The following is a 576,716-nucleotide window of genomic DNA, read 5'->3' as shown; positions in this document are numbered from 1 at the left end:
ATTCTTTCTAAATATTTTCTTTATTCTCCTATTACTACTGTTTTAATAGTAAAACTGGGTCATGTCTTTCAAATGACCCCAATTCTTCTTTTATGCCCTGAGCAAACCAGGTTCCTAGAGACAGCATGGTCTCAGCCTAAGTTGCTTCTTCTTAGCCTTTGGGTTTGCACAATTTCATTGACTGGTTTGTTATCTCGACTTACAAAGTTGGCATGTTCTCTTTATATTAAGGTACTCATTCACTTGCACTTGATTACTAATAAAGTGTCCCCTACTTTTGTAGGAAATGCAACAGTTTGAATTTTGGAAACCCAAAGCTATGGTCAGAGGTTAGGTGATTTACTTTCTGATAGCTAACTTGAGACCACATGAAAAAGCATAAGAAATAATGAATTAAGTAAAAATTTTAAGTTTCTTTGCTGAGAGTTTTAAAAAGCATTTCATATATTAATATGTAGTGAGATTTTCTAAATCCATTTGCTTATATAACTTGTTTTTAAGGTACACTTTGTGGGACCTGCTTTTCCTGAAACATACTTTGGAAATACTGCCACAGGTGTAAAATCTTGAGAAGAAGGTCTAGTTTCCCACATAAAGTCAGTAAGAGTGGGTTTCTGTTCAATGGCAACAGCAAACCCAAAATCCTTGGGAAAAATCCTTCATTGTGTCAACCACAATAATAATTTATGTAGTAAGTTCAATACTCTCATCTATAAAAAGAGAAATTTAATTACTAAAACTCTAAAGTTTCTTCTGTGTTTAGATTTTTTGATAAGTTTAATATTGTGATGAAAGAGGAAATGCTTTTAAAAAAACTATTATAAGATGATCAAATTTAAGAAAAAGTGAATCATTTGTATAATAAAATTTTGACCAAAAAAAAAAGAATTGATAATATCAACTCCAATACAAACTAAAATTATATTAATTTAAAACAAAATTATTTACTTTTTATATTTGAAATTAGATGTGCTTTCATGCTTTCTATTTATTTATTAAGTTTAATCACTTGGGAGACTAAATTATATGGGTCATTATATTTTTTCTTTTCTAAACTTTTTCTGAAATGAGTGTAAAAGTGAATGAAGGTAAATAAATCTATAAAAACACTGAGAGCAAAAGGGGAGCCTCAGAACAAGTGATTTTTGATCAATTTCTTGAAGATACGAAGAGATAGGTCTGTTTTGAAAGAAAGCAGTAGCTGAAAATATGCTAAGGAAAGGCTGCAGTAAGGTGGAAAACACTGATTCTTCTCAGTGAAAACAAAGGATTTCCAACCCAAAGTCAGAAAATATAAAATGTAAAAGAAACTTTTTTCACAAGTGTAAATAAACGATTAATATCACCAGATATTTGAAGAAAATCAAATACGATATAAAAAGACAGATACACTCAATAAGTGAACCTAAGAGAAATAAATTATTGAAAGGCAAGTAGAAAACTTTTCAAAAATATAATTAATTGTGCTCGCTTTGGCAGCACATATACAAAAATATAATTAATATTTTCAAACATCTTTGAAAATAATGAGTTTATAAAATAAAGGATTTTATTTTTTAAAGTGAACATCAGAGATTTCTAGTCAAGATGATGGAGTAGGTAAATGCTGTGCTTGCCTCCTCTCATGACCACAACTAAACTTCAGAACAACCATCATTGAGAATCACCTGCAGTCTAGCTGAACAGAAGCCCTACAACTAAGGACATACAGAAGAAGACGCATCAAACTAGTAGGAGGGGTAGAGGTGCAGAACAGGCTGCTCCCACACCCATGTGTGACCTTTAAAAATTGGGAGGGACAGCTCTACTGCAGAGGTCTCCCCCAGAAGGGCAAGGGGTCCTAGCCCCACAAGGGGTTCCCCAGCCCAGTGTTTGATTGCAGGGAGAGAAGTCCCCCCAACTTCTGGCTGTGAAAACTGGCAGAGACTGTAGCTGGGTGAGACAGAGAACAGCTAAACTCCCAGGCACTCCTTTTAAAAGGTCCACACTTACTTGCTGATGAACTCGCTCACTCTGAGCTACAGTGCTGAGACAGCAGTTCAAAAGGCACCAGGGAATATGCAGAGAAACTGAACTGAATGGCTTTAGGGAAAGAGCTGGAGGGGCAACTTTCTCCCAGACAGAAGTGCTGGCAGAATCCATTGTTTCTTTGTTGAGCCATCCCCCCTCCTGATGTGCAGACACAGGATATCTGAGTTTCCATCAACCTGGCTAACACCTTTCATCAGCCCGGCCCTGGTGATTCCCTGATGCCCTGCCTCACCCAAAGTTTAGGTCCACCCAAAACACTTCCAGTGGCTTTTCCATACAAATGGCCTGTCTTAACTTACGATGAGGACTTTCATAAAACCTCTCAAAGTTTTACAAAACCCAAAGAAGCAGCATCTGGCCTAGGCATGTCCCATACCTTTTGTTAAGCAGCTATTGATGCAGCACTAGTGGCAGCCAGCCTCTGTAAATAGGTTGGTCTCTTGAGGCACCTACAAGCTAGGCACAAGAGGAAAATATCTGCGGATTGCTTTTTGGTTCATGCCAGGTGACCCCTGGCAGGGCAAATCTGTGGTTGAACTTGGCCTGCAACAGAGCGTTTCCCAAGAACCATTCCAGTACTGGCACATTCAGTGGCCAGCTTTAGACTGAGTAGGAGAGTCACCTGGCCACCTCCAAGGATGTCACACCCAAAGGGCACACCAGGCAGGCACCAGAGTCCAGCTAAAGTGCATCCTACTCTGTTGCATTAGCCCCTGCACAACAGCTCCCCCACTGCTGTCACAGCCAGTCCACACAATCAATCAGCTTGAGGGTCAATCTCTCCCACTGACATACAAACAGCAACCAAGGCTCAGTTACAACAGGTGGGCACACATAACCCACACAAGAGACACATCTGGAGTACCCAGCTCAGATGCCCTGGGAAACTGCTCCACTGGGCCCCACAGAACACCTATTACTAAGACCATTCTACTGAGACTGAGAGATATAGCAGATCTGCCTAATACATAGAAACAAACACAGGGAGGTAGCCAAAATGGGGAGACAAAGATACATGTCCCAAATGAAAGAACAGAATAAAACTCCAGAAAAAGAACTAAACAAAATGGAGATAAGCAATCTAACAGATGCAGAATTCAAAACATTGGTTACAAGGATGCTCAGTAACCTCAGGGAGAACTTCAACAAAGAGATAGGAAACATAAAAATGGAAATAGAAAACATAAAAAAAAGGTCAGAAATGAAGAATACAATAACTGAAATAAAGAATACATTAGAAGTAATCAACAGTAGATTTGATGAAGCAGAGGATCAAATCAGCAATTTTGAGCATAAGGTTATAGAAACCACTGAATCAAACAGCAAAAACAAAACATAAAAAGAATCTAAAAAAAGGAAGATAGCTTAAGGGGCCTCTGGGACATCAAACATAACCATATTTGCATCATAGAGATACTAGAAGGAGAGGTTAGAGAGCAAGGGAGTGAAGACCTATCTGAACAAATATTGAGAAAAACTTCCCTAACCTGGCAAAGGAAACAGACAAAGAAGTCCAGGATTCACAGAGAATCTCAAACAATATGAACCCAAAGAGGCCCACATCGTAATTAAAATGCCAAAAGTTAAAGACAAAGAGAGAATCTTAAAAGCAGCAAGAGAAAAGCAATTAGTTACCTACAAGAGAGCTCCCATAAGACTGTCAGCTGATTTCTCAACAGAACTTTGCAGGCAAAAAGGGATTGGAACAAAATATTCAAAGGGATGAAAAACAAGGACCTGCAACCAAGACTAATCTACCCAGCAAAGCTATCATTTAAAATTGAAAAACAGTAAAGAGCTTCTCAAACAAAAGAAAGCTAAAGGAGTTCATCATCACCAAGTCAGTATTACAAGAAATGTTAAAGGGATTTCTTTAAGAAGAAGAAGAAAAGACAACAAATATAAATAATAAAAAGACAATAATTATATATTTATTAACAATTACTTTTAAAGTAAATGGATCAAATCCTCTAATCAAAAGACAGGATGGTTGAATGGATAAGAAAACAAGACCCACATATATGCTGCCTATAAGAGACTCACTTCAGATCAAAAGACACACACAAACTAAAAGTAAAGGGATAGAAAAAGATATTTCATGAAAATGGAAACAAAACAAAAAGAAAAAACCTGGGATAGCAATATCTATACCGGACAAAATAGTCTTTAAAACAAAGAGACAAAATGGACCCAATAATCTCACTAATGAGTGTTTATCTGAAGAAACCCAAAATGTTACTTTGAGGGGACATGTGCATCCAAATGTTCATTGCAGCATTGTTCACAAAGGCCAAGATGTGGAGCAAGCCTGGGTGTCTGTCAATGGACAAATGGATAAAGAGTAAGTGGTACATATATACAGTGGAATATTGCTCAGCCAGGGAAGGGAATGGGTTCTTGCCGTCTGTAGTGTCATGAATGGACCTGGAAGGTGTTGTGCTAAGTGGAGTATGTCAGACAGAGAAAGACAAATGCAATGTGATTTTGCTTATATGTGGAATCTACAGAACGAAATAAACAAACAAATAAAACAGAAACACACTTATAGATACAGAGAACATTTTGATGGTTGCCAGATGGGATGGAGGTTTGGGTGGTGGGTGAAAAAAGAAAAGGGATTAAAAAAGTAAAAATTTTTTACACAGTAGCCGTGAGTATATAGGGTATAGCATAAGGGATATAATCAGTGATATTGTAATAACTATGTGTGGTGTCAGATGTGTACTAGATTTATTGGGGTGATAGATGTAGTGGAGCTGTGGTGCAGATTGAAAAAGGTAAGGGAAAAAAAAGTACAAATTGGTGGTTACAAATAGTCATGGGGGGGTGGCCGGTTAGCTCAGTTGGTTAGAGCGTGGTGCTGATAACACCAAGGTGCCGGTTCGATCCCGGCATGGGCCACTGTGAGCTGTGCCCTCCTTAAAAAAGAACAAAAAACACACAAATAGTCATGGGGATGTAAAGTAAAGCATAGTGAATATAGTCAATAATACAGTAATAACTATACATGGTGCCAGATGGATACTAGACTAGTCAGGGAGACCACTTCTTAAATTACATAAGTGTTTAACAATTTTACAGTAACCTTGAAATTGATATAACATAATGTTGAATGTTAAAAATGTGCATCAGACAATAAGAAAGAACTAGTGAAGGAGTGACGTCATAGGAATGGCGGCAGCGGGGCACACTTTCTGAGTTCTCCTCCGGATCTTATTACAAACGGGACCTATAACCCATCAAAGAACTCTTTGCTCATCACACAGAACAGCTAAGAGACTCGTGGATTACTTGAAGCTAAGGATTACTTGAAGGTGCACTAATTGGGCGAGCAGGGGAAGGAAGGAAGGAAGGGAGCGGAGTGAAAATGCGCGGGTGGCGGCGGTGGCTAAATCCCAGCCCGCGGCGGAGTCTCAGCCAGCGGTGGCGAAAACCGCGGTGGCACCCGCAGTTCCAGGCACCCACGGGATCCCAGGGCAGAACGGAGAGCACAGAGACCAGGAGGTGGGCTCTTTCCCTGCATCCCACGGCTGATTTCTCCCGCCGGGAGGGCGGCTAGTGGGCCCTAGGGCAGACAAAGAACACAGGCTCCATACCTGGGCCCCTCCCCCACCCCGCTCTTCCAATCCTGCCCCCACCCTTCCAGAGACTTAAACTGGCCCCTGAACTGAGGAGTAGAGTCAGATTACAGAGGAGCCGTAGTAGTGCTCAGGCATGGGAAGCCTGACAGGCAGCCCTGATCCAGGGAGGAGACTGGGAAGAGTGTGATTTTGGGCTGGGCTAGGAGAGAAGAGACTCCTCCACCCCCAGCCACCACCTTTACTGGACTGCAGGAAGAGTGTGACACGCAGCTGGGCTGGGAGAGAGAAGACCCCTCCATCCCCAGCCCCCACCCTTTCTGGCCTGCCTAGGGCGGGGAAAGTGCAACTGCAGAGACACTCCCAGGGATCAGCAGTAAGGCAGATGCAGCTCTGGGCTTTCAGCAGCTCAGAAATCTCCCGCCCTCACCCCCCCCCCATATACACACACACTGAAGAAGTGCCCTAAGACTCAGGAGTAGTGGACACAGGGCTGGTGGGGCTACTCTCAGTGTGCATATGTGCAGGCAAGGGCAGAAACTGCACTGACTTTGTAAAAACTATCATCCAGACCCCTCAGGCCCACGCATTTAAATCTACAGTCCCAAAGTCACTCTGGGCACCAGGTGACAGGCTCTGCCTGCGCAATAAGCAGGGGGCTCTTTGGTACAGCAGAGGACAACCTGGACATTACTTGGTGGGCTTAAGCCAAGACTGTCACTGCTTTTTGTTTTGCTTTGTTTTGTTTTGCTTTGCTTCGTCTTTATATCTTTGATATCTTTGCCTGTGTCCAGTGGGGGTTATCGGGTGTTTTTACATGTGAATGTATTTGATTTTTTTCTTTGTTGTTGTTGTTGCTGTTGTGCTTGGTGATTTGCTTTGTTCTGAAACTGCCCTACCAGGGCCCAACTTAAGAGGCACAAGATTCAACATATCCAGAGGCCAACTCCAGACCAAACGAGAGTACTACCAGGTTTGACCTACAAGTCACACACACAGAGGGAATTCTTTGCAGGCACTAAAGCCCATAGAGGCCAAACCACATTTAAGTGGTCAACCCTCACGCAGCAGAACGCCCTGTGGGGGGACAGAGTCAAGTCTCACAACGAGTCAACCCAGGAGTTAACCCCACCTACTCACAAGCAAAAAGCAATTAAAGATCTTCTTGAACAGGACAATATACACAACACAAGAGTCACCTTTGGAGCACACGCAGAGGAGAAGAACAACGTAGTGCAAGTCAAATATAAAGGACACATACTACATAAGATAGCCTAGCAAGAACTAAGAACTCTAGGGGATCTACCTAATACATCAAAACAAACACAGAGAATCAGCCAGAATGGGGAAACAAAGATACACGTCCCAAATAAAAGAACAGAAGAAACCTCCACAACTGGAACCAAATGAAGCAGAGGTAACCAACCGTTCAAAGACAGAGTTCAGAACACTAGTGATAAGAATGTTTAAGGAGCTTAGAGATGACATAAAGAAGGATGTAGAAATCATAACGAACAACCAGTTAGAACTAAAGAACACAATTACCGAAATTAAGAACTCACTTGAAGGAATTAACAGCAGATTAGATGAAGCAGAGGATCAAATCAGCGACTTAGAAGACAAGGTAGCAGAGATCACCCAAACGGAACAACAGAAAGAAAAAAGAATAAAAAACAATGAGGATGGCTTAAGAGACCTCTTGGATAACATCAAGCGCAACAACATGCGCATCATAGAAATACCAGAAGGTGAAGAGAGGAAGCAAGGGATTGAGAACATATTTGAAGTAATAATGTCCAAAAACTTCCCCAACCTGACGAAGGAAACCAACATACAAGCCCAGGAAGTGCAGAGTTCCAACCAGGATAAACCCAAACAGGTCCACACCAAGACACATTATGGTTAAAATGGCAAAAGTTAAAGACAAAGAGAGAATCCTAAAAGCAGCAAGAGAAAGACAGAGGGTTACATACAAGGGAACTCCCATAAGACTACCAAATGATTTTTCTACAGAAACATTGAAGGCCAGGAGGGAGTGGCAGGAGATACTCAAAGTGATGGAAAACAAAGGCCTACAACCTAGATTGCTTTATTCAGCAAGGCTATCATTTAAAGTTGATGGAGAGATAAAGAGCTTTCCAGAAAAAATTAGCTAAAGGAATTTATTACCACCACGCCAGCATTGCAAGAAATATTAAAAGGACTTCTGTAAATAGAAGAAAGATCAAAACAACCTAACTACAAATTTAAAAATGGCAATAACTATGTACCTATCAACAATCACTTTAAATATAAAGGGATTAAATGCTCCAATCAAAAGACACATAGGGTGGCTGAGTGGATAAGAAAGCAAGACCCTTGTATATGCTGTATACAAGAGACTCACCTCAGAACAAAAGACACACACAGGCTGAAAGTGAAGGGTTGGAGTAAGATATTTCATGCAAATGGAAACGACAAAAAAGCTGGAATTGCAATACTTATATCTGACAAAATAGACTTTAAAATGAAGAACATATTAAAAGATAAAGATGGGCACTATATAATAATAAAGGGATCGATCCGACAAGAGGACATAACCCTAGTAAACATCTATGCACCCAACATAGGAGCACCTAAATATATAAAACAGGTACTGACTAACATAAAGACAGAGATCAACAGTAACACTATCATAGTAGGGAACTTCAACACACCTCTGACAACAAGGGACAGGTCTTCCAGACAGAAAATCAATATGGAAACAACAGCCTTAAATGATACATTGGACCACTTGAATCTAATCGATATTTTCAGAACATTTCACCCCAATGCTGCAAAATACACGTTTTTCCTAAGCGCACATGGAACATTTTCCAAGATAGACCATATGTTAGGCCACAAAACAAGGCTTGATAAATTTAAGAAAATTGAAATCATACCAATTATCTTCTCTGATCACAATGCTATGAAATTAGAAATTAACTACAGGAAAAAAACTGGAAGACACACCAATTCATGGAGGCTGAATAACTTATTACTATATAATGAATGGGTCAAGCAGGAGATCAAGGAAGAAATCAAAAGAAATCTTGAGACAAATGAAAATGAAAACACGACGACCCAAAATCTATGAGATGCCGTGAAAGCAGTCCTAAGAGGGAAATTCATAGCTTTGCAGGCCTACCTAAAGAAAGAAGAAACATCAGTAATCAACAGTTTATCTTCACACTTAAGGGATCTGGAAAAAGAACAGCAAAATAAGCCCAAAGGGAGCACAAGGAAGGAGATAATAAAGATCAGAGCAGAAATAAATGAAATAGAAACCAGAAAAACAATACAAAAGATCAATGAATCCAAGAGTTGGTTCTTAGAGAAGATAAACAAAATCAACAAACCTTTAGCCAGACTCATTAAAAAAAAAGAGAGAGAGGACCCAAATTAATAAAATCAGAAATGAAAGAGGAGAAGTGACAACGGACACTGCAGAAATACAAAAAGTTTTAAGAAGTTACTATGAGCAACTATATGCCAACAAATTTGACAATCTGGAAGAAATGGACAATTTTCTAGAGGCGTACAACCTTCCAAGGCTAACTCAAGAAGAAACAGAAAACCTGAAAAGAATGATTACCACCACGGAAATTGAATCAGTAATCAACAATCTCCCAACAAACAGAAGTCCTGGACCAGATGGCTTTATAGGTGAATTTTACAAAATGTTCAAAAAAGATTTATTACCTATTCTCCTCAAGCTCTTCCAAAAAATCCAGAAGGAGGGAAGACTCCCAAACACTTTTTACGAAGCCACTATCACCCTGATCCCAAAATCAGACAAAGACACCACAAAAAAAGAAAACTACAGGCCGATGTCTCTAATGAACATAGATGCAAAAATCCTCAACAAAATATTAGCGAACAGAATTCAGCAATACATTAAAAAGATCATACACCATGATCAAGTGGGATTCATCCCTGGTATGCGAGGGTGGTTCAACATCCGCAAATCAATTAATGTGATACACCACATTAACAAAATGAAAAATAAAAATCACATGATCATATCAATAGATGCAGAAAAAGCATTTGATAAAATCCAACAGCCATTTATGATAAAAACCCTTAAGAAAGTGGGAATAGAGGGATCATATCTCAACACAATAAAGGCCATATATGACAAACCCACAGCTAACATCATACTCAATGGGGAAAAGCTAAAACCATTCCCCCTAAGATCAGGAACAAGGCAAGTTTGCCCACTATCTCCGCTTCTATTCAACACAGTGCTGGAAGTTCTAGCCACAGCAATCAGACAAGAAAAAGAAATAAAAGGCATCCAAATTGGTAAGGAGGAAGTAAAATTATCATTATATGCAGATGATATGATACTATATATAGAGAACCCTAAAAACTCCACCAAGAAACTATTAGAGTGATAGATGAATTTAGTAAAGTAGCAGGATACAAAATTAATATTCAGAAATCAGTTGCATTTGTATATACCAATAATAAAACATCAGAAAGAGAAATTAAAAACACAATCCCATTTACAATCGCTCCAAAGACTATAAAATACCTGGGAATAAATTTAACCAAAGAAGTAAAAGATCTGTACTCAGAAAATTATAAGACACTGAAGAAAGGAATGAAGGAAGATATAAATAGATGGAAACACATATCATGTTCATGGATAGGAAGAATTAATATAGTTAAAATGTCCATACTGCCTAAGGCAATATACATATTCAACGCAATTCCTATCAAACTACCAACGACGTTTTTCACAGAAATAGAACATATAATCCTAAAATTTATATGGGACCATAAAAGACCCCGAATAGCCAAGGCAATCTTGAGAAATAAGAACAAAGTGGGAGGTATAACGATACCTGACTTCAAATTATACTACAAGGCTACAGTAATCAAAACAGCATAGTACTGGCATAAAAACAGACACATAGATCAATGGAACAGAATAGAGAGTCCAGAAATAAATCCATGCCTATATGGCCATTTAATCTATGACAATGGAAGCAAGAATGTACGATGGGGTAAAGACAGTCTATTCAATAAATGGTGCTGGGAAACCTGGACAGACACATGGAAAAAAATGAAGCTGGACCACCTCCTTACACCATATGCAAAAATAAATTCAAAATGGCTTAAAGACTTAAATGTAAGATCTGAAACCATAAAATACCTGGAAGAAAATATAGGAAGAAACTTCACAGACATTACCCGGAGTAAGATTTTTACTGATATATCCCACGCGCGAGGGAAGTAAGAGAAAAAATAAACATGTGGGATTATATCAAACTAAAAAGTTTTTTCACAGCCAAGGAAACCATCAATAAAACAAAAAGGGATCCTACTGAATGGGAAAAAATATTTGCCAATGATATATCTGATAAGGGATTAATATCATAAATCTATGAAAAACTCACTCAACTCCAAAAAAACAAACGACCCAATTAAAAAATGGGCAGAGGACTTGAAGAGACATTTTTCTAAAAAGGACATAAGGATGGCAAACAGACATATGAAGAAATACTCAACCTCACTAACCATCAGAGAAATGCAAATAAAAACCATAATGAGATACCAATTCACCCCAGTCACAATGGCTATCATCAATAAATCAACAAACAACAAGTGCTGGCGCAGATGTGGAGAAAAGGGAACGCTTGTGCACTGTTGGTGGGATTGCAGATTGGTGCAGCCACTATGGAAAACAGTATGGAGGTATCTAAAAAATCTGAAAATGGAACTACCCTATGATCCAGTAATTCTACTCCTATGTATCTATCCGGAGAAATCCAAAACTCCAATTCAAAAATCTTTATGCACTCCTATGTTTATTGCAGCACTATACACAATAGCTAAGACATGGAAACAACTGAAATGCCCATTGGTAGATGACTGGATTAAGAAACTGTGGTACATTTATACAATGGAGTATTACGCAGCCATAAAAAAAAGAAAGAAATCTTACCATTTGCAACAACATGGATGGACCCAGAGAACATTATGTTAACTGAAATAAGTCAGACAGAGAAAGATAAGTACCATATGATCTCACTTATATGCGGAATCTAAAGAAAAGAATAAGTGAATGAACTAATCAGAAACAGTTTTGGAGACAAAGAGGAAAAACTGAGGGTTGCTAGATGGGCGGGGGGGTTGGGGGTAAGGGGGAAGGTGAGGGAATTAGAAAACAATCAGTAACCACAAGATGGCCACGGGGTTTGAAAATTAATCTGGGGAACGTAATTTAGTGGTTACCAGAGGGTAAGGGGCTTGGGGGGTGGGAGATGAGGGTAAGGGGGATCAAATATATGGTGATGGAAGGAGAACTGACTCTGGGTGGTGAACACACAATGTAATTTATAGATGATGTGATACAGAATTGCACACCTGAAATCTATGTAATTTTACTAACAATTGTCACCCCGATAAATTTAAAAAAAAAAAGAAAGAATTAGTGAAAATAAAAACATGATCTCTTTCCTCAAAAAAAAAAAACCCAAAACACTCACACACAATGAAATTGAAGCTTTATAAATTAAATTCAAAGGAGCAGCCTGAAACTAGAACAAAAATATCAGAAACAGAAAATATAATAGAGAAAATAAGAAACATTAGGGATAAACTGAAAAGTTTAACAACTATCAGTAGGATCTCTGGAAAAGAAAACAGAATCGAGGAAGTGAGGACAAGATTTCCCAAAGATTAAGAAAAAGGTTAGTCTTCAAACTGAAAGCACATCCCATTCATAGACACATATAGACTCAGAGCAAGGATGAAAAAATATCCTAAAATTTTCAGAAGGAGGTGTGTATTAATGTTTATTTACAAATGAACAGTGATTAGAATTGTAGAGTACTGATGAGAAATGCTAGATGGAAATAGAGCAATGTTTCAAATTCTGAGGGACATAATTTTGAACCTAAAATTCTATGCCTGGAACCAGTCTCAGTTTTTTTGTTTTTTTGTTTTGTTTTGTTTTTTCTATACATCTTTTCTTAAAGTGTTACTGAGGATGTATTTTGGAAAATGAAACTAGGATCTAAAGAAGAAAAGGTATGAGATTCAAAAAACAGTGGAACTAAGCCATAAGTGAAATTTTAAAAAATTTCAGAGTGAAAGCTCTTCAACCAGTCAAAACTGGAAATGAAGCCTAAGTTTCTGAAAGAGTCACTTCAAGAAGAAAGCAAATTCCTCTCAACCAGTGATTAAGAAGTTGGGAAATTGAAACAGTATGCCAAAAGATTATTTTTAACAAGTAACCATTCATTGACAAGGACTGCTTTGTCATCAGTACAGCAATGATCTGAGTGCACACACACACACACACACACACACACACACACACACACTTCTGAAAATAGCAAGGGAATGTACAAAACGGCTCTGGGGAATCAGTGTTAGGAAGATTAATTTTCAAGTTTTATAATATCCTATCTTGATCCATTTGAGCTGCTGTAATGAAATACCACACACTGAGTTGTTCATAAAAAAACAGAATTTTATTTCTCAAAGCTGGAAGTCCAAGATCAAGGTACCAGTATATTCACATTCTTGTAAAGGCCCCCTTCCTGGTTCAAAGCTGGTGCCTCTTGATGCGTCCATCCTCACATAGTGGAAGAGAGAAGGGGACACTCTAGAGCCTTTAATAAGGCACTAATCTCATCCATGAGCTCTGTACTCATAACCTGAGCACCTCCAAAAATCCATCTCCTTATACCATTATATTGGGAGGCGGGTTAGGATTCCAACATATGAATTCATGGGACACAAATATTCAGACCATAGCATATCCTGTAATAAATATAAAACCTGAAGGTTTAAAAATGGATTCAAGTGTAGAAAAAATAAAATGGCATGATAGCCCACAAGAGCAGCAAGTAGAAAGGAAAGCTAATAAGAATTAACATGTCAGCACATGGGAAAGCAGTTAATATTTGTTGAGTAATTATGGCTTATTTTTAGTCACTTCATAAACTGTTTTCAGTCATTATCAGTTTACTCCTCACAATAATATTATGAGGTGCTTATGATCATCCCAATTTTACTTATGAAGAGATTAAATAACAAGTCCCAGGTCACAAAAATGTAAATAACAGAATCCGCCTTCTCACACAGGCCTGTTTAATATTATTATCAAGACTGGGTTTTCTATTCTTCATTCTAACTTCATGAGGAACATATAAACTTAATTTAGCAGATGAGAGATACCAATTATGACTTAGGAAGTTCACAAAGTCATCTCAGACACTTCTCTAAAGACATGAAGCCTCATAGTTGGCTCATGCTGGGATATCCTCAGGAGAAAGAATATTTCCCTTCCATTGGACACAATAATAAAAGGTCATCCAAAATATCCATATACCTCAAGAAAAACTTCACAATGTGATAAAGAAAATTATGAAGATTGTAAACAAGAACATGCTAAATCTTGCCTGAATACTAGATCAAGTAGACATCTCAAAAAGCTTTACAAAAAGGAAAACTTAGGAAAAAGTAGAGAAAGACAAGCAAATAAACCAATTTTTAAATAAATAAATGATTTAATAAACATTTCTCCAAAGATGATATACAAACGGTCAATAGCCCATGAAAAGATGTTCACAATCACAAGTTATTAGGGAAATGCAAATCAAACCATAATGACAATGGTAATTCAACACTCACTAGGATGGCTATAACAAAAAAAAACAGACAATAATAAGTGTTCACAAGTATATAGAGAAATAGGAACTCTCTTACATTGCTGGTAGGAGTGTAAAATGTTGAATGTACTCTGGAAAAAAAAATGTATCAGTTCCTAAAAAATAAAAACTAAAAATGTTATATATATATATATATATATATATATATATATATATATATATGTATATATATATATATATATATATATATATTTACCATATGACCTAGCAATTCCATTTTAAGATATATACCAAAATGAAAAGAAATATGAGGTCAGGCAGGCAATTAAGTTTATGAACTTGTTGCAATGATGTTGCTAACCATTTTGATATCGAATTATTCATTATGAATTTGTACCAACTGGACAAACAGTTAACCAAGTTTACTACTTGGAAGTGCTGAAAAGGCTACGTGAAAAAGTTAGATGACCTGAACTTTTCGCCAATAATCCATGGCTCTTGCATCACAACAATGCATCAGCTCACATGGCACTGTCTGTGAGGAAGTTTTTAGCCAGTAAACAACTAACTCTATTGGCACACCCTCCCTACTCACCTGATCTGACCCCCGATAATTTCTTTCTTTACCTGAAGATAAACGAAATATTGAAAGGAAGACATTTGGATGACATTCAAGACATTCACGGGTAATAAAATGACAGCTCTGACGGCCACTCCAGAAAAAGTTCCAAAATTGCTTTGAAGGATAGACTAGGTGCTGGTGTCAGTGCATCGCTTTCCAAGGGGAGTACTTTGAAAGTGACCGTAGTGATATTCAGCAATGAGGTATGTAGCACTTTTTCTAGGATCGGTTCTTGAACTTAATTGTCAGACCTCATTTCTCTACACAGAAACTTACATATAAATATTCAAAGTAGCATTATTGATAATAGTCAAAAAGTCAAAATACCTCAAATACCCATCAACTGATGAATGGATAAACAATGTGGTGTAGACATACAATAGAATATTATTTAGTAATAAAAATAAATGAACTACAGATGCATGTTACAACATGGATGAAACTTCATAATATTATGCTAAGTGAAAGAAGTCAGACACAAGACACAATATATTGTATGATTGCATTTACATGAAATGTCCAGAATGTTGCCTATTATATATATATACATACACATATATATATATATACCCATTATATATATATTATACCCATTATATATTTTATATGTGTGTGTATATGTATATGTATATATATATATATATATATATATATATATATATATATATATATATAATACCCAGTAACCATTTATGATAAAACTCAAGAATTGGAGGGGAACTTCCTTAACCTGATGAAGAATATTTAAAAAAACAAAAACAAAACAAAACGAAACAAAAACTTGCAGCTAGCATAATACTTAATGGTAAGAACATTGATTCTTTCCCACTAAGATTAGAAACAAAGCCAAAATATCCTTTTTCACCACTCCTTTTCACCATTATACTGGAAGTTTTAGCTAATGCATTAAGAATATAAAGGCATACTGATTGGGAATAAATAAAATTGTCTTTGTTCACAAACGACATGATTGTCTTTTTAGAATATTTAAAAGGATCGACAAAAAGCTCCCAAAACTAAGTGAGTATAGCAAGGTTGCAGGACTCAAGGTTAATGTATAAAAGTCAATCACTTTACTATACACCAGCAATGAACAAATAGAATTTGAAATAAAAACACAATACTATTTACATTAGCATCCCAAAAATGAAATACAAAACAAACAAACAAACAAAAACACCCACAGCAAACATACTCAATGATGAAAATCTAAAAGCATTTTCCTTAAGATCAGGAACAAGATAAGGATGTCCATTTTCACCACTTTTATTCAACATAGTACTGGAAGTTCTGGCCACAAAAATCAAACAAGAAAAAGAAATAAAATACATCCAAATTAGAAAGGAAGAAGTAAAACTGTCATTATTTGTAGAAGACATACTATATACACAGAACCGTAGAGTACAACAAAATACTACTAAAATTGACAAATGAATTCAGTAAGGTAGCCAGATACAAAAATTAATATTCAGAAATCAGTTGTATTTTTATGCACCAATAACAAAGCATCAGAAAGGGAAATTAAGAAAATAATCCTATTTACAATTACATCAAAAAATACCAGAGAATAAATTTAACCAAGGAAGTAAAGACCTGTACTTGGAAAATCATAAGACACTGAAGAAAGAAATTGAAGAAGATACAAATAAATGGAAGCATATACCTTGTCTATGGATAGAAAGAATTAACATCATTAAAATATCCATAATACCCAAAACAATCTACAGATTTAATGCAATCTTTATCAAAATATCAATGGTGTTTTTCACAGAACTAGATAATTCTAAAATTTATCGGAACCACAAAAGACCCCGAAAAGCCACAGCAATCTTGAGAAAGAAGAACAAAGTTGGAGTTATCACGCTCCAGGTATCAAACTGTACTACAATGTTATAGTAATAAAAAACAGACACATAGGTCTATATGTGAACAGAATAGAGAGCCTAGAAGTAAATTCATGTCTATGTGGTCAATTAATCCATGACAAAGGAGGCAAGAATACACAATGGGTAAAGACAACCTCTTCAATAAATGCTGTTGGGAAAACTAAACAGACACATGCAAAAACAATGAAACTAGACCACTTTTTTACACCATAAACAATAAACTCAAAATGAATTAAAGATTTAAATGTAAGTTCCAAAACCATAAAACTCATAGAAGGAAACATAGATAGTAAACTCTTCGATATCACTCTTAGCAATGTTTTATTTAGTTACGTCTCCTCAGTCAAGGAAAAAAAAAATGAACAAATGGGACTATATCAGACTATAAAGTTTTTGCATAGCAAAAGAAACCATCAACAAAACAAAAAACAACAACCTACTGAGTAAAAGATATTGGCCAATGATACACGATACAAGGGGTTAATAGCCAAAACATATTTTGAAAACTCATACAAAACATATTTTGGTGAAAACTCAACACCAAAAAAACAAACAATTCAATTAAAGAATGGGCAGAGGACCTAAATAGACATCTCTCCAAAGAGGACATCCAGCTAGCCAATAGACGTGTGAAAAGATGCTCAATATTATTAATCATCACGCAAATGCAAATTAAAACCAAAATCAGATACCACCTCACTCCTGTCAAAATGGCTATCATCAATAAATCAGCAAACAAGTGCTGGCGTGGATGTGGAGAAAAGGGAAACCTTGTGCACTGTTGGTGGGATTGCACAATGGTGCAGTCACTATGGAAAACAGTATGGAGGTTCCTCAAATAATTAAATATAGAACAACCTTATGACCCACCAATTCTACTTCTGGGTATTTATCTGAAGAAGTCCAAAATACTAATTAGAAAAGATACATGAACCCCTACGTTCATTGCAACATTATTTACTATAGGCAAGATATGAAAGCAACCTAAGTGTCCATCGATAAACAGTTTGACAAAGAAGAAGTGGTACGTATAAACAATATAATATTACTTGACCATAAATAAGAATGAAATCTTCCCATTTGCAACTACTTTGATGCACCTAGAGGATATTATACTAAGTGAAATAAGTCAGGCAGAGAAAAACTGAGAAAAACACCACATGATTTCAGTTATATGTGGAATCTGAGAAACAAAATAAACGAACAAACAAAACAGAAACAAACTCATAGATACACAGAACAAATTGGTGGCTGCCAGATGGGAAAGGGGTGGGGGTAGAGAATGAATGAAAAGCGTGAAAAGTATTAAGAAGTACAAATTGCCAGTTATAAAGATAGTCATGAGGATATAAAGTACAGTATAGGGAAATGATCAATAATATTATTGTATTATAATGACTACATATAATGTCAGTGGGTGCTAGACTTATTGGGGGGTCACCTCATGAGACATATAAATGTCTCATATAAATGTTGTGCTATACACCCAAAACTGATATAATGTTGAATGTCAAATATAATAGAAAAAATTTTTCTTTAATTTGAAAGGTAATGAAAAGATAAACCACAGGCTAGTAAAAAATATTTGCAAAAGACACATCTGACAAAATGCTGTTATCCGAACTACACAAAGAACTCCTAAAACTGAACCTTAAGAAAACAAACAAGCTAATTTAAAAGCCAAAGACATTAACAGATACCTCCCCAAAGAAAATACACAGATGGCAAAAAAGCGTGTGAAGAGATGCTCCACACCATATGTCATCCGAGAAACGCAAGTTAAAACAACACTGAGATACCACTGCACACCTATTAGAATGGCTGAAATCCAGAACGATGCCAGCACCAAATAATGGTGTCAACGTGGAGCAACAGGGACTCTCCCTCACTGGGGGGGGCATGAGGAATGGTGCAGCTGGTTGGGAGACAGTTCAGCGAGTTCATAAAAATGTGAACATCTCTTACTGTGATCCAGCAATAACTCTCCTTGGTGTTTACCCAAAGAAGTTAAAAACTATGTCCACCAAAAAACTTGCACACAGATACTTATGGCAGCTTTATAATTGCCAAAACTTGGAAGACAGCAAAATATCCTTCAGTAGGTGAATGGATAAGTGAACTTTGGTACATCCACACAATTCAACACTAAAAAGAAACGAACTATCAAGCCATGAAAAGATATGGAGGAAACTTAAATGCATATTACCAAGTAAAAGAAGCCAATCTGAAAATGCTATGTACTGTAATGGTTCCAATTACCTAACATTCTGGAAAAGGCAAAACTATGGAAACTCTAAAAAGATCAGTGGTCACCACGAATTGAGAGGAGAGAAGGATGAGTAGGTGGAGCACTGAGGAAATTTAGGGCAGTGAGACTACTTGTATAATACCATAGTGAAAGATACATTATACATTTGCCCAAACCCATCTAATGTATGATACCATGAGGAACCTTAATGCCAACTATGGATTTTAGTGATTATGATGTGTCAGTGTAGGTCCATCAGTTGTAACAAAAGTACCTTCTGACGGGGATGGTGAGAGTGGGGAGGTTGTGCATGTGGTGGGACATGGTACATGCAACATCTCTGTCCTTCCTTTCAATTTTGCTGTAAACCTAAAACTTCTCTAAAAATTAGTTGATTTAAAAAAAGAAAAAGAAGAAAAAGAAGAACCATTTTATACATCTATGAAATTCTTTTTCCCCAAGAGGTGAAAGAGGCCAGAAACATGGGTAAGTCTAAGCACAGTGAGAGGACAAATGGCGTACAATATGTTATTAAGGAAAGTAAGGCTATTTTGAAGATGTCCCAAATATTTAGAACCTCCCAAAGAGATTATTATGATTTCCCATAAAATATTTCCTTTGCCCCTTTTTGTGAAACAAAATATTGGGCAGTGTAGACTATCAAACTGAAGTTCAATAATTCTTGCTCTCTCTTCCTCCTCACTTTGCCCAAAATTTTCCCAGCAGAATTAAGGTTACTAATTACAAGGATTAAAAAGAAAAAAAAAGAATAGACTTTCTTTTCTATGGTAAGCCTGAAAATAATATAATGCAGAATAGCAAAAAGCCACAGGATGCCTGAGAACTCTAAAAGTATCTACATGCAGACTTTTCAGTAAAACGAAAAATATCACACTGTAGGTAATACGATTAAAGGAAATATTTTCTCCACACTCTCTCACCTCCAACAAAAACAAAACTCCCACAAGAACACATTCAAGACAAATTTTAAGTGGTTGGAAAATCAGTTGTTCAAGTTTTTATGAAGAAGAAGTCATTGCTATATTATTTTATTAAAATTATGAGATGATAAGCAATTGTTAGCTTAGTGAACATTTAAGTAGCGTAGTTTACCAAAGCATGTCACCACAGGGCAGTTTTATGTGTGCAGCACAGCTGGAAGTAAAAATGCACACAAAAGAGAAGAAACAAACCACTGTGTTATTAAGCTGAGACAGTAGAGTAGCGATGAAACCAGTCTGGATTGCTTTCCTTTTCCACATAAAGATACCATTTGGTTGAGTAAACAGTGCATTCTTGCATTTAAATAAACTTAATTTTAAACAGCAGAAGGAGGAGGGGAAATGAAACCAAACATAAAACAAAACCAGTCATCATTAAGAAAGGGAATTCAAACCAAATTTTTATTTTAATTAAGACAACATCCACAAATAGAAATCTGGGAAGGGTGTTGATGCAAGAAACAAAACATTTTTTTCAATTTCATTAATCAATTTTGGTGGGACGATGCAGCAAGTGAATCTTTTACTGCTTGCCGGATGTGGTTCCTTACAGAACGCCTGAAAACAATGTGTGCTTCCCATCTCTCTAACTCAACTAGAACCCAGGAGATTACAAAAACAAATGCCACATTCGTTGGAGGCTAAGCAAACTCCTTTGAAGTATCTTCTGCCATATGAAACGCACCTCTGTTCACTTCTGCAAAGGGAGCATAGGAAGATTATAGAAAGAACTCCTTTGAGGAGGGAGAGACTTCCTTGCATATTTTAGAAATCCACGACTGCCTCCAGAAACAGCCATTACCCTTTCTTGCCTAAGTCTCGGCTTCTTCTCAAACTTTGGGTGAAAGGCAAAGCTTCTGCAACATGTTCTAATTATTGGATTAACATTGTTCACTCAATCTTTGTTGACTCATCACCTTCTTTAGTACAGCATACCAGTACTAACCAGAGCAAACTGCCATAATCTTCCTTTTTTACCTTATGGAAATGTAACTTTCAGAAGCAAGAGAGTAAGGGATAAACAGGAAATGTGACCAACTTGAAACTGGGAGGTGAAGGGCTTCCAAGGAGAGGGCTAAGATCTTCATGGCAGCCCCAATCCCTACAGCAAAGAAAGGCTACTCTTGATCCAAGAAAAGCAATGATCAGATTTCTCTTCTTTATCTTTGGCTGCAGGTATTTCTTTGCAGCTTTGAGGAGTGGGTAGAGCAAAAAGTGATGGCTCTAAGAGGTAGAGATTTTTCTAGCTACAGAAAACCAGGGCCTAAAGAACAGATAGAGTTTTGAATGATTTATTTTTGGAAACATAGACTTAATGATTCCCTCCTCACTCTCCATCTGCCTTTCTCTTTTGCCTATCTAACAGTAAAAGAGGGAGGGAACCTAAAGATTTCTCAAATTAACTAATGTGTTTTATGTTAACTAATTGGTTTTAAATAATACAGAAATAGTAGTGAATTCAGTAATTTAAACAAACCTTCTTGTGAAAAATTATTAGAAAAGCAGTTCAGAATACCAGAAAATAATTATAAAAGCAGTTCAGCATATATTTGAAAGCATTACATGGCTAACAAGATAGTGAAGAACTACCATGCCAGGATATGAGAGAGGATAAAGACCCAGGAAGGTAAACTCAGCATTTGGAAGCATTTTTCCCTGGGGGAATTTGCTGAAAATGGAGAGAATGATGTAAAGGCTAAGTAGTATTTTTAGTAGCTTTACAAAATTAACAAAACAGAGATTGAAATCAAGGGCTCTGCAAAATTAGATGGCCCTGGAATACTCATCAAAGAGTAGATCCTAGAATTAAGAATCAATTTAAATAGTAATGTTCTTGCAAAGGATTTAGCTCACCTTTGAATAATCATTGGATTAAGGTGATCCCATCTTCCTGAAGTTTCAGGCTACCTAGAGTGATGGTGGCAGAGACAAACATAACTTCTCTTGGGGGAAGGATAATCTCATTCTAGGCTTCAAATTATTTCTATAAACTATTTTGAAACGACATTGTCCAACACAGTTAAAAGTAACAAAGCATACAAATATACAAGATATCATTTAAAAAGGGCAGCAGAAAAAAATATGTAGGTGATAGAAATAGATTTTGTATGCTGGAAATACACAAACTAAATTTTAAAATACTGCTCCGTACTAAAGTACAGCAATCAACACATTCCAATTTGTCTGAGACTTTTCCAGTTTTGGAACTGAAAATCCTATATCCCAAGAAACTCTTCATTCCTAGCAAACCACAAAGGTTTGTCACCCTAGAAAAGACAATATTGAGAATTTCAGCAAAGAACTGAAAACGGAAAAAAAAAAAAAAAGTATACTCTTCAAATGAAAAATACAATAACTGATATTAAGAACTCAATAAATGGGATTAGTAGCACAGTAGACACATGTGAAGAGAGAAATAGTAAATTAAAGTTAGGTTAGGAGAAAATATCTAAAAAGAAAGCTACATCCAAAAGGAAGACAAAAGGAACAGAAATACAAAAGGGAGGGTAAGAAATGTATAGAACAGAGAAAAGGCCTAAAATACATGTCTTTTGAGTTCCAAAAGAAGAGGAGAGAGAAAGTGGGTCAAAATCAATATTTTAAAAGATAATGACTGAAAGTACTTCATAACTGATGAAAGATATCAAGCCATAAATTCAAAAAACGCCATGAACCACAAACTATAAGCAGGATGAAATCTCTGGTCCATCATAGTACAAGTGCTGAAAACTAAGGAAAAGAGAAAGTTTTAAAGTTGTCAGGGGAAAATAAGCAATGAATTACTGTTCATAGTGACACATTGGCTGACATCTAACTTCTAAACAGAAACGATGAGATTCAGAAAACAATGGAAATACATCCATGAGGTAATTTAATAGACTGATTTCCAGAGCTTCCATAGGAAAATATCGGATACCTAAATCTGAACCTCTTAACAAATCCTTAAAAAACTATACAGTACAACAAAGAAAGCAAATTAAGCCACCAGTAGCTATGCCTAGAGCATGACTAAGAGAAAAGAATATTACAAACATAAAATTCCAGGTGAATGAGAAAAAATATTTCAAAACCACCACAACTAGCTCCAGTTCACATGCTGGAGCAGCATCACAGGAAACCTAAAAAATTAATAAAACAGGAAAGTGCAACATGATGTTAACAGTGATGACTAAGGATTAAATAACATACTCTATCCTCCAAATGAATTCAACCCAGAATGGAGAAATATTTAGATTAGGTCTGAGACCTAGCCTGACACGTCGGCTATTAAAAAAAAAAGAAAAAGAGGAAAGAGTGCAGGACCAGAGGTTGGGGTCTCAGTAAGGTAGTGCTTCTGGGGAAGAAGGGGCTGCTATGGAAGTAATGATAGTATTTTGTAGTCTTGGTTGTCATGGGAAAAAAGGAATTACAACCAGTAAAATTTAAGGGCCTACAAAAATTTCTCAAATTCAGAAAGTACAACTTCTCTCTCTGCCTCCACAAAGAAAAGAGAACCAACATTTTAAACACTGCACTTTATTATACTAAAAGAAAACAGTGCTCTTGAACCAAGAAATTAATTAAGCCATCCAAACCCTTATCTCTTACAATTATTTGTCCTGAAAAACATAAGACATTTCAAAATGAACAGAAAACAGCAAATAACATCTACACAAGCTAATAATAGGAGAAAACAAAAGTTAAGAATCAAAATTTCAGCTGATGAAAATTCTCACCGTAAAATACAATACTCCAAACTGAAATAAACATCTATAACCAAGAATTTCACATATATATGAGAAAGATCTAATGGGAAAATTTTAAAAATGAAAAGCAAAAGGACATAAAAATAGAACAATGTGAAACAAGATTGACAACATAAGAAGAAAAAAACTTTTAAATAGACAAAATCCTCTGGAAAATGAAAGTATAATTAGAAGACATCAAAGGGAGAATAGATTCAATTGAAAATTTAATAATGGGAATTGAGGAGAGGAATGTAAACAACCAAGAAAAAAATAATAAAATAAAATCAGAGGTAAATAGGTTTAGATTTAAAAAAATGGATATATATAGACAAGCAAAGAAGATTTAGAATATATATAATTGGAGTCCAGGAAAATGGTGGGGGTAGGGAGGTGGAGGGGAATAAAAGAAAATGAAAACAATAAAACTGAATAAAATTTAAAATATAATGAATAACATTTCCAGAAATAAAATCATCTGAATCTACATATTAAAAGAGCTTACCATGTAACTGGAAAAATTGATCTTGAATGGTTCATTCCAACATATACCACAATAAAATTATCAGACTTGAAAGAGAGAAGTGTTTCTATATCTGTAGTCAAAAGACCAAGTCACATAGGAAAGACATACAGGTTAGCAACAGAAATATACAAGGCAGGACAGCAGTAGTGCAAAATTGTTCAGAAGCTTGAGGAAAAGAAGTGTGAATAAATATTTATACACAGCAAAGCTCTTCTTGAAATACCAAGGCTATTTTATACAAGCACAATATCAGGAGATATTGTACTGACAAGTCATTCCTTAGGAAGCTAGTAGAGGATCAGCTTTATATAATCAAGAGAGAATCAGACAAACATCAGCCAAAGGGCTCTTGGTGACAATGATTACATTTAATTATAGATCTAACTGAAACAAAAGTGGGGACAAAGAAGGAAAGATAGTAGGTAAATATTAAACACTATGACAAAGTAGGAACAACTAACATAAATGGAAAGGGAGAAAAAAAGAAAAGTCGAAAAATCTGATTTACTATTACATAGAAAATATGTGAGAGTCACAGAATATCTTTTTTGTTTTGTTTTGTTTTTTGTTTATTTTTTTTAAATTTATTGGGGTGACAATTGTTAGTGAAATTACATAGATTTCTGGTGTACAATTCTGTATTACATCATCTATAAATCCCATTGTGTGTTCACCACCCAGAGTCAGTTCTCCTTCCATCACCATATATTTGATCCCCCTTACCCTCATCTCCCACCCCCACCCCTCTTGCCCTCTGGTAACCACTAAACTATTGTCTGTGTCTGTGAGTCTTTGTTTCTCATTTGTTTGTCTTGTTCTTTTGTTGTTTTTGGTTTATATACCACATATCAGTGAAATCATATGGTTTTCTGCATTTTCTGTATGACTTATTTCGCTTAGCATTATACTCTCAAGATCCATCCATGTAGTCACAAATGTTCCTATACCATCTTTTCTTAATGCCAAATAGTATTCCATTGTGTATATATACCACATCTTCTTTATCCATTCATCCATCGAAGGACATTTTGGTTGTTTCCATGTCTTGGCCACCGTAAACAAAGCTGCAATGAACATTGGAGCACACGTGTCTTTATGGATAAATATTCTCAGATTTTTTGGGTAGATGCCCAGGAGAGGGATTGCTGGGTCATATGGTAATTCTATTCGTAATTTTTTGAGGAACCTCCACACTGACTTCCATAACGGCTGCACCAGTCTGCATTCCCACCAACAGTGTATGAGGGTTCCTTTTTCTCCACAGCCTCTCCAACATTTGTTACTATTTGTCTTGTTGATGATAGCCATTCTGACTGGGGTGAGGTGATATCTCATTGTGGTTTTTATTTGCATTTCTCTGATGGTTAGTGATGTTGAGCATTTTTTCATATGTCTATTTGCCATTTGTATGTCCTCTTTGGAGAAATGTCTCTTCAGGTCCTCTGCCCATTTTTCAATTGGGTTGTTTGTTTTTCTGTTGTTGAGTTTCATGAGTTCCTTGTATATTTTGGATATTAGCCCCTTATCAGAGGCACTATTTGAAAAAATCTTCTCCCATTCAGTTGGTTGCCTCTTTATTTTGTCGATGGTTTCTTTTGCTGTGCAGAAGCTTTAAGTTTCATATAGTCCCATTCGTTTATTTTAGCTTTTACTTCCATTGCCTTTGGAGTCAAATACAGAATATCTTTTAAAATAAATAAACTAGATAGTACAAGCCTAAATAAGGAAAAATAAGTACTAAGGACAATATTTAATGTAATAGTAATAAACAATAGAAAAATGCCAACTCTCCTAAATATCAAAAGGAAGTATAAAATGGAGCAAAGAAAACAGATCCTAGAAGAAATCATAGACAATAATCTCTTTTTATTTTATTTTATTTATTTATATTTTTTATCGTTAGTTTCAGGTGTACAAAACAAAAAGTGATTAGACAGTTATTAGACCTCACAAAGTGTTAACCCCCATAGTGTATTATCCATCTGACACTGTACATACTTATTACAATATTATTGACTGTATTCCCCATGCTGTACTTTATATCCCATGACCATTTTTTTAAAAATTATGGTTGACATTCAATATTATTTTATATTAGTTTCAGGTGTGCTGCATAGTGGTTATTTATATAATTTATGAAGTGATACCCCCAGTAAGTCTAGTACCCACTTAGCACCATGTATAGTTTTTACAATATTATTGACTATATTACCCATACTATACTTTACATCCCCATGTCTATTATGTGACTACCAATTTGTACTTCTTAATCCCTTCACCTGTCTCACTCAGCCCCCCCGATGACTCTCCCATCGACTGTCAGTTTGTTTCTATATCTATGAGTCTGTTTCTGTTTCGTTTGTTCATTTATTTTGTTCTTTAGATTCCACATATAAGTAAGATCATATGGTATTTGCCTTTCTCAGTCTGACTTATTTCACTTAGCATAATACCCTCTAGGTCCATCCATGTTTTTGCAAATGGTAAGATCTTATTCTTTTTTTATGGCAGAGTAAGACTCCATTGTGTATATATATATACCACCATTCTTTATCCAATTGTCTATTTGATGGGTATTTCAGTTGTTTCCTGACCTTGGCTATTGTGAATAACACTGCAGTAAACAAATGGGTGCTTATATCTTTTTGAATTAGTGTTTTGTGTTTCTTTGGATAAATACCCAGGAGTAGAATTGCTGGATCATAAGGTAGTTCTATTTTTAATTTTTTGAGGAACCTCCATGCTATTTTCCATAGTGGCTGCACCAATTTGCAATCACACCAACAGTGCACAAATGTTCCCTTTACTCCGCATCCTTGCCAACACTTGTTGTTTGTTGATTTATTGATGATGGACATTCTGACAGGTGTGCGCTGATATATGATTGTGGTCTGATGATTAGTGACATTGATCATCTTTTCACATGACTATTGGACATCTCTGTGTCCTCTCTGCAGAAATGTCTATTCAGTTCCTCTGCCCATTTTTTAATTGGATTGTTTGTATTTTTGGTGTTGAGTTGTATAAGTTTTTTATACATGTTGGATAGTAACCCCTTATTAGATGTATCATTAGTAAATATCTTCTCCCATTCTGTAGGATGTCTTTTCATTTTGTTGAGGGTTTCCTTTGCTGTGCAAAAACTTTTTATTTGATGTAGTCCCATTTGTTTATTTTTTCTTTTGTTTCCCTTGACATCAGTCTTAGCAATATCTTTTTGCATATGTCATCTTGGGCAAGGGAAACAAAAGCAACAATAAACAAATGTGACTACGTAAAATGAAAAAGTTTTTGCACAACAAAAGAAGACATCAACAAAATGAAAAGACAACCTACTAAATGGGAGAAGATATTAAAAAATAATATATCTGATAAGTGGTTAATTTCCAAAATATGTAAAGAACTCATACAACTCAACATCAAAACAAACAAACAAATGAACAATCTGATTTAAAAATGGGCAAAGACTATCAATAGACATTTCTCCAAAAAAGACATAAAGATGGCATATTGACATGAAGATGCTCAACATCACTAATCATCAGGATAATGATTTATCCTGATCTGTCACAATGGCTATTATTAAAACAAAAAAACAAAAAAATAAAAACAGCTAATAACAAATGCTGGTGAGGATGTGGAGAAAAGGCAACTTTTGTACACTGCTGGTGGGATTGAAACTGGTGCAGCCACAATGGAAAACAGTATGGATGGAGCTTTCTCAATAATTTAAAAATCGAGCTATCAAACTAAAAAGCTTCTGCACAGCAAAAGAAACCATCAATAAAATAATAAAATAAAGGCAACCTACCAAATGGGAGAAGATTTTTGCAAACAATGCCTCTGATAATGGGCTAATATCCAAAATATACAAGGAACTCATACAACTCAACAAAAAACAAACAAACAATCCAATTAAAAAATTGGCAGAGGACCTGAAGAGACATTTCTCCAAAAAGGACATACAAATGGCCAATAGACATATGAAAAAATGCTCAACATCACTAATCATCAGAGAAATGCAAATAAAAACCACAATGAGATATCATCTCACACTAGTTAGAATGGCTATCATCAACAAGACAAATAATAACAAATGTCAGAGAGCCTGTGGAGAAAAAGGAACATTCACACACTGTTGGTGGAAAAGCTGATTGGTGCGGCTGCTATGGAAGGCAGTGTGGAGGTCTCTCAAAAAATTAAGAATAGAATTACCATATAACCCAGCAATCCCTCTCCTGGGTATCTACCCAACAAATCTGAAAACATTTATCCGTAAAGACATATGTGCTCCGATGTTCATTGCAGCTTTATTTATGGTGGCCAAGACATGGAAACAACCAAAGTGTCCTTCAATAGATGATTGGATAAAGAAGATGTGGTATATATACACAATTGAATACTATTCTGCCATAAGAAAAGGTGAAATAGTACCATTTGCAACAGCATGGGTGGATCTTGAAATTATTAAGCTAAATGAAATAAGTCAGACAGAAAAAGTTGAGAACCATATGATTTTACTGTTATGTGGTATATAAAACTGAAAACAACAAAGGAACAAGACAACCAAATGAAGAAAGAAAAACTCATAGACACAGACAATAGTGTAGTGATTATCAGAGGGTAAGAGGGGAGGGGGTCTTAGATGAGGGTCAATGGGGTCAAATATACGGTGATGGAAAGAGAACTGACTCTGGGTGGTGAACACACAATATGACATATAGATGATGTATTACAGAATTGTACACCTGAAACCTATGTAACGTTACTAACAATTGTCACCCCCAATAAACTTTAATTTAAAAAGAATAAAAAAGTAAAATAAAAATACAACTAATGACCCAGCAATTCCACTTCTGGGCATTTATCCAAAGAAATTGAAAACACTAATTCAAACAGATCTATGCACCTCTGTGTTTATTACAGAATTATATACAATAGCCAAGATATGGAAGCAACCCAGGTGTCCATGAACCGAAGAATGGATAATGAAGATGTGGCCCATATACACAGTGGACTATTACTCGACCATAAGAAAGAATGAAATCTTGACATTTGTGACACATGGATCAACCTGGAGGGTATTACGTTAACTGAAATAAGTCAGAGAAAGACATACACTCTATGGTTTCACTTATAGGTAGAATCTGAAGGACCAAACAAAGCCAAACAAAAGAGAAACGGACTCATAGATACAGAGAAAAAACTGAAGGCTTCCAGAGGGGAAGGGAGTGGGGAGGTGGGCAGAAAAAGTCAAGATGATTAACAGGTACAAATTCCACTTATAATGTCACAGGGATGTAATATACAGAATAGAGAATATAGTCAATAATATTGCAATTAATTTGTACAGTGTTACTAGATTTGTGGTACTTCACAAGGTATATAGATGTTTAATCACTATGTCATACACCTGAAACTAATACAATATTGCATATCAACTATACTTTAATCAAAAGGAAATAAAACAGCACATGTAACATTGACAATTTATTTTATAATAAAAGTGTGAAAAGGAAATGTTATATATGCTTTTGATGTGATAAAATTCAAGTAGTACATAGGGAATATGAAAACATGAATATCTCTCACTAGAGAAAACCACAGGTAATGTCTCCTGCATATCTTTATGAAGATTTTCTCTAGAAATAGAAAGGTAGAGATGGATATATATATATATATATATATATAGAGAGAGAGAGAGAGAGAGAGAGAGAGAGAGAGAGAGAGAAAGGAGGGGAGGCTGAGTAGGGATATATGATTGATAGATGATAAATGATAAATAGAATAGGTGAGAGACATAGAAGGATCAATAGATAAATAGTATAGATGGTTTGTAATTAGATGATAGATAGATAGATAAGAGAGATAGAGGGATAGAGAGATACAGAGAGATAAATATACTAAAGAAATAACATAAAAAAAGAAACATACTGTGTTCACACTGTTCAGCATCATACCTATTTCACTGAGTTAAGCATCTTGGAGGTTATTCCATATAAGCACATATGTGGGGACAGAGCCAGGAGAGCAGTTTCCAGGCTCTAGGCCTCACGTGGAAAGGTGCTAGCTCAGGTAGTAAATGGCCATCAACTGATTGGATGGCCATCAGCTAGTTGGCCGTCAGCTGTAACCAGTGAGCCATTGGCCACTAATATAACTGCTGTGGCTACGCTAGCAGAAAAATGGGGGCTAGCAAGTAGATGGTGGCTGAGCCAGCAAGAGGGGATTATGGTTAGCACAGTGGATTGCAGCTAGCAAGTGAGGTGGGTTGGCAGAGAGAAGTGGACGGCAGTTGCGGATTGTGTGGCTCTTACTTCCTGTGTCTCCAACCCAGACGTCAGTGAGAATATAGTGGTATGGCTCCCCCATCTATGGCTCTGTGGGTGTTCCTTTTTGGCCTCACCATATTCTGTGTTCTTGTGTGGGGAGCGGGAGCTGAGACCCTGCAAGCCGCCCGCGTGACAACATATAAATACACCATTTTAATGACAATATTATAACTGTATAAATGTACCATAATTCTTCACCCAGTCATTATTGATGGGGGTTTACATTGTTTCCAATTATTTGCCAATACAAATAATTTTGTAATGACCATCTTTATATGTGTTGCACTGATATATGAAAATATGTGTAAGTTTCTCCAAGAGACATTGATATGTCATAGGGTATGTTTATAGCTACTGATCTCCAAATCCATTTACATTCCACCAACAGCATGAGAGAACATGCTTACTAACTCTCACCAACACTCTGTATTACTGAATGTTTAGATCTTTGCAACTGATTATGTTAAAATCGGCCTCTAGTTTAAACTTATACTTCTTTTGTTAAAGGAAAGTTTGCACATCTTTTCACATCTTTACAAATGTTGCCATTTATTTTTCTAGTTCTTTTTCTGTGAACTGTTCATCCCTAGCCTTTGCCCCTTTTATTTAGAATAGATAATGCATTTTGTTTTTAGTTCAGAAGTCAAAAGTTACAAAGATACAATAAAATTTCCCTTCTGTCACTTGTCTCCCCACTCACTACAGAATGTTCCTCTCTCATAAGCAACTAATCCTATTAGTTTCATATGTACTTTCCAAAGAAATTCTATGTGTAAGAATGTGTGTATGTATGCGCATGTGTGTTTTCCTTTTTTCCCCAAATGGTAATTCACTATACACATTTTTTTGTACTTAATCCAAAGATTTCCAAAGACTTTTTATGCTGTCCTGAATCCTAGATGACCAAGTAGAGGCATGCAATAGGCACAATAATTCGTACCATCCAGATACAACAAGGGAGGCTTAAAAATGGATGGCAGGAAGAAACCAACGGAAAGAGGTCTGTTTCTAAGTGTTTTTCATAGGCTTTATCCTGAAGCTATTTCTTCCCACCAGAAACCACAGGGATAATGGCCCCTTTCAATGTGCTGCGAAAAGCTACCAGCAAATGTACAGGAGTGACCTGAGCATTCGAGGAAAAGCACAGCACAGATGTGGGAGGAAGGATGGTCAGTCTGAGGCCAGATAGGTGCGAGTTTGGCTATCATAGTCAGCTTGTCAGCACAATGGAAGCAGAATTCTGACCCCTGAAGGCAGGGTCAGACCCCCATCATTCCTCATCCCCACCCCCCGCCTGTGCTGCGTGATACACTTCAGAACTGCAGAGGCCTGGAGGGGCCAGGGCAGCTGCAGCCATCAGAGAAGCACAAAACATCCTGGAAGAGTGGGACAGGATTTGGCATGGCAACAATGCAGAGCAGCGTGAGATTCCAGAACCAATAGCATGAGTCAGGGGGGCTTAGGCCCACACCAGTATCTCAACTGAGATGTGGCCACGAGACACTGTGATTACAGAGTAGGTGTTGATGATTCAACAAGATTTTACCTGCACTCTACATATTGTAATTAGCTGTCTGCAAGGTTCAATTAATTAGGAGGTTGATTTTTATGTACTTCATCCATATGATTGTTTGATTCTGCTCAACTTAGTTCCTTTTCTTGTTTTTCAATAGTCCTAATCAAAGAACTTTATCACTTGTTAGAGAACTGAAATCCTTAATCTAATTATCCAAACTGACCATCCAGTTGTGCTGTGGCTACCTTCTTCGAGCTCCCTTTACTTCAGTTCACTCATCCATTCTTTATACATTGATCAGTACTAAGTACCTCTTATGTTCCAGGCAGTGATAGGAGCTGAGATCATGACAAGTGAAGTAGGCATTCCCTACCCTCCAGGATTCTGATATGTTATAGGTAAGAGACAGATAATTAAAGCAAATCATTAAAATTCAGTACCAAAAGTTCTGCAATAAAAATATTAACCAAGTGCTTTAGAAGTACAGAAGAATGTGTCACCATTTCTGCCTGAAATTGTCAGGAAAAGAGTTCCAGAGGATATGAAATATGAGCTAGGATTTTAAAGAGGATTTATAGGAGTTTCCTAGACAGAGAAGTGGAGGAAGGAATTCCTGGCTGGGAGAACAATGCTTATAAATGTAGAGTCATATCTGGGGATAGCATCTCCAGGGAAGGCTTGGAAGTTTATTGTAGTTGATGCAAAGGTGCATGGTGAGAGAAGAAGGTTCAGGAAAAGAGGTAAGTAAGGCCCAAATTGCTAAAGCATCTGGGAAAATCAGCCCAGATGGATTTGAATAAGAGGAACCAAATATCCCCCTAGGAAAGTAACACAAACCACAGAGAACACTGAGGGCCACAAGTGATGCAGACACTTGGGATGTACTGTCCTGCTAGGACCTGCCTGGGATGGGATTTTCCAAGTCATCACATTCTATACATCACTGCTGAGCAGGAATTACCCCTCCCATCCTTACTCTGCACCAGTGGCTCTCAACTGAAGGGGGATGGGGGCAAAATGTCACAACGGGGGATGCTACAGTCATCTAGTTCGTAGACCCCAGGGATAACATCCTACCATGCACAGGATAGCCCCCACAACAGAATTATCCAGTCCAAATATCAATCATGCAAACATTGAGAAACCTGCCCTACATGTAATAGAAATATTTTACTCACATATGGATCTCACATTAGAGAAACTACTGCCTAATTGCTACATCTATTTTTAAATCTAAAAAGTTTAGCATAATCATTTATATCAGTTTAAGTATTTCTTCCTCAGTCATCCTATCTTTTGACTCCCAACTTCCACCTTTAACTTCCCCATCTACCCTTTATTTGCCAACTACCTGCTTCCATAATTCAATATCCTCTCTTAAGTCCTTGGTACCATGCACTTTTACAAACATAATAATACCTTTCATTTATATTGTCTTCACAGTGTTCAGCATGTTCTCACATGCCTTTTGTAATTTGATCTGAACAGATATTTCTCCAAAGAAGATATACAGATAACTAACAAGGACAGGAAAAAACACTCAACACCATTAGTCATAAGAGATTAATCAAAACCACAAGAAGATACTGCTCTACACCCACTAGGAAGGCTATAATCCAAAAAGAGAAAAGAGAAAAATAACAAGCATTGGCAAGGAAATGGAGAAATTGGAGCCCTCATACATTGCTGATAGGAACATAAAATGGTTCAGCCATTGTATTAGTCAGTTCAGGCTCCTAAAACAAAATACTATAGATTGTGTGGCTTAAGCAAAAGACATTTATTTCCCACAGTTCTGAAATCTGAACAGTCCAAGGTCAAGATGGATTTGATTCCTCATAGAACCAACTTCCTGGCTTGCAGACAGACACCTTCTTGCTGTGTCCTCATGGTAGAGAGAGAGGTCTGCCTTCCTCTTCTTACAAGGATACTAATCCCATCCTGGGAGTCCACCCTCATGACCTTATATAAACCCAGTTACCTTTCAAAGGCCCCAATTTCAAATACCATCACATTGGGGATTAAGACTTCAACACATAAATTGTGGACAGACACACCACAACAGCTACTGTGGAAAACAGTTTGGCAAGTCTTCAAAGTGATAAAGAGTAAACATACGGTCCAGCAATTCCACTCCTACTTATATGTCCAAAAGAAATGAATACATGTATCAACATGGAAACTGTATAAAAATATTCACAATATCCAAAAAGTGGAAACAAACCAAGTATCCATCCACTGATAAATGTATATAAAATGGAGCATATCAAAACAATAGAATATGATTTGGCAATAAAAAGAAATAAAGTACTGACACATGCTACAACATGAATGAACTATGAAAACGTTACGGTAATTCAAAGAAGTAGGGCAAACGGCCACAAATTGTATGATCCCATTTGTATAAAACATCCAGAATAGGCAAATCTATAGAGACAGAGAACAAACAGATCAGTAGTTGCCTCAAGCTACTGGGATTTGAGGGAAATGGGGAGTGACGCTATTAGGCATATGGGGCTTCTTTTGGGGGTGGTGAAACATTGATTCTAAAAAAATCTAGATCTAAAATTGATTCTAAAATCAATTGTGGTGACATTTGCACATCTCTGTGAATATACTAAATACCATTGAATTGTATACTTTAAAGGAATAAATTGCATGATATGTGGATTATATCTTAATAAAGCTGCTAAAAAATAAAAAAAGGATCCTGATGATATTCCCAAGTTTCAGCCCAGCCCTTAGGATTTGTGAGACATTGATTATGCTGATAATTAGGTTACCTTTTTTTGTACCCTGGCACAATTAGATCTTCAATATTTGGTACTGAAAGTATAAGCTAGAATTGCATTGCATGATGAGAATGGATTTTTTTCACATCAAGAGAAAACAGTAAATATTAGAGTTTGGTCTGTACTTGAGCACATACTAACTCAGCCTTTATCCCCAGCTTTTGGTTTTCCCTGTTTACCCCAGAGAGTTGCTGTGATGTGCCAGTGAGATATTATATATGAGAGCTTTTTGTAAACAGAGAAATAGTCCCCCTGCTTGATATCACCTAGGTCCCAGGCCTCTTAATTTTGAGAATTAATTTTTCCCACATATGTTAATAGCAGGCAAAGAATACTTTCATTTTATAGGTCAGATACGCATTCTTTGGTAGATAAGTTGACATGGTCTGTTAAAGCTATACCTTAAGAATTCAAATACAAGATAAGAGCCCACTAACTTTATAAGAACTAATAAAGCTTCACACCTGAACATACTAGTTTAGAGATCCTAGTTGTGAAGAAGTTAGACGTGGATTGCATGTGACCGCACTTATATTCAAAAGCTCCTGCTCTGGCAAGACTATCAGAGATAATTGGCCACTGGTCTTCCCAGTGCCTCAGTGTTCTAATGGGACAATCTGGGCCCATCACTCTGTTGCCTGAAGGTCTTCGGGCCTCTTCTGTTTCTTTAGGATAAATGTAGCACACAAACTTCCACAAACTTCATGGTGTGGCACATACAAGACTCTTCACATTTGGCTCAGCAATCAGGCCCTTCAGCCCAGTGCAGGTACGCCTGTCTCCTATACTCTATCATGCTGACTTACTGACTGACCGTATTCCTTCACACCACCATGCTTCTACATAAGTTCTGACCTCTACCTTGAGTCATACCCGGGACTGAAGCCTCTCATTTGTGAAGACCATTCAAGTGGTCATGTTCTCATGTAAACTTTCCCTAATTTCCTCATTTGGCCTTATTCATCCTTTCTTTTGCTTTTCATTGAAGTATAATTAACACATAACATTTTATCAGTTTCAGGTGTACAACATAGTGGTTTGATATTGGTATATATTGTGAAACGATCACCACAATAAGTCTAGTTAACATCCATCACCATGCAGTTACAATTTTTTTCTTGCATTGAGAAATTTTAACATCTACTCTCCTGGCAACTTTCAAATATGCAATACAATATTATTAGCTATAATTACTATGCTATATATTATATCCCCAAAGCTTAATTATTTTATAACTGGATGTTTGTATCTTTTGACCCCCTTCATCTATTTCACTCACCTCCGAACTACTGGCTCTGGCAACAACCAATCTGTTGTCTTTATCTATGAGCTCACTTTTTATTTTTTAGATTCGAAATATAAGTAAGATCATACAGTATTTATCTTTCTGTCTGACTTATTTCACATAGAATAATGCCCTCAAGTTCGATCCCTGTTCTTGCCATTGGCAAGATTTCCTTCTTTATATGGCTAATATTTCATTGTATATATACACAATTTTTTTATTCATTTATTTATCAGTGAACACTTAGGTTCTTTTCGTATCATGACTATTGAAAATAAGGCTACAAAGGACATGGGGATTTCCAGTCAAGGTGGTGGAGTAGGTAAATACTGCTTACCTATCCCCACAAACACATCAAAATTACAACTAAACTACAGAATTATCAAGGAGAATCACCTGATGTCTAGCTGAACAGAAGTTCTACAACTTCAGACATGCAGAAGAATCCACCTCAAGACTGATAGGAGGAGCAAAGACACAGAACAGCCTGGGCCCATATCGCCATGTGAACATTAAAAATCGGGAGGGATATCTTGGCTGCTGAGGTCCCTGTGGAGGAGCGAGATGTCCCAGCCCCATATCAGGCTCCACAGCCTAGGTTTCCACTACCAGGAAGCAAGGTCCCAAAACTTTGGGCTGTGAAAACCCGTGGAGATTGTGCCTGAGTGAGACAAAGGGCAGCTGAAGTTCCAGGTGCTCCTCTTAAAAGCCCTGCACACAGACTTGCTCATGGACAGACTCAGTCTTTCTGTCTTTCTGAGCTCCAGAGCTGGGGCAGCAGCTCAAAAGCCACCAGGGACATAAGGGAGGGAAGTGAAGTGTCTGGATTTAGGGTGAGGGTTGGAGGGGTAGCTTTCTCCGAGATGGAGGAGACAGCAGAAGCCATTGTTTCTTTGTTGAGCTCTTCCCACTCCCAGCTTGAAGATACAGGCAGTCAGTTTCCATCAACCTAGGTAACACTGTTCATTTGCCCTGCCTGGAGATTCTGAGACCCCTCACCAAACATGCCAGCCCACCCAAGCCACTTCCAGTGGCTTTTCCATAAAAAAAGCCTGCCTTGACTCATGCTGCAGACTTTCCTAAAATCTCTCAAAGGTACACAAAACCCAAACAAGCAGCATTTGGCCTTGTCCCATACAACTGGCTGAGCATTCCTAAACCCAGCATCAGTGACAGCTGGCCTTTGGTTACTGCTTGACCTCTCAAGGCATGTCCAAGCACAACATGGGTGGCAGCCATCTATGGATTGCTTTGTGTCTCATGCCAAGTGGCCCACAGCAGGGTACAGGCTTCAGTTGAACTTGGGCTGCCTGGGTCCCTTCCCAGGAGGCCCCAGGGCTTGCAAGCAGAGTGGCCAGCTTCCAACCAAGCTGGAGCATCACCTGGCCATCTCCAAGGATGACACACCCAAAGGGCACACTGGGAAGGCACCAAAGCCCTGCTAAAGTGAATCCTGTTTCATAGGATCAACCCCTACACAACAGCTCCTTACTGTTGTCACAGCCACTCCTCATAAGCAATCAACCTAAGAGCTAATCCCTTTCATTAATGTGCAAACAGCAACCAAGGCTCAACTACCACAGGAGGGCACACACAACCCACACAAGGGACAGACATGGCGCACCTAGCTAAGTGACCAGAGGGACTGTGTCACTGGACCCCACAGGACACCTACTATATAAGTCCACCCTACTAAAACTGGGACACATAGCAGCTCTACCTCATACCTAGAAACAAACACAGGGAGGCAGTCAAACTGGGGAGACAAAGAAACATTACCAAATGGAAGAACACAACAAAGCTCCAGAAAAAGAACTAAACAAAATGGAGACAAGCAAACTACCAGATGCAGAGTTCAAAACACTTGTTATAAAGATGCTCAATGATCTCAGGAAGCATTTTAACAAAGATATAGGAAACATAAAAATGGAGATAGAAAACATAAAAAAGAAACAGTCAGAAATAAAGAATCCAATAACTGAAATTAAGAATACATTAGATGACAAACAAATGAAGAAACAAAACCCATAGACACCGACAATAGTTTAGTGTACACCAGAGTGTACACTAAATAGTTTACACCAGAGTGTAAGGGGGAAAAGGGTTGGTAGATGAGGGTAAAAGGGATCAAATATATAGTAATTGAAGGAGAACTGACTTTGGGTGGTGAACACAAAATGTGATGCTATATAGATGATGTATTACAGAATTGTACACCTGAAACCTATGTAACTTTACTAACAATTGTCACCTCTATAAACTTTAATTAAAAAAAATTACAAACTATAAAAAAATACATTAGAGGGAATCAATAGTAGATTAGATGAAGCAGAAGATCGAATCAGCAATTTAGAAGATAAGGTAGTAGAAAACACCCAAACAGAACAGAAAAAAAAAAGAAAGAAAGAAATAATAATCCAAAAATATGAGGATAGTTTCAGGGGCCTCTGGGACATCAAGTGTACCAACATTTACATCATTACGGTACCAGAAGGAAAAGAGAGTATGGTATTGAAAACTTATTTGAAGAAATAATGATGAAAAATTTCCCTAACCTGGCAAATAAAATAGACAAACAAGTTCAGGATTCACAGAAAGTCCCAAACAAGATGAACCCAAAGAGGCCACACCAAAACATATCATAATTAAAATGCTAAAAGTTGGACAAAGAAAGAATCTTAAAAGCAGCAAGAGTGAAGCAGTTAGTTATCTACAAGGGAGCTCTCATAAGACTGTCAGCTGATTTCTCAACAGAAACTTTGCAAGCCAGAGGTATTGGCACAAAATATTCAAAGTGATAAATAGCAAGCTCCTGCAACCAAGATTATTCTATTCAGCAAAGCTTCATTTAGAATCAAAGGACAGATAAAGAGCTTCCCAGACAAGAAAAGACTAAAGGAGTTTATCACTACCAATCCAGTATTACAAGTGTCCTTAAAGGGACTTCTTTAAAATGGAAAGAAAAAAATCAAAATGTAAACAATAAAATGGCAATAGCTACATATTTACCAACAATTGTTTTAAATGTAGATGGATTAAATACTCCAATCAAAAGACAGAGGCAGGCTGAATGGATATGAAAATAAGACCCATATATACGCTGCCTACAAGAGATCCACCTCAGATCAAAAGTCATACACAGACTGAAAGTAAAGGGATCAAAAAAGTCATTTCATGAAAATGGAAATGGAAAAAATAAAAGCTGAGGTAGCAGTACTTATACCAGCAAAATAGACTTTAAAACAAAGGCTATAACAAGAGACAAAGAAGGATCTAGTAATCCCACTTCTGGGTATTTACCCAAAGCGCTACTTCAAGGGGATATGTGCATCCATATGTTCTTGCAACATTATTTACAATAGCCAAGATAGGAAGGCAATCTGGGTGTCCCCAAATGGATGAATGTATAGAGAGGATGTGGTACATATATTCAATGAATATTACTCAGCCATAAAAAAGAATGAAATCATGCTATATGCAGCAACATGGATGGATCTAGAAGGTACTGTGCTGAGTGCAGTAAATTAGACAGAGAAAGACAAATATCATATGATTGCACTTATAAGTGGAATCTAAAGAACAGAATAAACAAACAAAACAGAAACGAACTCATAGGTACAGAGAACAATTTGATGATTGCCAGATGGGAGAGGGGGTGGGAGTGGGGGAAGAAGGAGGTTAAGATGTACAAATTGGTTGTTACAAAGTAGTCACAGGGATGTAAGGTATGGCATAAAGAATACAGTCAATAATATTGTAATATTGATGTATGATGTCAGATGGGTACTAGATTTATCAGGGTGATAGGATAAAAAAGGTGAATGGATTAAGAAATACAAATTTGTAGTTACAGAATAGTCATGGGAATTTAATGTAATGCATAGATAATGTAGTCAACAACATGTTTATAACTATCTATAGATACTAGATTAGTCAGGGGGATCATTTCTTAAGTTATATAAGTGTCTAACCACTGTGCTGTACACCTGAAATTAATGTAAAATAATACTGAATATCAAATGTAAGTGAAAAATTTTAAATGTGGGGGAAAAGGTGAAGGAGAATGAGAAGTTCAAATCTCCAGGTATAAAACAAATAAATGATGGGGATGTTATGTACAGCATAGAGAATATAGTCAATAATATTGCGATAGCATGGTATGGTGTCAGAAAGTTACTGGATTTATCATGGTGATCACTTCTTTAAGTATATAAATGTTGAATAACTATGGTGTACACCTGAAACTAATATAATATTAGCTATATTTATTAAATTTTTTTTAAAAGATAAATTTAAAAGACCAGAAAAAAAAAAAAGAAAGGAAAAGAACATGGGGGTGCATATATATTTTTGATTTAGTGTTTTTGTTTTCTTCAGATAAATACTCAGAAGTGGGATTTCTAGGTAATATAGTAGCTCTATTTTTAACTTTAGAAAGAAAATTTTATACTGTTTTCCATAGTGGCTGCATCAATTTATGTTCCTACTGAAAGAGCACAAAGCTTCTCTTTTCTCCACATCCTTGCCAACACTTTTTGTTTCTTGTCTTTTTGATAATAGCCTTTCTAACAGGTGGGAGGTGACAGATCATTGTGGTTTTAATTTGCATTTCCCTGATGATTAGATACATTGAGCAACTTTTCGTATGTCTATTGGCCATCTGTCTGTCCTCTTTGGAGAAATGTCTATTCATATCATCTGCCCTTTTTAAAATCAGATTGTTTGTTTTTATGCTATTAAGTTGTATGAATTCTTTATATATTTTGGATATTAATCCTTTATCATATGTATGTATTGCAAATCCTTTATCCCATTTGTTATGTTGCCTTTTCATTCTGTTGATGGTTTCCTTTGCTGCACAGAGCTGTTTAGTTTCATGTTGTCCCACTTGTTGATTTTTGCTTTAGTTGCCTTTGCTTTTCTTGTCAAATCCAAAAACTCATCACCAAGACCAATGTAAATGAGCTTACCACCTAAGTTTTCTTCTAGGAGTTTTATGGTTTCGGGTCTTATATTCATGTCCTTGATCTATTTTGAGTTAAGTTTAGTGTGCGGTGTCCAATAGTGGTACAGTTTCATTCTTTGGCAGGGGTCTGTCCAGTTTTCCCAACACTATTTATTGAAAAGTCTGTCTTTTCCCCATTGTATGTTCTTGGTTCCTTTGTCATAAATTAATTGACCATATATGTGTGGGCTTATTTCTGGGCTCTCTGTTCCATACCATTACTCTAAGTGTCTATTTTCATGCCAATTCTATGTTGTTTTCATGACTATAGCTTTTAAATATAGTCTGCAATCAGGAAGTGTAATGCTTCTAGTTTTGTTCTTATTTCTCAAGTTTGCATTGGCTATTTGGCATCTTTTGTGGTTCCATACAAATTATAGGATTATGTGTTATATTTCTGTGAAAAATGCCATTAGAATTTTGATAAGGATTGCATTGCATCCTTAGATTGTTTTGGGTAGTATGGATATTTTAACTATTAATCCTTTCAATCCATCAGCATGAAATATATTTCCATTTATTTGTGTCTTCTTCAATTTCATCAGTGTTTTACAGTTTTCAGTGTACAGGTCTTTTAGCTCCTTGGTTACATTTATTTCCAGGTATTTTATTTTTTTGATGCTATTATAATGAGATTGTTTTCTTAATTTCTATCTCAGTTTGTTATTAGTGTATAGAAACAGAACAGACTTTTGTATATTGATTTTGTATCCTGCAATTTTATTGAATTTGTTTATTAGTTCTAACAGTTTTTTGGTCGAGAGTCATCCTTTCTCCTAAGCTCTCATCGTTAGCTGTGCAAGTCTCCACTTACACATATATCATATTGTACGGCCATTGTGCAAGACGACAAAACCTTCTAGATAGTAAAATTATGTTTCTATATCTCTTTCACCAGGGCCTGAACAAGGCTGTCATGGACAAATGCCAGCGTCCATGTCTAGGGCTGGAGTTTCGTCAGACGGGTAGTTCCCAAGCCAGTAGGCATCCATATGATAAACCAGTGACCATTGCAAATGGTTGTTGTACAAGCAATACTGGTCATTAAGTATTTTGAATGTCATCCAAGGCATTGGTTACCTGAATCAGCCTGGAGTAGGAAAATATATGTCCTTAGACTTTGTAAAGTTTCGAAAAAGAAGTTAAAGCATTAGAAATTTAAAAATAAATAATAATTTTAAAAAAGGGTAATGTCATGAGCCAAATAGGGACAAGAATAAAACCCAAACCAAAGTAAGGGAAAGCCCCAAAGTAACAAGATCTAAGTAGCCGGAACGTGGTGGGGGAAAGATGTGGGCTCTGCATTCCCACTTCCAGTCTTAACATTCTCCTTAATTGCTTTGGTCAACCTCTGGTTCCCATTTTTCAAATTAGTAAGATGACAATTTAAAAACCTACTTTTCAGATTTTCTTGAAGAACTGGAGGAATAAACTCTTCTGTAATAAGGCAATAAAACCATATTAGGACATGTTCACATGTGGTCCTGGAACATTTCAAAGAACACAGTAACTAGCTATTAATCAGTAAAAATTCACTATTAATCATTACCTGATTATATCTCTATCTTGTGCGTAGTTCTCATATTCTTTTCAGGGTGCATTATCATTCATTCGCTTTCAGTCTCTCTCTCCTATTAGGCTATGGGTTACTTGCGAGCAGGAACTTTATCCCAGTGCCTGCCTACCCCAAAGGAGGCTTTCTATAAGGATTAGATGGATGAAATAAGTGAATTTATTGGATGGACCTTAGGTGAAATCAAGATGAAACAGCTTAAATAAAGTTGCAGAGGCAGAACAATATAGGCAGATTTACAATTATAATACATTTTGCATACCCAGAATGCTATGGAAGGAATCTATACTCTGCTTTTAGCTGAATCTTGAAGGATGAGTAGAAAAAAGCCAGGTAAACAAGATGTGGAAAGGAATTCCAGGTAGAGGGAATGGGATGGTGGCATGAAAATATGAACAAATGCAAGCAGACAGTTTTGTGCATTTGGGGCCGTTAGAGGGACAGAGTTTGAGGTCAGGACCGAGGCCTCAAATGTTTCTTAGGACTTCAGACTTCAACTTCGGGTAAGAGAAAGCTGGTAATGGGGTTTAGGCAGGAAAGTAGGTGATTGCATTGCCATGAAAGGAAGACCAGTATGGAACATGAATCAAAGAAATCCTGATGGAAGAAGGGAGACCAGTTTGGAGGCTTTTGAAATATTCTTGAGAGATGATGAAGACCTGAAAAAAGCCAGAAGAGTGGGAATAAAGGTAAGGCTGACTGGAAAGTCCTCCAAGGTGATTTGCTAAAGCAGGGTTCTTTTTACAAGCACTGATCTTTGCCAATGACAAGGAAGTAAAATATTAAGAGAATTAAATATTAAAATATGAAATTAATTAAAAATTTTCCTAATTTATTAAGACTATCTCTTCTGAGTACTTGACATTGGTGTTGCTCTGACTGAGATGTAATTTACATACAGTAACATGCACCCTTTCTAGTGAACAGTTCCATCAATTTCAGCTGATGAACACAGAGTATATAACCACCACCACAGTCAGCACAAAGCACAGTTCCATCACCTTAAAGAAATTCCCTCAAAGTCTTCTGTGGTCAACTCTTCTCCCCACTCCCAGACCCTCCAATCTTGTTTTCTGTCCCTATAGTTTTGCTTTTTCTAGAATGTCATATAAATGGAATCATGCAGTATGTGACTTTTGAATCTGTTCTTCCACTTATCACAGTGTATTTGACATGCATCTATGCTGCTGCATGTATAAATAGTTTGATCTTTTTTATTGCTGAGTCATCCATTGTACAGATACACAATTGTTTGTGTATTCATTTACCTGTTTAAAGACATTTGGTTGACTTCTAGTTTGGGGCTATTATGAATAAAGATGTTATAAATACATATGTACCACTTATCTGCAGGGAATACTTCCAAGACCCCACTGGATGTGTGAAAGCACAGATGACACCAAACCATATATATGCTACATTTTTCTTACATACGCATACCTATGATAAAGTTCAGTTAAGTCAGGCACAGTCAGAGATTAACAACAACTAGTAATGCTATGTGATATAATAATGTTATATAATATACTACAATGTTATGGGAATGTGGTCTCTCTCTCTCGCTCTCTTTCTCAAAATATCTTATTGTACTGCACTCACGATATCTGAAAGGGCTGCTAAGTGAATAACAAGTGGGGAATATACACAGTGTGGATACGCTGGACAAAGGGATGACTCATGTTCCAAGCAGGATGGAGCAGGATGGCACAAGATTTCATCACACTACTCAGAATAGCATGCAATTTAAAACTTATAAATTGTTTATTTCTGGAAGTTTCCATTTAATTTTTTTGACCACAGTTGACCATAGGTAACTGAAATCATGGAAAGCAAAACCAAGGATAAGGGATGACTACCATATAGGTTTTTATGTGACTGTAAGTTTTCATTTCTCTTGGGTAAGTAACTAGGAATGGATTTGCTGGAAGATATGGTTAAGTATACATTTAACTTTATAAGAAACTATCAACACATTGTCCAGAGTGGCTGCAGCATTTTGCACCCCTGTAGCCATGCATAGGAGTTCCAGTTGCCCCTGATCCCCTTCAGGGTTTCATGTTGTCAGTATGAGTTTTTTTTTATTTGAGGTTGTAGTTGTTGTTGTTGTCTGTATCCACCCTAATAAGTATATTCTAATAACTCATTGTGATTTATTTTGCATTCTCTAGTGCTAATGATATTGAGCATCTTTTCATGTGTTAAATTGCCATTCATATACTTTCTTCAGTGAAGTTTCTACTTAAACCTCTGCTCATTTTTTTAATTGGGCTTATTGTTTTTTCATTATTGAGTTTTGAGAGTTCTTTATATATTCTGCATACAAGGCCTGTGTCAGATATGCTTTGCAAATATATACCCCCTGTCTATGGCTTATTTTTCATTCTCTTAATAGTGCCCTTCAGAGACCTGAAGTGTTTAATCTTTATGGAGACCAAGTGATTTTTTTTTCTTTTATGGATTATGGTCTGGGTATCATATCTAAGAAATCTTTGCCCAACCCAAGATTACAAAGATTTTGTCCTATGTTTTATTCTTCATGTTTTATAGTTTTAGATTTTATATTTAAGCTTATGATCCATTCTAAGTTAATTCTGGTGCCTGATAGTAGGTTTTTAACTACAGCCTAGAAAATGGTAGTTTGTATTCCTAGTCCTAGTAATTTTGCCTAAAAGCTAAGGAAGGAAGTTCCTTCTCTTCAAACTTTCTGCAAGCAGATCAAAAGTAAAGAAAAAACATTTGGTTAGATCCCAGATCACCTGCAGATACACTTAATAGAATTCTAAAACATAAAATATGCTGGAGGTATTCTATCACCAAAGCTGAAACTCTTTCCCTTTTCACTAAAATCAGAAACCCAGCCAGTCTGATTCATGTATGCTAATTATGATCTATTTGTGCAGAAAGATGTGTACCTATATAAAAAATAATAAAATTTAGTAATGGAAAAAAATTAAACAATAAATTATTGAGTTTCCTAAGCATTTCCTTGTTTATCTATATAAATCATCAGTAATTCTACCTTTATCATTATAGCTTATTTTTTATGATTCTTATAAAAATATCCTTGTACAATACTATGCTCAAGATGACTGCTTACATGGTGTTGGAAGGAGAACTGACTCTGGGTGATAAGCACACACTATGACATGTAGATGATGTATTACAGAATTGTACGCTTGAAACCTATGTAATTTTACTACCATTGTCACTCAAATAAATGTAATTTAAACAAAATAAAAACTGACTAACCATTGTCACGCCAATAAACTTTAATTAAAAAAAAAAAGTTTTAAAAAAAGATGATTCTTCAGTTTCTGTTGTTTTAATATCCAACTTAAGAGTTATAGTCTAGTGGCAAATTTATCTTTTGGATGTTCCCCATACTATTCCCTGATAAGTTATTGGGAATTGCATTAAATTGAATTAAAAGAATTAACTTTTCCCACAAAAATCTAATGCGATCTGCTCTTTTGACCCTAAGATCTTAGCCCTGGTGATAAATTAATTAAGATGGCTGCCGGTTGGTTTTATAACCAAAATGGTTTATGTTTTGAGAAATAATTTTCACCATTTAAATTAGGTAACAAAGCAGATCCATGATGGTCTTCTTTGCATGGGTTAATTATAATATCTGAGGTGGGATTTTGTTTTATTTTGTTTTGTTTAATAAGATAGAACCAAGTGTTTCCAATTAGATGAGATGACATTTGAATCTCAGGCTAAAGTGATGTGTTTTATATTTGGACCAGTATTTAGAGTTGAGGACTATCTAAACCGTGTGGCTGAATTAATTGGGCTGGTCATTGCAAACGCTTTTAATTAGCATTATGATTAATGCTAATTAATGGTAGACTAAGAGCCAGACTAAGGGGCAGGCCAAGAGGCCGCTAGGTTTCCAGCCCAAAAGGGATAGAAAAGCACTGGAAATTAATAGAAATGGGGAAACCTTGTATTGTAAAGTTCTCAGAGAGAAAATTGTATGTCATTGGAAGAACTCTGATGGGCCATTTAAAGGGTGTGGTGGGGCTGAAGGTCCTGATGGGGGGGTCAAAAGGTCCAGTGACAACCTGAGTCTGTAAACTGTCCTCTAAGGTGGGGAGTGGGGCAGTTCATCTTTTTTCCTGGGAGTTGTATGCACATAGATCCTTGGTCCTTCTTGACACTCCCTTCCAGCTACTCAGCCTGTGCCAATACCCAGATTTTAAATATCACATTAAGATCCCCAAAATTATTAGCCTGTGTGGAGGTCTTCATATTGCCAGCTTTGCCTTGACCTTGAAGTAGTAGATAACACTGCTGACACCTTAATCCAAATAGTTGAAGGACTTCAAGAGAGGTTTAGTTAAAAACAGACAGTATGCCTTTCAAATTTGGTGTTCAAGTTAAGCTCGCCCCTTGAGCTACAGCCCTTTAGGCATTGATTAAGAGTAAAGTTGCACCTGGAATCAAAGGATGAAGTTGTTGGTTGATTGGTGGATTGGTTTGTTGGTTGGTTGATTTAAGGGCTGTGTTACAGTCTGACTACCTTTAAGAGGTAGGTGTGGATGCCATTCAGAGAGGTGTTGGATTCTCCACCCATTATCTAAGAGATCAATTGGAATGAAGGAGGAACTCCTCATCCCCTCCTTTAAACTATTGCTAAGAAGCTACTTGTGTCCCCCAGCTCTGGGGATGTAGGTAGAAGTTGGCATTACCCCATTTCAGAGAATGGACAATAGTGTCTGAAAATGTGAAGCCGAGCTGGTTGTGGATGACATTGCCTGAGGGTCTCTGCTGAACATAATGCCCTACTCCCCAGAGACTCCACAAGCCCCTAAAGGAAGGAAGAGCTGGTCTGCTTCTCCCCTTGCCACACCACCCCAGCAGCACCTAAGGGAAAATGACTCCGTGAGAGGAAATAAATGTCTAAAAAGGGCAGTTGAGACAGCTGAGGAGTGGGGGCTCACAGATCTGCCCAGTGCAGGTGTTTACTGAAATAATTCAGTATTAGCTTCAGTATTTGGAGTTTATATTAGTTTCAAATCTCCATTACACAGTATTTCCTTATTGTGGTAGAAAATTTGAAATGCTTTTTTTTATTTTAGGTTGGCGGAATTTCCTAGAAGAACTTACAGAAATATACATGACAATGTTAAGAATGACTTTGACCCAAGCTGTTTGATTAGAGTGTAATCATTCTCAGAAGTAGAAGTCAGCTTGTATTTATAGTCCATATTTCTTTTAATTCTATGAAGAAATGTAAACCACGTACGCATATTGTATTCAAATGAATCATTCCAAATAACAAGAATCTGAAAGTGTTGCCAACTACTGGGCATCTAAACCTCTGTGGGCTGCCAAGAAGAGCAGCTACTGCAGCCATTAATGTGGCTTCAGCAGATCACACAGTCTCTGGGGTTTTCTCTGGGGTCCCAGTCATAAAGCAGTGCAGTGACATTTTCTACTACTACCTTCCACCCCTCCAAAACACTCACACACACACATATACTCACACACACAGACTGAATAATGAAAGATAAATAAAATGTTGTGGAGTCATTGGGAATGAAAGGTACTAAAGGCACATAAAGGGACGTTAGTGAACCCACCTCCCACCCTTCACACTCAAGCAGGTAAGAACTGAGCATCTATTACTATCAGATAACATTGTCCTGGGCAGGAGCCAGGACGCCCAAGACTCTTTTGCTATAACGCCATTAAATGCATGAGAATCAAAAGAAGGTAATTTCCCAGCTCTAACCAGCCCTTCATTACAGCCAGCTCTGGGGATCATTAGCCTCTTGCTCAGAATTACTTGGTTTCCTTACATCCCCCGTACGTTACATCTTGGCCATGACTACCCTCCAGGAAGCACAGAACTCCTACCAGCCCCTCCTCCATCCCTGAGAGATCTATTTCTGAGTTTCTTTGCTTGTCTAGAACAGCTATGATTTACTTGTCTTTTTCAACTATTCATCCCAGTGCCAATTATTAGAGGATAGCCTTCTGCTTCCAAACACACATGCTAACAGGCATAAATCTGTAATCAGTTTGGAAGTGACTAAAAAGAAAAAGATATTTAATTTGCTGCAGTAGTGAAGAGGCAGAAGACAGAGAGGACTGGGGGAAGGCATCTGGCCAGCTGTTCAGAGACTCACAGGAACCGCGGTGTAATGAGGTCCACACGTTCCAGAGCTGGGCCTCAGGAGTGAGGGATGAAAGTGCATTTTGTCAGCTTTTCCATGGGGTGGAAAAGAACTCATCCTAACCTAAGTCACACACAAAAAAAGTTTGTAAAAGCCAGAATTTCTGCTAATTAATTTTACAGGGTAAGGGGGAACACCCAAAGTAGACCCATGTGTTTCAGTCAGCTATCAGTAGGTTATCCTCTGAAGAAAATCCTCATAGGATGACAATTAAGAGAAGGGGACACTGCAGTGTGCCTCCAACAGCAGCACCAGTAGCTTTGGGACACTTGGTAGCCTCTCTGGGGAGATAGCCCAGGATCTCTGCTTTAACAAATCTCCCAGGGGTGCTTTTTTGCCTGCTGGTTTAGCGGCATGGATGTTGAACAAGAGCTTGTGGAGAGGATCCATTCATCCAACAAACATTAGGGAGCCGTCCTCTGTGGAAATGCAGAGGAAAGAAGGGAAGTCCTTTTCCTAAAGAAACTCACGAGCTTATTCAGAGACAGATTGTGTAGAGATTCTTAGTGCAACAGAGGGCGGTATGCTAGGGCTATGCTTATGCTTCTGTTACAACACCTGAAAAGAAAATTCACACTGAGCTAAAAGTTTAAAATAATAATTCCCATGGGGGTGGGAGACAACACCTAAAAGACTTTTAATGGAAGAACATGAATTAGCTAGTTAGGTAAGATGGAAGAGGTGTTTATCATAAAGGAAAATTGGGAGCAACTAGTTAAGTCATTCAAATTGAAATTTGAAATCTTCTAAAAAAAAAAAACAACTATGGACCCTCCTGACTTTAAACAGAATCTGAAGCAGAAGCCCAATATGTAAAGATATGTAAAGCAGCTACAAGGTTGCACCGTCTGTACTACAAGCAGGGGATCCTTAGCCCATTTCTCACAGCCCTTTTGCCGGAACTCCGGACAACCTGAGGTTAGGTGGCAGCGTGCAAATACTTGTAAAAGAACAACATGGTGCACTACAGAAAACTCTGCCTGGCATAGTATTAAGTGAAAGAAGAGGATTACAATCCTGGCACCCTCTTTCCAGGGAAGGCTCACATCCCTAGGCCCAGTGAGTGGTCACAGGGCAGGTGCTGGTTGGGCAGGGAGACAATCAGGTCAGATGGGCCCACAATGCCAGGCACTAGAGGAACAAATGGGGCAGGCCAGGCCCAGGTCCCGTGCTGCAACTGTCTCACTTTGCTGCCACTTTTCATCATGGAACTCGAAGGAGTCTGAGAATTCTGTTTTTGACTCTGGACTTCCAGATTGTTTTGAAGGTGTCAAGGTAGGAGGGGAGGACATGTTTTATTTAACAGTTTCTTGGCCTAACTTCTCACTTTCGAATATTGAGAAGCATGGCATGTGGGCCTCTATTTGTACTCTTGTTGCCAGTCCTGCAAATATTACAGGTGAATTGTTTTTCTTAATTTGGAAGTGCCACCTCATGTTTTCTTTTGGGTTATATTTGTTGAACAAATATTTGTTTAACCTTTTATTTTAAACTTTTTATGTAATTATTACATTTTAGGTGTGTCTTTTAGAAACAGCATATAGTTCAATTTTGTCTTTAACCTAAACTGACAATTTTTTTTTTTTATCTTATTCGGGGAATCTATGTATTTATTTTTATTGTCATAGCCAATGATTGTCCTTGTTATCTTCTTTTGTACTTTCTATTTCTTTTGATTACTTGCTTTCCCCCCTTCTTTTCTTTGTTTTGCTGTATGTTTATTTATCTTCCCCAAAGGTTTGAAAGGTATACATTCTGTTTCAATTCTATTTCATGTTATCTTTAAGTTTAAAAAAAATTCTCTATCAAATTAAAAAAACGAAACACTTAAAACTAATGTAATGTTATATGTCAATTACATCTCAATGAAAAATTTTTAATTAAAAAAATTTAAAAAACAAAAAGCTATTTTTGACACCCCATTGCTGGAAGAAGAAAACTATTCCAGTTTTACTTCCTTCACTTCCCATTCCTTGTTAATATAAAATGAGATTTTCAAACCAGATTGTTATTAATTTTTTTTCATTTTCCAGAGTCCTTTTCAGAAAAAAAATTTAAAGATTTTTATTAAAAATATAGCTAACATACATTATATCAGTATCAGTTTCAGGTATACACCATAGTTGTTCAACATTTATATACCCAAAGAAGTGATCACCATGATAAGTCCAGCAACAATGTGACACCATCCCACACTATCACAATATTATTGACTATATTCCCTTATCTGTACATTACATCCTCATGACTTATTTGTTTTATACCTGGAAATTTGAACCTCTTATTTCCCTTCACTTGTCCCCCCCTTTTCAATTACAGTTGACATTCAATATTATTTTATATTAATGTCAGGTGTACAGCATAGTGGTTAGACATTTATATAATTTAAGAAGTGATTACCTGACTAGTCTAGTACCCACTTGGCACTAATCACAGTTATTACCATACTATTGACTATATTCCCTGTGCTTTACTTTATATCCTCATGACTATTTTGTAACTACCATTTGTACTTCTTAATCCCTTCACCTTTTATACCCTGCCCTCAACCCCCTCCCATCTATCACCCTGATAAATCTAGTACCCATCTGACGCCATACATCGTTATTACAATGTTATTGACTATATTCCTTATGCTATACCTTACATCCCCATGACTACTTTATAACAACCAATTTGTACTTCTTAATCTCTTCCCCTTTTTCACCTATTCCCTGAAGCCCCCTCCCATCTGGCAACCATCAAAATATTCTCTGTATTCATGAGTCTGTTTCTGTCTTGTTTGTTTATTTTGTTCTTTAGATTTGGATGGCTTTTAACCTTTGCCATTTTAATTATAATGTGTCTTGGTGGAGGTCTGTTCCCTGTTCATCTTGTTTGGGACTCTCTGCACTTCCTGGATTTGTATGGCTATTTCCTTTCCCAGGTTAGGAAAGTTTTCAGTCATTATTTCTTCAAATAGTTTCCCAATTCCTTGCTTTGTGTCTTCTCCTTCTGGTGCTCCTGTGATGTGACTGCTGTTATGCTTCACATCACCCCAGATGTCTCTTAAACTATTCTCCTTTTTCTGAGTTCTTTTTTCCTTTAGCTGTTCTGATTGGGTTTTTCTGCTACCTTGTCTTCCATATCACTAATTTGATGCCCTGCTTCATCTAGTGTGCTGGTGATTCCTCCTAGTGCATTCTTCATTTCAGTTATTGTATTCCTCACTTCTGACTCGTTCATTTTTATGGTTTCTATGCCTTCTTCTTCTTCTTTTTTTTTTCAATGCTTGCTATTTCTTTATTGAAGTTATCATAAGTTCCTTGAAAATCCTTATAACCAGTGTTTTGAACTCTGTCTCTGGTAAGTTGCTTGTCTCCATTTCATTTAGTTCTGTTTCTGGAGTTTTCTCCTGTTCTTTCATTTGGGAAGTATTTCTTTGTTTCCTCACTTTAGCTGCCTCTCTGTGTTTGTTTCTGTGTATTAGGTAGATCTGCTACATCTCCCAGTCTTGCCAGGTGGCCTTATGCAGTAGATGCCCCGTGGGGCCCTGGCACAGTCTCCCTGGTCACCTGAGGCAGGTGCTCCAGGAGTGTCCCTTGTGTGGGTTGTGCGTGTCCTCCTGTTATAGTTGAGCCTTGATTGCTATTGACACATCAGTGGGTGGAATTTACCCTCAGGCTGACTGGCTGTGGGGTTTGGCCATGTCTCAACTTATGGGCTGCTCTTGGGGGTGTGGGGTTGCTTACCACATGGAGCAGGATTCACCTTAGTGGGCTCTGGTGCCTGTTGAGTTTGCTCTTTAAGTGTGCCACTGTGGAGCTAATTGGGTTGTGCTCTTCTGTGATCTGAAGACAACCTCCAAGTATGTTCATTCTGGGGCCTCTTGGGAGGGACTCTGGTGCAGGCCCAGATCACCCACTGCCTGTGAATGGCCAGGAACTACCAGGTAGTAACTCCAAAGCCATCCACAGTTAGTCGCTGACTGTGCTGGACCTGGAGGCATGTGGGAAAGTAGATGGAGGCATGTAGGAAAGGCCACACTACGAACCAAGGATGGCTGCCACCAGTACCAGGTCTGGGGTAGCTCTGCAAAAAGCCAGGATACATGGAAGCCTGCTGCTACCTGCCAGCTCCCATAAGGTTCTGCCATTGACAAAGCCTTCCGTGGTACAGACCTGGGTGTGGTGGGGTCTTAGGGCGTCACCTGGGTTGAGCAAGCAGAGCTCACCAGACCAATTCAGAATCAGATTTGGAGTAGGACTCAACACAGGAAAGATGGTGCCCACCTGGTGACTGTACAGGAAGAGGAGCCCCACACAGGGAAAATGGAGACTATCTTCCAACTTCTGCTCCAGAGTCATACACTTCTGTGTGACTTTCCTGCACCTCATATTTCCAACCTGCCCAAGTTACCTGGAGCCCAGGGTGAGTGCCTGCAGGCAAGTCTGTGTGGGTAGTTTAAGAGGACACCTTCGTTTACTGCAGCCTTCTGTCCCACCCTGATGGTCAGAATGCTCACTGTTTTTCACAGCCAGATGTTATGGGGGCTCTTCTTCCTGGCACCAGTACTCCAGGATGGGGAGACTGGTGTGGGGCTGGGGATCCCTGGCTCCTCTGTGGGAACCTCTGTGGCCAAAATATGCCTCCCAAGTTTTATCCACCACACGAAGGTTTGAGGCCAGCCCGTTTCACATCTCCATCCCTCCTACCAGTCTCAATATGGCTTCTTCTTTATATCCTCAGTTATAACTTCTGTTCAGCGAGACTTCAAATGGTTCCCAGGTTGACTGTTCTATAATTTAGTTGTAATTTTGATGTGTTCATGGGATGAGGCAAGAACAGTGTTTATCGACTCCACCATCTTGGATCTCCCTTTTCTAAGGTCATTTTTAATGTTAAGACTTGGTAAGTCAAAACAGGAGCTTGAATGTGCCAGGTTGGTACTTAAAAATAATTGTCTTGGTTCAAGTTTTTTCATTCTCCCAGTTCTTTCAGTTTATAAACTCTGGCCCTGCTGCCTCCTCTGATGGCCCCTGCGCTTTGTTTTCCACATGCGGCCTCTGCAATAAGAGCATGTAAATCCAGAAATTATTTTTGATATTAGAATTAGATTCTCTAATAATATTTATTGTTTCTACCAAACTGCAATCCTTGAGATCTTAATTTGATTACCTTTTCAGTAAGGAGAGCATATTTCAAGTAGTTTTCAATTGCAATTTAGTTAACTATAGATTCACATATAAGAAATAATACAGAAAGATCCCACATACACTTTATTCAATTTCCTCCAATGTCTTGCAAAATTCTAGTACATATTATAACCAGGATATTGACATTGATACAATCTACAGATTTTATTTAAATCCCCTCTGCTTTATTTGTATTCACTCATTTGTGTTTGTTTATGTGTTCATCTCTATATAATTTTATCACGTGTGTAAATTCATGTATCCACCATCACAGTCAAGACACAGAACAGTTCCATCACCACAAGGATCCCTCATGCTGCCCTTTATAAGACACCCACTTCCCTCTTTTACCCCTCTAACCCTACCCAGTCCCTAACCCCTGACAGCAAATAATCTGTTCTCCATTTCCCACTTTCTTTGTTTTCCTTTTTATTTGAAAATGTTATACAAATAAAATTATACATGTTACTTTGGGAATTAGCTTTTTTCACTTGGAGTAATTCTTTAGAGACTCATCCAAGTTATTGTATGTATCAGTAGTTTTTCCTTTTTATTGCTGAATAGTATTCCATGAGATAGATGTACCCCAGCTGAACCATTCATCTTTTGAAAGATATCTGGCTGGTTCCACTTTGGGACTATTACAAATCAGATTTCTATGAACATTCTTGTACAGGTTTTATATGAAAATAAGTTTTCATTTCTCTGAGATTAATGCCAGGAATGCAATTGCTATGTCATATGGTAATTGCATGTTTAGTTTTATAAGAAACTGCCAAATTATTTTCTGGAGTGGCTCTGTCACTTTACTCAAGCAATTTAAAAAAGGAAAATATGAATTTTTATTTTCAGGGCTCATATTATCTCAGAATATCTCGCTGATGTCTTCACAGATATGATAAAGTGGCTGCAAAAATATACTTGTTTCACAATAGTCTTTCCTTAAAATTCTATAAACTTTGTTCCAACACCTTCTAATAATCTATGTTTTAGAGAAATCTGTGTCCAGCTCAATTTTTGTTGCTTTGCAGGTTACCAGTTCATCTTGTTTGGTTACTCTATATGAGGCTTTCTTCTTCGCTTTAAAAACAAAAAAATCACAATGTATGTAAGAAATGGTCTCTTTTCAACAATGTCACGTGAAATATTGTATTTTCTATCTCTATTTTTTTAGCTCACAAAAAAAAAAAATCCTCGATTATGTTTTTGATCATTGAGTCTGTTATTCTGAGCACTACCATTCTTTGTATGTCATACTTATCTACCCTTTCATCATTTCCTCATATTTGTTTTTTCTTTTTGCATTTTAAGAGAGCAACTCAAGTTTCTCTTTTGCACTAGTGATTCATTTTCCACAGAGTCAATTCAACTTTTGAGCACTTTCACCTGAATTTAAATCCTACTATCTAATTTTCATTCTACTTCAAACTTTCCATATTACATGTAACTTCTTTTCACCTTATTCTATTGTCTTAACCTCAGCAAATCTTCTCATTAAAACTCTCTGCACCTGCTTCAAGGAGTCATAACTTCTCACATTAAGTTGAAGTTATTGATAATGTGTCTTTTATTTTAGTTCTTATAATAAATCATTTTAAAAGGCATTTTCCTCTGAATTTTCAGAGTGATATTGCCTTCCCTTGTATTGCAGTATTTTTAATTTTTTTCTAATTGAAGTAAAATTCACACGATACAAAATTCACCATTTTACCTATTTTAAAGTGTATAATTCAATGGCATTTGGGACATTCACAGTGTTGTACAATCATCACCCAGTCTAGTCCCAGAACATTTTCATCACTGTAAAAGGAAACCCTGCACTCATGAAGTAATCACTTCCCAGTCCCTCACACTTCCTAGTCCCTGATACCACTAATTTGTCTTCTACCACTCTGGATGTGCTTACTCTGGATATTTCATATAAATGGCACCATAAAATATGTCGCTTTTTTTGTATCTGGCTTCTCTCAGTTAGCATAATGTTTTGTAATATTTTTTAATGTTAAATTTTCATTTTTACCATTATTGTTACTCACATAGATTAATCTGACCTCCATGTTTGTCAACAAATGACTGAGCTGAGTTGCTGCCCTGGTTCAGTGGACCCTTGAACAATGCAGGAGTTAGAGGCACCAACCCTCAGTGCAGAGAAAACCCATGTATAACTTTTAATTCCCCAGAACCTTTACTAATAGCCTACTGTTGGCCAGAATCCTTACTGAGAACATAAAGCAAATTAATACATAATTTATATGTTATATGTATTATATACTGTATTCTTACAATAAAGTAACGTAGGGAAAAATATTAAGAACATTGTAAGGAAGAGAACATACATTTACAGTATTTATTGAAAATACATCCACATATGTATGGACCCACACAGTTCAAATCCATGTTGTTCAAGGGTCAACTATATTTGCTTGATAGATGGGATAAGCTCCTTCCCCGTTCTGTGGCAGGATAGAACATAGATGTGCCAAGATCTCATCCCAATCTCCAGTGCTTCCTGGCTTTTATGCAGTGTAATTATGCTGGAATCAGACTGAATAATTTCTCACCTCCACTGGCTAACTGAAAAAACCTAAATTATTTTCAGAAAAAGTTGTTTCTTTGACCAGTTTTAATAAATGTTTTACAATGAGAACTTTGAAAATTGGCTCCTTCTGGAAAGTTATGGAGCAAAAAGAGACGTTTTGAAAATAACAAGAATTCTGTATTGGAGATACTTTATGTAGTTGGAAGGCAGAATAGCACAGTGCTTAAGAACTGAAGTTCAGAAATTTGTCAGCCTGGGTTGAATGTTGCTCTGTCACTTACAGGTAGACCACAGACAAGCTTCTTAATTGCTCTGTACCTCAGTGGAGAAAAATAATAATACTTCATCTCACACTGTCATTTGGGATTAAATGAGTTATTATGTGTAGGACATATCTGCTTATAGGGGAAAAATAGGCTAATGAATGTTAAATTAGAAAACACCAGGTTGATAATTATTAAATTTAGACATACATTTCCAATCAAATCATGAGACAAATTATTATTCAAGTCCCATATTTTCTGTCATGATTTTTTCAGATTTCTTTTGCTTTTAGTGTTCAACATAAGAAAGAAGAGGGTAGCAACTTGTGATTTCTTTTTTTTTAAAGTTAGTACTTGATCTCCCTTTCTCTAGTTTCAGAAATATCCTGTCCAATATCACCTGTGCTTTCTGGCAACTCATAATAAGTACACTGCACTTGAGGCTAGGATACCACCATGCTTAATGTAGGTGAATCAGACAAATGTGTTTTCAGTCAGGATTTATTTCTGCCTGGTTCAACTCTGCCCATCTTCTGGGAGTAAACAGGGAACAGTTATATTACCCTCTGGAGGGGTAAAAATTTTAGGTTCCCCAAATACAGCCTAAGAGAAGAGCTACTCTTCTAAACAATCCATTCCTAAAGTATTTTTCAGCTCTACCATTCTATGAATCAAAGTAAATTTTTAAAAAATTATTTTCCTTTTTAGCAATAGTCCTCAACTTCTATCATTGCAGGAAAGGGCATATTGTAGACATTTATTTATTCCCAAGTTTTGACACAGCCACATTTGGGCAAGGACTTGGGCATATATTTTTTTTAAAGAAAAATCATTTTTCCAGGAGAATAGTTGACAGTACTTGGAAACCTGAGGCCTTTAAAAAAGATCTATGTATTGGGAAACACAGCAGGGGAGATAGATTCAGAAGATCCACATTGTAAAGAATAGGAGATAAAAAGGTCATGGAGGCCTTTGGGTTTTATGCGTTAGGAAGGAGTCACTAACCCAGCTTACTAGATAAAAGACTTTCATTGCCTTCAAGAAAAGTGACTGGGAAGGGATGTTTCTGCCTATTTGGGGTTTTCAGAGCTAAAAATAGCAAAGATGTTCAAAATGTTGTATGTAAGAGACAAGTACTGTACAATGATTGTGTCCTGGTCAATGATCATAGCCCATTTACAGCCTAGTGGACTGACAAGTCTTGTCTCTGATTTTAAAAATGGTCTCTGAGCTTGCATGTGCCTTAATTACTCTCTACATAAAACTACCTAATTCAGAAAATTAATATAGATGGTCAAATAATACATTTACCCTTCACTCCAAAAGAATCCAACAATTTGGACACAATTTACATGGGAAAGACCACTGAATACAGAGCCCTAGAATCAGATCTAGCTTTGTTATTCATGGGAATTTGCTTTTTCCATATTATGTAACCTCTCAAAGTCCTTGTTTCCTCAATGGTTGGCACACCAACCATCATCAATGAGTATTATTAATACTTAACTATATGAATGAATAAATAAAGTGCAATTATTAGCTCTGCCTACTTATTAGGATTTTGGTAAGGAGTATTTGAAAAAAGATGGGTCAAAATGTTTATAAATTGAAGAGTATCAAAATAAGTAAGGTATTATTATTATTCAAATCAATAATAATAATAATAATAATAATAATAATAATAATAATTTAAAACTGATAAAATATGTAAGCCAAAAAAAGACCTTTTTTCGGTGCAACCAAAACAATGCTTCCAAATGAAAGCATTGATTTCCCATATTATATTCATAGAAGAATCAGTTTGTAAAATTATGACTTAACTTAAAATTCAAACACACTTCCAATATGTTTTAAATCATAATAGTTCTTGAAGATTTTCAGTCAAGATGGTAAAGTAGGTAAACATTGTGCTTGATTTCTTTCACAAACACACAAAATTACTAATTACATAACTAATTTACAGAACAACCATCATTGAAAATTGTCTGAAGTTTAGCTGACCAAAAGTCCTGCAACTAAGGACATACAGAAGAAACCACCTCGAGACTGGTAGGAGGGGTGGAAACACAGAACAGGAAACACAGGGTGTAGGACCATTAAAAATTGGGAGGGATATCTTGACTGCAGAGGTCCCTCCAGAGGAGCGAGGTGCCCCGGCCCCACACCAAGCCAAGGGTTCCAGAACAAAAACCCCCATGACTTCTGGCTGTGAAAACCAGCAGAAATTGTGGCTGGGTAAAACGAAGGGTGACTGGAGTCCCAGACAACTCTCTTAAAGGGCCAGTGTGCAGACTTACTCACTGATGGATTCACTTACTCTGATCTCCAGTACTAGACAGGAGCTCGAAAAGCACCAGGGACATACAGGGAGAAACTGAGTTTACTGGCTACAGGGCAAGGGCTAGAGGGGCAGCTTTCTCCTGGACAGAAATGCTGGCAGAATCCATTGTTCCTTTGTTGAGCCCTCCCTACTCCCAGCATGCAGACAGAGACAGCTGCCATATCTGGGTCTTCATCAATGTGGCCAACACCATTCATCTGCCCAGTCCTGGTGATTACCTGAGATCCTGCCCCACCCAACTTCCAGGCCCATCCCAGCCACTTTCAGTGGCTTTTCCATATAAATGGCCTATCTTGGTTCATGCTGTGGACTTTCGTAAAATCTCTCAAGAGTTCACAAACCCCAAACAAGCAGCATCTGGCTTCAGTGTGTCCCATACCTCCGGCTGAGTAGCCCCAAGCTTGGCACTAGCAGCAGCTAGCCTCAGTTCATGGTTTGGACTCTCCAAGCCTAGTATGGGTGGCAGCCATCTGTAGATTGCTTTGTGGCCCTGGGCTGAACTTGGCCATTGGCAGAGCCCATCCCAGGAGGCCTCAGCATTGGCACAATGAGTGGCCATATTCAGACCCAGCCAGAACATCACCTGGTTGTCTTTCAGGACAACACAATCAAGGGGCAGACTAGGCAGGTACCAGGGCCCTGCTAAAGTGAATCTTGCTCTGTAGGGCCAGCCCCTATACAACAGCTCCTCCACTATAGTCACAGCCAGTCCTCACAGCCTGAGGGTCAAACCCTCCCACTGAGGTGTAAACAGCAACTAAGGCTCAACTACAATAGGAGAGCACACACAACACACAAGGGACACACCTAGAGCACCCAGCTCAAGTGACAAGGGAGACCATGTTACTTGGCCCCACAGGACAGGTATTATATAGGACTACTCTACTAAGACCCAGAGACATAGAAGCCTTACCTAATACATAGAAACAAAGACAGGAAGCCAAGTAAAATGAGAAGACAAAGAAACAAGTCCCAAATAAAAGAACAGAACAAAACTCCAGGAAAAAAAACTGAACAAAATGGAGACAAGCAATCTAATAGACACAGAGTTCAAAACACTGGTTATAAGGATGCTCAATGACCTCAGGGAGAATGTCAACAAAGAGATAAAAAACATAAAAATGGAGATAGAAATCATAAAAAAGAACCAGTCAGAAACTAAGAATACAATAACTGAAATGAAGAATACATTAGAGGCAATCGATAGTAGATTAAATAAAACAGAGGACTGATCAGAGATTTAGAACATAAAGTAACAGAAAACACCCAATCAGAACAGCAAAAAGAAAAAGAATCCAAAGAATTGACAATACTTTCAGGGGCCTCTGGTACAACATAAAGCATACCAATATTCACATCATAGGGGTACCACGAGGAGAAGAGAAAGAGCTAGGAATTGAAAACCTATTGAAGAAATAATGACAGAAAATTTCCTTAACGTGGCAGAGGAAATGGATATTCAAGCCAAGGAAGTACAGAGAGTCCCAAACAAGATGAACCCAAACAGGCCCATACCAAGACATATCATAATTAAAGTGCCAAATGTTAGAGACAAAGAGAGAAATCTTAAAAAGCAGTTTCCAATGAGGGAGCTCCATAAGACTGCCAGCTGATTTTTGAACAGAAACTTTGCAGGCCAGAAGGGATTAGCATGAAATATAATGAAAAGCAAGGACCTACAACCAAGATTACTCTACCCAGCAAAGCTATCATTTAGAATCAAAGGACAGATAAAGAGCTTCCTGGACAAGAAAAAGCTAAAGGATTTTATCACCACTAAACCAGTATTATAAGAAATGTTAAAGGAAGAAGAAGAAGGAGGAGGAGGAAGATGAGGAAAAGGAGGAAGAAGAGGAGAAGGAACCTATCAAAAATATGAATAAAATGGCATAATAATATGGCAATAACTATGTATCTATCAACAATTACTTTAAATGTAAATGGATTAAATGCTCCAATCAAAAGAAACAAGGTGACTGAAAGGATAAGAAAACAAGACCCTTACATATGTTGCCTATAAGAGACTCACTTCAGATTGAAAGACACACAGACTGAAAGTAAAAGAATGGAAAAAGATAGTTCATGAAAATGGAAAAAATCTGGGGTAGCAATACTTATATAGACAAAGTAAAACAAAGGCTATGTAACAAGAGATAAAGAAGGACCCAGTAATCCCATTCCTGGGTATTTATCTGAAGAAACCCAAAACTCTTTTTCGAAGAGATATGTGCATTCATATTTTCATTGCAGCATTATTTACAATAGCCAAGACATGGAGGCAACTGGGGTATCCACCGATGGATAAGTGCATAAAGAAGAGGTAGTACATATATACAATGGAATATTACTCAACCATAAAAAAGAATAAAATCTTGCCATCTGCAGCAGCATGGATGGACCTAGAGGGAATTGTGCTGAGTGAAGTAAGTCAAACAGAGAAAGACAAATGTCATATGATTTTACTTGTATATGGAATCTAGAGAACAGGATAAATACACAAACAAAACAAAAACAAGCTCATAGAAACTGGAAGCATTTTGATGGTTGCCAGATTGGGGGATTGCAGGATGGGTGAATGGGGGGATTAAGAGGTACAATTTGGTAGTTACAAAATAGTCGTGGGGATGTAGATTATAGTCAGTATTATTGTAATAACTGTGTATGGTGTCAGATGGATACTGGATTTATCTGAATGATCACTTTGTAAGTTATATAAATGTCTAATCGATGTGTTGCATACCTGAAACTAATATAATACTGTATGTCAACTATAATTGAAAAATTAAAAAAATGTTTTTAATGCAGAAAATTAAAAAAAAAAAATGTTCATGTTCCCAGGGAAAAAAGGAGAAACAATATGCACGCAATTGCCAAATTGCTTCCTAAAGGAATAAAGAATAAAGTAACCTGCCTATATCTATGTTACATCTAGATTGCAAAATATACATTTCATCCCACAGTGCTCAATTCCTGATTGTAAAACATAATAGCCATTAGGTGACTAGTTTATATTTGCCATAGATGGGAGCCTTTTACCGTTTAGTTTGAGGATACTTGTGAAAGTATACCCCATTCATTCCGCTTTGTAGAAGATAAGGCCGGGGTGCATGTACACGAGGATGTGATGGGGGCATGCTGAGCACATAGGGCCTCATATGTGAATCACAGACTAAGCAGAGGCAACAGCGCTCAGCATCCCTCACATCTCCACATCTATGAACAGGCACTGCTGGGCTTTGCTTCTCAAGTCTTCTGACTGCCTTAGCACTCCCAAATTGTGGACAATTCGCTTTAGATCCAATTTTTGCTTTCCAGATGCTTCCTTGATGCTTCGGGTCTTCACAGGCCCCCAAACCCACCCCTCACCCTTTTCCTTCACAAAACAGTTATACCTACTCAGACTTAGCTACTCTTACACAGAGTCCTGGCTCAGAGAACAAACTCTTCAGTCTAAAACAAGCCCTTGGTCTCTGGCTTTCTTAGCATAAAAGGTCTGAAAACCAGAATCATGTGGATGGTAAGTCTTGGGTAGAATAAGTAAGACAAAGGAGTTAGAGGAGGTGAGAATACTTCAGGCCAATGGAGAACTCAAGGAGACTGGAGAACTCTTTACCAAAGTTTATATGTTTGAGCACTTACTCTGAGATGAACACAGCAGGAGTTGCAAAAATTCAAGGGGCAAATGACTAATAAGAATATGAAAAAATTGTCAACATCACTAATCATTAGGGAAATGAAAATCAAAACCACAATGAGATATCATTTCACACCCATCGCAATGCCTATCATTAAAAAACAAAAAAACAAAACAAACAAATAAACAAATATCAGAAAACAACAAGTGTTGGCAAGAATGTGGAGAAATTGGAACCCTGTGTACTGTTGGTGCAGCAGCTATGGAAATAATATAGTGGTTCCTCAAATAATTAAATATAGAATTACCATATGACCCAGAAATTCTACTTCTGGGTATATATCCAAAAGAATTGATAGTAGGGTCTGAAAAAGATATTTTCACCAGGTGGAAGCAACCCTAGAGGCCACCAATGGATGAATGGATAAAGAAAAAGTGGTATGTACATATAATGAAATATTATTCAACCTGAAAAAGGAAGGAAATTCTGATACATGCTACAATGTGGATAAACCTTGAGAATGTTATGCTAAGTGAACTAAGCCCCTCACAAAGAGACAGATACTGTATGATTCCACCTATCTGAGGTACTTAGAATAGTCAAAATCATACAGGCAAAATAAAATGGTGGTTGCCAGGGGTTAGGAGTGGAGGCAATCAGGAGTTGATTAATGGGTACAGAATTTCAGCTTTGCAAGATGAAAACGTTCTGGAGATTGGTTGCCCAACAATATGAATGTATTTGACACTACTGAACTGTACACTTAAAAATGATAAATAACTGCTGATAACATGTATTGTACATGGGGGCAGCCAGTTGGCTCAGTTGGTTAGAGCGTGGTGCTCTTAACAAGATTGCCAGTTTGATCCCCACATGGGCCACTGTGAGCTGTGCCCTCCACAACTAGATTGAAACAACTACTTGACTTGGAGCTGATGGGTCCTGGAAAAACACACTTAAATAAGTAAAAGTTTTATACAAAAAAAAACTTAAAAAGAAAAAACAAAAAACATGTATCGTATATGGAATATACACCTGGCTTTATGAGACATATTTCAAATGCTATGACAGGAAAGCAGCTGGAAATACAAATGTCTGCTTTTCTTCTCTTCCTTGTATAGCTCCCACAGAACTTGAATGAGAAGGAAGTCAGTTGAAGCATAGAGAGAAAGAGTCAGTGTTTAGTTTTTCTGCTTCCAAAATAAGCTCTTGATCCCAGATCAGAAACAATAACTTTGAGAGCCAAAGTTTTTGATATGCAAGAGTAAAGTTTTTAAAAGAAGAAAAGGCTATTAAGAAGCAAAAAAGAGAAAGCCTTAGAGGAAGGAGGGCAGAGCACTCGTGCCAGAACAAGGGGTTGAAAAGAGGATGGAGGAAGACCAGACTCCCACGCTCCACCGCCACCCCCAAGGCTGACAGAGTAGATGCAGTTCAAGCAGACTCAGGCTGGAACATTCTACCACAGGAGTAGAAGGGGACCAGGAAGGGGACAAGGCATGCAGGCCAGCAGAGGCCCACAGACCATCAGGATCCAGCAGCAGTGAGAGTGGAAAGCTGGTGAGAGCCCTGCACTGAGGGCGGCCAGCAGCTGGCGGTGGGATGGGCCTGCCCACTTCCGGTGGGGGGCTGTTCCTGAGCCCCATTCCCCTGGCTTCATTTAACAGCCCCTTTTCAGTAAGGGTACAGGGTAGCCCTTCAAAGACTGCCCTACCGCTTCACCATTGCGTGACTTTGAGCAAGTTACTTGAACGATGGGTCTTAACTCAGAAGCAGAATTGATAAGAACTCTTGTGCCAGTGCCTCACACAAGGGTCGTTGTCAGGAAAAACCTGTAACAAGGGACAGAAGGAGAGGAAGGAAGGAAGATAGCTTTGGGGAAATGGGCAAAGATGTGGGTGCAATTGAAGGACAGCCTTGAGAGATTTCATCTCTCACAGGAGAGGAATTTAGAAGTGTATGATAAAGGAAGTGGCAGTGAGGCAGGATTTAGTAAACACCGAATAGCTTAGAAGTTACCAGAATAAAACAATGATATGAGTCTTCCTAGGAAGTATGCATTGTGTGCCAGGAATACCTACAACTAAACTGATCCTGGTGAAACTGCAGAATTTGAAACATTAAAAAAAAAAAAAAAAAATTAAAAACTAACAAAGACCAAAGACTCGAAAAAAAAAAAGAAAAAAAGAAAGAAAGAAAGAGAGAGAGAGAGAGAGAGAGAGAGAGAGAGAGAGAGAGAGAAAGAAAGAGAGAGAGAAAGAAAGAAAGATAGCACTTATGGAGACAGCAGGGTGAGAACACAAGCAACATCTGAGGCCAAAAGTCTAGGAAGTAATATCTTTAAAGTGCTGAGAAGGAAGAGGAGGAGGAGGAGGAGAGAAACCTATTGACCTAGAACTCTACACTTCACTAAACTATTATTCAAGAGTGAGAACAAAATAAACCCATTTCAGTCATTAAAATTAAAATTCAGTTGTTAAAAGTTGAAACAGAATACTAACAATGGACCCTCACTAAAAGAAGTACAAAAGGATGAAATTTAGCAAGAAAAAAATAGAAAGGAAAGAGTGTGATGTAAGAAGCAATGATAGTAACAGTTAAAATACAGTGGTAAACTTAATTATCCACCAAATACAACTGCACTATGAATAAGACCCAATTGTTGTATTAATCAAAAAGGTAGAACTAAAAGTCAGGATGATAATAATATTAAAGACCAGAGGAAGGAATTTGAAAAAGTTATACTATGTTAAAATACTTGGTTTTCTTTAGGAGGAATATATAGATACTAAATTATTTTATATTTTATTAAAATATAAAGTTAAATGTTTATGGTAAAAATTAAAGAGAACTACTAAAAAATAGAAATACAATCTATAAGTGAAATTAGAAGAGTGAGAAAAGTGAACAAATTTCATTAATCACAAAAAGGAGTTAAAGAAAGAAGCAAGGGCAAAAAAACATGACTAGAAAGCACAAAAAACGATGGCAGAAATAAGTATGACTATATCAAGAATTATCGTGAATATAAATGAATTGAACTCCGTCAAATCACACACTATTCAGCTGGATTGGAAAAACAAAAACAAGCTCCAGATATATGTTTCTGTGTTGCTTACGTGCAACACACTAAAAACAAATTAACAAACAAGAATCTAAAATTAATATGTTAAAACATATACTAGGAAGTCAGATGGGTACTAGACTTATTGGAATGTGCACTTTGTAAGGTATATAAATGTCTAATCACTATGTTGTACACCTGAAACTAATATAGTATTTTCTGTCAACTCTAACTGAAAAACAAATTTAAAAAAAGACATACCAGGAAAATACATACCAAAAGAAGACTAGTGAAAAAATATTTGTACTGGTATTAGACAAATAGAATTAAGATGAGAAACTCTGAGATAAAGAAACATACTACAAAACAATAAAAGAAACAATTCTCCAAGAACCAATAATCAGGAAACTCAATGCACCTAAAACACATCTCTAAGTATATGAAAAAGTGTGTGTTTTTGTTCTTTTGGCTTTTCAAAGAATCATAAATATCTTGGTGACTTTTTAAATTCCTGTCGCTACCCGTATACCGCAGATGCTGTAGAATTTCTGGTAGTAGGATTAGAGTAATTTTTGTCCCATGTGTCAGTATAATTTTCTGCTGTAAACATACCACCAGTACCATCAACAACAAATAATTGAATAAAGTTACTTACAAAAGGTTACTTTAATTCACCTAACAAGAAATCTGGAGATTAAAATTTCTGGAATTGGTTAATCCAGCAGCTCAAAACAAGTCAGGGACCTGCATCAGTTTCATTCTGATTATCTTGGTTTTCTCCTCATGGTCACAAGATGTACTGCTGAAGCTTCCAGCTTTATTTCCTGACTCACAGAAGTCCAAAAGCAGAAAAGAAAGCAGGAAAGGTCATGTCTCAGAAGGCAATTAGCAGACTTCCCAGTATGTCCACTGGCAAGCCATGGCTATCCCTAAACCCATTACTGGCAAACAACAATGGGTTACTATGAATACCAGTTATGGTTCAAATCCTGGGGCCAGGGAAGGACTCACTTCTCTGAGAACATTCACACCTGATACCCCAACAAATCAGTTCTTTTGGCAAGGAAGTCAAGGTCATGACGGTTGGGAAGGCATCTGAAATTGTATGCTGGCCCGAGAAAAGCCTGTATTGTAGGCATGTCCTTTGCTTTTTTCTTGCTGTCTTAAGGAAGCAGGTTAATAGGATCATAATATCCTATGATCATAATATCATATGTTATGATAATATCATAATAATAAGATCATAGCATCCTATTAATTTTCCCATTCTCCTTAACATTCTAAATCTCCTAGGCATAAACATAAATAAATATAGAATATAAAAATATATAACATGAATAACTTAAAAGTCATGTTAGAAATGATTCTTCAAAAGTCTTGGGGAATGGATCAAGCAAGCAAATGGTATTTGGGCTAATAAATAAGGATTTTTGTCCATGCTAAGTTTGTTTAAATTAATTAATAAAAATGATATGATACATTGGCATTATTTATACTAGTGCCATATAGTAACTCTTAAATACTCAGAACCATTGATAGATTCTGCCTTAAAAATTGTAACTCACTCAATGACCAGTTAGAAAACAAAGATTGTACCTAAAGATGCCATATCAACCCAGAATACAGCTCACTTTTCAATTCACTCAAATCTCTATCTTCAAAGGATCCTTGGTCAAAAATCCTTTCTTGGCTCCTCATCATTTCAAACACACAGTCCAAACCTCTCAGCAGGGTGCATATGACGGGGCACTGCCCTGTCCCCTAGTTTGTGGCTTACTGAACAAGAACACCTAATATGACTACATAAAATTCATCATGTGGCTTATTAATATTTACTGTTTATTTCTTGGCTAACTCCCCCGCCCCCATGGAGCTTCAGGAGTCAGGACTTTCTTTTGTTATTCCTGAATCTCCAGTGCCTAGAATACTGGTCTGGTATACAGCAAGCACTCCATCGGTAGTTGAGAATGGATGAATGGATAATACGCTGTAGCCATCTCGGATACCTTGCATTGGACACCTGCTTGGTGCACCAGACTGAATACAGTAAATAGCAACACCAACTACCCAGCTTCTCAAGCCAAAAGGGCAGGATTTATCCTTCATTCCACACTTTCCTTCTTTGCCTGCACCCTTTCTATAAGAAAGTCCTGTTGTTTCTACCTGCAAATGTATCCTGAATCTATTCTTTGGTCTCTATTTTCACTTCCATCTCACTCTGGTGCAAGTGGACATCATCTTCCATCGAGATACCCTTTTTGCTCTTCTTGCTTTCATTCTAGTCCTTTGCTCCCATTCTCCACATGGTAGTTAAACCTTTAAAATGTAAATTAGGCAGAGATCGCCCGGGTTTTTTATTAATTACAAAATAAAGGAAGGGAATATTCTTACCACCTTCATTATCAAAACTAGGGCTTCTGGGAGGGAATTCCTTCCCGTTCATTCTTGGGAATTTTTTCCGCTTTCCCATTCCCAGATCCTGAGAAAAGTTGGTCGGGAAATCTGGAAAATCTGATCCTTGAACCCAGTAATACCCACAATGGGAAATAAATGTACTACTCACAATGTATCTCTTAGACATTTTTCCTATTTATCCCTATCTAATCGCTATCTAAAGTTACATTGTGTTACAATGTTACACGCCACCAGACATGCACATGTGACACCAGAATCAGATATCACATGACCAGCTAATTTTAGCTCTTGTAAATCGAGCACATTTGATCATAGAGAACAGAAAACAGTTTGTATTTACACAGAGAAATATTTATTTTCACAACCCAAAATTTGACTACAAAGTCATCTATCTTCAGGTGAACTAACTAAGGAAATCTAAGGTAGTTTACCTTAATATGACCTTGTAGTCAAATCCTGGGTTGTGAAAATAAATATTTCTCTGTGTAAATACAAACTGTTTTCTGTTCTCCACAATGAATTGTTTCCACAAAGTGACGGCCGATGCTACCCACCACATTTGATCAGTTTGTTTGCGGCTTACGATTGTGATGTATGTGAGGGTTCTTGGCTCTCTCAGCTACTGTGTGGGTGAGTCAGTCTACTTAAAAACAACTCACACTGCTAATATTTTATTACAATATTACAATAATTTCCAATCTCATATCATAATGTTTTGTGGCACCTTTTAGCTATAAATATTCGCTGCACAATATAGGTCTTTCTTAATTTTTTCTTAATGCTTTTAAAGGAAATAAAATTTGAATTGGTTACATGTAGAAATAGAGATCTTGTGTGTCTCACAAAGTACTTGAGCAACGTTAGTTGTCTATGTGAGATGGAAGAGGATGAATCTTTTGCCTTGTCAAGTAAGAATGAAATTGCATGATTGGCAAAGTCATTAATGGAAAGACTTTTTAAAGGAACATTTAGAGCAGAAGAAGTTCCAAGAAATAAAGGATGCCCTTACAGAGAGTTCTGTCATTAAATCAGAATCTGATCTGAAGTGTGAATTGACTAAAGCAATATCAATTTTGACATCACAGCCTAGCCCTATGCATGCAGACAAAATATTTGCTTCTCTAAGGAAGGAAATGAGCTTATGTGAAGCAACTCATTCTCTCACTCCCAACTTGAAGATGCTTTTGGACGAACTCATAACAATTCAACCAACGTCTACAGAAAATGAAAGGTATTTTTTCACATCAAGTATATTTGTTACAAAGTAAAGATCACGATTGTCTGATTGGGGAATTAATGCTCTGTTTCTTAAAGTTTCATTTTAAAAATGACAAATAAAAGCTATTTGAAGTATTTTTTTAAATTTTCAAACAAATAATATTTGCTTTTGTCTTATATTAATGTTCAATTTAATAAATAAAATATTTAAATGAGGTTGGGAATGTTAATACATTGTGTGATATATGTAAAATCTCACTGTACACTATAAGGTTTGGTTAAAGTTTGTATTAATTACATTGTTTATAGTTTGAGAAAACCTGAAATATAACAGAAACCTAGCCAAAATGATAACGTAGTGACCTCTTGTCATGCCAGGCGAGCTGCGGGGTCTCAGCTCCCGCTCCCCACATAAGAACGCAGGCTGTGGCTAGGCCAAAAAGGAACACCCACGGAGCCATAGGTAGGGGAGCCATACCACTATACTCTCGCTGGTGGCTGGGTTGGAGACACAGGAAACAGGAGCCACATGATCCGCAACCCACTGTCCACTTGTCTCTGCCAACCGACCTCACTTGCTAGCTGCAATCCGCTCTTGCTGGCTCAGCCACCATCTACTTGCTAGCCCCCATTTTTCTGCTAGCGTAGCCACGGCAGTTATATTAGTGGCCAATGGCTCACTGGTTACAGCTGACGGCCAACTAGCCACAGCTGATGGCCATCCAATCACAGTTGATGGCCATTTACTACCTGAGCCAGCATCTTTCCACCTGAGGCCGAGAGCTTGGACACGGCACTCCTGGCTCTGTCCTCACAGTTTCATATACTACTTTTTAAAAAATAAAGTACAATATGTATAGGAGCAATGGAAACTTCAACAGATACGATAATGTGGAAAAACAACTTGGTCCTGCTAGTGGAATTATTTGCAGAAAACATGAAACGGTAGGCAAATGTTCATTGCATATGTCATTCTTCACACTGTAGAAATTATAATATTCTTTAGAGATTTTTTTGCCCAGGTGATTCACTATAAAATTGAAATCTGTGATTCTCTACTCTTATCCCAGGGCCTATGATGAGCTTCCTGATAAATACTTTTGTTTAAAGGATACAGGCATTTTGGGTCAGCATTTGCTCATGATAAATGTCCTGGTTACTTTGTATGTATACAGAGCCAACCCAATCCTGAAAAGCTACAGTAGCACAGGCACACATCACCATACATACTAAGCTGCCCTGCCTAAATATGGAACAAAGTGATGAATAAAAGCTATGGACCAACAAATTATTTAACAAAAAATCAAATTCTTGTTTGTTGAATCCATGCTATTTTGAGTGAAAAGCCAGGGGAAATACTTATGAATCAATGATTTAGATCTTAATGCCTTCCTCTGTCAGAGATCTTGGACTAGAGGAAAAGGCAGGATCATCCATGTTTTATCTCAACCTTTCACCACTTGTATGAGGGGCCACAGATAGTTTTCTGTCCTACAGAAATTTGTACAAATGCAAACAGTATTCTTATACAGTGTTGAGAAATAATATATAATACAATATAGAATGAGTTTACTATGTGTCAGGCCCTGACTAGTGTTTTGCATAAGTTATATCATTTGATCTTAACAACCCAAGAATAAATTACAATTGTTATCATCTTTGTTTTACAGATTAGAAAACTGCAGCTTAGAGCTTGAGTCTAACTAGGACTAACCAAATTTTTAACTATTTCTCTATAACATATCACTTAAACATACAAAGATATGGTTCTAAATCCTAAAGATAGTGTTACAGTTATTTACAAATAGATGTTTACATTTGTAGAATGTCAGAATGCAATAGGCCCATAAATTGCCTTCTTTATTCCACAGACACAAAAATAGTAGCATTTATTTATAAGAAAAATGTCACAATGGTTAAAGTTTAGATTAAACTGAAATTTTCAAAACACGCTACAAACAACAAAAAGATTATTTTAGCTATGATGACGGACACGTTGAGGATTATGTCACTACTTGGGGAAGGTGTAACATTAACAGATGACCAAAATGGTGGGTGACTAAGATGTCTCCCACTGGGCCCAGAGATGTAGTGCATAAAACAGTAAACAACAAACTGATTCAGAGAGGCTCTGCTGCATTCTGAATAATGAGATAGACCAAAACAACAAGCACAATGTACCAATCAGAAAGGAGAGTTATAATAACATCTTGAGCATATGAAGAAACAAAGAAGACATTCTAATACAATTTGAAGGTAAGACAAATAACTTATGAAAGGCAATGGATTCTGGATTCAAAATCACCATCAGGGTATGAAAAAAAAAGGGATCCATGCATGCTAAGAGGATTAGACAGATGTACGAGGTAAGACAATTACATTCGCAAACTCATTCTAGAAAAGGTGCTAAGTATCTCATTGCTGAATATCACTACGGTCACCTTCGAAGTACTCCCCTTGGGAAGCTATGCACTGATGCCAGTGCCTAGTTCACCCTTCAAAGCAATTTTGGAACTCTTTTTCTAGAATGGCCATCAGAGCTGTTGTTGTATTACCCTCAATGTCCTGAATGTCATCAAAATATTTTCCTTTCAATATTTCCTTTATCTTTGGGTAAAGAAAGAAGTCATTGGGGGCCAGATCAGGTGAGTAAGGAGGGTGTTCCAATACAGTTATTTGTTTACTGGCTAAAAACTCCCTCAAAGATAGTGCCGTGTGAACTGGTGCATTGTCATGATGCAAGAGCCATGAATTGTTGGCGAAAACTTCAGGTCATCTAACTTTTTCATGCAGCCTTCTCAACACTTGCAAATAGTAGTAAACTCGGTTAACTGTTTGTCCTTGAATAATCCTGCTATCAAAAAAGGTTAACAACATCGTTGCAACAAGTTTGCAAACTTAATTGTCAGACCTTGTATATATACATATTATCAACAATTAACACATTATCAAGAAAGAAAAGAAAAAATTGAATTTGCAAGTACAATGACCAGAGCTAAATATAAGCAAAGAGTGCTGAAAACGCTGAAGTCATGCAGGTGACAGTATGGGTATAATGTTCAAATCATGATATGAAATAGTGGCACCTGGATACCATATCTGTTTATATTCATTCAGCCATTAACTTGAGTGTGCATAATACAAAGAGTTGTATAAGACAGTCATAGTCTCTGACCTTATGGAGCTCTCCACATGTTAATCAAATAATGATTAGTTTAGTTATATTATAAAATCAAGGATATAAAGAAAAATTACAGGATGCCAAAGACAAAGACATCACAAGATGTCTTTGTATTCCTCATGAATACAGACTAAAATTCTAACAAAATATTAACAAGCCAATTCTAGCAACATATAGACAGAACTGTATACCATGACCAAGTGGGTTTTAATCTCAGTAATATAAGGTTGGCTTAATGTCCAAAAGCAATGGGTATAATACACCATAATAATACCATCAATGACAAAAAACAACAGAATCTTCTCAATAGATATCTAGAAAACATTTGACAAACCCAACATCAATTCATGATAAAACAAACAGAAACACTCAACAGCTAATAAAAGGGAACTTCGTAAATCTGATAAAGAGAATCCATGAAACGCCCATATCTAACATCATTCTTAATGGTAAAAGACTGAATGCCTTTTTGCTAATATCAGAGGCCTGCTTTTGCCACTTCTATTCAACATTGATTTAACCAGTGCAATAAGGGTAGTGGGGCGGGGGCAGGGGGGGTGGATGAAAGAAAAAGAGAAGGAGTTAAAGACATACAGATTGAAGAAGAAATACTGCCTTTAAATTGAAATCAATCCTTACCAAATTCTACAGGCATTTTTACAGAAATTGACAAGTTATTTCTAAAAGTTATATGAAAAGCTAAGAACCTAGAACAATTTGGGGGAGGAAGAGAACAAATTTGAAGGTCTTATACTTCAAAATTTACTATAAAGCCAGTAATCAAAATCAAGACAGTATTGATGCCAGGAATAGATCAATGGAATAGACTTGAGATTCCAGAAATATATCCTTATATTTATGATCCTTTGGTACTCAATAAAAGTGCCAAGACACTTCCAAAGGGAAAGGGTAGTCTTGTCAAAAATCAGTGCTGCAGGAATGAAATATCCGTATACACAATGATGGAGTTGGACCCTCACTGCACACTATGCATAAACATTAACCCAATGGAATGGATTATAAACCTAAATCTCAGTGAGAAAATCATAGAACTTCTAGGAGAAATATTATGACAAAATCATTTAGATCTTGGGATGGACCAAGAGTACTTAGGACACCAAAACATGATCCATAAAAGAAAAAAGCTGATAAATTGGATTTCATCAAAATTCAAAACTTTTGTACTCCAACAGATAGCAAAGACAAGGTGAGAAAGATTGGGAGAAAATATTTGCAAATTATGTATCTCATAAGTAGTATCTAGAATACATATATAAAGAACTCATAACTCATTAAAAAGATAAAAAAATTCCATAAAATAGGCAGATGATTTTAATAGACATTTAAAGGCATGCAAAGGGATGATAAGCACATGAAACGATGCTCACAGTCACTGGCCATCAGGAAAACACAAATTAAAACCACAACAGGATACCACTACACACTATTTAAAAAGACAGACAATGTCAAGTGTTGGTGAGAATACACCCCTGAAATTTCACTTCTAGAAATATTCCCAAAATAAATAGAAACATATGTCCACATAAAGACATGTACATGAATGTTCATAGCTACAGTATTCATCTTAGCCCAAAATTGGAAACAAGCCACATGTCCACCAACTGATGAATGGATAAACAAAATGTGGGGCATCCATGCAATGAAATACTACTCAGCAATGAAAAAATAAACATACTACAATATGGATGAAGCTCAAAAACATTAACTTTAGTAAATGAGTCCAGACATAAAACAGTACATATTGTATAATTCTATTTATGTGAAATGCCACCAAAAGACAAATTTAATTAGAAATCAGATTAGTGATACCTAAAGCTGAAGGTAAAAAAAGGGACTGACTACAAAAAGGCATGAGAGATTTTTTATTTTTGACATGATGAAAATGTTTTACAATGATATTGCAGTGATGGTTGTATGACTCTAAATTTACTAAAATTTATTGAATACTGTTTCTATAATGGATAAATTTTGTGGTACACAAATTATAGCTCAATAAAAGTGTTTAAAAAATAATAAGGCTAAAAGTGCCATGAAAAAGTGACTAAAATAGACAGTGTCAGGGAAGCTTTTTAAAGGGAAAGATACTTAATTTTTGTTCTGAGAGAAGATGAAGGTTTTGCTGTGTAATGCAGCAGTGGGGTTAAGGGAGAATAGAAATCAGGGGAAGAGCATGAATGACATTCCAGCCAGAAAGAATCACATGTACAAAGATCTTGGATGCTGGAGGGAGATTGGAGACTGTGAGAAACACAAAGGATGTTAGTGTAGATGGAATATAGTAAAGGAGGAAGGTATCATGAGATGAGTGTGGATCCATCCTTTAGGTTTTCACTGTATGCAAATTTTTCAGATTTTATTTTTAGACCAACAAGAAATCATTAAAAGATTTTAAACAAAACAATAATGTGATCACATCTGGATTTTTAAAAAAAAATTAGCCTTGTTATCATAGATCAAGGGTCAGCCAACTTTTTCTGTAAAGAGTCAGATAATAAATGTTTTAGATTTTGTGACCACAGGATCTTTGTCCAACTCTTAGTGCTGTCTTTGTGGCACAAAAGCTACCATAGACAAAGTGTCAACAAATGAGTTTGGCTGTGTTCCAATAAAATTCATTTACAAAAATAAGCAGTGGACAGGATTTGGCCCTCGGGCTATAATTTGGCAATCCCTGCTACAGATGGAAAATGGTTTTGAGAGAAAGGCAAATCTGGAGTTAAGGAAAGCAAGATAGAAGGCAAGTGAAAAAATATAGTTGAAGTTATGCAACATTTGTCTCTCTGGTTTATTTCACTTGGCATAATTCCCTCCAGTTTTGTCCATGTTGTTGCAAATAACAGGATTTAGTTTTTTTTAAGGCTAAATAATATTTCACAATATATTTATAGTAACAGAATGGTGGTTAAGTAGAATGTGATTGCCAGTGGCTAGGGGAAGGGTGTCATGGGAAGTTATTGTTTAATGTGTACAGAGTTTAAGTTTTGCAAGGTGAAAAGAGTTCTAAGATGGATGGTGGTGATGACTATACAAAAATATGAGTATATTTAATACCACTGAATGGTACACTTAAAAATGGTTAAGACGGGACTTATCTGTGTTCATCAGAACTCTCTTACGTGGATTCTTCTCAAGATGATGGCAGGTTAGGCAAATGCTATGCCTGCTGCATCCCAGGATCATACCAAAATTGCAAATAAATTATAGGACAATCAACCTCAAGAATTATCTGAACACTCGCTGAACAGAACCCCTATAACTAAGGATATAAAGAAGAGGCCACATCAAGACTAGTAGGAGGGGCAGAGACACGAAACTGACTGACTCCAAACCCACAGAGAGAGGCTGAACACTAGAGAGCTTACCTCGGTGTTAGAGGCCACCCCTGAAGATGGATGGGACCCCCAGCACCATGCCAGGCTCCCAGCCCAGGGGTCCTGTGTCAGGAAGAGGAGTTCCCACAGCATCTGGCAGTGAAAATCAGTGAGGACTCTGTCTTCCCTTCCTAGTGGGATGGAAGGTGGCTGGAAACACAGACACCCTCTTGTAGAGCCAGTACATGGACTCGCTCACTGGTGGGCACTCACCTGGTCTCTGGCAGAGGCAGTGGCACTTCGGGAGGCCCAGGGAAATGCAGAGAAAGGACTGAACTGAACGCCTTTGGCACAGGAACTGGAGGGACGGGAGCCATGTTGACCCTGTGTGGACCCTGTACATGTGTGGCTTGGGTCGGGGTTGGGGAGAACACCATATTTTCAGGACTAAGCCCTCCCCCAAAGGGCCAAGTCTGGAACCATAATGGTCTGGTGGAATGCACCCACGCTCACTGCCTTGGTGACACCCTGGGTCCCCACCTTCCAAGCAGCTGGTGCTATGTTGCCCTAGAAACTCTTGACTGCTAACCTTGCCCCACGGGCTGTGGATTAAAGTAGGTGGAGGGCCTGTGGCACCCAGGAAACGTTTACTGGAGGGCATTAAGACAAGACCTATGCCACAGTGTAGACAGGAGGTGGCATAGCAGGCCTGAGATGGGCAGTAGCTGGCCTTAGTGCTCTCAGGGTGTTTTTGTGGAGTGGTTCTGGGCCCAGCACCAGTGCAATGTGGAGGCCAAGAATGCTCTGAATTTGTAGAAACCACCTACCAAACGCTTAGTTCCCTGAAACCCTACCTGCCCACCTGGAGCTGCATTGCCAGAGGCACTCTAATTGCCTGGGTTGCTGGCCCTATCCCCACAAGCCACTGAGGAGGTTTTTTGTTTGTTTGTTTGTTTGTTTGTGTTTTATAGCAGCAGACAACCCGCAATGGCCCAGGGAGATTTTGGTGGTGGATAGTGACCCAAAAACTGTACCACAGCCACTTGGGGGCAACTCTTGGGAATTTGTGATCCTGAGGTGGTGGCAGGCTGCAGTGCTTTCGAGGTGCTGGACAACGTGGTAACAGGCTGGGCACTGCAGTAAGAACTGAATCTGCATTAACTTTGTAAAAACCACCGATCACATCTCATGGCTGCGTCACCAAGGGCACTCACAACACTGAATCAACCAGACCAGCATACACACATAAAGAGCCTCTTTCAATGGCTGGGCCCTGCAGACAGCCGGCAGGTGACAATAGCCCTAGAGGGCCCTGGGCCTTTTGTTAAGCTGCCTCATGTACACTTTTGGTGGAAAGCCAGCCTCAGTTCACAGCGAGGCCACCCACACATGTCTCCAGGTCCAGCACAGGCAGGGGCCAACCACATATAGCTTCGAGGCTCCTACCAGGTAGTCTTGGGCCAGTCACAGGCAAGGTTGAAATTGCCCTGCATGGGAGCTCCACCCAAGAGACACCAGAAACAGCATACTCAGAGGCCACTTCAGATCACACCAGAGCACTACCTGGTTAGCCCCACAAACGGCACACCCAAAGGGGCTTCTCAACAGACACAAGAGCCCGCAGAGGCAAAGCCTCCTCTGAGGGGTCAGCACCGTACAGCAGCTTATACACTGTGGGTATAGCCAATGCTCATAGCTAGTCAGTCTGGGAGTCGATCCCACCCACTGATGCACCAAAAACAATCAAGGCTCAACTACAATAGGAGAACACACACAACATACAAGGGACACTTCTGGAACACACACACAAGAAATTAGGGAGACTGTGCCATTGGACTACACATACACAGGACACATACTACATAAGGCCACCCAGCAAAGACTGAGAGACACAGGAGATCTATCTAACACATACAAACAAACACAGCAGCAGCCAGAATGAGGAAACGAACAAACAAACAAACAATGTCCCAAATAAAAGAACAGGAGAAACCTCTAGAAATGGACTAAATGAAATGCAGGCAACCAACCTACAAGAAACAGAGTTTAAAACAATGATTATAAGAATGGTTAAGGGTAAATGGGATCAAATATAGTGATAGGAGAACTGACTCTAGGCGGTGAACACACAATGTGATATATAGATGATATATTACAGAATTGTACACCTGAAACCTATGTCACTTTACTAACAATTGTCATCCCAATAAACTTTAATTAAAAAAAAAAATAACACTTAAGGAACTTGGTGAGAATTTCAGCAAAAAAGATAGCATGCATAAAGAAGGACAGAGAAACGATAAAAAAGAACCAGTCAGAAATAAAGAACACAATAACTGAAATGAAGAATATACTACAAAAAATCAATAGTAGATTAGATGAAGCAGAGGATCTAATCAGCAATTTAGAAGACAAGGTGGCTTAAAACCCCCAATCACAACAAAAAAAAAAGAAAAAAGAAAAAAAATGAATATAGTTTAAGAGACCTGTGGGACAACATCAAGCGTAACAACAGTCACATCATAGGAGTACCGAAAGGAGAAGAGAGGGAGAAAGGGATCAAGAACATTTTTGAAGAAATAATGACAGAAAACTTCCCTAATCTGGTAAAGGAAATAGACATACAAGTCCAGGAAGTACAGAGAGTTCCAACCAAGATGAACCCAAACAGGCCCAAACCAAAACACATCATAGCTAAAATGGCAAAGATTAAAGACAAAGAGAGAATCCTGAAAGCAGCAAGAGAAAAATAACTAGTTACTCACAAGGGAGCTCCCATGATACTATCAGCTGATTTTTTACAGAAACTTTCCAGGCCAGATGGGAGTAGCAGGAAATATTCAAAGTGAGGGCCTACAATCAAGACTGCTCTACCCAGCAAGGCTATCATTTAAAATTAGAGTAGAGATAAAAAGCCTCCCAGATTAGAAAACACTAAAAGAATTCATTACCACCCAGCCAGTATTACAGGAAATGGTAAAAGGACTTCTTTATTCAGAAGAAAGGAGAAAACAAACTAACAAAGACTAAAAATACAAATAATAAAATGGCAATAACAAATAATAAAAATCAATAATCATTTTAAATGTAAATGGATAAAATGCTCCAATCCAAAGGAATAGGGCAGCTGAGTGGATAAGAAAACAACACCCATGTATATGCTGTCTACAGGAAGCCCACCTACTATCGAAAGATACATACAGACTGAAGGGATAGAAAAAGATATTTCACACAAATGTAAATGAGGAAAAGACTGGGGTAGCAATACTTATATCAGACAAAATAGACTTTAAAACAAATACTATAATAAAATACAAAGGACATTACATTATAATAAAGGAATCAATCCAACAAGAGGACATAACCCTAGTAAACATCTACTGTGTTTCCCCGAAAATAAGACCTAGCTAGACAATCAGCTCTAATGCGTCTTTTGGAGCAAAAATTAATATAAGATCCAGTATTGTATTGTATTATATTATATTATGTTATATTATACCTGGTCTTATATTATAGTAGAATAAGACCGTGTCTTATATTAATTTTTGCTCCAAAAGATGCATTAGAGCTGATTGTCCAGCTAGGTCTTATTTTCGGGGAAACACAGTATGTACCCAATATATGAGTACCTAAATATATACAAGTGCAGAAAATATATACACATTTTAAGAAAGGAAAAAACTATTAAAGTTGTAATACTCAATATATACCAATAACAAAATATGAATACAAGTCACTTTTGACTTCTGCAATTACAAGAGGTGCTCAAAATGCTTACCATCAGCGTCCAGACACTTCTGATTATGGCGAACTACTGCTTGAACAAGATTGATCAAAGTGTCCACTTGTATTCATTTTTCTGGCACCCCCAGTATTCACAGACATAAAGGCAGAGATCAACAGTAACACAATCATAGTAGGTGACTTGAACACCCTACTGACACTAATGGACAGATCTTCCAGGCAGAAAATCAACATGGAAAGAGTGGCTTTAAATTGCGCACTAGACCAGATGGATTTAATTGACATTTTTAGAGCATTTCATCCCAAAGCAGTAGAATATACATTCTATTCAAGTGCACATGGAACATTTTCAAAGATAACCACACGTTAGGTCACAAAACAAGTCTGAATAAATCTAAGAAACTGAAATCATATCAAGTGTCTTTTCTGACCACAGTGCTATTAAACTAAAAATCAATTACAATAAAAAAAACCTGAAAAACACTCAAATACATGGAGGCTGAATAACATGTCACTAAATAGCGAGTGGATCAACAATGAGATCAGGGAAGAAATCAAAAGAAACCTTGAGACAAATGAAAATGAAACCACAATGAACCAAAATCTATGGGATGTGGTGAAAGCAGTCCTAAGAGGAAAATTCATAGCAACGCAGGCCTACCTAAAGAAATAAGATGTCAACTACAACTAAATATATAAGTGTACATAGTCACGGGATGCTGAGTATAACGTAGGGAAGATAGTCGATGGCATTGTAACAGCTATATAAGATGTCAGAGGGGTAGTAGCTTGGGGAGGGGGTTATGAGGGGTTTAAATGTCTAACTATTACAATGTTTTTTTACACCTGAAACTAATAAAAAAATAAACTAAAAAAAAGAAAGAAACAAGAAAAATCTCAAGTCAACAGTTCATCTTTACGTCTAAGGGAACTGGAAAAAGAACAGTAAAATAAGCCCAAAGCGAGGAAAAAGAAGGAAGTAACAAAGATCTGAGCAGAAATAAACAAAATAGAGACCAAAAAAAACCCACAAAAAACAAAAGATCAATGAAACTAAGAGCTGGTTTTTGAAAAAGATAAACAAAATTGACAAACCTTTAACCAGACTCATCAAGAAAAAAAAGAGAGAGGACCCAAATAAATAAAGTCAGAACTTAAAGAGAAGACCCCAAGATGCCACAGAAATACAAAGGATCATCCAAGAATACTATAAAGGACTATATGCCACCAAATTCAATAACCTAGAAGAAATGGACAAATTCTTAGAAATATATAACCTTCCTATACTGAATCACAAAAAACTGGAAAATCTAAATAGAATGATCAACAGTAAGAAAATTGAAAGTCATTTAAATCCTCCCAAAAGCAAAAGTCCAGGACCAGATGGCTTCACTAGTGAATTCTACCAAACATTCAAAGAGGATCTAATACCTGTCCTACTCAAACGATTCCAAAAAATTGAAGAAGAGACAATACTCCCTAACTTATTTTATGAGGTCAACATTACCATGATACCAAAACCTGGTAAGGATAACACAAAAAAAGAAAACTACAGACCAATATCTTTGATGAATACAGATGCAAAAATCCCAAACAAAATTCTAGCAAATCGAACACAGCAATGCATTAAAAAGATTATTCATCACAACCAAGTGGGGATTATCCCAGGGGCACAAGGATGGTTTAACATATGCAAATCCATCAACGTGATACGTCCCATAAACAAGATAAAGGACAAAAATCATATGATTATATCAATAGATGCAGAAAAAGATTTTGACAAGACACAACAACTATTTGTGATTAAAACACTTAATAAAGTGGATATAAAAGGAAAATACCTCAACATAATAAAGACCATATATGACAAACCCTCAACTAATATCATAATTAATGGTGAAAAACTGAAAGTTTTTGCTCTATGATCAGGAACAGGACAGGGATGCCTCCTCTCACCACTGTCACTCAACATGGTATTGGAAGTCCTCGCCAGAGCATTAGGCAAGAGAAAGAAATAAAAGGCATCCAAATTAGGAATAAAGGAGTTAAATTGTCACTTTTTGCAGATGATATAATTCTTTATACAGAAAATGCTAGACTCCACCAAAAAACTATTAGAAACAATAAACAAATACAATAAAGTTGCAGGATACAAAATCAATATACAAAAATCCACTGCGCTCCTATATACTGATGATGAAATTTCACGAAAAGAAATGAAAAAACAAAACCAAAAACAATTCCTTTTGCAATTGCAAACAAACAAACAAAACAACAATAAAATACCTAGGAATACATTTAACAAAGGATGTGAAATATGAAGGACCTATATGCTGAAAACTATAAGACATTATTAAAAGAAATTGAAAAAGACACAAAGAAATGGAAAGATATTCTGTGTTTGTGGATTGGAAAAATCAACATAGTTAAAATGGCCAATTTACCCAAAGCAATATACAGACTTTAATGCAATCCCCATCAATGGCACTTATTAAAGAAATAGAGCAAATAAATCATCAAGTTTGTATGAATCACAAAAAAAGACCCAAATAGCCAAAGCAATCCTAAGAAAAAAACACAAAACGAGGCTGGAGGTATCACACTCCTTGGCTTCAGTTTATACTACAAAACAACAATAATCAAAATAGCATGATATTGGCAGAAAATCAGACAAACAGACCAGTGGAATTGAAGTGAAAACCCAGAAATAAACCCATATATATATAGGCAGATAATTTCCAACTAAGGAGTCAAAATATACAATGGAGAAGGGAAATCCTCTTCAATAAATAGTGCTGGAAAAATTGAAAAGCCAGGTGCAAAAGAATGAAACTAGACTGTCACCATATATCAAAGTTAACTCAAAATGGATCATAGACCTAAACATAAGACCTGAAGCAATAAATTGCATAGAAGAAAATATAGGTACTAAACTTACGGACCTTGGGTTCAGAGAGGATTTTATGAATTTGACCTCAAAGCCAAGAAAAGTAAAAGCAAAAATAAATGAATGGGACTACTTATATCAAACTAAAAAGCTTCTGCACAGCAAAAGAAACCATCAACAAAACAAAGAGGCAACCAACCAAGCAGAAAATATTTGTAAACAAAACCTCCAATAAGCGACTAATATCCAAAATATATAAGGAACTCATACAATTCAACAAGAAAACAAACAATCCAATTAAAAAATGGGCGAAGGACCTGAACAGACACTTCTCCCAAGGCCAGCAGATATATGAAAAAATGTTCAACTTCATTAGCTGGTAGGGAAATGCAAATCAAAACCACAATGAGATATCTCCTCACACCTATTAGAATGGCTATCATCAACGAGACAAATAATAACAAGTGTTGGATTTCATTACTTTGGAAATCCATTCTCATTTCCATCTTTGTCAATCAAAAAAAGAGCTTTTAGATATTTTAAAATAATTCCAACTCTTGTACAGTTTTGAATGGTTGTAAAGCAAAATGTTTTAAATGTTCTGTCTGTGAACAAGTTTCTTATTGATGATGAGTATGAAGAATTTGAAGAAATGAACATGAAAAAACTCTTAAGCGGAGCTCCTTGTAGACAAACTGAAGCATAAAACCTGCTATAAAAAAGCAAGCTCAAGTTTTTCACCAAAAATATTGAAAAGGCGTTACTTAGAACATTTATATACATATTACATTGTCTTTAATACTTTTTATTTCTTGTCATAATTGTATTATAAAGTCTTTTTTTTCCATCAAACATCATATACATGCACCCAGGTCCTATCCAGCTACTCCCATTGCCACTTTCCATATGAACCACAATAAGTTGAGAGTGTCTCTCTGCATTTTGCTCTATGTGACGAGTGTTTATTTTTTGATGCTTTTATTTCATAGGTATGGCCCCATTCAATTATACTAGATAACTTGCAGTTACTTTTGCACACCATATATGCTCTCTTGCTGTTTTCTCTGTGGAGTGGTTAAGAGGCTCTGGAACCAAAATGCCTGGTTTGAATCCCAACTTTGCCATTTATTAGCTGTGAGAGACTGAGTCAGTAACCTAACCTCTCTATCATGTAAAAAGGGCATCATAATAGTGACCACCTCATAATTGAGGCACTACACATAAACATCTAAGAATGATGCCGGGCATATAGTAAGCACCCCAACAACGCAGCTGTTTTTGTTTTTTTCCTACCTCTGCCCCTCTTTCTTCTTCCTTTGCCTAGCTCAGTCTTATCACCTCCATTTCCACGTCATTTCCTCTGACTAACCTTCCCTGTCCGCCATAGACCAGGATAGCAGATTCTCATAGGAGCTCCTGGAGCCCATAGTGTCACCTCTGTCGTGGCACATATCTCAGGGCTTGTAGTTTTATGTTCTTGTCTGTTGCCCAGCCCCCCTCACTAGAGCAGGAACTGTTGCATTAGCTCATAAATTGCCAGTGCCTGCCATGCTGGCTGGCACTCAGTAACCAGTCAGTGGATGAACACTCAAATGGAGATAGTATCCCCCTTTTTCCAGTTGCCCTTGTGTGACTTTGTGTCTTCTTCAAAGTTGTCCCTGGGTCAGAGGAAGGCTTAGAGCACTTTAGGGTTAGCCAGGCATTGGGCTTTACAATGGTAGGAGGTTCTCATGACAGGTGGAATATTTGTCGTGAGATTGCTCCTCCTACTTGAGGTCAGCCAGTTTGGGCCCTGAGCCGAGGCCTGAGTAAGGGCAGCAAGAGCTGGACCACACCTCTCACATGGTGATGACTCCCGACTGATAGCTGCAGAAGGTCCTGGGCTCCGACTGGTCAGCAAATTGAAGTCCATCGACCTTGACGCAATCTGAGTTTGTCAAAGCTCTAATTCTTGCCTTAATGAATTACACAAACCACATATCTGTTGTTTCTACATTTGGACTTGTGGAGATGTCAGGTTTTGGTCGTGATTTGTTGTTATTGTTTTTGTTTTTCTTTTAAGAAGTAAAAATAGCAACGGGAAAAGAAGTTGTCCATATGACAGAGAAAATTGATTACCCAACCATCATAGCTGGGTTTTGTGTGAGCCTTCACAAACTTCAGTGCCACAGGGCTATTTGGAAAGGGAAGAAGGAAAGACAGTAAAAGGAAAAAACCCTAACTTTTCTAAAGTAAAAAATGTATGTATGTGCATGAGTGTGTGGTGGGGTAGAAAGAAAAAAAAGCAGGAAAGGGAACTGACACTTATTTAACATCTACTGTGCTGAGGCCCCACATGGCCAGGCTCTCTAGGTGTCACTCACTTGGTCCTCACAACCACCCTAACAAATCAATGGTACTGCCCGCATTTACAGATGGTCAAAGACGCAGACAACTTAAGTAACAACTAAAAAGAACATTTTGTTACGCCAGAAAAGTATGAAAACTATATAAAATTCAATGCCACTGTTCATAGTAGATTTCCCGGAGCACAGCCCCATTCATTCTTTTGCTGTTGTCTGGGCTGCTTTTGTGCTGCAACTGTAGAGGTGAGTAGTTGCACAAACTGTGTGGTCCACAAAGTCTAAAATGTTTACCCTCTGGTCTTTTACCAAAAAGGTTTGCCAGTCCCTGTACTAAGGGAATGATTTTGAAACTCTGTGGTTGCTTAGGAAAGTTTATTAAGAAGGAGAAAAAAGAATCATTTTGTCCCCTAACATAGTCTCCTAAATTCTAAGAAGGATAACAAAATTATGAAATAGATATCAAATTAACATAAATTACAATACAAATATTGATGATAAAGTAACTTTTCCATGTCCTTTATGTATATTTTCACTCTTTTCTTATCAGTATTTACATGTTCAATTTGCAGGGTTTTGCCAAGGAAGAACTTAGCAGAAAGGGAAGATGGAGACACAGTCCTGGCCTCTGCTTCTGGCTAAATTAAGCAAATCACTTAATCATCTTTGATTTAAATTTCCTTATCTCCAAATTGTTGGCTGGACAACATAATCCCTAAGGTCCCTTACAGTAATAAAATTATAGGCCTCTATGACTCAGAACATAATTTTAAATGTTAAGTGATCGCTGAGGTTTATAGCAGTTATGGCTTTGCATTTATGGTAGATTGGTGGCCATATTTATGATTTATTTTACTTCAAATCCTTAGTCAGTATCTCAGCTCCTAATTATGGCACTACCCCTGTAGGAAAATATGAGCTATTTTATAATGATTTGCTTCTCAAGATGTCCAGGGATGCATTGAGGGAAAAACTGTAGAAACTTTTACAGTTGTATAGTTTATTACCAATTTGAGATTTGGGGGAGTCTTTAGAAAAAGATTTAAAAATACATGGGTATGAGGTTTAGATGGGCATCTCTTGTGTTTTTTTGGTTAAAGAATGTACTTCTAGTAATCACCAATAAAAAGATTGAATGCCGTTTTCTAATGTTCCATCCTTTGACTCCTTTAGCTCCAGACGCTGAAACAAGCATGCATGGTGTTTGTCAGTTGTGCGTATTTCTTCAGAACTCTGGGGCTATTTTGATTGGCAGATCAGACAGGAAGACTAGAAGCATAATTGTAATTCTACCTAGGGCAAGGTCAGTATTGTCTGCATTTCCACTGTGTCGCTCACTTCCTTCGGACGGAGCTGGGGCTGTAGAACAGTCTGTAAGAGAAACTCCTCCTACAGAAGCCTGCCCAGAGCTGGGGCTGCAGACCATAGCATGCTTTGTGGATCTTCCCTGGGGAAACAACTGAGCCAGGGCCCTGGGGGGAAGTGTCGGAAGTGTTTGGTAGCCCCTGTGCAATACACTGTCAGTGATTTCTAATCTCTCATACTTTGGATTTCACATCAAACTACCATAAACTTAAGTACTGGATCATGTACAGCAAACTTAAATGGAAGCAGAATAAAATGCAGAAACCCGGAGATGGGCCAAAAAGAAATGGGATGTTTTGTAGTCTTTTTTTCTATAGCATTGTTTGCTTTGTTTCCCTGAGATATGAGGATGTTTGCAGCTGGGTGAAACTTATGGCCTCTAGATACATTAGACAATGACTGTACACTGTCATGGTTAGAAGTTCTTAATCAAGAGGTAGTCTGGAAACTCACACTGATTAGTCCATCTCAGTGCTGGGTGATCTTGGCTGCAAGCTAGAATTACCCCTACCCCATGTAGCTGGGGGCTTGAGGAAGGACATCACATTTTAGTTCAGTGGTTGCGTGGAGGGCAGTTTAAAATGTTCATCCTCTCCCCTCTACCAACCACCTCTAAACACCTTAGCAATGCCCCCCCCAAAACAAAACATTAGCAACCGCATCTACCCCCAAACTGAAATGTCAGACATTATGCCTGCCACTGTATAACTAGCTTAATGCAATTAGTCCAAAGTTATGGTTTGAATAATTTTAGACTAAATTAATGAAAACATTAACATATAAGCCACTGGCCCAAGAAATCAACAGCTCAAATTCCCAAACGAATCTTTATGTTAACACTTCAAGTCCAAACTTTTATTTGTTTGTTTTTACAATTATATGTCTTGCATAGACCAAATTCTAGGTGATAAGAGGTCTGACAATTAAGTTCGTGAACTTGTTGCAATGATGTTGCTAATCTTTTTTGATATCAGAGGGAATATTCATTATGAATTTGTACCAAATAGACAAACAGTTAACCAAGTTTACTATTTGGAAGTGCTGAAAAGGCTGCATGAAAAAGTTAGATGAAAACGACCTGAACTTTTCACCGACAATTCATAGCTCTTGCATCACAACAATGCACTAGCTCACATGGCACTGCCTCTGAGGGAATTTTTAGCCACTAAACAAATAACTGTACTGGAACACCCTCCCTACTCACCTGACCTGGCCCTCAATAACTTCTTTCTTTACCTTAAGATAAAGGAAATATTGAAAGGAAGACATTTTGATGACATTCAGGACATCAAGACGATGACAGCTCTGATGGCCATTCCAGAAAAAGAGTTCCAAAATTGCTCTGAAGTGTGGACTAGGGGCTGGCGTCAGTGCATAGCTTCCCAAGGGGAGTACTTCGAAGGTGACCATAGTGATATTCAGCAATGAGGTAGGTAGCACTTTTTCTAGGATGAGTTCGCGAACTTAATTGTCTGACCTCATATACCTGGTCAAGACTACAGGGACCTCAAAAATGGCACATGCTTTGTTTTAAAAAAGGGAAGGAGGGGAGGTATGGTTCAAGGACAGGAGATGTTACCTGTAACATTTTAGCTTCATTGCTACCGACTCAAAATCTCCCTTATAGTAATTTGTCCCTACTCTCTTACCGCCCAATGTCTACCGGCTTCAATTCCACACTTCCCTAAAATCGCTTTCCAAAAGCACCAATAGTTTCCACTATTTCATTGAGAGTCAAAGCTGACCCCTTATTATGATCTGTAATGTCATATAGTCTAACCTCTTGATGCTTAAAGTGGGACCTGAAGACAAACAGCATCACATCACCTGGGACTCATTAGAAACTGAGGATCTCAGGTCCCACTCCAGGCTCCCGAAGCAGACGGTACAGGGCCCGAGAACTGAGATGCACATTAAGTCTGAGAGGCACCGTGTGAGCTTTTGCCTTCCTCACCGTCTCCTCAGCATCTAGAACAGTGCATGGCACATATTACATGCTCAATAAATGTTTATTCAGGAAACCAAAACGCCAAATTTCAGAGCCACTTTGTAATCCTCACCTTGTTTAACCTCCTTTAGCTCTCTGAACAGTGACCACCCCTCATAAGTCTTCAATAATACTTCTTTCCTACTGCTCCAGCCTCACCTGCTCCATCTGATTTGGTGGATCACTATTATTAGTCTATCATTTAAGTGTTGTCATTGCCCAGGGTTGTGTCATATTGTCTTCTTCAGGTCTATATGCTTTTCTTGGTGAACCCATCTTTTCTCAGTTTTCACTAATATGTATTCAGGATTCCCAAGTCTTTATCTCCAGCCCAAACCTGAAACAACTCCATGTTTATATATCTAGTATTCTAAGAATATTTCTAACTCCATACCATAATGACTTCAAACTTGAAGTATCAAAATGGTACATGTTCTTCCTGCCCTGTTCTCACAAGTCCCCTCGCCCTACCAGCACATGTTCTTTAATTCTGTACTCTATGTTAGGCTGGTGCCATCATCTTATCACTGGTGTGAGAAAGTGGGAATTACCCTACACTTTCCTTTCCCCCCTATAAGTCAAACCAATTACAAGTTCTAATTCCTACATCTGGATTTACTGGATTTATCCCAGTGGGATTTTTGAAATGAATCTGAGGTAGTCATTCCCTCGCCAGGGTCTGAAGCCATAAGTTGTACATTTTCTTCCCATCTGAGGTCATACGTTTTAATGTGGTTGGAGAAACATAGTTCCCAGCAAGTCATTCTAGCCAAGATCTGGAGAAATCTAGACATAGTGTCTCAACAGAGATGCTCTAAAGGTTGTCTGCCTCTTTCTTCCTGGAACTCGCTCTTATATTAGCCTCCATTGACGTTTCCTTTTTGACTTAAATCATTGGATTTCCGTGACCTGCCAATAAAGAAAGACCCATGAACTTCAGCTACCTGAGAGGCCACAGCAGGAAATACCATGTTCAAAGGCCTGTGACTACAAATTGGCTTGCTTGGGGGATTCTGGCACATAACAGTCGGGGTGCATGTAAGCCCATTTTCAGAAAGTGTCAGGGACGTCACAAACTTTTGCCAGATAGTCCCAGCAGAAAGGATATTGTCCCATTTAAAAAAGAAAAATTAAACATATCCAATAAATCTTTAACTCCCAAAGACTAAAAACATATCAACTGTTGAAGATAACTTTGGCTTGTGGGGCTTCATAAAGATATTATTTAGAGAGGCGAACATAACATTGAGGTTTCCCTTGGGTGCCAGAGCCACAGGTAAGTCCAGTGTGTTTCATCATATGTACAGTCTTCTCTCTTAAAGTCAATATGGTTCGATGATAAGTTTCAGTCATTCCTCTTTGCCTTTTAGGAGACCACAGGCAGTGTTCAAGAGACAGACTTTTCCTGTAATTGTTAATAAATACATAAAAATACAATCAATCAATCTTTTACATGTGAGTTGATTCCCTCTAGACAATTCCTCTGCATAGAGATAAGTTGGGAAAACCAGTGTTTGGGACCAGGAGTTGGGTTTGGTTGCAGCCTATGAACATGCCAGGGGGTGGGCTGATATCTACGTCTGGCAGCATGTCTGTCCAGTCCCCTACTAGGAGAAATGGATGTGGTGTAGCCCCTCCACCCCAGGCACAACTGGACACAGGGAACCCAGCGATCAGGTTTTTAGAGTCACCCATCATGTCTTTGAATAGGCAACTATAGAATGATACAAGGTGGAAATTGTGGGGGAAAAGCAGAGAGAAAGCGGAGGGGGCCAGCTTCAGGAGATGTGGCATTTAAGACTTTCCTCCAGTGGGAACCTGCCCGATGGGATTCCACCCAAGTTTGAGTTGAGTGCTCCTTCCAGGTCTCTGTGACCTTCATGCCACACCAGCCCTCCAATTCTGTTTGTGTAAAATAATACCCAGCCTCATTTCCTTATGGTCTATCTCCCCTCATGGTACCCAATCTGTCTATCTTATTTATCTAACAAATGTTTATTGAAATCCTACTCTAAAACTACTCTAAGTATCTTTAAAATAAGGGGGAAAGAAATCAAGTTGAGTGTCTATGTACCATGCAGGGAATAAATATTATGTTATTTAATTCTCTAAATAGTTTTATAAAGTAGGCCTTCGGATTCCACTTTACCTATGAAGAAATTGAGTAGCTTGCCCAAAAACACATGGCCAAGAAGGAGCAGAACTTAGATTTATGGTGGTTCTTTGAGCCCAGGCTTTGTCACCAACACAAAACTAGATTTTAAGGGTGAGATAGCTTCCATACTGGCTTGATAGCAAGGGATGGACTACTTTCCTTCTGTTACTTCCATAACCGGGATATTGTGGCAATGAGCTGAGCACAGGAAAGCCCAGGCCACCATAAACCAGCCGACCCTTTTATGAAGGCTCCTGGAAGTAAGCGGGGGCCGAGGGCTGTCATTCTGGGGCATGAATCATTTCCCTTGGGAAACATAGGTGTCTGTGCCCATTCCTGCCCCAGAGCATGCTATAACTGACAATACAAAATAATTTTTTAAAAAAAGTTAGTTTCTAAAAACTAAAACCTTGTCTTGAATAGAAGCTCTATTGTGAAAGGTGCCTTGTCCAGGCTGAATGCCCTCTCTTTGGGTTTGAGAAATATGCAGGAATTTAATTACTGCCCAAGTCTTTCTTATTTGGGCAAGCTTGAATGGGTTCTTCATGGCTGGGCTCCTTCTTTGGGAGACTTTAACCTTGATGGCTATCTACCCAGCACCTTTCCAATCAACACTGTGATTATTTAACATTTAAAAAATGAAAGGTGTTTTATTCTGGCTTTCTGATGCAGCCATCTGATAAGGCCAGGATCTGGATAATCCAGGCTAACTAACCACTTTTTGCCTTAATTGCCTGGCCCATAAGAGGATAATTTACTCAATTCTCCACTTCATTTTGCATGTGTAGATGAAATCCGATTGCAGTTGCTCAGGCACTGTTAATGCAAGTTAACAAGCAACTGAGACTCTGCAATGTGTTGGTGTTTCAGGCTCAACTTTGATTCTCCTTAGAGCCTTCGTGTGTATGGTTGTTGGTGTGCCTCATTGAAATGTGCTGTACAGACAGACACCACATGTGACCTTGTGTATTTATGCTCTAAAGCATAGCTAATATTGGTGGAGCTTAAGAAGTGGGCAGAAGGAGTATTTTCTATTTGGTGTTTCAAATGGTAAATTAGTGGAGCAAAGGTTTCTCTAGATGGTATCTTGGGAACTGAAGCAGCATACAGAATCAGTGCTTTCAAATATCATATGAAACTTTAAGGAAAGAAAAAGAAATGCATTGTGTGTTTCTTAATTCATGTAGAAGTAAAATTATACACTAAGCATATTCTGACACTTCATTATAATAACATGCCTTTTAAACAAGGTTCTCAAAACCCTTTTTAGCATTACCTAAAACTGTGGGATTGATTTCCCATATCAGGTGGAATATAAGCTAAAGCCAACACTTACCTTCTGGCCTGGAATCTGGCAAGCCCTGCATACCTCTGAGCCTTCAGCCAGGTTACTTCCTTTGCCTTCCTCTGCCTGGACCACACTGTCAGCCTCACCACTGCTCTTCATCCTGGATCTCAGCCTCAATCACCTCCTCAGACAGGGCCCCCATGATTACCGTATTTACGGTAGGTGTCTACCCTGAAATCTGCCACATACTGGCCTACTCTTTTCCTCTATAGTGCTCACCACAGTGTGTGTGTATGTGTGTGTGTGTGTGTGTGTGTGTGTGTGTGTGTATGTGTATGTTCATGTTGTTTTCCTTTCTAGATTCTAAGCTCTCTGAGGGCAAGGAATGTGACTCTTCGTTCACTGCCATACGCTCAAGGGCTTGTGCAGCCTGTCACATATCACATGCTCAATGCATGTTTGTTGAATGAGTAAATGATTGAATGGAGAATCAATCTAACGTCCCGCAGGTGTACGCAGTCTGAACAAGAAAGGATACCCCATCTCTTTACAGAGCTTTGCCTGCACACAGTCATCCTGCAAGCCACACTTGTTGATAGGTTTGTATAAAGAAAAACCTAGAGTAGCTAAGGGTCGGGTGCTTTGGATCTTTGTTGTTTCTAAATGATGTGCCCGTAAATGACTTCTGAATGATTGTGGGCATGGAAAAGTAGCAAATTATCTGGAATTGGCAGGTTGTTTCTTGGGGGGAAGAAATTTTTCTCCAAAGAGCTCTTTGTGAGTAATAGAGACTTGGAATAGTTTTTTGACTTTATATAGTTCAGTAGAACACTATTCAAAAAAGAGTCATATTTTTATAGGTGAGGTAGAATGGAGACTTAAACTCCGACACCTTAAGGGTCTTCGTGAAAAGGCTGTGACATAACATGGGTCTCAGTGGGAATGAAAAATAGAAGGGAGAGGAGATTTGCTTTTCTTGGCATCTCCTAATCCAGTCAGAAGGCTCATCCCTTTATATACACCATCTCATTTCCTTCTCACAAAAACTCTGTGAGATGGTGTCACGCGGAGTGGCATGCAGAGTCTCTGGTCCCGCTCCCCACATAAGAACGCAGGGTATGGTGAAGCCAAAAAGGGAACACCCACGGAGCCATAGGTAAGGGAGTTATACCACTATTCTCGCTGGCAGCTGGGTTGGAGACACAAGATCTACACTATCTGCAACCCGCTGTGCTAACTGCAGTCTGCTCTTGCAGGCTCAGCCACCATCTTCTTGCCAGCCCCCATTTGCTGCTAGCGTAGCCACAGCAGTTATAGTAGTGGCCAATGGCTCACTGGCTACAGCTGACGGCCAACTAGCCACAGCTCATGGCCATCCAATCACAGCTGATGGCCATTTACTACCTGAGCCAGCACCTTTCCATGTGAGGCCGAGAACCTGGAAACTGCACTCCTGGCTCTGTCCCCCCAGATGGGTATCATTATACTCACACATCGCATAACAACATTTCAGTCAATGATGGGTCACATATACAATGGTGGTCCCATGAGATTCCAATGGAGCTGAAAAATTCCTATCACCTTAGCTGTATGTCATAGTGTGACATTACATGCTTCTGTACACATATGTGCAGTACATAATGTTTGATAATGATAAAAAATGATTATCTTACTTGTTTATGTATATACCATACTATCCTTTTTATCATTATTTTAGAGTACACTCTTTCTACTTATTAAAAAAAAAAAGGTTTCTGTAAAACAGTATGTGTTACGTCTACAGCAACCTTATACATGCAGTGTTTACCACGTCTCTTAATGGCATTATTTCTCTTGTGCTTGATTTAATCTTGTGTTGTTTTATTCATCATGGCCTCTAGAAAATCCACTGCTGATGTTGCCAGTAAGAGTCCATGTCAAATGACTGACCTGGAAACAATATTAAAAGTGATTAAGGACTCTGAAGGGGGGAAACCAGTGATGGTTATGCTCACTAGTCATGCATGTCTCATTGCACTGCACTACGATCTTGAAGAATGAGAATAAAGTGACAGAAGCTAAAAAAACTGATTGTGGAGGAAAATTAGTCCCTAGAGCAAATATTCAACATGGACAAAAACTTTCTATTCTGGAAATGGATGCCCGAAAGGATTTTCATCCATAAAGAGAGCAAGCCAATGCCAGGTTTTAAGGCTTGTAAGGACAGGATGACAGTGTTGTTTGGGGGCAATGTCACAGGCTACAAATTGTAACCCTTTGTGATTTGGTACAATGAAAACCCCAGGGCCTTCAAATGTATTAATAAACACACACTTCCAGTGTCCTGAAGGAGCAACAAGAAGTCATGAATCACCCAGCTCCTCTTCCAAGATGCCCTCCTGAATTGCTATGCCAGCGAAATGGAGAAGTACTATTTGGAGAATAACATACCTTTCAAGACTTTGCTTATTGTTGCTTATCCTCCTCTTATTGGTGATCTTCATCCTGATATCAAAGTGGTGTTTCTCCCTCTAACACCACCTCTTTGATCCAATTGATGGATCAAGGAGTTAGTAATTCTTAAGGGCCTACTACCTGAGGGGGACCTTTGACCAGGCCGTCGCTGCAACTTAGGAGACACTGAGAAGACACTGAGGCAATTCTGGAAGGATTACAACCTCTGTGACTGCGTCAGGAGTCTTGCTTGGGCTTGGAGTGATGTCACTAAGGAGTGTATGAATGGCATGTGGAAGAAGATACTCAAGAGGTTCGTCCATGAATTCAAAGGATTTGCTGTTAAAGAACAGGCAGTTTCAAAAATCCACAAGGCTGTGGTAGAGATGTAAAACAACTTGAACCTGGGTGTGGATGAGGATAACACTGAAGAGCTTCTAGAAGTTGTTCCAGAGGGACTGACTAATGAGGAGGTGTTAGAACTAGAACAGGAACACATAGCTGAAGAAGAGGCAAAAGAAAAGGACACTGCAGGAGAAGAAAAAGAAGATCCAAGAAAATTCACAGTGAATCATTTAGCAGAAACTTGTGCAGACTTCAAGCTCCTTAAAAAGTTTGACAACATGGACCGAACACCAAAAATTTTTCATTAATCAAGAGAAATGTTCCTGGTGTATTATCTGCTTACAAGCAAATCTATAATGAAAAACAAACAAAACAAACAAGAAAACCACCATGGACTTACTTCTGAAAAGAGTGACACCGCCTCAAGAAGAGCCTCCATAGGTCCTTCAGGAGGTGCTCTAAAAGAAGGCATTGTTATTGTTAAGAGATGACAGGTCCATGCATGTTATTGACCCTGAGACTTTCCTATGGGACAGGATATGGAGGTGGAGACAGTGATATTAGTGATCCTGACCCTGTGGAGGCTTAGGCTAGTATGGTTAATATCAGTTTTTCACAACAAAAAAATTTAAAAATTTAAAAATAAAATAAGACAAAATTTAAATAGAATAAAGGTTAAAGAATAAGAATATATAGAAAGAAAATATTTTTGCACAGCTGTACAATGTACTTGTGTTTTAAGCTCAGTGATATTACAAAAGACTCAAAAGTTAAAAAGTTTTAAAAGTTTATACAGTAAAAAAGTTATAGTAAGCTAAGGTTAATTTGTTACTGAAGACAAATATTTATAAACTTAGTGTAGCTTAAATGTGCATTGCTTATAAAGTCTACAGTCATGTAGTCATGTCCTAGCCTTCATATCCACTCCCCGCTCACTCACCCAGTGCAACTTCCAGTCCTGTAAGTTCCATTCACGTGGAGTTCCCTATACATACAGGTGTATCATATTTTATTGTTTATACCATATTTTTACGGTACCTTTTCTACATTTAGATACATGAATACCTACAGTATTCAGTACAGTAACATGTTGTACAGCCTTGTAGCCTAGGAGCAATAGGCTGCACCATACAGCCTAGGTGTGTAGTCGGCTGTACCATCTAGGTGTGTGTGAGTGCACTCTGTGATGTTTGCACAATGATGAAATTGACTAACGATGCATTTCTCAGAAACCATCACTGCCATTAAGTGATACATAACTTATTTCCAATTTATAGATGAACAAACTGAGTGAACTGGCAAAGTTACAAAGACAGTAATGGTGGAGGAATGGTTTAAAATCAGATCTGGTCTGTCTTGTATACTTCTGATTAATATGAAAACCCCAAGGAAGTGTGAATCTTAGTCATTATTAAAAAATGCTATACATTATAGGTAGACATATATATATATATATATATATATATATATATATATATATATAGAGAGAGAGAGAGAGAGAGAGAGAGAGAGAGAGAGAAACACTTACCTTTCACCATCTCTGTGTAACTTGTGTTTCACTCTTCAGTGATGGTGGACCCTGGAAGGGCCATGAAAGGGGTGTTACAATAACAAAGGTATAAAAATGATCACTAGCTCTGAGCTCTCAGAGAGAATGTGGCCCAGAGCTCCTATGTCTTTCCCTTCTCCCACTAAGGCTCTCTGAGCCCCCATATTGTCTCTGGTGTTTATTAGCATCCACCTACAGCCACCATAAGCGCTGTTCTACCAGTCCTGATGCCCCTGGTGAGGCTGGACACTGAACAGGAGATGAGCAGAGTAAATTAAAAACTGCAGGGATTACGTCATAAAAATGGCGCCGTGAGGTAGCCTCTTGAAATCTCCCCTCGAATTTACAACAAATTGAACAACCATAATTCCACAAAGGACTCCCTGCACAGCAGACAGGCAAGACTAAGAGACACACAACTGAAATCATCTAAACGTGGGCAAATTGGCGAGCGGGGGGCAGGGGGAGGAAGGAAGTGGGAAGTACGGAGACACGGACAGCACAGGTGCAGGAGCAGACCAGAGCTTGGAGCTCAGAGCACCCTGCATTCTGAGCTACCAGAGCTGCGGTAGAGGGAAGAATTTGGACTGCTAGCGCTCCGTTTATGGCCCACAGTCCCTCCTGAGGGGTCAGCATATAAACGGCTGAACACAATGCTCAGGCGGAGACCTGGGAGCAAACACTGACGGCGGAAGGCTGAAAACAGTGGTTTAAGCCCTCACTGCTGAGCAGAGGATGAAAGGCATAGGCACTGAGCCTAGCTGCCCTCTCTCCACCCTCCCAGAGTTTGCTCCACCCCCACCTGCCCACTGCTAGAAGTGGAAAGGTACCAATGTCAGATCAAAAGAACAGAATATTTGCAGTCCTAAGAACTGCAGCCCACAGCCACTAACTCGCAGTCCAACTAGTTCCAGCAAAGGGGAAGGAACCTTGGGTGCAGGGCGGGCTGTGCTGGTGGACACTGCCATTGCTTAGAGCCACCTCTCACAACTCATCCAGCTCCTGTCCCCACCTATCTGGGTGGATTCCTACAGGGATTAACAGAGTTGCTGGAACTTCAGAAGCTCTCCACATCCCCCCAAGGAGGCGGTGCCCTGTGAGCCAGGCAAACTGTTCACATAAGAGAAGCCCATCTTCAAGGGAATTCCCCCATTGTGTGAGAAGCTGGAAAAGTTCAGAGAAAATATAACACTACAGCGTGAGAGAGAATAAAAGGCTTCAGTCAGAGAGAAAATAAAACATTCTACTAATACCTACTGGAAAACAAAAGAAAGACCTTTTCCTATCAACCTGTTGAAGAACCCACTCCTGTAGATGCCTAGGAAGAGAAATAATAATTAATTAATTGCCATGAATAACCAAGGTAACAAGACAGCTCAGAAAGAAAATGAAATGTCCCCAGAAAATGAAGTTAAAGACATGGAAATGTGTGACTTAAATGATAGAGAATTCAAGACTGCAGTTCTGAAAAAACTCAACAAGATGCAAGAAAACACAGACAGGCAGTTTAATGAACTCAGAAACACAATCAAAGAACAACATGAGCATTTTACCAAAGAGATTGAAATTTTAAAACAGAACCAAATAGAATTTCTGGAGATTAAGAACTCAATAGAAGAAATTAAGACTGAAACAGCCAGCTTAGGAAGTAGAGTTGACCAGATGAAGGAAAAAATCAGTGACATTGAAGATAGAAACCTGGAAATGACACGGATGGAAGAAGAAAGAGACTTGAGACTTAAAAGCAACGAAAGAACTCTACAAGAACTTTCTGACTCCATCAGAAAGAATAATGGGCATACCAGAAGGAGAAGAAAGAGAGAAGGGAACAGAGAGTATATTCAAACAAATAGTCGATGAGAACTTTCCAAAGTTGTGGAAAGAATTGGATCCTCGAATCCAAAAAGCAAATGGAACACCTAATTACCTCAACCCCAACAGGCCTTCTCCAAGGCACATTGTATTGAAGCTGTCAAAAATCAACGACAAAGAAAGAATCCTCAAGGCAGCCAGGGAAAAGAAGATGGTAACCTACAAAGGAAAGCCCATTAGATTATTGTCAGATTTCTCAGCAGAAACTCTACAAGCCAGGAGGAAGTGGAACCAAGTATTCAAACTATTGAAAGAGAGAAATTATGAGCCAAGAATAATATACCCAGCAAAGATATCCTTTAGATATGAAGGAGGAATAAAGACCTCCCAGACATACAGAAGCTGAGGGAATTTTCATACACATGACCTGCACTACAAGAAATACTGAAGGAGGCTATTTGACCTGAAACAAAAGCAAAAGAATACAAAACCATGAAAAGTATTACGAACAGACAGAGACAGGAAATGGCAACTATACACTTAAACATAACATACAGGGTAAAGAAAGAGGAAAAAAAATAAAAGAACTTTAAAAAAAGAGATAAAAGACAGCTTGATACTGCAGCACAGAAATCAACTCACAACATAAATAAGCATAATTTGTGACAACAAAAACATAAAAGGGGAGAGACTAAAGGTCTGAACCAGCACAAGGGAATGGAGAAAGTAAGCATATTGAAGAAAATAGAATATTCTAAATATGAAACTTTCTTTTACATAATCTTAGTGGTAACCATTTAAAAAAAATCCAGAACTGAAATATACAATATAAGAAAAGAAGAAATAGAGGGAAAAATCATAGAATACCACCATACTGAAATAATAGACAGCAACAAAAAAGGCAAAGAAATAATGGAGACACCATCCTACCAGAAAACCAGAGATAGAACGATAGGAAATTCTCATATGTCAATAATCACCCTAAATGTAAATGGACTGAACTCACGAATAAAAAGGTACAGAGTAGCAGATTAGATTAAAAAAAAAAAAAAACTAAACCTAACAATATGCTGCCAAGAAACACATCTCAGCTACAAGGAATAATATAGACTCAAAGTGAAAGGGTGGAAACTGACACTCCAAGGAAATGGTATTCAGAGAAAAGCAGTTATAACCATACTAATATCAGATGAAACAGAATTCAGGATAAAAAAGTAACAAGAGACAAAGATGGACGTTTCACAATGATAAAGCGGAATATACAACAAGAAGACATAACAGTCATCAGTATTTATGCCCCCAATAAGGGAGCACTAAAATATACCATGTTTCCCCGAAAATATGACCTAACCAGAAAATAAGCCCTAGCATGATTTTTCAGAACGACATCCCCTGAACATAAACCCTAATGCCTCTTTTGGAGCAAACCTTAATTTAAAACCCAGTCTTATTTTCGGGGAAACACAGTACTAAGCAACTACTAACTGAACTAAAGGGAGAAATTGACCAAAACTCAATTATAGTAGGCGACTTAAATACATTATTGATACCTATGGACAGATCATCCAAACAGAAAATAAATAAATAGCAGCCCTAAATGACACATTAGATGAAATGGACGTAATTGACATTTATAGAGCACTTCACCCTAGAACATCAGACTATACATTCTTTTCTAGTATACATGGAACATTCTCAAGGATAGACCATATATTGGGACATAAAACTAGCCTCAGCAAATTTAAGAAGATTGAAATCATCCCAAGCATATTCTCTGATCACAAGTCTTTGAAATAGGATATCAACTGCAAAAAAAAAAAGAAAAAAAAAAAGGCAGGAGAAGCCACAAATATGTGCAGATTGAACAACATACTTTTAAAAAATAACTGGGTCAAAGAAGAAATAAGACGAGAGATCAAACGATACATAGAAACAAATGACAATGAAAATACATCCTACCAAAATTTTGGGGATGCAGCAAAAGCAGTTTTAAGAGGGAAATTCATATCATTACAGGCCTATCTCAAGAAAGAAGAAAAATCCCAGATAAATAACCTCACGTTACACGTTAAAGAACTAGAAAATGAAGAAGAAATGAAACCCAAAGTCAGCAGAAGAAAGGAAATAATAATAATCACAGCAGAACTAAATAAAATAGAGAACAAACAGACAACAAAAAAATTAATTGCAACAAAGAGCTGGTTCTTTGAAAAGATTAATAAAATTGGCAAACCCTTGGCAAGACTCACTAAGATAACAAGAGAAAAGACAGAAATAAACAAAATCAGAAATGAAAGAGGGGAAGTTACCACAGATGTGACAGAAATACAAAGGATCATCCAAGAATAGTATGAAGGACTATATACCACCAAATTCAATAACCTAGAAGAAATGGACAAGTTCTTAAAAACATATAGCCTTCCTAGGCTGAATCACGAGGAACTGGAAAATCTAAATAGATCGATCACCAATAAGGAAATTGAATCAGTCATTCGAAACCTTCCCAAAAGCAAAAGTCTGGGACCAGCTGGCTTCACTAGTGAATTCTACCAAACATTCAAAGAAGATGTAATACCTGTCCTACTCAAAGTTTTCCAAAAAACTGAAGAAGAGACAATACTCCCTAACTCATTTTATGAGGCCAACGTTACCTTGATACCAAAACCTGGTAAGGATAACACAAAAAAAGAAAACTACAGACCAATATCTCTGATGAATACAGATGCAAAAATCCTAAACAAAATTCTAGCAAATCGAATGCAACAGTGCATTAAAAAGATAATACATCATGACCAAGTGAGGTTCATCCCAAGGGCACAAGGATGGTTCAACATTGGCAAATCCATCAATGTGATACATCACATAAACAAAATACAGGACAAAAATCATGAGCATATCAATAGATGCCGAAAAAGCATTTGATAAGCTACAACATTCATTTATGATTAAAACATTTAATAAAATGGGTTTAGAAGGAAAATACCTCAACATAATAAAGGCCATATATGACAAACCCTCATATATACCCTCATATGACAAATTCTGCACGTGGAAAGCCAAGTGCAAAAGAATGAAACTGGACTGGTATATATCACCGTGTACTTAAATTAACTCAAAATGGATCAAAGACCTAAACATAAGACTTGAAACAATAAAATGTATAGAAGAAAACATAGGTACTAAATTTATGGACCTTGGGTTCAAAGAGCATTTTATGAATTTGACCCCGAAGGCAGGGGAAGTTAAAATAAATGAATGGGACTATATCAAACTAAAAAGCTTCTGCACAGCAAAAGAAACCATCGACAAAATAAAGAGTCAACCAACTGAATGGGAGAAGATTTGTTGCAAACAATGCCTCTGATAAGGGAGTAATATCCAAAATATATAAGGAACTCATACAACTCAACAACAACAACAAAAAACAATCCAATTAATAAATGGGCAGAGGACCTGAATAGGTATTTCTCCAAAGACATACAAATGGCCAATAGACATATGAAAAAATGTTGAACATCACTAATCATCAGAGAAATGCAAATAAAAACCACAATGAGATAGGCAGTTAGACTGGCTGTCATCCACAAGACAAATAGTAACAACTTTTGGAGGAAAAAAAGAAACCCATGCACTGTTGGTGGGAATGCAGACTGGTGCAGCCCCTATGGAAGGCAGTGTGTCATTCCTGAAAAAATTAAGAATAGAATTATCATATGACCCAGTAATCCTTCTCCTGGGTATCTACCCAACAAATCTGAAAACATTTATCCGTAAACTTATATGTGCTCCAATGTTCACTGTAGCTTTATTTATGGTGGCCAAGACATGGAAACAACCAAAGTGTCCTTTGATAGATGATTGGATAAAGAAGTTGTGGTATATATATACAATGGAATACTATTCGGTGGTAAGAACAGATGAAATAGTACCATTGGTGATAACATGGATGGATCTTGAGATTATTATGCTAAGTGGAATAAGTCAGAAAAAGTCAAGAACCATATAATTTCACTGATGTGTGGTGTATAAAACTGAAAACAACTAAAGAACAAGACAAAGAAATGAAGAAACAAAACCTCATAGACACAGACAATAGTTTAGTGGTTACCAGAGGGTGAGGGGGGAGAGGGTAGTAGATGAGGGTAAGGGGATCAAATATATGGTGATGGAAGAACTGACACTGCGTGGTGAGCACACTGTGTAATATGTAGATGATTACAGAATTGTACACCTGAAACCTATGCAACTTTACTAACAATTGTCACCCCAGTAAAGTTTAATACAAAAATGCAGTGGGGACATGGGCAGGGATGAATGGAGGAGAGGAATTCTAGTGGGAAATGGAGCTTTTGCTCTGATGTGTTTGATATCAGATCTCCTCCTTTCCACCGTTTATGAAAAGACTCAGTAAAACCTACAGTGATGTGAATGGATTATTTAGGGTAAAAACAGCAAATTCAAAGGTTTTTAGGAGTTCGACAAGTTATGTAAATGATGTAGAAGTATAAGGCCATGACATGAGGAGTGGTAGAGACTGTGGCACAATGAAGAGTCCAGGGCAAAATTTATGCATGCATATCCAACAATATGCATCAGCAGACAACGTTTGTCCCTTAGGCCACTGTGTGTTCCTTTAGCTTTAAGGAAACTCAAAGAAGAGCTGAGCATGTCTGCCAGGTGGGTGGGAGAGAATCACAAAGACACAGAGTGGAGCAGATCCTGGGCAAAGAGAGATGGAAGAGGAAAGTGAAACCAGAGTGTCATATGAGTAAGCTCCCAGAAAAGGAAGGTGAGACCTCAAGAAACAGACTGTGGTCACTAAACTGCTTTGTTTGAGACACACAGAGAAACATCTTATTTTTGAAAGAGAGTGATGGAGAAAATCACCCCTGGACTACCCAGATCATCAGGAAAATCTGCGAAGCTCATCCCATTGCCACTGTGGTGGGTTTCTTGTGGAGCGGGCAAAGGTCTATGTACAGTATGTGGGGTGACGTCATGCAGCATCCACAGGAGCTCTGAACTTTGCAGAAATTCAGTGGGAGGGTTTTAGGTCTTCCCAACTTGTGGGATTGGCTGAGGTCCAAGCCAATTACAGCTACATCTCCAAGGTGAATAGCACCATAGCCAACATCTGGGTTACATTTATGATCCCAATGTTCCAGGAAGAGGGAAGAATGAGTTATGCGGGTGCTGAGTGAGAGACCCTTGGAAGGGCACCTGTGTGATGAACTTAAAAGCATTCTCCTCGCTGGCAACCAGCCAGTCAGCATGGGGAAGCTCAGGCCCAGCCCCTGCTCCACTGCAGGGAGTATGTCCTTCCCAGGCCATTTGGTGGCTGGGGATCTGCCTGCATCCCCCGGACTTTCCCTATATGCACACTGGCTAGTGGGTGCAGTGCACGCAGAACCAAGATGCCCAGGAAATGAGAGAGAGCAGCAGGAAACGTAAATGTGTCTAGAGTTGCCCTTAGCAACTCAAACCAGTGGCAGTGTAGGAATCAGAGGGAATCCAGAAGACAGCATTTTAGGAGAACAGGAGGTCATTGTAGGGAGATGGGGTGAGGGAGAGAGAGTGATGAGTTGGGTGACCCTGGGGTTTGGAACCTTGATTTTTGCTCTATCTCCTTTGTCAAGTTTCCTCTCTCTCGGTACTCACAGCAGTGAGATAACTCATAGTCAGGGCTGCCTGGCTTGGAGGGAGTTCGGCCTTCTCCAGCTGCTCCCACTCAGGGGTCAGGTCAGTTGAGGAAACATGCAGGAATGCAAGAAACCTTATTTTTGTTTTGGACGATAGTTCTCAAATGCAGCCCATACCATATTTCAATTCCCACCGTTTTTCAAAATGATGAGAATCCTTAGGGAACGACTGTCTTAACTGGCACCTACAAACTTCTGAAAGACATACATACACAGAGATGCTAAGGGTCCTAGTTTCAGCACTAATCTGCGTTCTCTGCTGTAATTCAGAAACATTTGAAATGTTGAGCAAGCTGGTTATGAAGTCTGCAAGGAATCTATGTATTTGCATGTCAGACTAAGGAGGCTCCTGGGAAATGCCTCACCATAAGTGCAAAGAGCATGCAGCAGAAAGGCTTACTCCAGTAGCAACCATTCTGTTAGGGCTGGTAGAGAACATTTGAATCCTTATAAGTGTTCACTACGTTAAGCTTGCAAGTTTGGGAACAATAGAGGATGGGTATCAATTCTTGAGTAAAGAAGCTCCTCAACTAATCAGCTATCTCCAGATGGAAAACTAGTAAGACACCTACACATAAGAAATGTGACTTGTAGGATGCACAAGTGATCTCAAATGGATTGAAGGCACCACCTCCCAAAAGATAACCCCATGATGGGAAAACAAAGCAAAGGTGACAGTCCTGCATTTACAGGAGGGAAGCAGCACAAAAGAGGAAGAAAACGGTGGCTATCATGTTTGGCTCTATAGAAGACTTGTTAATCGTGCACCTGCCAAGCAACTCTCCCTCTTGTCTGGTCAAGAGGAATATAGCATCCCCTAGGACGGGTAACGTTGCAAACAAATAACGCTGATTATGCAAAATGTAGCTGCTTCTGGCCACCTTCCTTGGTTGCATAAAGAAAGTTTGTCTGAAGTGTGAATGAAACGCAGCTGGAAGGTGGAAACTCAGCAGGCATTTGTTTGAGCCCCTGGATCCTGCCTTGCCTGCAGTCTGCCTATACACTTCTGGACTTCTCAGTCAGCAAAACACTCCTCCTCCCCCCTTTAAATTTAACTTGAGCCAATTTGAGTTGGAATTTTGTCATTTGCAGCTGGGAGTTTATCGGTACACATGAAATATCCCCTTGGGATTTTGCAATAATTAGTTGGGGGCTATTGTGCAGGGAGATGGAAGAGCTGCCGTGGTAAGTGAAGGCAAGAACGGTCATTATGTATAGCACACACAACCGGGCAAAAAAGTGCAGAGGAGCATGGGAAGTTTATTCTCAGCCCCATCCTTTGTCCTCTCAATTGCAGATCCTTCATTCTCCTTGTCTCTTTCAGTGTTGAATTGTTCAGGGTTGAATTGTGTCTCTACTCTCCCCCCAAAAAAGACATGCTGAAGTTCTAACTCCTGATTTAGAAACAGGGTTGTTGCTGACATACCTAGTTAAGATGAGGCCCTACTGGAGTAGACTGGGCTTCTAGGCCAATGTGACTGGTGCCCCTAGGAAGAGGAGAGACAAACGAAGAGAGAATGACTGTTTCCCAAGCTCAGTGACGATAGTTGCATAAGTTGGAGGGAAGTGGCTACCAGACACGAAACACCAAGGATTGACAGAAGTTAGGAAGAGGCAGGATCTTCCCCTAAAGGTTTCAGAGGGTGCGTGGTCCTGCTGAGACCTTGATTTTGGACTACTAGACTCCAGAACTGTGGGACAATAGATTTCTGTTGTTTTAAGCCACCTAGTTTGTGGCAGCCGTAGGAAATACAAATATCTTCACGTTTCTGACTTCATTCAATTTGGTGCCCCAAAAAAAAAAAATATCTGTCTTATAAGCTTAATCATTTTGAGGACTCATTATATAAAAATTTCCTAGGAGATTTGCATTTGAAAAGAGAACTGATGAGAGAGAGCAATAAATGACTCTATAATGGTGGAATTTTAGACATGGAGAAAGGGCAATCTCAGAGCCTTGTAGGTCTGTAAGTGCCCGTTTATCATTACAAGAGAGGTTCCAATATTGAGTTTCAGGGTGCCTTTTGGATTTTTAGAGATGTCTCAGGAGACCGCCACCCAACTGCAACCAGAGTAGTTCTCTTTTATGTTTTGGGGTTTCCATGTAAGATTTCATTTGGAAAAAGAGTTCTTGTGTCAAAATAGATTGAAAGTCATTGCATTATGTCACTATTTAACTCACACTAAGGCAAACCATATTTTTTGCCTTTGCCATTTCTGCAAAATGTACCCACTTACATACATGTTTACCACCAAAGCAGAGAGCTGTTAGTTCCCGCCAAGAATCTAAGGTGAGGAAATAGGGACACACAGCAGACACCACCATTATTCCTCTTTTGTTTTTAGCTATTCTGATGGACATATGGGGAAAGATTAGCTGCTTTTTCTTTACTCGTCTTTTTAAAACTGAGAAGCAAGATCTTCATGATCCAAAATCTGCTAGAAGACTGTTTTAAGTAAAAGTCAAAATATCGAGTTTATTCAAGTTGTTGATTTATTGGCTGTCTTTCTTTTTATTTATTTTTTGCCATTGGGTGAACAGAGGAGGCTATCAGGATGTATTCTTTGTATTCAGGTGACTGAGGCAGAAGCAGTACTTGAATACAAAAAAAAAAAAATTGTGACTGATGTTGGAGTTTACATAGGAAAGAGGGGCTTGCAATTCCCTGCAACTGCAAAAGTATAATTCTTACATATTTGTGTCTCTTTGTACTTTCACATGCATTATCTTATTGGAAACTCATATAAATCCTGGGAGGTATGTGGCCTGGTTTTCCTATTACCATCCCACAGATGGGATCTGAGCCTGTGGAGACTCACAGAATCCTTCAGGGCCTGAGATCAGTTAGTGAGGGGAAGCTGGGACAGCCACCCTTGTATCCTGAGACACTTGCTCTGTGCAGTAAGTGGTGGGTTTCCCTTCTTTCCTTCCTTCCTGCCTGCCTGCGTTTTAAGAGGGGTGAGGTAGAGAGAGGGAGAGAGAGAGGGAGAGAGAGAGAGAGAGAGAGAGACACGTCTTAAAATAAGTGCCTAAAAAAGACCTTCAGGCCTACTTTATCTCCACAACTTCTACCATGAATGCTTAAGTCAGAGGCGGCTTTTGTAGAGTCTTTAGAAAAGCAACAAGTCCCAGGAAACAAACAGTGAATACCATCATCAATTCCGTTAAAAAATTCTCCAGTTAAGCATTTGAATCTCAAAATGCTCTTCAAATCATAATAGCTAGTCATTCATCCACCCACTCTCTTCCTCAGTCAAGACACTCAGCGAGTCAACACAAGTGCACCCTGAGCTCCCAGGCGCTGCTGGCTGCGGACTGGTGGGTAGAGGCTCAGTTTACTTCAGGAGAATGAATTTTGGAATGTCACAGGGTTGTTTTCTTTCGTTCGTTTCCTTCCTTTGTTCCTCCTAATTTTTTTAAGTTCCAGGTCCAGGATGGGTACATTGAAAGGGAACAGATGTAGGCTGGCTGACTGAGGAAGGAGGGAAAATAATTTTTACTAGTATGGGCCACTGAAAATAAATCAGGGACAGAGACACTTTGTAGCTCAGGGAAAAGCACCACGTAGGAGTCCAGGCTCCAAGCCCGGGGTCTTTGTTTTTGTGTCCTTTATAAAGTGGCCCTTGGGGACAGCAGGCTGTGTAGTGGGAGTTCCCACTTCCCAGAATTGGCCCCAAGGGCAGATGAGACCGGCGGAGAGGAAAACCCTGAGCTTCCAAAAGCATCCTCTGGCGAGAGGGAGTTTCAGGGTTGGGTTATATGGTACAAGTAGAGGGGGAGCCAATGAGGGGTGTGCTCAGAGAGGCCTTAAAAGAAAAATGGGACCCAAACTGTGAGCGAGAGAAAAGGGAGCCGAGAGGCGGGGTGGGAGGCGATGCGCGCGGGCAGGATGCAGCCCCCGCGCGCGGGGAGCTGGGGTAGGGGCCGGCGAGGGCGTCCCAGCGGGGCTGCGAGAGCAAGCGGGGAGGGCAGCAGTGACATCACGCCCGGGCCCCCTTCCCTTCGCCGGGTGGGTGGGGCCTCGGCGCGCGGAGCGGGCGCGGGGTCAAGGAGGGGGAAGAGGAGGAGCAGGCATGAATGTGTCTGCGTGAGGACCCGAGAGAGGCGGAGGAGGTGGAGGAGGCGGAGGGGGGAGGGAGCGCGCGCGTGGCTCCCGGCGCCCCGGCTACCCCCAGTCCCCTACCTCGGCCCGCGCCGCGCCGCCTCCTGTGCAGCACCGCCCGCATCGCAGCTGGGACCCGCTCCGGGCACGGCGACCCGGCGCGGCCTGGAAGGAGCGAGAAAGCAAAAGTAAGGCAAGCTGTACTCCAAGTTTTCCCAACTTCGCCCCCTGCGGCGGCAGGCGTCCAGCTGCTCGGCGCGTCCCCACGGCGCTAGAGAGTGGCAGAAAGAAAAGGGACCGGGCGGGGGCGGGGGCGGAGGAAGAGAGCGCGCGGGTGAGGGGAGAGTCCGGCAACATCTGTTAAAACTTGGGGGAGGAGGAGCGCGGGCAGGAGGAGGAGGAAGAGGAGAGGAGGGAAAGAGGGAGCGCGAGGGAGGGACGCGTAGAACCGAGGGACAACTTTTCCACCGCGTGAGTAGCGCGGGCTGCGCTGGGCCGGGGTGGGGGGCTCTTCCACCCGCGCGGGTCTCCAGGCCGGGATGGGACCTTCTTCCAGAAAGTCGATTGGATGCCAGGAGGGGCTTACGGTGGGGGCTTTCTTTCTTTCTCTTTCCCCTCCCTCCCGCGGGTGAACCAAATCAGAACTGTCACTCAGGGCCTGTGAGTCAGAAGGGATCGGATTACAAGATCCCTGAAACCGATGCCGGAGCTGCACGAGCGGGCGGGAGCGGGCAGGGGCAGCGCCACCGGCGCGCTCGCACACTCGCCGTCGCGCATACTCGCCTCCCCGACTCGCCCTCCCTACGCGCCCCGCGGCCGCCCGCGCCGCACCATGCCCACGGCCGGCGCTCCTCGCGCCCAGCCCCTCCGATCGCCGTAGTCCGAGCCGCCTGCGTGTCGCGGAGCCGGGAGCCACCCGCCCGCATCCCAGACGTGGGTCTATGGGAAGTTTGGGGACTTGACAGCCGCCGCTGCCGCAGGTACGTCCCACCCAAAGTTCTTTGTTTCGTTGGCCGCGCGTCGGGCAGCCTGCTCCTGCGGTCGTGCGGGCGCCTCCAGGTCGAGAGGGGTTCCCCGATAGGGGGAACCGGAGAAAGTGAAAATGGCTGTCAAAAGCGCCCAGATTTAGAGAGCAACCCCGTAAGGCGTCAGATCAAGGCTTTCATTCGCTTACTCCTTGAAGCTCCCTTTCCAAGTGTCTGCCCCCTCGGCCATCGGGAGACGGGCTGGAAAATTGCACATCCTGGATGGGGACGAAGTTTGCAGCAGCGACGACGGCGCCCCTCGTACCCACTCCCCACCCAAAGGGTGAAGAGGAGCTAGGTTAGGTTAGACCTCTAAAGCTCGGGCGTCTGCCTGCGCACTGTTGCGTCCTCCTTCGGTTCCCCGCGCGGCGTACTGCGGGCGGGTCCGCGCGGGGTTCGCGGCTGCGGGGTTTCCTCTAGCTTGAGCTTCCCTTCGGAGGGCGGGGGAGCGGTGTGCGCCCAGGGACAGGCGCGCCTCCGCCGTAATAGAGGAAAAGTGAAAGTCGTACCATCTGTGTATGATTTGGAATTCTTTCATTTCTTTTTCTTTCCAGGGACAGCACACACACACACACACACACAAAGACATAACAGAAAACAAAAGAAATAAAAGCGTTAGAAGCTGCAGGGAGTGAATGCGGGAGTGTGGGTAACCGTGGCCCCTGCAATAATAATTTAAGAGGCCGAATTTTCACAGAGCAGAACTGTGTATGAATCACTCTGCAGGGGACAGTTACTTTGAGTTGCCGAGGGAAAATGGGAGGGAGGAGGTCGAGAGGGAGTAAATATTTACCCCAAAGTTGGAGACTTTGTGAAACGACTTTTAAGCAGATTGCCAGAGGCCAAAGCACCACTGCACACCCGGGCCTTTTATCCTTCCCAGAACTTTGTGCTCCTGTCCCTGATTGCACCTCCTTCAGGAGTTGCCACCCCTAGAGAGGCTGGACCCAGGCTTCCCTTGCTGACCCCGTGTAGAAAGAGGCTTAAGGAGGCAGCCACCTCGCACTCTTCTGCCCCCACTTCTCATGTCCCTGATGTGCGGTGCCGAAGAGATTCTGGCCTTGGGTGCAGTGCTCGTGGCCCACTGCCAGTTTATATGTACATGTATTTATGTAAAACATTTTCTCCCAGCTCCTTGCCAGCTGTTCCACATTTTCCAGCTGCCATTTCAGTTTGAAATGATGGACTGTCCGCATCTCCCAAGTAAAAGAGCCCTGTAGTCAGAGGTGTGGGGCCACAAAAAATAATTTTTCCTCCCATCTTCTGAGTTCTAGCTGGGCTAATAAATTAACATGAGAGAGATCAACAGGGAAGAGTGTCCAAAATTTATCACGGATGTTCATGCCGGGGTGCCATCAGAATATGAGGCCTGAGGATACATTGGGCTTTGAGGTTTCTATGCCATTCTGGACAAAGGAGAGGGAAGCAGGGGTCTGGGATTTCAAAGGGAACGTGGGCAGTTTACAGGTAGATGAGAAAGAGCAAACATGTGGTAAACAAACTCTTGCTGGGCCACCCAGAAACAATAGGACATAGAGAGAAGTCCAACAAACAGGCTTGGCTAGATTTCTCCCTCTCTGCCACATTGAGTTTAGAATCTGACGCTAAGGTGATGCTCCTATCCTTTAAGCAGGTTTTTCTGTCTGAATTCCTTTAGGCAGGCAAGGGGAGGGTTCTTTCTGAATCTTTTGTTTCGTAATAAATTACCATTAAAAGTCAATATCCCCAAAGGCGTATTTTGGGGTGGGAAAAATTTGGTCCCCCTCAAAGGTATGGAGGGCAGGCCGTTGTGCAAAGTCATGGGCAGGGCCATTAGTCTGACTGATAGTAGTTCTGAAAAAAAACACTTCTGCTCTCCTTTTCCTTTCCTCCTCCCCCCCAATTCTTTCCAGAGCACTTTTCTGGAAATTCACAATAAGTCGGCTTTTCCCCCCACATGTGATTTTGTACAGAATTTGGATGAGTCCTTTTTTTCTTGAAGATCCCTGAAATATGTGTATGCTGCTAGAAATAAATTAACTTTTAAAAAGAGTTTGAGTGTGTTGGGCATGGCTGGTGGGGTCGCCTCTGCCTTGGGCAGCTGAAATGATTTCATTTCAGTCTATTTAAGGTAGGAACTATTCATTCTTCCCGTTTTACGCTTTTTGTGTTGTTTGATGTCTTAGCGTATTATAGACTGAAATCTTCAAGAATTGGCCTAAAGTATTAATTTTGACTATTTATGTAATTGCTCTGTAATTTGAATAGGTGCCTTATTGATTGATTCTGGTAATTATTTCATTTAGGTTTTAAATTAAAAATTAATAATAGTCTGACAGTTTCTTAATTACATGTGTCAAGATTATTTTGAAGGAGGAAAATGCTATGTTTTAAAGTAGTGAAATATCCTCAAAATCTCCTCATTTTTCGAAAGCATAACAGTATTTCAGTTGAATATATTAAGGCAGTGGTGATAGGTCTTAACAATGTAAACTGTGTGAAGTATCTAAAGAATTTGTTTATGTTAGGAAATACTGGTCTTAACCTGGTACATAAACACTTTGGCCAGTTATAGTCAGACCTAAAACAAACATGAAATAACATTTAAATTAGTTGTAATAGCCAGCATACTTATAGAGAGAAGAGAATTTATTTTATGCTAAAAGCTATTTAATTAGAAACTCCCTGCCTAAGGGCAGATCCTTTCAAGATATGTAATTCTTAAAGTTAGCCTAGGGAAGCTTTGGTTTCGGATGCTTGAATGAGTCCAACTTGAGAGGTGTCTTATGAAGTACTTTAAAAGGTATAGATTATGTTATAATTAATAGGTTAGTAGGTCCAACTCGATGTCTACCTTTAACGTGTTTGTATTTCTTGATTGAACCCTGCTATCAACACGTTTTATTGTATGTCTGATTTGCAGAAAACTACACACACAAATGAGAAAATGAGTACTGATGAAAAATGGCTCTGTTGAGTTATTTCATTACTTATTTAATAAAAGAGTCATTAATTTATCATTTGATGCCCAAGCCTAAAGTTGAACTTTCCTTTGTTTCTAGGCTAGTTCTCTTAATTACCTGCATGCTATGCTGTAAGGGTTTCAGACTTCTGTGCATTGCTGGTTAGAAGTCCTTCCTTCTTTGTAAGCTATCCTGCTCACTGAGATTCTCCTTCCGCCCTTTTTTGAGGATAGGGTTTGGGGATATATGAAAGGAAACAATTTAATGATCATTGTTCCATGTAGTCACTTATATGGACAGAAATGTACTAGGAAAAAGCAGTCTTGAAGGAAAAGTGAATCAGTGAGTCATGAAATCCTCAAGAAAACCTTGGTAATGGAATGTTAATGCTGTTAGACTATAGTAGATTACCTTAAAAGTCAGACTTTTCTTCTTTATGCAATTGTTGTAAATCCCCAGCTAAAGAATTCTTTGAAGGAGGTTTTAGTTTTGCTGGCATTCATATCCTATAGTCGGTCTGATTTGTTTTGGAAGGTTCAAGAAATTTTCTGCCAATGTCTATCATGAGAGGCAATTAAAATGCTGAAGTGACTATAGAGAGAAAGTGTGTGTATTTAATTTGTTAAGCAAAAGATCCCACTCTAATAGTGACTTCAGGTTGTCTTTTCATTAAAGTGTCTGAGAAGATGCTACCCTTCACTTCATGTTGTCATTTTTCTAGATGAAAATTGATTTGTTCTAGTTTCAAAGCAAATGAAGGGAGACAGAATAAACAACAACAGGGCAGGGGTAGTGCTGAAAACTTTTTCAAGTACTTTCAGTGTATTTTTCATCTTTACTTTTATTTGATGGGCCTGTGAAATAGAGCTGTAGACCAGCGAAGACTTTAAATGAAATTTCACACTTTGATGATTTTTTTAAACTTTGATATATTGACAGCAAAAGGAGCTGCAAAGCTTTTATATAACTTGAGCAGTAACGCCAAGCAGCAGTCAAACGTCTCTATGCATTTGTGTTTAACTGCAGAAGAAAAACATGTCCATGGGCAGCAGAGGTTCTTATCAGCCCCCTAATCCCAGATCCCAGCAAACCTTGAGGGCATGCCTCAGATCTTGCTGAAATCACTGTAGACTCTCACAGTTTGCAGATTAAATATGCTATGTGTTCCTGGCTCCAACAACAGTTTTATGAGCTCACTAAACTTCCTGTTTTAAGATCCTTTTCTTAAGTTTTTAGGAGCTGCTAAAGGCAATGCTGTCTGGAATATTTGTTAATTTAGAGACACTTGAGATATTTCATTCTCTTTAAAAATTGCCAAAATTATTTTTAAATCGAAGGGCTAATTACACGGGGATGAGGAAGGGGAACTGTTTGAAAGAAATTAGATGTTGAATGTGTTTGTAAATGAATGTCATTGCAGACTTTACATGGTTTCTCAATTGTTTTAAGGCACTTTTCCTCTTGCTAGCCCCTTAAAATTAGAGTTTTTCCACTTGTAATTCTAAATGCACCATATTTTAGTGCCACATTTCTTAGCTACTCATGACCACTTTTAGGTTTTCTTTTCTTTTTTTTTTTTTTTTAAATGTGAAAGTGTTTTTTGTTCTGTGTGTGTATATTTCAACTGGACAAAATGTCCCAGAAAATCTATGGCTCTCTAAAGAAAGTGGATGAACAAGCCATTACACAGTTAATAAGGTGGCATTGGAACATTTCAGCCCCCTCCTGAAAGGCCGTATTGTATTGAGCTCCACATCTGCATCTGTCATATCTACACTTGTGTCCTCATATATGGTGCTTTTTTTGCATAAGAGTCATAATTAAAAAAGAAAATACTTACATCATTGCCCAAAAGCATGTCATATAATTCCCAAGAGAACGGGAGCCAATTTTGTGCTTAAAGGTTATTCAATGAATGAAATTGTGAAAGCCCATTTGTCAAAGTACTGCATGGTTTCTGCTAGTTTTCAAGCCCCAAATTCATTGTCTGCCCAGCCCAGCCATTAGTCATCAGTGTATTAGTGCTGCCTTCAGGCCTTGTGGCCCAGCACTTCTTCACACTATTACAGCTTTGAAAGTGTACTCTGTCGACTCGCAGAATTACTGCTCTGATTTCCGCTTGGCTGGGTCTGAGGTAAGTCCCCTCCCTACCTTTTAGCCCACTGTAATCCTTGCTTTCTTTTCAAGCTCCTTTCTAGAGATTTAGGGGAAAACTTTCTTAAGGGCCCAGTTGGCATCACACTGTGGTTTTGTTGTGGCATGCACGGTCCACACAAATCCTACCTGCAGTAAACTGGATTCATTGCTGGCCCCAAACAGCTAGTGGTTCTTTACTTTTATTGGAGGGGAGGGTGCCTCTGTGTGTGTGTGTGTGTGTGTGTGTGTGTGAGAGAGAGAGAGAGAGAGAGAGAGAGAGAGAGAGAGAGAGAGAGAGGAGTATGTTTTAAACATAAGCATTTTATTGTATATTTGAGTAATTTTTATGTCACTAAATTTAATATTGGGAGTTATGAGTGGTTTTATTTAAATCTCTGTCTATTGGAATACCTCCACAATGCAGTGTGACATCTTATTTGCTTATTTCCAGGTGGAAATTTTTAGCTTTACCTACTTTGACTTTTTTTGAAGATTGCATAAAATACCTAACAATATTCCAGAGTGCTTTACACGATAAACTATTGACTTTTACAAAAAGAGATGGAAAACTCAGATGAACAATAACTCTCAAATTGCAGTAATGAAGGAATGAGGCATTTAACCCTATTATTGATTTCATTTTGTGATATTTTTAAAAAGAATAATTCAGTCTCCAGAAAGTTATCTGTGTGTAGAGAGACCTCAGTCAGCAGCTTAGGAATGAAACCTTAATGAACTAAGATGTATGGAAGCCTGAAAGGAGTGGCCAGAAGAGTGTACATCTGCTGTTTTGAACTGTGGCTGTTCACATGGAATTGCACACCAGAGCAGTTCATTGGCAGGGTGTCCAGTTGGGTATCTTTTGCACTGGCAGTTTTGTACAGGATGCGGAGAGGGCTGAAAAATAAGATAACTGAAAAATTCTGTCTGTGAATAAGCAGAGTTTATAGGCTAAGTGGACTGGAAGTAATGTTATACTGAATAAGCCTTAGTTAAAAATTCTTAAATTTTGAAAAATTTGCTTTTTAAATTGCAACTGAGATTCAAGAATCACAAGTTTAAAAATCGGGAGAATCAAGTACGATAAGCAATACTTCACAAAATAATACGTGAAATATCTTTGGCTTATTTTTAGCTGATTTTAACACCCAGCAGGTATTGGTCTAATATTTGTGATGGTTTAAAAGTAAATTACTGTTCATAGAACACGTACTGTACCTCCTTAAGCTTGATTGCATAGACAGATGTGATTCTAGGAACCAAAAGTTATGTAAGTTCTGAAGAATAATTTTTTAAATTTAGGTTTGTTTTTTTCTTCTGAAAATGTATGAAAACTTAATTCCTGTAAACCTCAGTGAAAGGAGACAAGGGACACCTTTGATCATGATGCTTTTGTGATTTTTGTGGGTTTAAGTGAAATATAGTTTACATGAGCTTAACTGATCTGTCGATTGATAACTGACTTACAGATTCCATTTCTGTCTGAAGATTGTCTCCAGCAAACCCTCTGAAAGTGGGGATGCCAGCTTGCTCCACATTCTTGCTCATTCCTTAAGGGCACCTGCTATGCAGGGGGCTTGCTGCAGAGCCTCACTCACCAAAGTACACTGGACTGGTGTTTTCCAGTTTAGCAAAACTCAGAAATGGTAATGGCTATTAAATAAAGACCTGTACTCCCTTCAAATGTTTCTCTTAAAGTACAACTGGCAGCAGAGAACATCAGAGTAGCTGATGATCTTTTTTAAATACACAGCAGAAAAGTAAAAGTGGCACACAAAATGTCATTTGTGATTTTAACTGTAAGAGCAGTGATTACTTCATGTCAAATAAGCTTTTCAGTGGTTGAAGTTCGATATATGTGTTTCTTAAAAGTTTTGATGCAGTTAATTTACTAAAACCAAATTCACTTAATCTTTGGCCAGGAATTTTTTTTTTTTCTCCCTCGGAGTAATTCCATTTGAGGATGTCTGTCATGAATACTGCTTATCTGAGATTAGAGCTTCAGAAATGTAGGAAAGATTGAAAACAATAGGCTCCCAAAGACAATTTATGGCAACTTGACCAGATAGCTGCTTTCTTATTTGCAAGTAAGGCTTTAGGCTTTTCTGATTATGGGGGGAAAATCATATGTATAGGTAAAACAATCGTACATTTAAAAATACTATAGTTAAAAATTCATGAAGATTTCATTAAGAACTTACGAAGTTGAGCTAGTTTTCTCAGAGAAAAGCAAGGCAATGTGGATAGGGAAGGGAGAGGAAGCCTTAGAAATCTTGGGAACTGTTGGTGTGTCACAGACGTTATGTATATCTAATTGATTTTAAGTTCAGAAAGATATTTTGAGCACAAGGAAACATCAACCACACTACAAATCTCTAAGAGGTTTACTATACTGCATGGTTATAGGAAATCCACTAAATGTTTTAAATTCCCTTAATTTTGCTCATTGAAAATCAGACTACTTCTCATTCCCAGAATTGATCAAAAGTTAAAATTACCATTAGGTTTGAGCTTTTTGATTTTTAAAAAATTTCTCTTCCAAAATGATTCATTTTCTTTAGGAAGAGAGTTTCAATGATACAGAAAGGTATAACTAATAGGGATTTTACCTAAATCCCTAAATCAAGAGTAGCATCTTGAAGTAGCAGCTAATATGCTAGTAATAAAGTATGAGAGAAATGTCGCTCTTCAGTGATACACGGAAGGCTCCTCAGAAATCCTTACACAGGCTGGTACATTTTGGATTTTTAAAACATTAACACATTAGGGAGATCATTAAGCTTATAAACATACAGGCAAGTGTAAGTAAATGTAATTTCTTTGGAGGAAAGCCTTATTCCACTTGAGCAATGGTTCCCTAAGCTTCAGAGAGTAATTTCTTTCTTAAGGCCTAGTCACTGCTATTAAAAGCTCTGGGTTGCCTACTGGAATGCCCTCTTTGGCAGTAGCTGTTTTAACCTATCAGAAACTGATCAAGTTACCACTAATCAGGCTTTTAACTTAGTTGTTTTAAATCTTTAAACACATTAAGAAAAATCAAAGAATTATTGCCCAAGTTCAGGCAACTTAAAAATAAACCAACTGGATTAGGGAAATAAATTAAGTAGTCTGCTGTTCACAAAGGATGCATTATCGGTTTATAACTGTTTCATTTCATCTTAGAGAGTCTTTTTATTCAAGTCAAACATTTTAAATGTTTTAAGTACTGGTTCTTTCCCTTAAAATGTTTTAAGCAGGATCCTGCTTTCATGTGGATCCTAGGTTTCACTACAGAGACAGATCTACAAGGGGAAAGACTGATTTGCACGTTTCCAGAATTGTGATTTTTCGTGCTCTCTATTTACTACATAAAGCCGCATGGTTAAGGTTGAACTTTGGAACTCCACTGAGGGCCTCCCTCCCTGAAAGACAGTGTCTGTGCCTCACCCACTCAACACCTGAATCTACTTAGAGCAGCTTATGAAGAAAGTATTTGGGGACCAGGTTAATGGACGATGAGTTACAAGTTTTGTGAGCCAAACACACCCCTTGGTTTCCTGAAGACTTCAGGTGTTCCTAATGTTTCATTGTAGTCCGATACACAGGGGTGTTGCATTGCAAAGAACCTGGAAAGTTGTACCTCCGGATTCAGCTGATAAAACCGCAGTGCGAATGAAAGCCGGGCTGCCACCGACAACTGTCTGCTGGAAATGCTGCCGGGCCCTAATTAGAATATCCCCGTGGAGCTGGTAACCGGCGTGATGAAAGTGATAAGGGGCGCTGCTTTCGCCAGAGGCCCTGCGGGGCTCCGATTGTGCTGCCGGGTTTTGCACTCTGGAAGACACTGCGGGAATGCGGATGGGAGCGGGGCTGGAAGCGCCCCCGCGGCTCCGACACCCCGTGGTTTCAGAGGAACCGGACTCGTGCTCGCTCCGGCGCGGGTCGCGGGCGGGAGCTGCCGCCCCGGCCTGTCCGCAGCTGGGAAAGGAGCAGGGACGCGGCGGCGCGGCTTTTCCAGACGGCGGGCTGGGACCCAGCTCGACCGCGACGCCCAGAGCCGGAGGGGGCAGGCCGCTGGGGCGGGGCGGTGTTTAGGGTGTGAAGACGCGGACCCTGGAACCTGAGGGAAGGCACGTGCCAGGGGCCCGGCGTGGATGGACAGGCTAGCGATCTCAGATTAAACAACCCAGCCACACAGCCTAGCAGAAACCGCGTTTCCAATTAACTTTGCAAAGATAAAAGTTTTCGTTTGGGTTTTTTCATTGCATCACTGGGGGCGACTCTAAGGAGAGGGCCACGTGAGGCTTTTTGTGTGAAAGTGCTGTTTCCAATGTAGGTCCACCCAAGAATTCTCGAATTTGGTAAATGTTGCTCCTTTTGTTGACTTTCAAGTGAGGGCGCGCGCTATAGCATCACCGGGTCAGTGTCTCCAGGAAGCTATCACTGCCTCCTTTTGCAGGAGGTTGGAGCAAGGTCAGATTTATAATTTAGACAGAAAGGACCCACCTGCAGGCAGGTTGCTAATAGGAGAGGGATTAGGTTTAAAATAGGGTCTGGAATTCATTGTGCCATGGGTTTAGGCCCTGGGGAAATTGCAAAAGGTTCAGGGACAGTTGGGGGGTGGAGGAGAGAAGCCATGACTGCTTTCAGGAAGGAATAATCTTTACCCTTCCGGTTACCTGTTAGACTAGGCTTTAGCAGGCATACACTATTAGCCCAGTTTTCCATGGTTGCCTGTTTTTTTTTCCCCTCTCTCTCTTATACTCAAGCTGCTGGAGACTCAAGCATCAACTACAGTTGTTTTTTTTTTTTTCCATAAGCATAAAAAGTTAAGGGGTATGCTAGCATATCTTGCACGTAATGTTGCAGTGGTGAAAGGGACTGAAGAAGTGTGGAGTTGTAAGAAAAGGAAACATGGTGGAGAAAAAGTCTCATTTCATTCACATGTAAAAACCTGGTGTTTTCCTCAGAAATATCTTTGAAGTGAAGCAAAATCTAAAAGTTTTCCTTGATAGTTATGTTCTAAATAAATTGTACTTTATTGTTTAGGAAATCTCAGGTTTTAGAAGTAGTACTATGTAGTACTATGGGCTACTGTCCCAATTATGTATGTTTTAGGCTTCCATCAGGAGTTTTTACTGGTCACTTCTATACCTCAGGCTTTTTTGTATCAACTCAGGACTGAGTTTCACAACTTGGCTTAATATTCTGTGAAGAAACCATCACCACACCTAGCAGCAGACTCTTTTTTGCTCACTAACTCTTGGTACATAGTGTTGATGAGGTGTGAGAGTCTAGAATGTTAAAACTTCTCCTTTGTAACTGACAGGGACAAAGTTGTGTTTTTATCAGTAAAATAAGCTGATATAATTTATAGGGATATACAGGAAGCAGATGTCTGCCTTGGCAAGTTGCCATTTTTATAGCCCTGTTCCAAGCACAAGCCACACTTTTAAATAATTAGTTACTTACTAATGAGATCCAAAAATAAGTTGTCAAAATAGGAGAAGAAGGTAGACTCTTGAGTGACCAAGGACGTATTTTTTAAAAATCCATTTCAAATGGGGGGGTGAGCGTACAACCATTAATTAGTGCGTTAGTGCAATTTCAGTCAGTGCCTGGGGCTTTGCCTCTTTTAATGTGAGCCTCTCACTGTGGTGATGAGTATTTGGAGAGTATGTTGCTTTGTTAAAATGAAGCCCTTTGCTTGGGGGAAAAGCCAACAACTCCACAAAAACTAGTTTGTCAAGGAACTTGGGTGACTTGTCTCCTTACTACTGTTCATTAGCTCTGTCTGCTAAGGAAGAGATGGACTTCTTACCAGGAATCCCATCTCTTCCTGTGTTTTTCTGGTCCATTGGCTTGCTTTAACTTAGTAAATTCCATTCAAATTCAACCAATAAAACTATGTGTTTTGAGGGAAACAATTATAGTAAATGCCTGTTTATCCAAAATGGTTGCAAATGGAGTGTTTTAATTAAATATTCCTATTAATTCTTTTGTTTTTATGTGATTTGCCAGCTTTCAAAGAAACATTGGATATAAAAGATATGTAGCTAGACCAGTGGTGATTAAGATTCAAGACATTATAGAACCATCTGGGTCATGGGCTCCTCGCTGGATCGGTTATTTACTCAGTACACATTCTTAGGGGTATGAGGTGCTGAGAAGACAGCCAAGGGCTTGTCCTCCAGGAGCTTCTGTCTGGAGACGGGATGGACTTTCAGCAAAGATTCCAGACATGATGGGTGCTGGGCTCATGCAGACTCTTGGAATTCAGTTGGGGTGCAGTTCATTAGTTCACCCAGTCAGCCAAGACTTAAGTGGGTACCTAGTCCACTGGGTTCATAGCAGTGAATAGAAACATGCAGAACCGGTGTCTACAAGCTTTAGTGAGCCTGGTAATCACTAGTGCTGGTTACAGTACAGGTTCCCTGGTGCCACCCTCCATCAGGGCTTGGACCCAGAGATCTGATGTTTCACAGGCACTGTAGCCGACTCATTCCGATGGCTCTTGTACCACTTAGAAACAACTCTGTACGTGGGGACAAATTGTTCTTGTGGAATACTATAAAGATGATATTTCAATCAATTTTGGAGGAGCGTTCAGAAAAATTAAAGAGTCATTCTGAGACTGAGATTGTTAGAGCTAGAAGGGGTTGCTGAACATTTTTCTGTCAAGGGTTCTCTATATGGATCCATGGAAAAGCTTGGAGGGCCCGTGTCCCCTCGAAAATTAAATGTACACTTTTGTGTTTAAGGATATTTTTTTGGGGAGAGGATCCATAACTCCATAACTTTTGACATATTCTTAAAGAGGACTGTACCCCTTCCCCCCAAGGTTAAGTCCTGCTGTGTACTTCTGTCATGTGACAGATGAGAAAGCTGAGGCATTGAGGTGCTTCTTGTTTTCGTTTTTATTCCAGAAAAGCTGGTCTTAAATAACTTGTGCATTTTACAGTGAATGACACTGGATCATCAAGGAAAAGAAATGGGAGTTGGTGGAAAAGCTGGTTATAGTGACACATGGCCTCTGGGTCTTAAGCTTTTCTATTTACTTGAATTCCAGATTTTTTTGTACAAGAAAGAAAGAATTTGCAGCTCCCTTGCAAAGTTGAGTTAAGGATGACTAAAAATATTTTATCTGGTATTTTAACTCTTCTACTCATTTTATTTCACTAATCTTTGTTTTGATTGAACACGGTGGTGGTGTCTGCTAAATGTAGAAAAGAAACAGACGACTTGACTGAAGAAATGCTCGCTGTGAGTGTTGCAATCTAGATAGCTTGAAGAAAACATTCCAGAGAGGGTACTTGTCATCCTTTCTTCTATTCTTTGTAGGTGTAGATCATGACTGCAAAAAAAGAACATGAACCAAATTGAGTGAAAATTGATGAATGATGAGTTAGGGCAATTATCACATGAATGAAGCCAGTGAAAGACTGACTAACTGAATTTGCCCTTAGCTCAGTTTTAATATTTCTTTAGTGGTTCCAGTTCTTGCTGTTGGCAGTCTTTTGACTTTTTCTGTGGGATCAAGAGTGTGTTGTTTTATTACCTTTGTTTTAAAAATGTAACTCAAATGACTTGAAATGGTCTTATGTTTTAAGAAAGCTTAAAGATTATGGTTTAGCTGAATGAATTAGGATTAAGAGGCATATTGCAATTCAGATATCTTAAGTGAGGGGAAGCAGAAATCGCTGGCTTCTTGGCCAGAATTATCCTCTGATTCAGAACTTTGTACGGGGCTTGGATTTGAGAAATTGTTGTGTGCCCTTTAAAACATCTCATTAATTAAAAAAAATTCCCCTGCTTGGAAAGTTGTCCTAATGCCTCTTCCTATAAAGTTGGCCACCTGAAGACACATTTTGTAGATGTGGCTTGAAAGAGTAATGGGAGTGACACTTGGGTGTCACTCTATAAACAGCTGAAAATTGAGATATTTAGACTATTTAATAACAAATGCCCAGTAGTAATTAGGAAAGGATCTTGCCCTCTGTTCTCCTTTTGCACATGCAGAGAGAACTTGACTGTTTTGTTAATAGAACTTTGAGGCATTTTTGCAAGAAAACATGTAGGGAAGTCTCTTCCAGATTTTGAATTTGCTAAAGCTATAGGCACCTCCTCAGGTGACAGGTGAAGTGGGCTTTTGAGTGGCATTTTTTTGCACCCTTACTTGAAGTTGATGATTTGCTGTTTTTTAATGTAGGTGTTCCTGGTAGCAGAGAGTTGAATGAGAAGTAATGCGAAGCCATCATGGAGGCCCAGTCCCACAGCTCCACGACCACTGAGAAGAAAAAAGTTGAGAATTCTGTAGTGAAATGCTCTACTCGAACAGATGTCAGCGAGAAAGCCGTGGCCTCGAGCACCACTTCCAATGGTGAGCCGCAACGGGGACCAGCAGCCAAGTCCACAGTCATTTTTATGTTCTCTGCATTCCTTGTGAATTGAGCATTTGCACCTGGACCAGTGTTTGCTCTATGAGAGGCTAAAGAAAGCAAATGGGTGTGGAGAGTGGGGGGTGCAGGATAGGCAGGCTTTCGTGATGTCTATTTTGGCACCAAAATGACACGTTTTCTTCCAAATTTTCTAATTTGAGATGTAAGGGTGATAGGTTATTTATTATGTAAAGTTCTGTTTTGGCAAATCCTTTTGATTAGCCTGGCAGGAGTCCAGGATACTTTGCCTTTCACGTGGAAAAGGTACACTGGTAGAAATAATTAGTTATTAGTTATTACAAAGGACACAAAAGTTGCTTTGTCAAAATTAGTGACAGGCTCCCTCCACCCCCAACTCTAAGTGGTCCACTTTAAAGGATTTTAGAAGTTGTTAATGGTTGAGCCTCACGGTAACACCACTATCTGAGGTTTTGCTCTTGGCTTATAAAAGCTTACCTAATTGTGTTCAGAGATAACATAGAGCCACTGTTTCTATATGGTATATTAATATTTTAAGTCAAGTGTTGAGAGGTATTTCAGTTCAGGCATGGAGCACTGAAAATGAATTCCAGAGCCCCTTCTGGAAACAACAGGCTGAAGAGATGGGTGGTACCCTTCACGTCCTTCCCTGCTTCCCTACTCCCGTAGGCCCGTTAACTGCCGTTGCTGTTTGTAGAATCCATAGCCACCCTGGCTTCCCTGAGTTGCGTCCCACTTCTCCACACCCCTGGCTGGCCATCTGCCTGCTCTTAGACACAGCACATCTGGGCACACTTGATTGGCATAGGCCAACATGCTGCCCTACTTGTGGGCTTATATCTTATTTATTCCAAGAAAGATTTTACTAGGCTGATGACAATTTTGTACATACCATTGGAGAGTCAGAATCTGCTTTGGACGGTAACCGCAGCCCAGAACCTGAGAGTAAGGGCAGAAATCTAGTAAAACAGTTGCACCTTCCTGTCCTGACTGTAGCACTGTCTGAGCTGGCGCTCTGAGGAGCCTGCCCTGCCCGCCCTGCTCCTCCTGCTCGTCCTCAGCTATGGTGAGGTGCCCTCCTCACTGGATGTCAGCAGTGGGCATTGCTGGCTTGACTGGCCGAGGGGCTGGTGTTAAACCTGCTGGCTAGTGAGTCCCATTTTGGATTGATCCTTAGGGAGATATGTCTGTGTTAAAATAATGAACTTACTTTACGTAGGTGTGAAAACGTGTCTGTATTTTTTCCTTTGTTTGTGGTGTTTCAAGTCAGGACTGGAGCCTGTTGTAATTGAACCCCATATTTGCATTCCTCCACTGTGGTTATAGAAGGCATCATTTCTCCTTTTAAAAAAAAAAAATCATGTGACCCTTGTTTATTTTTCCAGGAGTTTGAAAAAATTAGACCAATTTGTTATTTCAGAAGTAGAAACAGTCCAAACAGTGTTGGTTATCTGGTAATTTCAATATCAATTTTGTAGGAATAAGCACTTTCTGTGTATTATGCTTAATGAAACATCAACTTTTGGTATCTTGATAGCTTGCGTGTGCGAGTGTGTGTGAAGACGGATGAGAACAAGTGTGAGTGGGTGGCAGGTGGTGCTGCGCTGTGGGAGCCTCTGCATGTGTCCTTCCTGTCAGCAGGGTGTCAGGGGTCAGTACTCTGGGAGGTGATGCTTTTGCCCCCGCCCCCACAGACCCGTGCTGGGGAGGGTTCCTGGCAGCTGCAGTGGTCTTCCACCGCTCTCTGACCAGTAGTTGCTCTTGTGGACCCGTTTAGGCTGACTAGGAACCGAAATAACCTAAGCAGTCCCGTGGCGGCCAGCGAACCCCTCAAGCACGTTAGCCTTAGAAGGAGCAGCATGATGGACAAAGCTAGTCCTATAGTCTGAAATGACCACAGAACTGATTCCTAAACCAAACTCCACTGGCTCCCCACTCTTCTCAGCCTGTGCCCTCCTAAGTGGGTGGAAAAACCCATCCCTTTGGGGGCAAAGGCTCTTGAGCCAGGTTTGCAGGGCACATGCATGAATGATTGCTGTCCTAGAAATCTTGGGTACTCTAGCCATTTTTCCAGTGTACCTCTTTCATCTAAGGAATGTACTGCTTTTCATTTTGGGATAAAATAAAGACCCAACCAAATGAAATAAAAATGGAAGTGGTGTTTTTAAACATGATTGCAACCCTACTGGAAAATTCCAGGAAAACCAGCAAACGAATTGACAGGAAAAGTAAAACAAAGGAATATAAACCTCTTTCTTGGTGATTGCTTTACCTAAGCAGTGCTGGTAACTGTAATGCCTTTGAAACAGTCCTCTCTGTAGCTTTCATGTAACTACGGTAGTTCAGAGTCTCTTTACAGCTCCAGCATCACGGTCAGGGGATGGGATGGCCCACCTCGTCTTTGTTCTGCAAGCTCCTACCTGGTTACACACACTCCTCTTCACAGAGCTCGTCTGTGGCCCATCTGGGTTTCAGAGCTCATGGGTCGGGGCTCAAAGGTTGGTACACTGTGTGCTGGCTGATGGCTGCCACTGCTGTGGTCCATCTATCTGTTATGTCTCTGTCTCCCTTTTTCTCATTTCTACAAACATTTGAGAAGTGCTTGGACACCTACACTGAGGCTCTTCACCAAAAGGAAATTAAAATCATTTGGAACCTACAGTCAGTAGTACTGGTTGCTACTCTTTCTTTCCAGGGGACTCTAGGCCTCCTTTACAGAGCTCTGAAATTCAGGGATTTGTAAATGAACAATTGAAAATGAGTTCAGCACCAAGAACCAAATGGATGTAATATAGACATTATCTCTCCCATCCAAAATTTCATGGTTAAAATAAAACAAAAAAAAGTTTTGTTACTGGCACTGTGTTGGGTTGACTTAATTATCTTTTCCAGCCATGATATGCTGCAGTTTGTTCCTGACGTTGAGCCTTCCAGCCAAACCCTGCACATTCCACTGCGTGTCCTTACAGATCTGTTTCCTTGCTTTTCTCAGCTGAGTATCTACTCCTAGAATAACATTCATATAGAGTTTTGTCTAAACACACATACACACAACCAAAATGTATTGTTCCAAAATCTTGAACAGCCTTTTAAGTAAGCATTTGCCTCTTCACACTGAAATTTAAAATAACACAAATGAAAAACTGTTCTAAACCTTGTATGGCAAAAAAGACAAGGCAAATTAGATTTTTGTAATGTTTAAGAACCTATACCAACATAGAAAGCATTCTGTACTCAGCAACCACAATGTGTGTTTCTTGTGCCATCGTTAGGTTTTAAGCTTTAGTGTTACTTATTAAGCATAAATGACAAAAGACAAGACATTTAGTTTTCTGAATGTCTAAGTGTGATTGTGATTATTTTGGAATCTAATGTGTCTTCCACGGATAAAGTGTACACTCAGATATTAAGTGTCATTTTTTTACTTAAGAATCTGTAAATCTGGTAGTATGCTAATATTGTAAGTAAAACGCCTTAATCTGTTTCTGGTACAAATTTTTAAGCTACATGTTGTGCATTGTAAATAATAAAAGTTTTTAAATCTAGATCTTCCAACATTCTCATCCTATAAAATTTCCTTCGATGACTTGCAAATACTGACTTTTCAGTTTGAAGAGTTTTGTTTCATTTTTTGGCCTATGAATTTAAAAAAAAAATTTTTTTTTTAAGGAGAAATCTGATATTTCTTATTAACCTACTACTCTGCTTTAAAAAAGAAAGGAACTAATGATAAATGTATGTAGGCCATGGCCTTGGGATCTTGTAGCGTGTCTAACAATTACTGGGAACATACCTTAAAGTGGTAACAAGCTGAAATGATTATGCTAATGGTGATGCGGTAGTATTCAGAGTTGATGGATTAATATCAGAGAGGAGGTTCCCTGATCACTTTGATCTTTCAAAAAGAAGGGCTTAAAAAACTCTGCTTAAAAAACATTCTTTGAGGTTTTTAAGTGGAAAGTGGTATATATGGATGGTCTGCAAATACGTAAGGAGACACTTTTTCGTCCTTGAACTTTTGGTTACTTCTTGCCTTGCGATTTGTCTTTAAACTGTCCAGTATGTAGGTGTTAATTGTGATATCTGTTGGTCTCCTGGCTGGCTGTAAGATGGCCCCGTTGGTGCAGTTCACACAATATAGGCAGTAGGTTGTGAGTTTTTGGTTTCTTGTCCCTTTAGATCAGGGGTGTCCAAACTTTTTTCAACGTTTTTCACCAAGGGCCATATGTAGTAAAATACACAAACAGCCGAGCCACTAACTCAAGGTGAAGTACGTATTGCCTCACCTGGTTTATTTAAATAAACTAAATATATTTTTGGAATTTGCTGCGGGCCAATTAACAATGGATTGCGGACCGCAGTTGACCCGCGGGCTGCAGTTTGGACACCCCTGCTTTAGATGTTCAACAGCTTTTTTCTTGGCCGTATCTCATTTCCTGGCACGTGACAGTTGGATGAAAAGGCCTGTCAGATAAAATAGATTTACATTGTAGGATGGTGATTAGCAGCACCCATAGGATTTGGGACCTGAAAGTTTGGGTTGAGTTCTAGCAACACGAAGTGTGGGCAGATTAGCTTCTCACAGTCTGTTTCTTCATCTGTTTACCAAGATAATAACTAGACCCACTTTGCAGGATCTCTGGGGGGATGAAGTGGGGCCATGCCTGTATCATTCCAAAGGCACTGCACATAATAAGAGCTCCGCAAATGTCAGCCACTGTCATTAAAACAAATCGTGTGGATGAGTACATGTTACGAATCCAAACAAAAGGGTTATGTTTTCTTGAAAATACACATAGGTTTTGCAATTAAAGGAAAAATGTTTGGCAAAAGTAATTTTTAATTTGTAGAACTCTGTGTGAAAAATAGTTCAAGATGTTTCACAAATCTCAAATGTGGCCAAGTTTGTACATCTTAAGGAAGCATGAATCAAAAAAAACTTTTCCGTACCTACCTTCGGAATGCCTTCTTAAGCCAGAAAATAAGGAAGATAATTTTGAGAGAATTTATTTTGATTTCTTTAACCTTGGAAACTAATGTTGATTGTATGTCTTAGCAATAGAATCAGCATATGCATGTCCTTTGATTCTTTTTATGGGGTGAACTGTTTCCTTTCAGGTCAGTGATGCCCATTTATAGGGTGGTTTGTGCTGTATTAGAATTAGATTTTATTCTTTTTGAAAGAGATTTCATGTTTTTAAACGAATTAACTAATGATGAGTAATCTGATTGTCCTAAGAAGCCTGGCTCTCCTGAGCTCCTAACTCATGTGTCCCTGAACCCTGGCAACTTCTGTATTCTGACTTTGGCGGAGTATATCGCCTTTCCTGCGGTTACCCAGGCTTGAAACCGCACTGTCACCTTTGACCCCTCCCTTATGCTTCCAATGTACAAACCAGTTTTGAGGTCCTAGTAAATTTTCCTCTGTAATTATTCACCCACGTATCCCTTTAGGCCAGGCTACTACACTGTAGTATTTAAAACCTCACTACCTCATGCCTCGACGACTAAAGCAACTTCTGTCCAGTCACCTTGCCTTTGGTCTGTCCTCTTGCTTATGGGACTTGCTGCTGCCAAATTAATCTTTTTAGTGTTCTGCTTATGCCACACCTCTACTCTAGAACTTTCAGTGATTCCAAGCTCCTTATAGAAAAAGGTCAGAGTCCTTTGCTTAATATTTAGATAGCTTCCAAAATCTGACCCCAGTCTGACTGTCCAGTTTGATATGCTACCACCATACAGTCCCGTCCATAACCCGTGCATTAGCTAAGTTGAAGGGCTCTTTGTCTTCATTTATATTCCTGCATAGAAGAAGTGTTTTTCCTATCATCAGTGCATGTTTAAGGTATTCTCAAATGTGACTATTTCCTTAGTCTCTTTTTCTCCATGTAATCTTGTGTCCTTTTCGAAATTACCTAATACCACTTGAACTTTTTTGTATTTCATTTTTGTTATATTAATTAATAGACTATTTTAGATCTACAGAAAAATTGAACAGAAAGTAGAGTTCCTAATACTCCTCTCTCCAACCGTATGGTTTTCCCTATTATGTTTTGCATTAGTTTGTGTTAGTGCAGTATGTTCATTCCAGTTGAACTAACATTGATACACTGTTACTGACTTAAGTTCATAGTTTTCATTAGGGTTCACGCCTTTGTTGTAAATGCCGTGGATTTGATAGATGTGTAATGTCATGTAGCTACCTTTGCATTATCATATAGAATAGTTTCACTGTCTTAATTGTTCATCCCTCTCTCTCCCATAATACTTAATTTTTACATTTTAGTTAGTACTTTTTGAGTGTAGCACCTGGTCTGTCTTTCACCCACACCCCTCCTGCCCTCCATTCCATGTTTTGTGCTGAGAGGGCCTCAGCAGATACTGAGTAAGCCTGTACAGTGCGCAGGTCTGCCAGAAGCTGACTCGGCCCAGGGCCAGGGACACGTGCAGCACAGCAGTAGTGTTGATACCAATGTTTGAACCCTAGCTCTACCACTCAATTGCTGTGTGGTCTTGGGCTAACTACTTAACATCTCTGAGGCTGGTACAGTGAGTACCCAAACGTTAGCTATTATTAGTAATAGTAATAACCTCTACTGGATATAATTTGGCAGGATTTAATTCACTGATATGGTTAATCTCCTTTCAGTACAACATCATTTTTAATAATCTATGGACAGTTAAGCTGTATCTGATTGAGAGAAGTGGAGGGGTTGGCTAACAGAAAATCCTTAAAATGTGGTGGTCATCACAATGTAGTTTAAGAGGCAAGTAGTTAACAGGAGCTGGGATTAGGAAACAGTACCTCAAACCACTGGTCCTGAAATTGCCACCAGTTTGGATTTAACAGTTCAGATGCTGTAAGGGTGTACTTTTCTTTCACAAATACTCATTGAAGTTTCGGGATGAAATCGGTACTCCTGTGTGCTAATGCGCTTCCCTGAGGGCTCCTTTTTTCTCTTGTATATAGCTATTGGATTTCTCCTCTAAAAGAACACTTCTTGGGTGCTCAGAGAAATCTGGAATAAATATCAACCCCATCTTGCCATAGTTTCCCAAACTTGGGCGTAAAAAGAAGCCAGAGCATGATGTGTTCTGCTTGTGGAAAGTCTCTGAGTCGCCCTTGATTGCTTGTGATCATGTGATACGAGTATTTCACATTTCCAGAAACACACTGGTCAGGCTCAGAAATAGCAACTGAAGTGGGAAAGCTTGGGGGCAAAACGGTGCTTGTGGGAGGACAGTCTCCCTCTGGGGAGGTAGGTAGCTGCTGGCCTACTGTCCTGCACCACTTTGAGCCCACAGGTGGAGGGAGGGCTTACTTTTCCAGGTAGTTCCCACCTGGAATGCCAGGCTCAGCACTGGCAACCATGAGGGTCACAGGCATAGAAGGAGGTGGAGTGACAGTGAAAGCAAAAACCTTCTTGTTATCTTGTTTACATGGAAACCTTTCCAAATATATCAGCTGTAATTTTTATTTATTTAAAAAAAGTTACGTACAACATAATTCACTCTTTTTGGTGTACAGTTCTATGAGTTTTGACAGATCCATAAAGTCATGTAAGTACCACTACAGTCACAGTAGTTCCAGCACCCCCAAAATTTCAACAAATACTTATTTTTTTTAAACTCAATGTAGTAATACATACAGTATGAGTCACCAGGAATAATAGACAGCATTCGGACTGCAGTATCTGTTTGACATTATGTTTATTTTTTGTGTTTTTTTAAATCCATGGTTTTTTAGGCCCCATTTTTTCTTCCTATTTAAATAGTTTTTGTTGAAATGGTGGTAGGACAAAAATGTACTTGAAAACTGCCCAGAAGTATATAACTTAATGTCTCTGCCAGTCTGAGTCTTCTTTGTGTGTCCAATCAAGGTATTGTTTCCATTTAGTCCAATTTAAAATGGCATTTTATACTTAAAACTACGGGGCAGCCATATTAATGAGGACTTTTGTTGTTTTGCTACTATGGATTAATTGCACAAGAAGGTTAGAATCAGAACATTTAATGCAGCTCTAACCTAGAGGAAAAATACCAAAGGCTTTAAGTCTCCCTTTCTTTCTTTGTTTCTTTCTCTCTCATTCTCTCTCTCTCTCTCTCTCTCTCTCTCTCTCTCTCTCTCTCTCTCTCTCTCTCTCTCTCCCCCTTTCCCTCCCCCTCCATCTCCCCTTTCCCCCTTTACTTTTATAGATAGGACTTCATCTTAGGTAGGAGAAATTTTTATATAAATGTTATCCCTAGTCTGACTTAGGCTGCTGTTCTTCCTTTCTCGCTTTTCCCCCTTTCTATGACTCTTCTCTCGTCTCAGTTTCTTTTTTCTTCCCCCCACCCCCCTTAATGGTAGAAAGTTGAGTTCCATCCCAATTATTAAATCTTAGGAGACCATTCCCACATGGTTCCGTAAATGGTAGCTTCATCCCGCGTTCTTTCATCTCTTCCCCTGCTCTCTGGCTTGACAGTTGAAAAGGTCTGACTGTGCCACACAATGGTTTGATTGGTTTCTCTGGGGGAGACTTTCCCTGCCTCATCATTCGCCAGGCAGGTGGACCACAAAGTCTCTTGATTCTTTTGTTGCCTCTCAAAGTCCGAGGTCTTTGACTGAATAAATCCGCCGTCATGGGATAATTTGCTAAAAGGAGACTGAAAGATGTGAGAGAAAAGCCTGCGACTTGGGTGCTGCATTAATGAAATAAGGGGGCCTTGGAGTTTGCAATTGAAAAATCACCAGGAATGCAATGGGTGGAGCTGGGGTCTTTTATTTCCCATAATAAACTTTTAGTTCTATCATTTAAAGCATGTGCATCCCTTTGCTCCTGGCTGGCCCGAGTGTGTTTGCATTTGTACCAGTGTTTAAGGGGACAGCCCTGTCTAGCTGAAACCGTTTGGGCCGATGTGTCTAGTTAGTCATTAGATTATTACTAGTGGATGGAAAGAATTCCATATGACAGGACTAAGGTTGAGTTAACACAAGACGAAAAGTAATTTACAGATAGGCTGTCCCTAGCCATCTTTGTAGCCCCTGATAAGGTTTCATTTCAGAATGGATAGGCGACATTTCCACTTACGGGCCCATTCTGCGACACCTGTGATAACAGCTTCTGGATCCTAATTGAAATTGGTTTCAAAATGGATTTTCACTTTTCTCTGTCTGTGGAAAATATTGAATGGACTCAGAGCTGCCACAGAGAACCCCGGACCTTGGAAAATGGAGCGGGAAGCTAGGATCATCTTTCATAACAGTGTCAATGATATGACAGTTTTGTTATCTGTCTTATTAATGAAATCATTGATCACCCTATGAGGAAGATAATAAACTATGTTCCACCAGTGTTCACGAAGCTCATTTAGATTCGTATTACAAATAAGGAGGGGAAAAACCCTAAACACCTAAAGTAATAAAGGTCAATTAAAACTTTTCATTCCCAAAGTGACCATTTCAGATCAGAACATTATGAGTAATTAGCAGTCTAAGTATTTTGAAATTAACGAAGCCAACATTATATTCAATGTTGGCTTTTCTTTTTGGCCAATGAAAAGTAACTAGCATTTTTAGTAAAGTCTCATCAAGTGAAATTCAGAAGTAGAGGGGGAAGTTCTGAACTGCTTAAGTGCTTTGTAATAGGGAGAATGGGATAAAAATACCCACAGAGCCTGTCCTCCCCGTGCTGAAGGGATTGGGGCTTGTCCTGGGATGGTGGTTAAGGGAGACCAAACTGAAAGAAAAGTAGCATATTGTCTGTTCCTCTCTTAAAGTGCTCTGGGAATCCTAGTAAGACCGGAACTGGGTTTGGATTTAACGAGGTGGCTCTTTGTTTGGTGTTGGGCTGCTGTGGAATGTGCTCTCTGTCCCTCTCCAAGGAGGCAAAGAGATGCTGATGACTTCTCATGTTTCATGGTGAATTGTATTCCTAGGTGTTTCTCCATTCTCAGTGCCAGCAAGGATCAATCCAGTCCCATCTGAGCTTGAAAGAGGAGCTGTGATCAAAGGCTCTAATGATGTCACTGATCTCTTGATCTCTGGTGATTGATTAGGAACAGAAGTTCTGGAGAATTCTGCCTTTCCTTGTAATTTCAAATTCATTAATGTCTACCATTAGGGTAGCTAGCTAGCTCTTAATCCACAAAATTACAAAAATGAATGATACGGAAAATGTATTTTTCTTCTGGATCTGTCTATGTGTATTTTTAAGTTTATTGGAACCATTCCTGCATTTTATAAGCAACTCTCCCCTTTAAGTATACTGCAAAGAAATGGAATTCTGCACATAACCTGGGTTAAGTATTTTGGAATTCTACATAGAAATTGGGATAATATTCAGCAGTGAAAACATTTACATTGTTTCCAAGGCAGTTTAGTCATATACAGGTAATTATGCATTAGGTAATTATTAAATATATTTAAATGTTGTATTACCTTGGAAATTTAGGATTTTAAAAATCGTTCTATGGAACTACTTAATATTTTCCCCTTGCCATTCAAAAATAAAAACAAATGCATTCTATACCAAGAGGTAACAAATCTTACAACTGGGGAAGATGCAACTTGAAATAAAAAAAGCAAAAGAGAGAAAGACCTCTCTTTCTGGAAACGCTCTTGACTGCACCGTAACTGTTGGCTTACATCCACCTAGAGTAGGGATTGATTGCAAAAGCACTGGAAAAAATTCTGTTTTGGAAGGCACTGCAGCCCAAGAAAGAAAAGTTGAATGGAAAATGGAGAATGTAAATTATTATTAAAGTTACTGTTACCTTCCATGGTTTGCTGTTGGTTGTCAAGGATTATTGCTTCATGCTTGCTTATAGCTAATTCCTTTCACAGAAAACTTCATTTTGAGAACTGCCCTCTGAGTAGGACTGATAAATTGGTTTATAGTCTAGGGTATCTGAAGGGAAGAGATCATGCAAATGAACCTTTGAGAGAAGATGGTGAGGCAATTATGAATACTCAGCTTTAATGGATGTCAAAGATGCCCCTTTCACAGAATATTTTTGTTCTACTGGCAGTGATAAGAAAAATAATCCCAGACCTTTGCCTATAACCAAAAGAGAACTTCCAGAAAGAATAGAACAATGGCATGGTTAAAATAATGGAACTTCTAGCAAGGTAAACATTTTCTGGTAAAATATGAATCTAATATTCAGTTGAAAGTTTCTTCCAAGCATTTAAAAACTAGAAAACACACAGTGGCCCTTTTTACATTGTTTAAATCAAATCTGTCTTTAAAAACTAATGTTTTTAGGCTTGTTTTCAAATGCTGGCAAGTTTCAGAGCAGTAGAAAAGTTCCTTTCCTATAAATGTTGACAGCAGTTCCGGTGGAGGCTAACAATGTTTTATAAATAGCGTTTACTTAGCAAAAACCATATGTATGCCTAGTGAAATAACCTCACATTTATTTATGTTTTGATTTATAGAAAACATGTGCCCCTTGACAAAGCCTTTGGGCTCTTTTCCGCAATTAAAAGGAATCATTCTTGGAAAAAATAGCTACCATCTTAATGAGAAACTTTTTCACAAAAATTCAAAGTACTATTTTTTGATCAGTTTTGCACAAATTGAGATTGTTTTTATCCACCAGTTTGACCCAAAAAACTTGGTGAATTGAAAAATAAAAGTGCTTATAAACACACACACACACACACAGGCACCAGCATGTGTGTGTGTGTGTGTGTGTGTGTGTGTGTGTGTGTTTATGTGTGTATATATAGAAAATTTGGGAATCCAGTGCTTAAAAAGCCTGGGTAGTACAGCAGTGGCAATGTACAGTTCTGCAGCAGGACAGTTTCTGTTGTTGCTTGTGACTGGTGTTGGTGTAGCCTGAGTTAGTACGACTCCTGTTTGGTTTGCTTTGGTGATTTTTAGACTGAAGAGGGTAGCGACAGTGTCCTATGTGTACCTGTTGCTAGGCCTTCATCTGACTTTCTGAAAAGTATCTATACCTTGATTCTCTTTCCAGCAACAACAGATGATAAAGAGAGTGATAAGGTGGGTTGCAAATCTCTATCTTTCTTTTCTTTTTTTTTTGGAAGAAAAAGACTATAATTTAGTTTAAAAATAAGTGCCTTTTGTTTATCACTCTTTGAAAAAGTTTAGGGTTGGAGCGAGTCGTTGAAAAGAAAAAATCCTTTCTTAACTTGAAGAAAGAAGGTATTATATTAACTGGAACCAGGCTGCACAATATTGTTTTCTCACTATTTTAGACTAGATCAGGGGTCTTCGCACTGCTGGTGTATGGATTGGGGCAGGGAGGAAGTCGGTGTTTAAATACAGAGACTTCATAATACATGAGTAAATTAATGATACAAGTACAAATCTTACATGTGCTAATATAATTCTGTACTTTGTTTTAATTTAGGGGAGTGCTTTTCATTTTTAAATATAAGATTATATGTGCTTTTAAAAAGACAGTTAAAAACAAAAAATAGTTAAATTTTTATAGAAAATATTTCTCATGACGGTGATGACAATTTTCCAAGCCCTGGGAGAGCCTAGCTCCTCCCTCCATGCAGTCAGGAACAAATACCAACTAAAAAAATTAAAAAAAATTTTTTTTCAATTACAGTTGACATTCAATATATTACTTTCAGGTGTGCAGCATAGTGGTTAGACATTTATATATCTCATGAAGTGATCCCCCCCAACAAGTCAAGTGCCCACCTGGCACTATACATAGTTATTGCCATATTGGCTATATTCCCTATACTGGACATCCCCAGACTATTTTGTAACTATCAATTTGTACTTCCTAATCCCCTCACCTTTTTTCACCATGTCCCCCAATAGGTAGGTTTACAGTTAGGTTTTGGAGCTCTTTCTTTAGGATGATTAGAGTTGCTCTTTGAAGGAATGATCATCCATGAGAAGAGAGTCTCTCAGTGACTAGGCACCATGGGCCTGAGTCTTTCTCATATAAAATGTGATGTGGGAACCACAGTTGGGACTTTATAGAGGCTGCATGTTAAAGATGCCAAAGATTCTGCTTGCACATCACTTTATCTCTTTAAATGAGGAACTTGGGTTGATTTAAAGAGCTCTTCCCCTCAAAAACTCTCTATGACATCACTTTAAGTTCCCCAGGAATTTCGAGGAACGTAAAATGACAGGAAGGATGTCAGGTAAATGAGAGGAGCTTGAAAGGAATGAGTTAATATAATCTAAGTTTAGAGCGGGAGATCCACAATTCTCTTTAATCTGTATAAATCACATGTATATATGTATCTTGAGTTAAAAACCACTGAGGATTTTGTTGAGGCCAAAACGTGTTCTCAGGTTAAGTCATAACCATCTCAGCTGTTTTGAAGGGCAGTCTGTAGTTATCAATTTCAGGTGCAAGTCCAGGAAGATTTTTGCCCAGTTTTGACTGAATTGCTGATAATTACAGGTAGTTGCCACAAAAGCAATAGACCCACTGAAATCTGAGATGTGTGTGTCCTTGATTTAGACCCAGTGGCACCCATTACCCACAGTCGGTGTTTGGCACTGCTAGGAACATTTTGACATTTTTGTCACTAACTCTTCCCAGACCATGGCCCTCTTTTAAACCTCTAGAATATCCTCATAGAGTGTTCTGCATAGTTTTCTGTTTGGCATCTGGTTTGATGTAGTTACATTTCATCATAGCTTCACTGAGAGCTTTCACAAATTTCTTTGATGCTAATTTAGTTGCTTTAAACTTTTTGGAGTGGAAAAAAGAAACAAAACCAAGAGTACAATAAACTTTGATTACCAGGTTCCTAAACACTGAACCTCTCAACCCATATTTGTCATGACTTGTTGACAATGACTTTATAGGCGGAACGTGGGGAGCCTGGTTACTGTTGTTCTTCAGATATAGCCGAGGGAAGGGTGCAGAGCCAGAGGGCAGGAGACCCTTGTGGACTTGGATGTACACTGCACTTCTCCGGATACCTCGAGAAGAGGCTGTACCTTTTAAGGAAGATGAGATTGTTCATGATACAGACATTTTAAAAACAATGCATTTGGAAAGCGTTTCAGTGAAAATGGAACCTAAAGGAGTACAAGGAATGAAGGGCACCTGTCACTTAACGCACCTCTAGGCAGCCTGCTCCCCGTAGCCTGAGACTTTAGAACTACCCACATCGTCTCAGCTTTCCTCTCTTTTAAGCTTTCGTTTTGTTTAATTTATAAAGAAGGAATACCGGCTCATTGGGAAATTCAGAAATGATACAAATTTAACATGTCCTGGAATCTTACTACCCAGAGATAACCTTGTTAACATTTTGGTGTATTTTCAATCGCTTTCTCTCTCTTTTCTTTATTTTATTTTATTTTTCGTTATGTATCAATTATATTTCAAAAGAGAGAGACAGACAGACACAGGAGAACTAAATATAATGTGGTATCCTGCATGGGATTCACTTTTTACCACTTGATGTGGAATCCACTTGATTTCTGTCACCCATGTAGCACTGCATGGTTTAATGCAGTAGCCACTGGCAAAGAGTGACTGTTGAGCCCTTGAAATGTAGCCACTCCAACTTCAGACGTGCTTGTAGGGCGGTGACAGGTGGCAGGACAGAAAGGCAAGCTCCACACAGCGTGCTCCACAAGGGGTGTGGCTCTTTGGCCACTGCCTTCTGTGGGCGGGGCCCCAGCTGTCCATCATGTGTCACCTTCTCCTCCTTGGAGTCTTTTGCACGCTGCTGGAAGCCGCTTTTCTCTTCCATGGCATGTACTACATGTTCACATAACCATATGCTGGGGGTATATTCCATGTTGTGTACTACTCTTATCCAATTTTAATAGTGATGTAATTTATTTAGCCAGTCCTCTATCATTGGACATTTATGTTTTTCTTATGTTTTTTCTAATTGTAAATAAGAATGTGATGAAAATCCTAAAACAAATCCCTGTGCTTTGGAGAAATCTTAACAAATTAGTCCAAGAAATGTAGCATTACATATATATTTCCATCAGCTGTTAATGAGTGTCATTTTCAGAGACACTTGTCAACATTAGTGAAATATTTTAAAAGAAAATATGATAGGTGAAAACGTCACATCTTTAAAAATTTTTTTTAACTGAAGTATAATACACAGATAGTAAAGAGCACTTAGCATATGTGACCAGCTTGATGAATCTTCCCAAAGTGAACACATCATGTACATAGCAGTGGGATCAAGAGAAAAACACTAGCAGCCTCTGGCAGGGTCCTCTCCTGCCCTGGACAGTTGCTCCTCCTGTTCGAAGGGCTTGCTCTGTTTATCCATCTTGCTGCTGCTGATGGAGGGGGGCATTTGGGTGTTAGGAGCATGAGCTATTAGGAACCTGTCTTTTGGTGGACCTGTGTACACATTTCTCTTAGTACAAACCAAGGAGTGAAATGACTGCATCATGGGCAATACTGCGTAATAGTTTTCCCAGGTGGTCGTGCAGATTTGCTCCTCATTCTTGCCAACACTAGGTATTTTCTGTACTTTTCATTTTAGCCCTTCTGTTGGCTGTGCAATGGTATTTAATTCTGGTTTTAATTTGCCCCTGATAACTAAGGGGGTTAAGCATCCTTTAGGTATTTCTTGGTCATTGGATATACTCCTCTAGGAAGTGTCTGTTGAAGTCTTCTTCTGTTTTAAAGTTGTAGTTCTTTGGGGGTACACGATTGTTTATTATTCTATCACTGATTTGAATTGATACCTGTGATACTGTGATTTATAGGAAATACATATTTAGTCATTCAGATGAGAAAAATACATTTCTCACATATATTTGGTCTTCTTCCACAATACCTGGCTCAGGGCTTACCAAACCCTTGGAATTTCCTAAGTGTTGAGAGGTAAAGGTATTTTGTTATGTTAATGAGGTGACTTTTGGAAAGCACCAAAGGATGGGGGCTGGTTGCCAAGCGAGCCAATCATGTGATTAAAGGGTGGGACCTTTCAGTCCCGTCCCAGACCTCCAGGCTGGGGAGGGTAGTGTTGGCTGGAGGTTGAATCAGCCCATGGCCAACGATTTAACCAGTCAGACCTCTATCAGTCAGACCTCCATAAAACCTAGCAGGATGGGGCTAGAGACTTTCAGGTTGGTGAACATGTGGAAGTCGCCTGGAGAGGGCTTGGAAGCTCTGCCCCCTTTCTCTATACCGTATCCTAAGCATCTCTTCCATCTGACTGTTCCTGAGTTACATCTTTTTACAATAAACTGGGGATCTAGTAAGTGAAATGTTTTTCTGAGTTTTATGAACCACTCGAGCAGATTAATGAACGCGAGGAGGGGACCCTGGGAACCTCTAGTACAGGTAACAATCCGGACTTGCCCCTGGGGTCTGAGGAGGGGCCAGGGCAGCGGGGGCAGTCTTACCCCTTAACTTGTGTAGTAAAAGGACAAAAACAAGGGTGGATGCAGTCAGTTTCAGCAATAGTGGTTGCCTCTGGGGAGAGTGGAAAGGGAATAGGATGGGAGAGGGTTCAAATGTACCTGTACAACCTTATTAATAGAGAAATACGCCAAAATTGAATGGGTTAAGTCTGGGTAGTGTGTATCTAGCTTTTGTTATTCTCTGAAATATATCGTGATTAAAAGATGCCCCTTTAGAATTTTGTTAGGAATTGTATTCAGCTAGCTTATCCAGGCTGTATTGTAATTATATTGGCTGTAAGAAACAGTCTTAGTTGTTTCCTGCCATATTCTCACAAGGTTACTCTCTTCCTAAAGGTACATCAAAGCACATACAAATGCACACTTGACTTGGTGTCCATGTTCTGCATTCATCTTCAGAAGTGCTTTTTGGTTTTTTAAAAAAATCTGTCACTTATAAGAAAATATGTGGGAAATAACAGTTGGGAAGACCTAACAGGTGTCTGCTTTATTTTCACCTTTTATACTTTAACATGTTCTGGAAGCAATTTAGTTTTTCTTTGTCTCATCTGTCTTGAATTGAAAGTTTCAGGTACATCGATAAGTACGTGGGTTAATGTAACATTGCTTGTGTTCTCTCGGGAAAGATATTCTGCTTCAGCTTCTCTGCATCAGGCTGCGTGTTTATCAAGTTCCTGCAGCTGCCCTCCAGATTCTGGGATAGTGGAATCTGTTACATGGTGGCTTTCTCTGCTGAAATCAATCAAAATGCCAGGGTTGAGGCTCTTTGTTATTTGTTTATTTGTTTATTGTTGTTGTGGGGAGACCACTGGTAGCAATGGAAACGGTCAAATGAATCTTGATGCTCTTGTTTTTGGCCTTAGTTACCTTAACTTTGGGCTACCCTTTGTTAACTAATGATGTGGAAGTGCTGGATTTAAGTTGATTCTGGTCTTGGCCAAATCAAAGGGTGATCTGAGAAGGATATGGTCTTGGTTCTGTGTGTGACATGTTGCTATGATGTCTGCCTATGAAGCTGAACTCATAAAGAGAAGAGAATCACAAACATCTTTAAGCACCCCAAGTAGCAGAATCTATATCTCTTTGAAGATAGCAGTGTTTCCATCAAAGGTGTAATTCCATTAGTTTCTTAAGCCTCAACTTCATACAATTGAAAACATGCCCACAACCTGCTGCCTAAAGCTTTTGGAAATAATTGAGAGACACTTGTTTATTCTTCAAATTTCAGACCATCCAGCATTTTGTTGGTCTTTTGTCTGGGGAGATCCACATTCACCAGAGCCATGTTGATGAGTACAGAAAATTTGCCAGCCTACAGAGAAATTCGAACTTCCTCCTTCTCCCCGCCACCCCAGGAGTGTCTCTGGGAAATCATGCATACAATAGAACGTTTCATGTCTAGACCCTGCCCAGGGGATTTCTGTCTAATAAGAACCTTTTTTCTTAAGCATACGCAAATGGAACAAAGCTCAGGAATAGAGTAGGGACAGAATGCAGGAAAAGAAAATGTAGGAAATCCTGGATCATTGTGTTTTGCCAGCTCTTCTGTATCCAAGTCTGTGCCATTCGACGTGTAAAGTCCTTTTTTACTGATGTGCTGCTCATAGGCAACAAAGACTGCTGACGCTCTGCTCAGTGCCAGACATTCCGTCTAATTCTGGAGAGGAATACACATGGGGGCTGCTCCCAAGGTACTTACAAGTGGACGAGTAGGCAACCAAATCACAGTATGCTTATTAGGTGCAGCGTAAATGATAACCTACAGAGCATGGAGGCAAGTCTCTTGGAAGATGTAGTAACATTTGAGTTAGATCTTTGAAATGTGAATGTTTAAGGCCTGGGGGACAGGAAAGGCGGGGGGAGAAGATGATCTAGGAGAAAGGCATTCCAGGTAGAGGGAGCAGCAGAAACAGACGTGGATGTAGGGAGATTCTTGGTGATTTGGGGAAATGATACCAATCAATGTAGGTGGCTTATGGGATAGGCATGGGTTGGGAATAGGGGCAGTTGTGATCGAAAATGTGACTGGAAAGGCATACGTATTGAGACCATATGGTGGAGGCCTGTGAATGCAAAGCTGGAGTTGGGGCTTCATCCTTAAGGTGAGTGGGAAGAGGGTAGTGACAGGCTCTCCTCCTTGGCCAGTGGGAAGGATGGTTTGGAGTGGGGGGAATGGAGGTGGGAGTGTTGGCAGAGCTGAGAGGGAGTGCTGTTAGGATGGGATGCCTGATCCTGATGGAAGGTGGAAGGTGGCGAAGGAGGAGATCGAGGGTGTAAAGGCAGTGACAGGCAGGCCGTGATGGCTTTGCAGGTTCCCTGCATCCAGTGTTTCTCAAGCTAGCCTGCAGGGTGGCCAAGCTCTGGCCTGGCCATGGGGCTAGTAGTTCAAGCTCCCCAGGAAATTCTGTGTGCATTGTGAATCTGTGCTCTTGGTGACGAGGGTCAATAACATGTAGAAAGGGACTCCCTGTCCAGGAAGGGACAAAGGAAGGAAGGGGGTCTCCTGGGTGAGTACCTAGATAAAAAGTAGAGGGGGAGGGGGAAACGAAGACATTCTCCTCCCACCTACCTCTGTTTTCTCAGTGAAGTTGTAAAGGATGCTATGGAAGTAGCAGGAGTGGTTTTAAGAATGGCACATTTTTTGTGAGGGAAGGGAAAGGTTCTGAGTACACAAGTAGGATTGTGCAGTAACACCAGGCCCATCCGTTTGCTGCAGCTTCTTGCAGAGCAGAGAGAACAGGTGGCTGACATAGGGGAGGGGCTGGCAGCCAGGGATCTGGGGGCCACATGCATGCTCCCGGCTGCTCTCTGACCCTGTCACCTGGTGACAGGCGTGTGTTTCAGGAGGGTTCGCACACTTCACTCGTTTATTTGTCCAAAACAACAGTTCTGGAAGCAGCTCTTGCAGAGATGAGACCCGTGACCTTGCCATGGGCATGCTAACCTACTTCACTAGCTGATCATTGACATAAATGAGTAAAATCAGTATGACTGCTGCTCCGATACAGATTGCTTATAGTAGAATTGCTGTCTTCTGTGGTTTTAGAATCCAGAGGGATGCTTGGCAAGACTGCGCAGTACACTGCTTTTTTGAGTTGTGTGTGTGTGTGTGTGTGTGTGTGTGTGTGTGTGTGGAGAGAGAGAGAGAGAGAGAGAGAGAGAGAGAGAGAGAGAGAGAGAGAGAGAATGAATTTCAGGAGAGGTCAGAGTTTGGGGAGAACACTGGCCAAAGATGGGACAGTGCCTCTATCTTTGGAATATTGTTGTAATCTGATTTATTGTAAGTTTTAAATATTAAATTTTTTTAAAAAAGTACTGTTTTCTCTCTCTCTCTCTGTGTGTGTGTGTGTGTGTGTGTGTGTCTACTTTGACCTCTTAAATTCTTTTATATGGAAAGCATATAATTTTTTTGTTTGTGTATTACTTAGCATTTCTTAAATGGCATCGTTAGGATTTGAATTTATCTCAGTCTAGAAAGACATTGGAGAAATACCACGAGCTGAGTTTCATACACAGGCTCTCGCACACTCGCACTCTCACACACTCATCTTCCTTCCATCCCTAGCTGACATTCCTTTAAAGGCCTGGTATCTGGAGCCTGGCAGGAGACAAGCCAGGGGGACACTAACCATGGAACACAAGGCTGGGGGCGGGGAGTAGGGATCTAACTTCCTGCTGCCTGTCTTGGCAATTGGAGGAGATCTGAGCCCCTGGGGTCCCATTAGGTAGCTCGGGGTATGGAAGTGATGAAGGACGCAGCAACTTAGGGTAGAAAATGGACAAAGACTGGACCAGGAAAACAAAATAGTGCTTTCCCCTGGTAGCTGCCCATTCTAGAGAAAGCAAATTATATTCATTGGAAAACCCATGGTTATGTATGTGTAGAACATCAGATCAGCGTGTAGGGAGCTTGGAGGGAGGAGGCAAGGGTGGTGTGAACTGCAGGCTGTGCCTCCAGAGCTCCATGGGAAGGCTCGGGAGTGCTGGCAGACCTGTAGCACCCCGGCACCCTCAGCGCTGCACGATGACATGACCTGTCCACAGACCGGCCTGGCAAGTTCATTGTTTCTAGTTCTCTCCCTTGTGTTAATGAGGATGGAGTGACAGCTTGGAGGATTTTGATATGAGGACAAATACACATGTGAAATCCTAGAAATTGCTTTCTGAAAAATAGTTTAAGAGGTACCATGTGTCTCCGAAAATAAGACTTAGCCAGGCAATCAGGTCTAATGTGTCTTTTGGAGCAAAAATTGATATAAGACCTGGTATTATATTATATTATATTATATTCCCGTTCTTATAGTGAAATAAGACCCGGTCTTATATTAATTTTTGATCCAAAAGATACATTAGAGCTGATTATCCGGTTAGGTCTTATTTTCAAGGAAACACGGTACATGAAGACGACTGTCTTTGTTTTCTTTGACCAGATCAGGTTCAGTGGTTTTGAATTCAGAAAGCTTGGCTGTCTTACTAACCCAAGTAAAGAACCTTGAAAGTCTGGGAAAGGAGGGTGGGAGCTGAAGGAAAGAGCCACTGTACTCTGGGGGATGTGCTCCCAACCTGTGCCTTACAATCTCCCTCTGCTGCCGTGACCAGAATGGTTGGTGCAAAAGTAATTGCGGTTTAAAAAGTTAAAAATAATTGCAAAAACCACAATTACTTTTGCACCAACCTGATATGTCAAGTCTTTCAGAGTCATTCACCGTGCTCCTGCTGAGCTCTCACTCCATTTACTACAAACTGCAGCCTGCCGGCACTGAATGAGGTCATCTGTGCTAAACATCCATATTATAGATAAGGAAACTGAGGCTCGGAGATGGGGTTTTCTAAGGTCCTGTAGCTGCGCAGAAGCCGGACTGCCCAGGCTCCTGCTCTCCTCACTCTTGGCCTCCTCCCACTCAGAGTGCGTGGGTAAGAATGGGACCACAGAAGTGCTGGTGTTACATTTTTCTGTCATGAATCAAAGATCATTTACAGCTGTTTCAGTATGTGAGAAACGATTATTTCTGTTGGGTAAAGTCCAGTTGCCAACCACTATGAAGTTCCCATCATATACATAAATCTATCTGTCTATAAAAGTTGTATGTATAAGTGTATAGACAGATAGCAGTTGTATAAATGCCTCAGAATGTTTTCTTGTATTAGCACATGTATACCTGTGTTTCCCCTCTAAAACCCGTGTACTTTTTGCGATTATGGAAAACTGAGGCATATGATTCTATCTCAACACAACAAACTGAAAAATGACTACTATGAAATGCAAATGACAGTATCTGGAAACACTTTCTAACGGACTGAAAACAGTGTAAGGTGGTCATAACATGTCGTTGCTGGTGACCAAGCCTTGGGTCTTGGAATGAGGAACTTCACCTGTCTTGTGGCTATGACAATAGCAGTTTCTACCTCATGGATTGATTCTGTCAATTGTCTAGCAAGTTTTGGACACTTACTATATATTCATTAATGTTAGTTAATTCAAAAATGCTCATTGTTGTCTTTCAAATCCTAGAGTTTGTGGAAAAGGGAGCTGGTCCTTCTGTCCTCCCAGGAATGATTCTTCAGACAAGTTCATCTTGAGCTAATCCAGATATAAATGTTGATTTTTTTTTTTTCCTGAAAAGTTTCTACTGAAGGAGATTCTTTATCTCGAGACTTGCCCACAATGCCCAAGAAGTCACGGGAGAGCCAGAACAAGACTCACAACCGGAATGGCCAGACCAGTGAGTCCAGTATGAGATGCGTTCTTTTAGACACAAAAAATAGTTCTTGCCATCTTTATATTAACCTTAAAGAATGCACCAGTCCATCAGCATCTCTTTTTATATCCACCGCATCTCCTTAATGGAGTAAATTATTTTTAGAAAACAAATGCAACTAATAATTTTTAATTGCCTAGACATTTTGAGAAACAAATTTTGTGGGTAAAAAGATATGGTTTGTGAAATGCCGACTTAAAATCTTTGGGGAACAAAGCTTCTTGGGATGTAGCTGATGTTCAGTTAGGGGAGGTTTTCCAATCCATCCAATCCATTCTGTTCCCTGTGTTCTAAGTTGGCAGACCTCCCTGAGGAGGCAGGAGGGTGCTGAAATGATAGCCCATCAGCTGTACAAACCTGGGCCTTGCTGGGGGTGGGCATTGCACAGCTGGTGTCTGCTTCCCTGACTGAGAAATGCCTAGGTGCCCCAGGAACCTCTGCCCATGTCACACGGCCTCTCCCTGTCTCCCAGGTAAGATAAGGAGTCAGAGCCCCATCAAGATGAAATGGGGAACCAATGCACCACTTATAAGATGTGTGAAAATTGGTCATTGGAGAGCAGTTTTAATGAGTATGGCTGCATGTCTTAGGTTCATCGCTGTTATTATTGCTAGCATTAAAAGACGTTGGTCTGTCCCCTCCCCTCCCTCTTTGTTTTTGCCAGAGGAATATTTTTCTTAGTGGTTAAGAGCACTAACATACAGATACCTGCCACCCCCCACCCCACAAGGTGGAGGAGTCTTTACAGAACCATCACCTCCTAGAGGTGGGAAGTCTCGTAGGTCTTGGTGTCCATCCCTTCTTTAATGTACAAATCTGTTGGTAAGAGCCCTGATGATGCTGCCACAGCCACTGCTCAGAAGGAACAAAGGCCTTTGCCAGGTCGCCCATTGCATTTCACAATCCTCATTATCAGAACAGTCCTTATGTGGGGCAAAGATTGACCTTCCGATGACTGTAGCACTGGGACCCCACCCCCACTGCCTCCAGAGGAGCACTTCAGTCATGGATATGGGAAGCACGACTGATCCACACGAGGCAGTGCTAATTCTCCTTCCACATACTTGCAAATATTCGAAGACTAAGGCCCCCAGGACTTCTTTCTTCCCTCTTTTCTTTTACTTTGCTTTTTATCTGGGGTGGGTCTGAGTGTTCACTGACCGTCCCCCTGAGCCTGGGAATGCATCTCAGGATGAAAGCACAGCAGGGCAATGCCTCTCCCGTGGTCATGAGGTTGCAGTGGGATCGGCAGCCAGCTTCCACAGCTGACCCAGTCCTTGTGAGGTAAACCGCCTCCCTCGGTTTCTTTCACATCTCCCGCTCAGTCATATCTCTGCCACTCTGTCCTGAAAATGATTTGAGCAGGTTTTTTTGGCCCTAAGTATAGGCCTCTGTATTTACCCTTAATTATGTTTCTTCTTCATCTCAGCCCGTCGTCACAGGATGATGAGATGTGGCTCCTGCCCTGAAAGTGCTCACCGTATTGTTGAGTTACAGGGTCAGGTCCAAGACACACACACACACACACACACATACAGAGTCTTTTATCCACCTTCTGCTTTTAAGTGACAGCTACCACACAGAAAAAGTCATGGGAAGTTGTTGTGACTATGGAAACAAAACTGAATGAGATGTGAGGGGGAGAAGCATGGGGGGCCTCGCCTGCGCTGGCTGGGCCCGTGACCCTCTTGACAGTGGAGACAGTGGACTTGAAGGGAGGAGAGCAGTAGTTGTCTGCCTGCAGTCTACCCATGTGTCCTGAGGAAAATAAATTCTAATGCCCTTCTCATGTGCTTTCTGTAAACTTATTAGAACTAGATACCTTGCCTGTTGCCTCTTATTTACCTTGCATACTAATGTCTGTGTATCAACAATGGAAAATTTTCATCTGCTCCCAAGCAGGCTAGTGGCCTGAAAATCATTTTCAGAAATTTTAGAAATGTTAGTAAGCCAGCTTTGTGGTGAGTAGCGAAAACCACATCTAACATTTGGATCAAGCTGTACATTTTTAGAGTTGTGACACCTCTTGCATGTCTCACTGACTGTTTTCTAACTGTTCTCGTATTTGCAATATATTCTTGTGTTTTTGGTTATTGCCTGACTGCTTTATAGATGCCATTTGTTGTCTCCAATCATAGTGAATTTAGGGGAAAAATGCTTTGTCATTCTAGTTGGCAATGAGATTGTCCCCAGTCTTTTTCTTAGTTAAACAACAGCAACAAAAAGAAACTTTCTGAAAGAAGAATTTTAACCTATACCTTTTTGATACACCATTTATTGTTTCATCTGATGATTTCTGAACTATAATGGTTTAAGGTTTTCTCTGCAGAAGAGTGTGTGTGTGTGTGATATTTCAGGGGGTCTCAGAGATCCTAGAGGGATATACTGAGTTTTAAAGATTTAGATATTAAATGAGTCCCTGAGGGAAGCTCCACAGTCTTTATGTCTTTAAAAGAGGCCACAGCCATTTGCCTAGAAGGTCTTGATGCCAGGTCTTGCCGAACCACCGTGAAATGAGGTAGAGGATCTTGGGAGGACAAACAAAACGTGTCCTGGCCTGTGAGTGCAGTAATGCAGTCCTCCCACTTCCCCAAGTCTGCATCCCAGGAGGGCCCCGCAGCTGTGGTCTCAGGGCAGCACCTCAGAGGGTAACGGAGCGGGAAGCGATTCAGCCGCGTGAGCTTGGTCCTGACCTGTGCGCAGCGACTGCCTCCGCTTCTGGCCTTCCAGCCTCAGCTTCCTGCTGTCCTCTCCGGGCCTCCCTCCCCATCCTTGCCCGCACTCCCTACCGCATTTCGCTTTATTTTTTCTTCAAAGAATTCATTGCTCTATGAAGTTATTCTCCTATTTTATGTGTGTGTGTTTACTTTCTGCACCAGGATCTGAGAACCTCTCCCGCCCTCTTCACCCTGTACCTCTATTTTGGAACAGGGGCCAACGCAGTGTGGGGCACAAAACGTGTGTGGGATCAATGAAACGTGTAGGTCTGAAAATGACTTTCAGCCGCACTTTCAATACCACAGAGGTATTTATTTGACCATTGGATACCCTTGAGCGTATGGCTTCAAGGCTATCCAACGGTCAAATAAATACCTCTGCTCTCTAGTGAGCCACTAGAGTTTAGGGGAAGCTTCACTCCTTTTACAGGATGTTGTTCTACACATGATCTTCAGGTTATGATGAGTTCTGTTTTAATTTGTAGAGTAGATGTTTGTGTCATATATTTGGGAATCTACACTTGTATTTACCAAAATTGCCCTGCTCCCACCTGCAGCCTGTCTTTTACCATCTTGACCGGTTTCCTTAGAAATGTCAATGTGGAACGAGAGCCTTCTGTAAATGGGATGAACCTTCAGGGGTGCTCACAGTTCTGTAACACCCGGTCAGACAGTTGTTTCAGTTCAGAAAGTGAGGGCAGGTGCTTGCTTCCATGGCTGGGATAGTGGAACCTGTGATTGCCGCGAGACCTGTGAATAGTGAACTGTCCTCTTACTGATCGGGATGTCGACGTGGTCAGTCTAGATGTGGCCCATGGCTCACATCCTCTGTGTGCTCAGTAGTCTCCCCTGCTCTAGCAGCGCGGCATTTGTTTTTGCTTTAAAGTTCTATAATGAAGAGTAACTTAGTGGGTGTCTGAGCAGATGGCTTCAAGGCCATCCAATGGTCAAATAAATATCTCTGCTCTCTAGAGAGCCACTAGTTTCAACTTTGGTTGTCCGAGTTACTGGAGGATTAAAATAAGAAAAGGGCTTCCAGTGTAAGATCCCTGTATCCTCTAGAAGGGAATCTGCTTCACTTGGCTTCACCTTCCTTTGGTGCCTGTGAGGTACAGCCTATTGATTGGCATTACTGCATTAGATTAAGCCCAAGAATGCAGTAATTGTTACTTAATTTAGTCATTCGGCCACATACACATTGGATAGCTGCTGGTAGTGTGTGAAGACAGTTTTCCTAGGGATCCTAGGGAAAGTTAACTAAACTCTGTGACATTAAGAGGGACATGTATGGTAGAGATCTGTCCTGGGTAAAGGTGGGTTTACTAGCTAGACAGACTTAGATGTGAGTTCAGAATCTGCCATTAGTAGCCGGAGCTAGTAAACCGGAAGATAGGCACTTTCTGGACCTCAGTTTCCTTATTTGTAAAATGGAGACAATAATACTTTTCGGGGGTTATTGTGTGAGGAGTGATAGAATGATGTGCATGACATACCTGCATAATTGTCAATTCCACGGTCAGATCCCTTCTGTTGGAAAATGTCTCTCTCTGGCTTCATTCCAATTTTGTCCCATTAATACATAGATGTTTTGACGGGCAACATATGAGGTCAGACAATTAAGTTTGCGAACTCATCCCTAGAGAAAGTGCTGCATACCCCATTGCTGAATATCACTACAGTCACCTTCGAAGTACTTCCCTTGGGAAGCTATGCACCAATGTCAGTGCCTAGTCCACCCTTCAAAGCAATTTTGGAACTCTTTTTTCTGGAATGGCCATCAGAACTGTCATCGTATTACCCTTGATGTCCTGAATGCCATCAAAATGTCCTCCTTTCAATATTTCCTTTATCTTCGGGTAAAGAAAGAAGTCATTGGGGGCCAGATCAGGTGAGTAGGGAGGGTGTTCCAATACAGTTATTTATTTACAGGCTAAAAACTCCCTCACGGACAGTGCCGTGTGAGCTGGTGTACTGTCGTGATGCACCAGGTATGACTTGTTGGCGAAAAGTTCAGTTCGTTTTCATCTTTTTCATGCAGCTTTTTCAGCACTTCCAAACAGTAAACTTGGTTAACTGTGTGTTTAGTTGGAACGAATTCATAATGAATATTACTTCTGATATCAAAAAAGGTTAGCAACGTCATTGCAACAAGTTTGCAAACTTCATTGTCAGACCTGGTAGATTTCTTTCTTTTCTTCACTTTTCTTTTTTTCCCCCTTCTATTTTTTTCTCTCTGATTAGAAAGGCCCACCATTCTCTGGCATCTCTAATGAGACATGAAACCACCTAGAAGATGATCTGTTGTCAAGTTTACCAGCAGAGTTTTCAGAGAAAAATAGGAATCTTTGTTGGAATCAATATTGTCTTCATCAGGTTACTAGTGGGAGCTAAGATGAAACTATAGTGACAATGGAGCTGACCTCTTTAAAATTTAAATCAAGCCTTTAATGATTTTAAAAAAATGAATACTGGCCAATGTTTTTGTGTAATACACTTTTTGGTGGTCGTCTCATTTAAACATAATTTTTTTTAAAAAAAGATCTTTCTTGGCAGGTACATCTTCTATAATGAAATGTTGATCAAGATTCTTTTATAGGAAAATAAAATATTTGGCTTCTTGTATATCTGCCTTTCCCTCCACATTTTTTGAAGCTGTCTTTTAACACTGTTGAGAAATGTTAGTTAAAATTGGAAGAGATGACCCATAACTATGTTTCTTTACCAGTTCTTGCTAAGAAAGGTTTACAGTGTATCTACATTTAGGTGTAAGTACTTTTAAAAAATATTTCCATTATTTTTTTAGGTTGAGGAAAATGTCTTCAGTCATAATTAAATGAATGGAGCCAGTATTTTTTTCTGAAACATTTGGGGATCTGCCTTATTTATATGTGTGTTATTTGATATTGGTAAGGATGAGGGGCCATTCCTGCTTTTCCAACCATTAATTTTTCTTTAATCTTGTTTAGCTTACTGTAGATACTCCACCTGTACAACCTGGCAATAAAATCATGTTTGAAAATCAAAATGGAAATAAATTCAATTATTATATTCCAACTAGAGCCAAGACACATAGAAAATTACAAAATGACATATTGTGTTTGTTCAGTTGGCCATGTCCTGGAGGACGAAGACAGAAAACCCGATTTATTGACTGCCTACTAATCTATCCATCTACCCATTTATCCGTCCATTAATTTCTTCAGTAAATATTTTTCAAAAACGTCCTGTGAGCAAGCACTGTGTTAAGTACTGATGGATGAAAAATAATTTCTGCTCTCAGGGAATGTCGAGTTGGTATACAAATTGGTGGTGGCTTAGACTGCACTGGTGGGAGTGGGACCAGAGAAGTGGAATGCATTAGGGCCATACTAGGTTGAACTGGCAGGTTCCATAGGACCGTGAGGATGAAGGAGGGAGAGTCAAGGATGCTCCCTAGGGCTCTAGCTTGGGCTTCTTGGTTAAATGGTGGTGCTACCCACTGAGACAGGAACAGGAGCAGGTCTGGAGACTATCATGGCCTCAGTTTGACAGGTCTCATTTGAGGGCATCCAAGTGATTGGAACATTAGAAAAGAGGTCTAGGTTGGCAAGGTGGATTGTAAGTGGGAAGACATGAGGTCACAGAAGCAAAGCCGGAAGGAATGAACGTATGCCTGAACACCATGGGCTAACAGTGCGTATCTCCTAGAAGAAGAAATTCAGTCTTTCTAAAGGAGCTTGGCAAAATGAGAAAGGATGTGTGGATCTTTCTAGAATGTAAACTGTAAAGTTTGGGCCTAGCTTTTCAAATTATAAATATTTGAGTCTTGTTTCTTTTTATTGTTTCCTAAGTTTGTTACCTTCATTTTGATGTTGTACAGGCAAGAAACAATGTGCCTATGATGAGGCTGATCAATATTGGAACAAAGAGAGTAAATGTGAGGTGGAAGGCTCTTCTGAAAATTGTTTGCTGTGCAGAATTGATACTGGCTGGGAATAGGGCAAGGGATTGTCTTTCATGCATTTTTAAAGCATAAAAATCAATTTTAGGGTCATGGGCAAAAAATGTAAAAAATACCCACAGGAAAGATAAACAGTGACTTATTTGTTATTTTTGTATTTCTGGTGAGGGAGGGAGGGAGTAAATCTTTTGGGGACGGGGGATCGGAGGCTCTAGCTATATCTGTTTTATGTCCTTAAAACTACCTGAAGCAAATATGGGAAAATGTTAACATTGTTTAAGTCTGGGTTGTGTGTAATGTCAACTGATGGTGGTTGGTGCCAACAGGAATCCCCAATTTGGGGTGTGATGAAGAAGGAAACTTGAATTAGTTCAAACAGCTCAATTGTGATACAAGCCTGGCTGTGAGAGCAGCTCAATAGTGTTACAGCTCAATTATGAGACCACTAGGATGTGAAACAGCAAGGCTGTGAGGAGACCCTGGAGCGAGGGGGCCTTGGGGCTGGGCTCTGCTCAGGTTGGCTTGCTCTGTTCTTATGACCTGTGCACTAATCTGCTCTGCCTGTCCTTCTCCTCTCTGGTCTGCTGAGACATGTTTCATGTTTCAGCTTCAGCCAGGGAAACAGTCTTCAGTGGAAAGGGAAAGTGACCTCTGCCAGCCAGGCAGGAGCTTGCTTATGTAGAGAGAAGTCCCTGGCCCCTGATTGGTCAGTCCTTATGCAAATGAGGAGTCCAAATCCTTGACTTTTGATTGGTTCAAAAGGCACTGTTCTGATTGGTCAGAATGGAGCCACTCTGATTGGTCGGCAAAAATGTGGTTAGGGATATGGCTGTGCAGGTCCTATTGGATGGAGATCTTCAGCCCTATTGATTGAAGAAGGATTCCAGGACCTCCTTTATAAGGGCTGGCACAGATGGCAGGAACACAGTGCAGGCAGGCAGTTCAGGACAGGCTTCTTTCTGAAGTGCAGTTTGTATGAGAGGCGCCTACGGTATGTAGAAACAGAGGCTAGGCTCTTTTTTTGTTGTTTTGTTTTGTTTTTTAATTTGAGCTCATTTAGCCATCCAGGAGCCCTTTTTAGTAGGTATCTTCTTTCTCAGGGTACACTGTAACATGGATAACTATCATATCATTTTTAGTATTTTTCTGTACATTGGGAATATCTCATAATCAGAAGTTTTAAGAAAGAAACAAAAAAGGAATGTTGCATGTGTTGACTGCTTATTTAGTTTAGCTCTAGAGGAATCCACGGAAACCAGACAGGTAATAATAACTAGTAATAAACTAATAGTAAAGAAATCTTTACAAATAAATAACAATAATAACACAGCCATTCAAACACATGTCTATGTTCAGAAACGTGGGCTTTGGTGGAACAGAGCCCAGCAAATTCATTCTATGTGGGGTCTTTTAACTCATCTTTTGCTACCAATAGAATTCCTGAGTAATTGGAGTTAGGAGTTTTTTATATATAGTTGGAGTTACTGATCAAAGGTGTCTCCAAATGAGGGCAGGATGGCGCTCACCGAGGTTCGCAGGCAGGAGAAAAGGGTGAGCAGCGCTGTGGGTCCAGGAGATAGCTGCTTCCTCCAAAGATTAAAAAAAAACACAACCTTTTAAATGGGCTCATTGTTTATAAGAACAGCTCCTTAATGGAAAAACAAAAAGGCAAGAGGTCTGTAGCATGCTCTCTGCTTTCCTGTGTTGGCCTCACTGTTTATTTGATTTATCAAGTCTAGCTCTGCTCTGTGACCTTCCTTTAGCTATTTCTCTAGAGTATCCATTTACTTTATTTAGAAACATAATATTTAAAAAAGCTGGAGCTGAGTCAAAAAATCATCACCTTTTTGATGTGACCGGTTCACCATGGTTTGAAACCCTAAACTTGCCTTGCACCATAAAGCTGACTTGCAGTCTTTGAATCAACAAGTCTTTCTGGGCCCTGCTCATGCTCCCAGAGGGTGGTCCTCACAGGCTTGGGGGACGGGGGGATGGTGTGGAATGGGGACTGCCGGTCCCCTCATCCCCAGGTCGCTTTACACTCCATTGGAGAACACAGAGCAGAGAATTTGATGATACATGGTAGAGGGGCAGATTGCAAAAGGCCTAGCTGAAGGTGGTGCTTGGATTGTGGGGGGAGGCCCGGTGAGGGCTGGCCCTGGAGTGGGACTGAAAGCTTTGCCTTGTGTGGTTACATGAAGGGATGGTAGGGAATAAAACGTATCCCATCCCCTTGTATTTTAATACAGCTGTGGAATTATTCCTGAGCCTTGCTTTTCCAGATGAGACATTCTGAATGTGTGGTATGCGATGTTTTTAAGACTTTTTTTTAATTTAAAGATAATTTTTAAATTAGGTTTTTTCACATTTGTCATAACTCCTTCTCCTTGTTCTTTTTTAACTTTTCATGATTAAGATTCTAACTATAAAGTTTGAGGATCAATGAGTAGATATCAAACAATTTCATCACTTTCATACTTTAGCTGTTTAAAATTTTAGCATATTTTCTTTTGAATGGTTACATATCTGTTGTTACTAGATTTTGTGGATTGTTTTTTACATTATTTATCTTTCTTAAAACTTTGGGTCCACTAAGGGTGTACACAGAACTCTTAGGAAATTGCTTCTAGGAACGAGATGCTGCATGGACCCAAGCCTGGAGATGTCAATGATTGGCATCTTAAAGGACAGTTTAATCACTGGTATTAAAATTTTTTGGCTGGATATTCACTTCTCTTCTAGGGGATTTTTAGAGTCATGTTATTAAACTTTACCTCCCCCAAGGAAAGCACAACATCAACAAAAGTAATACTATCTCTGTAGATTGTGATTGGAATTACATTAAATCTATTTATAATTTTGGGGCTAATTGACATTTTTATAAAGTACAATTTGCCTATTGTGAAATATGGTACATCTCTATTCAAATAGGGTTTTCTTTGTGATTGTCGGAAAGTTTTTATTTGTTAACATCTTCATGTGGGTTGCATGTGTTTCTTGCTGTGTTTATTCTTCACATTTTTGCTTAATTTAGTGTGCCTTTTCAGTTTAATTGGGGGCAGAGGTGGAATGGAAGTGGACATGGGGACTTGGCATACAGCTGGCCTGGTTCTTATACTGGCTCTATCATTTGCTACTAGTGTGACTTTGGGCAAGATTCAAATCCTTCTGAGTACCTGCTTTCTCACCTATAAAATGTGGATAATAATACTCTACTTTTTAGGCCTGTTGTGAAAATTAAGAAAGCTAAGGCAGTAAGGGCTTAACACTATTTCTGGCAGTTAATACGTGTTCAAAAATATTATCTATTTCTATTAATAATTGCTGGTAAATGGAAAAACTATTGATTTCTGGATACTTATTTTCAATTGTATGACTATACTAAATATCTTATTTGTTCTAATAAGTTTTCTATTACATCTTTGCTTTTTAGGTTAGACTATAATACTATGTGCCAGCAATAATATTTCTTTCCTTTTCAATTGCTGTATACTTGATTTTTTTTTTAAATTTCCGTTTTTATATCACATTGAACTGTCTTCAACTTCCTGGATAATAGTGATTAATACTGATGATAACCATATTCCTTGTTACTTTAATATTACTATTATTATTTTTATCATGATGAAGTATCTTCCTAGTTTGAGTTGGTACTTTTTTTTAATTAAAAATGTGTGTTGATTTTTATTGTGTACCTTTTCATAATTTTTTGTTTTTATGATCTATAATTTTCTCCTTTGATCTATTGATCTTTATGTATTTTCTCATATTTCTTTTTTATTTAAATTCAGGTTATTTAAACTAAAAAACAAAAAACCAGCTCATCCATTTCTCCCTCCCTCCTACCTACTGCTTCTGGCAACCACCAGTCTGTTTTCTATATGTATGACATTTGTTTGTTTGTTTATTTTTAGATTCCACATATAAGAGAGATCACATGTGATATTTAACTTTCTCTGAGTTATTTCATTTAGCCTAATGCTCTAGAGGTCCATCCATGTTATTACAAATGACAAGATTTCATTCTTTCTCATGGCTGAATAATATTCCGTTATATATATATGCCACAATTTCTTTCTCCATTCATGTGTAGATGGACACTTAGGTTGCTTCCATATCTAGGCTATTGTAAATACAGTGGTACCTCAGTTTTTGAATGTCTCTGTTGACGAACATTTTGGTTTACGAGCGCTGTAAATTTTATGGATTTGTGGTATCATTAGATAGTAAAATTCATGCTAAACTTGCAGTTTTAGGGGTTGATTTTAAAGGTCTGGAACAGATTAATCCATTTTGCATTACTTTCTATGGGTAAAAACCGTGCCTCAGTTTCGAACTTTTTAGAACTTGAATGGTCTTCCGGAACGGATTATGTTAGAAAACCGAGGTACCACTATAATGCTGCAATGAACATAGGGGTGCATATATTTTTTTCAAGTTAAATAACTTTTAAATAACGTTTTCTTTGGATAAATACCCAGAAGTGGAATTGCGAAATCATATGGTAGTTACATTTTTAACTTTTTTGAGAAACCTCCACACTGTTTTCCATAGTGGCTGCACCAGTTTAAAATCCCACCAACAGTGTACAATGGTTCCCTTTTTTTCTACAACCTCACCAATACTTATTATCTCTTGTCTTTTTGATGATGGCCATTCTAACAGGTGTGAGGTGGCATCTCATTGTGGTTTTGATTTGCATTTCCCTGGTGATTAGTGATGTTGAGCACCTTTGCATGTACCTGTTGGCCCTCATTATGTCCTCTTCAGAAAAATGTTTAGATCCTCAACATTTTTTAAATTGGATTGTTTGTTTTTTTGCTATTGAGTTGTATGAATTTTTTATCTATTTAAGATATTTATCCTTTATCAGGTACAAGTATATGTTTCACAAATATTTTCTCTCATTTGGTAGGTTACCCTTTCATTTTGTTGATGATTTTTTGTTGTGTGCTTTTTGCTGCGTAGAAGTCTTTTTAGCTTTTTAGAAACTTGATGTAGTTTGTTGATTGTAGTTTACTTGTTTATTTTGCTTTTGTTGCTTTTGCTTTTGGGTGTCAGATTGAAAGAATCATTGCCAAGATCTATGTCATAGAGCTTACCACCTGTGTTTTCTCTTAGGAGTTTTATGATTTCAGGTCTTACGTTCAAGTCTTTAATCCACTTTGAGTTAATTTTTGTGTATGGTTTAAGATAGGGGTCAAGTTTCACTCTTTTGCATGTGACTGTCTACATACAAAATTTCCCATCACCATTTATTGAAGAGACTGTCTTTTCTCCATTGTATATGTTTGGCTGTTTTGTCATAAGTGAATTAACCATATATGTATGGTTTACTTTTGGGCTATTTTGTACCATTGATGTATATGCCTCTTTTCATGCCAATACCATAAGGTTTTAATTATTATACTTTTGTAATATTGGTTGAAATCAGGGAGCATGATGCCTCCAGCTTTGTTCTTTTTTCTCAAGATTGCATTGGCTATTCAGGGTTTTTTGTGGTTCCGTACAAAGTTTAGTATTATTGTTCTGGAATTTTGATAGGGATTACATTGACTGTGTATATTATTTTGAGTAGTATGGACATTTTTAGCAATATTCTTCAATCCATAGCATGAAAGATCTTTCCATTTATTTGTGTCTTCAATTTCTTTCGTTAAAGTGTTGTAGTTTTCAGTATATCTCATAACATATCTGATTATGTTTTCTGGTATAAAAGCTATTTGATATGAGAGTTTTGATGTGATTTGATATGCTAAGTTGTATTTAGGATCTTAGTAGTTTTGTTTTCTCTTTTCATAACTAGTTCTAATTTAGTTTTTCTTTTTTGTCCTCAAATACTAGATTTTGGCATTCAGATTGCATTAGTTTTTCACATGAATTGGAACTTTTTTCCAAATTTCTTCATGTAGAAAATTTCTTGTAATATGAAATCATCTGTTCTTTGGAAGTTTGAATAAACTCACACATAAAACTACCAGGGTCTAGGTCTGGAGTCTTGACTGGAAATAATATTGAGTGGCTTTTCAGTTTTTTCCATTGTTATTGGATCTTTTTTATTTTCCACCTATTAAGTCAACTTTGTTCACTTATATTTAATCAAGATTTTAAAATTTAATTGTAGGGTGGACGGGTGGCTCATTTGATTAGAGTGCGAGGGCAACGGGGACGCAAGTTCGATTCCCACATGAGCCAGCAAGCTGCGCTCTCCGAAACTAGAATGAAGTCAGTGAGCTGCCGCTCAGCTCCCGCGTGGCCAGATGGCTCAGTTGGTTGGAGCGCGGGCTCTCAACCACAAGGTTGCCAGTTCGACTTCTCGACTGCCGCAAGAGGTGGTGCCCCCTGCAACTAAGATTGAACACAGCATCTTGAGCTGAGCTGCCGCTGAGCTCCCTGATGGCTCAGTTGGTTAGAACGCATCCTCGCAACCACAAGGTTGCCAGTTCGACTCCCGCAAGGGATGCTCGCCTGCCCCCTCTGTAACTAGCAAAAACAACTAGACCTGGAGCTGAGCTGTACCCTCCACAACTAAGATTCAAAGGACAACAACTTGACTTGGAAAAGTCCTGGAAGTACACACTGTTCCCACTAAAGTCCTGTTTCCCTTCCCCAATAAAATCTTTAAAAAAAAAATTAATTGTATAGAATTTTAGCAGCTTCATTTAAAAAAAACAAACAAAAAACAAAATCTCTTCATTATCTCCGTTTATATCCGCTTCTCAGGTTGTGTTTGTACTTTCTATCCTCTTAATCTTATATAGACTTGCCAGTGGTGGTTTAATTTATTGTGGCCCTTGCTGTGGAATGTATTTATAAATTCTAATTATTTTAATTTGCCAGTTTATAAAAATTTTTTGCTATTATCGTTATTTTCACTTGGTCTTGCTTTTTTTTCCTCAACTTCTAAAACTTTGGCATATGAGTTGGATCCATATATTGGATTTTATATCATGCTACCAATTTTGTTAACTGCATAAAATGACTTGGTAATATTATTTGCAAATGTAAATGCATTGTTTAATTGTCCCTAGAGATTTGCAAGACGTGAATTTGTGTGTGTGTGTGTGTGTGTCAGGCACACATGTGTATCCCTTGATCATGAATATTCATTATAGGATGTACCTGAATCTATCGGGATGTAAGATAATTTGGTATTACAGCTTTGGAAAAGACTTTAAGAGTAGGTTGATTTAAGCTATTGCTTCTTTATAATCTAAGAAAGGAAATGGTTCATCCTGTTATTACTAATCAGCAGGGAGGAAGAGATACTCCTGTTATCCTTGCTGATTTACTCCAGGACTCTAAGGTTTTGGTAAGAATATTCTCACTTTTGTGTCCTCAGGTCTTAATTGGCTGTTTTTGAACCTGTTTCCTCTTCTTTTAGTCTTCAAAGCCATTGGAGTACAAAGTGGGTGTTCTTAGTAATATTTTACATGCTTGAAAAAGATATGTGTTAGATTATCTGAACTTCTATATTTTATTTTCTCCACTGATTTATTTTTGGCTGGTTGCAGCTTTTCCTGATTACATTTTTAAAATGGAGAACAGAAAACAACCTTTACTTTTAGAAGAGTATGATTGTTAACCTTAGTGGTTTTATGTCTCTTTCCATTTTCTTCTTACACAGATTGACATTTCACACCGTCTGTCTCTTGTATGAATATTTAGGATTTCTATACATTACTATTCTCTCTTGGTTGGTGATCAGTCTGCTTTAAGTTTTTTCCTTTCAACTATTCCGTTGGTTGATTGGACCAAATTTATTTTATAAATTCTTTATTGTTGTTCATTTAGAGATGTGTTTTTTTTTGTTTGTTTGTTTGTTTTTTTTACTATTAGCAGTGCTGTGGTGGTTATTCTTATACTAATTTTTTGTTCCTATCTGATTATTTTTATAAATTTCTTAAAGTAGAATTGCTGGATCACAGATACTCACATTTTAAGGCTTTGATACATATTCTGAAAGGGTAAACCAATTTACCCTTTTACCAGCAGTGTGTGTATTGATATTCTTAATCCTTGGCAATGGAGTAGATGAAAAGCTAGACCTTTCTCCCTAGGCAAGTTTCTCAGTTGCCCTAACAAATGATCACAGACTAGATGGTGAAACAACAGAAATTTATTCTCTTCCAGTTCTGGAGGCCAGTATCTGAAATCAGGGTGTTGGCAGGGCCATGCTCCCTCTGAAGGCTGTGGGGAGGATCCTTCCTGCCTGTTCCATCTTCCTGGTGGTGGCTGGCCATTGTTGGTGTTCCTTGGCTTGTAGACACAGTCACGTCACCTCTCGCTCATTTCACGTGGTTCTCCCCTCTGTGTGTGTGTGTGCGCGCGTGCGCTGGCCTTCTTAGGAGGACACCGCTCACTAGATAAGGCCCACCTAAGTCCAGCATGGCCTTACCTCACGTAACTGATTATATCTGCAGAGACCTATTTGCAAATAAGGTCGTATTCTGAGGTTTTGGACAGACATGAATTTTGGGGTGACACTGTTCAATCCAGGAGAGTTGTTTGCTTTTCATTTTTATTGTTGTTATTCAGTTAAAAGAAAGTCATGTAAATCTGATTAGAAATGTAGAAATCCTAAGCAGCAGCCCTAGGAATGGCTCACTGTGTAATATTCCCCATGCTCTGTTGGCATCATCTCCAGGGACAGACTTGATAAGCATGTTTGCTTTCATTTTCCTTATTAATACAGATACTAAATAGTCATGTGCTACCTCTTAAACTTCACCCTAATATCTTAGAAAATAAAATGTAGGTTTACTTAGATATGAGGCAAATAGCTTTCCTTATAATTTATTGCTGATACTGTCCCTAATGATAACCTTTAATGCTACTTAGTCATTTTTATTCTGGATAGCACAGTACAAAGAGAGTTAAAAATTCTCTTTAGCTGTTCTTTCGTTTAATCCCAAAATGGAGATGTCATGCAAGTGAGGTGTGGTAGTTTTTAAAAGCCCAGCTGGTTTAGAACCAGAAGTCAGGTCTGTTGGGACTAACTGAAATTCAGGTGCTTAGATCTAGGATAGATTAGTTTTAGAGATGGTGTCCTCTCGGTTTATTAATCCGCGTAGATTTCCTTACGGTGACTGCTGTGGTGCTTCCTCACGGCCGACCATGCTGAGGACTTCGATTTTACGTCCCACAGCACTGCAGGTCACACAGACAGGCCAGGTGGTGTCCCCGAGTAAAGCGGTTGTGATTGTCTCACTGCAGTTTCCTCTGGATGGTCATGTGGTTTTCAACTTTCTCCCTTCTGTGCCGTCTTTCTGCACATGGCATTGCCTTGGGAATGGCAGAGGACATTTAAAGGTCTTTTAATCAGTAATATCAAGAGCTTCATTGTCTTTCCTATAAATCTTTCTTGAGTATTTAAGAAATACTCACGTGAGTTGTGTCCACATGTTGGCCCTGTGCTGGCCACCAGGGATGCTGAGCAAGATGGAAGGGGCAGATTCCAAGGAACCCAAACTTTGGTTGGGCAACAGAATACCCCCAAATCCTGTTATAATACAATGCCGCCAGTATTATAGTTGAGATAGCATAGTGTTACTGGGAGACAAAAGAGAGAACGATCAATTATTTCATGGGAGTGGTGGTGTCAGAGAAAGTGGGTGAGAGGAGCTAAGATGTGAGTTTTTTGTTTCAAATACTTGCTTCTGTGGCATAAAGCAGTGGTTTATAAGGAAGCTATTTGGTTCTGATGTGCCGAGTCACATTTTAAGGTGGAATTTCATACCTGGGATTGCTGATGATATGCTTGGGCTTGTTTGATTATTTGCTTAACGCATGGTGACAGTGAAGCTAAATTCTCAGTCCCTGCTCCAATTAGGCTTCGTCTACACTCCAGGCATCAGCAGCTGTTACTGAAACAGCTGTCATGGTCCAGAGAGGAGCCAGGCTCAGTGCACCCCGACCAGAGGGGCACAGGTCAAGCCCTTGCTCTCCGGGAGGCTGTATTTGTGAGATGGTCAACTCAAGAGAGCAGATCCTGAATTGTGCCACCATGGTGTTTTATTCTTTAACCACAGCCTTTCGTCCCAGCACTGACTGCCCCCTTGCCGACTGGAGGGCCCACAACTTGGTGAAGAACACCACCCACATGGGCCCCGCAGCAGCACATCTGTACTGCTCAGCATCGCGCAAGGGACGCTGGAGCACATTTGGGTGGTTCCAGAATGGCATGCATAAAGCATTTGGATGTTTGTACTTTCCTAGTGCTGCAGAACAGAAGCTCATGTGTAACATCTGAGAACTGCACAGAAAATGTCTCTGAGCCTCCTGCCATAATCACTGGAAAAATATCGCTTTGAATGTGGGGTTCAGTCTACCACTTTAAAGGCCTCTGAGCATGTTTTTGAATCCTCTCTGAATGGCTGCCAGGAAAGGATGCAGGAGAGCATAAATGAGTGATGGGGAATGAGAAGCAGCCAGGGGGAAGGAAGCAGTCTTTTACATTACTCCCCTTGAGTCTGAGAAAAAAAAAAAAAAACATGGCTGAATGACAGCTAGAATGCCACTTGTAGATCTGAATCTGTGTGGATTCTGATGGCCCCAGGAGGACATGGTCTGAAATGTCTCCAGGGTCATCAGCACCACAGCAAGGGGTGCCCTGAGTCCCGGGCATCATAGTCATGACAGTACAGGCAGAAGGTGGGACCCAGTGGCACGGGACAGGTGCCCGGTGTGCAGACCGCCACAGCCTGCGTACCTGCATACCTGGGTGGGTGGGAACCAGTGTCTGTCCACCTTAACAGCAGAGTATACGCTGCAGCTTGCATTTCCTGGGAGGCAGCTTTGAGATGGAGTTTGTGTGCAGGGTGTTTGTTGGAGTGCCCTTGAAATGGGCACCTGTGGAGGGTGGGGAAGGAGCAAGAGCGGGTGCAGGGAGATGTGGAGATGTAGTGCAGGCCCAACACCAGCTTCAGCCAACCCCAGCAGGGAGCTCTGCACCTGGTATGGACGGTAAACAAGGATGCAAGGAACTAGTCATAAAACACTTAAAACAGGACTAGCACGCGGGAAGTGCACTCTCCTGAAAAGTGCCCTCTTACTTGCAAATCCCCAAGTAACTCCCGTAATACATAGAATAACATCTAAATCCCTTGCCTTGACCCCTTCTCATTCTGCTCCTTGTCCTTATCACGCCGTCTCTATTCTGGAACACACCATACCCGGTCCCCTCCAGGGCCTTGGTTCTGCCATCCCCTCAGGAGAACAGTGTTGAGGAAGGTTTGGCTCTTTTGGTAAAGAGCATAACTTTATAGAGATTCCTTTTTTAAAAAAAAAAAGTTTTGGAGACTGTGTGGAGGAGAGTTTAGGCAGAAAAAGAAGAAAGGAAAAGTAATGCTTGGTTATGTTCTCATTGCCATTTTTTTCTCTAAAACTGTGCTGTCCAACATGGTAGCCACCAGCCATATTTGGTATTTTATATTTGCATTTAAACAAATTAAAATAGAATAAAATGAAGTACTCAGGTCCTCAGTCACATTAGCCGTAGTTGAAGTGCTTAAGATCCACGTGTGGCTCCTGGCCACCACAGTGGACAGAGCAGATGTGGGACACTCTCATCATCAGAAAGGTCTGCTGGACAGTGCTGCTTTTACCCTTAGACTCGAAGATCGACCTGGAATCTTGGAATCACACTGTAAATTGTGGGCCCCGGGAGCCTAGGAGAGAAGAATTTTTACAGAGGAACTTACAGATCAGACTAAACATGAACAAGGTGCCGCCCCACCCACAAGGACCACTCTGAAGTCCTGGATCTGAAGATAAGCGTCTGATTTTTCTGGCCCAGTCAACAGAAAGAATACCAGTTCCTGGGAAGTTGGGTATGTGGCTGAGTTTTCTAGCTAGTTAGTGCTTGCTTTTTTTTTTTTTATGACGATATGGAGGGCCCTTTCCCTTTTACCGGTAGATTCCAGCCTGGGCCATTCATTATCTGTCTGGAAAATAGGTACAATAATCCCTGGGGGCGGGGCGGGGAGTGGTGGTGGCCCTGTGGCTCAGCTGGTTGGAGCGCTGTGCTCCTAACGCCGAGGTCACCAGTTCGATTCCCACATGGGCCAGTGAACTGTGCCCTCTACAGCTAAGATTGTGAACAATGACTCTCCCTGGAGCTGGGCTGCTGTGTGCTGCCGTGCGCTGCCAGGAGCGGCCGGCAGCCGGTGAGAGCTGCCATGAGCTGCTGTGAGCAGCTGACCAACAACTGGCGACCGACTGCCTCAGCTGGGGGGAGAGCAAGTCTCATTATACCAGCATGGGCCAGGGAGCTGTGTCCTACAACTAGACTGAGAGACAACGGCTGGAACTGGAGGAGGGGGGGAGGCGGAAGCGGAAGAAGGGGAAGAAAAAAATCTCAGGGGATGTAGTGTGGGTTAATGGATGTTTTTATTCCATTTTAAAATTACAGGTGAAAGATACATAGTTATCCTAAAAGAGCTATACAAACTAGAAACAGACTATGGTGTCTTAGAGTCACTTGAAATTTCAGTCATGTTAGTTGCATCGCATTTGGACCTCCCTTTTGTTAGGTAGTAATAATCTTAGTATAGACAAGAAGTTATACTCTAACATTATCTTTTCTAGATTATAGGAGTCTTCAAACTATAGAGTCAAGGTGAAATCCAGCCCACTGCTGTTTGTATAAATAAAGTTTTATTGGAACACAGCTATGCCCATTGGTTTGTTGTCTATGGCTGCCTTAGCTCTTATTGCAGAGTTGCAGAGTTGCAACAGAATGCTCTGTAAAACTGAAAGTATTTATTCTCTGGCTCTTTGAAGAAAAGTTTGCCAGTCCCTGGTCCAGATAATGGACAAATAATTGCTGTACTTTCCCAGTTCAGAAATATCTGTGCAGGCCCAGGTTTGCAAAAGGCTTTTAGAGTAGGCATGAATCTCCCTATGTTTCTTAAATTTGTTAAGGCTGTATAATTCTGAGCTGAGATTTGGCTGTAGAACTCTGAGCTTAGATTCTTTCAAACTGGTTTTCACTTCTTGTACCCAAACAAACCACCCCATATTCCAAGGAGAACTGTATATTAAGAAGGAAGCCAGTGAGTTTTTAAGAAGGATACAGATCTCACATTTGAGCATCATTGATATATTTCAGTCCTTGGCATATTGGTTATGTGTTATCAATAGGTGAACTAAATCGTACCAGACCCATATAAAATAATGGGTCTTTACTTATTATAAGCTCATCTTTTAACATCCCTTGTTTGCAATTTAAGATAACCATTCCTGAGAAATAGACTGCCTGTTAGAATGAAAAAGCATTATTCCACTAATGATACTTAATTTTTATTTAGTAGACACATCATACATTTTTGAGCCTCAAAGGTATAATGTAACTTCCTGGGGATATACTCCCCTAGTTCTTTCACTTTCTCATTCTTTCTTGGAAGACAATTCCATATCATCTACTCATCTCTCCAATAGCTCTTTCTTCTTCCTCATTTCTCAACTGATAACCTTAACATTTCTACCTATACACTGAAACATTGAAGCCAACACAGGAGAACTTTCACCAGCTCATACAGTCACATTTCCTCACCTCCCCTGAGCTGTGCCCAGGCTGTCTCTACTGTCCCTCTCTTATCACAGATGATATGTAAAGCCACTTCCTCCAGATGTCCCCTGGGTCCTATGCCCCTCACCTTCTCCAGTTGTTACTCCCACAGCCCTCTTTCCTTTCTAAGTCATCTATTTTGTTTTTCTGCTGGGCTGCTCTTATCAGTATATAAATACCCATCCTCTTAAAAGAAACAAACAAGCTCTACCTAGCCCCACCAATTGCTACCCTGTTTTTCGCAGCAAATCTTCAAAGAGTTGTTTGTGTTCACTGTCTCCATCTTCTCTTCAGCCATTCCCTTTTGCACTCAGTCTGGCCTTTTCTCTGATCTCTCGCTCATGGACACTGTTTTGTCAAGGCCATCAGTGACCCCACGTGGGTAAATCCAATGGTCACTTTTCAGTACTCATCACACTTAGCCTGTGAGCATCTCTGTGTGCCCTGTACACTTGGCATCCAGCTCGTCTCTCTGCCTGCTTTCTGTTTTCTGTCCACTGTTTGTCCATCTCCTTTGCTGGCTTCTCCTTTTTGTTCTCTAACCTTTTGATGTTAGGGTGCCCCAGCGTCCAGTCCTGGCTCCTCCTCTCTATGCTTGTGCCTTTGATGAGAGCAACCAGTCTTACGAATTGAAATGCCATTGATTTCTTGATTTACTCATAACTTCCAGATTTGTCCTTCCAGCCCAGACCACTCTCTCTAAAACTCCAGACTCATATTCAACTAACTACCTATTAGACATTTCTGTTGCAGTGTGTGATAGACATCCTAAACATAGCATTGAAGGTTGTAGCAGATTTCCAACGCCTCTAACCTGCTCGTCCCCACCTTTCCCATCTGCAGTTGATGGCAAGGCCATCCTTCCACTTGTGCCTTCAGAAACCCCCTGCTCCCCTTCTTCCTCGGAGCCGTCTTCAGCTCCTTCTTACACTGCACCAGTAGCTGCCTGCCTCCTGCCTCCCTCTTTGCTTCCCTACAAGTCTCTGTGAACACAGGAGCCTTTAAAAATGTAAATTAGATGGTGTCACTCTTCTCCGAACTCAGCATTTCCTTTGGAGCACATCCTTCACAAGGGCCCCCCAGGCCCTGCGGCCTCTCCCCTCATCCTAGCTCTCACTTCCAGCCTTGAGGGCCTCTGGGCTGTTTCCTAAACACTGGAAAGGTCCTACCTTGGGGCTTTGTGCTCTAGCTGCTCCTCCTTCCTCCACAGCTGTTCCCTAACTCCTTATCTCCTTGCATTCTGAGCTCCATTGTTCGTGTTTCAGTGGGGCCCACCAGGGTCACATCACTGCCTCCTGGCTGCCCACCCCATTGCCTGATTCTAGGTACATCACCCTGCTTCGTATTTTTCTATAGCTCTGGATACCGTGTAACAAATGTTGCCTGTTTCTTCTGCTAAACTCTGAGCGCCCAATGATGGGGATTCATGTCTGTTTTGTTGACTGATACTGCCCAAGCACCTGGAACAGGGTTTAGTCACTGGATTCTAGTACATAGTAGGAGCTGAATACGTGTGTGTTGAATGAAGGGGTCCTGATTCCACCTGATGGAGCCCATCTGTGTACTGCTAACGCAACCGCTCTCCTCTCTTCTTCAGAATGGACACGAGCTCCTTGGACATGAAAGGCCAGGACTTTGGGTTCTGTTGCACCTTAGGTGCTAAGAGCAGGCTATCTTTCCAAAGACACGTATTCCATTGTGGTCAGTGCTATTAGCTACCAGAGGGACTGTCACACGTGACTGCGGAATTAGGCATCTGTGTCTGTGTCTGGTGGCCTGCCTTTGGCTCTCACTGATGCAGCCAACAGACTGCCTACTGTAAACCTGGGTCCTGGCAGAAGCTGCACATGTGAAACATAGAGTTAATTTTTAAAACTGTCAGAGCTTTGGGTGATACACCTTTTTGTCCTGTCTTTTCCTGGAACTTTCTGTTCCAAAGGAGAGAAGTTGCGTGGGTGGCTTCTGGTCCGCTGTGACATTCCCATGCTGTGTATAGCCAGCATCCTCTCAGCTGGGACACAACTGGGCCCGTTGTCCTTCGGCCTAGAGGCAGGGCATCTCCTGTAGCCACGTGATTTCTTAACCGTGCAGCCCCTGAAGTCTGTTTTAGCGCTGATTTGACTGTTCGGTTCTGCCGGTAGACTCTGAGCGCTGTGAGGGCGGAGTGCTGTTGTGTCTGCCTGGGTTCACCATCCAGCCCATGTCACACGGGGTGGGTTGATGAAGGTGTATGGGATTGGGGACGACACTGCCTAAAGCAGAGCCTCATTAGAAGTTATGCATCAAGCAGATGAAAACAGTCCGGAGATGGATATGGTGATGGTTATAAAACGAGAGGAATGTCCTAATACCACCAAACTGTACCCTGAAAGGTGGTTAGGACAGTACATTTTGTTATGTGTATTTTACCACAATGAAAATTTGGGGAAAGAAAGTTATGTATTAGCCCTGGCATACGACACTCCAGCATCGTCCTACTGGACAAGCCAAGACCAGTAGGCACAAAGATTTCCACTGAGGTGACTGTGCTCATGTCGGCTTTGTGCTATTAAAAATATCCCTTATTTGTCTCTGCGGATCTGTCTGTGTTTGTAAATTTGATTCACTCTGCAGCTTGTCTTTGGTCCCTTATTTCTTGGATAAACTGCTTATTAATGATCACACTTCCATCATATGTAACATTTTCAACTTCTATATTTTGAAGCCATAGGAAAATAGAATTAGAGCAAACGCTTGGGTCCTGGAGTCTGATTGGGTTCACGCCCAGGGCTGCTGTGTCCTCCCTGTGTTCTTTGCCTTTTTGTCCTTCCATTTCCTCACCTGCAGACTGGTGGTGACAGTGGACCCAGCCTCGTTTCTCCCTTGTTTGGCCTCTCAGGTTCACTGCCCTTGGCTTCCAAAGGGCCATCATGAAGAAATCTTTCTCTTTGTTTGAAGTCTCAGTTGTCTTTCTGTTGTTTGTGCTTTGAATGTTCAGACCTCTGCGCTCACTGCTCCCCCTGCATCTGTCCCTTTGCCCAGAGCTGGCACCTCTGGATTGTTTCCCATTATTCAGTTTGGGGATCCCCTGAGGCCTCCACTGACCTGGTCACCCCCACCAGAGTATGGACTCTTTAACAGTGGCCTGTAAGCTTACAGAGGGAAGGACAGAAGCTGTCCCATCGGCACCTGGTGCCATGCCCCGTGTGACACAGTGGGTGCTCGGTAAGTAGGTGAATCAGAGCAGTGAAAGCATAAATGAAAGTGTCCCCTTCTTGGCCCCGTGAGAAGTTCATTTAGGACGAGTCTGGCTCCTTATGTTGGTGTGTGTTTTCAGTTGGATAGCTTGGCCGTTGTCTTGAAATGTGGGGAAAGGTTTCACAGGTGCCCAGGGATGGGCCAGAGCCTGGCCTGCTGTCCCAGCTGCCTCTGGCAGTGAGGCCCAGAGCAGGCAGCAGGGCGCAGTCAGTCGTCCTCCTGCGTCTGAGTCCACAGGACATCGGCACCGTGAGTTGGCGATTTGGGAAGTAGAGGAATTCATTGCTGAGTTAAGTTCTGGACCTTTTCTTTTTCTCAGTAGCTTGGGGCTGAAGAAGCAGGTGTCCTAGGCACGTGGACGGTGAGTATGCTGACTGTCCCTGCCAGGTTCAGAGTAGGGCAGGGAGTCTGGTCCTGTATAGTCAGTGGCCTTCCATTTCCATGAATTACGTCTTCTGTTTCTTCTGATTGAACGAGGACATTCTGGCTGAGCTGGGCCAAGTACTTGGAAAGAGAGAGAGAAGGAGAGAGAGAGAGGGAGGGTGGGAAGAGAGAACCATCAAATATGTACATATGTGTCTGTGAGGGGTGGGGGTGGAAAAGGGACGCTCAGACCCCGTGGACTGGACTCGATCCTGGGTAGGAGCAGAGGAGAAGGTTTAGAAATCCAAGCTGACAGACAGATCTGTTTTCATGAAGGAGTTTGTGTGAGCCATGGGCCCAAGCAGGGTTTGTCAGGACCTAGAGGCCAAGCAGTGCACAAAATGGGGAGGGAGTTCTCTGGACCTCTGCTGGGAACCAGCTCCCTCTGGCACCTGATGAATCTTTGAGGATATTTTTGGTCAGCACTGGCATGCTGTAATGAGGTTTGAGTAAATGTGAAATCTAGTTGAAATAGGGTTTCATGATGGGCTAGCTATAGCATCCGTCCCCTACTTAGTCACCGTGTCTGATTTGAATAATCTTGCTGGGCAGCCTGTGTCACCCTCGCCGTCCATCATGCTGTGTGTGACTTGGAGCTCAGTGGACACCTTCAGAGCTGCCGCAGGTGAGAGGGTGGTTCTGGGCCTGCCCTGTCCAGGGTGGAGTGCGTGTGCTGTGGGACTCAGCCCTGGTCCTCCTCCGCCCTATTGGGCGACCTCGCGGAACTCTCCTGCGCTCTCTTAGCTTTGATTTTCTCATTGGCAACAAAGGAGTGATAAGATGGTGATGAAGGTTTGAGGAGATCAGAGATGTGAAGTGTCTGAACAGCCTGACCTTCACAGCTGTCAGTGGTGTTTGTATTATCATTCGTTTCAGTATGCAGCAGTTTGCTTTTCTGTATAAACTGTATAACATAACTCGTTTCTTGCCCACCAAAATTTTATGAGGGAACCTGCTGTTACCTGCACTTGTCACAGTGGAGAAACTGAGGCCTAAAGCGGTCACGTTTGTTTGCTGAGCTCCCCCAGCTGGACCGAGGTGTGGAGGGGAGCTTTTCGGGGGGATTGGTCCCGGGGGTTGTATTCATGCTAGCATCACTGGAAGTGGCAGCACTTAGAAATCTGTGTCGCTTGGTTGGTTACAGACACAACATACAGGTAGACATAGTGGTGCATATGGGGTGTGGTTTGATCAGCTGGTTTCAAGGTCTCTCTAGGAACTTAAAAAAATTGCACAGGGTGCAACTATAAGGCAAGAGGCTGAATTCATAAAACCAGGCAGGAAAGATGACCCGACATCTGCACAGACAGTCTGTATATCCGCAGGAGGTGGGGGTCTCCTGAGCACACGCCCACAGAGCACGCCTCCTGTGCCCCTTCATCCTCACAGCAAGCCCCCTGCACTCCTACGGGTCACACTTGAGGAAGCAGCATGGGGAGTTCAGGGACTTGCGTGCTGAGTGCAGTGAGGGGCCAGGACTTGAACCCTGGCAGCCAGACTCCACGCCCGCCCTGTCACCTTCTGTGCAGCCCTGGGCGGGCGACTGATGAACACAGTTCATCAAAAACGAACTGTGAACCGACAGATGAAAGAAGAGGTCTGTGAAACATGTGAGGTTCTTTTGTGAACCAAAATGTACTTCAGTTGTTTTCTCTGTGTGTCAGCAAAGAGCCACCATGAACTCCCAGGTCGTCTGGCAGAGGCTGATTTATGGGGATTTACTCAACTCTACCAGCTGGTTAACAACACGGAGCTTTTAACATTTCAAGGGGAGGAAATGAATAAACAGGCGTTCTGGGTGAAGCCCGCCAAGACCTTGGGATTGGCTGAAAGCTGAATTCCGTTGCAAGACGTTTTGACATAGAGTGCAGACATCTCTAGACCACATTCGGAACCAGAGTTCCCAATAAACAAGAGTCAGGAAATCAAATTTGAGGGTCAGGCCCCCATTTCTCACAGATAAGAGTTGTTAAATCTTTATTTGTATTATTGGAGGTGGGGGGTATTATTTCCATCTGTATTACCTGGTCAGATGGAAAAGAAAAACTAGTCGTCCAGATATTAGCAAATAATGGACATCCTTAATTGATTTAAATTTGATAAATTGTCATCTGAAATGTTTGAACAATTAGAATGTTTATACTTTCTATTACATTGTAACTTAATGCCTCATGCATATTTGCGAACCTTTTATCCCACAGAATACATGAAACCATACTATATTTAATTTTTTTTTTTTTTTAGTCAAATATCAGTAATCTGCCTACATTGCCTTTTTGTCATTTGGAATTAGTGTAAAATTAGAATATTTTTGTAGAATTAACACAGTAGGCCAAGATTTCTATAATCCCTCAACAAAAGCTATGTGGGAGTGGTCAAGTGTGTGTCCAGTGTTGAATGACCAAAAACATAAAATGGTAAGAACTGAAATGGACAAGCACTGCTCTGATTCTCAGGTTCTATAACGTCCACTTTCTTCCTCGTCTCCACTGGGTCACTTCCACATGGCATGAACACAGACTCTTCCTGAGTGCCACTGGCTGTATTTTGGTTGACACTGTTCCTGAGGAATTCCCTGAGGATCTCTCTGCTTTGGGGCTCAGTAATTCAGAAGACCCTCTGCTCCTGAGAGGAGCCTTGTTTGCAGTGCTCTCATCAGTCTTCTGGTATGTCCAATGAGGAAAGTGAAGAACAGGAAAATACCGGGGGAAAATGGTGGGAAACTATAGTATTTATTTCCTTCTAAATTAGAATAAGTGGACAGCTTTCCACAAAAGCGAAAATCAATTGCAAACTCATTATCCAGCACTGTGGAGGATACTCATGCTGCTAAATTTATTGTAGAGATAGAAAAAGTAATATTAATGCAATTTTAAAAATCCCTTTTCAGAAATTAGAGCCAGACGTGTGTCTTAGAAGGAAGTAACTTAAAGTTGCGTGGGATGTGAGGGAAGATTAGAAGAGAAAAGGTCTCAGCATGTGTTAAGCTTTGCAGCTGATTCCTTTAGAACAGTTCTTGTCTGGGCACCTCTCTGCCCAGGGGAGCTCGCAGCTTGGCCAACCTGGCCTGGTGCTCTCGAAGGCTCCATCTCTCTAGGTGAGCCAAGCGCCAAGCATTTCATGAGCACCTACAGGCCTCTGCCTGCGGCAGGATGCAGAAGAAAATAGAACCCTTGTCACGACAGCTGACTTTGGGGAAAAATGGTGGCTGGCAGTGGGGTACCATCCAGAGGGCCAGGTGCTGCCGGGCGCGGTGGGCTGGATGGCAGGACTCCTTGGTCAGTCGTCTTGACTGTCTGTGTCACTCTGATTGCAGGTCCTTAGCCATGGGATTTTGAATAAGATGCTTTCTTTATCTTCTGAGCCTGTTTCCGCTGCTCTACGACGTTCACAGGGTTGCTGCAGAGTGATAGTAGACAGAAGGTGAAGGGAAGTCTCTTGGAAGAGCCTTGTTAAATAGTGAGTGATGGGTTGTGTTAACTCGACTCACAGTGAACTCCTAGTCCCGCTGCTCTAAGCTCTCCCCGTTTCCCCGGGCAGCATGGTGGAGGCCCAGGGCAGGGAGGCAGGACGTCTTGGCACTGGCCGTCCCCACTGCTGCTCAAGCCACTGAGCCACACAACCTCTGGGATGGACTTCAGGCAACGGAGGAGGCCCCAAGAATTCGTACAGCCCCTACCTTTACCTGGGTGTGGGATAATGTTCACACTCATTCATCCATTTGGCCCATTAAATATTTACACTTTTTCATCTTACCATCTAATTCTGCTGGTTGATGGAAATGACATTCGCCCAAACCCTGCAGCTCGGAGGATGACCCATGGTGGCCATCCATGATTGTTGTTGATCTCTGCCGTGGGCCGGTGCAGGGGTGTGGGCGCGGTGCAGACAGGAAACCCAGAATCTCCTGCTCTGTTCCAAACCCACAGTGGGGATCTAGCTGAAATGAGGTGTTTGAACTTGACAGCATATGTGAATCCTGCAGACTGTGCCCGACCCCCGGTGTGGACAGTCAGTGTGACGGTACACTCTGTTCAGCTTTTGTAGGTAAAAAAGACATCCCCCTCCAAAAAAAAGCACTATTGAGATGTAAGAAAGAATTCCCAGGAGAAACAGATAAAAACAGATCATGTCATTGTTGAGTCCTTTATTTCCGCTGTATCTTCAACTCCCTGATGGGTAACCCGTGGCACATGTTTCCTGAGGTGAGAAGGGGACCCCTTGGGAACGCAGGTGCTGAGTGTTGGCCTGTCCTTGGATACTGTGAACCTGAGTGGGCGGAGGGGCTCCAGGTCCCAGGCACGGCCACCGCTTTCCCATGCTGTTCTCTGTCACCACACTACTGTGGCCTGTGTCATTTGATTATGGTTTTCTAATAACAAAAACAAGACTCAGTCAATGTAGAAAACTTGAGAAATATTGAAAAACATAGCAGTAGAAAATAAAAACCACTCTTATTTCACTATTCATGTTTAGGTGCAAGTGAACATGTTTAGTACATTTTCTTTCTAGCCTTTTTCTACATGTGTGCATTATTTACATTGCCTTAACATAGTGACATGGGAGTTGGAAATTCTCCTTTTTAATTCATTCCTTACGTATTTAGACTCATCACATCCTTCTCAGTTCTCTTCATAGGAAAGGATTTTTAAAGTCTTGAAGTTTTCACTTAGGAGGAAGGCAAAAATGTGCCATTTAGTGAAACCCGTGACACAGTACTTATGTGAGAGAAAAGGCCATGAAATCACATCTCATCCAGATTTCTGAAGAGTCTTTGAAACTCCTGCAATCAAGGCTGCTTTTGAATCTGTCATGTGTGAGGAGCTCAGGTGCAAAGCAGGACACAGGACAGTGCCAACACAGTGCCCAGGGCCGCGGGTCAGAGGCATGGGAGGCGGTGTGGGCTTGCAGGGAAGACAGGGCCGTTTTACAGAGCTGTAGAGTTGAGCACAGAATGATTAATAAGTAGCTGCATGCTGAGTCACCTGGGTTCCTGCTGTAGGGAGGAGAAAAAAAGAACCCTCACAGGTTACATTTTGTCTGGAGAATCAGGGTTAAACTGGGCATGAGCTCACAGTGTCTCATACTTCTTTCTCAGAAAAAAAATAAATGCTAAGCAAATACTTGATTGTGGCAATTGTGGTGACAGTTCTGGCATCTCTTTTATTTACCATTAACTCATATTTCAGAAAGACCAAGAGCTTTCTTAAAGAGTCAATACGTTCTATGTGAGAACTATACTATTTAAGTGTGAAACAGCTCTGAAAAGACGCATTTATTTCAAAATTAAACATTCTTTTAAGACTTTGTTTTTTACTTTTAGAAAAACAGTAGAAAATGCAGCAAATAAGAGAGGATAAAATACACTCATAATCGACTTCCCAGAAATCCACTGCTGCTAACTTTTTGGTATATGTATATGCTTCCTGCCCTTTCTCCCATCCCAACCCTTCCCTTTTCTCTGCTTTGTGAACATTATTCATCTCCTATTGTTGGTCATTTAGGAGGAATAGTTGTAAGTGATGCTTCACTGAACATCCTTGTAGCTAAGTCTTCGCACGGAACCTAAAGGACTCCTTTGGGTACATGCCTAGCAAGGGGAGTGTTGTGTCAACTAGTACATACATTTAAGATTTGTCACACAGGTCACCAAGCTGGTGTACAGATTTGTGAGTATACGAATGTACTGCTTTACCCTGCTGATAATATTATATTCTTCTTTACTCAAACTTTGCTGCCAGTACTTCCTAATTTGGTATCAAGACCAAAACAAAAAACAAACAAAAAAAAACCCAGCATCACATTTCAATTTTCACTTCTTTCATTATATAATGAAGTAAAATACTAGTTTTCATGTTCTTCTTGCACATTTAAATTTCTTCTCCAATTAATTGTCTATTCATACTCTCCACCCCCCATTTTGGGAGTTCTTTTTGTTATAGAGTATTATATATTGCAGATATTTGAATGGATTTCTATTAAGCAACCTCAGATATACAGCTGTAAGTTTTGTATTTAAGAAAGATTATAGCACTTGTGCATAGAAACATAAGAGACAAATCTGAAGAAGTGGACATTTAGGAATAGTCTGGGAGATTTTAGCACTGACACTTATGGCATTTTACTGAAGGAAATATACATGCAGAAAAGTACACAGATCACAGATTGCACACTTAGATAAATTTCATAAACCAGACGTATTTGTGAAGTCAGCACCACGCTCCAGAAACAGGCCATCACTACTAGCACGTTTGAACTCCCCGCTCACTGACTTCTACCAGCATAGATAAGTTGTGGCGGTTTATGCACTTTATCAGTTTGTTCCCTTTTGTGTCTGGCTTCTTCTCTTGTGTTCTCCATTCTGTTTACAAGGTTTGTGCACATTTTGTCCTGGCTGTGAGATATTCCATTGTAGGAATACTCATACGATTTATGAGTCCTTCCTGCTCATGATGGACTTCCTGCTTGTAATTTCAAATTTTGGGTTGCAAATAGTGCTGCTATCAATATTCTAGTACGTTTTTTCGCTACCTCTGGTGTGGGGAATAGAGCTGACGTTTTAAGAAACTTAACATGTGCCCGCATCCTTTTCTGACATGTCCACTTACATCTCTGGAGCAGAGTGAAGAGCAAGGACCTGCAGTGTAGTGGTTGTGCTGCGTCTTTCCTCGGTGTTATTGCTGTAAGGATGAGAGTGATGAAGTTCCCCTGACAAAGGACTGAATACGGATTGACATTGTCTATGATGACTGTTGGCTGCAGGCGGGGCTGGCATCTTCACAGGAAGAATTGCATTTTACGTCCGATTTTCTTTCAGTTCTTGACTTATTCTAGTAAATTGAAGGTTCAAATTGTCTTAAGAAGAAAGAGTTTATTAACTTATTGGTCTTACAGGCAACATTCTTAGGTTTACTAGTTTAATGAAAACCACATCTTTGGGGTAAGAAATTGGATTAAGGCCATGTGAGTGCATACGCTGACGCTGAGAGATGTACCAACCTGGATCACACTGCTGTGTGATCTTTTGGTAGAATTAAATAAAAGGCATTAAAAAAATTTATAGCTGCCTTTTACCAGCTTTATGTCTGATTTTTTTTTTTTTCTGTCTCTAGATTTTTTGGCTGACATGAGTTTTGAAGTTCTGCTACATTCACTTATCAGCCTGTGGCAAATGCAGTCCTCACCAGTGAATATGAAAGGCTGAGAGTTAAAAAAAAATCCATGTGCAACATAAAAATGCCCAGCCCTTATAAAGAGTTGGCAGGGTTACCATTCTCTCTCTTTCTTCCTCTATATGTGTAGGGAAAAGGCTAAATTCTAAAATTTTTATTCTTTAATCCATCAAGTGTGTATACATCTACTTAAAAGTAATTCAAAACACATCTAAACTGACAATTCGTTGTATCAAGGAGGGCCAGATATTTGCTGGTACATTTCCAGTTTTATGGGTATCTCTGTAAACTTACTTTGTACTTTTCTCATATACATGGGCTAAATATTAATCTCTACAGCAACTCCCAAGAGGTGAGTACTGAACACATGAAAAATCTCAAACTGCTGAACAGACGACACATTGATGCTGGGAGAGAGGAAGTCTGTGGTGTAGTGGTTCCTACCCATTTTCTTGCCCTTTGTCTGTTTGCTTATTCTCCTTCTCACTGCTTTGGTGTCCTTAATGTTTTATCTGCCATTACAGGACACTGGCCTTAAGTTGATGAATAGCAGGATAATGTTCTTAATTGATAATCTGGCAACAGTAAACGAGGGCTTAAAGAATCAGAACTCACCTCTTACAAAATGCTGCCATAAGTGACTTCCCTCTGTCCCTTGTTTGGAACTGTACTTTCATTTCTGGCATGTTGTTTCTTGGGGCTCCATTGCCAGGGCCCACACAGAACCCCCGTGTCCTTTTCTCTGGGGCTTGATTCTGATCAGGAAGGTGCTGCTGCGGCCGATGCTGCTGAACCTGGAGACGGCGGCGGCAGGACACTGGCCTTGGCACTGCCAGACGGCACCTGACAGTGCCACCCCGTTCCTTCACTTATTTATTCATCCACAGGAAATTCTTGGTGCCTGGAGTATGCTAGGAGAGAAGAGAGACCACAGCTGACAGGATCCATGGCTGGAGGAATGCAAGCCAACAGCTAGCCCAGAACAGTGAGAAAGGCTCTTGCAGGCCGAGTGGGGCTGCGCAGCCTTAGAGGATGGGAAAGAAGGGGCTGAAGTGGTTCCTGTCACCCAGAGCTTTTAGTCAGGCGAGGCAGCCTGGGGTTGTTCTCATAGGTACCCAGTCTTTGTGGAAGATTTGTGAGCAGAGAAGTGAAATGTGCTTCTAGAAAATTTTTAGGCAATGGAATGAGGAACACCAGAACTTTTAATTTTGCTTCAGTTTCAGTACTCCATGAAGTTTGCTTTTGCACTCTTAAAATAGCGATTTTAGGATTCACAAGGTATCTATTTCCCAGTGTTTTGTATTTTCCTCTGTGGTGTGAAGCTTCTATGCAAGACGGTTCTGCATTTCTGATTGGATTTTTCAGAATGTTACCATGCTCAGTGATTTTACAGAATCTGCTTGTTTACTTTTAAGGGGCTTTTTAGGTGTTCATATTACCAAACTGAAGTCTGTGTGCCTGATGCTTTGAAAGGATGAAACTCAAAAGGTCAGAGTTTGGAGCAAGGAAAGGTTTATTGATAGAGAAGGCGCCAAGTGGGAAGATGGGAGACCTAATGGAACCTCAGCTCCATCTTGATCGCAGGACTAGATTAAGGGTTTTCAAGGGGTTAGGGGAACAGCTATGCAGAAATAACGGTGGGGCGAGTTTTAATTGGAGGACCTTGAACTTGGCTATTCATGATAAAGGGGCATCAGCACCAGATCTTCCTGGACAACGGACCCTTGGCTTCTAAAAGGGATCTGGTGTTCATTCAGGTTCTAGTTATGTCCTGGTCCTTTGGTTTTGTGTGTGTGTTGGGGCAGGGAGGACGAGACTTTGGCTCCGGGTGCAGCTGGAGATCAAAGTTCTCTCCTCTGCGTGATCCTGCTACATGACTTGTCGTTTTGGTCTGTTGTCTCTGAAAAGCAACTCGGTATCTCCTTAAACAAGATGGGACCTTTTTTTTGGGCTGGTTCTGCAATTACATTCCTTTCTGTGGTCAGCCCAGCAGAGCACAAAAGAAGTTCAGGACTTGATATCACCAGCAGCTAGTTTTCAATGAGAGAAAACCAAGGCATGGCACATGTGGGGAAAGAGACCCCCAAATGCACCAGCGTCATATTTTGATTTAATGACATGATAAATGGTGTGACACATTTATATCTTCATGACCTGATCAGTGAAACTAAGCTAATCTGTGACTTTTTTCTTCTCTTTCAGTGTTCTTATGGAAAAATCGCTCCATATTGGGCTTCAGGAATATATATTTTTTGAGGGAGATATTTTAAAAAGCAATTAAATAATAGTCCTTCTAGCTCCTATGAAAACGCTGATGCTTTTGCAAATTATTTTGACTCTTACAACCTTCAAATAGGAAAGTAGCAAGACAGTTCACAATAGATAAGGAAGTATTTTACTAAAACTTTTGGGGGTTTCTGTAGTTTCTGTTGTAGGGTTACTCTAAGGCCGACAATTTTCAGCAGATTTGGTACACCTGCCAAGGAGTGCAATCTATTGAATAGGTTTTAATTCCTTCATCATTTCATTATTTCTTTCTTTTGTACTAATAGAGCTGTTCCTAGAATGGAGAGTTTCATTACATAAAAACTAAACCTCTTTTCAGATTCCTTAATGGATTGAAACGTGGGAGTATAACTATATTAAAACACCACCTTTCAAAATTTACCCTTGTAGTGCAGGGGTATGTACAGCATTGTTTTGGTGATTATTTTCCTGCTTATGGTATTAAATTAAAATTTATGGTTTTCCACATTTTCCACACACTTTGAATTTTTTATCTGATAACGAATTTCAAGTTTATCCTGATAGAGCTACGACAAAGGTAAACAAATCATTAAAGGACTTGTTATACTCAAAATTTGGAGCCATTTAAAGTTAAAAGGTAGAAAGACAGGTACACCAAAGGTCACTGGGATTGAGTGGGTGGAAGATTGTTGAAGCATCAGTGCTGAGAAGAGACCATTAAAATGGCCAAATGACAGTTCTTGGAAACATTGCAGACAACTTTAAGAGTTAAGTGCAAGCCACACAGGTCAGAGAGAACTGGGGCCAAAGGTCTCAGGATCTGCTCAGTGGTTATGATCTGTAAGAAGAGTGCTGGTGTATTGGATGGAGGCCGTGATGGGTATAACAAAGACACCTGGAGGAAAGGGAATGAGAGGGATAGCTGTGGCATAAGTGCGGTGCTGATGGGTGAGCGTTCGTTCCCTTTCTGGTGCTGGGAGGCGATGAGCACTCCTCAGTGTGGAGCACAGAGGGGGAGCAGGATGAAAGGAAGGCAGGTGCAGAGAGAGAAATGCCTGTCTCGGTTTTATTCTGAGTAATTTTTGAGGCCCTTGGCCAGGAAGACAGTGACCTGAATATTACAGAAAGAGGTTAGGATTGCAAAGAATCAGTGGTCCAATGGAAGATCCGTAATTTGTAAATACTGTTGTTATTTGACAGGAAAAGACAGGGTGTGTGGTACAGATTTGAAGATTAGTTTGAAAATAGAAAAGAGTGTTTACTTTATTCTCGGACCACTCCTCTCCAGGAGTCCAGAGCAAATAACGAAAAGGAAGGAAGACAAATAAGGATGAGCTTCCTTCACACAACTGCTTTACTCTGCTGAATGAACTGTGAAATGCTTTCCTTTTCTAGAGAGGGAGGAGGAGTTACTCTTTTGCTATCTGGACGATACTACGATTTTTCCCTCTACAAATTATAGAAGACTACAGAGACCCAGTAGAATTAATAAAATTGTCACGCATTATACAATTGCCTGGCTCATGTGTTTCGGTTATTGTCTTCTCCAACTCTTTTTGGGGGCTTTAGTAGACCTGGACCAAGCAATGAGATGAGGATGGAAGAATTTTAATATCTGAATGGCTTGACAGTAAACTTAAATTTTCTGCCAAGAAATAGGAATTTCCACTTGTGCCAGCAAGATGTGAATTAAAGATGAAAGAAAAGTTCAAAAACAAACAAACAGAACACATACAGACGCCCTGAAACCAAAGGTGCAAGGTTTGGGAGCATCTGAGTAGTTACTGCACTGCGCTGTGGATGCGAATGTATCCCCACGGGGCTGGCTGGGGGTTGGTCAGCCTCACTGTAAACCTGAATTGGAGGACACTCACCAAAGACTTTCCCAAACCGAATCTTGTCCATACCTCCTCTAAGAAGATCTGTCTGGTCTGGGCTCCTCTATTCAACACCTGGAGAAGAGCTCTTTCCTTCTCCCGACTGGACTTGACTGTCCACCTGGTCCCCTGCACCAACCCTGTGGGCCATGCTTTTCTTCTCAGGTAGTTTTTTGTCTGAAGAGATTACAGTTCTAAGGGCCATTTTGTTTTGACTCAGAAGGTCGGGTAAGGTGCTGGGACACACAGAGACTCTGACATGGATGCTTCTGGGTGAACCAAGTGTGGAGAATGGCTGACTGGGCCAGTTTGTAGTCTGTGTTGATTCGGCCAGCCCCCTGCACCCAGTTTTTCACACAAGTTGCAGAAGTACTCTCTTGGGACCCTGGCTGCATTTGGTCAGGAGATTCCTAGTTTGTTGGGAACAGGAAGTCCCAAAACTTTCTTCTTTCATGTGCCTCCTCCATCCCTGCTAACAGCAATAAGTACATGCCGGTCTTGTTCATCGTGTCTCAAGAACACATCATCTGGGACTCTGTCTGGCTCAACAGACGGCACTTTGCCTCGTACTTTAAAGAAGGTGCATTGAATAGCTTGTGGTGTGGGAAATGGCCTCTGTCACCTTCAACTTCCAGAGAGCAAGTGGCACTTTTGACATAAATGTGTACTTGTTTCTTTTGCGACTGTTCTTAAACAAACAACCCGGACACCTGCAAACATAGTATTTAAAATGTATTATTTATCCCAGTGCTTAGCACATTCATGGAGGAAATGGTCAGGAAACATTTTCTACCTTTAGTTTTATGAGGAAAGTCAAAAATCCTTCTTTCTCCACTGTATGAATTGTCAAGTTTTGAATCATAGGGAACTAGTTTGATCCCCAACGTACTGACTTAAAACTTTGGAAAGTTCATTTCTCTAAGCCTGTTTCCTTTATCCGCAAAGTGAGGTGATTTCAGTATCCACTGCATAGTTGTCTGAAGGTTTATAAGCATCAAGGCAAAGTACTTTGAAAGTAGTTCTGCCTTATTTTTGGAATATATGTCCCAGGTATGCTTTATCATTTCACTAATGGGTGTTCTTTGCATGTTCTGAGATGGGTAAGGCGGGATGGCACACTTTTTGTGTAAGCATTTACAGCTAGTAAATATTTTAGGATTTGCGTGGGCCGTTTGGTCTCTGTCACTACTACTCAGCTCTGCTCTTGGAGTGTGAAAGCAGCCACAGACATTATGAAAATGAATGAGCCTGGCTGTGTTCCAATAAAACTGTATTTATGGACACTGAAATTTGAATTTCATATATTTTTCATATATCATGAAATATTATTATTTTGATTATTTATTTTTTTTTTTAGCGTTTAAAAATGTAAAATCCATTCTTAGCTCACAGGGTCTACAAAAGCAGGCAGTGGGTGTAGGTTGCCAACAGTCACCCTAAGAGAATTTGCTTGATCTTTTTTATAGTAAATACTGTTTATGGAGAAACATAAAATGGTTTTCTTGGGAAGATTCAAGTGTCTCAAGTCATTGTAGGAAGCTAAGTAGAGAGCAGATTGATATTTTCAGTGCGTATTTCAAGTAGCTGTACTTGTCTGGGAAATGCTGATTATGAGACTGAGCCGAGAAACATCAAAGAAGTGGGTGAAAGAGATGACCAGTTGGAATGATAGGTCATTAACTTGGATCCTTTTTCTGGTTGTGAAACAGTGATTTTTCTCTCCTCAGCTCTGTAGCCCGGTTCTTGCTGAAGGTGTACACTGATTTGTTCCCTTAGTAGTTTCAGAGCACTTTTCTGTACCACCTTCTGTTTTCCTAGGATATCTATGAGAACATGCGTGAAGCGGATGGGTGATATCTCATTTTACACAAGGGGAAGCAGTAGCCCAGAGAAAGTCTGATTTGCCTAAGGTTCAACCGGGGTAGTTACAGGATCAGGCCTGGAAACTCAGCTCCCCAATTCTGGGCCCAGGCCACTTGCCCTTCAGCATCCTGCTTTGTGTTATTATCAAAGAGATAAATAAGGAGGAGATTACTGGTGGTACCTGGCATCCATAAATGCCATAGTTTATACAGATCCTTTTTATGTACTATTTCATTTAACCCTCAGAAAATCCTGTCAAGAGGGCAAGTGTTTTTGTCCCCCTGTTATGTGAGTCCACTGATAACGTGATACAGCGTACATTAGTCCTGGTCACATACCCATTAAGTGCCAGAGGCGAGTCTGAGACCTAGGTTTTCAAACTCCTTTTATTATACCATGCTGCCTTGTTATACGACATGGAGGTGATGTCATTAATACCCAAACATTAAAAAATAAATTGAAAAAGAAATAACATCCTGCCCCGTTCCAGCCCCTGGCAGTGATTTTAAGTGGAAGTTTGTGTTATGAGAATTTTTGCTTTCAAAATGCTGCGTATACCTCCTGTAAAAGGTTGAACTAAATGATTTTATTTTTGGTAAGTGGCCCATGTAAGTTTATTATTTATTTATTCTGGTTCTTTTTGCTTCAGCTCCTTTAGCTAAATGCAGCACTGCTGTGTTTTTATTGCTTACCCCATCATTAAAAGAAATTGAAAAGACGCTTGTTAGTTTTAATATTACATGGATGGAAATATATCTGGCACTTTTAGGAGCATTTACAATTCCTAATAGTGCATTATAAGAAGTGGTCTGGTTTTATTCTTGATTAAAAAAAGAAAAAAAAAAACTTTCTTAAATTTGCTAAAATTTGCTAATCATCTTTTGTTGGGGAGAAGGCTTCTGCGTAGGACAGTGATGGTTTTCTTGGCTCCTTCACATTCCTTTCCAGCCTGTGGGGTGGGCATATGTCTTTCATCTGTTGGTAAATAACCAGCTTATTTACGTGGAAGTCCAGCTTCTCCCCCTTCCTCTGAAACCAAATGCTTTTGTAACTGTTGGACATACCATCCTTTTCAGTAAACTATGTACAGCTGTAACTGTTGGAAATATTGTTAAGGTAAACACAAACCAAAACTTAAACTGTGTCTTGCCTCTAAGCCAGAAACAATCCCCCAGAAGATAGTGTTCAGTAGCCTTTGCAAAATGGCTCTTCAGAACCTGCAAGTGCTATGAAAGACAACAGGTTGTGGAAGGGCTTGGGGGAGTGGGAAGAAAGACGCCGACAAGAAAATAGTTCAGAGGAGGTGTCATTTGCACTGTAAGGTCCTAAATGTGTCCAAGATCCAAACTTGGTGATAACACCAATTATAGCGTAATTAAGAAATTCAGACAAGTTTCTAAACTAAGTTTCATAACTTGGGATTGAAGTTTACAATGGAGTTCGTTTGCACTCTGAAGTATCCTTTCCCTATATCCTTTATAGGAAGAGGGAAAATAATTTTAACAGTGAAGATAATCTTTATGTATATGGAAAAAAGCAGCCAGCAAATCGGTGTTCCATGTGCTTTCTGGCACTTAACAGGAGACGCTTTTCAGGAGTCACTAGAGAAAGTCATGCCTATCTGGCCACCTACGGGAAATATGACTTGAAGTTGGTTGCTTAAACTTGTGAAGCCTTGGGATATTTACCTGGATAACTGGGGTGATGACAATACGGACCTGATATACCAGCCTGTGAGCGTTCCGTGGGGTGAAAGCACCTGGAACCTGCTACACATTGCCTGGCAATTTAGTTCAGAAAGTGCTCAAAACATGTGCGCAACAGCTATGGTAGTTGCGGGACTTAGCCATGTAGTTTATCTCTTACACAATAGGAGGTGCTCTGGCTAAAACTGAGTTACCAAGTTTTGTGGGGAGGGAGGTTAAGAAGTGCTTGTTTGGAAGGCATTTGTGTATAGATACAAAATCATTAAAATAATCATATTATTTTTAAAAAGCAAGTTCGTTGAAATTTCCTTAAAGCCCAATATTAATGTAAGGTATTATTAATATATGTAAAAATCGCCTATCAGGCACTTATACTTTTTTTTTTTAAACTTTTGTTTACTTTAAGTGTGTTTTTCCAGGACTCATGAGCTCCAAGTCAAGTAGTTGTTTCAGTCTATTTGTGGAGGGCGCAGCTCACAGTGGCCCATGTGGGGATTGAACTGGCAGCCTTGTTGTGAAGAGCACCGTGCTCTAACCAACTGAGCTAACCGGCTGCCCTGGCACTTATACTTTTAAGTGGTAGAATAAACAGTTTAAAACCAAACTTCAGGAGATAAATTTGTGGGATAATTTTTCAATTTATGTGTACTTAATTTAGACTTTTCTGGGGAGTTATTGTAAAGATCACACTTAGGAAAGAATTAAAAATATAAGTAAAGAAAATCAGCTATTTCTGCAATCTAAAATGATTAGCAAATATAGAAACAAAGAAAAATAATCCACAGGAAGATCTTCATGCTGTTTTGGTACATTTCCTTAAAAGTATTTTTACTTAGGAATTCTGTATAGAAATAATTATTTCTCTTATATAGAAATAATTCTGTATAGAAATATTTCTCTTCTCATCTTTCCTTCCTCCAAAAATTTGGATCCTTAAAAAATTAGAAGGTGTAGCAGTCTAATGGGTAAGTGAGGTACTCTGGATTCTAATCCAGGCTCTGCCACTTTCTAGCAATGTTTTCTTGGACAAATATGCCTCACTTTTTGTACCTGTATAATGGGGATCACAGTCATACTTCCTCATAGGATTAGCATGTAGGGCCTTAGAACGGTACCTGCACTCAGTAAATTGCTTTCCTGTGTTCGTTAAAATTCTTGAGTGCACTACATTTAATGACAGAATATTTTATCATCATAAGATAATGGACATTTATTTTGCTGACTTGTTTTCCTTCTTATAAATAATACTGTGGTGAACATTCTTGAATATAAATCAATATCCTTGCAACTTTTTTTTCTTTAGGAAACATCTTGGGAGGGGAATCATTTGATGCACCTAGCCATTACGGAAATATTTTGATAGTGCGAGAAAGTGACTATCTCTCCGTATCTTCCCTAATACTCAATATGACTGCTTTTGTTTTTATTTATTTGTTGATTGATTGATTTTAAAGATTTTATTGGGGAAGGGGAACAGAACTTTATTGGGGAACAGTGTTTACTTCCAGGACTTTTCCAAGTCAAGTTGTTGTCCTTTGAATCTTAGTGGAGAGTGCAGCTCAGCTTCAGTCGCTGTTGTTAGTTGCAGGGGATGCAGCCCACCATCCCTTGTGGGAGTTGAACCCACAACCTTGTGGTTGAGAGCCTGCGCTCCAACCAACTGAGCCATCTGGCACTGGCCCATGTGGGGATCGAACCGGCAGTCTTTGGCATTAGGGACACGGAGCTCCAACTGCCTGAGCCACTGGGCCAGCCCCAATATTACTGCTTTTACAATTTTACTGTAATGTTCCTACAGGCTTTATATTGAAAATGTGTGTGTCCCTTTGGGGTGGTAGTTGGCCTCCAGTGTGGCCACATCCAGTCTCTGCTAGCGGTTTTGTACAGTCCACTAATGGTTCTTTACATTTTTTAAAATGTGATGTGAAAATTATATGAAATGCAAGTTGTAGTGTCCATAAATAAAGATTTATTGGAACACATCCATACTTACTGGTGTATGTCTTGCCCATGGCTGCTTTTCATCCTCCACAGCACAGCTGGGTGGTTGTGTTTTAGGGCACCGACCAAAATTCAAATTCAAATTTATTTTATATTTTTGTCACTGAGTAGGGAGGTGTGATAGCCAAATATTTAAGTGTGGGCTTTAGCGTCCATCTGCCTTGGCTTCTGGGCTCTGCCGGTGAACCAGCCGTGTGACATGGGTAAGTAAGCTAGTTTCTCTGTGCCAAAGTTTTCTCGTCTGGGAAATGAGCATAATGACAGTACCTTTCTGATCAAGTGACAGTGAAGAGTAAGGGATATAGTGAAGCCCTTCCTATCTCATAGTAACTGAATGTTAGCTGTCATTAATTGGTACATTGTTAATAGATTTGAGTTGGCAGGCATTTGAAAAAAAGATTGGCAGGAAAATGAGTGAGATTAAAATCACCTGTATTTTAGAAAGGTAGATGAATTTGGTCTGTTTGTTTCCTGAATTGCTTTTACTGGGATTTCTGAAAAATAAAAATACATCCCTTGGTGTTGGGTCATTAGGTTCTCCTGACTGTGCCTGGAAAGCTGGAACAAGGCCGGGAGAAAGTTGTAGCTGTGTCCAGGTCCCCAGTCTCACTGCAGGGGAAGGTGGGTGGGATTTCTGCCCTGCCCAGCTGGCAGGAGGAAAGGAGAGCATCTGGAGTAGGAAGCATCCTGTCTTGGCTGTGACCATGAAGGTGGGCTTTGGGAGAGGGGAGGTTTTGTGGCCCTTCCCGTTCCTCATAGACAGTATCTGAGACACTACCTGAAGTTGCTGACTTTTGTGGCTAAGTAACTAGAAGAAAACTGCCTAGGCCATCTCATGCCTTACCTGTGGTAAAATTGTGACGAATCAAAATGTGTGGCCATTTGCATTTCTCACATGCGCATTTCATAAGTCAAAGTGGGCATTGGTTGGAGGGGTCTTCTGTTGTAGGAACCTGACCTGTGAGCACCTGGCCTTGCCGAAAGCTGACTTAGCAGAGGTGAGCGCTGCTCTCCATCCTGGATCTTGTCGTGGTGGGATGGAGCCTCCAGCTCATTAGGTACAGTAATGGTGCTCTCTTGATATTTAAGTGTAATCTCCAGGAGGGTCTCATTTCTTCAACGGAATAAGCATGGTCTTTAAAATTTTGTTAAAAATATAATACTGCCATATGCTCGGGTTTCCTCATTACACAGTTTTCTAAAAACAAAAGTCATGCAACATAAACACACCAGATGAAGCCAGTTAAGTTTGTGTTCACTATGGCAATTTAAAAAATAGTAGAAAGGTAAGGAAATGGGACTTTGATATTGGGGCAGGTGCAAACCTGGGAACCACCTTTCGAAAGTGCTGCCAGAAGATGCTGTTACGGAGACTTCTGCCTTCAGGTAGAATAAGAGCAGGTCGGCTCTGAGTGTTCCCACTGGGCAGGCTGGGGAAGGTCTCCAGGCAGCTTCCAGCAGAGGGTGCACGGGGCAGCAGCAGCCTGGACACCCCGGCCCGGCCCTGTGAACATTCATTGTCTCAGACTGTTGCCTGTGGTTCTCACTGCGGAATCCTAACTGCTCAGGTCTTATGTGCAAAGTTAGGGGAGAGACTCTTCTTTCTTACAAAAGACTGAAACTGAGTTCTCAAAGAAATCTCTAATACCTAAATGTTTATGAGGCTGTGACTCACAGATAGGCATAAGTGCTCTATTAAGCAGAAGGGGAAAATTTGGCTCTCCTGAGAATTTATTGTACTGCCTTTGATGTCACTAATTAACTTACTCTGTGTAAGCAGCGACTAGTAACTAATAGCAGGCTAATAGAAGCTTCATGGCATTTTAGAATTCCTAATTCAAGGAAGGGTCTTCCCAAGCTCACAGAAAGTAAGTGTGATCTCCTCCGCCCTTTTACAGGAGAGCCTGCAGGGGCCCTCAGGGTCCTGTTTCAGCCTGTCCTTTCTCTTCCCAAGTGCAGGTGGGACTTGGCTAGTGTGTTCTGTCTCGAATTTTGAAGTTGGTTAGTACAGTTGGGTTTGTGCTTGGACTTCACTTGGGTAATGTTTAACCACACAGCAGCTCTTTACAGTCTTGGATGTAGGGTGGGGGTGGACAGACCTCCCATGTGTGCGGGATCAGAGGCGCAGGGAAAGTAACTGGAAACTCTGTAGGCCACAGGGCATGTCTGGTGAGACCTCAGAGCTGATAATGTATCAGCTGCTGATTTTGCAGATGGGCAAGGAATGGAGCCCTCAGTGCATCATCTTTTAGAAAAGGCAGGAGGCTATTTGCCCTGTATACCGTCATGGCTCTCTGCTACAGTGTGTGTGTGTGGGGGGGTGGGAGGCACAGTCTTTTTAGGTTTTGCATTTTAGTGTATCTAAATTCTTATCTTGCTGTCTCTGCCTAATCTCTTCTGTCCCAGGGAACCCATTTTGAAGTTGAATTGAGCTCTGTAAACTGAGTAGTGGTGTGAGGTGAGAAATTAGCCTTGGGTGGAGAACTCACCTGCTCTTTGGAGTAAATAGTTTCTGGTGAAGGGCCAGTGGGATGTTGTTCTGTCTCGAAAATAGTGTTTTGTTCTTTGGCAAAAAGAACTCTAGAAATGTTAAAACAATTAAGATACTCATAGGACTCTGGTGGAGGGCATTTTCTCTTTCTATGCTTTCACCTTGGGTCCTCCTTGTTGATGAAAGGAGGAAGACAGACCTACCCTGTCATCTTGGAGTGAGGGTTGCCACTTGAATGTCTCCAAAGCTCCAGGCCCTGATGCAGCCTTCTCGGGTTGCAGGCCCCTCAGCGAGGTTTCAAGGTTGCAGACCAAGCCAATGCTCTTTCCTCATCCATCTGGGCTACTCCCTCTGTCATCAGTCATTGTCACTGGGAGCTGTCTGTATAGCTGCCCAAGGGCCACGTCTGACCCCAGGGCATTGGAAATGTGCTGAGAGAAGGCATTGTGTGTTTGCTCCCTTTGGAACCAAGCTCTAGACATTCTAGGGAGCAGTGCCTCTGCTTTGGGCTAAGTGCACTTTAGATGGACAGAGGCAAGATTCTGCTGCTGAAAACCACAGGAACTCTGTGCCCCTTTCCCAGCATAATTCTACAATGTGTATGAATATTCTTTTTTTTGGAAAGGCAATTCTTTTTTGGGGAAGGGGAACAGGACTTTATTGGGGAACAGTGTGTACTTCCAGGACTTTCCCCTCCCCTCCCAAGTCAAGTTGTTGTCCTTTCAATCTTAGTTGTGGAGGGTGCAGCTCAGCTCCAGGTCCAGTTGCCATTGTTAGTTGTAGGGGGTGCAGCCCACCATCCCTTGCGGGACTCGAGGAATTGAACCGGCAACGTTGTGGTTGAGAGCCCGCTGGCCCATGTGGGAATCGAACCGGCAGCCTTCGATGTTAGGAGCATGGAGCTCTAACCGCCTGAGCCACCGGGTCAGCCCCTGTATGAACATTCTTAACCTCTTCTCTTTTTCATTTCTGATCCCTCTTTGGTCGAAATCATGGGGAGAATTCTGAAACAGGGAGGTGAGGACTTGGGTTCCATTGGTTCTTCAAAGAACATCAAAATGTAAATAAAGAAATAAACGCTGACAAGATGCAACAAATGCATAATAGAAACAAATGAAATAATGCTCTTTCCAAACACAGTGAGGCAACTTCCTGGGAGGAAAGCAGAAAACGATGTTCCGTGTCTTGCTCAGAAAAGGATGGTGGGCCCCAGGCTTGTGGGAGCACATTCACAGTACACAGCAGCCACTGGCTGAGCCTAAGCATGCCACGGAGCGGGGTGCAGCCCTGGGTGTAGTGTGTGTCTTTGTGCCTGTGTGGATAGGATGTGCTGTGGCACGGAGACCGTGAGGTTGGAAGTCTCACCATAGATTTGTCATTTGGGCCTCCTAGGTGCTTTCCAGGAGTGATACGTTGCCAAAACTTAATGAGAAAGCATCAGGGTTTTGAAAATGTGCATAAAAATGTAATTACTTTTTTCTTTTATTGGTGGTAGTGGTGGTGGAGACTGGGAGTGCAGACAACCTCAGGTGTCATCCCCAAACCTGCCCAGGAACAGACCTCTGGTCCAGTTCACAGGGTGTGGGCTTCCGTGAGGCAAGGATGGGTTCTTCTTGCATTCCTTACCTTGCCTGAGATGGGCTCCTTGTTTCTGATCTGGAAACTGGACCTAACACCTGGTCCTGCTGCAGCCGTGGGTTGTTGTGAGGGTGTGAGATTATATAAAGGGTAAAGTGTTCCATGGCAGAAAAGAACTGTTTCTTAAGGAAGGGGCGACGTGTGCTGGTGAGGGCTCATGGGAGTGACCTACATGTCGCTGTAGCCTCCACCCCATGTTTTAATCTGTATGCGGAAGGTTTTACATCATCCATCCAGTGTGGAAATGGTGAGGTTCCACAAACTCAGACCTTCTTAAACAGGAAAATGCTGTTTTCCTGTTAGAATCCCATTCGACTAGAAATCTGAGTACCCAGTCCCTGCCTCCCTCCACATTTTGTTGCTTCCTCCCCACCCCCATCCGCCCTTCATTTTGGCTCACCGAAATCTGAGTGCCACTTTTCTGGGAAAGCCTGATATTCTGACTTCAGTTTTGTAATTTAATGATGGAGAGTTTCCTTAGTAAACCAAATTTAGAGTCCTAGAATGCTTATCTTATATCCAGACCTTGAACATAAAAGGCATTTTATACCCACAATTGTTCATTTAATGAGCAATTGCAGAGTGCAGGCCGGTTAAGGGATTGAGCTATATGCACTATTATTGCAAGAAGTATTCCGAAATACCAGAAATAGGACGTAAGCTCTGATCAGGGAGACTGCGAGCACAATTACCTTCTTTTCAAATCCTTCTGTGACACTGCGGGAGGAAAAAGGACTTTGAAACTTGAAAGGAAAAAGCTTGCTTTCAACCTCAAAAGCTAGGAGGAAAGGGCTCTGAAATTTGCTCAGAATTCCCAATTCACCATTAGCCTGTTTCTTCCTTTAGCCTCAAGGCATTCTCCGCTTTTTGAAAAGATGTTAAGAAATTCAGTCACAATAGAGAGCCTAGTTTTGAACATGTTTCCCTCGGTCCATTGAGGTCTGGGCTCCAGCCTTTGTGTGGGGTGAATTGAGCTGAGCGGCTAGCTGGTTGGAGAGAGGTGAATGAGGAGTCGCTGTGCAGTCGCAAATTCTGGCAAAGAAAGACGCTCCCCCTTTATCTTACAATATGCACTCCTGTACAACCCTGCTAGTGGCAATATGTGGAGTTGAGCCTGTTCTTGAGTCAATACAGAGTACTTGGTTTATAGCAACTCTTGTTAAGTTTGTCTTGTAATTGAAGCTGCTGTTGACCTTGCTTGGGGACCATTTGTAAAACCGTTTATTTAGCATAAACTGAAATAATAAACCCTCCTTCTCTCGGGCCGATTGTGATAGGGTGACATTAGTTTGATTTAATGATTAGCTGCCTGACCCTTCTCCTGGAGAGAGCTGCTTGAATGGAGAGAGTTCACTCGGAAGCACTCAGAAAGAATACTAATGAGCTTGTTAAATTTAGCATGGCTCCAACCACTTTTAATTTCTCTAATGGGAGCAGCACTGCCTGGGAGAGGGAGAGGGAGGCAGGGAGACACCGAGAACATTCCCAGAGTGTCTGCTGCACAGCTAGAGAAAGCCCTCCAAGGGAAGTTTGCAGAAAGTAGCTAGCCAGAGGCTGGGGACTGAGTTGTGAGTATTGTCTGTTCTCTTACACTCTGTCTTCTAGTACATCTAGGGGGAAGAGAGGTGTAATGGTGATAAAATGGGATTTAAGGGAGCAGCTTAAAATCGATGTTAATTTTAAAAAAGGTTGACACTTGTACCGTGAGCTCTTAATCAGCTAATTTTGTTAGGGTGACAGGCAGGGGTTGTTCCTCGTTAGTGATGCGGTGCAGGGTTTTATTTTTATATTGGAAGGGTCGTCTGAAACTTTTATCTCGAGACTTAGGCGTAAAAGCACTTGTTTGCTGGGTTGCGGTGAGAAAAATCGGGAGTTTGTGAGCAATGCACAGGAGTGTGTGTTCCAGTGCTGCTTCACACAACAGGGTTACTTTCTTTCCACCTTTGTTGTGAACGGTCTTTGTTGTGAAGTGTTTGCAGTGAAGTGGCTTCTGAGTTCTTGGAGTTGACAGCACTTGGAATGTCCTGCGCGGTTCAGGTTGCCTTTGGATGAGTTGGGAAAATCGGGGATAGTTTCTGAAAGTGATGCTTGGGCAGCTCTCTGTTGGGGGCAGGAATTCCTTAACTTCCACTCGAGCACAGATATACAGAGGAAGGAGGTACAAAGTGGGATGATGGTGACACTGTTTGAAATGATATTTTTCCTGAAACTTTTTAGTGAACTGAATGTTTCAGTGTGATCCCTGAGCTTGCTTGCAGCTGTTTAACTTAGAGAAGCTCGAGAAGCACGAACAGTCGCCTTGTGTTTGGCTGTTCAACTCTATTGGCAGATGCTCCTGGAGCAGTGGGCCGTTTGCTTACATTTTTGCAGCCGACTTCTGTTGTTGCCATGGTGGACAGTGTGTTTCTGTCAATAATTTGGCCTGGCGTAGCCTGTCTGCACTGACTCTCAAACTTTATTGAACAACTCGGCTCAACTGAACAAGATTAGACAGCTTTCGTCTTTTGGCTTGCTGAAGTGGTTGCTAAATTTATAAGAGCAGGCAGGAATATTGCTTGGAAGGTTTCCCTTCCACTGTAGAGAACATGCTTTCAAGCCCCGTGGCTGTTTGTATTCTGGAGCATGTGTACAGTCAAGTTTTCATCTGAATGCCCATCAGAAGCAACCAGTGCGACAGGTAAACTTCATGAAATATTTGTCTGCTGGAATGTTTTGGAGAAGGAGGGAAGGTAAAAAGGTGGTAGCCTCGACTATTGTAAAAGTTAGTCTGATGAAAGTTTCCAATGAAAAGTCTTGCCTGCATTTTACTTTACTAAGGGAATTGGTTACTTTTTTCTGTAATAAGTATTTGAACTTTGCTTATTTCTTTTTATAACTTTAATATTCACACATGTTGGGTTAACTCTCATTAAGAAAATAATAAAAAAGGTTCAGTAGTTGTGGAAAATAATCATTTAGCTAAAAAAACACCCCTATTTCTAACCCCTTCCCCCCACTACTTCCTTCTCCCAGGAGGCTGGGTGGAGGCTGCAGGACTCTGGCCACACCATGCCAATTCATCAGTTGTTCCTGAGGTTGGATTCAGATGCTCAGCATAAAGGCATGGCTTCTGAAAGAAACTCACGCGGTTTAGCTACATATGTGGTTTTAAGAGAAGAAGACTTAATTTCGTCTAGGAAGATTAAGTCAAGGGAATCCTGTTTTAAACCTGGAAGAGATTAGTAGACCTTGGTTATTCATCTTTCCCATGGAATGCTAATTATGAGTCACAGGCCCTCTCGGTAAGGGCTTTTTAGCTTTCCAAATGAAGGTCCATTATACAGAACCCGCATCTCAGTGCTACAAGTTCAGGTTGAAATTTGAAATAAAGGTTTTTATACAGGTACAACTTAGTAGAAAATATGACTTTGGCCATTTGTAGGTTATAGGGATTTTATAACACTAAGAGTTTTTGTGTTTTTGACACCCTTTTGCCTTAACATAATTGCAAGCCCTTATTCTATAGCCTGCAACTTCAATGCTAATGAAATACAAGTGTGGACTAGTGCATAAAAGGATTAGTCAGAAGGAAAAATAAAAGCGCAGGATTTTTTTTTAGTAGTTTTCAAATTAGCAAAAGCATGGCTTGGTTGCTTTTGTAAAGATCAATGTGTGAAAAATGTGGGATTACACCAGGTTTTTTGTTTGTTTGTTTTTTTCTTTTTTTACTAGTTACTTGATAGATTAAACTCATAATTTATTTCATAGTGAATCCCATATTTACAAAGTTCGGGGTGAGGATCTGCACAAAACAATGTTAAAGGAATGTTTCCCAGTTACTCGTAGTAGTCAGCAATTTCACGGTGAAGACCAACACATATCTATCTCATGGTTTATACTGCTTTGCAAGTGATTTGCTAGGCTGAAAAAAATGTATTGCTTATTTCTTCAAGTTCCAGACATCGGCAGAAAGATTACTGGCTTTAGGTAGTCAAGTCATTAGTAAACACAAAGCAGTAGTCATTAGTTTGTATTTTCAGGCTTGTCTGTGTTCAGAGCTATACTTATTCTTCCTTCTGAATTGGTACAAACAGCTATGAAACTGCTAAAGTATACTTTTTCTGTTTTTTAGGGGCTCTTACCCAGACATACCTGTTTTATGGAATACTTTGAAGCTTGTATATTGAGATAAGATGTGTTCAAAATCTGTCCATATAAAATGTACAATATTGTTATTTATACCCAAATATAGTTTTTCTTTCTTTTTTTTTTCTGATCAGGAGTGGGAGACAGTTTTCAAATTAGATGTCTAAGCAGTGCCTGAACAATTTTGTTTTCATCAGGACTTATCTTCCCGAGGACAGTCTGTTGGTTAAATGCGGAGCTGGTTTGGAGTATGTGTATGATTCTAAGATGAATTGGTTCACTTGTGGGTTCAGATAGCCTGTATGGTTTAATTTTATGCATTGTTTCTTTGATCTGCTGTTATAGAAAGGTCATGCAGTCACATTTGCAGAGAACCATAATGGATGGATGGAAAGTTCTTACAGATTAAAGGGAGCTCCAGTATTAGGGAGCTAGAATATCAAATGTATGTAGAATTTCATCGGGCTGTTTCTTACATGTTTGAAGCAATGTCTAGATCCCACCAGAGCATGTGCACATACCAGCATGACTGATACCTTCCTCACCCCAGAGCCAGCTTACACTTGAACTTTCAGCCTCACTCTTCTTTCCTCCTAGTTCTCGCCTGTATTCTGTGGGCTGAAGCAGAAGTGTCTTGTGAGGGGCCCTGGAGGTTTCCATGATTGGCACCTGTGTAACCATTGGGTGTTCTGTCCCATCTCTGGTTTTGTTAAATCTCTCATTGGGTTACAAATCTGACTTAAAAACACTAAAACACGAGAACTTCTGGGTCACTTTCTAACAGGTCATCCTCCTCTGAGGAGCAGAGGCCCTCTGTCCCCAGCATCACCCAGAGCCTCTGTAGGTGTTCAAGCTCCCGTTTCCTGAGAGGCCTCAGGCAGATGAGGGAAGCTGTGGACACCACAGCCCTAGGCTGGCAAAACATCCAGCTTTAGTGGGACCTGTGGGGACTCTGGAAAGTCCCTGAGGAAGAGACTCATTGGCAGATTCAGCTGTAAGCTGGTGATGGCAATTTGCTGACCCCTACCTCTCAGTTTAACAGGCTCATTTCTGGCTCCCCTTCATCCTTACATTTGTATTTTGCCCCTCGTTCATAGGCAGTTTTGTCTGAAGAACATCCCATCAAGGTGCCGCTTTCAAAGTAGCCAAGAATGAGAAATTGGCTTATTTTGGGGAGGGAGATGTAAGTGATGACTATTTTTGAACTGCTCCTTAAAGTTGTCACAGAGCTTTTATGTTTCTTCTTTCTTCAGAGGATGAAAGTCCTGGACAGACCTATCACCGAGAGAGAAGAAACGCAGTCACCATGCAGCCACAGAGTGCTCAGGGGCTTGGCAAGATCAGTGAGGAGCCTTCCACATCGAGTGACGAGAGGGCCTCGCTGATCAAGAAGGAGATCCATGGGTCCCTGCCGCACCTGGCCGAGCCCTCGGTGCCATACCGCGGGGCTGTGTTCACTATGGACCCCAGGAACGGTTACATGGAACCTCACTACCGTAAGTGGGTCCCTCCCCACGGTGCATGACACCTGCTTTCAAGCCCTGGGAGGCTGTGTGCACACTTAATGAACTATTTTGCTTGCATTGATTCACACAAACATTTAACTTATGGTCCACTTTTCTTGTTACTTCTTCCATGTCTTGTCCATTTTTCTTTTTAGGGAGAGCTATTTCCTTAACAGCCCTAAGTAACTACAGGCCTCAGTGCAGCGGTACCATCTGTGGCTCATCCACTGTAGCCCTTTCCTGGGAACGGGAACCAGATAGTCTTCACCCAACTGGATGCTGCAGGGGGAGAATTGGTTGATGGCAGTAACTACAGTAGGCTGCACTAGCTGAAGTCTTTTAACAGAAGCAACTCTCATTTTAATGATTTTTTTGCTGAATTGTTGAGAAGGAACAAACTTCTTTCAACGAATCAGTGCTAAATTCCTTCACAGGAAAGATTTTCTACGTGCTCTTTCTTCTCTCACTAGCACACCAGCAACATTGGGAGCTCCTTTTCGAGCATTGATAAAGTTTAAGAAATCATTTAAGATTCTGAACACAGATATGTAATGATTTTCTCCAAAGGCGGAATATAAAGAAAAATATATGTGTTGAATTTATTTTTGGCCTGTTTCTAGTTAGAAAATGTAACTTGATTGTGGACTAATGAAGTTCGTATTGAGGTGCCAAAGCTGGCGGCTCTTGATTACAGATTTATCACCTTGCCAGGATACGGATTTGCCATTTAACCTTCCTGGCTCCAGTTCCACATGAGCCGTGGAGCTCCAGAGTGGGGGGCTTTCTCTTGTTTCCCTTTTCCCACATCATTCAGAAGTTTTAGTGTTTTAAGGCAAAAGGTCATTAGCCAGATGACTGATTAGTGAAGACAGCTGATTAGTGCATATTTTCTTGCTCAAGAAAGTGCCCAGGATAAAAGCTAATTCCATCCCTTCATTAGTTGGCTTGCAGCAGAGGGGGATGGTCCCTCATCAGGGTGCAGATCAAAGGACCTCACGCTACCCAAAATCTCAGCACCCCTCCCCCTTACTCCCGCCCCCCCCCACACACACATACACACACGCACACAAGATTATATTGTTGGTGAAGATGGAAGATCCATTATTTTTTTCACTGGAGAGACTTTTTTTAAAGTGGTCAAAGCGTGGAGGAAAAGGTTTTATGGATTCTTAAAAAGTCTTCTGTTTTCAACTTCTCTGTTTAAAAAGTGCTATCTCTTCCTATAGCTGCGGTTGTCATTTTTACAGATACGGAAATGAGGTATAATTGCATGTTCCTTTCCTTCCCTCATTAAAGGTTTATTTTATTTTTCTTTTATTTTAGGAATGAGAATTTAAAATAGTGTTCATATGGTTTTTCTCTGAGCGCATTCCATTTTCTACATTGTCTTTTTATTTATGGGTCTTTATTAGACATCATACATGTAGAAAATGTGAGGAAATCTACATACTTTTTACCTATATTAATTTTCTCTGATAGTATGCTTACTTAAAAAAAAAAAACATCAAGTCTAGATTATTATACATAAACTCCTGGTGTTGTTTTTGGCCTTATGTATGAACAAATCTTTTCCCATCATCTATTTATGTTTTGTCTTCTATTCCAGATGCCCACTAATTAGTGAGGTATTTAATTGGTCAAGACAGCTGACCAGTACTTCTTTTTTGGCTGATGGAAGTAGGCAGATGACCGTTAACTTTCTCTCTGTGCCATTCAAATTGCAGCTTGCACTTGGTCCATTCGTTCTAATGGTTTGCCCGTTGAGTCCTCTCCCTGTCACTTGAGGGGCCGGGGGCTGTCTGTGCAGCTGGGACCCTCGTCACCTCTCAGTGGTCAGCGTGTGTGACCCAAATCCTGGGCCTCCAGTGGATTAACTAGCACTGGCCCTAGAGAGCTCTTAGGAGGGCTTGAGACCATTCATTGTCACTATTTAGAGGACATAGCACCAATAGGTTGGTTATTCTTCAGCTTTTCCCATGGTATTGTTGAAATCACTATTAAAATTACATGATAATTTACAAGCTGTGTAAGGTGTCAGTAACCAGATGGCACGTACTCTTTTACCCACTATACAAATGTGCTCCCTAAATTGGTCAAAATAGATGGTATCATTACATGTGTAAGAGGGACAGGCACAGGCAGTGCTAGAAGTTATGCAGATGACTTAGCACTCAGGGGATGTAGATTTAAGTTCCAGCCCTGCCACCTACTGGCAGTGTGACCTTGGCCAAGTGTGCTGGCCCCTCTAGGAATCATTTCCTAACTGTGTAAGAGGGTGATTGATATGTGGCTGCCTGCCTCATGGTGTTCTCGAGAGAATTAAGTGAGACCATGTATTTAGTAAAATCTCTGGCTCATGGCGAGTGGCTGAGAAATATTATGTCCCATCTTCTTCCTCTGCCCCCCTCCTCTTCATCTTCCTACCTCCTCCTCTTCCTTCTGTTCCATAGTCACCACTGTCACCATCACCATCATCACCATCATCACCACCATCACCATCTCCATCACCATCATCACCATCTGTGTATGTGATAAGTTCATTCTCCAAACCAAGTTACTTTTGTTAGTGTTGCAGTTGTGTTTGGTGTAGGGTAGACTGGCTTTTCTCTGCCTGACCCGCTCACCTGCCTCCCTGAGGTCAGCATCTCCTATACACACAGATTAGAGATGGAATGGCTTATAAACCCTGGAATGGGTGGAATGGTGTGGTCAGAACTGTGCCCCGTGGCCTTCAGAACATATTCCTTTCTCACGGAACCTCAGTGGATTGATTATACCGTGTTTCCCCGAAAATAAGACCTAGCCAGACCATCAGCTCTAATGCGTTTTTTGGAGCAAAAATTAATATAAGACCTTGTCTTATATTGTATAAGACCTGGTCTTATGTTATAGTAAAATAAGACTGGGTTTTATATTAATTTTTGCTCCAAAAGATGCATTAGAGCTGTGGTCTGGCTAGGTCTTATTTTCGGGGAAACACAGTATTAGGTTGGTGCAAAAGTAATTGCTGTTTTTGCCTTTATTTTTAACCTTTTAATTACACTTGCACCAACCTAATATAATTTTTTCCTATTTTGTAAGTAATGAAATTTTAAAGCTTTTAAATGAGTTTGAGAAGTTTCAACATTTTAAATTCTTGGCAGAAAGTGTTTTATGTAACATACATTCTTAATACGTGCCGAAAATGAAAGGCACAATATTTATTCATATTAAATAATTTAAAGATGTCCTGAACTAAGTCTCAAAGAGTCAGATAGGATATGACTTTACTTTTTCTGGAACCCTGTTGGATTATTTAATCTTCTACCAGTATAAAGAGTATTTTTTAGGTACTTTTATAATAAAATCTTTGTGCCTTATCTGGATTGAATTATCCAAGTAAACCTAATAACTGATGCTGAAGTTGACATCGTCTAAGAATTTTTTAGTGTATGAGAAAAATACCCTCTTAAAAATGAGGGTAAAAGTTTGATCACGTTTCTTTACCTTGTCTCAGTATTGCAGCATTGTCAGTAACACAAGTTCATTGCAAACGTTCAGTGTCTCAAGGTTCAGAACACCTTTTTAAGGCCACTGCCTTTTTCTTTGAGTCGTACACCATCTCCTTCAGGCTGTGAGACTGAAGACTCTTTTAACCCAATGTAGCTGGGCATCTGTGCACTCACAATAATTCCCTGGTTTCTCTGTGGTTGGAAAATGCAGACTTTCCAAAATGCATAATTTGTGCTTCTATATATACTAACTTTGTATTTCTAACGTGTGGGTAGTTTTCCTGTAACACCGGAAAATGGAAAATCGTTTTCTCCCCCCTCAGAAGGACATCTGTAAAACTTTTATTGCACAAGACTTTATTATACTTGGGTATGCAGTGTTGCATCTTCACAAATTACACTTAGGCAGGATTCAAAGTATTTTAGGTTTTGTGGGTTGGTTTGACTTAGGAAAAAAAAAAGAAAAGAAAAAAGAAAACCCATGGATAGTGGGCACTTCAAACATTTGCAACATATGTTTGGAATAAAATCCTCTTGGGGGCCTTGGGGGTTGTTCCCTCCTGAAGGGCTCTGTGAATGGGCTGTATATCAAGGCTGGGAGCGGACGTTCGGTCTGCAAGGCTCAGACGCCGGGTGGTGCTGACAGGCTCACTGCTGCAGGATCACTAGCACTTGATAATTGGGGAGAGTCTGGGAGGGGCCGGATTTGAGGGACCTGACCTGCTTGTACTGGCATCAGGATAAGGACCCCCATCTCCTGCCCAAAGATTTCTCAGCAGTTTTATTCTGCTCCTGTTCCATCTGTAGCCAGATATTGCAAAGCACCATCCCCCCTTTGCTTTCACTGACTGCTGTGCATTTATTGTTTTATAAACTTGCAAGGCACATGACATAATAGTTAAAGCATTCCTGCACCCTGGGCGACACTTAACTTTTATTCTCTTCCCTGTTACAGAAAACATGTGTTTCATTGTCTTCTGTCTTAGTCTTACTGTGACGAGGCCAATTTTCTAACTGTCCTTGCAGGGGTCTTTGTGGGGAGTTTCTTGGATTCACTAGTCGTGTCCTACAGGTTCCCTGCTGGTTTTCTTAAAGGGGGGAAGAAAGATGCCCCCTTTTTCTAAAATTTCAGGGCTCTTTCAGTTTTATAGTTGTGTGAAGAGTGCTTTCCCTCTGCCCCCAGCTGCTCCCAAGTAGGAATTCCTCATGGAAAATATGATTCATTCTTCCATGCAAACTCTGTGATTGAACACATACCACCGGTATTCTCCTTTATGTTTTCCAGCTCAGATGACAGAACTATTTGTTGCTAATTAGCAAAACCTGAGGAATAAGCTTAAAGAAAAGAAACTGAATTTTAATTGCTTGCATTTATTTTCTGTGGAAAGCTGGAGTACTGAGCCCACTTGCACCCTTATGTGCTTAAAAAAAATGCATGTAAGATTTTTTTCTACCTGTTTTTATATTAGGTGACTTTCTACTGTCCTTAGAAATACATCTTCTAAGTGAGTAGAAGAGGAGATGTGTGTTTTACATATTTAATAGGTACACCTGCTCACATTTCTTTTGCTATTGGACTGTCATCTGGAGGCTGAGAGACAGAAATGCCTGTAAGGCACAGTGAACAGTTTGGTGTTGACCAGAATGCAAAGGCATGAGAGTTTCCTGAACACACAGCTCCATTCCCATGCAGGCTGTCTGCCTCTTGGAGAACATCTGAGCCCATCCGGAGTGCTTTGGTTTTTCCCTTGAATATTAGGCTGTTTAACCAGAAAGAATGATGTTGGGTCATACTGTCTCTAGGGGCTGTGTTAGGTAGCTTACTTCCTTGGTTGTTCATCTTGACTTGTCAGGGGAACTGGAGTGAGAAGATGCAAAGAAGTCTATGCACCTTTGCAAAACGGTGATATGTGAGCTTAAGAATAGCTTTCCTGCTTATTCTTGTCTTTCTCTCAGAAATTCCATATAACGACCCAAGGTTTCTTTCAACAGCCCTGAGGTAATGTTTGAAGTCTGGGAACAGTGAGCCACTTCCATCCATAGATTTTTAAAGAGCTACATTGCAAGGTAACGCTGCAGAAAGCAGTCAAAGTTTAGGGGTAATTGTTAGGGTTCCAACTGGCTTTCACCAAGGAATGTTGGCGACTCTTACGCTGATGTGACTGTGATCCTGCAGATTGATTTTGGGAGGCGGCGAGTGAAACTGGGAACCAAGAGCGAGAAAAGCACTGTAGCATTTGAGAAAAATTAGTTACTGATTTTATCCATTGAATTTTGGGGACATATTTATTAGAGGGGACCAGAAAGAAGCCTGAAAGCCACTCAGTAGAGGAATAGAAAGAAGAGGCTAAGGGAGACCGTTTTCTAGAGAAAGCTCCGTTGGCTCGTTGATGCAGTGGCTCAGCCGTCGCGTCCACTGCTGCCCAGCACAGCCCTCCCTCAGGCAGTCAGGCTGCCCGCTCGTAGCTGCCGCTCATGCCAGACAGTTCTTTGCTTTCCTCCTCCTTTTCAAGACTTACTTTTCTTCAAGCCCTATCTAAACACCACTGCCTTTGAAAGTCTTCTTTACATTCCATCTTACAAGGATATTTTCCTACCTGACACAAAGTACGTATGTAATTCTCACCTCTAAACACATCACAGCTGTGTCCTTTGGTTGTCTATGCATGTTGGTCTTTAGAATTGTTAAAGAAAAAAATACAGGCCCAAAGTGGCATCACTGGTACTAAAATCCCATGATACCAAACCTAGAGTTAATACCTAAACTAATTGCAGTTTTAACATCTCCCAGAAACATAATCTTCTTAATCAGCCAGTCTGGAAGTTTCTGGTAAAGCACCAGTAAGGTAAACTGCATGATGGAAACCCTTCCTCTTCTCTTCCACAAAGAAAAGCTGTTGTGGCCCCAAAATTACCATTTCTTTTGCTAATAGCTCCCTTGCTTCACCCGTCTTCCTATGAAATCCTTCCATTTTGTACAACTCCTGGCAGCACCTTTCTAGTTTCTAGGTGGGATGCTGTCCGATTCATGACTTGTTAATAAAGCCGATTAGATCTTCACATTTACTCAGTTGAATTTTGTTTCTAACAGAACAGTGTGGTAGTTCAGGGGTAGCATTGAGCCCTTATATCCACCAGGATTCTGAGGGCTGGCCTGGGGGCCCTTGACTGCTGCCATAGGGCAGAGACGGGCCCACTGTTCCGTGGGCCAGAGAAGTTTGTCTGGAGCCTACCAGTGGAGGTGCTACTTGGCATCTTGAAGAAACAGATGTTTTTGCCTCCATTTGACAATTTAAGTCCTTATATGCAGCCTCTGATCCAAATGTAGTCACCCAGTCTTTTCTAAAAATAGGCAGGGTTGAAAATATTTATGACACACTTATACATTATAAATTGTACATTTCAAAACATCCAACATATTTGCTTCTGGGCCATATAGCACATTTAACACTGCTGGAGTTCTTACTCTGGAATGAGTCAGTACTTTACTTTTAGGCGTGGGTGAGTACCCCAATTTTCAGTCCCATGGGGACCACACAGGGGAGCAGACTCTGCATGTTTTTATGCCCCTCTAAAATCGAACGGGTAGATATTTTTTCCTGTAGTTAAGGTGATCATGGTATTTCTTTCCCCTTTCCTAAATTTCAGTGATCTGTCCTATCTTCAGTAACCTAGGCAGTTGGTGATTTTGGTAACACCTTTTCAAGTTGTTATTGCCCAAGCATGGTGTAAGCCATGTCATTGGGAGACTCCACTGACAAATCGATTTGGGATCATGAATCCAGTTGTTTAAATATTCCATTCAGTTCTTTTCCTTTTCCAGTTTGACACCCATCCAATCAATACAAGTGGCAGTTTTCTTTAGTTGTTTTGTTTCCCTCCCTCCATCCCTCCTTCCTTTCCTCTCCCATTTTTCCTTCCTTCCTTCTTCTCTTCCTCTCTCTTCTTTCCTTCCTTCCTAGGATAAAGCATGAGGAACAGGGCAACTCCTGCCATTTCATAGCCATCTGCTAACAGCTTTCCATTCCATTTTGTAACAGAGGCAACATTATACATTACCCCTGGCTCCTCCTCCTTTTTCTTGTATAATTAAAGAATGTTACCTTTGATGTCTCTGGAAAGCTGCATCTCCTGTCTTGCTTTAGCTTTCTTGATATTGTACCTATAAATTTTTGCTGTATCGTCATACTTCTTAGTGAAAGGGCTGCATTTTCTCTCTTTGTGCCTTTCACATTTTAGCATTTTATTGCTTTGTCCTTCCTCTTTCTGAGAGTTTGGATTCTTGTAGCACTATTTGAAAAGTATCCGGTTTCCTCAACCCTTGTAGCTTTTCCATGCGGGTCCCTACTTTGGGACTCTCTTGCAATGGATTGATCTTATCTTCCTAATGTCTTTCTTCCTTTTGGGGAGTCTAGGCTTTTCATTAACCTCAGTTTTTGATGAGTTTCTTTATCTTAGAACAAAATGAGGAAAAATCTGGATTCATTCAGCCATTCATCTGGCAGTCATTGTTAGTTGAGCTTGTGCTTAATCACTGAGTGTCTCCGAAGTGCTCACCAGTGTTGGACAGAAAGAGCAAGCTTCCTGGTTCCAGGGCTGAGGGCTGAGGGGACATTGAGATGAGTAAATAAGCCCATGCAAAAAGTCCGCCCCAAAGGACGTTTCAGCAGACATGGAAGCAGAGTCCTTTGGGAGCATGTAATACATGCACTTGACCCAGACTTAATGAGTCCAGAAGTCTTACTGGAGGACTCAGTGACACCCGAACTACCCTCCCTGGCAAAGAGTAGAGAGGAGTGTTTGCAAATGCAGAGACCTAACACCTGTGAGTACCTGAGAGGTCTCTGATCGGAGGGTGGAGCTCAGGGAAGGGCGTAAGTAACACAACACAGGATACTTTTCAGAGTGCAGAGCAGCGCATATGTCATGGGAAGCTGGTATCTTCTGCAGGAATCCAGGGCGATCCCTGAGACTTGTATCATAGCTTTTGAAAACTTGAACTATGTTTCCCGTCACTGACCCAGAGCATACTTGTTGCTGACTTTATTCACCTCCTCCGGGTTTGCTCGTGTGGAGTCCCGCCCCACAGCCCCTGCCAACCTCTGTGTTGGCTGCCCTTCCCCTGTTTCCCCCTGAAGACAACAAAATCCATTTCTACTTGTTCTCTGTCTCCTGAGCCTTTTCTGTATGAGATAATCCTGGTAGTCACAATATCTTGATCTCGAAATGCAAATCCCAAACATTGGGAAAAAGATGGGGCTTAATTTCCAGTGAATTAAGAGTGTTCTGTATCAAGATACATTTTAACTCCAAAATAGAATACTCACAATTAAAAAGCAAAACCCTTGAGTTTTATTTTATAGGAAAACTCTCAAATACGCTAACACCAGTTCAGCTAGAGAAATTGTGTAAAGGGCCCACAGCAAGGTTAGGGATGGGGGCCAGAAATAACAAAGTGAAATTCAGCTGGGAAATCCAGGAGCTGATAGGGCTGGGGAAAATGAGAACAAAGACTTCCAGTGGTGGGATAAGCCTGCAATCTGCCTGTGCAGAAAGACTCGTAGGGGAGACGGTGGGACCCCCAGGAGGAGACAGAACAGGAGCCATGTCCTCTCTGTAGGGGGCTGCACAGCTAATCAGCGGACATTGTGCAGGTCGGAGGAGGCCTGCTTTGGGAGGAGGGGTGTTTGGTAGTCCGTCGAGGGGGACCCAGATCTACAACCTGATTGTGCTTGTGACTTGTGAGGGGGTCAAAGGAGGCACCTGTTTCGTAGGTTAGAGAGGAGGAGAGACGTGCATGGGCGCTGGGAAACAGACACCACCTCTTCTTCAGTTTGCTTTCATGGAATATACCTGCTTTCAAGCAAGATTTCAAGTTTTCTCTCCCCCACCCCATTCCTGCTTTCCCCCTTTATGTCTTTACGTAAGGAATGTCAAAGAATACCACTGCCCCATGACGTCTCTCCCACCCCCATCTGTGGTTGCACGAATTTCACACTGGGCTCTGTGGTCGCAGCTTGGTTCCATGAATCTGACCATGTAGGTTGGATGAAATGTGCATTCCTTCCACATTTTTAAACATATTTTGTGTCCATCACATCCCACAAAGTGATGCTACAGAGAGACAGTTGAGCAGTGTGGGGTGCCTGAGTGCCTCTGGTGTACCAGCCCCTCTGCTCACAGCCCTGGTGTGACATAGTCCAAGCCGTTGTCCATTGGGTACACGATGCATAGTATGCATTCTCATTTCAAAAATACCGTGTGTTTTTTGAGGGCCTGCTATGTGTGCATCACTGTCTAGGTCCTCGGGTTGGCAGTTGCCAAAACTAATCCAGTCCTTGTTGCTCGTGGAGCCGACATTTCAGCTGGAGGACACACAGCAGACACCTGGGCAGAGATGTCAACAAGACTCAAACAGCTGATACTCTGAGCCCACTAGAACAGGCAGTGTGTTAGGGAGAGCCTCAGGTGTAGTGATGGATCTTAGAATGGGCGGGTATGGCAGGGCAGGTCTTGCTAAGAGGTGTCTTTATAGCTGAGACACAAAAGACAAAAAGGAGCCGGCCATGGGAGGATGTAAGGGGAGAGCATTCCACTTCATGAGTGGAATTTGGGGATTTGCTGTGTCTGTGCCAGGAGCAGAGAGAAGGCTACTTTGGTGGCTGCTGAGGGAGAGGACAGCTAGGGGAGATGAGGTTGGGAGTGCCTGTGGGTGATGGACAGCCAGTGGAGGGAGTGACGCGAGTTGCTTTTTATTTGAGGAATATAACTCTGGGTGGTTTGTGGGTGTCATGCAGGGTGTCATGCGGCGTCTCAGCTCCCGCTCCCCACATAAGAATGCAGGACATGGTGAGGCCAAAAAGGAACACCCACAGAGCCATAGATAGGGGAGTCATACCGCTATATTCTCGCTGGTGGCTGGGTTGGAGACACAGGAAGCAGGAGCCACACGATCCGCAACCTGCCGTCCACTTCTCTGCCAACCAACCTCACTTGCTAACTGCAATCCGCTGTGCTAACTGCAATCCTTGCTTGCTGGCTCAGCCACCATCTTCTTGCTAGCCCCCATTTTCTGCTAGCATAGCCACGGCAGTTATATTAGTGGCCAATGGCTCACTGGTTACAGCTGACGGCCAACTAGCCACAGCTGATGGCCATGCAATCACAGTTGATGGCCATTTACTACTCGAGTGAACACCTTTCCATGTGAGGCTGAGAGCCTGGAAACTGCACTCCTGGATCTGTCCCCACAGTGGGGGCCGTAACGAGGGGCAGAAGGCAGAAATTAGGGTGGTGACTCAGTAGGCTGTTGCAGTAGCCCAGTCGGGAGGGAAATGGTTCCTGTCTCAGAAATTACAGCCAGCAGAAGCAAGGCCTCTCTGTCCTTAGCTGGACTTGTCCTCGCCGCAACAGGAAAATCAGCCCAATTTGGCCTCCACCCATGACTACCTCCACATACTATGACACTGGTTTTGCTTATGAATTCATTAAATCTGTACAACATCCTTATGGGAGGTTGTCATGATTTTCCCCGCTGACAGATGAGGAAGCTGAGGTCCAGTAAGGCTAAGGGAGTTGTCCATTTTATGTAGTTCAGAAGTCGCTGAGCTAAGGTTTGAAGCCACACGTTTTGACTCCAGAGCTCAAATTCTTACTCTGTGCCCAAGGCTGCTCAGTCTTCATAATGGCACTCCACGTGTGCAGCAGGGCCGAGGGCCTGGCCAGGTGGGCAGGGGTTTGGACTCAGCCCCATTAGGGGGAGATTGGGAACTTGGCTGGACTGGGTGGTGCTGTTGCCAGGGGTGACAGCACAGGCTTGGAGGGCTCTTGGGAGGCCAGGCTGATGGTCGCTCAGGTCTCCAGACCAGCATGGAGGTCTCGGGTGCTCCGTGCGACCCCTGCAGTCATGGTGCTCCCGGCATAGCTACGTGGGACCGAAGAAGAAATTATTTCTCAGTGGGTATTCCCCTAAAGAATTGGAAGTTCCCGATAACTTAATTACCAGAAGGCCTACAGGTCCTCTCTGTGCCCTTCTGTTTTGGGGAGATAAGTGTGTGAGGAGACAGTGACACAACACTAGTCAGTGAAGCATTTGCCAGGTGCTGGTGCTAGACGAAGGACCCTTCCCATGATCTCATTTAGTTTTTGCACAAACCCACTCTCACCTGAATTAACTGGACTCACAGTGCCACTCTTGAGTCCCGTCTCCACAGCCCAGGGTTTGGGAGCAAGTGAGGGAGGACCCCTGTGTACTGCTCTCCTACTTGTCTTGTTAAACTGCCCCCTCCTCTGCCCCAGTTTTCCCCCTACCTGCAGTGGCTTTGGGGACAGAGGCTGTCTGTTTGGATCAAAGATCGATTCAATGGGTGAACTCTCCATTCTGACCAGCAGCCTGTGTAAGTACAGAGCTTTCACCATAATAATACAGTATCTGAATCCACCTACGCCTTGTCTGGGACAGTGATCCTCAGCTGTCCCTCCGTGTGACACACAGGGCAGCAGACCACCCTGCCCCACCCAGGGGAAAAAATGGCAGGGAAAGAGCACCCCCTTATTTATAAGCATACTTGGAAGGTTTATGAGAGAGGGGGAGGGAGGGAGAACACGGACATAGGCCTTTTGGCACAAGGGCTTCGTGGTGTCTCACTGCTATGAGGAGTTCCCAGTCTCTAAGCTCTGGTGTCTCATAAACTGAAAGAATCTTGGGGAGAAGCAGTTAGGCATGGTAAAAGAATGATTTATGAGGAAAAAATGAAAAGGACTGGACATGAGTAACGGACAGTGCCAGCTAAAGAGACACACGGCAATCCTCAATGGATAACTGAAGGAGGTAGACACTAAGGAGGGACAAGACTGAGGAAAATGTGTGAAGACAGGCAAGGATAAGACAGGGCGACTCTTCTCTCAGGGGCTTGCAGCTACGACTCGTGTTTGCTGTAAAGGCGAATGCGAGCTCCCAGACCCGTCTGCATCACGTGTGTCAGGAAGCTTGATCTCACCCGAGCTGGATCTGGATCTGGAGATAAAAGATGCAGGTTGTAACAAAGCTCCCAATGTATTAGCTGATTTTTATTTAAAAATATAGCTGACATACAGTTTCAGATGTACCCCCTAGTTATTCAACATTTATATACCTAAAGAAGTGATCACTATTAAGTCCAGCAAACATCTGACACCATACCATGCTATCACAATATTATTGACTATATTCTCTATGCTGTACATTACATCAGGTGTACAGCATAGTGGTTAGACATTTATGTAATTTAAGAAATGATCCCCTTGAGTAGTCTAGTACCCACCTGGCACCATACATAGTTATTGCCATATTATTGACTATATTCCCTATGCTTTACTTTACATCCCCATGACTACTGTGTAACAACCAATTTGTATTTCTTGATCCCTTCACCTTTTTCACCCAGCTCCCTAAACCCCCTTCCATCTACCACCCCCCCAAAAATCTAGTATCCATCTGACATTATAGTTGTTACAATATTATTGATTATATTCCTTATGCTATACCCTACATCCCCATGACTACTGTGTCGCAACAAATTTGTACTTCTTAATCCCTTCCCCTTTTCCACTCATCCCTAAGCTCCCTCTGATCTGGCTACCATCAATGTTCTCTGTGTCTATGAGTGTGTTTCTGTTTTGTTTATTTGTTTTGTTCTTTAGATTTCATATGTAAGCGAAATCACATTGCATCTGTCTTTCTCTGTCTGACATATTCCACTCAGCACAACACCGTCTAGGTCCATCCATCCATTCTGCCACAGATAGCAAGAACCCATTCCCTTTCATGGCTGAGCAATATTCCATTGTATATGTACCACCTCCTCTTTATCCATTCATTCATTGAGGGATGGACGCCCTGGCTAACTCCACATTTGGCTACTGTAAATAATGCTGCCAGGAATATGGATTCACACATCCCCTAGAAGTAGCGTTTTAGGTTTCTTCAGATAAATACCCAGAAGTGGAATTACTGGGTACTTCTTTGTCTCTCATTGTAGTATATGGTTTAAAATCTATTTTGTCGGGTATAAGTATTGCTACCTCCGCTGTTTTTTTGTTTATTTTTTGTTGTTGTTTTTTGTTTGTTTCCATTTTCATGAAATATCTTTTCCCCATCTCTTCACTTTCAGTCTGTGTGTATCTTTGAATCTGGAGTGAGTCTCTTGTAGGCAGCATATGTAAGGGTGTTGTTTTCTTATCCATTCAGTTGCTCTATGTTTTTGATCAAAGCATTTAATCCATTTACATGGAAAAGTAATTGTTGATAGATATGTTATTGCCATTTTATTATTCATTTTTTTTTTTCCTTTTTTTTTTTTTCTTTTGTCTTAAAAAAGTCCCTCAAACATTCGTTGTAATACTGATTTGGTGGTGATGAACTCCTTTAGCTTTTTCTTGTCTGGGAAGCTCTTTATCTGTCCTTCGATTCATAATCATAGCCTTGATGGGTAATTTTGGTTGTAGGTTGTTACTTTTCATCACTTTGAACATTTTGTGCCAGTCCTTTCTGGTCTGCAAAGTTTCTGTTGAGAAATCAGCTGACAATCTTATGGGAGCTCCCTTTTAAGTTACTAGTTGCCTTTCTCTTGTGGCTTTTAGGATTCTCTCTTTGTCTTTAACCTTTGCCATTTTAATTGTAATGTGTCTTGGTGTGGGCCTGTTTGCAGGGTTCATCTTATTTGGGACTCTCTGCACTTCCTGGACTTGTATGTCTATTTTCTTTGCCAGGTTAGGAAAGTTTTCAGTCATTGTATCTTCAAATATGTTCTCAATCCCTTGCTCTCTCTCTTTTCCTTCTGGTATGCCTATGATGCAAATTTTGTTAATCTTGATGTTGTCCCGGAGGTATCTTAAACTACCTCAATTTTTAAAATTATTTTTTTCTTTTGATGTTCTGATTGGGTGTTTTTTGTTACTTGGTCTTTCAAATCACTGATTCGATCGTGTGTTTCATCCAGTCTGCTAGTGATTCCTTCTAGTGCATTCTTCATTTCAGTTATTGTATTCTTTACTTCTGACTGGTCCTTTTTTTGTGGTTTCTGTGTCTTTTTATATACTTGCTATCTCTTTGTTGAAGTTCTCACTAAATTCCTTGAGCATCCTTACAAGCATTGTTTTGAACTTTGTCTCTGGTAGGTTGCTTGTCTCCATTTCATTTAGTTGTGTTTCTGGAGTTTTCTCCAGTTTTATTTGGGACGTATTTCTTTATTTCCTCATTTTGGTTGCCCGTCTGTGTTTGTTTCTATGTATTAGGTAGATCTGCTATGTCTCCCAATCTTGGCCAGGTGGCCTTATGTAATAAGATGTCCTGTGAGGCTCAGTGGCACAGTCCCTGGTCATCTGAGCTGGATGCTCCAGGAGAGTCTCTGGTGTGGGTTGTGTGCGCCCTCCTGTTATAGTTGAGTCTTAGTTGCTATTGACATGTCACTGGGTGGGATTGACCATCAGGCTGGCTGGCTGTGGGGTTTGGCCACATCCACATCTTATGGGCTGCTGTGAGGTGGGGAGCGGCAGGGGAGGGGCTTCCCACATGGAGCGGTATTCACCTTAGTGGGCTCTGGTGCCTGTTGAGACCGCCCTTTGGGTGTGCCATGTATGGGGCTAATTGGGTGGTGCTCTGCTGTGGTCTGAAGCCAACCTGCAAGTATGTTGGTTCTGGGGCCTCTAGGGAGGGGCTTTGGAGCTGACCCAGGTCACCCACTGCCTGGGACCAGTCAGGGCCTGCCAGATAGGACTGCAAAGTGATCCATACTTGGTTGCTGCCTGTGCTGGAGCTGGAGGCACATGGGAGAGACCCTGCTGTGAACTGAGGACATCTGCCACCAATACCAAGTCTGGGGTAGCTCTGCAAAAACCCAGTACACACCAAGGCCTGTGGCCGGTTGCTGGCTGTATAAGGTTCAGCCCCTGATAAAGCCTCATGCAGTATGGAGTTGGCTGTGGGGGATCTCAGTAAATCACCTGATGGAGCAAGCAGAGATCACCAGGCCAGTTCAGATTCAGATTTGTTTATGGGCGTGGGGGAGGGCTCAACACAGGAAAGATGGTGCCCGCCTGCCAGCTGTGCAGGAGAAGCACTCCACACAGGGGAATTGTGACTATCTTCCAGCCCTTGCATTGAAGCCACGCACCTCTGTTTGTACTGCCCACCCCATATTTCTCTGACGCCCCCCCCGAGTCACAGTCCCCTCTTGGAGCCCAGGGTGAGTGTCTGCAGGCCAGTCTGTGTGAGAGACTTAAGAGAATATCTGGGTTTCCTATAGCCTTTTGTTCCACCCAGATTGTTGGAACCCCCACTGCTTTTCACGGGCAGAACTTGTGGGAGCTCCTCTTCCTGGCACCAGTACTCCAGGCTGGGGAATCTGGTGTGGGGCTGGCGTCCCTTGCTCTTCTGTGGAAAACCTCTGTGGCCAAGATATCTCTCCCAATTTTCATCTGCCACACAGGTTTGGGGCCAGCCCATTTCACCACTCCACCCCTTCTACCAGTCTCGACATGGCTTCTTATTTATATCCTTAGTTATAAAACTTCTGTTCAGCTAGACTTCGGATTTTTCTCCAGATTGATTGTTCTATCAGTTAGTTGTAATTTTGATGTGTTCATGGGATGAGGCAAGCACAGCGTTTATCTATTTTGCCATCTTGGATTTCTGGTTCCAATCCAATATGGAGAATTTTAAGAGTGACTACAGATCCCCTGAGATATTTATAACTATAGTAGTAGTCCAAAAGTTGTGGAAAATTGTTACAAGGCCTTTAGAGAGGGCAGGAGAATGACTTCTTAGATATGTTTATTTATTTTCTGATATTGACTTAGTGCCACACACAGGAGAAACACAAAGTATGACCCTGGCTCTTGATTTTATATTTTGGGGAGACACTGCATGAAACAACACATGAAAACAATTAAGAAACCTATCAACAAATATGATATAGCAGGATGAAAGGCACAAACTGAGTCTGGGAGGGTGATTTCTGCTTCCAAGGGAGCTTTATACTAGAGCTTTGACTTCATGGCAAATTGAAATCCAGTATGAAATGTCTCCTAATTAGCATTTTTCTTCTTCCTTCCAAATATCAAATTTATGGACCCTAAGAAATTCACATAACACATACTCCGATGCTGCATTTTCTTCCTGCTTGATCCGTTCCAGCTGTTACTAAGTTTCATGTCTGACTTTCATTAATTTATGAGGAGTTCTGCACTGAAGTCTGAAATGTTCCCCTGAATTTTAGACTTTTGGGGGGCAGATTTCACCTTAGTTGATGATGAGCCTTGGTGATATTTCAGGCAAGCAAGTGAGTTTATTGTTCCCTGGTAAGTTTTCCAGGGCCCTCCAGTGATGTGTGCTTGCACATGGTGTCCTGGCCCCAGGGGGCTGCACAGTTAGGCTTGGGTAATGCTGGCTTTACTGCATGCCCCCCCGCCCCCCCCACACACACACCCTGCCAATTGATCCAACCTCAGCACCCTCAGCATATCTCAATCTGGCATTTAGTTCCTGCCCTTAAAGTCTAACAAATAGGTTTTCTGCGATTTTACAGGCCTGCCCCCCGATCTAGGGCAGGTAAAAGTTTTGGCATTTCGACCATGGAGCCTACCAAAAATGTGCTTTTTTTCTGTCTGTTGATGGCTCACAGTAACAAGGAACTGAGTATAGGGCATGAAACATTCAGGTGCAGTGTCTGGTCATTCAAACTAGATTTTCCTTAAGCTTGAGTCATGTTTGTGCTTGGTCATTGGGACTTAGTACTTCATATTGGTAGCCACGTGTTCTTCTGTCCGGGAGGGAGTGCAGGACGGAAATAGCCCAGTGAAGAAGGATGGAGGCGAGTGGTCAGTACTTGGGACTGCCTGCCCCTCAAGGAATCGCTTTGGAGACCTGCCTTAGGTGTTCTTTTTGGAAATCTATTTCCACGGGACATTCTAAACTAAATTCTCTCTTGGTGACAGTGTAGTGTTGTTCCTTCGATGCCTTCACCTGCTATCAATCCTTAGAATGGGCCTGGCTCTGAGGCGTGCATCTGTTCTGCTATTTCTGTGCTTTCCATTCTGAGGATTAAGATTCCAATTAGAAGTTCTGGTCAACAGAGCCTGATGTTAGAGCTGCGATTGGCCCCTCTCTTGAGAAGAGTTGAGATCCTGCAGGATGGTGTGTGGAAGTGTGAGCCCTCTTGTCATGTGTCCCCCTCCTCCACCCCTACACACACACACACACACACACACACACACACACACACACACACAGTGCATGGATGGGAACTCTGGAGTGAGGAGAGGGCGTGGATCCCAACTGGCTGAGAAGCTCTGCAGGCTGTGTTGTGTGATTAAGTTTTGGAGTTAATGAACTTGCAGGCATCGGCAATGCTAACGATTGTGTACATCATATCGTTACTTGTCCTTATTTAGCTAATAATATCTGAGACCAAGGGAAAATGTTTATTTCAGAGCTCTCACTTTGTTTGGATGCCAACATAGTTCTGCAGAGAACCCAGGTAGAAATGGAAACATTCTGGGGAGCTGGAGCTGTGTTCTTTTTCCTCTATAGTCCGATGGCATCATGTTTTAAGTGTTATTTGTATTGTATTTTAAAAGAATTCAATTATTTAAAGTAAATATTTCTAAAAGTTTTTTTTTTTTAGAAATTAATATTGAAGGTGGCCTTTTTGTGTTCTGAAACTGTAGGAGAGGTTTAGGCATTGGGGATAACGGTAGGGTATGGTGACGTGCAGAGAATTAAAGCACTTGATTCTCAGTAGAGTGATAAGTGAACATTCTTGTATTCTTTTAGAGCTCATTTTATTTCCACATTGTTTAGCATCTTTTCCCAGTCTCCGTTAAATGCTTTACAAAATCATCCTGTTAATTTTGGCTCTTCTGTGTCAAGTGATGCTAGGTTTAGTTGAACGATGAGAGCTGATGTTCTCAGGATGCCAAAATGGAATAAAACCTGTGAAGCTGTGTGCCTCCAATCCACAGAAGTTTTAAAAGGATCTTACTAGGATTCCACCCCAGAGTGATCTTCTAAACTGGGAAAGCTGAGGTAGGTACAAGCAGAGTTCCTCCTTGAAACTGGTTTGTAAAAACTAAACAGGAAAAGCAGATTTGTAAAAGTTGAAGTTTTCTTATATATATGGTGATTATTTGATTACTCTGGTATTCATTTGTTATTTTCCCTAGAAAAGATCCAGAAAGAAAGCTTGACGTTTTCTTTATAATTTAACAGTGTGTTTGATTTTTATTAAAATTATATTTCTAACACATGCTCATTTCAACAATTCATGAGGTGCACTGAGTTAGGATGGAAAGCTAAAGTCGTCCCATTCTTCCTGCTCCAGCCCCAGTCCCAAGGACAATTTACACTATATCTGTTTTAGTTTTCTTTGGTAGAAAGACCAGAATGTGCTTATACTTTTGTTTCCTGACATACGAACACTAGATACTTTTATTCAGTACAGTTTATTGACTCTCCAGTATGAGAGTTAACCTTTAATTTTCTAACACTGTGCCTCCTCTTCTTTCATTTTGTCATTATATTAATAAAGAAGATCTTAAACCTCGATAACTTTTGATTTTCCAGCTCAAAACATGAGGCTATTAGGCCACCCTCCCCACTCCATCTTCTGGAGCCAGGTTTTTCTATTCCAGTGTCAGAGTTGTTAGTGTCTCCGTGGTGTATTATGATCAGCACATTTGCTGTATTTCTCTTCAGAGGCTGACTTTAAAAGTGAAAAAATGAATAAAGCATCTTCAGCCTTTATGATTGGCTGAATCATAAATGGCTGAATCATAAATGGATCATAAATGGAAATTCTCGGTACTGGAAGCAGAGTATTAGGATCACACTTCTTTGAAGGTCCAGTGTTCAAATTCCTAAGTCACTGACTATCATGGGTCTTGCATTAAGAACAAGTGATGTATCTCTTCTTACCCTCTCTTAATTGCTTACACACATATTGTATTACATTTTTGTAGTTGCTTTAGCTTTTCCTCTCTTATTTGCCTCAATATCCTTACATTCCCCCCGCCTTCCTAACCATATCTTTTGCGCTTGTGGGAGAGCACCCATCTCGCAAGCAGTCTGGACCAGGTGTGTCAGGGCCTCCTTTCACAATCATCCAGGTTGGAACTACTATTTCCAGGGTCTTAACCAGCTTTGTCATTCTTAGTTTATCCTTTTATTTTATTGGAGTACATCAAGTAATTTCCCAACAATGGAGGGTACTTTTTCTGAGTTCTTACCTGTGTGAAGATATCTTTATTTTGCCCTTGTTTTTGTTTGATAGTTTAGCTTGAACTCTAACTTAAAAAAGTCACCCCCCCCAACCCCGAAGGCATTGCTGCATTTTCTGTTAACAACCAAAGTTGTAGATGAGAAGTCTGATGCCTCTTTGATTTGTATTCCTTCGTAGGTGGTTTCTTTTTCCTCTCTGGAAACTGTTGGGATCTTTTTACACTTAGTAGTCTGAAAGCATGTCCCCAGATGTAGGTATTTTTTAAATTTAATTTTATTTTCATTCATTTTGCTTATCACTTGGTGGACCATTCCAATCTGAAGATGCATTTGTTATCTCTGGGGATGAGTTGTGCTCTTATATTGTAGGTCATTTTATCCATCCTGTTTTGTTTTCTCTGTTCCTTCTTCCTTGGACTGGTTAGTTGAATGTTAGGCCTCCCGGGTTATTTCTCTGTGTCTCTCATCTTTTCTCTTGTATTCTCTATCTGTTTGCTTCTGGTTCTGTGTTCTGGGAAATTGAATTCATTTTTCAGTGCTTTTACTGATACTTTAATTTCGGCAATCATGGTTCTAATTTTCAATTTGATTCTCTTATGGCTCCCTTAGTGTCTTGGTCTTGCCTTTTGTACGTAATACAGTGGACCTTGAACAATGCAGGTGTTAGGGATGCCGATCCCCGAAAATTCATGTATAACTTTTGACTCCCCCAAAACTCCACTACAAGTAGTCCACTGTTGACTGGAAGCCTTACCGATAACATACACAATTCACACACGTTTTGTGTGTTATATGTATTATGTACTGTATTCTTACAATAAAATAAGCTGGAGAAAAGAAAATGTATTAAAATCATAAGGAAGAGAAAATATATTTACAGTATTTATTGAAAAAAAAATCCGCATATGAGTGGACCCTCGCATTTCAAACCCCTGTTGTTCCGGGGTCAACTGTACTCTCGGAACCCTCCAAAAGTTTCCTCAGGGCTAGTTTTTTTCTTGTTTATTTTGGTCATTCTCGTTTATGCCCTTCTGTTTCCTCCTGACCCTAGTGTTCCAGGGTGTCTGTTTATGTGAAAGCCTTGGAGAAGGAGGCTGCCCTGGGTTTCCTGTGCTCAGGCGTACGTAAGGAGGCCCGCTTGCCTTAGAGTGGGCATCCTAACATGCGTCTACGGCAGGATTTCCACTAGGGAAGGATGACAGGCCCTTCACGTGCCAGGGCGAGGAGGGCTTGATTCTGGGCAGCAATGAGAACCCGTGTGGCTGAGGCGCTGACCACTGGAGGTGAGAGCTGGTGTGGCTCTCATGTGGCTGCATGTGAGTGAGAGACCTGGGATAGGGAGAAGGACCCCAAATCCCTGCTGGATTCCCTTTTCTGGGGCAGAGGGATGTCAGGGCATGACTGGCACAGATGTCTCGTGTAAGTATCGTGTAAATATAGCCCAGGGCGTCTGGGGTGGACTGGTTGTCCGCTCTTTCTTTGCCCCTTAAATAATAGACTAGGCTGCTGCTTTTCCATGTCTCAGTTACAATTCCGGTCTTAGCCACTGTGCATCTTGCGGAAGTTGGTTACATTTTTTATTCTCATTTTATTTATTTCATTGACTGTCTTAAGAGTATGATAGGCTTTGGAGCCAGATGGCCTGGGTTCAAATCCTGATTCTGTCATTTCTAACCATGTAATCATGGGGAAATTCCTTAGTGTTTCTGAGCCTCTGCTTTCTCATCTCTCCAATGGGATAATAGCACCTGCTACAGAGGCTTGTTTTGAGGATTGAATTATTTAATATAAATAAACCTCTTAGAAGTAACTTGCACAAAGTGAAGCACTCAGTACATTTTATTACTGGTTGGTATTTTTATCATTATTACATCTACTTCCATCTTTTTATTTCAGAGAGGTCTTCAAAAGGATGAGTGAGACATGTGTTGGTCCAGCCTGCAGTCTTAACCTAAAAATGACAATTTAAATATTTTTTCATTTTTGGTATATTGTGAAAAGACCTAGAGTTAGTTAAACTTAGGATCCAGTCTCAGCTCGGTCACCTTCTGACCTTGAGCAAGCGCTGACCTCTGGCTTCCTCATCTTTCAAATGGGGACAGTCATTGTGACTTCCCATGTTAACAGGAGCGGAGTGAGAGGATGTTAGAACACCGAGAAGGCAGCTTCCCTTCTGTGGACAGTCCACCTCTCAGGTGTTTCCACCACTCTGACACTTTGCCTCTCATCCGGAAGGGAGACGCTTACGTCCAAAGAGAGTGTGACTCACAGACTGTCCTTCACACGTTTAGAATCTCTTTTGATGTGCCTAAATAGTTCTTTATAATTTTCTTTACTTTTAGCTTTGAGAATGTATTTTATTCTCTTTATGTTAGTACAAATTTGAGAAGCTTGAAAATAATGAAATTTAACCCTAAGAACTGGGAAAAGCCTGACCTGGATTAAAACTAGGTATGGTAATTGGGTCATATTTTATGGAATAATGTACAAAGATTGTGTAGCTTCCCAAAGGCAACTACCAGTGCAGCCACAAAGTCTTTTGAAAGACCTGCTCCTTCCCACTGGAGGGGATAGTCATTTGTGTCCGGAGAAAAGTTTCCCCTGGTTTGTTTTTTCACTCAAGTAGACTTTTTAAAAAGGCAACTAATATGGTGGTTCAGTAGAAATTTAAATTAAATAATTCAACACTGGCTAATGTCATAACAAACGATTAAAACGGATGACATTCTCAAATTATGTCTTAAAAATTGAGTGCCCATTTACTACACACTTGCTGCATAGGAAAGTTTTCTTGTAAAATCTATATATGTGTTCCTGCATATGTGTCTGTTTTCTTTAGTTTTACTTTTTTTCATATTAGGTATATTTTAAGGAAATTGGCTAATAAACTATAGTTTATTTTTTAATGTCCATTTTAATGTCACTGCACTGTTAAAAAATCACAAACTTGGAGAAATGTATAATATTGTATAAAACATGTCTTGTTTTTAAATTGGAAAAGTTATTTTCAACCTGCCCCAAGTATTATTAGGGTTTAAAGATTTTAGGTTGGCGCTAAATAAACTGTTCCATTGTAGAAACTGGCCGTGTTTAAGAGATGGATGCACATGTGCTGCGTAGATGGTACCACAGTCTGCAAACAGTTTTACAAGTCAGATCTCATTGAGAAGAAGGAGGGAGGTGAGGAGATTTATGAGCTGTAAATACACTCTGCTCACCTCACATGGAGTAAATGTCAGTGTGTTCCTTTTTAAATCAGGCATCCCTGAAGGATTTGTAATGGGCTGTAGTGTCAGGGAGAAACGTCCTGGCCCGGCTTGGACGGAGAGCATGAGGTAGTTTGTGCTGGGAGTCGGGAGCAGTGATCCACCTCCTGCAGGGCCCCTGGGGCTCAGGTTGAAACGGCTCCTCACTGCAAGGGCTGCCTGCAGCCAAGAGCCGTGTCAGAAGTGGGAGGATAGGCCGTCCATCAGAGAACAGGGCCTGGTGGTTGAAAGCTGCTGAAAGACTGAAAAGCTGAAAATCCACACTGAAAGCTGGACTAGGCTCAGACTTGCTGAGGCCACACTGGGTGTGGGGTGTGGGGAGTGGAAGGAGGTGTGGTTCCACACGGGCTGGCTCTGGATCCGTCCTCAGCATTGTGATTTTCTGTGGGACCCTCATTCTTCCGGGGCCGGAGGCAGCCCCCTAAGCCAGAACCAGGAAGGCCACAGCTTCCCAGCCATGCAGGTTCCCAGCCCTTTTCCTTTTCTGAATGAATGGGTTTGGGAGTCCAGACTGGAACTCAGACCCCCCAAAAAAGGCTGTGGTAGTTACAGAACTGTGGGCTTATTTCTTTTGAGGTATATACTTTTCTGAAGTGTTTAAATATTATACAGACAGACTTAAGACTATGATATACTATAGGCTAGGGAGGTTATATGCCTAGCAAAATACTGTATAGATAATTTTGTTTCACTTTTCTCTTTGGCTACCAGGAAACTCAGATTTTAATTTGTTGCTCAGATAGTCTAACTCTGTTGGTTCTATGGCCTGCATTTTTTATTTAACTTTCTCTAGGTGACTATCTGGACTGCTCCCTGACTGGATTTTTATTGTATTAGCATTTTCTACCTTTTCACATGAATTCTTTAATGCTGCCTGAAATCTTTAGTGAGATGAGGCAAAGTATTAAAATAATATCACTCTTAATCAGTATTAATCAGTCAGTAAGGAATGTTAGGCTTTCACCAAATGTGAGGAATAGTCACAGAAGTGAGTATTATTAAAGCAATATGTGGAGACGGACTTGTGTGACAGCATAAGTAGGTTGTTGAGAAATCTTGTATTGAATGAATTTGGATCTTAGTGGTGTTCCCTCCCCTTAAATGGCAGACCTTTTCAGAGAAACACAGACACTGTCCTTCCTCCCAGTATGATTTGGAAATGTCAGATACTGCTAGCCTTTGAGAAAGGCCCCAGAGGGAACTAGTTCACTTTTTAAACTTTCCTCATCTGCAGTACATGTATGTGTTTAATATTTCTTTTTCCTATCTTTTTTTTTCCAGTCCTTTTATAAAAGGTTTCAGGACATTTGTTTGTTGCCATCCATTTTCATATCCCAATGTTCAGTGACTTGGTAAGCATGTTTGAATATTTTAGAATCGGTTTTCCTCCTGTTAAAATGACAGTATTAATCACGTTCTGTAGGACCATTCCTGTGTTTTTAAGTTATCATAGATATGCAGCTTTCAGATCTTGGATCCAGTGCTATCGAACCCCATGGTAAAGCTCCTTCGCATAAATGCACTCAAATTATACTCTCAAAAATAAGAGGCTTGTCTCCTGAGGATGGCTCCACATTACTAGCGGAGGCGGATTATAATCCTTAACATTGTTTTTCTTTGCTTTCAAATGGCTGGGGACAGTGAGTCAGGAGTGAGACTCCCTTTGTCTAACGTCGTGTGCGTGGCAGGGGACGAATGTAGCAGGGTGGAAAATGAAGAAAGACATAAAAGGATCTCAGCTCAAGGAGGTCAGATCCATCAGCTCTAGGAGGTCAGATCCATCAGAGGCATAGCGTTGCCTTCAAAGATGCCTGGGACAGATGGCAGTTTAAGAGAGTCATAGCGGCTGAGCCCGCTGGAGCTGAGATCAGGGACTCCTGCAGCAGCCTGCTCTCTGGTGCCCACTGGCTTTGATTTAACCTTTGCGAGCCACGCTTTGAGGAGCAGGGGAGTGCCTTCCTCTGCAATGGCTGCTGTTGTTCAGTCTTTTAAGGTATCATCACAGTGCTCCTTGAGGATTAATCCTCTTTCGGCTATACATGGCATGGTTTGGTCCAGAGGCTCAGTCAGACCATGGGCCACTTCTCCAAGGCACTGCGGCAGCCCCTTGCTTCCTCTCATCCCTCTCCAAGTTACTGATACTTAAGCGGCAAATCATCAGCGCCCTTTGCTTCCCTTTCTGGTGATGGCTGAGTTTCTGTCTTGCTCCAGAGGCAGTGACCCTGCAGCACTAAATTGTCAGCTCTGTTACTTATCCACCCTGCTACTTGGAGGTTTTTAGTATGTATATTTTTTGTTCTACGCCCTGTCAATTCTCTCTTTAGAAAGAAAGAATGGTGCTGCTGGGTTGGTGAGTGCTTCTGACACATTGCCCTTAAAAACACAAGTTTGTAAGGAAGATTCCACAGGTGTACCAAGGAAGACATCCATTTGCATAAATTGTATATTTTTGGAGCGCTTAATTTAAAAAATAGATTTTTTAATGAACAATCTTAAACTTTATTAGATTTCCTGTTAGAAAAAGAGAAGCAGCAGGTTTTACTTCTGCCTTGTTACACACACACACACACACACACACACACACACACACACACACAATAGCAGCAGGAACAACTAAACAAAACTATCTCCTGAATTTCAGAAATAAACTTTGTCCTGAAACTTTGAACTTTTGGTGGAACAAAGCCTTTCATAGACCATCAAGTGGCACTTGAAGGGGGCGGGTGGGGAACTTTGAGGCATGGGTTTGAAGGGGAGCGAGTGTGATGCAGCTTGAGGACGGGGACAGTTCTGGGAATTAGCAGTGAGACCTGTGGCTTCTCACCCTTTAGTCAGTGGCTCAGGGTAACTTTCACTGGCAGTGACTGAAAAGTCATTAACATCCCATAACTGCCTTTATGTAGCTTCTCTGGTGTCACTCTGGTTCTTCACAAGAGGGGCACTGGGACTGAAACAAGTGCCATACTGGACATGGCTCCCAGAGGAAGTGTCGTCCACGTGTTAATTGTGCGCAGGCCAAACTCTTTGCAAATTTGAAATAATCTTTAAAATAGCAACAAAAGCAAGCTAAGCCCTAGCAGTCAATTTAGTGGAAGAAGAAGATGTCATCATAGGAACCACTGGACAGCACAGGGATAAGTGTGGGCTTTAAGCTTTAAACTTCTGCAAGGGATTGTTTTGTTGTGTGCTTACACTGATTGAAATTGACCCAGTTATCAAAAGGAAAATCACCCCCAAAGTACTGTTTTTGGAGGGTAACTTTCTTCCCCCACAAGTGAGTATTTAGCGGAAGGTGAAACATAAAAGAGGTGCTGTGGGAGTTACACAGAGCATGATGACTCGTGGGCCTCAGGGGCCTTGCCTCTGAGGGTGACTCTTCAAACCGTAGCATCAGAACTAACCGTATGGTGTCTCCTTAGCCAGGGAGAGTCCTGGGCTTCACCGCACACCTCCTGAATTAGAATTTCTGGGAACTGAGTTTGGGATCCTGTGTTTGTAACAAGTTTTAGTACAATATAGTGTGAGAACCACTGCTTTCAGGGTTAAAGGTCAGGTGTTACTCTCAATTTTTTAAAATTCCCAATTGGTAAACACTTAGATTGTTTTTGTCCTAAAAAGATCCTGTCAATGTACTCACCTGGCTGTTATACATTATATTCCTACTTGAATTACACTTTATTGTTAATAGTTGCTTAAATATAAATTTGAATACTTAATTAAATCCATTTAGTTTCTTTACGTGAATATCTTTACAGGAGGTCAGATACCAAGTTATTTAATGCTATGGAGAATTGTTCTCTATTGTTTCTTACGTAATGTGCCTAAACTGAATTATCAACATGCAGCAAGGATAATTTGTACAATTAGGTGTTATATATCTGAATTTCTCTTTGGGCAATAGAAATATACACCTTTGTATGCATTTGAATGCATACATATTTGGATGTGTGTCATCAACAAAATCACAGACCTTCCTAAATATGAAAATACTGCCCTAAATACTGAATTTATGCATTATTTTTCTTTCCTTTTTTGGTCAAGACTTTGCATTTGTTTTAAAGTAAGGTTTTAATTCTGAGATTATCAGATTCAGAATGTAGAAACGTTGATTGAATTTGATTTTATCCAGAAATGGGAAAATAGGCATGGCTGGTGAAAAAAAGGGACCCCCATCAAAGTAGAAGCTGTTATTAAAGAGCTGATGAATGTATACTCCAGACATTCGTATTTAAAATAAATGCCATAATGGTCTTCCCCATTGATTTTCCTTGATATGAATGCTAACGTTTTGTTAGTTTGTAATAAACACTACGAAACAGTAGAGGTGTAAAAGTAGATAAGAAGTTTGGAGTAGTACAAGTTGAGTATTTGGTATCCAGATTTATCCTTTTGCTTATTTTGCTTGAGAGGTCTTACTTGTTCTAGTAAAAATAGTCCCCATTCAGTCGTTTTTTCTCCCTGCTACATGCTTCTAGTAAAGGAAAGACGGGTGGAAAGATGGGCACTGATGATGTGGTGGCTTGGAGGGAAATCAGGAAGAACAGGATTCAACTCTCAGCCGTTTCCTTGCTGAGATGTCCGTATAGGTCACCTAACACCTCAGTTTCCCTACTGAGGCCAAGCACCTACTTCAGAGGCCATCCTGAGGGGTGGGCAGGTCTGCGAGACCTTGCTGGGATGAAGCGCCTACCGTTCCTAAACAATCGAGGTTTGTGCGTGATGACTGCAGTTGACACTGCTGTGTGGTGTTCTTGAAAGTTGCCAATGAGAGTAAACCCTAAAAGTTCAGAAGGAAAACAAAATGTTTGTAACTCTAGGAGGACATGGATGTTACCTGACTGTGGTAATCATTTCACAGTATATGTGTGTGAAGTCATTAGGAAGCTCTCCTTAAGCTTACACAGAACCATGTGTCACTTATAGATCAGTAAAGCTGAAAAAATAAACAACGAATAAAAGAATACTGCAGGCACAGAGCAGGTTAGCTTCCTGCTACAAGAGTGTCACTTTTGGCCAGTTTGTTCATATATGCAGACCTCATTGTTCTTCGTTAATAAAAATCATAGGAAATCTGATTTTATGTGACCAGGAGGTAATAGTTTTATGATTGGAAAGCATTTGTAAAAGCCAGAACTTTTTCTGTACAATATTTTAAGTTAAAAACAAAAAGACACTATTTGATTTTCTTGCCTGGCTTACTTTTATCTCATAGCATTTTCATTCGCTGCTCATGATGGTCACCAATTCCTTGTCTTCATGTCATGACATTGGAGAAAACCTCTGTGCTCAGCTTTAGGGATACAGGTCCCGGTGTGCAGGAAATAGCCACGTCAGGGGCAGTCATAGCTGCCCTCTGTCACCAGCCTCACCCACCAGCCACATGATGCCACTGCTTGGGACCTTTTTATTTTAAGACCTAGGACTTATTAATTATAAATGCTCAAATTCAGAAAACCCAAGTTGCCCTGCTTAGTTTGCAGCCTCCAGGGAACAAAGAGGTATCCGCCTACCTCTCTTCTTATGTTCTGATTTGACTTTAATGATTAGGGTTTTAAAAGGGCCACAGCTATCAAGAAGCCATGGTAGAATATTAAATAAAATTGCAAGTAATAAAAAAAGAAAAATAAATAAAATGAAAGGGCCACAACTAGTGTTCAGTGAGTGCCTACTGCAGGCAGGTGCTGCCCAGGTGGTCACGCCCCCCTCCCGGTGGGTGGCTGTTGGTAAAGGAGGAGGAAGTGGGGATGTGAGGAGAGCACAGCCCTTAGAAGAGCAAACATGGAAGCCTTAAGCTCTCACCGCGAGATCGGTGCTCCCATCCACATTCTCCCAGTGGAAGGGAAGGTGGGAGGGGTCTTGGCGATCTTAGATGGAGGCAGTGTGAGCACCGTGTGTGTGAGTGGGTGGTGAGAGTAACAGCCACTGGCACTGCATTTCTGTGTGTGGAAAGAGGAAAAACGTGCAATCTGGTTGTCATTATTTGCTGTATTTTTGTACCTCCTGCCTTTACAGCTCTGCATCTGTGCCCACCTACCTGTTTTAGACCAGTGGTTCTCAAAGTGTGGTCTCTGGGACCAGCAGCGTCTGCATCTCGAGGTAATTTGTTAAATGCAGATTCTGGGGCCCCATTTTAACAGGCCCCCTGGGTGATGCTGATGCAGCTAAAGTTCGAGAACCACTGTGTTGAGAGTATCTCGTGGAATGATGTGGGTCCAACATGAGAATGGGGACCCTGAAGCAGGGCAAGAGCTGTGATCAAAGTTGGGAGAGGGAATATGTGTCACCTGTCTGGTTGCTTCTGACATTCTCTCACTGCCAAACCAAAACCCAGAGTAACTGCTGGCAGGGAAGTTCACAGATGGGGAGCCAGTGAACATGGTATCTCTTTCTCTGTTGTTTGTTGAAGTCTCTCCCATATTAGTCTATGACATTCTGAGCTGACGTTTTATATCTTTTGAACATGTGCTTGTTTAGCACTCAGGTTTGCAGGTTGCAATGCAAGAACAATAACAGAAATTCCATACAAGAAAATGGTAATTGTTGATCCTCCAGTAACGGATTCATGAAACCTTATGAATTGAAAAAGAAAGCCAATATTTACAAGATGAAAGCAGAACAGCAGATCTAGAGACTGTTTATGTTTGAACTCCAACTTAAGTAAAGGGTGATAGCCACTGAGCCTGTGTGTCCAGTTTCAGCTTCTTCCTTACTTTCTTTGAAATACTGTTTTGGCCTCTTAATTTAAAGAAATGAAAAAAGCCCAACACTTTATTTCTCTACAAGGCATCAAGGAGAGAGAGTAATAAACAGTACCTTGCTGATATATTTTAATAAATACTGGTTTACTGCATGCCGCAACAGAGAGCAAACACATGCAATTACTTGCAAATTTCTCCAGTGTTTGTGCTTATAAATCTCTGCCTAAACCTTCCCAGCTGGGAGCTCAGTTAGTCTTTCTGCTGTGGAACAGGGCTTTGTTCTCCTGTTCAGCCGCAGCGCAGCGCAGTCTGGAATAATTCAGAAACGTATTAGAGAGATTGCTGCTCCCAAAAGGCATCAGGAAATAACCTTCACTCCCAGCCTAGGGAAATCAGCCCAATCAGAGGTCAGGCAGATTTCTCGATTAAACAAAGAACTAACTGTGCACAAATTGCACCTTAACAATTTGTAGGGGTCTACCTCAGAAAATGTCTTACAGATGGAAAGCTGATATTTTTTCATCGGGGCAGTGGGGTTGCTATAGTCAAAATGTCACCAGCATTTTCGCACTGCTCCACAATTAGCATCCCCCCCCAAATTAAATTTAATGTTGCATTCATAAGCAGTCCTGAGCTTCGGACACACGGCCCTGGGTTGTCAAATGTGGATCACAACGACTCCTTGTGTCTGTAGAGGGCTCAGGGTGTGTGCACACGTGTGTGAGTGTGTCTTGTGTGTCCGTGAGTGTGTGTGGATGACTCAGTTCATCTGGAACACATCCCAGGAGCTTTGGACTGTCAAGTTCAATTTTAGCAAATTTCCTATTGGGACCAAAAAGGAGGAGAAAGTTACCGCACTTAATGTGACTTTACGTGCTCCTGGTCAAAATATTCAGAAATCAAAATCAGGTCTTGTGTTGCTGTGGGACGTTGTACAGAGTGGGTCTTTTTGGAAAGATTTAGTAGATTTCTGCTGATTGTAAGAGATGCTCAGGCCAAACCACCCCCTTAGGACTTTTTTAGAGAGATGTCTGTGTATTAGGATGGGAAATCGGGGTATACTGGAAGTTGTGTGGGTTCAATATCCATCCTATTTGCAGTCCTTTGTGCCTTAATGCAGCGAAGGGACCCACGTTTAGCTAAAAACACATAGGCACTCCTAAGCCATGTGCTCATGGCAAGAACTTCCCCGAACCCTGTCCTTAATTTCGGAAGAGGGCACACGCTAGGTCAGGCCTGGTAACCTCATGTGCGCCCTGATGAGAGAGAGCCCCACGTCCTTAGCCCAGCGGAACCACCAAGAGCACTAGTCAGCCTGGTTCACCTGGTGCAGTGTTGAGTTCTGTTTTTGTGAAAAGAAACTATACAGCCCCACCGAGACCATGGAAACACTTGAGATTCCTCTTGTGAATCGAAAAGCAGTCTGAGAGAAGCACTGCAAATTTAGACTCTTCCTGATTTAAAAATGGTTTCCTCAAATATTCTTTTTGGTTTTCTTTTGTTTACATAGAAATGCAGTCATTGGACAGATTCACCAACAAGGTCCCTTTTTTCCCTAATAAATGTCTGAAGGAAAGACTCCTCCACAGATGGAAGACCTGGGTTCCAGCACAAGCCACTGGCAAGTGGCTGCTGGTCTGTCCCTTGTCCCAGAGAGAAGCTGATAGCAGCCCCGCTGTCCCCGGGGCTGTGGGGTGTTGATATGAGAGGGCAGGTGGATGTGAAAGGAGTTACACGTTGCTTCCGTCTGTTAGTCTTCCTTTCAGACTCTCGGGACGCTTTGGGAGTGCTGGTTTCACAGTTTTTATCTCAAAGCAGTGTTCAGTTTGGTTTAGAGCCATGTCTGTGCCACTTGCTGTAGTCCTATAGGGGAGCTTGTGACTGTCAGTCCATGCTTACAGTATCAAGTGAGCACGTGAAAGTGGTGGGAACTTCGCTGTGGACCTCTGACGTGCTGGGACCAGTGGGTCAGCTGGCGGAGTAGCTGTGGTGAAGGCTCGCGTACATTTAAGACTGGGTGGAATTAGAAGGCCCATTTTTAGTCACGGCTTTGTCAGTTCCTGACCCTGTGGCCTGGGACGATCGATTGGTTTCCTCTAAACTTCAGGTTCATCACCTGGAAATTGGGAGGAAGTGTACTGACCCCCAGGTCTGTTGTGCGGAGTCAAGTGCGATGACACATAAAAAAGCTCTTCACCCATGGGCTCCATGCCTCAACACTATGGGCAGTGAAAGCTATTTTGGAGCTAACTTATACATGAAAAAACTAAAAGAAAAAAGAAAAAAAGTGAGAAGAACGTTTGAATGCATTTCATAAAAACATTAAACTTTAGAGGGAATGAGAGTATTTGCAAAACTGAGGTTGGTATTTTGAGCTTCTGTTTAAAAATAAAATCCCCATATTAAAGCCAAGATCATCTTATATGTGAGGTGTTTCATGTTTAGCAGGGCTTCTTGATAGCTCTTGCCTGTAAAACGCACTGCAGTGTGGACCGGCCGGGGTGCTGCTATCAGAGGGGGCGTTTCATGAACTGTGGGGTCCTACCATGGAAACAGGCTGTCTGTCGGGTGGCATCTCCCGGCCATGCCATCTCAGTGGCATATGGGATGGGAAAATTCAAACCTGGTTTTCTTTTCAAATGACATTTTCTTGTCTGCTGGATCTACATTCATCACTTTAATCTAAACTCTACTGTAAATTAATATGTATGGGCTGTGCGATCACACACTTTACCAGAAGTCCTTTCATGTGACTGGCACCTCCAGCCGCAAACATCATTTGTTGCATTCACCAAGAAAAGCAGGCATCAGACAAGTCAGAACTCTTCTCTGTGACGAGTCCTGGTCTTTTTAAAGCAAGGGTTTCAGATGTCGCCCCTCCTGAACCCGTATCATTGAGTTCGATTGTACCCCGCAGATGGAACAGTGGGAAAGCTTCCCTACTTGGAATGATCAGTTTCCCATTTTTTCTTGAAACCGAGTTGCAACCATTAGTGTCTAAGGGGCTTGTTCTCAAAATGTTACTAAAAGGTCCTCAGTGCTACAACGTGTAAAACCACCTGTCAGAGAGCTGACAGTGTTACGAATAAAGGGCTCAGCCATACAAGGGTGCAGCTAGGTGCTGGGAGTGAAAACATTGCTTAACAAGGCCCTCCTGGAATCAGGAGGCCGGCCTTGGCTGTCCTCTCTCCTTCTGTGCTAGCTGCCTTTCTTCCTCTCTCTTCTCCCTCGTGTCCTCCCGACCACCATATTGAGTGAAATCTGAGCATTCCATGTCCCTGGCCACACTAATTTTTACATGCCAACCCCCCAAATTAGTACTGGATGAAAGACCTCAGAATCCCAACAAAATAGGGGACTCCGGTTGGTCGGTTGAGCATCACCCACAATCAAAAAAGTGCATCTGTTGTATTGAAGCCTTTCCCCACCCCTAGAGGACAAACACTTTCCAGTTCACAGTGACATCTGTCTGTGGATGGCCTAACACCCGTCAGAGTGAGCCCCTGAGTGACTTTGTAGACCTGCGAGAATTGCTCTACGTTACTAAGGTGGAAGCGACTTCCAATGGCACCCTCAGTATTGTGAGATCATGAGCTGAACTCTTACTACATTATGGGATGTTGGAAGGGATGTAGCTTTAACTGTGTTTATGGACTCCAATAGTGTTTTGACATGTTTTGTGTTGATATTCCCGAAAACATGTGGTAAGATGGTCTCCATAATAGACCAGAAACCTAATTCGCTCTGGAGAAGGCTTTGGCCAGTCGGGTAGCGTACGGCCTTCCTTCCCATTCAAGAGCTCTATGTGGCATTTTGAAAATTGTTCACATAATAATAAAAGCAAATGGGTAAATGTTATAAATTGGTTAAAAAAGGTCCTCACATATTTAGAAAGGGAATAGAAAAACTTCAGTTTAAGTCAGTTCTTTGCAAAGCTAAAACCTGGGCCCAATCTTCTGGGTATTGATGAAGATGTTCAATATATTTATTTATTCATCTAGTTTCAAATGCTCGGAATTTCTTACTGTAAGTGTGGCTTACAAGTTGTTCATCTTGTACCTCCCCTGTTTGCTCCATGCATTTTTACCAACACCCACGTTAGATCACACTGTATTGATCCCTGTAAGCTCCTGTGTTACTTCTTAACAAAGTATTAGAGGTTTTAACTGAGCAATTAAATCAGGGAATATACGTGAGGGTGGGTCACACAGAAATAGCTCGTCTCGTTCGAATCTGAGTTTTTCTTACATTGACGTGTGTGGGACCTGCTGGTTTCCATTAAGGCAGGTTTTTCAGAAATATGTGTTAATGGAAAGGGTTTTTTTCTTTAAAAAAGTTTTTCTTTTAAGTTAAATTTATTGGGGTAACCTTGGTTAATATGGAAAGGATTTTTGATGTTTGCACCTTGTTGCTTTAGAAAGATTTCAAAACAACTTTTGACAGTGCTTTATTCCTCAGAATTTTTGAGGGAAAACCCAAAACAGCCCACAACAATCTTTATTTGAGACCTATGTTTAATATAGTCCTGGGTAGGTGTGACAGATGTTAGTACGTGCCACCTACCCAAAATTGTATGATGTGCAATGAAAATAAAAACCTCTCATGTCCTTCCCACGCTCAAGTGCAATAGGAAATAATGTAGGGCATAATACTTCTAACATAAAACTTTGACGACCATGGTCTAGATGGCATCAGTTGAGGGAAGAACTCTTTTTTCTCTCACCCAAGCAACTGAACCCGTAACCGGCCACACGTCCGCCGTTTGTGAGGTGGGCTTCCTGGGGCACTCGTAGGGAGCTGGGCACAGAACGTCCTCATCACACGTGCTCAGTGGTAGTAGGAGGCCTTCATGTACCGTTCCCGTTCCTTGAGCCATCAGCGCCTTGAGGAAAAAGAGAGATGATTTATGTAGCATTCTGTTTGGAGGAATGAAAATGCAAGGTAGTTTGAAGTTGGCAAAATGTAGGAAAATGATTTGGGGCCCATTTGAGAAAAGTAGCTTGCAATTTTTATCTTAAGCACTTTCCCCCCTTCTGTATTTCCTCATTGTTGAAAATCCTTTGTTGTTGTTTTCTTAATCGTGCCTCTGCCCAGCATACACCCACGTGAGCACATGTGCACCCACAGACTTCTGGAAGAGTGATACTGTCCAGTTCAGGGCCTCTGGCTCAAACAGGACGGCAGCGTTCTTGGGCCTTCACTTCACAGTACAGATGTGTCCCCAAAAGATGGCCCAGGGACCTTCTTCTTCCTCAGACCTCTTTGCCCTAACGACCAACTCAATCCGAAACGCATGCTTGGACTTGAGAAAGTACTTCTGTACTTATTACTCATCACACTGCATGACTGTCATGCCTCTGGCTCCATGTTTTACTGGCTATGTCTTCTCTCCTGGCCAGGCTGGGATGAATGAGCTCAGTTTCTTCACCTGTGCAATGGGGATGACAATAGTACCTTCTTCATAGGGTTAACATGTTCTAGCCCACAGGCTCTCTGGCATTCAAGAAACGTCAAGCATCATCATTATTCCTAATTATTATTAGCTGAAAGAATTCTCTCTATTATTAGCTGGTTGGAAATCTCAGGTCATATAACCTTACAAAGCTAACTAGGTCATGAGATTTGACCCTCAACAACTGAGGTTCCCTGGGTAGCTTCCTTGCCTGTGACAAGATGGGCAGTTTCCTTGTGCTCAGACATACATAATGAGGCATAATCATTTGGAGAAAAAAGACTTGGTTTCCAGAAAAGGTTCATGATACCATCATAGACCCCAGATGAGGCACCAGTCATGCTGAAAGGAATAGGGTAATGTTTCTCCAGCCAGTGTCTGTGGTGTCATCAGCATCTGGAACCCCTTCTCTACAGGCTCTGCTGTCATGCGTTGTGGCTTCACTGCCCCCTGATCCCCGCTGCTCTCCAAGGCAGGCACACTCGAGCAGCTCCGCAGTGCCATGCTGGGCATCTTCCCACCCCCTTCCGGTGCCCATGAGCTGCCCATAGTGGCTCGTCTCCATGGAGCCTTCCAGTATACCCACTTTGCCCATAATGCTGTGGTCACACCGTACACTGTGCTCAATGCTGAAACCTGGCCACCTGCTGCCTCTGTTCTTCCTGGACTAAAGAGTGAGCTGACAAAAGAGCGGGGCTAGGGCAGCTGGCCCAGTGGACACTAGAGGTGCTCTAGCACTCTCTTTCTTCTTGCTGGGTCTCGTGCACCTGACATTGACTATTCCAGACATTTTCTGCTCTTCCCACCTCTCCCTTAGAAAAACAAAGTTTTTTAAAGTTAACACTTCCATCCTATTCTTGGTGTTCAGTTCATGTTTTCCCTATTGGAACTGTCTTTGGGCTTTCTATCTCCAGTCTGTCCTTCTGTTGCTGCCTCATTGATCTTCCCTAAGTGCCCCATGGAGCATGTTACCCTCCTGCTTCACAGCTGTGCTCTCCACTGACAGATCATCCCAATCCTTGATCTGGTCTGTGACTGCCTGCCACTCGCACCTGTGCAAACCCTCTGCCTTAAGCAGACTGTTCAGCTTGTAAGCCTCCCTTCCCCATTTCGGCATGCCCTCTGATCCTCATGCTGCCCCTGGATGCCTTGCCCTGGTTGGGCCACAATCCAGTCTTGCTTCCTCCTAGAGCCTTTCCTGCAAAGCGTAATTAGGAGAATAGTTGATGGATCATGCACCACCATACTTATTATTTATTCCCACCAACTATGAGGTAAGTCCTCTATAATCTTTAATAGTCCTTTTCCATGCAGCTTGCAGGCTGGTGCCATCTGTTCTGTGTTGAGCTCACCCCCACACCCTCATGCTTACCGCCAAATCTGAATCTGATTTGCCTGGTGAGCTCCGCTGCTCTACCCTGCTGACTCACCCAACTCCATACCACAGGAGGCTTTATCAGTGGCTGAATCTTACAGGAGCCGGCAACTGGCAGTAGACCTCTTGGTGTCCTGGCTTTCTGTGGAGCTACTCCAAGTGCGGTACTGGTGGCAGCCATCCTTGGTTCACAGCATGGCCTCTCCCACATGCCTCCAGGTCCAGCACAGGCAGTGAACAACCATGGATCACGTTATAGCTCCTACCAGGTTGTCCCCAACCGCTCACAGGCAGTGGGTGACCTGGATCGGCACCAGAGCCCCTCCCAAGAGGCCCCAGAACCAACATACTTGCAGGTTGGCTTCAGGCCACAGCAGAGCACAACCCAATTGGCCCCACACATGGCACACCCAAAGGGTGGTCTCAACAGGCACCACAATCCCACTAAGGTGAATCCTGCTCCATGTAGTAAGCCTCCCTCCCCTGCACAGCAGCCTGTAAGCTGTGGATGTGGCCAAACCCCACAGCCAGTCAGCCTGAGGGTCAGTCCCACCCACTAACATGCCAACAGCAATCAAGGCTCAACTATAACAGGAGGGACACACCAACCCACACAAGGGTCACTCCTGGAGCATCCAGCTCAGGTGACCAGGGAGACTATGCCACTGGCACTCACAGGGCACCTACTGCATAAAGCCATCCAACAAGAGATATAGTAGATTTATCTAACACGTAAACAAACAGAGAGGCAGCCAAAATGAAGAAACAAAGAAATATGTCCCAAATGAAAGAACAGGAGAAAACTCCAGAAAAAGAACTAAACAAAATGGAGGCAAGCAACTTACTAGAGACAGAGTTTAAAACACTGGTTATAAGGATGCTCAAGGAACTTGGAACTTCAAGAAAGAGATAGTAAGCATAGAAAAAGGACATAGAAACCACAAAAAAGAACCAGTCAGAAGTGAAGAATATAATAACTGAAATGAATATACTAGAAGGAATCATCAGCAGACTAGATGAAGCAGAGGATCGAATCAGTGATTTGGAAGATGAGGTAGCAGAAAACACCCAATCGGAACAGCAAAAGGAAAAAGAATTCAAAACAATTAGGATAGTTTAGGAGACCTCTTGAACAATATCAAGCATAACAACATTCACATCATAGGGGTACCAGAGGAGAAGAGAGAGAGAGCAAGGGATTGAGAACCTAGTTGAAGAAATAATGACTGAAAACTTCCCTAACTTGGTGAAGGAAATGGATATTCAAGCCCAGAAGCACAGAGAGTCTCAGAGAAGATGAATTCAAACAGGCCCACATCAAGACCGTCATAATTAAAGTAGCAAAAGTTAGAGACAGAGAGAATCCTGAAAGCAGCAAGAGAACGGCAACTAGTAACTTAAAAGGGAGCTCCTATAAGATTGTCAGCTGATTTCTCAACAGAAACTTTGCTGGCCAGAAGGGATTGGCACAAAATGTTCAACGTAATGAAAAGCAAGAATCTATAACCAAAGTTACTCTACTCAGCAAGACTATCGTTGAGAATCAAAGGAAAGATAAAGAGCTTCCCAGACAAGAAAAAGCTAAAGGAGTTCATCACCATCAAACCAGTATTACAAAGAATGTTAAAGGGACTACTTTACGATGAAAATATCTATTATGAACAATACAATGGCAATAGTTACATATCTATCAATTACTTTCAGTGTAAATGGATTAAATACTTCGATCAAAAACATAGGGTGGCTGAATGGATAAGAAAACAAAATCCTTACATATGCTGCCTTACAAGAGACTCACTTCAGATTGAAAGACACACACAGACTGAAAGTGAAGGGGTGGAAAAAGTTATTTCATAAAAATGGGGGAAAAAAAAAACAACCCAAATCTCTGGGGTAGCAATACTTACACCAGACAAAGTAGACTTTAAAACAAAGGCTATAACAAGAGACAAAGAAAGACCTAGTCAATCCCACTTCAGAGTATTCATCTGAAGAAACCCAAACGCTACTTCAAGGGGATGTGTGCATCCATATGTTCATGGCAGCGTTGTTTACAATGGCCAACATGTGGAGGCAGCCTGGGTGTCCATCGATGGATGAATGGATAAGGAGGAGATGGTACATACAGAGGGTGCCAAATAAATGTATACACATTTTTAAAAAGGAAAAAACTACTAACATTGTAATAATAAATACCGATAACAAAAGATGAATTAATAAAAGTCACCTTTGACTTCTGCAGTTACAGGAGATGCTGAAAGTAGTTACCATCAGTGTCCAGACACTTCTGATTACGACAAACTACTGCTTGAGCAACATTGACCAAAGTGTCCACTTGTACATATTTTTTTGCCTCCCCCGGTATATATAGTGGAATATCGCTTGGCCAGGGAAGGGAGCGGGTTCTTGCCATCTGCAGCGGCATGGATGGACCTGGAGGGTGTTGTGCTGAGTGGAGTATGTCAGACACAGAAAGACAGATGCAATGTGATTTCACTTGTATGTGGAATCTAAAGAAAATAAACAAAACAGAAATAAACTCAGCTACAAAGAACATTTCTTTGGTTGCCTGATGGGAGCGAGTTGAGGGGGTAGGCGAAAAATCGGAAGGGTTAAGAAGTACAAACTGGTTGTTACAAAGTTATCATGGAGATGTCAGGTATAGCACGAGAAATATAGTCAATAATATTGTAATGACTATATATGGTGTCACATGGGACTAGATTTATCGGGGTGATAGATGGGGGTGGTTGGGGAGCAGGTGAAAAAGGTGAAGGGATTAAGCAGTACAAATTGGTAGTTACAAAATAGTCATGGGGATGTAAAGCATAGGGAATATAGCCAATATTATGGTAATAACTGTGTATAGTGCCAGGTGGGTACTAGATAGGGGAATCACTTCTTAAATTATATAACTGTCTAACCACTATGTTGTGCACTGAAATTAATATAAAATAATATTGAATGTCAACTGTAATTGAAAAAAGGGGGGGACAAGTGAAGGGGAATAAGAGGTTCAAATTTCCAGGTATCAAACAAGTCATGGGGATGTGATGTACAGCGTGGGGAATATTCAGTACTGTTGCGATAAAATGGGATGGTGTCAGACGTTTGCTGGCCTTCGGTGATCACTTCTGTAGGTATATAAATGGTGAATAACAATGGTGTACAGCTGAAACTAATATAATACTGTATGTTAGCTGTATTTTTAATAAAAAATCTTTAAAAAAAAATAGCCCTTTCCCTACTGTGACTAAGGGTAATTCTAGAGGAAAAGAGAGGCTTGGAGGAAATAACATCGCTTTCAGAAGTTTGCATAATTAGCGGTGGAGCTGAGATTCGAACCCAGGTCTGAGTGGTTTCCAAAGCTTGTGTTGGTCTCGACCTCGCCATCCCCACTTCCCCCCAGGCTCACTTGCCTCCAGCCAGAGCTGGGATCCGTCTTAGGAGGCAAACGCCCTGGGTATCCTGATGCCCCCTGGATAAGCATTCATTGGGTGCGCTGATGTCACTCTTTAGGATCGAATTTGTTAAAAGAAGCAAAGCTTGTCTGCGCTATTATTTATTCTCTTAATTGCAAACAACCTCTCTTCTCTCCATCACCTGCAGCTGGTAAATGGCGTACTTATCTTTAACTAAAAATGTTTTAATTATAGTTTTAATATATTTTAAGATAATTGGCAACACTAGTATTTACAGAGCTGATGGTTGGTTTCGTGTGTTTTGTAGATAGCATGTTTGACATGAGTGTGTTCTGGGTGACCTGCTTTACTCTGGCTTTCTCTTCCCACCCTGGGCTCTGCCTTCATTGGAATCCTCACAATTATTAGTTACGTAATGAATTATTTGTGTGGTGAATTAATTCTGTGTGCCTCATTCTCCATGTCTGTGCTGCTGAGGCTGTGGCATGAGCACCCGGCACAGTGCCCACCCGGCACACAGTAGGTATTCAACATTTGTTGAAGTTTGAATAAATGAATGGATGTATGCATGAGTGGGAACGCACTTTTATTCAATTGTCCTATGCAGGGTTTGCAGAAAAGTTGGTTGTAAGAGAAGTTGTTTTTTCTATTGAATTACGTTATAAAACTGAAAACTTATTCATGTGGAGAAACTTCCAGTAAACTTTGGAAATGTTTGAAGAAAATTAAGACAGAGGTTGGTTCCTCCTTCTGTTACTTTTTGTGAGATTCTTCCATTGGAATTTTATATTTTCTTGGCAATATCTGTAGCTGCCTTCAGGCATCAATTATGATTCTTGCTCTAATAAAACAAGGTCGTATATAAGACATGCATATTCCTCACATTTAATTTCATTAAACAGGAAAGTAATAATACTTGGTTTCCTCTAATAGTTTCCAAAATAGGAATAGCCAGTATTCTGTAACAACATGTTCTTAATTTATTGTTTTTTTGGTCAGTGTTCCTTCATGTCAAGGTAAAGTTAAATTTCTTTTTAAAGTGGAAAAGCTGTTCATAATTACTGCTGTTAATTCTGCTAAGTTTTTTTAAAAAATTAAAGTTTATTGGGGTGACAACTGTTAGTAAAATTACATAGATTTCAGGTGTACAATTCTGTATTACATCATCTATAAATCCCATTGTGTGTTCACCACCCAGAGTCAGTTCTCCTTCCATCACCATATATTTGATCCCTCTTACCCTCATCTACCACCCCCCACCCCCCTTACCCTCTGGTAACCACTAAACTACTGTCTGTGTCTCTGAGTGCTAACTTTAGAACAGTGTTTCTTTTCTCCAAGAAACCATCTAAGTCCAGGATATGGGGTTTGCATCTTTATTGCAAGGCATCTCTTCATCCTATTTGTGGATTCCTCATTGTTCCGAAACCTCTTACCAGCAGCGTTAGTTAGCTCAGTCCCCTGGGTGACACAGGCCCCTCTGGGTGAAGTCCACTTCCACTCAGCTGTGTTTTGTCCATTATTTTCACTGTCAGCTTTTCACAAAGCTCAACTGGAAAACTCCAGGGCCCCGTTGGTTTTTCTGTAGTTATCTCAGTTCCTGATTTCGTGGCTTAACTACAGTACAGTGTGCTGTTATTCATTCCAGTCTCTAGGCCACTTTACTCTTCTGGCTCTCTGGTGCATAGCAGCCCAAACATCAGCTGTGTCCCTGGGGTTTGTGTGCCCCTTAAATTTCCTGAGGTTCCAGACTTCCAGAACTTCTACTTTCCAAGGCATGGGATTGCCTGTCCACAGAAGTAGGGCTGTTGCTCAGCGGCTCTCAGCTGCTCTGCAGTTACTATGACGAACCACTGATGTGCTCACGGACACATCTGTCTGTGCTTTTGTCGGAGGAGTGGAATTATTTTAGGTGCTTTTAAATTAGCTTGGTGCTTTTATTTAGCTTGGAAAAGAAAAGATTTGTGGGCCCAAGATCAGGGGTCTTCAGATACTTAGAGAGCCATCACAAGGATAATCCACTGCCCCGAATGTGGGTGGTTTCAGAGTACTGATGGGTGAAAGCTGGAGGAAGGCGGCCTTACCAGCACAGAGGGGCAGAGTTCTTACACTAGTGGTGGGTGGGCAGCCAATGGCTTCTTGAGACACTGGGATGGGTGACGGGCACTGGGTGAGGGAATCTTGTAAGGCAGGATTGCAGTAGATACATAGATAACTCTCAAGGTACCTTCTAGCTCTGAAATTCCATGGTTTTATTACACTAAGTAAGTTAATCACTTTAGGATAGTTTCTCTTTTCTCGTGGAACAGGGATTGTGGATTTTTTTTTGTGTGGTTAAAATTAAAAAAAAAGTCTTATTATGGACCATTTCTTATCCCTTGCTTTGAAATGGTCACACTTTTAGTCAAGTTGTGTTTGGACACTGTAGAGGGAGTCAGAGCCTCTGAGTACAGTTGTGCAGGCAGTTCCCCACACAAAGGACCTGGCTACGAAGCTGAGGTTGAGCAGGCACTCTGCTTACCAAGCTAGGCACCTATCCAGAGGAATGGTCCATCTTTCTAGTTTGCAAAAAGATAGCATCAGGTCTCCAAGCTGAGTGCCAGAGGGGTTGGGTCTGCCCCCAGAAGGCCTGGTTCTCTAACACGTGTGAAGACACAGCCTGTACGGCTGCTCATGACTCTGGAGGGAGGTGTGACTTTTCATTCTTAGCTCACCAGTATCAGCAAAGTTAAGCCTAGACACACCTGTGATTTTTGTCAGTGGGCTGTACTAAGTACAGTGCTGACCGTTGCACCAGTAGTGAGAAATTCCATGAAGCATCCAGATAATTTTGCCAGCCCACCAAGCATTCAGGTTCTTGGCAGCATCTGAACGGTTTGCCGCATTTTTCACTTTTCATCTGGTTCTTTGGTCTTGTGTGGCCATAGCCCTGTGCATTCTACTTCTGAGCCCAGGAATTATAATATTTTTGACTCTTCTGTTTATCATCAACCTGTAGGGACAAAAAACTGGTCGAAAACCCGCTGAGGATTTATGAATCCTCAGGCATGTGAAACTTCCTTGGATTCTCAGACTTTCTCTAACCGAACTTGTGAGTGCGTGTAATGAGGAAGAACATTCCAGAATTCAGTGCACTGTAGGCAAGACTGGTTATTTAAAAAAAAAAATAATAACAACAACAACACGCAAAATGAAAACAAAACACCCCTGGGGTTGCTAACACAGAGGAGCATTTCTTTGACCACGTCCAGAGGTGCCATGTGTCCCCAGAGGCCAGTTCCTTCAGCACTTCCACACCCTCAGCACTTGTTATTGTTCCTCCCTCCTCTGGAATGTGCAGGAAGTGAATGCTTCACACCCACCCATTCACAAAAACCCCAGAAGAGAGCCACCATCCCCCCTCTGTTTCCCCTGCCAGCACCTGCTCTGTTCCTGACCCCTCTGCTTCCCCACCCCACCCCAATGCTGGCCTCAGGCTGCAAGGAGTGAGGGGTTCGGCCTTTGCTTGGCCTGCAGCCTCAGCCACTTGTGGCTGTGTGACTGTCGCTGTGTGACCTATTTCTTATGCCACACACACACAGTGTCCTGACTGCAATACTCTGTTCCTGCATGAGCTCACTCATGACTTAGTGCCGTTGCTTTTCAGTTATCCTGATGCTTCTGTGTTTCGTTTCTCAGGGACGCCTTACTATTTCTTAATTACTACAAATCAGTACTTCCAGATTTTTGGCAGTACAGTTAAAAAAAAAAAATACTGTGGGAGAGACCAACACAGGTGCCAGATCCTTACTTGTCCAAATAAGGATATGAGGGCCAGAGTGATTTGGGAAGCTGGAGACGTAAAACAATAACAAAAACATCATCTGCTGTTGCCATCAGTTCTAAACAAACAGACAACTTTTACTCCAGAAGATCAGAAGAACACATTATTGAGCAGAAAATTCTCTTTTAAAAAGTAACTTTAGCTATGTGGAACCTTCATCACTTTTATTCTGATTATTCTCATTTAGCTTCTGTTCATGTGTTCAACATGAATTATTTCCGACCAGTATTTGGAGGCAATTGCTGCAAAGGATTCTAAAAGAATGAGCTCTTCCTTTCAGCAGCAAAACAAACATAGAGCAGCCCACCTTACCTGGGCAGGAAGACATGTGATGGATGCCTTGGCCAGGGTCTGTCCCTGCTCATGTGGCCATGAAAGCAGAAGCACTGGAGTCCTGTTTTTTTCCCAGCCCTCAGCTAACCTGAACCCTGGTCACTACCCCCTAGCTGCTGACCCTAACCTTCTAGCCCTAAAACCTGTGGTGACTGGGGGTCCTATTGCTCTGCTGAGGTGGTTTCCATGGTAGCAGCTCAGGGAACACTGAGAGATTTAGGGACACTGTGCATCTGGGGATTTTTGCCAGAGCAGGTCAGGATGGGAGTGGGTCCTGAGGGCTTAGGGGCAAACAGCCCAGTTTGGAGTGTCCGCCCCCAGATCCTCCCTCTGCGTTGTTCTCTGTCAGAGAAGGCGCAGATAGCATTTACTGTTAGCAGCATGGACGTTGCAGGCCATAGGAAGAGGGTGCTTGCTTGCTGAACAGTGAGGCCAGCCTGTGGATTGTGGAACACACTAGAACTGCTGGGAAACGGGGGCCAAAAAACACATGCTTCCGCCTGCTTTCTCAGCTGCTCCCACCCCAGCCTCATTTGGCTGTGAAACAATTTAGTCTGTTTGGCTGGAAACCAAATGTAAAAAGGATAAGAGAAATCTTTAGGGACTAAAAGGAAGGCTCCAAGGTTAGGTATGAACTGAGAAATTTGATTTCCTGGTGGGGCGGCTGGGCCCCTCGGATGAATGAGCTGGTGCCCCTTGGGCGTCAACTCACACCTTGCTCATTAAAGTGGCTCTCCTGTGAGAACCCAGAGCTCGTGGCCAGGGCAGTGCTCAGATGTGATGAGGCAGAGCTTCCTCTTGGCTTGAGCAAAATTCATTTGCAGTCAGCAGATGTGTATTGAGAGCTGGCCACTGCCGGCCAGCACTGGGCTGGGCTGGCCAGGCCTGTGTGGAAGGGTTCCAGCTCGCAAATTCTGCTGTTTGCTTTGCATGGTGAAGAGGAATGAAGGAATGCTGCTGTTTCATTCAGACATACATTTCCTGAAAAGATTTTCTATCATCTGTAATTTACTTAAGTACAAATTATCTGCTTTTCAATCTCTTCCTATTTTCCTTTTCCTTCCCCATTGCCTCCCCACCCCCCCACCCCCCCCAGTTTTCTTCCTGTGCCTTCCCGCTTCTCACTTTTCTCTCTTTTTGCCAATACATTTTTTTTCCTGTGGAGTTTTGTTTCCATGTATACGTTTTATATTTATTTGAAACAAAATTTGTGCTTCTCAGAACCAAGATTCTTTCTGAAAAATAATTTGGGGGATAAAGTTGTAATCCAGTTCCATATGTAGATATAAAATATGGAGCAGAAAAAGAAACAACCATTTTGAGCCTGATTGTCAGTCTGCATAAAGGCCAATTCAGGTTGCCTTCCTGAATTTGTCCATCTGAATTCAGGGTGCATCAAGTAGCAGAAACATGCCAGATGAGGAGTTCAAAACACAGAATTTCAGGCCTTTTCTTATAAGGGCACTAATCCTATTCATGAGGACTCCACTCTCCTAACCAAGTTGCGTCCCAAAAGCTCTGCCTTCTAACACCATCACACTGCGATTAGGCTTCCATCATAGGAATGGTGTGGGGGGACGACACAAACGCTCCATCCATAGCACGGGCAGTGCCTCACAACTTTAACTATTCCCCGGAATCCATTCATCTGTAAATGTAAGGAATCCAGGAATTTTAACCTCAGAAGTAGGTATTTATTAAACGATGGTTTCATAATCTCACACCATTACATGTGGTAATCTCGGGTGGTTTGTTAATTCGGTAAATATTTGTAAATGCCTATTATATGCTAGATTTCCTACTGGGTTTATGGGATTCACAGGTTAGTATGACATTATTTTTCCACTCTGTCTTTTTTACCCATTGCAAAAATGGAAAGTAGGAAGTGCTAGAGCTGACTGTGAATAAAATGGGACAGTAGGGACGTCAGGGCAAGCTTCATAGAACAAGGGGACATTTTAGTTGGGTATTAAAGGATGTTGGATATTGAGTATCTGTAGGTTAAGATTTATTGGTACATTATTGCCTTTTCTAAAGTCAGTCTTTGGTTTGGATACAAAATTGACTGTCAAAGAAGTACAAGATTTCACCGAGTAGTCTGTCACCACTGCAGCATCATCACTATTATCTGTTTATTAACTTTGCTACTATTTATGGTTAATAGTATGCATTATCAAATTGTGGTGCTTTTATTTCTTCTTTTTTGTGTGTGCATCTTTTCATGGGTCATTTTATCTCTGAAGGGGCAGATTTATGATCTCAGCCTGGCTCCTGCGTAACCTTGGACAAGTTATTTAACCTCTTTGGGGTTCAGTGTCTGAAGTTGGAAAACTAGGATTCAAATATCCACTTCACTGGAGTGCTAAAGGAATGTGAAGGGACAATGTATGTAGAGCAGTTAGCGCAGGGCTTGGCCAGTGCAAGGCTGCTGAAAACGGGGGGTCACAGGGAAGGTCTCCATTTATCTGGGTTCCACTGAGCTACTATCAGAAGTTGGAGCAAAGCCACAGTTTTTAGCTCCTAGCCTTGCTTCCTTTCTGATAGGGTACATTTGACCTTTGAATCATTTCACTAGATAAATTGGAAATTAGGTAAGTGTAGCTGTTTTTGGCATTGTGTGGTTTTACAGATACGTCCACACATTTTTTATTCTCCTGCCTCAAAAAGTGGGGTTTATTAATTTATCTTCCCTTAAGTAGGGGCTGGACTTAATGACAGGTCTAGTGAATAACGTATTGCAGAAGTGATGGGTGTCACTTCCAAAATTAGGTTTTGAAAGGATTGCAGCCTCCATCATGGTGGCTTTCTTGCTGTCTCTTGGATCCATCACACTGGGGGAAGACAGCTGCTCTATGTTGAGGTCACTCGTGCAGCCTGTGACTTGCCAGCAGCTCTCCTAGGAGTCAGGCCTTCAGATGGTCACCGTCCTGGCTGACAGCTTGACTGCATCCTCATGAGAACCCTGAGCCTGGACCACCCAGCTAGGCTGCTCCCATATTCCTGATGCACAGAAATCGTGAGATGATAAGTGTGTTGTGTTAAGCTGGTAAATGTGAGGTAAGTTGTTACGCAGCAATGGATAGCTAATGAGGGTCTAATCTGCAGAATGGAGTTGGAAGCCTTTTGATCTTTGAGTTTGATCTACATTGTAATCTGCCTCAGTTGAGCCTCCCTGCACTGGTATGCTTGGTCGCTGAGACAGCACCCGGGGTACCTGTATTCAGGTGGTTTTAGGATTAAGTTTTCAAAAGACCCTGCTCAACTCTGGGGCAAGCCAGGCAGGATTGCTATTTACCTGCAGTTAATATCTCCGTTTTCAAACCTTCGATAATTCACTTCCTAAGCAGAAACATTTAGAATCGTAAATAACCTAATCCTAGGCCTAGAAAGAGAATTTGGGGTGGCCTGCCCCGGACCCTGCCTTCAGCAGGTGAGGTGTCCTGATGGGGCTCTGAAGTGACTCACCCCCACCTGCTGCCCTAGTGGGTGGCTGCCTATTTGCTTTCCTTCTCGTGTCAGTCAGGATCATTTGATGACAAGCCACGGAAACTGGTTCCGGTTCTAGCACCAGCAGGAGTTGCTGGGATGATGTTAGCAACTCAGAACTCTCCGAAAGTCTAACGAAGCAGGTTGCTGCAGAGGCCGGGAGTGGTAGGACCAGCTCTCAAGAGGGATAGTCTCTTCTGGAGAAATGAACGCCAGCCTGTTCTCCTTTTTCCCAAGACTCAGTTTCCCAGGAGAGACCTCAGCTGTTAGAGCCCGGTGCCCTGCTGTCCCAGACGGGGAAGCTCATGGCTTTTTGCATTACCTTCCTACAAAGCCTCAATACAGTACAAAAGGCATAGTTCCCCAGGAAGTCAGAGTTCTTTGGGAAGAAGCAATGGATGTTTTATAGCCAAAGCAATGGCAGAGGCTGACTGCACGTGCTTTTCTCTTCTCATATGTAATAAATATTCACCACACTGCTGCCTTACAGAACAGCAAGCAGGCTTCTCTCCAGATGTTCTTGCTGCACTGTAGCCCTCCTGTAACAAGATTGCAGCATTTCCTAGGGCTCCCAGAACAAAGTACCCCCGGCTTGAAACAACACAAGTTCATTGTTCCACAGTTCTGGAGGCTTGGGTCTGAAATCAAGGTGTGTTCCCTCCAAACCTTCAGGGAGGATTCTCCTTGCCTCTTCCAGCTTCCAGTGGCCGGCGGTGTTCCGTGGCTGTGGCAGCCTCTCTCCAGTCTCTGTCTTCCCATGGCTCTCTTCCTGTGTGTATCTGTGTCATAATCTCCTCTCCTTAGAAGGACACTAGTCCTGTTGATTGAGGGCGCACCCTAATGACCTCATCAAACCTGATTACTTCCACAGACCGTGTCCACATAAGATCACATTTACACAGACCAGGGCTTAGAGCTTCAACATATCTTTTCGGGAGACACAGTTCAACCCACATCACCAGCTGACTCATTCCATGCATATTCCATGCACAGAAAGGGCATATGCTGTTGGCTTTGCACAACCATCAAGGGCCTTTAGTTGTGGTTTGGCTGCACTGGACAGCTCCCACAGCCTGGCTCTTCGCTTCGTGAGAACATACTGGGGTCCCCTGGTTTTGCTTGACTTGGCGTGCTCCCCACTCACTTGCTCTGAGAAAGCTGCCTATGCCGAGGCTGCATGGATAGCATGGGAAGACGACACAGGCTTTAAACACATAATCCAGCGGTGTCCAGACTTTTTTCAACGTTTTTCACCAAGGGCCATATGCGGTAAAATACACAAACAGCCGGGCCACTCACTCGAGGTGAAGCACGTATTGCCTCCCCTGGTTTATTTAAGTAAACTAAATATATTTTTGGAATTTGCTGCAGGCCGCAGTTTGGACACCCCTGTCATAATCGAATGAGAAGTTTTTCATTACTGAGACATGTTGATGCTGGTTAGAAGGGAAGAAAACAGATTAGCACTAAAGGGATATCATGCGTGTGGAGAGGAAGTATTCTGGCATGAGCATGCTTTTCACAGACGATTCTAGGATGTCAGACTCTGTTTTGAAAATGCATTTTGTTTTACATTTTAAAGTATTGTGTTTATTGTAGGAAAATGTGAGTTACAGAGGAAAACAAACCTAGTAAATAACATTGTTACTACTAACTTAAAAAACTAGTCAGTTTGCTCTGTTTTCTGTATTGATTTATTAAGTCATTGATTGGTTGTTAGATTGATTTTCTGTTGTAAAACAACATGGGAAATGGCATTGAATTCAAAGGAAGTAATCATTCAAAGTTAGCATCACGGTGCAAAGGAAACCTTGGCCTGCATTTGTATTTCCTACTCCTCATTTTTGGCATTTAGCTCATTGAACATGAACCTACTATTGATACAGCAGCTGGCTTCTGTAACAGTGGCCCGTGACGTGAGCTCCCTGTGAAGGTGCCATGGAGGTGGAGAAGGCTGAGTCTGGGGCAGAGCATTCCCGGCCTCCTCAGGTGCTGCTCCTGACATCACCACTGTCTCCTGGGCAGGAGCGTGGGAGCCCTCTGCCCCTGAAGAGGGGCTGCAGCACGTCTTTTGGTGCATGTCCCACTATAGGGCCCCGGGACCATCCACAGATGTCACCCCTCTATCCACCCAGCCTTAGGTGTTCCAGCCTCAAAGCACGTCACGTGAGTGAGTGGGGATGGGGCTGACACGTGTGACCCGCGCTCTCTGCAGCGGAAGAAAGAGAGTCGTGTGCTGTCCTCCTCTTGGCGTGGTATCAATTTTGGTTCCTCTTGGAGTCGCTGAGCAGTCAGACCCATTAGGGAATTAGACATTAAACATTTTTGAGTAAAAAACACTGTTAGAAACAGGGCTTTATCATATTCCAAATGATAGGATGGAAGCCACTGCAGATGAGTCAGCGCTTCCCAGTATTTACAGCACTTTGATACACATGATCGAGTCTTTATCTGGACTCCTGGAAAGAGCTGTGGTGGGTGCGGCAGGATTTATACTTCAGAAAGGGGATGTTCTGAGGATGGGGTGACGGGTGCAGGTTGTGGGGGGCTTCCGCAGGGCTCTCGCTGCGCACTGCAGTAGTGTGCCTGAAGTGGGAATGGACCAACTTCCCGCTGTGGAGGGGAGGAAACAGGGACTCAGAAATCTCAAGAGGGAGGGCTCCATTCCGTAAGTGGCTCAAACGGGCTAAAACCTAGAGCTTCATTTTCCTTTAGTGTGGATCTCTCTTTGATACATTGCACAGAGACAGAGAGAAGGGGGGGAAATGAATTTTTTTTTTGTCTACACATGTGAATTGTTAAGCTGCTTTCTGATGGACATTTAGCATACTTCTTCATTTCTCTGTGGACAGTCCCAGAATGCAGTGTGAAACAAATACGCTCTAGAGCCCTGCATTCTGGGTTTCGATCCTTACACAGGAGCTGTGAGACTTTGGGCCTCTTGCTTACCCTTTCTGAGCACAAATCTCCTTGTCTCTGAAGGGAAGATAATACCATATGCCTCCTGCGAACGTTGTGAGAATTGAATAAGGTCAATAAAGTCCTCAGGAATGGGCTAGGCACTCAGATAATTTCCTTTCCTTGGATGTCCAGTACAGAACATACCGTGCGTCTGTTCTACAGGGTTCCACTAGGGATGTCCTGGGGGCCAAGGCAGGAGCAGAACTGAGACCTTTACACCTTTACACGAAGGATGTTATGGAAAGGAACTTAGGTCCATAAACACAAGTTCTGTGCAATCATGCCATGACTTCAGGATGGAGAAAATGACATCATTTTTTAAAAGTTACTTCTTTCTAATCTGCCTGTAGGCCGAAGGCTTGGGAGGGATGTTTTGTTAAAATTTAGGTCAGTGATGTGTCAGAATGGAGATGCTGGCCATTTCCTTGGACATGGAAGCCCGGGCAGGTGGACCTGTGCCCCTGACTGTGGAGGGGAAGCAGGGCTGCCTGTGCCCAGGCGTGAGTGTGCTCTGGGCCTCACCTGCCTCTCTCTCCAGCAGCGCCTCCTCCTTACAGAGCCTGGGCCAGGGTCATGGGGCTAGAGCGTCTGGGTCTGCTGCCTTCGTCTTTAATGTCTGTCATCTTTCACCCCCTGCCTCTCCACCTTCCAAGGGGAGTAACCGACTCTAATAGGGTGGCTGTGACAGATGCTGTGGGAATTCTGAGTTTGGGATAATGAGCTGTCATATGTCATTTCACTTAAACACAATAATACAAATATTTTGATCAAACATTTTCTCCAGCTGTTGAGTGAAAGCAGTAAAAGCAGCAGGGAGAGGCCGCGAATTCACTGTTCTTTACCCTCTAAAAGCTGCTGCCTGTTAACTCCTTCTGTCTCTGGCTGTCTCCCTTCCTGCTCTTTCTCCTGGGTCCTCTGATTTCCCATAGCATGTCCAGGGCTGTAAATAAATAGTCTGAATTCAGGGCCGTGAAGGGGGTGAAATTGACCACAGCTTTTATTAAACTCTGTTGGCCTTAGAGCAGCTGCAGCTGCTGCCACCTTGTTGAACTGCCTGGCCTGACCACTGCGGCCACTCCTCCAGTGCCCCAGGGGTGTCTGCCCCTCTCCCTGGGTACACTCCTGGGCCTAAGGATTCTGGGCTCACTTTAACTTTTTGGGGCACCTGGTACTAGGTCCTTCCACCTGGGTGGAATCTGAGTTGATGGTGGCTCTCCGTTGTTGATTTCTCTGTCCTGTTTGACCTGCACTGCTCTGACCTGGCTCCTGCAGTCTCTGCCTTCTTTCTGTGTAGGCAGAGAGGGAGGTGGTCCCACAGCGAGTATGTCTGGGGTGAAAGGAGGTGCAGACCTGGGTTAGAGGTCTGGAAGAAGCCTGGAGCGCAAGCTCCTGGCTGACTTAAGCGTTGTTCTCCATTGGGAAGGAAGGAGGAACATGACCATTCTGAGGTCATCCTTCAAGCTGAATCTGTTAGAGGTGGGGACTGATCAGGTCCTTCCCTTAAGTAACACTCTTTAAATCACCCCTTCCTTTTCTCTCCCAGCCCCCTGGTTTCAGGGGAAAGAATGGGTGGGCTAAGCTGCCTTGTGTTCTGGGTTTTGGGCAACCGGAGCCATCAGTGTTCTCCCCTGACTGTCTCCCAGCCCCTGCTCTGACTGGTGTCATCCTCTCCCCTTCAAACGTGCTCAGAGGCCGCACGTCCATAAGTAACGTGAAAACACGCAGGCACTTCCTCCCTGACCTGGTACCTTCCCTGGCTGCCGCCTGCCTTCTGCCCTCTTTCTCTGCAGTCAGATTCCTGAGGGTGGGACGTTTCTTGGTCTTCACCCCCCAGCTGCCCCCGCCCCACCGCGGGCAGTGCATGTTCCCTGTAGCTGTCTCAGGGGGGCTGGGGGGGGGCACCTGCAGCCTGGCTGCTGTAAGCCTGGAGCCACCTCCCCCATCATTCCCTGCTGGTTCCCTGGGTCTCTGATGTTTCCTCCCCACACAGGTTTGCTTTGTTCTCTTGCCCTTTACTGTTGGCCTCCCTCCAGGTGTCCTCTTGTCATTAGGCCCCTCCCCCGGCCGATTTCACTCACTCTGATGGCATCCTCAACTGGTGCCCTGTCGCCATCGCTGGCCAGACTTGGCTCTGGAATTCCTGACCTGGATCTCCCAGGAGTCTGGATGCCGTGCTCTCCAACCCCAGCGACCAGACTGCACCCATTCGCTGCCCACTCCCTCGTCCTGGGGCCCTGCTGCCTGTCTTTCCTCTGAGTCCCCACGACTAGGTGTGGCGAACACGGTGCCCCTATCAGGAGAGACCTAGCAGTCAGCCTAACCTCTCTTTCTCTTCTCACCCACATCCTTTCACCCTTCTTCGCTCAGTTGCTCTCTCAGCCATTCATTTCCATTCCCTCTGCCCTGCCTTGTTTTTCTTGAACCTTTACAGCTCTTCCTCCCCACCTAATTTCATCCCTTTCTGACTTGTTTTCCCCAAATAATATTTCCAGAATGTGTGCTGATCATTTCAGCCTCTCGTGTACAATCCTCCCAGCTTTTCTGCCGCTTGGCTCTAGCAGTACTTAAAATGCAGGGCTCCGGACCAGCACCCAGACTCGCCTGGAACTTGTTAGTAACGCAGATTAGTGCCCCCGCCTCCCGCTTGCTGAGCTGGAGACTGAAGGCCGGCCCGGCAGTTCCTTCCGCGAGCCCTCCGGTGATAGGGCACTGTGAGGGCTGAGGACCCCTGCGCTGAGGACCCCTGCGCTGAGGCCGTCCTGGGTCCTGAGGTGTCGTCACCACACACAGCCTGCTGCCTCACTCCCTCTGCCTGCAGGTTTTCTCCCCAAGCTCCCCTCATCTTTCTGAACACAGCTTTTCCACAAAGCAGGAGGTTTCTCTGACTTGCTTTCCTCCCTCCCTGAGTGTCATCTTTTCCGTAGGATTCTTGAGCTGGTGGTCTTGTGAGTGGCTGTGTGATCCGTGGGTCCCTTTGCTCTTCTTGGGCAGGACTGCCTGTTAGGTGCCCCCTTGTCTAAGGGCACTCACGGTGCCTGGGACCCAGCAGTGCTGGTGAGGTTTGTACCGAGAACTGATTTTTACTTATGTATTTATCAACAAGTTACTGATTCCTGAGGTGTATGACTGCTGCAGCCCGGGAAATAATTCCTTGTTCTAATTATTCCAGCTAAAATGGAAAGATCAGGGTAGTTGAAGAGGTAAGAGCAAATTGTGTACCAACAAAGCAATTATTTGCAGGGCAGTGGAAGGGCCGTAGTAACATTGTAAGAAGTACTATGACACTGTCTAGGACTTCTGTCCACGCCAGGACACCTGCCTCTTGGACTCCATCTCTCCACGTCTCCTACTTTATGTCTCACTTTGTCCTTTCTGATCCCTTAACAGGATAATGCAGAACTGAAGTAAGTTTTTGGTGGTGTTTCTCTGCATCGAAGAGGGCCGTTATATCTTTGGCTCTCGATTGTGAGCTTGTTTGGTAACATGGCCCTTTAATGATTTTATGTATGTATGCATGTATGTGTGCATTTCTTTCTTTATTTAATTTATTTTTTACCCCCTTGAGCGAGGACCACTGGTTTTGGATAGGAAAACAGAGACTTTATTCCTGGGGAACAAATATTTGTCTTAAATCTCTCACACGTGAGTGTCCCTTACCTTTAAGATTCTGCGTTATCGTGGTTTCTCCTTTTGTACATTTATCACATCAGCACTTAATGACTCTTCATGACAGTATTAAACTTCTTGGGTGATTTATAGTTTTAATAGAGAATTGTATAATTGATTGTAGTTGGCATTTGAGGTTTACCAACTTCCTAAGAGCCGTGAGTACTAGAATTGCTTAATCTGACCCCGTCCATCACAACCACAATGTGGGTGAAACCCCAAACTCAGGTCTAGGAGGGACGCCTGCCCAGACCCTGTTTGTTTGATGTGACTGTTGTTTGATGTGCATGTGGGGTGGGGCAGTGGCGGTGGGTATATGTGTTCTTAAGTAAAAAGAGGGGATCCTATCTGTGATTGAAATGGGAGCCCCAAACGGGTTCCGATGCCCTGATGCGTACACCTGTGACGTGAGGTCCTGAGATATGTAGCAGGGAGGAAGCTGGTGGCAGGCGCAGGGCAGCTGTCTCCGTCTGCAAAGGGCTTCTGGGGCCATGCCTTGTGGCTCATGGCTGAGCAGGCAGGATTTGCCCGTTCTCCCACAGATGGTTTCAGGCTTTAGTGGGCCACTGACACGCCTGCCCAGGGTCTCCCAGCTGCTGGAGAAGCACCGATGGACCTGCTCATGATCTGTCCCCCAGTTTTCTCAGTGCGCCCCAAGTCTTTTGTGGGAAAGGCTTGCTTGACTCCTGCTCCTGGGCTGGAATCCTAAGAACACACCACAGGCTTTGCCTGTTGGGACCTTGCCATTCGTCTGTGCACTCACTTGCTGCCCCAACCCAGGCATAAGTTGCAGCCGTTGCTAAAGTGAATATTATTTCAATGAGATGTTACTTCGTTATTTTATACTGTGGTAGCTGTTCACTTTGGTGTTTACCCGATGACTTTATTGACTTGCGTTTCTAGAAAAATGGTGCGCCCTTCCCCTCTGCTTTCTCCAGAGCGCCCCGTAGATAATGCTCTGGGCCCACAGCCCCTGGGCAGATAATCTCTTCGGGGTTATCTGTTAATTACCAGTGAATGTGTGAAGTGTTCGTGAAAAGGCTTTTGAAGTGATTCCCTGAGCTGCTACCCAGGCTTGAGCGCCAGGCCCTGTTTCCGGGCAGAGGGTTTCGCAGCCCTGCTTGGTTCCCCTCAAGTGCTAGTATTCTCCTGCTAAATTGTTTGCCTTTCTAATGAAGTGAACTGTTTGTTTGACTCTGCAAGGAAGGTATTTAACCAGGCACTAAAGTAAACGTTGGAGACATTCAAATAAGCCATGCAGATCTGCTTTGTGAAGGGAAGGGAAACTCTTTGGCCTCCTCACCTCTGGGAAGAGTCGTTAAAGCACTGTTTAAATAATAAACGGAGCCCAGTGAGCGGATATTGCCGGGCCGGTCGGGGTCTTTTGTGCTAGCCGGGCGGGCCTGGGAATTCCTCTGCCGGTACTGGGAGCAGAGCTGCTCTCGCCTCACAGTTAGTAATTGTGATTTATTTATGTGTGAAGGAACTTCTGCTTCATTCAGTCTTGATTAAAACACTCCAATTAGCCTTCAGGATGGCTGGCGGATGGGAGGGCAGTGATTTTGTTAGCAATGGAGAGGGCAGGCCAGGGAAGTAGCATAGGGTTCAGCTTGTGTCCTTCTTGGCCAAGCACGCTGTGGCCCCATCTGCCAGTTGGGGCCCCGTCTGGGAGCTGTCAGAGGTGCTGGGGGTGACTGGACCTGAGGGTGTACAGAGGGCCTTCTGAGGGCGGGCCTGGGTTGCAAGGCCGAGCAGCTGGCCCACTGCAGCTTCTGGGGCTGTGCAGGCCAGCCCATCTGGGCCTGAGGCCAGGCTTTGTCATTCCTGCCTGAGTGTCTTTGACTTGTCTTCTGATCCTTGTTTTCTCATTTGTGAAACTGGGATAGTAATTCCTACATCACTGAGTTTTCACATAGTGTAAATAAAAAGTACATGAAAAGTATGTGGGGTGATCCTTGGCACAGAGTCAGTGCTCAGTAACTGGTGGCTGTTTATTGTTGGAATGTATCTGCGGCTGTAATTTTTTCCCTCTCCTGATGGTTGAACTGATGACCACGTGTGGCTAATCTGGGATTCGGAGGACAGAGCTTTGCTGCTGCGTAACTTACTCGGAAACAAAGTGGAGGGCCCTCCATGGGCCTCACGATCAGCAAAGGGAAAACATGGGCTGACAGTCACATGATCTATGAAGCTAAAGATACTCAGGTGAAGAAGTTGACTATTGTCAACGTAAGAAACGCCCAAACCTGTAGAGAATTTTTATGAGCTTATTTGAGCCAAATGGACAACATATGCTGGGGAGGAAGGTTTCAGATGCTCAGGAGAATGGCAGTTCTGCAGCTGATTTTCTACATTAGAGTCAAAGGAGGAGACGTAAAGAAGGTGCATGAAATCCATTGGTTGTAGATTAAGGAGGTGGGAGAAAGTAAAGCGGGAAAGTCTTGTATTGGATAAAAGGCCAAATGGAGAGACACAGACTTCTTTTACATTGGTGGGCAGAGGATAGTTCAATAATTAATCTTTACAGCACATAGAGATGGTATATGGGGAACAAAATGACAGTGAGGGGTTATGTGGTCTCCTGCTCTGGTGCTGGGTAGGTTATGCCTTTGAGGGACAGGAAAAAAAAATGACTGACATTTCAAAGGTATGTTATCCTAGATGAATAAGAACAATGGACAGGGCTCACTTAAGGTAAGGACTGACCTTGGCTAGGGAACCTGTCGGCCTGGGACATGGCTACCCATCATGACCTGCCCAGGTAGGAATCTGTGATCAGACCATCCTGTGTGGTTACTGTCAGTCACTGAGCCTGTGGGGCCTGCCACGTGGACCCCGTGCTTGTCATTGTCAGCTTTATTGCATAGCCCCTTTTTCGTTCTCACATCGATGTTAACTTGGCTGTTGGTACTGAAGGAGAAACACTTAGAATTATCAGTGTCCCCTTAAGTATGAGTACCTTAAACTTATGAACCGACTTCACCTATGATACTTCGTCCCTTGGTCTCATTGGCCTTAAAAAAGTCACATTAGGATAATAGTCGTTGCTATTGGTTTCTCTGTATTCTTTCTGATATTGGTTTCTCTGTAATCTTTCCGGTATGGTTTAAAATGGAGAGCATTCTCAGCTGCACAGTGGAGCAGGTGGTTGCTGTGGGAAGGGTGCAACTGCAGCCAAGCTCTGTGAGCCTGCCGTGTGCATTTCTCAGTGATTACATGTCAGCCTCCGCCTGACTGTGGAGAAGGGCAGGCTGAGTAGGCAGGATGGGTTTCTGAGGTTTCGTGCTGAGAGGGTTATACATTCTGTGCAGCTACTACGTGGTGGCTCCCAGGTGATCAGTATATCACCATCAGTCACTAAATCCCTGCTTTGTTCTAAATACCGGACTGCCAAAAAAAAAAAAAATGTGCATGTTTTAAGAGATGTGATCTATGCATTACTTTTTGAAGTCGAGTTGAATTACGGTAGCAATGTGTAGTATGACGTTCGCTCAAAAGATGGCGTTAATCAAATGACTGCTAGCGTCACCATGTGATAGGCAGGACAGTCAAAGAAAATGGCGGAAGCACGGTGGTTGTTCGAGGAGCTCAACACCATTTTGTAGTGGTATTTGAAATTCAAGAATATTCTCCTGACTTAACACTCCTTGACTTCTACCTATGGGGGACCTTAATGGATGTGGTGTACCACAGAAAACCGGCAATACTGGTGGTATTTCGGAAAGAAAGTGAAACGGCATGCGCAGCAGTACAAGTGGACACTTGGGTCAGCATTGCTCAAGCAGTAGTTCGCTGTAATCAGAAGTGTCTGGACGCTGATGGTAACCACTCTGAGCACCTCTTGTAATTGCAGAAGTCAAATGTGACTTGTATTCATCTTTTGTTATCAGTATATATTATTCCAATTTTAATACTGTTTTTTCCTTTCTTAAGATGTGTGAACATTTTTTTGGCACCCTCTGTACGTTGAGGCTCATATTATCACTTTCTGAATCTTTATTGATTCTCGCAAACAGCAAAGTGTGAGAAGCAGCCTTGGTCCCTAGAAATATGTCCAGACTCCATTCTCTAACACATGGACGCTTGTTGACAGAGTGCCGGATGGGGCCATCCCTGTGAGCGTGTGCCCACTATTACCCGGAACATGCACCCCCGTGTATGGAGGCCGTAGTTCCTAGGACTGTAGGTGGGCCCAGATGGACCGGGTGTAGATATGCACTCCAGAAGTAGATTATGTTCTCTGTCCTCAGCCCTGTGGGAGTGAAGGGACATCATTGAGTTTACACACCTACCAAGTGTAGTTTATAAGGACTGGGTCCCGTACAGTTGGTCTGGAAACTCGGGTCACTTTGGGGAGAAGGAGGAGAGGACCCCGGTGGCAATCACATTGAAATCAGGTAGAGCCTGGGCCTCTTTGACCAGGTGAGGAGCTACTGAGTGCTGAGGGAAGGTCTTGGGAAGAGCCGGCCAGTTAGGCTCCCCTCTGAGGCAGCGTGTTTGTTCATCAAAGGTCACTGCAGAGGTTGCAGGTAGCATGTTTCCCTGAAAATAAGACCTAACCGGACAATCAGCTCTAATGCGTTTTTTGGAGCAAAAATTAATATAAGACCCAGTATTATATTGTATTGTATTATATTGTATTATATTATTTTATACTATACTATACTATACTATATTATATTATATTGTATCCGGTCTTATAGTAAAATAAGACTGGGTCTTATATTAATTTTTGCTCCAAAAGACGCATTACAGCTGATTGTCTGGTTAGGTCTTATTTTCAGGGAAACGTGGTAGGATGGAAGCAGAAGGGCAGAGGCAGTCCCGGGGGCAGCAGGGTAGTGGGCGCGTGGCTCAGGCAGCAGACCAAAGCTCCTCAGTGAACACAGCCTGGAAACTGTTGGCCTCTCCAGGAAGAAGTGTCTCCAACCGTGCCCAGAGGGATAGGCTAGGTTTGTTGACACCCCAAAATCTGTCATTCCTCTTAGACCTGAAGGAGAATGCTGGCAATTTGAGTTCCTCTTGGATATTTCTGAGCAGTTTAGCTCTCTGGGCTGTAAGAAACATGTATGGCAAGAGGCAATGAGTGGCCTCTGTTTTCCGTGGGCAGAGTGGGTTGTTGTGCCATGAAGCGTGGGGGCCCAAAGCAAGGTGCCATTTGCCTGCAGTAGAGTTCAGACACCCAAGGGCATTACCAGGAGAGCAGTGGTTTAAGGGCAGCACTAAGAGATCATCTGAAAGTTCTTCAGCATTATAAAAGGAATTAGGCTAAGAATCAAGCTCGGATGTGAAACAGAAGTCAGAAGAGATGGTGGCAAAGGGAGGGGTCGCCGATAAGAGAGGAGTCATAAGTGTGAGTGTGGGGACAGAGCCCCAGAGAGCAGTTTCCAGGCTGTCGGCCTCATGTGAGGGAGTGCTGGCTCAGGTGTTGGATAACCATCAGCTGCGGCTGGTCGGCCATCGGCTGTGGCCGTTTAGCCAATTGGCCACTGATATAACTGCCGTGGCTGCGTTGGTTGGTCTGTCGGTGGGTTGGCAGGCAGAGAAGCGGACAGCAGGTTGCAGGTCATGTGGATCCAGCCTCCAGTGAGACTATAGTGGTGTGACTCCCCTACCTATGGCTCCATGGCTGTTCTTTTTTGGCCTAGACACATCCTGCGTTCTTATGTGGGGAGCGGGACTAGAGACCCTGCATGCCACCCTGCATGACAGTGAGCTTTGCAGAACGGAGTCTGGGATAGTTGTGGACCACCTGTGGGCAGCTTGGGGCTTTTTATCTACACAGTGAAGAACATGTGGGAAGCAGCAGGATGGATGACGGGCTCGAGAGGGCACTCCCTCTGTCAGGCTTCCAGCTTGGGTCTGTGCATGGACCACGAGGGAGGGCGGTGGTCAGGGAAGCCGAATGACCCTGATGGGGGCTGTCAGGTGGGATAGCAGGTGGGCCCCACACCCCAGTGTGGGTGCAGAGAGCTTAGTTGTGATATCATGACAACCTTAAATAAGTTTTTTTTCTCTTTGAATTTAATCTTTTCTGGGTCCATGCTATCAGTGTAATAATTTGATAAACTCAATTCTATTGATGAACCAGAAGAAGTCTCAGGCAGAGAGAGTTTCCCTACTTTGATCATTTCAGTCATGATTGGTGGGGATGCCATCGGTGCAAATGCCACAACTGGCCGGTAGGGTAATGTCCCTTAAGCAGGAAGGTATTTCCCTTACGTGATGCCGTTTGGCGTACACTCACATAACCAACGTCTTTGGGGGCGTGTGTAAAGTGTGTGTCTAGTAGCCAATGTGGGATTGCAGAGAAGAAAGAACTGTAAGAAAAATGGGGAACATTTAGGTACTTGCATTCCCATGGCCAAGAAATGTGAAGATTTTTTTCCCCCCTTAACAATGGTAGACCCGTTCCTTTCTCTCTGATTTTCTTGCTCATCCTTGTAAGGGAATCACTTAGTATGCTTTATTATCTCACAATAACGGTGAGAGAGCCACTGGAAATAAACTCTGTGCTTAAAAGCTTTGTGTTCCTGTTTCATGATGCTGCCTAGAAAGTAAGAATTCGGAGTTTAGGGGGCAGGAGACCTCCTAGGGTGCCCCTGTCATTTCTGTCATGCAATTTTAAACTTTTGACCTCCAGCCTTTTATGTCAAAGAGCTCTTTCTACATGGGTCCTCGCAGCCTGCTCAAGGTATCCCGAATTCACTGGAACCACCCCCATTGCCTCGGTGGGAAAGGACTTCAGTGTTTTGGAAAAGGCCCAGTTGTGGGGAGGTTATTGCTGAGGGCCCACCATTGTCTACCCTGCCTTAGGGGAGGCGGGGCTGGGGTGGTGACTTCACATGCCCACATGAGGTGACTCGCCAGCCAGCAGGCAGCAGGCAGCCATGCAGGGCTGGAACATGAACCTCAGAGCTAGTTCGGCCCAGTAGGCAGGCTTCTGCTAGGAGTTGCCCCTGTGCGTGCTCTGAACGTGGGAGCACCTGGAAACCTGTGCAGGGAGGATTCTGCACAGTAGGTGGGGCCTGCCTTTGGGGTTGCTGGTTTGGCCTGTTGTTGGAGGCCTGTTAGGGAAATGGAAGGTCTGCAGTGCCCAGGAGGGAGGCTGACCTGGTCCATGGCTGCCGTTGCATATTCTGTTTCCTTTTTTGGCATTCCTCCCTCCTTCCCCCTTTCTCTAAGAAACAGTGATTGAATACTTACTGGGTGTTTTGGGGGGTAAGTGAGCCCCTCTGCCCTTGTGCCCCAGGTCGTGTGAGAGGGAAAGAAGAGAACTCTGACCTGACCGTGTGCTGGGGTAGGGGCTTGTCGCCATGTTGCCTGGCATGGGAGTGGCAGATGGTGACCACTTCCCCTTCATGTGTGTTTACAGCTCAGTACAGATGCTACTCGATTTATGATGGGGTTGTACCCTGATAAACCCATGTAAGTTGAAAATACCTTGTTTACCCAAAAATAAGACCGGGTCTTATGTTAAGTTTCTCCAAAAGACGCATTAGGGTTTATGTTCAGGGGATGTCATCCTGAAAAATCATGCTAGGGCTTATTTTCCAGTTAGGTCTTATTTTCAGGGAAACACAGTATCATTCAGTTGAAAATGCATTTAATACACTTAACCTAATGAACATTGTAGCTTAGCCTAGCCAGTTTCTACTGACTGTGTATCACTTCTGCACCACCAAAAGTCAAAAAATCCTAAGTTGAACCATCTTAAGTTAAGTGTGAGGGAAAGTGCCTGAGTAGGAACACGAGGGCTCCCAGGGAAGTTAGTGTCTAGTGAGAGGGGACATGGTGAGGACGCAGTGTGGGTACAAATAGAGTTCCACAGGTTGCCTGTGGTGGTCCCATGTAATCTGAATGACGGAGAAGGGAGGAAGGAGCAGGCATTTCCCTGGGGTCTCAGAGTACCTTGACTGATGGGGTGCCATTTGCATGAGGCTTGAAGACAGAGTTATACTTGGCTAACAGGGACTTGTTTTTCACCGAGGGGATGGCATCAGCCAGAACAGGGAATGGCTGCCTACGGGAGCACTGCCTTTTGGATGGCCTTTCCCTGGATGCAGCGAGGTTGCTGGGGGCCGTGAATGCCACAGTGAAATGCTGAGCTGGACTGGGAAGGCCGCCCTGGGCCACTGCAGGTTTGGGGAGCAGGGAGGGACACAATCCAGTGTAGGTTCTAGGGGCGTAAGTCTGGAGAATACAGTTTAGATAAAAGATGATAAAAAAAAAAAACACCTACACTCTGACAGTGTCATGATAAGAAATAGTCTAAGAGCACTGGCTTTGAAAGGGAAAGAACACCAGCTCTGCCATTCACTCCGCGTTTCCTTAGACTAGGCCGTTACCCACTCCCTTGTCTGGAAGAATGGTCATACTCTTCACACTTGCCCCCAGGGTCATAGGAAGAAATAAAGAAGTGTATGCAGGTTCATTGCAGTGTCTGACGTGGGTTAAAGTATTTAGTGAACTGTACAGCAGCTCCCCCCACCCCTTATCTGAGGTTGCTCTTTCTTTGCTTTCAGTTATCCATAGGTGCAAAATATTAAATGGAAAATTTCCAAAATGAACACTTGGTAAGTTCTAAGTTGTGTGCTGTTCTTGAGTATTGTGATGAAATCTCATGCCATCGGGCTGCATCCAGCCAGGGAACCATTGGTGAACCGTTCTTTCCCCCTGCGTGTGTATAATACAGTAAGGTATTTTGAGAGAGAGACCACGTGTACCTCACATTTAGTATAATGTTATAATTGTCCTGTTTTAGTATTACGTCCTGTTGTTTATAACTTAGCGTTATTGGTACGTATAGGAGAAAACACAGCATACTGTGTATAGGGTTTGGAACTGTTTGTGGTTTCAGGTGTCCACTGGGGGTCTTGGAATGCTCCCCAGAGGACGGGGGCTACTGTAGTTATCCTCATGATTGTGTTTTTAATGTTCGTATTAATTACTATTAGTGGGGCAAACCTTGGAAGACTTTAGTTGTTAACAGCAGCTAGAAATGGGTAGATAGTGGAGATGATGGAGGAGAGGCAATAACCTACTCTCCGGCTGATTTTGAGGGGGGTGAGCATGTGCCTCATTCATTTCTTGCTGGCTACAAAGGTGCGCAGCTGACCAGCACATGCTAAGGTCACCGCTGCTGTTCCAGGGCCTTCAGTTACCTCCCAGGTGTACTCGGAGGAGTGGCAGCACTCTGCTGGGGAGCTCTGAGGACCGAGGTGAGCACCCTGAGGCTCTGAGCCTCAGCCCAGTCGGCCTGGCTTTGTGTTCCTGCTGCAGAAGCAGGATTGCGGTCCGGTGGGGCTCCCCGTGATGCTCCTGGAACTCTACCCCCTGACAGAGTGCCACCTCCAGGGTGCCCTGAGAGGGAAGCCAACTCGTAACACAACACCTTGTTTATGCGAGTTTGGATAGGTCTTTTAGCTTTTCTGAGCAGATAATGGAATTTTCCCTTCTTAAGTTCTCAGGATTGTCATAATATAGGAAATAAAGAGAAACAAGACTTAGGGGAATACTAATAAAACTTAGGAAATGATGATTTTAGTGTTGTCAAGAGGATCATGAGGTAATTAATGTGCATGAGTTTTAGAAAATGTAAAGCTTTGTGTTCCTTTGCTTTCACACCTCACTACCTGTGTCTGCTATTTTTGCAACATTGGAAAAGAACATAGAAACTCTTTTTTGAGTAGGTTTATTTTGGATAGGATATAACTTCTAGACCTCATCTTTATTAGTTAATGGTTAGTGTATTAACTAAACCAGGCATCTTAATTCACTGTGTCACCAAGGCCTCTGTACTTCCATCTGAAATACCAGACACTTTTCCTGGAAACATTTCATCCTCTGCTTTCATTTCATCAGCATTAAGGAAACAAATGTGTAGTTTTGGAACTATGAATTTGGTTTTTGAATTGTGCTGTACAAAAATATGGTCATTGATATAAGAATTTGTTACTAATAACTAACTTCCAAGCTTACTTATTGTCACTGAAAATACACCATTAGCATATTGAAAAGTAAATGGACTTGTCACTTTTAAAGGTAGTGATTCCTCATATGTTTTCATGTGATTTCCCTTGGAGAGTTCTTATTTCTTTTTGTTACCTTTCCCTCTATTGATTTTTTTTGTCTCTTATCCTGGCAGGAAAGCTAGAAACAACAAAAATGTCATGGATGCATATATTTGGGATCATAAGCAAACTACATTCCAGAGACTGGGAGAAAGGATCTCATGGTCGCCAGTGGGGAGATGGGGTCTGCCTCTGCCCCTGGGAATGCCAGGTTATAATTTTTAGCTGAGAAGCAGAGAAGGGACCAAAAAGCGGAGCATCAATTATTTGTTCACTGCCCAGGACACATTGGAGGTGGTAAAGACGGAAATTTGTTCTGTCCATACTTTCAGAGGGCTATTTGTCATTTTCTTGTGGAAACACAGTTATGTTTGTTAAGGAGGATGGCGTGGATGAATGGTGGTATGACCAGACTATGGTTTGGGTAGCTTTGTGTTTCAAATATGAATTAAACGAGTTGAATTTGCCTATACGCTTACACAGAAGAAATGACAACAAGATCAGGCCTTGAGCAGTGGGGAATGCTGTGGAAACTTGTACAAGAGGCTCAGGAATGTTGGGCAGTTGCCAGAAGCACACAATTGTTGGGCTTCTGAAATAGCATTGTTTTTTGTTGTTAATTAGCTTTCCATGTAACTTTGTTTATTTTTTATTTAAGTTATAAGGAAACTAAAATTAACTAGATTCTTCATCAATTTCAACCACCGTCATTCTTTTTTAGGATTTATTTGGGATATGTTTTGCTAAAATCACAAGATAAGTATCCCTTTTGTGAATAATTACTATATGGATACTTCTACTATAAAGATATTTTTAGGTCACACAAGTTGGCATATAAATATTTTACATGTATAGTGTTATTACTCAAAAACTACATATTCATAAAGAAAAAAATTGATGTGTGATTTTTCTGAAATGTATAAAGGTCAGAGAATCACTTTATTATGATACACTAGGACAGGGCTTGTCAAACTGTGTTTCCAAAGGCCATACAGTAAATGCGCCGGGCTCTGGGGGCCACATGCCAGCTCTGCTGGTGTCGTATGAGAGCGAGCACAGGCAACGTGTGGAGAAAGGAGCACATCTGTGTTCCAATAAAATTATTCGCAAAAAGTGACCTGAGCACAGTAGTTTGCAGAGTTCTCGCATAACACATGTCCAAGTTAAGGCTCCTGCCATGGTGTAAAGTGATGAATGATATGTACACACACACACACACACACACACACACACACACACACACGGTCCGAGTTCTGACAATTAAGTTTGTGAGCTTGCCATCGTGCACTTACATTGGCAGCACTGTACAAACAGCTCGGGAAGGTTTCATAACCTTGGCTTATCAGTGTCTCACAGCTGTGTTTGTGCCGCCGTGTGGCGGCGTCTTGCTGAGTGGCGTTCATTATTGTTGTTGTGTGTTTTTGTGTGCTGTCGCAAGAATGCCTGAGCTTGAATTAGAGCAATGAACAAACATTAAATTTCTTGTTAAACTTGGCAAGAGTGGAAGTGAAATCAGGAACATGGCAGTCCAAGTTTATGGGGATAATGCCATGAAGAAAATGGCAGTGTACAAATGGATTAAATGTTTTTCTGAGGGGAGAGAATGATTCCCTGATGAAGAGAGGTCAGGGCAGCCAGTAACTGGCAAAAACATTGCAAAAATTAGTCGAATTGTGTGTCAAAATCATCGGCTGACTGTGAGAAGCATAGCAGATCAAGTAAACATTGATAGAGAAACAGGAAAATCTTAACTGAAAATCTTGGCATGAGAAAGGTGTGTGCTAAATTGGTCCTGAAGGAGCTTACAGATGAACAAAAGCAAAGGAGAGTCGATGTTTGCCAAGACCTTACCTTTTGGAGAGGCAAGATGTTTTGGGCCCTGTTATCACTGGTGATGAAACATGCGTGTACCAATACGACCCTGAAACAAAGCGTCAAAGTGCACAATGGAAGTCAGACAATTCTCCACGACCAAAAAAGTTCTCTCAGTCCAAATCAAGAGTCAAAATGATGTTGCTAACTTTTTTGGATATCAGAGGGATTATTCATCATGAATTTGTACCAACTGGACAGTTAACCAAGTTTACTATTTGGAAGTGCTGAAAAGGCTGCGTGAAAAAGACCAAAACGGTCTGGACTTTTCACCAACAATTCATGGCTCTTGCATCACAACAATGCACCAGCTCACATAACACTGTCCGTGAGGGAGTTTTTAGCCAGTAAACAAATAACTGTATTGGAACACCCTCCCTACTCACCTGATCTGGCCCCCAATGACTTCTGTCTTTACCTGAAGGTAAAGGATATACTAAAAGGAAGACATTTTGATGACATTCAGGACATCAAGGGTAATATAATTGATAGCTCTGATGGCCAGTCCAGAAAAAGAGTTCCAAAATTGCTCTGAAGGGTGGACTAGGCACTGGCATCAGTGCATAGCTTCCCAAGGGGAGAGCTTCGAAGGTGACAGAAGTGGGATTCAGTAGTGAGGTCTGTAGCACTTTTTCTAGGATGAGTTCGCTAACTGAATTGTCTGACCTCATATCAGTAAGATTTCTAAAGTTCACTAACTAGAACTACAGTTTCATAATGCTTGTACCGCATTACAGAGGGTCATATGAATAAGATGATCCATGCTAATGACTTGGGAGACATTTCCAACTCCACACACACAACATACCTGTAAGACCAGAAGGAAGATTCCTGATGCTCCATGGGGTGATTCCACTGTGACATCCACCAAGTCCGTAGCTGGTCCCTGTGAGGTGCCAGTCCTCAGATTCTGCTCGGAGCAGAGTAGGAAGGTCACGGATTGCCCCGTTACTGTAGACACTCCTGGTCAGGCATCCTGGGGTGTCCTCACAGGGGTTGGATCAGCTCTTTTCTTGTCCACAGCACATCTGTAGGCAGGATGTCTGAGCGAGGTAGTCTGTGTAGGTGTTGGGGGTCAGTCGACATGGTTACATCTCCCTTAGGCACCTGAACCCTGGAAAAGGCCTTGTAGGTGCCAAGGTGATGACAAGATACCAAGGCAGGAAGAGGCTGGGGTACCTCTCCCCCTGTCCCTGGATGGTGACAGTGCCCCCGCCCCCCTCTCTCTCTCTTTCTCTTTCTTTCTGTCTCTCCCTCCCTCTCTTTCCCTCTCCCCCTTTTCTCCCACTTGAGACCTCATTTGATAGGTGCCGGATAATTCTTTTGGTTTGAACATAGTGGATGTCGCCCACATTGGGGTTTTCATAATGTTTCTAGTGATGAGAAACATGTGCGTGAATGGGAGGAGGCTGGACATTCTTACGGGCAGGGCTGACCCTAATGACAGGAAAAATAATCTCTAATTCTGGTCTAGACTAAATTCCAAAGTCAATGGATGGACGATATCAGTATTTAAATAAGCCAGGAGAGCCTGTGCGCTAGACAGTTTACTCTCGTGGGTTCTCCTGTGCACTTTCCTGTGCACTTTCAGGCCACTCAGGTATCACTCGGCGAATTACTCCTTTACTGACTTAGATCTCTCTTTTTTAATCTACCATTTTTGTATGTAAATTTCAGACCTTAAAACATGGTTTCCCAGAATGGCATCCAAGAGATTTTATAGCCTGAGGAACTAAAACTATTTCTTGAGAGAATTATGCAACTGAAGATAAATCTCAAGTGTCTTTTCTCTGGCTACAGGTTATGATCAACCAAAGCTGTTGAGAAGAAACCTGAAAATCTCATTCCTAATGAAACCCTTAACGCACAGCATGATAGCAGCCAGCATGAAATCGAATACTGACAAGTGTACCCAGCACAAAGATTTTTACTATGCATTTCAATTTAAACATGTGTGAAGCCAATTATGTATTTATCAGGTTTAGACTTTCCTGCTCAAGCCTTGGATAATACGCACTCTTCAAATCTCAGCTTAGTATAGACGATTGGTCCAGCAGTCAAAGCTCTCGCAGGTCTGTAATAAATCATCTTTGCGACCATAAGCATGAACAGTTGACTGGTTACCACTGTTCCACAGACTCACCCCACCTGGTAGTTTTAATTCCCTCAGTACAATTGATTCCCCCAGTCCTGCACATTATTCTCCCGTCTTCCATTTAGCCCGTTAGTTTGCTGACAGTAGAGTACACAGCACTTAGCAGCTGGTTTGTGGAACCATCAGTCAGGAAATTGTATGATAAATAGGAGGTAGCCAGGTTTAGTGGCACTTCCTTCTGCTTCAGCAGTTTTAGCCTGAGTTTGGAAAAGTCATCATGTGGTGTTTTGTCAAGGGCCAGAACAGGAGATGGCTGCGGTGCAGTGACTTATTACACATACACTTGAATTATGATGCTCCACAGCTGCGCTGCTCATGTGTAAATAATAAACCGTGAGGTGGATGATTACGGTGGCTGCTACGACAGGGGCCTGTTCTTGTCATATGGGCTTTTTTGGACAGCTTCTTGGGCCCAGGATGGAATATGTGGCTGGGCTTCCACATACAAATGACAAGCCAGCATGCAAGGAAGCAGTCAACATTTGAGGGTTAGGGCTTTTTCTTTTTCTTCTCTTGTTTTTAGCAATGGTGAGGATGCATGCCACGTGATGCCACGTATCACTAACGGGCATACTCTTTCTGGTTTTCACTCTGCGTTTATATTGTTAAGCTGATGTCAGGCATGACTTTAATTGGAAGAGGTGTTCATTGCATTTTCTCAGAAAGTGGTTTAGAAGCATGATTTCCACTGACACAAGGTCTAATTGTTCAGGTAGACTTCATCAGTCTAGAACAAGTTATTTTAAACTAAATCAAGAGGGAAACAAATAGAAACAGTAAAATACTTAAATGAAAACCAGATGTCTTTGGTAAAATCAGATCATATCCTTAATTTTTGTTCTTTATTTAACCTAATTCCAGAATGCAGAATTTATAAATTGCCTTGGGACATAAATAAACACTGCAAACAATGTTACAAGATGCATCACAAACTTTCACTCAGAATTAACTTTGAAACTCACGAAACACGCTCAACAGTGAGAAATGACTGTAGTAATTGTGTTTTATATTTTCCTCTTCTCACATATTTTTGCAGTGCTTGGTCGTTGTCATTCATTCTGAAAGAAGGAGAGAGGGTGAGAGAGACAGTGAATTAAAATCATGTTAGAATAATTTCTTAAGAATGAGAAGATGACAGTGCCTTTTTTAATGTCCATGGTAATGTTGTAGGTTTTTCTTGGGGAAGAGAGTTTTCCAATGCTTGGGTATATTCCTTTGATTTTGAAGGATTAACTGGTTGGTCTTCACCCATTTGCACATAATCGCTGCAACTTAATTATGAATACCCATATAAGAGATAATGACTGCTAGTTCCTGGATCTATGAGGCATACCTTGAATGTGGAATGAGTTCACACGTTTTGAGTCCTGTGTGTTTGAAAAATGTGTATGTGCTTCGTCATAATTCATAAGTGTACCCACATAGAGAAAATCAGATAGTTATCTGGTGGAGAGAATTCAATCATGCAGAACACAGCCAAGAGCCAAGAAGTAAAAATATCTTCCGACTCTGACATAGTTGTCACAACTTACCTCAAGATGGCTACATAAACTGGCACATAGGTAAAGCCTTTGGGAGGTGGGTCGGATTTTATGAATGCTTAATTTACACACAATAGTAGGTTATTTCTCTGATTTCCAAGAGCAGAGAACATGTGTTAACTTTGAAGGCTGCTGGAAGCGAGCACATTTGCATCAGCAGCGACTGCTGAAAGGAGAGGAAGAGAAAGAAGTCGTGTCTGATGGCCATCCACCTGACCCAGAACTTGAATCCGACTCATTTGTGCCTGTTCCCAAATTTAAACTCAGGAAACATTCAGTGAGTTCAGTATGTGTCAGACTTTCAAACTAATGAAAAAAGATTATTTCACTTAATTTCATATTATTTTAATAAGGGTGAATAATTTTGATCAAAAATGGTTAAGGAGGAGATTTTGGCTCTGCAAGATTACTGTTCTGACAACAGTGCTGGATAAACTTTCAAACCTGGCACAGCAGCTATCCAGATTTCCATTACAAAAGCCCAACTCCGACATCCTTGAACATTAAGCCCTAAGTGGTGCACTCAAAATATAACTGACTTTTTTCATATGGACTCAATAAAATGTATAAAGTGGGATAAACGATCAGATAGTCAATATAGCCCTCACCTGTTGAATTCCAGCATTGTTGTCATGATATCACAGCGACAATGGTGGGACAATACCAAGATGGTTTCTTTTCTCCCTTTGGACCACCCTTTCCCTGCTTTATCTTACAACAGGCACAAAATACCTTGATAACTGACATTTTCAGTACAATAATTTTTTTCTAGCCACAGAAGTTTTCTAGGTTCTAAATCTGGTGGAATGGCAGCAGCTTTGAATAATTCCTTGGTCCTGTCAATGCTATGTTAATAGTTTTTCACTCTTATTTTGTTTTCTCATGACCATACTATCAGATTCTCAAAGGAAGGGCAAAATTCAGAACAAGAGAAGTAAAATACAATTTTTTTGAAAGTTTAAAAAGATGCTTGTTGAAGAAGATTTAGAAAGAAGAAATGTTTAGCAAGGAACATGGAAACCATCTGAATTCACCACATACACACAAAATAGTCCTCCACTGGGACTTGGGGACTATGGGTATCCCCTTGTCTGTGTTTGGTGCAGTCCACCCTTGACACCCCTCAAAAGGCCCTGTGTCACTTTTCCAGCCATTGCTGAGAACCTGTTCTCAGGCCTCATTTGGAAATCGCCTGTACCTCCTGCTACCCTCAGGCCTAGCAAACCTCCAGACTTGTAGAAATGACTGGAAGCCTCTGGAGGCATGTTCGTATACACTTCAGTTCCTGAGAGTGTTGCCAGTTCGTGGGCAATGGCAGCACCATGGCCACATGCAGGTGCCACCGTATGTGGGAGGAGCCACTGAAGGATAAGTTCGGCCTGTATGCCATAATACCAGGGTCATAGCCTTGGAGGCACACCTCCAGGTTTTAAACTCCTTTATTTTTCTTCTTGAAACTTGGAAAAACTTTAATGCCAGTTGCAAAATATCATCCATGCTCCTAGTGATAAAAATGTAGCAAAACTCTCTTCAGTTTTTGCAATGAATCACTATTAAAGAAAAAGTATTTCCAGATTTGTCAGAGATAATCAGCGTCTGTGTACAAGTAAGTGGGGTGGGGTAGAGGAGCTACTTTAAGTAAGTGTGCACATGGAACCCAGGGGAGGAGGGTGAACACCAGCCTGAACAGAACAGGAGGGGTGGCTGGCCTGGAGCCAAGGCGAATGTCAGGGCTGCAGGGCAGAAACCTCGGGTTGCCCCAGACCTCCCCGTCAGTCTCAGGGGTCAGCGTAAGCTCGTCTCTTGCCGCCAGGCTATGTGACTTTCTCCTGCCAAACTATAGATATGCTGCCTTTGTGTTGGGACTCTGGAGGTGTCACCCAGGCTGAGAAGAAGGGGAGCATGCATTTAAAAAAAGTATTTGTTGTATGTGGTGTGTGAGTGTGCACGGTATGTGTTGTGTGTGGTATGTGTCGTGTGTATGCACATGCGTGCGTGCCACAGATTCTATTTTGGTGCAAAAGTACTTGCGGTTTAAAAGGTTAACAATACTGATTGCAAAAACTGCACTTTACTTTTGCACCAACCTAATAGCAGGGACTTTAGAAAGGACTCCTTTCCTTAAATGCATCAAGAGTGTGTGAGAAATGAAACTAGTATTTATATTGCATCCTGGTCTAAAATTCACTTGACAGTGTAAATTTTGAAGAAAAACGAGTGCCTTATAATCTGTTCCCCTTGTTTTTTTTTTTTTTTTAATTTTATTGAGGAATATTGGGGAACAGTGTGTTTCTCCAGGGCCCATCAGCGCCAAGTCGTTGTCCTTCAATCTAGTTGTGGAGGGCGCAGCTCAACTACAAATCCAGTTGCCGTTTTCAATCTTTAGTTGAGGGGGGTGCAGCCCACCATTCCATGTGGGAATTGAACCGACAAGCTTGTTGTTGAGAGCTCGCGCTCTAACCAGCTGAGCCATCCGGCCGCCCCAACTGCAGCTCAGCTGCAGCTGGTTGTCTTCTAGTTGTGAAGGGCGCAGCTCACTGGCCCATGTGGGAATGGAACCGGCAACCCTGTTCAGAGCTCGCGCTCTAACCAACTGAGCCATCAGCCTCCTTCCCCTTGGTCTTCTGGCTCAGCCCTTCTGCTCTGGCTGGCCTTTCTCCCAGGGTAGGAATAGGTGTTGTTCTTCGCTGCTTTCCTGTGGGTTTTGGGTGGCACTCACAGGCCCTACTTTCTCGAGTTGACTCAGTCACCTCTGCAGTACCTCACACAGCCTCTAGCTGAGCTTTAAAGAGTTCCTCCAGAAGTCCTTCCAGTAGGCTGGGCATAGCTCATGAAGACAGTACAGAAATGTGGCTGCATGAACTGGAATTCTGTCTGTAAGTGTTCCTTTTATACAGGTTGGACTTGCTCTCTTTTTCAGACCCTCCTCACCTCTTTCCTGCGTTCCATCCTCCTGTGCCAATTGACGCAAGACACCATGAGGGGCGTTACCATTATGACCCGTCTCCAATTCCTCCATTGCATGTGTAAGTATTAAAACTTTACCCAGTAATGAAACAGAACAAAATACCGGCTGTTACTGTCTCAGAACTTTTTGTTAGAGCACGGCTATTGGCGTTGAAGACGTGATAGAAATATAAGGTTTACTTTTGAAATACAACAAGCCTGCCTAGACTCAGGGACGCAAACCCTTAATGCTTCCTGTAGAATGCCAGTCACACTGGGTGGCTGGCAAGTATTTCCTGTATATTTTGCGTACGTGTGTTCTGTGTGTACTGACTTAAAAAAGTAAAGGCCTAATGGAAGGTTACCACTCAGAATATGTATTTGGCTGAGAATGGGTGTGAAGTTTTTCTTGCTAAAATTTCTGTTAGGTGAACTTCCTGTCCCAGGTATCACAATGAATCGTAATGAATTTCTGTGGCAACTTTTCATGCCCCTGTGGTGTGTACACCAACAGGCATTTGATTGATGGGAACGTCACCCAAACAAAATGGCAGATGTGACTGAGCACAGGGGTTACAGGAGATAAAAGGAAAGAATGGTGGTGATAACATACATTAGAAAAGGGAGAAGAAAATCTCGGGAAAATAAATACTGTCTTACTTGGTTTGGGGGAAAAGGAATAGTAGACTTGCACACTAAAAAAAAATTCTTTTTGTAGTACTGTCCAGAAAACTGTCATGTACTATAATATCTGGAGCCACTCTCTGGAGGGGCTGCCCCTTACAAATGGCCTTCAGATATAGATATAGAGTTTATGTATATAGATAAATAAATGAATAAAATACACTTTGTCATATGCAGTAGTCACCCTTCATTCTGAGACAGTAAAGTTAGAAAACCACAAATAATACTTTGAAGAATAATGCTGGTTGTTTAGATGGTAGATTGCATCTCCATGGCTATTAGTTACAGCTGTGTAATTACATATATGCCGAGGAAAAATGAAGTTGTTTTAAAAAAAGTCCTCTTCTGTGAACAGAATTAATTGATATTAACAACCCTAACTACATGCCCAAGTGCACGTATAATATTTTACCAACAGTTTTTTGGATCCATCTCCCATTACTAAATTGTAATTTCAGAGCAGATTTGCCTGGAGGTAAGTAATAAATCTGTGTTGCAGACTTCTGTAAGCATTAACGGAAAAGGGGGTATTTATAGAGAAAGAATACAGAAACTTGTGACTTATTTTTTGACTTTTCACTGGAACACAGGTATTTCCAGGGTTCTAAAGCCTGCTCATAATACACTCAAATAAAACCAAGAGGCCAATTTAAAATACCCTATACAAAGGGAAGGAAATTCCAAATTCAGGCTGAAACCTGCCATATAATTCACCGGGTTATACAGAGGTTTTGCATGGCTGATTCTCCCAGACTCTACAGTCTCTGCAGTGCTATAGTAATTTAAATGAGATTCTCTGTGGAATTTCAGAGTTCTTCACTCTTTCAAAATCATGTTATAGAGAAATTTCAAAACATAAGTTTATGTGATAGAATGAACTGGTTCCTCTGGATTCATTATAGTTTGCCTTGTAATTAAATTCAAATATGAATTTATCAGTTAAAAATCCAAAGTCCTGCTTCTTTGGCAGAATGTGACAGCAAGCCCTCATAAATCCACACTGTGTGTCCTGTGTCCTATTGCTATGCCTATAGTATTAGCTCACGGGTGATAAAAACACTGCAAGACAATTTAGGTCGAGTGTCAAGAATCCTGGGGGTGGGGGTTGCATTTCAGACCTCACTGGTGAGCTGGGATTTTAATAATTCCTGCTTTTTCAGTCACACTTAAAATACTTCAGCAATTGACTAAATTGTCCTCCAGCTGCCTAAATGTATAGTTATATAAGATTCTTAATGCAAAGCTAGTAGATAATGCTGAGTTTCAAAAGAGAAGTTCTGGAAAGTTCTGAAAGGGAAATGTCATCACTGTGGGCACAGTGTGGTGAGCACGTGGATCCGTGGCCTCCTGGAATTAATTGCTAGTCATCGAGGGGTCCTGGGTGGAGACCTTGAGTTTATGAAGGAGGCTCTGAGAAACTATCTGATGCCACCCCTCTGAGCCTTTATAACTTGACATTCTCTGCGTTGACCTCAGTGACCTTCTGGCCCTGCCTGGCAAACGCTCAGTTAAACTCCTCACCCTCAAGACCTCACCTCCCTGTGTCTCAGAGGCTGTCCTCATAGCGCCTGTGTGCTTTTATTGTAGTGTGCATTCTCTCGTCTGCTGATTGACTGCTCAATGGTCACTGCTCCTGCGAGTCTGGCAGCCAGTGCCCAGCTCTCGGCCAGACACTTGGTAAAAGATGCTCAGGAGACACCCAGGTTGTCCAGTCTAAGACATGGACAAGCGCTGCAGAGCTTGAGCCCTCCCCTGGTTTGCACTCACCTGTGCTGGGAACTCTGGTTGTATTGATTTCACTCGTGGAAATGAAGTTACCTGCCTTTTCCAACTGAGTTCCATGAAATGTTCATGTGAGCACTCTTTTTTTTTTTTTCTTTTTTTTTTTGTTTTTAAGTTTTCTTTAAATATTTCTTTGCGGGGGGGACACTACACCTCTACTCAATTAAGAGCAATATTTTTAACAGTACAGAGGTCTTTTATTTTTTCACACGTATCATGCTGTGAATTCATAGGGAATGGGTCCCAGCAGCTCAGGCTCCTTCCCATTGGTTCTCACACAGCGCGCTTCTCTGGGTGGGGCAGGCTGGTGCTTCAGTGAACCCAGGGACCTTTCTCTTTGGCTTCCTTCTTTTTTTGACCGTTTTCCTTCACCCATTTCAGGAAGCTATCTCAGCTCTTAGAGTGGTTAATATGCTCAATACATACATTAATTCTCTTGGCAAGAATCTTGCCCTTAACTTGTTTGTTTACAATAATGCCAGCCGCATGCTGGGTGACACTGTAGACCCTTCTAGTTTTGCTGTGGTGACATTTGTGGGGCATTCCTTTTTGAACAGTGCCCGTTCCCTTGTTGTCTACAATGTCACCTGTGGCCACAGGAACAACTCCATGTTTTCTAAAAGGCCGAGAGAACAGCGGAGGCCTCTCCTCTCTCCCTTAGTGTTGGTCATTTTAGGGAATTACTGCAAGATGGAGGTCCTGGCTGAACAAAAGTCATGTGAGCACTCTTAAAAGCAGGGAATGTTACCAAATCCAAGTTTGCTGCTCCAAGTTTCAAAAGGACGAAACTCAAAAGGTCAGAGTTTGGAGTAAGGAAAGGTTTATTGATTGAGAAGGCGCCAAGCGGGAAGATGGGAGACCTAATGGAGCCTCAGCTCCATCTTGATCACAGGACTAGATTAAGGGTTTTCAAGGGGTTAGGGGAACAGCTATACAGAAGTGCTCGTGGGGTGAGTTTTAATTGGAGGACCTTGAACTTGGCTATTCATGATAAAGGGGCATCAGCACCGGATCTTCCTGGACAACGGATCCTTGGCTTCTGAAAGGGATCTGGTGTTCGTTCAGGTTCTGGTTATGTCCTGGTCCTCTGGCTCAGTCTGTGCGTGCGTGCGTGCGTGTGATGGGGGTGTGGTGGGGGCACTTTGATTCCAGTGTAGCTGAAGGTCAAATTCTCTCCTCTGTGCATCCTTTGGCTTCACGTCTTGTGGTTTTGGTCTGTTGTCTCTGAAAAGCAACTCTGTATCTCCTAAACAGGATAGGAGCTTTTGAGCTGGTTCTGCGGTTACAGGAGCTGTGAGCAAATGCTGAGAGTTAGCATTTGAGGCACTTGGGGTTATGACAAATCCTGAGCTTTCTGTCCTGGCCTGGCTCAGTCATGAATTCCGGGGTTGCTTTTGTATCTTCTGAGTGCCATGAGTAGATGTCTGTGATTACCTTAGGAGTGGAGGTAATCTAGGCAGATGTGGCTTGGTTACTGAAATCTTAAAAGCATGTCTTTGCTGAGGGGTAAAGCAGTGATCTGGAAAAATGAAATAATTTCATCTAGAACTTGAATTCCAAAAGGCTTGCTATATAATTGTATTATGGACAATGAGATCAAGAGAGCTTACAGAGTTTTTAAGATATTTTTAATCATAAGAAGACAAAATTTGGGGGCATTCTCATTATTTTGTACACGTAATTTTTCTTCTGGTGCCAACTTTAAAAATGTGTAAGTCTCAAACAGGATTTGTGCTGATGATGGCAATACTCACAGATCTCTGTTTAGAAGGATGGCAGGCGTGATAATTATGCTATCACATCCTATCATTAAAGACTCCATTGAAAGGGGTTTATAAATTGCTCCTAGTTTTAGATAAACCACCCTATATTAAGGCATCAATGATATGGTACAGAATTAAATTAAAATCTCATAAAATGAAATATGTTCAGTATTAGCTGTTTGACACTTAATTTGCCTCTGAATGAGTCGAGGAAATCACAAATTAACCTGCCTTTGTTTTTCCAACCATGGCTTATTAGGTGTTAGAACAACTGCAATTACAGCCTAATAATAGCCACCAAGCCTTATAAATATGTACGGAAATATGTCAGTGTGTGTTAAAGAGCCCAGTGTGCTAAATGGAATGCCTTTGGCTTCCCCTGCTCTCTCTCATAGTGTCCCCACAGTGTATGGCTAGGCAGTGTAGATCAGAGTGTAGAATCCGAGATAGTTTCAAATACAGTACTGGCAATTTTTGTTAGAATTTATTAGTATTTTCTTTCTTAAATACAAATCATGAATTTAGATTCAGAACTTATAAGTGGGACACGGAGTATCATTTTTCTCCTCAGCTGTCACTAAAGATTGTCATGTAAAATGTACAATTCCTGCATTGTGTTTATTTAACTCAAGCCGTTTGAATATTAAAAAACACTGGATCTGAGGAACTTTCCCTTTTTTTCTGAAAGTTATTCTTCACTGAATTCACCAGGACTTATTCCTCATAGATAATTGGAGTGTTTCTCTTGCTCTCTCAAATCATTTGCTTTGACCACACATTCCATGTTTTATTAAGCCATATAGAAAAAAATACAATGTTTTAGAAAAAATATCAGTGACTCCATTTTATTATATTAATGAGATTATTCGGAGTATTGATGACAAAAACTGAATCTATATTCACATAGTCAAAGCAGTAACTTTGTGTGAATATTTTCACTTCTTGGTCCTCTGTCTGTTTCATGCCTTGCGTTGTTTACCCCAGGACTGTTCCTTGTGCAAACCCAGGAGGCATTATTGTATTCTGTGGGAATATAATAGAGGCGAAAAACGACTACTTGTTTTACAATTTTACTTGGAAACTTAGATAGTTGGAATATTACATCCCCCTCCCCCAGAATACAGTTGTATTTTCAGGTGACTACTCTCACATTACGCAAGAAAGTATTCTTTTGCTTGCATTTTGAGTGTGTGTGTTTTTTTTTTAATTTAGTGTTAGAACTCATTTAAGCCGTCTTCCTTTTAAAAAACCAGACCTAATATATTTGTGGAAACCCTAAAATAAAGTTTTAAATTCCACATTCATTCTGGATTTTTACTTGGGGAAAAATATCTTTTACACACAACTTTTTTAAGCCCAAGTTTTCTCGTGTATGGACCAATATGAATTGAATTTTAGACTGTCCAGTTTCTTCATGTGAGCTCTGCAATTCATTTTCTGAAGCAGCGGACGTAGTTACCAATCCGTTGCAGTAACTTAGGCCCATAGGTCTTGCCAGTTGAGCTGAGAGCTGCCCTGTTTTGTGCCATGGATGTGAACAGTAGTGTACCCCAAGCTGCATCCCAGGCCAGCACTTTAATTCATTTTAGAAAACCAGCTTCATCTTTTCTCTCTTAGGAGAATGAGCACTCACGTACCGTTCTACTCAGCAGCTCTTTTTTCTTAGTTGAGTCAATGTGGCTGTTTCCAAGGCCGCCTGATTCACTGAAATTATTCCACCTAAGTAAGAAGAGCTGTTCTTCTCGCTAAAAGTGGTTCACTTCCTGGCACCTGGGGAGAGGATGCAGTACAGGGTAGATCATTAATATTAGCTGTGAAATAGAATGCACTGGAAGTAGTAAGGATTCACCCCCATGATTATGACTGCCTTTTAGAAATGAGAGCAGGGAGATGACTGGTAAGTTTGGAGTATGAATAAATACATTTTTTTTCCCCAGAGAGTGAAAAAGCTCGAAGAAAAGATGTATCATTATGGTAAAAGCTTAGAGAAAGAGGAAGTAGAAGACCAGAGGTACTACCACTCAGTCGCTCCTCCCCCGCTCCCTGAACTCCACGTGTTGCATGTACTAGGTACTGTGATTATTGGGAGCTCATGTAATAGCTATTCAAAAGTAGCCTTCAGTCTAGCCACCTACTTAAACCTTTGTGATGGGCCCAAAACACGTAATAGTGATTTCATTGTTTTAATTCCCAGAGAAGCCTCCAGTAAAATGCAGAAATGAGGAAAACCTTGTATTAGTATTTGGGGCATAACTAGTTTGGAATATTTTAATAGTACAATTTAAAACTAACAAAGGAAAGTTCTTTATTCCCCTAGTGTTTGCACTCTACCATAAACAGTATTAAGACTAGTAAAGTGTAATGACATATCAGATTACATCAAATACTGTAGCTAACATTGTGTAATAATCCCCTCTCCCCAAAAAAGAAAGAATGAGCTAGATTTTAATTACATCTCCTGAAGCCAAAGACTGTGTATTTCTTTGCTTTTGCTAGGTCAAGACCATGACTTTCACATAGTAGCTCTTAAATAATTATTTTCAGTGATGGTAATGACTTGTTTCTTAGGGTACTGCAGGACAAATGTCATCATCTTTTGTTTTGTTTGTTTACTTTTGTTAGAATGTGTCACCTCATGCCAACAAAGCTGTTGCACTTAAGACTCAAAATCACAAGCTTGATTACCACTTAAGATTATATTAAAAGTACCTATTGCAATGTCAGATGCCAAATATTAAATCCGTTACTGGTTGTGAAGCAGGTTACCATTTAATGTACATGGCTGCTTCCCAGGCCCCTCACATGGAAATAAAATTAATGAAATTAGCAATCTTAAGTAGACAACCTAAGAAGAATAGCAAAATTTTATAGATAAGAGAAAAAACAAAAATGAATAGACAACTCCCATGGAAAAAAATTAATAATGACCATAGCTGTAACGTGACATGTTTGAGTACTACTTCCTATAGGCTAGGCACACTTTAGAGACTTTATATAATTAGCTCATATCATAGAGCAACCCTGTGATGAAGTTATTGTGACTGGCCTCATTTTAAGAATATGGAAATCCTGACACACACAACCACACAGCGTAGGAGTAGGTCATGCCACTATTTTAACTCAGGCATCAGACGCTATACCCCTTGCTCTTAACTTCCACGTTCCATACATGAAAATGAACACTGCACACCTTGCTGCTCTAGTTTCTACTTCCTGGATGAGAACAAAGAATTCTAATAACACCCTATGAGAAGTGTCCTGTGTTTGTGGCTGTCATTGTCTTTTGCAAATTTCCAAGGTAGGGATATGGCCATGGAGAAGAGCTGGAAAAAGCCTTTGACCTGATAAGTCTTTCTGTAGCCAAGCAGTCAGACTTACATCAGTGTTTGCTGCTGTGGAACTTGTGACACCAAACAATCAGACAATTTACATATACAGCTACAGGGAATGATTTGATAATTGTGATTCATCAGCTTGGTAGAACATTGAACAATACTTAACAATCACATTTGAGAAGACCGTATTGAAACATGGGTGAATGAACATCAGTGGTCACAGCAGTTTACCCAGTAAGCCGTGTTGGCATAGTTCACAGAGTGCATCTGCCTGGAACCTTCTTCCCGCACACAGCCATGGCTTGCTTGCTCCCTCACTCACTTCTTGCATTTCTCTGCACAGGTATCTCCTTACCTGAGACGTCTTTTATGAAGAACTATCTAATGAACAGGAGTTGGCAAACTTAGCCTTAGGAGTGAAATCTGGCCCATGGCTTGATTTTGCAATAAAGTTTTATTGGAACACAGTGACCCATGGCAGCTTTAGCAATCCAGGGCAAAGTTAAGTTGCTGACACAGGGAGAATATGACCCATCAGAGCCTAAACTGTGAAGTTTGCCAGCCCCTGATCAAAGGTAGCACCCCCTTTCGAGTCTACTCTTTTGCCCTTTCCTTGCTTTATTTTTCTTTCTTTTTTTTAAAGCAATTGTCATACACCGTATTTCCTACTTTCAGGTTTTCTTACTGTGATTCCCAACATTTTTCATTGCAATATCAATTCAAAAAAGAACACGTCTTATTTTCATTATTGTTTCTTGTAATAAACTGAAAAAATGTAAAGCCTGCCTAATTTTAAGAAGTACCTTAGATTACTTACATACATTAGTTCATTGTGCAAGTGTGAAAATGTGGGTGAGTTACAATTCCTAAACTTCAGAAATTTTAATGAGCTGGTGACATGAATCCTGATCAACCATTACTTTATTTTGCTTTAACAAACAAGCATGAAACAAATGAATTGTACCCACTCTGTCTTGCAGTATTTCTAATGGCTGAAGGAAGTATTGAATTTTGGTCACCAGTTGCAGAGAAAGCAGGCCCTAATTAGAGTGTGTATGCAGAGTCCCAGTGCAGCTTCAAGAATACAGTTCCCGTGTTGTTTGCGTTGCTCTTGGCAGTCAGGCCGGAGCAGACACGCACTGACATATTCACGGGCCCTGGCCCAGAGGCTGCGCGATGGAGCCCACTGTTAAACCTGTTGGGGGCCTGGGGGGTTCTGAGCTGGAGTGGGCTTTTCTCTTTGAGTACAGTGCTTCTACTCACATTAAGCCTGGCTTCAAAGAAAACAGAAATTTACTGTCATCATTTTACTTATTTTTCAAAATATATGTTTGAAAAAAAATTGAACTTTAACATATTTGTCCCAAAGGGAAGACGTTTTTGGGTTAGTGTATGTGGTGACTACCGCCCAAACCAAAGCGGCCTGCCGCTCTTCCTCTGTGGCCCGCTCTCTCACTTAGGTAACAGAGCCTGCTTTTTCCACCTAAACAAAGACATGCCATTTCCTATAGCTGCACTGTGCTGAGTTCATTTTAGACCTTTCCCCAGGGGAACAAAGGCCAGGGACACAGGGGCTGCCTGTCATTCATTCCTTTCTGTTATTGTTGCATCCCCACCCCTGCCCACAGTGAAATTCATACATCAAAAAATAAAATGCCAGCAGATTTGTTTCCAGGAAACTGCTTGCTAACTTTCTGAATCCTAAGTAGCAAATTAGCTAGATTTTTGCATCTTTGGTGATCCAAGCAAACCAAGCATACTAAAAGGTAATAGCAGGACAAAGGCAAGTGTTGAAATTCGTTCTTTCAGTATTGAGGTAGGGATGTTTTTGCAGAACATTCAACGATAAGTATATTGAAAAGAAATATGAAAAAATTCCTTTTTTGGGGGGGGGAAGGGGAACAGGATTTTATTGGGGATCGGTGTGTACTTCCAGGATTTTTCCAAGCCAAGTTGTTGTCCTTTCAATCTTAGTTGTGGAGGGCACAGCTCTGCTCCAGGTCCGGTTGTTAGTTGCAGGGGGCACAGTCCATCATTCCTTGCGGGAGTCAAGGAGTCGAACACACAACCTTGTGGTTGAGAGCCCGCGCTCCAACCAACTGAGCCATCTGGCCACCCAGGAGCTGAGCGGCAGCTTATTGACTTCATTCTAGTTGCGGAGGGCGCAGCTCGCTGGCCCATGTGGGAATCGAACCAGCAGCCCCTTTGCCCAGAGTTCGCGCTCTAACCAACTGAGCTACCTGTCCGCCCTGAAAAAAAAATTCTCGACCATTTTTAGTTGTGATATGATCTTTATAAAAGATATATCAGAATAGCAGTGAGCATCAGTATATTGCAGTTGGGTAAAATTTAACAAGTTAAATGGCTTATGGGTCCCACGTTTACCTCATCGAGTGTTAACCTAGCTGAACTGCTGACATTGCATCAGTTTTTGTAACTCCGGATATACACTGCACCTCTGCCTCTCCTCTCTTTCTACACACACACACACACACACACTAGGGAGAAAAGAATGCAGAGAGCAAAGTAAAAAGTGGCAGGAACTGCTTTAAGTCATGCGGTGCAATACCAGTCAAGAAAAAAATAAGAGTCTGACCTAAAGCTCTAGATTTTCTAAAATCCAATCACCTAGTATTCTGAGCCATCCCTCATCTCACATGTTTATAAGTTATAGATATTTAAAACTTTCTCATACGGCCACAGGGAGATTACAGATTCACTAAAAAGCACTCAGTTGGGACTATTATAGGGAATAAGAAGCTTAGCTTCCATCCAAAAATCTAAACTAATAACCAAAATGAACGTATGTACAGTTGCAATTGAAAGCATTCTTTTAAAGGTTTATCTGTGAGGGTCCCTCAGCACTAAGTACCTGTGAATTGTTCCCAGAGAGACTATGCTCCCCAGACCCCATCATCCCCCCGGGACCCCATCACCCCCAGGTAGTAAGAACTCTGCCTGTGGGCAGTTATGTCAATTCAGTGCATTAAGTGATCCCTGGGACCTGACAAGGTCAATGTGCGTCTCCTACTACCTGGGATTGAGTTAGGCATTAGCCACCAACACTCTTTAAGTACATTCAAATAGTATCCAAATATTGCCCAGTGCCTTAGAAGTGAACAGTATCCCTATTACACGGGAGGTGGGGAGAGAGAGGCGCTGGCAGTTAAATAATCTGCCTCATTTGCAAAACAAATCGCCAAACCCTGTTGCTTGAATATGATTTACATTTTTAAGAAAGCATCCAGCATTCAAGCATTCTCAATTTACTAAAGGCTTCTTACCTCTATTCAAAGTAATCTCCGGCTCCCCAATAAAACAAAATCCCTGTATTCCTAGTCTGCATTGCTTTCAACCTAAACAATGCACGCTAGTGAAAGTTTTCAGAAACATGTTCACAATTGTAAATCGATAGCAAAGGCAAACAGATCTTTAAAGGGGACTCTGATTTTAAAAGGTTTTTCATGACTGACCCGGTGGCTCAGGCGGTTGGAGCTCCATGCTCCTAACACCAAAGGCTGCCAGTTCAATCCCCACATGGGCCAGTGGGCTCTCAACCACAAGGTTGCTGGTTCAATTCCTCGACTCCTGCAAGGTATGGTGGGCTCCACCCCGTGCAACTAAGATTGAACACGGCACCCTGAGCTGAGCTGCTGTTGAACTCCCGGATGGCTCAGTTGGTTGGAGCGCGTCCTCTCAATCATAAGGTTGCCAGTTCGACTCCCGCAAGGGATGGTGGGCTGTGCCCCCTGCAACTAGCAACGGCAACTGGACCTGGAGCTGAACTGCGCCCTCCACAACTAAGACTGATAGAACAACAGCTTGACTTGGAAAAATTCCTGGAAGTACACACTGTTCCCCAATAAAGTCCTGTTCCTCTTCCCCAATAAAATCTTTGGAAAAAAAAAGTCAGAAAATTTAAATTTAAAAAAAAATAAAAGGTTTTTCGTATCATAGTTGCCTGGGATGTAACAGATTAATATTAAAATTATACTGCATTATATAAATGTTTATATCACCTAACATGTTGGATTTACTTACTTAAAGTAACTATTTTATGTATCTTCATTATTTACAACACACACACACACACACACACACACACACACACAGACACAGGCACAGACACCACTTACTTCTGTCCATTTTCCTTGTAGTAATCTCATCCTGTCCTTGGGATTAGTCAGTAAAAGTCTGCATGGACTTAATGGAAATAGCCCAGAGGGGGAAAGAAGGTCAGCCTCACGTATTGTAATCTTGTTTTAACAATCACAATATGGTCACTTCAGACTTTGGATTTCAGGATTGCAAGATACATGCAGTTACTAGATTACAAGAAGAGTACGGGTCAAGATTCTACTGGACACGGAGTTGGGAAGTGGAGGTGGAAAGCAGAGGTCTACCCTGCAAGAGGCTGCACTAAGCCCTGCTGAGGAATTCTCCTGGTTGAGAGTGTCATTCGCTGTTTGTGAGAGAATTTTCAAAGTGTGCCCTTGAGCATATATGCTTCTCTCTCTTCCTTCTCTCGAATGTGGATAGCAGGCTGTGTGCATGTGACTTGGTGGTTGGTTCCTGCACTTACAAGTCCTGCCAGGGGTCTGAAGCACACTCAGAAGATACATTGCAACATATTTAATTTGGGTTAGCTTCCCCACCTTTCCCATTTCCTGACCCAGGCAGATATAGGACTTTTTCGTTATTTTGGTTTTGTTTGTTGTTTTCTGTTTGTTGTTTGGAAGGAGGTATATAGAAGTTGAATTGGAAGGAATGAGAAGTAGAGAACTCCTTGATCCCCCCGCGGGTGTATGGAAGGAAACACCCTTCTTGATCAGTTTGCTTTGTCTGTCAGGGTGTCCTTTGATGAAGCCGTAGGCTGAGGCCCCCACTGGTCTCCAAGTTTTTAAGTTTTAGAAAAGGCTACTGGTCATTCTTTTTCTTTGTTTATTTTGCTTTCTCCCATCAGGTTCCCTGGCCTTCCTCTGACAACGCTTTCTGCATGAATTACATTCCTCAGAGCCAAAAGCTACAAATTCTTCCAGTGCTTTTGATTCCTGCTCCTGTGATTAGTGCAGAGCTCCAGCCGACCATGGGTCTCTGCCGTTCTGTAACCTCATTAGTGAGAGGCTAGTGCTTCATTCCAGGTTAATAACAGCTGCTGTTGAATCATCACTAGTTTTAAAATCATTCAATGTGAATAGGCTATGGAAGGAGGGGAGTTCAAGTTAGACTCGTGCCAACTCAGTAACATAAATTGTCCTGGGCAGGGTAGGAGGAGAGCCCATTAGCTCCACTTAAGTTAAATTTACATTCGGAAGGAATTTCATATTCATTTGCACAAAATACATTTCCATTTATGTAGAAATAACGTACAACAATAATGAAAATTATTCAGATATCTTAATCATAGCCATCACATTTTGTTGTACGTTTATGTTATTTTGTGAAGTATGGTTTATGACTGAGACAGAGATCAACAATTTCAAACTTAGAAATTCTGTGTTTTTAATTTCTAATCATAAAGATTAAACATTTGGTTCTTTAGTGAATTATGCCTTCACTACAGGTATTGGTAAAACATTGTGAGACCACTAGAAAAAACTCAGTTGTTTTAAGAGCAGAAGTCAGTAAGGGATCTGTTCACCTGTTTCTACCCATTTTTTATGCATGAAAATCTTGACTAACAAGCAGGTGAGGTGCGCTGTGTGTACCTAAGTGGAAGCCTGCATTTATCCATAGTGTGCCTGGAAGTAGTTTTGACATGGAACTCCCCAAAAGGACCAAAAAGTTTATCAGAAACTATTGAACACATAACCTGTGGTGAAAATTAGGTGCAGTGTAAATACCTATTTATACATGGAAGGTTTTCCTTGAAGAACTAGGTAAGGCCCCAGGCAGTGTGGCCAGCGCATGGTTCTGGTTGCTTGAGGATCCTCCTGTTTTCTTGCTTGGGCCTGATTTGAATTGGGCTCTTGGCATCTGAGCTTTGTGAACCCTGGAATCTATGTACTGGGGGCACAGACTTTCTGTGGGAGTCTCTCACCACTGTTCTCTTTGGCAAGTAAATGCATTCAGTCTGTGGGATGAAGGTTCTTCTTTACATAGGGAGGATTTATCTGGAAGATGGGAGCTAAACCTCTTTTGGCCAGAGGAGGCACTTTCTCCTTGAGTGGGCTCTAAACACAGATCCCCCAGTGAGCTGAAGCACAGCTGCCATGATACGTGCAGTGTGACACATTCCACGTCCTGGGAGGAGACTGGACTCCCACTTTGCACGATAATCACCTCTGAGCACAGCCCCTCCCCACCCGAGATCGTGTTGGTTACGTTAGCCAACGATAATACTTTTTCCCCAGGTTTCAAAGTGTCATTGCAGAAAATTCATGCATAACTCTATTGGCACATGGCTTCCTCTTTTTAAAGCCTCTTTATAAGCTGGTTTCGCAATAAATGTGAGCCTCAGTCAGGTTCCAGTCTCAGGTCTGCCACAAATTAACTGAATCCCACACTTTCTCTGGCTTTTTCAGGCCTCTTTGTTTTTATCTGTGAAAGGAAGTAGTCGGATTAAATGATCTGTAAGAGCCCTTCTTAACATCTCACAGTTACGGGAAGTTTAGGTTTGTTCTTGTTTTTGCTTTATGTATGGATACTTAGGAGTCTGTGAAAACACTGTGGCTCTAATACATACATGCCGACATGCCATTTTTTTCTTCTGTCCTTATATGAAGATCTGCTGAGAGAATCTTGCCCACACACTGGTCATACCTTCCTCATTCTTCCTCGTCCTCCCCAAATGACGCTTTGCACATCCCTCCTTTGCCACCAGCGCATGGAGCCACCGGGGCACTCACCACTGGTGCCATTTGAATGTCCTTCCCATAGGTTCCCTTTGGAGTGTAAAGATAACTGGAAAACCATGCCATGTGCTCTAGTCACAGCATCAGTAATGTTCACATGTAATATTTAAGCACATATGCAAATATTTATATTTGATTTCAGGTAGTTTTCCTTTGTATTTCTAATCATAGACTGGGTTTTAATACAGCTCAGGTATTTACTGTCAGGTGACTTAACTCTGTTCAAGCCCATTTCATTATGCAATTCCATTTTATATCAAGAATTCAAAGAAGGAGCATATAGATAACACTTAACACAATGTGTCATTGCATAGATATTTGATAAATGGCAGAATTACCTAATACGTGTTTATTATATTACCATATTTAAGTCAATCTATTTTAAGTTGTACATCCTTTTTTCACCCTTTAACATCTCTGAAATTGGAATGTATCTTATAATCTGTAGTGTTTTATGATAGCTGTTGGTGAAGTGGCAGTCAGGAAGTTTCACGTATCTCTTAATAAAATTATTTTGCCCGTACTTTCCTTTTTGTGCAAGTAGTACAGTGATATATGATGAAACCTATGTCTGAATAAGTCTAAAGAGTTTTTTGGAATAAGTATAAAGTAAAAATTTAAAGTCATAAGGAAGTATTGTCATTCTTAGTAGTCCCTAAAATAACGGTCCATCTTTAGATCAATAGCATTGTAGCTTTGTGAAATGCAGTGTGTTATCATATGTACTGTAGGTATGTAATCAGCAAAAAACATGTTTTACTGACAAGTTTTATTCCCCCAAGAATGCAGCCAATTTTTCTTAAATATTATAATAATGGACCTAGTTGCAGGACTATAATGATAAAATGCAAAGAGAATGTTTTTTCAAAATGCTATTAATGCTTAAATCATAAAAAATGGAGAAGGAGGGCAACTTCAGCCTGGAACAGTGTAAAGGAGGGAAGCATGTGTTGCATTGGGTTGTGTTGGTGTTTTTGTGCAGATGTATAGCACAGGCTCTCAGGGTAAGACTGCATGATTAATGGTGTTTATTCTTGACAGAAGCCTCCTTTATTTATCTGCAATATAGTTTAGTGATTTTATCAAGCACCTGAATGAAAAATATTCAGTCATACCAATATTGCAGTGTAAATTGAGTAGAGTCACTTTTTATTATATCTTTCCTCCTTATCATCTGCACAGTAATTTTCTAGCAGAGGTTTGATATGGAAAGGCTGGATTTAGCTGTACTTGACACAAAGCCTCTTCAATTTCCCCTAAAAGTTCAGGCTGCTCTTAGAAGTGCGTGTGTGTGTGTGTGTGCGCGCGCGCGCGTGTGTTTGTAATATATAAGTCCTCTCTCTTATCCAAGCAATTTCAGATTTGAAAGAATAAAGGTAAAATGCACAAACCTGGATGGGAGAAGTGTCATTAATATAAAAACATGTAATAGCTGTGAATTCACTGGTAAAGGCTTCTTTAGCACTTGAGCTGTGGCTCAGTACTGGGCCTTTTGCACGGCTACATAGCCCCACTTTCTTCTAAACAATTGTCATCCAAATGCAATCAGCATAAAGCCAGACCTTTTCCTTTCTCCTGGAGTAATATCAAAGTTGGCGTCCAGATGGACCAGAGGGGACATCAGTCACTGTGATGATGGCAGTGTCACACAAGAAAGAGGGAGAAAGGAAAGAAAAAGATCTTATTTGTAAGATACTCAAGTAAGGTGTTGCTAAATTTTAAACAAAACTTTATTCAAGTAACAAACTTCATAATATTGTCAAAAGGAATCAATGTTGGACAGGGACAAATGGTTGGAATCACAGAATACATTGGATTTTAGGACCAAAAGGGGCTTTTAACCTGGTGGGTGAAATGGAGATCATCTTGTCCAAATCCTCACATTTTACAGATGAGAAAAGTAAAGCCCCAAAAAGTGTTTCCGTCAAGTCTGTGATCCTCTGTGCAGGCTGTCCAAGGGTCCTGTGCACAGGTAACTCTGGGATATCATTGACACATTTCCTGGCTGTGAAATCGGTCCTCACGCCTCCATCAGAAGCCCTGCTTTCACTGTGGGGGTGGGAACACAGTAGGAGACTATGGCTCCTTCTCAGTTAGTTATCTAACTGTTATTAGACAATTAATAATAGTTCCTTGGTGGGCATCCCTATCATCACTTAAAAAAACAGGGTCACTTAAAGAATGAGAGAAAGTATGAGTCAGATACTCGTGTATCTTGCCAAGGATCAAAAGAAGCAACCCAGAAAACACTCCAGTCAGTAGTTAATAGTAATAATAATAATTATGAGGATTATGATGATAATGGTAATAGAGAAAAAGTCCACACCAGCTCCTGGAAGACAAGCCTAAGCTCAACATGCCAGATTGCTATTGACAAAGGATTTCTTCTAGTTGGTTCTTGAAGTCATGTTTACAAAATATAAACTAAAACAGAAGTCTTATACTCCCCCTGGCTCAGAATTCCAGATGCACCCTGTCTTTGGCATAAATATCCTTCATACCACCTGCAAGAGGACTCAACATGAAGCAAGGATAAATTGTTGGAACCCAACTTCCTCTTTGTAGTCAATTATTTCCACCCAGTATCTGAAGCTCCCTCCTGGAAGACTTCTCACTTAAATAACAGATACTGTCTCGGGGCTCTCAAGATTTTAAAATAACTGTTTACCTTAAATTCTTAAGATTTCCAGGTAAATGATACAAGCACAGGCTTGTTTAGTTACTTAAATCAGCAGTTCTGATCGAATCTCTTGTATGTACTTCAGGTCCCCATTCTTTACACCTGGTTGACATCATGGTTCAAATGCAGGAGTTCCTACCACAGGACGTCATGGCTGATAGGATTCTGCCTTACTAAGAAAACGTAACATCTGGACGAGCAAACGCCACATGTCCCAGGCATTTTCTAGATACTTAGTTCACGGGATTTTCTCATTTGCTGAGTTATTCGATACTGTTGTGTTTGAGTGTCTTTCTATTTTGCTGTGCGTTTTCTTTTTGGAAAAGGTCATTACTTGGTTAGTTTGAGTGCTGCTTTTGGGATGGAATTGGTCATTCATCAAACTTCGAAAAATTGGATTTATTAGAATGAGTGGAAAATTGGTGGGAATGTCAGAGAAATCAGACTGAAATTTTTGCCCCCCTCCATGTTTTTCTTTTCTCTTAATAATGAAGTTCTGAACTCAAACTACGGAATAACTATGCCCTTGGATTTAGTTTTAGAAAAAAAATCCCAGTCATCTTACTAAGGTCAAGTAAAGTTACTAGTGCGTTTACTTTATTAGCAGTGGTCGGGCAGAGTGCTCCTAGATGACACCAAAGGTGTCAAATAGCCGAACTCAGCCGTGTGGGGTCCTGAGGAAGTGCATGCACAAGGAGTTGGCAACAGCAAGGTGACTTTGGCCTTAACCAGCCCAGAGCTTTAGTAATAGTAGCAGTAGGAAGGAGTGAGTTGGTCGAAGGGACCAGCAGTTACTGAGAACTTACTGTGTGGCATGGATGAGGCCGAAGGCTCTAGGTTTACTTTCTTGTCAAAAATTAAATAGTACAGCACTGCTGCTTTTCCTTATAGGTCCAACTATCCTTGAAGCAAAGCAGACTTAAAGATCGAGTTTGCCCAACACCACATCTAGGTCTGAGATCTTGCGGCTCTGATGTGTAGGACAGCTGATTAAATGCACACTCCTGGCCACAGGGAGACGTGGAGGAAGAGCGTGAGACAGGAAAGCACCTGGTCCCCTGGGCCTGGCTGGGTGGGCCCGCCAGCAGGAGAAAGAGGCACACAGGAAACAGGGAACAGCCTACTGTCTCAGAGAAGGAAGGGAGACAAGGACAGTGTCTGTCTGCTTTGCTACCACAGACCAGTTGGGAGGCTCTCTGGAAAACGGGATCCCCTCAAAATTGTCCCAGAGGCCGACCACTGAAGGTAGCTGTCCATCCATCCAAGTACACGGCATAGGTTAGGGAAAGATCAGCAACCGGACTGAATTCCTCCCCCAGGAACCACAGTTGTTTTCTCATCATGGTGGTCTCTCTGTGGACTTTGTAAAGGAAGACACAACATTCTGGGGGTGCCAAAAAATGTACACATTTTAAGAGATGGGATCTATGTATTACTTTTCAAAATTGAATTGAGTTAGGTAGCAGTGTGTAGGATGACGTTCAGTCAAAAGATGGCATTAATCAAATGAATGCTAGCGTCATTCATTGTATTACAATTTTAATACAGTTTTCTCCTTCCTTAAAATGTATATACATTTTTTTGGCAACCTCTGTATTATTTCTTCTAATAATAGTCTTTATGATTATATTAGTTATGTAATATATCAATATATAATGCATATTATATACTAAAATACATAATGATGTGTATATTAATTATACTAATAATTAATTTTAAAAATTACCTAGCACATTTCTTTTACTGGTTTTATTTTTATCAAAAACTCTATAGTAATTGGGGAAGAAGAAGAAAAAGATGATTTCTCTTAATTGTTACACTTTGCAAAAAGTAGGGTACCTTTGTATGCAATATTTGGATTCCATTTGGACAACAACAGAGGCTGCGAAAAATCATTTTAAGTATACTCTGCACTTATGGAACTAAAATATTCAAAACTGATGACAGATTATTTAAGAACTGGTTTGTCAGCTGCCATTTGGATCAAGGATACTCCACTGATGTCTTCTCCACTGATGTCTCTCTCTGCCTTGTTTCTAACGTGTTAGAGACACACAGCGGACTTCTTTATACAAGGGTCAGTCGGTGCAGCAAGAAGACACATGCTATGAGATGGGGTCATTTAGCTACAAGTGCTTATTTGAATAACACTCACTCTTATACATTCCTTTTACATGGATGCCTTTCACTACATTTGACATTAAACTTAGAGAGCAGAGACCAAATGATCCTCATGTGTTATGTTTCTTGCAATCCCCCTATGTGCTGAAATCATAATGGATTCTTATCAAATGGATTTTCGATAAAAATGTATGTCCAATGACTGTATCACTGAAATATTCATCTTAGTTATACATGTACTTTTTAAAAATTGAAATACAACATGGTGTAATAAATTTGTAAAAGGCCTAAGTCAATCAAAAATACATGGGAAATATTATTTAGCTACAAAGATGAGGAAAATGTGATTTGAAACCGAACCATCTTATCAGTTAGGGTCCTGGCAGTTTAATAGAGTGGATATTTACAGAGGTGTGAACAAGGTTAAAGGCCTAAAAAGTGATCTGAAATCTCCCAAGAATAGCAAATGTTGGAAGAGGTTACTACTTCTAACTCGAAGGTGCAAACAAACTGAGGGAAAACTGAGCAAGTGAGGCTGAAGTCCAGGACCAGGAGTCACACTTCTGGACAGGTAGCTATGGAAGGAGGAATGCCACCAGCAGAACACTAGCTAAGAAGAGGAAGTGACTGGAACTAATACCCTGACTTCCCTTCTCCGCCAGCTCCCGCCCATATCTCTCATTAGAAGAATCCAGAGGAAAAGTGAACCACCTGACTCAGATCCTAAAGACCAGCCTTCCTGGGCATGCAGTGGTTCTGGGGTGAAGGGTGGCAAGGGGAAAGTAACTGTCACAGTCCTCTGTACATTTCAGGGTCACTGTTGATTCCGGAGCAGGGGTTACTGGAAGCTCACCTTGAGTAGAGGAAAAGATGAAGTCTGAGATTGTGCAAATTTCTGACAGTGTCTAGTGTATTAGCTGTGGACATTTTAGTTATTTGTTTCCTTCACTGTATGGAAAGCAAAATTTTTATTAAAAATTTTAGATTATTAAAACTGTACTTATTGAATAATTAAATAGTTAAAAATACATTATTAGGGATAACTCCCCTTTGTTCTCTGTTCGACCACTGCTTGAGTATGAAGAGTGTCTACTTGTTATAGAAAGAACAAAATCAAACAAAAAAATAATTTGTTATGTAAAAAAACAAAATTTCGGTCTTCTGGTAGTTGGAGCCCTCATGCAAAGATGCGAGGGTATGTGTACATTTCCAGTGTTCCAAGAAACATGAAAGCAAATTGTAATAATCCAGCATACAAACTTGTTTAATGCTCTCATATTGGGTTATGCAAGTGATTAAATACTGTGATTTTAATCTTGGCATTTTAGTAACCGAATAAGATAGATGAAAAGGCAGTAACAAATTAGATTATTTAATCATATTTTATTCTAAGAAGTTATTCTCTGCAGTATGTTTTTATTTTTAAGTTGATCATAGGATAATGTTTAAAATGCTCTAATAAGAATCCCCTACTCTTCATTGTAATCTATTTTCATGACCTTTAAAAAAATTAATCTGAAGTCAAATTATCTCCACAAACAAAGACAGAATTGTACATTCCTTTATTGTCTCTTGGGAGAAAATCAAAATAATTCCCACCTTCTTTCTTGTCTGAAACTGTACTTCATTTAGCCATTGGGCAGTATGGAAACAAGTGACAGCCACTGTTAAGGCTTCATGGCCTTGGAAGACAAATGGGTAAAGACAATAGAAGGGTCGTCGTCCCTTAGTGGGCGTGCCGTGCCCTGCGTGCCTGAACCAAGACGCAGAGGCAGTGGAACAGCAGTGCTTCCATGGCATTGTGCCCTGACAGCCCAGCACCTCTGGTCCCCAGACTGCAGTTTGTGTGACATAGTTTAAAGTGTCATAGTCAGTTCTGTGCCCTGGCTACAACGTAGAGGCCTGGAATCTCTGTACTTGGGGCTGTTCTAAGTTTCAGTGTTCTTCCCAGAATGCTTGTTTCTTGTTTTGTTTTTTCTCCATGGTTTGTGCTCTCTCTCCTTCAGCAACCTCATCCAGCTCCAGAACAGAGAAAAGGGAAAGCTACAGGCAGAGAAAGTCAAGGGAGGCCACCAGCAGGCTTCAAGTAAATGTTTCTGTGTGTACCTACTAAAAATAGAAACCAAGAAAGGGACACCTCTCATGTTTTCCTGGTGCTACTGTAATCCTCAAATGCAGACTTTTAGCCAGCTTGGCAAATATTTACCAGGTCAAGTGTGTGAAATAATACATGTCATTTATATGGAAAATTTTGTCGCTGCGTTCCCCACACCTCCCACCTCCTCCTTGTTCAGTAGAATTCACTCCTCTGGTCATAATCTTGAATGGCTCTTGTGCACAGTAGTGAACACCTATCTGTTATTAAATTTAAGAAACTTGACCTCCTCACTCAAATTTGCTTTCCAGTAGACAAAAAAATAACTGATAAGTGACCTAGCTACCAGGGATTTGGAAATGGCTCTGTTAGGTAATGTTAAAAGCTTTATTGAAAAACTATATGTATACAGAGGGTGCCAAAAAAATGTATACACATTTTTAGAAAGGAAAAAGCTGATTAAAATTGTAATACAATGAATGATGCTAATAATGATTTGATTAACGCCATGTGTTTTTGTTGTTGTTGTTTTCTTTTAATTAATGCCATGTTTTGAGTGAACGTCATACATTGCTACCGTAATTCAATTCAACTTTGAAAAGTAATACATAAATGACATCTATTAAAATGTATACATTTTTTTGGGCACGCCTAGTATTTGTATCTATGTCAGGTTATGCTGGAGCCATTGGAGTTCAAGGTTGGGTGCTTAGCTTTGGTCGTTTAGAAACTCAGGTTTTTGGTCAGGCTTTAGCACTAGGGAAGTGTCATGTTAGCCCAACTCACAAGAGTCTGATGTGGAAACAAAATTAATCAGTGATCAACTTACAGTGAGGAACTGAGCAGCAAGGACACTGGAACACCGTCTCCAAAAGTCTTGCTATGTGGACATCTGTTTGCTGAGTTTAGAGTTACACACACACACACACACACACACACACACACACACACACACAGTGTTGTGGTGTCGTCTGACAACCCCCAAGAACATCAGCAGCCACCACTGTTTATTGAGTGCTCAGTGAAGGTCAGTGACGGCAACCCTGGGAGGGAGCTATTACTGTTCCATTTTGTGTGTAAGGGAACTCCACTTAGTGACAGAGTCAGTGAAGCTTGGATTCAAATCCAGTTCCTTCAGATGTCTTGTATCTAATTACTGAGTTCCTGTTTACCACTGCCTCCTGTGGTTTGATGATTTTACTAAATAAGGGAGGTCCTGGGAAACCCAATATCAGGTAGGGGAGCAAAGCATAAGATTTGCTTTGAAAAGAGGGTTCCAGTATTTCAGTGTTTGAAAATCACACTTATGTGTGCTGTATGTACCTTCCCTAACATGCGTGTACATATGTATTTTTTTGTGTGTGTGTATATGTCAGTGTATATGTCTGTATTGTACATGTGTACTGATTAGGAGGGGAATATATTAGCATAGTAGTATATGATGTATATAAAAATATAGACAGAGCATTATTAGGTACCAGGCTCCATACATGAGAGTCTCCTTCTATTCACTTGCCACAACCTCAGTGAGGTTTGGACTATAAGGACAAGGAGAGGGTGGGTATGGCAGCTGAGGTCGCAGAGCTGCCACCGCACTGGTTCCCTGCAGAAACCCAGCGCTTCATGGTCCCACTGCTGTGGTGGACTGACTGACCTGTCTCCAGAATACCCAGTGACCCCTCACTGGAAAACCTGTATTAAATGTTTTCCTATTCATGTCCTGGGGATGGCTGGCCTTTGAACTAATGGTTCCTTTCTTTAGGGCAGGTGACTAATTTACTACTGCTTTCTTACTTGCATCTCTGTGGGAAGGCATGTCCCCCTACCTAGGTGACAGCTAGATAACCCAGTATGTCCTCAGCATCATCGCTCTGGAAGTGACATGTGTGATGATGACATTCCCAGAGTGGGTGAAGTTTCCTGACTTCTTGTCGGGGAGGAATCAACCCTCTTCTCGGTGGTGTTTCTTACTGGAGTTCCCACTAGGGAAGGTGTGACCAGGTCTTGGTTCCTTGCCATGGCCGCGCTTTTAATAGTTGTCCTCAGTGTTCTTGTGGGAGCAGGTCAAATGAAAATAAAGACCTGGGTGCAGACATCAGACTGCCACAGGCTTTTGAAAAGAGAAAGTGCCACTGTCTCTGGCTTCCTTGCTCCTTTGGGACTGGTGACTGCCTAAGCCCCACCTCTGTCTTTTTCACGTTGTTCTAGATGCTGATTTTTCCCCCATGTATGAGCCTCAAAATGGAATCTAGGCCTCTAAGAATATTCTTACTACCCTTCTCAATTCTGGAATTTCAGAAAAATAACACGTTTCACTTTTTGTCTAAACTGAAAAGACAAGAAAAGCCATTGCCTTTACTGATCCCAACTTCATATTATTCGGACCCCATTTGTCGCGGATCACAAAAGCTTGTCCAGGAGGTATCAGCTCAGGCTTTCTTGAAATGTCTACTTTTCCACATTTCTGCTGCACTGGTCTCTCATGGTAAATCTACAAATAAGTTTATACTTTGTAGTTATTTTTTGAACCAGGTTGGAAGGTTGATTTTCCTTTCTGGTAGAAAATGAATTAGTGAACTGGAGTATCCTGGTGCTCTAAAGTGGAGCGTTTCTAATTGGGGCTTATAATTCAACCAGTAACACAGAGCTCACTTGTTTTGTAGTAAAGAGCTAAAACAGGATAGAGTAATAGGTTATACTGATTTCTATTTAAGTATAAGTAATTTTACTCATTTCTGAGTGGGTATGGAAAGCCTCAAGTTGTTCTGAAAAGAAATAGCTATTTTCTGGTGGTGAGCTCTTACTCTTCCCACATGTAAATTTAGAAAACTGGATTTTGTTTTACTTCACCAAAAGTGGCACCTGAATAACAAAAAGCCTCTTTTTAATTTTTTTTAGTTAAAATGTAAAAATAAGGAGCTAGTGAGAAAATCCACTCCCCTCCCCATATTTCAACCCCTTTTATTTTCTACTGAGAAGTGAATATGGGTAAAGCCTTTAATTTTCTCTTTTATGTTCATTATCTGATCTTTGGTTTAATTTATTTCAGCGCCTGTGCTGAGCCCTTGGTAGAGCTGGCTTCTTCCAAGATTGTGTGCTGGCGGGTGACGGGGCCATAGCCTGGCAGCCAGAACGCACTTGCTTCGGGAGGCGTGCTGAGGAAATGTCTCCCGTCCCTTTCATTTCGCTCTTAAAGCAGTGGTGAAAGAGAATTGCCATTCTCAGTAGATCTGTCTCTATCTCAGCTTCTCCTTTTTATGGCCATTCCCTCCGTGAATGAGAAAATGGAGAGCACTTCAAGTGTTTAGCCTGTCATGGCCAGTTCACTGGATTACCCACACAAAACATTTTCTATTAGCGAAGGAACGAGGCTGGGAGGGGCGTTGCACAGACTGCCATTCTAGAAATGCTTGTCTTCGGGGCCTTCAGGAGTGGCTGTGGGGAAGGAGCCCCATGATGGTGTCAGGGTGTGGTGCCAGCAAGGTATGTGTGAGAATTTACTTCCATCGGGCAAAAGCCTACATTCTACCTTAGCTCTCTATATAACCAAGGCTTGGGCGTGATCAAAAACACGTTGTTTTCCAACTTTCTAATCCCAGGAGTACTTAATTACTGACTGGTCACTGAACGTGGCTAATCAGGATGCCATGTGAAAATGGAGTGTGAGAGGAAGCTGGCACTCAATACTGCCTTCCAGAGAGGAGTTACCTTCAACACAGCGAAACCCAGATCTCTAAAACAAGTCTCACTCCCCCTGCAAGACCCTTAGCCATGAAGCTCGAGTATGGGTATATAGCATGTCTGACTGCACATTTCTCATACACTTTTGCACTTAGCTTTCTTATTTGTGGGTAACTGCCATGTGCATACACCATACTCAGACTTCCAGACCCGGCACATTTGCTTTTCTTTTTCTTTTTCTCTCCCTCCTCTCTGTCTTTCGTTTCTGTCTCTGTCTTGAATGCAACACCATGATGGTGAGTTAAATTTTCAATAGTGAAATTAATGTTCAGGTCAAATGGAAAATATAATCTCAGCAATTACTTGAATTTCAGATGCCTGTTGTTTAGAATTTATTATGAGGAAAGCCAAAGGCAAACCTTTATTTTCCTATATTCCGAGTGCCATGAAATTTCTCAAAGGTCAAATGTTTCAGCCCAAATAATTGTATAGTAGTGTTCTACCTTCATTATATCACCATGATTTTAAGATAATAGTACTGGAAATGTAAATGCCTGATTTTTTTCCCCCCAAGACACCTTGAATTCTTGTTTTCTTTCACAGATAGCCTCTGCCTATGGAGATACTTATTTCATGCATCCCTCTGTATCTGGCTTTCTTTTCACCTAGGCCTTCTGCCTTATCTAGTAGCCCGACGTACTCGGACCTGCCCTTCATTCGGATCTCCCCACACCGGAACCCTGCTGCAGCTTCCGACTCCCCCTTCAGCCCTCCGCACCCCTACATCAACCCTTACATGGACTACATCCGGTCCCTGCACAGCAGCCCATCCCTGTCCATGATCTCCGCGGCCCGGGGGCTGAGCCCCACAGATGGTAAGTGTCATACCAGCGCATTCTGCTTCCACATCCCATGCCGCAGCCCCTGCCCTTGCCTCACCTGGGTGTGGTATTGGATAGCTCGGGTGTTTACTGAGTGTTTCCTATGTGCCAAACACTGTGCTGAATGCTTTAGCACTTGCTTCCGTTACAACGTGAGGACACCTCCATGAGGGCGGGTCTGTTACCAGTGCAGATAGCAGTGTGCAGAGGCGCCGGTAGCCGGCAGCCTGGTCCATTGGCTGCTGAGTGGCAGGAATGGAACTCATAGCCAGGTTTCAGTGACTGTAAAGTCCCTGCTCTCATCCACTGCTCTGTTCTGCAGCTCCATGTGTGTTTAGACGGGCCCTGGAGCCGATCATGCAATGTGCGTGTAGAATGGTGTGTTTTGCTCACTGTCCGGGGTTCACTTTTATGTTCTGCATTTATACAGATGTGAGCAGTGCTTCTCAAACTCCAGTGTGCATATGGATCTCCTGGGATGGTGATAAAATGCAATTCTGTGTGGGGTGGGTCCAGGTGGAGCCTGAGCTTCGGCACTCTGAAAAGCTCCCAAATGATGTCAGCGGTGCTGGTCCTTGGACCAGGCTGAATAGATCTTAGAGAGCGTGATGGCTTGGACCTGCTGTTGCCTATGCCCTCTAGCCTTGATCTTGCCAGACAAAAACTGGAAGAGAGACGTGGTGGGAAAAGAAACGAACTTTGACTTAAATTCTGTAATGCCTGATTCTTATGTTAGGCTCTCAGGGATCTAATTTTGGTTGATTCTGTTATCCTTCCAATTACTTTCTCATGACTCTTTTTAATCAGTGTTGTATATTATGCAATTGACAAGTTTTAAACCATTCCTTTCATTCAGTAAGGGCATTTCCCATCACATGCACATGCGTGCAAACAGACTTTCCCACAGTTGCTGGAACCCGAATTCAGAGTTGCAGAAGCCTTACTGATTGCACAGGATGGGTTATGAGTTCTCTGCAGCAGGTCTCAAATCACTGGCTGGTGCTTGTTTCAGAGCACAGGGAAACACAGTGCACTGCCTCTCACTGAGCGGTATTTGATGACATGGCACTGTCCCCATTCCCCATTCTTTTGGTTTTATTGAGATATAATTGACATAAGCACTGTATAAGTTTAAGTTGTAAGGCATATATTGTGAAATAATTACCACAATAAGTTTAGTTAGCATCTATGACATAAAAAGGTAAAAGAAAAAAAGAATTTTTTTCCCTTGTGATGAGAACTTTTAGGATTTATTCTCTTAGCAAATTTCAGATATACCATTTAACAATGTTAACTAGATTTATTATGTTGTACATTACATCCCTAGTACTTATATATCTTATAACTGGAAGCTTGTAAGAGCCACACTTTTAAAATAAAACTATTGGAGAGTCAAATGAGAGTCAAATGTGAGTTAGTTCTGCTTGGGATTTGGTTTGAAGATGGGAAAAATGGAGAGTCTCCTCCATGGAGTACTTGGGAATTCATGCAAATGACTCACCAGGAGAATGGAGGAGGAGAGGGGTCTAGTAGGTTAGCTAACAATGGAAGTGAAATTGTGCCTGGCTCGCGGGGATTTAGTGCCACTGCAAAGTGACACGTCTAGTTACATCATCTTATCTTCTATTACCCACAGTGTTTCATGATGAGTATGAATAAGACATTTTTTGATTGGTTTTTCTGCCTTCCTCTTCCTGCCTCTTAAGCATCCAATTAATATCCAGTCAAATAAAGACCAATCACTAATAGTTCTCCCTTGTGATCTAAGCTTTTAATAAATGTCTCTATATCATGTATAAAAAGTCTGGGCACAAATATAAAAACAGAAGGCTATTGTGAGAATGCTAATCGATGGACTGTTGTGCTAATTAGCGCTTTAGATGTGCCATTGCGTACATTGCTCCAACAACATCATGTAGCAATAACAGTTGACGTCATGGAGCAGGTGACACTGGCATTTGTATCCACATCTTTGGAATCTGAAGACCTCTCAGAACCGCTGCAGTGCACAGAAATTGGCAGGTGGAAGCCCGTTATTATCCCACTCTAATAGAGCTGATCTTGCCAGTAAATTGCTCCAGATTGGCAGGTATAGTTTCTTTTTGATTTTGTAATGAAAAATTTTAAATTACGGAATACAAAATTGCAGCTTATCGACCAGTTGTGTGTATTAAGGCCGTGCTGCCCTTTCTACTGTACGGCCCAGTCCTCCAGGTAGTGAGAGCCTGTCGGAGGGCTCAGGAATGTTTTACATATATATGTCTGGAAAGAGATCACATGTCTGTGTTGTCGACTACTGTAGGAAATGTAAACACAATTTGATATAAGAAACGATTTTATTTTGCGAGGCAAACATGGGAATGAGTTATGTACATATGTACATTTTAATCATTTTGAATTCTTGGTGATTTCTTTAAACTGTGGGGGGAAGAGGGGTCCAAAAAATAATTCCCCCTAACACCTTCTAAGTTTTTCTAGCTGGGCAAATAAGTTAACATGAGACAGATCAACAGGGGAGAGTGTCCAAAATTTATTACGGATGTTCATGCCGGGGTGCCATCAGAATATGAGGCCTGAGGATACATTGGGCTTTGAGGTTTCTATGCCATTCTGGACAAAGGAGAGGGAAGCAGGGGTCTGGGATTTCAAAGGGAACGTGGGCAGTTTACAGGTAGATGAGAAAGAGCAAACATGTGGTAAACAAACTCTTGCTGGGCCACCCAGAAACAATAGGACATAGAGGGAAGTCCAACAAACAGGCTTGGCTAGATTTCTCCCTCTCTGCCACATTTAGTTTAGAATCTGACGCTAAGGTGATGCTCCTATCCTTTAAGCAGGTTTTTCTGTCTGAATTCCTTTAGGCAGGCAAGGGGAGGGTTCTTTCTGAATCTTTTGTTTCGTAATAAATTACCATTAAAAGTCGATATCCCCAAAGGCGTATTTTGGGGTGGCAAAACTTCAGTTCCTTTCAAAACTAACCTCAAATATTTTGTAATGTGTTTCATTTTCTGTATTCTTTTCCTTCAGTTTCATTTTCAAATAAAAGGTATCTGGTACACTTAAGTAAAAGCGTAATTTGAGTTAAAGAATTTTTGCTAGAATGAGCCAATGTGGGCTGTGGAACAAATGGACCTTGTGATCCTCTTTCATCAAGTAAGCTCATTTTTCTTGTCTCCCCCTCTAGCACCCCATGCTGGAGTCAGCCCTGCAGAGTATTACCATCAGATGGCACTGCTGGCCGGCCAGCGCAGCCCCTATGCAGACCTTCTTCCCTCAGCTGCCACCGCTGGCGCAGGGGCCATCCACATGGAGTATCTTCACGCCATGGATAGTAAGTGGGGGGCTGTTTTCTGCAGTACTGTGCAGATGCCAGCTCATGAAATGGAGAGGAAGATACAAAGATTAGGTGACTGTCTAACTTTACAAACCAGAGGAGGATACGGAACCACCAGCACTCAGTGCTTGGGTTGCCTTGATTTTCTAGGAAGCTGCCACAGCATTGGCCATCTCCAGACTCCCTGTTTAGCTCAGGAGAACGAACTGGAAGATGCAGGCAATTGTGATGTGGCAGATATACAAAAAAATTACCCTGCCTTGAATGTCTTTATAATAAAATAAGGAAACATGTTTGATTATATGAATGTACTTTGCCCAGTCATTCCTGGGTTTTATAGATTTTAGGCCTTGAAAATTAATTTTTAAAAAAGACCTGTACTTGGTTTTACATTTTTCTCATTCGATTTCCTTTGCCTTATATGTTTCCTTTACATTAAAAATTGTATTTCACTAAGACTTTTTATCTAGGGAAAATAAACAGCATTTCTAAATTAGGAAGGGCTGTTTTTGGTACATAGCAATGGAAGACAATGGGATTGTTTGATGCATTTTATATCACTTATTTTGGGGTCTCCCTAGGCTTATGATGATACCTTTGGATCACTTATCAAAACGTATAGATAAAGGAGGTTGTGATTATCACTTTTCAGGACATCCAAGAGTTCTCATTTATTCAGATTCTTGTGGAGTCTCCATCCATTTGCCAGGTGCCAGGAAGTCACCTGGAAGCATCATCCAAGGTGTATGTATATCAGTGAAAGCCACTGTCTTTTGAATATGACAGTAATATGACTTCAAGTAGGGCATATGCTTGAGGTTTTATTTGTTTGTTATTCCTAGCAGCAGTGTGATTAACTGGTGCTTTTCCATCTGTAGTCTGTTTCGACTCTTTTATGAAAGGGGTGCACATTCGTCAGCTCTGACAGTGGTTAGTAATTCAGTCCTCAGGCTTGGGAAGGGTTCACACACAGTACCGTGTACAGCTGTGTTTTACTGTCATGAACTACTTGGCTGTATTACCCAGAATATAAGCTTGCACTGGCTTCCAGTGCAAAGTTCGTTACCACACCCAGAGTGAGGAAAATGTGCTGCATCTTCTGCAGGGCTGTTGTTCTGCTCTGAGAGGGGAGAGCTTACATTTCAGATTCATCATAACCACATTGCAATTAGGGATTGTTGGGGGGAAAAGTTTGGTGTTATTATGTAAATTAGTTATTTAAAATCTGCAAATAAAGAATTAAAATAAGACAGAATCCTTGGAAGGTCAGCTCATATTACCTTCCTTATTTGATGAGAATGTGTTTAGTCAGGCAATGGCAGTTTTTATCTAAATAAAGGATGAAGCTACCCTTTTACTTAGTAAAAACTAATTAAAGGAATTTTAATTTGCCTAAGTATATGGTAAATTGATTGTCATTAAGTAGGAATTTAGATGTCCTATCATTCATCACATAAAAGGAAACCTCCTTTTTCTTTGTCAGAATTTTTTATTAGAATAGAGAAACAAAACAATTAACCGAAAGCCAAGTCAGAGATGTCAGTGTTGAAACAATAACAATTCTCGGGCTCGTATTTGAGGAGGAAGCGAAGACCTGGGCCACTCTCTTTCGGCTGTTTTGAAAATTCTCACCTTGTCTCCTGTTCCCTTCATCACAGGATCCCAGTCACTGTCCCGCAACCAATGCTGCGTTTGTCTTTCTTTGCTTCGTTATTAGGAGCTTGGGACAAGCACATTAAATAAAAGATTATAAAGTGCTTAACGTATTGTATTCCTTCTGTAAAATAACCCAAGTAGCATCTAGTTAAACAGAGCATAAGAATAGTACCCAGAATTTAAGAGACTTCCAAAAGCAAGTGAAACAACTTAAAATTCTTGCACTGGACATACACTGGCAGCAACATAGCAGAGCCCACCTGGGAGCTAGCTGGTTGCTCTGACCCATTGTTACTGATCTTTGGGACTCTTCAACTGGTTTCGATGAGCACCTGACTTTTAAATGTGCCACCAGTGGGCATTATTTGGTTCCAGCCAGTTCAGGAGAGAGAGTTTTTGTGTTGCACGTTAGAATGAACAAGTCTGTTTTGTGGCTCTAATTCTACCTTTTGGGATTCGAGTGATCTTAAAAAACAGGAGAGCAAGTAATATCCTATAAGGAACATAATAGAAATGAGGGCTCCTGAAAACCACACTGTTTGTTTTGGTGGAAACTGACTTCAATGAATGCCCATCTTGGAGGGAAAAACTGAGGATCTGGACCAGCTAGGCCAAGTGCAGTTTGAGGGTCTGTGGATGGATGGAGTCAGGTACCTGCTTTGCCTTCGGGAGATGTTAGAGGAGTATAAGGCCTCTAGTGTTTCATAATGTCAGATTGCCTCCTTATCTAATTAATGCTTTAAAAAAATTAAAGCAGTTCCAGGAATCAGCTCTGTGTAGAATGTATTGCTGTTCTTAGTCTGCCAGTGATCACCAAAGCCCAATGAGTTCCAGTGGGAAGGGTTATTGTCGAGGATTATATGGAAGTCGACCATGAGTCTGCTTTGTCCTTGGAATCCTTTGCAAGTGTAATGTATTTTTTTCACTGAAAAACTTCTGTGGTGAAACTAACCTCTCGTAGTGAGAAAATGTGAAACATTTATGTGTAAGGCAGATGCCGTGATAAAAGTAGGTGCTGATCTGAACACTAGAAGATGTGTATATACTTGGGGTTGCTGTTTTTGTACTAACATGCCCTAAATCAGGCTGATAATGAAACTATTCTGAATGAAGAAAGTCAATTTTAAATGTGCCTGAAAGAAAAATTTGAGTAGATTCCGCATTCGTCATTCAAATTGGTTTTCAAGTTTTATACATAGATGGCACCAACTTACTAAGTTCCAGTTAGTGGTTTATTTTTTTTATTAACTATAAAGTATATTATCTGTAGAGTTTTTATATTCATCTGTTTCATTTCATTAAATTAAAGCATGTTGGTTTCTTATCTTTTGTCAAGGTCCATCTCTCATGAAGAAAATATTCCCAATGTATTTTCTGGGACCAGGTGCCTAGTCTTTTTTATATAAAGAAGGCTTACCTTTTACTCCAGTCTTCTGGGTACCATAAAATTGCCACATCCCTGTAAGCAGGCATACCCATGCTATGACATTGAAAAACCTCCATTATTACTTACAAGTAATAGTGATTTATTTGCTTCTTACCTACTGGGATTATGTTCTCATTTTCTTGCTAAACTTCAGTTTGGTGACTCTGTAATGTCATTCTGACTGTAGAAAAGGCAGGAGTGGGCCAGTGGCCACATTCATCGCTATGCCATGAAATTCAAATCTCTAATATCTACCAAATTGAACACAAGTGGGTATTTATTTTTTAACTCTCCAGGTAAAAAGCACTGAATTAAGTTGGCATGCATTTAAGTGTGAGTTACTGACCTCCAGGTTAGAGTGGCATTGGTGGAATCTTCTTGAAGGTAGAAAATTCTAATAAATATTAGAATTAATTAATAAGTCCAGGGAATTAAAATAGACTCACCAAATCTCATTATAATGCCTACAGGATATTTTCCCTCCCTGCCTTGGAAAATCTGAAAACAAATCATATCCCAAGATTTTCAATGTTTGGGGGATTTATGCTGTTAGACCCTGGGGAATTTTGGGCCGGGCTCCTCAGTCCTGGCACTAGTGGGGCCAGATGGTTGTTCATCGTGGGGGCACCTTGTGCACTGCAGGGTGTTCAGCAGCCTGACCTCTCCCTGCTGGATGTGAGTAGCACCCTGTGAGTTGTGATAACCAGAATGTCTCCAGATGTTGTCACATGTCCCCTGGGGGCAGTATCACTCCCCCAACTGAGAATCATTAATTTAGGATAATGTATCAGTTATTTTAATAAAGCTTTAAGCATACTGTGGATCAGATAACTACAGAAATAGTGGGGAAATGAGGGCATAACCAAGCTGAATTTTTAATCTTAGGATACTTTAATTCATTTTTCCTTTGGCTCATTGCCTTAAAATGGTGCACGTTGGGGTGGGGAAGGTGGTATGTTGTGTAACTGTGGGAACCACTGTCTTTGTCGCTTGTGGTGAATTAATGATGGGACTATCTAAGGAGCCGTCAGATTCATAAATCACTAGAAATGAGAGGGATAACGCATAAAAGTCTTTCCCTTTTGTTTAGCAATTTATCATTTTGCCTGCACATTAATAAACAGAGCTCCCCCGAGGTAAGCCCTTGGAAGATAAATATTTCTCCCTAATTTCCTCAGTTGTAGCCAGTAGATCACAAGTGGGAAGAGAGATACTTGTCATCGCAAGTTGCTACTTCTTACCATTTATTCCTTACACACAGGCGAGTAGCGATAAATAACAGGTACTGAGTGCAACCACAGGTAATCAGGTTCTGTTTTGTTTCTATAACAGGCACCAGATTCCCCAGCCCTAGGCTGTCAGCCAGGCCGAGCCGAAAACGTACGTTGTCCATATCGCCACTGTCCGATCATAGCTTTGACCTTCAGACCATGATAAGGACATCTCCCAACTCCTTGGTCACAATTCTAAATAATTCCCGCAGCAGCTCTTCAGCAAGTGGCTCCTATGGTCACTTATCTGCGAGTGCAATCAGGTATGTATTTTCCCGAATATGTTACGTGTTTCTTTAGTAAAACATCAGTGCTCAACTGCACCTGGATTTGTGTACTGAGTAACTGTGAGGAAGAACACAGCAGCATGACACTGGACCTGACCCGGGACTCCCAAGCCAATTATTGGGCCGAACATAACTTTTTTTTTTTTTTTTTTTTTTTGGCAGACGTTAGTAGCCCATCTTTAGAAATAGTGGTTATTCAGTTATGATGAAATCCAGAGAATCCACATATGATTGGCACAAACACCATCCAATTACACAGCTCATAAATATGTGACCCTCTCCCTGCCTTTTTGGGATTTCTGGTGTTTATTTCCTTCTGGGGATGGTGCCTGGTGTCATTGTATTCTGAAGTTTTCGTTTCTTCAGAATTCATCACACTGTGCATAATCAGACGCTTTAGAGATGTCCATGTGATGGGAGGAGAACTGAATCCGGCTGGTGAGCACACAGTGTGATATATAGATGAAGTATTACAGAACTGTACACTTGAAACCTATGTAATTTTACTAACCATTGTCACCCCAATAAATTTAATTAAAAAGAAGAAAAAAATAAGAAATCCACTTCATAGAGAAATGAGTATGGCACATCTTTTTATCTCAGCTCCTCTTACCGATTATAGTTCTCCAGTGGGAAAACTGACTTCATACCTGCTTGTGCAGACATGCGAGGATAGGAGCCGAAATCAAAGGCCAGGCATAATGCACGCCTGCTTCAAGGGGGAAGGTGTGCTGGGGGGCGGGGAGGGAGGAAGGTGGTAGTCGGATCTTAAGTCTAATGGAAAATAAGTGCAGGTGAGATTGGAGAGCATATCTATCACAGGAAATTAGAAAAAAAAAGTGTTAGCTATAGTAACATATCATATTTACCAGACTTGATGAATACATTGTTTTTTCCAGAAAGTTCTCAATTATGGTTTTAATTATTTCCTTGTTCAATTATCAGCCATGCTCCTTGGCAGGCAACTTAGTGTTTAAATATTATAAATCTCCATTTTGATATGATGTCATTTTCTTGCATTGTTTGTTTGTTTTTTTATATGGTCAATAAAGTATGGAAAGTTGGAGCAAAACAAATGACTCATTCTACTTACACCATAGCAGTCAGCAGATAGAAAGAGTTCCTGGGGATGTTTTCAAGGTGAGCGTCTGTAGCTTGGAGTTGGGGATATCTGTAGTCAGATTCCAGCTTTGGCACCAACCAGCTGTACGTACCTATCACCGGTCGGCTCTCTGATGTTCAGTATTCACATTTGTAAACCACAGATAAGACACCCATTGTGTAGGAAGGGGGCACATGTGAAAGCTGGCATGGGTCTCCAGTGCCAGGATGAAGACCCCTATCCCTGGGTGAAGCCTCAGGGCGGCTGACCCCGGGTGGGCCAGTCCCCCCAGGAGAGAAGCTCCCATGGCCTGGCTGTGCCCCCCGTCGTCATCCCAGTCTGACTCTGAGGCAGTACTCCGGCTCGGATCCGTGACCCGGTTGTCCTGCACTCCTGGCAGATATCCCTGGGATCACAGGAAGCCACTGATCATTGACCACATCTCAATTTGCTAAAGTTACATAATTATGTGGTTTGACTAGACGTCATAGCATCAAAGTAGAGAAATGTGGCACACAGTGCTATGCATACGGAATCACCCTGTGAACCTTCATCCCTCTTCTGCTACATTTCCCTTCCCTCTTGCTCTCTGCCCAGCTATCTTGACTTTTTACAGCATCTAAAGGACTTAGAATAAGGTATGCAAGTGGTCACAGTTCTGAGCCCAGCATCTCACTGGCTTCTTGATCTCACCTTTGCCTGGGTAATCTAGTACCAGACTAGTGCTTGAAAAACCATCAGTGTACTGACTTGAAATTATCCTGGTCCCCTGTCTCCAAGGAACTGCGACAGACTCCACTGTTGTCCGCAGAGTTGGAAGAAGGGGTCCTGGATACCCTAATGGTTCCTGGGTCACCACACACACTTTCTTCTGTGCCCTACGCTCCTTTCTATTCTGTCCTCTCTCTTGCAGCATACCCTCTCATTCTTCAGGACACATCCACTGTGTGATAGGAGGAGATGTAGCTTTCAATGCAAATAAGGTAAATACCCATAATCCAATGAGGTGCACTTGACATATAATACAGCAATGAGAATAATTAGCATCAGCACCTCTTGCCAGCCCTTTAGCTAGAGAAATATTAGTGCTTTGACCTGTTCTGAGCTTCATTTTGTGAAATCTGAAAACTGACTTGAGGAATAATTACAGAGTAGCAGGCCCAGTGGATAACAGGGAAAGGCAGGGAGCATGAAGGAATCCAAAAGGGTAGCTAGCTTTCTCTGGAGTGAAGGACACAAGAGCCAATGTGCACTTAGGATGCACTGAAGCTCTGCTGGGTACCAAGTGACACAGCAGGCGTGGGGCACACTAACTCTGTCTCACTAATTTTGGAAAGCGTAGTTATTTCTGTTCTGTGCATCAGCACGGGGGCTTTGCAAGGTAACTTGACAGAGGACATGCCTAGTGGGCATCAGTGCCGGCTACAATCCCTTGCTTTGTAATTTACACGAAACGCTTTTGAGTTTGACACACACGTTTTCTAGTACTTAGTCTGCTTCTGGTATTAGCAGTGCATAGAGTAATGATGCCATTTAAGTGTCTAAAGATGTTATTGAATGTTTAAATGCCATAGCCATTTCCTTTACATTTCTGTCCCAATTCACGTTATTCTCCAAGAGGCTGATAATTATCATTCACCAGTATTTGAAATTCGCATGTTTACTTGTTCATCTAGTGATTTACTCTAAGTTTCCCTCCACTAGCACACAGTGCCAGAAAGCTGTGGACTTTGTGTCGTGTTCACAGGCGCACTCCCGCCCCTCAGTGTGTGCCCCGTGTGGTGTTCACAGGCGCACTCCCGCCCCTCAGTGTGTTCCCTATGTCGTGTTCACAGGCGCACTCCGGCCCCTCAGTGTGTGCCCCGTGTCCTGTTCACAGGCGCACTCCCGCCCCTCAGTGTGCGCCCCGTGTCCTGTTCACAGGCGCACTCCCGCCCCTCAGTGTGCGCCCCGTGTCGTGTTCACAGGCGCACTCCCGCCCCTCAGTGTGCGCCCCGTGTCGTGTTCACAGGCGCACTCCCGCCCCTCAGTGTGCGCCCCGTGTCGTGTTCACAGGCGCACTCCCGCCCCTCAGTGTGCGCCCCGTGTCGTGTTCACAGGCGCACTCCCGCCCCTCAGTGTGCGCCCCGTGTCGTGTTCACAGGCGCACTCCCGCCCCTCAGTGTGCGCCCCGTGTCGTGTTCACAGGCGCACTCCCGCCCCTCAGTGTGCGCCCCGTGTCGTGTTCACAGGCGCACTCCCGCCCCTCAGTGTGCGCCCCGTGTCGTGTTCACAGGCGCACTCCCGCCCCTCAGTGTGCGCCCCGTGTCGTGTTCACAGGCGCACTCCCGCCCCTCAGTGTGCGCCCCGTGTCGTGTTCACAGGCGCACTCCCGCCCCTCAGTGTGCGCCCCGTGTCCTGTTCACAGGCGCACTCCCGCCCCTCAGTGTGCGCCCCGTGTCCTGTTCACAGGCGCACTCCCGCCCCTCAGTGTGCGCCCCGTGTCGTGTTCACAGGCGCACTCCCGCCCCTCAGTGTGCGCCCCGTGTCGTGTTCACAGGCGCACTCCCGCCCCTCAGTGTGCGCCCCGTGTCGTGTTCACAGGCGCACTCCCGCCCCTCAGTGTGCGCCCCGTGTCCTGTTCACAGGCGCACTCCGGCCCCTCAGTGTGCGCCCCGTGTCGTGTTCACAGGCGCACTCCCGCCCCTCAGTGTGCGCCCCGTGTCGTGTTCACAGGCGCACTCCCGCCCCTCAGTGTGCGCCCCGTGTCGTGTTCAGGGGCATACTCCCTGCCCCACAGTGTCTGTGCCCTGTCACCTTGACATCACTAGACAAATATTTCTTAAATGAATAAATGAAGGAGCTTTTCAATTGGCAATTACAATTCTAATCACCTTTATTAAAGAAAGTTTCTATGTGATAGATGAATAATTAAGGTTTTCAGAAAGTTAGTCTATAAGAATAGCGAATTATTGATAAATATACAGACAGAGGGAAGAATGCAAAATAAAGGGATGACAAAGAAATGCCTATCTTAAGCTTGTGTGTGGTTCTTGTGTTTATATATTTACCTAGTAATTCAGACTGCTATAAAAATACTATAGAAAGCAAGAATTTTTTCGCAAAAGCCCATTGGCATATTAAAGCATACTCATAGTACTTTTAATGTCTAAGTTTTTCAAACATATTGCTCAAATGCATATCGTGAATCTTTTTATGTCATAAGTAAATCGATAATTCAAAAAAATAACCCCATGCACTTGAAAGTGATGTGAAATACTTACTGTCTCAAGTGTTAAGTTCTCCATCACCCTGAAGACAGCCATATAACAGGAGATGACTCACGTTTGCCAATACAGCCTGAAACCCCCACTCTGGATGGTTAAGGCTCGTGTTATAAATTCCCAGTGAGAATAAGTTTTCTGTCTGCCAGTCCCTTCCTCTAGTAATTGCACTGCCAGTGGATGAGGTGTTTGCGGTGAGTCTCATCCCCCTGTAGTTTTGGCAAATATCACACATTCAGATAACCCAGCAGTTCTAGCCTTCTCACTTTCAGTTCATGGCTAAAATGAAGATGGTTTCATTTCCTTAGTGGCTTCAGGTCTGCCAGGCCAGGACAGGTGTCTCAGTAAAAGTGGACGTGCCCAGAGCTACCCCTGCGCAGTCGGGTGGGTTCTTGTGCCAGCGCTCGTGGGCGGCCTGGTGGGCCAAGGGCAGGTTGTGCTTTCCTCTTGGTGCAGCTCCAGCACCTTCCGAGTGGCCCCAGAGGAAGAGTGCATCCGGAGGATCCACTGCCACTTCCTGAGGAGCCAGCTTGGTCTGCATGGCATTGGCTCTGTGCTGTGGCCAGGGTCAGCATCTTATTTATGTTGGAGAAACAATGCAAAAATGAATTGGGTGGGAAATACTGAAAAATAGAGGAATACTGAGAACTCTGACTGCATCTTCTCAGGAGTGTGAGACAACCTTCTCTCCTCCCAGTTTCAGTGATAGTAACTAATATTAACTAAAAAAGAGTTTTATTTTACTCCCAGATGATCTTTGGTTGTACGTAGTACTTCCTTTAGTCAGCTACTCGATCATTTCCTAAATACTTAACTGCATATTCAGCTGTGTGCTGCTCACTGTGCTGGGCTCGGGGGCTGCAAAAATCACTGAGAACCGTGGCCTCTCCACGGCACTCACGGAAGTGAAAAGCCCCCAGCCAGATACCCGTGAAGCAGACCAGTGTAGCCGACAAGGCCCTGAAGGAAAGTTTGCTGTGGAGGGACTGTGGGCAGCCCAGAGCTTCAGGTGCCAGTGAGCTCAGGCAAGGTGAGCCAAAGCACAGGCTGGAGGTGAGCAGGGGCCAGGCTGGGCATGGCATCCTGGACCAAGGTCCAAGGACAATGTGCCACATTGTTTAGGGACAAGGGAGCTGAAGCTGGACGGGGTCCAGTGGGCAGAGTGAAAGGCACCCACCTACTGACGGGGCACAACCTGGGGAGTCTGACTTTGAACTTCCTCTCCTTCTTCCCCAGACCTCCCTTACTTCTCCCTTAGAAATCCTCCAGTAAGAGGCACGACTGAAAGGATTGGTAAGAAATGCCATTTACAATAGAGAAATAATAATATCTGGTGATGTTTTGTAAAATTTGATGATGCTCATATAAATGTATGTCTTTCTAACCAGTGCTTCCAGCCAGATCTCACTGGAGAGAATGTCCGTGCTCCTCACCGCCCTGGAGTTTTTGTCTGTTTGGCTGTTCAGTGGCAAGTAGCTTTTAAAGCCTGTAGAACACTTCATCATCTGAAGCTGAATGTATTTTTGTCCAAAGCATTATTCAGAGTGCTTGTGTCTCAGTGTAAATGTTAGGGTCACACTTGCTCATTTTGTGAGTGTACAGGTCTTTATTTGTGCATCATTACTTCTTCCGAGGCTCCTGGGTTTTCCAGTAAATGTGCCCTGGGAGCTTTTATGGATGAAAGTGGAAGTTTTATTTTTTTTCCTTCGCAAATGCAAGCACATGCATATAAGTGCCTCCCTGTACCTACACATACACTAACAATGATAGCTGTTGGCCCATTCTCTGCAGAACTGGAAAGAACTGTTCTTACTTTGAATGGCCGTGGTTGTGCAGTAAATTCCACAGCTGTAACCAGAAAGTGTGTGACCTCGTTAGTACAACAGCCAGAGTTGTTTTGATTAGAATTCCTTCTTTTCCCCCTTCCTTTCTCACCTCTTGAAGTCAGTTTCCCAAATTGTGGGGCCCTCCTGTTGTAGCAGCGCTAACTGCTGCCTGGTTTTACCTTCAGTACCGGTTTCATGAGCAGAAGAGTTGGGAGAGATGAGACAATGAAAAGTAAATCTCAGGCCTGGAGTCTTTAGCATACAGAACACAGGCTTTATTGCAGCATGAAGTTTCTTAATCCCAATGCCCTGACTTAAACTACTACATCATAAAAGAGTCACATGAGTTTCTTTTAAAGCTATTTTTTAAAAAAATACCCCCAATTGATAAAAATTATGTCCTTATAGGTAGTTAGCATTGATTTTACACTTAAAACAAGACATTTCCTGAGAAACCGAAGGTGCTTCATATTCTTTCCTCTTCCCAGTGGGTGAGAGCTGGCGCCTTTGTGCCTGACGGGGGCTTCTCAGACCACTCTCTGGCTCCCTCATGTGGTTCAGCTCTAATCCTTCTCAGGTCTGGCCAGCTCTGGGTTGGGCCCTCCAGGTCATGGAGGGGTTCCAGGGATGAACCTGGAAACCAGTGAGCCTTTCTGTGTAAGGAAATGTAAATAAGATGCGTGGAGTGTTCCTCAGCTACCACAGCCTCCCTATCCTTTCGCCACACGTATGGCATGTTAACACAAGAGACCCTGGCACCATGATTCCCTGGAAGCCAGACATTCCGTTCCATGGCAGCCTAAGGAAAACTATTAATTTAGAGAAGGGCTAAAATGCCGTGTGGGTTGAAGTCATTAAACAATAAAATCGAACGTTTTACCTTTAGGTGTGCGGGGGCTGGGTGATGCAGACTTTTGCCATCTTATGGTTCATCAGTTTTTCTTCGTTTTATTAAAAATAGATCTCTTCAGTATTGTAATCAGTTCTGTTTACCCCTCCAGTATAAAGGACGGCAGCAGGCCAAATTGCTGCTGTATTTATTATGCCCATTATTAAGTGATCCAGCATATTCTCCATCTCCTACCCCCCAGCACATACAGCATTCCTGAAGTGTTTTTAAAACACGTTATGGGCTTATCTTAAATGCTATTTTAATTAGGTTTTCTCCCTTTGACTTGAATATTAATGACTTTGAAATGCCTATGTGTATATTAAGGTTGAATAAATGTTTAATGAATGGTTTTCTACAATAAGAACTTTTAAGTGTCCCCTCTTATATGTCATTCCAGAAGTTAAATATGAATTTGATTTACAGATTGATCACAAGTGTTGCTGTACAAATGTTGACACACATCACATCCTTGGTGTGAAAAAAATAATTTTTTTTTGAAAGTCAAACATGATTATGGATTGCAAACTTTTATGTCTTGATAACAATATATAACCTTCCAGATACAAATAATTATTTTAGTCTTTGGAAACGTAAATGGGATGTATAGAAAGTACTCAGTTAAAACTTACTTATTGAACGCTGCAGTGTGTGGATTTTATGACATTTAGTTGCTTAGCATCCTTTCTACATACACTCCAAATTTTAAACAAATTGGGGATAGTTGTTACAGACAGGAGACTTCCATGTAAGTGAGGTGTTACTGTGCAATATTAAAAAACAAGGCCCAGTTTGCAAAATTTGACCACACTTTGCAAAAGGATATTGACAAAACTTGACTGTGGTTTTTGATAGAGAATTTAAAAAATGCATCAAAACTTTGTTAAAGATTCAGACTTTGGGAATTTTAATTTTTCAATCTTTGGAAGTAGAACTGGCTCCTACTCAGACAGCAGTTCATTGATCACTTTTAACTAAGCTCCAAGCTGAATTTAAAAGTGGAAGAGACTATGAGTAGTGATCCTTACTTAGTAGTGCTCAGAACTCTGTCACATGTCACTACAGACAGTGGAATGCCCCTTTAAGGTATTTTATCAAACAAAATTCAGTAACCATAAATCTGTTCTGATGGATACAAGTTATATTTGGTGATGAGGACACCACATGCCTTATAGTCAGGAATCTAAAATCCACATTGGTTTTTCTTGCTCTAAAGAAAAATAAAGGGCAAACTAACATTTGAATTAATTCTGGCTTTATAAATGTTGTCCTAGATCAGTGTTTCTCAAAGTATTTTACAAGGAATAGCAGCAGTCTTTAGAAGCTGCACACTGTATCTGGGATGGGACTTTGAGAACGCGTTTTTGCATATTAACAGCTCCACATGTGGGACTGTTGAGCCCTCCTCCCTCAGACTTATGACCTTGGCACCTCATTTCTTTTCCCTCATAACACTTACTTTTGGATTATTATTTCAGGAGGCCTGTGACCAGTTAGCACATTGCTTGGGAAGCTCTGGGCCACCTGATCCTTTCTTTCTAGATGTCTTATTTACTCAGTATAGATTCACAACTTTAAGTTACACTCTTACAAATGATTGTGTTCTTTATTTAATATCCCATCTTAAAATTATCCCACCTTTCATGTAGGCATGTAGAAAACTGAAAGCTATAAAAAGTTTTTTTAAATTATACTTTATTGAACATTGAGTGAAGAGAATTCAGAAATCAGAATGTAAAATTAATCTGTATTTAAGTGATCCAGAGGAAAAAGCAAGTGAGCAGACTTGTGAAGGCCTAGGGTAAGAAAGCTCAGGCAGACCACGTTTTAGATGCGGCTCTGGTCTGCGTTAGAAGAGATGGGAGAGATTTATAAAAATTTCCCACAGTATCAATACTTTATATTTCTACGAAATTATGGAATAAATACATGAATCATTTAGGAAAATGGTTTTTTCCCCAGGGCCTTTAAAGGTAGAATCGACCTTTTCTTTTTAATTCTGACCTCTGTCATCAGCAACATCTGTTCTCAGCTGCTGAAGTTCTGCAGAAAGAGGTGAATCTGGTAGTAGATTTGTTTATGTAATATTGTTTACAGACACATCCAATTGGACCGTGTTTCCCCGAAAATAATACCTAGCCGGACCTTCAGCTCTAACACGTCTTTTGGAGCAAACTACCGGGTCTTATACTAATTTTTGCTCCAAAAGACACATTAGAGCTGAAGGTCCGGCTAGGTCTTGTTTTTGGGGAAACACAGTAGTTTTCAGAGGAAAACATGTTTTTTTTTTTTAAGTGACTGTTCTGTGTGTGATAGGCACAGTAATGGCCCCCAAAGATGCCCATATCTTCATCCCTGGAACCTAGGAACATGCTACCTTACATGGCAAAAGAAATTTTATGGCTGTGATTAAGTTAAGGATTCTGAGATGAGGTTATCCCGGATTATTCAGGCGGCCTTAATGTAATCACAGAGGTTCTTTTTAGAGAGAGGTTGGGGGGTGGGGTCAGAGAGAGAGGAGAAGGTCAAAGTGAGGTGGGTCCCTGAGCCCAGGATGCAGCTCCCGGAAGCCGGGAGAGGCAAGGTTCCTTGGGACCCCAGAAGAACACAGCCTTGCTGATCTGTCTTAGCATCTGTTCTCCAGAGCTGGCAGGTGTTAAGTGTGTATTGTTTTGAGCCACTGAGTTTGGGGTATTTGTTGCAGCAGCCACAGGACACTAACACGATTTGGAAGCACTCAGCCACTCATTGACTCAGTTGAGTGCCTGCCACGTGCTGGGCAGAGCTCCCAGCGCCAGGGGTCAGCCAGCGGCAAGCAAGAAAGACCAGTACCTGGCTAACCTGGACCTCACTTATGTTTTAGAAGGCGCGAGAATACGATTTCAGAGAGTGCCATGTGCTGCGTGAAAATAAAACTATCAAATAGTAGAGAATGATTGGGCAAGGTGCTGCAGAGGGGCTCACTGTAGGGGGCATCTGTCTCAGGAGGCCTCTCTGTCTAAGGAGGTGACATTTAAGCTAGGACCTGAGTGACAGGAAGCAGCCATGCTGAGCTCTGGAAGGACGCAGCAAGTATCTCTGTGCAGAGAGATTCCCGAGGCAGAGATTCCCGAGCTGTCAACCCGAGGATGACAGCTCAGCACCACTTGGGGGACACAGAGCAGGAGGTAGTGGCTTGGGCCTCCTCGTCCCCTACCGGGAAGTCCTCTGGAGGTTCTTTTCATGTACGTGGGAGGGGGAACTTCGTTCTGTTCTTGACATCCCAGGGCAGTACCCAGTCGTGGCCCATCTCTGCTTCTTCCTTGCAAAACTTGGTCAGGGACTCTACAGGCAGCTCTGAGAGCACGAGGAGCCTGGCCTCAAATCCGTGTACTGATGCTGTGACAGCCAAGAATTTCTCTTTTGTCATCAAATTCTGAATAGGCTTTGTAAGCTGGAGCCAGCAGCCTGCCTGCCTTCCCATAGCAGCTGGAGGAGCCAAGAGCTGCACGGGCCCCTGTGGGCCGGGCCGCACCATCCCAGCTCTTTGCACTCAGAGGACAGGGTTTCTGTGGCTGGCTCCTTGTGAATAAGCTGAAAATCACTCATCCATTCTGTGTGTTCTCTATCCCGTGGAATCTAATAATTGACATGGATTTTGGAGAATGTTTATTCCTGTCACCTGGCTTTACCAGCAAAAAGGCAGCCGAAAGGGGGACGTTACCTAGTATGCTGAAAGCAGAGAGCTCGCACCTGAGCGGGCGCAGCACGGATGCTGTACGCTCCTCCCCTCTTCCTTTCAAAGTAAAAATGTGCCTGCGTTGTCCTGCTACTAACATTTTCAATTTCTTATATATGAAGCAAGGGCATTTCCTGCCTTGGGAACTGTGTCCCTCAGTGTTCTTGATTCTTAATTAGGTCCTGACCTTTTAAGCCCCCCAATATTCTAGAATTGGAATGAAAGTAGCCACAGGGGCTTCCTGCCAAGCCCACCTGCTTATGTGGGTTCAGGAAACTCTGGAAAGGTGTATGGAGGTTCTTGCAAAGTCTGTCGCATTGCAAATTTATGTGTAGTGGGGTCTTTTTGTTTTTGTTTTTTTAATGAATAGAATAAGGGAGTTACACTTAGTAATACCCATTCACCAAAAGGAAAGGGGGGGTGTTAAATCATTGTGTTTTTTTGATGAATGGCTTGTACACTGAAAAATAAATTGGACAAACTGGCATAGAGCTCAGTGAACATGAAATCAGCTATTAGAAGAAAGCTTGTGAACAAATTCTGAGGCAGATATGCATCTTTTGATTAATGCCCTATCAATCATGCACACAGCTACCTTTGCTAAGTCTTGCTGTAATCATTCATGGTTGCTTTCGGAAACACTGGCAGAAACTATAGCACTGCAGAAACAGAATATTATTACTGATTTCTCCCTAACTTACTGTGAACAATGACTGTTTTCACCTTGTTCCTGCTTTCCTTTATTAAGGAAATACAATGCAGAATGAAAGGAGAGTTCCTCCAAGCCTGGTGGAATTCTTCTAGGGTATTTTTAATGATATTCAGTCTTAAATGGGCAGTCTATTGTAATGCAGGGTTCTCCGTAGGAATAATAGTAATGTAATCCCATTGAAGCCACCCTTTATGGATTATAGTGAAATAGGCAAAATGTGGAGTCACATTAATGAACAGAATATGTCTTCAGAATTATTAAAGTTGTTGAAATGGTTTGAATTTTGTTATTGTAATTATTATATTTAGTTAATGCGCTTAACAGCAGTTGTAATTAACCCACCAGATTGGAAATTTGCATGAATTCTACCTTTGACATTACTAGAAACCCTGATTCTTTCTGTGTATTACACAGCAGGATGGGGGAAATGTGTGTATGTGTGTGTGTGTGTGTGTATATATATATATATATATTTTTTTTTTCCCACTGATTATTTTTCAAGAAAGAAATTTTCATGAATGCATTTATAGTTTCTCATGCATTTTGAACCCATTGGCAAATTTGGCACTGCCTAGTAGTTAAGAAATATTTAGGTAAGCTCCCTCAGAACTTATAATACCCTGGGAAACCCTGTGGCATAATGAAGCAGGGATGGGCATTAGCATGTGTAATGGACTTTAATGGACATTTAATGCTGTTTAGCTGGACGAGGGAGCTCTGCTCTCCCGTTGGAATATTCCTCCATCAAAGCCCATTGATCACTGATCTCACCCAGGAGAGGTTAATCCATCAGCTTCTGTAACCAGACGGCACTGATGGAAATTCTTTAGGTGGCATTCTGGATGAACCAAGCTTTCCATCTTTGCAAACAAATGAGTGATATGACAAGAATGGTGTTCAAAACACATTTAACCAATTGATTTTCTTTCCCCTTGTAATAAGATCTAGAGACATATGAAAGTACACAGTGTGAGCTGAGATTAAGGGAGTACTCCATGCACGGTAACGCGTTGGACTGAGAGCTGATGAAAGTACTATACAGCATGTGGTCACCCATCTGCTTTTATATAAAGTTTGTTATTGCAGTAAATAGCTGTTATTGAGCCAATGCCTTTTGTTTCATTGTGCTGAATCTTACGTCAGGTCTGTGTTTGTGTACACACACGTGTGTCTTGTCATCTTTCTCTTGGAAGTTTTCAAGATGTTTGTCAATACTTGTTTTTACCTTCTGATTTAAACAGACAGCTGGTGTAATTTGGGATGGTAAAACTAGGTGTAGACTTGCAAATGTGGGGTCCCTGCGTTCTTGTCAGTGACTGTCTTTTGCTCTTTCTCTCCCCCATGCAGCCCTGCCTTGAGCTTCACCTACCCTTCTGCACCCGTGTCTCTCCATATGCACCAACAAATCCTAAGCCGGCAGCAGAGCCTGGGCTCGGCCTTCGGACACAGTCCTCCGCTCATCCATCCGGCCCCGACCTTTCCAACACAGAGGCCTATCCCCGGGATCCCGACAGTTCTGAACCCCGTCCAGGTCAGCTCCGGCTCTTCCGAGTCCTCACAGGTGAGCAAGACCACTCAGTGAGCTGGTCGGCCTTGGTAATGGTAGAGGAAACTCATGCCACTTGTGCCAGCTCTTAACTTGGCATTCTCAGGACTTCTGAATTACAGCCTGTCTTCTTGACAAGGGCTGTCATCTCCAGTCCTGAGAATGTGCTGCGTATGTGCTCCTCTTTAAACACCAGCTTCTTTCACCAGAGTTGTTTTATCGTTGTGGGAAAGTGGGCTCCTCGGTAAGATTCGTCCTCTGACCCAGCACCCCACTCAATAGAAACACATTCATGGCTGTGTTGCTCTCATTCGGTCACTGTCTGCTGGTGCTTAGAATCAGGTGATACTTCGGAGTGAGAATAACACTGCTATGCCCTCTGCTTTTATCTCCACACTGATAATGCTCAGAGAAGAATCTGGATGCTCTTATTAAAGGGCTTGGCAAACAGTACACATGGGTTTCTTTCCCACCTCACAACTGTCCTTTTGAATACACTGCTGGAGCTGGGTAAAGCCCCGGCCCTCAGCTCGATTCCTCTTGCTTTTAAAAGCCACAGGGAGTTTGCACTCATGAGGTAAAGACTAGGAGCTGCTGCATGAATGTCCTTTCTGACTGTGAGCACATTCTGTGAGTCGTGCCGCCGTGGCAGTGGGACGCTATCAGAGTTACTGCTCTTGAGCCGGCCAAGCCTCCTTGTCTCGAGTCACATGTTTCAGCAATGGTCCTGCTCGTTGATCAAAACCTAATTTTTGTGTCTGTCCCTGCGATTGTGATGGCAGAACAAGCCCACGAGTGAGTCTGCGGTGAGCAGCACTGGCGACCTGATGCACAGCAAGCGGTCCAAGATCAAGGCCGACGACGACCTGCCCAGTCCTGGGCCGCGGGGTCAGCAGGTGAGGCTCCCCGGCTCTGTGTCTCACTTCATGTGTTCCTCTAGCTTAGAAGCAAACACAGAAAATGCAGGAAGCTGTGTGTGGCATGAACTGGTTCATAGAGTAAGTGATGGATTCCCTTGTCACTGGGCACCAGTGTGACCAGCCTTCAGTGTTTAGCCGATCTCGGGTTCAATTATAAGCTCCGGGCCCTAAGCCTGAGCTGGGCAGAGCTAGTGACATTCTGTGGACTGAGAATGTTGTGATTTGTTCTTATTTTGCCACTTCCCACTTGCCAGGAGAACGGGGAGGGATCGAGGCACACCTGACCTAAGGCTACTTAGATTCCAGTTCTTTACCCCAAGTCCTCAAAGGAGGAGTTCAGAAACTCAATCTTGTCTCTGCTTTCGTCACTTAGAGCCTCTGAGCCTCAGTTTGAAGGTGTGTGGATACTGTAATAGCATCTCATGGAATACCTATGCCTGACTCTGAAGGAGGTCATTGAGATTAATTCTCAGAAACGGGTTGGACAGGAGCCCGGCTATCCACAGGTGGCCAGGCTGCATCGTCCCAACCCCAGGAGGTTGGCACAGATGGGTGTCATGGGTTCTGAAATCCATCCTTCTTCTTGCATTTTGTTAGCCAACAACCTTGCTGGTTACACCTAAATGCTTATATACAGTTTTTGTCATCTAAATCTAAATCAGTTTAGAACTCAAATCTACACACCTAATTGTCTCCCAGAATTCTAGAGATTGTTTGTATTTTAATTGCTACAAAGCTGCCTGAGAAGACTAGGGAAGACTGTACCCCCCAAGCTTTAGATGCCATGGTTCTCGGGCAGAGAATGTACCCTTGGAGATCAGAAGTTGAATCAAGAAGACATCATCCCTGTAAAACCCACAAACTACCTGTCATAGCCTCCAATGCCCGGGAAACAGAATTTGACTTACTGGTAATCATTTCCCTGGGTTACAAAATGTTAGATACTGAATAATATGCTGAACAATTAATATACTGAAAAACAATTCAAAAGAGCAAAACCACTCTTTTGGGTAAAGACGATATGACCCAGTTTGCTTCTCTTACAGGATGACACTTTAGTTTTTTTTTTCACCTTTGTATTTTGGCAGCAAAATTGGCCTCAACTTCTTACCGTTATGGTCTGACTATTGTTTTTAATCACAAGTTAACAATCTGAAGATGTATTTGGTAAATCTGAAAAAATGCACACAGATGATCCCACATGTTTGACTTCTTCCATTCACAAAACCCAGTTGCTAGACCTGGGCTTTATTTTATTTTCACTGAAAAATTGCATCAGGAAGAAAGAAAATCTAAATCAGGTTTTACCTTTCTCTTTTTATCTTTCATTCTATTGTGTCTGATTTTTCCCCCTCACCTCCTGCCTTTCAGGAACAGCCAGAAGGAACCACCCTGGTGAAGGAGGAAGGGGACAAAGATGAAAGCAAACAGGAGCCTGAAGTCATCTATGAGACAAATTGCCACTGGGAAGGCTGCACGCGGGAGTTTGACACCCAGGAACAGCTGGTGCACGTAAGTGACCTGGGGACTGGGGAGCTGGCTATACATCTACATGACCTTTCTGTGGGATCAGCTCCCCGACCCTGTGCTGAGTCAAGTTTCTTAGCTAGCAGCATTACAAACTGGAGAGGCCTTTGTGACTTTCTGGGAATAAAGAGAACTCTGAACCACGGTGCCTGACCTGTTCAGTCAGCTAAAGCTTAGTGTAAAATTCAATAAACTCTTCAATAGAGAGTGTAATGACTCTGATCCTGTAAGCCAGAGAACACTATTTTGAGTTAGTGACTTTGATGGTTATTGAGTAATAGTAAGCTGGACATGAATTATTATTAACCTTTTAACCAAGTTTGAGTTTCCTTTCCAAAACCCAGGAACAACGAAAAATTGTAGAGGTGGGGGATTCCTTTTTTCCGTTCCACCTTCCTCTCGGCCAAACCTGCAGGCCTCAGGAATCTCCCATTGTTTTACGCAGCCATTAGTGCTCCATGTGAAACAGATAGATGCTTGGGGCAGGCCATTAGCACAGTTTCTTGACTTGGGGCCAGCCTTTGCAGGTCTAACTGGAAAAAGTGATATGTGTTGTAAAATGTGTTTAATGATGTGTATTTTTGAAAGCTGCAGCGTGGTCAGGTGGAGAACCACACTTTCTCTGCCCATACCAGGTTCTGAAGTCTTTCCCATCTCTCCCCTGTGTATTATTTCAAATAACACAGCCCCCCACCCCCCCACCCTCCCACCCCCCACAGACAAACGCCTGATCAGCCGATGTGCTTTGCTAGGGTTTCATTTATGTGGCACTTTCTTTCAGGCCAGGGAGTCTCCCTGGCAAATGGGACCTGGAACAACTTAGAAGGGCATTTAGATGCTCAAGAATCAAAAGATGTAGCTCACACACACTCGTGAAGGACAGGGTCCCATTAAGGGCATTAAGGATGTTTTCTACATGTGACAGTTTCATAAGCTTTTAATATGACAGAAAATCTGATGGAGCAGCTTTTGTTGTGACACCTCCCCACCAACACACACACTCCATTCTCTTTTCTCTTATAGTCACTTTTTATTTTTACATGATCCGTATTTCTTGAGAACCCTCCCCCGTCACAGAATTCCTCACACCTCCATATGTTTCATAGGCCATGTAACGGTCCACACACCGCAGTCACCTCATAGTGTTAAATACATGGTTTGCCAGTTTTGAGATCCGTTATGTACAGAATGTTTTGAGGATTTAACATGACATTAGCAGGGTTCCCCCCCTCTATTTCTTTTTTAATTGTGTCTCCTTATAATGGTATAGGAGGAATTATAGATTTATCAGCACAGCAAGAAACTAGAAAATCAGATGTTTTTAATTAAGGTGTATTTCCAGATTTTTCCATGAACTTATTTTTTCTCTTTAATTTGATGCAAGTGTTATTTTTAAACAAAGCCTGACTTAATGGCCCTTTATTCTGGCTAACTCTTTTAATGGAAACCACAGACATTGTCATACTAAAGGGGATAAAGAAGTTTTGAAGTTTTCTTTTAATGTAGAGAAATAGTCCCAAAGAGTAGAGTATGCCAGGAATACCGAGTGATATAATGAGTGCACAACATAAATGAGAATTGTTTGTATAAAAACTGCCATCGTGAACAACATGTTGGCAGTGCTCCTTGCTTGTTAAAGTGCCCGTCTGAGCGATGACGTAGTCTCTTGGTGCCTTTTCTGCGGATAAGCCCTTGCAGTTTCCAGGGAGTGCTGTGATTATGGCTCAGCCATTATCAGAGGAGGAATGAAATAGAAGCTTATGCTAAGTCTCCATTTAAAGGGAATTGTGCTCCTCGTTAGAGGTGAGGTTTGAGGTAACATTTTTTGAGTGGTGGTAGTACCTTAACTTTTTTGCTGCCTACTTATTGAGAAATCTTTTTAAAAGCAGTGGATATAGCAGGTATTTGTATTTAATCTCAGTGGCAAAAGGTTTTAGGTGGTAGTGTTGTTTTAGCAGATCTGAGTAGTTTTAGGGGAAGGCTGTTTATCAACTAAATGACCACCGTGTTGTCTGTTTTATTGTAAAAATATGAATGAATACATATGCAGTGGAATTTTTTTATTCCAAATCAGCTAGCAGAAATTCATGTCAGGATTAGAAGGAAATTTAATATGTTACCTTTATGATATTAATTTTAGTCTGGGATAAACTATACGAGTAAATAAACTTAGTTAAGTGAATTAAAAATTACAACTTACAACAACATAAATAAAGGTTCCAGTTTATATCACTTATTTGCTACCGTTCTACTCGTTACCTGAAGTGTGGAAATTCCAGATTTGTGTGTTTAAACTGATTTTACTTTGCATGACATATAAATGCCTTCATATTCATGGGTGTACCTTGCAGCATTAACAGTGGTCTGGTGTACAATAACGCTTTATTTTTGTTTATTGAAACAAATGGCTACTTCAGGTGCACCTAATTACTTTGGTGGCAGATGGAAATAATACCAGTGGCAAAAAACATATTTTTAGGGACAGAGGGAAGCATTAACTGCTCCCCTTTCTATGACTTTCTTTGGAGAGAGGACATTTTGTGAACTGGTTGAATTTTCATGCTGCATACAACCAAGAGGCAAGGTGTTAAACTGTTCTGGTGCTGTGCCTTATTTATAGCCATGACCCATTCTTTTTCCTCCTCTTACAGTTAATAGAAAGATTCATGATTCTTCATGGTTGTCTATCTAGTGTCTGACAGTACCGACTGCCTGCTAAAGCAAGTCACTATCTATAATTGATATCCTTCCGTGGAATAGGGTGCTGGCTGCAATTGAAGGGCTTTGCTGAAAGCTCTTAAATCCTGACAAGTTCTCCCCTTGTTCTGGTTCAGTCGCTGAGCTGCACGGTTGGAATTCCAGAATCATTGGAACTTGATGCAGAAGGGAGACATGTGTTTCACATTAGCAAATCACAAAGTTGAAGAGGAGAATTAGGGACGCCGCTGACTTTGCTTGCCAGGTAGTCCCATTTCCAGTGTAAGGCACTCCGTGTTCTATGGACGAGGCACTTCTGCCTTGTCCCATTACTGTCCGAACCGATGGGCTAAATATTGCCGTTTCCTTCTCCTTTATTTCAGGCCCCTGTCCTTCTCCAATTGTGTGTTTATTCTAGGTTTGCTATGGGTTCTTTATCACTGGATGTTTAATTAATTTCTCTTCACAGAAAGATAATTATAATTGGACTTAGTTACTCTCAAGCTAGTATTAAATCTGTCATAAATTTACTCCTATGCCCAGAAGCTAAGAACATACATACATTTTTTTGTTAACCAGGTTTTTGTTGTACTTTGTCCCTTTCTTGATGGTAGTTAAAGTAGAAGGCAGTAAGAGAGTAAGAAGGATATATAGTACAAAAGTTAATTAACTTGAAGTACTTTTGATTAAGACTGAATTTATTATTGATTTGTCAGGATGCAAGCACTCTCTCTTCCATTGACATCAGAAAGCACATGTTAACATCTCAAAACAAGCTGAAAAGCCCACATTTTCCCTTCAATTCTATTGGGACTCTCTCTTTGCTTTTGTGCAGTATGTATGACAGAAGACATGAATCTTAAATTTGTAGAATATCGGTTCTCAAAGTGTTTCTGTTTTGGTTTGGTTTGGTTTGGTTGAGCTTTTGTTATTATGTAAAAAACTCTGATTTGAGTCTTCTGGCCTGGCTTCTTACACAGATGTGGGCACTGTCCAGTCTGTACCCTGTCCGTCTGTGTTAATTCTATGCTAGAAGTCCGTTCCCCTTTGGCTCCTGGATGACTGAGCATCTGAGGTATGCACAGTGGGTGGCACACGTCAGCATTGGGTTCTCAGAAACCTGAACACTTTGCTTCTGAATGACACCTGGTCACCCACAGGTGTTTCGTGAGGCTTTTAAAAGGAGGAAAAGAAATGAGTGTGAAGAATATGCGCCTCGTGTGAGTTACCACCGCTGAGTGGCCGGTTATACTCGCAAACGCAAACATCGCTGCTGGGATCTGAAAGAATACAAATGGTCTAATCACCATACCTAATGACCATCTGTTTGCTGTATCACTGCAGTTCCTGACCCTCTATTTTAATGACCGAACCCTCTCTTCCGGTTTAAGAAATAACACTATGATATTCTTTCAAAGGTCTTTAAAAGGTCAAAATATTTTTTAACAGTTTTATTCCTCAACCGGTCCCCAGCAGAATGAGCCCCAGAGAGGGTCCTGGCAGTTGCTCTGTGGGGACTCGTCTCCTGGCACTGGGGCCGTACCGTAGAGGACATGAGTGCTGTGCCCAGCAGCCCAGCATCAGCAGGTGGCACTGCAGCCTCCACTCCTTCCTCCACTTGTGTGTTTTAAGCGTGGTGTCAAAATTCACCTTCTGTAGACTGATGAGCCACCTACTTGGGTGTTAAATGCTTTCATGTGCTGCAAATGTTGACCTCTAAAACAGGCTGAAGTTTCGTTCATCAGAATACAGTTATAATCACCTTTGCTGCCATTTTAAAACAAATTCTATACATCGGCAGCATGAAAACGAATGGCTTTCTTTTTAATATCACAGAGATTTAGATATAAAGAAAGCACATCTAATCTGTGAAGAATTGATGTATCCATAGAAACATGGGGAAGAGTTAGGATGTGGTAAAGATATTATATTATTTTCATATTAGTACCATGATCCTAAATTTGCAGTTTAAATGTTTTCCATCTAATTTTGATCCCTTTGCTAAAGTTACATTGTACACCCTTACCTAAGGAAGGGATGAAAAGAGAAAATTGAGTTTAAAATATGCTAGGGGTCTCAGATACGAGGTTGAAATTCATCTTGTGTGCACTTAAAATGTCAAACGAATGAGTGGAAATGATGATCTTATTTTTTCTCTACACGGAGTTCCTAGTTAATTTAGTTACTTTAATTATTTGTAGATATGTCATGTAAAATGTAGACTTAAGAACTATCAACCTCAAAGCCATCCTTTGTCAATTGTGCCTCAAGGGTCACATTATTTTTAAAGTTGCTGACTAAATTGCACCTGCAGAAATTGTTCCCATAAAGACACTCAGGAGATTAGACTGAGTGGGGGGCATGGAGGGCTGTGTGGTCCACCAGTGAAAGCCTCCCAGGACCAGCGGAATTCTGAGTGGCAGCCCCATCTCTGCTCTGACCCTCCACATGACCTCCCTGGAAACGTTTGACCCTTCAGAATGTTATTTTCTCACTTATCATTCTGTGGAAACAGCCGTGAAAGTAAATGCCGTCCCCAATGTCCAAGGCCAAACAAAGATCACATGCAGTAGGCCTAATGAGAAGCAGACAGAGGGTCTAAGAGAGGGAACTTGTGTCTCTGTGTTTCATGTATTTGCGTTTCGTAGGGTTGAATAGGGAAGGGAAGGGATGGCACTGTTGGGTTTTGTGGGTTCTTTGCGTTAGCTGTAAGGCTTATCTTACATTCGTCGTTGCTGAACTGGGACATGCACTTGGCTGAAGTCAAGACCCCGTTCTCTTCCCCAGTCTGTGTCTGACACATGGGACTTGGCCTAGACGTTTTGCCTCCTCGATCCTCAGTTTTAGTAAAAGCAAGTGAAGGATTTGAACTGGATAATCCCTAGGATGGGGATGACAAACAGGTGTTGTCTGAAATACCAGCTTATTGGCTGACAGTCAGCTGGGGAGCCTGGCGGAGCTCTCACCCACTCCATTTCAGCCAAAGAGCTGGGAGGCGGGGATGTACAGCCAATTATGAACGACTGCCCCCAGGTGGGATTTCAGAGGAGGCAGGTACTTGCCGTCTTTCCGAGGGTCTGTTTCAACCCTGTAGGTGATGTGCCCTCCAGAATAATTATGGTTAATTTTTCTAGGGGGTGGTATTAATTACTTGGGTAATTATTGAATTATTAAAATGCCCCCTTTACTACTATGCCTTAACCCCTGAATGAAGAGTAATAAGTCAGTATTTTGAATAGCTATTACTGGTATAGAGTAATGTCTTAGTCACCGTCTCAAACTTGCTCAGCCGTTTTATACCCCTAAAATGTTTCATTGTATGTACTCCTTAAAATATTTCATCAAAATCTTCATCGAAGTCTCTGTTTCTGCCATATGGGGAGGATTTTCCTATCAAAAGATCATCAATTGGTTCTGAATGATACTTAAGGTGAGGTTTTAAATTCTGCCCATAATTGGTTCCCTGGATGTTCTTCTGTATGGACCCACTGCATACAAGAGCGGCTGATGCTCACTGCGAGCTGGTACTTGTTGAAATACATGTGCCTAGAGCAGCTCTTGCTGGCACCATGCATCCCCTTGTTTATCAGGAAAAGTATGAGCTGACAGTACTAGGCCAGCCATTCTCTCAACAACTGCTTACCAGAAGCGGGCCTGGGAGCAGTCTTCATGCTGTCTGCTGGCCCAGCTCGGTGGTGGGCACACTGCCAACAGTTTTTTTATACTAGATCCTCCAGGGCTGGTCATTCTCATTGGGAGGGGAGGCAAGGAAACAGAAAAGCATAGTGAACATAGGAAGCAAGACATAGTGAAGCCAGAGTAGTGTTGTTGAGATTTTAGGGGCTCAGAAGAGGGAGAAGTGCGTGAGTGGAATCCAAGAAGGCTTCTGGGGAACAGGTGGGAAATATGGTTAAGGTCAAAGCAAAGCATGGGGGTTAGTTTTTGAGGCATGATGATGATGGTGATGATGGTAATGGTGATGGTGGTGGTGATGATGATGACGGTGATGATGGTGATGACAGTGGTGATGGTGATGATAATGATTGTGATATTGGTGATGGTGGTGATGATGATGGTGATGGTGATAATGGTGATAGTGGTGGTGGTAGTGATGACAATGATGGTGGTGGTGATGATGATGGTGATGGTGGTGGTGATGGTGATGACAATGATGGTGGTGATTATGGTGATGGTGGTGGTGATGGTGATGACAATGATGGTGGTGATGGTGGTGATGATGGTGATTATGATGATGGGGATGGTGATGTTGATGGTGATGGTGATGATGATGGTGATAGTGGTGGTGATGGTGGTGGTGGTGATGACAATGATGGTGGTGGTGATGATGGTGATTATGATGGGGATGGTGATGTTGATGGTGATGGTGATGATGATGGTGATGGTGGTGATAATGGTGATGATCATGATGATGATGATGATAATGACAGTGATGGTTTTGTAAAAAGAAATAGCACCTGCTCTGGAAGAAACTTGGCTTCCCACGGTTCTGCAACAATAGTGCAATGTAAGTTTCAAAGCTGACAGAGCTGAGTTCAAGGCCTACTCTCCACCTTAGACATGTCACATTTCCTCTCTGTGAAATAATGGTAATATTTCCTTCATAAAACAGGGGGTGTAGCTAAAAAATTATACTCAATGAAATGTTACTTATTGTCCTTATAAAAGTGAAAAGTGTAAAGATATTTACCAGCTGCCAAGTTCATGCATGTTGCCTATAAAAACAAGGCTTAGGTTGGTATTCAGGCAGTGTTTGGGTTGGCATGTCACCGCAGAATTGGTAATTGCATAAAGATGCTGACTAGACCCCCGCTTCATGAAGCCCTAAGAGAGAAGGACTGGAGAGATCCCTGGGTCCACCCCTGTGTTCCAGGTCCCTCCTCACACTCATGTGTGCTGTGCTGAGAATCAGAGCCTGATCCTGTTATGTATTCTGTTGTGCTGACATCCTTCTGAAAGGTCTCCTTGGGGATCACTCTAAACCAAGGCTTTTCAGTCTGGGCATACTGGGGCAGAGAAATCTTTGTTGCAGGGGCTGTCCTGTGCATTGTAGGACTATTAGCAGCATTGATGATCTGCCCAATGGATGCCAGGAGAGCCCTCCCCATTGCGACAGTCAAGAATGTCTCCAGACATTTTTAGATATCCCCCCAGGGGGCAAAATTGCCTCCAGTTCTACCGCATATCTTTCCTCTTATAGGGTGGAAAAAAATGAAAAAAAAGTATATTTGTGATTAAAGATACATTTTCTCTTGGTTAAATGTACTTTAGAATGCTCAGATTTAAAAAGAAAAGATGATCTCATTAAATAGTCTATAGTAAGAGGCTGTTTATATGTGTGCGGTGTGTTTATGTGCACGCATGGGTATGCAGTACATGCTTATGTGTGCATACATGTGTGTTAATTGGCAGAGCTTAATTTTAAAACAACATTTGCTAAGGATAGTGCTCAGCAAGGCCTATTACCAGCCAGACCCTTGGTCTTGGTGGAAAAATTCCATCACTACGGGTTTGTTTGTTTTTCTGTTTTTTTGTTTTTGTTTTTTTTGCAGACCAAGGGAAGTCATTCAGACTTCAGCCTCTGAGATGGCCAGCAGGGCTGAAGATCAAACTTCTGCTTTGATATAAAACAGAGCTCCAGGAACAGAAAGCAATTTTCTATGCAAGGACTTTTTGAAGATTCAGGGACATTTAGGCTTTTCTGAGATTAGCTAAATACTGCTATACGTGATTTTTTTTTTTTTTTTAATTTCTAGAACAATTAATGCTGGCATGAGAACAGAACTGTAAGTGGCATATCCTGAAAACACCTATACAGGCTGAAGCCTTAAGCTTAAGCCCCGCCACCGCACCCTATCCCCCGCCACTGAATTACCAGTAAACCTAGCATTAATCAATGAGCAGGCTGTGGAGAGAGCATCAGGTGGTATGTTGAAGATTTAGCTTTTATTCCTATATCGGCCAAAAATTGTTCTGACTTTGAGTAAAGTCACTCTACAACTTCAGTTTTTTAATTTGTTTTATGTCTGTGAGGATAGAATGAGATCATATCACGGAAGTGCTCTTGTAAATGCTACAGCATTATTCCAACATGAGGAAGAATGGACTCCAGGAGAAGTAGTACTAGTAAACCTAATTAACTGAAGAATGTGGAGATTAAGGAGACTTTTCATCACAATAAAAAAGGAGTGTAGAGGTATGTCATTGATTCCGTTGTCTCCTCTCACTTGTATAGGCTGTTTCTTACCTGCTACTACCGCGTATCATCACCACCTGGTGGCCACTAAACAAATTGCAGGCAGAGTGTTGGAAGGGAAAAGCTGACCTATAGACGGGGTTGGGCTGGTGAGGGGAATGAAACCTGACATACAGATCTTTTGTGTCTGTTCCTTTGAGCAAGGGGAACATACAGGGCAGGCTGTTGTGAGGGTTAAAGATGTACAGGCACCACAGTGGGGAAACAGATGAGGTGAAGGTACAGAAGAAAGGATAAGAGAAAGGTCTTGTGGAGATACATTTGAACATGGTTTTTGAAGAACAGGTAGACTTGAATAGGGAAAGACCACTGCAGGGAGATGTTGGGGCTTCTGTGTTGAAAAGACAGCAGGAAGAAGTTGATGGATACAGAAATTATAGGAGAAATCTATCTATGATAGCTAATATAGTAAAAGGCTGTCATTTCTAACACTTCTTTGGGTTAGAGATATAATTACAAAGGGATTCACTCTAAGCTTTTGGGTTGAAGAGTGGTAAATAATGCAGCTGTGGTAGAACCAAAGTGTTTTGGGAGGCAGAGGATAGTGGGAAGTAAGACTAAAGAGCAGAGGGTCACCATTTCCTGGCTAGGAATCTGATTTACTAGGAGTGTGACTTATATTCCAGATGGAGTAAGAAGAATCAAATGTTTCTCCTGAGAGGAATGGCTTGAGTCAGCATGAGCTTTAGAAAGATGGGGGCTGAGCTTTGCAAAGCCCCGGAAGCTGTAAGAACCACATATTGAAGCGGGCAGGGGTAGAGTAGGGACCCGAAGTGAGATTCCACAGTGGAAATTATTTTTAAAAACTCGCCTGACCACTGCACTGTATACCTGAACCTGAAGCTGAATAGTATTGAATGTCAACTATAATATATGGGATATGGAGTACAGCATAGGGAATAGAGTCAGTGGAACTATAATATCTATGTACAATGTCAGAGGATTAGTAGATTGGGGGAGGGGTTTTATAACTTTGTGAGGGGTATAAATGTCTCATTATTACATTGTTTTGTACACCTGAAACTAATTTAAAAAAACAACCAAGCAACCAATCTTGGGATGTTAGTTTGGAGACGGTTCATAATTACAGTTTTCACAGCTAATGTGGATGTTGTAGATGTTCCCGAGAGCAGTCAGAACATTCCAGGTGGCTGACTGTGCATGTGGGAGGTGGTTTTGCCCACCGGAGCCCCTGTCTCTGGTGTCGGTTGCCCAGGCTCCTTACCGCAGGTCCTAAGATTCTATTGTCCCTTTCCAGCGGAGTGATCAGGCTTGTTGGGAGAATGACCTCTGATGACTTAGGAAGATGCCTGCTGCAGTGCTGGTCAAGTTTCTAAGGCCCAGTTAGAGACAGTTCTATTGTGATTCTTACCGTTTTTTGTTTGTTTGCTTGTTTGTTTGTTTTGGTTTTTTGGTGTGCCTTATTTTCTAGTTATGAACGCATAATCTCCAGTTCTGGAAATGTCTTCCCAGTCAGGGAACTGCGCAGCCAGCCGTGTGCTGTGACCATCCCAGGACTGCGTCGGCCAGGTGGCCCCTTTGCCTGCCGGGCCCAGTCTTGTGCCCTCTGCACTGCCAATGCCATCGGCGCGGACACTGTGCTTCCTTGGGTACTGCCGCTCTATCTCAGCACACGTGATATGTCCCAGGGAGCGGAAAGCCCTGTCCGGGACAGGTGAGAGCCTGCTTCATGAAGAGCGGGTCTTTCTGGTGGCTGTTCCTGAAGGAAGCAGAAGCCCCCGTACCGCCCTCCCCTGTGTCGCTCGGGGAGAGGTGGCCCATCCCGCGCCCCACCCCCCCAAGATAAAGCAGTCAAACCGCGGCGGAGCACCGCGCTCCCGGGTTTTGCCGTGCTCCGCGGAGATAAACTTCACTGCAGCCTCAGTACTGAGCGTTTGGCTCCTGGCAGCAGCATTAGTGGCTAAAATGCAGATTCCCCCCCCCCCCCCCATCAAGAGGGGATTATTCGTGTTATCAGTCTAGAGCATCTTATTTCAAGATGAAAAGCCTTTGCAGAATTACAGATGCCAGCATTTGTACAAAGCTTTTTGGCGATTGACAACTCAAAGAGAAAGTATGATTTATTAGCCTATAATGGCTAACCCTGAGCGACGGTCTAGGTCCTACTGATTTGTGAAATTGCTTAATGTGAACTGCCTCTTTACGCTCGTCAAGCCCCAGGTTACTCAAATAAATGAAGAGTCTATGTTATGTGATATGTTATGGGAGAGGGAAAAAGAAAAGGGGGTGGGGAAGGAGAAAGGTGGTTTCTCAAATCCATCTTGGTGGTGCCTTTTACAGTAGTTTGGCTGATAAGCCCGTGGAGGAAAGATTAATAACAAGGCTTGTCGCTATCAGTACCTGCTTGTCGATTCTCTGTAACAGGGCCGTCTGTTCAGCATGGAAATTATTGATTAAATAAAAATTGCTATTAGATTGTGATGTGATCCATAATCACAAACAATGGTGGACATTCCTCTTTTAGATCCCTGGCCATGCATCACGTTGTTTCTTTTTTTCCCATGGCTATAATTTATATTGCGCTGACACTTGAGCTCTTTAGGTTTATCCTTTTTGCCTGGAGGCGGGAAAGCTCGGGCATGAGAGTTCAGACTGGCCAAAGTGGGGCAGGGGGATAAAAGGAATGTTCCGGTCAGGTGTCTGGCCAGTTCATTCATTGGATTGCAGCAGGATAGTGTTCTTTGTTTTCTTAACTTTTCCTTTTTTATAAAAAAGTATGGTAAAATGCATATAACATAAAATTTACAATTTTATTTTTTCCATCTTTATTGAGGTATAATTGATGAATAAAATTGTATACATTTAAAGTGTACAATGTGATGATTTGATTACACCTTGTGAAATAATTACCATCATCACGATAATTAACACAGCCACCCCTTTTTGGTGTGTGTGATGAGAACACTTAAGATCTACTCTCTAAGAAAATTTCAACTATGTAGTACAACATTATTAGCTATAGTCAGTATGCTGTCCACAGATCCTCAGAACTTACTCGACTTATCACTGTAAGTGTGTACTCTTTGACCAACATTACTCTGTTTCCCCCATCCCTTGCCCCTGGCAACCATCACTGTACCCTCTGTTTCTATGAGTTCAACATTTTTTCTCTCTCTCTCTTTTTTTTTTTAAGATTCCACATATATGTGAAACCATACAGTATTTGTTTTCTCTGCCTGACTTTTCTCATTTAGCATAATGCCCTCCTGGTTCATCCATGTTGTCACAAATGGCAGTATTTCCTTCTTTTTTATGGCTGAATAATATTCCATCATCTCTATCTCTTACATTGTCTTTATCCATTCATCTGTTGATGAACACTTAGGTGGTTTCCATATCTTAGCTATTATGAATAATGCCGCAGTGAACATGGGTGTGCAGATATCTCTTCGAGATACTAATTTCATTTCCTCCAGATGAATAACCAGCAGTGGAATTGCTGGGTCATTTGGTAGGTCTATTTTTAATTTTTAGGGAAACCTCCATATTGTTTTCCATAGTGGCCGCACCAATTTACATTCCCACTTACAGTGCACAAGGGTTCCCTTTCTCCACATCCTTGCCAACATTTAGTATCTCTTTTTGATAATAGTCATTCTAAGTGGTGGGAGGTGGTATCTTATTGTGGTTTTGATTTGCATTTCCCTGATGATTAGTGACGTTGAGCACCATTTCATGGACCTGTTGGCCACTTGCATATCTTTTTTGAAAAATGGTCTATTCAGATCTTTTGCCCATTTTTAAATCAGATTATTATTGTTATTGTTGTTATTATTGTTATTTTGCTATTAACTTGTATGAGTTCCTTATATATTTTGGATATTAACCCCTTATCAGATAATGTGATTTGTAAATATCTTCTCCCATTCTGTAGATTGCCTGTTTATTTTGCTGATGGCTTCCTTCACTGGGCAGAAGGCTTTTTAGTTTGATGTCGTCCCACTTGTTTATTTTTGCTTTTATTGGCTTTGCTTTTTGTGTCATATCCAAAAAAAATATTGCCAAGACCAATGTCAGGAAGCTTTTTTGCTATGTTTAGTTTGAGGAGTTTTACAATTTTAGATCTTTAATTCATTCTAAGTTAATATTTTCTATTTATGTGGAAAGTGCCATTGGAAATTTGGCAGGGATTGTTTTGAATCTGTAGGTCACTTTTAGTAATATTGATATTTTAATCATATTAATTTTTCCAATCCAAGAACATGGGCTTTGTTTCCATTTATTTGTGTCTTCATTTTTTCTTTTTTCGTCAATATCTTGCAGTTTTCAGTCTACAGGTTTAACCTTCTTGGTTAAATTTAACCTTCTTGGTTAAATTTATTCCTAGATATTTTATTGTTTTTGAGGCTATTGTAAATCAGATTGCTTTTTTGGTTCCTCTTTCAGATAGTTCATTGTTAGTGTGTAGAAACACAACTGATTTTTGCATGTTGATTTTGTTGACTTTCCTGAATTTGTTTATCAATTCTAATAGTATTTTGGTGGAGTCTTTAGGATTTTCTATATCCTAATCATGTCATCTGCAAGCAGAGATAATTTTCCTTCTTCTGTTTTAATTTGGATGCCTTTTATTTCTCTTTCTTGCCTAACACTCTGGCTAGGAATTCCAGGACTATATGGAATAGAAGTGGCAAGAGTGAGCATGCTCATTTGGCCATTTTAAAGTGTGTGCAAGGCAGTGCCATGCGGCATCTTCGCAGTTTGTTTACCGTCACCACTGTCTACTCCCAGAACAGTTTCATCACTCACTCTAAAAGGAGACTACGCTTTAGCAGTCACTTCTCTATTTTCCTCCTCTACAGCCCCTGAAAACCACTAAGCTGATTTCTGTTTTTTATGGAGTTTTTCATATAAATGGACTCATACTAATATTATAAAAGACCTTTTGTGTCTAGATTTTTCACTGAGCACAGTGTATTCAAGGTTCATTCATGTTGTAGGCTGTGTCAGTGCTTCATTCCTTTTTATGAACAAATATGTGCCACGTTTTGTATATTCCTTTATCTGTTGATGGGCAGGCATTTGATTATTTCCACCTGTTGGCTAGTATGTTGTTGTGAACTTTCGTGGAGCCAGTTTTTGTTTGAGAATACTTACTTTCAGTTCTTTTGGGTATGTTTCTAGGAGTGGCATTTCTGGGTCATATGGTAATTCTACTTATTTGAGAAACTGCCAAACTTATGGCAAGTTTTAATCTGTGTTCTACGGGTTCTGCCATCTCTGGTAGTCTTATCTCTAACCACATTACCTCTCAGAAGTGCTTGCCCTTCGCCTCCCCTGGCGCCACCTGGCCACTGGGCTGCAGCTCAGGCTGGCTCTCTGGGTGCTTCACCTGTGGGTGACTGGCAGCACTCAGCAAGTCGTCTAGATGTCCACTGTTCCCACTTCCCCCCAAGTGGGGTAGGACTGTTGGGACAAATGCACTGACTGAACGTTCAAAGCACTTGGTCAGGTACACTTAGGCAAGTCAAATAGACGGGTAGGTTGACCACAGTTTGTTTCTGAGGGGGATTCAGAGGGACGGGGATGCAGTTCAGTAGGATGGACATAATGCTTCTTACAGTATCAAGTTGTGCATGTTCGTTGTGATCACTTCTAATTGTTGAATCTCAAAAGTGACCTAACACACTACCTGCCTTATTTTAAAGCCAAGTACAATGAGGTCTAGAGAACTTATTCAAGGCCACTATACTCATCAGTGAGTGGCTTTGTTACTTATTAATCGATTCACTTATACACAAATCATCTTGCTTTATGTGGCTTGGTGCATATAATAAAAGTTTGGCCTTTAGGCTTTCTTAGCTATTAAAGTTGTGCATTCTACCATCCCCCTCTTCACCCACCTCACCCATCCCCTAACACATACAGTCTCTGTCTGTCTGTCTTTTTACCCAGTTAATTCTTACAAGGAAAGCTGCGTCGGGTTTGCGTTTTCCCCACACATTTTCTGCAAGCTAAATACCGCTGAAAGTAAATGTAACTCTTCACACAAACTTCAGACCCCTTCATTCAAACAGGCAAGAGTCAGACGCTTGTCTAGGACTCAGGCTAAAGCTCATGTACCCATACAGAATGCATATTTGTCTTTTGCTTTAGAGTATGTGTAGTATTGATTATATTAAACTTATGGTGGAAACAATACGGGGAGAAGGCAGAAATTTTGGAACTTGAAATTCCACGCTCTGGGTCCCACTCCCACCCCCCATCCCTGCTGTTATTTTCTAGTCTCAGTTGAAACTGGAGCCGTTCAGATGGAGAGAGGCAGAAAGAGGCTTGTCCCTGGTGGGCACAGTGGGACAGCCCCTTGTGCCTGACACAGGCAGTGTCACTGCAGAGGCACAGCTCCGACCAGACACCCAGGCTTCCTGATGCGCTTGGTGAAGAGTGTGAGACCATGGGGGTGCTACTGCAAGAGAGGGGAGGGTCACTAACAAAAGCCCTTCTGACTGAGAAATCACAACTTACCTAAGGAAGCACCAAGTACGAAAAATACAGGTTCCAAGGGAACTCTTGGATAAAGTGAGTTTTTAAATCATACGTACTGAAGGTGGAAAGAAAACACATAGTGGCGGTAAGAGACAGGTGTGACACACTTTACATGATCCCCACCCAGTGCACTGGCAGTGAGCGTGCAGATGACCCCAGAAGGGCTGCTGTGGGAGCTGGGAAAGAGGGGGCACGTGCCCTAGAACTCATGGGTTAGAGGTGACACGTGGCAAGGAAAGGAGAGTAGCTCACTTTCTTGTTCGCGCTTCTCTTTTGTGCTTATTTGAATGAACATTCACTTGGGCCATGGCACTGAGTACAGCAGTGAGTCGGACGGCCCTGCCCTCCGTGGCTTTGCATTCAGTACAGGGGGACAGCAGGCAGAGGAACCAGTGCCTGTCAACTGAGTGGGAATGAAGACACCAAAGGGAATCAGAGGCCGCGAGTGGCAACTTATCTCCAGCAGACAGGCTTCTCCCATCCCTGAAGGCTGGGGCTCCTCACAGATGTAAGCTGGAGCAGTAGCAGAAGTTTCTGAGCAATCACAAACAGTGAGTGAGGGGCTGGGAGCCAGGAGATGGTAAATGTTATCCTGCACTTACTTTCAAAGGCGGCGGGAAAATGGATTCCGAAAATTAGCAGGTGGAGAATGCTGAGTCAGTTCGAGAGGAAATTATATTTTTATTTTTAAAACTTTGTTGTCTTATTATATGATGAATAGTAACCCCTGGGATCCTCTGGCCTCACCTAGAAGCACGTCATGCTGGACCAGGCTGATGTTGCCTTTGAAATGTTATTAGACTGGTCGGTCAGGAAAATGCCATAAATATGTGTTGGGACTTTAGCAAAACATTTAATAAGCAACTTTGGCCACGGCAGAAAGTGATGGTTGTGTGAAATAGCCATTAGGAGATGTAGTCATTGGATGGATGATAAGGGATGGCTGGACATCAGTCAAGGGAGCTGTTTCTAGAAGCAGGAGCTAGGCTTGGCCCCAGGCCCTGTTTGCTTAACAATTTGATGTTTGTTTGTTTCCTGGACAAAGTCCCGGAGTAGTGTAATTATCATCCAAGTTGTTTATGAGGAATTTTCAGATCCAGTTAATAACTGAATCAGGGTCTTCAAAGATCTTGAAAAATCAAAACACTGAAATACCTCCAGGGAGATTAAAAATTCTGATAATAACTTAATTAAATATCAGTCCACTTTTACTCGGCACTGAGGTTTCACACCAAAACTAGCTAATGGGATTCTCAACTACAGAAACAGAAGGACACTATGGTAGAATCATACTGTTTCTGGAAAATAACACTCAGCGCAGAATTCCACATTCTAAAGATACGCTGATCGTCAGCATTGGATAAAGCAGAAACTGATCCAAAAATGTCTTGTAAAGAGTGGTTAATAGAACCAGGAAAGAGAGATTTGGGGGTTTCTGGTGAGCAGAGAGGGCTGGGGACATGATAACTGACTTCAAATATTTGTCGCTGGCTCCGCTGCCACGTGGAAGGTGGATCTGACTTGTTCTCAGTGTCAAGTCATAGTTCCAGTGCACAGAAACCATGGGGAGGCAGATTTCAGACTTGATAAAAGGAAAACTGATTTGACAGTGAAAAACGGCTAAAATGCTACCCTAGGAAGGAGAGAGTCCCTGAACTGGAATGTTAGGTATTTAAATTGGATACCAGTGGGTGTGTGGAGTACTAGAGGTAATTCAGAGTTGGAGCTGGGACTAGGTGGACTCTTAGTCCCTCCCTTGCAAATTTGAGAGCAATTCTTCTATACCATACATGTTTCTTAAAGCCAGGTATGTGCTGTGTGCAGAGCAGGAACAGATGGACATTTGTTCTTAACTAAGAATAATTAATGAAATCATCTGTTTTACAATGTTTCTAATAGTCTAATTAGTCCAAGCTTTTTCTTTTCTTATTTAAAAAATTATTATAAAACATGTCAGTAACTAGTAAAATGAATTACACTGGCATACCATTTGAAAAGTGAACCCCTCTGAATTCCTCAGATAATAAACGCAGGATAAGAATTTGGGTGCTGTGAGGCCAGAGAGTTTCCAGGTATGCCAGAGCTACCTCTAATCCAGAAACTTGTTAGATTTTTGTTTTTTTCTCTCATTTTTTTTTTTTTTTGGTGTGACTCATCCTACTGTGGTTATTATGTATGAAAATTTCCCTTAGAATTTTCTTTAGAAATTCTGAGTACTTTTAGAAGACATATATTATTTTCTGAGATAATTTCAGATAAAAGTGTTAGTGCTAACCTGATTGAGAGGTAAATTGATAAAATACTTTTTTGAGTACTAGAAAAGGAAATTTTCCTTAAAAAATACCTCAGTTCTCTCTGGGTTTAGACTGTGGCAGTATGCCTGAAGTCTTTCCAGTTTGAAGGATATAAAACAGCCTGGTTGTTCAGTGTTTCCATTGCTGTTTTTCCTTCAGACTGCAGTCCTTATCAGAGGGGTCCCAGTCCGTTCTTGTGTTTATTTCAAGCACATAAGAGATTAAATAATAAACTTTTAACTTTGCTGCTCTTCCTCAGCCTCTCTCTTATGTAACAATAGATGGCTCTTGTTGGGTTCTCCTTTTCTCCTTTCTTCTTGGCGTTTTTTCTTCCTTCCTTCCTTCCTTCCTTCCTTCCTTCCTTCCTTCCTTCCTTCCTTCCTTTCTCTCTGTCTTTCTCTCTGTCTCTCTCTCTCTCTCTCTCTCTCTCTCTCTCTCTCTCTCTCTCTCTCTTTCTTTCTTTCGTTTTTTAATTTCCTTCCTTAGCCTCATTATGTTGATAATTCATTTCAGTCTCTTCCCAGTGTTTTGAGCTAAGACATCTGTTGTAATGTTGCTCATTCCTTAATAGCTGACTGGTCCTTCATTTTTCTCTCTTGTGACTCATGAGATAAGATGACCTCTCCTTTGAGGGAATGTTGTGTGTAAGTGCGGCTGAGCTCAGGACCCTGTTGACTGGCCACACATGGCACTAGTGGCACGTATGTGCCCTGAGAAGCGACCTGATGGCATTGCTGTTTCCACCCTCCGTGTGCTTTTATTCTCAGACATTCCTGAAACATGTTAAAAAATTGAGATGAATAAAGAGAACCAAATAAAAATGAACCTTTTTACCTTACGCACTAAGCAAGTACTTTAGGAAATGCACTTACCGTCCATTGTTTCCTTGGCGTTCCCCTTCGCGACCTGTGAAGTGTCAGTAATGTCTTCCCCAAGGAACTTGGGGGCTTTCTGCTTGGTCTACATGAACACATGGATGGATATTTCTTTTGGGATAGTGCATTCCGAACTTGGGAATAAACCTAACTGATCCTAGTCACTAATCCTGGAGGTCTAGTCTCTATTGGGGCATTTTAGGCCCGTCCTCTAATATCTGCAAGATTACAAATGGCTCACATACTATTTAAGTATTTAGAAGCTATAATTTAAGCTAACAAACTGTTAAATAAGATATTTTATACTTGACCTTGTCTAAATACCTTTTTAACACCTCGGAAGGCCAGGTTTAATAGGGAATTCTCAGTATTCTGTACCTGATGGAATGTAGCCGCCCGGGATCCGCCGAGGGACGGTTGTCTCCCAGCCCACTCCCTTCTCTCACTCTGGCTCTGGAAAACCTGGAGACACTGGCCTGCATGTCCAGGCCCCATCCTAACCCCCACCTCCATCAGCAAGACCTTGGCCTGAGACACAGATACTAGGGATGATGGCATGGGTTCTTCAATAGGAACCCCGAGAAAAGTCCTGTCCACACACTGGACTCTGGCCCGGAGTCCGCTTGGCCAGGGAATTCCAGAACTCCAAGATCTAGACTGTGGTGCAGACTCTGGGCTCTGGGTCTCTCCGACTCCGGAGGGCGGGGAGGGAGTGCATGGGTAAAAGACCTGGGAACAAGACCCTCTGAAGCGCCGGGACTGAGCGTGATCTGCAGGCCAGCTGCCAGTGACAGACTGTCACTGTATGCAATGAGATGAGAAGGCTGTGCCAAATGTAAATCAAAGCACCTCCTCCTTCAACAAGAAAATCTTGCTTCAAGAAAATATTATGTCAACTAAACTGAACTGTGTGCTTAGTTAGTTTACCGTCGGGACACTTTTTCTCATCAGGAACCAGTGTTTTGCCTGCCGCTCCTAGAAACACTGGGCCAGGCATGGCCATTCTTAGCTGAGTCGATGACAACTGCTCAGTGACCTTGGCTCCTGCTGGCCGCTCGGGTGCTTTCTGGGGTAAGGATCTGTGATATATCCTGTCTTTTCATCTCACTGAATGCCTCCATCTTCCCTTCTTTCCCTCCTATAACTCTGTACAAAGGTGGCACTTTTTCCTGCCCTTGTCCAGCCTTCCCTGGGCCATGTGCTCACTGGCAGTGAGACCAGGTATCATGGCAGTGGGCCTGAGGGCCCACTGGCATCAGTCACAGCCCATCCTTAACCGCCCCCTGGAGCTGCTGGGGGACTTGGAAAGCTGCGTTTCTAATAAGCTCCAGGATAATTTCTGTGCTTGCAGAAAGCTGAGGGCCCCTGCCCTCTATGCTCCCTAAAGCAAGGTGCCCATCAGACGGTGCCTGGGGTCTGCAGAACCTCGTCCCCGGCTGTGTGCCTTAGCGCCCCCATCCCTTTCACATTTTCTTACGTGCAGGGGAGTCTGCATTCCAGTGTGGAATATGTTCCCTGTGTAATTTGCTAAACTCATTTTGTTCTCTTTCGGGGGTGACACATTCGAATGAGATACAAATGGTAAAACAACTATGGTTTGCCCTTGAACAACAGAATGGGTGCTTAGTAGTGCAGAATCCCCTGTAGTAGAAAATCTGTGTGTAACTTCTGACTCCCCCAAAACTTAACTACCCTTGGTATCCGTGGGGGACTGGCTCTAGGACTCCCCCCCAGGTACGAAAGTCCAAGGATTCTTAAGTCCCCTACGTGAAATGGAGTGGAACAATGTGTACAGTCAGCCCTCTGTATCCACCTACTCCCCACCACAGACAGAAAACAGTACAGGTGTTTGATGAAAAAAATCTGCCTGTGAGTGGACCCGCACAGTTCAAACCTGGGTTGTTCAAGTGTAGATTCTTAGGGGTAGAAGTATGCATGTGGTTTGGCTCTGTCATCATTTCCACGTGGAGGCCATGCTGAAGTGATCTGAGTTATCTACCCGTCCCCCCAAAACTGCCTACTCCCCCACCCTTCCCCTCTTCCTCTGTTCTTCCCACCACCTGGAGCTTCAGCTGACTTTGGACTAAAGACACTAGAGAGGAGGAAAAGAAGAAAGAGAAATTGAACAGGCGGCTGGGGATGTGTATAATAAATGTCTTTACCCCCCACCCCCACACCCCCACTCCCGCTCTCCCTCGCAGGGGTTGGTTAGGTTGTGGCAGAGCCATGGTGGAAGATGTCTGAGTGACAGAAGGAGGCCGAGGTGGTGAGCAGTGCGCTTTCTCCGGGGCAGCTTCCCCTGGGATGACTTCCTGTCCCTGTATGTGACAGAAATAAGCAGGGCAATGCAGGCACACGACGGCGCCCCCTAAGGGCGTGTTAATACAGTGAATAATCGCAGAGGACAATGAGGCCTGAGGTCTCCAGCACTTCATTTAGCTTTCGAAGCTCCTTAGCTTCACTCTTCATTCCATCACACTCAGGATTTTCTCAGACCTGTAATTTGGCTCTTGGAATTAAGTGCTTTGTCTGTTCTCATAAAATGCTATAGAGCTGTCGGACCCCTGTAGATACACATAAACTGAAAGAGTCAGCTGGCTCCAACATCCTGAAAGTTTATTTCCAAATTTTTTAATGGCAGTGCAGTGTAAAATTTAAGAGTGGTTTGGGGAGGGTAATTAAACATATGCAATTAATGTAGTGTATAATGGTTCTTCCTATTAATTTTCATAGCCCAAATACTGTCTTCGGGCCATATCCTTTCTAGCTCCATGGGCCTCTTCGCTGTCACTCAGACAGCAAGGCCCAGCCTACCATGAGATCTTTGTGCTTGCAATTCCCACTGCTCTGATCAATCTTCTCATAGAATCCACGGATCTTCCTCCAGCTGTCTGCCCAAATTTTCACCCTATCTGAGATTCTCACTGTGTCTAAGAGGCTTCCTGCCTGTAGAAAATGATACATATGTCCCTTCTGTCACTCCCTTTATCCTGCTTTTTAATTTTTTACACATCTCACAATCTAAAACACTAGTTTTTTGTTGTTTTTTCTTTCATTGTGTTCTTTGCCTTCCATCAGAAAGCTATGAGCACCATGAAATCGAAAACTTTGTTCATTGCTGTACTCCCAGGACCAAGCCTGGCCTGGCATAGAGTAGGTATTCTGTACATGTTGTTGAATGAATGAATGAATAGATGTTGACTTTCCTTAACACAGTGGCTAGAAAAGTGTGTGTGTATGTTTGAATTCAGGGTAAAAGAATACTTTTTAACCAGTGAAGCACTTTGTTATGTATCTATTCATCCCTCTATCCATCCATCCATTCTTGAAATAGACTCCAAAGTTCTAAAATATGATGACTATTACATTGATATACAGAAGAGACCCCTTAAAGGAAAGACTGCGTTCGCTCAAGTACGTATAAATGGGGGAAAGTAGTGAGGATTACTAAAGCAACACAGAAATAGTGAAGTTTAAATAACTATCTAAAAAGAAAAATTATCCATAATGCCTTCACAATCAAAAAACCAAAGGCAACTTTTATCCAGGTTTTTACAGATTTTTCTCTCTTCTTAATGTATTTTTTTAAATGGAGAATATACTGAATCTATTGGTATGCAATTTTATATTTTCTATTCTGTTTTCATCATATGGATGCACAATAATCACCTCATAATTGTTGTTTGATATTTATGGTTTTTCCCAACCTTGTTTCACTATCAGAAATAAACATCTTTGTGTAAAATTCTTTGTCCCTAATTTGGGTTGTTCCCTTCCGGTACAATCTTTAAAACAAAGGAACTGAGTTAAAAAGATTAGGAGGATTTTGACTAAATTCAAAAGAATATTCTGCTGGATTTTACCTAGAATTTTCTTAAAATCTTAAATCGAAAGGAATCTATATCCTTTAAAAATTCAGTTTTCCCATGTAGTTAAGGGAGTATACTTTTTATTTCTGAGCTTTCTAATTTGATGTTTCTCTTCTTACGACTACCTCACATTTCTTTACTTGCTCATTCCTAAATATGAAATTTTTTTCCCGATAGTTTTTCCCTGTTTGGTTATTGCTTCTAATAGAAAAGATACTGGTGTGTGTGTGGGTGTGTGGGTGTGTGTGTGTGTGTGTGTGTGTGTGTGTGTGTGTGTAGTCAGCCTCTTAAATATTCGTGATGTTCCAAATGGTTCTGTATTTCATCTTAGGTTATCTAATAATACACTCCTATCATCTGCAAGTAATAATAATTTTATCTTCCTTCTAATAGATACGTATTTTATTTCTGTCTAACTGCATTGGATAGATTTCTTGGAATAGTGTTAGATAATTATTTTGGTGCCATAACCCCTCTTTTGTACCTGGTTTTAATGGGAATGTCTCACGTGTTCAACCTTAATATAATCTGCTCATTTAAGATGGATAATATTTTCTCATATGAATGAAGTTTCTTTCTTTCTATTCTAAATTTCTAAGACTGTCATCTCAAATGATTGTTAGTTGTTTGTTAACTTTTTATCACCTAAAGATATTGCCATATGGTATGATATATATTTTTTGTCACTCTGGAATGTGCCAGGTGAGTTATTCTTTTGATGTGTTACTGGATTTAGTTTGTTCTGTTTTACTTATAATTTCCATATTTTTATGACAGAGATTTCCATCTGTGTTTTGTGCTGTTTTGGTTTCAGAGTTATGCTGGATTTTTTTTTTTTAATGTTCTAAGTTATTTCCATTATTTCTGTCTCTAAAGTGCCTCCCATAGCAGAATAATCTGCTGTTCTTTGAATGTATGAAATAACATTTCCCGTAAAATTGTTTGGGTCTAGAGCCTTTTGAGAATAAAATTCGCTAATAAGTGTTTTTAAAAGTCTACTTATAATTTGGGGCATATTTGGGTTTTCTACTTTTCGATTTAATTTTAGTTATTTTCTTTTTCCAGAAAGTCACCCATTTCATTTAGACTTTCAACTTTAGTGTTAACAAGCTGTGATTATTTAAACTCATAAATACCCGTTGTGTGCTTAATTATATCACATTTATTTATTTATTTAGGTTATTTTTATTTTCCCCCCATTTCCTTGGATATATCAGTGATTTCTGTTTTCATTTTTATTTTTCCCTCAAAAATACATTTCTGGAATTCATTCTTAATTCTATGTTTAAATTTTACTTTGTGTCTGTTTGTTTTTTAAAAAATTTTTCTCGCATGCTTTTCTTGGGCTGACTTTTATTTCCTTCTCATAACTTCTGGAATGATGTTTATTTTATTTTTTGTTTTAAAATAATAAATGCACTTAAGGATGTTAACATTCACTTCAATTCACTTTGGCTTTATCTCATAAATTTTGACAGTATTGATATCTCAAAATGGTCTGTAGTTTATTCAGTAGATAATAAGTCGCTTTTCATCAACAAATATTTTTGGGCTGCTGTTAATAAGCCAGCCACTGTTCTAGGTTCTGGAGATACATCTATGAACAAAACAGTCAAAAATTCTTGTCCTCATGAAGCTTGCATTCCAGTAATAACATAGCCTCTAATACTAATAATAGCCCCGCTGAGATTTGTCTTTTTGCCACGTACTGTTCTAACAGCATGTGTTAACTCATTTAATCCATTCAATGACCTAATGAGACAGACATTATTATCCTTATTTTATAGATAAAGGACCCATGTCACAGAGTTTCTGTAGCTTGTCACTTGACCCATTGCCAATAAGTGGTAGCACCAAGCTGGTTTCTTAATAACTGCTAAAAAGGAAGCTGTGAGTTGTTGTGTCTCCTGGACATGGGATTTTTTTGTTTGTTAATTCATTTAAGCTTGTGTTATTATTTTATAATTGTGTCTAGTCAATAGAGATTTTATAATAGTGTGTGCAGTCTCTACTTTTAATATTTTATTGCAGCTATATGCATTCATTTTTCACATGTTCTGTTGACAAGTAAAAATAGTCTTGAGGCAATATTCATTCATTCAGCTTTTCTAATGATGCTCTTTCAAATCTTTTTATTTTTGCTTATTTCTTTTTTGTTTGTTTGTTCTGTTAGTATGGGAAAGAGCTTATTAGAAAATTCCACCATGAACTAGTGTAGCATCTACTTAATTCTTCACTTATTTTATCATAATCTGGTACTGGTGGGTTCAGTCTCATGTGGTTATGTTTCTAGCTATATTCCTTATCATTTTAACTGGTTTTACTTTATATATCGGAAACTCTGTTTTTTGACAAAGAAAGGTGTTGTTTCCTTTAATGATTATACTTATATCAAGAGAAAACAACTCCCTTTATACTATTTAAATCTTTTTGTCCTAAAGTCTAATTTGTTTAATATCCAGATTACTACCACTAATATATACACCCATTTATTTTTTTGACCATTCTCTATCATTTTATTTTCAATGACTCCCTTATAAAGTTTATAGTTGTATTTATCACCATCTGAGAGATTTTGTCTATAGTGTGTAGTAGGTTTGAGACATTTATTTTGAATGTGAATTTTTATATGCTTTTTAAATTATTCCCTTTATTTATAGGTGTGTGTTTACCGTATTTTCCTTACTTCTACCAAGTTCAATTGGAAAGTAAATATAGTGTTTTAAATATTAATGTGTTTGCCTATACATTTATTAAATACATAATTAAATGCATAATTTCTAATTACCAAAAAATAGATACCAAGAAAAACTCTGTACATTCACATTATTTTGCAGGACAAGTTATTTACCACTTAAAAAATTCTTTCCCTCCTCTGTCTTTTCTTCCTGGCTTTATCAATGTAATTAGAATTTACATACTCAATTATTATTACACCATGTAAGTCACCTTGCTTATTGTTTTATGTTTACTTTTGTAACAGTCTTTTCAGAGATGTTTAATACTTTGCTCTGTGTGCTCAGTTGATTCCAATGCTCTGTTGTCTCATGCAATGGCTTTTCTTGAAATATTTTCTTCATATTTTTCTCAGCAGGAAAAACTTTTTAAAAACTGTCTTTCTACATTAGTAACAATTTAAACGAGTCAAGTATTTGGGGGAGAAGATTTTATTTTCTCTTATACCCGTATAATTCAACATTTTCCAAAATACGTTCCACAGAATATTAGTTCTATGTGATATCGCTAGGTGCCCAGTGCAAACCTAGATTAAATAAAGTCAGTCATTTCTTTCTTTCTTTTTTTTTTTTTTTAAGGTTTTATTGGGGAAGGGGAACAGGACTTTATTGGGGAACAGTGTGTACTTCCAGGACTTTTTTCCAAGTCAAGTTGTTGTCCTTTCAATCTTAGTTGTGGAGGGTGCCGTTCAGCTTCATGTTGTTGTCCTTTCCGTCTTAGTTGTGGAGGGTGCAGCTCAGCTCCAGGTCCAGTTGTCGTTGCTAGTTGCAGGGGGCACAGCCCACCATCCCCTGAGGGAGTCGAACCGGCAACCTTGTGGTTGAGAGGACACGCTCCAACCAACTAAGCCATCCAGGAGCTCAGCGGCAGCTCAGCTCAAGGTGCCTTGTTCAATCTTAGTTGCAGGGGGCGCTGCCCACCATCCCTTGCGGGACTCGAGGAATCGAAATGGCAACCTTGTGGTTGAGAGCCCACTGGCCCATGTGGGGATCGAACCGGCAGCCTTCGGAGTTAGCAGCACAGTGCTCCAACCTCCTGAGCCACCGGGCCGGCCCAAGTCAGTCATTTCTTGCTGCAAGATTCATCCAAGCCTTGATATGCTAGCATGTCTTGTGGCCCTTCAATCGGAGAAAGTGTGAGCAGGCCTCACTTCCTATTTCTGATGAGTATGCAGCAAAATTGTGTTAACCCGAGTTTTCTTTTTTGATAACCTGTGTTTTCTTCATTGGAAGGCTACTTCTATATTTTGCTGCTTTTTTTTTTTCCCTTGAAATTTTTTAATGATGCCAAATATATCTAAGTCTTTTTCTTTACTAGTTTAGGCCTGGTTTATGCTAAGAACGTTTAATTTGCTATGATTCGATTTATCTCTACTTTCTTTACTTTTTTCTTTCAGAACATGTGTGTTCATGCTCTGCACCTTGATTTAACCTGGTTTGCTATCTCTGATTTCTGCCAGGCTCCCTGCTGCCTCACCGGAGATTTCGCTCTGCCAGCTCAGCTTCCTCCCCCTCAGCCTACTTGTCTCTTCACTTGAGTGCTTTTTTTATGCTCACTACATGTCTTCTTTTATCCTGTTTGGGAACAGCAAGCAGATATTTCTAGTTCTTTTCCTGATTGTTTTTCAGTTCATAATTTGCAAACTGTTTTTACTCTGACTCTTTAGCAGCCTTTCCTTTTTTCCTCAGCAACATAAAAATGTTCGTGGATCTCCTGTGATGGAGGATGTTTTTGGCAACTACACGTAAGGTGTGCTATGAACCCCTGTTGTGGTGCAGATTTCCCATCTGAACACACACAGTTTTTTAGTTATTTTTTCCAGTAGTTTTTTTTCCCACTGCTTTATTTTATATTACTTTTAGAGTTTTCAATTAGAATACATTTATGTAATTCTAAACAGCCAGAAGTTGAAAAAGGTACATATTGAAAAGCCTTCCCCTTTTCTTTCTTTCCCAATTCTCAGCTCCCTCTACAAGTAACACCTGTTCTTGATTTTTATATTTTCCTGCAATTCCACTATGGGTATGTAAGCAAACACAAATAGAAATTCTTATTCTCCTCCATACTCTCTCTCTAACAGTATAAACAGAGGAGTGGGCCTAGCTCAGCCCAAACCAGTTTCCATGTTGGCAAGCATTTTCTTCTGTGGGGCTCAGGAGGACTTTCCTTCCGCCTGTTGAGGTGAGAGACAGGTAGGCCTTCTCTAGGGGCACAGCATGTCGTGGGTCCAGTGCTGGTCAGCAGTGAGGCACAGCCAACAGGCACTCAGTGTACTGCCGACCCGCCTTCCCATTCTGTAGAGCTGGGTGACTCAGTGTGTCCTGGGATAGAATGGACAGTGATCACTCATTTAGAGATTTGTGTGGCATTTTAGTATTGTCACCAGTTTAGCATCCAAGTGTGATCAGTGGCTCTTCACATTGACAAGGTATAGACCAATTTGGGTGTTGTCAGACTTGGGGATGCTAATGTAGTAGGACCTGGGACCACACATTCGTCAGCAACAGATTGGGGGAGTTGGGATGGTGACTCACTGTAGAGAGTCTGAGAACCACTGCCTTACAGTACTTGGAGATACAAGGTCTTAAGAGTGTAAAGAAAGGAGTTAATGAGGTCAGGAAAAACCACTCTGGATGGCTTACGAGTGGTTGTCATTTGTGGGACAGGATATTTACCTGATTTTGTGTTCTGTGCAGCCCCAGTAACCCAGAGCCAATGGAATGCAGTAAAACTAATTAAAACCATTTTTTGCCTTTTCAGACAGTGATGAGTTCTGGGTCAGAAGATGTATCATAAGGGCCACATTACTTAATTCAAGATGCTGCTGCTTCAGTCAGTGACACGTCAGGCTATGGTCTGAGTTTGCAGTGCTGTCGTTGTTCTGATACAGTGATGGAAACAGGCGACTAGGTCATTTTCGTGTGTTTCACAAGTTAATTCAAATGATTCCATTTTTAAAATAGTTTTGCCATCTGAAGTTAGAATTTTATTGATAGTAACTTCCTGTCATGAAATTATGTGTAATGGAAAGTGAAGAAAATGGTACCCTACCCTCTTTCGGCAAGAAACTCCACTTGTCTGAATAATCTAATTTACATACTAAGTCAGATTCCAACTTTTTAAGAAACTGGATACTAAATGTAGAAAAGTTTGGATACACTTGAATAAGATTTAAATCCGTGTGCCCACCACACTCCACAGAGGCTGAAAAGCCACATGGGAGGAAATGCTGGAAAATAAATAGACACGGAGGTGGATTGGATGCAAAAAAATAATTTAACGCAGAAGAGAAAGAAACAAACTAATTCAAGTTTCAGTTCATATTCACCTTAAAGATTTACTTAACAAAAAAGTGATTTAACTGTTGATGTTCCAAGTTGATGGATAATTTGGTGAGTAATGGAGAAGTGAAAATATCCATAGCTTGAGCATTAAGTGGGCCCTGTCAGTGTAATTTGTATGGAGCCAGTATTGTATAACACCATTCACAGCCTCTGCCAGTGAAATTAAATACTCTTATAATTCATTATTTTATATTCTTGCTAAAAGTAATGCATTTTGTACTTCATAGTCTGATGAGAGGTGTTAAAAGTTAGAAATGGAATTTATTTTCGAGGCATTAAAGGAGGAAAAAATTACGTCACTGGTGGCTGTGGAACAGGCCCCTTAACGCTTTGTTACCGGTTTGCTGACCTAACCTACGGACTGCACAGTGAGGAGCTGTGGGTTGCAGCAGATCAGCGGCACCCTTTGAATGGTTTTTACAGGCTTTCTGGACACGTCAGATAAGAGGCAGTAAGAGAGCTATTTTTTAAAAAATATGTGTAAAGAAAACACCGTGTTTTCTGTCACACACTTGGAACTAGATAGAGCCTGCGGTGTGAACCCCTTAAAAGAAGGGTCATATATTGATTACTTCAGCCATCTCAGTTTACTTATGAAATAAATGAAGTCAGCTCTTGGCCCCTTTAAGTCTCTAATGACCACTTCCATCGTTTACCTCCTCCTTGAAAGCATTACCCTCGGATGACCTGGTCGAGCCAGCTTAATGACAACATCTGAAAGAAAAAGAATTCTCGATCCTTGCCTCTTGCCAAAAAAAGAGTCTGTGCAGCAAGCATACAGGGGATATCCTCTGCCCAGAGCACCATCCCTCTGAAGTATGGCAAGAAAAACATCAGACAGAGTTAGACTGAGGAAGCCTTCTTAGTGTATCGAGGTAGGTAGATGAACAGCCAACTCCAGCTCCAGTGAGATAGGAGGAAGCTGAGATGGCAGGATCGTGCTTTGGAGTCACGTTGGTCACCCAGCACCACTTCCTGAGCCCCTGCTGTGTGGACGTCACAGGGGAGGACTGTGGGCTCCAAGGGGAATGAGATACCCTCTCTGTACTTGGAGCTGTCTGGAGGGGGACTGTGCGTCAGCAAAACAAACCCATCCAGAATGCAGAGCAGGAGGTGCCATTCAAGGAGTTTCAACGTCGGGAGAGTCGGGCACACTTCACATCTAGCCAAGACAACACCAGCTCTGCTTCCTTCTCTTTTTCCCTTTCTTCTTCTCTCCCTCCCTTCCTCCCTCCTTCCCTCCCTCCTTTCTCTCTCTCTCTCTCTCTTTCTCTCTCTCTCTCTCTCTCTCTCTCTCTCTCTCTCTCTCTCTCTGTCTCTCAAGTTTCTGCTGCATCCTGCACTTTTTTCTCTTTTGCTCATCTAATCATACAAATGCTGAGAGCAGCAGTGGCTCTGATACTCTGATCTGGAATGATGGCTGGCTTTGCCAGGAATTGTCAGTAGCATTTTCTTTAATAAAATGCGCACACCAACAACTCCTTGGTCACAGGCAAACCTAGTGTAAAAATGTCAGCCTGCAGGGTTGGTAGTCCAGCCAATGCCTAGCAGCTTTTAAGGATGTTGAAAAATTCTTTCCATAAATAATATTAAAGGAGGGAAAAAAGTCACAGGCAAACCTAGTGTAAAAATGTCAGCCTGCAGGGTTGGTAGTCCAGACAATGCCTAGCAGCTTTTAAGGATGTTGAAAAATTCTTTCCATAAATAATATTAAAGGAGGGAAAAAAAGCTGAACTTATCAAAAATGTTTTTTTTTGTTTGTTTTGTTGTTTTTGTTTTGTTTTGTTTTTGTTTTTATCAACTTTCCAACCAGTAAGGCAGGATGCAATTATTTCCTGGGAGATGGCACCTTAGGCTTAGATTATATTGTGTATGGAAACATCATAGGGCTGCAGGGACAAAATAAACCCGATTTTTTATTTTTAATCTTTTATATAGCCATAAAAGGGGAATGATGAACGCCCCCACCACTCACTGCTGAGATTAAGGGAGTGTCCCTCCTTGCAGCTTTCTGAAATGAAGAAATAAAAATCCCTGTCCTCTGTCCATCATTCGTGGCCCCACGGACTTGCACAGGAAATCAAGGGAGACTTGTAGAGCGCTGCATGCACAGAGCTCAGAGTTTCACTTGACCACGCTTACATAGAGAGATGTATCGACTCAAATCGGAACAAGATGTGATCATACTGAGAAAGAATCCTTATGATATTCCGTTGCCTCCCCCCAAAATTCCCTCAAGCATGTATAAAACCCAGAAGACCAAAAATAGAATATTGAAGAACGCCTTTAAGGCTGAAAAGCAAGCTGCATGGACTTTCCTTGTATCATATTATATACACATATTACAGTTATGTCAGCGATTAAAAGTATTGTCGTGCTACATTATGAATTGATTTTATGTTTAGAATTAGATAATTCTCCCCCACACCCTCTTGACTTCCTTTTATATCCCAAAGGCAAACCCTTTCTCTTGGGTCAGGAATATAATAAGGTAGGTTTTCCTCTCTATGGGATATTGTGTCTGTCTCACTGTGCTTAAATGGATGCGGAAAGCTTTTCGGAGCAAAATACAGTATTTTCTTTGTGTTTGAGCCAGCACTTGACTAATCTGTGGGGAACTGTGTGTGTTGAGCATTTTGAAGATACAGATTGGATGTGTTTGAACTGGAGACGCTCAGTGAAAACCACTGGGAGGGCGGATTGGCTGTGATGCGGGCTCATGTGGTCTGGGGGGAACGATCATTGTTCTAACCAGTGATTTTTAAATGATAAATTAATCCAGCTTCTTTTAATAATAATGATTCAAGGCAGAAATAAAGAGAAACTACAGTCTGTCTACGTGTATTTGCATGTAAGTTAAAGAAATTTAGCTACCAAAAACAAATTTCTTAAAAATAGCACTTTTCTCTCCATCATGTGTATGACGTGCTAGTTAACACATACCTCCTGGGAGTTGAACCACACACCCTGGTATCCAAAGAGAGCAAATTTACTATTTGAAGGAAAAGAAAAATTCTCTCTGATTTGATATCTACTTCCAGACCACCAGTTGGCAAAGGTCAAGGCCATTTCCATCCAAGGAAAACTTCTTTAACCCTTGAAATGCTGCTTATTGGTTTTGATAGTAGGATCTTGGAATACTTATAACATATGAGCAGTAAGCTCAGCGTGTGTGTGTTTGTGTGTGTGTCTGCCTGCAGGAATGCATGTGCTTTCCTCGCTCCCTTCCTTAGGGGTGCACGTGACCCTCTGCTGTCTATGCTCTCTGGAGCATTTCGTTAAGGGAAACTCGGGGGAATTCCCCTTCTGGTGAGCCCTTTGGCTCTTCTGACAAATGAGCCGACTCTTTCATAATCTTGAATTTACCACTTTTTTCTTAGTTCCATCTCTCTGTAGGTAGACAGTTTAGCTCTGGATTCTGTTCTTAGCTATGCCCCAAACTCATGGTGTACTATTGTAAGTTTCTGGTCCTCTCTGATCATCAGGAAAACCTGTGGGACTTAAAGGATGATGTGGAATTAGCCAAGTGGAAAGATACCAGATGAGCAGGCCAGGCCCAAGAGCTGACATGGGCAAAAATGCAGGTCATACAGCCTGCATGCTAGATCCCTGTGACAGATGAGACAGGACGATAAAGTGAGAATGATTACTAATGCAGCCACCACCCTGCCATGGCCCTATACGGTGGACTCATGTCCCTTCATGGGAAAGACCGGTTGACGACAGCCTGGAATTGCGATGCCTGCCTTGATTCTTTCTTAGATATTGTGTTGAAACTTGTACTCTGGTTAAGTTACCAGAAAAAGAAAATGCACAAAAGTCATTTTGCAGATCATTTACATAACAAGGAAATAGTACAGTTTTTTTTAACTTTTTTTTTTATTAGTTTCAGGTGTACAAAACAATGTACTAGCTAGACATTTACACCCCTCACAAAGTGATAAACCGCCTCCCGCAATCTGCTACCCCTCTGACATCGTATATAGCTGTTACAGTTCCACTGACTATTTCCAAATAGTACAGCTTTACTCTAAATATCCAGGTAACAAAATTTGGACTAGACATTCAGTTTCAATTAGCTTCAGTCTTTGTTTTGTTCTTTTTTTCTATTTTTGGCAAGTGCATTCACTGTTTTTTTTTTCTATAGAATGTTAAAATGCATAAACTTTCAGCCAATTTCTGTGCCATTATAATCACACGGTATTAATATTACATTATTAGGCAGTGTGGAGACAATTACGACAGACACCTATTGGTTGGCATACACTTGAAAGGTGAAATGAAACTTTTTAAAAGTTGCATGATTACTCAATCTATAGTGGCCACATTTTCCTAGGAAAATGTGCTTGTAATAATATGTTTTATAGGCTCAAGCTCCCAAATTAAAAACATATTTTTAGGAATAAATTAACACTTCTTGAGAAATGAAATTATTAGTTTGGTGGAAAGGTACGAGGCAAAAGGAAAAAAAAGAACAGCAGAAAATGGCTCAAATTCAAGAAAAGTCCCCCTTCCCCAGGAGTGACTTCACCATGTGAAGAGTGGTGCTCAGGGCAAGATGGGCTGACTTCCCAGTTCCCTGCTGGGAGGTTGACAGAGCATTTTGTGCACACACACTACCCTTATTTATTTTTGTTTTTTTTAATTGCCAAGTTTAAACCAGTGTCTCTTTTTAAAGTGTCTTCCTTATTTGTTTCTCCAGTTGAAACTCTGTAGGAATAGCTTACTTCCTTGTTTCTGTCTGTTCAAACACTTTAGTCATGGTAGGGGGCAAAATCTCCATTGCATTAATGAGATTTTCATGAGCAGATTAAAGAGGAAATATGCCCTTCAGTCTTGTTACGTAACAGCCTTGCATTGGGAAGAAATCTGTATAAACTATTGACAAAAACAGTAGCCATGGGGCACAATTCCAGTGAGACAGAGTGTAGCTTAATCACAAGGGTAACTTGGCCTTTTTTTCCTCCTTTATCTGAAGCTTATTGAATTATTTCAGGAGAAACTTATAGTAACACATAAGATTACTTGCTTTCTCCAGTCAATGGAACATGAAAGTTAGGGTCCCCACGTAACTGCCAGAATGCTTACCCCAAAGTTCATGTCAACTCTGCGTTGTCATGGTGGGCAAAAATAAATTTTACAATTCCTTTTCATGAGTCACAAATAGGAACCGGCTAACTCTGAGTTTTGCTATAACTAGCTTAGAACCTCCATCTCCAATTGAAATATAAGAGGGCAGCTCTCCTGGCTTGACCCCCAAGGCCTGTGTGATGCTGAGGTTTATCCAGTTGTTGGGAATGGAGGGATCCCAGGAAATTGCAGTCTTACTGTGGCATCTGCTTTTCAAAGCAGAAACCTAAGGCAGGCGGCAGATCGGGAGTATGTGGAGGCTAGGACCACATCAGCACTGAGTGGTGTTTCCAGTACCAGATTCCTCCAACATATTTACTGAGCATCTATTACACTGGATATTGTTTCAGGCACTTTGATGTATCATTGAACCAAATCGGTAAAATTCCCTGTTTGTGTGGAATTCATGTTCTTGTGAGAGGGCAGACCACAAGTCATGATCAGTCTCTGTACGTGAATTATCACATATTAGAGGTGATAAGAGCCATGGGGGAAATGGAGCAGCAGGGTAAGGGGGATGGCGTTAAGGACGAGGAGGTTGTCCTAGAAGGAGGCCACATTTGAAGAAGGACTTGGAGGAGGCAAAATAAGTTTGGCTTAGTGACCCCGTCCCGGATGTCATGCAGGTGTCTAGCTGCATGCCCAGTTGTCCAGCCTCTGGAATGGCACTTTCCTTTAAGGCGCTGGTCTGCTCTTCATCCTGTGTTCTGTGGGAATTCAGATGTCCCCACCCGCACCCCCGGGCCTCTGGTCCTTGTCCCCTCATATTCCATCAGGGACTGACTGGGCGCTCAGTCCCTTTCCTCCACTCTGCCACGCAGACCAAGAAATGCAGGCATCAGTCTTCTCCAGCTCTGCAACTCTCCTCGATGAAAGGCTGGTAACAGAACTGAATTTTACGGACAACTTGAGGGAAACAAAGAGGGTTCAAACAGCAAACACCTTAAAAACGGTGACTACTGATTTTTTGTCAACTGTTCATTAGCCCCTCCCAGCATGGGAATTATAAATGGGCCCATTTCCCTTCTTATGCTCACATCCTTCACCATGTTACTAGACATTTTCTCTTTTTCCTGTCTGATCCCCTAAAACCTACCGGAACTGAGCAGCTATCACTGGCAGAGGACTTTCCTGACTTAATCCCTTCTGTTGACATTCTGTCCAGGTGTCCTCCAAGTACACCCAACATGACCGATGTGCCCCAGTCCCTGCCTTTGTTCCTCCTTTTACTTCCTGTCATCTCCCACCATTCCCGATTGCTGTCCTTCTTCATCCTCTGTAAAATCTCCATAGCTTAGGGGTTTTCAAATGGGGCTTTATGAAATCCTTAAAATTTTGTTACTGAGATCACCAAAGATAACATGGGGTAAGGAGGAGGCTTTCCTCCTTTTCTCAGCTGTGTTCTTTCTTAGATCCTTCAGTCTTCGTGTGCAGACTTGTCTCCACGCTCTCTGTATGGACATGCCCTAGAGGCACTTCCAATGTCATGTCCCAAACTGAAACATAAACTATCCCAAATCTGTTTGACCTCCAGTGCCATTATTGTTTCAGAAACTTTCAAGCTAGAAGCTTCAGTATCACTTATTTCTCCTCTCTTTAATTTACATCCATAAATTATTCCAAAATGTTTCTCAAATCTCATCCCTTCTCTCCATCCTCGTGGCTACAGCCTCAGGCCAAGGCCACAGCTCTCCTTGGACAATCACAGCCGCCTCTTCAAAGGGTTCGCTGCCCAGTGCCTCTGGGTCTACTCAGGGTACCTTTTACCATCACAAACCTGATCAATGTCCCGCTTAAACCTTTTCTTTGTTGCCTGGGGTATGGGTACCTTAGGACATTCAGTGCCCCTCAAGGTTTTATTCAGCCGTCACTGGAGCCCTCACCCTCCTGCACAGCTCCCTCACCGCTCCCAGCAGGTGTGTGGACGTGCCCTGCACCCGTACTTGGTGTTAACTGCCCATACATCTTGCTTTCTTGACCCTGACCTCTGTAGCTCTAGTCCCTGCCTCTAGGTACACTTCTCTCTGTGTCTGGCTCCCTCTCTTCCTCTGGATTCAGCTCCTTTAACTGCTCACCAAGGCTTCCCTGACTTCACTCTTTTATTAGTATCTATCCATTTAATTGTAACCACTTGTTTCCCCATTTTGAATATCATCTTCTCTGGCACAGTGCTCATGTCTTACTCATTTTTGTTTTGCCCATAGTAAACAAATGAATGAATTCTATATTCTGATGTCTGGGCCAGTGTTCATTCCGTAAAGTCTGTGCCTTCTATTAACATAAAGAAAACTAGAGGTAGGGAGATGTTGGTGTATGCCTACGTCATATCGGAAGTTTTATTTCCATATACGAGTATGTACCAGCAGTATGAGATTACAGTGTTTAGAAAGGGGAGGGTAGCATGTGAATAAGGTAAGAATTGATCAAAAAATGATAGAGTTCATTCTACATGTTGAAAAGCTTGCTAAAGCAGAGATGTGCCAGGGCTTCCTTTCCATCTTGTTTTGGTAAGACAAATTCTGAAAAAGCCCTGGACAGTGGGCCTGCTAGTTTTCTACGCTGTGGGGACATGAAGGGAGGAAGAGACTCCTGCATTCTTTTGAGTAGCTTACTTTTTAATTACAAAGGTATCCAAGATGTGAAAGCTAATTTTTAAACAGTGTTCCTTTCTGCATTCCAACAACCTGATTTGGAATGAGATCCACTGGATACATCTTACTCAGTCTGGGCTCTTCAGTGTTTAGCACTATCATGTCATACATGAGCGCTGAGTGAATGCTGAATGAGTGAGTCAGCTCACTGGGACTGCGGGCAGATTCCCAGATGGATAATTTTGCCTGCTTGCCCGCCTCCTTTTCTTCCAGTAGTTCTTGAGATTTGCCTGTGTTTCCATCATCAGTGGTTCCCACCCCCTTTGCGTGTGGACACATACCTAGCCTCGTTTTGACTGCTGCAGAAGACAGCGTTTCTCATGCAGGATCCTCCTTTCACAATGTGGTTTGCAGAAGACCTTTGGGGAGAGTCATGGCCAGGGTTGGGCCTGGCCTGGCACCACAATAACTTTTCTATCCCTTATCTTCAAAAGATTCCATTAAAACAGTTGACTTTTCCGGAAAACTTAAAAATAGATTGTCATTTGAAATCCAAATACACTTTATTCTGTTTGCTATTATTTTAACAAATATTTTAGTTATCAAAATTATGATATCAAAACTTGTAAAACAACATGCAAGTGTAAGAGTGATTTGTTATAATGTTCAGAATCAGAATGCAGTGATGCGGAGGGTGCATGGTTGCTTCTATACTGGCAGTGAATTAAAAGTTAAGGGATGTTGTTAAAATTATCGTATTGTACCTGTCCAACCCACCTTTCAAGTTCTACACCAAAAGAAAGAATTATTTTGACGGTAAATTGAAGAGCATGCCTGTTATGTAGACACTAATTGGAATTATTATTATCCAGAGGAACTACCCATAACCCTCCTTTCTCTTCATGGCCAAAATCCAAACCCACAAGGTGGTAGCGTAGTCATGCCCTGAGACACTATTTGGCTTCTGAAATCTTTGATTTGGTGACAGGTGCCACTGCTTTGGATGGCAGTGCTGTCCAGGTATACTGGATTCATAGAAATGATCTGTACATCTGAGTGACCAATTCACGTGCTCCTGGGAGAGGGTGCTTTTTATGGCGACTTTTCATGGACCTTCTGGCCTTGCCCTTCTCAGTCTGGGAGCCTGGTGAGGGACAGGAATGTGGGGCTTTAACTGCCTCTCCTTCGGAGCTGGAGCTCCCATCACAGAGCTGGCACTTGCTGTGCTTGGTGGGTTTGTTCACTGCAGAAGTGAAATAGAAAATGTCTTTTTGAAAACTGGTTTTCTAATTTATTGCATTCCATGATTACACAATTAAAATTATCTTGCCTGTCTGAATTTGGTATTCTTATTTTAGAATTGAAACTAATAAATTCTTACTTGTTTAAACTCTTTGTAGTTTTCTTTTTGGTAAGCAAGCCCCCAATCAATTTGCTTTAGAAGCTTCCCTGTGTTTTTATTGTCATTTTGGCTAAAAGAAAAGTTGGTATTAGATAAAGAATAAGATACAAGAATAAGATAAAAAGAAAAGAATAAGATAAAAAATTAAATATGCCCAGTTACTTGTAGAAACAATGTAAACAGTCTTAAAATGCTTTGGAGGGTGTGATGAAACCATTTTGCAGCTACATTTAAAATCTCTATGGGATTTAAATACTGGCCTTTTCAGAAAGAAATTCTGAGAAGTTCTTTAACAAAAGTCACCTTACTAAACTGTAAGAGAACTTTTTTAAAAGAGAAGAGTTACATTATGTTTTAGTAAAGTTAGAATTCCAAGAATAAAACTGTAAGAGAAAGAGCAGTTTTACAGTTTTTCCAAGGAATTACAGACCCACCTTTAAGAATGAGGATGTCTTCTTTTTACCTAAGTAATGTAAATAACATTCATTGATATTATTAATATTTATATTGGGCTTTTTAAAAATTATTTTCAAAAGCTAAAGTTTTCTTAAGTTTTAGGTCATCTTACTATTAAGTCAATATTCTGTTATTTTTATGTACATGAATTTGAACCAGTAACACATGCACTTCTCAGCTTAAATAAATTATATCTAATTATATGAGATTTACATCTAGTTATTTTGTAATTCAAGGTAACAACCAAAGCAAAACTATAGAGATTCTGAATTAGCTGTGCTTGAATTTCCCATGAGTTTTTACTGAATTGTAGAATGTATCATACCTTAGAAAACCAATTTTTCCAAATCATGTGCTATTTTTCCATTAATTTATTTGAACTAATATTAGTGTTTGATGTTTTAGTTTTTGTGTTGTTTCCAACTCTGTACAAAGTTCAGTTTTCTCCATCTTTCTTCTCATCTCTACAACCTGTAACATGAGGAAGGAATATACAGAGAAGTTATCATTTATGTGAAGTTCTTAGGTTGTTAACTCTGAGTCAGTATGAAATCCACCAGGAAATACTGTCACAAATGTTCCACTTTCACTCTGTCTGTGGATAGTATGTGTATTTATGTGTATGTGTGTATACATGTATGTATGTGTGCGTGTGCATGTGTGTACGCGTGCATATGTATGCATGTGTCTGTGTGCGTGCATGTCTGTGTGTGTGTCTGCGTGTGCATGTGTATATATGCATGTGTATGTTGTGCATGCACGTGTGTGCATGTGTATGCATGTGTGTCTGTGTGCATGTGCATGCGTGCAGGTGTGTGTGTTGTGCATGTGCATGTGTGAATAGAAGCTATGATAAAGATGCAGCCTTTGCTCCCGTGGAAAATCATTTTCTGGGCCCGACCCCTAGTCTGTGTGAAGGACAGCAGCAGTCCTGGGGAACAATAGATGTAACCTGGCTGGCCCTCCCTCACATTTTGACTCCAATCTCCTCTCCTACCAGAGCCCATCACCAAGTGCACTTTCTTGGTTTCCCTTTTTTGGAGGGGTGGAAGGGTGACATCTTTATTGAGATCTAGTTTCCTGGACCATGTGATTCACCCATTGAAAGTACACAGCAATTCAGTATGTTTTGATTTATTCACAGTTATGCCACCATCACCCCAATTTATTTTATAACATTTTCATCACCCCAAAAGGAAACCCCATCTCCCAGTCTCTCCTTGGCCATTCATTGCCAGTCACCAGTCTACTTTCTTGCTTTATGGATTTGCCTATTCTGGACATTCATATAAATGGAATCATACACTATTTGTCCTATTGTGACTGGCTTCTGTCACTTAGTGTGATATTGTCAAGGTTCATGAGTGTCTTAGCACGTGTCAGTATATCAGTCCTTTTGGTACACTTGTTTTTAAATGTGCACGATAGGAGTTCCGTCGCGGTGAAGCCTCTGTGTGCAGCTGACCTTGGTAGGGTGAGGGTGAGGGAGGTATTTTAAGTTAGGTAATTCTCTGCATCTAACACTGAAGCCCTTTCTCCAGGCAAAACATTTACCTTCTTAAAGAACTTTGCCTTTCTTACACATAAAAGGAAATAATTTATTACAGATTTGTACCTGGAAACAGGATTTAAATAACTGTTAGAGAGACTCCATTTATTTGTGTCCTCCCTAACCAAGAAGAATATTTCTATCTCACCCCAATTCTTAATATTCACGAGTTAGAAATAGGAAAATGTTTTATTTTTATGAAGAGAATGCAGTTTTGTACCCAAAGTCTTGAGTGCTTTTGATGTTTTTCTGTATAATTTGATAGTTGTATCAGAAAAGTGAGAGATACTTGGATATTTTTATTAGTGTGAATTGAAACAGTTATTTTGTGATGTCTGCGTAGAGATCCCTCCCACAGCAAGCTGTTACAGCCTTTTAAACACCCTATTAGGAAGATTGATGGGTGCCACTAAAACCATTTAAATTATTTTATTTATCTAAAATTAAAGTGCATATTGAGATAAAGGGCCTGTTTCAACCCTGATAGTCTGCGATTCCTGCTTTTTTCTGTTTCTGCCCGGTGAAGCCTTTAGGAATCCAATCACACCTGTCCCTAGTAGATTCTGTGGCATGACAGTTGTAAAACTTTTCAAAAATGGTACATGTATCAAATGATACATAAAGCAAGAAGGTATATGCCTCATTTCAGATGAAAAGTTTTGAGAGATTCTTGTAGAGAGTTTTCTTTTAGGCAAGCATTTCAGTCTCTCTCAAATCAGTTTTAATATAAATTAAATTTTAATTGATTGGAATTATTTTTCCTTTTCAGAAATGTCTCTGGACTACTAAATAAAGAGATAGTAATAGATTTGTAGGGTCTGGAATCAAGTTGAAAACTGAGCTTTCTTAAAATTGTTTACTTGTTCATATCCCATTCTACGCCAAAATAGAGGTCTTTCTTAAGGTACTCCTCAGTAAATCCTTAGAAGTTTCAAATTACTGAATTTTGTTAAACATATTAACTCAGCTTCTTTTATGAGCTAACCTGGTAGCAATGTGAAAAGATTTAGAAAGCAGTAGATGTTTCCATTTTGATATTCTCAGAAGGAAATATGTCAGTTTTAGTTCCTTTTAAAATGAAATCATGGCATCAAATAGGGGCATGCTAGTGGGTCACAATACAGAGAAATGTAACAAAGGGATGAATCAGAAATAAAACTGAGGGTCCAGCGATCATCTCTGAGCTTCAGCAAACCCAGCCACCTACAAGCCCATAATGCAGTCCATTGTCTTGGGTGTTCATATATGAAATACACTACTCTCCAAGTTTTCATTTTCTTTTCCATTAGCGATAATCCTGTGTGTAGGAACACGGAGTGTGTGTGGTTAACACAGGAGTGAGTGTGTGAGTGTGCGTGTACTTGGGTATTTGTTATATGGAGAGAGGACTTACTTGAGCATGATTTATTCTCTTTGCTTTTACATGTACTTTGTACTGTGGAAATTTTGCCAACATACTTGTAGAAACCTTAAATTGGTGAAAAGTTCTGTGTTATTTGAGAAACTGTAGAGACAGGTAGAAAGATTGGTGTGTAAGGTACATGAGCTGGGAACCATTAGGAAATCGAAAGTGTGCGTTTCCTGCCCTCGCTGTTTCTGGGTGTACTCAACAGTAATATTTTCATTACAACAGCAGGAGGAATTTACCTTCTTGATGTTAAGGAGCTGGGTAAGTTAGAGAGTGAAACACTTGAAACAGCGAGGCATTAGTGTTGATTAGTGTGTCGCCTCGCAGAGGTTGAATGGGGACGTGCAGCTCTTCCACCGCACCTTTGATCCATGCTGTCGCTTTCCCTCTGAGAAGGCTGCCTAGGATGGGGGATGCTAGAAAACCATCTAGAAAACTGCTGTCTGAGTGCGAATCAAGTGGGGAATCTGGCTGAAGGAGAGGGAGACAGAAGACAGCAGAAGGGTGCTGCCAAGGTTCGCGAACTGCATGGACAGCAGCTGTATTTGAAGAGCTGGAACATTCTGGATCCATGAGCTGCACAGGTGCATTTCATCTGAAGGGTTAGGATTCAGACTAAAGGAAAACCGCCAGTTCTGAGCTCACAGTGAAATAACAAAGCAAGAAGAAAGGACCCTGAAGAGCTCAGTGAAGTCGATTGCGGGCTTCTGTTTTGCTACTCGTAAAAGAAAGGGTTCACTGTCCATTTTCCTTCGGGTGTTTCTTCCTGCGCACTTCAGCCTCTGTGGTTGCCGAGTGCTGAGCTGCCCAGAGAGAACCCTTCAAAGAAAGAAGCACCTTTCACATCCTCGATTGCCAGCTGAGCGATTTCTCCCACCTTCCTCTGTGCTCCCGCAGCTCCATGGGCGTGGGAGAGTCAGGAGTACTGGGTCTGGGCTCATCTTGCTATAGACATGATCACAGTTGTGAAATAATTTTGTTGGCTTGCTGTGGGCTCCGGGGATATTTTGTTTCATCATCTGTCGGTTTCCTAGGGCAAAAGTTTACAATCCCAGTTGGAAAACTGAAGAAATGGGTCCACCTGGAAGTTCAGTGGTGGGACTCAGCTTTCCCAAGGAATCGCCTTGTCCTGGCATCCCTGTCCTGTTTACAGGCAGGGAGAGTGCAGAGCGGCCCCGCTGAGAGGGTTGGCACACAGCACCGTAATTTACACCATCTATCTCTTTCTGGAGCTTGGGCCTCTGGCAAATTGCATGTCTTTGTGTTGGATTAGTTAGGAATTTAATCATGCATTGTTTTCCCTCCAATTAAATTATTTATATATTTGATTAACGTTTTCCCTGCTAGGAAGTCACATTTTCAGTGAAACCACAAATAAACACATTCCCACTGACTTTCAGACCGGCCTCATAGGGGATCACTCTGCTGAATGTTAACAACCTACTGTGTATTGGTCTTAGCTACCTGGGATTTGGGCGACCAGAGAATGGACGCTTTTCCACCCAGTCCTAGGCGCTTGAGCAGAGGGGCAGGTCTGTCTGGACTAATGCCTTCCACTTGTTTGAGCCCAGGATCCATCTTTTCCTTTTTCTGGTGCTGAAACAGATCTCCTTCTAATGTTACTTCCTCAGGCTGGAGAGCCAGCCTGACTGAGAAAGTCATGAGCTCTGCGAGCCCCCAAAGGAAACTCTGGAGTCATCTAGTTGAGGGTGAGCGAGCGCATGGTCCACCAGCCCACTGGTTGGGTTGGCATGGCCCATTAGCTAAGAATGATTTTTACAGTTTTAAATAACTGAAAAAAAGTTTGGTTTTAAGAGTATTTCATGACGCGAGAAGCTTTCAGTGTCCATAGATAAACAGCTGGCCCATCATTTAGGTGCTATCTATGGCTGCTCTCTTGAAACAGCAGCAGAGGTAAGAAGCTGCAACAGACACCTTTTGGCCCAAAAAACCTAAAATATTTACTGTCTGACTTCTTACAGAAAAAGTTTGCTGACACCTTATCTAATTCATCATCCTAATTTTACAGATGAGAAAATAAAGGCCCAAATAGGTGAACTGAAGTGTCATCAGGAATTGGTCTGGATATGTCTTCTGCCACCCACCATGCTCTTCCCATGTCACATAAGATCTGCCCTGAGATGAGCCCTCAGGAGCCCTTGCTGCAGAGGCCAAAGCTGCTTTGCAGAGAAAAGTAAATACTTAGGACACATGGACATATAAAGTCTATTACTTCTTAGAATTTTAATTTTTGCTTGAAATCCAGCTCTAGGAAATAAGCTTAAAATGCATTTGAACAACCTAAGTAGACAGAAAGATGTTTATTTTTTTTAAGGAATAAGAAAAATGTAATGTTGTAAACAGCATTTTCCCCTATTTTTAACATTTTATATTAGTATGATACACTTGTTAAAATTAATGAACCAATATTGACTGATACATTGTTATTAAAGTCCCTCCTTGAAACATATTTTCTGAGTTTTTCTCTAATGTCCTTTTTTAAATTTTAATATTTTTCAATTACAGTTGACATTCAGTATTATATTAATTTCAGGTGTATAGCATATTGGTTAGACATTTATCTCTGTGTTTCTTTATGTTCACTGATTATGTCCTATGCTCAGCGTTTGGATGGTAAAGGAAGATGGACCTGGTCCCTGCTGGTCGAGGTCATAGAATCTCGTTTCAAGAAAAAGGAATAATTGATAATGTTATGAAGATTTTGTAGGGTATCCGATGGACATTTGTCTTATTAGGGAGACCACTTCAGGGATGATGTAGATGCCTGATCACTGAGCTGTACACCTGAAGTGGAAGCTGAATAATAATGAATGTGAACTATAATTTTAAAATATGTGTGTGTGTGTGTGTGTGTGTGTGTGTGTGTGTGTGTATTCACAAGAAGTGGAGTACAGCATAAGAATTAAGAGTCAGTGGAAATGTAACGGCTGTGTGTGATGTCAGAGGGGTAGCAGATTGGGGCAGGAGGGTTATCACTTTGTGAGGGTTGTAAATGTCTAACTAGTACATTGTTTTGTACACCTGAAACTAATAATGAAAAAAGAAAAAAGAAAGAAAAAGGACTGTAGTCTCCCTCCAAGTTGGCACTCGAGCAGTTTCAAAGCATGTTAGATGGAGCGCGTGGCTGCTGTACGGGGCAGAAAGAGAACGTCCCAGAGACACGGGCCTTCTGAAGGGGTGCTCTTGTCCCCACTCGGCACAGGCCCTCCCATCCTCGCCATGGAGACAGCACCGGCATGGGATTCCCACCACTGGGATCTTCAGACACTGCCTCAGCATGTCAGCAGATCCCATCGCCCTTATAGGCAGCTTCTGTGCCCCCGTGCCTCGTGGTTACTAAGTCCTCTGGTCTAACGCTCCAACCTCATGTCCACTTCAGTGCCTTCCCTCCCTGTCCTGACAGGCATGTGCCCAGGTGGCTGAGGGATGTTTGCTCCTGCGCTGACCCCCACCCACCTGAACAAGGAGACCTCTTCTCTCTCCTCCAATAGTACAGCTCCTCTAACGTGTTGGGGAGAAGAACAGACGAGTCTCTTACTTCAGTGGCCACTTTGGTGCCTCCCCTGCTGGTTACCCCGGATCCCCCAAGTAATACCAGTTAATCTTGATGCCCTTCTCCTCAGGGCTGGCGTCCCAGTGCTGGCTTCCTGGTGGGGAGTATGTGAGTTCTCTCCAGTGGTACAGCCCATAGTCTCGCTGCTGGACACCTGACCCAAGCACGCTGCCTTTCAGGTGGGCCCAGCTTGGCCCCCTCCGGGGCATCCCCCGGGCCCTGAAACCATGGCTCGTACCGCCCCGACCGGGACAGTGCTGCAGCCTCCTGTGTGGCCAGGCCCCTTCTTCTGCCGTGCATGCGCTTCCCTGCTCCTGAAAGGCACCAAGTTCTGTGCTGCTGCAGGTGCTTCTGCCATCTTTCTGCACTGGTGCCCCTTTTCCCCAATCCCACCCTTATCTGCACTCCTGGCAGGTCTCCACTCACCCTTCCGGTCTGACTTGAAATGCTGCTTGATTGGAGAAGCTGACCCTAACGCTCCACAGGGATTTGGGATGCCTTGTTAACTGTTTGTATAAAACCTTATTTCCTTTCAGAACACTGGTCACAACTATAATTGTAGAGTAACTTAGGTCATTATCTGTTTGCTCCAGTAGACAGTAATATCCTTGGGGCAGGAATGATGTCTGTGATGCCCCAGCACCGCCCGGGCCTGATGTGGAGTGGCACTCAGCGCAAACGAGCGAATGTGTGAGAGGCGAGTGCAGTGTTCTGATCACCGTGCATTGCCTGTATTCCACTTAGCAAGATAAGCTTCATATGTGGATACCTTTCAAATTATTTTGAATTCTTGATAGTATGTTATTTTAAAGTAATATCTCATATTGAACTCTATTGTATGGGTACTAGGTGAAATGAAGTTGGAAGAAGATAAGCAAAAGCATCAAGTGTAATTACTTCTGTCCAGGAAAAGTTTAGTTTGCTATATGAGTCAAATCAATTTAACAAATACTTACTGAGGTCCTGCCAACTACCAGGGAAACTTGTCAGTTGCTGAGAATATGAAACTTAAAGATGTGGGTCCAGGCCCCATGCAGTCGGCTCAGACCAATTCTAATTCAGTTTTCCAATGTTAACTGCCTTCCTCCCTCCTCCCTTCCTTTTCCTTTTATGGATACTAATCCAAGGAGCTTTATTTCCAAAAACTTGGAAAAAAACTGAACCAAGAGAAATTTTTATGGAGTGGTTTTGTGTGGTCGTTAATTTTTCTCCCTGGAAAGGAAAATTTATAGAACCCGTCTGTATTATGTGGGCTTAAAGGCTAGACACCAGCACACATTTGGGATAATTCTGGGTGAGGTGAATGAACTGCAAAATGTACCTAAAGCATAATTTTAAAGATTGCATGTCGTTCCCTGTCCAGCACATCTGTTCTCTTCATATATGTATGTGCACCAGCATAACTTTTAACCAACACTAATACTGAGGACAGTGGCTTTTTATAGGAAACCCACATGTGTTTGCCACAGGGTTGCTGCTCTGTCGTGAACCTGAGTGAGTCTGTGGTTTCCTTGTCGTCTTCAGAGCTTTTGAAAGGACCTGGTTGTCTCCTGTGCGCTGTGATATGTCACCCACTCTCTTCTGTTCCTCAGAGTTTCTGGGAGCTGCTCAAGGAAAGTGAATAGTTCATTGCTTTTCTCTGCCCTGATCCAATTTGAATTCCATAAACAGCTGGACAGACTTCCTAGTTTCCCTCCACAATCAGCCACCTAGTGGAGTAGTGGGAAGCGCAGGCTGTGATGGTGGAATCACCCCTGTCCCCAGACACCGCTCAGGAGGAGTCAGCATCTAGGCAGGAAAGGAATTAAATGTTCTGTCACCACTGTGAAGAGCTTTCTCCCATTGCATAGTATTTTTAGTGATGCATTTCTATGTATGTTTGAGAACGTGTTGGAAAAAAATGTTATATTAAGGCAAAGAAAATGTGGGGTGACTGTGAATAAAGTCAACAAAACCAACCTAGGACACAAACTTCCTCAATAATCCATAACTGGACATTTCAATTATATTGAAATTGACTTAAATTTTATTCAAATTAAGAACCTTCTCTTTCTCTGGTTCTACTGTAGTTTTCTCATGTCTCCTGGTTGCAGGGCACTTGACGAATGTCCAAACAACTCTGTAAAATAAGATCCTAAAACTTTGAATTGTTAAGGAATTCAGAAAAATTCATTTTCATTTTAAAATCCAAGTTAATGGGATTATAGAGCTGGAAAGAACCTTAGAAACTAGGTAATCCATTTCTTTGTTTTGTACATGCAGACAGCCAAGATCTTGAGAGACTAAAAGCATTTTGTTGACGAACACCTGGTCCTCATCCTCAGTATCTAAGTTCATTTTTCTATGATTCTTATTCAAGAAGAAATCCAACTAATTGGAAATAAAGTATAGTTTGGAAAAGTGTTTTATCTTGCTCCTTATGACAGAACTGTGTGTGTGTGTGTGTGTGTGTGTGTGTGTGTGTGTGTGTACGCGCACACATGCACATGTGTTCCTTTTCTGCAGTCTGAGCCAGGCTCTAACCCGAGGCCCAGAGTGAGTGAGAGCGGGAGAGTACCTTGCTCCCCGCGTGGCAGATGAGAAGTAACAGAGGCCCACAAAGGGTGCCGTGTGGCTAACCCCGTTTCACAGCTCTGCTCTTCAGATACCCTTTGTAGGCCTTGTTCTGGGACATCAGGCTTCTTCCCAATAGTGTCACTCCTGTTAATTACGAAGTACACATACAGTCAGTAAGCGCACATTTACTTCAATGTACTCATTAGAAAATGATCTGTAATATAGTAAAGTTATCGTGAGGCTTTAGGACTTACGGTGGAGGCATTTTCTGCATTCCCTTCTGTTGCCTTCGTTTAATGTCTCTGTTTTTGTTTTGTTTTTTCCCCCAAACCCTAGCATATAAATAATGACCATATTCATGGAGAGAAGAAGGAATTTGTGTGCCGGTGGCTGGATTGCTCAAGAGAGCAGAAACCCTTCAAAGCCCAGTACATGTTGGTGGTACACATGAGGAGACACACAGGAGAGAAGCCTCACAAATGCACTGTGAGTGCACTGTGGCGTGGGCTGTCACTCAGGGGTCACCGCGCACCTGTGGGTCCAGGTGCGCCCCAGGGCCCTCCGTCATGCTCCTAAGGGTGTACATGATGACGTCAGCTCAGCAGTGGCCCAGCTGGGTGGCAGCCCGTCTGTGATGAATGCTGGGCTCTGTGAGAGGGGTTTCTGAAATGGAAGGGAAGGAAGAAATGGAGAAAGAACACTGACAGCTGAGCTTTGGAGGTGTCTGACATGGCAGCCACAAGCCTCAGGCACCACTTGAGCACTTTTGAGACATGGCTGGAGCAACCAGGGAACTGATTTTTTACAATTTTATTAACTTTTAAAAATATAAATATAAATAGTCCCTTGTGGTTGGCAGCTGCCATTTGGACAGCACAGCTCTGCAGAGTGGCAAGTGGGCAGGCAGCGGCTGGGGCATTTTGGCTGGCACGGCACCAGGAATGGCACGGCACACAGCCACCACGCCTGCCCCAGTGCTCTGTCCTTCGTGTCAGAGCACTCGGAGGGCAAAGGCAGGTGCCAGCTCCGACCTGAAAAGCTTGTGTTGGCTTTTTAACTATATGGCTTTAGACTTTTTCCTTGGCCTTCTAGTCTGTCCTCATGGCCCAGTATAGACTACTCACAAGCAGGCTGGGACTCCTACAAGGTTAAGCCTTTTTTCACTGAGGTGCTCACCAGGCACACAGGGCACTGCTCAGCCTTGGTATTTTACATCTTAAAGGCCCTTTACAAACATGATCAAATTCCAGGCCTTTCTGTGGACACAAAGCCATATTAATGAACTTTGTGCTGAATCTGAAATCAGTGGGAATTCCAGGAGATCAATGAGCAGATAATGAAACCCATTGTTCCCATCAAGTGGTCTCTTAAGAAAAAACCTCCAGGACTTTAACTAGCACTGAAAATGCTTTCTCTCAGACTGCACAGAGCCCCATCCGAATCCCAATAAAGGCAGCGGTCAGTGAACTTTCGTTTCTTGGTTTTGAAAAGCTGCTGACCCTCAAAACGTCAGTCTTCCATCAACTGTGAGGGAGTGTTCAGCATAAACTGTATTGTGTGGTGTAATCCAGATTTACCTGTTGTCTTCAGTTTGAAGGTTGCACAAAGGCCTACTCAAGACTAGAAAACTTGAAAACACACTTGAGATCTCACACTGGAGAGAAACCGTACGTCTGTGAGCACGAAGGTTGCAACAAGGCTTTCTCAAATGCCTCCGACCGCGCCAAGCACCAAAACAGAACACATTCCAATGAGGTAAGTCTTCCCCAGGAGACACTCAGGGCCCAGAGCTTGTGGGTGGTAGCAGTGAACCCTCAAGGGGTCTGTACGTGGAGAGGCGGGCCTGTTCCTTTCTCTTTCCTCTTGACCATTCCTAGCACGTGAGCCCTGCAGGCTTGGGCCTCAGAGCTCGGGCTGAAAACAGTCTGTTTTGGACAGTAGTACAGATGAAGAGGGAATTTATTCAGACCCCTGGCAAACAGGTTACACTTTGTTCAGAACTGCCACCTACTGGTCAAACAGTAGGAGCATTTAAGTTGGAAGGCCATCCACCTCCTGAGCCAGGAATGGCACGAATCCATGCGAGGATGACCCTGTGAGCATGAAGGGTAGATTCAGAAGCGACATGTTGACAGCTGACAGCTTACCACTAAAACACCCACTTTGGTTGCTTTCTCCAGGTGGTGTCTGCAAATGTATTATATCAAAACAGGACTTTTAGACAGCAGCCAGCCTTGCCTAAATACAATTTCCAGACATTGGAAATTTGAATTGATCTTGGAAGCTATTCTCAGAAACCCAGAATGGTTTCTAGTCAATTATTTAAGATAACATATCACATGAAGCTTGACTGGGTATTTAGGTAGTTATCCCCCCCAAAATTTTAGAGAAGCACAAGAATGAAAATGATTTCAGATTCATTTTGCACATATTTTAATGCATGTCTGCCTACAGACCTCTAACTTCTCCTTGAAGATCTAGCTCAAACTCGGGCTCATCTGTGAAGTCTTCTCTTGAATGAACGCAGAGAGTAACAGAAAGGCTCCCACAGTTTGGGCAGAAATAGGAGAGCTCACTAGAATTTGTTGACATGAAACATTGGTCTGCCCCACAAAGTATGTCATCAGTTAGTCTGCCTGAAATGTGTGAGAGAAGCAGCATTTTGACCTTGGCCTCGCTGTCATCTGACCTTACAACGTACCGTCTGGTCCATTCATGATCTTCTAAATGGAGAGTTGGGAGAGAGAATCTGGTTGAAAACAAAGTGTGCCACTCATCTCACTGGCTGTTGGCTTGAAGATGGCGAAGATGGTCCTTGCTGAGTTTCCTTTTAGCTGACCTGGCAGAGTAAAAGCATCTCCAGTGGCATCAGGCACACTAACAAGCACACTCACACGTGAACCCACATGCAGGTTCACATACTCAGTCACTTCAAAAAGGTCATGGTGGAAGGAATAAGGAAATGAGTCATTTAGAATCTTATTATTGATCAACTCTTCGAAGATATTTTAGGGGAGATACCGCATCTCCATTTTTTCATGTCAAAAATATTTTACCATATGCAATAGTTACATTGTAATCTACTATACTCATTTTGTGCAGAGTTTTAGGGAGTCCAGAATAGGCAAACCCAGAGAGACAGAAAGTAGATTAGTGGTTGCCAGAGGCTGGCAGGTGGGTAGGGGTGACTACTAATAGGTACAGGGTTTCTTTTCAGGATGATGAAAATATTATGGAATTTGATAGTGGTGACGTTTGCACAACATTGCGAATCTACTAAATGCCTTGAATTATGCAACCTGAAAGGGTTATTTTTATGGTGTGTGTATTATCTCTCAATTTAAAATGTTTTAGGGGATTCGATTAACTTAACTTAGAGTTTAATTATTGTACTTAACTACATTTAATTAAGTATAATTTGTACTAGAAATTTAGAGCATATTCATTCCTATAGATTTTAGGGCAAGGTTCTCTCCTGTTATTGAGGAAAATTTTGGATAGTGGGTATATCAGGATTAGCAATGCACACATACAAACATACTTACTGAGCCTTTTATTTTTTTGTTGACTTAAAATATGTATACATGTCTGTTTGCTGTAATTAAGTGTGTTATGGTGAGCCTGTATTCTTCTGTGAGGTAAAAAGTGTCATGGTGTATGAGAGTTTAATGAGTTTAAAAGGTATCTTAGTCTATATCTTTCACCAAGGTTGAGCAATTTTTAAAAATAATTTAATTTTTTTCCAATTACAGTTCACATACACAATTATATTAGTTTCAGGTGTACAACATAGTGATTGGATATTATGAAGTGGTTTCCCCGATAAGTCTAGTACCCCAAGGTTCTACACTAAGGTTCAGCAATTTACCTAAAATAAATTATTAACATTGACCATAAACACACACATAAAATTTTATTCACAAACACGTAAATAATTTTTCTCTATTCTTTATACAGGGTTGTCCTTGCATATGAATGATGGACAGTTTCAAATACACCAAAATTAAGTTTGTCCAGGAAATCCAGTTTTGTATAATCTAACAATCCTAAATAAATCCAGATGTCTTCTCTCATTTTTTTGCTTTCTTATTTGTGCCTTCGTTGATTTTCTAAATACATATTGATAGCTAATGTGCTAAGGACTTTGCTGTCGTAGGTACAGCAAGGAGCACAGTGGACTAGAACAGGAAGGGGAGTAATTCCCATGCCCAGTTCACACTCCCTCCCCCATTCCACCCACTGGGGCCATAGCAGTGACCTCTGACAGGGCTCCCTGCTCCAGACCACACGGCTTATGTTCCACCAAAGCCCCACTACGCAAGTTTCCTTGACGCTTACTCGGTTGTATCTCCCTCTCCAGAAAGTTCCAATGGCTCCCTCTTTCCTGTAAGAAATGTTGAGGCTTCTTAGGTTTGTACTTGCTCTTACCCGCTCAAGCCTGCAGTCTTGACCCCTCACCATTGTGACTGTAAATGGAACCTTCCAGAGAGAGCCTGTGCTTGAGCAAGTGGACCCACCTCTGGACCTCTGCCCAGGACTCTTCTTGTTTACATCCTCTTGCCCTTGGTTTTATCCCTCAGAATCTTGTTCTTCTTTCAAAACCTAAATACAGTGCCTCCTCCTAAGAAAAGTTTATTGAGAACTTACCATGTGCACCACATGGTGAAGAGCACTTCGCATGCATTATCTTCTTTAAGCCTGGCCCTGGCCCAGAGAGCTGGGCCTTATACCCGGATACAGAAACATAATGCCTCCCACAATCACCCCACCTAAGGAGTGATTCATTTCTGTCCACATCCTTCTATCGCATTCATATTTTGTATTGTAGATAATTACATGCTGTCTTATTTTTCTTACCATATTTTATAATCCTTGAGATTAAATCCAGTTGTATACAACTTTGTGTTCAGAGAGTCTTACATATAGAAAGTATCATTAAGTGTGCATTGAAAAACTTATTTGGGTGAATTCTGCAAAATCGAGCACAAAAAGTACCCATTGCTTTTACAAAGCACCGTTCAGTGCAGTGAGTAAAGAGGGTAACAACCATGCCAAAAGCGCAACATCCAGGACAGGAAACATGGGTAACTCAGTTTAGAAAGACTGACAGCATTTACCTCCGCCTACAGTTATGTTTCATTTCAGTCGCGGATCACAAGAGAATTTGGGGGCCAAGCTACATACCTGAGTTAATGTGTTTTGTTGTAAAGAGTAAGTTTCCTGAGTCTGTGTTCTAAATGGAGTTTGCAGGTAGATAATGTGTACGTCCACACGCAGGGGCTCCTGGGTGTATGTGTGCTTTTGTGTGTGCTGTGGTTCCTGGAAATGCAAGAGCTGATGAACATTTGCAGACTCCTTCCACCTTTAGCTGTGTCCTCATTTCCAGGCAAAGCCATAGTATCCACATGCGTATATTTATGGGCAGAGTAGCTCCTGAAACATGGAACACTGGCCTGGCTTTGTGTCCCCACCCCCAGCCTGCGGCGTGCGCCCCTGTCTGCCTGCTGTTGGGGCAGCCTGGGCCAGCAGTGCAGCAAGGAGCCACCCGGCGGGTGCCAGGCCACTGTAAGCTAACAGCGCTCATCGTCAGAGCCACTCTTCTGTCCCTGACGCTCAGAATTTGATGTGCTCATTTCATTTATATGTGTAATATGTATGCTGCAAGTCACAGGAGCTCCTGAATAGTAGTAATGCATAGTTAATGGGAATCAGTTCTACCCAAAAGAATCTCAGATTTGGAGGCGAAGTCTCTCGGGATAATTTTCAGGGTCTTTGCTTCACTACATTAGGACCTTTCATCATTTTAGGTGGCACTCTGTTCTTGGGCTTTTAGTGAAAAAGCATCTTTTAGACACATACGCTCTATACGATAGGGCATCTTTTTGAATATAATGGATTCTATTAATCATGCTTTTTATGACTATTGCTTACCTAATAGCTCATCTTCTAGTATACATAGATATAAGTATATACTCATAGAAGCTTCCATGAATATATTACATTTCAAGCCAAGTAAACAAAATCGCAATTCTGATGTTGGTCATGAATACAATACCAGCAGTTCTGTAATTTGCGTAAATATTTGGCTACAAGCACCCATATAATTTTTTATGACTGTATCTGTAGGCTTGATCACTGGCCCACATAGAAAATGAAATTAACATGAAATACTTGATAGAACTTTGTACTCAGAAGCAAGGCCCAGACCAGGAATCCTTGTCTCCAGGACACCATCCATCAGCCCTTTTCAGTGTACAACTGAACTTTCATGGAATGGCTAACGGGGCTTTACTACTTTGAAGATCAGGAAAGTTCTGGTTATTCTGAGCCCTGACCATCCCCACACAGTTGTAATACTACCCAAAAGACCATTTTTTAGTGAGAATCTAACACAGAAGAGTCTGTAGGCATTTTTTTTTTTATTATGCCTGTGTATAGAGAGCACATTTTCAGAGGGGGTAGAGTGATATTAGATCTGAGAACTAGGTCATCCATAAGAAATGTCTTCACACAAGCTGTCTTGAAAGATATATAGCATTCTTCCAATTAAATGATGGGTATATTTTAAGCCTTCTGTCATCATCATCACCATCATTATCATCATCAACTATCTATTCAGCACCTACTGTGACACCACAATACTTCTTCCTACTCACAGGATAAATGTTTCCAAGATTACATATGTAATTTACATACTCTTAGCTCTCCCTGAGCACTCTCTGAAACAATAACCTCTAAAAGCTGGGGTCTATGGACTCTGAACAATGTGCAAAAGGCCTTTATTAAACTTTCTGCCATTTACAGGTATTTGAACACCTCAAAGCTTTGTGAAAGTGCTTTGAGAGAATTAAAAATATAATGAGCAACCACAAAGACTGTTGGGCTGGGGCATAATCACTTTAATAACAATCTATTATTTCATTCTCATGGCATCTGGCAGAAACCATATGTGTGCAAAATCCCAGGCTGCACCAAGCGCTATACAGACCCAAGCTCCCTCCGGAAACACGTGAAGACAGTGCATGGCCCAGAGGCTCATGTCACCAAGAAGCAGCGTGGGGACATTCATCCTCGCCCCCCCCCACCACGAGATTCCGGCAGCCATTCACAGTCCAGGTCACCCGGCCGGCAGACTCAGGGAGCCCTTGGTGAGCAGAAGGACCTCAGCAACACTACCTCAAAGCGGGAGGAATGCCTCCAAGTGAAAACGGTCAAGGCGGAGAAGCCCATGGTATGTCATTCGCTTTCCTTTTGATTTTCCTAGAGCCGCCCAAGGTCACGTAAAAGAGCCGGGCAGGGAGGGACTTTTACGTGACGTGATTGAGAGGGACTAAGTGTCCTCATCCTCGCTGTATCGGGCTCTCTGATGTAAGGCGGGCAGGAGCTCAGTGGCCTGGATCACTTCACACTGGCTCTGCATAGGATGACTCAGCTCAAAACAATTGCAAGGTTTCCTCACTGGTTTTTAAAATTGATCTGTAGCCATACCACCTGTGGCAGGTAGAGAGAGACACAGCTGTCTACATTTTGAGCCGGCCTGCAATGCATAAAATCATTCATTCAGCTTTCTGTACACAGGTTTTCTGTCTTCTTTGCCCTGGTGACCCCAAGATAAATAAGCCACAGTCCCTATTTTTTAGCAGTTTATAGCCCAGTGGGATATGCAGACCACAACACAAATACAAGTCAGTGTGATGGGGCTTTAAGTAAGTCAGTGTAAGAGCACTCAAGACAGGAGCTACCCAGCAGTGCACTCAAAGACACATCCAGGGATGCAGGGACAGAGATGGCCACCGACTGCAGCACTCAAAAAGGGGGAGGAGCAGGCATCACCCCGCTGTGGGGCCCCGGGGTCTGCAGTAATAAAAAGGGGTGAGGGTTGTGGTGATGGGGAAGGGCTCGGCACAGCTGACTTTTTAGAAAAGACAACTCTAGTGCCGGTCTACACGTTGGCTTGATAGACCTGAGACCTTTTCTGCAGTGGTGCCTGAAAGAGGTGGAGAGCAAGGAAGGGACTGAAAGATGCCATCAGCAAAGGTCTTTATAGTTCAGTGACGAATAGGACAAAACAGATTATGCTACTGTTGCAGCTTCTTTCAAACTTCACTTGGTGATTTTGTTTTATGTATGTGCCATAATATAACATGTAAGATTTTCTACAAGACAACCAGAAAAATCAAAAAACAGTAGCTATCAAAAGAGATTCAGTACATTTGTATTTGGCTGTATGTACTCGTATAATGGAGGCAACTCTGCAAATGTATGGGGTTCTGGTCTGTCACTCCCTGGAGGTGGAAGAATAATACCAGGTAGTAGTTTCATGCTTTGACTTCCAGACACATGGAAATGATCAGGCAGGTAGATTTATACTCAGTTTAAGGAAGCTTTTCTTAAAATCAGAAAAGCCCAGCAATTGGATGGACACCTATAACTTCCTGGGCAGCAGGATGTATGGATGGGAAATAATGTACATGTATTCTAGAGCTGATGGAGTAGAATTCAATGAATTATTGCATTTTAATGACTTAGTGAGTTCTTTGAACTCCTGAGTGTTAGTGACATTAAGTCTAGCCAAAAATAATGCAAATAAACTATTTAAATTTATTGTCACTTCCCAGTGGGTAGCTATACTTCGCTTATAAAAAGCACTTTAGTAAAAAGTTTATGTGTGTATCATGACTGATCACTATACTTTAAATCAATCATAAACTGTGCTTTATATATTTTTTCTTGAGAGTACATACCAACTTCCTAAATAAGTCTGCCCATGTAATAATTGTGCAGAACATTCAGCAGTTAATCCTCGAGTGTTTAGTGAAATAAGGAATGTGACTTTATGGTCTCCTAGATTATGTCATCGAAAGACAGCGATCTATGTTGTTAGGACATCCTAAGAATCCAGAGTCTCTTGTACCTTTAATGTATATCTCTAGCTCAAGAAAACTTGTCATCTCTCCATTATTTAAAAAGAAAATTGTTAGAAATACAAATTTATGGCAGTTTGGTTCAGTGACATCTGAGATGTCACAAGATGTATGTTTTATAAAGTAATCAAATCATAGAAACATATGGCTGGAAGAGATAGAGGGGCTGAGACTAGGCCCCATGTTTTACAAACTGGGGCTCAGTGACGTGAATGAAGTAATCAGATTTCCACAGGAGACTGTTATGTATGTGTATGGACACACATGTATGGATATAAGTGGCTATCTTCATAGACATTTACTAATGCACATGAAATTTACATTTCTAATATTCTTTGTGTAAAATCTTGTCTTTGATTTGATCATCATGTTAAAAATTAAATTCTTTCTTCTTTTTTTCTTACTAATCCAACGTCCCTTCTCTGTAATGGTCCTAAATGTCTTGTTCTCACTTCCTAAGGACAGTGGGTAATAAGGTGAGGGAATTTTGGCTTCTCTGCTCTTTTTGTTTTGTTTTCATTTTAAGATGTAACTTTTATTCATTTCATTTTTCTTTAGTTTTTGTGCTTTGTGACATCTTTGGTAGTGAACATTACTTAGATATGTTTCTAACATAGAAACACTGTACTTTGAACATTCAGCATGTGGAAATGTGGAGTTAAATGGTGAAATTCATTGTTCTATTTGTCTAGGTTTTCATAACAAATCACACTGGAGCTGACCAAGCAGATGTTCTCAAAGACTGCTTAATTATTGTTTTGAATAGTGTAAGTCCAGACCAAATGTGCACCACCTTCTTTGCGGAAGATCTGGATATAGTTTTTGTTAGCAATTTAATCTATATTTAAATGGCTGGGCTCCTTTAAGCTCTTATCTAATTGTAAGAGCATTCCTGCCTTATTCCGTGCCCTGTGGAAGCCTGTGTCTGCATGGGCGTGTGTCCACACACACAGGTTCACATACGCACACACTCTGACTTGACAATCCAGAATAAAGGACATCAAAAGCCCGGGAAGAAGCAGGTGGTATGGCATGCCAAGACGCTGCTGAAGCAAATACTCAAGCAAGGGGTCTGGAACTCATGATCAGACTTGTGTGCTATACTTTGCTCTGCTTGGTTGCCCAGGACAGACTTAATATATCAGTGGCACTCACATGATGAGTGTTCATTTGCTCCAGTGTATGTACTATGGCTGCAGAAAAAGTGTAGCAGGTTCCACACAGAGCACCTGTGTCCCAACCCCTCCTGACAGCGCTGTGTTCCCCCTGAGATGACAGTGTCTGTACTTGAGTGCGTGTGGCTCTCTCTCCCTGGAGAATGTGCTCTGAGGCTGCTGGAGGCTCCAGGGTTTAGAGTAACACTGGAGGAGGGGCTGCAGAAGGATGGGCCATGTCGGGGCTGGTCGCACTGTTGACTTTGTGACTTTGGGCAGTCATGCAGCTTCTCTGAACATCACTTTTCTTTTCTGGACGAAAAAGGGTAGGCTTTTTACCAATCAGGGCACCAGTGGAATTTTACATAGACCAATTCTAGGTTGAACAGACTTCTCAGTGCAGGCCGTTTTATATAGTGCTCCCCAGACGTGAGGACAGGGAGCTTTCCACTCCCCATTTGTAGGAGCTGCTGGAGGGGTCCTTTCCCTGACTGAGAGCCGGTGGGTTAAGTCCCATTGAGTTGCAGAATGTCTTACACAGTCCACCGGGTTGGGGTTAGGGCAATATCAGCCGGTTGTCCTAGAGAAAGGTGAGGAGCACAGCAGAGGAAATGGGAGACCCTTCCCCGGACTTGGGGTGGCTGTCACGTGCAGCCTTTCTTCCCCTCTGGGTGCAGCAGAGCCTAAGTGATTGGAGTTTTACCTCTTACAACTGTCTTTACCCGCACCCTGCTTGGGGTTCCACAAAGCGGGAAAATGTAGAAGGAAGGGGAGAAGTTACAAGGAGCTTGGGGAGCCAGCCCTGAACAACTTGGAGGGGCTCTTGTTGGAGGGGAGGTAGTGCGTGCTTATGGAGTGTGTCTGCCATGTGTACTTCAGCTCAGCAGAGTGAGCTTGAGGACGGAGGCCACCTAGGATGATAATGTCTGCTGATGCTCTCTGAGCCACTCCAGGCTTTTTTTATACTTAGATACTCTCAGGGCTTCATGCTTAATGACCACAACAATCTCTAAGATAAGTAAATGGTCCTCATTTTATATACCGGGGGTGCCAAAAAATGTACACAAGTGGACACTTTGGTCAACAATGCTCAACCAGTAATTTGCCGTAATCAGAAGTGTCTGGACGCTGATGGTAACCACGCTTCTTGTAATTACAGAAGTCAAATGTGACTTGTAGTCGTCTTTCGGTATCAGTATATGTTGAGTATTACAATTTTAATACAGATTTCCTTTCTTAAAATTTGTATACATTTTTTGGCACCCTCTGTGTAAGGAAACTGATGTTTAGACTGGCTAAGTAATTTGCCCAAAGAATAAAGTCGTGGGTGTGAGATTGGAAGCAATCTTCCTCAAAGAAGGTGGCGCATGTGTGATCTGGATTTATACTACTCAAAACGATAATTACATCGTCCTCGAGAACATCTGGGAGGTGGGACGTGGAGGTGTGTTTGCAGAGTTGGCGTTTTGTACAGGGTCCCGTGGCTAATGTCATGGCAGTCACACCACCTCTAGCACCTCTACTGTCCATTTCCCCCACAGCACATCCACCTGGTGGGTCATCAGTCATTGTGGTCCAGGGAGGCTACCTCCATTTGCCAGAACATAGTTCTTCCTATTCAACCCAGTGTCTTGCAGGTCTTAATCTGCACCATCTCTCATTATTGACTCCCTTTCCTTTTTCCTTCCCAGTAACACTTCTTGCCTTTCCTCTTGCCCCCAACAGACATCTCAGCCAAGCCCTGGTGGTCAGTCTTCATGCAGCAGCCAACAGTCCCCCATCAGCAACTATTCCAACAGTGGGCTCGAGCTTCCTCTGACTGATGGAGGGGGTGTGGGAGACCTCAGTGCCGTCGACGAAACCCCAGTCATGGACTCGACCATTTCCACTGCAACCACAGCCCTCGCTCTGCAAGCCAGGAGAAACCCAGCAGGGACCAAATGGATGGAGCACGTGAAGCTAGAAAGGCTCAAGCAAGTGAATGGGATGCTTCCGCGACTGAACCCCATCCTACCCCCTAAAGCCCCTGCGGTCTCTCCTCTCATAGGAAATGGTGAGTTTTGCGTCTTCTCAGGGTTTTCTATTCTTTGAAATGCAGCCAGGGTCCCTGAGAGGAACCTGGCCCTTGGCTTTGTTTGCTGATTTTTCCACCAGTCCTAAAATTATTCTATAGCCACACACATTACTGTTGTCTATCTGGAGAGTCCATAGCTTAAAAGCAGGTAGTGACAGGATGATACTGAAACAAAAAGTAAGACTCACATTCTGCTTGTGAAATCCTAACTATTCGACCGGATGACAAGATCCCAGCAGCAGAGGCGTCTGTGCTCGGTACCTGTCTCGTTTCCACGTCTAAAAGCAGGAGGTTAGCAGCAACCATACTGATGTCCATCCAGTTCAGGGAAAGGCAAACAACTGTTTGTATTGTCAGCCCAAGTTAGTTTTTGCTTCTGAGACCACACTGAGTGCCTGGAGTACATCCCACAGGTGACCCTTCCCACCCCAACACTCAGGTGTGTTACACCTTTGTAGGATGTCACAGAGGCCCTGAGTGTGGACGTGAAGTCCTGGAGCCTTTGACCTGTGACGTGCCTGTAACTTCAGCAGTGTGCATACGTCCTGGGCTTGTCACTTTGCCCTTGCGCCAGGACTGTGAGGAGCTTAACCCATCCAGGAAGTCCTTACTGTCCTGTTTAAGCTGGGGGTCCCAGAACTTTGTCCCTGAGCTTGTGAGCCTGTGGCCCCAGCCACACCCACTCCTTCACTATGGCCTGTGGCCCTTTCGTGCTGTAGGAGGTGGGTAGCTGTGACAGAGACTGTCTGGCCTGGGGAACTGAGAATAGTTGCACCCTGGCCCTTCATTGTTTGCGGAGACCTGTTTTAAGTCCTCCTGAAATGACTTCATTTCTGCCACTCTTTCCACAGGCACCCAGCCCAGTAACAGCTGTAATTTGGGCGGGCCCATGACCCTCCTCCCGAACAGAAGCGACCTTTCCGGGGTGGACGTCACCGTGCTGAACATGCTGAACAGGAGGGACAGCAGCGCCAGCACCATCAGCTCTGCCTACCTGAGCAGCCGGCGCTCCTCGGGCATCTCCCCCTGCTTCTCCAGCCGGAGGTCCAGCGAGGCGTCCCAGGCCGAGGGCCGGCCCCAGAACGTGAGCGTGGCCGACTCCTATGACCCCATCTCCACAGACGCCTCGCGCCGGTCCAGTGAGGCCAGCCAGTGCGACGGCCTGCCCAGCCTGCTGAGCCTCACGCCGGCCCAGCAGTACCGCCTGAAAGCCAAGTACGCTGCGGCCACGGGCGGGCCGCCGCCCACGCCACTGCCCAACATGGAGAGGATGAGCCTGAAGACCAGGATGGCCCTGCTCGGGGACGGCAGGGAGTCCGCGGGGGCCCTGCCCCCCGTCCACCCTCCCCGGAGATGTAGCGATGGGGGTGCCCACGGTTACGGCCGGCGACCTCTGCTGCCCCAGGACACGCTGGGCCACAGTGTGAGAAGAGCCAGTGACCCGGTGAGGACAGTGTCGGAGAGCCTCTCTCTGCCCAGGGTGCAGCGTTTCAACAGCCTAAACAGCTTTAACCCTCCGGTTCTGCCTCCATCCCTGGAAAAGCGTAACTTAGTGCTTCAGAATTACACACGGCCTGAGGGTGGCCAGTCCCGCCACTTCCACTCGTCTCCTTGCCCTCCGAGCATTACTGAGAATGTCACCCTGGAGTCCCTGACCATGGACACTGAGGTGAACCTGAACGATGAGGATTTCTTGCCTGATGACGTGGTGCAGTATTTAAATTCCCAGCACCAAGCCGGGTATGAACAGCACTTCCAGAGCGCCATCTCTGACGACAGCAAAATGGCCCCTGGGCCCAGCCTGGGGAGCGACTTTGACCCACCAGGACTGCCGGACATCCACGCCAGCCAGCAGTACCGCGCGCTGGAGCAGCCCTGCCCGGAAGCCAGCAAAGCTGACCTGCCCATTCAGTGGAACGAGGTCAGCTCCGGCAGTGCCGACCTGTCCTCCTCTAGGCTGAAGTGTGGCCAGCGGTCCACGGCACAGCCGGCTCGAGCCTTCGGGTTATACAGCACTGTGGGCGGCCACCCACAGAATCCCTTAAGGAACGGGCCTGGCCCAGCAGGGCCAGGGGGCTATCCGACCCTCGGGGAGCATGGCAGCGCCTACGGCGGCCCAGAGCACTTGCTAAGCCACAGCGGCGGGACCGGCACCACCGGAAATGCCTTCCACGAACAGCCCTATAAGGTTCAGCAGTATGGGAACTGCCTCAACAGGCAGCCTGGGGCCCCCGGCCCGCTGGACAGCGCCTGTGGTGCTGGGATTCAAGCGGCAAAGCTGAGAAGCACCACAATGCAAGGCAATGGCAGCCAGCTGGATTTTGGCCTGTCAGTGGTGCCCAGTGAGTCAGCTGGCAGCACAGTGACTGGCATGCCAACTCGAGACCCGGTGGGACAGGGGTACTTGGCACATCAGCTACTCAGTGAAAGCATGCACCACCAGGGGGCAGGCCGCCCCGGACAGCAGGTGCTGGGGCAGGTTAGTGCTACCTCACATATCCACATCTATCAAGGGCCAGAGAGCGGCCTGCCAGGGCCTCCCAGCACTGGGGGCCAGCTATCAAGCTTGGCATCTGTCAGAGGCTACCAGCCGTGTGCCGGCTATGGAGGCAGCAGGCGCCAGGCAGTGCCGAGAGGCAGCCTCATTCTCCACCCAGGACAGCACAGTGACACAAGTCAGACCTGCAGGGTGAATGGCATCAAGATGGAGATGCCAGGGCAGCCCCATCAACTCTGTTCTAATGTTCAGAGTTACTCTGGTCAGTTCTATGACCAAACCGTTGGCTTCAGTCAGCAAGACATGAAAACTGGTTCGTTCTCTATTTCAGAAGCCAATTGCCTGCTACAGGGGGCCAGCGCCGAAAATTCTGAGTTACTTTCCCCAGGTGCTAACCAGGTGACAAGCACAGTTGACAGCCTGGACAGCCATGATCTGGAAGGGGTGCAGATTGATTTCGACGCTATCATAGATGACGGGGACCACGCCAGCCTGATGTCAGGAGCCCTGAGCCCGAGTATCATTCAGAACCTTTCCCATAGCTCCTCCCGCCTCACAACGCCACAGACATCCCTCCAGTTGCCAGCACTGTCTGTGAGCACCACCAACATGGCCATTGGGGACATGAGTTCTTTGCTGACCTCCCTCGCGGAGGAAAGCAGATTCCTTGCAGTTATGCAATAGGCGCTAGGAAAAAAGACTGCCAACAAACATGAAACTTTAGGAGTTTAAAAGATTAAATTGATTCACTTTTTTGCTGGTTTTTTTGTTTTGTTTTGTTTTTTGTTTGTTTTGTTTGTTTTTGGGGGTTTTTTTTGTGGGAGTTTTTTTGTTCTTTTTTCTTTAGTTCTGTATGTATTTAGCAATCTCATCTCATCTAACTGGGATGTGTTTCAAGTATATTCCTTTTATGGAAAAGGACTCTGAAAAACCCTAAAGTATTCTAGGGAGAAACTATCTTCCATTTCAGTTTGAATCAGTATTGTTATACTCAAACCACCCACTTTTTTTCAAACTGTAAGCCTGCCCCCTTTTTAGTAAACCAGTGTAAATGTGTGACGTGCATGTTCTTCCTTCTTTTCAAAGAGAGGTCAAACTAAAGGATTTGACATGTTTCTTTATTACTCAAAGGAACTAGGAGTTGGTATGCCTTTGACCACAGGGTTACATGTCCAGCTTTTGAAATTTTCCTTTGCATATGCTCAGCGATTTTTGTTTTGTTTCGTTTTTTAATTGCTACAATGGGCACCAGAATCCAAATATGGATAGTGAGTTTTAAGAATTTTTGTGGGTGCACTGCATCATAGATCACAGATTTCTGACATGCCCCCCACCCCTAATTCAGTTCAGGGCATGCCTTGGACAATTGCACACAAGTGGAAATCGGGGCTCTTGAAATGAGATAGTTTGCTCACAGGTTGGATCTATAATTCTTGTCCGCAGAGTGCTTTGTGGGATATGTGTGTACAGTCAGTCCTCAGTTACCCAGTTGGCCTCTTCTCCCTCTTTCTTCATGAATGTTCAGTGCTCCAGTGAGAGAGGGAAAGGGCGGCTGGTGACACTCAGACACATTGCTTCTTTCATCTGTTCTGGTTAGAAGTTAGGTAGATTACAGATTGAAAGCTATTGGACAGAATTGGTTTCGGGAATGTTTGTGGGTTTGCTGTCCTGATGAGCTCGCTCCGTCTCTTTACCGTTACCAGATAACTGAGAATTGGTGTTATGTAGCTGTCAGTATATAGGTATTTGAACAACCCCACCACCGGCTGTCACTAACATATTAATCCCACTAGAGTCAAGGACTACTATTTTAAGCACCCTATTTTCAGGGATTTATAATACTTGGTTGTAACAGAAAATCTCACATACAATGAAAATTGGAATAAATTGCTTTAACCATTTTTGGTATTTGAGAGACTAGGGAGGATGTTTAGTAGCTGTTGGATGCCTTTTTTTTTTATACCCTATCTATTAAATGCTGCATCCATTTAAGAAATTAAATGTTCTATGCAGTTCTTAGTGTGGACTTAATCTGTCCTTTTGTTTTGGATAAAAACATTTAAAAATTAAAAAGTGCAGCTGCTTTCCATGTGCAGTGGATACACATAAAAGACATACTATGTGTGCACAGAGTACATAGATTATCCAGCATTTTACTTTTTAAAATATGTAAACTATTAAAAAATATACGCATTAACACCTCAGACTACCTGCTGTATTCTTCCCGTTGATCCTGGAGTTGGATTTATCCAAAGTGATTTGTGGTTCAATTGTGTGACTTTTTCCCTTTATTCCTGCCATTTAAATTAATATTAGAAAGACAAAATCAGGTACAATAAAATATTAGATAATAGAAAGAATGTTAGGACCAGCCCATTTTTGTCATGTTTATGTTCTCTCAGTTGGTTCAAGAATCTCAGCACGGAGGTGAATTTCCTTTTGGAACTTTGTGGCTAAGACAGTTGGGTTTGCTTTCAACTGAATATTCCTGAGATCAGCAGAAGAATATTCCTGGATGCTGAGATTTTTCCTCCACATTCTGCCATTCTCCCACATGCAGCACCTTCTTTAAAATCAAAGGATGCATCTGCTGTGGAATAGGACCCAGAAGCAACAGACAGGGAAAAGCAAGGCTTTTTCTGTGTTCCTGAAACAGGTCACAAAATCAGTGATCCAGTGCCTGCAAATCCTTTTCCAGGAACTCAAAATCCCCAGGTCCTGGTCTTAACTTTCATGCTGTTGTGGTTTGGCCCAATCCCTGTCCTCCTCTGTCTGAGACCTTTTTCCAGTAGTATTCCTGGATGTCTGAGATGGGCACTGTTGTCATCTAGTGCCTCTGCTTTTTCCTTTGGTTTCCGATGGTTCTCTGGGTTGCCCCCTTTTTTCACTTTTTCTTTTTTAGACTTCTTTTCTTTACTACTGCCTGTAGATTTGCAGGGGACACTCATACTTTAGCTGAATATGTGGCCTCTCTCACTATGGAAATCTCAGAAGGACGGCTCTATTCTGACAGTCAGTGGCAGGAAGGTCTTTTGGGGCCACGTAGAAGTGTCCTGCCTGGACATGGATCTCTATGGACTTGGCGTCTCCTGTGGCGGGATGCACCCCAGCCTCCAGCCTTGTCTCCATCGACTCACTAGGTCCCATCCTACTTTGTAATGCAGGCTCATACATGGTACTCCTGTTTAACAGTGGTGTTAAACGTGTTTTTGTCAAACCATTTTGTTTGATTTTCTAAAGAACTAATGAGACTGCCCCCGCTCCTTATACATTGGCTCGTCCTCTTGAGCCAGAGTTGTGATTCCTGCAATGTATGTGCCTTATTTTATGTTGATCGTGTCAATGCGAGGGACCATTAATGTTGCCCAGTCAGAGCTCCAGGCAGCGCCCCAGCCAGCCGAGAGCACATGATTTTAGAGAGTCCAAGCTGTCTTGTAACCTGGTTTCCCATGTTTTGAACCAATAGGAGGATGTTCTCTTCTGACAATTTACTGTTGTGTATTCTGCAGACATGTAAGATAAAATACAAGTTCATTTTTTTCACCTTTTTTAGATTTTTAAAAATAAAATGTGTAATCCTTTTTTAAAAGAAAGACATGTAAATACATTTAAGTATTGTAGATGTAGTGTCCAGACGTGGCGGCCCGGCCTTCCTCGGGTCTGCCTGCAGCCCGTGCGGCCCCGCCATGCCCACCTCTGGCCGCCACAGATGGACTGACTTTTGCTTTCAGAACCACTTAGTCTTTTTGTAACAAAGAAAAGAACAATGTTTCTTACAATGTCAATAAAAAACTCTTTGTACTGAAATTTAGTGGGTTGCTTATTTAATTCACAGCTGCCTGGAAAGAGTGCTTTCTTTAGAAAACTTCAGAGCCTGTGTTTAGACCAGATCCTCCACATACAGGCCAAGTGGCCTTGTGCTGAGACCCAGACCGCTCATCCCTAAGGTGGAGGGGAATGAGATGCTTACGCCCTGCTGGCGGGGTGACAGGTGTGCCTGTGCATGCTGGTTGTAACCATAATTATTTTTGTCAATGTTACCACTTTGCCAAACTCTATGTGGAAGGACATGAATAACGTTTAACGTCTTGTCCCTCTTTTATATATTGTCCTCTTGTTTTAAAGGGCATAGTGTATAACATGTTCACAAAAAATCTGACATAGTGCAAGGCTACTTGTATGTGGCTTTTAATAACTGACTTCACACAGAAATGTAAGCGATTTCTCTCATTTCTCTTTTCTTATACTTTATTTCAATAATATTCTCCAGAGTGCCATAAAAGACACCAAAAGAGTCCCCTTCCTCTGTCTTAAGAAGTAGCCAGCAGCTGAGGGTACTGGTTGTCAGTGTGTCAGGGCTACAAGGATGGATGGTGCCCTTGTACACACGCATGCGCTCACACGCAGGTCCCAGGGAATTGCCTGTCCTGTGGGTGATGAAGGTCCCTCCCTGTCCTCTAGCAGGGGCTCTGCACTCATAGAGATGCTTCATGCTTTTCTAATTCACAAGGGAGAGTTTCCTCCCATAGGCCCAAAATTCTTTGCTTTCATAACTAGATCCCTCACATAAGTTGTCCAAATGAATTCAGAAAAAAAAATAGGAATTTATGCCCTACCTTAGGTATCAACTGTCAGCTTACGAACATGCATGCCATGCAGCAAATCAAAATTAAATCAGAGAAATAAGGCTGATTGAAAGGAACGGGGAATGGGGCTCATGACACATTCCTATAAGTTCCCGTAAGCCAGTGTGAGCAGGCACACAGGTACAGCTCATGGCTTTGCTTAAAAGATGCCTTCTGTGACGGAGACGTGAAGGAAGCATTATCTGAGGTAAAATGGTAGAGCTGTAACCCATATGGTGTCTCCTAAGATTTAAGTAATTTGGAGAATTCAAAGATGTTATATATTACCCAAATATTAATCTAATAGGAGAATGTTACAATAGATTGGAAAATTAACCCAAAATTGCCTTATTCATCTTCTTTTTCTCCAGGGTTTTCTCTTTATTTTCATGGTGGTCTTCCCCCTTTGGTTTTACTTCGTAGCATGTTAACTATTCCAAATACAATCTGGACTCATCTTTATTTTAAGATTCACTTCCATTTTTTAAAAATGTCATTTTACCAACATAGACCTAGCTTATGCCCTCTCTACCTACTTATTCAACCTCTTTACAATTTTTAGAAATAGTAACAGGATCTACATTGTTTTTGGGTGTTTTTTTCTTTTGCACATGGGGTAGCCACAGGCATTAGCCCACACTCGGCCAGCAGAGGCGTGGGATCTTAGGTTCTACACATTTTCTCACCTGTCACGAATCTTTCACTTCTGCCCTTGCTGCTCCCACCTTCCTCTCCACCATTGGAGGTTCTGATGGTCCTGCCTTCAGAGAACTTAGAGTTTCTCTGGGGATATCAGGCAGTAGTTACATGTTCCATTAATTCACAGCACTGCTGGATATCTCATCCCATGTAGATTCCTTAATAGGGACTGGAGATGGGAATAGAGCTCAGTGTGTCTCCAAGCTTCTAGCCCCGTAGTTGGGACAGATGTATCATGACAGGATACTGCGGTATGTCATGTGAAATATGCTCACAGAAAAGTTCAGAGTGGGGGGTCCATCTGAAGTGCATACGACAGGGCTTCTCAACCTCACTATTACGGACATTTGGAGCCAAATACTTCTTCATTGTGGGGCACTGTCCTATGTACATGGGATGTTCAGTGGCATCCCTGGCCAATACCCACTAGATGCCAGTAACCCACCCCCAGTTGTCATCAGGAAAAATGTCTCCCGGCATTGCCACACGTCCCTTGGGGAGAAAATGGTTCCAGGTAGAGAGGCTGTGTTTTAAGAAATGAAAAGGAGAGATCCCTACTGCAGGCTGATACCCAGAAAGATATTCAAGTACAGACTGGACTGGAGAGCTTCGGCACACAGGTGACAGAGGAAGCCAGTGGTGAGAGCTCCACTACCGTCCCAGTGCAGACCGAGAGGGCTGAGTGAGGAACAAACCCCGAGGAGCCCTGGCCCTGAGGACTGAGAAGGGGCTGGCCGGAGGAGGACAGGGAGGTCAGGACGCAGGACAGACAGTGTCTCTGGACACAGGGTGGCAAGTCTCAAGAGGCCGATGACAAAAGCAGTACATAGACTCTGTAGAACGAGCACTGAAAAGGACCGGTTCTGAGAGTTAGGAGGCCCTGGGTGACCGTGGGGAGGTGCTTTACAGTGGGTGGTTGGGAGCAGAAACTATAGCACCATAGTTGAGAGTCAAGCAACACATGATACATCCAAAAGGGATTTAGTGGCCTCTTTCAAGTGGCATGTCACATTCCATCACATCCAAGATGTCATCAGTACTAAGACATGTTACTCATGTTCCCACTAAGAAAAAGTACAGCACTAAGCTGTGACGTGGTGCTTCATGTCCTTTAAACGACACGTGACGATTTCCGTAGTGTCACGAACATGGGCAAAATGCACCTTGGAGAGTATTAAGTACATGTTTCCAAGGGAAAGGAAAGAGGTGGTGGGTCAAGGAGAGGTGGATGGTGGAATTTTTCTTGTGGTTGTTCGGTTTCTCTCCGTGCCTCCCTTATTCCCTCCCTCCCTCCTTCCTTTTCTCCTTCCTTCATTAATGCAGAAGGCTTGACTGTGTTAATCACCTGGTATAGAGGCAGAAGCCAGGAGGTGGTTGATGGTAAAGAGAACAGAGCAAGCATTGGGACGGACTGGACGGTGGGCCAGACGCCTGGGAAACAAGGGGTGTAGGGCAGCCTGAGGGAAGCTTTAGACAGATGTGAGAATGGGTGCAGGAGGTTAGGAAGCTGAGAGGACGCAGCAGTGACATAGACCTCTGAAGACGCAGTGGGGTCTGGCGTGTCAGGAAGGCCACTGACGTGCACTGGACACTGAGAATGAGCGGACAGTGAGGGGTGGGTAGTGCCTGACTGGGGAAGCGGCATGAGGCAGAGAACAAATGCTGCTATGTCCCTACAGGACCCAGGTTGGGTTTGCTGCGCATAAGAATTATGGAAGATTATTTTGATTTTTTTCAAGGAAAGAAAATTTTAAAAAATACCTCTTGGCAGTGGTGGTGAATGGCGTGTGGGAACGAAGAGTCTGGGGGTGGGCCCCTGGAGTGGCACAGGCCCAGAGCTCGTCTTCTCCTGAGGAAGCAGGAGAGTGAGCCAGCAAGGCCAGTCATGGACCAGGGACCTGCCCCTGCCCAGCCCCCAGAAGGCGGGCTCCAGCTGGCACAAGGCTCAGCACCCCCCAGGCAGTGTGGGTGCTGGGGAACCTGGGCCCATGGACCAGGCTTCCTATCACCACTCTTCACCAAGTCAGCAAGACACTTCATTGGCATCTCAGTTCATAGTGCATGTGGGTCCGCGACTATTTTAATAAGGTAACAGGTTGATCCCCCCAGTCTTACAGGGTGCAGTTCTGCAGGGCTCCATGCATACCTCCCTCCTGCTCCCAGTTTCTCTTCTGCTTGCCCCTTTCCTATTGTGCTTGAGTGAGCAGGGAGAGGTGGCCCGGCAGGTCTGTGACCAAGCTGGAAGGAGGGCCAGCAGCACACAACAGCAGGCCAGGCTCTCCTGAGGGCCTTCCTGGAGAGAGGCACCTGCTGACTAGCTGAGCATCACTGAGAATGGCGGGAAGCCGCATGGATTGGCTTTACGCCCCTCCTGCTCTGCTGTGTCTCACGGGGCTCCTTGCTGAAGCTCTATCTACAGAAAGACTCCCTGGTCACTCCAATTAGAGGCAGCTGAAACCCTATCCTCTCCCTGCTTCTGAAACAAGGTCTAGCCTTGGGATGTGTGCTTCTGATGCCAGTGGTAAAAGAGATCGCAGCAGTCTCCTCTCTCCTGGTTCTCTGTCCCTGAACCATTGAAGCACCCCCTTCTCCTCTGCACCCATGTGTGTCTGGTAGTGTTTATGACCCAGTGCCTCACTCCCGCTGTTCTGCTAAGGTCCTGACTAGGCTAGAGAGCTTGTGGAGCACAGGTTTACCTTCTCTGAGGACAGCAGGAGGGAAGGCAGAAAGAGAACAAGCACATTCAATCCTTTGCTGGGCCGACCTGTGAGAACCTCCTGTTGCAAATGCCCCTATGAAGAGGGAAAGAGAAAGCTTGCCCCTGTGAGCAGTCTAGTGAGTTTTCAATTTTGCTACTTCCAGATCAGTATTCTTCCCCTGCAGCTGCAAAGCCTCAGGCGCTTAGAAATTCCAGGGCCCCCGATGTGATCCGTGCTCAGAAGTTTGACTGCAGCTCCTCCGGGCTGGCAGATGCAGGCCTCCAGCCCTCAGGACGTGTACGGGCCAAGTGCACTGCGGAGGTGTGATTCACTGCGTTCCCAGAGGAGAAGGAGGCAGCCAGCTGGCTGAGGATTACTGAACAGTCAGGCCAAGGAATCCCGTTGCTGTTTGGATGGAGACAAGCAGCTAGCTACCTCCCTTCTCCTCCTCCCCCGCTGAGGCTGGGGATGGAGGTGAGCCAGGGCTCTCCAGGCAGAGCAGACTGAGGTGGGGGTGGGGAGTGGGGGGTGGGTGTCCCCAGTGAGTCAACTCCATTTTCATTTGAAGATAATTCTGACACCCCCAGACATTTTACCCAAAACACACCTAGATGCATTGCCCAGAGGTAATTTTTTAATAAGCAGCAAACTTGGTAAGCAAGAAAAATAAAATTGGCTAACAAACAAAACAGCCCAGAACGTATGTCACCCTCAAAGATTGTCTGCAATCTCCTGAAAGAGATTTCTCCCCCTGCACCTTGAATAGCTCAGGCTTTTTGGGTGACTATCAGTGACAGGATCATTGCACAGCCATTTTAAAAATTGTTTTATTTTTCTATCACATTTGATATTCAATATTATGTTAGTGTTAGGCATACAATATAGTGGTTAGACATTTATATAACTTACAAAGTGATCACCCCAATAAGTCTATACCCATCTGACACCATATATAGTGATTACAATATTACTGACTATATTGCCTATGCTGTACTTTACATCCCCATAACTGTTATATTTATAACTACCAATTTGTACAGCTTAATCTCTTTACCTTTTTCACCCAGTCCCCCCAATCTCTCTCCCATCTGACAACCATCAACTTGTTCACTGTATCTGTGAATTTATTTCTGTTTTATTTGTTCAATTATTTTGTATTTTAGATTCCACATATAAGTGAAATCATGTGGGTGTTTGTCTTTCTCACGCTGACTTATTTCACTTAGCATAATTCCCTTTAGGTCCATTCATATTGTCACAAATGGCAAAATTTCATTCTTTTTTATGGTTGAGTAATATTCCATTGTATATATGTACCACAATTTCTTTATCCACTCATTGACTGATAGACACTCAGGTTGCTATTGTAAATAACTGCACATCCCTTTTTAAACCTGCTACTCGAGAAACTCCCTGTTCCATGAACACAGGCCTCCTAGGCACCTCCCATTTCACATACATCCTTCCAAAGATAAAGTCAGGAAACATCATGATAAATGTTTCCTCTGAAGTTCATACAAAGAACAAAAACCAAAGATCCCATCCAAGCTCCTTCCCCCTTGAGCATAGATAAACGTCAACTAAATGGAGGTAACAGCGTGACCCTTTCTCACCCACCTCTGCCCCATCTACAGGGCAGTAACAAACAACACTCAGTCCCAAGTCTCCAAGGCACTTGAGAAAAGAACAGAATGTTCCATTGTCTTAAAGACAGAAGGTCAAGAAACAGCCTTTCCCTCAGTTGCTTTGACCCAGGGTGTCTTCACTTGCTGTGCCATCATAGACGATTTCGTATCACTTCCCACTGTTCCATCTGAGCACCCAGCAGCTTCCAACATGGTGACGACCCAGCTTGTTTGCAATGCATTCCAAGACCATCCTAAATCAAGCAGATTTAACACTCAGCCAAAAGGAAGGTTTTTGAAAATAAGCTGCTTTTAATCCATCATTGCCGGCCATGTGTACCAGGATTCTAGCTTCATTCCGACACGGTTTTCCTTTCAAAGAAGCGTGCAAAGGCAGTGAAGGAAGAGGATGACTGCACCACCCCCAGCTAGTATCCTGCAATTCAGTTCTGGAATTTTCTACTGGGACAGAGGTGCCAGCGAAGACCCCAGGTAGGGCTTCGTCTTCCTAAAGACAGCCTCCACTTCAGAAACCAGCCTCAAGTTCAAGCCACTTGCACTTCTGACTTAAATTCAGGGGTTCCCATGATCCTCTCACGCCAGTAATTCTCTGGAATGGCTCACAGAACTCAGAAAAGTGCTATATATATATTTATAGTTTTATTACAAAGGATGTCACCCAGGACTGGCCAAGGGAGAGGATGCAGAGGGCAAAGTCTGTGAGGGTCCTGAACACAGAACTTCTGTGCCCCTCCACTTCGTGGAACTAGAGTCTCTCACTTCTGGGCACATCAATGTGTTCACCGACCAGGAAGCTCCACTGAGCCCCAGTGCCCAGAGGTTTATCGGGGTTTCATTATGTGGACATAACTGATAAAATCACTGTCCATGTGACTGAATGAAATCTCCAGCCCCTCTCTACTCCCCAGAAGGCAGGCTGGCTCAGAGTCCCAACCTTCTAATCACGTGGTTGGTTCCTCCTGCGAGCAGCTCCCATCCTGAAGTTATCTGGGGGCCACCAGGAGTCCCCACATGAACCTAAACTCAGGTGTGATCCAAGGGCTTGTGAGTAACAGAGACACTCCTATCACTGGGGAAATTCCAAGGGCTTTTAAATCTCCCCCAATTTTAATTATACTGCAGGGGGCTTCTCCTTGGAAACGTTCAGACTGAGAAAGAAGAATGGATGGGAGCAGATGTGTCCAGAGCTACGACGTCCTGGCTCCTGGAGAGGAGCTGGCCCTGCTGGCATCAGGATACACTGCCAGCTCCTTCTCTGCTCATTAGATGTGCAGCTCAGTCCTCTGGCCTTGGTGTTCTCATCTGCAGACGTGGCTTAATTATTGTGTCTACCCCAGAGCTGTCATGAGGAGGGTGTGGTGTGGGATTATGGATACAGGGTAGCCAGCGTGTGTGGCACCCAGCAAGCACTTGCTGAGTGTTTACCATTGTGACTGTTTCTCCCTTATGCAGACGATGGTTCCAGGACTGGAGAGCAGGAACGAAGCCCCCCATGTGCAGGAGAAAGGGGCTGTAGCATCAAAGGCCCTTCCACAGGGGTGCATTTACGCCCGTCCCCAGCCAGCTTGTCCGCTCATCAGTTCTGACTCAAAGCAGGCAGACTTGGCCACCTGGGTCAGGGTTCTCCAAGGTGAGAACAGACCACGACAAAGACATCTTCATGCAGACCCACCTCAGAGGAATCAAAAGGCCCAAAGAAGCAAAAACCGAAACTGACCTTACCCGAATGTCCATGGTAAAATAGGTTCCTGATAAAGATTAATGCTAGAATTTAGATTTCTTAATTGTGAAAGAGCAAAAGAGTATAGTGGTTTTTTAAAAAGATATTTTATTACCATGTATACCTACACACATGCACACGCACACACACACACACACACATATATTTGCACAGTCCAGGTCCATCATTCAGGAGCCACAGCTAACACTGCCATGAGCTCAGAGACGTCTTTGTCCAGACTCATAGAGCACTCCCTGTGCCAGATTTATCCTCACTTATTTCATGGACGTGGTTTTGAAAATGGATGATCACTTCTTAGCAATTATTTTATCACAAATTTTGTTCTTTGGATGCTTCAAGTATTTAGAGTTCAAGATAAATTATTTTCTGTAGAATTCAAGAATGTGATCCAAGAGTGAGTCTGGTGATTAGAAATATGTCATAGTTCTGTGCACAGATAGCCACTGTTAGTATTTTGATGTGTTTACTCCCAGTCTTTTTGATGATGCTTTTTTGTTGTTGTTTATTTGTTTTCACAGCCATTCTTTATTGCCTCCTAAAGGATCAAGCGTCATAATCAGACATTAAGAGTTTTAAGTGGATTCATTGGGATCCAAATAGCTTTAACGTACCTACGTATGTATACATTTTACATCTGAGTCAAAATTTAAGTCCCAGTTATTCCATGTAAATGTCTTGCTGAAATCCCATTAAAATGGTTGCCATTTTCCATGGATTTTAAAAAATAATAAAATCAATGGAGATTTTTATTTACTTCTGATATTTTTTTATTATCTATTCTTGGCCAGGCATTAAGGATAAGGAAGTTAACCTGCTTCCATGGAGTTTATAATGTGGAATCTAACAACGAGAAAATATTTTACTCTTTCCTTTGCTGCTTCTTACATTTTTGCAAGTTGATTCTGTAAACTATTTCTGGTGAGAAAAGTCAGCTTTCATCTTTAATTTGAAGAATCATCTACCTTCATACATAAAAGGAAAATGTTCTCATCACCTATTGTATAACCAGGACTTGCAGCAGCCAAGAGTTTCTTTCAAAGTTGGAAAAAAAGTTTCTAGAAAGAAACTCAGATCTAGTTTTCAGTCTCCTGAAATTTCATTTCTCTGGTATCAGATGAATCCAGACTCTATCTGGGAATGAAGTTGAACTACAGAATCTATCAACTAGCATTCTCTCTTTATCATCCCATCAGCCCTTAACCATTCCTACTGAGAAAGTCCAGATCCAACCCCAATTGATTTTGAGGGGTCTGAAGCAGATGTTATAAAAGCTTTCACAGTGCCCCTTCTGGGCTGGCACATGAGGTGCCAAAGACTCAGGCCTTCCTTCCTCAATGGATTCCGTCTTCAACCAGCCAACCACCAACTGGAGAATAGTGATGCATTTTTTTTAAAGAACTCTATTGAGATATAATTGATGTACTGTACAATTCACCCATTTAAAGTGTATAATTCAATGGATTTTAGTATAGTCACACAGAGCAACCATCACCACAGTCAATTATAGAACATTTTCATCACCTCAGTAAGAAGCCCTGTGCCCTCTAGCAGCGCTTTAGCCCCCCACTCCAGCCCTAAGTAACCACTGATCTACTTTCTGTCTCTGTACATTTCCCTATTGTAGACTTTCATATCAATGGAATCCTATCGTGTGTGTGTGTGTGGTCTTTTGTGACTAGCTTCTTTCAGTTAGCATAGTGTTTTCAAGATTCCTCCATGCCCTACCCTGAATTAGTAGTTCATTTTTTAAAAAGATTTTCTATTAAAATATAGCTAACATACAATATTATATTAGTTTCAGGTGTACATCATAGTTGTTCAATATTTATATTCCTAAAGAAGTGATCACCATGATAAGTCCAGCAACCATCTGACACCATCCCACGCTATCACAATATTATTGACTATATTCCCCATGCTGTACACTACATCCCCATGACTTGTCTGTTTTATACCTGGAAATATGTACCTCTTATTTCCCTTCACATTTTCCCCCCTTTTTAAAATTTTCAATTACAGTTGACATTCAATATTATTTTATATTAATTTCGGGTGTACAGCATAAAGTTAGACATTTATATAATTTAAGAAATGATCCCCCTGACTAGTCTACTACCCACCTGGCACTATACATAGTTATTACCATATCATTTACTATATCACCTGTGCTTTGCATCCTTATGACTATTTTGTAACTACGTTTGTACTTCATAATCCCTTCACTTTACCCCTAACCCCCTCCCATCTATTAAGCCAACAAATCTAGTACCCATCTGACAACAAACATTGATAGTTTTTACAATATTATTGACTATAATGTCCCTTATGCTATACCCTACATCCCCATTACTACTTTGTGACAACCAATTTGTACTTCTTAATCCCTTCCCCTTTTTTACTCACCTCCACCCCCTCCCATCTGGCAACCATCAATATGTTTTCTATATCTATGAGTTTGTTTCTGTTTTGTTTTTGTTTTTTTTTAATAAATTTTATTGGGGAATATTGGGAAACAGTGTGTTTCTCAGGACTCATCAGCTCTAAGTCGTTGTCCTTCAATCTAGTTGTGGAGGGTGCAGCTCAGCTCCAAGTCCAGTCGCCGTTTTCAATCTTCGTTGGAGGGAGCACAGCCCACCATTCCATGTGGGAATTGAACCAGCAAACTTGTTATTGAGAGCTACCGCTCCAAACCAACTGAGCTATCCGGCCGCCCCTCCAGCAACTCAGTGGCAGCTCGTTGCCTTCAATTTAGTTGTGGAGGGTGCAGGTCACTGGCCCATGTGGGAATCAAACCAGCAACCCTATTGTTCAGAGCTTGTGCTCTAACCAACCGAGCCATCCGGCTGCCCTGTTTCTTTATTTTGTTCTTTAGAGTCCACATATACGCAAAATCACACTGCATCTGTCTTTCTCTGTCTGACATACTCCACTCAGCACAACACACACCAGGTCCATCCAGGCCACTGCAGATGGCAAAAGCCCATTCCCTTCCATGGCTGAGCAATGTTCCCATCTGTATATGCACCACCTCCTCTTATCATTCTTCCGTCGACGGACACCCAGGCGGCCTCCACATCTTGGCCATTGTAAACAATGCTGCAACAAACATATGGATGCACAGGTCCCCTCGAAGTAGCGTTTGGGCTTCTTCAGATATATACCCAGAAGTGGGATTAACTGGGTCCTTCTTTGTCTCATGTTATAACCTTCGTTTTAAAGTCTATTTTGTCTGGTATAAGTACTACTACCCCATTTTTTGTTTGTTTGTTTCCATTTTTACGAAATATGCTTTTCATCCCTTTACTTTCCATCTCTGTGTGTCTTTCAATCTGAAGTGAGTCTCTTGTAGGCAGCATATGTAAGGGTTTTGTTTTCTTATCCATTCAGCTCTCCTATGTCTTTTGAGGGGAATATTTCATCCATTTACATCAAAAGTAATTGTTGATAGATATGCAGCTATCACCATTTTATTATTCATAATTTTGATCTTTTTTTTCTTTCTTCTTAAAGAAATCCCTCTAAGATTCCTTCTAATACCGGTTTGGTGGTAATGAACTCTTTTAGCTTTTCCTTCTCTGGGAAGCTCTTTATAAATCCTTCAATTTTAAATGATAGTTTTGCTGTGAGAGTAATCTTAGTTGTAGGTCCTTGCTTTTTTCATCATGTTGAATATTTTGTGCCAGTCACTCCTGGCCTACAAATTTTCTGTTGAGTAATCAGCTGACAGTCTTAATGGGAGTTCCCTTATAAGATACTAGTTGCCTTTCTCTTGCTGCTTTTAGGATTCTCTGTTTGTCTTTAACCTTTGCCATTTTAATTATATGATGTGTCTCGGTGTAGGCCTCTTTGGGTTCATCTTGTTTGGGACTCGGCTCTTCCTGGGCCTGTATGTCTATTTCCTTTGCCAGGTTAGGAAAGTTTTCAGTCATTATTTCTTCAGATAGGTTCTCAGTACCTTGCTTTCTCTCTTCTCCTTCTGGTACCCCTGTGATGTGACTATTGTTACACTTGATATTGTCCCAAAAGTCTCTTAAACTTTCTTTCTTCTTTTTTTTTTTTCTGTTCTGATTGGGTCTACCTTGTTTTCCAAATTATTGATTTGATCATCTGCTTCATTTAGTCTGCAGGTGATTCTTTCTAGTGTATTATTCATTTTGGTTATTGTAGTCTTCACTTCTGACTGTTTTTTTTTTTTTTATGGTTTCTCTGTCCTTTTTTATGCTTGCTTTCTCTTTGTTGAAGTTCCCTGAGCAGCCTTATAACCAGTGTTTTGACCTCTATCTCTGGTACGTTGCTTGCCTCGATTTTGTTTAGTTCTGTATCTGGAGTTTTCTTCTGTTCTTTCCTTTGGAATGTATTTCTTTGTTTCCTCATTTTGGCTGCCTCTCTGTTTGTTTCTATGTATTAGGTAAATCTGCTATGTCTCCAATTCTTGGCCAGGTGGACTTATGTAGTAGGTACTATGTGGGGCACAGTATCCCTGGTCAGCAGAGCTGGGTGCTCCAGGAGTATCCCTTGTGTGGGTTGTGTGCACCCTCCTGTTATAGTTGAGCCTTGGTTGCTATTGGTGCAAAAATGGGTGGGATTGACCCTTAGGCTGATTGGCTGTGGGGTTTGGCCACATCCACAGTTTATAGGCTGCTGTGTGGATTACTGACCCCACTAGGTGGGATTTGCCCTAGTGGGCTCTAGTTCCTATTTGTGTGTACCACTTGTGGGGCTAATTGTGTGGTGCTCTGCTGTGGTCTGAAGCCAACCTTCAAGTATGTTGGTTCTGGGGCCTCTAGTGTCGGGCTCCAGTGTGAGCCCAGGTCACCCGCTGCCTGTGGCCTACCTGGTAGGAGCTACAAAGCTATTCACAGTTGTTTTCTGCCTATGCTTATCATGAAGGCATGTGGGAAAGGCCATGCTGCAAACTGAGAACTGCCAACTGTACCAGGCCTGGGGCGGCTCCAGAAAAAGCCAGGACACCCCAAGGTCTGCTGCCACCTTCCAGCTCCCTTAAGGTTCAGCCTGTCTGGTATATGATTTGGGTCAGACAGGGTCTCAGGGAGTCACTAGAGTGGGAAGAGTTGTGGTCAATAGCTTAATGTAGACTCTGGTCTCAAAGCACACCTTGGCTAACTGCTGCCTACCTGGGTCCTGCTGACTGATAGTTTTTCAAGAAAGAGTACAATGAGGGTGGAGCTTGCTGCTCCAGGAGAAAGTGCCTCTGTTGTTGGGTGAGTTGAGTGGGATGGGGTCTCAGTGAGTCAGCAGGGTGGAGCATGAAGCTCACTAGGCCAATCAGATTCAGATTTGGCCTATGGGGGAAGGCTCAACGCAGGAAAAAATGGTGCCCTCCTGCCAGCTACAAAGGAGAAGGACCCCACACTGGGAAAATGGCAACTGTCCTCCAGCTCTTGCTCCAAAGGTACACACTTCAGACTCTTCCCCATATGCTTCCGACGCCACGCCTCCCCCACCCCGAGTTACTGTCCCTGTGCTGGAGCCAAAGGTGAGAGCCTCAGTGTTGCTGGGAAGGCTCTGAGCACTCCCTCTCTCTCCATCTTTATTTCCTGCTTTTCTCTATCCTTTTCTTCATGCATCTTTCCTAGCAGCTGGCTCTGCCTTGCCAGTGGAAGATGGAGGTCCATGGTGCCTGGGTTCTCAGGTCAGAGTTACTGCCACCTGAAGAGACTAATTCTTTCTCAGTCATAGTCCACCATTCCTGGGGAGGGTCTAGGAATTGCTGAGCCAGGGTTCGATGATGCAGCCACAAGGGGATGGGGTCGAACCATCAAATGCCAACTGCTGGAAAGGCCTCCCCATACTGCGGGGGCAGGGGGAATGGAGGGTGGACTCATAGAGCTGGTTCATTCTGAACTCAGTCCAAAAGCTGGCGAGCTGAAGGGAAATGGGGTCCCTTAGAAGGACGGTGCTCTCTGGAAATGAGAAAAGACTCCTTGAACCCCAACTCCTTCTGTTGGGGAAATAATCACATGTGTCAGAGCCATGAGACTCACTTTACTTGGGAGGCATTGCCAAGAAGGGGCCCTATCTGATATTTCTTACTGAGTTTTCATCTTTTAGTTCTTAGTTTTAATGCCCCCAATCACACGGTTCTGAGTTACAGTGTTTGTTTAGAAACCTCACTAACCATTGGTGTTTGGCTGCATTTCTTTGTGTTTTTGGAGTGCCTGATGTGGAGTTCCTGGCTACAGGGGATTCAGTGAAGTAGAGTAATAACTACGACATTCACAGACTCTGCTACAAACCTGACACTTTATATTTTATCTAGAATCCTGACAAGAATCCTATTATTCTTACCACCATTTTAAAAATAAAGAAACAAAGAGTGAGAGAGAGGTAAAGTTACCTACCTATCACTTGGCCAGCAAGTGCCAGAGCCAGGATTTCTACCCTCATCTCCACTTGTCCTGTTTGTGGTCACAGTTGGTCACAGATGGGCATGGCCACAGTCATCCTCTCTGAGTTCAGAGGCAGGGAGTGTGTTAGTCTATGCAGAGGCAGTAATTTATGGTCCCTCACCCTCTTATGTTACCGTGGGACTTTGGGCAAATTGGCATCATTGTGCCTCAGTGTCCACATCTGTGAAACACGATGACATGAGATGGAGTTTACTGTGTCAGTATTGATGAGGTGAGCTAAAACCCTTGTATGATGCTGGTGGTACCAGGCAAACGGTATTCTTCTTAGTATTTCAGACATCAGGGAAGGGTGCCATGGATAGAGTGAAATGTTAGAACCGGGAGGTAGCCTTTCAGAAGATGAAGAGGTGGCAGGGGGATGCATAGGAAATGACATGAGATGGGAAAGTGGACCCCTGGGGGTGGGAGGGTGGGCAGGAAAGAGACAAGTTTGTCTAGAGAAGGGGGCATATGAAAGGGACTGATAGGAGTGAAAACTTGGGCTATGATGTAACAGGCCCCAACGCGGGATGAAGGAATTTGGGCTTGGTTCTGAGGACCATCACCTGAGGGGAGACAGCAGGTGAGCTTGAGATGTGTGCTTTTGGGAGAGCATTTTAGAAGGAGAGGAAAGAGGCCAGAGGAAGTCATCGATGCCCAATCCAGTCGTCATAGCTTTGTAACGGAGGAAACCTCATATACAATGAGAATAGTCTTGGCCTTATGCAGTTTAGGGTCCAAAGGTAGGTAGGGTCTATTGCACAATGTTAGCAAGAGAAAAATTCCTGACCCTTTACTGCTATCTCTAGTTCCCCTGTGTCTATGAGAGAAAAGAAGGTGAGGTATATTTCCAGAACACTGAGCCATTAGATACCGTTTCTAAGATTTGATTGCCACTTCCCTCCTACACAGTTCCCTCACCACACAGTTGGAGTCCCGAGGGGTAACAGCCAGGCCAAACAGCATTTTGTAGTGGCTTCTCACCGGTATAACAGAAAAGTGGCAGCTCTTTCATCCCATGCTGCTACTGCCATCCGGTGGTAGAGGTGGGAATTGCACCCATGTCCACCTCCACCCTCCAGGGAAACAATCTGTGGATTCACCATAGGAGATATGTTTCCCTTTTAGAAAGTGTAATGTAGAGACTGGCACTAGGAAAAAATATTATCTTTGGAAGTGGGAGTCTTAATCCAAATACTTGGGATTCTAAATTTTAGAATCAATATGAAACTTAAAGAAACATCTGTGGCTTCCTTTTAGCTGAACCAAAGACATTGTCTTTGCTTTTTACTAAATGTAAACGAGGGATTCCCTGGGCTGCCTGGGATGGAGAGGTGGGTGAGTGGTGGCCAGAGCCCACAACTGAGCACACCATCCAGTGACATGAGCCAGAGCAGTTCTCACTTTCTCTGTTGGTTCTGGTGGCACACGTCCCTGGGGTGATCAGATCTGGCATTTCCTAGGGTGTCCTCACATAAATATAATTTCCTTTGTCTTTTTAAAACTGTGGCTCCCTTTATGTGGGAAGGCACAGACAGGACAGGATGCTTTCTGTCAGCCTCTCTGTGCGACAGGTGTGAGCAGTTGTGCAAGGAGCCCTGAAACCCCATCTTTGTGTTTGAGTTAGTGCCCTGGAGGAATTAGTGGCTTTGCAGAAGTAGTTTAACCTTTCTCGAATCTCTGTTTCCTTGTCTTTAAAATGAGGATGATCTCTCCCGACATAGCAGAAGGTTGTAAGGGTCAAACAAGGTGAGTTTGCCCTTTATTCTACTCACCCCAGATCACTGAGCAAGGTTCTCTTTCCCTTTCCTCCCTTAACTGTTTAAAGCAATTGGGCTGTGACCCCTATATTTGTTTGCAGGTCATCTTTTCCAACATAAATATAGGTGAAATCTGTACAACCAGAAGCATGCAACTCTGCCCTGAAAAAGAAAAGGGTGGGAGCAGGTCATGGTGATGACCCTGTGTGCTGCAGAGGAAACCCAGAGACAGGAAATGAGGGGGTTGGAAGAGCAGAAGGCAGTAGAGATTAAGGCCAAAACCCAAGGCTCCGTACCAAGTCATGACAGAGCTAGGACTGATGCTCAGCGTGTGGGGCTGAGGGCTGAGGGCAGCGCCCACACAGCTGCCAGGTCACTGGGCCGCCTCCCCGGTGAGAGCAGGTCGGTACAGGCCAGGGGGGTACAGACTCAGAGGGAAAGTGTTCCGTGAACTGAACCTGATCCTGCAGGGTGAGTGGGATCAGGGGTGAGAGGGTGGGATTTCCAAGGGAGGTGGAGCAGCAAGGACAGGCAAAGGGCATGAGGGTGAACAGGAGGTCACGGGCAGCCTGGGTGAGAGGGAGGCCACCAGACACAGGGCGATGCGGAGGGAGCCCTGTGAGGCTGGGTGACGAGCTCGTGCGGGGTCATGCTGTGGGGGACTGGACATCTATGTGCAAATGTCCGAGGCGTCAGGGAATTGAAACTCCTGAGTGGGCATCTCACACTCGGGTTCATCTCTGATGGTCTTCATTCATTTCTCAAAACAGAAATTATGTACTTGGTGAAAGGGAGGAGGAAAACAAAAAAGAAACATAGCAGTGTCCCAGACAGGACGCAGTGCCACAGAGACAGAGGCAGACAGCCCTTCCCACAGACAGTTAACAATCTATAATTGTTGGGTTTTGTAACCTTTTAAGAGTAGTCCGGGCAGGGAAGGAAACATTTTCCTGCCACAGAGAATGAGTCAACTGTAGCTGCTGTGAGCGTTTTTGTCACGAATTTCAGTTTTATCACTCACGGGGAGTCCTGTCGAGACAGGCGGCAAAGGCCGTGACTTGCAACCACTGTAGTGGAGACCTGCTTTCCTGGGAAAAGCGGCGTGGAGGCGCTGAAGACGAGTCAAGAAGCGAGGGCACACACTGCCCCCTGGTGTCCTCAGCGTGAATTGTCCGTTGGCTGCGTCCAAAGGCTCGGAAGGGCTGCAGGACCTCTCTGCTGAGTCTCCGTCTCACCTTACAAACTGCCTTCGCTGGGATTTGGGGTCTCTTACAGGTGTTTTTTTTCCCAACAATCAATAACGGCGACCAGTTCCTGTGTTTACTAATCTGTTTGCACACTTGTTCGGCATACAATCCCACAGAGGAAAACATCACAGGAAAAGGGTAGAAGTGGGGTCTCCTCCCTGCACACCTTCTTGCACTGCAGCCTACCTGGGAGTTGGTTTGCGTGATGCTTTTTGTCCCTACAGACAGATCGGGAATCAGACCTTGGCGCTGCCGCGTAGAAGCTGTGTGACCCACAGAGTCTCGCTGCACCTTATTCAGTAAACTGGGTTCTGTGCCCCACCTTCCACTGGGCTAGGACGCCGGAGTTCAAAAAAGAAATGGATCCTAATCTTCAGGAGCTTATAGGCAGTGGAGCACGTAGTCGACAGGAGAGCGTTTTCAATACTGTGCCAGAAGCTTTACGGCAGGCTGAGCCCACAAACATGGGAGAGAAATAAGCAATGAGCCAAGTCATGAAATTGGGGTCCTATTCCATCACCTTTTGAAATCACTAACCATATGGCTTAACAAAAACCTTTTATGTTTTATGAATTTTAGTTCCTTTCCTTTAAAGTGTGATAGTTGAGCTAGGTAGGCTTGATCATATCTTTTTAAGTATTCATTTATCCACTTGTTGTAGGTCAGATATCCTGGAAAACAGAACCCAAACCCTGAGTTTTCACAAAATATTTATTGGGGAACAAAGCTGGTAAAGGATGAGAGAAGCAGGGTTGGGTAGAGGGCAAAGCTGAATTGCAATACAGTGTAAGCAGAAGCCTACTGGGAGCTCTGGACCTGGGATGACTCCCCATAAGTGTCTTGATGAGGCAAGGGAACCCGGTCTTTGTGTCTTCAGAAAGATTAGTCTCGGGATGCAGGATACCCCCAACGAGGGGGCATAACCTTGGGAGAGGACAATTCGAGAAAGGGACTCATCTGTGAGCCCTTACTGCCCCCTCTGCTCCAATACCCAACACTCTCCCAGCTGAGGGAATGGGTGCCTGCAGCTAGAAGGGGGTTCTTGGCAGCACACCGCAGCAGCTCCTACTGTCTCTCCCTGTGCTGTTCAGATTCATTCACTTCATCTAATGAGTTAACCCCTATGTAGAAACAAATGCTCTGGGACTGACTGGTCTCCTTTCCTAAGGAAACATAAGGGGAAGCAAGCCAGTGAAAGGAACTACAACACAAGTCTTTGGGCTGCAAGATGTACTCATCACCTCCTTCCCCTACCACCTGTTCTCCTTGACCCTCATCCTTGGCTAGCACCTCTGCTGGTCCTGTGGCTCACTGGTGTGCAACTCAAGCCTCCGTTCCAGATGGGTCTGAACCCCTACCTAGTACCATGACATACTCAAGCCATGGCTACTACACTTGTCAATTTCTGGTCCAATGTGGGTTGGAGAGTACCAAGAGCTGTCTCACCAAATCTTTTTCTTGCCCTCATTGTATAACAGCAGCTCTATCTCCTCTTGAAGATCATGGTCAATTTACCTGCAGGTCTGTGATTCCTTTCTTGACTGTTGGAATCCTGAGACAAGAGCCGAAAGTTACCAGACTTTAGACATAGCTTAATGTTTCATGGGACGCTTGCAATGTCCCCTATGATCCTCTTCTGGGAATCAGAACTAGTTCTGTTGAACTTAGAATTTCAGGAATGGGAAACACAGATTCTCTCTGTGGATCTTTGGGAATAATGGTAAGCAGGATCATGCCTATTTCAACCTCTTGGTTCTTGGACTCTGAAAAAAGGGAACACATTCATAAGCTGGAGACACAGAACTATGAGGTGTGCAATTTACTGTTTTCCTGATGAATGCTCTTGGTTCTTGGACTCACATATGATTTAGTGTGTATACAGCACCTGGACCACACTGCCTCATTCTCACAGGGCATCGTCTCCAAGATGGCGCTTCAGCTGGCCATGCCATTGCTCTGTCAGGCCGGCTGCTTCTGGTGGTGTGATATATTATATAACCAACGAGTCCACGGGCCTATGATCACTTGACGCGTCTCCTTTGTTACATCTCCTTGGTCTGAAGTAGTGTTATGTGGAATCCCATATCAGTGGATCAAATACTTTACAAGCCTTTGGAGAGTGGTGCTGGTTGAGACTTCACAGGCAAGCTAGACAAACCTGTACTCTGAATATCTATTTCTTTCAGTCAAGATGAATCTCTACCCCTTCAACGGTAGGAACAGTTTAGAGTAATCAACTTGCCATCAAGTAGGCATTTGGCGACCTTGAGAAATGGTGCCATGTGCGATGGCTCTCAGCATTGGTGTCTACTGCTGTCAGATTGGAGGTATAGTAGCAGTAGCTAGTCAACTTTGGAGCGGGAACCTGGCATGCCCAGCCGACTTCTCTGTCACTGTGTGTACACTGGCCATGAGCCCATTGCACCAGATCTGAGGTGGCCAATGACAGAGCTTGGCTATTGTCAACTCTTAGGTCAATCTGACTACTTAGTTGTTTTTTTGTTTTTTGTGTTTTTTTTTATGTGTGAACTCCCCATGTTTATTTTTATTTTTTTAATTGAAGTTTATTGGGGTGACAATTGTTAGTAGTTACATAGATTTCAAATGTACAATACTATATTACACCATCTATAAATTCCATTGTGTGTTCACCACCCAGAGTCAGTTCTCCTTCCATCACCATATATTTGATCCCCTTTACCCTCATCTACTAGCCTCCTCCCCCCTTACCCTCTGGTAACCACTGAACTATTGTCTGTGTCTATGAGTTTTTGTTTCTCATTTGTTTTTCTTGTTCTTTTGTTGTTTTTGGTTTATATACCACATATCAGTGAAATCATATGGTTCTCTGCTTTTTCTGTCTGACTTATTTCGCTTAGCATTATATTCTCAAGATCCATCCATGTTGTCACAGATGGTCCTATTTCATCTTTTCTTACCGCCGAATAGTATTCCATTGTGTATATATATACCACAACTTCTTTATCCATTCATCTATTGAAGGACATTTTGGTTGTTTCCATGTCTTGGCCACCGTCAATAAAGCTGCAATGAACATTGGAGCACATGTGTCTTTATGGATAAATGTTTTCAGATTTTTTGGGTAGATACCTACGAGTGGGATTGCTGGGTCATATGGTAATTCTATTTGTAATTTTTTGAGGAACCTCCACACTACTTAGTTGTTTACTGGCTCTTCTGTGGTGCTTGCTTTCTGGTGGGCATTAAAATTTTAGATCGTATTCCTGGTCTTCCAACGTTTCTCCTTTGGGGGCCATGACCACCAGCCAAACCATTCATGACTGCCCTTGAGTCTGTACATATTCTCCCCTCAGATCACTTTCCTTTCCACACAATGTGAATGACCATGTGCACTACCCAAATAGTCTCACCATCGACTGTCAGAACCACCACTGGAGTCAGGCTGTATCTCAGAATAGTCCATTTTGGCTTACACCCACATACGTAGCCATCTCATTTTTGACCCAAACTTGGCTTATTTCCTTCTCTGTCAGTTAGTCAAGAGCTGAGGAAGGTATTCCAGCACAGCTACAGAGGTTGACACAAGGGCCTGGACCACACGCTCATGCAATTTACCTGTGTTCTCCATCCATTTTCACTGAGGTCGGATATACCGAATAACTTAGAGTGGATTGTTCCTGAGCCCACCTAACCTTACGGCCCAATGGGTCTAACAGAATGCAGCTCACAGCTGCAGGTTCGTCACTTGATGTCCTATGGTCCAGAACTCTAGGAAATGTCAGCTGTGAGAGCTACTTTTGACCGAGTGCATAATTCTGTGCTTCAGATGGCCTTGCTCCAGAGTCTTAGAGAGGTACACTGTGATTTCCTGTCACTGTGTACCAAGAACCCGACACGATGTATGTCCCACCACAGATCCCACCAAAGCCATAGGGTCTTTGGTGTTGTATCATTCAGGTGAAAGGCTGCTTGTGCTGCAGCCTGAGTGTGTTACAGAGTCCTAAGCTGATCTTGGCCCACTCAAAGCACAACATGATGCTCTGCAGAACTGTCACATAAATGAGCCAAAGATGGCCTTGGTGTGTGAGTCCCTAGATTGCTTATTCTTCACAGCAAGCCGAGACCGATGAGCTCAAAAGTCCACTGACATCAAAGTCAGATTTTTACACATTCACTTGTATTAAACACAGAACAAATAACTTTGGCCATGTAGAGGCTGCCTGCTTTTTGTACCCTGCCGAACTACAGCCAATATCTAGTAGCATAGAGAAGCCCTGGGGCTATAAAACCCCAAGCCCTGCTGTTCTTTGGAATTCCCTGACCAAAGACTCCCCATTGTACTGCTGAACGACATCAGCCTGACCCACAAATGCTCTCTGCCCCTGGAGTTCCTTTGCCATCCTCCCTCCTGCCCCTGAAATATAGTTGAATGGTAGATTTTCTGACCTGTTGTGGTACATCGACTCTAGCATGCCCACTTCTGTGGGCATTTTGATTCCTTTCTCTACCATATGACCCAGAAAGTTCTGGAATCTCTACTCCAGTTAGTGTGCCCAAGATTCCAAGAGCTAACCTCTTAGCATGTTAACATTATTTGCCAGGGGCCTTGCCACAATGTTAGATCTTTTATCACAGGAGAGGACTTTCAGACAGACAAACTCTTCTTTATCCCTTATTCCCCTTGATCGAGCTCCCTCAGGATTCCAGCCTATACTTCCCTTCCCAGCTAAGACATTCGATTAGCACCTGCAGCTGCTTCAGGGCTATTGCAGTTATCTGTTGTTTCCATTATTGTCTCCGCTGTTCTAGGGATTGACTGGGCTGAGGGAAGCAGTTCTTGCTATGGGTCTCTCATGTGGTTAGAATCACACACTGGCTTGGGCTGGAGTCATCAGGTCACTCCATCATTTCATTTATAGGAAATGACCAAAATAGAAAAGAAAGAGAGACAGAAAATGGTTGCTTGTAGTCAGGGAATTGGCAGATTGGGGGTAATAGATGAGGGGAGCAGGATTCCTTTTTGAGGTAATAAAATTTTCTAAAATTGATTGTGGTTGATAGTTGCACAACTGTGAATATACTAAAACCCCTAAATTATATACTTTAAATAGATAAATTGTATGATATATTAATTCTATTTCAATAAAGTTGTTACAAAACAAGTAAAAGGAAAGCCGAGTCAATTCTACGTTTGAGTATCAAAAGAAACCTTGCGTATGGAGAGGGAAGACCTGAGCCAGGACGGGCTGTAAGTGACAGAGAAGTAATTGGTGAAGTCACTCCCATTTGCCACGAGGGGATGTGCAGGATTATGTCAGCTGCATAGTGGCCTTGTTTTTGTTTGTGCTTAGGCAAAGGTGTGGAGTAGCCTTTTTTGTCACACTGTATCATGGTCTCAAAGTGACCTTGTCTGATGCTGGTGGCACTGGCTTTCTGTGAGACTGCTGATGTTCCCTAGGAGAAGAATGGACCAGCCGTGGCTGCCGGTCAGCAGCTGCCAGCACAGAGGCGGTTCTCAGGGCCAGGCCCATTCTTGGGTGTCAGGAGCTACTTTATTCCTTTTTCACATGAATCCATGGGAGGTCATGGGAGCAATTCAGTGGGTTTGTGAACCCCAGAAATTGTGTGCCGCATTTCAGAGTGAGAGTATGAATTTTATAGAGGGAAAATCCATAAGATTTATTAGATTCTTCAAAGTGCTTTGTAACTAGAAAAGATTAAGAAACACTGGCCTAAATTACAAAGTGAAAAAAAGATACTCTGAAACTGCAGACATTTTTAGGGCGGTTATGGAGGAGGATGTAGTAGGGGCTGGGAGCTATGGCGAGAGGAAGAGGAAACTGACCTAAGAGACGAGTACTTGGAGTGGGAGGATGGCTTCACAGTGGAGCCTGTCCCTGCGTCATCAAGGGCCACAGAGACGGCAAGACAGGTCAGAACCAGACTGTTGGAATTCATTAAATAGTTACTTCTTGAGGATGAGCCATCAGAGTGGGATACTATCCCAGAGGATATTTTTGTTAAAAAAACAAAATGGCATTCATTTTTTCCTGGATGGTTTAGTCATTGATCTCCATGAGATACCTTATGGTTTTCGGATGCTTTAGGTCTGTGAGTTTGAGGAGTGACATTTCCTTACCCAGAGGCAGGGTCAGGGTACAAAGGTCAGTGGTCTCTGTGAGTGACTGAGAAAGCAAGGCAGAGTCTGGGAGCCTCCTCCTGGCTGGCTATCCCAGACCAGCTCCCTGACTCACCCCATCCGTCCTTCAGTGAGCTTGGGAGGGTGACAATAAATGGAAATGTTTAAAATTCCCAACTGAATGTTTTCTGAAGCACTCACCAGGGAAACAGGAAGCTGCACACCTCATCGGTCTGCGTCCCCACTTATGAATGTGCTCCCTCCTCTCAGCCAGGAAGAATTTGCTCACAGCTCTGCTTGATCTGAAAAAAGCCAGAGACGAGTTTCCTGAAATATAGCAGTCTCTCCCCATTACTCTTCATTGACAGTGTGGTTCTCTGCTTCTATCTGCGTCTGCTTCACATGGGGAAAGCAGGCAGTCAGCTTAATGGCCTCATGACTACTTCTGGAACATTCCGAAGCAACTCAGGGGCTCTGATTATGACTAATAAGCACGATTCCAAATAGGAATCTCTTACTCGCTACCCAATCTTGTTCCTCTTAAACCCCGAATATTAGAAAGATTCTGTAGAAATAGTCATAGTAATAGCTGATATTTACCGAATGCTTATTATATATTAAGTACTTTACACATACCAGCTCATTTAATCCACACAACTGTATTCTGTAACTGCTATTATTATCATTATCACCATTTTGCAGATGGTGAGGCATGGATAATTCAACTATAGGTACTATTGTTACCTATTCCATATGTATCGTGTAACTCTATTATGTAAGAAATGCTTTTACTGCAGCATTTTACTTAGTTGCCCAAAGTCACACAGCTAACGCTCTAAGGAGGAAATAGCTGTTGCATTTTGGGATCTCTGCCTTACTTTTCATTAGCAGCATGCTGCTGACCAGTCCGAGCCTTCCTGTTGAATACCAAAGGATCAGGACTACTCCCAGAGCTGTGACAGTGTGCTTGGTCATTTCTCCTAGTGTCTCCAGCCATCAGCACATGTTTATCCATGGCTGCTTGGAGAAAGGGGATGATCCATGACCTCAGCAGTGTTCTTCAACGTTTAGGCATCTGAAAAGGATTGTTCTCATGGTGGAAGGTGTGTGGCGGGGTATGTTTGTGGAAGGGCCTGGAGGGAGACTGAATTTGCCAAGAATTTCTGATTTGATCCGTGGATATACTAACACTCCCAAACTGAAGCATTCGGTGAAGGGCAGCATTGCCTCCTGGAGCCCCGCTAGCCACAACTGGTCTCAGGGTCAGTGGTGAAGAAGGCATGAGGCCCTTTGGCTCTTTGGACATGGCCCCTCATCAGCCCCATTTTGAGTCCCACTGGGACTCATCTCTTTCTCTACCCCTCTGCCATTCTTCCTGTTGTTTGGCCACTTCTGGGAGAATATACTCAGTTGTCCTCAAATTGGAAGGATCCTATGAAGTAATTTATATTAGATAAGGAAATTTGGCTCTTCTGTTACTTATTTGAGCTATTAGCATTAAGACATTGTAATGTCCAGGCATGGATCTCTCGCAGCAGGATCTCAGCATGAATGGTGGGCCGGTGGTTTGGGTGTTGGGTGGGAGGAGGTAACTCCAGTGAGGAGCCCCCCACCCCCGGTGCCTCACGTCTGGTATCTTCTCCCTGCTCTGCACATTACAGTCCAGTGGAAGTGGGAGGAGGGTGGTTAATTTTCCATTCCAGCTTTTAACCTGTTCAATGTTTCAATTATGTAAACTTTACCTCAGGATCTACAACTTGTTGTTAACAAACCTGTCAGACACAATAATGACACTGTGGGCTAGAAAATATATATCACAATACAAAAACCCCAGTGGACCCAGCTTTGGGTCTGAAAGTCCTGTGAAACTAACACTGGCACTGAGGGGACTGAGGCGTCACCATGTGGGCATAGATGTCCTAAACAGATAATTTCTGGAGACAGAGGATTTGGAAGAAAAAAAAAAAATTATATGTATATATATATATATATGGGGAGGGGAGCTGATAGGAAATATTGAGAAAAAAGAAAATGCTCCCATGTGGCCAGAACTGGAACGTGAAGGCGGTCTTTTTTGAGCTGAAGTGGCTAATGGGCTGAGGGAGAAGGTAGTTTTCTTGCAAATGTAGGTAGAGAGAAAAGAGCAGATTCACCATAAAGCTTAGTTCCTGGTTTGCACAGGAGACTTAGCTAAATATAACATTAGCTATGAATCAGAGAAAATATGATCTTATATCTATCACGGGGCTTCTACTTCTTACCCAATGCATTTACTTTAAAGAAGTATGAGCCTGAAATTTGATGTTTAATTGAAATGTACTTAAATTCGTCTGCCACCGATCATATTTTACTTAGAAATTGAGGCTTAAGAATGTGTGGTTGTACTCCTCGGATTTCTCCGAGAACTGTCACTCTCACCCTTGGGATATGCATTCCGTGGAAGATGTGTAACGCAAGAGGTGCGAGTTTGTTGCACACTTGAATTTCAAGGACAGCATGACGACACTTAGAAATGGGCCACAAACAGATGGACAAACAACCCCTGGACTGCTAGATCATTTTGCTTTAGCAGTGTAAATTTGATATGTTACTATTTTGCATATCATGGGGAAAAAAGATGGTGACTTTTCACGGTGAGAGCAGGCTGGTGTTGTCAGGATGATGGGTCTTGACACACCAGGTGGTGGTGAGGCAGGTTTTGCTTTCATGAGACCTAGTGGCTGTGTGACTCTAGGAGGGACTGCAAGGTGAGAAGCGAAGGGGACAAGACCTGCAGGGGTAACATCCAAGACCAGAGAAATACACTCTGTAAGGAAGGGCAGAGAAGGTCAGATGCAGTGAGTTAGCAGCCCAGGGCCTGTGGGGGGAGCTGAGAATCAGGCTGGAGAGAGTAAACAGGATTCCTAGAAGAGGACCAACATGAGGTTAGGGAGGGAGGTGGCTGGAGGGCAAGCAGTCCCGATCAGAAACCACAAGAATTATTCATGATGCCCAGGAAGTGAAAGGCCTGCTCCCTTGAAAACCTAATTCATGCCAACAGCAAACTGTGATTTGGGTTGAAGAATGCAGGTGGACTCTTAGAGTAGAGGAAGGGACTTTCAGGCTACAAAAAGGAGTGGAAACAAGGGAAGACCAGAAAGAGATGTTTGGGAATGAAAATCTCTCCCAGACAATCAAGAAAGTTCAAACTATCCAGGGTTTCCTGTTGATTTTATTGGGCTTCAATCTGTGCATTGTGCCACAATTGAGTTTTACACTTGAACCAGCAAGTGTTCTGGACTGAAGTGAACCAGGTGATGGAAAAGGAAGGAGAGTGAGCTTGTCCAGGCCACAATGGCTTGACTGTTGACTTCTGTCATCAAGATTAGGCTCTCAATACTTCATATACTCTAGTTCATTCATTTCCTGTACGAATCCAAAAAGGTGGCAGTAGGGGAAGGGCGCCAAAGCACATGGAGGTAAAGAGGAATTACTGAGCTGGGGATGGAGATGGAGAAATGACCCAATAAGGAGAGCAATCACCCTGACTGCAGTGGAAAACTTGCCAACACGGGGACTCTGAAGAATGTGGATGCCTGTCTAACACTTTGATCTATGCAAACCCACCTGGCCTTTATTGTTACACAATCTGCTCAGTGTCAGCAGAGAAAGTCTTCCCCTTTGTTCTAAGCTAGGCTTCTATCAGGGCACGTTTGGGGTATGTAGGTCACAGCAGTTGAACAGTGAACTCATTGCCTGAGCCAAATAGGCCAGATGCTGTAACAACAACATCACAACAGCAAACACCTATAGAGCACTCGTTACCTGCCAGGCACTACTCTATGCACTTTGAATGTATAATGACTTCATTGAATGCTGCACTATCCTTAGGAGGTAAGTAAAATTCATATCCCCATTTTACAGTTGAAGAAACTGAGGTTCAGAGAGGTTAAGAAACTTGCCAATGTCACATGCTTAGATTGTGTGCTGGAGGTAGATTTGAGCCTAAGCAGTCTGACCCCAAGAGTATATACTCTTGACCAACTGTATGATTTGAGTATATTTAGGTGTTGTCAAGCTACTTGGCAAAATTAAAATATGTTCCTGGGCAGCTGTGCACACTTTACAAGGTGTGATAAAAAGAAAAATACAGTGAATGCTGCTGCTGAGTGCCATCTAAGGGTTCTTTCATATGAAAGCAGCACGTCGAACCTTAGTCACAGTGTGTGACAAGTTTTAACTTGTTCAGTGCAGTCAGTAAGGTGTGAGCTATGGTTGAGAGAAGGTGTGTTTTAATGTGTGTGTAAATCATCCTCCGTCATGACAAGGCTCTGTGTTACAGATCGCTTCTGGTATGGCAACTTCTATCAAATAAAAACATTACAGTATGTCCTCACCCACCTTATTCACCAGATCTGGTACTGTGTGACTTCTGGCTCTTCCCCAAAGTCAAAATGATTCAGGACATCAAAGCAGCCACGACAGCACAACTAAAGATACTCACAAAAGAGGACTTCTAGAACTGATTCAGGAAGTGGCAAGAATGATGGGTTAAGTGTGTTCAAAGTGAGGGGGAGTATTTTGAGGAGGATTAATGGCAACATATTTTTTATTATAATAATTTTTTTTCAATTTAAGCATTCACCATAGTTGTATTTTTTTTTTTTTTAAATTCATTGGGGTGACAATTGTTGGTAAAATTACATAGATTTCAGGTTTACAATTCTGTATTACATCATCTATAAATCCCATTGTGTGTTCACCACCCAGAGTCAGTTCTCCTTCCATCACCATATATTTGATCCCCTTTACCCTCATCTACCACCCTCACCCCCTTACCCTCTGGTAACCACTAAACTATTGTCTGTGTTTATGAGTTCTTGTTTCTCATTTGTTTGTCTTGTTCTTTTGTTGTTTTTGGTTTATATACCACATATCAGTGAAATCATATGGTTCTCTGTTTTTTCTGTCTGACTTATTTCGCTTAGCATTATACTCTAGAGATCAATCCATGTTGTCACAAATGTTCCTATATCATCTTTTCTTACCACCGAATAATATTCCACTGTGTATATATACCACAACTTCTTTATCCATTCATCTATCGAAGGGCATTTTGGTTGTTTCCATGTCTTGGCCACCATAAACAAAGTTGCAATGAACATTGGAGCACACGTGTCTTTATGTGTAGATGTTTTCAGATTTTTTGGGTAGATACTCAGGAGACGGATTGCTGGGTCATATGGTAATTCTATTCGTAATTTTTTGAGGAACCTCCACACTGCCTTCCATAACGGCTGCACCAGTCTGCATTCCCACCAACAGTGTATGAGCGTTCCTTTTTCTCCACAGCCTCTCCAACACTTGTTACTATTTGTCTTGTTGATGATAGCCATTCTGACTGGGGTGAGGTGATATCTCATTGTGGTTTTTATTTGCATTTCTCTGATGATTAGTGATGTTGAGCATTTTTTCATATGTCTATTTGCCATTTGTATGTCCTCTTTGGAGAAATGTCTCTTCAGGTCCTCTGCCCATTTTTCAATTGAGTTGTTTGTTTTTTTGTTGTTGAGTTTCATGAGTTCCTTGTATATTTTGGATGTTAGCCCCTTATCGGAAGCACTATTTGCAAAAATCTTCTCCCATTCAGTTGGTTGCCTCTTTATTTTGTCGATAGTTTCTTTTGCTGTGCAGAAGCTTTTAAGTTTCATATAGTCCCATTCGTTTATTTTAGCTTTTACTTTCCTTGCCTTTGGAGTCAAATTCATAAAATATTCTTTGAACAATATTCAAGTCCATAAGTTTAGTACCTATGTTTTCTTCTATGCAGTTTATTGTGTCAGGTCTTATGCTTAAATCTTTGATCCACTTTGAATTAACTTTGGTACATGGTGACAGATAGCAGTCCAGTTTCATTCTTTTTCACGTGGCTATCCAATTCTCCCAGCACCATTTATTGAAGAGGGTGTCTTTTCTTCATTGTATGTTTTTTGCTTCTTTGTCAAAAATTATCTGTCCATATATATGTGGTTTTATTTCTGGGTTCTCAGTTCTACTCCATTGGTCTATGTGTCTGTTTTTCTGCCAATACCCTGTAGTATTGATTATTGTTGCCCTGTAGTACAAGCTAAAGTCAGGGAGTGTGATACCTCCAGCATTGTTCTTTTTTATTAAGATTGCTTTGGCTATTCGGGGTCTTTTGTGGTTCCAAACAAATCTGATGATTTTTTGTTCTATTTCTTTAAAAAATGCCATCGGGATTTTGATGGGGATTGCATTAAATTTGTGTATTGCTTTGGGTAATATGGCCATTTTAACTATGTTGATTCTTCCAATCCATGAGCACGGAATGTCTTTCCATTTCTTTGTGTCTTCTTCCATTTCTTTTAAAAATGTCATAGTTTTCAGCATATAGGTCTTTCATATCCTTGGCTAAGATTATTCCTAGGTGTTTTATTCTTTTTGCTGCAATTGCAAAAGGAATTGTTTTTTGTATTTCTTTTTCTGAGAATTCATTGTTAGTGTATAGGAATGCAATGGACTTTTGTACATTGATTTTGTAGCCAGCAACTTTACTGTATTCGTTGATTGTATTTAATAACTTTTGGTGGAGTCTTTAGGGTTTTCTATATATAGCATCACGTCATTTGCAAAGAGTGACAATTTAACTTCTGCATTCCCTATTTGGATGCCTTTTATTTCTTTCTTTTGCCTGATTGCTCTGGCAAGGACTTCCAACATTATGTTGAAAAGCAGAGGTGATAGGGGACAGCCCTGTCGTGTTCCTGAGTATAGAGCAAGGAGCTTCAGTTTTTCACCATTAATTATGAGATTAGCTGAGGGTTTGTCATATAGGGCCTTTATTATGTTAAGGTATTGTCCTTCTATATTTATTTTATTAAGTGTTTTAATCATAAATGGATGTTGTATCTTGTGAAATGCTTTTTCTGCATCAATTGATATAATCAGATGATTTTTGTTCTTAATTTTGTTTATGTGATGTATCACGTTGATGGATTTGCATATGTTGAACCATCCTTGTGCCCTGGGGATGAACCCCACTTGGTCGTGATGAATGATCTTTTTAATGCATTGTTGTATTCGATTAGCTTGAATTTTGTTTAGGATTTTTTATCTGTATTCATCCGAGATATTGGTCTGTAGTTTGCCTTTTTTGTGTTGTCCTTACCAGGTTTTGGTATCAGGGTAATGTTGGCCTCATAAAATGAGTTAGGGAGTACTGTCTCTTCTTCAATTTTTTGGAAGAGTTTGAGCAGGATTGGTATTAGATCCTCTTTGAAGGTGTGGTAGAATTCACTAGTGAAGCCATCTAGTCCGGGACTTTTGCTTTTGGGAAGGTTTTGGATGACTGATTCAATTTCATTACTGGTGATAGGTCTGTTTAGATTTTCCAGTTCTTCATGGTTCAGCCTTGGAAGGCTATATGTTTCCAAGAACTTGTCCATTTCTTCTAGGTTATTGAATTTGGTGGCATATAGTCCTTCATAATATTCTTGGATGATCCTTTGTATTTCTGTGGTGTCCGTGATAACTTCCCCTTTTTCATTTCTGAATTTGTTAATTAGTGTCTTCTCTCTTTTTATCTTAGTGAGTCTAGCCAAGGGTTTGTCAATTTTGTTAATCTTTTCAAAAAACCAGCTCTTTGTCACATTAGTTTTATATATTGTCTTTTTGTTCTCTATTTCATTTAGTTCTGCTCTGATTTTTGTTATTTCCTTTCCTCTGCTGACCTTGGGTTTCACTTGTTCTTCTTTTTCTAGTTCTTTAAGGTGTAACATGAGGTTATTTATTTGTGATTTTTCTTGTTTCTTGAGATAGGCCTGTAATGATGTAAATTTCCCTCTTAAAACTGCTTTCGCTGCATCCCAAAAATTTTGGTAGGATGTATTTTCATTGTCATTTCTTTCTATGTATCTTTTGATTTCTCCTCTAATTTCTTCTTTGACCCAGTCGTTCTTTAAAAGTATGTTGTTTAATCTCCATGTATTTGTGTTTTTTCCTGCTTTCTTTTTGCAGTTGATATCCAATTTCAAAACTTTGTGATCAGAGAATATGCTTGGTATGATTTCAATCTTCTTTAATTTGCTGAGGCTGATTTTATGTCCCAATATATGGTCTATCCTTGAGAATGTTCCATGCACACTAGAAAAGAATGTATAGTCTGATGTTTTAGGATGAAGTGCTCTATATATGTCAATTATGTTCATTTCATCTAATGTGTCATTTAGGGCTGCTATTTCGTTCTTTATTTTCTGTTTGGATGATCTATCCATAGCTGTCAATGATGTATTTAAGTCCCCTAGTATAATTGTGTTTTGATGAATTTCTCCCTTTAGTTCTGTTAGTAGTTGCTTGGTGTATTTTGGTGCTTCCTGATTGGGGGCATAAATATTGATGACTGTTATGTCTTCTTGTTATATAGTCCCCTTTACCAATATGAAATGTCCATCTTTGTCTCTTGTTATCTTTTTCACCCTGAAGTCTGTTTCATCTAATATCATTATGGCTACACCTGATTTTCTCTGGGTACCATTTGCTTGGAGTGTCAATTTCCACCCTTTGACTTTGAGTCTATGCTTGTCCTTGTAGCTGAGATGTGTCTCTTGGAGACAGCATATGGTTGGGTTTAGTTTTTTGATCCAATCTGCTACTCTGTGCCTTTTTATTGGTGAGTTCAGTCCATTTACGTTTAAGGTGATTATTGATATGTGAGGATTTCCTGTCATTCTATCTTTAGTTTTCTGGTAAGGCTGTGTCTCCATTGTTTCTTTGCCTTTTTGTTGTTGTCTACTATTTCTGTGTAGTGGTATTCTATGATGTTTCCCTCTGTTTCTTCTTTTATTACAGTATATATTTGAGTTCTAGATTTTTCTTCAGTGGTTACCCTTAAGTTTAAGTAAAAGTTTGATATTTAGAATATTCCATTTTCTTTAGCACACTTACTTTCTCCATTCCCATATTCCGGTTCAGGCCTTTACTCTCTCCCTTTTTATGTTTTGGTTGCCACAAATTGTCCCTGTTGATGGTGGTCGAATAGCCTCCTTTAGTATTTCTCGTAGTGCAGGTCATGAATTAGAAAATTCCCTCAGCTTCTGTATGTCTGGAAAGGTCTTTATTCCTCCTTCATATCTAAAATATATCTTTGCTGGATACATTATTCTTGGCTCATAATTTCTCTATTTCAATAGTTTGAATATTTGGTTCCACTCCCTCCTGGCTTGTAGAGGTTCTGCTGAAAAATCTGATGATAATCTAATGGGCTTTCCTTTGTAGGTTACCGTCTTCTTTTCCCTGGCTGCTTTGAGGATTCTTTCTTTGTTGTTGATTTTAGACAGCTTCAATGCAATGTGCCTTGGAGAAGGCCCGTTGGTATTGAGGTAATTAGGTGTTTTATTTGCTTTTTGGATTCGAGGATCCAGTTCTGTCCACATGTTTGGGAAGTTCTCATCGACAATTTGTTTAAATATATTCTCTGTTCCCTTCTCTCTTTCTTCTCCTTCTGCTATGCCCATTATTCTTATATTGCTCTTTCTGATGGAGTCAGAAAGTTCTTGTAGAGTTCTTTCATTTCTTTTAAGTCTCAAGTCTCTTTCTTCTTCCATCTGTGTAATTTCCAGGTTTCTATCTTTGATGTCACTGATTCTTTCCTCCATCCGGTCAACTCTACTACCTAAGCTGGTTATTTCATTGTTAATTTCTTCTATTGAGTTCTCAATCGCCAGAAATTCTATTTGGTTCTTTTTTAAAATTTCAATCTCTTTCGTAAAATGCTCATGTTGTTCTTTGATTGTGTTTCTGAGTTCATTAAACTGCCTGTCTGTGTTTTCTTGCATCTCATTGAGTTTTTTCAGATCTGCAATCTTGAATTCTCTGTCGTTTATGGCACGTATTTCCATACCTTTAAGTTCCTTTTCTGGAGACTTTTTGCTTTCTTTCTGAGCTGTCTTGTTGCCTTGGTTATTCATGGCAATTACTGATTCATTATTTCTCTTCCTAGACATCTACAGGAGTGGCTTCTGCAACAGGTTTATAGGAAGAGGTCTTTCTTTTGTTTTCCAGTACTTGTTGGTAGAATATTTTATTTTCTCTCTGACTGCAGCCTTTTCTTTCTCTCACACGGTAATGCTATGTTTTCTCTGCACTATTCCAGCTTCTCACACAATGAGGGGATTCCCTGGGAGAAGGGCTTCTCCTCTGTTAATAGTTAGCTTGGGTCACAGGGCGCAGTGTCCGTGTGGGTATGCAGAGAGCTTTTGAAGTTCCAAAGCTCTTCCTGCACCAGATTCAGAACCCGTATGTTTCAGCAGTTTTGTTTACTCCTGCAGGGATCCGCCCAGATAGATGGAGCCAGGGGCGGGGTGAGTTGTGAGAGGTGGCCCAGAGCAATGGCGGCGACCACCACCATAGCCGGTCCTGGTTCCACAGCTGCCTCCCCTCTGCCGGAACTAGTTGGGCTGCGAATCTGTGTCTGCGGTCCACAGTTCTCAGGACAGCAAATATTCTGTTCTTTTGATCTGACACTGCTACTGTTCCGCTTCTAGCACCGGGCAGGTGGGGGCGGGGCGAGCTCTGGGAGGGTAGGGAGGGGGTGACTAGTCTCAGTGCCTACGGCTTCTGTTCTCTGCTCGGCAGTGAGGGCTTAAACCACTGTTTTCAGCCTTCTTCCCTCAGTCTTTGCTCCGAGGTCTCTGCCATGAGCGTTGGGTTCAGCCGTGTTATATGCTGTCCCCTCAGTCCTGTGGGCCACAAGCGGAACCCTAGCAGTCCGAGTGCTTCCCTCTCCCGCAGCCGCGGTAGCTCCGGGATGCAGCTAGCTCGGAGCACTGAGCTAGGTCTGCGTCCTGCGCCCGCCCGCGCGGCTCCATCTCTGCACTTCTCCCTTCCCTCCTCCCCCCCAGCTCGCGCGATTCGCCCACCTTTCGGTGAATTCAGTAGTGGGCCTCTTCGTCTTGCCTGTCTGCTGTGCAGGGAGTCCTTTGTGGAGTTATAGTTGTTCGATTAGTTGTAAATTCCAGGGGAGCTTTACAGAGGCTCACCTCACGCTGCCATATTGATGACGTCTCCCACCATAGTTTTTTTTAATCACACTTCGGTATGTTTCCCCATAAAGCCAGCTTGCAATGTATGTCAGAGGCCAAAAAGAGTGTGACAGCCAGTAAAACTTGAGTTTGAAAATATAGGTTGTAATCCTTTGATATCTACAAAGCCATGTGAAATTCTGGCTGTCAATTTAAATTCCCTTAGTCTCAAATTCCTCAAATAGAGATAATAATAAGCCTTTCGCTTACATCACCAGATTTTGGGTAATATCAGATGAAACCAGTTTAGTAAAGGGCCTGGTAAATTGTAAAAGAATATGAGATATAAGTGGTTATTATGGCTCTGTGGAAACCTCTTATCATGGCATAATGAATGACCAACCTAGAGTAAGACTGTAGTATTTTGGTCACTTACGAAGGATAGCATATTAATTTTTCTGTCACTGGGAAAGTAAAACCAGGAAACATCCCAGTCCTGCACTGGAAGCCTGGAGTGGAAGCCTGCACTGGAAGGCTTGGGTCAGAGGACATATTTACCCTGACCCATCATGATAACTTAATTAAGTTCTCTTTGGGAAAGACCATAAAAGGTTAATGTACTCATGCATAATGACGACATTAAAGGGCACTGGTGAACGTCCATCATCTTTGAGTTTATTCCACTACATTCCTGGCACTATTTTTCAACAAGCTTCCAAAGTGCACAGATAACAGCTGAACTTGTGAGTCTTTACTCCAAAGATAGGCAGGGTCCCAGACAAAAACTTTCTTCTTCCAAAAACTAATGTGAGTACCTCCAAACTCAAGGCCACAAGTTTCAATTCAATTCACATCAATGTGACTAAATCTTCTACTAATGACTGTTCAAAGGCTGAAGAGGAAGGTATTGGTCAAGTTGGAAAGCTCCCAGGAGAGACACATCAGTTTCAAATCATAGCCACAAAACACCATCTAACTGGCTTGATGACTTTTCAGCAGACACAAGGAAAACATAAGACAGAGAGAGCAAATTTGAGTGAAAAATAGGAGAAGACATGTTCAGAAGAAAAGATATTCTGAGGAACATTCATTTAAACATATGTCATTGGAAAGTTCTAAACATTGTTGGAGCAAACAAATATTCTATATTTATTAGATAGAATGTCAATCCTAGATCCATTAGACCACTATATCTCTGAGAACCAGTAACATAATTATTCAAGGAATTGCTAATCTTACTAGTGATTTGTCGGCTTGCTCTGTCAATTTCTAATACAATTGTGTTAAATTCTTTGTTTACCTGGCCATGTCTCTTTCTAATTTTGTTAATTTAAGATTTGTGTATTTTAAGGATTTTTGCTTAGGCACATACAAATTTATGATTACTATAATGTCATGAAGATTGTTCTATTATTATGTTGTGCTTCTATTTATCCTTCTTAAGGTGTTTTGCCTTAGATTAAGTTTGTTTGGTATCAATACTGCTATATCAGCTTGTTTTGAATTACTATTTGCATAAAATATATGTCCATTCTTTTCATGTTAATCTTCTTGTATCTTTTAGCCCTAGATGCATATCTTATAAGTTGCCGTTTGGATCCTATTTTATTTTACCTAACATGCTAAGTTCTGCCTTTCAATTAAGTGTAATCCATATATATTTATTGTGATTAATGATATAGTTGGATTAATATTGACTATATAGTTTTATATATTCAATGGAATATTTTAATTCTTTGCCCATTTTTTTCCTTTCCTGTGTTCTGTTGAACTAAAAAGTTCTTTTTAAAATATGATTTCCTCATTCTCTCTGTTGGAATGGAATACATGGGTTATATTTTTATTCTTTTAGTGGTTACTTTAAATTTTTAACACATACGTTGAACAACGATGAGTACATTTTTCCAACAAAATTTAAAGTTATTCAGTATACCCTCTCCTCCTTGTAACCACTACAAAGACATTCACACATTTTGTCCTCCTGGTTCTCAGTTTTGTTATTGTTGTCTAGAGTTTAATTTTGCTGTTTAAAATTTTGTACTTTTTCAATTAAAAGATAATAATCACCATAAATTAATATGAACAACAAAATTATAAGGGTAGTAAACAAAAAATAAAAACATAAAAAAGATTTAAGAAAATATGTGATCACTGTTATTTGTTAAATTTTAATCCATATCTCTATTCTTGTTTTACTTTTTTCAGAAGCACAATCTCTGGAAGTTCTTTAGGGGAACTCTGTGGGTGGTACATTTCCACAGTCTTTACAAGTTTGAAAATGCCAATATTTTTCTTCTACTCTTCAATAATAGTTTAGATGGATATGAACTCCAAGCTTGATGGCTGTTTTCCCTTTACTCTTGGAAGACATCTTTGAGAAGACTGCTATCTAATTCTCATTCCTTTCTAGGTAATTTCTTTTATCAGCCTCAGTGCCATTAAGATTTTTCTCTTTATCTGATTTTATTTACTTTATGTTTTATTTTTTATATATTAATATTATAATGATACTAATCTTTCTGGGTGTGAATTCACCTTTATTCTTGGTATTTAGAATCCATTTTTAATCTAAGGACTTAATTACTCTTTATTTCTGTCATTTTTGTTTGTTTGTTTGTTTTTTTCTAATGCTGCTGCTCTCCTACCATTTCTTCAATTCTTTTTTATGGAACTCCTTTCACACATATGCTAAGTATTTAAATTATCCTCTGTGTCTCTGAACTGGACTTCCTTGCTCTTCTGTTTTTTAATCTTTGTGGTCTTTTCATGTTGGGTTCTGGTTTTAATGCTGTTAGATACAAAAGGCAGTGCTCTTGTTCCCTTGTAAATAGGACATCAGCATCCTAAGACTGTGGTGTTTTATACATGAAAATAAAGCAATGTCTCCATTGAACAACTACAGTCATAAGCTAAAGATTGAAATCACTTATTTAAGCAAATGTTGCACTGCCTTATGGACTCAAGTAACTCTTTAGCAGGTCATGCAGGAACCTTTCCAGCTGCACCTTCTGCAACTTGCATTCACTTTCCCTTATTTCTTAGTGTATACACAAAATGCTCCTTCATGACTCTAGGTATTTGCAATTGCTATTTCCTTCTCCTGGGATGCCTGAACATCTTCTGAGGCCCACGTCAAAACCAACAATGCTGCAAGACCTTTCCCAGTTTCACCATCATTAGCATTTCTCTCCTTGCCCCACCTCCCCCCCGCCCCCCGTGAAATCTATAAAATCACAATATATTGTAATTTTCTGCTTACAAGCCTATTTTCCCAGGAAAACTTTAAGAGCTATTTGAGGGCAAGAAATAGCTGTTTCTTGTATATCCATCTTCCAGATCATTGCCTGTCAAAAGTTGTCATGAAATGTTTTTTTGGATGAGTTTTCAATGAAAGCGAGAATTCATGATGGTTTGAAACGAATCTCTTTCTTCTTCTAAATTTGTATTCTGGACATTGTCCACGGACAGTTGGAGCTGTGTGTGATTTGGTATTGTTAATATGTTTTTCCTCCCAAGAGACTACAATCACGTCTTACAAAGAGGAGCCAGCAAGCCCAGGTCTGCCCTGTCATGTGGACTCTGACGCTCTTTTGCAGATGAGTGGGTTCAGCAAGTTTCCAGCGCTATCCAGCAATGGCACTTCCCCTGCTGCATTTTGAAGCCAACACAGAGAAGACAATCTGTCTGGTTTGGATTGGTTAACACTTCACTTGTCAAAAATGTGTTTTGTAACACATTGACCATGTCCAAGAGGTCTTGTGGGATTTCCAGAGCTTTTCCCACACCCTCAGAAAAAGAAACGGTGTTGTGCCAAAAACAAATTATCCTAATTCTCAAAAAGGACTGTTCTTGCATAGGAATCTTCAACCCACAAGAGTTCATTTGGGGCCTAATGTTGGCCAACACTTGCTTTCATGGAGCCTGGGCCTCAGGCTCTGGTAGCCAAATGAGCTGCAGCACCTCCTCCCCACCCCAAGGCTGTCGCAGAGGCAGGATGGAGAGAGCCAGGGTACTGATGGGACAGTGGCTCCAGGAAATGCCCAAGGGTTTACAGCCTGGAAGTGCTTCCCAAAGGCTTGCAAAACCTTCATTTGCCACAGGGCAGGCAAAGAGTCTTTTCTTTTTTAAGCAAAATGAGGACTGGGTGGACTTCACCCCAAATTTTATCTTGTCACCAGGTTGAATTGAGACAGGTTAGTTAACATGTAGTTAGACAGGAAGGTTCCTGGTAAAATAAACAAAAGAAAGCCATACTCTGAAACTTCAGGTTTTGAAGTAACTCATTCACTCCAGGACAAAATGTAACAGTGCCTTGAGGTTAATAAATTATCTCGTAAAATCCGTTTTGGCCGGACAAATGGAGCAGATCTGATAGATAGGAATGGGTTCGTTAATCCCTTCAGGATGGACAAACAGGACAAACCCGATAGATGAATTCCATTAGGAGGCTCCAGCCCTCTTCCCCAAAGAGACCAGGGAAGGTATAAAAGTAAGAACTTTTGCCTCAGTCACTGGGCATCCCATTCAGGACCCCGTCACGCTCGGGAGCTGTAACCCTTTGCTTTTTAATAAACTATCCTCTTTTACAACTCCTCACCTGTCCTTGGTCCGTGCTTCCTTTCTTGGGTTTCACAAGACCTGATCCTGGCACTCACTCACTCACTCACTTACAGCATCAGAACTGGCCTGGAGGAAAAGATAGAAACAAAATTCCAGAACAAAGAACTCCCTGTTTGTTAACAACTGGAACAATTTCCTGTCAAACCTAAGGTGTTCAATCAGTAAAATGCCTTTAAAATGTTTTTGTAGAAACAAAACAAAAATGTATAATTGTGTCAAAGAAAAAAAAAACAGTTGGAAATGTGTATAACTCGTAGAAGTAAAAACCGTGACTGAGTTGTATTATATTAGTTACATTTTACCTGTTATCCTTAGGATGCTGAATGTTTCTTTTTCTTGAGGAAGGTCAAGCTGAGGGAAATGTAAAGAGTCTTTCCCAGCATGCTCGCCTCATCGACACTGCCAAAGACCTGCCTTTTCTGGAACATTACAAGAGCCTCCCGGACTCTTATCCTGCTATTGTCAGAGAACTTGATTCTAAAGTGCAGACCTGGTTGTACCAGTCTGTTACTACAACCTTTGATAAGCAACCTCTCCCCCAAATATTTTACCTTGACCTTTAGAGCCCATTATGACTCACTACATGTAGCACAGGGCCCCACAGGCAGCCACCCCACACTTCTTCCAATCCAGCCTAAGGGAAGTAGCTTATACATAAGATTATTAACAAGCCTAGTCAATATTACTAAAGAACAAAGAAAGGAATATAAATATATTTTTAAACTGGACATTAAAAATAGACAGGTATGATTATAGTACCAGAAATGAAAATAATGGTATTTAAAATTAAGCCCTCAATAGACAGTTTAACTGGCAGAGGTTGTTAAATGGCAGAGATTAGTGAATTGAAAGATACAGCAGGGGAAATCACCCAGAAAGCATCACAAAGAGGTGAAGAAATAAGATGTTAAGAGATATGGGTGTACAAAACAATGTAATAGTTAAACATTTATCATTTATACCCCTCACACAGTGATAATCCCCCCATTATTAAATTGTGTAAAATTAACTTCACTTTAAAAATATTATGGAATGTACCCTGTATTTTATTTCTTACCACAGCAGGTGGGGAAATATGCTTTCTGTTCTTTAGTTTCAAATAATTATAAATTTATTACAATTAAAAAAAGAGATATGGGAAAGAGAAGATTCATTTGTCTACTAGCAACTCTCAAAGGAAATAACATACTCAGAGAGAAGAAAATTTGAAGAGATTATGACTGACAATTTTCCAGAAGTGAAGGAATACTGAATCCTGCGATTGAAGAACCAGTTTGAAGAATGTAAACCCAGACAAATTTAAAAAGAACAAACTTACACATACACTGTAATAAAACTAGAATTACCAAAGAAAAAAAATCCTAACAACAATCAGAAAGAGTAAACAGATTATCTTGAAAGAAACAAAAATTAGACCAACAGAAACCTTCCCAAGAGCAAAATGAAACAAATGAAAGAGAAAATGTCCTCAAAGTGTGGAGGAAAAATAATTGTAATTTTAGAATTATGATATTATGATTTAATGGTAAAGGTAAAAAAAAAAGACATTTTTTTGAAAAGAGAGAATTTACTACTCACAGGTTTATTACTGGATGTACTTCAGTAAGAAGTGGATTTAATTCAAAGAAAAAATGAAATGTAGAGATGAACTGGAATGATATTTTAGACGTAGAATCCACTTTGCCTAACTCCCAGAGAAGGGCTCCTGATAGAGTGGAAATATGATATTAGGGAGGTAATTAGAAGTTCTGGCTTCAGTTTTCTATTATCATTTCAATACTTTCTCAGTGGTGACCAGATGTCAGAGAATATTTATTTAGCCCTTACCACACTGAGTTACTGATTTCTAGAAGCTATTACCTTCAATAAGATTTTGGAATTTAACTAAATAGATATTTTGTGTCAAGGTAGAATTTGGAGGAACTTTGATTACATTCTGGAAATATCTTAGCAGAATCCATTTATGGCAAAAACACTGGTTCATCATTTTCATTTCTGTGTTCTAAATTTATAATCTACTCCTAAGTTTTGTAAGGATTGCTTTAGGGGCCATTTTTATTATCTGGATGTAGAAAGAGCAGGACACAGCATAAGCAAGGTTATTTTTAAGTCTCCACATGTTAGCATTATAAACTTGAGCAAGTTAGTTAACTTCGATGAACTCTAATTTTCCTCATCTGTAATATTGAGACAATAATCACTTCCTCTGAATAATGATGATTAAGGGGACTGTTGCACGTGTACTCTTCCCAGTTACACGTCATGTCAGAAAACCTAGCACTGCCTCCTAGGAGAATTGTCCCCTGGGACCCAGAAGTGTGAGTGTAAGCTGCACCTCACCTTCGCACTGTGTGAGTGCACAGCCGATCCTCTGTCATCTCCCTGGCACCCTGCCCGTCCTTTCCACCTCTTACAGAAGCTGAGATTTCAGTCCATGGGAATGGTATCTCAGGCAACTTCCCTTGATTCCCTGTGGAATCTAGATCAGAAGATGTGGTACCTGAGTGTGTCAGAAGGAAGTCCTCATCTGGAATGAATGTTTTCAGACAATTTCTGGTCATGGGCATCATTCATCCTAACCTACTGAGTTTCCCATCCCCAGAGTATATCATAGAAGTGTGGCTTTCCTTCTCTTTCCAGTCAGTTTCCCCCATAGTGTCTGTGACTCATATAAATAACACATATGTACCTCTCCTGGGAACTAATGTTTATTCACAATTGTCAGCAATACTTTGCCTAACCCAACAGTTGGAAATGTGTATATAAGTTTTAGCTTTCTGAAGAGAAGCAACTTACATAACTAATTTAGGAGAAAGAAACTCTCCCGAGGCATCATCTTGCAGTATAATGGCAATGTACTATGGAAAAACGATTCAGAATCCACTACTTGTGTCCTGTGACTGATATGAGAATGGGATTTGGGTGCTCCATAGGTGTTTCTTCTCCAGCTTACTGGTGAGACAAACATATTTGTTTATATGATATGAAAGGACAAAAAAGGAAAATGGGAGAAAAAGAAGAAAGTGAAGAAACCTAGAATGTGCCTTGCATGCAGTTAGTGTTAGGTACTATGGAAGTTCTGTGCAGGTGTTGTGCTATCATACTCCCATTTTACAGGTGATGAATCAGCCGCTCTGAGAAGTCGAGTCACTCTAATGCTATATGTCCAGTGCTTTTTCTGCTGTACCATATTGGGATATCGTAATTCATTCAGCTTTCAATTTCTGTTGTGGAGAAAGCTCCATGTGAGTCACAATTTAGATAGTCAATGTACACAACCTCTGTCCTTTAGCGACTTACAGCCTAGTGGGGAATCAAAGATTGTAAGTGCTAATTCATGAATGTGTGCTATAGACCTGTGGTGCTCAGTGGGCAGCCTGGCCTTCCCAGAGCACATCTGGGAATATGGGTGATTTGGGTTGCTGCCAGTGAGTGGCATGTGCTGCTACGCTGACTGGACAGAGACCGGTGATGCTGAATGTCTGCAATGTGTGGGACAGTGCGCAAAAGGAAATGTTTTTCCTACCCAAATGCCAACACCTTGCCTGTTGTGCAAACTCTTGTATAGACAGAAAATGTTCTAGGCATCTGGGAGCGGGCGGAGAATTGTAGCTGGATAGATGAAAAAGCTGTCATCAAGTAGGAGCTTGAAACTGCTTTTAAAGGTAGGCTAGATTATTTTTAAAAATAAATTTTATTGGGGAATATTGGGGGACAGTGTTTCTCCAGGGCCCATCAGCTCCAAGTAGTTGTCCTTCAGTCTAGTTGTGGAGAGTGCAGCTCAGCTCCGAGTCCACTCGCCATTTTCAATATTTAGTTGCCTGGCAACTTTGTTGTTGAGAGCTCAGGCTCTAAACAACTGAGCCATCTGGCCGCCCCAAGGCGGGGCTACATTTTGAGGGGAGGGCATGTGGTAGGAAGTTTTGTTAAGTAGATAGTAACTACATCTTTTTTGCCCTGGTACAGCACTCCAGTGACATTAGGCCACTACCTTATGTGAACTTGGGACCTGGGATCTCCCTCGGTGTTGTGTGTTTTGAACACTCACCCCTACGTAGGCTATACTCATGTGGAGAATAGTTGTTCTCTGAGGAATAGGAGAAAAGACAAGGTATGAGGATGGATAGGGAGACTCAAGGTGTGAAGACGTTGGTTTTACCGGGGAGCATAGAAGAACCATGGGAGTCCAAGTTGAAAGGCTAAGGGCAATCAAAACTTTGACCTCTATGTGAAAAATTTAGTATTTTATTTGGAGGCAGGAGCATTTTTATTAAAGACTGCACAGAAGACATTTGAATGAGGGAGAGAATGGGTAACTAGTTAAACAACTTGTACATGTGGAAATTCATATAGGTTAAAAGTACAACAGAGGTTGTGGTAGATAGAATAATGGCTCCCCAACATTTTCATGTCTTAATCCTCAGAAAACCTGTGAATTTGTTACTTTACATGCCAAAGAAATTTTGCAAATGTGATTACATGTAAGATTTTTGAGATGAGGAGATTATCCTAGATTACCTGTGTGTGCTCAATGTAATCAAAAGGTCCTTATAAAGAAAAGAAGGAAGCAAAAAGGGTTGGAGCCAGAGATCTAATGATGGAAGCAGAGGAGAGAGAGAAATAGAGACAGATAGAGATAGAGATAAAGTCTGAGAGATTTGAAGATGCTGTGGATACTTTGTTTTGGGTTTGAATAAGGTGAAAGGGGCCATGAGCAAAAGAATGCAGGTAGTCTCCAGATGCAGGAAAAGACTAGGAAATGGATACTTCCCTAGAGCCTTCAGGAAGAATGCAGCCTTTCTGACATGTTGATTTTAGGACTTCTGACCTCCAGAACAGTGAAATAATAAGTTTGTGTTGTTTTAAGCCACTAAGTTTGTGGTCATTTGTTATAGCAGCAACAGAAAATGAATACAGAAATAATGAGAGTGAAACTTCTTTCCAAATGAATTCTGGAGATATTTTCAAGGAAAAAATTAAATGAGATTGGTGATTGAAGGAGGAAGACAAAATGAATACTAAAATATGACTTTAAGTATTCCAGGCTGGCTGACTGGGAGAATTAGGGCTTGATATGGACAGTGAGGAAAGCTTAAAAGGAAGGACTGGTTTGGGTAGAAAGGTAATACATTTGTTTCAGACCATGTGAATTTGAAATGATATCTAGAAAGAAACTGGTAGATTCTACTGGAACTTAGGGGGGAAACTAATGTGTAAGTGGATTTGCCCAATGGTGAGGAATAAAGCTGGAAAAGTGCAAAATATCTCTGAAATAAATATAAATTTCTGGGGAGAGAGAACAGGAGAACTGGAAAGGAAGAAAAAGAAGGGGAGGGAAAGGAAGGGAAACTAAAGGAACTTATAAAAGGCTAAGGATGTTTTAGAAAAGGAAGGAAAGAAAAATGTTTGAAGAGGCATGAGGAAAACCAAGACAACTAAGGGCCGACAGCCAAAGAGGGAAAATTTCACACAAGGTTGGTCAACCATAGTGCAGAGAGTGTGAGAAGGGTGGGGACCAAGGCTGGTGGCCAGGAGTTCCTTGATGTCTGGAAATGAGAACCGCGACATGCAAGGTCAAAGACAAATCAAACAATAAGGAAAACAATGATTACAATAGTGGATATTCATTGAGCATCTACCTTCTCATTCTCCGTGGCAGTCTCAGATCATGCCCTCTCATCATACTTCATTGAGAAAACTAAAGCCAGCCAGCAGACATGGGGACATCCTTTGTTTTTCTATCACCCAAATCAAACTCACCTGCCTTTGGACCCATCTTCTCCTCTTGCCTTATGCCATGATGCAGGAATTCCAAGGCAGAGTCCACTGCTGCCCCGGGGCTGGACTCTTCTCACCATCTCAGTGACTCTGCCCTTTGGATTGATCCAGCTGTCTTTGGTATTGTCAGGGATCAGTCCTAGCATGAAACATAGTTTTTACTATCTCCCATTTTAGAAAAATTGTTTTACTATCTCTCATCATCTCTGCTACTATTCCCTGACTGCCAAATTCCTGAAGCTGCAGCCCTACTACACTGAAATGCTTTGGTTACATTCTTCCTCAGCTTAAATATCATAACACTACAGGCCTTCTTTGTGTCCATATTTAATTGATCTCTCAGTTCAGGCATGCCCTAGAAACAGTGTCACTTGCTACATGGGGCAGGATGTGACAAACGCTGGGCAGCACCTATAAAGGTGAGCAACATGGTTCAGTTCCTGCTTTGCTAGTAACACCGAAAGTCCTCCAAGAAAGGTAAAGTGTAGTGTTAACTGGGAATCCATCACCAACGGGACCTGGTAAAAGGGAGCCCTTGAGGAAAACCCGAGATCCCTATTTCGACCCTTCCTCTTCAGACAATGGTCTCACGTCTCCACACATGCAGTTGTCATGATGACTGACACGTGATCACCATGCACTGACCGGTGTGCTGATTGAGAAGCTGCACAAGATCTAGTCCATAAAATGGAGTGGAAAGTGCAGGATGATTATGAAATGTCTAGCATCTTGGGTCTTGGTGAAAGAGCGTGGAGGAGAAGGCCATAGCATGGTTCTTGCAAAGTCCAGTCTGAGCCCAAAGAAGCAAAAAGTGAATCAGAGCTTTAGAATTTAGAGCTGGAAAAGATCTTGGGTGTTATCTAGCCCTATATTTCAAAACGTTTCTCAGAATTCCTGTCTCACAAGATGCTCAATTATAACAAAAACTCTCTAGTCAATTATGTTTGGGACACAGAAAACTACATTCCCTTGGGGAAGTTAGAGTTCAAAGCATCTGAGAAATCCTATGGTAAAACACCTGTTACCTGAGATTTTCCAAAGATAATTTGCCCCTTAAACACTACTTGCCATCCAACCCATTGAGCACTGTTTGCCATCCAACAATACTAATGTTCTGAAGAATTCATTTGGGGAATCAATGATCTAGTGTTATCCCTACATATCACAAAGAGTAAACTGAGGCTCATGAAAGCTAAGTGATTTATCCAAAGGGAGATTTAAAGGCCTGACTCCCAATTTCAGTGGACTTAATAAAGTGGCCCTTATCATTTATAAATTTTAAAAGTATATATTAATAATTATTATGTATATAATAGAATTAAAAATTATATATCTAATTGCTATTTTCTCACCATAGTATTAAACCCATACCCTTGAGAAAAATACTTACCAGCAAAAGGATTTTTGAAAACTATCTTTCAGTCAAGTAGCAACTCCAATTCTTGCACACATTCTGGATACTAGTTAGAGTTAGAGATTACTTTTTCTCTCAACCTATAATTTTAGCATATATAAGTTCTGTATTTGCTTTCTTGTGAAATAACCATTGACAATAATTTAGCACACATGATGTTCTATGCACTGTGTGAAAGGTTTTGTATGCATTTTCTCCATCAACCTTAACAATTCTGTAAGTCAGATGATATTATTGCCCCATTTGAAGCTGCAGAAGTGGAGACTCAGAGAAGTAAGGAGCTTGGCCAAAGTGGCAGAGCTCGTAGGTGAGGGAGCTGAGCTGCTGACCCAGGTCTGGCTAACTTACAGTCTTAACCATTATGTTTTCATAATATTCAGGAAGCTGTGTGGACTTAGAAGATTCCACACTGAAATCTCAAAGCATTCCAAATCATCAGCTCCCAGAAGGAAAAGCAAATGATTCAACGGCTAAAGAATTCACATTAAGGCACTGACGTGTTGAGCAAGGCTCCAGCCTGCTATTTATCCTACAGCCATTTATAAATCATGAAGCCTTAAGAAAGAGATAGACTTTGTGTAGCCAACTTTGGAAAAGACCACAGAGGCCAGAGTTTCATCATTGGGTTAGGTCGGTCTCTGATTGACCACTTGCTTTGTCATCACTTGACCAGCTGAGTAAGACAGGCCATGAGAGAAAACATCAGGGACCTCCATGCAAACACACAGGCATGCCAGTCTTTGCTTCCCTTTTCTTGGTGACTTCTTACAGACTGCTGTGGGAAAACACTCAATTCCTTAAGTTCCACTGACTACTGAGACAAATAAAGATATTTGAACTAACTCTTGCTAAGAAATCATAATTCAGAAAGACACAGACCTTGCCAAAATTGTACTTGTGAATTTCATTTTGTTTTATTTTTTTCTAAGTGAAATTGCCTCAGAAAATTGGAAAGCCATCTTACTTTCCATGTGTGTTATTTATTAGATACAAAAATAATTCCTCTAATTATAGGTAGAAATATGTGGTTAAACGTTAAGGGAAACTAATATGAGAGTAATAAAATCTTCCATTTGTAGAGTGCTTAATCACTCAAAAACCACAACCACATCCTCATAAGAGCCTTTGGAAGCTGGCATGGGTGCTTGTGTGAGTCCTTTTCATATTCATTCATTCATCTGTCAATTATGTATTAGGTGCCTATTTTGTGGCAGGCACTATCAATGCACTATTAGACGAGAAATTCAGGTTCTATGCTCTCGTGAAGCTTGTATTCTACCAAAGGTGGCAGGCAATGAAGAATGAATAGATAAAGAGTAATTAAGTAAGACCAAAAAGGGAAGAGTCTTAAGTACTCTCAGAGTCAAAATAGTGAGAGAGAGCGAGTGAGGATGGAGGGGAGAGTGAGTGAGCAGAGGAGAGAGAGAGAGGGGAGGAGAGAGAGAGAGGAGAGGAGAGAGAGAGAGGAGAGAGAGAGAGAGAGAGAGAGAGAGATAGATAGAGAGACAGACAGATAGATAGACAGATAGATAGATATCAAATCGACAGAGATCTTGGGCAGCTACTTTAGATGCGTGGTCAAGGAAGGCATCTAGAGTAGGAACAGTGTGGCCTAAGACCTAAATGGTAAGGAGCTGGCACTGCAAAGATGGGGCCAGACATTCCTCACAGACAAGAAAACTGAGACTCAAATAGATTCAGTGACTAAAAGATTGTATAGTTAATCCATGGTGGACTTGGACTTCAATTTAAATTTCTGAGTCCAGGACCAGTGCTATTTCTGTTCACCATCTACTTCAACAGTGAACATGGCAGAATATATAAATAATCACTGCTTTTGTACACTGGGAGAGTTGCGTGAAGCAATATAAATGCCATTTTGACAGTTTAATACTTACACATTGATTTTCAAATTACTTCTAAATGAGTAAGAAAATTGTAGTGTGAACATTTTAAAAACATGTAGTTAAACTCAAGCCCTGCATGGATGATTGCTTATTTTCTGGTCAAAAGGAACTTATACCAAGAGTTTCCTTCTCTTTCTCTCTCTCCCTCTCCCTTTCACATTTGAGTATCTTTTGGCTTTAGGTAGTGAAAAACACACTGCATAACAGCCCTGACTATCCTGAATAATTCCTAGGACTTACTATTTTTAATTCCCTCTCTGCCAATTGCATGCTGAAATGTTTCAAAGTATTTGAGCCTCTATTTTTGCAAATATATTAACAGGATTACAAGGTAAGCCCTTTTGGTGGAATAATATCATTATTATAGCTTGAAAAACATACCTTGGAGTTCATGAACAAAGATATTAAGGAATCTTTTAAGAGAAGAATTGACTAGAATCCTTGCAGAATGGGTTAAATAAAACCCATGAAAGGATATACATATGGTTTTGTGTGGACAAAAGAGCCAGTTAATACATGTACATTTAACCAAATTATTTGGCACTGGGACTTGAAAATTTCATTGAAACTGGGAAAAGACACAAAAATATCACAACTAAAAAAACCCCAAAAGCAATTAAATAGTAACCATAATTGGCCAAAAACGTGTTCAGTTTTTGTTCGTATTAATTCATATACTATACAATGAACTATTTTAAAGTGAACATTTCAGGAGTTTTAATGTATTCACAAAGTTGTGTAACCATCACTACCATTTAATTCTAGAACATTTTTACCCCATTAGAAAGAAACCCCATACCCATGAGCAGTCACTCCCCATTCCTCCCTTCCCTGATCCCTGGCTGCTAGTAATCTTTCTCTATGGATTTGCCAATTCTGGACATCTCATTGAATAGAAGTATATAATATATGGTTTTTGTGTCTGGCATATTTCACTTAGCATAATGTTTTCAAGACACATCAATGTTTTAGCATATATCAGTGCTTCATCACTTTTTATGGCTGAATAAATATGGATATAACACATTTATTTATTCATCTATCAATCGATAACATTTGGGTTGTTTCCATTTTTTAGATATTAAGAATACTGCTGCTATGAATATTTGTGTACAAGTTTTTTGTGGACATGTGGTTTCACTTCTCCTGGGAATATACCTAGGTGTAGAAGTGCTGGGTCATATGGTAACTCTCTGTTTAACTTTTTGAATAATTGCCAAACTGTCTTGCATAGCAGCTGCACCATTTTACATTTCCACAGCAGTGTATAAAGATTTTTATTTCTCCACTCCCTTACCAACACTTTCTTTCGTTTTAAAAAATGACAACCATCCTTGTAGGTATCTCATTGTGCTGTCTCCTAAGTGGCATCGCATTGTTCTGATTTGTTTCCCTAGTGACAAATGATGCTGAGCATCTTTTCATGTGCTTATTGGCCATTTGTATGTCTTTTCTGAGAAATGTCTATTTAAGTCTTTTGCCCATTTTTAAATTGGGTTGTTTTTCTTTTCAGCTGTAAGACTTCTTTGTATATTCTAGATACTAGACCCTAATCAGATATACATTTTGAAAATATTTTCCCTAATTCTGTGGACGTTTAATTCCATGTTACAGTTATGGATCTGGGTAGTTAGTATAGTAGATGTGTATTTTTTCCTGCACATCGCTGCTTTTTCTTTCTTATTCTTTACCTGAAAGTACTCTCCTCTCCTCTTGTATCTATGAATTTCTAAATAATCATCCTTCATCCCATCCCCAGAGCCCCATCCCCTCAAGTCCAGGATGCGCATGTGACCCAAGGTAGACTAATTAAAATCTATTGCCAGAATTTTTCACTCTAGTTGGAGGTTAAAGAACCTTTTCCTCTCTGCTGGCAAACTTGTGAACATATAACAACTTGACTGCTTTCTTCACCTTCCCCACATAGCAGAAAGCCCTTCAGCAGTAGAAGAGAGTGAAATTCACAAACAGAGAAGCAAAACAAGGAGGGACAGAGCGGGGGCTATGTCCAGATCGCTGATGCATTTGCCCCCAGCCATATACTGCTGCCCTTCCTTACTTTGTGAGAAAATAGAGTCCTTTTTATTCTTGACTGAGTCAGAGTTCGATTTCTGTCTCTTGAAATTTAATGCTTCCTGAATAATGCAGTTAGTATATGGCTTATCAAAGACATTACTAGCAAGTCTTGCATAGGAAGGGTTTGTAATAGTTTGTGGGAAGAAATTCAAGGAAAATATAACAACTGGATTGAAATTGGGGAAATACAGACTAACACATCTGGGGAAACAAGATAAAAATGTCTGAGTTTATGGGAAAGAGACGTGCAGGGAAAAGAGTCATTCCCAATGAATCAGACCATATGAATTGATGATATGAAAGGACAAGTAACACTTTGAGGTATGGAAGAGATGACAGTCAAAGGTATTGTGAGTCACCAATATTCGTGTGAAACATACTTTGCAGAGCCTTCCACGTAGACCAGTTGTCAGAACCAGCTGGCACATGTGGCCAGTCTTTCTCTATCTCCCTTGTGTCATCTGTTTGTACCTCTCTCTATTCTTCTTCTATCCTCCCTTACCAGTCTATCCTTTGGTCTTTTTGTTTTAAGAACTGAAAAGACCATGTAGATATTAGGGATCTCTATAAGTGAGATTTGGATTTTAGGCAACCCCCCAAAAAAAGTATCATTTATAAATCACACAAACAGAAAATAGCAACTTCTCCCTTGGTACTGCCCTCCATGCTCTGACCTGAGGACCATTTCTGATCTATAGCCTTCTTGCTCATTTGAGTTCCTTATTTTCCCTTCTCAAGGTTATAATTCAGGTGTAAAGATCTTGATCAATGACCTTGGACAATTAGGTAAGTGAATGATGAAAAGGGCAAAAAAAGAAAAGGAAAAAAAAAACGGAGAAGAGAAAAATTTAGAAACACTAGCAGTTAAGTAAGCTGTTATATTTTAACTTGCAAATGACTTAAGGAAAAATTTCTAAGGCTGAATAAACAAAAATAAATCTTATGTAAATTTTAAGTGTTCTTTCAGTGCTTTTTGCATAATCTGTGCTTTGGGGATGACCTTCATTCCAATCTGAGAAGAACTGCAATTCTCTCTCCTCAATCAAAAAATATGAATGTCTCTTGAATTGGAGTACTTCTTGAGAAAAGGCCCAATGGACCTATCTATATTGTTTTCATGATGTGTTAATTATTTACTGCTGTGTAAGAAATTACTCCAAAAGTAAGCAAATATTTATTATCTCATTGTTTCTGTGGATCGTGAATTTGTGTGTGGCTTAGCTGGTCCAGGGTTTCCCATGAGGTTGTAATCAAGATGTCTTCCAGGCTGCAAAAACTTGAATGTGGCTGGGGAGTCTGCTTCCAAGTCCACTCAGTGGCTGTTGTCACGAGGCCTCAGTTCCTTGTGTGGGACTCTCCATAGGTCAACTGTGGGACTCTCTATATGTCCTAATAATGGCACCTGGCTTTGCCCAGAGTGAGCAATCCAAGAGAGGGAACAAGATGAGAGCTGAAATATCTTTTATGGTCATCAGAAGTCACACTCCTTTATTTCTGCCACACTCTATTTGTCAACATGAGCCCATCTTTAAAGGAGGAGGGAAATTAAGGTCCCCAATTCTTGAAGAGAGGAGTATCAAAAGTTTGTGGAAATATTTTAAGACCACAACAGGTAGTAAATATTAAAGTTAGTTACAATGAAAATGCAAAGAAAACAAACAATATTAATTTAGTGGAATGAAAGAATAAAAAAGAGGAGACTTATTAGCAGTAGAATAGGCCATCCAATAAAATAAAGGAAGAATTATATCTTTAATTATTTAAAGACTGTAAGAGTTAGTATACTCTACACAAGCTCTTCATAGTTTCTTCTCCTGATCACTTTAAATAAATATTTTATTGAAGAATTGTTTATTTGATTTTTTATTGAATATATTCACACATTAAAAATAATTAAATAGTGCAAAAGTCTAAGAATGAAATAAAGAGTCCCCTGCTCCAAGTCTTCCAACTAATAGTCCTGTATTCTAGAGGAAAAGACTTTAGTTCTTGTGGTGACTTCTTATAAAACTTAACTCCATGTCTCCAAGTGATAGGTCTTACTATGATACTTTAGTTTATAAACTAGAGACATTTTCTATTTACTAATTGCTACAATAAATGAGGATCTAGCTCATTTACACTTAGCTTTACTTGATTTCTGCGTCTTGTCCATGTATTATAGAAACCTTCTTACCAACATAATTAGGACTCGTCATTGATCATTTAATCTAAAAAACTGTGTTATAGCAGGTAATCATAAAAAACTACATGTAAAATTTCTTAAATGTTTTATGTTAACTGAAAGCATCTGATTTTGATGTAGAACCAAAGACTTCTCCTTGAATATGGATCTTGCAGGAAACCAACCCAGAACATATCTTCTATGATTGACTTCCAGTTTAGGTTTCTTTAAAGTAGTACAAAAACTAGAAACATTTACAAGGCAAACTGTGTACAGAATGCTTCTAGAGTTTAGACTTTTCTTCCCAGTCCTTAACAAATGTCTTTCTGATATGGAGAGGGTGAGTAAAACTGGTGGTGATTATACAATATGTTCAAATTTAAGTGACCATCAACTTTAAATAGACTGCTATAAACATAACTTCGTATATTTGAAGTACAAAGTAACCACAAACAAAAAAATCTACAAGAGATATATAGAAAATAAAGAGAAAGGAATCCAAACACAATACTACAGAAAACTTTCTGTACATACAAGACAACATACAAGAGAAGAGAGCAAGAGATTAAGAAGGAACAGAGAAGAACTACAAAAACAATCAGAAAACAATAAATAAAATGTCAATAACTACATACCTATCAATAATTATTTCAATGTAAATGGATTAAAAGCTCCAATAAAAAGACAAACAGATAAAGAAGATGTGGTCCATATATACAATGGAACATTAGCCATAAAAAAGAATGAAATCTTATTATTTGGTGGCAACCTGGATAGACCTAGAGGTATTGTGCTAAGTGAAATAGGTTGGATAATGAAAGACAAATACCATATGATTTCACTTATATGTGGAACCAAAAAACAAAATAAATGAACAAGCAAGCCAGAAGCAAACTCACAGCTACGGAGAACAAGCTGATGGTTGCCAGATGGGAGGAGAGTTGTGGGGGTTGGGTGAAAAAGGTGGAGGCCAGGGCCAGCAACAAGTGCAAAGGGGTCAACTGCAGATGCACTCCTGCGGCTACAGGGTCCCACTATGGGTGAATGGCAGTGGAGCCAGTGATGCAGTTTGGGCTAGAAGCCTGCAAGTACACAGCTGGGGGGCTGCTGCAGGTGACACCCAGTGAGAGGAGGCAGGGCAGGATCAGGCCTACAAGCAGCTGCAGGGTGCCCTGTGTTGGCCTGCACTCCTCTTGCTGCAGTATCTCACCGTGGGTGTATGATAGTGGAGGCCAGTTATGGGCATCAGGCTTGTGGTGTGCAGGTGCACAGCTGGAGGGGCTAGTCCTGAGCACACACATGGTGTGGGGTGGGAGTATACCATGGGGATCTAAGCTGTCATTGAGCACTCACTCAGCTACAAAAGCCTGGGCTGGTTGCTGGTGCAGTTCTTAAGGTCTGGTGGGGGCAGGAGAGGAGGTACCCAGGTGGCTGTGTTTGCAAGTGCAAATACCTGTGGGGTGAAAAAACAGTGAAGCAAGCAGGGGTTCAGGATGGCTGTACTGGCTGTTGGTATCTTCGCATTGAGAGTTGCTGCGGTCCTCTGCAGAGCAGGCCACTGGGAACTGTGGTGACCCCTGCTGCATGACTGATGCTGGTAACCCCTGCTCTTCTGCCGTGGTCCTAGCATCGCCACACATCTCAGCTTTACCATTTTATCCAAATGATTGATGTATGTACAAAACTATTCATTAAACCATGTTTGAATTACAAGAGAATGAATACGAATAAGCAAAATTGATAAACCTTTCAGAAATGAAGGAGAAGTGACAACCAACACCACAGAAATATAAAGAATAAGAAAATGCTATGAACGATTATAAGCCAACAGATTGGACAACCAGGAAGAAATGGATAAATTCCTAGAAATGTACAATCTTCCAAGCTGAATCGAGAAGAAAGAAAATCTGAACAGATGAATAACTATTAACAAAATCAAATCAGTAATCAAATAACTCCCAAACAAAGTACTGGACCAGATGGCTTCAAAAAGGAATCTACAGGGGGTGGCCGGATGGCTCACTTGGTTAGAGCACGAGCTCTTAACAACAGGGTTGCCGTTTCAATTTCCGCAATGGGATGGTGGGCTGCGCCCCCTGAAACTAAAGATTGAAAAACTGCAACGGACTTGGATGATGATCTGTGTCCTCCACAACTAGATTGAGGGGCAATGACTTGACTTGAAGCTGATGGGCCTGGAAAAACACACTATTCTCAAATAAACAAAATAAAAAAAAAAAGGGAATCTACAGATTCCGTACAATCCCTATTAAAATACAAATGATATCTTTCACAGAACTAGAAACAAATAATCCTAAAATGTATTATGAAATCAAATACCCTCATAGCCAAAAGCAAGAAAGAAAAACATAGTTGAGGGTATCACACTATCTGATATCAAACTATATTAACTACAGTGATCAAAACAGCTATAGTAATAAAAACAGACACATAGATCAATGGAACAGAATAAAGAGCCCAGAAATAAATCCACATCTATATGGTCACTTAATCTATGACAAACGAGGACAACAATATACAATGGGGTAAAGACAGTCTATTCAAATAATTGGTGTTAGGAAAACTGGAGAGAAACATGCCCAAAAATGAAACTAGACCACCTTCTTACACCATATACAAGAATAAACTAAAAACAGATAAAAGACTGAAATGTAAGACCCAAAACTATAGAACTCTTAGAAGAAAACATACGAGGTTGGAAAAATGAAGTCTGCGAATTCATCTTAGAAAAAGTGCTACATACCTCACTGCTGAATATCACTATGGTCACTTTCGAAGTAGTCTCCTTGGGAAGCTACGCACCGATGTCAGCCACTAGTCCACCCTTCAAAGCAATTTTGGAACTCTTTTTTCCTGGAATGGCCGTCAGAGCTGTCGTCGTATTACCCTTGATGTCTTGAATGTCATCAAAATGTCTTCCTTTCAATATTTCCTTTATCTTTGGGTAAGAAAAAAAGTCATTGCGGGCCAGATCAGGTGAGTAAGGAGGGTGTTTCAATACACTTATTGTTTACTGGCTAAAACTCCTTCACAGGCAGTGCTGTGTGAGCTGGGGCATTGCGTGATGTAAGAGCCATGAATTGTTGGTGAAAAGTTCAGGTCATTTTCGTCTAACTTATTCATACAGTCTTTCAGCACTTTCAAATAGTAAACTTAGTTAACTGTCCAGTTGGTACAAATTCATAATGAATAATCCCTCTGATTTAAAAAAAGCTTAGCAAGATTGTTGCAACAAGTTTACGAACTTAATTGTCAGAGCGCATACATAAAACTAAAAAGTTTTTGCACAGCAAAGGAACCCATGAACAAAATAAAGACAGTGTTCTGAGTGGAAGAAGATAATTTCCCAATGATACATCATAAGGGATTAATATCCAAAATATACAAAGAATTTAACATGAAAGAAAACAAATAATCCAATTAAAAGTGGGCAGAGGAACTGAATAGACATTTCTCCAAAAAAGACATACACATGAAATGAAGAAGTGACAACCAACCACCACAGAAATACAAAGGGTAAGAAAATGCTATGAATGATTATATGCCAACCAGGAAGAAATGGATAAATTCCTAGAAATATACAATCTTCCAAGCTGAATCGAGAAGAAAATCTGAACAGATGGATAACTACTAACAAAATCAAAGCAGTAATCAAATAACCAAATCAAATATGAAGAGATGCTCAAAATCACTATCAAGGAAATGCAATTTAAAACCAAAATAAGATACCACCTCACATCTGTCAGAATGACCATCACCAATAAATCAACAAACACATGTTGGCGGGGCACTGGAGAAAAGGGAACCCTTGTGCACTCTTGGTGGGATTGCAAATTGGTGCAGCCAATGGAAAACAGTGTGGAATTTCCTCAAAAAATTAAAAATAGAACTACCTTATGTCCCAGCAATTCAACTTGTGGTTATTTATTCAAAGAAATCCAAAATAGTAATCTGGGAAGATATATGCGTCCCTATGTTCATTGCAGCATTATTAACAATAGCCAAGATATGTAAAACAACCTAATTGTCCATTGCTAGATGAAAGAATAAGGAAGTGCGATATATTTATACAATGGAATATTACTCAAACATTAAAAAAAAAATGAAATCTTGCCATTTGTGACAGTATGGATGGACCTAGAAGGTATTGAGCTAAGTGAAATTAGTCAGACAGAGATAGACAAATACCATGTGATTTCAGTTATGTGTGGAATCTAAAACACAAAATAGACGAACAAACAAAATAGAAACAAATTCATAGATACAGAGAATAAACTGATTGTTGCCTGATGGGAGAGAGGTTGGGGGATTAAGAAGTAAAAATTGTCAGTTACAAAAATTGTCAGTTACAATATAGTCAATAATATTGTAATGGTATCAGGTAAGTGCAAGACTTCATAAGTTACATATGTGTGTAATCACTATATTGTGTACCTGAAACTAATATGATATTGTATGTCAACTGTAATTGAAAAAAAATTACAAAAATATAAAAATAAAGAAATACAAACAGATGAACTATTGTTAAAATTGTATCTTTCCACACCCCTCTCTCTAATAAAATAACATAAAATAAATAGACCGCCAGCTTGTAGCCCATTACCACATTTCCCGTGTAGTGTGGGCTCCACTTTCCCTTCCTGCTGTACCTCGTGCATTCAGTCCAGGCCCCCAGCTCCTTTCCTGGGTCCAGAGAGTGGGATGCATATGTGATCTTTCTTATTGTTTGCCCAAAGTAGGTATTTCAGTAGGTATTTCAGTGGGGGCTTTGGCTGCTTAATCTGTTGCTGAGAATACTGGTGAAGACAACATCCTGTACAGCGTCCCCACTAGGCCCCCACTTATTTTCTTTCACTGGTACACAAGAGTTCTATTCTTGTATGCGGGGAGGAGAAAGAAGGATCCTGTTTGCAGTTTGAGGGAGAGAGAATGAGGAGGTAGAAGAGGATAGCGTGGATCTCAACCATGCTGGGTCTGTTTGCCAGGGTGGGGCTGGGTGGGGACACTAACAAGCTGTTAAAACTGTACACTTTTACACAGTTCTTTGAGAATAAGAGTCACCTCCTTGGACTGAGGTGATAAAGGGTGGAGAGAGTTCAGGGATGCCACTCTCCCATATTGGTGGTACCCAACCCAGAGCTGATGCCTCAGGAGCCAGCAGGGAGTGCCTTCGGGCAGCTCGGAGGCTGCAGAAGCTGTGTTGACAGCCAGGGCCCAAGTGGAAAAAAGGCAGATGCTGCATGAAGCAGCAGCAGAGACACGCGGGTGTGGGTCTCATGTGTCTTTTGGGGTCTCTCAGAGATAACTATTGCAGGCTATTCCCACTGAAAGCAGGGCTGCGTGTGTGTGTGTGAGGGGGGTGTCGGATAGAGGAAGACTTGGAGCCATTGAAATTTGGGTGTAAATATGAATCTGATCCATGGTTGTATCCAGAGAGACCAGACAACCTTTGATTTCCAGTTCACATTTATTGGAATAATTCTTAATAGAAATACAATTCCAACTCTTTCCACCATTGAGAGGTATTTTAAAAGTAAAAGCAACCTTTCTATTTGAAAAGACACTTTCCTTAAATTAGAGAGTCTTCTCAGATCCACCAATTCTTCAGCTTGCAATGGGTGCCCCTGAATTACCTATGGTGTCCAGACTCTGTCCCACCTTTCTTGACCCTGTGTGTGTCTCCATGGCTTCCCTCATCCTGGAGTCTCCACCCCACCCCACCTCCAGCTCACATCCATCCACCCTCCAACCTGGAAAATTCTTTTTCATATTTGAACACTCAACTAAATTTTTTGTTTTCAAAGATTTTGGGGGGAAGAGGAACAGGACTTTATTGGGGAGCAGTGTGTACTTCCGGGAGTTTTCCAAGTCAAGTTGTTGTCTTTTCAATCATTGTTGTGGAGGGCGCAGCTCAGCGCCAAGTCCAGTTGCCATTGTTAGTTGCAGGGGGCACAGCCCACCATCCCTTGCAGGAGTCGATGAGTCGAACCAGCAACCTTGTGGTTAAGAGCCCGCGCTCCAACCAACTCAGCCATCTGGTCACTTGGGAGAGGAGCCGCAGGTCATTGACTTCATTCTAGGGGGCAGCTCTCTGGCCCATGCGGGAATTGAACCGGTAGCCCTGTTGCCCAGAGCTTGTGCTATAACCAACTGAGCCACCCATCCGCCCATCAACTAAATTAAAAAAAACAAAAAACAAAAAAAACCACATTTCTTACCATTTCCTGTGCACAGATGGAATTTTTAGTCCTTCTCTGTGCTCCCTAAGTATGCTGCATCTACTTCTGTATTGGGTTGCATTATGAATCCTGGGTTATAAGACTCTCCACCGTGGGCTTTGGGAGGGTCAAAGTCATGTCTTGCTGAGTCTTATTCTTTGCACTGAGTGTAACTTGGGTAGATAGCAGCATTGCATTGAGTGTGTACACTTCTGTCTCCATAGTGTACAAGGTCAATGGTGTTGGCCCCCCAGGGAGAGGGACACTCGTCTCCCTCTCCCTGCCTTACCCCAACCCCACATCCCCATGCGAGATGGTTTGTGGAAATGGGCTGGGAGGGGGGTGGGGACTTTGCTTGGTTTTGGTCCTGGGCTTTGATTTCTCATTTCTCTCTCTCTCTCTCTCTCTCTCTCTCTCTCTCTCTCTCTCTCTCTCTCCCTCTCCCTGTTTCTCCCCACCTCCCATAATTTGGACACCAGTTCTAATCTGTGTTATCTTCCCCACACAAAGCAATGCTCTGACGCCAGCTGGATGTCCTAAAATTCAACATAATTCCGGCACTATCTACCTGAAAATAGTGTTAAATCCCACAGGTTAAGTAAGGGTTCAGTCCTACAAGCCTGCCCACCTCACTTCCCCCATTTCAAATGCTAACTGCAAGCTCAGGTTGTTACCTGTGCTTCTGACCAACCTACTATAGATCAGAGATTTCCAGGACTTCATCCTTGGGTCTGTTACCATAGAAAGGAAAAGTAGGACCACAGCAGGGAGAGATGGGGAGAAAGGGAAGGAGAAGGTGAGGGGAGACAAAGGAGGGAGGAGATGAGATCACCCTTAAGAAAAAGTGTAGCTACCAGACGAGCCAAAGCTAGATCTCGGTGGCCGGGAACAGATCCAGGACACCACCTTGTCACTTTAGATGAACTTCAGCTAATTATAATGAATTATAATACTATTAGCATTGCAGTTTAGGAAAATCTCTACCCCCATGTTGCCATCACAGTTTCAACAGAGCTAAATAAAGACGAAAACCTCTCCGTGCTATGGGAAGCAGTGGTCATCGCAGATCTGCTTAGAAATGCCTCGTCTTCAACATATCATGCCTTCATTTTAAGTGTAATAAATTGCCAAACCCCACTTTTATTCAGGGCAGCTACTTTTCTCTGAGCCTGCCTGCTCTCATCATCTTGAGAGTGGACTATCTTTTCTATTAAAATAAATCTACTACTTGCTTGGTGTATTCTGTATGTCCTTGAAGTTTTTTCCCGTGACAAACACAAGAACCCATTTCCAGCAGCAGGTCTAATTAATTTGATAGAGTGGTTCATATAACTCAGAGAAACATTTCACTTACTAGATAACTGGTTTATTGTAAAAGAATGTAATTCAGGAACGGCCAGATGGAAGAGAGGTACAGAGCAATGTACAGAGAAAGGGGGCAGAGCTTCCATGTCCTGTCCAGGTGGCCACTCTCCCCACCATCTTCAACTGTTCACCAACCTGAAAGTTCTCTGAGCCCTGTCCTTTATGGAGGCCTTATTACATAGGTATGATTTATTCAATTATTGGCGATGGGTGACTGAGCTCAATACTCAGCTCTTCTCTCTCTGGAGGTGGGAAGTAGGACAGGACTGAAAATTCCAACCCTCTAATCACATTTGGTTCCCCTGGCAACCAGCCCCATCCTCAGTTGATCCAGGGGTTTTCTAAAAGTCACCTTAGTAACATAACAAAAGAAATTTTTATGGCTCTCAGTACTTGAAAAATTCAAGGTTTTTAGGAGCTCTGTGTCAGGACAAGGAGATCAAATATGTACTTTTCATTATAAATTAACCACCCCCAACCCTCTTTATCTCTTCCTTTCTTTCTCTCTTCTACACTCCCTCTCATTCATAAACCTTGTGTGGTCAGAGTACCTGAGCTGCTCTAATGGAAAATGGTTGCTCTGCTGTGGAAAAGTCTGGGGTGGGTGGGACAGACCTCCTTCCTCTTGGAGGTTGGCCCCAGATGCAACATTTGTATGGTGAGGGGGTGGACCCAGGAGAAAGGAGTCTAGCCTGAGCAAGAGAGAAGAAACAGACCTCCCCCTGGTTGGGCCCAGTCCTAAAAAGGACCACTCTGGGTTTTGTTTAATGTGCACCTCCCCTGCTATTGCCTAAGCTCCACCATCAACATGGCATCTAAAGGCCCAGAACAGTACTTGGCTCATGGTGGGAGCTTACAGAACACTGACTACCTACATGAGTGAAGGGTGAGTGCTCACTGTTCTATCTGGAGCTTCTTGGAAGTGAAGGGAAGGAGTCAGAGGCGAAGGTGTGGCTAGGGCAGAATAGGTGTATGGAAGGTTCTGGACCCCTCGTCACTACCATTCTATTTCAAAATGTCTATCAGACCATATACTACTTTATGTGCTGCTAATAATAAAATGGCCTTTTAAAAGTTCTGTACTTGAGATTTTCTCTTGAGGTTTCAGTAGTTTTAGTCAGTTGATTGTTGACACCACAGCTATGAGTGTTTTGTCTTTGAATATCCCTGGTGATTTGCACATTGCAAAAGCATTCACAAGACTCAAAAGGGATAGACGTTAGAAAGTTTATTTAAGAGCAACACCAGCAGAGAAGCCAGGTGCAGAGTCTCAAGCAGATTGCTGCAGACAACTGCACCTAACTTCAGGTTAGCTTTCTCTTACCTAGAAAAGGGTAGGCACATTTTCTTACAGCAGGAGATGTGATGTCCATCTGATGTACAGACTGAGGTCATTTCACTGACATATGCAGGTTATATAACTAGCTTCTTTCTGCACGTGCTCTTACCCATAATGCATACAGAAAAACCCGTGGTGGGGACCAAGCTATAATATTAATTTTATTTTAATGGTATTGTAATGATGCTGCAGTTCAGGCTCAGGGCTGTCTGTGCAGGCAGCAAAAATTAGATCACTCCTGTTAATGTCTTATCTCTTCTTTCTAAGGGTGCTTAGACAGCTTAATTTATCTCTAGGGGATGAGCCTGGGTGGTCCCTGGGGAGGGGATGCAGGTCCCTGTAGGGGGCGGTCCCCCTTTGGGCTCACTTTTATTAACTCGTTTTCTGCCTCATCAATGAGCAGAACCACAGGCACATTCTGAGCTAGAACCAAAGGCAGGCCAAGGCTCCTTAGTCTGAGAGGAACTTTAATAAGAATATCTCACACTTGTCGTAGGCCTCATACTTTATAGCACCTTTCATATGTGTGTTAGTGCCATGGTTACCAAGCTGGACCCTTGTAACTGCCTCGCTCACTCACGTTCCTGCTGGGAGTAGTGGCTGCTAATATTCAAGACTGTCTCCTGCTCTGGAGCTGCTGGAAGTCCCGGCCTGAGAAGTCACACCTCTCTCTTCCTCCCCACCCTCTGAATATGTCTGATCCACAGGATTCTCCCAGTCACTCTTCTTGCTTTAATCTTACTTTCCCATCCACCATTTTCCTGAATTGTCTATGGTTGTTAAGCATGGACAAGGACAGTTATCCTAGCTATGTGTTAAAATCAAGAGGTCAGTTGTTTCCAGTGCAGGCTCTCAGACCCCACCTAGAACTGCCCTGTTAGTTCTTATGTCTCCAGTGCTACCCCAGTCTGGGAATCAGAATGCTCACTTCTGCCACTCGCAGCTGGGTGACCTCGGTTGAGGTATTCAATCTCCTCATTCTTCCATTTTCCTTTCTGTGGAAAGAATGCCACTCACCTAACAATGTGGTTGTGAGGGTTAAATAGGTCACATGGAAGCATGATACCTGGATAGAACATTTATTACTTAGTTATGAGCGAGACCAGACTGCAGGGGTTTCAATAGATGAGTTTATTTCATCCGAAGGCACAGAAGTTAGACTAATAAGGCCTGAAAGGCAGATTTGTGATGTTGTCTGTGACCTTGGCTCTTCCCAACTCTCCAGTATGACATTCCCATGGTTACTTTATAATCCAAAATGGCTCTGGAGCTCCAGCAATCACATCCATGTTCCAAACAGAAGGAAGGAGAAAAATGAAGAATTGCATGCCTCCTCCTCATTAAGGAAAGTCCCAGAGTCCCCACACCAGTTTGCTAGTCATTGGCAGAGGGTAGCTCTAATTCATATAGACACGTCGAGCAGCAAGTAGGCTGAGAAGTGTCTGTTACTCTAAGGAGCAATCTTCTAGAGTAAGATGGGCAATCTGTTACTAAGGAAGGAGAGTCACCATGGCGGCCACCGCAGTGTTCACCACAGAAAAGATCTGAAGTCAGCCTTCTGGTGTTCAGATCCCAGCTCTATCAGCTACTAGCTTTGGGCAAGTTACTCAACCTTTCTTTGCCTCAGTTTCCTTGTCTGTAAAGTGGTGAAAATAATATTACATATGTTGGCTATTATGTAATATTACATACAGATGGCTATGATAATAAAATATGCTTCAATATAAAGCACAGCATCCGGCATACAGTGAGGACTCAGTAAGTGTAAGTTAACTTATTATTTCCCATTTCCTACTCTATTCTGTTGCCATACCCGTTGCAAATACCTAAGAATGCAAAGAAGAAACGGAGACTGGTCCAAAACTATTTCTCCCCCATTTGAGTCTAGTGCCACATTCCTCACCACTAGGTCCCTCCATTTGTGTCACTTCAGTGGTGATGGGACATGACTCCAGAGTCCACTGTTCTTTTCTTAGTCATTTGAAGGAACTCACCTAAGTCACTAACTGCTTGCTAACTAAGCTTGGGAGCCCGGCTGAGAGGGAATCCTGAGAGGGGAGGAGGTGGTGTGAAGATAAGGGGTGTGGAGCACATGGGGCTTCCAAAGGGAGGGATGCTGAACCATGTGGTGCCAGGCTTGCTCTAGCTGCCCTCTTGCTTGCTGGTGGCAGACCCTAGAGGACACAATTAGGATAGGAAGGAGGTGTTGGCTTAGCTGGTTCATGGGTGTTTCTCTCCTGAAGGCCAGCTGTGTTCGCACCAAATATGCAGGGGCTGCATTCTAGCCAGGAGCCAGCCAAGCTGCACCCTTCTGGCCCACAGTGCCTCACTTGTCCTGGCCGCAGGGCCTGGTCCCCAGGGAGGAGCCCTCACACCAGCAGGCTGCACATGTTGGCCCCCTGCACACAGGTGGAATGGAGAGTCCATCAGGCCTGCTCCAGCTGGGTCCTGCCTGTGAAAACACTCTCATTTTCTTTCTTTAAGGTGAACTTCTGAACACAGCAGAAGTTCTTCCTTTTTTTTTTTTTTTTTTCCTCAGGGAAAAGTAGGAGAGAAACAACCTTGGGAGAGGGGATTATTTCTGGAAGATAATACTGTGGATTTCCTGGTTTAGCTACTTATAACAACAGCAGGGGACCCATGACGCTTGTATATTAATTCCTGCTTCCTTGACAACAATCTCTAGTTCAGCAGCTAACAAAGGAAACCTTTTCTTGCTTTTCCCAGACTTTCAGTGCTGCCATCAGTGCTCAGAAGAGGTGCACTGTTCACCAGAAGCCCCAGGTTAGAAGTGGGGATAACTCAGGAATTGGCAACATATATTTCATTTTGAGTGTGAAATATGTGGCAAACTGTGTTTGTGTCTGTATATGTCTGGATGAGGATGTTGTAGCTTGGGGAAGATACTAAATGATGTCATCTTTACCTAAAAAAATGTTTAGAATATTGTTGGAGAGATTAGACAAGCATCCCTAGGGAGCATTAAGGGAAGGAGGGGATCCACTGGGGGGCGAGGGGGTCTTTGACTAACATGGAAGAATTTTCTCAAATCTATCCACTATCTGGAGTTAATCTTAAGGGCCCAAGTAAGAGGCAACAAGTATTTAATTTGAGATCCAAAAAAAAAAAAAAAAAAAAAAAGCTACTTGGGAAGCAGTGATTCAGGCAAAAACCCAAATAGTGTTCTGATTAAGAGACAAAGACATATTTATGAGACAGGGGAGGGGGAACCTACAGCAATAGAAGGAAGGCAGTTCTATAGGTGCAGATAAGCTGACATAGTGATGCTAATTCTAAAGATTTAATCTTCAGTCACATTTGCCTTCTTGTTATCTTCGCACAGTTGTTTGGGATGCAGTGCTGCTTTCGGCCCAGTCCAAAGGTTATTTTGCCCAGGTTTAACATTCCAAAGGTTTGAGGAGTAATACAGGTAAGGCAGTTCTCCTGGGACGGCAACTCCGGGTCCTGCTGGGAGGCAGGTGTGAGCAAGGTCAGGAGACACAGGTGGGCTATCGTCACATCCAATTTATGAGGCCGTTGTTCCCATCTCCATTTCACAGGTGAGGATATTGGGGACGCAAAGGTGAGCAGTTTGTCAAAAGATGCGGTTAATGACAGACCGGGCCCCCACCTCTCCACTTAGCTTGTGAGAGCCCATTCTGATTTCAGGATCCAACTCCAGGTCTAAGATTTGTCTTCTTAGGTCAACCAACTGCAGGTGAATCAACTCCAGGTCTAAGATTTGTCTTCTGAAACTCCATCTGCTACCTTCAGTTTGGCATCAGCCCCGTGGAGCAGGAAGAAGTGAGGTTGGGGAGACAGACGTTGCAGGGCTTTGGGCTTGGGGGGAGCATGAGGGCCAGCAGATCAGACTGATGACTGACGGTCCAGAGGGCTGATTTCCCTCCTTGCTGCTAAAAAGAAAAGAATTCAGAGAAGCAAAAAGGATACCAAGCAGCAAGATCAAAGTAAACTAAAACAAGTGAGGAAGTAAGTAAGCAAAAGGAAGATAAGGAGGGAACGATGAATCCGGAAGTGAGATGGTTGCACAAAACACAAACTGTCATTTCCTGTGCATTTGGAGAACAGACCTTGCCTTTGGCTCTACACGTGAGCAGGGACAGAAAACCAGTCATCTGATCCGTGGCATCCATGGGGGGGAAGTCTCTTTGTATGGAGGAGCTAGATTGAGAGGGTTTCTGCTACTTGAAACTAAAGAATCCCCAACAAAGTCCTTGCCTTCTCACCTTTCCGGTCCTCTCCCCCTCACACTGGGCCCGACCCAAAGGAAGGCAGAGGACGTATCCGTGATCTTCTCCCGCCCTACAGGCATTTTGCTAGTTGCCTCCTAAGGGGGTGAGGCCGGAGCTGGGGCAGGGCCACCGAGGCTGCGGCTGCGCGCCTGCCTGGCAGCGTTAGGGAACCGAAGCCGAAAAGACATCAGATCGCGAACAGCCCCAGGTTCTTCTGAGCGCGGGCGGCAGGTGGGCTGCCGCGGCACGTCGGGGTCCTGGGAGGTGGCGCCGGGCGACTGGCCGGCCCGCAGGGGGCCCCGTGTGTGTGCTCTCCGGACTCCCCTTGGGAACGCCCGCTCCGGAGGGCCGGGAGCCGCGGCCGCCGGCTCTGCCGCGCACCCCTTCCGGGGCGGTCGGTTCTTGCGGCCACAGGGCAGGAGCCGAGGCCGCGCCGACGCCGAGCAGGAAGAGTGCGGAGAGGGAGGGCCCCCCTCAAAAGCGAAGGCAAAGAAACCAGAGCAGTTCAGTCTCTGCACTTGTAAAACAGGTGAACGGCTCTGTTTCAAGTGTTTTGTGATTAGAAAACCATGACTTTGCTGCCTGCCTTTAATTCCATCATGAAACTCTGCAGCAACGCTGAGATTGAAGGTAGAGCGGAAAGAGGTGGGAATGAGGCCCCTCCTCTCTCTACTCTTTTCTTACGTTTTGCTCACCACCCTCAAGCAACCTGGGCTATAAGGCTGCCTAGAGAGCGCCCCAAGAAGGTTCAAATGCTGTGTTTGGGTGTCCCCCGGAAGCCCCTCACTCATTCCTAAGGAACCCTAGCTCCCGACCCTGCCTGCTAGGGCAGTTTCTCCAAGGCCATTACTAAAAGCACTTACCAGCAGCTTCTGACACTGCCGGCCGGGCCTTCCACAGGAGCCCAGCCATCCTTGTGGAGGCCACCTTCACTCAGCGCTCTGTCCCCCTAAGTCTCGGTCCGGAGGTCAGGAGGGAGCCTGGAGATTCTGGGAGCATAAGGCGGATTTCAGGGCGTGAAGCCCTCTGCTCTGTGAGGCCCAGCTGTCAGGAAGACCGAGCCAGAAGTGGGTGGGTCAGGAATATTCATCTCCCTCCAAACTCAGAGCTCCCAGGACTAGGCTGGGACCATTAACATCCGTGCTGCAAGTGATGGGCGTCTTAGTCCTGGCTTTCAGCCAGCACGGGAAGGACAGTGGATGTACTTAGGGCCAGTTTAAGACCACTGTTGGTCAAATCCAAGGAGGAAGATCCTGTATGTGAATTTCTGTGCAATACGTATTTCCCCAGATTAATAAATTTTCAGCAAAAGCAGAAGCTGAAGATTTGGGAGAGGAATTCATTTCCACTTACTTTAGGACTTGGTATGCAGTTATAGCCATGCTTAATCTCTGATCAAAGGATATTGGGTCCTCCAAGCATTCACCCCCCCCCTGCCCCCCCACCGTGTGTGTGTGTGTGTGTGTGTGTGTGTTTGTGTGTGTGTGTAAGGAAACTCTAGCTGTTAGCAATGCAGTGGTTCTTGGGGCAGGAGATAGGAGTGAGGAGAAATCCAGGAGAGAGAAGTGGGGACGAATGGATATCTGGACATCTCCTGGTACAACACAGAAATCTCTAACTCAACAAATTTCATTTGCTGTCTTTATTCTCCAGACAGCTTTTCCTTCCCTATGACCTGTCCCAAAACCCATGGAAATCCAATCACCAGGTCTGACCAAGTTGACTGAAAGCATATCTAACCTAAGAGAAAACTTATAAGAGTTTATTTGAGCCAAACTGGCGACAATTGCCAGAAGCAAAATTTCAACAGATTGAGAAAATGCTCCAGAGAGTGGCAGTTTTGCAGCTTACTTTATACGTTAGAATCAAAGGAGGGGATGTAAGGAGGGCGGCACGAATTCCATCGGTGGTAGATTAAGAGGGTGGGAGAAAGTAAAGTGGGGAAAACTCTGGATTGGATAAAAAGCAAAAATGGAGCTACACATACTTTTTTTACATTGGTGGGCACCGGATAGTTAATAATTAACATTTTACAGCACATAGAGATGGTGGTATTCTGGGAACAAGATAACAATGACAGATTCTGTAGTCTCTGTGCTCTGGTGCTGTGGGTTGTGTCCTGAAGGGTCTGGAAAAAAAGAGATTACTCTGACATTCCAAAGGTATGTTATCTCAGATGCAAAAAGACAATACATAGGCTCACCTGAGGTAAAGTATTGACTTTTATCAAGGAAACTACAAGCCGAGGATGAGACTTACCACCATGGCCCGCCTTTAGTTAGGAATTTTTGTGTTCAAACCATCCTATGTGGTTATTTTCAGTCTCTGAGTTTGTAAGGCCCACCATGTAAGCCTTCCGTGAGCTTGTCAGATTTAACATGTACCCCATTTCGTCCACAGAGTCTACTGTTTTCAGTCTCACCTACTCCACCCATCCTCACCTCCAGTTCATACCTTCTGGTTGGTGTCCTCTCACTCAATCTTACTCATCTTTAGCCACAGTTATCTTTAACTGTGACTCTAGAAAAAGTGCTTCCATGTTTCCTCTGGTCTCCAGGGTGAAACCAAAGCTTAACAGGCTCACAAAAGAAGAACTAGCTGGCTCTGTTTGCTCCAGCCCATCTCTGCCTCTCAAACTGCCTCTCTCATACCACCAGCTTCCTGGGCTGCCTTCAGTTTCCTGTCTTGTCTCACCTCTGAATCTTTGCACACAGAATTCCTTCTACCTGAACAATCTTCCTCTTTCTTACTTGGCTAATTCAAATTCGTGCTCCAGCTGTCAGGCAAAGTACCTGACTTCCTCTAAGAGGCCTTGCTTGGTCCCCCAGCTATCAATCTTTGACCCCCATTCCCTGTTCCTTTGGAACCTTTAACTCTTGCTGTCTCCTGGTTACTTGGCAGTCATTCCTAAACTCTGAGATGGCAGAGACCATGCTTATGTTTTCTGTGAAATTTCTAGATTCTAATACAGAAATAAACACACAGTAGGTGCTTTATAAATATGTACTGGGAAACGAGGGAGTGGATTACATGCAGTGTCTATAACTCTTCCAGTGATCAGGGACCATGAAAAGAGCAAGAGCCCCGTACTTAAGACCGAGATTTATTTGAAGGAATTAGCTCACATTCCTGCAAGGCAGGCCAGCAGGCTGGAGACCCAGGGAAGAGCTGATATTGCAGCTGGAGTTTGAAGATAGCCTGAAGGCAGAATTTCCTTTTCCGTGGGGACTTTGGTCTGTTTTCTCTTAAGATCTTCAACTGGTTGGCTGAGGCCACCCATATTCTGGGGGTAACCTGCTTTACTCAAAGTCTACTGATTTACTTGTTAATCACATTTAAGAAATACCGTCACAGAAACGTCTAGGCTGGTGTTGGACCAAATAGATGGGTACTGTGTCCTAGCTAAGTTGACACATAAAATGAACCATCACATGGGTGATCTAGGTGAGTGATTTAATGTCTCCTGACCTCTGTTTACTGCACATTGATGGGGATAGCGTAGCACCCACCTTGCAAGTTTGTGGTGAGAATTAGAGGAGGTCATGCCTGATGAACAGCCATGAACTTCGTGGTTCAGAGTAGACAACAATCTCACCTCCTTGCCTCACTTGTATTCCAACCATGCTGTGCCCCAAAGGGAGGGTCAGGTGGTAGCTGAGATCCCACGTGGGGGTGCTGGGCGTCGTCTGCTTCTTGCACACCTCTCAGTGGGGGCAGGGGTGGGGAGGGGTTGTCCCTGAGGAGGAGGACACTCGTTTTACCCTGTTCCTAGAGGCTAGCCCTGTGTGGCCCCTTCATTCCATTTCCATACCCTGTGGAAAAGGGGTGGAAGGGATGAGAATTGCAGAGGTCGTTACATTTAGATGCCCGTGTGGAAGGAGGAGTGAAACCTAGATTGGAATTGGAGTTCTGTGCTCCTAGTGAGTTTTGTCACTGCCTCTGGAATCACTGAAGGCCATAACGGAAGATTTGGTTTCATCAAGGGCCCCTGAGAAACTTCTCTTTGTTCACAAGCATTACGAGTGTACGTGCACATATGCTGCTGTGTGTTTGGCTTTTGTTCTCATTTTCTTGAGATAGAGATAATTTTGTGTGATTAAAAAAATGCTTAAATGCAAGACCCACAGACCTCCTTCTATTTTAAATAAAATTGGTGCCTTTTTTTTTTTTTTTTTTTTTTGTAAAAAGGAAGAAAAATATTGCCATCATGTGTGTGGCCTGAACACAACCCTCAAAACATCTCAAAGGTTATCCATCAAGTTTTTTAAAAGGAAATATATTATTCTTAATTGTTCTTATCTTATTGGTTAATAATACTTTGTGGATTTATTTTTTAACCTATAATCTTATGCCAGAAGGGCCATTTAAGTTTATTTTTATTTATAGACTGAAACAAAAACAAAATATACAGGACTATGTTTACTATTTTAAATTTAATTCTCTATTACTTTTCCTTTCGACTTGAAAAGAAATTTTTTACTACAGATCAACATTTGGCCCTGGGTCCATGCTTCTTTCAGGCCAGTGGGAATGCCTATGAGAATTCTGGTCCAGCAGACAGCCATATATTTCTTCCTTAACCCAGTGTGCGTGGGCAAACTATCAGGCAAAATATAAATAAAATGTTCAGACTCCACATATGGTATTTTGGGTTTAAAAATTCTTCCTAAACTTTTTCCATTCCTATCAGCAGTTTTATTCATTATGGGACTTCCAGCAACTCTCCTTCTGGGATTATTTGAGAGGCAGCAAAGACTTCTTGTGGAAAGAACATGTTGGCTGTAAGATTTGTGCAAAGACTGAGTGCCTGTGGGAGAGTAATCCCTATGTTATCTATCTGAAATTTTCAGTGGGGTTTCCCCTGTCATTGGCTTTCATGTTCCCCAGGGCATGAATCTTTCAGAAATGTAGTCTTAATGATGGAAAAGTGCTTTCCCCTTTCCCTCCAGTGTACCAGGATCACGTCTATCCATGGGCTAGTGAATGGCTTTTCTCCCTGTCTGCATTCAGCTGTGCTTTTACTAATTCGGGGGTTCAGAGCAGGAAATCAGGCCAAAAGATATAATTTCAAAAATTTAAAACTGCATCATACTCAGTTTGCCCCCGGAAACTGAAGTTATGTATATCTTTTCGCCTCTGTACGAGACTGGGCTTGGGCCAAATGGTGGAGAAAACATACCTCAGATCAAAGAGTCAATAGATGGATGTGTCCTGAGAGGCAGAGTGCCTAGACACATCCTTCTGGGTGGCCTCATCCATAAGAACAGAGAGAAAGATTCCATGCTTGCTATGTAACTGCAGAAGCAGACCTAGCTGCTGAGGTAGGCAAAGGGCGGTAACGGGGACTTTGGAGCCGTGTCACACACACTTCCCTCTGCTGGACAGTGAGCCCTGAGGGCACATTATAACTGGGTGTTGAATGTTTAGACAAATCAGGATGGGCAAGCGCCAGACCAGATCGTGCCACACTCTTTTCTCATCATCTCCCATCTCTAATTATCACCAAATCACCCTGATTCTACTTGCTGACTGCCATTCATACCTGTCCTTTTCCTAAAACTGTGCTGCCTCTGCTTGGATCATTCGCTATCACTCTAGACGGGTGTGTGTAGCTACAGTCAGGTCACTATCCTCAGAGATGGATCCTCCTTGTAGCTAAAATACCAATAAGCTTCAGTTTTGGGGCCACTGGCTTGCCCAGGATCCTTCCAAGAGCTGGACGAGACCTAGCAGTGTTCACATGGTCATACATATTTTTAAATGTATTAAGAGGAAGGTGTATTTGGCATGATTGGTTAAGACTGTTTTCTTTTTCCATTCCAACTTCCCCCACCCCTACTTTTGGGGTGTTAGTGTAGTCACAGGCATTTTTGGGCTCCAGCTAAAGGGAAGTTGAGCTTAAAGTACATTTGGTTTGGGTTTCATAGGGGTTACTTTTGTGGTAGGCAGTAATCTCCAAATGCAGTTCAGTTATTGCTAGCTGCCATCCTGGTGCAGGGTTGGTTTCTAGGAATACTCCTTTGGCCCACTGCCCTGATGCACCCCGCTTTGTGACATGACATAGATATGAGTGTGTCCTACAGCATCTGACACCAGAGGTTTGTGCAGAGTCAAGGAGAAGCAAAGTTTAGAATGTGCAAAGCAGGAAGCTGGTCTGCAGAAGATTCTTCCAAACATCTGATACATAAAATTGTAACAGAGGACTTTGTTTTCAATAACAATTAGTTAAAATAGAAGTTCTCTGCTTTCAGGTGTCTAGTACATCATGCTATGTATACAATTATGATAAAGGCACCATATAATTTTTTTCTCTACAGTGAGAATTCTGCAAAAGAGGTTTATTGGAATTTTCATGTTTTAAGCTGTTTGTGGGGTTTTTCTTTCTTTCTTTGTTTTATTTTTTTTCACCATTCTACAATTTGTATTTTGTTGTAGTTTATTTTCTCATTCTCAATAAGTGTTAGCTTTTGTACCCAGTTATATATATTCTTAATTTTGAATTATTTGCTTACTGAGAGCTCCCACAATCTGGACAAGCCACTACCATCCTCCACATTGCAGTCAGGCTGGTCTTCTGGAAGTCAGTCTGCCCTAGTAATGGCGCCCTAGTTTGAACCCTCTGCTGAGGTTCATCCTTCATCTGCACATGCTCCCTCCTCGTCAGCCCTCCTGCCACTCCATCCTGGGCACCAGAGGCCCTGCACACCTTCGGCTCCCAGAACTTTCTGCCTTGTGTGCTCCTCACCTCTTTGGACAATGTGGTTCCCTCTTACCATAATGGCCACCTCAGTGTTTTTTAGTTTGCTTCTTGGGTATATTTCTATCCATCCTTCCCAGTGCAGCAAGACAGGAAGTCATGAAGGTGAATTGGAAACCTGCCAGGACTAGAGTTGGGTAGAGTGGCCTGAAGGTCTCTGAATGTCCACAGCTGGTTTTTGTGAGCTGGCCTTGGTAAGAGGGAGGGGCCAAGAGCACAGTGGCCAGCAGGAAGTGCGTCACACGTCCCTGGTGGCTGGCTGCTTGCTTGGCACAGAGCAAATAAGTAGGTGCTAAACCTAAGGTGTTGAGGCTCTGCAAAGTACCCCACCGTCATCCACCACCTGAAGACCTATGCAGGAAGGAGGGACTCAGGCCCGTTGAATTCCTCCCTTTCCTGGTCTTCTGGTTTCTCCTTGGTCTATAGCCCATGGCGTCCCCTTGATGCAATGGCTGTCTGCGCTGGGTGCGGGACTCATTCTGTTCCCCTCCCCGCCATGCTCACTCTCATGTCCACACTTCCTGATATTCCCGCTTTGTTCCTTTTTCCAAGTCTGGAGCTATGGAAATAACTGGGACAGAGTCTTTTGTTTCTCCTTTACTCTTCATTTACCAAGATTGTCTCACTATTTTCCCCATTCTTAATTAGTCTGCCAAGATAATGGTGTCTATAAATAGATTTCGTCTTATATTTGTGACTAAGTGGTCCAAATCACATGTGGGAGAACAGAGCAGAAAATGTAGTTGGAGATGGTCTTTGATTTCAGGTCATAGTATTATTAGCAGCAACGAGTATGATAAAAACAAAGGCCGATTACTGTTCTCCTCACTGACTGAAAGCCTTGTCAGGCAAGCACTGCTTCATTATTTAGTGTATGCTTTAATGAGTCACAGAACTGTTACCCTAAAATAAGCCAGAGTTTTATTAACATTTACAGATCATTCTCTCCTCTTTATTTTCTTTCCTGTCGTCTGGCTGTGTGAGTGTATCATCCAACCTTCCCTTTAGTTTAGAAATTTTACATGTAAGGAAGATTGTGCTAAGATTACCCCCCACACCCACACACACCCGCCATACCAACCCCTTAAAATGCACTCTATGTATCCAGAAAAGATACAAGGAGAATCTGGGAAACTTCCAGACCAAAAAAAGCACATGTAAAATCTATCATTCTTTAAGCGTGCCCTTGGGCAACTTTGCAAAGCTCTCTTGTGATTAGCTTTTTTGGGAAAAGTGAAAGAGTTTCCCTTTGCAATCCCAAGTTTATGCACTTTATTTCTTCTTCTGGATATCCAAGTGGCCATGTGAAACCCTCACCCCAACCCTCTGCTGTCTCTCTGCCTGGTCAGGGAAACAAAATTCGGCACCTCTCCTAAATCCCAGGAGCTGCAAATCTGTGTAGGTAAATCTGTTCTTCAAATTTTCTGTCTCTGATGTTACTTTATTTAGATAACCTAGAGAAGGAGTCTTAAGGACAGAGCCTGGTATGCACCTGTCCTCAAAGAAAGCAGAAGTTTACCATTGTTCTGTCAACTTGACCATGAGGAGGGAATCAGACAGGAATCCTGTCCCCTGCCTCTCTACTCAAGGTTCTGGGCTTTATAAATGAGATGAGGTTGGAAGTTGGGTCACCCGAGTGTATGGTGATCAGTCAGGGTTGAGAAGTCCCCAGGACTCCTTGGCTTGCGTTAAATGCCTACCAAGTGACGGGGGGCTTTGGAGCCACTGGGATTGATGTGAGATAGAGGACAATTTCCCAAATACCACTTTGCCCAGCTGGACTTCACAGCAGGTGTCAAATACCAGAGAATCATTATAACCCAGACAGTCATCAAGAGTGAAACGCTTTCAAGGACATTTACTATTATTCCAACAAAACTACCGTCCAGTTTTCAGCTCCACAAAATTCTGATCTTGCTTTCATCTCTTGTAAGTAATAAGGGTTACAGTAGGATCAAGAACGCAGGCTGGGAATGTAAGATAAATGACAACCCACCACGCCTTCTGGAGAATACAGAAAGGAAACTATTTATTTTATGTAAAAATAGTTATAACTCGTACATGTGCTTAGTAGATCTATTTTGCCCCCAAAGATAAGTAGCCTTTTTTTCCCTTCTGGCAGATAATTAATAGTTTCTTATCTATATTTCTCTTGTCCAACCTCTACTGCTAGGCAGAGTAGAAGAAAAGCATGAGCATGCTTGATATGTTAATTATAGAGTTATGACATTATAAAAATATAACCCAAATCAGTGGCCTCAAAGATTCTGAAATTGGTGCCGAAAATGAATCACAGAAGGATAGTCACCACAAAATGTTTGAGAAGTGACCATTTCGATTCGTTTCTTATTTATCCACCATTCCTTTGAAATAGAGCTAATGTTATTCTTTTACTTTCTTCTATTTATTCATTCTTTCAATTTATATATCAAGTGCCTCTTCTCTGTGAGACGAAGGGAGTGGGCGCACACCATGGCATGGATATTGTGAGGCTAAGATGTGTGTGTGGTGCTCTTCAGAAGCAATAAATAGGAGGTTGGACAATTAAGTTCACGAACTTGTTGCAGCAATGTTGCTAACCTTTTTTGATATTAGAGGGATTATTCATTATGAATTTGTACCACCTGGACAAACAGTTAACCAAGTTTACTATTTGGAAGTGCTGAAAATGTAAAATGTTAGATGACTTGTAAAAGTTAGATGTAAAAGTTAGATGACTTGAACTTTTTGCCAACAGTTCTTGGCTCTTGCATCATGACAATGCACCAGCTCACATGGCACTGTCTGTGAGGGAGTTTTTAGCCAGTAAACAAATAACTGTATTGGAACACTACTCACCTGATCTGGCCCCCAATGACTTCTTTCTTTACCTTAAGATAAAGAAAATATTGAAAGGAAGACATTTTGATGACATTGAGGACACCAAGGGCAATACAATGACACCTCTGATGGCCATTCCAGAAAAAGAGTTCCAAAATTACTTTGAAGAGTGGACTAGGTGCTGGCATTGGTGCATAGCTTCCCAAGGGGAGTACCTTGAAGGTGACCATGGTGATATTCAACAGTGAGGTATGTAGCTCTTTTTCTAGGATGAGTTCATGAACTTAATTGTGAGAACTTGTATGCTAAACACATACAGGTGCTTGCTGGCATATGGTTTTAGCAGGATCCCAGAAGCCTGCATTAGGGATCTAGTCACCATCCTGGACTCTGAGGCCCTGAGAGCCAATGAACAATCTGAGGAGCAGCCCGGAGCAGCAGGCAGGATGCCTGCAACCTGAGAATTTCTTGCTACCTTACCTGTGAGGGGAAGGAAGCCCTGATGAAGAGGCAAAGAGCCGTTTTTCCTACTTTAGAATTTGGCGGTCACCTGGCTGGGACTTTAAGCAACTTCCTTCTAGAGGTGGAACAGGCTTCTTTTGCTTTTCTTTTTCTTGGATTAAACCTCTGCCAATGTCTTCAATCAAATGTGATGATTTCATCTTCCCAGTAAATCTCGTTGCTGCCAACAAATTGTTTTCTTTTTCTAACTTGAAGGAGAGGAGTTTGAAACAAACCATTTTTTCATATTTTATATCTGATATTCATTTATCTAAATTCGTTTTTATTCAAAAACGAATAAAAGTAAAAACTGTTCTGCCCACTCTCCAGAACAAATCTCCTGATGAGACCCCTTATAATCAGTCACTGCATGTACACAACTGCACGCCCCATCCCCCTCTAGGCCAGCACCCCTTTCAGAGAACAAGCTGACTTGCTCCCACCTGGCAGGTGGGACACTGGGCTGGCCAGGGTGGTGGGACTTCTACTCTTCCAGTGCTTCCACAGAGTCAGCTGCCTTGCTTCTACATTTATATTTTTCCTCTGGAGCCCTCTCTAAAACATTCCCTGCTGTATTCACCCTCTCATCTCTTTCCTCTCCATCCTCCTTTCTTAGTTCACAGCTGTATTCCAGAATCTCTCCCCCATGGGCCCAAAACCCACTGGTAATCTGCCCCCTAGCTCTGGCCTTCACAGAATATCCTGTTAGCTGACCTGGGTGTGGCGTTGGGTGTGGCACATACTACATATGATTTCTCCAAATGGTTGGCCTTTGGCAAGTCCCAAATTCTTTTTTGTCAATCACTTTTTTCTCTAAATTTTCAATCCCTCTTGTCTTTTAAGAGGATATTTAATTTGCATGTTTAGCATTCATTTGCAATTACAGCAACTCCTCAGAACCTTGTGTTGTAAGACTATTTGGATGTACACGAAGTCTTATGAAATTTTTCATAGTATTTTAAAAACATTCTTCCTTGAACCTGGAAGTAGCCTTTGGCCAGCTAGCTATAAACTAACTTCAGCATGACACTGTGGTTTCAGTTCAAGACCTAGATTAGCCCAGAGGTATTTTCTCCCTCCCACCCCCAACGCCCTGCTTGTTAAGCGATCTTTGGAGTGGATTTGGTTAGTGCATCCCCAGAGGAAGTTATTTCATTAGGACTGCTTGTGCCTTGGGGACAGTCTCACAGTGTGTCAGCAGTTACAGGGTGGGCTGGGGTGAGGTGAGGTGGGAAGCCTGGAGAAGGCGGCTTTAGAATTTTAACCATTTATGGTAATTCCTGAACATTAACATGAACTTGAAGAATCCCAGATGCAATCATCCCAATTCCTGATAGGCAGTCTAACTGCAGGGAAGTTCTTAGACACACACATACCCTTCAGTGAAAGTGCCAGTAGAACTGGATGGTGGCAAAAGTGGGGAATGTGCATGAAAGCAGGTCTCTTTGGGATGGAAGTCACCTGTGGAAATGATGTGTAGACAACAGAAGTGGGGGTAGGAGTTTCCAATCCAGGCCATTGTAAGAAAAGTGAAGAGAATAGTTTTCACAGCTCTTGCTGGGCTCAGGAGGGGAAGCTGCAGACAGACTGAAGTGTGAACGGGCTTTGAGGGTCTAGACTCACTGGAAGGCTGCAGACGAGGAAGTGCTGCAGGAGGAAGAGTGGGGTAGCAAATGTCCTGACTCCTCCCAGGATTCCTGCCTCTAGTGGTGCCAATGCAGTGCCTGGCCATGGCATCCCAAACAACCAAGACCTAATACTCTGACTTCACAGAACTTGAGTGAAAGCACAGGTCTGCTCTACAGGCAGCGTACTAGCTGGGGGCCATTCTGGCTGGGGATTGACCATGCTGTCTCAGTGGTTAATTATTTTTGAGTGTTCTGTCTTGATTTAAACTTTGTAATGTCTTCTTATATACAAGTTTATAAGAGCATAGATGGGTTTCCAGACAGTGACAAGCAGAGGGTTCTTTTGATTAGTTCCAATACAAAATGTGTGTCCTCCAGCAGAGCGATGTTATACAGAGGACACAGCAGGAGTCACACCAAGAGAAGTTGTGAGAAAACAAAAACAATCGAACAATAAATTAATAGAGAACAGACTTCCATATTTATCATGATTAGGAGAGCATCTCCTTCAGGCTACCCTTCATTTACTCCATCTCTGATTCAACAGTGTTGAGATTTGGATCTCGTGTGGTGTCGAGTGTGAGCCTTCTCTCCAGGGAATGAATGTTGCTGGCTGTGGCCAACCTGATGAAGAGAGGAGATGTTTGCAGAGCTGTGGACTTCCTTCCAAACGAAGCAGCAGTTAGCTCAGCGCATGGTCTCCTTACTCCTTTCTAACCACATTTCTAACTCCTATGAACCCCACCAAGTCCAGCTTAAGCCCCATCTTTCCATGAAGCCTCCCTCGGTCTCTTCAGTTCATGTGTGCCCCTGTTCATTTCTCTGCCCTGGACACTCACAGTCCACAACATTTTATTGAATTTTCCTGCATTGCTTTTCTCCTGTTTAGAGACATTTGCCTGGTCCCCAGTCACACTCTCCAGACTAAGGCTGTCTCTGCACCCCTTTGGTTTGCTCACAATATGTAACCCAGAACCTTCATTAACTGATTGTACAGAAGGCTATGAGTCTCCCTGAGCCTCCTGAACCCTAAAGTGGCTCCAGGTGGTCACAGCGACCACAGCTTTGGGTGGATTGTTTAGCTGAATAAGAAAACAGTCTCCCGGGCTTTGGAAGAATAAGATAGGACAAGGGGTAGACAGGTCTACAGCAGAAATGAGACCTTGAGAGTCATCCTCAGTGCTGGGAGTGGTTGTATGTGATGGGGACCCAGGTAAGGGTACTTATCTGTGTGTCCTGTGCATAGGAGAACTCAAAAACTGTGGCAGCACGAAAGCCACCTTGTCTTTTGGCGTTAGGTGCATCTGGCCAGACAATAGGAGGCAACCTGGAATTGCCATGTTCCCTCCAGGAGCTTGTTTTCCTCCCATCAGCTGCATTTCACCCCAATCAGGATGCAGATCAGCAGCATGGTGAGTGTGGACAGCGTTTCCCCTGTCCCCTTTCTCTCTCTCATGCAGACAAACACACAGCCCCCCCAATGTGGGATATGCTTATAATTATCATCATCATCATTTTAATTAAACTCTGCTTAAAGTGCACGTGCTTATGCAATGAGGTTTGTCCTCTCTCAAGTGTAAAGTTGTTTTAGGTCACTACGTGAGCCACACTATCTATATATAGTGCCACCTCCTTTTTCATTTATTGTTTTCTATAGTTTTTACTGTACCTATAACTCCATATACTTTTTATATGAGGGACTGTCTATGTCCAGCGAAGTGTACCAAGAATAGTTTGCAAGAAAGTGTGAGTAGCCAACTGCATTGTTAACTGTCATGAAGAGGTCAAATAAAATAGCAGAAAAATTAAGGTCGAATTGGGAGATGTGGACGTAATTGTTAATCCTGGCAAGGGAAGGAAAAGAGATGTCTTTGTAGAGAAGTGAGGCTGGACTTTTTGGAAGAGTGACTTAGAGGTGAGAAAGTAGACACTTGTGAAGACATCTTTCAAGAATGCGGAACTATGAAAGAGAGAAGGGGAATGTGCTAGTAAGGTTTTTTGCTATGCTCTGTAGCGTTTCTCCTCAACGCAGCTTCCCACCATGTTGCAGGACTCATTCACTCTCTTCTCTTCTCACCCAAATTATGGTCTATCCCCCAAAATGTCTGTTCTTTTGTAAGGCTAAAGACCTCTGTTCTTCATACCAAATCAGACTCAGAGCCTCCCTTCCCACTGCCTTTTCTCAGCAGTTCACCATGCTATATCCTGGTATCATACGATTAGAGCGATCTGCTAAACTGAAAAGGAGCTCCATCCACAAAAATAGGCAAATCCAGATGAAGATTCAAAATTAGCTTTTTCTTTTCTTTAAAATATTTCCAATCAAATACAAATACTTAGGTCTCCACCTCCACAATTCTCCATAAGTAAAAAAAAAGAGTAGAAAATTTTATTCTCTTATGTAGCAGATTCTCAAGGGCTGTGTGTGTGTGTGTGTGTGTGTGTGTGTGTGTGTGTGTGTGTGTGTGTGAAAAAGAGAGAGAGAGAGAGAGAGAGAGAGAGAGAGAGAGAGAGAGAGAGAGAGAACAGAATGCACAGGCTAGAAAGGGCTGAGATTCAATGAAAGGCACCTCTTTATGTAATTATTTTCATCTCCAACTGCATTCTCAACAGGCCTGTATAGAAGCATCTTGCATCCTCAGATTCCAAGGTAGGCCTGAAAGTCTTTTGGCAAGCAACAATTTGTGCTTTTTTCTTATACATTTGTTTCAATGGATTTTCCATTAATCTTAGGGTTTTCTGGGTGCACAATCTTAAGTACAAGGAAGGTTTTTCTTCTTACTTCCCATGAGTTATATATTAATTTTTATTTCTTGTCTAATTTGCATAGCTTGGACTTCAAAACAATGTTAAATAAAATAAGAAAGAACGGACATCCTTGCCTTGTTACTGAATTCTCATGTTTTAGCATGAATTATGATGTTGACTATTAATTTAGTATCCATATTCTTTCTTATGTTATGGAAATATCCACTTATTTTTCAGTAGAGTTTTTGTTTTGTTTTGTTTTAGCCTTAAGAATGGGTATTAAATGCTCAAAGATACATTTTCAGGATCTACTATAATGCTAATATGATTTTCTCCTTGCACCTACTGTGATAAATTTTGGACTTTCTAACCTTAAACTATTCCATTCTTACAATAGTTCAACTTGCTCCCAATTATTGTTGATTGTGTTTTGATTAACAGGGTTTTGTTTAAAATGTTTAAGATTATGTAAGGCAATTATTTATTGTCTGCATTTACAAAGAAATCCTTGTTTTCTTCTATTACATTGTCAAATTTTGACGTAACAACTACACTGAAATAAAGTAGATTACTTCTGATATTTTTCTAAATACTTCAGTATTTATATGGCATATTAGTAGGGGTAATACAAGCTAGTAGCTACAATAAACAACCCCCAATGTCAGAGCCTTAACCCAGCATGTTCATTTCTCATTGCTGGTCCAGTTGGGTGGGGTGGGTGCAGTGAATGTGAGAGCCGATTGTCAGCATCTCCTCCTGATAATGTGCTCAATGACATCACACTGGTTGTCAAAAGTCAGCCATTGTGGGTGTATTTACATTAACAAAGCGCATGGAAGGTCCTACAGGGCCTTTTAGAGGTCAGGCCTGGAAGTGGCATCCTTCATTTCTGCTGACATTCCACTGGCCTGAACTTGTCACATGGGGCCCCTTGGATGCAAAGAATGTGAAAAGTCTGGATGTCATTCTTGTATGTGTACCTGTAAGTCTCTTTTGGGACATTCAGTTCTGTCCCATGGATCTCTCTATTCTGGCACCTGGACTAAATATCCTCTTTACTAAAAATTTTTGTTATGCATTTTAGATTAACTTCTCCCTACTTGGTTTTCCCTGCAATATTTTATTCGCTATCCTTGCCCATTTGTTCTTTCATATTGATTTTAGAATCATGTGTCAAATTCCAAGAAAAAATTCTATTTGTATTTTATTTAAATTGCATTTAATTTATAGATTATTTGGGGTAAAATTTACAAATTGATATAGATATTACACAAATATTAAATAATTTCTCAATTCTTGTAATTAAATCTCTTAGCTCACTTTGCTTTATTCTTTTAATATACTGTTGAAATTAAATGGGTACTATTTGATTTAGAATTTTACATGTAATTGACAAACGGGAATTGGTATCTTAGTTCTTCTTTCTCCTCTCCCCTCTCTCTTTATATTATTGTCAGATTTTCACTATTACCTTGAGAAAATTAATTGAGAATAGTCTCGTCCTTTTCTATGTGTTATAACAGTTCAAGTAGCCTGGGAATGATCGGTTCCTTGAAACCATCTGACATTGTTGGCCAACTTTTAAAATGTATTCCAGACTTCTTGGTTTATTTGTTTTTCTAGTTTTTGAATCAATTATTTCAGTAATTACAATCTTAGAAAATTATTTATTTGGTTGATATTTTCAAAATTATTAGCATAAGATTGAACAGAATTATGCTGGGGTGGAAGAACGAGGGATTGACTGGGAAGAGGCACTTTCTGATAATAGAAATGTAAACTCGTCAAAACTCATTAAACTTTGACGTAAAATCAGTGCATTTTATTGTTTACACTATATATATATATATATATATATATCAATAAAGTTGATGTCTTTAAAAAAGGCATTTTTTATATTTAGTTATTTTCAATATGTCAGTCATGTATAAAATATAGTTGTATTTTTCAGCCATACATTTGTGGTAAAAAAGCTTTGTCTTACTTCTTTCATTTTATTTTTTTTCTTACTATTTTTGAGGTTTCTGTGCTGCTTCTTTTGTTTCTAGCTCTTATTGTATACATTGTTTTTTCCTATAATTTTTATTAGATAAATAGAAGGTATAAACACAATTTTCAGCTCTACCAGTGTATACATTCAAGTTAAGGGGTAAAAAACCCCTGATTCTTCTAGTTATCGATGTCAAGAATTAAGCAGTATCATCTGTTCTCCCTGATGAAGAAAGTAACTTCTTCCCACTCTTGCCATCATCATTCTCCTGCTTTTAATGTGCAGCTTGCTCAGAGCTGGTGCTCAATAAATGCTTGAATAAATGAATCATTAGAAAAGAGATAGATGTAATTAATTAGTCCTTCTCAAATATCAACTATATACTGTATATATTCATAATGCACCATCTTTGGGTAAATATTTCTCCTGAGGCAAATGGCTAGTTCACTGACGCAATGCACACTATCGTGCTAGCACTCAGAGTGCTCCATGCATGTTTGTAGAGTGAATAAAAATTGTTAATGAGAAAAATCTTTCCCATTTTTATTAGTAGGACATCAGAAATAAGAAATATATGATTGTCTTTGAGGAGGTGGAGAAATGGGAATCCTTGTGTGTTGTTGATGGGATTACAAATTGTTGCAGCCACTATGGAAAACAGGTTCTTCAAAAAATTAAAAATAGAACTACCTTATGACCCAGCAATTTCACTTTTGGGAAGTTATTTGAAGAAAATGAAAACACTAATTTGAAAAGATGTATGCACCCCTATGTTCATTGCAGCGTTACTTAGAATAGCCAAGATAAAGAAACAACCTAAGTATCCATTAATAGATGAATGACTAAAGAAGATATGGCATATATATATATATATACACACACACACACACACACACACACACACACAGAGATATATATATATGTATATATGTGTATATATACATATATATGGTATAATAATATTAATTACTCAGCCATAGAAAAGAAAGGAATCTTGTCATTTGTGACAAAATAGATGGACGTAGAGGGTATTATGCTAAGTGAAATAAGTCAGACAGAGAAAGACAAATACCATATGATTTCACTTATATGTGAAATCTAAAATAAAACAAAAGAAACAAACCAACAAAACAAAACAGAAACAGACTCACAGATACAGAGAACAAACTGATGATTGCCAGAAGGAAAGGGGGACGGATAATAAAGGTGACAGATGGGTACTGGACTTATCATGGTGATCACATTGTAAGGTATGTAGATGTAGAATCACTATGCTACACACCTGAAACTAATATAATATGGTATGTCAACTATACTTTAATAAAAATTAAAAACTATATATATATATATATATATATATATATATAGACAACAATCTGTTGCTTCTTGTCTAGTAGTAGCAGGGAACGGAAACTTTCATTCAGCTTGACATTGACTAGATAGTGAGTCTGTTTCACAAAGTGTGCAAATTAGTTTGTTATATTTAATGTGAAAGAGGAATTATACTCAGTCTCTAAAGATGGAACTTTAGTACACTTAGTGTACCACCATCCTCTCCCCACAAATAATGATTTGCAATGTAATATGTAATAGAGTGGCCAAACATCCTGGTTTGCCGGCAACTGAGGGATTTCCCAGGATGAGGGGCTTTCAGTGCTAAAACCAGAGGAGTCTTAGGCAAACCAGGAAAGTCCCAGACAAATCAAGATGAGCTGGCTCCCTAAGTATAGAGCTGAACACATGCAGCATGTTTTATAACATACATAATAAACCACCTATTACATAGCAACGAAGAGGTAATGAGACCCAGCTTAATTTGACATTTTATACCCAGATTATGAATTTACTATAGCAGTCTCCACAGCAGACAGAATTTATACATTAAGTAATTTTTAAAATGGAGTAAGAGTGTTTTGACAAATGGTCTAAGCCACATCACTAGTAGTGTTTACAGACAGGGTGCCTATGTTGCTCATTTTGCCATAGTGATTACCCATCATCACTCAGAATTATGAGACTAAGTTGGAACCTACAGACTCTGTCCGACTCTGCTCTGCTGTCACCAGAAACACCAAACGTTTACCAAAAGTGCCAAGTCATTGCACTCATGGGGTTAGTTCATTTCAAAAACGGAACTGGACTTTCTACCAAGAATCAGAAAAACGTTGAAAACATAAAACAACAACAGAAAAACTTGTGATGTGTTTTCAAAAACCGAAGCCTCTAACCCTGATCTAAACCAGACTGTTTTCTGCCTGGCTCCCTCCCTTTTTTCCTTAATTAAGCTAACTGGAAATGAAAGGCTTTCATCAGACCAAAACGGCAATCTTTCTACCCTAATCTCTAGGACAAAACAGAGAATCTGGTCTGGAATTGAATTTGAAATATTAAAGAAAAATGACTACCAGCTTAATGCTGTCATGTCCCGTGTTTATTTTTCTTTCTTTTATGTCTGATGTCAAGGAGAAAATAATGTCATCTGCTGGAAACGTAAGCATGTTTGCATTTTCAGATAATTAGAATTAATGTTGGAGGGCCAAACTAACACCAAACAATCCCTGTGCTTCCCATGTGTGTAAAACATTTTGTAATGACTTTCACTTAATCTGGGAGTCTGGCTGGCTGCCGCAAATCACGTAGATCCAGGCGCCAGAGTCTCTTTTTCAAAAAGAAAAATTTATATGTTGTAAGTTAGAAATTAGGGCATGGGGAAAACAGAGCTCTGCAAATCGCTTTATACATTTGGGTCTTTCTTCCATCTCTGTTCCTTCTTTTCCAGCGTGGACGCCAGTGCTTCTAGTACAAGCAGCGACACTCCTTCACTTCACAGCTATTGTAAAGGCAAGGCTTCCAGAGGAAGGGGCAGAAATGAGTTTTCCTTAAGGAGCTGTAAACTCAGGGAACTCAGTGCTGAGCCATCATCTGTGAGATTCATTCAGTGAGAGGCCCAGATGCAATGGTCATTTGTTGTAGGGCAGACAGTAGTTGACAGGATGTTTGACTTTTCAACAGACTCTTTGGCCAACTGTACATAGTCAATGTGATTTGTGCATAAGAATCTCTTGCTTAAAATCTTTCAGTAGCCTCTCCACAACCACAGGTAAATTCCAAGCCCCTAAGCCCCTTGGCACGAGGCCCAATTCTTTTCTTGCAATGGGTCATCGTTAGCTCTCATTTCATTTTCCAATTGCCAATCCCACATGCCAAAGGTCACAGATATCAAATGCCTTGCAGTTTCCTGAACACATTGTGTTGTTCCAGGCCCACGTGACTCCCTCCAGGTAAGAAACTCCTATTTACCTTCATGCATAACCAAGCCCTTAGCATCTACTAAGTGCTCAATAGATTTGCTGAATGAATGCATTCCAAAATTTGACTCCAACATCATTTCTTCTGACTCCCCTAAATAGAATAAGGAATCTATTCTCTCTGCTTTCAGAATTCCTTGAACGTGTCTTTGGCACAGTGGTTCACATCCAGGCATGAGTTTTCCTCTCAGGGACATCTGACAATGTTTGAAGACATTTTCGGTTGGTACCCTGAGGGGGACACTACTGGGAGCCACCGGGTGGAGGCGAGGGATGTTGCTGAACCTTCCACACTACACAGAACAATTACTCACAGCAAGGAAATACCTGGCTGCAAATATCAGTAGTACTGAGGTTGAGAAACTCTGTTTAGCAGAACACGTAGTTTGGAATAGTTGTCTTGGGGACGTCTGCCTTGATGTCAGTGACTACTCTAAATTATCTTTACATTCCCATTGTCTAGCATAATGTGTGGCATGCCCAAGATGCTCAGTGAATGCTGGATGAAATGAACGAAAGAAGAAAGGAATGATGGACTGCCAAAGTGCTAAGTATAGTGATGATTCTCTAAGGAATTATGAAAAATAGAGACATGTGTGTTCTTTTTAGAATATAAGCTCAAAGATGTTGCCTAGTTTTGAGGAAATAGCATCTCTCCACTTTTCTACTTCAGGGAGATTTCTTTCCAATGATGCATTGTCGCTTCCCACGCGATGAGAGTTGTGGGAGCGAGGAGAGCAGCGCAGGGTTAAGAAAAGACAGTAGTTAATAATAGATCATAAACAGGGCCAAGAGACCTCCAGTCTCAAGGACTGGACGCCCCAAACCAGGCCTAGCATCAGCTTTTATTAGTTAGGTGGGGGAATAAAGGAGATAAAGCTTGTCAATCTCAAGATCTGTGAATTCCATACACTATAGTAGAAAACTGATTCAAGCCAATCACCCTTGCCTGCAGGCAGCAGAACCATAAGTCTCAGGATGTATGTATTTCCCCAAGGGACAAAACCTATATGCATATGGATAGATGGAGAGCACATCATTGAATCACTTCCCCTGCAGGTTTTGGGAAGGAATGCAGCCACAGAGGCAGAGGCTTTTCTTAGCCTGGGGAAGGTGGGGGGCTGCGCCCACCTCTATGAACCCCGTGGGTTCTCCTGTTGGTCCCCACTCGACTGCGCCTGGCTTGAGTTGTCTCCCCCATGGGGAATCTTACTCGTCATTGGCTGACCAGCCATCTTTTTGGGGCCAAACAGGGAGACACAAGGTACAAACACAAAGGTGAAGCAAAGTCCCTGAAAGGATCCATCTCACAGAATCTCCTTTCTTTGGGGGCAAGTACAAGGAGACAGGTAAGCTGCTGCGTGGCCACAGTGCATAATCTTACCAGCAGTGCCATGTTGGAAAGTCCCTCTTGCCTTGGGAAAAGTAGCTTCCACCTCAGTGCACTTTCCTCTGCCTCTAAAAAATCACACTGAGGCTGACATTCTATTTTCATGCCAACTCTCAAAAGCATGGTCTCTTTTTAACTGGTGCCAGCTAAAGCAAGTCAGAACACCCCATAAATAGGCCCCTTTGGGGAGCTTTTCGAAAGTGTTGTTTTGATACCTTCTCCATGCGTATACACTTGGACTCTAATCATTTGTCAGGGAAACCATTTGGAAACACATTTTTGGAAGCCACCCACAGGATCCTGGCACCTCTTTCTTCTTGCGGATGGTAGTAGACTAAAATTGGTCTGGTTGTGACTTGACCCACCCCTCTGACTAAATAACTAGATTATGTTTAGAATAAGAACTCAAAGCAAAATGGTCCACAAAATCTGTGTTCCTCAGAAGCCCTAGTAGGAACCTCCTCTTTGCATTGCAGTTCCTCTGTAGCCTTGTGTTTTGTTTGGAAGTACTGCAAGCAAATGATGGACATAATTGGTGTTTGCCATATTGGAAACATGAGGGGTACGATTTTCATTTAAGGTTTGTCTTACCAAGGATGTCTGCCCAGATGGATCACCGTGCTTTGCTGAACATTTGAGTTGAGGTTATCCTTATCAACCAAATACAAGCATGAACAATTCTGTTTAGACTCTCATAGAATTAACTTCACTCCACCTGGGCAAAATTCTACCCAATAGTCTTCTTGAAATATGAATGTATTACATGAAGACTATGCATTTAGCTTAATAAAAAAATGTGTGAAGCTCAATAAATATTTTTCACAATAGCCCTTTGCTTTATTTAAAAAATTAAGAAACAGTTATTACATATCCTTCGTATGATGCTGCACACAATGGGTGGCGATTCAAGGAAGGATAACACCAGAATTTACATTCTAGCCAAGAGGCCTTGATCAGGACCAAGGGACATAGATGCAAAAGGCCTACACATGGAACGTGGCAGTGAATGACAGACAAATGTTATTTAAGTGGTAGAGAAATGAGGAGTTCAGAAAATGAGGAAAATTTAAGTGTGGATTAAAGTTCTTAAAAAAGCCCCATCAAAGAAGTAGAACAATAAATCCGTTTTCATACCCTTTTCCATACCTCATGTTGCTTTGTTTCTCTATTCTGTACCCTCAGACCTGTCTTGTGTTGGGTTTGTTTGTTGTGTGTCTTCTCTGTTCTCAGACAGCATCACCTCATGGAGGGCAGAAGCCGTTACTGCTTATTGGATCTCCACATCAGATTGCAGTGTCTGCTACAGAGATTTCGGTGGATGTTAGCTGAAGAGAAAGTGATGACTATCGGTGTTACTTTCTTATTATTACCAGGCAAAAGTGCCCATGTAATGACATAGAAAAGAAAACGAGACACCACAGAATGTGTTGTACTGCACAGTGTCAAAGGGGAGGCACAGTCAACCACAGAAGAACAGGCGTGACTCACTGCCGTTTAGTTCCTTTCTGCACTGTACCGGAACCCAGTTGCTTTTGCCCCTTTTGGCATTACAGAGGATGAAAATTTGACCGATGTTCCCACTTAAAATAGTTTTTTCAGTTTTATTTTCCCATTGAAATTCCTAAAATGACTAAGTTCAATATAATTTAAAAGCCACATTAAAAATAAAATCAAAATCCACAAGTCAATGCCTTCATCTCTCTTCACGGCCTAATTCACAACTTCTTTTGAGTCTGGAATTTACTCCAGGGCAACTCTGCAAATATTCCACATTTAATTGCAGTTTGTAGTTTGAAATCATTATTCATGCTCATGAATTGCATTAAATTTACACATAAATTTTACTTGTCTAATTTACTAATTACTAAGAAGGAGTAATGTGGCGGCATCATAATCTAGGAAAAACATCTCAAACGTTTTTGCACACGTTTTACATTTGGCATAACCTAAAACACATTTTCCCACAAAACTTTTTCCCTTAACTCTTAAGCCCCTGAGTATTTTAATGGAAACACAATACTTTTTATCTGGATTCATTTACATTCTCATTTACTCATCAGCATGGTGTTTTGTAAGAGATATTCAATATTCTCCAAGAGCTCTTTTTTCTTCTGCACATTTCAAAGTTTTTCCTGTAGGAAACACTGTGTTCCAAGCCATAATTTGAGTCTGAATCCAGAGAACAGAGGTTGGGGAAGCCATAAATTCCAGTGAGTTCCAAGTGGTACTGATCTTAACTGCCCATTATCCACATAATGTGGTTACCAAAATGACAACTGACTATGCTGAGCAAAGGAGACTTAAGTCTGGCGGCCTTGACTTTGAATCAGCGCTCATGCTTAGGAAAGAGTAAGGCGTCTCCTCGTTTTCACTTTGTCGGTTCTGGGATGGCGCCTTCTTCAGGAAACAGGTGTCAGAACTGAATGAGTAATTACTCTGGGAATAATCAGCTTTCCAGAGTGACTTTGTCCTACTGGAAGTGAAGGGCCAGTACTGTGAGTAAGCTGCTTGTCTCAGTGGCCAAGGGACATGCCCACCCATGACCACTGAGCAATACCATAGCAGACCTAACCATTTCTGCAAATCACTCAGCTTAGAGTTATCTCTGCGAAATTTCTTTTTTATAGAAAATATTAAAAACTAAGTCTAGTGATATATATGTGTGTATATATATATATATATATATTTTACATATATATAATATATAATTATATATATGTAATTTATATATATGTAATATATATGTAATTTAATTATAATATATAATTTACTTATTGGAGGAGACCATGGTTTTCCTTGGAATTCAAGGAAAAGTTGAAAATCCAGCTCCTTAAGACATATGGCCAAAAGGACAGCGTAAGGAGGCTGCTGGGAGGCCAGCATTGGGAGAGGACCGGGCAAATAACAGAACACAAAGGACAACTGAGCAGATGCCCAGATATGATGCCTTAAATGAGCTCCCTCCCACCTAACTAATCCCTGGTTTGTTCTTTTTATTTTTCTCTTTAATATGAAGATTGTGGCCTCCATTTTTATTTGGTTTTAAAAGTTACTTTATTCTTATAATTGATTATTTGTCTGTAGAATTGGCTATATTATTAGAGCTTTCAGATTTCACATCAAAAACTTACTATAACTTTCTGTACATAATATGTTCACGGCTTCTCCTGAGACTTTGGTTTCCTAAAATGAAGAAACAATGTATGTAACCGACCCTGTTTATGAAGGATGAGCCTCAGTGTATCATAATATGGGTCCAAAAATTATCTTTCAGTCTGAATGCTTATAATTGTTGGACTTTTTCTCTGTGACAAGCACATTCTAACACCTGAGAAATTTGGCTCAAAGTGGATCAGATAGTTTCTGTCTTTCAAATATTTAGTTTTCAATCAGAACCAATTTTTGAAGTAATTGTTTGGGCAATATAATTTCCCCAAACATGTGCACATGAAGCCAGCACATAATTATTAGATAATTTAATAATCATAAATTTACATTTTTATAAAAATTAATGGAATATATTTAAAAATTGCCGATAGTTTTTTTGAATTACTTAAATTCATGTATTTTAAATATGGTACATTTTTCTCTGGGATTTCCAAGTGGCCAATGATGCTGACGGCTCAGACTCGAGGTCTGTAATGAGTAAACACAGACGCTCTAAATGCTACCTGATGCTCTAAGGCAAGGCAAGGGAACCCAGACATCTGCTTATTGGTGTGCAACGCTTCTCGGCCTCTCTAGGTAAAACTTACTCCTTGCAACATCAGCCCTTGTCAGAATTTTATCCCACATCTAAAAAACAGATCTACTCAAGGGCTGCAAATAGAAGACAGCCTGATTATAGCCATGTCCTCCAGTCCTGCTGTTTATGGGCACATTTTGTCAACAGGGGTCCAAAGTGCTCATTCTTGGGAGTCATCAGGTCCACGTTCTTAAGGGAGACAAGTCCTTGCCGAGACAAAAGTCACTAATGTGTTTTTTCTCTTTACTCGGATTTTATAGGGTCAAGAGAAAAACCTGTAAACAGATTGTTTTAATCATCTGCCAAACACCTGGACCCAAGGGGAGGAGATTTTATGGGCGACCCAAGGGAAAGCTTTACACACAAGGAGCAAACATACACTTCAGCGAGCACCTGCTCCTTTGGTGTACACAGCTTCAAACTTTTAAGTATTTAGGATGGCAACATTCAGAAGGAAACATGCATTAAGTGTAAATAGATACGTTATTGGTAAAGGGCATTGAGGCGATAGAATATTTCATCTATTCCCAATATGGTGACACACAATTCCACAAATCAACATGGGTCTGAAAGATCACACTTTAGTCAAATAAGAATTTGGATATTAAATGCTTTAAAATGTGTTTCTCACCAATTACAGCATTTTGCATAGAATCTTAAGAAAGATATTATGGTTTGAAAGAGCTTACTTTCATAAAACAATAAGGAGAAAGGGACTTTGGAGATAGAGCAGTACAGCCCTTGTTTTACAAATGAAAGAGTTGAGAACTTGAGAATTGAGTTTCCCCAAATAGCAAAATCGTTATATGCAGATTTCAGTGCAGAAGTGAATTTTATGACTTCTAGCATAGTCTTTTTCAAAGTTTATTTGGGATTAAAGTGTGAATTCTGATTTAAGGATTTATAAAAATAATTTCCAATTCCACTATCAGATGCTGTCTGTGTACTCTGTGTACTGAGATTTCATGGAGGTTGTAAGAGTAAGAGAATTTCTGCCCTAAACTATGTGTGACCTAAATAATAATACTGTGTTTCCCCGAAAATAAGACCTAGATGGACCATTAGCTCTAATGTGTCTTTTGGAGCAAAAATTAATATAAGACCCGGTCTTATTTTACTATAATATATTATAGTATATAACACACACACACACACACATATATATATGTGTGTGTGTGTGTGTGTGTGTGTGTATAATATATAGCATATAATATAACATACATAGTATATATAGTATGTAATATAATACAATATGATACAATATAATATAATATGATATAATATGATATGATATGATATGATATGATATGATATAATACAAGACTGGAAAGATGCATTAGAGCTGATTCTCTGGCTAGGTCTTATTTTCGGGGAAACATGGTATGACTATCAGTATCCATCACTGATAGAAAGTGTGACTTCACACACTATTTTGCATAAAATGTTATAAGTGAATTTTAATGGAGTTTTATATTGATTTCCGTTTGCATAAAAGACTAATTAAATACTTGTATGACTAACCTTGGAAAAATGAAGCCATTTGTTTAGTCTGTTTCTTTACCTGTCTCAGGGGGAAAATAATCCCTACTTGTCATGACAGATGTGGAAATTCAATGAGATAACATGTGCAAGGCATCTAGAATTGTCTGGCACATTGCACCTACTCAGTGAATGTTAGTTTCCTTGAGGAATCACAGTCCTTGAGAAATATCAAAATCCTTCTAATCTTTATGACTTCGGTAATTCAGCTCCTTTTTGAATGAAACAATGTAACCTCATTGATACACAAAGAGTCCAGGAATGAATTCTAGGACTGTGTCTGAAAATATACATACAGTTAGTTTTGACCTTTCTTTGGGGTTGTTGAAATGGCCACATGAGCTCAGACCTGCAGCCCTTTGTGTGCTAGCCTTTATGAGGCTGGCTTTCAATTTTGCTGGATAACAAATTCTCTGTGTTTTAGCTCTTCCTTCTAATACACACTGCACTGGGCGGAATGGTGTCCCCCCGAAGGCATAACCTCCTGCAACCTGTGAATGCGAGCGACCGTATTTGGAAATAGGGTCTTTGCAGATGGCATCAAGTTAAGACGAGGTTGTGCTGCATTAGGGTGAACCCTAAATCCAGTGAAACACAGAGGGAAGGTGGGACGTGTGAAGATGGAGACAGAGATTGGAATTATTCTGTCACAAACCAAGGAATAAATGGCACTGCTGAGTCCTTGACTTAAGACTTTAGTTTCTAGAATGGTGAGAGGATACATTTCTGTTGTTTTAAGCCATCCAGTTTGTGGTAATTTGTTTCGGCAGCCCTAGGAAACTAATACAGTAGTTCCCCCTTATCTGCAAGGGATATGTTTCAAGTCCCCCAGTGGATGCCTGAAACCACAGATACTACCAAACCTGATATCTACTATGTTTTTTCCTATACATGCATACTTATGATAAAGTTTAATTTGTAAATTAGACACAGTAAGAAATTAACAACAACTAGTAGTAAAATAGAACAATTATAACAACATACTATAATAAAAGTTATGCGAACGTGGTCTCTCTTTCAAAATATCTTATTGCACTGTACTCACCCTTCTTGCGATGCAGTGAAATGATAAAATTACTTATTGAGTTGAGAACTTTCACCTTCTCACTTAAAGGAAGCACTTTATGGCTTCTCTGCTGTGTATCCTAATTGCCAGCATCACTATTTTTTGGGGCATTGTTAAGTAAAATAAGGGTTACACAAGCATTGGGGTACTGCAATAGTTGATCTGATAACCAAAATGGCTAGTAAGTGACTAATGGGTGGGAAGCGTCTACAGAGTGGAGACACTGGACAAAGGGATAATTGATGTCCAGGGTGGGACAGAACAGGACCGTACAGAGTTTATCATGGTACTCAGAGCGGATGAAATTTAGAACTTATGAATTATTTATTTCTGGAATTTTCCATTTAATATTTTTGGATCACAGTTGATTGCAGGTAACTGAAACCAAGGAAAACGAAAGCACAGATAAAGGGGAGGAGCCTACTGTACACCTGTTCATACAAAGGTCACATGCATTTGCACTGATTATGTAGACCATCCTCTGCATTGTACCAGTTAGACTGTAATTCCTTTAGTCATCCTCATTTTGGCCTAAATATAGGAGTTGGGTTTCTGTAATCTACAATATTCCTGTTATTTCCTTCAGAAAAATAATTTGGAAAAATGAGGTCACCTCTAGTATTTTTCCAAGGAGTCCAGGCTTAGTTTCTCTCATTGAACCTCACCAATCAGGCCCTCTCTGAGATCAGATAGGTTTTCAGTCTTAATGAAGCAGAGAACTGCAAAATCCAGAAGGCCTTGGAGAAATATCATTAGTGAGCAACCTCTGACAACTGGGAATTTCAGGCAAGAAAACATTTATGGTTAATTGACCTTGCGGATAATAAAGTGGATTTTAGGATTTGGAACTTGCCTATTTGAGCTTCCCCACTGACTCTGTTTTATAGCTGTTGCACATAGGACATGATGTGTGAGGTGGGTTTCTATTCACTGAAGCATTTACTCCCATGGGATTTTTCAGTAAATGTTGTACTACGCGTGTATGTGCAGATATAGGTAAGGGTCTAGCTTCATGCATACAGTGTTATATTGGAATACAAAGAGCGGTATATTAAAATATAAATGAAGTTTCTGAGAATTCACTGGAAGCAAAAAAAGTATACATACATAAATATATAAATATAAATCAATATATTCCATTTGACTCTTCCATTCCAGATTTCATTCTATTAATAGACTACTGCAGTAATCTTCAAATTGGGCCTCTCTATCTTTCTCATCCAAACTTTTAACTAATCCTTTTAACAAACAAGCCCTTTGAACAAACAGATCCGTGTGCAGCCCTGAGCTGGAATGAAAGTTACAAAAAAATGAAGGTAAAACTTCTTTCTTTGACAACTCCTGTTTCCATAAAGGACACACACAATTTTAAGATAAAAGTGTAAATATGAAGGACTATGGTTAGATAAATTAATTTTTATTGACAGAGTCAGATCAGTCTTCAGGGACAGTACTTCCCAGGACTTCACTTTCATGGCTCCGGGCTTTCCCAGTCTTACTCCCTCCACCTTTCTCATCCCCACTGCCAGCCAGTGCTTCAAAACAGCTTGGCATCACCTCCTGCAGGAAGGCTTCTGTCTTTCCCTCAGCTACAGGTATTCTCTAGGTTTCCAAATTGCCATTTCTATCGTGATGTGCGTGATAGATTATGTTACACTTCCCACATATTTACTGCCCTCACAACGATGCTCACCCTGTGATCCCTCCCTGGTACCCAGTGCCATCAGACATGGACAGTGACTTCCTCAGATCCAGGAAACGGGAGAGGGAATGACCCAGCACTTCTGTGCAGAAGCTTTAAGGGACTCCATGTGGTGCTGTCACGAGGCCAACATGTCTCAGAAGGTGCTGTTTCTTCTGCTTGGTTCCAGAAATGTTGGCAGCATGGAGCAAGAATGCAGGTGACTCACAGAGAACACGTTGAAAGCCACTGAGGACTCGCGGTTGTATTATCAAAGTGTAGTCTATTGTAAGATGATTTACAACAGGTTCAATATTCTGTCTTAAATCATCAATGCTTGTATATGTGTCTTTTCTTCCCAATTAGTCTGAGCTCCCTGTAGAATCTGTGTGTAGTCCATCCTTGAATTTATTCAGCAATTCCTTATTAAACAACTATTGACTCAATTAATCAATGAGTGAATAATTTTAGGAAGTGTGTGTGTGTGTGTGTGTGTGTGGACAGAGCCCCAAAAAGCAGTTTCCAGGCTCTCGGCCTCACATAGAAAGGTGCTGGCTCAGGTAGTAAATGGCCATCAACTGTGATCAAATGGCCAGCAGCTGTGGCTAGTTGGCCGTCAGCTGTAACCAGTGAGCCTTTGGGCAATAATATAACTGCCGTGGCTACGCTAGCAAAAAAAGGGGGAGCTAGCAAGAACATGGTGGCTGAGTCTGCAAGCGGCACAGTGAGGGTTGAGAATTGTGTTGCTCCTGGTTCCTGTGTCTCCAACCCAGCCGCCAGTGAGAGTATAGTGGTATGACTCCCCTACCTATGGCTCCGTGGGTGTTCCTTTTTGGCCTCACCATGTCCTGCGTTCTTATGTGGGGAGTGGGACCAGAGACCCCGCCTGACACCCCGCACGACAGTGTGTGTGTGATAAACTGGCATAGACATGCAGTGTGGGAAAAGGCAGGTTGTGAGGAAGAGTGGAAGAACCAGTTTATCTTCTAGTTCTAGTTAGGCCTGACTCTTTATCCTAATGCCCCCTGACTATTGGACTACATTATCAATTAGCCAGTTGCATATAAATATTTTTTCATCTAGAGATTCATATTACATTCTTTAAGATAAAGAACAGAATTTATTTTGAGAATAGAGATTATGAAAAGGGTATAACCTAAAAGTTGGCTTGACAAAGTGACATATCAGGATAAAGATATATTCATATAACTTGATAAAATAAAATAACAGATGTGGTGAGGATTCTAGGGAGTTGCCTAATCTGCAAGCCTCTACAAGAGTACCTGGGAAGTGACAGGAGGTAGATGTGTAAGAACATTCACTGGGTCTCCTTGGAGCGATGGTGTAGACCGGTGCTTGTTCAATTTTAATGCGCTTATTAAAATGAAGATTCTCGTAGGATAGGTTAATGGGGAGGCACTGAGATAACACACTTGTCACAAGCTCTTAGATACTGCTGCTGGCTTTGGATTACACTTTTAGTATCCAAATGTTGAAGGCTTTTGAATTGAGTCAGCCATGGGGCAATATGGTTGATATCTTCTAGCAAAAGGAAAAGCAAACGAAATTAGTCCCAATGCCTGATGGAGTGTAGGACACAACTAACCTTTATAACTTTGGGGAAAATAGGTGTCCCTGTACCTTCTCAAAGTCAGAAAGGAAGTACTTTGCATGTGATGCACAGTGGACATTATAGCCAAGAAGTTAAAAGCATTAGGACTGAAGACAGTCTTGAGTTCAAATTTTAGCTCCTAAATCTAAAGGCTGGGTAATCTTGAGAAGTTTCTCAATCTCCCTGAACATCCATTTCTTAGTCTGTAAAAAAGAAATAATGTCAAAGTAGTCCAGATACTGGAAAGAAGTGAGTCCTCCTATAACGGGGTAGCAGGATCAAAATGTTAAAAGAGAAGCGGGCAAAATAGCAGAGTAGGTAAATGCTGTACTAGCCTCCTCCCATGACCACATTAAAATTGTAACTAAATTGTAGAACAACCACCCTGAAGAACCATCTGAAGACTAGTTGAACATAAGCTCTATAACTAAAGCTACAACGAAGAAGCCATATTGAGACTGGTAGGAGGGGTGGAGACACGAAATGGGCTGGTCCTACACCCATGTGTGGTGGTTGAGAATGGGGAGGGATATACCAGGTGTAGTGGTCCTCCCTGAAGAGTGAGGAGTCCCAGTTCTACACTGGGATCCCCAGCCTAAAGCACCAGTGCCAGGAAGAGGAGAACCCACAACATCTGGCTTTGAAAATCAGCAGGGATTTGGTCAGCCTGGGTGGAATAAGGAGCTGCTGGAAACCCAAGCATCCTCTTAAAGGGCCAGAACATAGACTCACTCATTCACAGGCACCCACCCTGGGCTCTAGCAGAGGGACAGTGACTCGGGAAGCACCAGAGACAAATAGGGAGAGAGTGAGTTGTTTGACTTCAGGGCAAGGACTAGAGACACAGTTGCCATCTTCCCTGTGTAGAACCCTCCTTCTGTGCAGCTTGCAGGGGTCACCCTTTTAAATGTGTTGAGCCCTCCCTCCACATATCCAAATCTGAATCTGCATTGCCCTGGTGAAATACACTCACTCCACCTTGGTGACTCCCTGGCATCCCACCATACACAATCCGCATACTGCTGGAGACACTTTCCACCAGTGGCAGCCAGACCTGTCCTGCATACCACAAGAGGCTCTTTCAGCAGCAAACAGCTGACCTCAATTCATGCACTACCAGCGGTACTTTTGCTGCCAGCAGCCAGCCTCGGCCTGCACTATGATCTTTCTTAGACAACTCTTGGGGATCAATGAGCCCCAGGTGGGTGGTGGTTGGCATTTGTGTGCTCTGAACCTTTCACTGAGTAGCTTCAGGCTCACCAATGGCACAAAACCTGAATTTGCGTTAACATGGTGACCACCCGCCCCATCCTGGTGACTTCTGCCTCACCCAACTTGTGTACTACATGAGGGTCTATCAGCAGCTGAGACTTATGGGTAGCTGGAAGGTGGAAGCTGGCCTTAGGGTGCCCTGGGATTTTTGTGAAACTACCCCAGGCTCAATACTGGTGGTAGCCATCCTCGGTTCATAGCGCTGTCTCTCCCACATGCCTCCAGGTCCAGCACAGGCAGTGACTTACTATGAATTGCTTTGTAGCCTCTACCAGGTAGACCCAGGCTGGTCACAGGCAGCAGCTGACCTTGGCCTAAACAGGAGTCCCTCCTTAAAGGCCCCAGAACCAACATAACTGGAGGTCAGATTCAGACCATAGCAGAGCACCACCCAATTAGCCCAACAAGTGGCACATCCAAAGGGTGACCTCAGCAGACACCAGAGTTCACTGGGGCAAATCCTGTTTCACAAGGTTAGCCCCCCTGCACAGCAGCCCATTGTCCCGACCCGCGGGACACTACACGAGGGACCCCGAAGTACCTAGAAGGGAGGAAAATGGGAGACACAAAGACCGGAGACAAGACAGGAGTTCTGATCAAGTCTCTCTTTATTGCAGCTCAATCATGGGTTATATACATTTTTTTGCTGGGTGGAGGGGCATTATCATAAGCAGGGCTGCCGCAGGCTGATGGTCTTAAGCCATCTGGACATACCCTACAGAATGTAGGTGTTATCTAAAGACCCAAGTAACTTCCTCTATCTCATGCTTCTCAGTCATGTGATGGTGCCTTACAGGCACCCGCCCTCTACAGCCCATAACTGTGGGTGTGGCCAAACTCCAGAACCAGTCAGCCTGAGGATCAATCCTACCCACTGACATACCAACACCAAACAAGCTCAACTACAACAGGAGGGCACATACACCCTATACAAGGGACACTGCTGGAGCCCAGTGCAAGAGACCAGGGACACAGCCACTGGGCCCCACAGGGAACCACTACATAAAGCCACCCAGCCAAGACTGGGATATAGCAGATCTACCTAATACATAGAAACAAACACAGAGAAGCAGCCAAAGTGAGAAAACAAAGAAACATTTCCAAAAAAAGAACAGGAGAAAACTCCAGAAAAAGAACTAAATGAAATGAAGGCAAACAACCTACCAGAGTTAGAGGTCAAAACACTGGGTGTAAGTAAGGATGCTTGAGGAACTTAGTGAGAACTTCAACAAAAAGATAATAAGCATAACAAAAGGACATAGAAACCATAAAAAAGGACCAGTCAAGTATGAAGAATACAATAACTGAAGTGAAGAATACACTAGAAGGAATCACCAGCAGATTAGATAAAGCAGAGGACTGAATCAGTGAATTGGAAGACAAGGTAGCAGAAAGCAAACAAAGAAACAAAAAAAAGGAAAAGAAAAAAAAAAAAAAAAAACCAGACAGTTTAAGGGATGTCTGGGACATCAAGCATAATATTCACATATAAGGGCATGAGAAGGAGAAGAGAGAGAGCAGAGCAAGGGATTGGGAAACTGTTTGAAGAAATAATGACTGAAAACTTTCCTAAACTTAGCCCAGGAAGCAAGCACAGAGAGTCCCAAACAAGATGAATCCAAAGATGCCCACACCAGAAACACATCATAATTAAAATGGCAAAGGCTAAAGACAGAGAGAATCTTAAAAGCAGCTAGTTACTTGAAAGGGAGTTCCCATAGTTTGTCAGTTGATTTCTCAACAGAAACTTGGCAGAACAGAATGGATTGGCACAAAATATTCAAAGTGAAGAAAAGAAAGGACCAACAACCAAGACTACTCTTCCCAGCAAGGCTATCATTTAAAACTGAAGGGAAGAGCTCTCGCTGTGTTGCCTGGTGCCTGTACCACCCGCACCTCCTAGCCTCTCCTCTCCCAGCCCACACCCAGGGAACCAGAGCGAAAAGCGGGGACTAAGTTCCGACTCAAGCTGACAGCCCTCGACTACCACAACCCTACTGGCTTTAACTACAAAGATGAAACAATTTAGAAACTTTATTGTTTGGCTTGAAGACTGGAAAATCAGACACTACAAGATTGAAGACAGAGGTAATTTAAGAAACATACACAGCAGTGACTGGCCCAAATTCTTTGAAAATTATCTCAAAGATGTTAATTGTCCTTTCAAAATTCAAGATAGACAAGAAGCAATTGACTGGCTTCTTGGTTTATCTGTTAGACTTGAATATGGAGATTATGCTGAAAAATACAAGGACCTGGTACCTGATAAAACAGAAAATGCTGACAATGCAGATAAAAATGCAAAGCCATTGATCAATTTAGATGTAAGTAATCCTGATTTTAAGGCTGCTGTTAAGGCTTTGGCTAACCTTCAGATTCAGCGTCATGAAGATTACCTGGTAACGCTTAAGGCAATTCGCATTTTGGTCTAGGAGCGCCTGACACAGGATGCAGTTGCTGAAGCAAATCAAACAAAAGAGGGCTTTCCTGTTGCTTTACATAAGCATATTCTTGGTTTTGACACAGGGGATAGAGTTCTTAATGAAGCTGCTCAAATTCTGCGATTGCTGCATATAGAAGAGATCAGAGAGCTACAGACAAAAATTAATGAAGCCATAATAGCTGTTCAGGCAATTATTGCTGATCCAAAGACAGACCACAGACTGGGGAAAGTTGGAAGATGAACATTTTAGGATTTCACCCTCTTATATACTGAACCATGTTTGTTTCAATAATTGCCTGAACCATGTATGCTCTGGCATGTGTTTGGAAATCAAATGTCACATTTTCGAGGGAAGAATCCCAGAAAATTGACTATGTTCTAGAGATTTATCATCATTGCTTTTTCTTTAATAAAGTTTGGGAAAGTGAAAAAAAAAAAAGCTGAAAGAAAGGTAAATTGCTTCCAAGAAAATAAAAAGCTAATGGAGTTCATCACCACCAAACCAATATTACAAGAAATTTTAAAGGGACTTCTTGAAGAAGAAGAGGGGAGAACATAAATATGAATAATAAAATGGCAACAACTATGTATCTATCAAAAACACTTTAAATGTAAATGGATTAAATGCTCCAATCAAAAGAAACAGCATAGTTGGATGGATAAAAAAATAAGACCCATACATATGCTGTCTACAAGAGACCCATTTCAGATTGAAAGACACACACAGACTTAAATCAAAAAGATTTTTCATGGGAATGGAAATGTTAAAAAACAAAAAACAAAAAACAAAAAAAACTGGGGGTAGTAATACTTACATATATCAGACAAAATACATTTAAAACAAAGGCTACAATAAGAGACAAAAAATGACATTATACAATGATAAGGGATCACAAACAAGAGAATATAACCCATGTAAACATTTATGCACCCAACATAGGAGCACCTAAATATATAAAGCAAATATTGACCAACATAAAGTAATACAGTCATAGTAGGGGACTTTAACACCCCACTGACACCAATGGACAGATCTCCCAGAAAGAAAATCAACAAGGAAACAGCACCCTTAAATGATACACTAGGCCAGATGGATTTAACTGATATTTTTAGAGCATTTCACCCCAAAGCAGCAAAATACATATTCTTTGCAAGTGCACATGGGACATTTACCAAAATAGACCACATGTTAGGCTATAAAACAGGTCTTACTAAACTTAAGGAGACTGAATTCATATCAAGTATCTTCTCTGACCACAATGGCATGAAACTAGAAATCAATCACAAGAAAAAAACTGAAAAACACACAAGCTCATGGAGGCTAAATATTATGCTATTAAATAATGAATGGGTTTACGATGAGATCAAGGTAGAAATTTGAAGTACCTAGTAAAAAATAAATGTGAAAACACAACCACCCAAAATCTATCAAACACGGCAAAAGCAGTCCTAAGAGGGAAATTCATAGCAATATAGGCCTACCTCAAGAAACAAGAAAAATCTCAATCTAACTTTACACTTAAGGGAACTGGAGAAAGCATGGCAAACAAAGCCCAAAGAGTATAGAAGGAAGGAAATAATAAAGATGAGAGTAGAAATAAACAAAATAGTCTAAAACACAATACAAAAGTTTAGTAAACTCAAGAGATGATTCTTTGAAAAGATAAGCAAATTTGGTAAACTTTTAACTAGACTCATCAAGAAAAAGAGAGGACCCAAATAAATAAAATCAGAATGAAAGAGGAGAAGTGACAACTAACAACAGAAATACAAAGGATTGTAAGAAAATATTATGAAAAATTATATGCCAACAAATTGGACAATCTGGAAAAAAATGTATAAATTCCTAGAAACATATGAAGTGTGGTCAAAGAATATGGTGAACGCATAAATGAAAAAAATTATTACAGTAAAAGACACATTACGATTAATCTCCCTCAAAATACTCCCCCGTGCTTTGAACACACTTATCCCATCGTTCTTGCCACTTTCTGAAGCAGTTCTGGAAGTCCTCTTTCATGAGTGTCTCTATTTCATCCTCCATCATGACAACTCTCTGTGTCACACATCGCTTCTGGTATGGCAATTTCTGTCAAATAAAAATATTATGGTGTGTTCTCCTCCACTTTATTCACCAGATCTGGCACTGTGTGACTTCTGGCTTTTGTTCAAAGTTAACATGACCATGAAGGGTAAACGTTTTTAATCGATTCAGGACATCGAGGCAGCCATGACAGTGCAACTAAGGACATTCACGAAAGAGGACTTCCAGAACTGCTTCAGAAAGTGGCAAGAACGATGGGATAAGTGTGTTTGAAGTGAGGGGGAGTATTTTGAGGAGGATTAATGGCAATGTGTCTTTTACTGTTATAAATTTTTTAATTTAAACATTCACTATATTTTTAGATCACACCCCGTACAATCTTCCCAAACTGAGTCAAGAAGAAACAGAAAATCTGAAGAGATCATTAGAAATGAAAGCAAATCAGTAATCAAAAAACTCCCAACAAACAAAAGTCCTGGACTGGATGGCTTCACAGGTGAATTTTAGCAAACATTCAAAAGGGAATTAGCACTTACCCTTCTCAAACTATTCCAAAAAATTCAAGTGAGGAAATGCTCCCAAGCTCATTTTACAAGGCCAGCATTATCCTAATTCCAAAACCAGACAAAGACATTAAAGAAAAAAGAAAATTGTAGGCCAATATCCTTGATGAACATAGATGCAAAAATTCTCAACAAAATTTTAGCAAACTGAATTTGACAATACATTAAAAATATCAGACACCGTGATGAAGTGGGATTTATTTCTGGGATGCAAGGTTGTTTTAATATCTACAAATCAATTAATGTGATACATCACATAAGCAAAACAAAAGATAAAAACCATATGAGGCTATGGTGCAGGCATGGGGTCCACCTCTGGACCCATGAAGAGGAGGGAAAGTTTGGTCCTCCAACAGCCACCCCTCTTACCCCACCCCCACACTCCCCTGCATCAGGCACAAGAGAAGGCTGGTGGGAGCCAAGCACAAGCCAGAAGTGCTGCAGGCAGGGCTCTGCATGGCACGCGAACTCCACGAAGGTCAGCTCCGCCTCGGTGCAGAAATATCTTTCCTCCAGGATCCCAGTTTCTTCCCATCGGAATGTGGTGAGTGGTGGGGGGCTTTGGGGGCTGCTACCATGGCACTTCTCCTGGCCAACACAGACATATTTCTATCTACGCCCCAGCAAGCGACCCTAGGGTATCTGGAGGAAATAGATCTGAAAACACTGGAGAAGAAACCAAGAACTTTCAAAGCAATGGAGCTCTGGGAAAAGAATGGAGCTGTGATTATGGTGGTGCAGAGTCCAGGCTGTTTGTTTTCTCTGTTGAGAGGAGGCTGCAGACCTGTCCTCCCTGAAGCCCAAGTTGGACGAGATGGGTGTTCCCTCTAAGCAGTGGTGAAGGAACAGATCAAGACTGAAGTGAAAGACTTCCAGGCATATTTCAAAGGAGAAATCTTCCTGGGATGAAAAGAAAAAATTCTACGGTCCCCAAAGGCAGAAAATGATGTTTATGGGATTTTTCTGGCTGGGTGTCTGGAAGAACTTCTTCCAGGCCCTGAGCAGAGGCTTCTCTGGAAACCTGGAAAGTGAAGGCTTCATCCCTGGGGAAGTTTCTGGGGTGGGATAAGGAAGGCAGGCATTCTTCTTGAGCACTGAGAAAAAGAATTTGGAGGTAAGGTAAACCCAGTTTCTGTTCTGGAAGCTGCTAGGAAGATCAAACCACAGACTTCAGCCTCAGAGAAAATAATGATTGTGTGAAACTGCCCAGCTCAGGGATAACTAGGGGCTCTCACCTGTGTTCACAGGAAGTTATGTTTCCACTCACGTCCCTGAAGAGTTAGAAACCCACTCATGCCATGTTCTCAGTATAGATCATTAATGTATTGTAACATTGTACTCTGTTTAGGATCAATAAGACAAAATAGCCTCCAAACAAGACTGATAAAAATCTAAGAAAGCAGTGAGAGTTATTTCAGCTAAAATCTGGAAAATATGAGGCTCCAAGTGGACCTCATTATAAACATATATGGTGTTTGAATGCTCTTATTGGAAATGAGTTTTATTTTCTTGTCTTTACAAATCTAAAAAAAGTTAATGATTGACTTGAAGATTAAAGATACAAGGTTTTGGCTTGTGTGTTTTTTATTAATGACTTGTTATATAATGGTTAAGTAATATTAATATTAAGGAATTGACGTGCTCTGGAAGGCATGATAAAGGTAGATTATAAAATGAAAAAACAAAACAAAACAAAACAAAAACCAATATTAATAGATGCAGAATAATATTTGACAAAATTCAGCATGCATTTATGATAAAAACTCTCAGCAAAGTGGGAATAGAGGAAACATACCTCAGCATAATAAAGGCCACATATGACAAACCCACAGCTAACATACTCAACGGGGCAATGATGAAAGCATTCTCCTTAAAATCAGCAACAAGACAAACATGCCCACTTTCACCTTTATTCAAAATAGTGTTGGAAGTTCTAGCCACAGCAATTAGACTAGAAATAAAGGTATCCAAATTGGGAAGTTGGATTGATACCGTACTAAGGTCTGGCTGCCTGCCGCTTGAAAAAAGTTAAAATCGAGGGACAAGGTTGGTGGAAAGAAAAGCAGGTTTATTCAGAATGCTGGCCTTCTGGGAGGATGGCAGACCCCTGTCCAGAGGGCATCTCTCCATTCCTAGACTGGTCAGAAGGTTTTATAGATACACAAGAATGAAAACAAAGGAAAGGGGGAGTTGGTCAGGCAGGTCTGAGGGTTGACATCACTTCCTGGGGTCTTGTCTGTTTTAAGATAATGTTATCTCCGGACTCCAGAATGGACCACAACGGCCTGGAGTTTTATGCATCACCGTTAAAAACTGTATGGGAGTTGCAAAATGGATTCTGGTGTCTGGGTACCTGAGGATTAAGAAATTTCCCTTTCCAGGTTAGGATTCTGCTGGTTAAATAGATTAACGAGGTACGTGCAGACTTAGGAAAGGGAAAAAAACAGAGTTTTTAAGTGAATTAATGAGGGAATAAACAAAGAAAAAACAGCTGAATATCAGGGTAGATCTAACTGCAAACTAGCTAAGTCTAATTATGTTATTGATTTACTGAATTTCACCCTTATAGGATAATTTATTTATTTTTAAAATAGTAATTAAAAGCAAAGAAAGAGGACACTTGCTACTATAGTTTTGACTTGAGTGTGAATACAAGAGATATCATACACCAAAATGAATATCAGGGAGATCCCCACTTGCAATATTTGCAGAAATTTTTTTCATAAATTCATTACCTGAATTTTAAATCTTTTCACTGACTTTAAATAAAACAAGAATTGAGAACAGAGAAGAAGAAAGGACTTGAGAGAAGATCTCTTTGCAAAAGCTGCTGCGGTGCCATGGGCGTCCCCTCCCAGAGGGTATGAGGACTAGAGACGGGGTGCTGCACCCTCCATTATAAGCCAGTGAGAGGAGTGTCACTGACCAGAGAGCCACCAAGTGTCCCCTGCATTTGGGAGACGCAGAGGACGTGAGTTTGAAAACTAAAACATTAAGTCAGCCTGTCATGACCAGACGTAGGTTAGCTGTGATGAAACTTGACTGCTCCCACCACTTGTTGGGTCAAGGAATACCTGTTTGTTCTTCATAGAGCAGAGTAGGGAGAGAAGGACAGACAGATACACTGACATAGAGAGATCGATGCCAGGCTTGTGGTCATCTGGGTGCTGTCCATAAGAAAGTGAAGAAACCCAATAGTAAGAAGCTACAAGGTTTCTAAGGGTTTTCTATTTGGAAAGGAATATACCTTTCAGGATCAAGGTAACAGCACAGGTGAATTCCTTGGTGATGGAATCTCCAGAGAACAAAGAAAGTGTCAACAAGGAAATAAAGAAACCTTATTCTCTGCCAGCCCTAATGGTGCAATGTCAGCCCTCATCAGTACCTGTCAATGGGCCTTTTATATCCTCTTTCCGCTTCATCCTCTGCCTGTTCTGACCTGATCAAACAACATGTAGCAAGTGCTGGACAGTGGGGAAGGAAGTGTCAGTAAGAGAAAGAAGAATTTACCTACAACCTTCTTCAAGACCGCAGCTCTCAAGACGAGGAGGGGAAATATGACATTAAAGAAAGTTTGATGTTTTAACTGAGTCTTGCTCTGGACATCTTGACTTCAAAGTCAAAACTTTTTAAATTATTTCTTAAGATCTATGACCTGTCTATTACCTAAGAGTAAGCAGGAAATTCTTGGACCTGCTGGAGTTGTCATATAGGGTCAATGGAAGGTAACTTTAAATAATTATAATGAGATAGTGGAACAGAACTGCAATCATAATATTAAGTTGTATTTTGATTATATCACAGTTGTGCTTCTTCAAATGCCAGTTAAATCTATCTTGGCAACAGAAGCAAAGGCCCAACATTCAAGGCCTGCCACGTGAAGAGAAGCACTTGTGGGGAGAAGTGTGATACTGTAATGCCTGTTGAAGATGGGGTTTGAGCCACTTCAGGGGCCCCATGGAAACAGCCTTCTTGGGAGACTAAGGAGTCTGTAGATTTATGGAGGGGGAGCTCAGGAACCTAAAAGTAGATTGTTTTTACCCAAAAAAGGAGCCTGGGTAGCACCAGTGGTATTTTCATTGCCGTTGTAAATGTTAATATTAAGCCTCAACTGTCTGTCTTCTTGTCCTTTTTCCCAATCTCAGGATGGGGAGAGCTGATGAAGGAAGTCTTTCCAAAATCTTAGAATAAAAACATTGTTTGAATTCCAAATTGATGATACAATTTCACCAGTAGTTTTAATAACTGATTCAATTTGTCACAGGGCAAGTCAACAAGGGAATGACTGAGCTACAGAGCCACTGTTTCCTGAGTTATCTGAAAAACTACCTGAGTTCCTTCCTCCTTCCCTTTTGCTCACAGGGGCAGCAGTTCAGCCTGACTTCCTAACCAAGTCCCTTCCTCACCCCTCACTGACCATCATTTCCAGAGAGTTGCTCAATTCTGGTATCTTGTTTTCTGTCTCTACTTTCCCCAGACAGCCTTTTCTTCTGACTTATACTAGGGAGAAAGAAGGAGTAAAAAAAAATTTGGCCAAATAATGAAGGAGCTTCTGTTATATACTTGACCTGATACACGAGAAAAGAGAAAATAAATCCGATGAAGCTGCTAGAAGTAAGGCACTTCAGATTCTATCCCACATTTCCTAGACCATGGAAAGGGGTTGTAGGATCTTCTACATTGAAATGTGTGATGATTGCAAATCCATCCTGTCTGTGTGTCGCAGCACCAGAGGGTCACAATGCAGGCTTACTCCCTTACAGAGCACACTGTGGCTGGAAGAGCACAGCTTTGAAATTGGACACACTCATGCTTGAATCCAGTTCTGACAGCTGTTAGATTTTGTACACTCATGCACTCATCCATGTATCACTACAGTACACTTTCCTGAAGTTACTTTTATGTGTAGAGTGCAGGGGCATGCTGGAACCACATTGCTCCAACAGATGAATGTCTGCCCTCAGTCAACTCTTAGAAAAACAGGGGAAATGGACACCGAGACAAAAAATAGATTGCAGTGTGGCTAGCACAAAGATGGAGCTACGTGGAGGTCTTCCTGTTACCCACATGGGGAACAAATGCCCTTCACTGAGGCAGAAGTAGAGGATGAATTCAAGCTTACTGGTTAGATGTTAGGCTGAATGGAGAACACTGGTTGTGTGTTAATTCACAGAGGATTGGAAAATCATGGTGCATTTGAAGGAGTGTGCGTTTTTCCTTAGCACAGAGTAGTAGTGGGAAAAGGTGGGAGGTAAGGGTGGAAAGGCAGACGGGGGCCAAATTCTGGGGTCATGGAGGGCCTTATAAGCCATGCTAAGGAGCTTATATTTTACCCTACATATAATAAGAACCACTAGAGTTTTGTGCTAGGGAAGGCCATGATAATATTTATGTTTTAGAACTATTTCCCTGCAGGAAGTATTTGAAGAGAGAGATTGAATCCAAGAGGAAAGTTAGGATATTATTTCAAGAGTTCTGGTGAAAGGAAAAGTAAGAATGGAGAGGAGATGTCTGAAGTTGGATTCCCAGAGAAGCAGATCTGGAGATAAGGATTTGAGTGCAAGTAGTTTACTTGGAAGAATACAGAAAAAGGGTCATAAGCTTTGGAAGTGGCAGAAAGAAGGAAGCCAAGAATGGATGCAAAAATGATCAGATTGCCACTTTGGAGTTAAGGGTGAATTCTACTGGGAACCTGTACAGAGTGTGTCGATAGTTGTCCCATCCAAGGGGTGTGGAAGTGGGAATATTTATCCACTAAGTTCCATCCATCATTGTTTGGGACCTTTTTTAAGGCATTAGCTCCCTGGCTCTTTAGGCCTGCCTTACACATATTCACAGAGAAGGCGTCTGAGAAACATATTAGGTTGGTGCAAAAGTAATTGCCGTTTTTGAGATTATTTTTAACCTTTTAAACCTCAATTACTTTTGCACCAAACTAATAGATACGTTCAGGCAGGGAATTATGGGTGCTTGAAATCAGAAACATTTGATATGCTTAGAAATGATGAGTATCAAGGAGACACAGGTAGGGTGCCTACAGTGCCTGCTATAGGAAGTGACAAGTTAAGAGGCAGAATGAATTAAAGGGTTGGACAAAGAGGATAAAGGAGAGAGAATAGTCTAATCTCTAATCTTCTCATAGGAATAACCAGAAAAAAATTAACAAGTCCTGATTAAGAGTAAGGAGGTGTAAAGGAATGAGGATAAAAAATAAATTTGGAAAGTTTCTTAAGCCCTTTGAGTTTTAAGTTCTGTTTTTGAAATACAAGAATACCTTTGTTATGGTTTTGGTGTACATAGTAATTGATCTAATGTTTATAAATACCTAATTCAGTACCTAGCATGAAATTAAGGTTTAATAATAAGTAATATTTACTCTTTGCTTACTATGTGGGGAGAAACAATTTTACATACTTTATGTGTATTATTTCATTTAATGTACCGAAGTCTACGGTACCATTATTATTCCCATTTAACAGATGAGGAAACTGACACACTGAGTGGTTAAGTAATTATTCAGTTGTGTTTAAGTGGTTATTATGGCAACCCACTGTGTTTTACAAAAACAATGATAATAGAAAGTTCTAAAAATTTTGCTAATTTTCTAATCCATTCACCTATCTATCCATGCAGCCATCAATCCTCGATTCATCAAATATTTACTGAATGCCAAATATGCACCAAGAATTTCTTGGCACCTGAAATTTTGTCTCTGTTGAAGTTCTCCCTCATATAACAATATAGTAGAGGTATCCTTTCTCTATATACTAGTTCTTGAAGATAGCTATCAAGTATCTGGTAAAGTGGGGCATAAGGAAGAAAATGAGTGCAACATGATTGTACATAGCTATCTCTTACTTTGCTCAATAATTTCATCTCATAATATAATTTGTTCCTCTCAATATGAAGAAATAGTCTCATTTTAAAGACTGATAATTCTTATATTAAGTTCCTCCCAAAACAGATTCTAAGACAGAAGTTTAAGTGCAGTTTATTTACTTGGGAGTGCTCTTGGAAACAACACCTGTAAAGGAATGAGGGAGCAAGATTGGCCAAGGGAGAAGTTGACCAACAATGCAACAGAGGCTTCAGTTAATCCCATAGGGAGTTTCTGAAGCTAGATAATTTTTCAGAGATATTCTGCATGGAAGAGAGGGGGTATGGCCAACTAGTAGGATACAAGGTTAATGTACATTACAAAATTCAATTGTTTTCCTATACCCAGCAATGAGCAAGAGGAATTTGAAATTAAAACACAATACAATTTACATTAGCACTCTGTAAAATGAAATACTAAGGTATAAATCTAACAAATCACATACACGTTCTATATAAGGACAATCACAAAACTCTGATGAATGAAATCAAAGGAGAACTAAATAAATGGAGAGATATTCCATGTTCATGGATAGGAAGATCCAATGTTGTCAAGATATCAGTTCTTCCCAACTTGATCTATAAAATCAGTTCAATCCCAATCAAAATCCAGGGAAGTTATTTTGTGGATATCAACAAACCAATTCTAAAATTTATATGAAGAGGTAAAAGATCCAGAAAAGCCAACAAAATATTGAAGTAGAATAACAAAGATGGAAGACTGACACTACCTGTCAAGACTTCCTATAAAGCTACAGTAATCAAGACACTGTGGTATCGCCAAAAGAATAGACAAATAGATTAATGGAACAGAATAGAGAACCCAGAAATCTACCCACATAAATACAGTCAACTGATCTTTGACAAAGGAGCAAAGGCAGTACAGTAGAGCAAAGATAGATCTCTGCAACAAATGCTTCTGGCAAAACGGAACATCCACATGAAACAGAGTAAATCTAGACATAGAATTTATACCCTTCACAAAAATTAACTCAAAATGGATCATAGACCTAAGTATAAAATGCAAAATGGACCACAGACCTAAATGTAAAATGCAAAACTATAAAGCTTCTAGAAGACAACATAGGAGAAAACCTAAATGACCTTGGGTATGGTGATGCCAACATCATAGGCATGATCCATAAAAGAAATAATTGATAAACTGAACTTCATTAAAACTAAAAACTTCTGCTCTGCAAAAGACAATGTTGAGAATAGGGAGACAAGCCACAGACTGAGAAAAAATATTTGCAGAAGACACATCTGATAAAGGACTGTTATTCAAAACATACTAAAAAACATTTTTTTAACTAGGCAAAGAACTTTATTAACTTTTCTTTCAAACTTTAGTTCCAAGCTTCTTCACCTTAATTAGCTGCAAAGAATAATTTGTATATAAGCAAAAAATGAAAAGAGATACACTGTCCAAGGTATTTGTGCTTAAAAATATTAGAGATTGAGATTTTTATCAGATCAATGGACAAAAATTTAAAAAGCAATCATAATATAAAATAGCAGCTCCCAGTAACTTCTTCAAGTTTCATCTTCTTCAGAAGTTGACTCAATTCAGTTTGCTTCACTCTTCGAAGCCTCATCCAAATTCTCCACAAGATCTGGAGCTTCATCATCATCATCCTCTCTGGTAGCAAGTGGTGTTTTTCTATCCCCAGTTTGTTTGGGCAAAGCTTCAGCCAGTCTCTGTAAACTAGTCATCCTGTCTGCACAAGCTGGTTTAAGATGCTGGGTAGCTTTTCTGTGAGCTGGTTGGTCTCAGCGTGGCCTGCAATGGTGAAAGTGTTTGATGCCAGAGTTGCCTGAACTTTAGGGTTGTTAAAGTAAATCACTGTTCCTTGGTTTGTGAACATATTCACCTCTTTAATACTTTTTAAAGAGATATTGTTTACCTCTAACTTCTTTAAGAACTGAAGTTTTTCATTATCTGCTATAGCTATTCTGTGAACCACCTTCTTCTTTCTGCAAACAGTTCCTTTCCCACCAATGCGCACTTGTGCCTGCAGTTTGGTGAATTTCTCCTGGCTTACGATAGTTTCTTTCATCTTCTTGGAGAGGAAATGGGACCACACTGGGGACTAGGATTTTCATTTGTGGTGTCTTGGGAAGACCAGCTGGGAATAAGTGCACACACATGAGAATGCAAGATGCCAGCTAGACTACAAAAACCTCTTAAAACTCAACAATAAGAAAACAAATAAATGGATTAAAAAATAGTCCAACGATCTTAACAGGTACCTCACCAAAGAAGAAATACAGATGGCAAATAAGCATAAAAAGATGTTCTACATTGTTAATCTGTGGGGAAATAAATATCAAAACCATAATAGATACTGTTACAGACCCATTTTGATGGCTATTATTAGAAAAAATAAGTTACAAGTGTTGGTGAGGAAGTGGAAAAGTGAGAATCTTTGTACATTGTTGGTGGCAATATGAAATCATGCCAATGCTGTGCAAAACAATATGGAAGTTCCTCAAATAATTAAGCATAGACTCACCATATGATTCAGCAATTCCATTTCTAGGTATATGCCTAAAAGAATTGAAAACATGGACATGAACAAATATTTATATATTCATGTTCATGGCAGCATTATTCACAATAGCCAAAATTTAGAAGCAATCCAAGTGCCCATTGATGGATGAATGGATAAACAAAAGCTCACATATACACCCAACAATATAATTCAGCCTTCAAAAGAAAGGAAATTCTGGACTTCCAGTCATGATGGCAGAGTCAGTAAACACAGTGCTTACCACTTCCCATGACTACATCAAAATTACAACTAAATTATAGAACACCCACCCTTGAGAACTACCTGAAGACTAGCTGAACAGAACTCCTATAACCAGGAATATAAAGAAGAAGCCATGTTGAGACTGATAGCAGGGGCAGAGACACAAAATGGGTTGGTCTCATACTCAGATGTGGTGGTTAAGAATCAGGAGGTATATATTCGCTGTAGAGGTCCCCACTAAAGAGTGAGGAATCCTAGCCCCACATCAGGTTCCTCAGCCTAGAGTACTAGTGCCTGGAAGAGGAATTCCCAAAATACCTGCCTGTGAAAATCAGCAGGAACTCCATCTGGGTTAGATAGAGGGCTGTTAGAGACTCAGGCATCTTCTCAAAAGGCCCAAACAGACTCACTCACTCACTCACAAACACTCACCCTAACCTCCAGCAAAGGGATAGCAGCTCAAAAAGTGTCAGGGATATACAGGGAAGAGCTGAATTGTCTGGCATCAGGGTGAGGGCTGGAGGGACAGCTCTCTCTGGGACTAAAGTGACAATATGTGTCATTGTTCCTTTGTTAAGCCCTCAGCCACACAGCTCATAGGCACAGGCAGCCGCCAAATCTGAGTCTCCATTAACCTGGTTAACACCACTCTTGCCCCACCCTAGTGATTCTCTGAGACCTGGCCCCACCCAATTCACACACCAGCCTGAACCTCTTTCAGCAATGGTTCCACACAAGGGGCTGGCCCGGGCTCATGCTGCTGAGTTTCCTGAAATCTTTCACAATTCCACAAACCCCAAATAAGAAGCAGCTGCTCTCAGCATGCCCTGTACCTCTTGCTAAAGTGGCCTCAAACATGGCACTAGTGGCTGCTGACCTGGTTTCACAGTATAACCACTCCCAGGGGCCTCCAAGCCCAGAACAGGCAGCTACCAACCACAGATCACTTTGTAGCTCCTACCAGGTGGGCTCTGGTTGGACACAGGCAATAGCTGACTGTGGCCTGCACTGGAGCCCCTCTCAAGAGGTCTTGGAAACAAAACACCTGGTGACTTGCATCAGACCACACCAGAGCACCACCCAATTAATTCCACAAGTGACACACTGGAAGGGTGGCCTCACTAAAGCAAATTCGGCTCCATAAGGTGAGCACCCAAACAACAGCTTTTCTGCTATAGTCACAGCCAGTCCTCACAGCCACTTAGCTTGAGTGTCAATCCCATTCACTGACATATCAACAGCAATCAAGGCTCAACTACAACAGGAGAGCATACACTACTCACACAAGGGACACCCTTGGAGCACCTGTCTCAGGTGACCAGGGAGACTGTACCTCTGCACCCCATAAAACACCTACGACCTAAGGCCTCTCTGTCAAAACTGAGAGATGTAGCAGATACACCTAATGCATAAACACAAACACAGAGAGAAAGCCAAAATGAGGAGACAAAGAAATATGTCCCAAATAAAAGAAGAGGAGAAAACTCCAGAAAAAGAACTAAATGAAATGGAGGCAAGCAACCTATCAGAGGCAGAGTTCAAAACACTGGTTATAAGGATGCTCAAGGAACATAGTGAGAACTTCAACAAAGAGATAGTAAGCTTAAAAAAGGGACATGGAAACCATAAAAAAGAACCAGTCAAAAATGAAGGATACAATAACTAAAGTGAAGAATACACTAGAAGGAATCACCAGCAGATTAGATGAAGCAGAGGATCTAATCAGCGATTTGGAAGACAAGGTAGCAGAAAGCAACCAATTGGAACAGCAAAAAGGAAAAGGAATTTTCAAAAGTGAGGGGCCTCTGGGACAACATCAAGCATAACAACATTCACATCATAAAGGCACCAGAAGGAGAAGAGAGAGAGAACAAAGGATTGAGAACCTATTTGAAGAAATAATTATTGAAAACTCTCTTAACCTGGTGAAGGAAATAGACATACAAGTCCAGGAAGTGTAGAGAGCCCAAACAAGATGAAGCCAAACAGGCCCACACCAAGCCCCATTATAATTTAAATGGCAAAGGTTAAAGACAAAGAGAGAAACTTAAAAGCAACAAGAGAAAGGCAACTAGTAACTTATAACGGAGTTCTCAGAAGAGTATCAGCTGATTTCTCAACAGAAACTTTGTGGGCCAGAAGAGATTGGCATGAAATATTCAAAGTGATGAAAAGCAATTATCTACAACCAAGACTACTTTATCCAGCAAAACTATCATTTAGAATTGAAGGAGAGATAAACAGCTTCCCAGACAAGAGAAAGCTAAGTTCATCACCACCAAGTCAGTATTACAAGAAGTGTTAAAGGAACCTCTTTAAGAAGAAGAAAAAATAAAAAAAAAAAATGAATAAGAAACAATCTCAAAGAAAAAATTCTCACTCACAAGTCATATACATAATAAAAGCAGTGGATCAACCAACACTAAAGCTAGTACAGAGGTTAAAAAGCAAAAGTAAGAGGATCATGTGTAATTAGAACTATAAATTAAGGAATTCACACACACAAAATAAGTAAAAAATAATGACAAAAACATAAACGTGGAGGGGGTGAGTAAAAATGGTAGTCATTTTAGAATGTGTTCAAACTTAAGCAATCATCAACTTAAAATGGACTGCTATAAACATAGCTTGGTATATATGAAGCACATAGTCACTACAAACCAAAAATCTACAAGAGATATGTAAGAAACAAAAAGAAAGGAATCCAAACACAGCACTACAGTCCTCAACATATAAGAGAAAAGAGCAAGAGAATAAGAAAGGAACAGAGAAGAACTATAAAAACCATCAGGAAACAATTAATAACATGGCAATAATTACATACTTACCAACAATTATTTTCAATGTAAATGGATTAAATGCTCCATTCAAAAGAAATGAAATCTTACCACTTGCAACAATATGGATGGACCCAGAAGCTATTATGCTAAGCGAAATAAGTCAGACTGAAAAAGACAAACACCACATGATCTCACTTATATGTGGAATCTGAAAAACAAAAGAAACAAAGAAACAAAACAGAAACAAACTCATAGACACAGAGAACAAACTGATGGTTGTCAGATGGGAGGAGGTATGGGAGATGAAAAAGGTGAAGGGATTAATACAGATTAGCAGTTACAAAATAGTCACATCATGGGGCTGTAAAATACAGTTTAGGGAATGTAGTCAATAACATTGTAACAACTGTATACCATGTCAGGTGGGTGTAAGACTTACCGGGGGGGATCAGTTTGTAAGTTATATAAATGTACACCTGAAACTAATATAATATTGAATGTCAACTGTAATTGAAAAAGAAAAGAAAGGAAATTCTTCTCATGCCACAACATCTTGAAGACAGTGTGCTAAGTGAAATAAATCAGTTACAAAAAGGCAAATATTGAATAATTTCACTTATATGATATACCGAGGGTAGTCAAATTTATAGAAACAGAAAGTGGAATGGTGATTTCTAAGGGATGCAGAAAGGGGGAAATGGGAAATTAGTGTTTAATGGGTACAGAGTTTCAGTTTGGGAAAATTAGAATGTTCTGGAGATGAATGTTGGTGATGATTGTACAAAAGTATAAATCTGCTTAATGCTACAGAATAATAAAATAGTAAATTTTACGTTACACATATTTTACTACAATAAAAAAATAAGATGGGAAGCTTTTCTATCCAGACATAAAGGAGACTAGAAAAATGGCAGCTAGACACACAGACACACATACACTATGTGAAGCCAATGGATTAAAAAAATATTAACAATGTTTAATCAAAATCTGAAGATATAGTCAGTAATACCATAAAACTTTATTGACACACCGAAAAAAGAATAGACTGAACAAATGAAACTATGTGCATGTTCTGGGATCAAAGAAGAAAATATTGTAAAAGCCAGTTTTTTTTTTCTTTCCTGTATTAACTTTTGTGTCTAATGAAATTCTATTCCAAATTCACCTAGAAAGAAAAAATATATAAAAGCACAGTTAAGAAAGTGTTAGGAAAAAAATGAGAAATGGTTGTAGATTTACTCACCTTACTAGTAACAATCTGTGTTTTAAAAAATTACAGTAATGAAAATAGTGTGATTCTAAGGCATGAGGTGATAATTGGAAGAGTGAAATACAAATATGGGGGATACCAACATGGGAAAATATCCTTAATGTAGAATTAATTTTGTTTAAAAATCTGTATATGTAAAGGAATGAAAGAAAGCATAAAAATACGGTGTTTCCCTGAAAATAAGACCCAGCTGGACCATCAGCTCTAATGCGTATTTTGGAGCAAAAATTAATATAAGACCTGGTCTTATTTTACTATAATGTAAGACCCAGTCTTATCTAGCATAATACAATATAAGACCACATCTTATATTACCTTTTGCTCCAAAAGATGCATTAGAGCCGATGGTCCGGCTAGGTCTTATTTTCAGGAAAACAGGGTATTAATAAAAATTACTTGTAGTTTGTGAATTACCCATGAGTTTCATATTCATCTGCATATTTGTATTTTGTGAGTTTTCAGCAATGATCAATATGGATTTTAAAGTCAAGAAAGGGCATCATTTTGAACAAACAAATGAGAAGCAAGACAAAGGACTCTGGTAGCCCCAGGAGAGCATGAGTCTGCTTTTCAGGAAGGCCTTCCATTAGCCTGGCCTGGCCCACCAGCTTTGTGCTCCTTTCTCTATGCTCTTGCTCCCACAGTCAACGATATGTGGGCAGAGAGGGAATAAAATGCTGATCTTGAGAAAATGCTGTGAGATACTATCAGGGAGAAATGAAGAAGTAATTTTGAATGAAGATTGGAGAATTTGTCAACAAACTGGAGGGAATCCAGAGAAGAACCAAGGAACAACAAGACCTGGGGGCTGAAGGCTGGACTTGTGAGTAGAGATGAAAAGAAAATGTGTTTAACTTGGCTGGACCCTAATAGAGACTTAAAAACAGCATTGGAGCCCAATCAAACTGCCATTAACAACTGCCAGGCAGATCCCCATTGTAAGTGACCCTGAAAGGTCAAAACAACCTCTTAAAATTTCCAGTGCTTTTTAGTTCAACCTGAGGTTAGAGACCATATCTTCCATACAGCACAGATTGCTTTTGCACGTATGCCAAGAGTTTGTCTTCGATGTGCATTTAAGATGCAAATATTGTGGAGAGGAAGTAGGTCTCCAAAGGGTCCGTGTGACAGAAGATGCTGACAAGCACCAAATGGACCAGGGCTCCCCTGGTTTGCATGGCACCGTGCTCTAATAAAATGGTTATTCTTCCTGTGGGTTACTTTCTTCCTTGTTTGTGTTTATTTGGGGAAACAGATGGACACTTAGAAAGAGTGATGGTAAAAGAGAAAAACAGATACACAGAAAAAGTGAGGCCAAGAGAGTTCCTGAGAGAGATCCAGTGAGGAATCAAGAGGGAAAGAGTGGCTGATAACCAGCCAGAAAATCACAAATTAAGATTGGGATAAAAGCCTGAGCAGAGAAAATAGAACAAGCGGTCAGAAAGCGGGGGTAGGACTGAGAGCGCCCAGTAATCTTTTCTGGGGTGGAGAGCAGTTGGAGATCTTGACTCATTGGTATTTGTCAGACCATTTAAAGGAGAACAGAGATCTGTGGCAAGGCATCACTGTTTATTTTTAATATGGAATTGTGTTTTGGCAACAAAATGGAAAAAATTTGTAAAAGCAAAAGGGAACTTAGATGGAGTCTGCATCAAGTCTTGAGAGTCTAAGAAAGATCATGGATAAATGATGCAAAGAAAATAAGGGGGCATGTATACTTTTATGCTCAGTGAGATAAGTCAGACAGAGAAAGACACATACCATATGACTTCACTTGTATGTAGAATCTAAAAACAAAACAAATGAACAAACAAAACAAAGCAGAAACAGACTCAGAGAAACAGAACAAATTAAGGGTTGCCAGAGCAGAGGGGCGGGGGTGGGGGGTGAAAAAGGTGAAGGGAAGTAAGAGGTACAAACTTCCAGTTATTAAATAAATAAGTTATGAGATGTAATGTACAGCACAGGGAATATAGTCAATAATATTGCAATAACTTCCCCCAATGACAGATGGTTACTAGACTCATTGTGCTCACATTGTAAGGTATATATATGTCGAATCACTACGTTGTACACCTGAAACTAATATAAGGTTGTATGTCATCTATACTTTAATAATAAAACAGGAAAATGCAAAAACAAAGGTCGTGGTCCGTGGCCTATGGCTGGGCTGGGGTTGCTCTTTCTCATTCCTATGGATGAAACTTCACAACGAGGAGAGACATTGTTAAGCGTTAGCAGTCAAATGTGGGAAATTCTTGCTCTGGTTGCTTCACTCTGTGGCATATAGAGTCTGCCACAAGGACGCATACTTGGGAGGTTTTGTAAATTTAGATGCTCAAGCTTGCCTCACCCTCGGAGATGATGTCAGACTCCACGTGTGATGGGTGAGGATCTGGCTTCTCCAGCACTGCCAAAGGCATGTGTTTATGGTCTGTCTTGCTTCAACATTGTCTGCTTGTTTACAAACTTGTCGCTAAGTAATAAAATAAAGTAAATATTTTTATTTACCTTTCTATGGTTTGATTACAAAATTATAAAAATCTCTTAAGGAAGAAGGTTAAAAATTCCCAAACTTACGTTGATTCAATTTTTACTTAAATAGCAACATTTTCATTCCACCAGTTAATAATTCCATGTGAAAATGGCAGAGATGCACTCACTGTACACAGAAATAATGTGCCACGTCGTGGAAAACTACAGGCCTGTGATGCTGCCTCTGAGCACGGTACACCTATTCTCTTTGTTGGATATGCCCACATTTGAAGATGAGCTGAATCATTTGCATGGTCTTGGGGTAAGTTCTTCTGGGTATTCTTAGATGTTCCACAACAAGGCAGGGATATAGAAGAAAGGAAGAAAAAGAGTGGGGCGAGGTGGCGGGGGTGGCGGGAATTTCTAAGTAATGCTCCCAGTCAGTGGGCCTAACGCAGAGTAGTGCTCAGACTAGGGGCTGGAAGCAGAAGAAAGATGGCGATTGACTCATTGTCACCAGCTCTGAGTAAGACTCTTGACCTTTTGGTGTCTTCATGAGTAACCCACATGGGAAGGAGCAGTGGAAACAGTACCACGGTCACACTGGCCGTAAGGTCTCCTTGGTAAATACACGATGGGACTGCAGTTGAGAGTTTCTGTGACCTTCTGTGGCTTCTGTTGTCTGGGGAGTTATTATCTTTGCAACAGACAGCCCTGCCCTGTCATTGTTGCTTTGTGGTGAGGAGGAGCGAGCCTTTGATGTATGACTCCAGGATCACTGCGGGAGCTAAGAAAAGAGTAGTCATTTTCACCTACCCACTGGATCCAGTTTTCTCCAGAAGAAGCAATGGAGAAGCTTCTGTACAGTCAGTGTTTTTAAAAATTAATTTTATTGTACCCATTGTAATTGTGCAATTTGAAGAATTTTGAAGAATGTAGTATACATCTGTGTAACCACAACAATAATCAAGACAGAATCTTCAACCCCCCAAAAAGTTCCTTTGTGCCCCTTCCCAGGAAATGTCCCTGTACTTGCAGCCTCAGGCAACCCCTGACCTGCTTTCCATCTCCATAATTTAGACTTGTATTTTCTAGAATTTTGTATATAGACGCAACCACACGGTGTGTATTCTTTGATGTCTGACTTTAAAAGTCAGCATAATGATTTTTAAATTCATTGAGGTAGTAGTTTGTATCTTTTCATTGCTGAATATATTCCATATATTCCACATTATTCAGTCACCTATCGATGGACATGTGAATTATTTCCAGTTTGAAGTTGTTATAAATACAGCTATTATGAACATTTGTGCACAGATCTGTGTGTGGGCATAACTTTTCACTTCTCCTGAGTGAATATTTTGGAAAGGAGCTGCTGGGTCATGTGATTGTAGTTTTCCAAAGTGGCTGTACCATTTTGTATTCCCACCAGTAGTGTATGAGGGTTCTGATTTCTCCACATCTCCTCCAGCACTTGTTATTATCTGTCTTTTCATTATAGCCATCCTAGCAGATGTGTACTGAGATCTCATCATAGATTACTTTGCATTTCCCTGACCACGAAGGATGTTGAGCATCTTTTCAAGTGCTTATTGGCCATTTGATTACTCAGTTTGTTGGTTTTATTTTTATTTATTAAATGTATGAGGGTGACATCGGTTAGTAAAATTATATAGGTTCCAAATGTACATGTCTAGCATACATCGTCTATATATTGCATTGTGTATTGGTTTTTAGAAACAGAAGCTTTTATTAACAAGGGAAGAGCTGTCTGCTGGGTGATGTCTGTGGCCCCTTCCGTATCATCAGAAGAAGACGCAGTTCCACTAACTGGTGCCGAGCATGACCTGGGGTTCACCTTGCAGGATCGCCTCTTGGGATCGCCTTGTGGAATCAGTGTGTGATGCTGCCACCCCGTCCTCCTTGAGCCCTCACCTCCACTACATCCTTTGCTCACAATTTCACTCTTCCTCCTCAGATCACTTACAGCTTTTTAGCAACTTCTTTTCTCCTTCAGTGTTTTGCCTTGGATTTAATTGGTAAGCATATTTGTTTTTGTAAAAGTAACTCACTAAGATCTGCTCTGGTTGACGCACTCCCCACAGTCCCCACCTTTGACAGAGTTCCTACTCTGATGACATAATTGCAGCCTCCTGCAGTAGCTCTGAGAAGTGCTGCCCAATTTCCTCTCTGGGAGTGAGGCGTTCGTCTCCCCAGCTGCCAGGCATGTTGCCCGCTGACAGTTCATAATCAAGTCCTCGCCCTAGAATTCCCCTTCCCTGACAGGAGCTGCCTTGTCCTTCAGGGTTCCTGCTTGCAGCTCAGGGAACAGAAGGTCAATACAGGGAATAAAAGGTTCTGGCCCCCTTTCCTCAATTCAGGAAATATTTGAAGGGCTACCTCAGCTTTAAGTTTCCTGTGGGATCAGCTGGAGCCAGTATTGCAAATGTAGCAGCATTCACCTTTTCTTTCTGCCCCATCCTGCTTCTACCTGTATGCAAACATCTGTTTCCGAGTGAGTTTTCCTGGGTATGCTAGCTTCCTGTATTTGCAATAACAAATGACCACACACTGAGTGGCTGAAAGCTACAGAAATTTATTCTCTCATAGTTAAGCAGTCCAGAAGCCCAAAGTCCAGGTGTTGGCAGGGTGTGTTCCTCTGTAAGCTCTGAGCCAAACCCTTCCATGCCTCTCTCCTCCCTGTGCTGCTGCCAGCTAACGTTGGCCAGGCCACCTGGGCTTGTAGGCACATCACTCCGGTCTCTGCCTCTGTCCCCCATCAACTTTTCCTCTGTATGTTTTCAGAAGGACACTTGTCATCAGATTTAGGGTCCATGTAGGTAATCAGGATGATCTCATCTCAAGCTTCTTAATTATGTCTGTGAAGACTCTTTTTCCAAATATGGTCACACTCACAGGTTTTGGGTGGACATCTCTTTTGGTGAGGGATCACTGTTCAACCACCTACTCTGGGAAACTGGCCTAGGACAGTTACTGACTAGGCACTCACTAGGCTCACTAGGGGCCTAGCGAGCATATTTTAAAGTGGGATTTGGGAGCTGCACCCACCACAAGCTGGCTAGCAAAGAGGCTCCCATCATTAGGGGTGAGCGGAGTGCTGCTCACTGCTTAAAGTTTCACTGCTAGTGAACTGAGGTGGGAACTGGCAGGTGCCTCCGAGGTTCAAGGAAAGTGATAAGCATAAGGAATGTGGAACCAAATGAATATTATATTGGGAGAAAAGCAATGAAAGCCTGAGAGTGATTAATCACCCATTTAAAGTGAAATGTGAAAACCACAGGGCCTCACAGGCAGCATAAAAAGACTCATCTTCTGTGTAAGGAGGGCAGAAAACACTGAGGATAAGTCAATTCTGGGACTTCATTAAAAGAGTAGCAGAGCTCCAGAGAAGGCTGGCTTCTTAACTTGGCAAGTTGGCTATGCCAAGGGCAGAGCAGTGTCTGGAAGGAGTAGAGCCCCAAGTTTGGGGTGGCATGTCCAAGGTAATACATTCAAAATCTTGAATTACCCCAGACTCCCTTAATACTTTGGGCTCACAGAATGGCCACGTCTCCCTGTAAGAATCTAGACCTACCCTGTTGTTTGAAAGTAATGTGCAGGCCTCTGCCTAAAGCATCATGCTTCCCTCCCTTAGGTACGTTACATCTCCCTTCCTGGCAACCAGCGCAATCACTGGGCTAATACCACAACATGACGAAGCTGGAGAACTTCTGGTTACCGTAAGGAAGAGAAAGACTGCACCTCCACAGAGCTACAGGACTAGCCCACGTGTCCTGGCAGAAAGCTGGAGGGGGCACATGGGTTGGATGCTGAGTGTATTGGCTCAAAGGGGGTGCAGCCTAAATTTGAACAAGGTGAGAGTTTCTCAGTATAGAAGCACTCTCTTGTGATGCAGGAGCTTTACCCTGTAAGAGACAATGTAATCTGCTGCTATGATGGCTCCTGAGGCTTGGAGAAAGCAATGGGCACACCAAACGAACTGGAAACCATGACCCTTTTCTCATACATGGACAAAAAGGATACAAAAGCTCAGAGAAATGGACATGCTGGAGTAAGGCCAGAAAAGCCAGCCACCTTGTCTTCCTCAGGACAACCTGATAAGTGACAAGGCACAGCGTGCCGCATCATTAGGAAGCCTCAGTGGGCCATGCAGTTATAGGACTGACGGCAGTGGTGATAGCAGGATCTGGAAATAATAGAGGGCAAGTGGTGGAGCTTAATGGTCAGAAGCAAAGGGCTGCCTGAATGTCATGCCCTGGCACAGGCTTCCCACCACGTGTGAGGGAGAGCATGTCAAGGGGAAGCTACCCTTTAAATGATCGAGCCTCAGATGCCACTTTTGCAACATTTCATTGGTTAGGAGGGCATCACTAAGTCTGGTCTACATTGAAGGAGAGGGGAATTTGAGTCCACCTTTTGAAGGGATGAATGTCAAAAAATTTGCAAAGATCTTTTAAAACAAGTGAAGGAGCATTCATAAGGGAGATTTCAGCTTCTTATTACAGCAGCTCAAGGAACTGTGGATTCAGAAGTCATGGTTCCCAAATGGGATCATTCTCACCAACAGACATAAAGATTTAGCTGCAGCTGCTACCCAGTCACTGTCTGTACTTATGTCAGGAGACCAGCAGGCAGGAGAAAGAGTCAGCAACTTGGCCAGGGCAGCTAGCAGCTACCAGGTGGAGAAAGGAGGCATGAGCACGCGGCCCATGAGGCAGTACTTGATAGACTTCTGCCCAATTTTGTTAGGCACTGAACAAACATAGCAACTATGGCCTGGGGGGCTGGGAAATGCCACCCCGTTAAGTCACCTAGAGTAGGAAGCTGCTAAGCCATGAGGCAATGGAACCTGGAGCACGTCTGGAGGAGGGAGGTGAGTTCCAGTGCAGTCCCTGAGACCACACACCTCAACGGGACTGCCTTCCATCCCATGGACCTCTCCCTGTGGAATTGTCCATGGAGAAGCAGCATCCAGGATTCTGAAAGGGCTTTGCCCGTCAGAGCAAACTCATCACATGAAGGAAGTGCATCGGGTCACGCAGTGATGGACGTGCTGGGTGCTGGATGCACTCAGACATATCGCTTCTTCCAGAGTGAGTAACCCCCACCCCCACTGGAGTGCTGCCTGCTGTGGCCCACAACCATGTCTCTCTCTAGCAACAGCCTGTGGCTGAGAGAGCAGCCACACCCATGGACATTACCTTCTTCCCTGGGGATAGTCTACACATCTGAAGCGCCATCCCAGCTCCAGAGCTCTCAGTGGTATCGTCTGAGGCCCTGCTGCATCTCCACACACTTCCCTTCTTCCTCTGCACAGCCCTTCACCATCTCTCCCTTACAGCTTTTGCTTTCAAGTGCATTCCCAATATACTCATGCCTCCTGCTTGCTAATATTGATCTCAGTGCCTGTTTCCCAGAGAACCTCCCCAACTACTGTTTATGTGGTGGTTACTATGCTATGTCATCGCTTTACACATATCATCTCTCTAATCTTACTCAATAAGTCTATGATGTAGCTTCCATTAGTATCTGTACGGTCAGAAATCATCTGTCAAAGTTCACAGATATAGTAAGTAACAGTTTAGTCTCAGTTCTGTCTCTAGAACCTGAAGTCTCACAGGGTACTTTGGATTTTTTTTTTTAATTTCATGGTCTTGAGACAATGATATTTATTTAACATCAATATTTTCTCATATTCTGGGGCGTAGCTCCTAGATGACAGTACAGATATGACAGATGTATGGGTTAGCTTTGTTGCAGTAAGAAACAACCCTAAAATCAACAAATATTGGTTTCTTGTTCACATTACATGAGGGTAGTGCTGAGTGATCTGTTGTGGCTTTCCCCAGCACAACCTTTCATTTCAGGGCCAGTGCTAAAGGTTCAGCCTTATTTGGGCATGTCCTTCTTATGGCAGAGAGAAAAGAGCAAGAGTGATCATGGAAACTTTTGATGGTATATGTTACATCTGCTCACATAAGCACATTACTCTGAGAGCCCAAATAAGGGACAGCAATGCGTGATTCTTACGTTGGGACGGGAAGTAAATATGAACAACAACGTATTCTTTTACAGCAGATACACATGTCAGGGCTATAGCAACTAATAATTCATTCTCATCAGCTAAACAATTCAAATTCAGAAATTACTTATGTAACGCATAATGAGGGGATATTCCAAGTGCAGAGAAGAGGTTGAGTAAAGTGCGAGGAGGCCCTTTGGTGGAGAGGGGTCATGGCAAAAGGAAATGCTTTGGAGCGCTTCCAGACCAGCCTTTGTGAGTTTGCAGGATTTATGTCCTCCAGGTTGGGGACAATTTTTGTGGCCACCAATAAAGACCCTCCTCCCCTAAATAATGTTTGGCAGGTGTAAGTGAAGCAGAATACTTAGGTTAGCCATCATAAAAGAATGAGAAGAAGCATAGTCAAATCTGTCCTTTCACAAGAGAGATTTTTTTAGTCTTACATTTTTGATGTGAAAACACTGATTTGAAAATACCCTTTCCCCCTGTGCTTTGCTTTCTGTCAAATTTGGTACCACTGAGACCCAATGAACATGACTTGGCAAGCTGCTAAACTAAACATGTCCCAGCCGAATGCCTAAGAATGGAAATGAGCATGTGGTGGGAAAGTGTCTATGGATGTTTTGTGAAAATAAGCTCCTGATGAGGCTGCAAAACAATCACTTCTTCCTTGCTATTTAAATCTCAATAAATTAGATTTTGTTGTAGAGTTGGAAATTTTAATTCCAAATGGTTAGCTTTGCTTAGTAACATTTTATTTTATTTTTATTATTTATTTATTTTTAATTAAAATTTATCGGGGAGACAATTGTTAGTAAAATTACATAGGTTTCAAGTGTACAGTTCTATAACGCATCATCTATATATCACATTATGTGTTTATCACCCAGAGTCAGTTCTCCTTCCATCACCATATATTTGATCCCATTTACCCTCATCTACCACCTCTCCCCCTCTACCCTCTTGTAAGCACTAAACTATTGTCTGTGTCTATGAGTTTTTGTTTCCTTCTTTGTTTGTCTTATTCTTTTGTTGCTTCAGTTTTATATCCCACATATCAGTGAAGTCAGAACCATATGACTAGTAACATTTTAAGGAGTTAAAAAAAATGTGTTTTTCACAGGAAACCTCCTATATTATAAGCAAGTTCCAAAGATAGAAATTTTTTTCAAAAAATGTATAATAACTAGCTTCATATTTTAAAATTGGGTTTATAAGATATCTGGGTGCTATTGTATGAAAAGTATAAATAATTTAATTATTCACTAGCATATTTTAAAACTAAATCCACCCACTTTACCATAACAACTTCAGGAACCTAGAGTAAAGCTAGTGACATTTGCAAATTCTCTGACTTAAATGAATCCTGTCATCAGACTATAGAAATGAGTGTTTCCCATTCTATCTGTATATATTTTGCCTCAGACAGATCTTCCTTATTTGGGAGAAACTAATTAGTGATTATTTACGTGAATGTCATCTGCATTTAGGCTTTGAGAGAGCCAGGAGGATGATCCATGCCAGCCAACACCTTTTTCTCTGTAGATATGTGTCTGTTTTATCACCTTATAGGGACTGGCTAGAAATGCATTTTTTTTTAATTAACTAAAGTCAAGGAATTGCTTTCAGAAGTCTGACATAAAGGCCAAAATGTTTTAGCCTTTTCACTTAAAAATAAATAGAAATAAAAATTGACTTTAAAAACATATATTTTCTGAAGACTATTTTGTAAGATGTAATGGTCAGAAGACAAGAATTGCCAAAGTTTTATATGCTTGGTAACTGGTGGGGAAATGCTTTCTACTGTATAGACATCTATTTTCATCTATCTACTATCAGTGAGACACTAGCTCTATTCAAGGTGAGGCCAGTTTCTTGGAGCTGCATGGAACTTGCATTGAGGTACTATGTTGTTTTCAAGGAGCGAAGTAATGACAGGTTATTCATATTTATGACATCTTCATTACTAAGACACCTCTACCAGGGAACTCATCAGACATTTGCTGCTGAAAATATTGCTTAGGTCACATTCACATGCAAAGTTCATAGAAAAAGCAGTTCAAATCTGGTTGGGGATGAGTCAGTTTCAGAACTAAGAAATTGATAATTTGTGGGTTTCTAAAGAAATCTTATAAAATAAAAAGAGTCAAGTGAGAAGACCTGAATAGACATTTCTCCAAAGAGGACACACAGACGGCTAATAAACATATGAAAAGATGCTTAACATCAGAGAAATGTAAATCAAAACTACAATGAGATATCACCTCACATCTGTCTGGATGCCATCATCAATAAATCAACAAACAACAAGTGTTGGTGAGGATGTGGAGAAAAGGGAACCGTCATGCACTGTTGGTGGGAATGCAAATTGCTGCAGCCGCTATGGAAAACAGTATAGAGTTTCCTCAAAAACTTAAGAATAGAACCACTTTATGACCCAGCAATTCTACTTCTGGGTAGTTATCCGAAGAAATCCAAAACACTAGTTCAAAAAAGTTATGTGTACTCCTATGTTTTTTACCGCATTTACTATAGCCAAGGTATGGAAGTGACCTAAGTGCCCATCAATAGATGATTGGATATTCAAAACTTCATGACATTTGAATGATATATTCATTGGTTTTATTTTATAAATTCAGTTTCACCCTTGCTTTTCCCCAGGCTGTACCAGCCTAATGGTATAAAATAATTCATTTTTTCAGTCCCCATTTATCATTTATTTATTCAAGAAATATTTGTTGATTTTCTATTATATTATCTGGCAATGTGATTCAGGAATAAACTTTTGAGACTTAAGAACTAAGTCAATAAAACAATTTTTTGGTGGCAAGAAGTGACAGTTAGGAAGTAAATCATGATAATGGAGGGACTAAAAGGTGGCAGTGGTTAGAGCAGAGGAGGCTCGTGTTACAAAGTGATAAGGGATGGCTATACCTAACACACAGCAAGAAGCCAGCCATGCAGACAGCCCAGGGGAAGCCATGCCAAATGGAAAGAACCAAGTGGGAAACCTCTGAGATGGTCAAAAGCTTGGCATATTCTGGGGACAGAATGAATACAATTTGGCTTGAGTGTAGGGGGTGAGATCAGATAGGTAATAAGCTTAGATTCCCTTCTAAGTGCAATGGATACCTCTGAAGGGGTTTAGGTAGGGGAGTGATGAGATCAGATTTTCATTAAATCAGAATCATAACATTAAAAGAGAACAGTTACTAGCTTTATCTATCCCCCCAAAATCATTGGTCTTCTTCTCCCTACAATTTTATTTTTTGTATCAGAGACCTCCTAGAGATTCTTATACGACAATTAAGTCTATTAAGTTTGAGAACTTGTTGTAATGATGTTGCTAATCTTTTTGATATTAGAGGGATTATTCATTATGAATTTGTACCAACTGGACAAACAGTTAACCAAGTTGATTATTTGGAAGTGCTGAAAGGCTGCATGAAAATGTTAGATGACCTGAATTTTTCATCAACAATTCATAGCTTTGGCATCACGACAATGCACCAGCTCACGTGGCACAGTCTGTTAGCCAGCAAGCAAATAATTGTATTGGAATACCCTCCCTACTCACCTGATCTGGCCCCCAATGACTTCTTTCTTCACCCAAAGATAAAGGAAATATTGAAAGGAAGACATTTTGATAACATTCAGAACATCAAGGATAATATGACGACATCTCTGATGGCCATTCCAGAAAAAGGGTTCCAGAATTGCTTTGAAGAGTGGACTAGGCACTGGCATCAGTGCATAGCTTCCCAAGGGAAGTACTTTGAAGGTGACTGTAGTGATATTCAGCAATGAGATATGTAGCACTTTCTCTAGGATGAGGTCACGAACTTAGTTGTCCGACCTCATATGTGCTCCTACATTTCCAGTTCTTGGAGTCTGCTCTCCTCCATCCTGACATTCTCAATACTCGTAGAGACCTTTCTGATCACATTCTGGCTTCATCCCTCCTGGTATAAGATGTTCTTCTTACTGGGTTAATGGCATACTTCCTGGAAGAAGCTTTTTTCATGATGTTACTTCTGTAATTTACTTTATCAATGCTCCTTTGCTACCTTTTGTCAGTTCCCACAAGCAAGAAAAGGACATACATTCCTTCCACTTGTGTTTAAGTGAGTGAGGGTACAGGGGAAGGGTAGGACTGGCTGGCCTGGGAGCTAGTCATAGAAGAGGAAATATGATGGAATACTATGGCACAAAGGTTGAAGCAACCTGTCCATAGCAGATATATTGGAGGCACACATCTCCCAGACTGGAGGCGAGGTAGACTCCAACGGCACCTGCTTGAGTTCTTGCAATTCCAAGACTGCTGTTGAGGATACTCTCAATATTACTCTTAAGTTTTCTGAATCAAAAACTATAGGAGAAATAGTTCATTTGTTTATATTCCTGGGGTATATTGGGGGAGGGATTTGCAGGTGGTGCTGATAAATGTGCTCCAGAGATGTCACACAGGATATAATCAGTCAATGATTGTGATGTCATGGGTTTCCATCTGGGAAGATGGAAATCCAAGGAAAAAGCATCAGTTGTATTTGCTGGAAGTTCTGGGAGTTCATTGCATTTTGGGGGGGTTGGGAGCAATCCCATGGGTCACCATTCCTCTCAGCAGAGGGAAACTGTCTATAGTTTTCATCCATATATCATGAATTTAGTGCTGGATTTGACTAGACAAGGGCTGCCCTGCTTTGCAATCTTCTCCACCCTTCTAAGAGAGTACCTAATTGTAGTAGGGAGAGACTTTGTCATTCTCTGTAGACTTAAAAAAAAAATAACAAAAACAACAACAACAAAGAAAACCAGAATGAAAAGGGAGTATTTTAGTTAGAGTTGACTTAGGAAAAATTATTACAGGGAATTTATGGAAAAACATTGCTTTCCAATTTCAGAACTACTCAAAATATCAGGTAGATATATATAGAACACTGTTTATGATCTTGCAGGTCCTAGGATCTGGCTAAAATTGAGTTCTGGGGATGATGCCTAATCTCTCTCTTTTTATTTTTTCTTCCCTAATCAGCGTTGTAAGCTTAACCAAGGATTATTATCAAACAAGATTCTTAATTGTTGTCCTAGCACAGGTCTTACTTAATTTGAAAAATATCCCTGGTGTTAATGAAATTTCCCTCTGAAAAATAATAGCTAAAATGAAAAGGATAAAGTTTCATAGACTGAAAGAGCTCACAAAGGCATCTTTCAGGAAATATTTTATAACATTTGTGAAAATGAAAGGAACTCCACCATCACCCAATGTTCTTGACATAAATTCTAAAGTAAATAATTGCAAGGATTTTGTGTGTTGGACTGAAATATCTTTGTACCCCTTGAAAAAGATCTATAACAATAGAAGGGAACTGAGATTAGTGTAAAGCAAAACTTCTTAAATGTAAGAGGTATGAGGCTTGAAATTCACTTCTAAGTTGAATCATTAAAAAGTGTTCTTTGGTGGTAGAAGTTTCCTATTTTTTAAACTTTTTTTCCTTAAGACAATTAAAAACATTAAAAATTTGAAGAAAAATGTGGGGAGGGATTGCTGTAATTGGTCAATCATTCTCTCTCTTCCTCTCTTACTTTATATGTATGTATGGTTGAGTCTTATCTCTCGGAGTCATGTTCTGTAAAGTCACTGAAAACGCTGAATTGACAAATATTGAGCCACTCCTTTAGGAGAAATGCAAGGTTAGGTTCACAACATTGTCATCGACAGATTAATACATAACCTTGTTTGAAGTGTGTCTGTTTAAGATATCTTATTTAATATATATTATTGACTCATTAACATTGAACCAATGGCCAACGGCACTATAACTCATGAGTGAATGAAGTCTATCTAACATGCATATTACTGCAATTTGGAAAAGGAAAATGCAGATTCCGGTCACATAGATTTTACGAAATATGCTGGCACTTGGCATATGTAGGTCCTCAAGACTCCTTGGAGTCCAAGAAACCACTAGCTCTTTGTAGTCTGGTCAAGTCTTCAAAAATCTTATCTAATACAAATTCCTTTATGTGGAAATTCTTCAGTGCTCAGATAGGGGTTTATTAGGATCCTACTTTCTGTGAATTATTTGGACACAATTAGGCCACGAACTTAGGTTATTCTCCTTTAAGAGAGATTGAAAAGTGGGAATTTCCCCATTATGAAAGGATTGTCATGAAGTTTCAAGCAACATACTCTCAGTTTAAGTGTTGATATAGGTTTGCTAAACTTCCTAATTTACACTTTGTGGAACGACCTGATTTCCATGAACACAGATGACATTTCCTATTTCACTATAGCATGTATGGGTAGTTCTAAGGAACTAAAAATTGGAGATGGAGGATGAAGAAAAAACTCCTTTCTCTGCTTTTGATTAATTAACTTCTGCTTGCTTTCCCCTCCAGTTATAATTTCCATGAACATTTTTCCTCCTCTTAACTCAAAAGGAAATAACACTGACCTTCTTCTTGACAGTGACTAAAAATGAAATAAAATCAAAATGCGTAACTGATTTTATGTAATTGAGCATACGGTCTTTTTAGCTGACTTTATTTCGCCTGAAATTTCTAAGATAAGCAAGCCCAAAAGATGTAGGGTGGTCTGGATGGTGGCAATCACTTGATGTCTCTATTCTGTTTTCCTCATTGGAACAATGACAATAATAGTAACTTGTGGTTACCATTCTCCTGACTTATTGGGAAGATGCTACGTTCAGGCCTGGTATTGTTAATAGGCTGCAGAGCCAACAGAGGGGCCACATGGCTCCTTTACCTGCAGCACTGTTGATGCTCTGAGTTGCTGGAAGGGCAGTTTGCACTGAGTTGATTGTGACTGGAGTTTCCCTAGACCTAATAAGTTTTTGGTGGCAAATACTTATAATTCAGTTTCCTTTGGCTTGAGTAATACAGATTCCTCAGTCCCATTTCAAAGTTTTGCCTAGTTATTACAGGAAATCCTCAGAGATGTCTTTTGTGAACTAGCCAATAGTTCTCACTATTTTTTCAGCCTGGGCTCTTTTATTGATTTCTACTGCTTCTAGAGTCACTTAATATTGGCACCTAAATACCAGAACACCTGTTACATTTCTCTAGAAATGCAGGGGAAGAACCTTTTTTCCACCCTCTTTGTCTCCTGCGCTTTGAAAAGTCATTGCTTCTCATATGTAAGTTTTCCCCATTTCCCTTATAAATAAAGCCTGAGAAACATCAGTTTCTTCTGCCCCTGCAAACAAGCATCTCACTCAGTTTCTTTCCCTAGTATATAGATTCCAAGGACAACCCAACTCTACCAGAGGTGCCTGGACATGTATGAATCCTTATGCGGGCACAAATGCACTCAAACTGCCAGCCTGCTCTAGGTTAAATTTAACATAGGTGAGATAGATAATTTCCCTAATCTGCTCTCCACGGCTGTCCATTGTTAGTGTAGTTTGAAGTTTCCAGTAACTACAGAGCACTGGAAGCAGAGTTATTTTACATGGATATTCAATGCCCTAAAACAAGTCTCTCTAAAAAAAAAAAATATCAGGAATACATTTGTCTGTTATGAATGCAGGGTTCATACATAAGATAATTACAAGTTTATAATCATAATAGTAACAAACTTGAAACCTAGACACTCGGAGAAGAATACTTTGTGAAACGAAAGTGGTAAAGCTATAGCTTGATTTTATATAGATTATTTTGGTACCTTTGTGATTTCTGTAGAGTTACCTAAGTCAGACAGTATATACTAGTGATAATTTGTTGCTTTCAAAAAAAGTTGATGCTTGGTGAAAAAGTGGAAATTTTTAGCTTCTCTCTCAGGCCCTATCGAAGCACTGGCATTCTAACCTTGGTTAGGATGATAGTTTGATCCACCACCAGCAAAGTGAGTGGCAGCAATTATCCTGTTAATTAGTCAATACTATCTTCATTCTTTTTCTCTCACCAACTATGAGAACTGGACTAGATAAGCAGAGAAAACAAATTGAAACTATGTAAGTGCTCTTAGTGAATCTTGCTCGACCTAACTTTCTAGAGAGAATATATTCAAATGAAGAAAACAATGTTAATACAATTAAATGGGGTGTGTAATCATGTTGTTTTTTAGACCAGTGCTTCTCATACTTTAACATACACACGCATCGCCTAAGGATCTTGTTAAAATGCAGATGTTGATCCAGTAGGTCTGGGGTGGGGCCTGAGACTCTGCCTTTAGCAAGCTGCCAGGTGGTGTCAGTGGTCTGTCCGAAGACCACACTTTTAATAGCCCGGAGCTTAGAAATGTTTGACTTCTCTTCCTCTTTTATTATTTTACATGTGGCTATATCACCAACCATTCGGACCTCTGAGATTAAAAGACAATAACAAAAAGTAATTGTAGCTTATTTTTGCTGGTTATTGGCTATTCTGATATTTAGTGAGTCTTAGTCTGTTTGGGCAGCTATAGCAAGAATCCACAGACTAGGTAGCTTATGAAGAGCAGTAATTTATGGTTCACAGTCCTGGATGCTGGAAAGATCGAGGTTAAGGTAGCAGCATGGTTGTCTTCTAGAGAAGGCCTTTTCCCTGCCCACAGCCGGTACCTTCTGGCAATGTCCTCACATGGTAGAAGGGATGAGGGAGCTCTCTGGCCCCTTTAACGAGGGCACCAATCCCTTTCAGGAGGGCTCCACTCTCAGACATAAGCACCTCCCAAAGACCCATCTCTTAATACCGTCATATTTGCGGGTTAGAATTTCAGCATATGAATTTGGGGAGTACATAGTGAGAAGAAGCTACTAGAACAGTGCTTCTCAAATGTTACAGTGCACAGGACTTATTTGAAGATCTCTTTAAAATGCATATTCTGATTCAGTAGAAACAGTGGAGGCTGAGAGGCTGCATGTCCATCAGGTTCCCAGGTAACACTGAAATTACTCCTCTAATTTTGAGTAGTGAGGTTACTCATTAGTAGACAACAGAATTTACAACTCACCCATCCTTTTCCTGTTTGCTTGCCATTGATGAATTTTTTCAGAGAACATTGAGGAAAAGACATGAGTCAGAAATCTTAATTTTATTTAAATGGGATACTTGCAAAATTCTGGAGAAGGGAAAATGAGAAAGAGGAGGTGGGGTGCAGAGTGTGTCAGGAGGCAGCAAGCGGGGAAAGAACTTTGATTTATGTTCTTTCCCACATGGGTTCAATTGTTGGTTCTTTCATGATATTTGTGCCTCTCTTGTGGCCCCCAAGCCCAGAGGTATTCAGACGGGTCATCACTGCTGCATATCCAGGCCACTTAGAAGGCGGACAACAAATCATTTTAACCCAGGGAATTTCCGTCATGACCAGGACTGCCTCTTCTTCTTCCCACTTTGAATAAACAGAAGTCAGTGGGGCTTCAGTCACCCTCACTTCTGTTCAGTTCAAGTTTCTTCTGTACATGTGTGTACATATCATTTGGAGGCAAGCAGGAAGGCTGGCTTGGATCTGCCACCACTCCAGAGCGGCTCTTCATTCCCCAGACGGGCAGGGGCGGCAGAGTGCAGGCTCCCACATGTGCCTAAGCACTGCTGCCTCTCCGTTCATCTCCAGTGCACCCTCACCTCACAGCCCGTTCCCCTCACCCTATCACCATGTGGCTCCCAGAGTCAGTTTGGGCTCTGACTGTTGAAGACAAGCAACATAGAAAAAGCCAGGGTCATGTTCCCCTGGGTGCAGAGATGGTTCACCCATTTGCTTACTTTCTCATTACACACTCATATACTTCCACATGATCTGTTTCTGTTCTAAACACACACATACACACACACACATCACCTTTCTCTGTTTCTTGTGAAATCATTGCACAAGCATGAAAGCTGAAAAACGTTCCACTTCCTTACCAGCCGGTTGAAACTTTCCCGATGACAGTCTGAAGTAACCACAATAGGCAATGAGTTAACATTTCAGTTTGGAGGATTTCCCCACCCCCTCTCCTGTCAATGAGGCATAAATTTCCCAGCTGATTTCTCCATCTGGCTCTTCCATTCCTGGAAACTTGCTTCCTAAGAAGTCAATGGGAAGATGTGAAAGAGGGGTGTGCCTGGGCATGGGAGGTGGAGATGGGGCCGGTGTGGTCTAGTGGCTCTCACGGGACAAGGGTGGGCGTCTGCTGCCTATTTTTGATCTTTGCCACTCATTTACCACAGGGACGTAAGCCCCTGAGTTCTCAAAATAAAAATAAAATGAAAATACAGAGGAGTTACAGTTCCCCATTAGAAATATTTTGAGCATTAACATTTCAAGGATCGGTCACACACATAAAAAACTCAGCTAACTTTAAATAAAAATATAAGCCACAATTTCAATAGGAAAGGCTTTTCTCAACACCCTCATAATATATACAATATAGAAAACAGCCATAGCAAGATCTGATTTCTTAAATGTTAAAGGGCAGACGCCTCTCAGTACTCCCCACTCTTTCTCAGCATTGGTCCAAAAGGGTGGGCTTCATATTAGGAGTTAGATACTGATTTAGTTTTCCCAATCTGGATGAGAAAAATTCTTAGAATTGTAACTTCTTGTGAGTCAAGTTACCATCCCACATATAATAGTGTTGTGCAAAGCCAACTGTCACAATCAGAGACAGGACGTTAAGATTGTAAGAGTGAAAAAGATATAGGATTAATCAAGGCTTCCCTCACTGTCTTTTATGGAGCAGAAATTATTCACTTCAGCATAGAATCCCAAGACCTCAAGGGAATCCAGATTCTACAACCACACACCTCTATCACAAACTTTGCAGAGTGGGGTTCCTCACTGAGAGTGTCTCAAGCAGAAACATCACATTGCTTAAGCAATATCCATTACAAAAGAATAATTATTTCCTTTACTTTGTAGCATTCATGACCACAGAGATCCAACACCCTTCTCATGGGAGGCAGAGAAAATACTGTTGTTATTGTTGTTTCAAATCAGGCAGAGAGGGCTACCCACTGGCTGGTAAACCAGATGTAGCACTGGGCCCTTGATACTTTACAGTCAGGGACACTGCAGCCATTGCACTTCCTTGTGCACTTTTATGTGCACTTGTCAGGTCCAGAGCTAAGTAATTTACATGTGTTATCTCATTTAGTCGTCAGAATCTCCCCGTGTGGTAGATACCGTGTTTCCCTGAAAATAAGACCTAGCCAGACAATCAGCTCTAATGCGTTTTTTGGAGCAAAAATTAAGACCTGGTCTTATTTTACTATAATATAAGACCGGGTCTTATGTAATATAATATAATATAATATAATATAATATAATATAATATAATATAATAGTAGGTCTTATATTAATTTTTGTTCCAAAAGACACATTAGAGCTGATTGTCTGGCTAGGTCTTATTTTCGGGGAAACGGTATCATTATCCAGATTTTACAAATGAATAAACTGAAGATGGAAGAGTTAAGTAACTTAACTGAAGTCAGGTAGCTATTAAATGAGAGAGCTCAAACTCAAACCAGATCTGTCAGACACCAATGCCAATGCCAACAATGGCTACAGTAGACTACCTTCAGGACCACCTGAAACCCAGGAACGTATGCTAGAGACCCTATGTGGTCCAAGTTTGTTTAGCTTCAAAAATATGAAAAATTAAAATTAAAAAGAAAAGCTTTGTGCAAAAATATCCAAAGTGTTACTGTGTATGCACAGAAGAACATTGAGGATGTGTCCTTCTCAGGCACATAAGATGCAGCCTAATGATTATGAGCCCTGGCATAGTAAGACCCAAGTTTGATTCCCAGCTCTGCAGCTTACTGAGTTCCAGTTTTGTGTTCTAGACACAAGTACAACACATACCTCATATGGTTGTGAGGGTTGGGGATTAAATGGAGGCTGTCCATAAAGTGCTTAGTACATAGTATCTGACACATAGCAAGTGTCCAATAAATTGTATGTTTGTATTTGTGTGTGTGAGTGTGTGTGTGCGCACATGTGCACGTGCATGTAAGTATACACACAAAAATGTAAGTTAGTCTGAATGGACCTGGGAAGGTCACGTCTTGATCTCTTGCATCTTTTAAGTCATTACAAGATTAGAATGACCCAGGTAAAGACATAAGAGACATATGATCTCTATATGTGTATATTGTACACTCATGAATCTATAACAGGTCGTGGTAGTTTTTGATCTCTCAGATAATTACAAAGGATTCATCTGAGTTGAATTCTATTGGGAGAATGTCTTTAATAAGAAGCAGCTAATCTTTAACCTCTGGCATATCATAAGGTGACAAATTAGGAGGAAAATAGTGGTTAATATCTTTGGTGAAGACCTGCAGGAGAGTTAGAAATCATGCCCAACTAAATCGGTCATTTGTGCAAACATTTGCTCAAGGATGCTATGTATGTATGTATGTAGGTATGTATGTATTTGTTATTTCAGAGAGTGAAGACCCCCATCCCTTGTGGCACACAAGCAAAGGGCCTGTTCAATAGTCCCTGAGGATGGGAGTCTGCTTTTGGAGGAGATGGTGATTTCCTTTCCTTTAGCAAAGACTAATAGCAAGAGTCTTGATTCTATAGCCAAAACAGACACTGAAAGTCATGAAATCTGGCATATTCAGTAATTGCTTTTGAATGGCTTGTCTCAAAATGTCCTTAAAAGTATGATTATTAAGCCTCTGCCCTAAAGTCACCTGTAATCAGCTGCTGGTGACCTTGGACACATCCAAGGTTTGCCAGGACTCTCTAAGTGAAGCATAGGAAGGAGCAGTTTGGCAGCAAGCACTGTTCATTGCCTTCTTCATGCTGTACTATATTCTCCACAGAGTTTTCCCTTATCTCTAGGCATTAGTAGCAGCACAATAAATGTATCCTACAAATTTTTAATGCATTATTCTTATCAATTTCTGTTCCTAGAAAAAAATCCTGTATTTATGTCTTGCAAATGAAATGGTGAGATGGCTTGACCTCTAGAGAGTGGCACTTGATCTTCCTAGTAAAGATTACTCACACCTTGTCAAAGATCTACCATTGGCAAATAAGCACACGAGGTATGACAGTTAAGTTCGCGAACTTATTCAACGATGTTGCTAAGCTTTTTTTATATCAGAGGGATTATTCATTATCAATTTGTACCAACAGGACAAACAGTTAACCAAATTGACTATTTGTAAGTGCTGAAAGGCTGCGTGAAAAAGTTAGACGACCTGAATCATTTGTGGCTCTTGCATCAATGCACCCACTTACACAGCACTGACTTTGAGGGAGTTTTTAGCCAGTAAACAAATAACTGTATTGGAACATCCTCCCTACTCACTTGATCTGACCCCAATGACTTCTTTCTTTACCCAAAGATAAAAGAAATATTGAAAGGAAGACATTTTGATGACATTCAGGACATTAGGGTAATATAATAACAGCTCTGATGGCCATTCCAAAACAAAGAAAAAAAAAAAGAGTTCCAAAATTGCTTTGAAGGGTGGCCTAGGACCTGGCATCGGTGCATAGCTTCCCAAGGAGAGTACTTCAAAGGTGACCATAGTGATATTCAGCAATGAGGTATGTAGCACTTTTTCTAGGATGAGTTCACGAACTAAATTGGCAGACCTCATATGAACAGATGCTCCACACCAAATGTCATCAGACAAATACAAATTAAATCAACAAGGAGATACCACTACACACCTATTAGAATGATCAAAATCCAAAACTCTGACAACACCAAATGCTGACAAGGACGTGGAACAACAGGAACTCTCCCTCATTGCTGGTGGGAATGCAAAATGGTACAGCCAATCTAGAAGACATTTTGGTGGTTTCTTACAAAACTAAACATGCTCTTATCATATAATCCAGCACTCCTTCCTATTTATCCAAAGGAGTTTAAAATTTACAACCACACAAAACCCACACAAGGGTGTTTATAGCAGCTTTATTCAGTTGTCCAAACTTGGAAACAATTAAGATACACTTAGTAGGTGAGTGGATAAACTGGTACATCTAGACAATGGAATATTATTCAGCACTAAAAAGAAATGAGTTATCAAGGCACAAAAATACATCGGGGGGACCTTAAATGTATATTATTCAGTGAAAGAAGTCAATCTGACACGGCTACATACTATGATTCCAACTATATGATATTCTGGAAAAGGCAAAGCTATTGAGACAGTAAAATGATCACTGGATGGGGCCGGCCCAGTGGCTCAGGCTGTCGGAGCTCCGTGCTCCTAACGCCGAAGGCTGCCGGTTCGATTCCCACATGGGCCTGTGGGCTGTCATCCACAAGGTTGCCAGTTCAATTCCTCAATTCCCGCAAGGGATGGTGGTCTGTGTCCCCTGCAACTAACAACGGCAACTGGACATGGAGCTGAGCTGCATCCTCCACAACTATGATTGAAAGGACAACAACTTGACTTGGAAAAAGTCCTGGAAGTATACACTGTTCCCCAATAAAGTCCTGTTCCCCTTCCCCAATAAAATCTAAAAAACAAAACAAAACGAAACAGAATATCACTGGTTGCCAGGGGTTAGGGACAGGGGAAGAATGAATAGGCAGAGCACAGAGGATTTTTGGGCAGTGAAAATACTCTGTCTGATACTATAATAATGGATACATGTTATCATATATTTGTCCACACCTACAGAATGCACATCTCCAAGGGTGAACTCTCAGGCAAACTGTGGACTTTGGGTGATTATGATTTGTCCATGTAGGTTTATCAATTGTAACAAATCTACCCTCTGGTGGGGATGTTGATAATGGAGCAGGGCTGTGCATGTGTGGAGACATATTGTGGAGAAGTATCTGTACCTTACGCACAATTTTTGTGAAGCTAAAACTGCTCTAAAAAAATCTTAAAAAAAAGATTAGTTACTCAGAAATCTTAAAAACTCTGTCATCTAATAAATCTGTCATCTAATTCATATATAAAACAAAGTCAATCCTCATTCCCATATTTGAATTACGTTAAAAATTTTGGTGAAAGTTGCTTGAGCAAATTTCCTATGTAGATAATTTACCAGAGGAAATAATCAGAAGAAAAATTAACAAACTGTACAATTTTAAAAAATAAAATTGCTTTAAGTCCAAAATATTATTCTGTCATGAGAAATAAGATAACATTGTTTCATAGTTTACAGACTGATATTAGATAAGCTTCTTGAAGTAACAATAGACGATTTTCCGGAAGATTTTATGAAACAATGGTTGCCGTTATTTCATTTACTCTTAAATGTATGTGTACGGTCATGAGGTTTTATTTCAAGGTCCAAAACTGTTCACTTTCCTATTGTACAGGTGGTAAAATGCCAGCCAGACCCTTAATTTCAAAATGCCATACTTGAGCTGGCTGCATCAAAATCACTTTAAGAATTTTTAAAAATTCAAATGACAGAGCCCTTCTCAGAAATCCATTGAGTTAAAATCTGTAGGGTGGAACCAGGAATTGATTTTTATGGTTCCCAAGGGTTTGGGGTAGGCATACAAGTTTGAGAATCATTGAATTCAATGCTTCCTGTTTTGATTTTGTTAATTTATATTTAGAATGGGAGGGCTGACCTAACTTACATTTAATGATTCTTAAATTCTAAAATTCTGTAGTTTAAAAAAATTGTAAAACAAGTCACACTTAATAGTACAGCATATAACTAACACCTAGGCCAAGAAACAGACTAATGTCCGAGCCATAAGAATCTCTCTGTGTATTTCCAAGCACAATCCCTCCCTCCCAAGGAGAGATAATTTCTATCCTTACTCCTGTTATAATCAACTTCTGCGTTTGAAAAACTAATTTTATTACCTATGTATAAATCCCTAAACAATAGTTTATTTTTGAATTATATATGAACTGATTTTTATTACATAATTTATTTTATGTCTTGTTTCTTTAGCTCAAATTATGCATATCAGAGTCATCCACATTCTTGTGTATCTGTAGCTCAGGCCTTTTCTCTGTTGTATAACATACCATTGTCTAAACAGACCACATTTTTTTCACCCATTCTTGTTTTGATGAACATTTAAGTTTTTCCCCAAGTTTTGGATTTATTAGCAATATTGTAATCGGTGGTTTATCTTGGTGCACATATGCATAAGTTTCTTTTGAATCCACACACATGTGCATGCATGCTCGTGTACACACATGCACACATACAAATAGTCCTTGCTTTGCACAGAACCATGTTAACTAAAACTTGTACATATCCAAACTGTGTCCTCATTTTGAAGGTACTATGGTTACCAATGTTACTTCAGTTGCCATGGAACTGTGCAAAGTAAGGACACAGTTTTAATATGCACAAGATTCAGTTAACTCCGTAATGTGTAAAGTGAGCACTGCCTGTAAATACATACCTATGCCTGGGACTGGAATTGCTGGATCATAGGAATTCATGTTCTCAAACACCAAATTGTTTTCCAAAGTGTTGTATTACTTTGATTTTCTGTCAGCATTGTATTAATATCAGCGTAACCATTTTTTCCACATCCTTTCATATGCTTGGTATTTTCCTAATTAGCAGTAAAGGTGAGCACCTTGTTATGTGTTTTTGTTGGCTGTATGTAGTTCTCTTAGGTGAAATGTCACCTTAAGTATTTTTTAATTTTTCTCTTAGGTTGTTTTTCTTTCCCTTATTTAGTCATAGAAGATCTATATGTGTTCAGTTATGTTCTTTGCTGGTGCTTTATCATTAGTTTTTCAAGTTTATGTAATTATTTGATGAACAGAAGCTCTCAATTTTAAATGTAGTTAAATTTAACAATATTTTTCTTTGTAGTTATGCTTTTCTGGTTGCTTACAAAAGACTACTCTACCCTAAAGTTTAAAGATATATACTTAAATGTTTTTAAAAGAATTTTAAGATTTTACTTTGGACATTTAGGCATTTAATTCATCTGGAATTGGTTTTTGTTTATAGTTGAGGTAGGAACTTAATTTCCTTTTTTTAAATCTATGTGCATACAATTTTGCCATATTCATTTGTGAACAGTGCTCCTTTTCCTAATTATCTGCCATGTCACACCCTGTCATATATCAAAAGTCCATAAACATCAGTGCATCTATTTCTGTATTCTCTATTCTGTTCCACTGGTTAATTTGTTTATTCCTAGACAAATACTACATTGTCTAATTACTACAGTTTCACAATGAGTCTTTCATAATCATTCTCTTTAGAAGTGCTTTTGCTATTCTTAGTCCTTTGTTCTTTCATTTACATTTTAAAATTAACCTATCAATTTCCATGATATTTTAATCAAGATTGTAAGAAATCTAGAAGACAACCAAGACGGCGCAGTAGGTAAACGCTGTGTTCACCTTCTCTCACAACCACATCAAAATTACAACTAATCTGCAAAACAACCATTATTGAGAATCACCTAAAATCAAGCTGAACTGAAGCCTTTCAACTAAGGACTTTATCATGCAGGGTCTCAGCTCCCGGTCCCCGCACAAGAACACAGGATACGGTGAGGCCAAAAAGGAACACCAATGGAGCCATGAATAGGGAAGTCAAACCACTATATTCTTGCTGGCGGCTGGGTTGGAGATACAGGAAGCAGGCTCCACACAATGTGCAATCCGCTGTCCGCTTCTCTGCCAACCAACCAACCGGCCAACATAGCCACGGCCATTATATTAGTGGCTAATGTCTAACTGGTTACAGCTGATGGCCACCCAACCACAGCCGATGACCATCTGATTACAGCTGATGGCCATCTACTACCCGAGCCAGCACCTTTCCATGTGAGGCCACGAGCCTGGAAACTGCTCTCTGGGACTCTGTCCCCACAGACTTGCCGAAGAAGCCACCTCCAGACTGGTAGGAAGGTCAGATACATGGAATGGGCTGGTCCCACACCCGATGCGACCATTAAAGATTGAGAGGGCTATTTTGGCTGTGGGGATCCCCCCATCACCTAAAGGAGTGAGAGATATCAGCTCCAAATGAGCCCAGGCTTCCAGTGCTGGGGAGAACAGTCCCCATAATTCTTGGTTGTGAAAAAATGCAGAGATTGTGACTGAGTGAGACGGAGCATGGCTGCACTCCCAGGTGATACTCTTAAAGGGACCACACATGGACTTAGCCACCAATGGAATCACTTGCTTTGAGTTCCAGCGCTGGGGCAGCAGCTAGAAAGGCAGCAGGGACAAATGATGGGGAATTGAGTTGTCTGGCTTGGGACAGGGTCTGGAGAGGAAGCTTTCTCCTGGACCGGAGAGCTGGCGAAGGCCATTGCTTCTTTGTTGAGCCCTATTCCCTCCTGGTGTGCGAACACAGGAGGCCACCATTTCTGAGTCTCTGCTGTTCATTTGCCCTGCCTTAGCGATTTGAGACCTAGCCCCGCCCAACTTTTGGGCACATGCAGGCTGTTCTCAGTGGCCGCTTGCCTTGGCTCAAGCTGCACTTTCCTAGGGTCTCTCAAAGATTCCTGGGACCCAGACAAGCAGCATCTGGCTTGAACATGTCCTGTACCTCTGGCTGAGCAGGCCTAAGCCGGCACTAGTGAAACCCAGCGTTGTTTCCCAGCTTGGCTTCTCAAAGGCATTTCCAAGCTTGGCTTGGGTGGCAGACACCTATGGATTTCTTAATGGCTCCTGCTAGGTGGCCCCAGGTGGGGCGCAGGCTGTGGCTGAAGTAGACCTACAGCAGATCTCCTCCAAGGTGGTCCTGGGGCTGGCACCCCCAGTGGCCAGCTTCAAAACAAGCTGGGGCATCACCTAGTGGTCTCCTAGTATGACACACCCAAGGGGCAGATTGGGCAGGCACCACAGTCCTACTGAGGCAGATCCTGCTCTGTATGATCAGCCTCTGTACAACAACTCTTCCACTGTAGTCAAGGCCAGTCCTCACAACCAGTGACCCCAAGGGTCAGTTCCTTCTATTGATGTGCAACCAAGGCTCAATTACAAAAGGAGGGCACACACAACCCACACAAGGGACACACCTAGAGCAAGTGGCTCAGGTGACCAGAAAGACTGTGCCACTGAACCCCACAGCACACCTACTAAATAAGGCCACTCTACTAAAACCAGAAGACATAGCAGCCCTACCTAATACATAGAAACAAACACAGGGAGGCAGCCAAAATGGGGAGACAAAGGAACATGTCCCAAATGAAAGAACAGAACAAAGCTCCAGAAAAAGAACTAAGTGAAATGGAGATAAGCAATCTATCAGATGCAGAGTTCCAAACTCTGGTTATAAGAATGCTCAGTGATCTCATAAAAATGGAGATGGAAACCATGAAAAAGAACCAGTCAGAAATAAAGGATACAATAATGGAAACGAAGAATATATTACAGGGAATCAACAGTAGATTAGGTGAAGCAGAGGATCCAACCAGTGATGTAGAAGATAAGGTAGCAGAAAACACCCAATCAGAACAGCAAAAAGAAAAAAGAATCCAAAAACTTGAGGAGAGTTTAAGGGGCCTCTGGGATAATATCAAGCATACCAACGTTCATATTATAGGGGTACCAGAAGGAGAAGAGAGAGAGCAAGGAATTGAAAACCTATTTGAAGAAATAATGGCAGAAAACTTCCCTAACCTGGTGAAGGAAATGGACATACAAGCCCAGGAAGCACAGAGTCCCAAACAATATAAAGCCAAAGAGGCCCACACCAAGACACACCATAATTAAAATGTCAAAAGTTAAATACAAAGAGAGAATCTTAAAAGCAGCAAAAGAAGAAAAGCAGTTAGTTACCTACAAGGGAGACCCCATAAGACTGTAGCTGATTTCTCGAGAAACTTTGAAGGTAAGAAGGGAGTGGCAGGAAATATTCCAAGTGATGAAAAGCAACGACATACAATCAAGATTGCTCTACCCAGCAAGTCTGTCATTTAGAATTGAAGGACAGATAAGGAGCTTCCCAGACAAGAAAAAGCTGAAGGAGTTCATCACCACCAAACCAGTATTACAAGGAATCTTAGAGGGACTTCTTTAAGATAGGAGGGATAGGATGGGTAAAAGGGGAAGGGATTAAGAAGAACAAATTGGGTGTTGTACAATAGTCACGGGGATGTAGGTTATAGCATAAGGAATATAGTCAACAATATTGTAATAACTAGGTATGGTGTCAGATAGGTACTAGATCTATCAGGGTGACAGATGGGAATGGGGCTGGGGTCAGGGGGAAAAATGTGAAGGCATTAAAAAATATAAATTGATAATCAATACAGTATGGGGAATAAAATCAACAATGTTGTAAAGATCATGTAAGGTGCCAGATGGGCACTGGACTTATCAGTGGGATCACTTCATAGACTGTGTAAGGTGCCTGAACAATATGCTATACACTTGAAGAGCTGAAGTAGAATAATATTGAATGTCAACTCTAACTAAATATACAGGTACCTATAGTCATGTGATGTGGAGTACAGCATAGGGAAGATAGTTAATGGTATTGTAACAGTTATATAAAATGTAAGAGGGTAGTAGCTTGGGGGGGTGGGTTATCACTTTATGAGGGGTTTAAATGTCTAACTATTACGTTGCTTTGTACACATTAAACTAATAAAACAAATTCATTAAAAGAAAGAAAGAAATCTACAGATCAGTTATGATGAAATTGACTTCTTTAGGACACTAAGTCTTCCTGACCATGAATAAAGTATTTCCCTCAACTTCTTCAAATTTTCTTTAATATACTTGAGTAAGGATTATTTTGTGTACAGGTCTTATACATATTTTACTACATTTATTCCTAGAAACTTTATCAATTTTTCTAATGCAATTTTCTATTGTAAATGTTATCCTTTTAAAATTATGTTTTCAAAATATTTAATGCACAAATGTTGGTAGGGAAATATTCCCTTTAAAATTAGGTAGTACACCAAGGAAACTACCATAACACTACCAGCTGATATCTCAACAGAAATATTGCAGGCCAGAAGGATTGGCACAAAATATTCCAAGTAATGAAAAGCATTGACCTACAACCAAGACAAAGCAACAACCTACAACCAAGATTACTGTACCCAGAAAAGCTATCATTTAGAATCAAAGGACAGATAAAGAGCTTCCAGAGAAGAAAAAGCTAAAGGAGTTCATCATCACCAAACCAGCATTATAAGGAATCTTAGAGGTACTACTTTAAGATAAAAATAAAAAATATGAGTTATAAAATGGCAATAACTACATATCTATCAGCAATTACTTCACATATAAATGAATTAAATGCTCCAATCAAAAGACATAAGGTGGCTGAATGAATAAGAAAACAAGACCTGAACGTATGCTGCGTATAAGAAACTCACTTCAGATCGAAAGACACACACAAACTGAAAGTAAAAGAATGGAAAAAGATATTTCATGGAAATGGAAAGGAAATATAAAAAGTCTGAGGTAGCAATACTTGTACCAGACAAAATAGATTTTAAAACAAAGGCTGTAATAAGAAACAAAGAAGGACCCAATAATCCCACTTCTGGGTAATTACCTGAAGAAATGCAAAACTACTCAAGGGGACATGTACATCCGTATATTCATCGCAGCATTATTTACAATAGCCAAGATATGAAGGTAACCAGGTGTTCCTAAATGGATGAATGGATGAAAAAGACGTGGTACATTTATACAATGGAATATTACCCAACCATAAAAAAAAAAATAATGAAATTTTGCCATCTGCAATAACATGGATGGACCTAGAAGGTATCATGTTGAGTGTAATAAGTCAGACGGAGAAAGACAAATGTCATATGATTTCAGTTATAAGTGGAATCTAAAGAACAAAATAAACAAACAGGCAAAACAGAAACAAACTCAGAGATACAGAGAACATTTTGTGGTTGCCAGATGGGAAGGGGAAACAAGGGGAAGGGATTAAGAAGTACAAATTGGTTGTTACACAGTAGTCATGGGGATGTAGGGTATAGCACAAGGAACATAGGTAACGATATTGTAGTAACTATGTATGGTGTCAGATGGGGACTAGATTTATTGGGGTGATAGATGGGAGGGAGTTTGCGGGACTGGGTGAAAAAGGTGAAGGCACTAGAAGTACAAATTGGTAGTTATAAAATAGTCATGGGGATGTAAAGAAAGCACAGGGAATATAGTCAATAATATGGTAATAACTATGTATAGTGTCAGGTGGGTACTGAACCAGTCAGGGGGATCACTTCTTAAATTATATAAATGTCTAACCACATGCTGTACACTTAATATTAATATAAAATGATATTGAATGTCAACTGTAATTGAAAAACTAAAAAGGGAGGGGAAAGGCGAAGGTGATAATCAGTTTAAATCCGCAGGTGTAAAGCGGGTAAGTGACGGGGATGCGACGTACAGCATGGGGAACAGTCAGTAACACTGTGACAGCATGGTACGGTGTCAGAGGGCTGCTGGACTTAGCATGCTGAGCACTTCTTTAGGTCTGTAAATGTTTCACAACTATTGTGTACACCTGAAAATAATACAATATTGCATGTTAGTTACATTTTAATAAAAATCTTTACAATAAAAATAAATAAATAAATAAAATCTAAAAAAAATAAAATTAGGTGTTATAAAAACATTCCCTTTAAAATTAGGTAGTACACAGTGGATATCTTAACTAGCACAATAATATAAGAAAAGATATTAAAGGCATTAGGTTTGGAGAAAAGGGTCATTATTTACAGATAATATTGCACACATAGAAAACACAAGTGTATTTATGTATAAGTTACTTATAAATAATAGATGAATCATCAAATTGACCAGATATAAGATGAATATATAAAAGTCAACCTCTTAGTAGTTCTTAGATTCCATTGTGATTAAAGTGTAATATTTAGCAAATATAGGGAGAAATAGGTCCTGGTACAATAGCATTCTGTGAAAAGGCATTCTGTTTTATGAGTGTGGTTTACTATTTGATCAATCACTATAGAAGCCAGGATTTTTAAATTAATTGGCAGTTGGGTTATAAACAAGTTGGTATCTGTCTGTACCAGTATACAGAGAATTCTTTAATATAGAACTTTATAAAGACAACAAAAAATTCATTGAGGATTACTGAATTCACACTATGGAATGAGGATATATGCAAATTACCCTGCTATAATAAGAATGTTAATACAACACACTACAAGTAACATAAAGTATTTGTCTGACTACTTCTACTTCCTTCTAGTAGAACTGGTGTATAGGGATAGTAGAGTTAAGGGTCTCTGTCTAAATTCCATCCATTTCATTGTTGTCATTGCCAAGATTCTGGATTCTCTGTTGATCTCTTTCTGGATATCTGGTGCAAATTTGCACTGGAATGGTCACCTCTTTACATCAAGCTAGATAAAAAGAAGTATGAGGTCTGTTTGTTTGTGGTTGCTTAGAATTCATTATTTCAGTAAAGAGCGTGTATCATACTCTATCCCAGATCCATGCACTTGTAGATTTAAAGAACTCTCCTTCATTTCTTCCTGAAAAACGTCAGCAGCTACTGGTTATTACAAGGGGAATCATTAGTCTGTCTCTTTGTGTAGGATTCATCCTTCTGTTCTGACTCACTGTTTTTTCCTCTTTCCATTTTCGGTGGGACCAAAGCAGCTTCCAGACTCCTAAGAGTTCTGATTCTACATGGAAAACTCCCTCAGTTCATAGTGGCCGTGGAAGTCCATGGCACCTCTTTATCACAGTCACAAACTTTCAGTAATGACTTCATCCCATCATTTTACAGTTTAACCTTCCTAAGTCCATTATTGGTGAGTTGCAAAACATCTCTATAACTCTACTTTAAAATTTGCCGAGTTCTTTTTAAATGGCTCTAATTAATATTTACCTCACATTTGAAAAATGCAATAGAAAAAATGCGGTGGCAATGAAAAAGATAAAATGCCTAGAAAGAAAATTAGAATTGTGCAAAATCTATGTGAAGAAAATTTTAAATCACTGAAAGGAAAAATTGAAATCTTGGAAGGGCATATCCTATTCTTTGGTAGGAAGATTCCGTATCCTAATGAAGTCAGTTCTCCCTCAATCAATCAATAAATTTATTGTAAGCCCAAAAGAAATACTATTGGGATATTTTTAGAACCAGATAAACTGATTTTCAAGTTCATGAACAAAATAACTGTGAAAGACTAGACCAGAAAAATCTGAGGACAGAAACAAATTGGGAGATATTAGGAATATTTATGATATAAATCCACAGTGTTTAAAAAACCATGGCATGAGAGTATAAATAAACAAACATCTATATAATTGCACAAAGATCCTGGAAACTGATCCAAACACATGGGGATTTATTGTGTGAAAAAGCCATCACTGTATATCAATGAGAAAAATATGGGTTATTAAATGAATAATATTGAACATTTGACTCTTTTTCAGGCAAGTTTTTATATTAGATTCTTACCCATTTCCTTACAGTAAAATAAATACAAAATGGATTCAAGATTAAGTGTAAATAAGGAAAGTGAAAAATATACTGAGAGAGAATTTTCAACTAATCTTGATAGGAGGAAGGCCTTTCTAAGCATGGCAGAAAAATCAGAAAAGAAAATACTGACAAATTGATAAATTTGATTACAAAACAATAAAGTATTTCTATTAAAATTTCTTGTGCTATTTAAGGGTATAATTATGAGGGTTTTTTAAAAAATAATTATGAGTTTTAATGCTTAAATATTTATATGAATAAGTATTTCTATACTTGTTAAAATAAAAACGTAGTTGGCTAGAAAAGAGATTTTATTACTCCCTCGATTACATGCTGTTTACTTGAGTCAAAAGACTACCACTGTGCTTGATATAATTGAGTTTTATTTTAGGTTTAGTTTATGTTTTTAGACAAAGTACTCAGAAAGAACAGACTCTTAAATTTTGGTTTTGTAAACATAAAGCCTATGACAATGTTACCTGGTAAGGAAATGGCATCCTTGGGTTTCATGAGAGTGATACTTCAGTAAACCTTGCTGGAGAGAGAGAACCCTTGGACATTTTCTGTCTGATTCATTCAGTCATTCTGTCATGTCTTCAACAAATATTTATTACATGGCTATTTTGTGTTGGTGTTACTAGGCATGGGGAAAATTGTCATGATCCCTGACTTCATGGAATTCACAGATTCTCAGAAAGAGAATAGAGGATTCCTCTCTGCATCAAAAACCAATATGTAAGTTGATACTAAGTATACTTGACATGATATGAATTCACTGGGTGTGTTTAAGATCAGCTTCGTTTTCCCAACAGATGCCTGGGACCAAGAGATTGTGTCATTAGTTATTTTTTGAAGAATTGGCAGTTGAAAGTGACCAACTGTCGTGCGGGAGACCCTGCTCACTGCGCCATTTGTCGTGTGGGGTGTCATGTGGGGTCTCTGCTCTCGCTCCCCACATAAGAATGCAGGATGTGGCTAGGCCGAAAAGGAACACCCACAGAGCCATAGATGTTCTATATTCTCGCTGGTGGCATCCGACTCTCTGCAATCCGCTCTTGCTAGCTCAGCCACCATCTTCTTGCTAGCCCCCATTTTGTGCTAGCATAGCCACAGCAGTTATATTAGTGGCCAATGGCTCACTGGTTACAGCTGACGGCCAACTAGCCACAGCTGATGGCCATCCAATCACAGTTGATGGCCATATACTACCTGAGCCAGCACCTTTCCACATGAGGCCGAGAGCCTGGAAACTGCACTCCTGGCTCTGTCCCCACACCAACCAATTCATGTTATTGTTTAAGTACATTCTTATAAACATTGTCCTAAATTCTGAACTTGATAATAATTTTATGAGTTGCTAATTATATTTTTTAATTCATTGCTTATTGTGACAATGATAATCTATTTAACTAGAGAGAATGGCAAATTTAATCTAAACCATTATCAAATTCATCTCTTCATCTATTTTTTGTGGTAATATTACTACATGAGGTGAAGAACCCCATCCATTTGGGGGTTCTAGATTCTTTTAGCATCAAATATGAGTTGTTTATTATTTGAGTAAAATGTTTATAAGGGTTAGTTAGGCGAGATACTCCTAAACCAACAGAACTGCATTCATCTGTGTTCTTCTTTACATTAACTGGTTGATATTTTTTTGGTTGTTAATAGATATCCAACTAACTTTGCAAAGACAATTCAAATGCCTTTCCTTGTTTCGTGACACCCATATGCTTTCTAAGCAGCTTCTCCTTCTTGGAGCTCTAAAGTACCCTAGTAAGTGATTCAAAGGTGAGCTGGGTACTGGGTAGCATTACCAAAGCAGAATGCTAGCCTGGTTATGTGTCCTGGTTTCCATACAAATAAATCAACCATACATTATAAACTCAACCTATAATAACAATCACTAATATTTAACAAATCGCCAACTGGCTTGAAAATTTGTTCAAATATTTTTATCACTCGCAAAAGCAGTTGTAATAAACTGCTTGGTTATAAAAATTGCATGATGCATAATTGTTAGCATTATCATGTTCATTTATTTTCTCGTTCTCTCTTTTTAGAAACAAAATTCTTGGTTTGAAAAATAACTTTCCGGTGGCATTTCCTATTCTGAATTGTGATGTGAATTTTAAGTAAAAAATAAACTTGGGGCAGTGATAAAAATGAAATCGGACCTTCTTAAAAATAAGAGATCATAAACTATAATTTTAAATGAGTCACTGCTGATTAATATAATAATAATTTTCATAGGGAATTTACTGCAATGCAATGTGTATAGAACAGCCACTATGGAAACTCATAAAAGTGCTGTGGTTTGTCAAAGTTTTAGATTAATGTTTTGTAAGAGAAATGACTTGAAAACTATAAACATGTGACTGGATTTAGCAGAGGGAGTTTTGGATTTTAAAAGAAGCCGAAGTTCTGACTTGTTTATACTGGCCAAGACTTCAGTTTCAGATATCCTAAGACATATTGAGTTCATGTGCTTCAAATACTGTTAGAAATGGATATTCCAGCACCTGCCGAGACTTTTCCGTGTGCCTGTCTATATAGTGGGTGTTTGATTGGAAAAGTTACCCAGCATTACTTGTTTACATATTGAATGGGAATCCTGCTGCCTAATGGCTTTGCTCTCTGATAGCCGCTATAATGCAGGGTCTCTGGTCCTGCTCCCCGCACAAGAATGCAGGATATGGTGAGGCCAAAACGGAACAACAACGGAGCCATAGATAGGGGAGTCATACCACTATATTCTTGCTGGTGGCTGGGTTGGAAACACAAAAGCAAACATCCGCCAATACCCCAATGAGGGGTCTTCCTGCACCTATCTCACTGGCAGCTGGTGGGGACACAGGAAGTAGGATCAACACAATCCGCAATCCACGCTCCACTTGCTAACTACACTTGCTAGCCATAATCCGCTGACTGCTTTTCTGCCAATCAACCCCCTAGCATAGCCACGGCAGGTATATTAGTGGCTAATGGCTAACCGGTAACAGCGGATGGCCACCCAGCCACAGCAGATGGCCATCTGATTACAGCTGATGGCCTTCGAATAACCGAGCCAGTACCTTTCCACATGAGGCCGTGTGGGGATAGAGTCCCAGAGAACAGTTTCTAGGCTCTCGGCCTCACGTGGAAAGGTGCTGGCTCGGGTAGTAGATGGCCGTCAGCTGTGACTCATTGGCCATCAGCTGTAACCAGTGAGCCATTGGCCACTGATATAACTGCCGTGGCTGAGCTAGCAAGCGCGGATTGCAATTAGCAAGGGGTTGGTTGGTTGGCAGAGAAGCGGATGGCAGATTGCGGCTCCTGCTTCCTGTGTCTCCAACCTAGCCGCCATTGAGAACATAGTGGTATGACTCCCCTATCTATGTCTCCGTTGTTCCTTTTTGGCCTCACCATATCCTGCATTCTTGTGCAGGGAGCGGGACCAGAGTCCTTGCATGACACATGGCCCAGTGAGCAGGGTATGATGCCAGCCAGAATTTTCAAAGGGGTAATGGAGCAGTTTGTATGTATGAAAGCTCAGTTTCATGAGAAGGGTACGGTGCCGGCCAAAACTCTCTGAAGGATGGTGGAGCAGTTTGTGCCTATGAACACTCAGTCTCAGGAAGTCCTTAAGGAGTGGTGCCGAGAGCAGGAAACACTATCTGCCTGGGAGAAACGTGACCCCTCGGTGAATTGGTAGTCCTTTCAAGCCTCCGGATGGCACACCACCCTATTGGCCATAGCAGACGTCACCTGCTTTTTGGTAGTCTGCTGCTGCCATAAGCTCCTAGAGTTGTGGACATCTTGCACTGGGGCCACCACCCACTCGGATGCCTGGCGCTGTGAGCAGGATTCTGGCCAGGTAGGAATGATGTCTGATTCTTGGCAGAAGGATGTGTGGCCCCCACACAGTGTGTGGGCCCGGTGGCCACTGTTCTTGGGAGTTGGACCCCCGTGGAGAGGTGGGAGGACGTGGACAGTTCTCCAACCAGGAGAAAGCAAAGGTCGTTGCAGCCATGTGGGTTGGGAAGTGCTTGCTATTGCAGCCCAGATGTGGGATTTGCAGTCCCAGGAGGAAACCCTTGCTGAGTCCTTGGTGGAGAGGATGTGGGTGAGATCAGGTCGTCCCTCACCCCCAGGTTGGGGAGGACGTGGAGCCATGGCCCTGCAGAGAGGGCACACATTGTGAGGCCAACGCACAGCCCTGGCGAATGACTGTGGACTATGGCGAATTGCCTTCCATCCCTGATTTAATGGACCGCTTGACTATTTGCTTGGGAATGTACCACCATGTAGTGGAACAGACGGATGTTTGCTTCCTGTGTCTCGCCCAGCCGCTAGCGAGACTAGGTGCAGGAAGACCCCTTGTTGGGGTACAGCAGAAGTTTGCTTCCTGTTATGTGGGGTGTCAGGGGGGGTCTCTGGTCCCGCTCCCCAAACAAGAACGCAGGATATGGTGAGGCCAAAAAGGAACATCCACGGTCCCATAGATAGGGGAGTCATACCACTATATTCTTGCTGGCGGCTGGGTTGGAGACACAGGAGGCAGGAGCCACACTATCCGCAACCTGCCGTCCACTTCTCTCTGCCAACCAACCTCCCTTGCTAGCTGCAATCTGCTCTTGCTAGGTCAGCCACCATCTTCTTGCTAGCCCCCATTTTGTGCTAGCGTAGCCACAGCAGTTATATTAGTGGCCAATGGCTCACTGGTTACACCTGACGGCCAACTAGCCACAACTGATGGCCATCCAATCACAGTTGATGGCCATATACTACCTGAGCCAGCACCTTTCCATGTGAGGCCGAGAGCCTGGAAACTGCACTCCTGGCCCTATCCCCACAGGCAGCCATCGAGAATATAAGCATCTTGGCTGTGAGCCACTATTGTTCCACAACAGTACTCTGAGAAACCCTGGCTGTGCCCAGGAAGTCTGGCTGTTCCCAGAAAGACTGGTGGTGCTCTGAGAAATCCTGGCTGTGCCCAGTAAGTAGGTGGACATCGAGGGACATGACCTGGACATTACTTGAACTGGACTGAGACTTTTTCTCATGAGCTGGGTTCCAGACACAGGGTCCCTCACAGAAAACAAGTGTCATGTAGATTGTGATGCGAGATTCTGTAGCAGTTTCCAGGCTCTCGGCCTCACGTGGAAAGGTGCTGGCTTGGGTAGTAAATGGTTATCAGCTGTGACTGGTTGGTCATTAGCTGTTACTAGTTAGCCATTGGCCACTGATATAACTGTCATGGCTGAGCTAGCAAATGTGGATTGCAGCTAGCAAGTGGGGTGGTTGGTTGGCAGAGAAGCAGATGGCAGATTGCAGCTCCTGCTTCCTGTGTCTCCAACCTAGTCGCCATTGGGAATATAGTGGTATGACTCCCCTGTCTATGGCTCCGTTTGTGTTCCTTTTTGGTCTCACTATATCCTGCGTTCTTATGTGGGGAGCGGGAGCTGAGACCCTGCATTATAGGCTGAGAGCCTGGAAACTGCTCTTTGGGACTCTGTCCCACAGCCACTGATCTCATTGAGTCAACTACCAGTGACAATAGGTAACTGTCAAGAGCATAACCATACTCTGCTCTCAGTATCAACATCTGGGAACAATAAGTAAGTTATTTTGTTGATACTTTCCTGTATAAACTAGATTAAATCTCAGGTCATTTCTGGAAAGGATGAAGGTTAGAATTAGGTCAGTGGCAACAGAGTGCTCACTGTTGACGTGGGAAATCTCCACGTAGGTGAGTTCTAAGATTTCCTTACAATATCGATGTAAAACTCATCAATCAAGGGCCAAATTGAGATTTCACCAATGGGACCCAATGTCTACCAGGTGCAAGGAAAGGTGTGAAAAACACCTAGGACCTCTTAAAGGCCTTCAAATTAATTTCAGCTGTTAAACCCTCTGAGCCCACATTATGGAATTTCTCCTGCTGCGAGGTAGCAACCATCATATATCTTAATTATGTAGAAGAAAGTTTAACCACAGTGGATGGGGATTTACCAAAGACTGGGGAGAAAATCTAATTAGAACTTTAATTAGACTTGGTAACATTCTCTTTTCCCATAAATTCTCTTTTGGCTTTTCTGGGATCGCATGAACTGCTTTGGAAAATGTGTTCTAATTCTGAATAAGAGCAGGTACCACCATTCCACATTGTAAACTACCATATTGCCAGAAGAAGCCTCATGTGTCAGGTGATCTGGGTAGCAAACACCTGCAGACAAGGTGATGCAGTCAGAGGAAACACATCTGAAAGAAGATAATCACAACTGTTATAATACCGTACAGTGGACTTTGTGGTTGACACACTCCCATCCATTCCATCCTTCAGATTAGTCTAACCAGTCGAGGTAGTTTTTGCCCTGGCCAGTGGTTGGCTTAGGAATTGTCAAGGCTAAACCAACCAGATCCAATGAAATGTAAGGAGAGTTCAGGATAGCTTGAAGAATCTAGCTGAGACAGGAGAGTGAGAGAGAGGATATACACAGCCGTTCCTCCTCATCCCCGATTTTGCTTTCCACGGTTTCAGTTACCTCTGGTCAACCAAGGTCCAAAAATATCAAATGGAAAATTTCAGAAATAAACAATTCATAAGTTTTAAATTGCATACTATTCTGTGTAGCATGATGAAATCTCATGCTATCCCATTCTGTTTCACTGGGATGTGTCTCATCCCTTTGTCCAGCATCTCCATGCTGCATACACTCCCTGCCCATTAGTCACTTAGTACTATCTCAGTTATTAGATTGACTGTTGCAGTATCACAGTGCTTGTGTTCAAGTCACACTTATTTTACTTAATAATGCACAAGAGTAGTGATGCTGGCAATTCAGATATGCCAAAGAGAAGCCATAAAGTGCTTTCTTTAAGTGAAGAAGTGAAGTTCTTGACTTAATAAGGAAAGGAAAAATTGTATGCTGAGGTTGCTAAGACCTATGGTAAAAACAAATCTTCTTTCAGTGAAATTGTAAAGACGGGAAAAAAAATTTGTGCTAGTTTGCTGTTGCATCTCAAACTACAAATATTAAAGTCACTGTTCACATAAGAACTTAGTTAAGATGAAAAAGGCATTAAATTTGTAGATGAAAGACATGAACAAATAACATGTTCCACTTTGACGGCAAGGTGCTATGCCAGAAAGCATTGCGCCTAAAGTAAGATATCAGCAAAGGATGGCTGAAATGAGTGACATCAGCCATTTATTGCAGGTAAATGATAGTTACACAGATTCAGGAATAAGTTTGGACTGAAAACTATAAAAATTACTGGAGAAACTGCATCTGCTGATGAAGAAGCTGCTGACACATTTTCAACAAACTTGACAAAGTTGGTCTCAGACATCCACTGGGGGTCTTGGAATGTATCTCCTGTAGATAAGTGACTACTGTATATCTATACAGCTGTCAACACAAACAGCTTCTAAGCTGGTGGGAATGGAGAGGAATCACCTCGAACACTGCACATTTGCCTCCTTGTCTCCTCATCCCTGGCCAACTCCAGACATGTTTTTTTAATTGCTACTGGTAAGCCAGACTCAGAATAAGATCGACCTTGTTGTGATGAGTAGAGCAGGGGATGCAAATATGTACTTAGATCTCCCTGATGACGATCAAGAGCTACTAAATCAATCCACCCTAAAGCCCTTTAACCTTGGGGCTCCCTGCAATGTGAGTTGATAAGTTTTCTCATATAAAACAGTTGTGTTTTTGTACTTGTAATAGAAATCCTAATCAATATACACTAACATTTATTAATTTGATTGACATCATACTGTTTTGAGGGGTCTGTGTTGCTTAGTCACCCTTCCCCGTGTGCCCCAATCTCTTGTCTGACCTTCTATGCACTCTACTTTGTCTGTATCACCCAGGTTCTAGGGCATTCTTGCTTCCAGTTAGGTTCAGCCAGTGGGAGGCACCACTAAGATATGGGAGGACAGAGGAAGACACTGGGGAGTTTCTTTAGCATTCCTCCAGCTTAGAAGTTGCTTTTTTGTTGGCAGCTGTGCCCCTTCATGACCACAAGTCCTAGAGGGGGCCCCCCTCCTCGGCCCCAGAAACTTTCCTGTCTTGTTTTTTCAGCCCTGGGATAGTCACGACTTTCCTCTGTTGCCTGCCTCTGGCTGTCCCCACATCTCTTGTTCATTCCTGTAAATTTGTCCACACCTCTGCAATGGCCTTGCATTAAAGTCTCTCCATATAAACTATCGCAGGGAATCCTGTTTTCTTCCAGGACTTTGACTGATGTCATTTTCTGGCCTTCATTTGTTAGAGGCTATAAAATTCTCTAACCCTGACTATACATGAAACTGTTCAGGGCAGAAATTGTGGTTAGGTGAAGAATTGAAGGCTTTCTCCTGCTTATTGATGGACTTTGGATGAGGGAGGGGTTGGGGATTTTTTTACGCAAATGTTTTAGGCTTTGTGGACTGTGCAGTTTCTGTTGCAACTATTAACTCTGCTATTTTTAAACAAATGGGGGTGGATTGCTTCTGATAAAACTTTATTTACACAAACAGGTGGTGGGCCTGATTTGGTCCCCAGGCCACAGTTTTCCAACCTCTTAGTTAGTTCATTTAGTTTATGACCTTGAAGTAAGAGAACAAGATATTAGTCTCCCAGACAGCTACAAAAGAGAATGCTTTGTGAGGCAGGCTTTTTCATTACAAGTGACTCTTGCCTATGATAAAGTCATTCTGTGGAGATAAATTTTATGTTAAACGTAGTGTAGAAGACAACTTTCCTGTGTCCACCAGGAAAGAGCCACAGCACAGATGCAGTGTGACCAGGATGCAGGAAGCTCACAGCCTTGGCAGGCCCTTCCATGCTCCCATTGGGAGCCTGAGTAGGATGGTTAATTTCAGGGAAAGGCGGGGCTTTAGAAGACACTTTCTACTGTATAGATTCAGCAAGGACAGGAATGAGGCATCTCCCAGACTGTTTCCTGAAGCTAAAACACAGTTCAGATTGGTAAGCAACTGAAATCTCAGGTCTTTCAAGAAGTCTTCTTGGATTTTCAAGGTCAAGACTGCCTCTCCCTCTGCGGTGCTTCCTTAGGATTCTTCCTGTACATACACATATCTGGAGAGGCTGAATCTGCTGATGAAGAAGCTGCTGCCACATTTTCAACAAAGTTGACAAATTTGATTAAGATTTGATCAAAATGGTAATGTGAGGTGAGCCTCTGGAAATCTTCCCTGGAAATTACAACAAATTAAACAGCTATAACTCCACAAAGGACTCCCTGCACAGCAGACAGTCAGGACAAAGAGGCACACTACTGAATTCACCTAAAGGTGGGCAAATTGCACAAGAAGGGGAGGAGGGAAGGGAGAAGTATGGAGATGGAGCCCCGCGGGCAGAGGATGCAGATCTAGCTCAGTGCTCCGAGCTCACTGCATCCTGGAACTACCGCAGCTGTGGGAGAGGGAAGAACTCAGACTGCTAGAGCTCCGCTTATGGCCCACAGGGCTGAGGGGACAGCATATAACATGGCTGAACCCAACGCTCACAGCAGAGATCTCGGAGCAAAGACTGAGGGAAGAAGGCTGAAAACGGTGGCTTAAGCCCTCACTGCTGAGCAGAGAATGGAAGCCGTAGGCACTGAGACTAGCCGCCCCCTCCCTACCCTCCCAGAGCTCACCCTGCCCCCACCTGCCCAGTGTTAGAAACAGAAGAGTAGCTCTTGTGTCAGATCAAAAGAACAGAATATTTGCAGTTCTGAGAACGGTGGTCCGCAGACTCAGATTTGCAGCCCAACTAGTTCCAGCAAAGGGGAGGGAGCTGTGGAAGCAGGACTGGCTGTGATGGTGGTCGCCGCCATTGCTCTGGTCCACCTCTCACAACTCACTCCTCCACCCCCATCCACACCTAGCTGGGTGGATCCCTGCAGGAGTAAACAGAACTGCTGAAACTCACGGGCTCTGAATTTGGTACAGGAAGAGCTTTGGAACTTCAAAAGCTCTCCGCATCCCCACAGGGACGCGGCCCCCTATGACACAGGCAAACTGTTAACAAAGGAGAAGCTCACCTTCCAGGCAATCCCCCCATTGTGTGAGAAGCTGGAATAGCGCACAGAAAACATAACACTACAGTGTGAGAGAGAAAAAGTGCTGCAACCAGAGAGAAAATAAAACATTCTACCAACACCTACTGGAAAACAAAAGAAAGATCTCTTCCTATCAACCTGTTGCAGAACCCACTCCTGTAGATGTCTAGGAAGAGAAATAATAAATCATTAGTTGCCATGAATAACCAAGGCAACAAGACAGCTCAGAAAGAAAGTGAAAAGTCTCCAGAAAATGAACTGAAAGATATGAAAATATGTGACTTAAATGGCAGAGAATTCAAGATTACAGTTCTGAAAAAACTCAACGAGATGCAAGAAAGTACAGAAAGGCAGTTTAATGAACTCAGTAACACAATCAAAGAACAACATGAGCATTTTACGAAAGAGATTGAAATTTTAAAAAAGAACCAAATAGAATTTCTTGAGATTAAGAACTCAATAAACGAAATTAAGAATGAAACAGCCAGGTTAGGAAGTAGAGTTGACCAGATGTAGGAAAGAATCAGTGACATCGAAGATAGAAACCTGGAAATGACACGGATGGAAGAAGAAAGAGACTTGAGACTTAAAAGAAATGAGGGAACTCTACAAAAACTTTCTGAGTCCATCAGAAAGAACAATATAAGAATAATGGGCATACCAGAAGGAGAAGAAGGAGAGAAGGGAAACAGAGAGTATATTCAGACAAATCGTCAATGAGAACTTTCCAAAGTTGTGGAAAGAATTGGATCCTCGAATCCAAGAAGCAAATAGAACACCTAATTACCTCAACCCCAACGGGCCTTCTCCAAGGCACATTGTATTGAAGCTGTCAAAAATCAACGACAAAGAAAGAATCCTCAAGGCAGCCAGGGAAAAGAAGATGGTAACCTACAAAGGAAAGCCCATTAGATTATCGTCATATTTCTCAGCAGAAACTCTACAAGCCAGGAGGGAGTGGAACCAAGTATTCAAACTATTGAAAGAGAGAAATTATGAGCCAAGAATAATATATCCAGCAAAGATATCCTTTAGATATGAAGGAGGAATAAAGACCTTGCCAGACATACAGAAGCTGAGGGTATTTTCTAATACACAACCTGCACTACAAGAAATACTAAAGGAGGCTATTTGACCACAATCAACAGGGACAATTTGTGGCAACCAAAACACAAAAAGGGGGAGAGTAAAGGCCTGAACCAGAATATGGTAATGGAGAAAGTAAGCATGCTGAAGAAAATGGAATACTCTAAATATCAAACTTTCTTTTACATAAATTTAATGGTAACCACTCAAAAAAAAATCCAGAACTGAAATTTATACTCTAGTAAAAGAAGAAACAGAGGGGAACATCATAGAATACCACCACACGGAAATAATAGACAACAAAAAGGCAAAGAAACTATGGAGACACAGTCTTATCAGAAAACTAAAGCTAGAATGATAGGAAATCCTCACATAACAATAGTCAGCTTAAATGTAAATGGACTGAACTCACCAATAAAAAGGCACAGAGTAGCAGATTGGATCAAAAAATTAAACCCAACCATATGCTGTCTCCAAGGGACACATCTCAGCTACCAGGACAAGCATAGACTCAAAGTGAAAGGGTGGAAATTGACACTGCAAACAAATGGTATCCAGAGAAAATCAGCTATAGCCATAATGATATCAGATGAAACAGACTTCAGGGTGAAAAAGATAACAAGAGACAAAGATGGACATTTCATAATGGTAAAGGGGACTATATAACAAGAAGACATAACAGTCATCAATATTTATGCCCCCAATCAGGGAGCCCCAAAATATACCAAGCAACTACTAACAGAACTAAAGGGAGAAATTGACCAAAACACAATTATACTAGAGGACCTAAATACATCATTGACAGCTATGGATAGATTATCCAAACAGAAAATAAATAATGAAATAGCAGCCCTAAATGACACATTAGATGAAATGAACATAATTGACATTTATGGAGCACTTCATCCTAAAACATCAGACTCTACATTTTTTTCTAGTGTACATGGAACATTCTCAAGGATAGACCATATATTGGGACATAAAACTAACCTCACCAAATTTAAGAAGATTGAAATCATACCAAGCAAATTCTCTGATCACAAAGCTGTGAAATTGGATATCAACTGCAAAAAGAAAGCAGGAAAAAAAAACACAAATACATGGAGATTAAACAACATACTTTTAAAGAACGACCAGGTCAAAGAAGACATTAGAGGAGAGATCAAAAGGTACGTAGAAAAAGAAACAAATGATAATGAAAATACATCCTACCAAAATTTTGGGGATGCAGCAAAAGCAGTTTTAAGAGGGAAATTTATATCATTACAGGCCTATCTCAAGAAACAAGAAGAATCCCAAATAAATAACCTCACATTACACCTTAAAGAACTAGGAAAAGAAGAACAAGTGAAACCCAAGGTCAGCAGAAGAAAGGAAACTAAAAAATTCAGAGCAGAAGTAAATGAAATAGAGAACAAAAAGACAATGGAAAAAATTAATGTGACAAAGAGCTGGTTCTTTGAAAAGATTAACAAAATTGACAAACCCTTGACTAGACTCACTAAGATAAAAAGAGAGAAGACAGTAGTAAACAAAATCAGAAATGAAAAAGGGGAAATTATCACGGATGCCACAGAAATACAAAGGATCATCCAAGAATACTATGAAGGACTATATGCCACCAAATTTAATAATGTAGAAGAAATGGACAAGTTCTTAGAAACATATAGCCTTTCTAGGCTGAACCACGAAGAACTGGAAAATCTAAACAGACTGATCACCAGTAAGGAAATTGAATCAGTCATTCAAAACCTTCCCAAAAGCAAAAGTCTGGGACTAGATTGTTTCACAAGTGAATTCTACCAAACCTTCAAAGAGGATCTAATACCAATCCTGCTCAAACTCTTCCAAAAAGTTGAGGAAGAGACAGTACTCCCTAACTCATTTTATGAGACCAACATTACCCTGATACCGAAACCTGGCAGGGACAACACAAAAAAAGAAAACTACGGACCAATATTTCAGATGAATACAGACGTAAAAATCCTAAATAAGATTCTAGCAAATCGAATGTAACAATGAATTAAAAGGATTATTCACCACAACCAAGTGGGGTTTATCCCAGGGGCACAAGGATGGTTCAACATAGGCAAATCCATCAATGTGATACATCACATAAACAAAATAAAGGACAAAAATCAAATGATCATATCAATTGATGCAGAAAAAACATTTGACAAGATACAACATCCATTATGATTAAAACACTTAATAAAATAGGTATAGAAGGAAAATACCTTAACATAATAAACGCCATATATGACAAACCCTCAGCTAATCTCATAATTAATGGTGAAAAACTGAAGCCCTTTGCTCTACGTTCAGGAACACGACAGGGCTCTCCCCTATCACCTCTGCTTTTCAACATAGTGCTGGAAGTCCTTGCCAGAGCAATCAGTCAACAGAAATAAATAAAAGGCATCCAAATTGGCAATGAAGAAGTTAAATTGTCACTCTTGGCAGATGACAGGATGCTGTATATAGAAAACCCTAAAGACTCCACCAAAAAGCTATTAGAAACAATCAACAAATACAGTAATGTGGCCGGCTACAAAATCAACGTACAAAAGTCCATTGCATTCCTATATACAAACAATGAAACCTCAGAAAAAGAAATAAAAAAAAATTCCTTTTGCTAGTGCAGCAAAAAGAATAAAATACCTAGGAATAAACTTAACCAAGGATGTGAAAGACCTATATGCTGAAAACTACAAGACATTTTAAAAGACATTGAAGAAGACACAAAGAAATGGAAAAACATTCCGTGCTCATGGATTGGAAGAATCAACACAGTTAAAATGGCCATATTACCCAAAGAAACATACAGATTTAATGCAATCCCCATCAAAATCCCAATGGCATTTTTTAAAGAAATAGAACAAAAAATCATCAGGTTTGTTTGGAACCACAAAAGACCCCGAATAGCCAAAGCAATCTTAAGAAAAAAGAACCATGCTGGAGGTATCACACTCCCTGATTTTAGCTTGTACTACAGGGCAACAGTAATCAAAACAGCCTGGTATTGGCAGAAAAACAGACACGTAGACCAATGGAATAGAATTGAGAACCCAAAAATAAACCCCCATAAATATGGACAGATAATTTTTGATGAAGAAGCCAAAAACATACAATGGAGAAAAGACAGCCTCTTCAATAAATGGCGCTGGGAGTATTGGAAAGCCACGTGCATAAGAATGAAACTGGACTGCTATCTGTCACCATGTACCAAAATTAATTCAAAATGGATCAAAGACTTAAGCATAAGACCTAAAACAATAAACTGCATAGAAGAAAACATAGGTACTAAACTTATGGACCTTGGGTTCAAAGAACATTTTATGAATTTGACTCCAAAGGCAAGGGAAGTAAAAGCAAAAATAAATGAATGGGCCTTTATCAAACTTAAAAGCTTCTGCACAGCAAAAGAAACCATCGACAAAATAAAGAGGCAACCAAGTGATTGGGAGAAGATTTTTGCAAACAGTGCCTCCGATAAAGGGCTAATATCCAAAATATACAAGGAACTCATGAAACTCAACAACAAAAAAACAAACAACCCAATTGAAAAATGAGCAGAGGACCTGAAGAGACATTTCTCCAAAGAGGACATACAAATGGCAAATAGGCATATAAAAAATGTTCAACATCACTACTCATCAGAGAAATGCAAATAAAAACCACAATGAGATATCACCTCACCCCAGTCAGAATGGCTATCATCAACAACACAAATAGTAACAAGTGTTGGAGAGGCTGTGGAGAAAAAGGAACCCTCATACACTGTTGGTGGGAAGGCAGACTGGTGCAGCTGCTACGCAAGGCAGTGTGGAGGTTCCTCAAAAAATTACGAATAGAATTACCGTATGACCCAGCAATCCCACTCCTGGGTATCTACCCAAAAAATCTGAAAACAGTTACCTGTAAAGACAGGTGTGCTCCAATGTTCATTGCAGCTTTGTTTACAGTGGCCAAGACATGGAAACAACCAAAATGTCCTTCGATAGATGAATGGATAAAGAAGTTGTGGTATATATACACAATGGAATACTATTCCTCAGTAAGAAAAGATGAAATAGGACCATTTGTGACAACATGGATGGATGTTGAGAATATAATGCTAAGCGAAATAAGTCAGACAGAAAAAGCAGAGAAACATATGATTTCACTGATATGTGGTATATAAACCAAAAACAACAAAAGAACAAGACAAACAAATGAGAAACAACAACTCATAGACACAGACAATAGTTTAGTGGTTACCAGAGATTAAGGGGGTGGGGGGTGGGAGATGAGGGTAAAGGGGATCAAATATATGGTGATGGAAGGAGAACTGACTCTGGGTGGTGAACACACAATGGGATTTATAGATGATGTAATACCGAATTGTACACCTGAAATCTATGTAACTTTACTAACAATTGTCACCGCAATAAACTTTAATTAAAAAAAGATAAAGAAAAAAAGATTTGGTACTACATGTGGTTTCAGGCAGCCACTGGGGGACTTGGAATGTTTGGCTGCATGGTAAGTTTCCAGTGCACGTCTCTGCCCTTAGCTGCTAGGTAGTACGGGCCTTGAGGACAGGGATAGACTCAGTTCATCTTTCCCTGTGCTATGAAACCTAGCACCAGGCCTTACATGTGGTGGACACTCACCGCTTAATTAATTGAGCTAAATATAATTCCTAAATAATTGTATTACAACTGGAAGGCACACCTTCAATATTGCTTGAGAAAAGAGCATAAATGGAGGCCCATATACCACATGGCTACATATGCTACACATCAAGCTCCATGGCCTGCTTTGTCTTCCCACCCCTGATCTTACAGCCTGCTCATTGGCAATCACCCTTGTGATTAGGGGACAACACTCTCCCCTCAGCTAGCCCTGCTGTCCTCAGCCTGAGAGGCTGCATGGACCTGCAGGACCTGAGCAAAGGTGGAAGCCAGGCCCAAGCTCAGGATTTCTGGGTTTTCCTGGGGAACCTGGGCTGTGCACTGACTTAGCTTCCTAGGGAGACAGGCTGGGTGGTGTCTTTTCCTTTATAAAGCACTTGTGTGACTCAGGATATCTAGGTAGTTTTAAGGGCCTTCTAGAACCATACCATCTAAGTATAGGGGAGCAAGAGAACGGATATCCGGAGAATTGGTCTGCTAGACATCCACTTTGGGCAATGGAGAGCAGCCTACTTAAACAGAAGCAGACACTCTCTCTGCTCTCCTGGGACAGCGTCTGTGATCATAACCCACCCTCCCCAACCCTGCACCCCTCCCTCAACACTCACACATTCTCAACCCTGCTTTCTCAGGTCTGAGGGTTCAGTTCAGCTCACCTATCCTCTCCCATAATTCTTTTTTTTCCTTCTCTTCCTCTTTTTTTCTTTTATTAGTTTCAGGTGTACAAAACAATGCAATAGTTAGCATTTCACCCCTCACAAAGTGATAACCTCCATCCCCTAATCTATTCCATAATTGTTATTTGTTCAAATAGTTAGTAAACTTTCTAAAATCTTTTAGCACAGACAAGGAAAAATCATGCATCTTTTCTTGGAGAGCTTGTTATCCCTGAGGTGCACTGGGCACCCCTCTAAACCAGTGACCCTCTAAATCAGTGCCAAAGACAGCACCGTAACCTAGAAGGTGCCCTGGAGGATATTATGTGCCTCTCCAGTGAATCTGCCCACTGAATGAATCATTCCTACTGAAGATTTGCACTGAGATGGTGCATACCAGGGGTCACCAGCAGGGCTTGCTAAAATATAGACTGTTGGAGCCCACCTCCAGAGTTTCTCATTCAGGAGGTAGGTCTGGAATAAAACCCCCAAATTCACACGTCTAACAAGTTCCCAGGCGATATTGCTTGTCTGGAGCCCACATTTTGAGAACTGCTGGTGTATATGATTGTATAGTCGGCGAAGACCCCAAAATAGCCATGGTTCTCACAATTCCACAGACATGCCATGGATTACCCTAGCTGGCACTGGCCCTAAGATATTGTTAGAAACTTGATCTTTAGTAGCTGGGAAAAGAAGGAAAACATTTAAAGCTGTGAGCAATTTCCAGTCTCTAAGGGTAGGGGCATGAATTTACCTCAGAGGCAAATTGTTGCTTTTGGTCTGGGAAAACCACTTCTCTGCCATTTATTTACAAAAATGTAAATCAAATATTCACCCACTGTTCTAGAGGGAAATGTGAAGTGAGTATTAACCCGAACACAGATGTCTGAGACTGAGAAGTTAATTTGATAACATAAATTTTTGGGGAAGCTTGAGCCAAATTTCTGTCTGGAAGGCATAGTTGTTTGGGTGGGGAGTTAGGGGTGCATGCTCCAGAATGTCTGGGCCCGTCTCATTCTAAGGGTATTTTGCTTCATGCTGTGGACTGTGGCCTGTTCTTTGTGTGTGCAGAAGCTCTTTTGCATAACTCCAGAGCTGACACCCAAGGCCTAAGGAAAGAGGGGTGTTAACAGAAAAGCAACTCTCTCAGGCACCTCCCACAGGGTTATTTCTGTCAGAATAACCCCCATGTAATGAGGCTTAGTTATGATTTTTCTGACGTCATTTTTCTGCTGGGGGGTTTCCTCTGTAGGAAAGGAATATTGACACTGTCAGTCAGTATTGTCTGGGAACAGGTTGTTCAGCCTAGGAAAACGAGGAAAGAGGAGATGGGGACTCTGAGAGTGAAGGGATTCTCCTCAGAGCCTGAGGGCAGCTGGGTCTGGATTCTGATGACCACAGGTGACCGTGGGAGGGGGAGGTGGACATGTACTGGGGTGCTAGAGTGGAGAAGGCCAGAAGACTGCATGTAGGGGTCCTTTGAGACAGGATAGGTGTGTGGACTCAAACTCATCCCTTCCAGCCCAGGTTGTACTTTCCTTCTCTGAAGTTTTGGCAAAATATTGTTCAAAGTTGGACTTTAATCTCTGCTGGTCCCTGAGAATGTAAGGGAGGATGTGCTACCAGCTTGGAGCTAATTGGCCAAGGGGAGGGCAGGGCTCCCGTCCAAGGCCACTGCTCAAGGAGAATCTCCCACAGATTGCTGAAGGGGTGGAACAGAGGAACAGGCGGGACCTAATGTATGTAAAATGACAGCAGTGGGGCAGGGGGAATTTCTTTACAGGCAGCTTGGCGCTAAATGTCAACCATAATTTTGAAGCTATAATATGATAAAACTGGATGTTTGAGTTACAAGTGGAGTAGAGTTGCTTGGTTTAGTTATTAACTGGAGGTAATTTAGGAACAGGCACTCTATGTGAACACCCATCTAAACAGAAAACATTCCCTTTCCTTAATAGGATAAGGTCACTCAAGACTCCATCATGAGTGAATATATGCAAATACCTACATCAGCAAGAAAATGAATGTTTCATCTGTAGATCTGAGATAGGAAATCAAGTTTCATTGTATGAGCTTCAAAAACTCCCTGTAATTAAGCAAAAGATTTCCATCAACTCTGCTAATCTCTCATGACACATACAAAACCCCTAAAGATAGAAGAAAACAAAGCCATGTTAGAGCAACATAAGGGGTTGGTGGGTGCAGAAGGTCACTAAAGAAAATCAATTTTCCTGTAATTTACTTGAGAGCTCCAAAAATAACAATCAAATATCAGTTTAGAAGCAGATTCCTCCCCATTTCATCATGGCTCCCAGGGACTAACATACTGGACAAGGCCATCCAGAAGGTGGGACATCCTGATTTCAGCCAAAATAAGCATACTTGTACAGAAAACCAAAACAACGTGGGAGAAGAAGCCAATGTGTAACACATGCTGATTCAATAAAACAGTGAGTTTATATCTAGCACATCAAAGAGTTGGATTGAGGACGGCACAGTGTGGGCGCAGGAGCCTTGGAACCAATGACCAATAACTCACAGTGGGAGCAAGGGGGCTTATGCAGCAGGTGGTGCTCTACTGTTTAACAAGAGGAGTGATTATGGTCTATTGAAGGAGTTTTGTATGCCCATTGGCTTCTTGATCTTAATAATCTCAAATCAAACAAGAGTGTATTACATTCTATTTTGATGAAGATGGGAGCTATTATTTTCCTCACTATGACTAAGTCCAGACCTCGTGCTCAGAACAGTTGCAATCTTTATTGAGTTTCTTCTAAACGTATGCCTCAGTGTCTCCTTTCAAAAAAGATTCATATTTCATTGATACTGTGAAACATTTTTAAAAAATGGCTTCACCCAATTAACATGAAAAATAGAGGGAAATTATGTTTTCCAATTAGAATATGTTATAATTGACATGAGACAGTATTTTTTGACTACACAGGTTTTTCCCTGCTTACATAATTTCCCTGGGAAACTGCTGGTATGCAATTATCTTTTTTTCTTTTTTGAGTTACAGTTGACGTTCAATATTATTTTATATTAGTTTCAGGTGTACAGCATGCTGGATAGAGATTTATATATTTTAGAAAATGATACTCTGATAAGTCTAGTACCCACCTGCCACCAATCATAGTTATTACATTATTATTAACTATATTCCCTATGCTGTAATTTACATCCCCATAACTATTTTGTGATTACCAGTTTGTACTTCTTAATCTCTTTAACTTTTTCATCCAGCCCCCCAAGACCCCTCCCATCTGGCAACCATCAGTTTGCTCTGTGTATCTATGAGTCTGTTTTGTTTGTTCATTTATTTTGTTCTTTAGATTCATTGCCCATATAGGTGTGGGTTTATTTCTGGGTTCTCAATTATTTTTCATTGTTCTGTGTGTCTGTTTTTATACCAGCAACATGGTGTTTTGATTACTACATGTATTATAGTTTGATATCCGGTAGCATGATACCTCTGACTTTGTTCTTCTTTCTCAAGATTGTTGTGGCTATTTGGGGTCTTTTGTGGTTCCATATAAATTTTAGAATTAGTTATTCTAGTTCTGTAAAACATGCTGTTGGTTTTTTGATAGGGATTTCATTGAATCTGTAGATTGCTTTGGGTATTATGAACATTTTAATCATGTTAATTCTTCTTATCCATGAGCATGGTACATACTTCCATTTATTGTATCTTCAGTTTCTTCAATGTCTTATAATTTTCCAAGTGCAGGTCTTTTACTTCATCGGTTAAATTTATTCCAAGATATATATTTTTTGACACAATTGTAAATGGAATTGTTTTCTTAATTTCTCTTTCTGATGATTTGTTATTGGTGTATAGAAATGCAACCAATTTTGTATCCTGCTACTTGACTGAATTTATTTATCAGTTCTAATAGTTTTTTGCTGAAATCTTTAGGGTTCTCTCTATATATAGTATCATGTCATCTGCAAACAGGACAGCTTAATGGTTCCTTTCCAGTTCGGATAACTTTTATTTCTTTTACTTGTCTGGTTGTTGTGGTTGGACTTCCAATGCTAAGTCGAATACAAGTGGTGAAAGTGAACATCCTTATCTTGATTGTGACAGGAAAGATGGCATCTGCCTGCTGGCTATTTCATTGGAGGGCTCAACATACGGGCAATGTTGGCTGTCCCTCCAGCCCTCATCCTGAAGCCACACAACTTAGTCTTTCCTAGTATGTCTCTGGTACCCCCCCCCAGCTGCTGTCCCTCTGCCAGAGCCCAGAGTGAGTGTCTGCAAATGAGTGAGTTTCTGTGTGGGCCCTTTAAGAGGATGCCTGGGTTGCCAGAGCCTTCTGTCTCACCAAGATGGATGGAATCCCTGTCGATTTTTACAGCCAGATGTTGTGGTAGCTTCTTTTCCCGGTACTGGTGCTCTGGGCTAGTAGTCCAGTGTGGGGCTGGGACCTCTTACTCCTCAGGGGTGGGGGGGATGTCTGCAGCTGAGATATGCCTCCTGATTCTCAATTGCCACAAATGGGTGTGGGATCAGACTGTCTCCACCCCTTACCACTCTCTATGTGTCTTTTTATATCCTTAGTTGTAGGACTTCTGTTCAGCAAGTCTTCAGATAGTTCTCCAGGTTGATTGATGTATAATTTAGTTGTAATTTTGATGTGGTCATTGGAGGAGGTGAGCACAGTGTTTACCTACTGCACCATCTTGACTGGAACTCCCTGTAATTATCTTTTAATGACACTTTTCTAGTAGAGATTTCTGAGAGTCTTACCAAATTTTTCTATTCATCTCCCAGCCTCCATCTAAAGAAGTGATTATTCCACTACTTTGAACAGTGGAGACAGTGAAAAACACATGAGTGAAGTTTGCCCAAAGTCACGTGATAAGTCAGCCATGGAGTCAGGCACTGACTTTTGGGTTCCAGACTCCCAACCAGGGTTTATTGCCTTGCCCAGCAAGGTTGTTCCATCTCTGATGGCTGTGACCTTTAGCAGTGTTGACTGTGTGCTACTGTTCCTATAACACCGAACTGTGGCATGTAGAGGAAGAATTATAGGAATGCTCAAGAACTGAATATAGTAGAGGTTGGGGACTCTCTACTTTGTTGGAACATCTCAGACTAAGTTTTTGTCACACCCAATGGACACTGCAAATGTTTTCTCCTTCAGTTGTAAGATCCTGTTATTTCACAGGCTATCAGATAATTTTGATTAGCTGATCCTTTACTCATCAGTATAGTTGTTTTTCAAGGTCCATTTTGATGCCAAAGTATTTGGGATGATTTTTTAAAGTACGTTTCGAAGTTTTCCTTTGAAGTTATGAAATTGTCTTTTTGGCAAATATGAATTGAATTTAACTTCTAATTCAATTCTACATAGGTAATTCATTAAATTTATATAGACTCTCATCTTGAATATCATCATATATTTGGCAATTTTCTTTTATACTGTTTATCAAAAAATTATCTGTTTGAACTACTCTCTGAAAAGAAAGGAGTAGAAGAGTGGGCCCAGGAACCCCAAAACATGTAATATACGAAGGTCAGACAATTAAGTTCACGAACTCATCCTAGAAAAAGTGCTGCATACCTTATTGCTGAATATCACTATGTTCACCTTGAAAATACTCCCTGTGGGAAGCTATGCACTGATGCCAGTGCCACGTCCACCCTTCAAAGCAATTTTGGAATCTTTTTCTGGAATGGCCATCATTGCTGTCATCATATTACCCTTGATGTATTGAATGTCATCAAAATGTCTTCCTTTCAATATTTCCATTATCTTTGGATTAAACAAAAGTCATTGGGGGCCAGATCAGGTGAGATGGGACCGTGTTCCAATAGGTATTTGTTTACTAGCTAAAAACTCCCTCACAGACAGTGCCATGTTACTGGTCCATTGTCGTGACCCAAGAGCCATGAATTGATGGTGCAAAGTTCAGGTCGTCTAACTTTTTCAACCAGCCTTTTTGGCACTTCCAAATAGTCGACATGGTTAACTGTCCAGTTGGTACAAATTCATAATGAATAACCCCTCTGATATAAAAAAAGGTTAGCAACATTGTTACAACAAGGTCGCAAACTTAATTTTCAGACTTCATACATGGGTCAATACAATGCAATTTGTACAGGCGGTCAGTAAGTAACTGCTTTTCATGGCACCACACCCTGTGTTTGGAAGAATATAAAGCATGATCTTTGCTTTCAAGGAGTGTAGCTTTGAATGAGGAGAAAGAAACTCACAAAAAGGTAATAAAAGTTATACTGGATACAAAGTACTACAAGAGTATAGAGGAGGGAGAAATCATTTTATGGGAGACAAGAAAGGCTTCATGGCTGAGACTACCTGTGAACTACCAAGTGGTTGGGAATATCACATAGGGAGAAAAGGTGTAAGGCTCTCACTTCAGGTGGGCTAAATGAAACAGAAGCTAGTTCAGAAAACAGTGACTAGTCTGATGAAACTGAAGCATGAGCTTTCCATCTTTGTAGCACTTTCCAAAAATGCTCATAAAGCATTAAGCACAGACAACCAATCACCATGTACTAACTATAAAGACCCATGTGGTCTTTTTACAGCCCCCATTTCATAGCTAGTGGATGGGAGGGTTTGTCATATGACACGTGCAAAAGACAAAGTGGCGGTTGCAATTTAGAGTGTGATGACCTGATGGGCCCCGGGGACACTAGTTTGCATTTAGGCAACCAGCACACCCTTGATCTTGACACTTCCCCAGGATACAGGTCTGCTTTTCATGTCTGGAAATTTGCCTTTTCCTCTGTACCTGGGAATAATTTGCTATTTTATAATGAGAGACCTAACTATCACTTTGTCCAAATTATTTTCAGTCTCTCATCAGCATGTTCTTTTTTGGGTGGATTTATTAATTGACTGTAGAGGATCTATCATTATAATGAACAAAAGACTTAGGTTTGTTAGTAAAAGGCTATGTCTCCCTTTTACATACATACATACTTCCTTAGGTATGTATGCAAGACTGACCATTGAGTGCTGGAAAGACAAGGATGGAAATTTCTGTTTCCATCTTTCTTATTTTAATGTAAAAATAAGAAAGAAATGAAGCTTTACTAACTCATAATGTGTAGCCTCAGGGGTGTGTATGTTGGCGACCCATGTCACATTCTCTAAGTATGAGTATGAAGTCAGAGGGAAACAGGCATGACATCAGTCATTTGCTCTCATTGAGACTTACATTTATGATCTTATTTTATTGCATTATATTTTATTATATCATTAGCTTTAAACTAAATATGCAAGTAACTTATGAGAAATTCCTGTGAAGAAATCATGAATTGAAGGTATTTCTAGTATTGTAAGCCCAAGTGAAAAGCATGAAAAATGGTAGAGCAGCTACCTTTCCTCTAAGTCCTTTTGTCATATATTTAAGTTAAAAACATAACTACATATTCTGATCTGATAAGAAATTGGCCAAAATTATAATTACCAAGAAAATGTTTTAGATAAGAATTTATAAGACTTGTAAAGGTTAATCTGTCTCTAAGGATATATTGTGACTAGATTTATTAGCTAACAACAGTGGCAAGTAAATATAATGTATGGATAAATATACATGTATCGAGATATATGCTTAAAATGTTAGAGACCCTGAGAAAGAGTTATCTCCTTGTCTGTGCCAGGTGCACAATAAGATTAATAGCATCCCCATGAATACTACTCACCATGTGACACCTACTGTTTCTGCCTATAACACAATATGACCCCATGAGTCCCTTCCCTGAGTCACCACTGCTAAAACCTGGTCCTTCGGAATCCCTTTTCTAGACTTCATGTTGAGCATCTCCATCCAGCTTAGCATTCTATCTATAGCTGTCTTAATTATGCCCTGCATGTCCTGCATTGAGCAATGGAGAGATTGGATTGTAAATATTATTTCTGTGGACATAGTTTTATTCCACTATATTTTTATATTACTGAGTTCTAAGTGAAGGAAGGTCTGTCACCTTACATGCTACCTACAAAGGGCACATTTATTTATGTGGAACAAAATACATTTCTAATCAAGATATTGAACAAAGTGAAATAGAGAAATGGATTCCTTTCCAAATTTGACCTTCCTATCACTAGGAATTCCACTCATAAGAACCAGTGGCATGAACATGAAAAATAACCCTGAGTACTTTTACTATGAGATGGCATAGGATGACTATCTATAAAGTACATAAGGGCAAAGATGTATTTTCCCATTTCCTAAATGGAGGTGTTGGAGCAGGTGGTTACAATTAAGTGACTTGTCAGGAGTCAGCACTAACTCTTAGATAAGGCTTTTGTAAATTCCTTTTCTCCTCCAGAATCCATGGAGGGGTAAAAATGCTTAGTGGTGAAGACACAAATATGTATCTTACATGCTATAAATAGTTATAATTTTCTAATTCATTTTTAATCTCTGCCCCCTTTTAGTCAAGGGCCCTGGGAAACCAATATAATGCTCTGCCAACTCCTGAGGTTTGATAATAAGTCTCTGATAACTTTAATATTATTTGAAACCCATTTGCTTTATAACATGCTGGCCTTCCACCCCAGTGGCAGTAACCATAAAATAATAAAATAGAGTGTAGGAATTAGCTCATTGTTCTTAGGTTAGGTGTGAAAGTCATATTATAAGATAAAGCTATCAAATAAGATGGGGACACTGACAATGGCAGGCTAGAACTCTGTCCTGGCCTTGAACTTTTCACTTTTGATTTGGAGTGTTGATTAAACCAGACAAAAGAAAAGAAATATGGGTGAAATATACCATTTCATAATGGTGAACCTGAGTACTTCCATGGTGATTCATGATGGCAAAAAAGCTTGTCATTAATTAGGTTCTCACAGTGGATTATCTAGTAAATCAATGCAAAATGAATTTTATTGTTTCCTGTCAGGTACTGTCCAGCACCTGACCTGAATAAGATGGTTTAGTTGACCAAATTCCCTACTTTACAGGGAGTCATATCTGCCCTAAAAGAATGTGGCTCACTGTCCCTCTGCAATTTATGTCACCATCCAAAAGCTGTTGACTTTCCTTCAGTGCCTTGCTTGTCTATGTTATGGAATGCTGCCTTTTCCTCTTTACTTGCCGTTCAAAGATGCTTAACTCTGCTTGGGGAGGTCAGTGAGTGGGATCTCTCTCCACATCCTACTAACAGAATTTCAATCTAACCTTTGGCTTCTTGCAGGATGTATCAAGTCCTAATTGAAACCCAGCAACTCTGAAACCAATTTAGAGGCCAGAACCATGCTTATGGAAAGTCTGAGAGACCCAAGCCTCTTAACATAATGAATGTACTTCTTTTTTTATTCCTGTAAGTAGCATAGCAGCAAGGCCAAATAGGTCCTAGCTGGCTTACCTGGAGCTCTCCATCCAAGGGAAATGGGATCAGGGAAATAGCTCATCATACATCGCTAAACACAAGAGAAAATATTTTTGGCAAGATTGAGGAGTTGACTTTTTTTTTTCTTTTTCTTTTTTGCATTTAATGGAATTAGAATTGGTTGCCACATGATTACCATCAAAAAGATAAGGTATGAAAGACTGATTTCAACAGCATCAAACTCAAAAGAACAATCAAGCACCTGCCATTCCAAATAGAGTACCAGCAATGGCAATTAAAGTCAATGCCAAGGAACAGTTCTTAATGTGGGCAATGGCCTCCACCTGCTTTAAAGTGCCTTAAAACATCCTGAAAAAATCATTTTCCTTTTTCTCATAAGAGAATAAGGGATTTCCAATCAAGATGTAGACAAAGTCTGTGCTTGCCTCCTCTCACATGAGAATTACAACTAAACTACAAACAACCATCATTGAGGATAGCCTGAGTCTAGATGGACAGAAGTCCTCCTATAACTAAGAGCACACAGAAGAAGCAACTTCGAGACAGGCTGGTCCCACACCCACATGGCAGTTAAAAATCGGGAGGGATATCTCAGATGTAGAGGTCTCCATGGAGGAGTGAGGGGTCCAGTCCTAAGCCAGGGTCTCCAGCCCAGGGTTCCAGTGCCAGGAACAGAAGTACCCAATACTTCTGGCTGTGAAAACCAGCAGGGATTATAGCTGAGTAAGACAGAGGGCAGCTAGAGACTGAGGAATTCCTCTTAAAGGGCCCATGCACAAACTTACTTGCTGATGGACTCACTTGCTCTGAGTTCCAGCACTGGGGCAGTAGCTCAAAGGTGCCAAGGACATGTGGGAAGGAACTGAGTTGCCTGGGTTCAGAGTGAGGGCTGGAGGGACAGCTTTCTCCCAGACAGAAGGGATGGCTGAATCCATTATTTCTTTGTTGAGCTCTCCCCTCTCTCAAAGTGCAGACACAGGTGGCCACTATATTTGAGTATATATCAACATGTATAACACTGTTCACCCCATCCTGGTGATTCTCAGAGACCCCACAACTACCAACTTGAAGGCTCACCCAAGTCGCTTCCAGTGTCTTTTTCCATACAAACAGTCTGTATAGGCTCATGCTATAGACTTTCTTAAAATCTCTCAAAGGTTCACAAAAGCCCAAAAAGCAGCATCAGGTTTTGGCATGTGGCCTACCTCTTGCTGAGCAGCCCTAAGCTCAGCACTAGTGGCAGCTGACCTCAGACCACAGCTTAGTTTCTCGAGGCACCTCCAAGTCCAGTGCAATGTTGGCCACCTGTGGATTGCTTTGTGTCTCAAGCCAGGTGGCCCCAGGCAGGACACAGGCAGATGCTGAAATTGGCTTGTGGCAGGGCTCCTCTCCAGGAAGCCATGGGGCCAGCATGCTTGGTGACTGACTTTACACCAAGCCAGAGCACCACCTGGCTGCCTCTGAGGAGAACACACCAAAAGGGCAAACTGGGTAGGCACAAGAGCCCTGCTAACCCAAATCCTGCTCTGTAGGGTCAGCTCCTGCACAACAGTTCCTCCACTGTAGTCACAGCCAGTCCTCAGAACCAATCAACCTGAGAGTCAATCCCTCCCATTGACTTGCAAACAGAAACCAAGTTTCAACAAAAAGAGGAGGGCACACACAACTCACAGAAGGGACACAACTAGAGCACCAGGCTCAGGTGACCAAAGAGACTGCAACACTGTGTCCCACAGGACACATACTACTAAGGTGTCCTACATAAGGCCTATCTACTAAGACCAGGAGACATAGTAGCCCTACCTAATCTGTAGAAACACCACAGGGAGGCAGCTAAAATTGGGAGATGATGAAACATTTTCCCAAAATGAACAGAACAAAGCTCCAGAAAAAAACTAAACAAAATGGAGACAAGCAATCTACCAGATGCAGAGCTCAAAACTCAGGTTATAAGGAGGTTCAATGAACTTAGGGGAAGAGTAGATGAACTCAGTGAGAACTTTAACAAAGAGATAGGAAACATAAAAATGGAGGTAGAAAGCATTAAAAATAATCAGTCAGAAATGAAGAGTGCAATGACTGAAATGAAGAATACATTAGAGGAAATCATCAGTAGATTAGATGAAGCAAAGGATAAAATCAGCTATTTAGAAGTTAAGGTAGCAGAAAACATCAAATCAGCACGGCAAAAAAAAAAAAAAGGAATCCAAAAATTAGGATAGTTTAAGGGGCCTCTGGTTCAACATCAAGCAAACCAACATTTGCATCATAAAAGTACTGGAAGGAGAAGAGAGAGAACAAGGAATTGTAAACCTATTTGAAGAAATAATGATGTAAAACTTTCCTAACCTGGTGAAGGAAATAGATGTACAAGCCTAGGAAGAGCAGAGGGTGATGGATGTGTGAGTGTGTGTGTGTGCATGCGTGTGCACCCTTGCTTTTGTCCATGCATATTTGCCATAAAACTTGAAAGAAATGCAAATTTTAGCTGGAAAGAAAGCTTTATTATAGCAAAGCTATTAATCACTTCAAGGAGTGATTTTCAGTTAAGAGGGGACAGCTCCCATGTGAAGTGACCATGCCAGGCCTGCTATTCAGTAAAGCTTGGAGACCAGTCTTGTTTGCCATCTAAAATGGAAGTGATATGTTCTTGGGGATAAAATGTGAAATGGCAAGATGGAGTGTTCCTGTAATTGGCACTATCTTTGAATGAATCTAGAAGGTGGTGGTTAGTCTGATGTAATATATAATATTGAGTTTGAAGTGATTAAGCAGTTGTATACTTGAACTACTGTTGGTGGTAGAGCAGAATCAGAAATGCTCTTTATTGTTATACAAGTGATGTCTGGTCACCAAGCAGTAAGTTATTGCACCTGTGTGGTGCACTCCATAACCCTCTTCCATCCTATAATGAGAATTCCAAGCCCAGGGAGAGAAACCAGACACAGATCTCTCAAGCTAGACTTTGAAATCCATAGCACAGCAGAGTTAAAGCTAAAATTGACAAACTATAATGGACGGCAACAAAGATACTCAGAGAAGTTCATTGAGAAAGAGTCCTCTTTAAGCAAGTGATTAAGCCATCTGATCTCTGAAGCAAGAAGTAGACCTCCCAGCACACCACGCCCAACAGTCATAAATAATGGAGGACACGCAATGTCTAGACTAGATAAGCACTCATCTCTAGTCTCCACTTTTATTTAGTACCAGTCCCTAGTGTAAAGGAACTGGAAACTGATATCAGAAGCTACTGTATCTGTCAGAGTTCACTGGATATAACTACGAACCTTGACTAGTGTGAAAGTTAGGATAAAAACTGAAAAGTAGTGGGATTAAAAAAACACAAAATAATTTTTAAAATAAAAATGTACTTAGGTTGCCAAAATGTGTTTTTTCTTACCATATGACCTATTTTATCAAGAACTGAATATTAAAAAGAGCTAACATAGAATAAACATAAACAATGTTTACAACAAAGTTAGAGTCAGAAAAAGTTCCAGCAAAAATGCTTTGGATGTTGTTCTCCATCCATTATTAGAAATTCTTTGTGAAGAAGCCTCTGTTCCCTTTAGGGATAGCACAGACTAGCCCTTTGTTGTGACATAATTGCCATATACTCTGTTCCAGAGCCTTCTCTAAGGTGAGGCACAGGGCCAGGGTCGGCCTGTGTTCATTGTTTCCAGTGTAGCTTCATTCTAGGAGAACCTTCGTTCTACCTGGAACTGTGATCCTCCCCTGTTTTTTTTCATCTGTGGTCCCTCCAACAATGTTAACTGGTATTTTTCTTGATTTCATTTAAGATTAAAAAAAATAAATAACACTGGGAAAATATATGCATTCAGAAAGCAAAATCTCAGAAACTGTTGCATTCATATTTTTGAAAAGTATTAATTTCTTCCTTTATCCCTTTCTATAGACAAATTTTAATATATAATTTATATACATATAATTTACACATACCTTTTATGTATTTAAATCTTGAGGAAATTGAGAAATGGCTACAATTCTCACTATATGGAGTTTAGGATCTATTTTTTAAGCTTTTTCATATACAAATACCTGAATCAATAGACTGATTTTCCCAGCCAAGATCTTATTGTACAGGCTAAATGAAAATGAGCAGCATCCTTTGCAACGCTTGGCTTAGTGAGGCTAATTTCTGTCTGGGTATGCAGTGTGCTCCGTGACTCCGCCAGATGGGACACCTAGCAGTCAACACTTCTCCCATCCCAACGTGCCCCTGAACACCCCTCCCACCTCAACATGCCACCAAGTAGAAGAGAAAGCCATGCAGTAGATGAGGGCAAAATGAGGACAACATCCTCTTTGAACTAAAATTGTAGCACTCATGATAACAACAGGAACAAGTTTTAGTTCACTAATTTGGAGATGGGGTGGATTTAGGTGCCTCGTTGATTACTGGAAACAGAACTGAAGGCCATTTCCTTTTCCTAGCATATAGAAACGGCTTACATTCTCACCACATCGCCCAAGGGAATTATTAGTTTCACTGACTTTCGCATTTGAAAAATTAAAAACATAATCAAGGTTCTTGTTATTGAAGTCTCACTATCACTGTCTAGCCTGTCATGAAAATGCCATGGTCATCCCCACAATCCAGAGTCCTTTCCTCTCCTTCCACATTCCCTATCTCTGACAAACCTTAATCTGTAAATCAGTGAAGGAAAGCATTCATTCAGTCCGGTCCTGGTCTCCTTTTACTGTGCCTTCTGTTAGCATTTAGCAACATGAAACTTGAAATGCTTATTGATAGCAAAGATTGAGGAAAGGCCCGCCTGTCCTGGGTACACTGACCTCCCCACAATCCAGTGTTTTGCCTCAATAACTGGTTTCCATTTTCATTTTGTTATCAACGTGTTTAACCTCCATTTCCCCCACTGTATTATTTCCTGTGTTTTCCGTGGTGTTTCAGTAGAAACACCTCAGAATTCATCTTCCCTTAAGCAAGACTTCACAGGAACTGGCCAAAATGTGGGCTGGAGCTACCTGGAGGCACCGTCATAAGTTCAACATATGTAGAGGCTGCAAAAAGCATTTCCTCAATGCATTTCCTTTATATTAATGTAGTTTAAAATCTAATAATATTTCCTTTAGGGGAAAAGTAACTTGTTCCCTCTCAATGAGGCAGATCATGACTTTTCCATTTGCTAATTTGGGCATGCGTGCTGTCTTTCATAACTCAGATGCTACAAGCACACCAATCAGTGAGACGTGATGTGAGTTGTTTATGTAATAAACAGCACACGGTATTGTGCTGATCCAGTGTGGTACCTCATCCAGACCCCTAGTGACCAATAACGTGCATTTGTAAAGTTCCTGGCTGGTTTGGAAATATGGTTTATAGTATTTATTTCCCTCCATTAAGCTAAATTATTTATTTCAGTCAAACTCCTAGGCATTGTGTTTAGGCTCTTTATGAAGAGCAACACACTGTAGTTAAGAGTTTGGGTTTCGGGGTCAGAAAGATCTAGATTAGAGGCCAGGCTCTGTAGTGACTAACTGGGTGGCTTTCTGCAAACTGTATGCTCTCGAATGCTTAGTTTTCTCCTCTGAAAGTGAGATCAACAGTCAGAACTGCCTGAAAAGCTTTGTCTTTTATAATATTGGATTAATTAATGCAGACAACACCAGCTATACAGTTCCTGGAACCTAATTGGGACTCTTTAAAAGGTAACTGATTACTCTATTAACTTAATTCAGTCTTAGGACATGGTGGCAAGACACCATCCACTGGGTATTCAGGAAGTAGTCTGCTTTTAATATCATGATAATCTCCGAGATAAATATTCCATTTCTACCCTTGGACTTCTATGGCATGATGCCCTTTGGCTGTCCCCCTGTATCTCTGGCCTCTCAGTGCTATATCTTTCTCTCCCAGCCTTTAAATGTCATCCTTGACACTGTCTTTTCTCTCTTCCCCAAAGCCAAGCCATCATCAAACTCTAGGGACTTTTCCTCTGCAATCCACTCACTTCTCTCCACAAGCACACCCACTGCGATAGCCCAGGACTCCTATGCCTCTGGCCCAGGTTACTGCAGGAGCCTCCCTACTGGTCTTCCTATACTCAGCCTCCCTCTTCAGCATGTTCTCCACAGAACAGTGATCACTTTAAAAAATACAATTTGGATAAATTATCCTTAGCCAAAACTCTGCTTAAATCCCTTCCTTAGCCTTGTTTTAAGAGTGAGGTTGCTGACCCCATCCTCCAGGCCCTGTGAAGTCCAGCTCTGCCTGTCTCTCTGGCTTCGTCTTGCCTCACTCTCCTTCTATATCTAATCATGCTGGCCTCCTACTCCTAGCAACCAGGGAGCCTTGACCTAGCAATGATTTCTTTACTCTTCCTGATCTACTTTTATATTTATAAGCAAGAGAGAAGAATTAAAAACTTCCTTTGCCGTCTTAAGGGCATGAAGAGGTTTAGTGAGTTCAGATATTGTATAGCCTTTTGGGGAGTCTCAGATGAAATGTCAAAAACAAACCCAACATATTATTATGATTTGAACTGAGTCCAAACAACATTGGTATTTCTAGTAGAACTGAAATTATTAAACCAGCAGCCATTCCCTTAGCATGTGTGAACTTCATTTCTAGGCCAAAGTCTAGCTAGAAAAGTGCTGACAGTTTGAAATGTTATATAGCAGAAAAAGGTAGTGGAATGTTCTGTAACCTCAAAAATTATTTAGTTTGGAACCCAGTCCCAGGTGTCACAGCATGTTTGTCAGGTGACAATGAAGTATCCAGAGGTGGGTCAAAACCTCACCAGGAGGCCAGCAGCTTCAAATCCCCCTTAGAAGTGAGGATTTCAAGGTCTAGAGCAGAAATCTTTTCTACAAGTCATTTTTTGGTGACTTCCCAACAGAGCTCACCTCCTCTCTCCCTGCTGTTGTTCTCCACTTCATTCTCCTTCATGCTGGCAAGTGCCCAGAAGTAACCTCCAAGGAGGATGGGCATCTGTAATGAGAGCTGGGGCTGGAGTTAAGCTGCAAAGGGTACTGAAAACAGCTGCCAGAGGACACCCAGCTACCCACAAAATTATACTTGATAGCTACCCAGGATGGGAATTCCCAGTTTTTCTGATGTTTCTAGGTATCTTCTAGAACATACGGCCAATACTGCAGTTGCTATGTCCCTGCCACCTCATGAGTGGGAAGTTGGTGGGAACATGGCAGAGGGTGGTTGACGTGTCATGGTGGGGGCTGGACTCCAATGAATTCCTTTTCTATCTGCATCTAAATTTTACTGAAAAGAGTGAAAACGCTGTTGGAGTTGTTACTGTTTCCAATTTTAGTCAAATTATTTCAACCATTGAAGACTTTGAGTATCAAAGGTGAGCTTTTCTACTAATATCCATTGGCCATTTATTGTCATGGGAATTTTATGGTGATTTTTGAAGGTTAAAGGTTAACTCTAGACCCTTTGGATTAGGTTAGCGTGTTCCCTCTGTTATGCTCTTCATAGCAGTTGCTGTTTCTCTGTTCACAAAAGTTACCGCACCTGTAACAATTGGTTTAATATCCTTATTCCCTGCCAGACTGGACATGCCTTGTGTGTATATGAGCCCTGCCCGTCTCCTATCTTACTCTCACATGTCTTCTCACATGTTGGTAGGTACTATATATTTTAAAGAATGGGTGAATAAAAGTAAGCCAAAACAAGAATATGTCATCAAATGAGACATTCCACAATATTATTAGGGGTCTAAAATGGTGAAAATTACTGCTGCATTTTCACAAGGACACCTTAGAACCTTCTTATACTGATATAACAATAACTTGTAACAGTGAAACACAGCTAACGTGGCTAATGTTCGCAGCATCCTAAGGTAATGTTCTAGCACTTCACCTGCATTCGGTCGTATCATCCTCATAACAGCGGCATGAGGCAGGTACTCCTATTCCTGATTTATAGGTGAGGAGACTGAGGCTCAGAGAAGTAGGAGACCTGCCAACTGGTAAGGAGCAGAGCTGGGTTTTATACCCAGCTCTGTTCTCTTAACTCTGTTGTTTTAGACAACTGAAACAACGCTAAGATAACGAAACAAAAGAAGTCTGTTCTGAGGCCTGCTCTGTCCAAGGCCTTGGCAGGAGCGTGAAGACAATTAGATAGGAGTCCATCCCAGCCCTGAAGGAGTTACCAGGAGTTAACGTCATTTAAAAAGCTAAATAAAAACACAGACAATAAGATCTCTGGCCTGACTACCGCTACATGAATCGTACTCATTATATGCCGTGCGTAGTGTAGAGGAAGGAGGGAAAGATGCCGAGGCCTGCAGCAGCCTAGGTGGGTTCCGTGGAGGGCAGCTGGCCCTGAACCTGGTGCAGCAGGATGGGCACCATGCTAATGGGTGGAAAGGATATGAGAGTCACATGGGATAATGTGAGAAAATGTGTCACATCAAAAGTTGGTTTTCTTTTTTTAATATGGATTCAAAATAATGAACAAATACTATCCTGAAGCCCAGATTTTTCTCCACCTCGGAGAGGAACATGGGTTTTTTGTTAAGTCAGTTGTTCTTGCTCCCCACATTTATTTCTCCAGCTATAAAATGAAAATAACACCTGCCATGTTCCTTTCCCATAGAGATGGTGACAGGGTTGAAGGATTCCATAAAGCTTTGAGGGTCTTTTTAAAGTAGTTATGCAAAACCATATCACATTCACCCTTACTGTTTTCCCTGTTGGTTTTCTTATCGTTATTGTCAAACTGCCCCTGGGAAAGCACAGCTCTTAGTGCAATCACAGCCTGCTCAAACAATGAACTGTCTGCATCATGACCCACCTGCCTGGAAAAGGCTGGGCAGGAGAACCTCGGCCTTGCAGATCCTTCCTCCAGCAATTCCTGCTGCTCCAGAAGAGTCCCTGCAGCCAGAGCCAGTTCCCCAACTCCCTTTGACCAGGACTAGCTCTCAGATAGTATGTTTTTTCCTCCAACTCAAAATGTTTTTTGGTGTTTTGTTTATTTGTTTTAATGAATTGATATTTAAATATCAGAAACTTGCAGCTAAGAGTCTAGAATTCTAGCTTCCCTTCCACAAAAGGACTGACAACAATGAGCCCATATGGCAACCCCTGTCATAGCAAGAATCAAACAGTCCATTGAATGTACGCTTATGTCCTGACCAGGCCCCATGTGGCTTTTGTCACAATGGGGGCCTACGTGCCTATCCTGGGGGCATCTGGGTCTTTTGGCTACAACTGTCTATGTTCCATCCAAAGCACTGTCAGGTCTGGGGTGAGCTGCTTGTGAGGCCACACTAGGTGAGAAATGTTCCAGGGCTGGGTCATACAGGACATTCATGGCATTTCTGAGTGCCAGTCCATGGAGACTGAGCCAAAGAGAGAAAGAAGGGTCTGAACTCAGAGCCTGGAGCCAAAGACAAGTGCCAGGAAGTCAGGTACGAGGCACCTGTGATTGGAGAATGGGAGCCAATAGCCACAGTTCCAGAGCAGATTCCAGGAGCCCACATGTCCCCATGCCTGCCTTGACATGCCCTTTAATGACACTCTATGTTGACCAGATAGTTCATGGTTGTCTATTATAAACAATGGGAAATTACATATCTACGTGTCCTTGCACACGTACGCACCTACACCCATGGCCAGGCCCACTGCCAACGATTCTGGTTTAATAGCTGGAGCAGGCATGTGTCCACAGCATTGTCTGACAGCTCCCTGGCACTGGCACTTCCAATATGCAATGTGCAGCCAGAGTTAAAACGGCCACTCTAGGTGAGCTGATCTTCCTGGTGACTCCTCTTTTCCATTCAGTGATCTCAGTCTGACCCCATAAATTGAACATTCTCTAAATAACTCAGTTCCTTTTGCAACACCCCTTCTTGTGGTTCCTCTCATCCCCTTTCAGTTCCCTGAAATAGTGTCTGGATGGATAAAGGAAACTTACTGTGTCTCAGGCCTGTGTTGGTTTCTCTTTGTCTTCCCCAGAAGACATCCTTTGTCTTCCTGGTTACTTGCAGCTCAAGCTGAGCCTGGTGGAACATGATTTAGCCACCCTTGATGTGGTCAGGGTCTGACAGCCTTGCTGCTGACCTAGCCCCAGCCTGCCTCATGTGAGTGCCATGAACCCCTCAGGGCCAATTCCATGTCTCCCAGTTTTCCTCCTCCCCTGGCCCAGGCAATCATCCCAGAGGATTGCAGTTCTCGCCACTGCCCCATCGCAGGGGACCCACAGCAGTCCTGCTGGCCTCAGAGTGCCCCGTAGGGCCAGTGCCAACCTGGGCTCTGTCTGTACCATGAGAATGAGTGTACCTCCCCAAAGTGTACTGGAGCATGTCATAACGGGTTGTCACTTTACTTCAATGGGGCCTCACTTGGGTGGGTGTGGAGGCAGCTGTCAAGAGGACATCCTCCCAGAGTTCTAATAAAACTGAAACAAATGAACCTAGCCCTCAGTTTTTTCCCATGATCTGCACTGCTCCTCTGGTTTCCCAACCCCTGCCTTACCTGCCTTTTTCTCCATTTGTCTTCCCAGAATCTATTTGGCTGTCAGTGGCAAATTTTTCTATATTTGCCCTCCAAGTCTTCTGGGATTCCCACGTCACAGCTTCTTTCCTAACTCCGGCTTCCTTAAGTCTTCACCAATGAGAATCTCACGGATAAGGAGACCTAACTTAGGAAGACTTCACATGACTCTCCTCATTACAAATTAATTTTGCAAATTCTTTTTTCAAATATACTTGGCTATTCTTACCCACTTACTTTCTCAGGTGAAGGCTTTAAAAGATTTACAATCATGGGAAACAGTTTCTTAAATTACATCTGCTACCCTCTGTGAGCAAGAGGTCTCTTAGCGTGACCCAACTCTCTGAGACAAACTCCCCTCTAGCAGTTTCGGGGGCACCTATAAGAGTTCTTCGAAGGTCATAGCTACTATAACAAAACTTCACATTTGGGTTAAAATAAATTGATACAGTATTCATTGGAGATGTTCATAGAAATTTTGACTGTCCTTCCCGATGGAAAGAATCTCCTTCATCTGCTGGAAATTAGGTGTGGCCATGAGATTTGCTCTGGCTGGTGAGATGTGAGGGTCCATTCAGAGTGAGCTTCACCATGGCCTTGGTGTCCCCTTCATATGTTAAACACTGTCCTAGGTGGTGGCTGTCCCATCAGCTGAGGTCCTAGATTGAGAACGTCATGCAGCAGAACCTTACACAACCCTTAGTGTACATGTGATATGAGTGAAAAACAAACCTTTGTTGTTGTAAGGCTCTGAGATTTGAGAGAGTTTGTTACCACACCATCACTGAGCCCATCCCTAGTAGAGTGAAGGAGAAACAGCAAGCGTTTGTGTCTAGGCAACCAGAAACACAGACCATACCTCCACCCAACCCAAACACTGTTTTTCTTTGCTCTCTCCCCATCTTATACTGAATGGTAAATTTATTCTTTTAGAAAACAGATTGTTAGTCCAGATTCACTCTATCTATTGAAGGGATTGTTTAAAACAAGAGCTGAAGGATTGGGGCTCGGGAAGAACAAGACAGAAGGACACAGATTGGTGGTCTGTGCTAATAGGTGGGGACAGGCTCCTGGCCCCATGTTACCTACGAAACATGGGGCCAGGGCTACTCTGAGCACAGACACACAGACACACAAGAGCAGTGCCTCTTGACTCCGTGCCTCGCCTCCGTGCTTCTTATCCTGCCTTCATTCTCGCATCCTTACTGAGTGATGTAGTCGAAAACCCGAGGGGCCTTAATGGCTCTGTCTTTGGGAATATGGACTTTAGAGCAACCAGCTCTCTGTCACTTCTCATTTGGACTCCACGTGGTTTTTTTAACAAAGAGACTGAGGCATTTTTAAGGTGCTGCTCTCTCATCAGGAACCTGTGACTTCTTTAACCAATGTAGCAAAGCAAAGCTACTCATCTTTCTAGTTAAAAAGTCCCGAAATGAAGTGTTATAGCATCTAAATGCCTTTTGAAAATCACTTTTTATTTTTCAATTAGTTGACATACATTATTTTAGCTTCAGGTGTACAACATAGTTTAGACATTTATATAACTTACAAAGTGTTCACCCTGATAAATCTAGTACCCATCTGACACCATGAACAGTTATTAAAATATTATTGACTATATTCCCTATGTTTTACTTTACATTCCCAGGACTATTTTGTAACTATCAATTTGTACTTAATCCCTTCCCTCTTTTTACCCATTCCTCCTAATGCCTTAACGATCTGGCAAATATCAAAATGTTCTCCATATCTATAAGTTTGTTCATTTATTTTGAGTTTTAGATTCAACATATAACTGAAATCATATGGTGTTTGCCTGTCTCTGATTTACTTCACTCAGCATAATACCCTCTAGGTCCATCCAGACTGATGCAGATGGCAAGATTTCATTCTTTTTCATGGCTGAGTAATGTTCCATTGTATATATGTGCCACTTCTTTATCCATTCATCTACTGATGGACACTTAGATTGTTTCCATACCTTGGCTATTGTAAACAATGCTACAATGAACATAAGGATGCATATGTCTTTTTGAATTAGTGTTTTGGATTTTTCTGGATAAGTTCCCACAAGTGGTATTACTGGGTCCTTCCTTGTCTCTTGCTATAGCCTTTGATTTAAAGTCTAATTTGTCTGGTATAAGTATTGATACCTCAGCTTTTATTTTTCATTTCCATTTTATGAAATATATTTTTCCATACATTTACTTTTAGTCTGTTTGTGTCTTTTGATCTGAAGTGAGTCTCTTATAGGCAGCATATGTAAGGGTCTTGTTTTCTTATCCATTCAGCTACCCAGCCTTTTAATTAGAACATTGAATCCATTTCCATTGAAAGTAGTTGTTGACAGATATGTAGTTATTGCCATTTTATTATTCATAATTTAGATATTTTTTTGTTCTTCTTCTTAAATAAGTCCCTTTAATATTTCCTATAATTCTCATTTGGTGATGGTGAATTCCTTTAGCTTTTTCTTGTTTGGAAAGCTCTTTGTCTGTCCTTTGATTCTAAATGATAGTTTTGCTGTGTAGAGTAATCTTGGTTGTGGGTCCTTGCTTTCCATCACTTTGAATATTTTGTGACAGTACTGTCTGGCCTGCAAAGGATCTGTAGAGAAATCAGCTGACACTCTTATGGAAACTCCCTTGTAGGTAACTAACTGCTTTTCCCTTGCTACTTAAGATTCTTTCTTTGTCTTTAACCTTTGGCATTTTAATTGTGATGTCTTGATATTTGCCTCTTTGGCTTCATCTTGTTTGGAACTCTCTGCACTTTCTGGGCATATACGTCTGTTTCCTTCTCTAGGTTAGGGAAGTTTTCCATCATTACTTTTTCAGATAAGTTTTCAATTCCTTGCTATCTCCCTTCTTCTGGTACTCCTATGATGCTAATATTGGTATGTTTGATGTTGTTCCAGAGGCCCCTTAAACTCTCCTCAGTTTTTTTATTATTATTATTCTTTTTTCTTTTTGCTGTTCTGATTGGGTATTTTCTGCTCCTTTATCTTCTAAATGACTGATTCAGTTCTCTTCCCTCTAATATATTCTTCATTTCAGTTATTGTATTCTTCATTTCTGACTAGTTCTTTTATGCTAACTCTCCCCACTTTTATGTTTCCTGTCTCTTTGTTGAAGCTCTCATTGAGATCACTGAGCATCTTTATAACCAGTGTTTTGAATTCTGCATCAGGTAGATTGCTTGTCTCCATTTTGTTTAGTTCTTTTCCTTGAGCTTTGTTTTCATCTTTCATTTGGGGCATGCTTCTTTTTTTCTCTTCATTTTGACTATCTCCCTGTGTTTAGCTATTATGTCTCCCAGCTTGATAGAGTATCCTTACATAGTAGATGTCCTGTGGGGCCCAGTGGTACATCCACTCTAGTCACCGGAACCAGGTGCTCCAGATACCTCTCTTCTGTTATAGCTGAGCCTTGCAATGTCACTGTGATGGATTGAGCATCACATGATGGTTGCTGTTTGCAATGTCATTGTGATGGATTGAACATCAGGCTCATTGGTTATAAGTACTGGCCATGACTACAGTGGAGGAACTGTGGTGCAGAGGCTGACCCTATGGATCAGGATTCGCTTTAGTGGGACTCTCGTGCCTGCTCAGTCTGCCATTTGAGTGTGTCATTTGTAGAGCTTGTTGGGTGGTGCCCTGAAGCTGGCCACTGGGTATGTTTTTCCTGAGGCCTCTTAAGAGTGGTTCTGGTGCAGTCCAAGGTTAGCCACTGCCAGTGACCTCCCCATGGACCCTAGATATGAGCTACAAAGTGATCTACAGATGGTTGCCACTTGTGCTGGGCTTGGAGGTGCCTGGGAGAGACTGAGGTATGAACTGAGGCCACTGTCACTAATGCCGGGCTTGGGGCTGCTTAGCAAGAGGTACGGGTCATGCCAAGGCCAGATGCTGCTTGTATGAGGTTTGTGAACCTTTGAGAGATTTTAGGAAAGTCTTCAGCATGAACCAAGACAGGCTGTTCACATGGTAAAGCCACTGGGAGCAACTTGGGTCAGCCCACAAGTTAGGTGGAGTGGGGTCTCAGACAATCACTATGGTGGGATGAATGGTGTTAGCCAGGTTGATGGAGACTTAGATATGGCACCTGCCTGTGCATGCAGCCTAGATAGTGGGAGGGCTCAACAAAGGAACAATGGCTTATGCTAGCAATTCTGTTTGGGAGAAAGCTGCCCCTCCAGCCCTCACCCTGAAGCTAGACAATTCAATTCCTCCCCTTATGTCCTTGGCAACTTTTGAGCTGCTGCTCCAGCCTTGAAGCTCAGAATGAGTGAGTCTTTCAGTGAGTAAGTTCATGCATGGGCCATTTAAGAGGAATGCCTGGGATCCTGCAGCTCTGTTTCACTCAGCCACAATCTCCACTGGTTTTCATAGCTAGAAGTTGGGGGACTTCTCTTCCCAGCACTGGAACTCTGGTCTGTAGAGCCTTGTGTGGGGCTTGGAACCCTCCCTCCTCAGGGGAGACGTCCATAGCCAAGATATCCCTCCCGATTTTTAACCACTACACATGGTTGTGGGACTGGTGTGTTCTGCATCTTTGCTTCTCCTACCAGTCTAGATGTGGCCTCTTCTATAAATGCTTAGTTATAAGACTTCTGTTCAGCTAGACTTAGGTGATTCTCAGTGATGCTTTTCTGTAGTGTAGTTGTAATTTTGAGGTGGTCATGGGAGGAGGCGAGCATAACATTTACCTACTCCATCATCTTGACCATGTGGTTGTATCCTAAATGCCTTTAATTATCTCAGATTACTATCACTCTTACTTCCATGTCCCACCCATCTGCCCCTATACCGAGACAGAAGATGCTTGCCACCATGACTCCACTTTTCTTACTTTTAGTAGATTTGCCTTTTTGCCACTTTATATTATTATTTACTTAATAATATGATTTACTAAATAATTATTTAGTAAATAATTACTTACAAATTTAAAAGAGGACTCGAGGAGGAAAAGATGTGTTTATATTTCAAGATAAGAAGTAGAATACATAAGAGGCTAAACAAAGTAACCCAGAGTCAGAATGAAATAGGTGTACCTTATAATCTTTTTCTCTTACTAAATGTAGTTTAAAATATAATTTTTCTAAAACAGTCTTTTAAAGTTTTATAGTGTCCACAAGGCTAAACCAAATTAGTTCAGAAAAAGAGTGATTTCCTATAGTGAGACTAAACAACTTTCCTCCAGGACTCCTCATAGAAAGGAGACTATTTGAAGCAATGACAACATCTTCTCTGTAAACATGTGACAGACTTCACAGAATTGTCACTTCTAATTTCCCTTAGTATAGGATGATGACATCACATGGGATTTCACTTGGTAAAACAATCCATGGGTGGTAGGATGGAATTGAGTGGTGGAAGTATGCTATCCAGGAACTCAGCTCTCCAATTAGCTGGCTGATCCAAGGATCAGTTTCAAACTATAAGAAAAAGGTCAAACTCTGTGAATTGTTGTTTAACTGGTTCAGTCTTTGAAAGGTGTAGGACAGCAGTGAATTTGAGAGTATCTCCTTAACCAAATACAGAGTACTGATATTCTGTGTGGCTAGTTAAATGCAGAGCCAGTCTACTTAACGCAAACAATACAATGGAATAGGGTCAAAGGACAATTCAAAAAGATGTCTAAATGGTCAAAGATAAATAAAGTCATGATAGACAGTGATGATGGGGCTACATAAATTAGTATAATGTTGGTAGGCATACACACACACACACACACACACACACACACACACATATATATGTAAAATAGGGTGCCAAAAAACTATACACATTTTAGAAAAGGAAAAAAAAACTGTATTAAAATTGTAATACTCAATATATACTGATAACAAAAGATGAATATAAGTCTGTGTATACTTTTTTTTGGCATGCTTGATATATATATATATATATGGTTAGCATTGGTTTCAAACCTACAAATCTTGTTAATGAAAAAATTCTCTCTGCCACCAGTGTTGACTTTATAAATATGTTTGGTGTGTGCATACAGGCTCTTCAAACGGAATTGTAGCCATTTCTATTGTAATAGCCCTACTCTGGAGCATATTGTGTCAAATTCTCTCCAGGTTAGTCAGAGGACATTTTAGTGAAACTAACTCAAGTTCTTCCTTTATGTTCATCTCTAATGGATCCAAAGACATTGTCCAGGAACACTGGGGTTCTCCCACCTTGAGGTGTTTTCTCTTTCTACTTGGACTCTACACTCCAAAATGAGGGAACGACTTGGTCTACTCTTTTGATTCAGGAATATACATTTTAGTATCCAAGAACCTAACCTTAATTTCTTTTCATTAATTCTCCAAGAAGTCCTATCAGGGCCATGTACAGATATTACTCGAATTAGTGTACTTTGAATCCCATGTTTCCTGAGTTGGAAATGTAGATTAGGATTCTTGCTCTTCTTTGTCTCCAGGCACTTATAAAACACTTTCCTAATGATAAAGTTGGGGAAACAGGAAAGTATCTGGAATATGTGTGCTTCTCGATCTCTTGAAAGTTTTAATAATTTGGGATGCATTTGTTTATTATATATTTAGTCTTGACTGAGATAAAATAACGAAAACATATATTTATGTAAGTATTCTATTAAGACAAAAAGTACAACATTTTGACCTTACCCTTATTATACACTCCCACCTTGAGTATTTTTTGATGTGAACATGTATGCATATATTCCGCTCCAAAATTAAAGTTCTGGTTGGAGCTTTTCCCTCTAACTCTAAGTGCTGGAGGAGTGATGGGGTAGACTGTGGAAGGTATTTCCTGGCTGTAACACAGACATACACATTTATTATACTTTTTTATTCTTTCCTAGGGTAAATAAATCTAAAAGAAGATAAAAATTGCCTTTTTAAAAGCTCTACATATACATACCTACCAGGTTGGCAATAATCGAAAAATGGAAAAGTATTCGTGAGGATGTAGAGAAATTCTCATATATTGATGATGTCTTTAATTTTACCTCAATCTTTCCTGAAAAATGGACATTCTGGATGCATAATTATAGTTGGACCTACCTCCCCTCTCCACCCACCAACACTTTGAAGATATTATTCCACTGGCTTCTGGCTTCCATTGTTACCAATGAGAAGCCAATAATTAAACCAAAATTTAATTGTTGTTTCTTAGTAGAACTACCTTTATTCTCTGGCTGATGCTGCCGTTTATTATTATTATTATTACTACTACTAGTAGTGGTAATCAATCTTTGATGTTTTGCAGTTTCACTGTAAAGTATATAGATATTTATTATTTTTATTTTTACTGCTTGGGATTCCTTGTGGTTTTTCTCAGTGTAAATTCTTTTTCATCCTCTCTGGAACATTTCTCACTCAATACCTTCTCCATATAACCTGTGTTCCATTCTCTCTATTTTTGGCTTCTGGTCTCTAATATCATACTTGTTTGACTTTCTCATTTTGTCCTCCATACCTCTTAATGTTTTCCATCTTTTTGTGTGCTGTAGTTTGAATAGTCTCTTCACATCTATTTTCCAGTTCAACAATTTTCCTTAATTTTTAAAACATTTTATAAAATTAGTTTATCGAGTCTGTCTTATAATCTAATATTTAAATTTCATAAGCATTTAAATATCTTGATGTTGTTTACAATTTCACACCTGAAGTTTTTTTTCCATTTGTATGTTCAGTTGATCTTAATTTGTGGAAAACTTGGAGGCCTAAATTAGGCATTCTTACTTCCAGAAAAGATTTGTGCTTAATTCAGCTGGGGCACTATTACTCTGGAACAATTCTCACCTCCTTGTGGGTTCTAGGCTTCATCAGAGTGCTTCACAGTCAAAGACCAATTTCTATCTCAGAGTGTTTTGTTTTGTTTTCCTTGTAGTTAGAGGTATCCTTCTAATTTGTCAGCCCCACAATGCCATTTTTTAAAATTTGTAACAAGAGAGTCACTTATAGTTCCTGTCCTCTGTATTGTTGGCGATGGAAATCTCTGCTTTATTTCAGGTCACTTTGCATTATGCCAAATTTATTTAGAAAATTAAAGGGCCAGACACTAAATCATAGGAAAGATTATATCCTTTAACTCACCTCCATAAACAAAAATCATTTTAGTAACATGAAGAAAAGAATGTTTATATCCAGAGACTGACATTAAACTTTCTCTATGAACATTTATTTTATATAGTCACAGAACTGAGGCTGGAATCATTTCTTAAAGCAGGAGCTATAGTGTGTGCTTTGAGATGTATCTCCACTGGGTAAATAATACTCCATCCTATTTATTTGTGTTAAAAGATACATTTTTAAAGGGGGTAAAATCTTCACTCTAAATAAGATATAAAATAAACCCCACCAATGACTTTATTTAATTCATTGATTAATGAGGGAACCAATAGGATGTTGCAATCTCTCTGAGAAATAACTGAATCTGAAAAATCTACTAGCCTAGTTTCTTCTGTTATTGTGACTCAGTATCATTGTTGAGCACAAATGGTCCTGTCCAGTCTGATGTGATTTCTTGTTACTATTAATATGCCAATGTTGCTTTTGTAGTACTTGCTCAGTGAGTAGTGAGAGTAAGGAAGGGAGAAGAGGTCCTGGATCTTAGTAGTACAGTTCCTCAATCATGGTGCTACTACAGACCAGTGTCTACATGGGCTACAATGGTTGTTGAAGAGACAACCACTCCCTGAAAA

The 576,716-nt window shown here is 41.4% G+C and overlaps 1 protein-coding gene, 1 non-coding gene and 3 pseudogenes across 3 annotated transcripts; 4 read left to right on the top strand and 1 right to left on the bottom strand.

The window, feature by feature from the left end:
- Nucleotides 1-4,859: 4,859 nt before the first annotated feature.
- On the top strand, nucleotides 4,860-4,932 carry TRNAI-GAU (transfer RNA isoleucine (anticodon GAU)). Its single transcript has one exon. It is a non-coding gene; the product is annotated as a tRNA-Ile (tRNA).
- A 103,297-nt stretch (nucleotides 4,933-108,229) lies between these two features.
- Nucleotides 108,230-382,742, top strand: GLI3 (GLI family zinc finger 3). 2 transcript variants are annotated; one of them, XM_033088582.1, is made up of 15 exons: nucleotides 108,230-108,292; nucleotides 122,113-122,283; nucleotides 194,680-194,922; nucleotides 267,721-267,826; nucleotides 293,411-293,616; nucleotides 296,807-296,953; nucleotides 301,371-301,572; nucleotides 314,454-314,667; nucleotides 315,435-315,548; nucleotides 316,944-317,084; nucleotides 364,698-364,847; nucleotides 365,952-366,116; nucleotides 371,302-371,592; nucleotides 376,165-376,492; nucleotides 377,365-382,742. In XM_033088582.1, the coding sequence occupies exons 2-15, from the start codon at nucleotides 122,160-122,162 to the stop codon at nucleotides 379,692-379,694; spliced, it is 4,761 nt and encodes a 1,586-aa protein (XP_032944473.1). In that variant the 5' UTR covers nucleotides 108,230-108,292; nucleotides 122,113-122,159; the 3' UTR covers nucleotides 379,695-382,742. The 2 variants fall into 2 exon arrangements, with proteins under 2 accessions (XP_032944473.1, XP_032944475.1); XM_033088584.1 differs by lacking the exons at nucleotides 108,230-108,292; nucleotides 122,113-122,283 and adding an exon at nucleotides 190,755-190,869.
- A 97,282-nt stretch (nucleotides 382,743-480,024) lies between these two features.
- On the top strand, nucleotides 480,025-482,872 carry LOC117012246 (RNA transcription, translation and transport factor protein-like; annotated as a pseudogene).
- Nucleotides 482,873-485,694: 2,822 nt separating this feature from the next.
- On the top strand, nucleotides 485,695-486,558 carry LOC117012244 (peroxiredoxin-like 2A; annotated as a pseudogene).
- A 7,122-nt stretch (nucleotides 486,559-493,680) lies between these two features.
- On the bottom strand, nucleotides 493,681-494,171 carry LOC117012459 (transcription factor BTF3-like; annotated as a pseudogene).
- Between the last annotated feature and the right edge of the window lie 82,545 nt (nucleotides 494,172-576,716).

Source organism: Rhinolophus ferrumequinum, chromosome 20, assembly GCF_004115265.2.
Source record: "Rhinolophus ferrumequinum isolate MPI-CBG mRhiFer1 chromosome 20, mRhiFer1_v1.p, whole genome shotgun sequence".
Classification (NCBI taxonomy): Eukaryota; Metazoa; Chordata; class Mammalia; order Chiroptera; family Rhinolophidae; genus Rhinolophus; species Rhinolophus ferrumequinum.
This window is presented reverse-complemented; position numbering and strand designations above follow the sequence as displayed.

Excerpts from the sequence above, each read along its gene's own strand:
- GLI3 (XM_033088582.1), top strand. The coding sequence starts at position 122,160 with ATGGAGGCCCAGTCCCACAGCTCCACGACCACTGAGAAGAAAAAAGTT. Across the intron at positions 267,827-293,410 it reads CCAATTCCTCCATTGCATGT|GCCTTCTGCCTTATCTAGTA; the intron begins GTAAGTATTAAA and ends CTTTTCACCTAG. Across the intron at positions 301,573-314,453 it reads TTATCTGCGAGTGCAATCAG|CCCTGCCTTGAGCTTCACCT; the intron begins GTATGTATTTTC and ends TCCCCCATGCAG.